This window comes from Pieris brassicae, chromosome 7 (genome assembly GCF_905147105.1).
Source record: "Pieris brassicae chromosome 7, ilPieBrab1.1, whole genome shotgun sequence".
NCBI classification, from domain to species: Eukaryota; Metazoa; Arthropoda; class Insecta; order Lepidoptera; family Pieridae; genus Pieris; species Pieris brassicae.
The window spans coordinates 16779462-17312088 of NC_059671.1; the positions used below are offsets into that span (position 1 = coordinate 16779462).

The following is a 532627-nucleotide window of genomic DNA, read 5'->3' on the forward strand; positions in this document are numbered from 1 at the left end:
AATTGCCATCTATTCTCCACTATTCTGAAATTCATGAGCCGAGCAAAAAATCCTTAATCGTCAGCTACAATTGTTGATTGTATAATTTTTCTCTGATTAATTATCTTGTACTTGTATTATTAGGTTGATATTCCACTGCTTTGAACTTTGTTTCTAGGGAATAAGCTGAAGGCTGGTAAAAGAAAATTGACATATACGATTCGTATCGATAAAATACATTTTTATATCCAGTCCAGCCACAAGTTCAAATGAAATGCATTTTATAAATGAAGTAATGTAATATTATTAAAATTTACACCTACATATTTATTAAAGTCTCAGCTAAAAATAAGAATATATTCTATTAGAAATGGCAACATTTGACTTTTATACAGGCCTTTAATCTGTTTGGCCACGAATCTATGGATTAACCACTGTATCCAAGAGAAATTGCGCCACTGCTGCTCCAAAGATTTTTTAAGAGATTCAATATCACCGTGTCGTTTAGAGCAGGGCATATCCTCTAAAACTGACCATAATTTAAAGTCTAAAAAATTGGGGTTGAGGTCAGGGCTAGATGTGGGCCAGCCTTCAGCTCTTATATAGTCCGGAACGTTGGTTTCAAGCCAGTCTTGGGTAGTCCGAGTCTTGCGACCAGGTGCAGAATCCAACTGGAAAGTCCACCGTATATTTGTAAAAAGTGTATTGCTGAGATATTTCACAATATGATTCAAGAATGTATCTTGATACACTTTAGCTGAAGTTTTCAATCCTTTGTCACAAAAATGTAGTTTTGTGACTCCTTGATAAGACACGCACCAACAAACCATCACTGACACAGGATAGTGACCATGTTGTAACTTTCTGACCACTTGAGCATCTTCTTTAGAACTGTGAGCGTTCCCTTTATCATTTTGCTTATTGTAGTGTTCTTCAATCGTGAATTTATTTTCATCGGTAACGAGGATATTTCTGTGCTTTTCACCTGCGTATCGAAACCGAAGGGGTTTTGATCGAGCCACACACTTTAATTGTAAATGTTGATTAGGGCGTGTCCTGTATATCGCAGATAAGCATCGAGCCTCAGGTGTTATTTTATGCGACAGAGTTCTAGCGGGAATCTTCATTTCTCGCGATAAGATTTTTTGCTTCCAATTAGGGTTTCGACGAATTTTTTGCTTTAACAGCATCAACGGCCTTTGTAGTTCCAACAACACGCGGCCTTCTGGTTTTCTACTAACATAGGCTTTTGAAGTGTCTGGAATATGACCGACGGCCCCATACCCACTTTGTGCAAGGCGTAACGCGTCCTATATTGTAATTTTAAGAAGTAAAAAAGAAGGTATATGTTATGGTTATAATTTTAACTTAAGTATTTTTTTTTTAAATATTATACGTGTTCCGAATTTAAAATAATTAATAAGTTGAAAAAAAAGAAAAGTTTTTATGTAACCGTGTTGCACATTAAGAATTTACATTTACAGTGGGATTGACACATGTCAATCCGGACATCCTGCTCTACCTCTAGGCATACAGGTCTACCTCTAGGTATAATACCATTCATTGATTGTAATATTTTTTTCAGTTGCCCGCATTGTGCTTTATTTAATAAAACATGTACCCCAGGCTTTTTATATAAGGAGAAATGTTTTCAGGAGCCTGTGTCCCAGTTACATTTTATGTTTCTATGTTATTGATTAATAATATTTTGGTTTAGTGGATTCACAAACTTACTAAGCGTGCAAATCTCATCCCTGAGATTTTGCCGCTATGCAACATTACTTTCATACTTTATTAACAGATGAAGACTATTCGTATTCTGTATTACGAGACATATGTCATATTCACAATAGTATAATGCTTTAAAGTTTTAAGAATCTTTTATCACTTGGTTGATTATATGTGATTATTCCAACTTATATCTTTAGCTACTTAAGTTAGGTTACTAAATTAAACGTATTCCTTATATTTACGTAAATAATATAGAGGTAAAAATACACTAAAATGGCAAACATAATTCGACGTATCGTATGTCCCTTATAAAATGTAAAGGTTGTAAAACCAATATAATAGGCATGCTCTGACACATATACATTTTACATTTACGCAGCCAATTAAATGATATTACACAGTCGATTAACCCCTTATAGCAATCTCGGGAAATTTAATTATACGGCTAATCTGCTTTGGTTACAAGGTATTTTATTACAGGCAAATGTATGGTTTCAGTAGTGCTTCAGTGAACGCATATGTGTTGTATACGAGTAAATAATGATAGTGTTGCCAGTTAGTGTCGGGTGAGCTATACTGTGACGAAAAATATTGACTGATTACTATATATTATATTTAAAAATCCTCATAAAAATAATCAGTTTAAAGTAGGTATTTTTTATTCACACATAGAAGTTAAATAAAAAATATTTACTCAAACATAATATTAGTCACTAGAAACTGTGTTTTAGCGAATCGAATAATAAAAAATATATCATCATCATCAGCCTCTTTCTTTGGTCTATGTAGGCCTCGGCCATCTTTGTCCTGTACGTCGTAAATCTACGCAGGCTCCATCAGTTCTTGTCCATGTGCGCAATGGTGTGGCCTTAGATGTTGCAACAGCTGTTACTACGTCGCTAAAAATATATATATTCGTAGTAAAATCTTAAAATATTTAGACGATTTTTTTTTCGGGCCTACTAGCTTACACTTGAAGGCTTTATAAAGCATTCGAGTCTATGATCTAAATTTGTATCTTAGCGATGGCAACACAGTGCATAAGATGATATGAGGGGAGGGGAGTGAGTATCGCCACGCGTGTGGGTAACGGCGCGCGCGTGGCGACCCGTTAGCCCCGCGCACATGTCACGCCGGCACGCGCCCGCGCAACTTTTTATCGTCCTTTTTTCTGACCGCATTTTTGTTATCCTTTGTTCAAAATTCGGCATTAGATTGCGGTACTTGAGTTAAAACGATTACTAAATATACTTACGATGCAAAGTTATGAGAACGTGCAATAAACGAATGATATTTAAAAGCTTGTACAGATAACAATTTATAGTTGTATAAGATTTTATAGCATGCAAGCAAAATATGTCAAACACGACAGGTTCTTATTGTCAATAGATAAGCAAATCAAAAATAAAACTCGGCGGGTAGTGACGGTCAGCTGCAGAACCGGTACCAGACGGCTGACTGTCCTCCGCCATTCCTTAGTCAACGTTTATTAATTGGGCAGATGAGAACCACGGCATGATGAATGCATCGTCCATATATGGGCAACAGTTCGCGAAACCTTTTATAGATTCTCAATTAAAAGTGTCTATTATTCTTATAGGACCTTCGGACATTGTTGAGTTTACAGAAACAAGAATATTTGCTTAAAGTGTATAAAAAACGGACATTATAACGGAAAGGCCGATTAAGTGGAATAAAATATAGCGTGGGGGTGCGGGTGGCAGGTGGCATTGACTAGGGATGCTCCCTGTGTCGATAGGCTTGACATCGATGATGTTACAACACTAAAGCATTTTTATCTTACCTATTTTTAAATTAAGAACTATCTAACTGATTTATTAAATGTGTACCTAAACTAAAAGAGATTCTGTTACTTAAAGTTTATCTGTAGCAAAATTCTATACGTAGCCGAGAGCGTAGAACATTCGTAGACATTCTAAGAGTATTTACCGAGATTTTATTTTACCCCAGTTGTTTGATTTATTCCATACGCTTATTAAGATTTTAGTTAATACGGTTTATTGCATACGACGATTCGTTTAAAAGTACTTTTCATAATTATTTAATTTAAAGATCGCTTTACTCATGGAGTTCGATTATTGCTTTATTAAAAAAATTGTGAACACAGAATGTTAGAACAAAGTTTTAACTAAATTAGTCTGTAAAATAAAACTCAAGTAATAAAATATTAAATTATTAATAGACAGACTAATATCATATTATTTGTACCTGTAACAACATACAACGTATATCTTTGAACATGAAGGTAAATGGAAAATTGGTTGCAAATTACTAAAGTTTAGTAAACAATGGCGATTAACGATAAAAAAAAGAATTTTCCGTTATCGATATAATTGTTAATCCCTACCAATGTCTTGCACCCTTAGTTTCGGTCGGGAAGATTCAGAAGCACCCGCTCCGCGACATGTGCGCGTGCGCGTTAACGGATTTATTCAAACAGCGCGTGTCGCCCATCACACTTACTTTAATAGTCCTTATTTAAATAAGCCTTAAGCCGAAATATTTCAAATTTAAGGTCTGATTTTTATAATTACATTATAATGTTTTAACATAGACAAAACTTACTTTACTGTGAAAATGTTTCATGTAAAATACACTCGTAGATACAATAATGTTGGACATATATAAGTATATATGTAATATACATTAAATTTGATTTTCAATATAACCAAGTGTAATTTTCCCCATTTTTAAGCTTTTCAACAATTCAAGAAAAATATTAGGTTAAGATTCGGAGGTGATGACCTATGATTCCCGTAGATTCATAATACGTCAAAACGTTTTTGACGTATGATAGTCGTACCTAGCGCTTATTTTCGCCTTAAATTTACTCTGATTGTTACCCTTAGTTTGCTTTAGTTATGAAATATAATTATTTGACTTTCATTAGATTAATTATAATTATGTTGCTTAAAACGTCTGTAGCTGTGGTTGCGATGTTGTCGAGTACCAACGTCGGTGGTAATGCTCTTCTTAAAAGTTCTTCTTTTCCGTTCTACGCCCTTGATTTGAGAACTGTCAGTAAATGTAAAATTAGAAGCATTTCAAAATCAAAATTCGTTTATTCAGTTTAGATGCGTCTTAGCGCATGCTTATGAATGTCAAAAACGAATTACAAAATACAAATTAATGTATTTTTTTTGAACGTTCATAAGCGTACATGTAATACGACGCTCTGCATAAAATGAAGCTTTGAGGACATACGAGGCTGGTCTATTTTAGACAGTCTCCGTATCTTCAAGCGCTGGTATGATAGTGCAGCCATATTACCGTCACCAATAACAATTGCAATAAGAAATATATTAAATTGAATAAAGTTGTATATTTGTATTACTTAATATAGTTTATTGTCATTTGTTTTTATTGTATTATTTATTTTCTCTTTAATGTTTATGTCACATGCATGTATTGTGTTTATTGTATGTTATGTGATCCTGTAAGTGTCTTTATGTGTTTCCTTAGTATGATAAGTAAATATACATAAGCACTAAATCGTATGGAATATCTCAGTTAGCAACAGCTCCCTCAATCTTGGGTTTTAAAAACGTAAACAATACCTGAAACGTCATATGGCGGGCGTTGAGTTTGAAACCGTAAAAGCTCGCAGGCGCACTCCGCACAATGCTCAGAATTATCATACACCCGCTCATTATAACATAAAAGATTAAATTCAACATTTTGTTAATTGTTGAGCATATTGAGACACATGTTCAGACCGAGGCCGCAGTACTGCGGTTTGCTTCAATGTTGTGACAACCCAAGCTTTACAATTAATTGATATGTTTAAAATATTGATTTCAATGAACTATTACTTAAAAACAATACTGGTACACAAATATATTTCCATTTAGCCGTAGAATAGTTTGTGTTTGCATCAATTAAAGGTTACGGGAGTTAGTTTATGTTTTCACTTTTTACGGGAATACTAAAATAATTAGTTTGAAAACTGTTAAACTATATATTATATCCGTTCAATAGCATTTAATATATCTAGCTGAGATTATATTTCAACCTATAAATGTATTAAAATAACATTTAAAGGAAAGAAACTATAAATAAATTTGTATCATGTTACCTGTTAGTTGCGGAATTTAAAATACATCATACATGTCCAAAAAGTCCCGAAATAACACCAACTGCTACATAGAGTGTAGTCTTTAAAATTTTGAGGTTGTGCGTAATTGTCCGGATTAAGTACTGAATTGTAAGATATCAGAGGCATGTGTAGTTCTTTGACAATTTAATAGCATATGCATGTGCACCTGCGCCTGCAAAAAGTAGATATACGCTTCAGGCTGTGAACCTCGGAATTCGTCGCAGCAATCGCCTTCATTGCCTATTTTATGCGCTATTTATCGATAGTTGATTGGTAAGGTGGACTTAATGTACACGTTTAGTATGAAATAATCGTGATAGTTTGACATTTATTTCATAGAAATTGAACTAGTTAATAACAGTTGTAATTAAAATTTTAATCAAATATCTGAGCTATAAAATATAATAAACACCTGTAATGATAACACTATATTGTATGGGGATTGTAACCATTTTTTGATGTTCAATCTTGTTTCCCAGATAGAGTGGTCTATGTGTAATATACTCTTGGTCGTACAATGTTAAGATACCACCACGTCTTAGAAATACATATCGACAAAATGCCAAGACATACTTTACCATCTTGGTAGATTTTTCCTACACTATCAAATAGACACAAAAGCTTAAGACAAGAACAACGATATTAACTAATGACAACAAAACCACAACAACATCCAGCTTAAGAATTGATATTAGATTATATCTATATATTAAGTCCACTATGCATTCTTCATCGCTGCTTCCATCGCTGCCCATCAATGTCTCCAGAGTTCTCAATTTTATTTTATTTAATGTCAGAACAAATGTTATAAAAGCTGAGTGCCTGAGCGGTAATATTGCCATTTATTAAGAATTTAACAATTATATTATTGCCATTTATTAAGAAGTTTACATCATGAACCGACCAAATGCGGGTGAAATCAGGGGAAGTAGGTAGTTTTTATGGTGATATTAATACTCTTGCAGTAATTGATTAGAGTTATTAAGAAATACTCAGTTTATAATGCCCTTCAGCGATGTACTTAGTGTTCACGAGGAAGAAATGAATGGCGCGACTGAGTGGCTTCATTTTTGCCCTGAGGCTCTAGCTACCATAATGCGTTTATGAATTTACTATTGCAATTTTATGCATTTAAGTAATCCTATTATTTTTTATAACTACTTAGACAGTCGTTTGTCTGCACTTTACACGTCTGCCGTAATGCATCTTCTCTGTTACACAGTATTCTGGTATACGCAGAGTATTTGCCTCTAATAGCTACTGATTTTCTTATACCTAGCACATTGGAATCAAAGTTAAATAGTCTAGCTCTTTTATTTATAATATGTTTATGATATAGAGACAAGAACGTTGAGTTATTAGGAAAACATATATTTAACGTTGCAAAAATGGGTTACGAGCGCTTCTACCTCTAGTGCTGCACCATCTCAACTTATCCCAAGAGAAGTTCATAATAATAGCACCCAGGTGGCGCCTTACTGGTGCCCGGATTTGAAAGGCCGTTAGACATATTTTAGTATATGTTTAGGTATTTTAGGTTCGCAGTTGTTGTTATTTAACATTGGCTGAATTTCGGAAAACGAGTATGACAATCGAGGTTAGCAGAATCTTCGCGTACATTTAAAATTGGGCCATCCTTGCTTAACCATTCTCATTTTAGTTTTACATCAAGATAAGTATTACTATGATCACTTTGACTACAGTAAATTTAAAATTACAACATTCGAATTTTAAAATATGTAAATTGCAAGTGTTATCATAATGGGGGGAAACGTGTTTCTCATTTCTAATCGAATTTGACCCAATTTCGAGTTTAACTTTGAGGGAAGCGATTTATACAATCAGATTACATATGACCTTAAATATAATAGGCAAGTCCCACTTTATTAGTCGGATACCGTTGAACCGTGGCGCTCGGCAGGTGGCGCGAAGGCCGGCCGGGAGCGTTCGCCGCCACTTAATTGATTCCAATCTGAGACCAGATCCTCGGCAGGTAATTTCACTTTCGCACACACATTTTACTGTAACTAACGGTTTTGATATTGTATAATATAAACAACAGACGAATCCAAATTTATTAGGTGCAAACGTCATTATCAAAAGTCAGTAGGTTAATTCACATAAGAAATACGCTATAATCGTTTATAAACTAACCAGAAAATCTTTTACAGAGTACTTGTTAACAACCCTGCGAAAAGCGTATAAAAAGTCGATTCTTTCGTCGATTAAAAAATAATTATCCTCTTCGCAAGCCACAGATTGTCGTTAAACACATTAATATGGAGGCGTGGGCGCATAATAAAAAGATCGTACTGCGCCGGCCGCCGTCAAAACGCACCGATTAAATTGCTCCATTAAGGCATACAAACTGTAGAAAAATAAACAATAATATAATGTTTTATAAAAGTAATCTTTGGCGTGACTATACGTTAAGTTTTTGAAGTAAAACTAATGTTTATAGACTAGTTAGTATATAGATTTCATTCACCTAAACGTTGAGTAAATAAGGATTTTAATGTAAGTTATGGTTTAATACATTTAATTATTGATATATCTTCTTCTTCCTATCCTTCTATTTCTCATGCCGGATATAGATACTTGCTGTCTCTTAGCTATTTGCCTCATGCCCAGCTCCAGTTATAAGTGTTTTATATACGACAAACGCGTTACATACAATCATTCTATTAATAACAGCACCTGCGTAATTGTATATAGATGTGTATTGAAGGATAGTCTACTTAAATCATGAAAAAAAGCCAATGTTTGAAATAGTATTTTCCATATCTGTTCGTCAGACAGTAAATAGCGGTGTTTCGAATCGCACGCGCCTAATAATTACACGCAAAAGGTCGCAAACGCACATTGCGCTGGCAAACACCCCATTACAAGTCCCTCGGGCGGTTTTTACATGGTTACTTGTATTATATATTCAGATTAAAAGCACAAGTAGCAGAAAATACATTACACGGTATTACGTTGAATTACTATTACGAAAAGAACAAATTGCTTTAAATAAATAACAATTCTATCTTAATAAGTATTTTTTCTAATACAAGATAGTATTATTGATATAATTAACATAAAATAAGATATACAGTGGGATATTTAACCAGCAGAGAGATATAGAGAGAGTTTTAACCAGCACATATTCTCAAAAAATGAATAAAATGTTATGTCGTTTGCTTTACAGTAGTTCAACGAGAGGTTCTCTGGCTTTAAAATCATCAAAAATATCTTTATAAAACGCGTAAACAAAAGAATTAAAACAATAGCCAAAGTTATACAAATAGATAAAAAACAAGTTACAGTGTAATTGGAGGCCGTATCTAGTTCATCAACTGATTGCAATAATAAAGATGTTTTCCAATAAATTGATCATAACCGCAATCATGTTATAGCCTCGATTTATTATTAAAAACCAATCGCAGTAAAACAAGTCAACATGCGACAGCAACAAAGAAAAATTAAACTGTGAATTTCATGTGATACGTTTGCGTTTGTTGCAAGACCAGCTAGTTAACGTTAGCATCTGCCAAGTGCCAACACGCTTAATATCAAGTTTATTATCTACTGGCATTGCCTGTGACTTTGTCTTTATAGAATTAGAAGAAACAATGCATGATCTCAAAAATTTCGGTCCTATATGTATGATATGATTGGTGAAATGGTTGTTTGAAAAGCAAAAACCCTAAACCTATTAAGAAAAAATCAATCATCAATCTGTCTACCTCGTGACGAACCAAACGAACAACACATTGAACTTACTCAATAAAATGTTAATTTAATTTTGCTGCTTATACGAACATACTAAGTTTCAATTTTAGTAGTCAAAGGAATTCAAATAAAAGTCGCTACCTTAGTCAAGCAACCAGTTGTAAGATTAAGGCATAAATGCGACTTTGATTGCAAAACAAAACAACATTTGTATACATTCTAGGCATACAAAATACGAAGATATTACGCTTAACAAATAACCATATAAAAGTTTATAACGATAATAATAATGTTATGCTTTTAAAATCTTTATGTTATTTCGTAAAGAATGCAGTAGCAGATGTATTCTACAATTACATCGCAAGTTAATGTAATTATTATTGTTATTGTCTGTACTTTGTGTCCTAGACAACCTGCAATGTTTCGCAGAATTAAACTGTAATGTTTACTAAGCCTACCTGTATTAATTATCGTAATATTATTTAGTTATTGTCATATTAAATAAATTATTTAGACATTTTATTTAATTGAATGATATCTAAGATATTATACAATGATAATAAATAATTATTGCCTTACTATAACTAGAAGAACGCAAAGCTAGAAACAGTAGAATAATATTAATTGTATAACCGATAAAAAACAAAAACGCTTTATTAATTTTATTCATTGATAAAGAAATAAATTTTTTACGACGCCATCTTCGATATTTAATAATTCCCATTTTTAATTACTTTTATTGTTCATTAATAAATACTTTTTATGCCGCAATGAGTGCTAATTAAGGAGAGATGTCGTTAATAATAAAAAGTGGTTTCAATATTTGTTACTTTCTTCAAGACATATTTTCCTAATCGTTTCTACATTTTATAAGAGTAATTTAAAATAGTGTTATGCGACTAAAAAGCAGATTTTTTATTTGGTTATTAACAGTATTATTAGTTTTTTGTTTCCCCGAGAATTAAACCCGCTTGACCTAAGGCGTTCCTTCTAAGATTCGTTATAGCAGAATCTGATAATTGTTAGTAAAACATCGGAACACAGTTAATAAATAAACATTAAATGTATGTCTCTTTATCTGTAATAACCATAGACTAAGCCTGATCTAATTCTCTATGAAAAGAAGAAACAAGTCCTTACGGTGCAAGCACAGACACGGTGGGCATAATGCTATAAATAACACTTTCGCTGTGTAAGCGCGTTAAATCGCATCCGAGGATGGCTGGAACTCGTCCTGTGTGCACCTGCGACAATTTTTATAGTATAAATTTGCATTAATTCATTTGATCCTGTTTCGCATCGCATAAATGGGTTAGGCGGTAAATGGTGATGGTGGACTCGCCTAGCCGGTCTTAGGTGCGTCTGAAGATGGACTTAATTGACGTTTCATACATGCATACATACTTTTCTTATGATATCAATTTCAATAAAAACCTAAATAATATATACACTGTAATGACATATAAAACATGGACATTAAAATAATACAACATTTTCATTTCAGAGTGTAAATATATATTTATAATTAAATCAAGTAGTTTTGGATTTGTAGTTTAAAATGTTAGTTTGTAATTACAAACTTATGTTATTATTTATTATATATTGACAGATAAATAATAATATAATACAAACCAAATAAATATAGAACATTCAAATCATTTATTTATTTAACGTTAAGCCCACAAGAGCTGCAATGGAATGTTAATTAATTAAATAATATTAAAAATATATTTATCTTTACCTGACTGTCACCTGTTTCTTTCAAAACTTTATTAAAATTATAAAAAAATTAAGTACGGTCACTTTCAGACATATAATGCTTCTTGAATCTTAAAACAAATTTATCGTAAATGCTACTAACGTAATTTCTCGCCAACAGCTTACCTAAGTCGTTTATAACATAATCGTAATAACAAAGAATGCGAAATATCTATAATAAAATGTGGAATAACACATAACAGATCTTATTTTCATTGAGTATCATAATCAAGACATGTGGAGATAAAAAATTATCATCAACATGCAACTTCATACAAAATTATAAACAACAAAGTTTTATCGTTTTTAAACTTCATTTTGAGGAATTTAGATGTTTTATTTACAGTAAAATTATTAATTTATATCGAAATTCCGGTTTTGTGATAAACTCAAACTTATATTGTAATAGTAGTAATCCAGTGGAGCTACAACCTTTTATGGGTCTTAACCTCAGATTTCAGCGTGTTTTAACGATTTTTCTTTATAAGCAAGAACGAGATCAGCCTTAACTTAAAATATACGTCTTTTATTTATAGAAATATTGCGAAAAATTCTTTTAATTCATAAAAATACGTTTATGCCACCATTTTAATATTTTGAAACAACTGCTTGAGAATTCTCAATTATAAAACGGTAAACAAACAGATGCTGTTAATTAAATAATGTTTAATTAGTTTAGAGAACTACTGAGATATTTTATTGTAATTAAAATACATCATTGATACTATTACGAATTAGTATGATGCCAAGTCCAGTCCAGTTATAAAGGCAAATAATTACTTCAATACTTATATTTTTTCGTTATCTTTTCTCTTGTACAAAAATCAAGAAATATTTTATTTAACCGGTCTTAACGTACTAACATTATACCATAGTTCAAGTTCAAGCATAGTTTAAAGCATTTCGTAAAATTTACGTATCACTCAATATGAATAAATGCACATTTTACAACTTCTCAATAAAGTTCTTCTTCCTAAAACTCCTACTTGAAGCAAAATTGTATGTTCTCTGGCGGTAGTTTTGACTTACGTTCCTTAGACAATCTAATTCTTGAAACTCCTTATCAGAAAACTGAATTCTTTCACTCATTTACTGTGCAAAGTATCCTGCTATGGAATTCCTTACTAATTGTTATCAGACGAGCTCAGTCCCTAATTTTTTTTTAATCTTCTTTTTGATCATATTTCTTCTGTCTCGTAATTAGCTACATATATTTATTAATTGTGACTCAATTAACCTTAAGATTAGCTTTGACATTTTTGTTTATACTTATATTTTTTCTTTAGATTCTTTATTTAAGTTTAGTTATAGTTACAGGTTATTATTCTTAAATTAATTATGCACTTCTTGTACTTCACCCGCTGTAGTTGTTTCTGTTTTTTTTGTTACATATTAGGGTTGCCTGGAAGAAATCGCTTTATGGCTATGACCCGTTGTCTAATAACTTATGTAACCTGTTATTGTTTTTTTATATGTATGATTTTGTATATTATGGTAACAAAGTGTAAATAAATAAATAAATTACTATACACATTGTTGAATAGTACTATAAGATATGTAATACTAAACTTTTTTAAAACCAGATTTTTCTTTTTTCGTTACATACACATAAGCTTCTAGTATGATTATTCACTTCATAACAATACCTTTATTCAGTAGGTACCTTTATGGTACTACCATTTGCATAAAAATATATAAAAACATTCCGTACATGGTCGAGTAGATCATTTCACACACTGTTTACTCTGACCGGTGGACACGTGGGACAAGGGAAACCACTTAAAGATTCTATTATTCGTCACACGATGGAAGGATCCGGGCTAACCGACTTGTATTTTTTATTACATACGATTTCCCACATAAATATACCTCAAAGTAACGTACTAATGTTTGGACACAATATTGTGGGAAATTAAAGTGTTTATTTTATTTTATTAAAACAAATTGATACAACAGCCTTTATTCTTTAAGCTTGGTTTTTTAATATTAAACTCCATAAATAAGTTAATAAATTGTGGGACCTTTTCCTATTATTTAGTTTTATTTACTAGAATAAAAATATGTATTTGTACATAAATAGGTATAAATTTGATTACTCTAACAGCGCCTTATAAAATCTGTAAAGTAATTATATATAGAAATATGTTGAAAATCATTTACGCAACAACAAGTACTGTGCATGAGTAATATTAAAACGTGTGCGCAATCACTGCAGTCATATAAAAGACATCAACGCGTTCTCCGACAATGTTTTATTCAAAGAAGCTCCCTAAAGCTTTCTCTAATACCATGTGTTGACCTCCTCTGTTTTTATAACAGCCGTATGATTTTGTAAAAACATGCACATTTTATTTATGAACCTTGAGGTTTGACAAAAATATAGCATAGATTTTAATAATTTTAAGGTTTTTATTTCTTTGTCAAAATTATCTTAAATTAATATTACATTCATTTATAATTTTAAAAATATTAATAAAATTTGTTACCAAGAACTATAAAGAATAATATACTAATAATAATAACTGTATTATTAATAACCGTTTAGTTTTTACTACATTATTCATCTTAAATAGTGAATTAAAGAACTATTTATTGTCCTTTTCTAAGCATTAGCCCTGGTATAATTTAGGCAGATGAAGCCGATACAAAATGTACTTAAAACTAAAAAATTACTATAATTGCAAATACATTTAGATTACTCAGTGCTAGTTTAGTTAAATAAAATCATAGAAAATATTGATTAAAAGTTATAATATGAAATGAAACGCATATCAATTAGCGCCTTAGTTATTAGCATTAAAAGCGGATTATAAAATTAATCGGAACATCTATCATGGTCGTAGATGTCACAGAGTACGATGCTTAGCCTAAGGTTAAAGCAAGATGTATGCGTTATCGATAGGAAATAGACAGTTGGAGCTTAAACACTAATAATAGACTTAGACCAGGCAGGTGTTACTGATTTATTTTAACACAGAAAGAAAAAATAAAAGTAAATACGTATACATCTTCTGGCTTCGCTTCAGTAAGCTGGATGGATTGACGCCATATGGCTGCGCACATGCCTTGCTCGTGCCCTCACCTAAAATTGCAGGTTGCAATTGGTCTCATTGAATTAATGCGTCACATTTTCATAGGGTCACTGTTATATAAAGGGATGCAATCCTATATATTTTCACGCGTTGCATATATTATAGTGTCATATTTGTTGTGAATAGCTTTCGTGACTAAATTAAGATTAAGATATGGACGTACCATTTTTATAACAAAAAGATACCGAATGCATTTCTAACGCCATGTTTATGTGACGAAATATTTAAAGCTATAAATAATCTTAATAATACTAAAGCAGCAGGTTATGACTCAACTACCGTAGTGCTAAAATTCTCCGCGCAACAACTAGCAAATATTCTAAAAACATTACCGACAGGTCCATTCATCTGTGTGGGGTATGGGGCTACCTTTACTTTAAAAAAAATCACATAATTAAAAAACTTACGCTTAAAAAAAGCTGTAGCATAATATTCTCGTACTCTATAACAAAGATCTTCAACCTTATATTTTGAATTCATTCTCATTTTAGTTAAAATGTTATTTCGCGAAAAACTCACTGTCTGTGTATATCTCATTTCTTACTTCTAATCTATATACTTACACTTACTATAAATCAAGTATTTTTTTTGGAAGACTACTTGATATTAACGCACAAATAATTAACTACATATTCTCATCAATCAACCAATAAACGGTACCAATCTGTCGTGTTCAATTAACTCCCCTACTCTCCCGTCTAGTGATGAGAAGCGTACAAAATCCAAACAATTTTTCACATTGTTTTAAATACCAATATGTTAGAGGTCCGTTATCTGATGAAATATGTCCGTTATGATTGGCAAACAAACAGTATGGCGCGCTGCCATATGACGCGGCACGTGCGCTTGCGCATCGCGTTGTTCACTCAGGGATGAAACTATAGACATAAAACGGTAAGTGAACAGCGCTGTTTTGGTTTTATAAAATCTTTTGATATTAAAAATTTCTTCATAATAACAACTGTATAAGTTATTTTAGAGTTCTATAAGTCTATTTAAATGTATCAAATCCAGTATAAGTGTACTTTTCGTATTCGACTTCACCTGATTTTTTTATGAATTTCATGGAAATCCACTGTCAGTTTGTGAAAGGATACTAAAGAGTGAATTAATATATACCTAAATAAATAAAACAGAATAGAATGTTTAATTCATAACACTCTTGTGTACACTTCTCCACCTTAACCTGGTTTATAGCGTAAACCTAAACCCTTATTTACTAAATATTTACACCAAAACATTGTATTAAATTTCTTATTAGAACAGAGATGAAAAATAATTTAAAAAAATATAATCGAGTTCACATCGGCTTAGCTCTGTGGTCAGGGAAGCCACTGCGCGCGCGCCTCCCATACGTCAACAAAATGCTTGTTAATCATTTTTCGGTTGATGGGATACATTGTGACCCTTCATAGATTATTTCAATATTCACGCTTAATCATAATTGTGCAAAATTCTAAAGATCTTTTGGGTTTTATTTAATATGAATGTATATTTTCAGCTTGTCTTATCTTCGATACTTATACGGGATATATCTAATAACAAATATAACTTATACGGGAGGTAGACATTTAAAAAGGGTACATTAACAGGACTCTGTTTAAATTATCCCCTTGGAAAGAATTTAAGTTTTGTAGTTTAAATTTATGGAATACTCTACCCAACCTCATAGGACTTTATGAATATTTCTCAAACATATCATATCCATTAGCTCAATCATAACTTTTGTAATTAATGTGTAAATTATGTTATTTTATTGTATTTGTTTTAACTTGTAATTCATTAACCTTAAGATTTAAGTTTTAGTTTTATCAATAATCGTAATTTTTTATTGTTATTTATAGTTTTATTTTTGTTAATTTAGTTTCTTTTTGCACTTTACCATTAGTATATCGTTTTTCTTTTCTTCTAGGGTTGTCTGGAAAAATCGCTTGTTAGCGATAAGGCCGCTCATCGCTTATTGAATAATGAGTGTTACCTGTTTATCAGTACTTTTAATGTTATAAATTGTTTCAATTATGAGTATATGAATTAACTTCATTAAATCAATTTTTTAGTTACTATATGTGTTACCGTTAGGTTGATAAGTAGGGTTTACGCGGAAGAGGTGCCAAGAAATTAGCACATTCCTACTTGAAAATTTGAAATGCAACGAATACAGGAAAATATCTTTAAAAACAATAAAATCGTTAACTATACCCGTATCTTGCTCGCAACATCGACCCTACCATTGACATTGATCTCTGTATTAACACAGGCAAACGGGAAAAATCGGCGTTTACATAAACGTCTAAAAATATAGGTACTTCAATATGCAATCGAAATATTATTTGTAATAAATCTTGCGACAAATATTTTCCCTAAATCAATAAATAAATCATATGTCATGATTGAATAATGCGCAGGAAATTTTTATAAATAAATAAAACGGAAAACCGGCTTTCCGCGCGCGAAAACACGAGACAAATCTATTACGAATATGTGCATTGATCTTTAAATAATAATCTGTTGACTACCAAGTTAGGACATAGGATAGGAAATAAAACAATCTTAAAACACTGACAGAATTGTTTAACAATGGGCAACTCATCAAAATGTTTAAAGAGCATTTCGTGTCAGTGATCCCCTCGGTTGCGGTGACGAATGAAGCGGGCTGCCCGCATGCGGTGATTTGCATGTGCCAGTCCCTCTGACGACGCGATGACAGCACCGATAAATTTATATTGCTTTTACATACATAAAAGTCTACTAAAAATACTACTTTTATACCCTGAACAGTAGTTTTGATGCGTTTATCGAAACGCTAATATAAAACACTAAAGAACAAATGTAGGTACTTACAACTAATATTATGAGTTTTGTCGTAGCGAAAATGGAAAACATGAAATATCGCGTACGTTATTATTGTTATTAACGAGCACAAGTTCCACCGTGGCTGGTGCCACGTTTCTGGTGCTGCAGAAACAGCTCGAAGGATTAACGATGTGTATGGAGGTGGGGTCTAGTGGTGGTGTAGTGACGGGGGCTATTTTACTATGACTTTCTTAAATCTGGCCAGACGATTACGGCAGATGTCTATTGTCAGCAACTACAAACCATGATGGTAAAGCTAGCTGATTTTATTCATTCCCGAAGTCCGAATGTTTTTTTTTTTACTGAAGGGATCAATTAACCTATGAGATGGCAAAAGTACATAGATAGTAATGGTATATACTTTGATTAATTAAATATATTCTATTTAAAAAGAAAACTACTTTTTGAAATGTAAAAATATGTAAGGAACTTATAATTTTTACATTTGACAGCGCCCCGTATGAGTTACGTGCAAATATTTCATGAAAATAGTGGAGAAATCAAAATAAACAACCACGGATCGAAATCATCGCGAATGGAAACGTCAAACTAACAGAAACACGGTTATCATAGACTAAGTTTCTGTTTTTTTCTTAAGTTTATCTATGAATTGCAACGTTGCCGTCTTATGCCTATGGCATAACGGGAGAATAGGTATACCAAAGTAGTAACGAGTTTATAAGTAGGAAATTATAATCTCCTTATTCTAAACTGAATATTCCTACTATAAGGTTCGAATAAGTATGTTGTTATTTGTACCACTGTAAATCTAATGTCAAAGCTAAAGATCGCATAATACACATTTCACTAAAAAATAATTAAAAAAACTTATTCACATTAAGCACGCGATACGTGAAGACTGATTTGTAATAATTCCTTTCCTTTCCTTTTTTTAAATTTAAATACTATCTAAATCACTCTTAACACAATGTTTTATTAACATTGATCTGCACTGCATTGATCTAAATCTTCGACACAGTAGAAAAACAAATTATCAGAACAAATCGTATGAGTTTAGCGACAATGATATAGCTTACTTCATATTGCAAGAGTTTATGTCGTATAGAATGTGGAAAAAAAGCAAATATTCCTACAGCTGATTCACCTTCGGTTGCTTTCATACATTTTTATTCAATATATATTTAATAACTAATAATAATCCACGGATACAATATAAAAGATTATGATAATTTGCTACAATATCTTCGCACAGTAAAGCATACTAATAACAAGCGCTGATGTCTCTTTCAGCTATTATTATAAGCTATTATAAGAAAAGTAAAATAATTGAAAAGGGAAAAAAAGTTATTTTCCCATACCCCAATGCATTAAACAATCAAAATGTTATTTTCACAGGGCCAATCGCCAAAAAAATAAAGATATCGTGTTCACACAATTAGACACCCCATCAAATAATGCAATCTATATTGAAAATTGCAATTAAGATAAAATTTGTTCATTAAATAGTATCGTTTTCTACACGAAATTTCGCGCGAACGGAAATAATAAATCTTGAGCTCAAGTGCTTTAGCGCGATAGACAATAAAACAAATAAATTGTACGGTTTCTATTATTAGAGTTTATTAATTGCGCGGACGCACCTGGGTCGTGCAGGTGACGGGTTTTGGGGTCAACTGCGGTATTTTTTGATATGGTCGCGATGCGCCGTCGGATTGTGGGAAATGACCCATTGCCATCGCGATATAATTAACGCAATCATATAGTTTGTGATGAATTTGGGGCAAGAGAATTAACAAAATGTTAATTTTAATTTCGTAAACATAAATATTTAAACACTTCCGTGGCAAAATCGGTAGCGCACAGTGTCGTGTTACCGGAGGTCCTGCGTTCGAAGAGGAGAATATGAATCGTTACTATGTTTTTCTGACATAGACCCCTACTTAATTGCTTATTAACTGATCATCAGTTAAAAAAACACAGAAATTTGTAAGGTTTGTTAAGGAATTTCTGTAATTACGTAGTACTTGATTGCGGTCGGCAATGAACATCTCAAATCATAAGGTTTTATATATATATATATGGAATTAACTAATTTTAATGTGTATAAAGAAAATATATTTTTTTTAATGTTTGGTATAGGCGTAATTTTTATACTATAGTGGTTCGAAACTGTATTAAATAATAAAATTTTAAAAATATACTAAATGTTTAAATCTTGCTTAACTATTTGGTCAAGATTTATTCTTTATCAATAAATCAATCAATTAAAAACCAATGTATATTCTAAGATATACTTTTTAATCATTTTCGTGATTCCCTAGTTTAGGGTGTTTTAGGCCTTATTCTTCTTAACAGTTTACATGTTCATAAGATAGAAGTAGGAAATAAAAGACGTTTTATACAACATTTATTTATTTATTCAGGTATAGTGGTATCACGTCATCAAGGGATTTGAAGCACGCCAAAGCATTCATTTAAATGCGAAACGTTTATAATGTTAACAATAACTTACAACACCAGTATGTATATCTTATACAGAAAAACGAAATCCCATCATCATGGATCATAGAACTGTTTCTTTTAAGAGACATAAAAATACTTAAGTAGAATATTCTCATCAGATTGAATTGTTATATGTGGGTGATACATTTAAAACCAAGCAAGTAGGACTCGTCAAATATTACATAATTCATATTGCAGAATCCATACTTGGTTGACAATATTTGTTGTTTTTATTTATCATTTAATATCGAATACATTTTAATAACACTTCTGAATATATTTAGTGTGATAATTATTACTACGACTCCTTTTAAAATAACACAAAACAACTTTTAGTAAGAGATAGTACCGGCGTAATTTATCGGCCTTTGTAAAAACTTGTTAAATTTAAGATGAAACTGTTTATATAACAATACATTTAAAATAGATAAGACATGCATAACAATAATTTATCGTTCGTGGTTCATACCACGTAGGAGTTCACATTTTAAAATGGATCGAGAATTAGGTCGAATACATTAAGCCTTTTCAAAATATTGTTTTACATACGATATTTGGATCCAACCTATAAATTACTTAAACTGAAATACATAGCCTCAAAATGTACTAAAAAAATATTTGCAAAAAACAATTCACATGATTCGAGATCTTTTTCATATCAATGGTTAGTTTTAACTTTTATTGAGATCGGTCGTTCGAGGATTCATACGTTCGATGTTAAATAGCATGTTTAGTGACTTAATTTGTAATGTTAGCAATGAAGTCAAAGAATCGTATTAATTTCAGCAATGGCGGCAATAACGGAAGTTGTATGATATTTCCGTAATCTAAAAACCTGCTCTTGCGCAAGCTTATCCTAAAAGTAACATAATGGTAACTTAGATTAAGAAAGATCAACTCGTATATTATTTTAGTTTTGCAATTAGATTTTGCAAAACATAAACATTTATCGAATAGACAAATATTATCGTTAGCCTATTAAGAATTGTTTGTCATTGACATGTATACAGATTAAGACTCGACACAATGAATGCTAATACTTGAGAAGACCTTTCAGTAAAAATAATCTAAAATACACAACCAAAAAATAACTAGAAAATATCTAAATTCCGACTGGTTGCAACTTATCCAGGCCAAAATTAGATTGAAACTAAAAATAATATAAAAATAGGTGGTTTCCAAAATTAAATTCGAAAAGCTCGGTGTCCATAAATATACAAACACAAGTATAAAAAAGTAAGAAAAATAATAAACGCCTTAAATAATAATAATGCCTAGAATAGTAGTTTTTATGTTGCTGAATTTAATATCCGCTATGAAGATTGTTATTTGCAGACACATAATAAAGTCCAAACATGGCTTGATCGTAGATTTGATAACTTCATCAAAACTTTCAATTAAAACTGACATACCAAGTTTTTGAATAAAATAATTTTATAAACAGCATACATTAGTGAAACGTACAACGTATTTGAATACTTCATTTTGAATTATCATACCGACAAATGAAGCAATATTTATTATTGATGTAAAAAAAATGCGTAAATGTACTGAAATTAAATATTCTATGATATGACCAATATTAGCCTTGTTACACAGTGTGTATTTCATAAAATGTTTGACCATAAGTGATCAAATCTACGAATCGTCAGTTTTAAAATATTATTTTAATCTCATAGCGATAAAAAATGTAGCACTGTAATGGTTTTTATATTTAACGATATGTATTGTATTAGCTATTACGGAATGATGAAATAAAATCTTCCCAAAGTACCAATTAACTATTTTATATCTTATCTGAATTCTACTAATAAAAAGGATTTTTATCTTCCCTATATAAAGCTACGTTTCTATTATGTGTGGCTGTACTTTAAAACGCATCTTAATACATGAATTTAATATAAAACGAGACTGGTGTTAAGTTTCTAACATAATTATTAATTGTCTAATTCACAAGTGCAACGAAAACAAATTATATCAAAGCTAAAATTGAATAAGGCCGAAATGCACTTATAAAACGTAGACTAAAGATACTATGGAGTTTGTTAGCATGTAACAGTATTCACATAGAAAAATACACCGTAATTAATCTACTTTTTATAATATCGTTTTAGAAAGTTTTATTAACTGGAGACACGTTTCAAAGTTTGTCCGTTAAAGACCTAATAGTGAAACATTTTGACATGCATTGTGATTAGTGCGAATATTTGCATATGTACATTTGAGTTACAAACATATTAAAGGAAATAGTTAAAGCACAGTCGAGGTTAACGCTCTCTAACGGTTCTAACCGTTTTCAATGCTAGTAAAGAAATTGTATGAACTTTTTTTACATACAAATATTTGCTGCCTTATTAATCACTCGAATTCAGAAGGGCTACTCTTCCCGAATGGTCCAAATGCGAATAATATTCCAGTACCTAAATAATTGATATATTCATAGAGACGGGTCTACGGAGACTTAAAGTCTACACACAGCCTTAAAATCAGTGGCGACATCGGCATTGAACAAACAATGATTTGTTCCATACATACTATTATGACATAGTGACGCTGCAGTTCAAATCAATAACACAAAAGCAAGAAAAATCTCATTGAGTGTACATGGTCAATACCGACATAGCCACTGATTTTAGAGCCGTGTTTAGACGCTTTTAGCGTCATCTAGTAGATAACGAGCGTAAGTATTTTAATTGAAAATAGCGCCATCTATGGAGAATAGACGAAATCAGTTAATGTTTAAAAAAATAGCAAATTCTAAACTCAACTATAAACAAATAATCGTTTCGTTTCGTTTCTGTGAGTAATGTTCAAAATAAAACTAGTATTAATGAAATATTACATACTTTTTCGCATTATGGAGCTTAAAGCGTCCCAATCCGTTAGTTGAATATACAAACCGAATTAAGCTTGGTCCAACCAACGTCGCCTTATCTAATTAATGAAAAAATATAGCGCGATGCTTATCGCAATTAAACTAAGCAACTAATCCGAACCCTGTTTATATCAGCCCGCCGTGCAATAACTCTATAATGAGCACTATTAATGAAAAATATTATCCTAATTTGCAAATCACAAACGTCACTAAATCTAATTAGCCATTCATAAATTACGTCACATCTGATCAATGACTTACCTTTAGATACCTCTCAAGAATATTAAAAAGGAATTTTTCTTTTTTTTTATCTAGAAGTAGGTACCCTTAATACTAAGATCTCATAAACAAATTGAAAAAAAAATTAAAAACATAAAAACATTGCAAAGATTTTGAAATTTACCCAGGTGTTGAATCTTCAAAATTTCTAAATAGTCATCTATCATAGCATCATATAAGACTATAATCAGTATCGAATCTTTTTAATATGAAAAACGAGAACCTTCATTGGTTATATCTGAACTAATTCTATAAAAACAAATTTGCTATATCTAGTATTAAAAGAAATTTCCCTCTAGTTATTAAATTTACATGGAAGAAGTCATAAGTAAAAAAATGTTCTAAAGGTAATGGAAAATGTATGATTTCAGAAATATCTTTGTTTATACACCGTTTCATGATGCAGTGTCTCTAATTGTAACGATTTAAATAACATTTATAGCGAAATATCAATCAAACTGAATCATCAATGTGACGTAACTTATAGCAGGCATTTTTTTAAATACAATAGTTCGATTGTTACAAAAAACATCAAACGAATATTGAAAATTTAAATATCGAACTCTACCTGTTGCTTTCAAACGAATATGTATGCAGTACGTAAAATAGGAACTGGGTATTTGAGGAGTGTAATTACTTTCACTTTATGTAATAAATTAAATTGTCTACTATTACCGAGAAATGACTTGATATTTTTTTCATAATTATTTAAACCACAAAATACATCATAGATATGGGAGATGTTAGACGAGGAGGCGCACAACGGACCGAATGGGCGTCTAAGTGCGGAAACTGAGTCCTCCATACAATAAATTGAGTGTCGTGTTTCATATGTTCTACAAAATTGAAAACATTCCTTGGTTTAAATATCGAATCAAAATAAGAATAGAAACTATCTGTTATCAAGAAAAACTTTTTGAATTTGATTTTACCATACGATTTTGAAATATTAATAATAACGTGTATGACGACTTCACTCATAACATATAAATGCCAGACGAAATTTCAACGATTACATACTATAATGTAAATCTACTACGTAGATCCCGGGAATATTATATAAATGAAGGAGAATGACCAAAATTGGCATCAATATGGAGTCGCATAAGGAAAGAGCGTCGAACGTTTTGGGGACGCAAAATCGAATGGGGATCAAAAAAAGGATTTTAATTTTAAAGTTTTTGTTTTGGTAATAAATATTTAGGTCCCATGTATAAATCTAAACACACAATTGTCGTTATATGTTTTAAATAAACAAAATATTTGTGATTATTAGTAATTAAACAAGAATTAATAGACAATGAACTATAGATTGAGGTTGTCTATGATTAACATTTGTTAATACAAGTAAATTTATAAATATGATGCTACGTTTTAAAATACGGTCATTCTCCTTTCGACCTATCGTATCCTTAATGCCAATAACATTTGCCAAGATTATTGATAAAAAGTTGCACCATAATAACCTACTAATATTAATCCCATATCATATTTAAATCACTGGGTATCTCTGTGCAAATAGCACATAGCCTAAATACAAGTATAAACATTTTTCAATTGTATACACTAATTCCATGCATTGTAACATTGTACTATGACTACATAAGAATTTGAAATTGTATCAATAGAAATTTATCGGATTTCGAAAAAGTACGGTAAATATAAAAAAAAATCATTATGGACACGAACATTAAAAGAGCTATTTGAAAAGGTATTCTATATTTAAATTGCATTTAAACATCACTGTTAGATTGGTCAGTAGAGCAGAAGTTCTAAAGTGTCAAATGTCAACATATAAATCACGTATGACGTCTGACAGTGCTCACTACTATTACTACAAACTATTGTCATTCTATATGTCAAATTTAGAAACACAATTATAGATCTCTGACAGAGCAACGCACAAGACCTGGCTGTATGGACTAAAGTCCTTTGCCTTTCCCATTAGGGATAAATGAATATCATCACTATATAGTGCCACCTATATGTATATAGTGCTAATTTTACTACATTTTTATTTTGTTGTTTTAATAAACCTCGATCAGGGTAATTTGTAAGAAAATGTTCTTAGCAGTAATACACCATTAACACAAAAATATAAATAACCGATCACTATTATTATTAATTAAAATTATTTTAGTATTATTTACCGCACTTTTACTTTGTGATCTATAAATGATTTCTACCCAGTGTAATAATAACAGCAGGTTCTGATATAATAGCAATAACATGAATACCAAACCGATGTCTATTTGTGCACCAGTGCTGTGAGTCGCCTCACTCCAGACTTGGTAGGGCCTTTGGACTTCTTGCTTTGTTCTTTAACACCTCTGGAAAAAGGAATTTGCAAATGAATATTACGAAATTTATTAGCACACGCTGTATACACTGTATATATAACGCCCTACAATAAACAAGTCAAAGAGGCACATATCTGACAGTACTTAAAATGTATTCCTTTGTATTATATTTATCACCTACTCAACTAATTTTAATACAAACCTATGAGTCAGAGTCAGTATTGGTGCCAGATACGATATCATGAGAAATCGTTAAAATATAATACTGGTCAACATGTTTTAAATAATTAGTATTTATATTAAAATCAATAAAATTAGATAAACATAAAATATTATTGAGCTTTTGCTAGTAACGAGGACAATACCAATGCCTTTCATTAAAATTTTCAATAATACATGTTGATGACAGATGCCTGCTAAATTATATGAATGCTTGATCAAAGTACTTTACAAATGTATTTTAGAGCAAAAAATACAATGATATATGAATTAAGAATTTAATTAGCAAAAACCATTGTAGAAGTCAACTAACCTTGAAATTCAAGTTTTCGAGATCTGGGTGTACAATATTTTAAATTAATTTCGTTCTTATGAGTTACTTCTATTTATGGAGTGGATTTAAACGTTTTTGTAATATAATATTAACTAGTTACATCTTTATATAAGACTAATTCGTTTTAAAATCAGATATCCTTATAAAAAAGGGCGTTAGGGGAGGAAGGGGAGGGCGTTCAAGTATTACGTGACGCAATTTTTGGAGAATCACGACCCGTAACGACGAAACTTTTCGTGACCACCAGTGACTCTGTATGCCTAAAACTTACCATTATGTCACGTAAAGTACTGGAAAGTCGAAAATAATATTATAAATAACGCGTAATTATTCAATCCCCGGCACGCATCGTGACGTATTACATGAGGACCCCCCCCCCCAACTTCGTTACGTCATACTTGAACGCTCCCTTAGTCAATTTATACAGAAAACTGTTTAAACATACCAAGACCAAGTTTTGTCATTGCCAACAATATTAAGACGAAATTAAACGTAACATTTAAAAGTTAATAAAAAAATAATTCAAAATTTATTTAAACCAATCAGTCATAAAAACGCAATAAATACTCACAAGTATCGGGTGAGATCCTCAATATCAACAAGCATAGAGTCTTGTCCCATGTGTAGTTCGTCTCTGGCCATCAATAGTTTGACAAGTGAGTCGTTAAGACACTCAATTTGAGAGTGCAACTCATTTACAATCACCTAAAAAAATTTAAACTATTAGGCTATGATTCAAAGACCGTCAAATGACTATAGACTAGTAGTTGTTTCGCAATATTAAAATCCTTTGAAATTTTCGTTAGTAAGTCTTACTTACTCACATAAGTGTATTAAAAAATTATCGGCTTTCAATGCTTAGCGCTTAGTCTCGACTCTAAATATTACCTTCAATGTAATCATACATAAATATGGAAGTGATCTTTATAGCCTTTTTCAACTATTAAAATAAAATTCAAATTCAAAAAATCACATGTATCAAAATTATACATCTACCCTCAAAAAAAATTTTTTTTATAACAATACAAAAACCCAACAAGTCAAATGCATATGAAAAAGTCGTATTTTTACAAAAACAATGGTCATTGTTTTGAAGATACGCGTGACTCGGTGGAGTTAATCGTAAAACGACACAAGGTCATGCAATAGCGTAATAACGTAAGCAACTTTGAAATAATGATGTATGTATTTGCTTTATATATTACATTACTATATTCACACTAAACATTTCGTAAACCTAAATTGTATGTAAAATAAATAACAAAATAGTCAAATAACTAATTATAGTAATGTGCGTTTAGTTCGTTAAATTTAATATTATTGATTTTTTTCCCTTTTTTAAAATATGACATATACCTGTAATTGAGCTATGTTCATATCAGTAAGTATCTGCCTAGAAACGCGTCGACGATCAGGTGCAAGTGGCACGTTGGCCTTCTCCATACTGCGACGTAACATTTCAGTGACAGGTGAAACTGGTCGACTTCTTCGCTCATGCTGTAATAGGAAAAATATTACAAAATACAACATTTAAATGCTTAACTGCTAATGAGTATAAAGAATAGAGACAATCAAAAGAACAGAATCTATTAATATGAAAAAAAGTTTTCCAAAAACGTTGGCTTCAAAGATTTTAATAGACTAAAAAGTAAATTTTGAATGTTCTTACGATTGACTCATACTTACACACTAACTATAACAAATATCGTAATTTAAGGACTAAAAGACTACGAAAACATAAAAAAAATATATAAATTATGTCTCATGACATTCACTGAATACAATAAATATACATACTGAAATTATACATTCAATGAAAAATATCATAAAAATAAATTCACTCATAGTATTAAATTTGCAGTTCCTGCTTTTATGTAAACATTAAGCTTCTAATAGGTTTTTTAGTAGCCACCCTTGACAAAATAGAGAGTTTGAGTATAGACAAAAAATTACCTCCATTTGTATGCGGGCCAATTCCTTTGCTTGTGCCAAGGCAATTCTAGCTTCAGTCTGCAGTGTTGCTTGTAGGGCATAGAAATCAGATTCCTTTAATTCAATGTGATTCAAAGATTGGGTTGAACGGGTTTTGGATGATTTAGATATTAGAGACGCAGGGTGCAACTTGAAACCTAGAGACACATAGGCAATAAATAAAAGGTGTTGCAAAGTATCAATTAAAATGTAATCCTTATATCATTTATGTATAATTATCACAAATAACCAATGCATGCATGAATGTAAGAACATAAAACTTAAACTTTAAAAAAATAGAACCATCACCAATAAAATATTAGGAATGTGAACATATTAAGGGTAAATATTTTTACAAACATTAAATAATTCTCACCACTCTGAACGGTGTTTACTTTATCTTGTTTTGTTATGTTGACAGAAAGTGGTCTCGTCTGATAGGGGTGGTTATAACTACTCTTGCTGAATACACTTGAACGTGATAAACTTTTACTATTACTACTAAAACTTCTGTCCAAGTCTGAACATTGAGATTCATTATCAGAAGCTGTCTCATTCATGAAACATATTTGTAAATTTTTTCCTGTTGATGTAATGCACAGTTAGCACAGTATCCCCTGGCAATTAATTGGACATCTCTGCATTGACATAAATTAAAAATTGAAGACATTACCATATGAAAATGATTACAGCCAAACTGTCAAGGATATCAAGTTCTTAAAGACAATTAAGCATATCACATTGAATGAGATAATTTTAATTATAACAGCAGAAATGTTCAACCAAGCTTACCTTATTGAATATAATTCAGAATCATAAACAGATAAACAAAGACCCAAAGCAAAAATTAGAGAGATGAACTTACTAGACTATTTTGTTAAATGATAAAAAATCTAAAGAGAACCCAAATTGTCAAACTATAAACATTATTTATAATTTGAATGTTGCTGTTGTTATTAAAATTAGCAATGGTGATTTAATAATTATAAAGCATGTGTTCATACATCTAGAAGCTTCTTAAATCAAAAGTTCTTACCATTTTGTAATCGTGAATGTAAGCTGGGTTTCTTTCCTGGCCGGTCTGTGTGACCCAGACTATAGTATTCTTCTGAATCTATACCCATAGCTAACCTTTTTCTGATTTCCTCTCTATCATTTCGTTTCTAAAACAAAGATTTATACTAAAGAGTTGTAAACGAAAAGTTATTGCAAATCCAAAATGAATACAAGTTACTGTACGTTTTTGTTATAAGGTTCATGGTCAACTATTGTTACAATCTTAGTAAATTTGTCCAATATGTTAGGATTATTATCTGAAATTATTGGCCATTCTATTTCTGTTTGAACATAATCACCCCCGCTTATAACTCTAGGACATAATGCTTTGTTATCATTATAGGTCGCAGTCACTGTTTGTTCTGGTGATTTACCAATTTTTGCCTTAAATATTTGAAATTTACGTCTCAACCCAGTTTTATCTATACCCTCTTTTTCTGTTGTTTGTAGAGGTGATTTACTCAACTTCCTTTTAATATTACTTAGTAAACTCTCAAACATTTTTAAAACTAATCAGTCTTCGTTACTTTTTGGCAAAAAAAATGGCACAATTATTAATTTATAACTATCAGCTATGTAACTAAGAAATATGTTTAAAACAAAACATTTTTCATTATCAAATTTAAATGTTGATTGTTGACAATGAACAAAGCTGTCTAGATTGACAATCCTTTGGTTTGACATTATTATGACATATAGGACAAGGGCAAGCGTGCTCTTTTTGTGTTCCATTTCTTTGGGTTACAGTATTTAGCCATTAAAGTTTCTCTTTGAAAAGTTTTAGGAAAGAAAAGATTAGAACAATATTTAAAAACTTACAAGGCAGCATATATTATCAACAGATTCATGGTTATCGTACGTTATTGTATATAAATCCAATAGAAATCTTGTGTCCTTTTTATAATGCCTTTGTTCAGGATGAAAATACGGTAAAGACGTCATCACAATAATAATACAACCACGGTTTAAAATCTTTTCACTAAAACACTAGATTTGACTGAAGCAAATACCAATGACTGTGCAAGCGTCAATACGCCTGCAGTGTCTGCGACTTATGTAAATGAATAAGTAGGTGGAACCTACTCAGTGTCTGCAACGCTGAATCACTTAGAAAGGCACTTGTGCTTCAAGTTTGATCGGCAATTTTTAACTGTTATTAAAATGATTACGGGTATATTACTATAACGAACGTGATTCGCATGCGATTGTGTACGTGGACTGAACACAATCGTAGTTACCGTTACTTTGATATTCGCTTTAATGTATATTATTATGTGTTACACAACATATTATTAACACCTAACATTTTCTTTTTATTAATTGTAACTTTTGTACAAGTTTATTGTAACTAATAGCGAATCTAACTAAGCAATACGTCGTAGGAACTACTATATTATATGCAAAAACTTAATGTTACTTCTCCGGCACTCTCGTAACTTTATATACTTAATACATTTCATTCACATACCTATCACTATTCGTTTACAAGTTCTCGTCTAAAATGATGTATTTATGATATTAAATAGAATTGGTGTTAATGAACTTAACAATTACTTACACGTCTTTCTGCCTCTTTCGCGGCCTTTATGTAACTTTCTATAGTGTCTATATCTAACTTCGGCAGCGCAGTTTCTATATTATAAACATCGAAAGTATCTGTAAGTGAGAATACGTAAAAAATAATAAAAAATATAATTAATGGAATAAAATTTATTTACCTAAAAGGAAATGTGCAGCTCATACAAAAATCAGTCGACATAAATAAAAGAAAATCATAATTATGAAACATACCCAACTCACTGTCTGCTACATTTATATTATCTCGAGGGACGGACGAATTATGTTGAGCATATTTGGAAGGATCTTTGGGTCCACTAAAATATTAATAACATTAAATTATTATCACTTTTTAATTATTAACCTGTTATATAGCTTCGTTTCTTATTTGTTATTTATGTGTTTGAAATACCTCATCTATTCTTCACGTTATTAATATTCTGGAAAATAATTTCACTCAAAACGCTATTTACACGATGTGAATCAGAACATAAACTAAAGATTAATCAGTTTCTTGAACACGTCAATTCTATTTAAAACTACACGTACATTCTGCCATGCTTAAAAGACGCATAAATGCATGACGAAAGCTCATCTAGAATTCAAAACTCCACAGGTCGCCATATATGTAAACAACTATAAGGTGTATAAAATAAAAAGCAACTTCTACGGGTCATATAGTGTACCGTACGCACCTTTGAGCCTTTTCAGGGTTTTTATTGGGAACACGATGGTAGTTGTGTTTATTTAATTGTCTGTTGCTTTCATAATGGGTTTGATTACGTGTATCTTTTTTTAAACTTGATGTATTGCTCGACTTTATTAATACCCTGTTGGAATTCCCATCAGTTATTATAGGCCTATCTGCCCATAACTTATCACGTTCTCGCATTTCATTTAATTTTGGAATTATTTTTCTCAACTCTGTGCTTAATTGCTTGATTGTAGTCTCTACATTATTGCTTAATTTTTCCGTATCGTACTCATCTTCATTTAAATTTAATTCTTCTTTTCCATCAGACAAAGCCGCATCTTGTATTTGTTCGTGACAGTTATCCAGTAGTAAGAATGTAGGCCTGCTCAAGTTAATTTCCATTCTCACATTAACCTCATTTGTTTGATTCATGTTGACAATATTTACTTCTCCTTTTGTTTCATTACTAGTTACTTTCGTTTCAGTACCAACATCGTTTTTTACTAGTTTTTTTATAACATGATTTACCACCTCGCTTATATTATTGATTGTAGCTTCGATTGGTTTTTCGAAATTGTCTTTTATATCTTTTCGAAGGTCTTCCAAGTCATCCTGAATATTTATATTGTAGTTTAATAATTGTTTAATTTCATCTTCGATTTCTTTATTAAAATCGCCAATTATATCTTTTGTATTAAAATTATTCTCTATATCATTTCCTATTAAAGTAATATCGCAATTTATGGCGTCTACGTTATTGTTATTGGATGAGATGGTTTTAAGAAGATCAGGTATGTCACTTTGCTTGGTCGATTCGAAAGTGCTATTGGATAATTCTATTAACTGACCGTTAGTGAACTCTGATTTATTATTGTTAAGCTCTTTGTAATTTTCATTGGCATCCTTAATTTCAAAATCAGTTATATCTGTATCATTATCGTCATCAGTCATTTCATTTTCAGAGTGATAAAAGTTTTCTATATTTGAACTGTACTCCTGTAATGTTGAAAATATATGGTTAGTAAAATTTAAAATAGATTAAAAGCTTCGTAAAAAACACCTCTGAAATATTAAATAAAACTAATTACACATAACAACAACCTAAATGATAACAATACGCGACAAGACATACCTGAAGTGTATGAGCTAAATGTTGAAAGCCAGGATAATTTGGATTTACAATTCCTCTTGGTACTCGATGAATACTATCCTCCGACATTTCTTCTGTATCTGATATATCATAAAAGGGTTGATCTTCGTTAACCGAAGTAATAGTTTTTGAATCATTGGTATTTACTAAAAACACACAAGAAATATAATTTAAAATTATTTCTATATACGAGAAAACCCAGGATTCAAAAGTCTACAGTTATTTTAAGCTCACCTGTTGTAATAATATCTTTCGAACTGTTTGTAATATTTTCATCAATTGTGTCTTCTGGCTCTAGTAACCTGCTCAATTTATAGAGGTGGTTACAAACTGACGACTCATTTGTTCTTGAATTAATAGACTTAAAATTCGTTCTATTGTCTATATGATCGTTGGTATTATGCCAAAGATGAAAGTTATTTATGTTACTGCTTTGAAATAAACTATCACTTTTTACACTTCCTTCCGGATCTCGAAGTGATATTTTTTTTCCATCTACAATTGGTATGTTGCCATTATCGACGTCATTGTGAATCCGCATGATTAACTGAAATTAAAAAATGTACTTGTAAGTTTTAAGTTGTAAGAGACGGAAACAAGAAATGTATTTTACTTTTCCCTAAAGGAAATTCCTTCTTTAGACGTGAAGCAGAAGTGAATTAATAAAAGGTATTTACTTATCAAATTAGATAATTTTATATGAAAAAAGTAAGCGGATAAGAAATATTTCTGGATTGACACCAATTATAGTACTTAATGCCTGTAGTTCCGCTATGAATCGAACCCAGGACTTTCGAGTTCTTATGAACCCGAAACATAGTGCACGATCGCGGGCAGGGTACATTTCCTAATAAAGATATTTTAGGTTTATCTCCATTTATTATTGTAATATATCTAAGTTAAGCACTATCCTTTGTTTCTGTCACCGAGATGATTATTTATGAGTTAGTGCAGTTCATCACATGGTTTTTTATTCATATGCATACCTTTATGAATATGAATAATTTCAAATTTATATACAAATCTTTGTTTATATCAAGCAGTTATTGCTTTGCATGTCATTATGTAATTCTACTTTCTGTTGTTACAATAAAAAGTCTATTAAATCTTTATCGACGTTTTCATCTTTTTAAATATATGCGTTCTTGTTAATATATTCAAATGTGAGCCATTTTCAACTCTGAGGTGAGGCATTCGAGCTCCCATTGTGCATCAATGGAACTTTCTCACGTGCGGAATTAGCTCTCAATCGTAAGGTGAACAAAAAGCTCGTACAACACTTAAAACAATGTATTTTTTATAGGCAGGTAGGACTTCTGAGCTTTACTCGAAATAAGTAAGAAATATTTTAAAAAGAGATATTTTAGGAGGCAAACGGGCAGGAGGCTCATCTGATGTTCAGTGATACCGCCGCCCGTGGACACTTACATTGCCAGAAGGCTCGCAAGTGCCGGTCTTTAATGAATTGGTACGCCCTTTTCTTGAAAGAACCAAAGTCGAATTAGTTTGGAAATACTTCAGTGGGCTGCAGGTAAAATTTTATCGTGATTCTGTGAATGCCGTGTAATTAAACCACGGACCAAAATAATAATTATAAACTTCAAGTCGGTCAAGGGTAGTACTTATATATGAGGAATATATTAAACAATGAGTTGCTTTTCAGTAATGCCCGGTTCTAAACATTTAATTTGTTACGACTGTTTACTACTTTTTAGTTTGGCATAACCAGTTCAGACCAATACGGCCCGTAAGAAAATAGTTTTGAAATGCGCTTTCTATAAAAAAATCAGTTCGTAACGTTTACTGTTATATAGGTATCAAAATTCACGCGAAGTCAACTCCTTTGATATCGAGGTATATACACAAAAGCAAAGTAAAATATCAGCGCTATTTTTGAAACAATAAAAATGTAATGCTTTGTACTCTCATACTTTTATTTCAGCATATAAAATATGCCTACGTCAAATATGGCCAGATGCCAATTCATTCTTTACGAAGTCTTTTCTTCTTGGGATTTTTATTTACAGTTATATACCTAACTACAGTTTCTTAAACCCCACATGTGGTATCTTAGCACATACAGACTCACAAGCAAACAATATCATATAAATTCATAAGTTGCTCATTACATTCATAAATTTTAAATGCAAACTTATAAATTTAATTATTTCCAGTAAAGAACCACGACTCTTGTTATTTTAAAAGATATCAGGTAACGAGTTATAATTCGATTTTGATATTAGCGATAATTCTATGCACTTACTAGTCCTAATTTTATTCCACGTGACTTATAATAATACAATTACCTTATTATGGCATAGGGTAGGTAAACCTTACCGTGGCGTACCTTTAATGTTTTCGATTAGATCTACCTAGTTCAGCCATAAGTTCTGTTACAAATGAAAATGCATTTATATAATGCATATGCAAGAAGTAATGTAGTATTGTTAAAATTTATACCTACATATTTATTAAACTCAGCATACATTAAATATATATATATATATATATATATATATATATATATATATATATTTGAAATGGCCAGCTTTTGCTTTTATATACTCCTTTAATCTGTTTGGCCACGAATCTATGCAATGTTTCCGAGGGAAATTTCGCCACTGCTTGCTCGAAAGTTTTTAAAGAGACTCAATACCGCCGTGTCGCGGAGGAGGTGATGTCCTCTAAAACTGACCATAATTTGATGTCTAAAAGGTTGGGTTTGAGGTCTGGGCTAGATGAGGGCCAGTCTTCAGCTCTTATAAAGTCCGGACCGTAAAATCATTACTTTCACCTAAAATAATATACGTGTTCCAAATTGAAAATAATTAAAAAATTGAAAAAAGAAAATTGTTTATATAACAGTATTTATGGCCAGACTATTTACAGTCACTTAAATATTGACAACTGTCAACTATTAAAGTACACCTGTAAGCAAAATAATGTTATTTCTATTAAATGTTCTATTTAATCCGGCCAAGCACAGCAAGCACTTTAAAATGAATGCGGCCGCAATGTAATTTCCTTTTAACTAGGATGCTCTAGTTATATCACTCTGTGACTCTACTTAATGCTTAAAAGGAGTGGGTCAATGGCTCTCCGCAATATCACGATAGTAGAGGCCTCTTAAGCTGTCACCAACGTTCATGCGCTCATTTATTAAGTACTGTATCCGCAGTACAGTTAAATTAATTAATATATTCTATAACATAGGTAAAAACCTAACAAAACATCCATTCGTGTTATTCCTAGTTATACATAACGTAAATAAAACATTTTATAAACTTGGAAAAATTTCTATTTTCACTGTCGTTTCACTTGACAATTCTTGGCATATGTAAGGTTGCACCAGCACTTTTAGTAGGAAAAGATAAAAACCAAGAGGATAAGATCCCTTTTTTAGTTATAGTTGCCAAAACACAACCTACATCGGGTACTATATAAACAAGTCTTCTATACTTTTTTCAGAAGTGAAAGCAGAAATTGCTCTTAACACGTAATAAGGCAAATGTGTAATTAACAAAGGAGACACATATATGTACACGTTTTACATTTACATAAATACAGTATTAACTCTATATAACGACACTGAAGGGAACAGTCCCTTCAGTTCACAGGAATTTTATGGAGTTATAAAGAGTTGTCGTTAAATGGAAAGAAGAAAAACGTACAGATAATCCATAACTCAAAAACAATCAACACGTGCATGTAATCCTAATTTGTAAACAAAAGAACTAATTTCTTAGCAAGAGTCGAGTTTATTGCGGGCTAATAAAACGACAAAAGAACGTACACAACGTACAAACGCGGTTTTTACCAATATAAGCAACTTAAAAGTACTTTATTACTCAATTGTTGTCGTAACTGAGACTGGATGTAATGCTATGTAGAGTGTATAATTGTATGGAAGACAAGCTAAACCAACCAAAGCCAATTGACATCGACGCTTTAGGGAGATTGTCGCTACAACGAGGGACGAAACATGGAGGTTACACTATACATTATATAACACGCTTCTATAGTTTTAAGAGGAAAACAAAATCTTCACTAATGGTGGTAGACTACGCATAAATTTGTGATTAATAGATAATCTATCCAAAGATATATTAATAGATTCGGTTTTAATATTAAATTTATATATATATATATATATTGGGACATTTTAAATAAATATCACTGGTAATCTCAGTACGCTGATATTATATGGGACCATACCCATGTAATACTCGGTTTGATTAATAAGTCCATACATTTTATTACGCATTATAATAAAATGAAATATAACATTGCCAAAAACGTTTTTATGCACAATAATATAAGATTCCCTCTACATAGAACGAACTAATCAATAGTTGTTTTTGTTATTTGGAGACTCGTAACTGTGCCGTAACTACGTAAGGCTTCTAATTGTTAGTAATGAAATTCACACCGCCTTCAGCGTATAACATAACTTAATACGTATTATATCGGTATTGAGGATTATAAATTACTTTATACTGAGCTAACATTAGTGTATGTTTTTTAACAAAATTCGTTGGATTTTTCATTGCAACACAAAGGTCAAACCGTGAGAAACGACGAATGTATCAACTGAATCTCTATTATTATGACTGTTGACATTAATAAAAAATAAAAGAAACAAAGCGAGAATCTATTGCGCAATAAGATCATTTAAACTATGGAGATCGGAGAGAGTTATGGTTATTGTGTACTTATTAGCATATATATTTAAAAAAAACAGCCAGATTAAATTAGATTACGTAAACAGATATAAAAATGTTAAATTAAAGTTATTCCGTTTGCAAATCACATATAAACATTTTACTTAATAAAAAACACACGTTATATAAGATTCATTATTTTTTTTAATTTTTAATATAATTTATAAACACAAACCCTCCAGAATAAAATCAAAAAATTATTATATTCGAACGAAGAGCTACGATTGCGTATATAATAATCAACGGCGCAATAAGCTTATCGTTCCGTCTATACGGGGCTTTTATTCGTGGAATTTGCTTTTAGTTAAGTGCGTGGTATGTAAGTATATTAAGACGTAAATAGGCGCTACCAACCGACAAGTGAATGACATGACCCGGCGCGCCCTGGCCCTTCGCCTCTTAAATTTAATAGCCACTATAGTGATGGATAAAACGAAGTACCTTCTACGACCCTGTTAAACAATTTTCCATTGTATAGATTGACTATATTTTTCTCCTTTTCATGTAAACACTCTTGTGTTTCTAAGTTCTCCGAGTTGTGACAAAATGTGTATTCATTAAATAATATATAACCCAGATATTTTCAGACTGCTGTGAAATTGGGTTAATGAAGTTACCGCGATAACAGAAATCTATATAGTATTTTAAAGCTAAGCGAATGTGTTCTACATAAAATATTTCACGTGAACGTACAGTGATATATAAGCATCATATGAATAAACAAAACCAGCAAGTTTTAAACAAAAGATTCTCGAACAATAGGAACAAAAAAGCCTAACGAGACAGCTACGTTTCGTTACGATTATGGATATCAAAGAGGTTAATTTTAACTCAATGACATTTTTGTGTGCTATGAAATATGATAGAGTTAAAAGTCAAAAGACGAGCTTTTTCATCCGACATAATTTGTAACAACTAGGCTATCCTAAGTGTTATTTCATGAAAATATTAAAATGCTAACTAATTCCTACTGGAAGCTTCCCAAATTGCTACACGATTAAAATTACGTGAAAGTAGGTTAGGTATATACCTCTTATGGACTTCAGAAAAGGTCTTATTCTTTATTTTTATTTTAGTATCTTAATTTTAAAACTTCTTTTAATGCATATATAGGTAGGTCTTTAACCAACGAGTATATCAATAAAAAAGGTTAATAATAAATTTTAGATATAAATCTAAAAACTACAAAATAGTCGTCAAATGGATATTTATTTTGTTGTATATTATTTTAGTATAAACTACCGTTATAAATATATATATTTCCAATAGTAAATGTTTAATATATATTAATATACATTAAATATATCTTAAATTTTTCCAATTCACCCAAAAGTACACTCGCAATTGATACTTGAATTGTACACCTAATAAATTTCATGTAATTTAAAGTGTCTGAAAAACTTCCATCCATTTATATGGGTGACGCTTATGGAAACATTTACTTTCATTTGTCTATTCTGGTTCAGCTAAATTATATCGTAAGCCTCTTCGAGCTTTTATAAAAAATACAATAATTATTATGCAATAAACAATTTAGTTATTGTAGACGGAACTTTCGTTTTACAATATGAGCTACGCTATTTTTTTAACTATTATTTAATTTTAAAATTTATTCACAGATGCTAACATGAAATTAAATACAGTTATTCCGGAGAAAGACTTTAACTTGAGATTTAAGGCATCATAAAAACGTTGAAAAAAACAAAACTCTCGATTTACTGAAAACCTGCTTGGATATGACTACTGCACTAACCCGGAAAAAAGACAAATCATCGACAAAATCATAGATTAAAGAAAATTACATTATTTGTTTTTTATTACATCATAGTGTTTGTTATATTAAAGTTTTTTCACTGTTCTTTTGATTATAGTTTAGTACGTAATCATAGCGAGTGAAAGTAAATGACCCGTGAGGCTATAATAGGGCTACGGCGTAGGCGTTTTCTACCCTAAGTTATATTTAATCTACGATATTTGCCTTAATTAACTACGGTATTGCGGTGATAAAACCTAAAATTAATAATTTATTGAAAACGACTGCGTACTATAAACCGGAAACTGTTATTGTTTTGCAATATTATTTCTATGCTATATTGACGATGATGATAATTAAAAAATACATTTCTACTTAATACACAGCATAAAATATAAAAGAGAATATAAAAAGCATAGCCTCTGTAAGCTGTGTGCGTAAACATCACTAAAGTATGATACCGTAACGTACGTAAGTATGATATCTTAATTAACATTTTTGCAATATTTTTCTTTGATGAACTAACGCTATGTCGATATTGTTATAGGCGGCTCTATGCATCCCATGAGGAATCAGTTTCAATCGTACATTCATTTCTAAGTGCCAACATATCATAATATCGGATATGAACTAAGTGGTTATCATAAATATTATATCTCAATTATAGAATTGCACTACAGACGCCGTCATGAAAAACATGATATTTGCAAAAACGACATAGGCTATGAATTTCGATCTCCTCCGCTTTATAAGAACATTGAAATTGTACCTTTTAAGGGCGCCATCCTGATAGCCAAGCGTAGCCACTGAATAATGAATGCACCAGGAAAGGTTACTTTTTATAACGTCCGTGTACACTGAGAATCAATGCTGCATCGACACGTATTTACTTAGTCGTTCCAGGCGGACTATGTTCAATAGGTTTACGTCACTCGGATTAATGAGGTTACTGGTTGGAAATGTATGTTCGTATGCGACGTGCACCCCGCCCGCCTTTCACATCAAAATGATCGCGTGGAACGCCCGCCCGCCTCCGCGGCCGTCGCACCGACATTCGACTGCATGCCTTGGGCGGTTTTTCATTTAGATTCTACGTAGATATGCTACGACTGTATTATTGAATTGAAAAGGTATTATAGAAACCTATTTATTTTATATGTAGCTATATATATTATTAAAACACTCGAATACGCTTAAATTTTTATGAATTACACGGCACAGCTATTACAATTAGTACAAACTTACGATGATAATAATAAATAGTTTAATTGATACATAAATGTGAAAAACGTCTTAAATCCTTGGTTAGTGCCATCTTTAACTCACTTACTAAAGATCAAATATCTTTAGTTAGTTAAGTTTTAGTAAACGCGAGGGGTGGCGCAATCCTGAAAGTTTACCCTACAATAGATGACGCCAATACACAGATAAACTCAGTTTTCCACACAGTATTCAAAGAGTTGATAGTCTGGGCCAATAGAGGGCGCTGTTTATTTACAGATTTATTAGTTATAATGACAATGGCGTTATGTGAACATTTTAGGCTTTATGCCGCTTTTAGAGTAGAAACATTATTAAATAGTAAAGATTATTGTCAAATTAAACATATTCGAATATCTACAAATGTTTAAGATCATAATTTGGTTATATGTTTCATAAATTAATATTGCGTACAATATCGTTTAAAATCATTATGTTATCAATAAAAAAATTAATGAGAGTCATTTACTCGGTTAGGAAAAAGTCAAACCCTCAATATTTTTAGAATCCAAGCCTTGTCTTCAGACAAATACTTGACCGTGTCGACATACTTGTATACATAATGTAATATGGATGATACCTATATGCAATTGGGTCGGGATCTTCTATTAATACCAAACTATTCAAAAGTCGTAGAGAAACAAGAACATAATTAATTATTATTAAATCATTTTTAATCGACAAAGCTACGAATCGTTACTTTAGCATCTACTCATGCGTCCGTACCTTTAACCTATAATAATTAAAAAAAAAGTAAACTTATGATTTTTTACCGACTCTTGGTATTGATATATTATTTGTATGGTATATGTGTGAAAGTATTAATAAATAAATTTTAAAAACATCGTTTAGTACTGCAATGAAATGTTAGGTACATTGTCAATAAATTAAATACTATATTTATTAAAACACCGTACACTTTCGTCAAAATTTGTGTTAATCTATGTAAAGAGGGATTAATGATTTGAGATTTAGTAATGAAGAAGTTGTATAATTGCATATTACCTATACTACATACCTATATTCTTGTTAGGGGCTAAGTAAGTGAAGCATATTCTTAGGGCTGGCATGGCATAATCCAATTTAGTATTATATTACTCCCTTGTTAGTAAAAGAAAGTAGTACTTAATATGAAACTAGAGACGTTTTAGAATTTAAAATGACCTTTTAGAATGCTTAATTTAAATACTGGGACCCTAATTTTATTTAAACTTAGTTGCCAAACGGATGTATTGATATATTAAAATAATTGGACCAATAAAGTATTTTTAGGTACGTCGCATCCTTCACAGATACAAAAAAATCAAGTTCTTCAGATACCTTGGAATGCTTCCCAAATTGTAATGTTCCCCTTAGAAGGCTTTCGATCGATCGTGTAGAACATACATCATAGCATTTAATATTAGTTATTCTTTAGTTAACGTACCAAGTTCTCTTAAAATATTGTCGTAATTCAATATATTACGTTATTGTATATTTTATATATACATATAAAGGTTAATTTATTTCACATTAGACTTTAAAACATAGGTATATGAAACATTAATAAAACAATAATTATTTTAACACCTAAATAAATTTTTTATTCAATATATTTTGTTTATTAAATTTATTAAATAGGTTGTATTTATAGACAAACGACAGATCATTTAGAAAATATTTCTTACAAAAACTCTACTGGGGAATAAAATAAACTCTTAAAATCTTGAAAGGTAAAACAATATTCAAGTTTTTGTATGGTAATGACCCCTATTTGATTAAACTGAAACTGGTTGAGCTGAAACTTCATACCTTACATTATGTTTTACGGTCCCTTTAAGCGAACAGACCCTTCCTTTAAGTATCTTTCCATCACGTAACCTTTGAAGATACAATAAAATTATAATATAGTCGCTAGACACTATCACCCTAACTTGTAATGTATTAATTACTTTTAGACTTACTACATTAGACTACTCCATAAGTCGCTTATGGTATAAACATCATTATATGAATATAATAACTCATTAGAGTATATATTAATAAATTAGTATATATTAATATAATGTGTTTTTTAAGCGAATTATATGAATATTGATTTAATTGAATTTTTACCCCTTTCAAAATAGTAAAAAAAAATCTGATGTTTGAACATAAAAATAAAAAAAATACCTTTGAATCCAGCTTAGCTTCAATTCCAAGAAGAGTGAATATTCATAATTAAAATTTGTAATCAACATTTCTTTATATCAACTTATAAATAATCTTACCATAAACAGGCTACGCGATTATACGATAACACACTCAAAAAATGGGTCTTCACGTCGTCGCTGCTACGTATATACTGACGCACCCCAGTTCGCGTCCCTCGTAGACAGCTACGACATTGCTACGAAAGCTTCAAGGCCTTTGATTTCTACGATTTTCAGGTTAAGGGCTTTTCTTGGCAGTATTACTTGAACAATAAGTTATCGGATTCGTTGGATAAAGAAAAATCTGTTTGAGACGTGTCAGATTTATCATAACGCCGTATTTCACTCGTAGTTCAAATATGTATTTTGTTGCCCTTAATACAAGCTATTGCCTAACAGTGCCTAAGTAGCGTTATTTGCGAACTAAGTACAATTTGGTCTCCAAAACATATAGCAAAATGTATCCATTGCTATTCAAGTGAAAACCTAAACAAGACTTCTTGCTTACAACCAAAACCGAAACTTGCAATAAAGTGAAGTCGATGTTTGTCTAGACAACTAGTCTGATTATATTTAAAAAGGTTTTTTTAGCATATTAAAAAGTAGCTTAGTATTTAAGTTAAATAAGGGTTACACTTTCGTGGTTACTTAACCTCTCGTTATGGCTCGAAGACGATGGACAATTTTAACGATTGTGAACTTTATTCTGTAAATATACAGTTTAGTTTTCAATGATATAATACAATCGTTGCGTTATCGAAACAAAATAGGGTATCGAGACTCATACCAGAAAACTTCTCCTATAAAATATTATTATTTCCTATCCTGATCTTTTTTATTTCCTTTTATACAAAGCAGAATGATTTTCGCACTTCCTGCACTTTTTCACAATTTCTTTTTCATGCAGGGTTCATAGAAGGCAACAAAGATATATGTATTTATTTCTTCAAATTGCAGTGAGTTTCTTGATACTTTAATAATGCAATGCAGTATTATAATACTCTTTTTTTGTACTTTACTGTAATTCTTTTACTATTTATTTTAATTACTTCAATACTACTTATTCTTACTCAGGAGAGGGTCAATCACATATTAGAAAATTGTAATTTCCATAATATTACCCTAATTTTCAGGAAGCTGAAAATTTTTTTTCAGTCAGTTTAAGAACATGTGTAGTCGAGTGGTGCAGTTTTCAGGCGTTTTCAGGCCTAGTTATACCCCTTTGATGAAGGAATATTCTAGACCAAACTTTCTAGGTGCGAGACGAAGGACGAAATGATACGAGAGAGAGAGAGAGAGAGAAGATCAGAACTTTCTCGAAACTAGACTGAGCACTCTAGAACGCCGTACGACAAGGACGGAGCAACGTGCGAAAGAGACAAAGAGTGCGGACGTTCTAGAATTGTGCAATCGCTACTCAGTAGCAAGCCCGCCTAGAGACTTCTCAAATATTGTTTAGAATTATTACCATTATATATAAGCGAGCCGAAACGCGACTAGTCAACCTTTAGTTTTGAATGCAAGAGAGAAACACTGAAGCGATAAAGTACTGTGTGAAGTGTGCATGAGTGATTGTTTTATATATCTATAAGTACATTTCTGCAATTAATTTGTGCTCATAAATTCCTCTTAGATTTACCAAGAAATAAAACCTTGAATAAATTCACGGCATTTTCTATCCGATCCCCTAGCTCGTAACAATACTTATAACGCTGTTTACAGTATTTAAAAATAGCGTAAAATATAATCGTGGGTTTATGGAATATTTAAAAAGTGATGGAATAAGGAAAGTAGCCATTGTGAAAACTAGAACAAATATATTTCATGTCCAATATTTCTGCTTACAATTAAATAGTAAATTAGATAAAGACTATTTAAAATTTTATATAATTTTATTAACACACCTTAATAAACTTTTAAATATTTGGACAAATAATAAAAAATTATACAAAAACACAACGCATGCTTTAAGATAAGTACTCTTAAACGCAAAAACACCAATTTACATAAAAATCAATTTAACAGACAAAAGACTTAATTTTTTTTGTTTTATTAAGGACCCCCTACGTATAAAGACTTAAGTTAAAATGTAGCTGTACATTTTGCTCACTCAGGCTTTTTTAGTTTTATAAGCGTGACGATTTCCTAAATCGTCGGAGTTACGCCCCGAGAGTATTGCCAAACGCAGGCATTTCTTCTACATTACAAAAATGAGCTCTTGATTAAGCCCTAAAAACAATAAAGTCACGACGGGATTTAATTTTTAAAACCCATATCGAAATCGAATCTGATCTTGTAGGCTCCAATTCGCAGTATCAGAATAAATATTACGAGCAAGAAGCTACATATAGGCGCCAAAAGAGATAAATCTCAAATTACATTCCAGAATTTTCTAGGAATTCATACAGAATCACCGATACTTTTTACATAATTTAGAAAATACATTATATGCCTTGGAACCAGCTAATAATCAAACTCGGCTCGATTATCGGGGTGCTGTAAATAATGGAGGATTCTTCTTCTTCTCTACATTAACTCGTGTATTACAATAGAATATGAGCGAAATAAATAAATGTTAATTGCTATGTACCGACTGAATGCAATTTAACAGTCAAGGAGAGTGCTTAATATTGGCTATACTCTCGGGGCGTAACTCCCATGATTAGCAATTAACTAATAATTGCTATGAAATGAATGGATGTAATGTAGAAGAGAGTGGTAATACTCTCGGGGCGTAACTCCCATGATTAGCAATTAACTAATAATTGCTATGAAATGAATGGATGTAATGTAGAAGAGAGTGGTAATACTCTCGGGGCGTAACTCCCATGATTAGCAATTAACTAATAATTGCTATGAAATGAATGGATGTAATGTAGAAGAGAGTGGTAATACTCTCGGGGCGTAACTCCCATGATTAGCAATTAACTAATAATTGCTATGAAATGAATGGATGTAATGTAGAAGAGAGTGGTAATACTCTCGGGGCGTAACTCCCATGATTAGCAATTAACTAATACTTGCTATGAAATTAATGGATGTAATGTAGAAGAGAGTGGTAATACTCTCGGGGCGTAACTCCCATGATTAGCAATTAACTAATAATTGCTATGAAATGAATGGATGTAATGTAGAAGAGAGTGGTAATACTCTCGGGGCGTAACTCCCATGATTAGCAATTAACTAATAATTGCTATGAAATGAATGGATGTAATGTAGAAGAGAGTGCCTTTTAGAGAGTGATTTAGGAAATCGTCACGCTTATAAGTGGGAAATATGTACAGCAGCAGTTATCTTTAGTTTCAATTATAAACTAATGACGCAAGTCGATTGATAGAAGCCATCTGGCGCTAAAGTGTTCATTTGAGATAAATGAATATTATTGATTTCCATAACACCAAAGTCATAATCAATAAATTTCTTCAATATTTCGGACCCGTCGAAGCTTTCCCTTTTCTGTTTTATTGGCTTGTCGTTTTCTATTTTTCTCTCTCTATATGAAGAGTTTAATAGAGTGACGTGTATTTTAACGTTATCGCGACCAAACTCATTTGCCATAAGTCCTGAAAATATATTTTAGGATTTATGGGTTAACAGAAACATCACTCATTATGTTAGTAAACTTATCACCACTAAGATACTGTTGCAAAACACAATACTAGTCAAGCAACCCGAATGTGGCGGATATCTGTAAACTTGGTATTTATGGTCGTCCTTTTATGGTAATTCAAGTCATGGTTTCCTCCCAGAAAAATATCAATAAAACAAACGCAGAAAGCTGTCAGCCACTTGTCCCATGGCTGGCTTCTGGTGTGACGAGTTTTTGTGAAAAGATTATATCACATCTTCTTACATACGTACATACATAATAATAACCAATCATATGTCATATATATAAAGCCATCATAACGGAATTTGTGTTTACATTTACCCTAGAATGCTTTTGTTTTAAACCACGTATATTTTTAAATTTCTACTGAGTCGTGATAAACAAATACCCACCTTTTTTTAAAAAAAACTTAGCTATAGCGTCGATCATATCCTGTAAAACGCCTTTAGGGGCGTCATCTTCTTGAACACAGCCATACAACACGTGCATTTCTTTGGGATCATCATTCATATATGACAATCCCTTTAATCGTAACTTGAGTGGCAAGTGACTTCGGATCATGGGCCTTAAATACAATTTAAATCAGCCAATACATAACAGTACTTTAGTGTTACATACTGTGATTAATTAAAAACATGTTTATCAACCTAAGCATTATGGCGCGAAATGTTCGTAATCTATGGCCAGTACAATTTTACTTATCTGTCGCCACACCAATTTTGCGCGTATTGGCTTCACTGCTACCCTTCAGGCAATTTGCCTTCAGGCAAATCACCACTACAGCCCAAAACGAGGTTCGGCTGGGAATCGTTTTTTTAATATTATTCACCAGATTTAAGAATTTTACAGAAGGAAACTTACATAAAATGTTCTTTAACGTCTGCTAAGTATTTTGATGCAAGCAGCCTTTCTTCATTATCCATCAAACACATTACACCTACAGTGATATGTAACTTACTAGCTCTTATAAATATAGACTCATGCAATCCCCTACTTTGACAATCTTGTAACACCAATTCCTGAGTAAACAAGACAAAAAAATTACTCTAACAGACAAGACCAAATAATTTAGGAGTTAAGGATTACTTATATGATTATATAAGTTCACTATATATATAACTACTAACTGTCCTACAACTAAAGGGGCATCTTTAGTAGCAACAGCTCTATTTAGAAGGATAACTAGTTTGCCTAGCAGTGGTAAAGTGAACCAAAACTATGTCAGTACATTTGTGCTAATAACATTTTCTATTAAATTATTGTAATTAAGTTACCTTAAATTTTTCAAAATTCTTCACTATTTCAGCATTATTCATGGGAAGTGATATAAAGTGTGTATACCTTTGCCTCATTCTAGCTGATATAACAATCATATTGATTTTCCGTCTTGCAGCTTTTACACTCTAAAATGACATATAAATTAAGTAAAAAAAAAATTATGCACATATTTTATAGGTGTTGGAAAACCTGCTAATTAATAAAAAAATATGTTTATGAATAAAAACCCATATTGATGAAATAAAAATTGTGTTACTCACTGAAGCACTTGGACCATAAATAACAACATCTTTGTTCTCTCCCATACGTGGGATTTGGATGTCAGTTTTGGTGTCTCTTTGAATCCGCATTTTTATTGCTCCTTTCTTACCTATTATGTTACCTAAATAATGTCTGTAATTATAATAATATAAATCATTGTTACATTATGAACAAAATTCATGTAAAACTCTAATAAAAATCATACTTGGATACATGAAAAGTTGTACAATATCTGTCTGAATCAATCATTTGAACTTCATAATCAGTGTTATCATCATTTTCTTGCAAATTTTGGTATGGCATATCTAAAAAAACAAATTATATAAAAAAAATGTTAATATAGTACTAGACTTTAAAATCAAACTTTTAAAAAATAAGTACAACAGGGGACTGATGAGATACTTAAAGTAAGGTGTAAAGAAACATCCACGGTCATTTACTCTATAACATCTACTTTCAATCCATATCAAATTTATAAAATTTATAGGTATAAATAATAATAATAAAGTTGTAATGATTGTAAACTTTTACGAAATAATGTCCTAAGTCCGGTAGTTTCGTGTATCAATGATTTTTTTTTACATTACGGTGTAAATCTTACTTACTTATTTTGTATTTTACTAATAATTTACTTTGTACTTTGTACTGTGAAACTTATCTTGGGCGGTAACAGCGCCGCTCACGGAGATATTAGTATTGCCAGTAACTAAAAATAAACCATTATAACTTTATAAGGGGAATAATTTAAAATAATACTAATAAAGTACTTAAAGTACTTAAATAAGTCAATGCAGCCTCAGACGAAATTAAAGTCCCTGGCAGTATTAAGACTGGCAGACATGTTATATACTAGCATGGTACGTCATCGTTCATTTGTCTAATGCTGATCGTTTTGTGTCATGTGACTTACTTATAAAAAATAATATTTTAATTAAGGATATATTGAAAGAACCTAGTCATGTTCGGAGTAGCAGACAGTGAGAAAATCTATTTTGAATTGGAGAATATTAGATTAAATATTCAGAAAAACAAGTTCTGTCTAGAAAATACCCTGTACTAACTACATTAAGGAGGATCATCCGATTGAAGTCCTTAACACGCGGCAGAAATCGGCCAAGAATGGCAAAGGTAGAATAAAAAGTAATACAATTTACTACCAATCAAACCAACAAACAAACACATATTAATATATTCCAAAAAAAAGTTCATTAAAATTCTCATACTTAAATGGTCAAAGTATGATAATTTGAATGTACAAGGAAAGTTTGATTAACTTAAATGTATCTTAATCTCATTTAGAAATATGATTCATATTATTGTTATTACAGAAACATGAGTCAAAAGTGAAGAATATAAAATACTTTTTTACCTAGTTGTATACATCACTATAACTTACACTAAACACTACAGGTGGTCTAGTGTCAAATTTTATTGTTTTTTTTTCTCATAATATACTATAATCACACAGAAAAATTATATTTAAAAACATTAACGACAACCAAATTCGAAAAATGTAAATTATTAATCCATCTAAAACTGATTGGGTAAATAAAAATACAATTAAAGCCATTAACGATCGAAATATTTTATGGAATCAATCCCAACCAAAAAATATGGAAATAATATATCAAGGCGCAGAAACATTAAATTTATTGCATTCAAGTTTAAAAGTAATAAAAGGTATTTACAATTTTTTCTTATTCCACATATATTTCATACCTAGACCAACCATAAATACTGTAACAAAATAAAAATAAACATTTCTATTGCAAATAACATTTATTACTTTTACAGTGTATTAGTTTAATACATAAATATATTTTTTTATACTTTTAATAAAAATTTAAAATATAAAAAGCTTATTGGAAGTTGGCTGCAATACAGTAATTTAAACATTGAGGCCAGATATCAATAGAAGCACGCACTCTTTCCAATTCGCTGCCAATCGTACGGATTGTGTTAGGGACTCCAAATTATCATGGCGTTTAGATCAAGCCGTACTCTCTAAAACTGACCATAAATCGATTAAGATCTGGACTAGACGACCGAAACGTTGGTTTCCAACCAAGACTGCGTAGAATGAGCTTTATGACCTGCCGCCAAGTCTTGCTGGAAGGACCATTTTTGGTTATTGAACATACACTTGTGCCGATGTTTGAAAATTAAGAATAATAATGAAATTTAAATAAAATAAATAACTATTAATAATTAAAATTAACATTGCTTATCAATTCAATCAATTTATGTAATTCTGTATTTTATTTAATTTTTATCAAAAACATAGTATGCGCGAAATGAAATACGCGGGGACAAAGCGAGTGAGAGAGACAACAAACTGAATTAAACGCGGGGATTCCCCGGGCATAGATAGTTCGAGCCTCGTTTGCAATGAACTAGATCAAACAAGATGCTCGCTTACATTACTTTTTTAAAGCACAAAAACGGAAAGTATCGTTGTATCGGTAATTAAAATATCGGCGATTCCTTGGTATTGGATGCATCCCTAATTTAAATAGTACTAATTCTTACTTTCATTCAAATAATATGGAATGTTTACAGTATAAAATATAATTGTGGGGGGTTAATATTTAAAAAGTCATGGAATAAGGAAAGTAGCCATTGTGAAAACAAGAACAAATATATTCCATGTCTAATATTTCTGCTTACAGTTAAATAGTAAACAAGATATATTTTATATATTTTTATTAACACACCTTAATAAACTAAGTACTTTAAAAATAAAAAAAATATACAAAATGTACGTGTTCGCTCATTTATATAAAAAGAAATTTAACAGTTAAAATGGGGAAATTATATAAAGTTTGGATTATAAACTAATGACGCAAGTCGATTGATAGAAACCGCCCGGCGCTAAAGTGTTTATTTGAGATAAATGAATATGATTAACTTCCATAACACCAAAGTCATAATCAATAAATTTCTCCAATATTTCAGACCCGTCGAAGCTTTCCCTTTTCTGTTTTGTTGGCCTGTCGTTTTCAATTGTTTTCTCTCTATATGAAGAGTTTAATAGAGTGACGTGTATTTTAACGTTATCGCGACCAAACTCATTTGCCATAAGTCCTGAAAATATATTTTAGGATTTATGGATTAACAGAAACATCACTCATTATATTAGTAAACTTAGGACCACTAAGATGATGATGTAAAAAAGAATACTAGTCAAGCAACCCGATTATGGCGAATATCTGTAGACTTGTTATCGTCGATATTTTACACAGAAGTAAATTAAAGTAAAGAAGTAACCTAAAAATAACTTTTATCTTCGGACATTAAATTTCACCTGCACGTATGAAATATAAACAAAAATATGACTTGCGCAATTTATTGTCGTCTTTTTATGGTAATCCAAAAGTCATGGTTTCCTCTCAAAAAAATAACAATAAAACAAACGCAGAATCCTGTAAACCCCTTGTTCCATGGCTGGCTTCTGTTGTGACGAGTGTTTGTCAACAGATTATATCACATCTCCTTACATATTCTATATATATATATATATATATAAATATATAAGAAGATGTATATATAATAATAACCAATATGTCAAATATATAAAGCCACCATAACGGCATTTGTTTTTACATTTACCCTAAATTGCTTTGTTTTACCACGTATATGTCTAAATTTCCACTGTGTCATGACAAACAAATTACATACAAATATTATAACTCCTTAAAACCCACCTTTTTTAAAAAAGAACTGAGCTATAGCGTCGATCATATCCTGTAAAACGCCTTTAGGGGCGTTATCTTCTTGAACACAGCCATACAACACATGCATTTCTTTGGGATCATCATTCATATATGACAATCCTTTTAATCGTAACTTAAGTGGCAAGTGACTTTGGATCATGGGCCTAAAATAGAATTTAATTCAGGCAATGCATAACAGTATTTTAGTGTTCCTTAGTGTGATTAATTAAAAACGTGTTTATTAACCTTAACCTAACCTTCCCCTTATGGCGCGAAATTTTTGTAGTCTTTGGCCAGTACAATTTTACATATTATACAGTTTTTTTTTGCTATTGTATATCACGTTCCTGATATTGGAATTACATTGAAGTACGAACACATCGTAAGAATATGATCCGTGTGGTTAAGTTTAGTAATTATTGTATATTAGTTTAACCAAAAACTGAATAAAACTTGAACCTGTCAATTCATTTTCTATTACAGATTTATTGATGTTTACTTTGAGTAATGCCTTTCCCCAATTTCCCAAAAATCCCAAATCGAATTGCACCATAGCCCATGCCACCATCCGTCATCTGGGAGTAAATCTAGTTAGTCTAGGGGTATGTTGCTGAGACCATCTGGCAACACTGGTGAATATGTTGGCTAATGGCTACACTGCTACCCTACAGGCGATTGATCAAGAGGCGACCCAAGCTGAAGTTCGACTCTCACAGGAGACGCCTTTATACTATTCATGACAAAAAGCCAATTTCCGACAGAGCTAGGATTGCCAAAACAGTTTCAAATTCTAGGCACACATAAGAATCGTTTTTTTTTGTTCTATATTATGCACCAGCTACAAGAATTTTACAGAAGGAAACTTACATAAATTGTTCTTTAACTTCTGCTAAGTACTTTGATGCAAGCAGCCTTTCTTCAGTATCCATCAAACACATTACACCTACAGTAATATGCAACTTACTAGCCTTTGTAAATAAAGAATCATCCAATCCAGTACCTTGACAATCTTGTAACACCAATTCCTAAGTAAACAAGACAAAAAAATTACTCTTTAACAGACAAGACCGAATAATTTAGGAGTTAAGGATTACTTATATGATTATATAAGTTCACTACATATATAACTACTAACTGTCCTACAACTAAAGGGGCATCTTTAGTAGCAACAGCTCTATTTAGAAGGATAACTAGTTTGCCTAGCAGTGGTAAAGTGAACCAAAACTATGTCAGTACATTTGTGCTAATAACATTTTCTATTAAATTATTGTAATTAAGTTACCTTAAATTTTTCAAAATTCTTCACTATTTCAGCATTATTCATGGGAAGTGATATAAAGTGTGTATACCTTTGCCTTATTCTAGCTGATATAACAATCATATTGATTTTCCGTCTTGCAGCTTTTACACTCTAAAATGACATATAAATTGAGTAAAAAAAAAAAATTATGCACATATTTTATAGGTGTTGGAAAACCTGCTAATTAATAAAAAAATATGTTTATGAATAAAAACCCATATTGATGAAATAAAAATTGTGTTACTCACTGAAACACTTGGACCATAAATAACAACATCTTTGTTCTCTCCCATACGTGGGATTTGGATGTCAGTTTTGGTGTCTCTTTGAATCCGCATTTTTATTGCTCCTTTCTTACCTATTATGTTACCTAAATAATGTCTGTAATTATAATAATATAAATCATTGTTACATTATGAACTAAATTCATGTAAAACTCTAATAAAAATCATACTTGGATACATGAAAAGTTGTACAATATCTGTCTGAATCAATCATTTGAACTTCATAATCAGTGTCATCATCATTTTCTTGCAAATCTTGGTAGGGCATATCTAAAAAAACAAATTATGTATAAAAAAATATATATAGTACTAGACTTATAAATCAGTTTTTAAAAATAAGTACAAGTGCAGGTGACTGATGAGATATTTAAAGTAAAGTAATATTTATTACCATTTTCATATAGATCATGCTCTTGGTGTAAAGAAACATCCACAATAGGGTCATTTACTCTGTAACATCTACTTTCAATCCATATCAATTCTGGTTTAAGAATATCGTTCATAATATTGACTATTTACGAATGTTAAAAGTAAGACAAGAGTTTTGATAAATTTATTTATACCCAGTGAGCATATAAATTTGCAATGATTGTAGACTTTTACGAAATAATGTCCTAAATCGGGTAATTTCGTTTCTTAATGATTGAAATTTTTACATTACTGATTACTGAAACGGTAAATCTGACCAAATATTTACATATTTTGTATTTTACTTTTAACTCTAATTAATCTGTGAATTGGATTTTTTGTCACTATAGTCTAAAATGAAGAAAAAACTACATATTCTATGAACTATGGAAATATGCTTCATTAGAATGACAATTAGACTCTGTATAGTCGTAGATAAAGATAAAATACAGAAGATAAAAATAAAAGGTTAATTAGGTCATATTTTATTCGTCGTTTTCTGTCTTCACCAATTGATTTTGGCCATCCAAAAGGATATTCAAGGCATAAAGTCAAAACTATTGCCATAATAAAAAAGGGGCTTTTAATATTTTAAAAACATATTTCGATTGTTGATTAATTACTTCAGAAGGGATATATATATATATATATATATATATTATTTTAAATTCTGTAAAGTATTTAAAAAACACACATTTATAATTTTAAGAATTACGACGCAGTTGTGTTTTATGGGGATAACCCCCCTTTATGTTCTTGCTAGCTTTCAAAGATAAACCAGTTATTATTTAAACACTTATATCACACACAATATTAGCTCAATACTAACCTTTAACATAATAATCTAAATTAATACAAATTATGAAATGCATGATTGTTAGCTACCCTTGATTAATGTAATTTACTTAATAAGGTTTTATCGCGGTTAATTAGCAATTTTCTTTAGCTCATGAGCGTAACAATCGTAAATGAATTTTAAAATACATTTACCACTATATATATACACTGTATATTTCGATCAATAGGATAGGCCTCAGAGGAAATTAAATTCCCTGGCAGTATTAAGACTGGCAGACATGTTACTTGCATTCTACGTCATCGTCCATTCGAATAACCCTGAGGGTTTTGCACCTCGTGACTGACCTTTAAAAAAATCTATATTTTTTAGCTTAGTCAATAATTGTCAAAAAATAATTTAACTTCATATTGCTTTTTAAGGTCATTTACTCTCCGCAACACTTTATTTTTCAAAATGTCAAATAGTGTTGTTTAATAAATAATCGAATTCTCAGAAATCTTACTTGCAATGCACTGCGCAATGCAACCAACATATACTAAAGTTATATATTTTAAATTACAGTATCAACGCACTACCTAATCAATTTATATAGGCTATATTAATATTCTCCAGTTTGTATGTCGTGATAATATTACTATCTGATATAATTTGATAATAAGGTTGTCCGCAGTGTTTACATAAAATATTATTGAAATTGACGAAGCGTTCGTTTCTTCATTTACAAGAAGGTGGAACTTGCGTGAACAATATTTATTAACTAAATTGTAGGATCTAACTGTGGAGATGAGTCAAACTATTCATCATTCGTGTAATACATATTATAATGCAAATTATAATTATACATCTATTACCAACAAAGACAATGGTAAGTTTTAAAAGAACTATATATTTTTGATAATGTCTAGAATTTATTAATGATTACTTACAACTAATCATTTAATGACGTTTTAAAAAAGATACTTGAGATTAGTTTGTAATAGTTACCATGATACAACGTTAATCTATTTTTATCTTAATACGCTGTTTGTCTATCAGTATAGATTTGAAGGTATTTAATAATATTTTTACAATAAATTTTATCTCAAGGATATACGAAATTCTCTTCAGGAAAATGTGTTTATTAAATTTATAAAAGATTGAATAACATACTTCCTAAATAGTTCAAATATATTTTTTATATTACTAAAAACATTTGTTATAATCAGAATCAATTAGAGTTTAAATTTTTGCAATGTTACAAAATGCATAAACGAAATCTATTACAAATAAATACCTAAAACTATTAAACCTGTCAAATTATTGACGCAACTTTTTCTTTGTAATTTTAACGTTTATGTATACGTTTTGTAGTAGCCTTTTTGCAAAATTCAATACAATGCGCTGTGCGTGTCCGCTGACATATTTCGTAATTATTATATTTAAAGGACTACTACTTTGCTTTAAAGATAAATTTCCACCTGTAATATACTTACCAAAAATAAAAATAATATATTCCGTTATACACGAACAAATATATTGTCTAGATTAAATAGTAAATAGGAATATTATAAGCCATCTCACAGTTGAACGAATCGTCAAACATTATTTACAAACAACATTAACCCCAAAGTCAGGTAACAGAAATAGTAAAGTCGAAATTTCTAAAATTATTGCTATTTTTTTTAATCTGACGCATAGTTTATAAATAACAAGGTGTTTTAGAAATAAATTTTAGTATTAAGCTGTAGTATACCATTATTATAAGGATCACCCGAAACGTTCGTATATCATCTTTTGACACAACGACACTTTCAATAGAAGCTACATATTAATTACTTTTTACAATAGTATTTAACAGTAGAAAAAGGAATCAAGAAGAGATAAAAAATAATTTTACTAACGAATTTGAAAAGACTTGCGTTGTTTAAAGGCATGATTTCAAATGCAATGTCAGATATATGCACAAAAAATAGAATAATGTCTCATACAAGAGCTTAACTAACTCGGTTTCTAAACGTTTATCATTTGATTAAAATATTATACAAACGAGATGTTTTACTAAAATTACGCGTACTGCTAAGACTAGGAAAAACAAAAAAAGTATTTTTTTTATTCTTTAAATCCTAACAATTTTTCCTAGCCACTGGTCAAGTTGGGTTGCCGTCTGCCGAATATAAAGTCTAAAAAAATCATATAGTCAGGAACCTCTTTAAAATAACCCAATAATTTTCATAATATATGTCTTCTATTACTATCATATTTTGATTATTTTTTGTAATACCTGTACAATGTTCATAGGAGGATATGAACTATAATGGATGGTGATGTAGAAACTAGAAATTGACAAAACAAGGTTCAAATCTTTTGGAGATTTCGGCCAATTTCGCATTTTTTTTTTAAATTCTGTACGGAATTTAATTCTTATATGGCTGACGATGTCTGGCCATGCGTCGGAGTCGTGATCGCTACACGTGATCGAAATTGAATTCGTGTGTGCGGTGTTTGTGCTTTATCTATGAGTTTGCGTTTTGTTCTAGCTATAATTTGCTATAGTGTTATTATCTAAGTGTATGCTCTTATTTCGCTATGCTTACTACTGATAAAGGTTAAACTGTCTTTTGTTATCATTCAATTTTGTGTAGAATAAGGTGTAATGGCCGCATCTCCTTACAACAAACAACTTAAAACTTAAATATATGAAAACCAATAATTTATAAAGATAGAGATAGACTGAAAGATAATCATTACGATTAATTTTAGAAGAACTTAGAAAACTACTCGAAATCCAATTAACATATTAGTGGCCACTTAAAATGGATCATATTGCTTAAAAATGGACCTATTTGTTTCTATCAATCAAACTGTGCATTAAATTTATAGATATCTATTATACTTCTTTCCTACCTCGGGCTTCCATAGAAACCGATTTTTTTTAAAGAAACTTACTGCTTTTTCTCGGTATAAGGCAGTATTTGACTCAGTATTAGTTAAAAACTATGTTCTTCTGTTTAGGTTTTTTTTTTAATTTTCGAAATCCCCGTTAATGTGGCACTCCACCCTGCATCACCCTCATGGGCTGCCTGAAGCAGCAGTGCACTGGTGTGTAATTTGGCTCAGTATTTGGAAGGATTTCTACTTTTCACGGTTTTCATTTGTATAGGGGATATAAATTTCCCCGAATTGATAGGTACCCGAACTCTCTACGCCACCATTCTGCATACGGACCGGCGCACTGTGCCACAATTAGTTTGATAATTGATAATAAAACTATTTTAATTATACCTCGATAGCGTTCGAGCAGCAGATGTGAGAAAAATTGTTGACTTAAAAATATTAAAATTCAAAATTCAAATGCATTGTTACTTTACTAAACCAAATATAAGTACAAAGTAGTTTTAAATGAAAGTATTTAAATATAAAATGTTAAATGTGTAACTTTGGATTTTACTATTTTCAAAAAAGGTGTTTCAAGTAACCTTGTTACTTGTTGAACTGACTAGTATTTGTGCAAAGAGTTCATGTTTCATGTTCCGTCTATAAGGCCTCATTAGTTATTATCATTTCATATAGTGTTTCCAGATCTATTGTAGTAAGCGATCAAGATAACTTTTGAAGAATAACATACAACACTAACTCAACAAAATATAAATATGATTTAGCCCTTTCCTTCTTTTTATTTGTGTCAGTATATTAGATTTGGGAGCTTTTTTTGTCTTCTTGTTCAAAGTAATGAAAGATCGCCAATGGTCGTATAAGTTATACCCGAATCATCAATAAAATAGGATATTAAATTAAAAGACACAAGGCATATTTAGTATTTACCCTTAGTAACTTAAAATTGTTTTTCTTTTATCTCCTAGTATGCACTGTTAAGTGTCAGTTGCAATGACAGTGCAGTGGGTGATGGGCAGTGATGCCAACTTGGGATTTTTCCCCCCAAATTTAGGTGGAATTAAGATGGGTTTTTAGGTGGTACATTTATTAATCAGGAAACTTATTTTTATTTCATAAAAAAGGCTCAATTCTAACCAATTCATATTAAGCCTCGGAACTTCTTAAAAAAATTAAACCAAATATAAACTCCAAGCGTCTCTATAACTGAAGTACCAAAAAGCTATTATACTCAGAGATCGAAATAACAGCTATTTAATACTACTTGAATATTTTAATGCATATTACCGAAACAAGTATACAACAAAAACTTACGGGGTTTTTAATCGATATTGAGGGCTATTTGTAGTTGGTTCTAGGCGAAAAATTATGTATGTGATGTATATCACTGGCTATGGGTAAAAGTTAAAATCCCTGAGAAACATGATTTACACAGTTAGAAATGTAAACAATATTATTTTATCATGATAAATAAATGTTAATATATCTTTGTTGTTAAACGAAACTGGAGGCGTAATCTTGAAGACTCTTTAATTCAAGGTTAAAATTGTCTAAATAGTATGCAAATAGTCGTAAGTGTTGAAAGAATGACTTTATTATAATTTTTACTGCTATAAGTTAGACAAAGGGAATATTGGTATGTAGGTTCCTACTTAATATTGAATTTTGTTCGCTTATTATTATTAAAATTTTAAGTGGAGCATCGTATTTTAATTTGTAATGTTTCCTATCTATGAAGCTATAAAAATCATATTTTAAATGGCGTTATTACCTATTTGGACGATATTATTATTTCTTAAAAATTGGCAGCTAAGAAATAGGGTTCTTAAATTTATTACATATAAAATAAAGAATCTTTTATGTATGTTTTATTGCTCTTTTTAGATGATACAAAAATGCATGGATCAAGAAGAGTTGTGGTTTTTTGCCTTCTCACTACTGTCTTACCATCAATACTAATAATATCTCCATTATACCTAAGACATATAAAATATGCAGATGTAATGTACAAAATATCAGATTCTGATGTAATACAAATACACAAAGGCCAATCATCAATATTTTGTGAAAGACATTCCTTAAAAATGAATAATACATTTAATGCATTCCAAATGGAAGGGCGGCCCCATTTATCAAAAAATAGAAAACATATAACATTAAGGAAATCTATGTCCTTGCCTGATGATACACTTGAATATTGGGGATTTTACCTCTTTGCTGGAGCCACTGTTGAGTTAAAGGCATGCTCTAGATATGAAGGATCTAAAATATTGGTTGTGAAAGGAGATAAGACATTAGACACTTGTGGAATCTTGGAAGGTAATAAGTACAGGAAAGATACCCCTTTGATAAGTAAAAATGAAAATGTTTCAGTTACACTTCAAAGTCCAGATATTGATAATCTTCTAGAACTGAAGGAAGACTTAAACAGTCAAAGAGAAACAGTTACTGATAATTATGAAATTGCTAACACCGAAAAAACATCTGAAGCAGAAAGAATTAAAAGAGACACATTAAGTCCATCTTTACACAATCCTAACACTCTTTTGGACACTGGAGTAAACCATGGGGGAAATGCCAATCCTAAATTAAAACTACAAGATGATGCATCAGTATCTAGTTTTGAGAACAATCTTCATGAATGTTACAATGAAAATATGATCATAAATGAATATTTTCCATATTCAATTCAATGCAATAATACAAGGTATTTAGAAGTTACAACAACTCTAAAAGTTGTCCATGATGTTACCATAGATGGATATTATTATTACATCTTTTACAGTGATAATGACTTTGTTGTAAATGATGTTCATGCCATATTTGATATTTACAAACCTATCTTTCAATATTCTAATATGTCTGACACTAAAGTGTGTATAAATAAAACTGAATGTTATTTTGGTATTGATTTGTTCAGTGATGAATTAGTTATTGTAGATGTTCCAACAAGAGATGGGTTAAGAAATGAGGATACATCAATATTAATATCAGTGTGCCATCCTCGAATGTCTGTATATATAATTTTTCCTGTCTCTGTTTTATTGTTAGTTCTTTTATTTGCATTTTTATGATATTGCATTAAAGTAGTTGTGTACTCGTTTTTGATAAAAGCAAATATTGCTGAGAGCAAGACATTAATTTATTGACTAGGTACCTAAGCATTTATATTTTATAGATATTAGACATTTATGTATATAAAGTTCTCGGATAAGACTGTGATGTTATTTTGCCTGATATATTATTTTATTGTTATGAAGATTAAAGATAATTATTACACTTAGCATTAAATTTATTTTTACATCCATACTTAATTGTATTCTAGCCTCATTTATAATGGTACCATCTCCTGCCAGTTATTTAAGAAAAAGAACTGCTTCTTTAAATAATTTTCTTGTCATCAATATTTTTAGGGTGCTTTCCAAACCTCATCAAATATGTTAAATATGCCTTGAATAAATTAAATGAGAGTTATCACATACATCCTAAAATACTACTTCATGATCAGACCTGGTCACACTTATGCAAGAGTAGATTGTTTTAATTTGGTAGGTATTCTTTTCATTGCTTTAAAATGGCTTTAAGCCCAAGAAAAATGTTATTAATAATCATCCTTTCGAGAACTTACAAGATATTATTTTCAGTCTTAATATTGTATGAAATTCTTACAGCAATTGGTATTGTATATAAAATAGATTATACTGAAAACAATTTATTGAGACTGTTAACATGTATTTGAGAGAGAATTCACAATATATATTTTTGACTAATTTATATAAAATGTATACAGGAACCTTAATTACCAAGTTCATTTGTAAAAGCAATTTATTCGAAAATAAAATTATTCAAAACAAAAACCAAGTAAAGAATACAAAATAAGCAAAACAGGCTTTGGTTATAGTGCCACAATAAAGGCTACTAAATGGGTCAAAAGAACAAGGATGGGTACCAATGAGGTTGCATAGGGCCTGAAAGGAAGTAATGAAATTATTAAGGAAATTTTGATTTATTATTTCCACATAGTTGTATCCAAAGTGTGTTCAGGCGAGATGGTAGATGTTCTGTAAACAAAAATTTTTACTAGCTCAGTATTTGTGATTTTAAAAAAGGTTCCGATCGGGAATGGAGTGCTACAAATCTCTTCAATAACAATACCAAATAGATGTTTAATTATATTTATTTACTGAATTACAAAACAGTTACCATATTATGTACAACTGGAAAATGAGGTTACAATACAATATTTCCTTCTAGTACTTTTGTGATTGAAATAGCCTCTCCAGTACCCGATGAGACCCCTCTGCAAATGACAAAGGGGTCTACGCGGAACGGGGGCCATCCGGCCAAGCCGGTCTTATGCCTATGAAGTATATTAAACTTATAAATATAAGACTATAATAGTATTTATTAATTAATTAAACTAAAACAAATATCGGTCCAAATGAAATGAGTTCCAATAAAAAATAGCACAGCGGTACTTGGAAGGCGCTCCTAATACTCACACTGTAAAAATATTGCAATAGTATGCAGGACACAAAAATTATAAACCGAAATGCGTAGGCACCTCAGATAAGGTTGGCCACATCACTGGGCATTTCAGTAATAGTAGTATGGTAAAACTCCTCAATGTCCTTCAAGGCTCGTCTGTCCGCTTCAGTCACAAAGTTGATGGCGATTCCTTTACGACCAAACCGACCTCCTCTTCCGATTCTGTACAACAAATACAAAATTAATTAAAAATAAGCATTTTACTTAAGATATTTTACATAAGTTACGCAATAGCTATTTTACCTATGAATGTAATTTTCGCGGTTAGTAGGCAAGTCATAGTTTATGACACAGGACACTTGCTGTACATCTATACCACGAGCGAGCAGGTCAGTAGTTATCAGCACACGAGAAGACCCAGTACGGAACTGCCGCATGATCACTTCACGTTCCCGTTGCTCCATGTCCCCGTGCATAGCAGATACAGTAAAATCACGATTGTGCATGGACTCTGTTAGCCAATCGACCTGAAACAGTTGTATTTATTATTATATTTTCTGGCAAAAATCAGTAAATTTATTCAAAATTTAATACTAAAATGATTAGTTGAATGCTTAATTCTTTACACAAAAAATTACACATCATTTCTGTTTCACTGGTAATTTTTTGAATACAAGCAAGAGGCTACTCTTTATAACTTGGAACAATTATTGGGAGCAGGTAATATATTTACAAATACTAATACCTTTTTAACTAATATTGAATAGATATATTTTAAAATCATGTAAACCCTACAACACTTCATAAAATTTGTTTTGTATTTATTCCAGTGATAAAAAAACATACATAAGAAAAATGTAAGAAGGTGTTTTGTTAGATTACATACACTTTATTCAGATTCTAAATATTTCTATTATTATCCTAAGAAACATTCAGACTTACCTTGCGACGAGTGTTACAGAAAATGACAGCCTGAGCAATTGAGAGAGTATCATATAAGTCACAGAGAGTATCTAACTTCCATTCCTCTTGATCAATTGAAATAAAGAATTGTTTAATACCTTCCAGGGTAAGCTGAAAAAATATTAACACATGTAACAATACAATATTTAGAAAGCCTGCCTAAAATGTTCATTTGCTTTAGAAACAAATTATAGAAGTTTTTCAGATAAAAGGTTTTGTTCTCTATTGTTTCAATTCTTTACTATTGAAGGTGTGAGAAAAAATCCCTTGGGTCTTGTTGTTTTCAATGTAAACTAAAGAGACTTGCTCTGCAAAAATAACAATACAGGTTTAAGTTTATATACTAAAATTTCCAAGTGAAATATTTATTGATGACATAGTTACCTAAGTAGCTAATAGTCAAAACCGTTCATGACGACTTCTTAAAGAAAATATACCGACATATATTGACCAAAATCAAAGGTCCCGTCTGAATTCTATTGGGATTAGATACTTAATAACAACTTCATCCGCTGTTATGACTATTGGTTTATACAACCAAATATGAGTAGTCAATGTTGTTATAACAGATACTGTAGATAAGTAAATGTTAAAAGCTCTTCTAAAGATAGCTTAGCTAAAGGGATGAGTTTAAACAAAGTATAATTTTTCATGCCATTATGTAACTTAAGGCAACCTCTACTGAATATAAATGACGTCATAAGCATGATTAGCTTATATTCTCTGAAGGTAATATCAAATTACTGAGAACATTTATATAATTAACCATAAGCAAATGTAAAAGCGTAGCATCAAAATATGTTTTTATGTTTATTTATCAACTGTATTTGTTCAAAATAAGCATTACCTCTTCTTTTTGTACAAGAATGCGCACTGGTTCCCTCATGAAACATCTAGAGACTTCCAATACATCATCTGGCATTGTAGCTGATAGCAGAATAACCTGCACATCAGCTGAGAGCATCTTAAATACATCATGGATCTGATCTTTGAATCTGAAACATACAATCAATTACTAAATTATTTATTCAGTATTATTTTGTTATATGATTTAATAACAATGTATTATCATAAATAATATAATAAATGCAAGAGTTTGTAAGTATGGATGGATGTTTGTTACTCTTTCACATAAAAACTACTGAATGGATTGTAATTGAACTTAACAATAATATAGCTAATACATCAGAATAACATATATGCCTCCACTTATAAAGATATTGTGTGGATTGGCAAAAATATCAAGTAATAAAAAATCTACCATCTGCAAGCTATTCTGGCGTCTACTGCCAAAATTACTAATTACACATATGTAATGTATGATGGAAATGTTTATCTTAAATAGACAATATTATTAGTAGTTTTTTTCTATGCAACGCGAATATAAGCTACTCAAAATACTAATCCTGCGCAGACAGTCTCAGGCAAATAATTTTAGTTTTCAACCTTGACGCAAATCCAGCTATTATATATTAATAATGACTATGTGTTACCCTCTTGACAACATTTCATCAGCTTCATCAAGTACAAAGAGCTTGATAGTGTTGGCTCGCAGAGCGCGGCGGGTGATCATATCATAAACACGGCCAGGTGTTCCCACAACAACATGCACACCACTCTCCAGCTGACGCATATCTTCACGTACATTGGTACCACCAATGCAAGCATGACATTTTGCATTTAAATGATCACCAAGTGCTATCACCACCTACATATAAGTAATACATTGTTATAGTATTGTAATACATAAACATAAGTCATAACTAAATGTAATATCACTTACTTTTTGAATTTGTTGAGCAAGCTCTCTTGTAGGTGCCAAAATGAGAGCTTGACATTCACGAATACTAGTATCAATTTGTTGAAGAATTGAAATAGAGAATGTAGCAGTTTTGCCCGTTCCGGACTGAGCTTGGGCTATGACATCGCGGCCTTGGATGCAGGGCATGATAGCACGCTGTTGAATAGCAGACGGTTTCTCAAAACCATATGCGTATATTCCTCGCAGCAATTCTTCTTTCAAATTCATGTCATCGAAGCTTTCCACGACTTCGTCCCAGTTAGTGTCGAGGGCTCCACCAGGCTCCATTCCGGGAGGACCCTCATAACCTTGATCCTTCGCTGGGCCATTCTTAGCATCGTCTGTCCAATCGTCCGTCCTAAAACATAAGAAAATATTACGAAATATGCACAACGCACATAATACATTGAAGGTTTTTAAGTCGATGAATATGCAAAAATCAATCAGTTGCTATTATTTTCAACTTAACACCATGTAATGCCGTGTTTTCGAATGGAAAATATACACACATTGTGGAACAATTTTGCGCCGTAAAATCAATAAATTTATAAAACACGTGCACGGAGCCGGATTAGTAATAATGTTCTCCTACCAGCGCCATGTTGGCAATCGGCGACCGTGGGGAGTATAATTTTATTCTATTTCCTAAATAGAAACGCAAGTACTATTAAACCTTTTTGCTCATGGCTTAATTTTTCACTTATCACACACATTTTCTGTAAAATACACTGCTTAAAACGTCCATAAAACTTATCTTACCTTCTTTCAGGTGAATAAGACATGTTCCAATCGCGGTAGCTGAACGGAAAAGAACTAACAAGGTCAATTTAGGTTTAGAGAAGCTTTTTGAAAATAATTACTTAAGTTCACTTCTAAGCTTGATATGCAACACCTTAAAAATTTTAATTTAAAAAAACGAATTATTAAGAACAGGAATTTTTATTATAATATTCTCTGATGAAATTATTATATTAACTAATTTATTAAGTATTTCAACGACGGAAATGAAAAGGTTATTTCTAACTGGCAGCCCAGAAGTAAATGCCAAAATTCAAAATCTATTGATCGCGGGATGTGTCTAGACAAGACAAAGGTACTTCGTGACAGGCGTGATCCGCTATAGTTGGTTTACTGTATATGAAAACAGTCACGTGACCAAGCGTAAGCGAATGTCGTTAAATTTGTTCACAGCAAAATTATTTAGAGTGCAGTGCCCGTATGCAGTAAGCGGCGTTAGGGTAGGGCGTGGTTGGGCAGCCGCCCAGGGCGGCGAATATGAAGGGGCACTTTTATATTCGGTTACTCTTAAATGAAGCCCTACATCCTAATGCCACAGTATAATTAACAAAAGTTATTTGTTTGTTTTAGCAAAAAATTCTAGAATTTTTCCTCAAATGTCTGTCAATTTGGGGTATTTCTGTCTATGACAATTTGTTCACATCATCTATATAATTTAATGTAAATTAAATACCTTACTCAGATTAATTGATTTAATCATCCGAAGAATGATAAAGGACGATTTTTCTAATTCACATTTCACAAGATCACTGGTTAATATACTCAGTTCTTAAGGATCTAGTTTATTGTATTTTATTGCAGTTAATGTATAGTACCTTAACGTCAAGTTTAATATCTGATCGATATAGGAACCGAAAACACGCCAAATAACGGAAAGTTCTCGGGCTTGCTGCACCTATGTCAAATCAGTTGAAAGTTTGTCTCAGTAGTCAAAATACTATTCGTTTTGAGTTTACAGGCATTTAAAGTTAAGATAAATATCAAGTCCCGCTGGCAGTCACGTGACCGCATGTGACGTCGATTTACAACGCTCCACTTAGTAGCAAGAAGCTTGCGCAGTATTTTTTTCGTTTTAATTCGCGCATTACGTTAATAGTGTTAATATTCGATTAACGAAATGGACTAAAGATTTGAAAAAGGGCAATCGGATAATCTGTCTAAAATAGATGCACTAATGGTTACACATTATTTATCAAGAAGTAATGGTCTCGTTACCGCCGCAATGCGAGGAATAAAAATGCTAAGATGAGTTAACTTTTTTTGCTATCTAGAAAATAGTTTATCTACTCCAAATTGTGTTATTAGATTTTTTTATTAAAGTTTACGTTATAGACAACATACACGTTTTAATGTTCTATATGTTTAGATACGTATGTAAAATTAGATAATTTTTTTTTAATTAATAAAAATACATTGATTTACATACATTTAATGTTACATACGTATGTTTGGTAATGCCTTTTTATTTATTTTTATTCGTAACTTATTCCAGATTGGCAATCGGCAAAGACACCTGAAGCTATTGGTAGCTATTTGGTTGTCATAAATTTTAAAGAATCTGCTGCTATCAAAGAGGAAACATATTAGAAAAAGATGTCATAAATGAATTGACGAAAGTAAAAAATGAAAAGATAGAGGAATCTGGTCTTTTCTTAAAGGATGTGTGGCCTACGATTGGTGCATTTGCATTTGGATGTCTTTTGGAACGATAAAAAAAATTGTCAGGCCTATTGCTGGCTGTTTGTATATTTGGGCACTACATATGATTTCCAAGTATTTGGATTGGACATTTTTGAAAGTACATATTTATAATTTCGAATGAAACATAAGACAACATCATGTTTAGAGCGTGAGCGGACTGACTGTTGTGCAATGAAGTCACACCGTTACGTTATTAAGTACGAGTCTATATCGCACGTTTACTTCTATAAGTCGGAAAAAATTGACGTATCGAATTAATTCTTTCACTTGTATTTTTAAAGTTATACTTCTTTTGGCGCATTAGGGAAAAATTATGAGAGTAAATTTTTACGATGCGCGCATAAGTACACACACAATATGCTTTTTTTTGACAGAGAATATGGAGAGCTAATATTCCAAAATAGTTAACATTCTTAATTAGTAATGAAATCACTAGCGGAAAAGATATACAACATGTATTAATAGAGCTGATGAGTGAGAAATTGAAGTCTGTAATTATATCATGCACAAATAAATCAAAATATTCTATTATCGCTGACTGTACACGAAACATTCTACTTTTAGGGACAATAAGATTTGTTAGTTTATAATCAGATGATGATAAAATGTCAGTAAAAGAGAATTTCATAGAATGTGAATGAATCGACTGGTTAAAAAAATACTGGAGTTATTATTGCCGTTTTTATAAATAAGTACAGGAATTGAACGAATACAGGACAGTTGTCAAGGATATGACAACAGGGCCATAATGAACTGTATCCAAATGTATGGATAGCATTGCAAATAGTATTGCCAGTTGCTAGCGGGAAGAGGACGAAAACCTATCTGCGATATACAATATCTTTATCGAGATTGACGGAGTAGCCAAGTTTATTGAAAATGAAATTGTTAAAAACACCGACTTTTATTACCTAAGCTAGGTAAATTTTTTCACCATTTATTAAAAAAAGTAAAATTTTATTACTTTTTTTAAGAAATGGTGATTACTTTAATGAATAGTTTCTTCATTGTATCCTTTGTCTATTTTTCGTATGGGTTTAATTTAAGTAAGGGGCGCCATAGAAATCTTTCCCAGGGCGCCAGTGCTAAATCCAGCATTCCCCATATGCAACAAATATTACAAACTTATATAAGAATATTGAAAGAAGATAGGATCATTACAAGGATTTCAAGGATCACCATGCTCGCTTAAATGCCTTTGCTATTGGCGCGTCCATGCGTCGGGTTGTCTCTCTCCCTTAAATATGGCGAGGGGCCCTTTGGCTGGCCATGCGTTATACTTGTGAGAGGGTGCTACTTGGGTGACTTGGCGGACTTGAATTCAATTATACTGTGATGTTAGTTATTTCGACTATGTATTTGCGTGTTGTTTCCACGAGAATGTATGTGCGTGCTCCTATTTCACCATGCCTCCCGCTGATAAAGGACAAATATTTATTTTTAATTCATTTTATTATTAAAAATTAAAATATTGATAACTTATGAAGTCATGTGTACCATGGTGTAATAATTGCAGCTCCTTACAAACATTTCTTTTATAAAGAACTTGGCGATTTAAAAAAATGGTGGAGAGTTAATTGCCAGTTCATCCGTTAAACTCTCTTGTTTATAATTTATTTGTAGAATTTACAATTAAGACTCAGTACCTAGAAACAACATCATGAATAAAAACAAAATTATTGAATATATATATATTTGTATTTCTTTTTTCAGTAAACCGTTATCTCAATTTAGATTCTTGTTCTTTTTATTAGAGAAATAACTACGTTATTTAAGTAAAGGTTACTTAAATTGAAATGGTGGAAAGTATATACTTTGGAAATTTAACACCATGTTTGAATGTTGGTTTTTTACAGGCAATATTGCCATAATATAGCAGCTGTGGATCAATTCCTACAAGTTAAAACTTACAGTAAACGCATCCGTATTATTCTTATGTTGGCACACAGTGTTTCCTGTTATGTCTGCTGTCTATGAACGCTGCCATTTTGAAACGGCAGTGCTTTTTGTTCGTGTGGAGCGTTAGCTCGTTGCAGCGATAAGACTGTGTTATAGCAAAGTTTAGTTTTAATTTTTAAGAACTTAATCAAAATGAGCTGGCAAGATTATGTTGACAAACAGTTAATTGCATCCAGATGTGTTTCAAAGGCTGCAATTGCCGGACACGACGGAAATGTCTGGGCTAAATCTGAAGGCTTTGATGTAAGTTTTATTCCTTTGTGATATGCGAAAATTACAAGTATAGATTTTTGTGATTACAATTGTGAATTGAAGGACTTATTTGGAAATATATAGACTATTGCGACAATTTATAATCGAAATCACAAAGTTGGCAAGATGGCGACATGTGGTAGCAACTTACAACCTGTTCCTATTGGAAATATAATCATAACGCCTTATGGTATTATAATTTGATTCTTGTTAGCAAATTTACCTTTATCTAAGACTTCTCTTAAATACAACATATTCCTGATAAAAAATAGTAAAGATTTATAAACGGTTTCCTTGGCCAACTCGCCGGCCGGTACTTTTTGAAAATTTAATAATTAAGTCCACTAATTTTAAATAGGTCGCCGAGGCCTTTATTTCAAGATTTGGAACAGTTCAGTTCATTAAATTGTTAATAGCTATCTAGGTACTTATACTTATAAACCATTGATCCCATGATATGTTATTTACGCCGAATCTTGCAATATCGGGTAAGAATGAGTCATCGCCAATCGCTACCTTTGTATATTATTTATGTATGGTGTTTTACTCAATTTCAATATTTTGCTATTATACTTATTCTATTAATAAATATTAGTGTCGAGCGTGATTAATGAATAATAGTTTGTAAGTAAGTTTTAACCAAATTTTATATTGTTTTTATTTATCTTATATTATGTAACTAAATGCATATATATTTAAAATACCTAATTACTGCTATATACCGTTTAAATAATACAAACATGTAAAAAGTTTCATGTCTTTAATATACAGATTCATAACTTATGATATATTACATATATGATTCTTATTATGTGTCAAGGAATAAATGAACAAGTAGATTCAACACAATATCCTTTTCTGTCTGTGTGGCTTGTTATACCTAAAACTAACTAGTTAATTTGACACCACCATATGACCATATAGTTTTAAACATTGACCATTTCTACTTTGATACTTTTATTTTCTATTAATAGCACTGGATAAATATTATTACTTTAATTTTTTTTTCTTATCTAACCAAAATCTCTTTCATACATTCTGGTTTGTTATATCAAAAGTGACCTTGCCTCTTTTTTCTTCTAGCTGCATTAAGACGAAATATTATTGTCTTGTATTCTACAATTAATGTATGGTCAGTCAGTAGTTTATAAAAAAAAGTTCTACTATGTTATTCCATTTTGAGGTTTAATAATTAGGGGTGATTGTGTTAGCTGTCTTTACATTCATTTTGTTTTAGAAGTATTAATAGAGGCCTCAATTGACTGTAGACTTAGTCATTGTTTCGGAAAACTAGGTGATACAATTGATATGGTTTGAATGCAAAATGTAATCCATTCCTATAGTGTTGTAGTTATTGGCTTTTTAAATCTTTATGCCCTTACCATACCATTACAAATGATATTGTTAGATAATATCATTACAATATTTCAAGGTTTTGCTAAAGCTGCATCTCACTTCATAGATTTGTGTTTCAGCACATGACCCAGTTAGACCACATAACAAAACTAGTATTTTTCTTGTTGATAGATTTCAAAAGACGAAGTTGCAAAAATCGCAGCCGGTTACCAAGATGAATCACTCCTTACAAGTGGCGGCGTGACGATAGCGGGTACGCGATACATCTACCTCAGTGGCACAGACCGTATCATACGCGCAAAGCTTGGCAAGGTGGGAGTGCACTGCATGAAGACACAGCAAGGTAATTGATGAGTACCCTCAAATTTTCAGATACGAGTTAATCTAGCAATAAAGTATCCTACTTACAAGGAGTGATCCTGTTGTAACAACACCTGAAGTTGAAGATTAATATTTTTTTCTTTTCAGCAATCGTTTTATCTCTCTATGAAGAACCCATTCAACCCCAACAAGCTGCATCTGTAGTTGAGAAGTTAGGAGACTATTTACTTACCTGTGGTTATTAAAGGTAGGTATTTACTAATTATTTTTTCAAGTATGCCATAAAGTCTTTACTCAATTCAATGTTCTCTTCCAGATCGAAGCGCGCCGTGATCTAAGAATACGATAAGATAATATTTTTTCCACAGGGAAATAAGTAACTGCATTTTGTATATTCTATAAAGTGATAAGAATCGTTCATTTGTTTTGATATTCGATAAATTATGGCGTCATCAGTGTCTGATGTGCTTAGTTACTGTGTGCAGATACAATTACTTTGCGGATTCTGGACCCTTTTTTACACGCTCACCGCTTCCACAGAGTAATTGTGACTGTGCGTAGTTTAAATTTATATTTTAAAATTTGCTTTTTATCGACCTATGCTGTAAAGAATGGCGACTTTGCTAGCCGGTCCCAAAGTATGATGTATAGAGATTTTTTATTTCTTTTCAAGCGATCTGTCGTTAACAACTGTTACATGTGACAGATTCGTTTTAATAACTTTAACATCAGCATTTTTTCTATGACAGAGCAAAGTCAAATCAAGTAAAACTTTTGTGTGCAGATGCTTGACAAGAAATCACTATAACCACGTAATGAAATTACTGTAACAATATACAACAATTATTATATATGTAACTACAAATAGGCATTTGTGTAAGGGCTTGTTATGAAATGAGAGACACTGTAACCCAAGTAAAAGTAATACATTTTTAATGAAAAATCTCTAGTCCCACTGGAACCATCGTGTGAAAAATATAACATCCAATGTAATGCGTTGCGCCTAACGCACGCTAAATGTTTGCTATGCTTCTTTTTTTTTCATTATTCCGCATTTATAATATTGTGTAGTGAAACATAAACCATTTGCATTCTGTTTTCTCTTAGCTGCAGTAACTAGAAGCGCTCAATTATTATTATTAACTTTTATCCTCAAACAAGGCTTGCAGTAAACGAAGGGTGCATATTGTTTATATTTGATATTACTACTATAGCTTTGTACATTGTTTCTGATAAGCGATGGGAACTGTGTCTATCTAATAATAAAATGATTTGTATTATATAACAACTTCGTTTTTTTTATTTCCTCTTTCATAACCTTGATATAATGCACAGGGAATTTTTTACCTCTTACAAAAATAAAACTTACTTTTTAATTTTTTTAATCCTTTGCTATAACTTTAAATTTTAATATTTTTTTACATGACCCTCCAGGGCAAATATTGCAATATCATATACCATAAATAAGTGAACTTAAAAAGTAGTTAAAAGCCAAAATTTCATTGTATATATATCTAGTATAATTCAATTCAGAGGAAGTCCGGACGGAGAACCCCTTCCCACAGCCCTAAAACCTTTTGCTTTGTTCACTTTCAAATTATTACCTTTGTGAATAGATTTTGATGTGTTCTCTTATAAGAACGAACCTCTGCATCCCATTTCGAATCATAAAGTGATTATCACCATCTTTACCGTATAAATCTTATGTCATTAGATCAGAGACCGGGAATGGAAATTTTTGGCCGTTTATTACTCATTCTCATGTATATACAGTAAAATTGTTATAACAACAACGAAGGGACTCCTAATATTTGGTCTTAAACAGATAGCCGTATCAGCCGATGACGTTATTAACTACCTAATACAATAGAATTCAATCGGGACCTTTGATTTTGGTCAATATAAACGGTATGTTCTAAACGGTTTGGACATATATACAAGACGCTGCAACCACATCGCAGTCAACATGTTTGTATATTGCATCAATGTAGGGTAGGTGATAAATAAAAATCGTAATTTTTTTTCTAATGAACATAATTTATTTTCTTCTGACAAAATCTACAATAATAATAGAGATTTAAGTACACTCGAATACAAGAATTGGTATAAAATGTTAAAACTTGTAGTCCTCAAAAATGACTTTGGTTCTTAGAAATTCTTCAATACAAGAGTAACTTTACAAGCCTAAATTCTAAGACAAAATAGTACATTTAAACTTATAAAAGTTGTTGTGCCAATAGCTGTTGTGTAAACATGTATAAATATGTATTGTGTTATTCAGCGTAACTCCCAAGTATCGTGGTGAGAACAGAAATAGTACTTAAACTTCTATGTGTATATCTACATTTCTACAGTTCATAATTAATACATGATAAAGAAGCGTCAAGGCAAAAAACTCATAAAAACGTAGGCCAAGCTTATATAATGGGTAGAAAGTAAGTAAGTGTCAATTAATATACGCAAAAGCGTAGCTTGTAATTTTTATAAGATTGTTAAAAGATCATTTATAAATAGTAATACTGTACATTTAAATAAATTCAATGATCAGTAGCTGTGGTAGTGATGGTATTTATTGGTAATATTAAAAGACTGCAACTTGAGACTAAGATGACGACTGTAATCGTAAAATAGTAAGTGGGCTTTTTAATTTTACTATATACGTGACAATATCGTCGCATTTTAAGGAAGTTAGTTTATTAATTGATTTATTCAAACATCCATGTCGGTACCTAAGACTTACAACTACACATCTCAAAGCCACATTCACACGTGTACACTATTTGTTAAAAATATTAACGCTTAATATTATGAACAATATATTACTTATTTCGAATAAATAAATCATTGCAATAGTAGTTGTGCGCGGTTAAATACAACAGTAGGTAACGTGCTTCGGAGAGCAGTTCGAGTTTATGGTAAGCAAAGTGTCCATCGATATGACTCGTTGTTGAGTCATGGATGCTCTAAGGAATAATGGCGAGACTTCTTCCAAAGGTTCCGAAAGAAACCTTTACGTTGCTTCTGACCGGGATGCTCCTCACCTGTGAATAGTAATATACATTTAAATGTAGTTTTCTGATTGCAATTTACTTACTCGTATTTCTTATTAAAGTTCCTTCAGTGTAGCATGTGTTTAGTGCATTTCAGAAGTATTGCATAATATACGTTTTAAACTGATCTGTATTTCAATGAGAGTATTAAAAATAGCTGTAATCAATCACGTGAACCGTCATAGTTGTTTATAGTTGATCTTGGCATTACATTGCCATACAGAATAATGAAGCATGTTATCTTTTTAACGTAAGCCTTATTATTACTTTACCAACAGTTGGACGATAATTATTTTAACAATTTTTAGACAAATATTAGCTTTATATGTCTGCTTGTAGTGGCTAAACGAATATTCATAACAAATGAAAGACGAAGTAAGAATTCTACGTTAGTAGGGCATCTAAATATAAGTCGAGCAGAATATGTTTTCCAGCGTGCGTTCCAAATGCTTCGCGGCCAAAAATAGAGTCATTTTATTTCGACATATGACTCCGGTCAAGAGGAATATTAATTTATTTCATTTTATTTTGAACCAACATCGACACCGTTGGTCTCGCATTGGATACACGACATACTTAGTTCGATTTTAGGATACAAAAAAGATATCAAAATAGTACACGGATTTGTAAATAAAGTAAAATAAAGTAAAGGAAACGACACTTTTGTTGTGTGTGACATGTGTGTTATCTGACGAAAAATAAAGTTTATTTTCCACTAATATGCAGATATCACTGAAAGAAAAACTTGTTCCAAATAGCAAAGGAACCATTTCGTAACCTTAATTTTTTATTACTATGCAAAGGTACTACAGAGTTATTATAGAGGACACAGTTGTAATTCTAAATTTACTTCGATTCATATGAAGGGACACAGATAGCGGACCATATTCTATTTATACCCAGCATGCGCAGTGGAGGCCCCACGCGTCATTCAAGTTCATTGGCTAGACTACCCGCAAAGATTGTCTGGACAGCTATGGTTGACTTTATTGATCCACAGTTCTCATTTATTTCTGTTCAATTTGTAGAGGTTTACAATGCATCATTAACTGTCAATACCATAATAAATGCAATAGCAGCAGATACATAAAAAAAAGCGTTAATATAATGGTGTTTATCAATGCAATAGTACGTTTATGAAGACATGTATAGGTCATATAATTAACTAATTTCATAGAAATAAAAATTGTATCTACAATTTACTACTGATATCTATCAGACTCGGCGGTTGCCTTCCCGGAATTCTAACGAGACGGTATTGATCGGGTTAAGACAAGTTTTATCTCGAGTCTCCACAATCGCTACCTCAGCTTTTTTATGACTCATTATTGTACGCGGTATTTGCGGCGAAATTTTTATTTTTAAATAAAATATTGTCTATTCGCATATCGTAATCTATTCAGCGAATTCTCATTTGAAATCAGTTGAGAATAATCTACAGATGTTTTCGAAGGAATAAAGTAGATCTCTCGTATTAATGATTTCAATGATATTTAATCGGGTCACGAAGATCCCTTTGGGGAAGTGACGAAGGGTGGTTGCGGAGTTACGGGGTGAGACGCGCGGGGGGTGTAGGGTTCGTCGACTCTTCGGTGAAGGGCACCGGGGTCGGTGTTCGGTGCGTTCGCTTTCGACGCGCCGAGCACCAAGTATTGATCCGCAGCCTCCTCTCTCCCGCACTGATCCCTCTCGTACTCTACCGTGCTCCGGCCCAGCGTTAAATAATTCCCCACAATGGAGCTCCATGAACAAACCAGACAGACTGTCGCATTTTTATACAAACACGAAATCATTGTTATGTCAAATATTATGATTACAGCCTGTTTATAGATGAGTAAAACAATTGATAGCATTATGTTATTCATAAACTCAAATGTTATACTCATAAGCTTAAATCCAGTAAACCTGACTCGTAATATATCTAAATCTTTGTACATAGGCAAGCCTTATTTTTTCCATTTTTACGCCTAATACATATGTAAGAACAACGTAGTGGTAAATATATTTTCTGAATTGTGTGCATATCAGGGTCGTTTAGTCTGTAATTTATCTTATATGTTTATAATAATTCTAGCGGTCAATGCACGTATGACATTGGTATTTCGATAAAGCTTAATAATATTATTCTGGTGACATTGAACCCGAGATACTTCTATCATTTTAATTAGTTTATGTTTATTAAATACAATAATTATTTAGAAGTCCTAGCTATATAGTGTCTACCTATGTAGATTATGCCTAAACGATTTTGGACAATATCCATGTAGTATCTGAACAGTTCATGAGACAATTATACATTTTCATATGGATTACATGACGCAACATGCAATTCAAAAGCAAGCTTAGAAAAGAGTGCACTAATTAACCAAAGAGAAAGCCAAATTACACCGACCGAGAATTTTACAAAACCATTTCGATTGTAACACTCGAGACTGATTGAATATTTAGAACGAAATTCATGAACGCTGTAATAAAATAAAATTATGATGAGGATAATTATTTTAAATTTTAATTATTTCTTCTCCTAATTGACGTAGAAACATTGCCTATTTAATTATATAGCTTTAACAAGAGTCTAATTTTATAAAGTTTTATTTCTAAAGAGCAGCTTTCTTTTGTTAAAAGGTATACTTATCGGACTACTTAATACAAGTAAACTTAATGACAAGAATGTTAATTGTAGGTATGGACCGATTTGTTATCGACAGCTGACTCACTTTCGTCTCCTAATGAGGTCGTCAAAGCGGAACCAACCTTCAAGTAAGGAAGCGACCTTACCTATTGCTCTGTGACTACTTAACGTGATAAACGTAGCTATTAAATGTGAATCACCCTTTGTAACGAGTCCTAACACCTTAGTATTGACTATGAAGCCTTTTTTCTGCTCTATGTATGGAAAAAATGTTTTATGTCTTAATTAAGATAATTTCTTCAATACCGTTATTGCAAAATAAATTATTAATTGCAGAACGGGTTCAATGTACTTGTGAATGTAGGTAGAGCTTCAGCAATTGCGCACTCATTATTCCTATCAATATTTTACAGAGTTATTTATTTGACATGGCTGTCATTATAATAAATGCTCAAACTATTTTTGTGCTGAGATATATAAATACACAATTATTTGATTGTTGTGTTCAAATTTCGAATTACTGACACGTCTTATAAATTTTAATATAAAGTTATGGTTGATGATATCATATAGGCGGCAGGCAGGGATTGGACCTCACTGAAAGATGGATGCGCGGTGGAAGAAAAATGAACTTTTGTCTAAAGAGGGTATATATAATGTCTTAAGGAATTAAATGTACTACCTATTTCTTAAATACATCAAAAAATACCTACTTACATCATTTAGAAGAAATAAGTAAATATAAGATTAAAGATCTTTATTAGTATTTTTTAGAAACAATAGGGACATGTGTATCGTTGGATAAACATTATTAACTAGTATTAAAGACAAATAGGTTCGAACAATTCTTGATTTAAATTAAACGTAAAATGCTATAGACATAAAAATATAGGGCGTGGTTTTAGATAATGGTGATCGCTGTTTGATCGCTGAATGATATTCTAATGAATGGCGATCTGGTTGAAAGACTATACCACATGTTTACTATCTCATAAGTATTTCATGAGGTATTTCACTGGAACGGCTCCAAATATCTGAACTGAGTAAATGTTTACTAGCCAGAAATAAACACGAAACCGTGTTGCCGAGGTAAAGTTACAATATATGATTAGATATTATGAAATCTATAAGTTTATTATGACCAAAATTAGTCGATGTTACCTTCTCCGAACACTTTGAACACTCTCATTAAACGCTAGGATATATGAAATAACAATAAGGATTACGTTAACAGATATATTCTTCATTGTAAAATGTTATATGTTGTGTATGTTAAAAATATATAAAAGTTTAGTATGTTTAAACAGGAAACTTACTCTACGGATTGCTTTTGAATACATAGATGAGATCGAGAATAGCTTCTCTATTTGGTTTTGACGTTTTTTTTTAAATTATGTATTAAATGTAAATAAATCCAGTTTTGCTTTATAATTAAAATGTTTCATTTTGGTGTCAATAAAGCTAGACGAAACATAGTTTTAAGAAGATTTAAGGATCCTTATAACATATAGTGGACTTTAATGCTTTATCTAATGTATTTGGTTTAGTGATTATTACATTTTACTGTTATCGCAGAGCAAGTTTATTGACCTCTCGCTAGGTAGACTTTTGTGAGGTATGTCTACGAGTTATTTTGTAGTAAAAACATTAAATAAAATACTTAATTAATTTAAATGCATGACAACGCAAAATATATATTTAGAAAGATTTCACTGAACTGCCTTTTCGAAATTATTTTTAATAAATGATTCTACCTTTAAATTATTCGATATATGGAATGAAAAAGGCGCGTTCGCTATCAAATAGCACGCCTGGCGTTTGTCGCTAACTAAATAGCACGGCCTCTTCCCAATTAGGCAGCTGTCCTTTTGATTCACAAGGGAATGTGATACTCTGACGTCATTTTATAATGCCATTCGTGAGTTACTCCCTATTTTTAAGTCCGTGAGGGACGAAGTTTCGTTATGATATATAACAGTTTTACTTTTTACTAATATGCTGCGAGCAAATTTTTTATTAACCTCAAACACGTTTTTCCATTAAAATAATGGTGAAATTGTATATACCGCGAATTTCCTTCTTTAGGTTTTTTTTTTTAATTTTCGCAATACATTTGAATGAAAAAATTAAATTTGTTATTGAAGAGATTACTATGTTTGAATTTAATAACGAAACGGCAAAACGGAAAACCATGAATTCTCAGTTTAAACAGGATAATTAAAATTAAAAATTCTTTTAAGGGGTTAAAGCATAATTTGCATATGTTTTAGTTTTTATGTTTAAGATATACTGTAACCGCCAACCGCCATTTTCAAATTTTCTTATTACCAATGGCGCTACAATCCTTTAGGGTTGGGCCTCAGAATTTGTATCTGTTTCGAGATAATTTCTAATAGTCAAGTAGGTGATCAACCTTCTGTGGTTGTCACATGCCGTCGACTTTTTAGGTCTGCGACATGGCCGGTTTCTTCACGTCGTTTTCCTTCACAGTACGAGCGAGTGATATATGCGCACATAGACAGAAACTCCATTGGTGCACAGCCGGGGATCGAACCTACGGCCTCCAACGCAAGTTGCACGATGGAACAACTGTCACTGTCACTTTTCAATACATAAATAAAATTTGACTAAGATTTATTATACCCTAGCTTTTCGCACAGTGTTTGTAATTAAGCTATAAAACATCAATTTTTAACAGTGCAGTAACCGGTTAACAATTAAAACTTTCTATATACAACCAGCTTTGTGATGGGTTTTAGGTAATCATCTATGATGATTGATAGATATTTACCATACAGGTTGTATAAATTATATCTTCCGTGTAGTTGATGCATCCATACATTCAACCATGAGATGCACAATGTATGCCTTCTCTTTTTCTTTATTAATAGCAAGTATAATAATCCAAAATCGACGAAGTGTCAGACACAGAAGACTGATGGACTTTTTTAATAAAGAATTACAATGAAACAGATCCAGAAATCGGATCCCAAAAATATTTATAACACAACTGGATGTATATATTCTTTCTCTAAGCATTACCAACATTTCATGTTCACAAGTATAATATATGTCGCAGCCAACTAGCTTAATTAGCCGTTCAATCAACAGCCTAGCCTTTTAACTAAACAGCGCCGCTCCACACTGCTAGTTAAACTAGCGGTCTGAAGTTGATCAATAAGCTAGTCAGATGACTTGGATATATGACGGTTCATTACTTGAATGGCCTGTTGACTGTTCAAACTGTCGATATGGCGTCGGCAAACCACAACTGTGATGGTGTTTTAAAAAGTTTCATGAAAAACATCAAGTATGTGAATTTAGCTGTGACTGACTGGCACTGACTGTGAATGGCAATTTTACTTTTAAAGAAATATTTTTTATGTCAGATATTTCATCTTTTTTCATTATTTCTGCCACATGCTACTCTATCGCAAGAATGACCCAAGCATTGGCAAGCCAGTTTGTTAAACAAACGCTACGTCTAAATATCTTTCAGGCCGCTAGTTAAACAGCGGTGTTTATTTAACTGACTAGGCTATTAAATGAACGGCTTATTAAGCTAGTTGGCTGCGACATATATATTATACAATTTTGGCGATGGTAATAAAGGAATCAATGCGTTTTAATAATTTTATTCCAGTTAATCAGTCCATTAATCAGACATAAAAATACTCAGAAATATGGTTATGTTTATTTATCAATATGGTTGTCTGATAAGTCACGTCCACACGGTTTTGCACCATATCAGCTGACTTTAAATTACCGATTTTGTTTGTTTTTATACGCAAATAGATAAAGCACGTTTTAATATGAAATATCGGCTAATATGACTAAAGTAATTTATTAGATTTGCATACGCCAAAGATTTTATTTAAAAGAATCTCCGACTTCGTTCTTTAATAAGCGAATTTCTCAGTAATTCGCTTCGTTTATCTTTAGTTCTTTGAGAAACTAGACATAAGGCTCCAATTACGTTCTACAATAACAATAATTTGCATAACCATCGTTCCATGTAAGTAATGTAAACCATTCATTGTTTTGTATGACAACCCGTGTCTCGTAAAATTGTACCTATTAAAGGCATGAACGCATCACTTAACGCTGGGAAAACTGATATTGAGCGTTTAGTAACGTTTTTGGATAGTATTTTCACAGTATTGGCCTATTTGCTTCAGGCGTGCGACACTCATCCCTGAGGTCGTAGGTTCGATCCCCGGTTGTGCACCAATAGACTTTCTTTCTGTGCGCGCATTGAAGATTTGCTTAAACGGTGAAGGAAAACGTGAGGAAATCTGGCTTACTAAGGTAAAATTTAAAAAGTCGACCTCGTGTGTCAGGCCCAAGAGGCTAATCACCTACTTGCCAATTAGATTGACAAATTGATACAGAAATCTGAGACCCAGACCTAAAAAGGTTGTAGTGCCACTGTTTTTTTATATTTCTGTTATAATCCTAGTCATAAGAATTAATATAGGAATGAATGGACATGCAATATTTTTTATGAAACCTTTGGTAGACGAAAAATAACTTTACATCCAACAATGAAACTTGTCACCAGTGAAATTATACCAATCAAAGGCATGGACGCATCAGCGCCGGGAAGACCTAGAAATGTATTATATCGAGCCTTAAAGAAAAATAGCAATTTCCGGGGAATTGTATGGTTCGCGTCTGACACCCCTGCATAGAGGGGCGAGGGGTAGACGGGTGTGGCGTGGTGCGTCGTGAATAGCGCACAGGGGGCGCATGCGCGGAGCTTCCCTAACCCTCGAGACGCACCATGTGTGCGACTAGCCCCCCTCATCCCGCATTACAACCCTCGCAAAGGGAATTATGCTCATTCACGTATATTTGATAACAGGTTAATTTATAGTCTATTGATTTTTATGTATTAAGCGCGTGACTCGAGAACTAATAGACTCTGCTAGGCAATCTGGCAGGCATCTGTATAATGCAAATTGTCAAAGAAGGTTTTATAACAGTGTGAAAAATCACAAACCATTAGCTGAGCGTGCTGCTGGAGAGGTTGCTTCCTTGTTTTTTGTGTTTTCCTTTTCTTTCCCATTGTTACCTAAAACAAGAGACAATAGAATGGCATGAGATATTGAATTAAACACGTTTTGTTAATAACAGTTTTTAATCAAATTTTATAGGCAAATATTTAGCGCTGTTAACAGAAACAATTTAAAAAAGAAATACATCCAGATTTTAATTAAATTTTAAAACAGCAATAAAGAAAAAGCTTCAGTTCTAATAGATTACACCGAGACGAATATATTTTAAATGAGACTTAAAAGGCATTGCTCTCTAGGAAATTCAAATAAATAATTCTAAGAAACCAAAATAAAATTTATAACGCTGCATTTTATTTCAGTAAAGTCGACACTTTCTATACTAAGCAACAAGGTACAATTATAATATTATGTAGAAAGCATAGCTGATCTCTCTCAATTAGCGCTTATGATCCGAAAGGTTGGATTTTTAATTCTATAATTCGATCTTATCGTTCATACAACGATTTGTAATGTATCGAAACATATAAATTACAAATTGGAAAAATTGTTTACGATACGGCGCGATAAAGAGATTCGCTTATCGTTGACAATGTCATATGAACCGCTTTACGTCATAATATATATCATTCGAAATTTAACTTTCCATAAGTAATATTTAGGACCCAAATGTACATACTTCAAATTTAGTATCTATATCATGGCCAACACGAAATTATAGCAGGGTTTTCGCTGACAATATCTTTGGTAAAGCTTAACCAAATATTGAGTTAAATGATTAAGTACAGTGCATTTGCACAGACTAGTTTAATGTCAATTGAAACCGGAAATATTGCAGTATAGATGGAGGAGTGAGTAGGGAGGTCGCAGATCGTTCATCGTTCCCTGTAGGATCCTTTTTGTGGCGGCCGCTCGCCCGTCCGACCGGTTGCGAGAACATTCAACCCATTACCCAGACCATTCGCAAAACACACTCTGATTTTTAACAATACGGAATAACAATGTACCATTTTATCAGCCATGTGATGCCTATACAGCGAATACAAAAATACCTACTTAGTCTTCATTAAAACGATAGCCTTCATTCTAATAGCTTATTCCCGAAGCATAGAAATTGCAAGTGACACAGATTGTCTGTCTACCATTATAGAGTAATTCGGCTTTAAAGTAAGCTGTCCATTTGTAAGGAAAATAAATAGTATTATTTATCGTATCACAATTTAATATTTAGTACAAAACGTGCAGCGTCTCCAATCAGTTGTATAATGGCCGAACTCTCGAAGCACAAATAAATAGCTAACACAAAAGTTTAAATGCAACACCACTATAAATGTTTCAATTAATGTTGTCTTTTGTTCAAGACATAATATTGTTTTATTGCAACGGCTTCTGCGATTGTTCGTTGGCCGCCGACCTTGGCAGTGGCGTTGACTCGCAAGGCCTCAAATCTAACCGCTCGCGCCATATACTTAAGTATGACTTCACATGATCCGCCATGTGTACAGTGTACAATACTTTTAACGATGTCAACTGAAAATTAAGGCAAACTTTAGTCGATTTTTTTGTTCTAATGGTTAGATTGTACAGTAAGCCTAGTCGTACATTGTAGGTTCAGCCTGTAGTTATGCATCAATAAAATAACATATGTAAAGGAAGACATCGTAAGGAAATCGACCTAAAAACGATGTGTGTTAGTGGAGATTAATCTCTATCTAATATAGATCGATTATTTTCGATAAGATATTATACCAACCAAAATTATTGGAGACCGCACGATTAGTTACAGATAGTTGTTTAAGCCCTAACAAGTAACAGATGTGGCGAACGTACGTAAAGTATCTAAAAATACGTGATTCAGTCATCGCTCATTATTTATCGTCATTAATTTTGGGGGCGCTCGATAACAGGAAAAAAAACCATAAATGTATTTATTGTATAAACATTGATTTATAATTTACAATATGGAATACATGTAAATCTATCAGGGGATAATAAGCATGATAAAACATATTTTTCCAAACCGTATACTAAAATTCACTCAAAATAGCATAGCATTTTAAATACCTACTCCTATTTTATTAATACTTCGTTACAATTGGATAAAAACTACCTTCAATTTCCCATTTTAAATTTGATATAAATTTGATTTTAAATAGTATTTTTTTGTTAAAGCAACAAGACATAACAAACATAATGCTTTAAAATATTTACTGGGCTTACAATTGACTTGTTGGGTGCAATTTATCCGCAAGGAACTGTTAATTATAATTAGCATTGACGTGTTCATAAGATATTATTATTAAAGCATGCATGACATGTGGGGGAAACTAAATTTGTTACTGATATTTATAATTTACCCGTTATAGGACTTTACCACAAGTATTTATTATATTATATATTTTGCATATAGCAGTAATACTGGCATCGTGCTCAATATTTAATTCACGTGACATATTATTCGAAGATCCTGGGTTCGATTCAGGGCAAAATGTTTCATTGAAACGGGACTTCAATATGTTATATACTTAAGAAATTCCGGACACGTTACTGAATATATTTTTCTAATTAATTGCTATTCAAGATGCCTTTAGCGATAAAATTGCAAACGTATGTTATAGGCAACTATTTGGCCTTCGCAAATGTGCATACTGTTTGTATGCACAGGTGCTTACATTTAACAGGAATAACTTTATAATTAAAATACATTTTACATGTGTCCATACACTTTTCTGCGTCTTAGTCTTAATTCTGTACCTAGTAGTAGTTTACTAAAAGTTGCGTGCCAGAAATAATTATTGTTTCGTCAGGAATCGAGTGTGTGTGCGTCGTTAACTAGGCCATTGGTCAAAGAAAGATTTTCATTTGAATACATCATATGAAAGTAATACGAGTTTTACATTCACGGACAGCATTTGAACACACTAATTGTTTATAGTTACAGAGTTTTTGCGATATTTTTTTGGTGTTTTGCATATACACTAAACATGCAGACGACAGAGAAATAGCCTGTTATATGTTCCACTTAAGAACACATTAACAATGCTTTTATGAGACGAGAAGAATAAGTGACGTTCCAAAAGAATGAGCTTTAAGTCAAGCATGGCGCCGCGATGTGAGTATTCAATTACTATAAGGCCGTACTTGACTCATACAAAGGGACAAGTTTTGTAATATGTAGAAGAAATTGTTAATTTTTATAGACATTTATATTTGAAAAAAAAACGAATTTAAACGTATAAATGTTTTGTGTCTGGATCATGGATCTTAAAAAAATAGCTGATCACTCTAAGGATTACATTAAGTTTATGTTATTATATTTAATATTAGTACTCGACATCCGACGGAAGACTTCCAGATACGTACATTTGTCTCTCATATTAGCTATTTTGCAATCTTTCCCCGCTCTCTTTTATTTCATATTCCAAGGTTTCTGGTGGACGTCTTCTCTTTTTTTTCTCTCTTACAAACAGAAATTTATAACGAGGATATTTTTACGACAGTTACTTAGTCGAATAGAGAGTATTATGAAATATATGATGTTCTAAGATTAATGTTAAATTGGTTTGAGTGCTTATGTTTTGGCAGTTGAAGTTGATAAATCTTGATTTTACATTTTTAACATGACTGTACAGTGCCATATGGTGTTGATGGTTGTCGTCAAAGCGTACATGACCATAAAAGCTTTTTAGTTATAACTATAAATGCATATATATGAACAGCTGTTTCTTTGTAAAACATAATTAATAATATTGTGTAAATTGTACTTTAAATAAACATGAAATTTTAAATATATGGTATAATACTTCATTCCTTCACATTTAAATTAAATTCAGAAATCCAATCAAAGTCGATGGGATATATTTCACAAATAACTATGCATGTTAGGTTATTAAATTAAGTATTTCATTGTTCGTTTAAAATACCTATTTCACAATGGTTCGTTACAAATATTTAGACAAATTAAACAGAATAAAAGAGGGAATATGAGTATTTGAGCATTATATATTGGCTTAAATACGTTAGGAGGTTAGTGTTTGATATAAACCGGCTAGTGGAGCTTTCGCGAACGCAGGTAGTGGATGTATCATCGACCGGATGTAGTCGTAGATTTGGTCGGAGGCGGATGTGTCGCCATTTGCATGCGTAGCGTGCTCTTGATAACAATGCGCAGATAGCACCAGGACAAGAATATTTAATGCGGGACATCGATAAATAGCTAAGAAATTACTACAAATTAGTTATTAAATTGTAATTTGCCAAGTCAATCACAATGGGGCCAACAAATCGATTAAGCCCTTCATATTTGTATCAATTTGTTTGGCTTTCATTATTATTCTAATAGCATGATGCTAGTTTGAATTTGACAGTATTATCAAAGAGGAAAAGATAGAGTATATCCGTTTCACAGCTTCCCTTGATAACGGGAATTAACTATAATAAAATACGACACATAATTATTAGTTACTAAGTGCAAAAGTGCCGGGAAATTATTGGTGCCTTTAATAGGTAACTGAAGACATAAAAGATTACTAACATTATCTCAGAGATAACGTGTTATATCTGGTTGTTATCATAATCTGATAGCAACAAAGGGAAGTAAATGTTAAACTAAATGTTAGTATAAAAATTAGAAAGTATTCATTAACTGATACACATGTTATTTATTGATTTATATAATGTTGAATCCATTAATTCATAATTGTTACATTCTCAAGTATTTTATGAGGTTATTCCATGTTAAATATCCTAGATTTTTTCTCAGTACCCCAACGAGGTCGACGAATGTATGTCTAGGTGAGAAACGATTTATCTCGGAGATAGCTGTTAGGTCATATGTAGGGCGCTGGCCATGTCTCGGCCTCAAGCCGGTTGCCATCTTTGGGAGCGACCGGTTTGGTCATAAGCGCTTTGTACGTAACAGTTTTATGTACTGAAAGCAATGTACTATTAACTTTCTTCGTGGTAAATGATAATAAATATCCTGTTGTCATCTATTGCTCTGATGTGAGTGAATATTTTAAACTCCCTCGCAAAGGTGAGTCACAAACCGACATAGGGCGAGCAGTTGGCGACTGAATCACTACACGCCATACTATTATGCACATACTGATGGCGCAGGTAACAAAATCGCCATTGTATGCTAGATGCTATTGTGCAGCCAAACTTTTGAGGTCCCCCAACCGATTGTTAGTCGCATTGTTATATTGTTCGTTGCGAAGGTGGTGTGGGTTTTGGAGAACAATATCTACTGAGCACACGTGGTTTAAATGAGTTCGGTATCAATCTTTAATCGTGTAATAAATATAATTCGACACTAATCAAAATGTTTTAATGTTGGAGATATTGAATCGTTTATAATAAAGCGGTATATTAAAAGTATATTCACGATTAAATGTTCATAATGATGTATAAATATCTTTATCCTGTTTATGGAGTTCAGGGAAACGATATACACGTAAATATTTTATAGGCGTAATATGACGTGTTGCTGAATTCTATTCATATTTGAAACTGATAGCGCCATCTCTAGGTGTTTAAAGTAACTAATTTAAAAATAAATTTAGAGCTGGTTGATAGTAAACTATCTGTGAACTACGAGTAGTTACTACTAACTATGTTCACAGTGAATTTGAATAAGAGTTGAGTTAAACAAAGTACCTGAAAATCTCTTTAATGCCTTTATCTATATTGAGAGAACTGTAAAATACCAACTAATATTACTTTTAATGAATAAATTGCCGAATACGCTGGCACTTCACCCCGCCGGTGCATCTTAAAAACTCTAAAATAATAAAGTGTTTTTTTATAATAAATAGTTAATACCGGCGCCAGTACTCTGTATTTTTTTGTGGGCGAAATATTGAGACAAATACATATATCAACATTCCATACAAAGGTCGGGATCGGTATCGTTATTGGATGTCTCTGTACAAGTGCAACCCTACCACGGGCCCTGTTTATCATCAGATCAGATACAAATAGCTGTTTCATAACCCAATAAGTATGAGACTTCATAGGATTACATATAATATGTACATAAATCCTCGGATTTTACTTACGTAAAATTAACTTATTTATATTTACAACATATACAGTCAATCCATTAACTGTATGTAACTATATATCAAAGTGCTATATTTTATAAATCTAAATCGAAATATGAATCCTTAATAACTTTTCCCTTTTATGATTAATGATTAAGTGATATTATAATATGCAGAATACAACAAGTAGGATTTATAGGTCTCCTTTGAAGTTCTTGTAAAACTAACCATTCAGTCATGTTAGAAAGAATAAAAATGGAAAATATAACAAGTTCAGTTCGGGATGTTCCATGTTAATTAACGTATAATAACCTCAAAATGAATAAATTATACCGGTTTAGTAGCGCCATCTACAATCGGAATGAAGATGTTTCCAAGTGTTAAGTACATATTACTTGATCACGACAACGAGCACTGAGGCCTTCAAACCGGCCAATGGTGAAACTGGACAAATTTCTTCCTTTAGGTTGGAGGAATTTCATTTTGATATTTCTTCTTCCACAGGTTTTATACGTATACAGTATACACACCACAGGTATAACGTCCATAGTTAAAATAATTAAGAATGTTTTGTCACACTTACTTATAAGGACAAAACATTCAATATTAATTTTAGTTTATCTAGTTTTTATGAAGCTAAATTAACAGTTATTTTAAAAAATTGTTTCATCTCGATACACTGCTTAGCCGAGCACTGGTGCGAAGCCGGAGCCGTCAGTTGTTAATAGAAGTACGAATTAACAAACCAGAAAATGTTTAAAGTTTATTACCTAGCTAATTTAACGTGGGCGATGTTTATTTTACTCAAACTCTGTGGAACGATGACGATTGATATTTTAAAAATAACGTTGACCTTTGATCGCTATAAACGGCTTAACACGTAGCTTATTTACAAAAGGGTCAGACCGAGCTTATCATTTTATTTGATAAGTGTATTATTTTCTTGTACAACTTATTAAAATACTTTTATTATAAAAGACGTTCAATCAAAAGTTTATTCAATATGATCTTTTCTCGACATTTTGTGTTACAGCCTGAATCGTCAGGAGTTGACTCATCCCGTGACACACATGCAATTATGATGATTAAACACGTACAACAAAAAAGTGTGTTTTCCTTTGTAAAAATTTATCATATAGTTTACATAAAGTTCACGTGCTTTTTCCACGAGCGTTTTGAAAGAACATGTCATGAAGCATTGTATGTTACTACGTGACTCTCATCCCTGACGTTGTAGTTTAGACCCCAGCTGCGAACCAATGGACTCTTGTTTTATGTGCACAGAAGGAAAATATTGTGAGGAAACCGGCACCTAAAAAGCCGATCAAAGTAAAGATTAAACAATTTAACCTGCCGGATTTTTAGATTATATTGGTCAATTTGTAAATAATTAACCTATCCTAGTTAACCAACAACTACATTATTTCCGAAGAAACTTTTGTAGGAAAAAAAGATCTTCCATCTTTTATATGCTTAATGCAGTCGTCATTTATCATTCACACGCGTATCATTCTGGCTTCAAACGGGTTGAATTTACAATTTCTTAAATAAGCAATCTGTAGCAAAAATCATAAAGCATGAACCGTATTTTTGTTGATTAATTAGAAAGAAACATTAATCGCCGCGCTTTCAAATCCTCAAGTAGATCTTTGAAATTTTGACCACTCTTCTGAAGTAACGAGTGAATGTGTAAATAATAATTGACGCCAAATACATTTAGAAATATGACCGTTAACTACAAATTAGAAATCTTTATATTGGTAACAAGAGTGTCGCTCCATAGGCGTAATTGGAACTAAACGAAGCAAAGACACACCGTTCAATGTTATTTGTATAAAGTATAAAAGTATGGCAAATCAGTGGGTTCACTGTAATACGATATCTATTATACAAATTATTAAACATTATACGTATTCCTGACATCTTATGCTCTCGTGTTTATATTCATAAATTTTTCGTTTTTGGATTCATACAATACTAAAAGAGAGATACTTAGAAGGATCATATTTACACCTCATTTGAAATGTGACCCCAAATAATACTTCAACTTTCGACCGAAAAAACAATTCTAAATCAGAGTTTTCCACCCGGTAGGAGTGGGAAGCATGTTACACCGGCGCCGGTGACGGTAAAAGCTAATCAGGTAAGTGCAAAATTGAGACATACATGTTTGCTTTTCCAGCACCAGCAGCCGGTAAGTGGAATACGGTCATTATCGTAAAAAAATTAAATGATACATATAAATTTATTGCCTGTTCTAAAACGGCATAGAACGGATAATAATGGACAGTATAATCGCCGGTTTAAGTTAAGTTAACTTAAACAAAATCATGTTTCGTGGGGCAAATATTCGATTATAGTCAAAGCTCCCGTGACCTGAAACCTTTCCATGATATTATGTAATTAGTTAAAACTAACCTTTTCGTATTAATAAGCTTGTAACTCTTCGAAGCGCTTCTCTTGGAGACTTTTGGAAGAATTTCGGGGTTAAATTCGGCGGTAGTGTTAACGGTTTGCGAGCACCAGCGTTGTCCCACACTATTGGGTGATCTGCTGCCATTTTGGATGAAGAGATTCTGTCTAGATGCTCGATGGAGGCAGGCCTAAAAGCGGGATTAGGTTTAGATCTAGTTTAGGTTAGTTGGCACTTTTTAGTGTTATGTTATTGTATATTTTGGTTTTATTTCTAAGAGGGGGGGGAGAGAACAAACTGTTAAATAGTGTATTTTATCTACCTCTCAACATTACTCAGTTCTTATCAAGTTTTGTTCACTAGACATTTGGATAATGACTGAACTAAACAAATATTATATTGAATATCTGCCTACAAACGAACGAAACGAAAATAATGTTACCAGTACAACACACGTTACTAGATATATTGTATTTGTAGTAATATCTCAAATATAATTTTTTTTTTACCTTTTAATTAATTGTTATAATATGAAAATTAACAGTCAATTAACAATTATTAAGTGCATTTTTACGATTTGAAATTTGAAACATACTTGTTTCACTGCTAAACCTACTTGGAGTATACACTTAACTATAGATAAGAAAGTATTACCTATGCCTCTGTCGCGGGTACCAGCCTCGAGGAGGTCCTCCCATCCTGAGAAGATCAGCGCCCGTACATACTCCCGATGTTCCCATCACTGACCCACGCCCATATCCACCCAAAGTAACACTACTTCCTATAACATAAAGAAGCTGCTAAAAAAACTCGACAGTAATTTAAAAAAATTAAAGAATGTGACTATTTAAATATTTTTTACCACCGTACATTATAGTAATTTTTTAAAAATATTATTATTATGGCTAGCTGACTCGGCAAACCTGTTTACGTCTTATAAGCCTTTAAATATTTTTGATAAAAAAAAATTGAGTTTGGATAAATAATCCTTGCGTATAAATATAGATATGTTTTTTCTATTCTCAAGACCAATGAACTGTGCAACGGTCTCAAGCAAGCATGGTGATGTTTGTGTATCCAACATTATTACCATAATTTATCTCGTATTATTTTTTTCTTTTTAACAATTGTATGAAACTCTTTTTGACATCCCACATGTCGTTGTAATTGGTTTACTGTAACCATCGGCACTTTTATTAATTATGAAGAAATAATTTATTTTTGCGCATTATTTGATTGCATTGATACACTTAATTAATGTGCCCATTTAAAAAAAGTTTGAATGATTTGAATAATTTTGTCTAGACATGCCCGTACTTTTTTGTTGATTAACAAGGAACTCTCCGTTCATGACTGCCATCGTCTAGAATAACCATGTGACGCCCTGTGTATAGCCCTGCTATTTAAGCTTCTAGCTACATGTATGTCCACAAACTTCTCAAAACGTATATTCCTACTTTCACTCGTTTTGATAATTTTTGAGATTTCTGGAGGAGTCATGTAACTTGTCTGGCCATAAATACATATAGATAAAATCTTTTCTTTTTATCAATTTTTTTGTTATTTTCTATTTAGAAAACGTAATTTATCTTAAAAACTTAATTTAGATTTTGCGCCATTTCACATATTTTTTCGTGTTTATTATCAAATTACAACAATTGGATTGGGGTGTGAAAGGATAGGATTGCAGTGATGGCCTAGCAGGTGGGTATGGAGCCGTCGGTCATAATCCAGACACTTCAAAAGCTTCGCATCAGTCGTATGTTCGTATATCGTACTATCAGCCGATACAATAGCACTTCGTCTGTCGAGAACCCGAAAATATAGGGGTGGCCGCGTGCTGTTAGAACTGCAAAGGCTAGCAGCCTTTCAAACCAGAATCCGTCGAAACCCCATTAGGAAGAAAAAAATCCTATTAAGAGAAATGAAGATTCCCGCTATGACTCTGCGTATTATATATATATATATATATATATATATATATATATATATATATATATATATATATATCTTTACAATTAAAAAGATAGGACCAATCAAAATGCTTTCTGACGCGATACGCAGGTGGTATGCCCAGAAACATCCTGTTCCGATGAAAAATTTTTCACGATTGAAGAACACTACAATAAGCAAAATGATAAAGTGTACGCTCTCAGTTCTGAAGAAGCTGCTGAAGTAGTCGGAAAGGTACAACGTGGTCATCATCCTCCGTCAGTGAGGGTTGGGAGAGGCGTCTCTTATTAAGGAGTCCCAAAACTAAATTTTTGTGAAAAAGTAGTGAAAACTTCAGCCAATTAAGTGTACCAAGATACAGTCTTGAACCATGTTGTGATAATAGTAATACACTTTTTAAACAGTGGTAGAATTACCATTGGAAACTGTGCGTAAATCCATAGATTCGTGGTCAAGCCAAAGGTACCCATTTCGAATAGATTATTATTAATATTTATTTTTTCTTCTATCTGAATAATATTATATTGAAATTAAACATAACCGGATGCGTGACGTGCGGGACGTAACGCTGTAAAACACGCAAAACGTCGGAAAAAAATAAATTTAAAATTATGTAAAATAATTATAAGTTTATAATAATACAAATTGCTTTTATTCGGTTAAAAAAATTGTTTTCTTTCAATGTGTAAAATCTATATTAACCAAAGACAGTACTAATATTATATAACTTCATTAAAAAAAAATGCATTTTCATTTGTAACAGAACTTGTGGCTGGACTAGGTATAATTTAGTTACGTATATAACTAACCTATGGTTTGCATAGAACTCATAGTGTTATTTCTAGGCGGCCCAGTTGAGTTCCTAGGCGGAGTGCGAGGGACGTCACAACCCCGAGCAAAGACTGGTGTCTCGGGTAGACTAGCGGAAGTCTGCAACTGCCCCCTACCACTGGAAAGGTCTCGGTTCTGGCGCTGTAAAGTACGACGACGAGCGCCACTCGCTCCTGTATCTGTAATTTATTCATTATTTTACGATGATTGCTACATAAGTGACAATTAAATTGAAAAAAGACCAGTATTTTATTAAGCAATTCAAGATAAAAGATTCACGGTAAAGGTTTAAATTTCAAAAACAGTCTTATTATATTTTTTAATTATGAAATGGTACAGTTCCTTTTTACCACAAAGAAAACACAAATTTACAGAAAGAGAAGAAAGAGCATTTTAATTAAAAGAGTGAAATTAGCCTGATTTATGTAATAAGGGTCAAACGAGATGTTAAGTGATCTGAATACTCGCAAGTGCGTTGCCGGCTTTTTAAGAATTGGTGCGTTATTTTCATGAAGGACCCTAAGTCGAATTGATTCGGACGTCGAGGTAATACGAATGGTATTTTGTATTCTGCCTTGACGTCTTATAATGAAACTGTTGCAGCAGCAGGTCCGAACAATTTCTCTTAACACTCTACATGCTAAATGCGGTAAAAGATGCAGGGGGACCCCACCCTCAACGCAAAGCCAAGGGATCAAGCCGCACGGAAAGTGACTGGTCGTTGACGATTCGAATAGCTCTTCGTTGAATAAGGCCAAGCGGAAGGAGCTGGTGCTGGGTAGCTCCCACCGAGAGGAGTTGCAAGCGGCGTGGAGTTAAGTACCGTCTCGTCTATAGCATAACAAGCTTATTAGAGGCTAATTTACGTTCTCTTCGAAATAACCGCGATTTTGAAAGTCATTCGATATTTTAACGCCCAGTATTCCGTTGCTAGATGAGGCTATAAATACGCTAGTCCGAGATTCCACGTAGCGTTTCGACTTCAGTCATAAGTTTGTTCCGGTACTTAACGACAACTGCCCGAGAAATACCTGCCCGTCCAGTGTAAAGAGTATCACCGCCTCGTCCGCATAGCAATGTATGTATGCTAAGTTACAACATATCATTGTTATGAAGAAACAAGGTTGAGAATAGGACACAGCCGTGTGAGACTCCAGCGCTCATGCGTTTGAAGTGGGGACATGCTCCATCAATGACAATATATGGATGCACCGATCGACCAAAGAGCTGGAGATCCAAGTATATAGTTTCTCGAGGAGCCTATAGGCTTTCGAGAGGACGTTTCCAGAAAGGCGGTTTATGCCAAAGCCGATCGAAGGCTTTCGCTATATCCAAACCAACCGCTGGCGCCTCCTCCTTGGACTCAATTGCCTCTGCCCATTTATATCTAAGGTATAGAGCTCTATTAGTAACTGATATAAAAATACGATTAAATTTTCACCTGTGGGTAGGGTTCTCCTATCCGTTGATCCGCTTTTGAAATGTTGTGAACTGTTTCTTCTGTTCTTGTTGTAGCTGGTTTCCATCGACCTGGTTTTTAGGCTATTTGTGTTGTCCCTATGTGGTGGTACGGCTGGCGGTTCTGAAGGCCTGAAAATGAAAATTTTATGTAATTAACTCACAAGTGACACACACACACAGCGAAAATAATCTTTGCAATTTCAATTTAAAACATTACAGTGGCTTTATGGTCTGGGTCTCTGATTTTTGTATCAGTGTCTTAATGTTTTTTTTAAATAGGCAAGTAGGTACCTTTTATGTCTGATACGCGCTGCAGATTTTTAGGTCTAAGGCATGCATTATATGCCCCAAAAAATGGAATCATGGACTCGTTATTAAATATTGTATTAAAAATAAATGTAAAGTTACCTTCTACGAGATTCCAGTGTTGGCGTCGGTAAAGTGTCCGCTTTCTTAGTGTGGCGTCTTTCAGTCGGTTGCATTATCTCCGTATATTCATCATCGACCTCTTGTACAGGAGAGGGCGGTAAAGGCGGAAATTTGGGTGACTCTGGTGTTTGAGGTAAAGGACCTCTGTCGTGGCCCAAATTGGGCGACGGAGGCAGCTGATTGTGCCTATAGGGATGTTCCACGATTTGAACATTTAATGGAAAGTCTCCACCGCTGGAAACTGCGGAATCTGATGACGACGGCTGACGCATCAAACTGACTGGCACGTCTTTGGCACTGGTAGACTTATGCATGCTATTTGACCTTCGTCCCGAAGATCGGTCTCTTCTCTCGATCGACCTCTGGTTTTGAATCTCATTGTGACTCGACGATTTTTGGATATCGTGTCTCTTCTGCCTCTCCCTAGAACTATAACGGAAACTGTTTTCTAATATATCTTTAGACACTTCATCACAGTATTCATCCTTATGGATATTCCAGTCTTTAGGTAAGTATGGGGTAAAGTGGTCCCGCCCTTGACTTAGTATAGCACTTATATTATTTTCAATCTTCCGAAGCGGAGATGTCTCCCCGCTGGAGTTTCGTTCGGCAATTTCCTGGTCTTCCTCTTCCTCCACGGTCGTGATGAGCGCCTGTCTGCTGGCACTGTTGCTCTCGGACTCCGCCCCGAGTGTGGGTAGAGATATGACACGGACCATGTTCGGCGGTACAGTGGAGAGCTCACCGACCGTCTCGTTACACTCATTCTGAGGTGCCTCCTCGACTTTCCCTTCCTTAATCAACGATTGTATATTATCAAAGGTAGACGAATATTTCTTAAAATCGGTGAATCTATTTTGCGGCGACAGTTTGTTCTGAACTTTTGGTTCTCTCTTCTCCGGCGTCTTTCTGCTCTTAGGACTGTGTGCGTAGTAATCCTGATTCATGTACTTATCCTGTCCGTTAAGATCCAAACTGAGCCTAGATTTAGGAGAAGTCACCTCTTTGCTTATTCTAGAGTTGGGTGTACATAAGTCTATGCTATATCTCGAGTTCGGAGTGTTGAGTTCTCGACTCAATCGAGAATTTAAGTCGACACTATATCTAGACTGAGGTAGACTTAGATCGGAGCTAGGTCTGGAGTTGTAGGAGCCGACGGAGCCCGAGCCACTTATCGATATGCTGGATCCGTCTATGGATTTGTCCGTGCTTCTGTTTAGGCTATGGCTTTTTATTAGGTTAGGGGGATCGGTCGCTTTGGGGCTCTTGGCGAAACTCGGTAGCTGCTTTCGGTTTTTGCCCTTTCTGATGACGTAGGTGCCGCAGGAAAGGTCGTGGGTTCGACGTAGCTCCGGTTCAGCGTCAGATGGTGACGCTTGGCTCTCGCATTGGGACTGAGGGGGCGGAGGGGGCCAGTACTCTTCTGCCCAATCGTCCTCCAACTTTTGAGGAATCGAGCTTGTGCTGGAGTGAGATTGGTCGCCTGATCTTCTCCTACGTCTCCCGATAACCTGTAATGTATATTAAAAAATGTCATATATCGTAAGTACTGTTATTCTTAGATTAAGAACTAAATTAGACAACAACGATATTTTATTATAGTCAAGAAATTGTATTAAAGCGACTTAAACGCATCCTCAATTAATATTAATAAAGATTTAAAAAGTGCTGTTGAGTGTTTTTGAAATTATACAGTAGTGCATAAAGCTTTGTTTAATATTTGTATTCAAAATGTTTTAGAGTTTGTGTAAGTAGTAAGTACGAGCACAAATAAATTCACTGTAAATAATTAATAATGCACTGAAAAAAAATTTGAAGCATTATTCCAATTGTAAAAATATATGTAAAGCACAGTTTTGCAACTTATAGAAACTCTTATTCTGCACTTATGCTGATAATATAAGGTTTCAGTTATGAACATAAATTTGTAATTTTGATTTTTAGCTAACTTCGTTATAGAAAGTGGCAGTCAAAGTAATAAAATCAGTGTTGATTAAAATGTTGTGTGCTAGTTTTTGTTTACGTAAGCTCATAATAAATCCTATTCACCTTTGTACTACCCGGTGTAAGTAGAGGATCATCACCATCGAGGGACACTTCCCATGCTATGGAATTGCGTTTCGAAGGCGTGTTGGTGGTCGGCGGCGGCGGAAACGACTCCAAGGAATCGTCCGAGAAATGCTCCTCATCATTTCTCTCAACTCTCTTCTCCATATCCTCTGAGGATCCTCTACACACCTCTCTATGTCGCTCCATAGAACCGGCGAGAGTTCGGGGAGGAATCTTTCCCTTCGGAGACAGGATCTCTTCGTCGGACCTGCTGTCTCGTTTCTTCTCAATTTTTATGGACGGGGAGAGTTTGTACGTGGGCGATTTGTATATATTGGGCCCCGGATAAATGGTGACGGGATGCTCATTGTATGGCTTGTCGTTGAATTCGCTGGAGAAACCCATGAATGGAAAGATCGGTGGGTTCTCGAAGCTGGGAGATTTGACGGGAACTTGACGCGGAGGCAGCCACGGGATGACGCCTTCCTGGGGCGGTCTCGTTCCGTGTTGGAGCGAACTGAACTTAAAAGGCGGTGATTGATTGAAATGAGTGTGGTTTGATTCGGTGTCTTTCTCCCATCCATAAGGCCTTTGGTGCCTTGTTTTTGGCTGAAAAAAATATTAAAGAACTTTATTAACGGATATAAACGTGATTTATTATTTATCAATGATCAGTCTTCTATGCCTAACATATTGATTTTTGGGTTTTGGGAAACATTAAGTTAAGTTAAGGTATATTAAAACACCAATACATATTCTTCCACCAACACCAATTCTTTCATCATATCCAGGGTTAGGGGCTCACAGAATCTCTGGTGATTTCTTCAATTTAATCGAGAATTTTCGGCAGTTTACCAGACAACAACAAATATATACGTACGAATGTAGTTTGTGTAGCGGTGGTGATGCCGTTAACGCTGATAATTGAGTCAAGTTTGTCCTCATCGCGTCGCTCTATCGATATTGTACGTTTCGCTGAATTTGCTGGTGACACTCTGAAAGCACGGAAATTAATAACTTTACGAAAATGCTCTCTTAAAAAAACTGCTGTTTTACAACAATATTTCCAGTTTTAGGCCTGACTTCTACGGATGTCATTCTAAATTAAGTCTGTTCCTTTAAATATTATATATAAGCTTAGTTATTTTTAATACACTTCAGCGTGGTTGAGTAACACGTAAAAATAGTTTTAAACCAAATTTGAGATGTCGTCGAATTCTCGTTAGTGAACATAGGTAGACATGTGGGCTAGACAATTTTTTTTCCATACAATTTTGATTGTAGTACGAAGTCAAGTTAAATATAATAACATACTTCGGTAAGAGGTTTGAAATGATCCTCTCGGCCTCCTCTGGCGGAGGTGGAGAATGCGGTGACGTAGGGTCAGGAGGCGAAGGCTCTTCGCGCTCCTCTGTTGGTCGAAAGCCCAGCGCGAACTTCGCTCTGAAACATTACATCAAAAATCTATTAATTTTAGAAGATAACTTTGGCTGAGATTAATATGAAAATTAGAAAACTCGTCATGTAAACGTTGTTAGTTGATTGCTAACGAACATTATACCTAAACGAAGTTCGATGAAATAGGAGAAATATATAACAAAGTAATTCTATACGGCTACGCCATTGTCAACTTGACAATGACGCATGTCTAAACATTCTAAACTTCATCGGAGACAGTATTAAGTATTATTAGATCAAAATCTAATATATATATATTTTGCCTAAAGTTTGTGCAATAATAGTTTGGAGTACATATTTTTGAATAAAAACTGAAGTACCGGTTTGAAGCTAAAAATAAGAAAATTGCCGAGTAGGATAAAAGCCTATATGTTAAGTTATATTTGTCAAGGGATGGTAAAATATTTATGCACTTTCACAATATGTATCAAAGTTAGGTAATCGTGTTACAGGTTAGTTTTCAGCAAATTAAGTGTTTACAATAACTGTAAGCCAGTAAGATAATCTTATAGGGACATTGAATAGGCAGAACTGCCTCGTGACTTAGGTCTTTGTATCATCTATTTGAAGTATCATCTATATCGTTTTTAGAAGACATATTTGAACGTTTTAGGTCTGCACACAACCGTGTTAAAATTTAACACAAATCGAAGGATGACAATCATCTCGTAGAAAACTTGTGTACAGGGCAACGCCATGTTGCCTAGTAAAGTTTTTTCGCAGTTTCTTTAAATTATTTATTTTCAAAGTCAATATTTAACACAATTTAAAATCACAATTTGTATAGTTAGTTTAGTCACTGATACATAATCTGTACTGGTGTTGGAAATCCTGTCCAACAACATAAACATTCGATTATGAATAATTTAATAAATTAAACATCTCCCTAGTAGGTATCTATAGTAGTCAAATGTTACCTGCGTCCGTTCATGCTCATGTATCCATCGTCCTCGGACGTATGTCCGGCGAGGGGCGAATCGTCGTCCGCGGGCGTGGCGGGCGTGGGCGGCGTGGGCGCAGGAGCCCTCGCCTCCAGCGATCGAGGCGAGTCGTCGTACTCGCTCAGCACCTGGTCCAGCAGTTCAAGAGATCGCTGCACGTCGTCGCACCCTCTGGAATTGAACAACAGCTAATCAGTGGACAATGTTGCGAAATCAATATCTTGACAGTTGACATACAGACGTAATTATATGCGGATATTAAATTACAGACACACTTCTTGTTTTAAATGGATAGGAAATTTTCGAAACTAATCTCAAGGACACTTAAAAATATATTTTTAGGTATGAATCCAGCCATTATACAAAATTAACCATTTCTAAAAAGACGGGTAAACTAATTATTTAGGCGAAACAATGTTAAAAATTAATCGTGAAATAAACGGCTGTTCTAGTTCGAGCATGAAATTCACCGAGATAATGTTAAATTGAATTCATTTCCTTCACAAGCTACAGTGAATTTGACCTCAGAGTGCTTCCGCTAACTGCACCATTAGAGCTAAATTAGAAGATAACTGTAGAGACTCTTGTTAAATCACTTGATACATATTACTCTGATTTTCATCGACGTGATAAGCGATTCAGTTTATCAATAGATACTCTACGTGAAAAACAATTCAGCAGATTTGTTTGAATTGTTTTACAAGGTTTTTACGGTCGGTAGTATTTTATCAGTTTAGTATATTTATTTTAGTTATTTTGAGATGAGTTATGTGTATTAAAACTACATTACCCATTAGCCATTTAAACCGGTAGAAAAGGTTTCGCATTTACAATGAAGAGTATTCAGAGCAGTTGTTCGGTCTAACACCTGCAGCTGAGTTTCATTATCGGACGTCAAGGCAAAATACAAAATACCATCCGTATCACCTCGACGTCCGTCGTTACACAACTGAGCGTTTTCTAAGGCAGTTTTTGCTAGCACCACCACTATGTGGAACCAGCTGCCCACTGAAGTATTTTCGAACCAATTCGACTTAGGGTCCTTTCTAAAAAAGAGCGTAACTATTCTTGAAAGGCCGACAACGCACTTACGAGCCTTCTGGTAATGTGTAATGTCCATGGCGAACGTATCACTTAACATCAGGTGAGCCTCCTGCCCGTTTGCCTACTATTACATAAAAAAATACGCCATAGGCACATTAAAAAATATAATGAACTTATTAGAATACCACACAGCATTTACAATATTTTGAAAAAATAATTAATGGGAAACTAAAATAACTTTAATATTTTGGTCCCTGTGGTTTTTAATGTTGGCAGCATTTACTCTACATTAAATTTTTTACATTTTCGCTCTATTGTCATACTCATTCGTTGAGCAGGCAAAGCACCGGCACTGGGGTCACTTAAATCTTTAATTAGCGCCTGTGCACTTGAACCCTACAAATATTAGGTCCTTAGATATGAAATTGGCGTTTTGTATGGAAGGACCAAAAATTATATTCATAAAAAATATAATATATTTAATTAATTAAAGTATGTTGCTATAGCATATTCATTTTTGCCATCTTATAGATTAATTTATCCCTTTACTAAAAAAACATTGGGACGGGAATCAATAAATACTTTGAAGGCGGTTTCGACTGCCCCATCAGAGAAGAATTTTGTGCTATGCAAGAAGATCCAAATTATAAAAAAATCTGATAGAGCAATGTCCGGGGAGTGCGATGGACATCTTAAGCATTCCAATTGAAGCTCGTCTGATCTTGGAGCAGTAGTGGACTAGAGAGATTGACCGGTTGAGTAAAGTAACTAGCGTTTGTGGATTTGCTTGCCCTTTCAAGCTTTTTCACCTTCCAATTTGGTTCAAGTGGATTTATACAATTTTATCAGTAACACTGCAGCCTGCCGCTAAATCAGATGTAGTTTGCGATGGATCCGCTTCAATCCGTTATCAAGTTTGGTTTCCGACCTTCTACGGGGATTGTTCAGTAGGTCGAAATTTCCAGAACGAAAACGTTAGAACCAAACCAACCGCACTGTGTTTTCTTTTGCGACACCGCCGCCATACACGTCATTAATGCTTCGAGCCGATTCTGCAGCACTGGTGCCACGGTGGAATTCGTACTCGTAAATCGAGCGATATTTCATGTCCATAAAATGCTCCATGTTCCATTTAATATAAAAAATGTCGCTAAGGAAACAATTTAAAACGAGAAAATGAAATTAATCATGTCGAGCAACTAGCTGTAAAAAATTGAATTTGGAATTCCTAACCAAAAAGAGTATATTTGAAGTCAACGACAAAACTTCAACTTTATATGTAAGAAAGAACCTAATATGTTTAATGTTCTGCAGGATTTTTTAGTGAGTTATTGATATAGATTATGCAATGATAAATAAATAATCACGCGCTTGGTCGTTTAAAGTAGTGACTAGCGTATTATATATTTATTATCACAATTCTAATAAACAGAACACTTCGTATGACACACACATGAAACATGAAAAGTCTATATTAATTTATAAATAACATCATCATGTATTTGAAATTTCTCTCATTAAACTACATAAGAAAATATATATTTCCAACCCATCTGTCCATCTCACCGGTTACAAAAAATATGTATTAAAATATATAAGGGGCGTAGTAATATTATAAAAAGTTGTAGTGGCTGGCACAAAGCAGTCTGCTTGAGCGAAGAGGCGTCCGCTCTCACGCCAACTCTCGATAAGCTCTTACGTTTCAACGCTCTGCCGGCAGAGGTCGCTATTTTGTTGCATTTCTTTTGTATAACTTTTAATATAATCTGTGCACTGAAAGAAAACAATTTTTTAACCGGATTAAAGCTATTTGTATTATTATAAACTTATGATTATTTACATAATTTTAAATTAAAAAATTTCCGTCGTTTCGCGTGGTTTATAGCGGCGTGGTCGTGGTTTACAGCAGCGTGGTCGCGGTGTAAAAGCCATGTTAACCAAAGACAATACTAATCTGTGTACATTTATATACAAATAACGAGTGGAGCATGACATACAGACTCGTGCGGTAACGCAACTTCGGCTCTGTACATCGAGATCAAACGACGCATATGGCGAGAGAACGTTGAGTTATTTGCTACCGTGGCTAATAAATGGTCTACCCATTTATATATAAGATAGCCTAACGCTAAACAACATAAACAATAAATTAAAAAACTACTTTTATATGCATTTGTCGCGCTCCTAAACAAGACTGCTGTGGTAACAATAATACAAACCACAGCAGTTTTCTAATAACATATTGTGATGATATTTTATTAATTTGTAAAATAAATAACTGTAAATTTTCGCCAAATATATTTCTAAATAAATAAATATGCTTATAAATTACTATGGGCAATTAAGTTAAAAACATATCGGACATCATCTACCTTCACCAACCGTAGTTGCTGGCACTTAGGAGTAAGAATGTTAATCTAGTCGTTTAATCTGTTTATTCACCTGGAGATCTACGATAAGTTAGTGTAGATCTTCGTCGCGATCGAGTGGTTCATTAGAGCTCCCTAACTAATGATCTCAGCTGTTTTCAAGCACGCTTCTCCCGCAGACAACGGTTATTTTTCTCAGACTAATCCTATCAGGCACGTAGACCTTGTTGCACTTTTACATTTTATTAAAGATTATTGCAATTTGTTAAATTACGACCGAAATCTCGCGACTTTTTGTTAATTTGGACATTTGAGTTCCCTAGCTTAGCTCTTGTAGCAACATTACATCTTTACATACAAAGTTTAGTTGCTTTTTTTATAGTTTTCTTTTTTAAAATATATTTATGTAATTATGCTTTCTGTTTCATATATTTTGTTTATTAATGTAATCTGTTTTGTCTTTGTATATTGTCCAAGTATTTTCTTTTATATGGATATGTGTAGCTGTAAGAATACTTTTAATTTTAAATACATAAATAAAGTCAATGTGAAAGTGCTCATACAGTGTAGTCTAAAAGACTACATATTATTACTAAATACTAAATATCAGTTAACCACTTTGGATATATGTATGTATTGTTTAAAAGTTTCCAGCAAGTATATTAAAATTTACTTCACATACTCGTGTCAAGTTACTAGAATAGAATTTTATGATTATTATACGAATAAAAAAGATTTGTATACGCATTCACAACATAGCAAGGCTAATTTCGTATGCAGTGCTTATCAGAAAAAATGAAAAAACTACAACTTCACAAAGAGAAAATAAACAGTGCCGTGAAATTGTTCTTTGTCTGCTTTGAGTAGGTTATGTCAAATGTTAAAAGCAACCCTTAGGTGACACTACTGCATATGGGGATGAATTTCAAAAGTACGGAATTAAAAGCAAATAGAGGCTATGAAACGAAAGTGTACATGAAATGAAATGTCAAAGACAGATAGTATTTTCACGGAGCATAGGAGTAAGCCGTATCACCGAACTAGGGTTGAGCCCCGTAAGACACAGAACACGTGATGAAATGAACAGTAACACGATTGCAAATACGTGCTTGGTCGTTTGAAATAGTCGTGGCCAGCATATTATTTATTTATTATCACAATTCTAATAATCAGAACGCTTCGTGTGTTAATAGAGAACTGTATTAATTTTACAAATAGTTGTTTATTTATTTTTTCGTAGTTTCATTTTATTTAATAAATGATAATAACACAAATAACCAGCAAATAGATATATTTAATGTGACTAAAGAATGCTTAAAAAATATTTTAAAAACTCTGGTTTCTTTTATTAATAATGGCTTTGTTATTTTTCCTTTATATTAAATATTTATTATAATGATCAATGAAATCTAGAATTTAGTATGAATTTGTACTTTGTTATATTTTTTGTATAAATAGGTAAAACTGTGCTTTATGTTTATGTTTGAATGTGTATTCCGTTTTTGGCTTTCGTGTATAATGTAATTGTTTAATCAGTAGCTGTAGGAATACTTTAATAAAATAAAATAAAAAATATTGTACATCAACTCCACCGAAAACGAAACATTTATTTATATTTTGACTAAAGTCTTCAACAGAATAAAACTTGTTAAATGAAATAAAACATATTAGTCACATTGAATCAGTGCTTCTAGTATCTCTCTTTTCTTTTAAGGGATAGTTCGTGCTAAGTGTCGTTTCCGAATCACACCCTTGGCCTCCCTTTTTATATTAATAGTTTCCTTGTCTACAGTTGTGGTAGAAATTATTTTGCTACCACAAAACAAAACTACGTCGAATGTATATAGGGACGTTCTAATACACTGAAGATTCTTCAAATAAATCTCTACTCTAATATTATAGAAGAAAAGTTTGCATTTTGAATTTAATTTTTTAACAATTCCTGGACTGTTTAAAAAAATTTATTACCTACTTGAAGTCGAACATTCTACGTAAATTTTATTGCAAATTTAAAAATCTATTAGATATATATCCGTTGTAAAGTAAGATCTGTATATATACTAGTTTATGAATGTAAGTGTGTATCTAATAATCTAAAAGGAAGTAATTAAAAAAGTAAAATAAAACTTTTATAATAACAAAAATATATAGTAGACACTACCATGAGATCGGTGAACGCGAGTGACCGCGGAGCATTTCTTTAATTCTCAATAACGCCGAATCGTCTTAATAACCGATACTGTTCGCATTCGCACTGTGGTGAAGGTATGCTAGCGTGTATCGCCTATTACATTGTACCGGCCTGCCACAAAGCAGAGCACTCACAGTGAGTGCCGCGGCGCGCGTCTTCCTTTGTTTTATTTCACCCATACTCCTTCGCTTTCGAAACTTTTAAGAGGGACTTTAAATTGCGTTCCTTGTTTTAATTCGCTGGATTTGCGCTCATTAGTTACTACATGAAGTTTGTTAAAGACTTTTATTGAACCACATCTAATTCAATAAAATTAAACTCAAAGCACGAAAGCGATAAAATAATTAAACAATATGTAAAGGAAGATTCGTATCAGTTTCAAAATTGATTGTGGTCACCATTAGTTGATTATGCGTATATCAATTATTTATAGATAACGATCGCGATTTCCAGGTTAGTGTCGACTCGTCAAAATTTAACATTAACGAAATACGTTTCAAACGCACGAAAGTTAACTTTTTAACAAATTATGAACACAAGGTATGTGTACGCTTTTGGCTATTTCACACGTCCCCTTTAACACAAATTAACTACGGCTTTCCAGGTTTATTTTTACTGCATTTGTACTCGCTGGTAATTTTATTAAAGCAGCTAAAGATTATAATATCTTAATGATGATAGGCCTATGATAGCTGTCGGTAGAGTGCGGTAGGCACTGTTTATGCGGAAATGAGTGCAGCAAGGCGGAAGTGTAAAGCCCCCCTTTGCCCCCCGGGCGGCCCCGGCCGTCGACCCGCGCTGTACGCGCCGGAACAGCCTGAATTGCGTCTTCTTACCCCCCCACAGTTTCCGCTGTTTGTAGTAACACTTTACCTTTTTGACTGTTATTGGCGACTTTAAACGTCGTTTCATCAATAGAGTTGTTCGAATTTAAAGTAACATGTACTATAAATAGTTCTTAACTATGTTATAAAAAAGTTATTTAATAAAAAATTTTTTACCAAAACTCCCGATATTCAGATTGCGAAATCTGATAAACGACCTAGGTTTGCCTCTGGTCTGGTCTCTGGACATCGATAGTTGCCCCTCATGCTTTGAAATCAATTTTCCTTCAGTTTTTATAATTCATGAATTGATAAAAAATTTTTTCCTTCTCCCACTTATAGACAAACATAACATCATAAGTTTGTTATGTTTGTCTATAAGTGATTGAAACATTTAATCTTGTTTTTCTTTTGAACATGTGTGAGTTTGCCGAGCGTTGGCAAGCTTTTGTAAATAATACGTATATATAAATATTTTATACTAAAGTAGGTAGGTATTGGTCTTCATTTCAAGATCCTACTACTCCTACAGCGAGTCTCTCGCTCATCACGCATGCCGTAAAGCATTCGAAGCGTCGAAATGTTATGGAATTAACACATTTGAATTCTTATCCGAAAGAGATAAACTACGTACGTTAATATCGTACTATTACTTGTAAATTTTGGTATTGCCATTGAAAATAGAATAGTTGAAGTCCTAATTGGCGATTTCACAACTGTGATGTTGCATAGACTATGATCCCAGTACGCAAAACATTAGCGATCAATCAGTAAACGATTGGGTCGCTGACGCGAGCGTTATAAAATGTCTCTTGGGTCTTGTCTAAGCATTGTCCTAAAATACACGTATTCTTGATTAGGTACTTATACATTTGTAAACACTGCAATGTCTGATAGAGAGGGTTATAGATACGCTATTTTAAGAAAGTTTCCGTTTTGATACTTTTTTATTTTTAAAACAATTAGATGATCAGTGTTAAGTGAATCAAAAATGTTTCTGTTTGAGACTAGATTTCAAGACATCAAACAAAACCAATTGGGTTTTTCTATACAACAATGTATCGTTGTATGCATTATTAGAATAATTACTTTTCATTTTAGTCATTCTAGTCATTTTTTGATTATCGAGAATTACACAATAAAACATTAATATTTTTGATTAAATTAAATTATTAAGTGAAAAAATAATTGCTATTTATTTGCTGTTACCTTTTGAAACTTCAATTCGACTGAAAATTTTTCAACTTAGCCAATTAGTTCCAAGTTTGAGCGCTGCGGTAAGATTTTCAAATACAGGGTAGCTATTATTAATGTTAAATTAAAGTCATGTTAGTGTGTGCATAGTCAACTTGAGAATTGTGTACCAAAAAGTTCCAGCTGAAGGGCCAATATAAATACAATTTAAATCTAGTTGTAAGGTTTTTCATCAATTTGACTTTGTTATGAAGGTTTGTTTTTTGTTGTATATACGACGTCATGAGTCGCCCATTGGTTTATAAAACGTGATGTGCGCCAATAATATATCTGTGTAGATATTATGAGGCCTTATTTAGCAACAGTGCAAAAATCAATATTTATTTTACAGACAGTAGACTGTCGAAGTCTTATCGTCCCAGAAAACTTGAAGGACATGCCAATAAGCGAGGCGACTAACAACACTTTAGTCAATTGACTGTGAGAAAGCATTTGTAACCTCCCACCTTATGCCATAGGGTTGAAATTTCCTTTCACGTCATTATTATCGGCTGCAGTTTAAAGCAATTTTGAAAGTCAATATTGAACTTCTCTACTCAAAGGACCGATGCGTCCCTTCGAAATAAATCAACGCTGGGATTACTTCACAGCTTTAGAGTTTTATGACTTGCGTGCTAGAACGTAATGGGGATTTATGAGCTTTTATTCGTTTATTATTGTTAGGTGGCAACTTGTCATGAAACGTTTTACAATTGGCACCAAATTTCCTCTTTGTCTAGACCAGTGGTGGGCAAACTTTTTTAATGGCGGGCCACAATTTTTAAGAAATTCTAAAGGAAGGCTACCATTATAGAAAAAAATGCATTGTTGTTAAAGCTTTTAATGATATAATATTATAAAAACAATACAAATAGAATTATTATTATATAATGAAATATTTTGCCCATCACTGGTCTAGATTAAACATTTTAGTTGGCTCCTTTCTTTGTAACTCAAGTAGATCGAAGCGAAAATCCAACACGTTTTTGACCAACGGAAATTAAAAAAAACAAACAAAACACTGAGTCTTGACTTTGCATCTTACCCTTTGTCAAGCGCGCCGCTCGATTCGAGATTTAAAGAAGCCAAAGTAGTCTTCTAATACCTGGAATCGAGTTTCATTTTTCATTCGTAACATTACTATGTCAATCATTCTACAAGTAAGCTATTGTCGGTATTTGTGCACGGTCTCTAAACATAGATGCGCCTTACCGTTTATTATAAAAGAGACATTGTCTTTAAGAAACATTAAAAAAGTATGTTGTTAAGAGGCAGTACCTTAAGGTTATATTTACTTCAATTAAACGAACCTTCAGAGCCTAGTAAACTGGAATATAAATAGTTGCAAAGTGATGCCAGACGACCTCAGATTGGAGGCGTTAATTAAGCAATTAGCTTGCTCTCGTAGCTCGCCGTTCAGTACTGGTAGGCCGGGAAGAATTGTTGGAGTTACTACGAGTTATGAAATTAAAATATCTTAAACTTTTTAAAACATTCAAAATATATTTTCCCGTCTATAATAATTATGACAAAGTTGAGTTTAAGAACCGTTATATTTTTTTTGTATTGCAAATTATTTGTTTAGAATAGTGAGAATAAATAACACTACAACTTGGATATATATTACCGGTGATCCCAGAGCTGGCGCTTCGAATAAGTATCACTATACAGAGAGGAAATGCTGCCAGCGTTAAAGGTACACTGCCACATGGACCAAAAATTTTAAATTTGTTTTTAATTATTTATTATTACTTCGTAGGCTAAGAAAATTGTTAACACAAATTATACGTATGTAGCGTGATTAAATGATTCCTATTCAGATTATAAATGCAACCACAGATAACAATATCATTGACGGAGAAGTTGTTTATTTTTAATATTATGGCAATAGTTTATGCCAGATTCAAGTAAAATGTTGGGAAAAGGGAAAAGTTGTTTATACTTTGTTCTGAATTTAAATTTAGTTTTTAATTTAAATAAATACATTTTGACAAATGACATGTAACAGATTAGTACAAGATACGCTGTTTGAACCGGGAAATGAAAATTTACGTACATATATCAGATCAGTGGCGGGAAACATAAATTTCCCTGAGAAATTGCTCTTCATCGTGAAATGAAAATGTCACCGTGATGTAATAAAAATTTGATATTGCACGCTAAATTCCAATGATTGTCTGAAAATGATTTACCACAGCCTCTCCCCGGCTTATCCCCTGACCGGGATTTAGGTAGAAATAACGCAATTAATTTGTTAGTATATATTCTATACAAAATCATATTAGATGTAATATAATGCCTTGAAATATTATATACAAGTTTGTAATATGCCAAATTGTTTATCGGGTGCGATGTGATGCGGGGCTGGATTTGTTAAAGAATACTGAATTACAACATTATTTACATATTAAATAAAACCTTTAGGATACATAAAACCAAGTATAGTATGTATATAAGTAAAGAGTAATATGAAAATTGAAAAAACAATTGATATCCAAATTGGTGCTGAGTTGTTGCCGAATTGTTTACCGCATTTATTTTGTAGATTTAAAGTTCGAATATAGTGTTTACCAACAGAAACCAGATGGACTCGTTATTAGCATAGTTAAAGACGCCTGTCTTAATTATCATTAGTATCACTATAAATGTAATTTACCTTTATATACGTTGCATGATTTAACAAGTTTTCAGGGTACTAACAATTTAAGCATAACGGAGCTGGTAGGTAAAGAACACTGAATTTCAACATTATTTACATATTAAATAACACTTTCATTGGTTTAGTGAGCGATAAAACCGAGCTATGTATATAAGGTAAGGAAAATCTTATGTAAATTGAAGCTGTAACGAATTTAGTAACGTAATGAAGTTTCGGGAAGCAGACTATCGATCCTAGACCGTGGCTAGACGACGCGTACAAAAACTATATCATTCACTCTGTTTTTATTGGCTGCATTCATTCAGCTCTATGCGATGAATAGATAGCTGGTGACCGCGACTGCCTGGATTCATTGTTAACCTTGTTTTTTTTATTATATTTTACTATGATATTATTTTTCAACTGATATTATACAGAAGTAAATGTTACATGTTTCTAGAACACTATTGAACCGATGTTAATATTTTTATCGGTCTGAAGATAACAGGTAATAAATAATAAATGGTATTTACAAACGTAAAACGTATAAAAGTTAAGCTGACTTTAGATTTGCAGAATTTTATTTGAATTTTTACGAATTTTCAAATGAGTTAGTGTCATCAGTAGTGCCATACCAGAGACAAGTTTAATAATATTTTTTTTTCTAGAGATTCATTACAATACTCGTTATTTTAGGCGTTTAAGCGCGAAAGTTAACATTATACAAATGACATCACCCCAATTTATAAGGGCAACCGGTGCTCTACACGTGAATTTGATGAGAGCCACACAAAGCTTTGAAAAACAATAAGTGCGAACGGGAATTAATAAATTACGGTACCCCCGTTGTCATGGCACCAAGAGAGGGTCCCACATAGGGCTCCCCGTATTAGGCAAATGTCACCTCGACAATAAGCAGCGACGACCCTACGGGCCGGATACTGCAGCATTAGTTAGTGATTTATTTGTCTGGCGAATATTAGTGTTATTCCGCTAAGAATCCCTGTTTGGTCAAATGGACTTTTGACCAATTTTGACAAATTAGAGCAGGCGTCTTCAATAACTAATTTGAATTTAAATAGAAAGCTGTACTGAAATTAATAAGAATCAATAAATATATATTTTTATTTTAGATATGTACTTTGAAACCATGTACATTCGATCCACATTAATAAAGAGTAAAAGAAAACCAAAGACAATCATAAAGACTTAAAATAAATATAATAATTTATTTAAAAAGAATATATTTAAAATGAAATTATTGTTACACAAAGTCATCGTAATTATTCAGTATTCGTCTCTTAGTTCGTGACGTTCTTAAAAATGCTTTATGATTAAAAGTGTGATCGAAAATATCTTGCTTTAAATGTATGGTAGACTCATTGACTATGTGAAACTTTAAAGTTTGAAAATCAATAATCACATCCGTTTAGGCCACCCTAACAAACTGTTTGAACCCTATCACCGCACTCCAAACCTCTTTAAAAAAGCGGTGTGTAAAATCTCATCGCACCCCACGTGGGGTACCTATCTGTAGTTAATTATCTGTGTGGGGATGGCGGAGGGATGCCAATTCCTGATTGTGACTAGTCAAGTAAAGGTTTTAGCGCGCCCAAGCAGAAGTTACATCGCAGTCATTTCGATTCAATTACAAGAACTTCATATTGATTATAAGAATGCCTGTATAGTGTATACAATATATGCATAGTACTGCTAAAATTTAGTAAAATTAATTTAAATTTTAATGATAGTATCTGATAATATCCGAAAGTTGAGAACACCTTTTACTGGAGAGAATTAATTTTGTTGTAAAGTAAAAGTATTGAATTAAAGTTGCTTCAGTGATGACTCTCATCCCTGAGGGTGAGGTTCGCCTCGACTGTGCACCAATGGACTTACTTTCTATGTGCGCATTAAACATTCGCTCCAACGGTCAAGGAAAATATCGTGAGGAAACCGGCCTGCCTTAGATCCAAAAAGTCGACGGCGTGTGTCAGGCACCGAAGGTTGATCACCTACTTGCCTTTTGGATTAAGAAATTATGATGACACAGATACAGAAATCTGAGGCACAGACATAAAAAGGTTGAAGCGCCATTTATTTATTTTTTAGAAATAATTTTTATATCTCAAACAATCCTGCTCTAAGTTTATAACAATATTTAGAGTACCTATTTAGTTTTTCAAAATCATATTTGAAACAAAAACAAACGAGTGTTGTAAACCACCTTTTTTATTAAATTAACACTATCGTCACACATTAATCCACCCAATATAACTATTAACTCTACAACTTGAAATAGTGAGTCAAATCGATACTAGTGATAAATAAATCCCTTTTGTATTATTCCATGTAATAAACAAAAAAAAGGTTTAGAGGTAGCACAGCTATGCGTGGATTGACACAAAATATGCATTTCATTACATCCACATCTACGTACGTATTTAAATATGTTTACTGTAGTTACGTCAAGACGGTACAACGCTTGGTGGCAAGGAATAGCTCTCAGCTTGTAAGAGCTATCCAGGCTTCAAACGGATAAATTAGATTAATCACACTCGCTTTGACGACCAGGTGCTAATGGAAAACAGGTAACGGTCCCTAAAAGTGACGAGCTGAACGAGCCCGTCGTTAAATTACAAGTCCCACTTGTATACAAGTAACATTTGGCGTATGCAGTGAAGTGTTATGCGTTTTGAACCAAGGGCTTGAACGGTCAGGATTTTATGAGACTGTTAAGGACAGACGCTTTTCGGTGTTCGGCAACGTTCTCGAACGTTCTCGAACGTTTCTGATGCGTCAATATAACACGAAAACTTATACGCTGTGGAGTATTTAATAATTACTCGTTTATTGGTTTTCGTAATATTTCTTACAACGGTATTTATTTATTAATTTTATATTCTTTATTGTTTACATTTGTAAGTCCTTACCTAGTTGTTCTAGTTAGTTAACTAGACTATATCTAAGAAGGTACTGATCTTATAATGATTATATTTTGTACGATAGGATTTTTATTCCATAAGCATCTGTAAGTCAATATTGAATAGAAAAACGTCTAAAGCGACAAAGGCTTCCAAACAAACCATAAAAGCATTTGGTACAGAGTTGGATCATAGAAAGGTCGATGACACGGAAACACTTTACACGTAGGCATTGTTTCAAGTCAAAATCTTACACACGACGTACCCTTGCGGAAAAACTGTTCAATACACCAAAATACATTCGGTACAGCATTTTAAAAACGACGGTAATAACTGAATGAATCAAAAGTAGTTATAAACAATACTGGCTGAAACTAGCCGTTGTACTACAAGTAAATCGAGTTAAATGTTTAATGGTACATAATAATAATGTAAATAATAAAGGCGAAATTGAAATATATAATAAATATAGACAATACATGTTATATTTTAGACATTAAGTTAAATAAATATAAAGTCTTTTTATTAATTTTAATCCCCATATTATGAAAATTATACGACAGAATAAATTATTTTCAATCTTAAATGTATAAAAAAAACCAACATTAATGGAAGAAATATAAATAAAAATATTGTAATATTAATGGTAGACACAACACGAGCACCAAACTTTTTAAATTACACACTTTATAATATCCTACTTTATGTCCGCAGTATTTATAATTTACTTCTACCGAAAAAATTACATTTATGATACCTAGCTCTCAGCTCAAATAAATAGCAAATATTATCCGTTAATTGTATATGTTACCGAAAATTTAATTAATTTCATTTAGAAGGCTTTATAATAAAGATTAATACGGTAATTAAATTTCTCAAACTTTCGCGTTAATAATATCAGTATCATCGAGAGTTTTAGATCACGATTAATCTTTAATAATATTATAAAGAGAAAAGAACTGTATGTCAAAAGCTACTATCAATTTTGGAGTATTTTCAGCCTTAAACAAATATTCTTCTGTGCAAAGCCGGGACAGGCCGATGGTGATATAATAAAGGAATATTTATGCTTTCGTAAAATCGTACAGATATAAATCTTTGTTTTTAACAGATTATAATCAAAAAGCTTTACAAAGAAGAATACAAAAAGATTACCGTTGTATACAAAGAATAAAACAGAGGTAAAAAAACTAGAATAAATCGTTGTGGTTTTGTAGTTTCACGCGAAACAATTCATGTAGGCCATGGAAACTGAAATAAGTGAGAACAGGCAAGTACCGGCTCGTTAGCAGAAGAGCTTAAATTATACAACCTTGTGCTCTCATACGAGTAATTTGCTTAAAATGCAGCCAGTGTAAAAATGTATTATGCGATTAGGAAAAGGTTGGGGAAAATGCCTCTTTTGTATTTACGAGTCTATTGTAGAAAATAGGAAACGCATGGTTATCGGATACCAAGAAAGTATAAAAAGATTTAAAAAAATCTAATGTTTTTATTTGGACCACAGATTCGTACAGAACAGAATAAGTTACAACAGACACGACAAAGGAAATAGTTGACATTACTAAATAACACGACACGAAAAAGATTTATTAGTTAAGAGCAGAGCAACTAATAAAATAATTTTAAATTATAAGTATTTCCTTTAAATTTCTATGTACGAAATAATTATCGTAATCAGGAGTTATCTATTTTGGCTGTAATGGATGATTACTGTACACATGAGATTAAATTATTAAAGGAAGAACCATTAATTTTACCAATATCCACGTCAGCCAATATTAGCTAAGTTAAGTTTAGGCAAGCACTCTGTCAATTAAGATGACGTATGTCGTAAGTTCAATACGACGTTAAACCTAGCTCATACATATTTTGGTACAGTTTGCACAGATATATGGCGGTAAATATAACACGCCATCAAAATTATATGATGCATATAGTCCAAAGTATCATTGGATTTAGCAGCGTTGGTCTAGTCTCATTCCTGAGGTAGGTTCGAATCCCAACTATTACTATTTTCTTTCTATGTGCGCATTTAACACTCGCTTGTAAAGGAAAACATCGTGAGGAAAAAGATTGATCGCCTACTTCCCTTTTAATAAGGAAATATATACAGATATCTGAAACCAAAGTCAAGTCTTGTAGCGTCACTAGTTTATTATATAGTGTATACATAAGTATTTCACAGTAACACACAATTGAAATAAAATTATCAGAATTAATGTGTTTATTATTATAACGAGAATGTATTACAGTAGATATACAACTGTTCAAAATTTGATACGTTATTCAAATATGACGGTGAAAATATTGTTCAAATACATACACAGCAAAAGGGATAGCTAAGAAAGCTCGTCTGCGGTAGTCTGGAGCAGGGGGTGTAGGGGGAACCTTCACTTTCGCAAGGGAAACGCGCAGCGCAATTCTACGAACACGTTCTCCTATACCCGCCCCGGCGCGGCATTGCATAGATCCTTCTTATTTCTTACTGAAATATACGTATTTCTTAATCAGATATAGCAAAAAATTTACTATAACTATAATCTGATACAAGTTGATTTAAATTTGATAGATGTATATTGTTTTCATATACACCAATATGAAAAACCTTTTATTTATAAATAACAAATCCAATCAGAAAATTTGAAAATAAAACATTTTGAACCACATGTTTAGTAGTATATTAAAACGACACGAAATGATGTATATATCAGTTCTTAAATAATTTTACATCGTTTTATACGACTCTAATTTTATTTTTTAAAATGCTTTTCTATAAATGTACATGTTTATTAAAATATAAAGAAAATTTAAGGTCGGTGCTGTCAATAGACAACTGCAGTAAATTAACAGTTGAATATTAATTGTAAATAAACGTCAAAAAAATATTTATATTTATTTAGGTTTAATCATTTTATAATAAACAAAAAAATATTACCAAAACAATGATCTCCATTGATAAATTCATTCAGAAAGTAACACCTTTAGCCCCAGCTGACAAACAACGATTTTCAGTAAAATGCAATAAAAACTCTATAAACTGTCACATAAAGTCCTTGTACGGTTCAAAGAGAAATGTTTTATTAATTTATCCATACGTAGGTTTATTCTTTCATTTAAACTGGAACAATGAGCTTCAGTAGTATACTATAAAATCTTTTTGTCTTTTAGTTTTCATGAAACGTTTATTCTAGGCTTTGTGGGTGGTTCATCATGCAGGTGGTAAGCGCGCTGAACCTTATATAGGCTTATTATTTCGTTTTGACATAGGAACAAGTGCTATATTATTGTTGTCTTTAAAAAGGAATGTTTTCATTTAAGTACAATGACAAACAGTTTGAGTTGTCTGATGATGAACACAACAATTTGTTTGCCCATAATAAATCATTTATATGTAAATAAATATCGTTAAAGTTATCTCATTTTAAATGAATATATGAAACACAAAAATACAGAATTGAGGATCCTCGTTTTTGTATTGTGCATTATAAGCAATACTGAATGGTTAAAGTAAGTAAGAAAAGGAATGTAGACCAAAGACCAAAGATTTTGACTATTTTTATACTTCCTTAATTTAGTAATTATTTATTGAACGACTATGGACGATCTTTAAATACAATAATTCAGTAAATTAAAGAATTGTGCGCGGCAAAACCATCAATTTCACAAGCACCATACGTCACTGCCAATGTGCGCCCCCTAGTAGCAACTAAGAAACACACTAGTTAAAATTTTCAAACTTTTTTAAAATTTTATTATCTAATTCAGTGCAAAATTCTACGCCCCGATTAATTACTATTTACACGCCAATTAACAACGATTAATGTAGCAACTTGTGTTGACTAGTTTTTCTTCAATTGAAACAATTACCATAAAATAATATACCTCATCAACCGAACCCCAAGAGTGTGTCAAGCTGGGATTCCATAAATCGGCATATGTATTATATTATTAGATATAGTAGATAGTAATCATAGAGATAGTCCGTCTATTTACATGCATCGTAACACTCCCTTTGATTAAAGAAATAGGCACTAAATCATGACACTCCCTGAAATATTGTTCGGGTGTGTAAAGGGTTCTGAATTTTGATATTATCACGGCTGGAATCAAATCTAAGTCTATTTATGTAAACTTATAACATAGTTTATCGGTTTCATATAATAAACGAGCAATAAAGTATTACAACAATTGACCGAAAATATAACTAAATATCACATGCAGATACATTTCGAGAGTTCGATTGTAGCTGTCATTGACACTATGGTTTGGTCTCTGTCAAAAAACGTAAGCACTCGTCAAAAACGCAGTGTAAAGGCAATGCTTTGAACACTGTACAATGCCTAAAATACTCCGCAATTAGGAATATTTACGGTAAAGGTTCCTGAAAAGGAAATAGGAATTTGTACTTGTCTGTAATGATTTGAGAGGCAGTTTGTTTCGAATACGGCTAAAGATCAATGTATGCAAGGTAAAGCGTGATTTGTCAAAAATTAGGGCTGTCCAAATATTTGTCAACGTAGGAGCTACGTTGTTAATGTACTATTTACGTCGAATGTAAATAGTAACTTTAATAAGCCTAAATAAATTTGACGAACCCCTCATCCCATTCATGGATTTACCTTACCCTTTCTTCGGCATCTAAATAGATGGATGTTTACGACAATAAAAATATGTTTGTGAAGTGTCGTTATTCACTATAAACGTACTCCACTGTCATAAAAGCCGACATATTGTATAACTAAACAACTTTTTATACTCTTCAGCTGAAATAATTATTCCTTCAACATAAATCTGAACCAGGACCCAATGTGATAAACACTTAACCAACCGGATCAGTATACATTTAGTATTTTATGCCAAATAAATAGCGAAGTTTCATTGTGATCATAGGACTAGTAATTTTAAATGTAATTCCTAATCGTATCAAGCAGTGTTGGCCTAGAGGCTTCAGCGTGCGACGTTCATCTCTGAGGTCGTAGGTTCGATCCCCGGCTGTGCACCAATGGATTTTCTTTCTATGTGCGCATTTAACATTAGCTCGAACGTCGAAGGAAAACATGGTGAGGAATCCTTAGACCCAAAAAAGTCGACGGCGTGTGTCAGGCACAGAAGGCTGATCACCTACTTGCCTATTCGATATACAAATGATCATGTAACAGATACAGAAATCTGAGGCCCAGACCTAAAAAAGGTTGTAGCGCCATTGATTTCGTTTTTTACCACATTAAGCTAGTAGATTTAATTAATATTTTACTTATTAACTGATAAAAATCTCTCGTACATCTACAAATTGTTATAAATGCGTGAATAAATGATAAGGTGAAATGCCATCAGAAATCGGAAATTACATCGTTTGCAATCGACTAAATTGAAACCGTTTCAAATCACGTCCCACAAAATCTGGAAGGTATTAATATCCAATATCTTTTGTTTATATAGCTTTTAACGTGTCGCTACGACAGCTGAATCTTTTTTTTTTTTTGAGAAAATATAACCTTATACAACGGGGCTACTTATTCTAGTAATCGTAATAGTAATCTATTCTTGTATTTTCTTTAATACACACTGATTGTGGCTTCAAAACATCACACAGTTTATATGAGCCATCGAAGTGGCTTCATTACATCCAAATTTCTTGCAATACTTGTATAGTAATCCAACAAAATGTTTACGTAGCTTATAGAACATAGTTTTTGGATTCCTTTCTCAGGATAATCATAATAATATAAAGACGCAACAGGCCGAAGAATTCACAGTTGTAATGTCTTAAATAACTTCTTTTTGAATAACAAACAATATTTTTAAAAATCAATGAATTAAAACATTAAAAACTTATAATCTTAATAATTATATTTAAACAAAATCTATATTAGTTTTATTGAAAATTCTATAAGATATTATTTGAATTGGCGATTAAAAAGAGTGGCGTAGAGTGTATTGCCAGTTCTTCTCTTCCGTTCTACGCCCATGATTTGAGAACTGCCAGTAAATTCTTTTTTGACCTTCATAAGTGTACATTTTTGAAGGCATAAACAAATTAATTGCTTTGAAATTCTACCTACATGAAGTCGGGAAAGTTGCAATTTCAATCTAAATACAGTGCATTTCACACAACTTAGGAATGGAATATAATTATGTATAGACGTGAATTTCATTAAAAATAATTAGGTTAGGTTAGGTATGTATACAAATAAAATATAATTAATAAATAATTACCCAGTGGCGGTACAAACCTATAGTCTTGGCAGAATCCATTAATTACATTATTCATTTATATGTTTATAGACGAAGGTGATCAACTTTCTGTGTTTGATACATGTTGTAGATGTTTGGTTGCACAAACCGGTTTCCTTACAATCGTACACCGTAGGAACAAGTGTTAACTGCGCACTTAAAAAGAAAAATCTATTGCCGTGATTCAAACGCACGACCTCAGGGTTAATAATCGCACGCTGTGCGTGTCGCATGTAAATTTGTAATATAAAACCGTATAATTTGTTTCTTTGCTTGAGTGCGCTTTCTCAGTAACCTACTACTACTTTACTAAACAATTTTTGACATCTTTGTCCTTCAGTACTACATTTCAATGGTACTTATTCTACGGTAATTTGTTACATAACTTGCCTACATAACACGACGAATTGAGTTCAGCAGTAGACTGCTACATCATCTTGATGGATAACCTTCTGATATTTCATAAGCCTAACATAAAGTGTATAGAAATGAATGTTGACGACTTCTATTTCCGCGAAGTTAAACTTATATTTTGTTAGATTTTTGCAAAAAATACTATTTGTGTCCCCTTTTTTGTTTAGTAAGTCTTATCTGGAGTTTTAATTTATTCACAATCTCTCGTACCTGGTTATTGTGTCCTGCAGCTGAGTTTCATAACGTCGAGGCAGAATACGAAATTCCATCCAAATCATATCGACGTCCGTTGTTCCATAACATTTTAAGGCAGATTTGCCGCGCACCACCACTAAGTGGAACCAGCTACCCACTAAAGTATTTCTAACTAAGGGTTGTTCAAGAAAGGAGCGTACCAATTCTTAAAAGGCTGACAACGCACTTGCGAGTCCCCTGGCATTGAAAGTGTCTATGGGCGGTTAGACATTTGGGTATTGTTAATTTTAATAGCTGTAAAGCATTGGAAATATTGTGTTATGTAATAAATTCGTGTTTATTTCTGATAGAGAAGATTTTTTTTTCTTCTTTTGTCTTGGATTGAGTAAAGCTACGACGAAACCATGGGACACAACTATAGGCAGGAAATAATATAGTTTTATGAGGGTCCTAAGGGTGATCACGTCGAGCTTTGATCATAAACATAATGAGTCCGCGATCCACACTCGCGGAAACTTTTACGGGACACTAAACCACTTCTAAACCATGAAGAACCCATAAATTCCAAATCCTTTAAGGATCTTAGTTTAGACATATTGAATATCTGCTATTAATAGTATTTATCAAAATTGTTTTAGTAAATAGCGAATGAACGTGCGTAACAAGTTTGCGTTCAGTTCAATTTGTAAGAAATGTTAAGTACTGTATACTATACTGACTACTAAGTATTTTTCATTATTTATTAAAGACTTACTTTTGATTTCATTTATATAAGCCAAGCCCTATTATAAGACCAGTTAACATGTTTCTTTGCAATTTAATGTCGTGTAGTTTTAAACAATAAAGTACCAAACCAATAGGTATTTTCGGTATCCTTTGGATTTCCAAAGGACTTTTCCAAAGGACAGACTTTAAATTAATCATGAGGAATAATATCGTGTTTGTATACTTGTATATTGTATAGTTTAAAAAATCATTGTTGCGGTTTACGATATAGGAAAAAATGCCTTTGTCGGGTTTTTGATATACACATATTTGAATAGATGGACTATTCAATTAAACATAATCTTTATAATATATTTAAAGTAAAGATCAAATTTAAAAAAAAACCTTTTAAATATGTACTCGTGCTTACCATGCCTCCTGCTAATAGAGGACAAATCTTTGTTTTCAATTTATATTATTATTATTCATTAACTATTAATTACTTAAGATTTCATGTGGAACATGGTGGAATGGTTGCAGCTCCTTACAAACATTGTGTAAAACAAAAAAACTTGCCGATTAAAAAGAGTGGCGGAGAGTTTATTGCCAGTTCTTCTCTTCCGTTCTAAGAGAACGCTTTGAGAACTGGCAGTAAATGTAAAAAATAGGAGCGTTTATTATGTATTTCCTTTTTGGCGTTAATAAGTGTACATTGTGTTAAGTATAAAGGATTCTTTTATTACAATGGTTATGTTGTTCAAGGTCAGCGTTTGTTGCGGTACCTATTTCCTCGGAGGTAGTATTTATATCTGGATAGATATTGCTTTTATATTCTATAAAATATTTATTATTGTTTTGCTTGCGTAAAGGATATAAAATCACAGAGTTAGTTGGCGTTAATGTCAAATTAAAAATTTAGGCGATACTTTTAATTCCGTGTAACCTCTGATGATGTTACAATAGATAAACGCATAAAGCGCAGCTTGATAAACTTGCATAAACCAGTTATAAATGACCTAACTGAACGAGGGCCAACTACGTAACAGCCTTTAATATTGAATAGTTATAAACAGGACGTAGGTATAAAGTTAAACCCAATTCCGGCGCGGCTGTATATTACGTGATACAGGTACGACCAAAGTTTGGTTACATAAATAATTAAACTATATAGGCTTAAGTATGGCTTGCCAAATTATGATCAAGCAATGTATGCTCTAATTTTTGGGAATATAACTTCAATAACACAAACAGTGCCTTTTCCTAGAATCGGTTGAAGCGTGATGTCAGTCAGTAGTCATTACTACGTTAGTAAAACCGACACCCTGGAGTTAGCTATAGTCAACATATTAGTTTTTTTGAAGTTATACTTCTTTTGGCGCGTTAGGTAAAAATTATAAAAGTAATTTTTTTCTAGTGTTAGTGTCGATTTTTTATACAAACGTCGAACAAGGCGAAAGATATAATTCTTGTTACGCCAAAGAAGTATAACTTCTAACGCGTGTACATAAGTACACATACGGTTTTTTTTAATATAAAAGGGGGCTAATGAGCCTATGGAGCAGCTATGAAAGGCAGACGTCAGATCCCATGGACACCCATACGAGTATCAGTCCTTTTGCTCTATTTTATAGTTTAGGGGTCTTATTTCCCAGGATCTATTAGGTAGTCGATTCCCATAAGATAACCATCCAACATAATTATATGTCTATTTGTATAGATAGTAACCATACTACTGTACTAAACGTATCAACATCGTTTTTCAGTTATAATTAACTATGTACAATAGAAGCGATTCTTCTGAATCGTATGTATACAACTTCTAATAATATCCTTAGTACAAAGCTATTAAAAACGTTAATTACCACTTCAGCATCACAAGTGCTCAAATAATAATAAATAAATAAAATAATAATAAATCGTTTATTTGTCAAGATAGTGGTGCAATTAGATCGATCACCTACAAATATCCTCACAATCAGCCATATTTAAATAGGCATGCAAATGTCATATCAATATTTAAAATGTCATATAATAAGAACTTTAACATAATGACAAAGTCAAGTTATTTACAATTGGTGTTAAATCTATGGTCTAAATAATTGCTTACGCAATATATATATAAATAAACAAAATTGAACAATAAAATCTGAAAATTGTAATAGCCCAGTGATATAAGTTGAACGACACATTTTGTTTTAGAAGCGATGGTGTTGTTTGGAATACCTTTATTCTATTTCACATAGATGCTAATTTCATAAAGTATGATAGTGTAATCACGTTTCACACTTTATATTTGTGGTGTCTACACTGTCTATGCCTACATAATACTAAATCACATATTTAAATTAACTAGCGGACCCGAAAGACGTTGTCCTGTCTTAAGTATGAATATTGATTTCGAATTGGTATAATTAACTAAAAATGCGTATGATAAAATTATGATATACAACATTCTTTGTTTATTTTTCTGGCGCGTATATAAATAGTTTCGTTGGTATTCCGACATGACCACAGGTGACATATAACTGGCCATTTGAAAAACATGGATTTTCAAGAGTAATGCCACAAATCATTATGTAATTATTTTGTATGTGTTTTATCAATATAATAACTCCGATCGAAGCATTTGTTTTAAACGATATACATTTTTATTGCATTCTCTTCGACAATATTTGCAGCACGCATTCTGTCAATGTCAAATTATGTCAAACGTCATAAGGTTACACGAAAAAAGTTTGAGTTTTAAAAGCGCCATGTACTGAAACAAAAACAATTGCTATCGTAACAAAATTTATGATTACATAATTAACCACCATTTAAGAGTCTAATTTTTCGTGCTATTTTGTTAATGTTTTCTTTATAAGAAACTTCTCCTGACAATAACGAATACGACAAAAAAATAATTAGCGAAATCGGCCCAGTCGACCAAGGGAAATAGGGATTTATTTATATACATATAGATTCCAACAATAATTGGCGATAACAATGTACATGTACCTATTAATGAATGCAAAATTATATTTTCATATGTTTACGTTAACACGGGATCCCTCATGTCCCTTAGCATCTTTCACAAGATCCATTGGGAAATGTCTGAGAAGTTTACTGTTGGATACAATAATCTATTTAGTTTCTGAGGATAAACTGTATGAAGCATTAAGTATCCACTAATAACATTAAGGAAGATGGGTTGTTATTGCTAACAGGGACGAATAAACATATGTAACGGACCAAGACATTAATTTGGATCTTTGACAATTGTAATTTTTATTAGTATTAGTATATTATGTAAATGTAATATGAGATGGAAATGAAGTTCTATCGGTTCTGAAACATAAGATAATTGTTGTTTTAATTAATGTCTATCTAACTAATATCTAACTTACTACTTCCAGAGTTGTATGCTTTTTGTATTTTATTTGAAAATTTTATTCGAATAATTATTAGCCAAATCTAAAGTTTCTATACAATGAATATAATGTTAATATTGTTGGGTTTTGGGTTCGTTTAAAAACAGTGTATACATAGATATTTTGAAACGTAAATACTCTTACTTATATAAACGAAGCGCTAAAAAGGTCTGATGTCAATATCCGCATTCCACAGTTAAAAGTACTACACAACAATTGACTCTGTTCAAATTGTTTTCCGAATTTTAAGCTTATAACGAGATAATATTCTTTCGAGGGTAAAAAAATATTACAATAAGTAATTGCTCTATCAGGATTGCACCTGCTTTTCTCTAATACTTTCGCCCCTTTCAAGTGTCTCAAGGACGGTCCTTGGTGAACTCCAATCCACTTTGTCTACGCATAATTCACTCTTATGCGTTTAAAATTGCCTACGGGTTTGAAGAGGCTTATGATCCCGATCTATGGTTAACATAATGATGAGGATAAAAAAAAATCTTCATAAATTCACAACACATATAAATGTGTATATATATAAATATTTTCAGGTATTTTGAGAATAACTGTCACGGCCTAATTGATAACAGCATTTTTCGTTTCCGATAATGTTTACAAGATAATTTTTGGATATTTAGCGTGAGAATTAATTAAATAAATTTATTTTAAAAAATTAGTATAATTATTTGTTATGTGTCAAAACTATTTACATTTCGGTATACGCTGCGTATTCGTGGCACCTTACAGACAATTTATGTCTAGTTTTAATTTTTGATATTATGCAATATTATCTTATCTTATTAATATTACCTGTCACGATGTTTGTCCGCGATGGACTCCTAAACTACTTAACCGATTTTAAATTAAATTGGCACACCGTGAGCAGTCTGGTCCAACTTAAGAGATAGGATAGCTTAGATCTTTAATTATAGTCGCAATTTTATTTTATTGCAAATTATTTGTCTATAATTAATTGACAGTCACAATTATCTGTTAACTCCAAAAGATTCTAACAGATGTCGATACTTTTCGACTGGATTCAGTAAGTAATCAATAGATGGCACTGCTATGGTAAACCGACAAACGTGCCATATAAGCTACAATTCAATATCATGATTACCACGTGTTATTGAGGCTAAAGTATAAATTAAATTTATTTTGTAGTAAACGGAATACCGTGAAATTCAATTATTTCTACTTTTTGAATTTTTGCTGTTAGCATAGCCAACCACGTGTTACTTAGACCGAAGTGTAAATCAAATTCAAATTATAGTGACGATAATACAGTGAAATTATTCTTTCGTGTCACGGTATTAAGGCTAACTAAAACCACATTAACGAGAAACGAAGTACGTGGGGGCAGCTAGTATGTTATAAATATATGAAAAAAAAAACAATCCGATAAAGTTTAAAGTTATTTCCCTAATATCTAAAGATGTCATACTAGTACGAATTTCATAGGATACTATATCACAACGAATGTCATGTGACTATTAACAACGACATGCCCGTTAAAACGGTAAAACGTTTGGTAGAAGGAAGTCCTTAGTAACTACATATCCGTATATATCCGGCCGTATGTCGCGACGCGTAGCCCGCCATTCGCGAACTAGTAAATTAATTAAATGTAGCTTATTTTTATTTTTGGAAAAAATGTGAGATAAAAAGTCCCTGGACAGGCAGGGGAGTAGAGTGTTATAAATTAATAAAAAACTATATATCCTGTAACGAATTCTACTAAAACATAGAGAGAAATGCATCGAATTCAATAACATACATAAATAGCCTAATAATATAATATAAGTCGTATTATGAGAAATATTAAACAGCGAAACAAGTCTTTTATACATGACCATTACATTGAGCGTGTGCCAATTATGTTAAGTGCTGAATCGTGTCTAATCGTGTAAGTTTTATGAAAAAGTTCATGCCATACTTTTGTGGCATAAAAATAATAATGTAAATCTAATACGCTACTTAATTGAAAATTTATTTGGTTTTGGGAAAGAGATACCTGTAATTGATTATACCAGGGTTTAGTTATAAACGTAAAATAGTTTAATACATAGGTATTATATATTTACACTTCGATACTTTATATAAAAACATACATATAAAAAATGCACGTTACAGTTATTATGCAACCGGAGGCCTTATTTCTAAAAAGAGATATCTTCAAGACAAGCCTAGTATGGAAAAATAACAAAGAAACACTTACAGAGGGTAAAGTACAAGAAGTACATAAATAATTACCAAAAAATAACACTAACTAAAACTACAATAAAGTAAAATCTAAAAATATACAAATTTATTATATATATCTACTCCATAGCACTATTTCACGATTGTCATGGTAAGCAGAAACTGGACACAAGAATATAGTTATATAATATAACCTTTAAATCACTCAGAATATGTATAAAAGACAAGCAACGCTTCGGAAAAACTCTTCCTGTATTTTCCGAATAACATGGAGTAATTACTTTCCGACAATCGTTGAAATAAATGATTAATACTCACTCAGGTCCATTTTTTCCTCTGTGCAGCATGCCCGCACGAGCCATCTCACGCCCACGCCCTGAAAACCATCCATTAATATTGAGATGTCGGACTTTTCCGCCCTTACTAAATACTCTTTAAGATATTCTGCTGGTGAGTAGATGGGCGGCAAAATGTCGTTATATTATGACAGTAACTTTGGCAGGAAAACGTCGCATAAATATAAAGAGAATACTGTCGATTAATACAGTGTGAATATATAAATTCTATTTTTGTATATGTTATTAAAAATACTTCACATAACTTCTTAAAACATAAATTGAACAAACAGCGTTCGATTCGAACTGATTTCTTACATACATATACGCCCATTGTTTTATTTCCGCCAATTCTAAATAATATAATATACTAGAAATATAACGTTTTTATAAATAACGCTTGAAATGAAGTACATAATTCAAAGTCACTTCAGATGAAACAATCCAACTTGAATATCAGGAAATAAACTTCCACAACTTTCTAGAAATACCAAAGAGATAAATAGTAGACGAAAAACAATGGCAGATGAAAGCGATTCAGCTGCTTAATCAGCAATCAATTTTGTTGAAGACTGATAGATTGCTAACGAAGAATTGAGTTAAATAACGTCTCAACAAAAGGTGTAGATTGACTTTAATTTATGTGAGGCACTTAAAAGCGCCATTTGCGCTGATATAGCTAGTGGAAATAGGGTTGATGAAATACTTAGCTTTAAATTTTAAGCGTCTCATTGCTTAAGGCATTTGTGTCTTTTTCACTGATTCTCCAATGAAATCAAAGATCGATCTTAGTACTATCGCACTTAGATTAGTTTGTATATTTTTTAGGACATATTTGTCATAAACAAATTAACGATACGCTTCGACATTTGTAAATAACAGATACTGTTTTAAATACTATACAATTTTGTAATGAGGTAGCACACTTTTAAAGACTCCAACTTTTAAAGGTAAATTATTTTGAATCCCGATGAAAAAAAGGTCGTTATTATATAGCTTATATATATGGCCTAGTTCTAATATGAATAAAGTTTATTTAAATAGTGATCAAGAGCTTATCCTTTTATCAGGCTTTTTCGATTCGGGATTTTCAGTTGGGGCCAAAATTATAGGTATCGGATTAAAACGCATGTTATGCATGCAAAATTATACTGCATACAAATGAGTGATCTAGTGTTTACATATTTAACACATACATGATACACGTTTTCATATATCAGCTTACCCTCATAGAACTCAAACTACTGAAGTATTATAACTATGACTAGCAAGAATTAAACTTTTATTTATTTGAACTATTTGCTTTTTCAATTTGTAGGTTTTTTTTTCAATTTTTGCCCAGAGTCTAGGGTTTAAAGATCTTTTATTAAATTGTTTAGTACTTGTGACAATGACAATGTTATGTGTAAGAAAGTATCGACTTAGGCCACAATATCAATTCGATATTAAGGATCTTACAGTACAGCCAAATGATCAAATGATCAAATCAAGGGAGATATCATATCCGTTATTATGTTATTAAAATTAAGTAGTTTGTACCATATGAATTAATGGAGCCGTTTTGAGTGGATTACAAATATTAATCGCGGGATTTCAGTTTATGCTGTGTGAAATTGTGGCGATAATTTGACGAAGCACGCGATTAAGCTATCAATCTAATTCATACCCTACGAAGTTTTGTTTTGGTTGTTTGATAGTTCACGTTACTACATACAACATTAATTAGAAACATTGATGAAAATATTGATGTGTTTTACAACAGTCTACCAACTTACCGTAACCTTGTTTTGCAGGCTCTTAATGTGGTTTAAGTTTTCATTTTGTTTGTTTGTTTATTACTGTTATTGTTATTGTTATTTTTTTAACTCTTAGTTTTAGTGTATTATTAATTTTTAGTTATTATTATTTGTTTTGTTTTATTTTGTGGTTGTTTGTTTGATTTTCTTTTTTCCTTCGATATATTGCTTATGTTATAATGTAATTGATGTTAATGTGTACGTGTGTTAAATTGGAGAAGTCATATTTTCTTGTATTTTTTAGGCATACACATTGCTTTAGAATGTATATATATATAAATAAATAAATAAAAAGGCTTTGCCTTCTTGAGGATACACGAAAATTGATGAAAATAAATTGTATTAAAATATTCGTCAATCTATAAACCGGGTTTCAACTTATCGTATCGCAATGAATAGCCATTGAATACAGAAGTAAAGACAAATTAACAGTGATGCCTTTGTCGAGCAATCGGAGGGATTTGAAAAAACTGTTATTTTAATCTAGAACTGGGCGTTTGGTTTTGACAGTCGATTTCAGTTGTCAGTGGCTATAGGTAATTACCGACCTGTAGATGTCAAATATTTTTTTTATTCGCGTGTTCACAGTAATGAGTTCCAGGATCCCAATATAGGATATATATATATATATATATATACCTCCTATTTCACCGCGCCTTGCTGATAGAGGTGAAAGGTTCGTTTTTTTTTTGTTTATACATCATACAAGAAAAACAAACCTAGAGTATAGTACCAGCAAGCTACTTGTACCATTTAGTTATCATGTACAAGCTAAAAAAAATACAAGGGTAAACGAAGGCACATAGACAGTTCCAATGACAGCCTTTAGCCAGCCTCTTCTATCTCTTATTTTCTATGTGAATGAAATGAAATGAAAATAAATTACTTTTATTTTTAAACTCATTAAAAAAAGAAAAACTTTACTCTGAGAAGTAATGTTTTGCTGGTTGTTTTAAATTAATTAATACAAGACACAGAATGGAATATTATTTTCATCTTCAGGCTCCGTTTGTAGAATCTATAATAATACCTAGTGAATTATAATAATCACATCTCTGGTATTGGTAAGAAATCTAAATGAATCAAAATGAAAATAGTATGTGCTATAGAATATGCGAGCTCTGTGGTGAGTCTTTATATTTAAATAAAGAATTTTAATTTGGCCACTACAAAGGCAAGGGAGGCTGACAAAAATTATCATCGGAATACACAGTTTGAGAAGAAAAGAGTATTCCTCATTGAATTGGCGTGAATTGAACGTGACCGGATCGTTTAAATTTTTATAAAATTGAAGATATCACAAATAATACCCGCTAATATTAAAACAAAAACTCGTTATTAGTAAAAATATTTGTATGTTTGGAACGGTATAATGTAGTGTTTGTCATGAGCTTACAACATAAATATGTGTTAATTTAGTATCAAAATGTATTATAATGTGTAAGAATTGGGAACCCTTTTAAGTTAATAAATACCTGTGTTGGGGTTCCCAGCTTTTCTATGACAAATTGTATAGTTCATTCCATACCTTTTTTTAATATTAAAAACGTATATTTGTATGTATACATACAAGAATAGGTATATAAAAATCGTTACAATGCTTTGCAATTTCGTATATCATAAAATTTTACTTTAACAAATTATGTATCCTCCTTTACAAGGTCTTCATATCTTATCTATAATAAGTATTTCATAACCATGAGCAGTGTTGGCATAGCGACTTGCATACCTGAGGTCGTAGGTTCGATCCCGGGCTGTGCGCCAATGGACTTTCTTTCTATACTTAAGATTCGCTCCAACGGTGAAGAAAAACATCGTGAGGAAACCGGCTTGCCATAGGCCCAAAAAGTCTACGGCGTGTGTGAGGCACTGGAGGCTGATCACCTACCTGCCTATTATATTGTCATGAAACAGAATTTTTTATTTTTTTTATCTTCTAAAAACATAAACAGTGCAGCGTCTAAAAACTTTAAACGATTATTTTAAATGTGGACATATGCCAGCGCGTTATTAGATTCGCAAATATCCATGTATAACAGTAACAATTTGACAAAGATGACAGGACAATTTGTTGATTTGACTGCCACAAGCTTGCTTGTTCAGGAAATAGGGTCCGGTTGAATGTCATTTAATTTAACCTTCCCAGTCCCTTGAGGCGTGTTGATGCTCTCATGCAACAAACGACTGTAACGTTTCTGTATCAAATTTTAATATATTTAGTAAAATAAAAATAATAAGATAAAATAGTTTTATTCTGGAATAAAATATACAGGTATCCTTTATTCCACGTCATTAGATTAGATATCTATGGATACGTATGGGATATCTAATAATAGAAAAATCCAAAAAGCGTGGTAGTACGCTTTTTGGATTAAAATATTTCGTGTTAAGTAATATATTTAACAAATGCAAACAGGTGCTTATATAATTGTAAGCAGTATTTTAAGCTTTTTCATAACAAAAAATATAACATCTTTGAGCGGTGCTACCCTAGTGGCTTTAATGTACGACTCCCATCCCTAAGGTCGTGGGTTCGATCCTCGCCTGTGCACCAATGTGCTTTCTATGTGCGCATTTAACATTCGGTCGAATGGTGAGGGAAAACATCGTGTGGAAACTGGCTTGCCTTAGACCAAAAAGTTGACGGCGTGTGTCATGCCGGCTTGCTTGACAAATGATCATGAAACAGATACAGAAATCTGGAGCACAGACCTAAAAAGGTTGTAGCACCACTGATTTATTTTATTTTAATTATAACATAATGTATTTAAATTTTATATGAAAAAAAAATCCGAAAATTATCTCCGTTTTATTCTTAGTTGAATATTTCATATTAACATTTTCATTCTTAATTATGTTTCGATACAAACATAGATATTTTCAGTGGTTTACCGAACCGAGGTGAAACCTTAACATTTGTAACTAAAACAGTCGTGCAACATGTTGGTTTTATCTTGAGGCAAGTAGGTTATCAGCCTTCTTTCCCTGACACATGCCGTGTATTTTTCTTTAGCGTACAAGTGAGTGTTTAATGAGGACATAAAAAAGTCCATTATTGTCTGCCTGGGTTCAAATCTATGACCTCAGGAATATGAATCGCACGCACACTGTTCTAGTAATCAAACCGATATATTAAAATCACTTACATATTAAAATATTATAATTAATCTTACCGGGACGCTAGGGCCAACGCTTCCTGATTAATTTGAGTCATTCCAAGCGATGTCTGCAACAAAGAAAAAACATTTTAATTGCAAGGTAGACAGTAAACATAGGACGATATTTGGCAATCGATCGTTGCTTCAAAGAAATGTATTCACTCCCTGCCTATGTTTTATTTATAAGACGTGCCTCTAATAATCGTAAACACTTAGCTTTGGTATTGAATACGTGTGGTGGTGACTTATAATTTGTGATGCTTAACGCAGCATTAACGTAAATAATGTTATGTTATTTTTCTTATTTATCAGATGATTCTAAATATATAAAAAAAAATATTAAAAAAGTTATAAAAAATTGTTTTCAGTAATAAACCGAATTTAACTTAGCTGCCAATTTGAACAATATCGGAACCTATTGAATGACATTATGTATTTATGATCTGTTGCTGCATTATTAGACAAAATAAGATCTTTAAAAGTAAACATATGAGTTTCAGTAATAAAAAAAAACTTTTTAAAGTAACTTGTATAACAAAAATCTAGAAAACTACTAAAATATATTATTAAAAGGAGGCCTTTAGGCAAGGTTCCGAAGATACTGGTAGCGTTCTACTAACTAGGCTAATCTTTGTCCGACGTAGCTGCCAGCTCTTCGGTTTTCTGTGATCGACTAACCTTATTGCTTTTCCTGGTAAAGCCTTTCAGCGCTAGGACCCCACGGACCAAGGTTCTCGACACCATATGGGACAAAATCATATTCGGTGATTTAAAATATAACAGATGTATGAACCAAAAAATATTTTATATATTGATTTTGATAGTTAGTTTAGAGTTGTTTTTTTGTAAATAACTAAGATATTTTTCTAGGTCAGGGGATTATTCATTAATAGAATATTTTCATATTTGCCGCAGTATATGCTAAAGCTGCTTCGGCATCAAGTCCATCTTTCGATATATAATAAAAATACTGTTAAATATTCCTACCAAATGCAACATAGTTTTCATTATGCTTTTGTTTTAACGAACATATAACAATTAATTTCCTATCTTAAAAACAACTCCTCCGTTATGAAAACATGCTTTCAGGTGTGTAAAAGTTTCAAGCTTTCACTTTTCATGACCTTACATCTTCCATTTGACTTTCCCTGTCAATAGATGTAAACACACGTTTACGAGCGAATTGAGCCGCGGTCTTGGAGACCGCACCTGTGGCTACAATAAACCACTTTACGGCCTACAAAAGTGCTACAGGAAATTTTGAGCGTTTCAGATTTTTACCGATCGTAAATATTTATGGAATACTTAAGATTGTTCGAGTACTGAATACCTTGTATAAATAAAAATATGTTAGTGTGTGCGTGTTATTTTGAGTTTATACTATTCACATTCTAATTTTATACGCATAAACCTGTTTTAGTTAACATTTTTTTAACTAGTTTGTTTTATAAAATTAGTATTTATTAACTTAATAGAGAATATTATTTCTAATGTAGCAAAAATATATGTAAAAAATTATTTTCGACAAAAAACCTAAATTCTAGTGGCTTATATCTCAAGTACAATCTAGGATAATTGAAATTATTACGTACATATATAGTAGGTTAATTCAAAAAAGTCGTTACACCACAGCCAACTGTAACTTGCCGATGCTTAATAAACAAATTGTAAGTAAATATGATAAATGACACTTACAGTGAAAGCTTCGATAGCTTTTAAGCAACACGGAAACTGAGCTGTATGGTGCAACTAAGACGAAGAAGTCCAACCGTTAAAATAATACTGTATTATATATTACCTTATTATATTAAATATTTTAATATAATTTATTAACAAAATATTGTGAATAATAAATAGTAACGTTTTTAAGAATATTCATTGTTTAAAGTCGGTTAACAAAAGGCAGTTGAAGTACAGTTGGCAACGGTCCACAGTTCGCAGACAGAGCGTAAGCTAATAAACCTTCCGAATTCGTTGCTCAGACAGTTCCCGAAGGCGTTATTAAACGATGAACCGGAACCGGAAGGAAGTATCTACTTTGCTAATCGTTATTCGCACGCAATAGCTAACATAACGTTTCGTTATATAATAATATAACGAAGCGTTTTGTTATTTTGTCTAACGTGTATTCACAAGTATAAACATGCGGTTTATACTTGCAAAAGTCAATAAAAGATATTATATGTGAGGTCTTAAGTATGAATATCGTTAAATTGCAATATTATATATAAGTATATTATATACAATATTTTCTAATTCTACATAGAGAATTCATTCATTATAAATGAAGCAGGTTAAACTGTGTCCTATATCCAACCAAGTGGCCTAGTTAGCGACATACAATACAAGCTATTAGAGTCGCCCATGTGTTAACCAGTTTAGTTCTGTGCCTGTTAAACGAAGGCAGAAATAAAACAAAATATAGGGTATCGTTTCTATGCGGGCACTTCCGTTCGACATGAACGCTACGTATAGATCCTATTAAAACACATTGATTATTATAGAATGTGATTTTTTTTCAATATTTTACTAAATTAATGTTGGAGTTGTCTTTTTAAGTATCGTATGGTAAATTGGACTTTGACCATTGGCTTTTCGTGCTTTCTCCGATCAGATCCCGATTTTGTTAGCTATTTGGATGAAGTACTCTCAGTGTAGTGATTTCGCAACCTTGGGAACACGCGGTAAAAAAATTCAATATTGAGGTCGGTATCGCAATAGCTCACAGTCACGTCGATCTACCCAGGCGTTACAGCTTATCAAAGACACCTCAACAATAACTAACACGACTAAATATGAAAAAAAATTACAAGGAAACAACATTATGTTTTTATAGCGGTTTAAAATAACCCAATTCGAACATTCGCTTGCCTGCGACAGAAAAAGTGATATGATGATATATATTTTTTGTTATTTTGTGATCGTCATAAATAATAAATGTAAATTGTATCTGGGCTGTGAATAAGTCATAAGGTAAAATTAATTGACTACTGTCATTAGCAAGAAGATAGGAAACTGAGAAATAAATTGAATTGTCTAGGAATTCTAAAAGCAAAATAATATTAAACTTGTATGGCTTTTATTTTCAATGTCCTTTAAGAGTCAGGCGAATTGTTGATAGCAAATAATTTAAGGCAAACGTCTCTTATCTGTTCCCGCCTGCAGGCTTTGCCACACCGCAATCTCATTTACGCCTGCATAACTCTTCACAATGCATTAGCTTATTATTTTCAAATGAAAATTGTTTCTATGAATATTTTCATAAATTTTGTACGTTTGCTCTTTGAGTAGTTTGGAACAGGTTGTTTATTAATTAGCCAGTCTGTTGCACTGATCGATTTTAACATTTATAAAAAGCGAAGAAAACGTTATATAGTCAGTAGGGTCTGGAGTTAGCAAATACTAATTCTACTTCTGGGTAAGAATTTCAAGGTGGTAAATGGAAAAGAGATTATATATACACCAATATAAAATTTGATTTATACCCCTTCGGAGTAGGCTCTTGGGCCGTGGGGTTCAAGTGCACAGGTGCTAATTAAAGATTTAAGTTGATACCTGGTACATAGAATGTGACCCCAGAGCTGGTGCTTTCCTCGATGAACGAATATGTATCGCAATTCAGCAAGGATGTGCTGCCAGCGTTAAACACTACCACAGGGATCAAACTTTTAAAGATTTTTTAGTGTTTTCTTTTTATATATTATTACTATGAAGGTTAAGCAAAATTGAAATAAATTACATAACCATAGTTCAATATGTTTTTATAATAGAATATTATTGAGATACAATTATTATATCTGTGCCGTCGTTATTAACCTAAACAAATGAATGAAATGAATTACCAATTTACATTGCGACAGTTTCGGGTAGGAATAGAGAGCTCATATTAGAAATACTTGGTGGAAATGGTCTAAAAACATTGCATCGAATTGGGGATTACGTATAAAATCCTACCATTCCTATAAAAGCATGTTTCATTAACACAAGATTAATAAATGTAAAAAGTTCATTCCTGTGCATGCAAGTTTATACTTGCATTTATATGCAATCTTCGTGAAAGTAAAAAATTCAAATGTTATTCAACGAAATAGCTGGATCCTTATCTGATGACAAGAGGCGGCGTCGACTGAGAGTATTTATTTTGCATTTAATGAAAAATTTTGCTTTTTCACTGCGCCTTTCATATTTTTCATAAATGTAACTTTTAGGAAATAGGCAAATTCTGTGTTTGTATAATTGTTATACTGTTTAAATGACTAGTTATTATATAATAATGTACTTTTACGCTAGTTAATAACTGGTTAAATTATTGTACAATCAGTCGAAGAAAATATATCTAAACTTTTAGTTGCATAACTTGCACGTTTTACGCACCCATATAATAAGCCTTCAAACCCTTATTAATAATACCTGCAATGTTAATACCTCAATTTTAAATATCTCATGTCAAGATGTTTTAAGAAGACTGTATCTAATAAATTGAACAATAGTCTAAATTGTATTTGCAACTGGCAACATACATTTAAAAAGATTAATGAAAATTGAAAACTCAATTTAAATGCAAAATTCAATTGAATACAGTAAACAGACATTTGATTTACATAAACAGTCGAATCCTTTGTTTCCAGAACTAAACAGCGCTTGATCTTGGACACAAAGGGAGATATTAAAACTTCGCACGAAAGCGCTGAAAAAGCGCTCGTATTTAAAAACGAAGTATATAACAGATTTTCAGAAACAACATATGTTTTATGAAAATTTTATTTACTATAATATTCATAATTTGTAAGGTCATAACTCTGGAACTTTTATTTCTTATTGCTATCGTGTATTTAATTGACATTTAAAGCTACGTATGTGAAGAGTCGTTATCCTTCAATTGTTCGGCATGTATTCGGTTAGCCTCGATTCTCCAAAAAAAAAAACTTAGGTCCTTTTTCGGACGACAGCCACAGAATAAACGTTATGTTTATTTTACGCGACTCTCTAAGATTTATGTATAATGTTTTGATAATTTTTGACAAAACAAGATCTGTGGCCTTCAAAATTATTATTTTTCCTCCCATCACCAAGGACACAAAGCAAGCAATAATATTGTCTTTGGTTAACGCGACTCGAAGTGAAACTTCTTTATCGGCGTTAGAAAAAAAATAACCGTCACATTTTAGGGTTACACGTCACATTTTTCTATTACGTGCCATCTTTTTCTTGTGCCTACCACGGTTAATTCGAAGCCATTAATAACAAAAAAATATAATAACGATAACAATGATAGTAATAAATCTATTACAATTAGTAAAGTTCTGTAATAGTTGTAAGGTGAAGGTAAAATGAAGTAATTGTATTATTTGTATTCATGTCTATGATAATAAAATACTTTTGTTAAACGTTATCTAATTTTATTTTATTTAACCAATTTCTGTAAAGTGGCATATAGTAGATCATTTTTTGAAAAATAAGGTCATAAAGAAGTTTCACTTCTTACGTGTGGACACGCACACATTTTTTATATAACACTCACAACTGACACCGTATTAATAAATAAAGCATTTTAATAATTTAATACATTCGTATCCATTAAAGATAACTTCTATTAGACGCAATGTTTCTATAACTGTTTGTGTAAAATGCTCAACACGCATAAATTTATTTTGTTAGTAAAGCAAACATCTCTGTATAAAGTCAATAGAATAACACCTCTTTGAACAACTCGAGTGAACGAAAGTGAAATTCATACGTGTTACCGTTTTGAGTGTCAGGCATATGTTGCAGTGTGATTACAATTCTTTTCAAACAACATAATCCGTTAGATTAGTCGTAAAGTTGGACATTTATCTGTGAGGCGGCACGTTAAATGAAGCAGTAAAACCTTTTATAGCTCGATCTCAGACGTGCGTAACTAAAACTAGTAGGACGCGGGACTTATGCACGTTTAGTATCTAAAACACTCGTTCGTAATTAAAGCGCTTTAATGTGAACTAGCGACCCGTTCACCATTGTTACTACGTTTGAAATGAAGATTACTCAGGATCACATCTATCTACATATAAGGACTCAAATAGATGCAATAATATTTACGTAGAACCCCCTATGTAATGCAGCTTATTAAATCTTAGAAAGTGTCTTTACACGGAATAAATTTGTGTAAGTAAACATTCAGGAAGTGTCCAACAGACATCGAGAGGAGAAATAGGAAGTTCTAAATTCAAATTTTGAATATCCGCATAGGCTACATATCGAGATTTCAGATTATACTACTATAACAATACTCTATGTTATTCATAGACACTAAATCGGCCTAATTGCACAGACTTAAGTGCAATAATGTTCTATTTTTAAAGCGTTAAAACAATTTGAGACTATAAGATGATGACTTAAATAAAACCACTTTTAAAAAACGTATAATTTTATTAGATAATTAATATACATAGGTAAAGTATAGAGTGCAATAGAAAACCACTTAAAGAGCCCGCATTTGTTCAATCTAGATTCTTCAATAGAATAATTAAAATACGTGCACTCGGTACGATTAATGACAATGCGCTGAGTTGAGATTTATTCAACCTATATGCGAAGAGCACTAACGCTAACTAAACGTGAAATTGTGCTAAAACACGTAAAAAAGTTATCCGAACATTGTATGAGATGCAGACATCAAAAGACGTATATCAAAGAGTGTTGAATATAGGGACGCGGCGCCCTCAATGTATGAAGGGGGCCCGTTCAAATTTACATGAAGCCAATTTTCAAAAAGCAGGAACATCTATGCCTTTGTTATGTTGTATAAATAGGTAAGACAGTGAGATATAGTTGAAATGGAAAGTGCAAAACTATAAATATATATTGCAATCGTGGTTGTTGTTTACGAAATGCAAATTCGCTGGCATCTAGAATCTAAATTTACTAAGGGTTCCTTCATTGAGTCACGAGGGAAAACAGTTTTTAGTCTAAAAGGATATACAGTCAACAATAAACGCAGAGATATTAATTGAAAATCAGCAAAACTTGTCAAGCAACGCTTGTCACGTTGGTGTGATATCCAGAAACGAGCCTTGGCGCTGTATGACCCGCTTGGCTAAAACGTTGGATTTTAATATACGGGAGTCATAGTTCTTGACAAGTCTCTTTTCTGAATCTTATTCGTTAAGTCTATTATTTAGTCAATTTAGAAGAATGATTTGGTTTCATACATGTGCGCTTCAGGTCAGGAATGACCATTGAATGTGTTCTGTGGTGATAAAATGCGACTAATGGCGTATTCAGCCATTAGGCATATAGTAGTACATTTTTTAACTAAAAATCGGTAATAAATAAATTAAGCACCATAACTTGATCCACTAAAAGGGAATGTAAAATATATACCTATAATGTATGTATATTTTACATATATATATATATACCTGCAGCTGAGTTTCATCATCGGACGGCAAGGCAGAATACAAAATACCATCGGTATCACCATGACGTCCGTTGGTCCGCAACTGAGCGTTTCGTAAGGCAATTTCTACCACGCACCACGACTGTGTGGAACCAGCTCCCCACAGAAGTATTTCCGAACGAATTCGGTCCTTCAAGAAAAGAGCTTAAATGCTTAAAAGCCCGGCAGCGCGCTTGCAAGCTTTCTGGCAGTGCGAGTGTCCATGGTGTTACACTTAACATGAGGTGAGCCTCCTGCCCGTATGCCTCCAGTAACATAAAAAAAGAATAATGGCAGCAACGCATATATTTATATTTAATTTTATTATATTTTGTTTCATATATATTGACAAATATTGTAGCAAAAATTTGCAATACCATTATTTGCGTTCGATATAAAGCTGATATAGAGACAGTTATAATCCCGAAAGTTCCGTACGTACTCTGCGGAAATTGGAAGACTCAAAGCTCTTTAGTTACATAATGGAAATTCACGATTCCCGATAATGCATAGAGGAACTTCTTGTTTGATAACTTAATTTCCTATTATAAGTGAATATCTTTAATTAAAACAATGAATTGTTGATACATTTTGGCGCGTGGTTTCAAAATGATTGTTATTTTGGCTTACCTTCGCATAGCTCGTCAATCGACATTTATTTACGACAGTAAATTAAATAGCAATAAAACCGAAAAAGTAAAACTGTATATATGTGAAGTTTTGCATGTATATGCAAAATATTGGGAACTAATTTGACATGATCACTGCTTCAAAGTAGGAGACAAAGGAGGAAAATTAAATATTAAAAACGTTCTTTACAATTATATAATATAAGGTATCGTGTCTGGACCTTGTTTGTAACGTTCATTTTATTTTAAATTCATCTTTACGTACAACAAACAGCCGAATTTAATCATTTATAATTTTAAATAACCTTCATGCGGTTTGCAACCACAGATTAACTAAAGAATTATTTATTCATAAAAATATGTAATTGCTTTTTCAGCGAATGTATTTTATAAATAGTATTAAAGCTATGTATTATTATTAAAAATTTATAATTATTTACATAATTTTAATCTGTTTAAAAATTGTTTTCTTAATTTGTAAAAGCTATGTTAACAAAAGACAATACTAGTTATACTGTTACATAAGTTTTGATAAATAATCGGTTTTTTGGGTCTATTTCTATTATGATATGCAGTCTAACTCCTAGCTTCCTTGGTTAGGTAGGTTATATATCTAAAATTATTATCCTAATTGCATTTAAAAATAACAAACAAATTAAAATTCCTTCCACGCATGCTACCTACTATAAACAAACGTACGTAGACAGGGAGACGCGCTCAGCTAATGCTTTATCCCCATCAGATGTGAACCCGGTTTGCAGAGGCACCATAAGAGTCAATTAACGTATCAACAGCTTTCTATAAAAAATTTAGGACTCGTGAAAAGAAAGTATTTCATTAGGATACTGGTGTTAGTTATATATAATACTCGACTACAAAATGTCTAATAGTTAGACTTAGACTAAACATTTTAACACTTATTACTAAAAGAGACAGATTTAGCGCTGAATCTAAGAGTGGTGCTGAACTTAAAATATGGTGACCATCTGAAAAAAAAACATGATTGGCGAAAGCATCATGTTTTTTTTCAAGCATCAAACATCACACAAACACATGACAGAATTTTTATCAAGGTAGACCTATTTGTTAGTATACTAGCTGAGTTCACAAGAGTTGCCTGCTTATGTTTTTTTATGTAGGATAATCGTTGTTGTCGTTCTATCGCATTAGTAGAAACTGTTATGATAGAATAATGACGTGGCATAAATACATAAATGACGCTCGCTACAAACTCGTAGACTTATAAAAATATGTAGATACAAAATATTTAAGAACACACAAGAAAAACTTAGAAACCCAGCACGATCCTACAATTCTTTTAAAGTTAATTTGGCTTATTGCTAATGAATTCTTACAAGGATTAATGAAAACACCATTCAGCAGAAATAGCCTAATAAATTAGATTGATGGATGTTTTCTCTTTGAATGTTAACTGTTGGGTTTTATAAATATTCAACGCACTTATCACGTACAATAAAATTGTACGGCAGATCTCTATACACGAAAGATCTTAAGAAATAAAGCTTTAAATAGAAAAATGTTTTTATATGGTCCAATGTGAACTTGTAACAATGTGATATATCTAGCTTAAAATGGTCCTAGCTTATACTTTAACCTTTTGATAGTTTTATCAAGTAGTTGTTGTACTATTTAGTTCTAAGGTGTTACTTTTCTATTGTGTCAGATATTCGACATTACATTTACGGTACTCAGTACTATAATTATAATAAATATATTGACGATGACAAATAATTATGTAAATGAATGAATAGTCATTATGATTGCTCATGCAAAATAATTAGATGAAATGTACGTTTTTAGAAATAAATACCAGGTCTATTTTACGAAAAATATACATTTAATTATAACAAAACTTGTACTGTTTTTACGAATTTAATTACTTGACAAACGTCGAAAATAGATTTTTGTCATAAAAAGTTTGAAAGTTCTTCACTTATTTCCGGTTAACAGGTTATACTTTTGATATTTAATTAACTAGTCTATTGTAAACGAGTTTACTTAGACTTTACTTATTTTTATTTTCATAGAATAACGTAACCTATTTATTACCATACAAATTACGTTTACTTACAATAATGAATAATTGTCATCAACATTATAAAAAACGAAAGAGGAAGTTTATTCGTACGTAGTAGTGAAGAGAAGACAAATTAGAGATATAACAATTCCTAAACGTAAGAAATATTACAGTTAAATAGGAGCTTGTTGAATAAATGAAGGGACATTAGAAGCCCACTGGGACGAAAAAAGCAGAACGCGAGCAATTCATTGTGAATAATAAATTTGGTCACGGTGGGAATTTTAAAAGTCCAGGCAATTCTATAGGTACAATTTATTGATCTTAGGTCAGTGAAGACAAAAGAATTAGAGAAATGATTCATGTATTCATTCAAACAAACTAACATTTATTACACATAGAAGTAATAAAATATAAATAATAGTATAGGGATGTGAAAAATAAAAAAGTACGAAATAGAATGAAACCGGCGCTAAGACAAGTCGTAGGATAACTCAAACCTCCACAAACAGTAATTCAATTAAGAGATAATTACTAAAAGATAAATTTAACGCGATTGAAGCTAATGCGGCAATTGCTGCATAAGTTGTTTTATGTAAAGGTGCTCAAACGCAGTACGAGTTATGCAGTTTGTTTCAACGCGGTTACTTCAAAGGGTCTGGGTTTGAGGGAAGACATGTTTAAAATCAGAAGCGCCTTTTCTCTCGTTACCCTAAATATTTTCTTAGGACTTTTTTATAAAGGTACATAAATACATTTTACCTATATAAAGATTACATGTTTATACATCGCATTGGCTTCGGCCCTTTTACAGTAAATTGTAGAGAAATTTTCAAATAACAAAGGCAGATCAAATCTGGGCGGTTCAAAAACGAAAGTTGCTCGTGAGAGCGGTCCGTATAGATCGCACCTTGAAAACAATGCACATATTGTTCAAAGCTAAACTACTTGCAATAACTCACCGTACGGAGCTGTGCGATAAAAGTAAAATTTACATGTAAATTTTATTCAGGTTACATTTTGCGGTACTTTTTATATATTATTTTACATTGATTCATGAGTATACGAAATTTCATCACTGGCAGTTCCATCCATAAAACAGACACAAGCCAGGCTTTCATTTTAACGTCTATTGAAAACGTCATCAAGTGATTGTCCAATCACCGGGATCACACAACTTACTTAAGGCAAAAAACTAATTTCAACATTAAATATAATATTCTTTCTGATTGAGAATCGAATCCCCAATTCCCCGGATATCTCGGCCCCCTTACGACACCACTTTGAGGCCCTTTATAATAACGATCATAGTTTTTACCTACAAAACGTTATAATAACATAAATTATGGTTTACTGTCATTTTTGTCAATTTAGCGTTTTCAGATATGAAGGTTTAATCCGTATGAGGTTATCAAAATAATTCCCCAAGTTTACATTTAAAATCGAATATTTATCATGGTTAAAACAAGATGGCTGCCTTATCGAAGGTAAGTTTTTAATTACAGAAATAATATAAAATCGATCGAGATGTGGTCTTAAAAGAAAATGTACAAACCAATACGTTCATTCTCCAACCAACAAATGTAACGAACGCTTGTTAACACCTTCTTTGTTTAATTATCAAGTCGTCTACTTGGAAAACCCCAATTTGTGCAGTGAATTGGCCTGCACAGTTACTATATCGATTCACACCAGTGTCAACAGAATGCAGTATCCCCACTGACCTATATCCAGGCTTCAGTTTGCCTAACACTTACATAATACATGTAACAATGAATGCCTAGTTTAAATAGCCCTCATAAAAATTTACGGTTATTGAATCAAAGTTGACGATACTGTCAAGCGTTAACAAAGTAATAAATTTCAATTTTGTGACACGATCAATGTTTAGCGACACTTTTAATGTCCGATAAAAGTAAATGAGAAAGTTTTATTACTAGCTGTATACTTCGGCTGGGGAAATTTGAACAAAATTAGCCTTAATTGTTGAAGAATTTTAAACATTGAAACTCCTTTATTACACTCGTTTGAATAGGGGTTATATAAAACCAGTGCTACAACTGGTCTAGGCCTAAGATTTCTGTTTCGCGATAATTTGGCAAGGCATTCTTCTAATTGGTAAGTAGGTGATCAGCCTTCCGTGTCTGATACTCGCTTTCGAATTTTTGGGTCTAGGGCATGCCGGTTCCCTTACGAAGTTTTCCTTCATCGTGCGAGCAACTGACAAATACGCACACAGACAAGGGCAAAATTATATTCTGTGACCTTCATGTAACCGTGATCACATGTGTATAGCAGGTGAATTTCATATAAAATTACATAAACCTTTTACGGCTTACTATAAACATTTTATTCATAATAAAAACCGCAAACTAAAGTGACAGCCAATATTTAGGAATAATCTCTGTCTATAATTTGACAAGGGTTCACCCACTTAGTTTTAACTATAGATATTTATTACAAAGACACTTCCGCTTAAATTAAATACGTCACTCAAACTTCACCCCTCTAATTACTATAAGTCTAAAATTACACAAATTGTTTCAGTGCGATGTAAATAATGCGGTGTATTTTGCAATTCGAAAGGAAAAGGTATATTAAAGATGTAAGGTTTAGCCTAAATCGAATCGTTGGGTGTAAATTAGCATCTCAGAGACACGTGACAAAATACCTTCGCTACGGCTTAATGAACGGAGAACACTGTCATTAAAGCCTTTACGAAGGTGTAACGATTTACATAAAACCCGTCGGGGATGAAATGAATTGTTACCTAAATTTATTAATCGCGGGATTTGCGTATTGATTACTTAGGTAATCAAAGGAAATTCTGTTAGTGAGCAATCGAATTAATGTGTTCGAAATTCAAATACAACCTCTTTGATTGTTGACATTTGAGTCGCTCATTTAATAATTTACAGTTAATTCAATCTTAAAGTTCGGAATGGACAATAATACGGAAGCGGGCAAAGTTTTCTGTGTTATTTCAGAGGAGCTCAAGCCGAGGGTAGCTAAATCTTGCCCTATAAAAAATAACTGCCTCCCACTGAGCGACTCCTCTTTGTTTGAGTTACGTGCGTTCTTTGTAATTGGATATTATAATTTACATTAAATTAAACAAAACATTTTCGAAAAAGTTCTGCGAATACAAAAATACGTGCAGTGTGAAAATGTAAAAATAAAAAGCATTTCACTTTATATTTAAATAGTCTATTATTCTTAACACCTTTCATACAAAACGACCCAGTTTTGTTTATGTATACGGATTACATTACCATTGAGTTACTTACATAATAAATTTTCATATAAGTAGATCCAGACGATAAGGCTGATAATATCAAAATATCCTGAATCTGCGCCAGGATTCTCTTCCTTTTGGCTGTCAGCCAAATGTACGTAGTGGGATAGAGACGGAATAAAAATTTTCATAATAATTTATTACGCCAATCGCAAGACCATCGAAATTGCGTAATCTTATTCTTCCTTGTTATTTACTTTTTATTATGTTAATTATGTTCTATGTAAATACAAGCTGAGAGCAACAGTTCCGTTAATTAACTCGTAGCGTATTGACTTCTTTAATAATAAAACGTATAATAGAAAACATCTGAAGGCTGTAAAGCTATATAAAAAGCAGCTTTCATACCATTCTTATCTATAAAATATTCTTTGTGTAAAAACATGTAATAGAAGTTTTATACATATAGCTTTATATGGATCAATTTCGTAGTATTTGGTGGTGGTATATCCCCTTTTAGAGTTCGAGTATTACAAGTACACTCAATGGTACTAAGCGGCCATCTTAACTTTGTCAGAATTCAGCACGAAGAATGGAAGCTGTCGACTGCACTTCAACAATGAGATCTCCGTCTCCGTCACTTACTGTGGCGGATCTGAGCACTCTTGAAACATAAAAAGATGTTTAATCATTAGTTCGTCGCATGTCTTAAATAACGCATCATAATACTAAACAACCCTTGCAACAACAACTCGGTTAACATAATTAAAATACATTTTCAATTTCCATTCGAGATAAACGTGTTCAGCCAAACAACCATTCATGATGTTTTATGATGTTAAGTATGGATAATTAAATATACTTCACAAATAAAATGATACAATCATTGCAAATGATGCGGATTTGAGCGTGACACACAACAATTTGATTCTTTCACATTGGAGAAAGTTGGACAAATGTTTAGCAAATACGCTTTCAAAAATGCATACAACGAGTGAAACATCGCGAATTCGATCATGAGTCATGTCATTTGTATTAATAATACACGAGATAGAGGTGTTAACAAAATACAAATTAACCTTGTTCAATTTGAAATAACAGACAAAATAAATAGTTGCATGGTACCAAACGATTTATATTACATTCTGCGACATGATTCATGTCTGGAGAATTGTGGAAAATCTTCTACATACAGTTTCCTTAGCTAGTTAATATTTTGTTTACTTTCTAAATTCAATGAATGTGATAAGTACATATCAATTAACTAGCTGTTTGAGGTCATAATAATATTACTATGATAGATTTACAGAAACCCGTAGCCCATATGTGACATGTGTAATGAAGGAAATCCTGTGTTAATGCATTTGCAAGGCAACAATGACGTCATCCCTCCCGGACGCAGCTGTAGCCTGGGAAAGTGGCGCCCTCACTCCCCGCCCGCCCGCAACGCGGACGTCAATCATTATGAACTTGACTTACATTTATTTTATAGCAAATATCTTCCTATTGATAACGAGGGAATAACCAATGAAATGTTGTTACAACATCGTGTTATAGTATTGTTCTTTCATAGTATTCATGTTAACTGTTCAATAGTGGTTTGTATAGCTGAGGTAGTATACATGCATTTGTTTAAATATTATTAACATACATAAACGTCTTACCTAAATAATGTATTGATTAAAACCGAATCAAACATACAAACCCTAATTTATATTTTTATAAATATTGTGATGGTCTGCTTCAATAAATAATTTATTATATTTTATTGTAGTATGACAACACTAGACTCAAACAAGACAGTTAAAAAATTGTAGTAAGGTATTGGTTAAATCTTACAACCAAATATTTTTTTCTATTTGACTAACAAAACTACGTAGACTGAGGGCACGTCATTTATCCGTTTTCCACCAAGATTAAACCAAGTACAGCAACGGAAGGCTAAAAATCGCATTTATAGCATCTCTGGATACTTAAGATTGTCCTTTAGATTATTTCAAGTATTTTTGCATCGTAAACTTAAGTTTAAGTACTGAGAAGTCAATGTTTTTAATAAATTTCTTTCAAAAATAGTATTTATTATAGGATAAGAAACTTGACATTATAAATAGATTTGATCAGTTTTGTAAATAAATGATAGATTTTCTTTGTACCATACTTGCAAAATGAAATGAAATTATTTAAAATAAATTTAATATATAGTGATAGTGCATGTCTGGTTTTATAAGATAGAAGAGTGCGACAGTGTAGCATGTCTAAAAATATCTCCTAAATAGCTTCAGTTGTCAATAAAGCACTTACGGTAAGAGCCTGTCACACTTACTTCCATGCAATTCGATACAAATAGGCTGTTCTTCCTGCATAAGAACGGAAAGTGGTTACAATTGAGTTTATAGTATATAATAGTTGCAAGTCTGCACCCGCCTGTCTAGACGGCGCGTCTCTCGGCAAAATTATGTGACGAGGGCGGCATTACAGATTTCGAGGTTATTCGTAATAAATCGATCGTTTGCAACTCATATTTCATATGTCTGTTCACATTGAAGACATGATGATAGGGAACGTTTGAATGGTTCATTACGTCTTCGGTTTCTTTATATATTTATAAGTAACGAAATACTCTTTGTATGTATAGAATTAAGAAGATTTCTCTCACATAAAAATCTTTTGTAGTAGAAATCAATTAAAGTCTCTGCAACTTTTTAGGATTATATTAAATTCTCATGTTTTAATCTAATTGCATTATTCAATAAAACTACGCAGCGTTCAAGCTGTCAATGATGTATCTTACATAAACTTAACAAAGTTTTCTTTTTCATTACCGTCACTGCCCAAAACTACTAAATATAATTAATATTCTGTTAGTTTTTACCCTACCCCTACCATATAGAGACACAATATATGGAAGACAACTTTTTAGAAAACGTATTGCATGGATGGCTAGTTTTAGAATATTTGATTTATCTCCAACAGAAAATCTTGATAAAAGAACAATGCTTCCTTTACGAAACTCAATTGTGATTTGTATATTTTCTCTACGGTGAGAGTACTCCAAATGGTGTAACTAGCCGACAATGGAATATGTAGTCATGGTAGGGATTGCAATAAATGCAGATAAGTATAGCTTTTATATGAGATACATAGGTACAACATTTTATTCAGTAGAAATGTTATATAAAAAGTGCACTTTACGATTATATAATATATATATATATATATATGTTTATAGAATATGAATATGTATATAGATAAGGCCATCACATAAAATCGAATTAATTAATTTATCAATTTTAAATAACGAGCGTAAATAATAGTTCTCTCTAAAAAGGTACTATGATCAGTACTTACAAAATAGTTTTAAGATACAGTGTAAGCCTAGAGGATTCGAACCACAGACTGCACCAAATTATTTTTCCTATGCGAAATAAACACATGCTAATCGTTTTAGCTCCATTGTGTATTTGGTAATTAACAAATCATTCAACATTTAAAGTTAAACGAAAACCTAGACCATTGACGAAAAAGTGATTGCTGATAGTTATACATAACTAATTCTAACTATATTTTATCAGAAAATTGGTTTTGTAAGAAGTAACGAGCCATTTTAATTGAAAATGATTTATCGAACGGGAATTTTGTATATTTTACTTATTTTAGTTCTTTGTGACCTGGTAAGTACGAGTGGAGAACCTTTTGACGTAGCAAATACAATAAATGTAATAATAAGAATGGTTTTTATGCAGATATCATCCTCGTATCTTAAGAGACACAAAAGAAAAAAAGGTAAAATTAAACAACTTATCTCACAGTCAAACGTTCGTAAACGAATTTATTTTTAATTCCAAGGTACCAGAGAAGGAGAGACTGAGCAAAATGTAAACGAAGAGGAACGTGCTCACCTAAAAAGCAATGATGACCTGGATAATAACGAGAAATCAGAAGGCATTATAGAAAATACTCACGCTGAGCAAAGCAATCAAAACAGCCAAGACCTAGACCAAAACCATAGTGAAGCTAAGCAGATTAATGAGAATAATTCCGGAAAAAGCCAACAACTTGAAGATGTAAGCCAAAATAATGGACAAGATATGAGTAAAGCACAAATTACAGGGAATATAAACGATGAAGATAATAATAGTAAAAATGATGCATCAAATGAAAGTGAAAATGAAAAGATTACTGAAATTCATGAAAACAATACACTTAATCATGATGAGAATGGTTTGTTATGTTAGAAGAATTATGATGTTAATTATAATGATTAAACATCTTTTTGATCGACATCTTTTTATTTCAGTTCAGACAAGGCCGTTTACAGTTGGTAGGTGTTCTTTTGAAACAATAAAATCTCTATATTTTGGGTAATGTTCTATAAAATATGTTTTAAAATATCACTGCCAACAGGTGACACTTTCACACCACAGGAGTTGTTGCCAATAACTCAAAAATTATTATCTAAAGGTAAATATTTAAAAATTTTGAAGTTTAGTTTTAGACATTTTACTGAAACTGTTTTGTTAATTTCAGTTAAAAATCCGGGAGGTGAGTAAGTAATCAACTTGGCTACAAACATTAAAGAGTTAATAAAGAAAATGTAAAACTTTTTCAGAAGGAAAAGGCTTTGTGAGCTCTTCCGAGAATCCTGAACAACTCGCTGATAAGCTGTTTGAAGCATACTGTGGGTTCCTTGTAATAAATTTAATGAATAATATGATAATTTATTTTCAATTTAACATCAAGCCTTTGTAGGGGCATCTAATTATTTGGATAGAAATAAAATCTCAAGCAACTACCTTAATAAAGTAGTTGGTTGTAATTTTATTTTTCTATTACTATTAAACCTAAATATGAATAAATCATTTATTTATGGACATAGGGATATCTGCTTGCGCAAATTCTTATTAAAATAGACTCAAATCGGTAATCACCTATAACAATAGTAAAGTTAATAACGTTCTCTTTTCAGTTATGACGTTCAAACGTATAGTAACACTATCAGGTATTTATATAATGATTATCAAAGATTCATTGATTTTTAGACAATTATTGTTTCGAATAGTCAGTCAAGTCTTAAGACTAACATTAGAATTAATGTTGAGTTAGTCAATGAGGCGAAGAATATCAAATGTAAAAGAAATTTCAAGGGCTGGATATTTATATATGCCTTTCATTAAGCTAAACGTTTGTGCTTTACAGAAAATGACATTGACGGACTCGATGCCCTACAAGCTCTCGCTCTCAGTGGCGAAGGTATTTTTTTTAACCAATCGTAAGACCTAAGTAACCTAAGAAATAATGGGCTCTTAAAAGCCACACCAAACAAAAATAACATACGTAATCTTTGAGTGTTCAAATCGTAATTCGAAATGGTCGGCCTTTTCTATGTCTATCTCCATAACAGGAAACATTTACAACTTTAATATTCTTGGAAAATCAAATGTTTCAAACCTCTATTATCTGTATCCATTCGGTGAGCCGTGAGCCCAATAAACTACAATGAAAGGAAATGTTTTTATGAACAGTTTCATCACAGTTAATAAATATGTAATTTATTTTAGCCGTCGATAATATTAATGATAATCTGACTGAAGATGTTACTGAACCAGGAGAGATTGTATTCTTACGAGGTATTCAATTTTACAAGTTTTATAAACTATGTAATGACGCACGCCACTTTACTCGGGCAATGTATCCAAGGGAAAAGTTATCGTAAATTGTGTTTTTAGTTTAAACTTACAAAAAAAGGTGTTTACTACTTTGGAATTTGAACCCCATTTGTGTCTTGACAACATACGACTTTTTTTTCAACACAGTCGTATAGATGTAAGAATAAAGAGAACCTGACAGGGTGCCTAAAATTCATTTGCTTTTTGAATGACGATAATTTAAAAAGTTAATATATATTTTTTTAGTAATTTTCTGGTGTTAAACCACTACCTACCCGATCTACTATCTATCATCCGATTTAGGGTTGACGTTGATTTATGGAACATTCTCTATACATAATGAACCATGACTTCACATATATTTCAATTATAACAAATTTTGTATAATTTAATAATTAATGTATGATTTATAAAATCATTCCGATATTTCACACTTTACGGCCTCAACGGATGCGTCTTCATATTATTATAGTACATTATGTTTCAATTTAATAAACAATTTAACTCGCATCGAGAACAACTAGCTACAATAAATCTAAGACAAAATCATAGATTTCCTGTATGCTTTGCTATGCTATGCTATGCTAAGGCAAAAGCCTTTTACTCCAAAATGTTCAAATCAGTTTATTTTATCTTAAAAACTAATTTAACTTACCTGTTATATAACTTCAATTATGTAAGAAATCTGTAACAAAATTTATTAAATTAAATTTATTTTATCTTGCCAATCTAGGTCAAATGGTAAAAATGAGCAGTTACCCGAAGAAGACTAAATATAAACGTGAGTATTATTTATTTTATTATTATCAGAGTAATAATTATGTATCGACGAAAAGAAAACAATTTTTTAACCGTGATTAAAGCTATTTATATTATTATAAACTTATAATTATTTTACATAATTTTAAATTTAAATTTTTCCGACGTTTCGCGTTCTTTACAGCGTGCGTGGTCTCGGTGACTTAAGACAAAAGGCGTTAAATGTCAATAGTATCACAGCTGTAGAGAAAGTTGTGTTATCTGTATTTATTTCCCCGGAGTTAGTATCTACTAAAATATGACGGGTTTTTGCAGAAATGACTCACGGTGTCCTCTATTTTCGCGGATTGTTTGTCTTGGGGTTTTAATTTGGATAATTTGCATAAACATCTTAAACACTCGGGCTCACAACAAATTCAATAACTGCAAAGTCATACAAAATAAATTAAAAATCCTGTTAAAAAACACTGTAACAACACATTTACTCCTAATGGCGAAACACGGTCTATTAATGAAATTCTATATCTCATAAATTTCAAATTTCAGTTATTATGAAAAGCCTTAAGGCGAATGAAAATAAGTTACGCACAGGGAAACGTGGAGGTAGTTAATATAAATTAATGGATATATATTACATACTTCCAAGATAAGCAATTTAATTATTTTTAAAGGCATTAAACTTGCTCAGAAACTACGAAAGAAGCGGCGTTTGGTGGTAAATAAAAGAAGAGTTGGGCAAGGTAACAAATTTGATTTAAAGTGAAACTAAATAACATATGAAATTGTACGAAAAATTATAGTATCTGAAACTCAACAAACGGAAAGATATTATGTGGTTAGATTTGGGCTTGGTTCGCGCTTTATAACACTGCCTTTTGATTTTCAACTAAGCAATAATAGACTTGTGAAGGTCACAAGGTTAGACGTATCTATTTACTATATACCTATCCTATGTACTATTGAGAACATATGACTTTTTTATACGCTGACCTTAATTTTTTTTTCACATATTTAAAATTATTTCCCTAAGGTAATCCTAGCCGAAGCCATTGCTGGCGATAGTTAAATAAATAATTGTATTACATATATGTACGATAATATTATTTATCCAAATAACATATATAAATTCTTCAGATGTCAAACAGAAGCCAAAGTGTCATTGGAGATACGAGTGCACATCTCCAACTGAACTTGACACGTGTCGAATTCATACTCAGTGCATAAACGATACAAAACTAACTAAAGCTGAATGTGAGTTCAATTTAATCGTTTAATTTGCTATCATTATAAATTTACTTGAAGGCATTGTAAAGAAATTAATAATTCGATACAAAATAGCATTCTTTGTAGTTTATACCCAATATTTTGTTACCATGTGTTGATCAGATATCCAACCTGACACCCAGAAATGATTTATACGAAAATGGAACTAGGGTTATAACTCATACATTGTGCGCATAAACGAAGGCAGTAGTCCTCAACGTTTCATCTATATAAAAATCAATTTCAATAATTCAATTTTTAACAGTTATCAATGTTTGAGAAATATATTTATTACAGATATCGAAGTGCCACACAAAAGCGACGAACATTCGAAAGCAGTGCAGGATTTTCGTAAGATGTGTGAGTGTAAAAAACAATGTTATATACCATTTGTTATATGCTTTATTTACCTCGTTAAATTTCAGTAGGAATATCACTCATAGACGAAGAAGTAGAAAAAATATGTAAGTATCCATATCAATTATTGATAATTTCCGTGTGTTAAAACTTGTTTTTTTTTACAGTGGAAAATCGTGTTATTCGTCTCACAATACAGCCTTTAAGTAAGTATTTTTATAGACATAATCATCGCATTTGTATATTTTCCTAATAAAATTTGGGCTTTATTGAATTATCGTGTTAATGACACTTATTATAAAGATGATAAACTAAGGTACAACATTATTGATTCATGGTGTGAATTTTGTATGAAACTTGTATTATTTCCTTTTATTCCGCCCAAGAGCAATTTTTAAAATACGAATATTTACAAAGGATGGGCTTATTTTAAACAGACATTTATAAATAATTCTAACATTTACCCTTTTCAGAGGGAGGAAATAGAATTGAAAGGGTGGAAAGCCTCTCCGAATATTTTAATAACATTGCAATGGTTCAAGCAAGTATGTATCTTTAATTTTTATCGTATTTTAGTTGAGACGATCCTATATATTTGTTGTCTCCGTGGGTTTTACTCCCTCCAATATAATGCACGATTGTTATGGATAATAATATAATTGTAATGATTTGTCTAAGTTTATAAATATTACTTTAAATTAAATCAAATTGTTATCTGGGAAATATCCCTCTTAAGAAGCTTACCAATAACTTGCATACTTTCGATCCTCGCGTTAATAATAACTATAAAATAAATAAATATTATGAACGTACAAAATTCCAGAGTCAACAAACGCTTTGTTCGTTACTCCGGCTGAAGAAAGTAGGGACAATGACAATAATGGAAATGAAGAGGTATTTCTTTTCTTACGTTTATTATTACTTTGAATATTTTTTACACAAATAAATCTTATAATTTCAGCCTTCGCCCGTTGGTATTGAAACTGAACCGGAAGGAAGGAAATTTTTAAAAGTGCCGAAAACTACAAAACCTTATTAAATATATAATTGTATATTTGTAGCACATGTTTGACATATTATGTCTTAATTCTTTAGGTTTATTTAGATAAAATAATGAAATAATATACTATTGAGCTAATAAATAAATATTTTACATACATACGTTTTTTTTAAAGATATCATAGTATACAGTACCTCTATATTATAAGACGACGATTTCATTGGTAAATTAAATTGAATGAGTTTCAAATTTTCTTGTCATGGGATCAGTGTAGAAACTAGATTATCGAATTCAATTGCTCACTCACAAACAGGTTAATCGATCAGGCGTTTCGAACATTATTCACACGTATAAATACAAAAACACATCTCAATTAGTCCAGCCATAAGTTCTTTTACAAATGAAAATGCATTTTTTTAAATGAAAATTTTTAATATTATTACAATTTATACCTACATATTTAATAGTCTCAGTAAAAAATAAAAACAATATTGTATTATAAATGGCTACCTTTGGCTTTTAATCTGTTTGGCCGAATCAATGGATTTATGCACTGTTACCATGGGATATTACGCCATAGCTTGCTCCAAAGATTTTTTAAGATACTCAATGTCGCCGAGTCATTTAGAATAGGCCATGTGCTCTAAAACTGATCTTAATTTGAAGTCTAAACTTTAACAAAGTCCGGAACGTTGGTTACAAGCTAGGCTTGTGTAGTTCGTGCCTTGTGACCAGGTGCAGAAACCTGCTGGAAAGTTCATGGTAACTTTTTAATAAGTGTATTGCTGAGAGGTTTCACAACATGATCCAAGAATGCATTATCATTTGCTTACTGTAGTAGTTCTTCAATCGTGAAAATTTGTATCGACGATAAGCACCGAACTTCATGTCTTGTTTTATAATACGCTTGAGTCCTAGCGGAAATCTTCATTCTCGCGATAAGAGCTTTTGCTTCTTAATAGGGTTTCGAAGAATTCTGGCTTAAACAGCATTAACAGCCTTTGTTTTAACAGCATGCCGCCGCCCCGATCTTTTCTAGTCTTCGACAGACGAAGTGTTGTTTAATCTGTTGATAGTACGATATACGAACACACGGCTGATACCAAGATTTTGAAGTGTCTGGAATATGACCGACGGCTTTATGCAAGACGATCACTGCTATCCTACTTACTTTGAGACCCTATTGAATATTGTAATTTGATAATGAACATAAATAAATATTTGAAATGGCGCCAAATTGAATGAAATATACATGTTTCCATTCAAAATAATTAAAAAGTTGGAAAAAGGAAAAGTTTTTATTGAAGTGAAACTTTTTTATGGGCGTTGGAAAAAAAACCGTCACATTTTTGGGTTACGCGTCACATTTTTCCGTTACGTGCAATCTTTTTCTTGTTCCTACCACGATTGATACGAAGAGATTCGAAGCCATTAATAACAAAAATATATAATAACGTTAACAATGGCAATAAAAATTATTGTATTATTTGTATTCACGTCTATGATAATGAAAGCCTTTTGTTAAACTTTATCTAATTTTATTTTATTGCAACAATTTCTGTAAAGTTAGTAGATCACTTTTTGAAAAATAAGGTCATAAAGAAGTTCCACTTCTTACGTGTGTACACTAGTACACGCACACATTTTTAAACAGTATTTATGGCCAGACTAGTTATATGTTCTATAAATATTTGACAGTGGTTGGTTTGTAACTTTACGCGTCAAACGCGATGCGGCAAAGGTCCCCTAAAATCGGCCTTACTTTTTTTTAACTCATTGGGCGAAGTAATTCCAATTAAACTTTAAACGTTAATCTAGATGACATATTGTAATTCATATTCAACCGAAATTCATATAGAGAAACAATTATGTATATGTTATTTTTTTTTAAATCTATAAACATATATATTTTCTAATAAAGGTTACACGTGCCGTTCTCGTTAACAGCTTTGATATCCTATATCGGACAAGGCCAACAGAAATGGTACACAATGAAGTATTCCCGGAAACAAATGACACCATTGAAGCTTTCAAGTTCAGGTTTGCTTTAATAGAGAAAATCACATTTCTAGAAGACAGCATTTGTTCGAACAACAATTGTATTCTAAAAACAACACAGCAAACGTCAAACAAATGGCAAGCTATAAAGCAATTTCGTTTACAAACACTCTCTGTAGCATAGAGAACTTTGATTCCAAGTTCCACATTTACAGCGCCCAATAATAAAGGAAGAAACTTTACTTTGTTAAAGAAAATGGTAAATAATAACGCTAAGTAAAATCCGATAGATCGCTAGTTGGTCTTTTACAGGAGTGATCCGAGTTTAATAAATATTTTGGTAATGTATTTAGTACTTTTTTGCATTAATGTATGTACATTGTACACTCAATAACAAACGAATCAGGGCGTGCATTGCAACTCCAGTATAATTTGATACTGTGACATATCAATTTATATTTGTACCATACTTGTGTACAGAGCGGATTTTGATCATTTATACTGGGTTTCAACAATGCATGTGACAGGTCAGAGTAACTTGCGCCTAGGGACTTATACCATTTCAAACTTTAGCTGCAATGTTTCCATTTAACTAGCTTAAATTATTTGAATGGTTAAATCAAGTTGCATTAGAAAAAAAAACACATAATTATTCGTAACATGTATTATTACGATCCAAGGGTGATGTTGAAAGTTACTCTTGTCCGATGCATCAGAAAAATAATTAAATGACATTGACAGGACAAAAAATCATATTGAATTTTATAGGTAAATATAGAATTTCGAAACACATTGGTGTCATGAAAAGATTACAACCCTCACGTTCTTCTAAAACGAAAAGCTAAATTTCAAGCAAGCATCAATCAAAAGTTGCTCAACTTTGATTTTCTAAGTGATAAATTCGTATCACAGCATGACATCGTAGCAAACGCCGTAATTAGATTGTGAGTAGGATGAGGTCGTTAGTCGTTAAGGAGAAATTAATTTACGTGGCAGCGGATGACTTTAGAATGCTGTTTATTTTATAATCGGTCGGTAGGGAAGGTGAGTACACCCAATTACGCTTCGATCAGAGCATGGCAAGCCGGCGGCGCGGCGCGTGCGGTCGCGCTAAATGGATTATTGGTCGCCAATCGCCGCAGGCGGGAGGGTAACTTGTAGGTACTCCTGCTATATTGTACTGTTGGCAACGCTTCGAAATTCAAAATCGGTACAGCAGTTCTAAAGCGGGGAGTCAATCTTGTCAATCACGTCAATGTTAACTCGACATTAACATTCAAAACATAGATAGTATAGAAATTATATTTCATATAGAATTAATACATTTTTATCTAACTCAAAAGTTTTGCCTTTATATTTAAAATTTTATTAACTCTATACTTATAAGTTGTTATAAAACAGAGTATTGAAGCTACTGCCGTATAATTCAATAGTTTCATCAGTGTACGTAATTGCCAGTACCCCTTTTCGTTACGGACCCTTATTTGGTAAATTTCCTCTTCCTTGCGTTAAAAATTAATTAAAGGATGGATATAAGTTTAAAATGGTTTAATCCATTAGTTTGTTGGAATAGAAAGTATTGGAGGACATATTATTGCGTAAAGATTCTGTTAAGATTTGAATTTTTAAAACATTTAATTATAATATGAAAGGTACCCGAACCCAGGAACTCTGGACTATACGCCACGGGCGTTATGAACTAATCCATATGCAAATATCAGTAGTTTTATTACATTTCTTCTTACCAAAATTGTTTGCTATTAAATTTACAAAAACGAAATGTACACGAAAAAATATAGGATTTATTTACTAAATAAATTATTTTCACAATAATACGAGCAACGCTGATTGTTACTCGCTAAGTAGGCAATAACAACGATCAAACAAACTCAACAAAGAAAGAGCACCCGTTGCAGTCTCGTTTATTTTAACAAAAAAGAGAAAAGGACTATTGACGCGGAAACTCTGATAGCAGCCAGACAAACATTGAAATGTTGTTTTTCCTTGTATTTCATATTGAAGATAGAAAACTAACATTTGCGATATGATAACGGCAAATTGAGTTGCAGCGAGCGCATTTTATGTTAAAATATGTTGTTACTAGGTGATATTTTTTAATTTTTGACAGGATAGGACATTGTTAAAAAATCTCTTTGTATACAAGGCAGATTTTGTTACAGGTTTAATTTAGAAAATATATTATGATATATTTAGGAAGACTATAACGGACAGGAAATCGAAACGCCACTACGCTTAAAATAATTTCTTAAACTGATTACATGTGATTAGGTAGAAATTTATTAATCCTCAATCACAAGTAGTTTAACCGATTGTGATACAGCCCGAGAAACGAGTGCACACGCAACAACAGAAATCTTGTCAGCTTTCTTACACATATGTGTCCCTACATTTAATATTCTGGCATCGAACGACTTTGATGCTTATCTAGTCCATCTACTATACATCTGCATATACTAACTAGGTCCTCAACGCAGTGACTAAACGGATATTACAAACTTGGGAGTTCTGGAGATGCATTTATTATGTAAATATGGATTATTGAATGTTAGCATGAAATGGTCGCGAACACATAACTTTCAAATTAGGCCGTTTCCGCTACATTACAAATAAAATATTAATACCGTTTAACTATAATATAATTATCATCGTCAGAATGTCTTTAAACTCTTGACTTTATATCAATATCGGAAATGGAGCGCGCTCGTGATAGAAGAAAGTTATACGACTCACAAAATATATATTCTTAGCATTTTACTAGTCAAAAACCCATTTACCGCTCAATTGTATAACATTAATTAACATATGCGTCTCGGTCATCATCACAATAATATAGATACACATTCAACACGAGATTGCAAAAATAACCTGCACAGGACTGACGTTGATAACAAACAGACCGGACAAAGTGAACAAATTGTATTATCTTAATTCTGATCCGGGAGCCAAATATACCAGGGAACTCTAATGGATATGTCGTTCGTTTTTTATTAAATAATCTCACGGTTACAATAGAAACAACAAACTTTACCTCGTATGTACTTACTACACTTTTGCTTTGTGATGATGCACACACAATTAGAATGATTAAAATCAAACCAGTATTTTTTCTAATACAGCTCCCAGGTACATTTTTCAATTTATTCTTACTAAGTAATTAATAATACGATGTAAGATAGGGAAGCTTTTTAATTGCCACTCGACCTGATATAAGAGAATCTCAGTTTATTTCTTTTCTCTGAAACAGGGTGGTGCTCCCCTAAATCAAGGATCTACAAGATCCTTAAGGATAAATATATTGACGAACCAGGGATTTGAGTAAGAGTATATAAACTCAGTTTCAATTGTATATTTAAAATGTAAACGAATACATCTTACAACTTAAGAGAAATTTCTACGTTTATGTATGTATGTAAAACACTAGTTTTATTATTTCTATTTTTATATCACTTAAAATATGTTGTTTACGCAAATCTCTCAATCAATTAGTACGGTAAATATTTGTATGCTAAGGTCCTAAGTATTACACGCACGGTATAGTTCGCAATTCGTATTTTAAAATATTTAAAGGTGAGACTAGAGATTTAGAACCAACTATGAGCGTACACACACAGCGACATTGTTATTACACTTCTTTGTACTGCACAAAACAATAAACATAGAAAAAGTAATCAATCAAGGGCTCACTGTAACGGGTCTATAGGTACCGGTAAGTGTTACGCCAAGTTGTGCCAAGAAAGAAATGCCATGAGATAATTGAAAACTATATAAATTAATTAAGAAAACTAAAGCTCATACCTGTTAACTGGAATTCTAATTATTCTTCTGACATCTGAAACAAACAATAATAAGATTAATTTAAATTATAACCAATAAAAGAGAATTAGAAGAAATTTTCTAAAGTTCAAGGAGTCCAACTTCTGTTCTATTAAGCAATTAATAATCCCGAACCAAAATCTAGTTTTGTACGATTAATTACAACGTGATGGATGTCAACAATTCAATTAGTCCCAATAGGCTTTGCCATTGTCACATTGACATATTTAATGACAGCGTATAATGGAATCGTAGTAAAAATATCGTCGAAATAATTGGGCGACTGGTAATGATCGATAAGAAAAAATCCTGCAACATAATAAGCGGATTTTGAGTATTGTACGCATTCCATGGCTGCTTACACTCGACACAATATGCCGTGTCAAGGGTGGTAATTAGCGATCGTTTGCATACCAGACGTATTTCTCAAGAGTTCCGGTAATATCGTGCTATGCTTCACTACAATAGGTACTTCGGACGCCTGGTTTTAAATGTCTAAAAAATATCTCATTTTCAAGTGTAAACTTGGTGTTGTAATGATCCTACTTAGACTTAAATGTTTGTTCGTCAACACAAAGCTGTCTTTAGCATTGTAATATGCATATATATTGTACATAGACACCAGAGAAAATAGCATACAATTGTTTCTGTTTTGAGCATAAAAAACTAAGAAAAATAAATGAAATAATTTTTTATTTCTATCTTACAGTACTTTATAGCACACATAATTATAAGCAGAATAACAAGAAACACAATTTCAATAAATAATAATAATGATAGAACTTATCGCTGAAAAACCTGTTTTGAGGCATTCTAAAGGATGGAAGGTAGTGCGTAATTTATTAGGAATGATAATAGTAATTTTTTTTCACATTTGTTCGGAAATACTTGACTGGGCAGCTGGTTCCACATAGCGGTGGTGCGCGGCAAAACTTGCGTTGAAAAACGCTCGGTCGTGGAACGGCGAACGTCAAGGTGATACGGGTGGAATTTCGTATTCTGCCACGACGTCCGATTAAGAAACTTAGCTGCAGGTATTCATCTGAACATCTACTCTAAACACTCTATGTGGTAAATGCGGTAGAAGATGCAGAGTGACCCCACATCTGTACGCAACGAAAACGGCTTAGAAAGATTAATGACAGAACAGCAATATAACAGAACCACGAAAATTACATCGAATTAGACGTGTATAGAGCTATATTGACCTAATGGCTGAACTATTCGACTCCTAACCCTTAGTTTTGCGTTCGAATCACGGCTGTGCACCAATGGAATTTTCTTTCTATGTGTTCAATTTCCACTTCAAATAATGGCCGAAAATGACGACATGTCAGGCGTAGAAGGCCTAGCCTACGGTAGGGCGTATAGGGCGCTAACGGGATTTATTATTATTAAGAGGAATATTATAAGGACAGAAAGTTATTATGTTTAAGATTTAGATAAATTCAGAACCTAGCGTTGATAATCTTGTTCAGAATATGTTATTATTCAGAATAGGATAACTATATTTATTTCACATTTTCAAAAACTTACCACTGTGTTCTTTTAAAAGTGCACACCATACCACCACGTAGCATTCACAATATTTTTTTAATACGGAGGAAAGCTTTAAAGTTTTAATCCATAAGAGAGATAGATCAGAATTTAAGATTTTATTTATATTAAAGTTGAAATACATTTTTACTATTTTACAAAATACAATGCTTTTCTATAAGAAATTTTATCAATCCCATTTTTTATGAAAAGTAAGGCAACTTTTTGTATGCCACCATAACAATAAAAAATGCAATAATCATTGGCGAAGTCTTGTTTTACCATCTTGTTTTACATTGTTAATCAACACGCTGACGGTCGGTCTTTCGGTCAGATAGATAGTTAAACGTTTTCGGGGTTGGGTTTGGATCTATGCTTTTACGGTTTCCAGCACGACATGCTCGCTTTAGCATGGTAGCATAGGTGCAAACCCACCCTACCACATCCTTCTGATGGGTAGGGAGGCGTGGTCTTGGGGGTAGCGCAGGTCGCTGTGATCCCCAAGGCAAGTTTGGTGGACTAACCTTCCCGAGGTTGCCAACCCTGTTTTTGGTCTAATACCCTATGTATTAGACGTAACTAAAACCACCAAGCGAACTTTTGCAGGGATGTAGAGGTCATGTCCTTGCGAGTTCATCATCCAAAATAAAAGGACGGTGGACAGTAAATGACCTCCCGCGTGTTTGTGCCGTGCGCGGGGACCCGTACGGGGGGATGAAGGAGTCCTGGAGGTTGAGTGGAGTAGTGCGCCGGTACAGTTGTGCGCTGCACACAACACACCTCTTTGGTCTGGATTTCCCCTCACACGGGAGGCCGTGGATTAGCTGACCACGGTCAACCGGCTGTGGTATCCCGTAAGAGGGCTACCAAGCGAGAGTCGGGGTGTGGGTGGGGGGGGCGTCGGCGTGGCACGGGACTCGGGGTGAGTTTGCGTCATCGTCTCGGGATGCGAACAGCTCCGTACTCTCTTGCGGCGTGCGGACGCGCCTGCCCCTCTACACGCTGACTCTATACCGAAGGAGTAGCTCTGACGTCGCTTGCTGAGCAAGGGACGTCCCCGACTTGAGGGCTCCGTGGCGGGTGGAGAGCTCCGACGGTGAATCTATTTCATACCACCACATGGATAGAGAGACAAAACACACAAACCAACAAAAGGCTGCATCCACAGATGCGCCTAAAACTAACATAAACAGGGTTGCGTCGCAGGACGTGTTGAGGTGCAAGTCACCAGTGACACGATACTCTGATGCCCCTATCTCGCAAACGGATGCACCCAATAGGGCAGCGTCCGAGGCACCAAAGGAGAGGGCAGCGGCTGAGGAAGCGCCAAACCGGGATGCACCCTTAACCGTGCCCACTCCAATGGTATCTCATACACCACCACACAAGGATGCGTCCACTGTTGCGGCCAGGCTGACTGCGTCGGTCGAGCAGAAGATAGCAACTCCGAAGGATGATACAGCAATGTCTGCGTCCATAGGGGGGGCATCCGAAGCAAGATCGATGCGGAAGACCGAGGCTGCGACGATGAGCACGTCCAGTGCACAAACCTCGACCATGGACATGTCGGCCCTGAAATCAGCGATTCAGGAATCGACTCCCAGGATGGTCCTAAGCTCCTCAAAAAGGCGACGGCTCAGGAAGGCCAAAAGAGCGACGGAACAGCAACAGCTGATTACCGGCCCTCAGAGGATACCTGAGAACCCTGGAACTGCCCCCGCGGTTACCACAACTGCAGGACGCGGGAAAAGGGCACCGAAGCCGACTGGGTCCTCTGCCGCGCTCAAGCCTATTGGCTCTAGGTCCGGTAAAGGACCTAGAGGGGGGTACCAAACCAAAAACCCAAACCAAACCAAACAACAAACAAAGGGCCAGAAACGCGATCGGCCAGAGGAAACCGTGACACCGACTGGGGAGAGTAAAAGGGTTAAACCTAACAAACTCCGGCTGGAGTCAGGGACCTCGGCCAGTTACGCGGAAGCGGCAGCATCCTACAAAGCCAACGAGCTTTGTGTTGCCGTGATGACTGAGCCCTTTATAGACATGACACAAGAACAGGCAGATAACATCCGCCTACAAATCGAGGGTAAAATCCAAGATGAGCTCATGGCGGATCTTGAAGCTACCCTAGCAACTGAACCCAACGACATCAGATTCCGGGGAAGAGCCCACTTCTCAGATGGTGTCCTCAAAACTTGGTGCGAGGATACCTACACGCTGGGATGGCTTACCGGAGCATGCGATGTCATCAACAATCCGATACCGGACACCAAACTGGTGGTACGGCCTCAGTCAGACATTCCGAAGAAGGTGCCGTGCTTACTGCATGTTCCAGAGTTCACTGGTAGCACGGAAACTTTACGGAAACTGATCACCAGGCAAAACCGCCACCTAAACATCAGATCTTGGACCCTGACTCACGAACGTAGAACACAGGACCCGACAGGCGTATCTTTGTTCCTTCGTGTTCCGGAATATGAGATCTCAAAAATCAAGGCACACGAACGTCGCATCTACTATCTGATGGGGAACATCTATATCCGAATTCTGGAAAAGGATGAACCCTCAGTGGTAGCTGCCGCCACAGTAACTACTGCCAGTACATCGGGGACGGGATCCTCGGGGCCAAAGCCGCCCTCGTCAACGACGGAGATAGCCGCGGTTGCCGAGGTAAACGTCCCCATGGAGACAGCTCAACAACCACTCTCACCGGTGCAACTAACCTCGGATGACGAGTTCTTTCAGGAGACAGGGGGGAGTGAATTCAGCGACAGCTGTTTGCGCTCCTCCCCCTAACCGGACTGACCTTATCCAGACCAACCTCCAGCACAGCCAAACAGCGTCGGCTTCACTACGCAGACTGCTGGAGACCAACCCGAAGACCATTGCCGCGATCCAGGAGCCGTGGATCAGGAATGGCAAGGTATGCGGCCTGGGTAACACCGGTGGTAAACTTTTGCTGGATACCTCAGTAAGTAACCCAAGAACCTGCATTATCATACCTAAACATGTACCAGCATACCTAATTAACGAACTGTGTTCAAGGGACCTTACAACCATTAGGTTACCTAGGGACGCACATCCAGACATCGTCCTGGCGTCCGCCTACCTACCGGGTGACGAGGACGTGCCCACTCCAGAACTCGGCCTTCTGGCTGACTACTGTGAGAGGGAGAAACTGGAGCTTATAATCGCAGCAGACTCCAACGCGCACCACACGCTATGGGGTAATGCAAATACCAACGCTCGAGGTGAGAATATGCTTAACTTCATTCTTAGCAATAATCTTATCTTAGCAAACAGCGGCTCTGAACCAACCTTTATCAACGCACGCTCGCAAACCATAATCGATCTAACAATGGTGACCTCTGGTCTGTCAGATCACATACAGGATTGGCATGTCTCCAGAGAGCTATCATGCTCAGATCACAGGTGGATCCGCTTTACAATCAAAGGGGAGCTACCTAAACCACAACCACGACGCATACCTCGGAGAACTGATTCAGTAAAATTTTACAATATAATCGACTCAGAGGTAAGCAAACTAACAATACCAACCACCATTGATGTACAAGACATAGACAAACATGTAAATAACCTAACGTCCCTACTCCAGACCAGCTTTGAACGGTCGTGTCCCCTTACCATGCCTAGGTGGGGGAGTAGACATAACTGGTGGTGCCCCGAACTGGAGAGACACCGAAAGAAGGTCAGGAAGCTGTTCAATAGAGCAGGAAATACCCGTTTACCTGCCGACTGGGACAAGTACACAATCGCGAGAAGACGATTCAAAAAACTTTTACGCTCTAGGAAGCAAGAGTGCTGGAGACACTTCTGCACCAGCATTGAAAGCAACAACCAGGCAACCAGAGTGAAATCATGCCTCTCTAGTGAGCCTTATCACTCAATTGGTTGTCTTAAAAAACCTGATAAATCATTTACAAAAACCGATGCAGAAACATGTGAACTACTGATGGAAACACACTTTCCAGGCTGCATAATTGCCAACGACCAAGCATGGCAACCCTACTCAGAAAGTGCCACCACCGACTCAGACTGGAATGTAGCTCACAAAATAATCACAAATGAAAAAGTAACATGGGCAATCAACTCCTTCCTACCATTCAAAGCGGCTGGCCTGGATGGCATCTTCCCAGGCCTACTAAGATGGAGTAGAAACCTTTTGGTGGACTATCTTGTCTCAATCTTCCGAGCATGTATAGCCCACCGCTACATACCCTTGAAATGGAGGGAAGTGAAAATAATATTCATCCCAAAACCAGGCAGAGAGGACTATACCCAGGCAAAATCCTTCAGACCCATAAGCCTCACATCTTTCCTGTTAAAAACAATGGAGAGGCTTGGAGATCTGGAAATACGTAGCCAGGTATCGCTATCCAAATTCCTGCACCCAAATCAGCATGCCTACAGCCCAGGCAAGTCAACGGATTCATCACTCCACAACGTTGTGTCTCGCATTGGCGACTCCCTGAAGTCAAAACAGTCAACCCTTGGTGCATTTATTGACATCGAATTGCTTTTGACAAAACAAACTTCACGAGCATTACCAGAGCACTCGTTACATGTGGAGTATCATCAACCCTGATAGGGTGGATAAACAACATGCTAAAACAACGAGCTATACAGTTCACTGTTAATTCCACGACACGGGGCATTGTCAGCAGAGGCTGCCCGCAAGGTGGTGTCTTATCGCCGCTACTGTGGAACCTCGTAGTTAACGAGCTCATCACAGAACTCAACGCTGGCAACCTCTACACAGTGGGTTATGCGGACGACATAGCTATCTTGATATCGGGAAGCTTTGAAAGTACCCTATGCGATCTCATGGGAAGGGCTTTCAAAGTAATTGAGAGATGGTGCATCAAGCACGAGCTATCTGTCAACCCATCAAAAACAGAGCTAATACTCTTTACAAACCGGAGGGTTCTGGGACCACACAGGCTTCCAAAACTCTTCAACACACAACTCAAACTCAAAAATGAAATAAAGTACTTGGGTGTGATTCTGGACAGTAAACTGCTCTGGAACAAACACCTAGAACACAAACTGAGCAAAGCAACGATCGCCTTCTATCAATGCAAAAAGATGCTAGGCGTGAAATGGGGCTTATCGCCTAAAATAACATTATGGCTATACACTGCCATAATCAGGCCAATGCTGGCCTATGGAGCCCTGGTTTGGTGGCCAAGATCTGAACTTCAAATGGCGATCACGAAACTGGGACGCTTCCAAAGGCTTGCCTTGTCCGCTGCTAGCGGTTGTATGAGAACAACTCCGACCGCAGCAATGGAGATAGCCCTGCAAATCTTACCTCTAGACCTACACATACAGCAGGAGGCGGCACTTGCGGCCATCAGGCTTATGGTATTGGACCTATGGGGAAAAAACCACTATAGTTCACACACAGTGGTTCTCAACAGGGCAATAGAGTACCAACCTCTTATAGCTGCGCCATGTGACAGAATCACTAATCAATTAATATTCAACAAGAAATATCTTATACAACTGAGAGAAGAGGAGCAAGATCAGTCGCCCCTGAATGAGCTACGTATATACACTGATGGCTCAAAAACAGGGTGTGGCTCAGGCGCTGGTATTTTCTCCTTTGATCTCAACATCAACATACACCTACCTCTGGGCACACAAAGCACAATCTTCTAATGTGAATGTGTCGCTCTAACCGAAGCAGCCAGAGCCGTACAGCGGATGGGAGTCAACGACTTTCACATTAAGCTCATATCGGACAGTGCATCCGTGCTGATGGCGCTCGGTAACGAAAACACAAACAGCAAACTAATACTGGAGTGTCACGAAGCACTGGAGGCAATAGCTCTAACAAATAGAGTTACCTTACAGTGGATTAAGGGACACAGTGGCTCTCTCGGCAACGATGCAGCCGACGAGCTTGCGAGAAGAGGCTCTGGTATGATACCTGCTGGCCCGCATCCGCTTCTCCCCTTGCCCTTCTCGCTAGTTCGAACCTGGATTCGCCAGAGATCCACTGTACTCCAGAATCAACGATGGTCGCGAAGTGTAGATTGCAAACAGTCCAAAATGGCTCTGCCGGCTGTGAACCCGCAACTTACTAAGCGACTTCTAAACCTGAACAGAACCAATCTCAAAACAATCATAGGGACAATCACGGGCCATTGTCTCCTTAACAAACATCTTTTCGTCCTAGGCGCAACAGACAGCCCCTTGTGCAGAGGCTGTTTCAGCGCAGAGGAATCAGTCACCCACGTAGTCCTGGAATGCGAGGCTGTGGCTAATCAACGTACAAAAATCCTCGGAACAGTGAGGTCGCTCCGCGAAGCCTGTGAAGTGCCCGGGAGACTTCTGTGCTTCTGGAAGGAGTTGGGCTGGCTAAATTAGCCAGGGCTTCTACGCACAACGGACCGACTACGTGTCTAAGTGCGGAAATTGAGTCCACCTACCTAAACCTAAACCTAAACGTTTTCGATGCTGCTTTATTTAATGAAAATGCTAGCGACTTGATTGAATATCGATTTTTAATTAACTGTCTAGAGATTCAATTAACTCTCTGATTTAACTACTTTACTGCGACATACATACTTCACAAAGCCGAATTGCCTGTCTAGATAAAAGTCAGTCACGACAGCTCATGGATACCGACTTTAGTGGGTGATGGCAATCTTTGAAGGAGTAACCTTTCTTTTTAAATATTTGGAGGGTCATAACTCCCAGGTAAGACTTCCACCGGGAGACAATTCCATTATTACCATTCGTGCGGTGATGAAACGAGGTAGCAGGTATAAAAATTCTATAGAACACTCTCCATAGTACGCTTGCTTACAAAAAAAACATGAAAATGTAAGTTAAAAAATCCTACTGGATTTTCGGGACGTCTACTAGCATTACGACGTAACTATTTTTCTAAATAACATTCGAATGAAGAACAATTGAATAAACATCGAACGATAAAAAATATTCCCAGCATCAAATATCATAACTCGCTAGATATTATTTCCGTATTTACTCCAATACTGGCCATTTTCCTTTAGGCTTTATTGTGGCGACATATGAGTGTACCGCTTCGATCATCAATATCTGTCAACGGGCATGGAGTAGCCAAATAAAATTAATATGAATGGCCCGAAACCGCTATGACGTCAGCCACATATGACCCAATTCGCTAATATTGTCCACGTCATCGATATATTAACGTTCGGTAAATTGCTTTATCACCCTAATTTGTTATTGATACTACCGAATATACGATAATAATGTATATGGCTTCCAGAAAAGGTAGCCATGTTAGTGGAATGTTTTAAAAGTAGGTTCATTTTAAAAGTCATGAAATATAAAATAGTCTGATATTTTTAAATAGTATTGCTGATGATATGGAAATAGCGTAATATAAACAACCTTAAAAATGTAAGAAAACATACCAGACAGGTAACTTCCTTCGTCTTATTGAATTTCAGTTTGATTATATCCCATACCGGATCTTAAATGTATGTCAAGGACGAGCAAAAACTTTGAATGACCGGAAAATAACACTACGATGTTTGTATGTTCCGATTAAATGTTTAGATTACAGATGATACAAGCAGTGTATGACTACTGGAAAAATAAATTTTAAAGGAAATTTAAAATGTTTTTAATCAAGTCTGTAAAGGGATACTAATCTAGGAACGCCTAATGAAAGATTTTAATTGCAATTGCACTTAAGATGTCATTGTAAGAAACAGATACTCATACTAAAGTCAATCAAGTTATACACACAAAAATTCCACAAAAAATATTTTATTTTAAATGATTATTGCCAAGTTTATTAATTATTTATGGAAAAAAATATTTAAATACATAAATAATATTCTCAGCTATTTGATGGCCGAGGTTGACTACAAATCATACATTTTAACGAATTATTTTGGGCTATAATGAGGTTTAATATCCAATTTAATTATAGCGCCGATACGCTTTTAACAGTAATTGTACTTCATTAAAAATTGCCGGATAATTACCTGCTAGATTTATGGTTGGCAAAAATAATTTTTAATATACGCCAGCGATAAATCGTTATTTGTTTACAAACAACGATCGAGAAAAACATTTTTTGCTTGATGTGATATATATATTTGTTATTCATATTGTTTTATATTTATGTTGTTCGATTTAAATTGATTACGATTTTTTTTGCCTACGACAAATAGACACACCGAGCGATGAATATATGCCGACTGATCTATGAATTTATTAATTTTTGTATGAAAACTACTGAATGCTGTCTCCAACACTATCTACATATTTATGTGTTCGCAGAGTGACTATGAGACTTCTGAAATAGTTTTTTAAAAGTAAACATATAGGATTCTGAGACTCAATCAGGCCGCTAGACAGGATATAAATTACACAAGACAATATATTAATAATGTCATTATACGATGGCACGAAGCCAACAATATCTTTCGACACGGGGCTGAGAGGACCACATGGCTGTCTTATCTTGATATAATGTATGCTTCTGTTTAATTATAAATTATATTAAATAATGCTTGTGCGGCTCTGCAGTTTATCTCGGCTCTTAAATCAAATCCACTCGATGGGCGTTTTCCTATTTGCAGGCCCCATGTTTCGTGCCATGTATCACTAAGCCAGAATCACCGTAAAATATATTATTATGATGTATTGTTTTATGGTTAAGTTGGTAAACAACTGCCTTACTTTAACGTGCTTAACCAGGAAACTAAACCAGGTTTAAAATTGTTGTGTATATTTTTTATTGTCCCACCACTTGCCGTGCTTTCTCCCGTGACGCGTTAAATTCATTCACCACTTCGTTTAAATTTTATTGCGGCATTGTACTTTTCAATAAATATTAAAAATGCCTAACATCTTTACCAAACTGTCCCGTGAGCTGAGTTAATTTAATGTAATACAGACTTTAAAACATAAAGCGGAAGCCAAACATTTCCCCTGGTTACGTTATCAGGGCTCAATATTGTGTAACGATACATTGACATAATATTGCGAGCACGTGTACCCTGAAGGGTCGGGCAATGACCCGCGTTTTCAAGGGACCGTTAATCAGTTTTGCGCGGAAGAGCTGCGGTCGCACGCAAGCTAAGGTTACTGCTTATAACATATTCCTCCTGCGACTTTCTCTTTGCCTTATAAAATGCCGATTATATAACCCTAACTATCCCTATACCAACATTTGGCACATAAACTTAAAAAGTGTGAAAACGGTACACATTAATGATATTGTTATTTAATCTGATAAGCTCTTAATGTAACATAATGTTTAATTTAATTAACATCAATTTTAGAAGCAAATTCACAATTTGAGTTGTGATTGATTTGATCAATAAGCCTACAAAGAGAAGACATTTTAATGTAATGACTTCTGTTTTAAGTGCGAATTAAGTATTCCGTCTGAGAAATGTCGAAAGGTTTTTTACATGACTGGGCTCAAATGGTTAGTCTATATGTAACTCGAAAGTGTGTTAAATCTTACTGAAGATGCATTATGTGTAATCTTAGAGCAGATTATTAGCATTAAACTATTATTAACAGTAGAACTATCAACATGGTCTACTGAGTTTCTTGATGTAAACCAGGCCCGACTAGTACTAATCGGCTAACTGTAAATCTAATATGAATTGAATACAGATTTACATACAACAACCTGTTTAATATTCAACGTAAATAATTATGTTTATATACATTACTACACATGACCCATTTGTGTTCCTAACAATGTAAACGTGAAAATTTGTGGGAAGATTAAGCTTGTTTTAATGATTGTTAATTGCTTGGAAATATTTTGGAAAGTTTAGAGGCTGGTGTAATTTTGGGTTACGAATACGTACCTTTCTCTAACGTTTTTTTTATACTAGTTATATAAAATACGAATGGTAGAAACAAATTTGGATTTTTAAGCATCACCTAGACAACATTTTCTACTTAGTTATTCCACGGGAACGTCAAAAATATAAAATAAATAAGAACAAATTCTAGTTTTCCAATTCTCGTGTACTTTATCATATAATCTTGTCACGTTGAACCCTTCTGCTTGTAGGGTTGTCAATATTGTATCAGATGAATATCATATTATATATATAAAATATTTAAGATATATATAAGCGGGTTATGTATGGTGTTAATTCAGAACAAATTATTTAAGAAAATGTTATGCAAATTTTCGTATTGGTTAACCAGTTTTTATATTAGTATATATATAAATAACAATAGCTACAATACCCATAGTTTAGGCGTCTCTTTATAATTATTTCCTAATGCAATAAATCTGATTTAATATTGCTGTCATCATTTTACTAATATAAATAAGATAGAAAGATAAAAAGTTCACCTATTTCGTTATGAATATTAACTATTGAAGAAAAGTAGATTTCTACACAAAAACAACAAGAATTTATCCAGTTGTTCAAACAGAATACAATAACGTTATATGAGATTAAATCTCACAAGAATAATTAATAGAAACAATACTTTTGTTTCTTTTATTATTTTTATCGAAATTTCGAGTACGCCAGTAGCATAGCACGTATAACGCGGTGCTTAGGTTTCATCGAATTTCGAATTTAATAACACGATTTTTTTACCAAACAAAACAAATAAAACTCATTAAAATAAAACTTCTGTAGCTAATATAAATGGAGCTAATATTTACTAAATGATGGCGTTTGCTGAAAATAACGAAACGTGTAATATTTATTTAATTCGCGTTGATTAGTAATAAAGTATTACTGACGACCCAAAGCTCGAGTGGGATGGAGGAAGGAAAATCTCTAAGACCCAGGAAAGGAGCGCACATTACGGCGGATACTTTTATTATGTACGGTGATAGACGTGTAAATATGTATGACACGCTCTACGAAAGCACATATTTATAAGAGGTCAACACTACCAAATGTGTGCCTTGTAAATATTTAACATGCAAGGAATGACTTTGTACAAAACAGCTTAGTTATCAATAGGACTAAAGGAGATTAAATTAATAGATTATCGTTTATGAGACTAATAAATGACACGTACAAGCCACATAAGTTCAATCTATGATATAGTATATATAGTAATAACAATAAGACTACATAAAGATAATAAATGCTAATTCTTCTTATAGAGCCATCTCCTTTCGAAGCTTGGCGATCATCATGGCTTTAATTAACCGAATAATACACTCATATTTTATTAATTCCTAGTGACAGATGACATCATATTATCAAATTGTAGACGTCACCATTATCTATATACACAGACTATAGAAATGGAATGATTTAAAAATAATAAATGGTAAACATTATTATAACAATTTATTGATGCAACTTTTATTCGTAATTGTTGCATGTATGCGTGGAAAGAATTTTCTAGCATGATTAGACGCACAAAGCAAATAGGCTTTATATTGCTCTGAGCTCAACCCTCTTCCACTAATGAGCGTTACTCTGCATTGCGGCCTGCTGACTGAATACATGCCTAAAAACGTGTTGCACAAAGGCACTCACGGAGAATAAAAGATATAACATCAATTACACAAAATTTTCCGAGGGTTCGTTTTGTAGCAAATTGGGAATTTACAGTAATGGGATATACGAGTTAATTTATACAATTAATCGACTAAAAAATGTTTTGTTTTACTTATGACATTTAAAAATATAACATACGTGAAAATCAGTAAATATCTAAATTTTTGTCTCAATGTAAATCAAAACACAATATAGTAAGTGTATTACAACTAGCATAAAATAAAAGTTTTCACACATGTATTTTTTGAAGAGTAAGCGAAGAGTCTTCAGATAATGAAGTCAGCAATTCTCGCACTCTACACAACTATATAAAAATACTAGGATATATTTGTACACAAAACGCAAATACTATAAAAAAGGCGGCACTAATGTCGGTCGAACTGAAATCTAATCTAATTCCAAAAATGAATACTTACATTCCAACTAAAAAGATAACACGTCATCCGAAGTTACGGATGATAAAAGTATCATTGAGAACTAACATTTTAAGTTACGTATACGAAACCGCGGACATCAATTTTGTCTTTAAATATAACAAAGTAGAAAATGAACTTTTTGAAATTGGAACTCTCCTGAGTAGGACATTAATGACCCGATCCGTTATTCGAAAGGGCCCTTTAAGAAAACGGGCTCTATTCGTTTTGGAAGTAATGCATTTTCCTTTATCGCCGTGCGGACAGTTTTCGCAGTTTGACGGGGAGCTTTCTTTTACGATTATTGTAGACTCGTATCATAAAATCTGAACTAAAAACTTTGGCTCATAAATTATTTGAGAGAAAAGAAATACATTCCTTTAAGTTAAAATTTTAGTACCTAGCTTAAGTGGTATGAAAAGTTTTGGACAAACTTTGATATGTACGTGTAAGTGAAAAAACTGTAATATGTAATTTATTAAACTAGAAACATTGTAATAACTTTACTAAAGTTAAAATTCTTAAGACTTTTTGGATAATCAACAATACACTTTTAAACATAGTCAAGATATTTGAATCACGAACTGTCTTTGTTCTCAAATCTATGTGAACTTAAAATGTCAAAATCGTGTTTATATTTACCTTGACTCGCAAAAGTAGTCTGAAACGTACCTTAAGCAGTACAGGGTAAAATGTTCTCAAGCGAATTATAAACGTAAACTTAATAGGTAATAAATAGAAGAACTCGACTATTTTTCCAACCTCATAATGTATTCGCGTTTGATATAGATAATAAAACATTTTGAGATATTGCGATGTCTACGAATATTTAATATTTACTTTTCAAGTTGTTAATAATGTTCTATTTCCTTTTTTCTCGAATGGAATCCCCAAGGCAAAATAAATCACCGAAAATAGACCTGGAAACGAAGCACCATTTCAGATTCAGAAGCTGGAGTGTAGTCAAAAGGTCAAGACTGATCAGGCTAACGTGGCTGGCGGAGATATAGGACTTAAACAAACCAATATTCTATTTAAAAATTAACAGTTGTAACTGATAAAGATCAGTCTCTTGTATATATATATACGCTATTCTTTACGGTTAAATTATTAAGACATTACATATCATATCTTTTGTTCTAAACACACGAAACTGTAACGATAAGTGTGGATGATTATAAAACTTGTGGTAATAAATAGTTTACAATTGTTAATAATACAGAATATACGATGCCGGTTAAGTTAGTTTATAATTACAAGGGTGGTGGGAGGCTAAGGGCATGACCTCAGAGTATGCACGTATGACTTGTTTCATGCACTGCTGTTTTAACAGTACTTGCTAGTAGCCAACTTGACCTAACTTTATACAAAAAATTATTAAAAAAAAACTTAAAATATCTATTCTATGAAACTAATTCATAGACAAATTCTGTGGCCATAGATCAGACAATGATAAGTACGTTTTTGCTCAGTATGACTAATTAATATATCGAGTGTTTTATAGATTAATAGTGCCTTCAAGATTTCTTAATAATTTAATTGCATCATATCATATTCTGACCTATGGCCACAGAATTATTCTACTAACTAACTTAACAATTTAAAATTCGATTGAGTTGTTAATTAAAAGCGTTACGGTTACGTAACGTATCTACCCGCATCTAATTTTCTTTAGTACAATAATTTTAATTGGCTTATGTACCTTTGTAGTTAAAAATAGATTATTATATAGCCTTTTTCGATACTACAAAGTCTAATTAAGTCCGCTAGAAGAACATGTTCACCAAACTTTAAATATCAGTATTAAATTGTTGTAATAAAGTCAGACCTTCCTCACCAAGTGATATATTATATGTGTAAAAACAAAACAAACAAACATGAAACTATCCTTTCAATTTCAGTAATTTATCAGTTCAGAAAAACCATTTATTGTATGCCTATTTATTTCTTACTTTTTCGTATTTTGTATGCGAATATTTGTATGCAATAACTTGACTTTTTTCAATACTAACTAATTCTGTCTCAGCATATTCTTGAAATATGAATGAGATGAATACTTTAGTCACAAGCAGAGCAATGGTGGCCTAGTGGCTTCAGCTCTTATCTATGATGTCGTAGGTTCGATCCCCGGCTGTGCACCAATGAACTTTCTTTCTATGTGCGCATTTAACGTAGAAAGAAAACATCGTGAGGAAACCGGCTTGCTTTAGATCCAAAAAAGTCGACGGCGTGCGTCAGGCACGCTAATCACCTACTTGGCTATTAGATTAACAAATGATGAAACAGATACAGAAATCTGAGGCCCAGACCTAAAAAGGTTGAAGCGCCATTGATTTTTATTTTTTAGTCAAACGGATGCCATAAGTAGATGCAGGATAAGATGAAAATACCCTCTTAAGGTCAACCCTTATTATTTGTAGATTCAAAGATTTCTTAACATTTTAGAAATCTAATTAAAGTTTGTGTATTACGGTCAATTATATCTTGACGCAATATGCGACACTTACGCAGTCGTTTGCGCAAAGATTAGAAAAAAACTTTGTTGAATACTGCAGCATTACTCAATATAATACAATCGAGTGTCAGGTTCTCACGTTACAGTTTAATAACCTTTAACTCTATTTGCCTAGAGATAAGCTAATACTTGACACTGCTTATGACACCCTATAGACATTTCCACGGGTAACTATCATACAATATATCCTAATAATCTTAATAATTATTATTATTATATATATTAATAATTATCTTAAATTATCGTGATTTATCTATCTTTTTACTTTTTATTTTTAATATATCATCTTTTTAGTTTAGTTTGTTTTTTTTGTTCTTGTTCCTTTAGTTTTGTCTTAATAACTGTGTATAACATGTATTTTTGCACTTCTTGCCTATCTTATGTAATTTAATACTTTTTTATTTACTCACAGTGGTTGCCTGGAAGAGATCGCTCGAAAGCGATAAGGCCGCCAGGCCCTCCTTTTGATTTAATTATGTTAATTTTTTATATTGTTATGCAACGAAGTGTTAATAAATAAAATAAATCTACTACTTACCTATTGATGTACTAAAAATAATTAGATTTTAGAACGCATTTTTGTTTATAAAAACTTGATCAGAATAATTTATCTCGTTTAATTAAAAATTTAGCATTCATTTGTATTTTTCTGTCAATTTGCGTGCCATCTATTGGGCTTTTTGGAGCGAGTCACCGTCTTGTCTTGAGTCTTGACAGTTGTAGTCATTTCATTTCGTATACATACATAGTAATTGATTTTGATTTGCAAAAAAAAACCTAATACATTATTCATATCTTATAAATAGTTTAATACAATTAATTATTTTGGAAATTAATACAAGACAAATCAGTAAAAATAAAATATGTTATTAAATTCGTTTTTAAGCATTGAAGTCGTCCAAAATATAATCGTCTATATAAATAAAAATACAAAACTCGAAGACTGTTGGACCAATTCGCGTATATTTGTTTATTTATTCCTTGAACTCTGATGAAGGTTTTTATTACGTTGGAAATACACAGAAAAAAACTTAGGAATTATTTCGAAAAAACTAAAAGTTTCCATGTCGAGGCATACCAAAATGTTCTATATGTTGATATGTAGCTACGAAAAAGGTAGGCTTATAAAATAATAATGTTAACGCGACATAAAGTACGCAGGACAGCTTGTAGTACTATATGTTTTTCATAGTAGAATGCTATTTTAGCCATTTATCAATGTTCAATAAGAAACTTTAATGTAAGTTTGAAAGTTAGATTGTGACAATTCCCTTAAGGGTATATAGAACGATCGTGCAAGAGAAAGTGAACTAAGCGAAGTCGTGACCGCTGTATGGTCTAACTGTATAACACCATCAAATTATATTTTCCTTCAACAGGGAATACGGTAATAAATATTATGAAGAATATTACAAAATCAAGTGCTAAGATCAATCATAAATTTCACTTACGTAATTTGATTTTAACATCCATAAGAAAAATAATAAATATTATTATAATAAAAACTTTAATGTTAGTTACATCGCGTGTTCAACTAATAATAATTGTATTTATTTATATTAAATTTCTTTCGTGCTAAAAAAATAGGATTAACGGTAATCTGTACAAAAGTAGAACCCAAAAGAAAGAAATTAAACCAATCAGTTAAAAAAGTTATTATAGATTAATATAAATTGTTTCATTCTTATATTTTAACTGTACTTAATTTTTTATATTTATTTCACTGTATCAGGAGACCGTTATACAATTATTATTATAAAAAACCTACTATAGAAGCTTAAACCAACCTCTAATACGTATATGAAACAAAGAACAGGAAAAATAAAAAAAGGCGCCACAGGAGTACATAAGCCTAAGATTAGTTAAAGTAGATATAATTTAGTAAATAATAAAAAGCGTAAACAATCATCGAACACTTGAAGCCAATATGAGCCCTTTAGTTTTTACCACACTCATAAATAGTAATTTAAAATTCTCGTTTTCGATAATGTCCAATAACATAAGTGTCACTTTGATTTACGAACTCTTCAATAAATCAAGTTAGTTTTTTGTTAATCCAGGGTCGCAATCCCACTACCCCTCAAGTTATCTTAGTTATAAGATCATGTTTTAAACAATGAAATCCGGTTGTCACCCATAATAGGTATTTCATTTAACATATATTTGAACATTTCCATACTAGAACCGCCATCGACCTTAATTCACGACACAAAAACAAAAAATATGCCTTTTCAACGTAAGATCACTATCACCCAAAACAAGACAATTACATCTGAACATAATTTAAAAAAAATGGAAAAATATGGACGAGGCTTTTACCTTACAAGCGGCCATACAATACCAGAACACAAAAACCCCTTACTTAGTTTTTTACAATGTATACTAACACTTAATACTCACATTAAGAAATGTTAACTAGTATTTTTGTTGTTGTATGGATTCATTAAAAAAGCTTAATTCATGCAAGGTCTTTCGATAGACATGTCAATTGTATAAATATAGTATCGTCTTTCAAGTTTCTTACAAAAACATCAAGAATCTGGTTTCACAAAGCAGTTGCCGCAAAAAGAGCATTGCATTTGCAAATCTAGTTATGACTAGCGATCCGCTCTGGTTTCTTACTATCTAGTCCCAATAAGAGGCAACATTAAGGTAAAACCGGTACTTAAGAAGACGTGCAGTTTTGTACGCACCTTAATTAGGATTTTAATTAGTTATTGGCAGCACATTACTTGGCCACATTTAGTAAGACATTCGCGCATTTATCCTTTAATTTAGACGCATTCAGCCTTGTGAGACATTCGTAAATGCAAGAAGGAAAAATCCTAAAAACGGCTTCTGCTAAATATGGCTAGTATAATACTAACTAGCTGAAATTGACATTAGATCACATAAAAAAGTTCTTAAATAATTGAATAAATGTCAAGAAAAATAAATCTTTACGAATTTATTAAGACTGGCTAATTCGTTCACTGTTTCCAAAAATCTCCTACATAGAATTCCGAAGTCTATCGTGGCAATATGAAGATTAATGTTTGCAAAATATCAATGCGGAATCACGTATCACAAACGATTCCTTCGGATTTCTCGAGAAAGCTTCCTGTGACAGTGAGGTTGCAAGCTGTCGAATCCATTTAAAGTTACTAATCTTGTCTGAGTGAAAAGGAAATGCTTCGAACCTATTTGTATTCAGGTGGAGGATAGCGCAAGTGTTGTAATGACGCTTAGATTGCTCGGTTTTCTTTGCTTTTTATAACCATTATGATAATGGGCAAATAATATAATCTATGTAAAATGTTGTATGCATAAGCAAATTCATCCGGTTTACAATTTTTTTGTTTTATGATACTGGAGAGGCATTTTATTATTATAAGAAGTGCAAAAGTATAATAATGAGCACCACAAATAATATTGTTTAAATTAAACAATATAATAAAAAATAATTATCATTTGTAAATAAATGTTTGATTGATTAGTAGTTGGACTGTAATCCGACATTTTATAAGCAAACGACGATGACAGCCCGTATAAGCATTGGAAGAAATATTGAATAAACATATTAAACCTGTTTCAACGGAATAGAAACTTCCGGTAAAAAATAAACAATTGAACGTGCGATCCCTTCACCGCGTCTTGTTAATTACAGTTTTTTTTCTTTTGTGTCACGTAGCACTTCGATCAAAACCTCTGACATAAAATGTATGAGAATCACCGTATTTATTTCACTTTTGCAATTGGCTTAGGAGCGGTTATAACGTTTTTATTGTAATAATGAAAAATCATTAACCTAGTACTTAAAATAACATAACTTTATTGTTATAATATGTGTATCAAGTAACGTTCATTTGTTTTTTATGATATTGTCTATGGCCTATGTTGAGATCGACAGGAGGTAGGTAGATAAGAATTGCATCGTCGTAGCAATTAACATGCGCATAGGCGATCAGAACTTGGAGAAACTGATCGTGGTGGGTACAGCAAAAGATTACATGGTCGTTTACCAACCAGATGGACCGATCAAGTCAAAGACTCATCGTCCTCAAAACTATACACGGTCATAAGAGGGGCGCTGGACCGAAACCGGTGGAAACAGCTCCGCTCCAGACGCTTCCTTATTGACTACGATGCTCAGACGGGAGTTCCCATTAAAGAAAGAGAGTAATCGATGATACTAACTACGATAGTCATAACGCTATATAATCTGAGACATATATTGTTACGAAGTCGTTTTTATTTCAAATTTGTTTTTCCCTAAAGAGTTGAATTTAACTCTTGCAAAAGTTTTAAACTACTTAAAAGCGTATGTGACCGTTGTGCAATATTTTTAAAAATATTTATTATGAAACTTCTATATTACACAATTCAACAGTTATAATATAAATAATAATTGAGCGCGAGCTAAATTAAAACAAAATTAATAAGACTTAATGACCTATGTTCGTTCGTAGTTATTTTAGCGTTACACTGATTTGCATTATAGGTGTATATAAATCTTAAGAAGCGAATTCTACACTATTCCTTCTATTATTGGGACTGCCTTAAGTAGGTTAAACTTGAAAGTTAAGTTACCCGGGCATCGAACTGCCACCCAAGTGGTAGGAACGTGACCTCCGTTCAACTTAGACAGGGTTCTTTATTATTCACGAGGCGATTTCTTTGCATGTTGTATTTTATATTATGTTAACTAATTGCAGTGAGTAAAGAGAAGTAACATCTTGTTACTAAGATCGGATTTCTAAACGGAATAAAATACTTTAGGGCTATAAGTCTTTATTAACTTAAATACATATTAAAGAATAGTTTAGGAAATATTTTTTTTATTTCTTTATTACTAACTATTCATCTTAGGATCTCAGTATTAAAAGTCGTTCTTTTCCATAATCCAACGATTTATCAGAATTTATTTGAAACGTGAATGTTTACGAAACATACCTGCTGTACTTTAGGGTAAAGTACAACTAATTCTTTTTCATGGTCCGTCTTCGGAACGCGTCGTTACAATAAACTTAACAAGTACACAGTAAATTTAAACAATTTTATTCTGCGAGAGAATTTCATTAAGCACACTTCAACTACACAAGAAACAGATTCTTTATGTTAAAATAATGTACGTTTAAAGTGATATTTAGTTATATTTAGATATTTTTAATTAACTATTTAAATTTACATACAAAGCGAGTTATGATTATTAAAGCAAAATCATTTCTCTTAAGACACATAGACAATAGACACGTAAACAGAAATGTAACAACGTTATAAATATATGAATGGAAAAACAAAACTAAACGATGTTTGCCGCAGCGATTTGTTGAAACTAACAACAAAGCTGCGGTTTTTGTGCTGTGAGGGAGCGCGGCGCGAATATACGCAAACAGCACTATTACAAATTACAATAACAATTTACACTTAAATGCAACACATTTATAAATAGCATGTTTATACGCCGTTCTACTTTTTGTTCTTAGTACGCATCCGCCAGGCTGTGGCTGCAGTAAAACTAAATACTGTTTATTTATTAGCAGAAAACAGCAGAACAAAAAAAGTATATGATTTTAATATATTTACACAACTAAGCTTCAAGGCAACATAAAATATTGGCGAACTTTACAAAATCATGGCTGGTGTAAACTCATATAGACTGATATTTAACATTTTGATGGACTCTCTGTAATATTTAACATTCTGATTCGAATATTACATCACTCATGAACAATGAACATTCTATGTAAAACTGCGCTTGATAAGTCTCATTATTCCCCATTTTACTATTATCATTTGCAAAAACTATTGATAAGTATCGAAGCGAAATACTCTCGTCTCAGCAATATTAGAAAATTGGACACAATAGCGATCTATTACACGACTTTTGTGTGCCCGTGATCGCCTAATTATAGCGTAAAATAATGAAAACGACTCGATCACGCTATACTATTACTTAACGAAAGTGATAGAAAGTTACTGTTTATTTCAGTGTTACAAACTGTAATCACATTTTTATATACTTAAGGCAATTTCATAACTATATTTATTTGGTGTTCTTCTCTGCGTATATTTTGGATCCCAATTTAAAATGTATGTGTTTGTCTTACTTATTATAATTTACGAGAGCGTCTTCGGGAAAGACTTAGTCGTTGAAAAAGAGTTTCAAAAACTAAACTAATAATACCCATATATAATTTAACTACTACATTGAATTCTCGAAGTTATACAGGACCAATCAATAGAAATAATAAATATTGTTATTTAACGTTTAAATGTAGTACGTTTTGGATTGGTATCCATCCTTAAAATAAAACAACCTAACGTATTGACAGCTAAGATGGCGGTGTAAGATCAGCTGTTTCATTTTATATGTTATTGGCTAACAAAAAAATATTTATGTTACACAATGTGGGTAGTTACAAAAAATGTCTTAGCTAATTCAGAGGCCCAAGATTCGACTTTATTATCAAGGGGTATATGTCTAAAGACCATATATAAATCTCCTACAGTTGACTACCAAAATAAAATAAGGTTAGACAATGTAAATATTTCGGTGAATGAGGATAACATCATTTCAACAGAACGACATCCGTACGTTTAGGTAAAGGAAATTGAGGAGCGAATCGAAATGTAAAATTTATTGGGAAAATCACACGACAGCCCGTCAGGGGTACGAACGAGCTTCGAAACATTATCAAATTTTTAAAGGACATTTTCACAAATTCTCTCTTTGAATTTACGCAAGACGGGGATTGAACGTAGAATTAAGTACCATTTCTGTGTTTTATATGAGTGTTACGATTTTGTAGTAAACTCTTTTTCGTTACTTACAGTACTACAATAATGTACAACGTAAGTCAGACGAACGTGCCTTTCGTCGGTTTGTGATTGGTCAACAGCATGTCTATTTGACAAAAGCGTTTAATAACCAAATACATTCATCCCCATTATCGGTTACCAATACATTTTAAATATATTATATTTTTTACGGTATACTAGGTTACAGTAATAACTTATAAACAATTCAAATACAATGCATAAACTAAAAATATTCACAAGTAACAATATTTAAGTTACGTTGTGTTTTCAATTTAACATTTAAGTCCTCTATATATTCTTTTTATTAAATACCGCTTTAATAAGCCTTAATTCATTATATTTTTGAAATACACGTCTCACACTTAGCGCTTGTTTTTGAGTCTTACACTAACCGAACGACTGTCAAATTCACCTTTCATAAATATAAGTACGATCAGTATTCAAGATCAGGCGTTAAAGGAGTCGCTCTATTATTTACAATCTATATTATAAAAGTATTGTATTGCAGAACTCAAAACTGGCGAGTTTTGCAATCGATATAGTATTTAACCGCAGACAAGGTTTATTTTCCTAACCAGCGGTTCACTGCGATGATACATATTTGTATTTCACTTCAGCTTTATTTTGAGAGTAATTAAGAACTTTTACCACAGCCATTAAATACTAAACGACTGTGACATAAGGTATTTACGTTTAAACGAAGTAGCGAACTGTGGAATCGAATGGAGGTCTTGTTGGATTGCTTAAAAAGAGAGCGTACTCTTTCCTCGAAGGACTGCAACGCAACCACAATGGGTGTCCATGGGCTGCGATGGCTGCCCTTTATTGTCATTACCCCACCGAACCTATAAAAAACAATACGATCTTTACATTTAAGACGGTTTGTTATAATAATTTACTAGCAGATTTTGACTTCATTTGAAGTGTGCCGTAAATTCCCCATGGCCCAACATAATTCAGAATAGAGAGATATTTATTGGGGTACACACTGATCCTGATCAACACTCTGTGCCTTCCTAGCCGTTAATAACATCGCCGGGAATCGACACCGCGCTTATAAGCACTGTGCTTTATTAACTAGACTGATCTCCAATTTATCACGAAGATATAACGTTTATTTATTTATTGAGATACCCAAAATTACTATATTTTAACGTACAAGTTAAATATTTGTGTTTGAGTAAGTTTGTAAGAAGTAACTCGACTTAAATGAATTTTTCTATACATAACAAGCGAATTTAACGAAAATTAATCCCCAATTATTGAATGTTTTGTTACGGTACATATCTTACACAATATTAGTCAATAACAATTTGCGGCTTATACTACGTTTATGAACAAGAAACCTAAAATACAAATTTTACCTCAATTAACTCAAAGTTGCAGTTAATAAATAATCGATTCTCTATCGATGCGTTGAAATGTTTGCTCAGTCACGATATTTAAGTTACTCTTAACCGTTAGTTCAATGACCTAAAACATACGCGTAATTAGCGGGAATTCAAGTAATATGCAGTTTTTCTTGCGTGGCGATAAACAGCGGAAAGTTGATTTTAAGTATTTCTCACGCTTCTCATGCACTATGATCATTTTACATAGATTATGAATGACAATGCAACAGACATAGACACATTGTCTATGGAACGCTTCAGTTGTCATGATGCTCTTTTTGTGTGCATTATTTGCAATTAGATATAAAGTGAGTTACAAAAGATTCGATAAAATTTACTTAGCATCGAATTGGGCTTCAAGAGCGGACATTCCAATTATTGATACCCGCAATTCTGAACATATTTTTGAAGTTATACTTCTTTTGGCGCGTTAGGACAAAATGATGAGAGTAAATTTATACGATGTGCACGCACAAAAAACCGACACCCTTAAGTTAGCTATAGTCAAAATTTATAGAATAAATTTTTTGAAAAGATTCTTAAATTGTTACGCCAAAGAAGTATAACTTCTAACGCGTTTATTAATTCCATTAGTTAGAATATATTTTTAGCCAAAACAAGGATTAATCTCGCACAGAGAAATTATAATCCATTGTTGTTCTAAAAATAATTGTACATAGCTTGAGTACTAACGATCAGGGCTGAAAATTACGCGTTACTAAGCTACAAATCTAAGTTGCAAATCGGTACATTTCATTTAAGGAAGTAAAAATGATTCACTAATTACCCATTATAACGTTTGTATGGAAATCGGCCCTACGCCTATGTGACAGTATACCATGACTCACGAGAACATCTGGCATAAGCTTACATAATAATCTATAACAAAATCTAAAAACAATATTCATTCGAAGTAATGTTTGATCAACATAGGTCCAAAACGCTACTAACACTTATAATCGAATAAGTTATTTATTTTGATCGTAAGCCCACAGCTCACAAATTATTATTAACAAATAACAATCATACTAAAGATATAGTCAAAGATATATACATAATATTTACAAAAAGTTTAAATATTTACGAAAGTAAAAATTAATAAAAACAATGAAATACATTAACTAAAAACGTAATACCTAATTCGACTCTGTTGTGTGATGGTGTGTAAGTGAGGGTGTGTATGTGCTCAAGATGCTGGTTATTTAGGGATATTGATATTTATTTTATTTATTAACACTTTGTTACATTACAATATTAAAAAAATTGAACATAAATAAATCAAAAGGAGGGCAACTGGCCTTATCGCTTTCGAGCGATCTCTTCCAGGCAACCACTGTGAGTAAAGAAAAAAAAATTAATTACATAAGATAGGCAAGAAGTGCAAAAATACATGTTATACACAGTTATTAAGACAAAACTAGACAGGAACAAAAAAAAAACAAACTAAACTAAAAAGATCATACATTAAAAATAGAAAGTAAAAAAGATATTCTTAAATATTTCGGGCTTCGCGATATAAAACTGAGTTTTTTGCATGAGGTGTTGATATGAGGAACATCGTACGGCAACCTGCTAGCCATTGCTGCGTAGTAGTATTTACGCGAACAGTTTGGTTTCCATATTTATGCATTCATTGTTCATTTAATTACAATAGTTAACTACTTTAACATGTGATGAGCATGATGTAATGGTTGCAGGTACATTTTGTAGAAAAACCTTGGCGATTTAAAATAGTGACGGACAGTTTATCGCCAGTTCTTCTCCGTTCTACGCCATTATTATTATTATTATTATAATTGGTTAGAAAACTGGATCTTTTGACTTACAATCTGACAAGACAAGAATGACAAAAGTGTACATTATGTTTCCAATATGAATAAATGATATCTGGTTTTGTTTAATATCAATGATGTTTAGAAATATTTTCTACTCAACTCAACTGAAAAACGCAATAATAAATTTAGCAATAAAACGTTTTATATGATTTACAACTTATATACAGTACTCAAATTAAAACAAATACAATTCACTACGATACTGGACACATGTGTGACAAAAGATTGAGACTTTCAATAATATACATTAAAGACGAATGTGATATATTGGCCACGCACTAAAAATTTCATGTTTACGTAAACTGAATCTGTAACCCCATTCGGTTTATATTTAGATGTTTGACAGATCGTTAAACTAGATTTAGCTAACGATATATATGAAACAACTTTGTTACGACAGTAGTAAATGTAACCTAACAAAATACATTAAAGTCTGACTGCTTTTTAAATTAAGCAACTTTTAAAATTAAATACTACATTTTAAACGTCACTTGTTGAATTCTGTGAACATATTCAAAGATATATTTAATACATATATGACGATTAGAGAAGGCTTTGACGATTAAGAGAGAATGTTTAGTTTTAGATGAAAGCCTGAGAAAATATGAAACATTATAAGTTCATTCTCAATGCATACTGTTTGTACTGACAGTTTTATTGTATCCCACTTGCATTTGGAATTAATTTCGTCTAATTAACGCTTGTGTCAAGTAAGTGTCACGCACAACATAATTTATGGCTATTTTACATATTATGTAAACAGTTATACTATAGGTTAGTTAGATTTTTTTCTCCGTTTGTTCAGTGTGTTAATCTTTTTTTATGTGTATGGAAATGGGTGGAACACATGACAAGAAAAAGTAGGGGAAAATTGAATAATGTAACAAAGTGGTACCATCATTAGATGGGAAAAGAAAAAAAGACAGGTGAGGCGTTGCAAGGACAACATAAGAAGGGTGGCCGGGGTAGAATTGTATAGCAAACGACAGATTAACATGGAGACTTTTGGAGGAAGCCTTTGTGGAGGGACGGAGGGCCAAGCTAATTAGTGATAATATAAGTAAACCCTAAACTAAGTCCGGCTACTAATCCTTATGTTATTTATATATAATCATTCAACGAAACAAAAACTTTTTATAAAAGTAAAAAGCGTAATATAGACAAAATTCAATTTTAGAAGCGGCGCTTAGTAAAAAATTAAATTGAATTGACAATAAGGCGTAAAATGTGGGCCGACTGAGCCGAGATCACTTCATCGATACTATAACTTGATACTCAACGCTCTGAATGTCGCCGTGACCGGCTTTGAAGATTTATTAAGAAATCTAAACTAAAACAAGACCATAACGACTTCCTGACTACACGGCGTACGGTAAAACTGTTATTTCTTGAACACAAATGAAATCAAGATGCTTGAATTTATGTCAACCTGGAAATAAATCTTAAAACACCTTCTAACAATGTACCCTATCAAATTATAAACTATTAAAATATGTAATATGAAAAGAGATTTAATTATTATTATTCCCATTTTATACGTACACCCTACGTAACATGTCCAAATTCAGTAAGATTTCATTTCATTCACAAATTCAGAGGCTGTGGGCCTTAAAGATTTCCAGTCCAATACCAGAGGGGACTAGAGAGGGTCACTAAGTGGAAATAAGGGTCATAATCCTGCTTTTATCTACATCTCCTTGTAATCTTAGAGAGGGCCCAATAGAAAACAAAATGTAATGAAATATCTAATCGCCACATACGAAACGATTCAGATTAAAATCTTTGAATGCTATTGATATCAATAGGGAACTATTAGGAATGCGAAGTAAAAATGTTGATGGGGTTCTATATTTTGTATTTATAGAGAGCTAATGCATTAACAGTATCTAAATTCAAAATTAACTTGCAAATTTAAGGTTCCCGAAGTTACGGCCTAATTTTTTATAGAACGCGTTGCGTTGTAATTTATTTCATTTTATTTTAACTTTAAAGTGAAGAAAAATGATTATCTTAATGCAATATTAAATTTATCTGGGATATAATATATCGTACAATAATACATACTCATAAAAAGAGGATAATATATTCGCTATGTCTTTTTCGAAGGCAAAAAAGGTACTAGGAGACAATGTATGCAGTCTGCACACTTGGCCCACGTGTCTTACAACGATAACACGATAACTGTAAAAACTTGTGTATATACTTTTACATATTATGTTACTCCACATGTTGAAGGTACGTGGTTACTTAGAGTAATGATAAATAATGGTTTCACGGAGAAATAAGTTTCACACTTTGGTATTCATACTGAAAAAGTTTATATTACAAAGTGTTTTAATATTGTATTTTGTCTTTTGTTTTCTTAACCCGGAGTAGTAGTTTCTGTAAAATATACTAAATCAAATCATTTTATTTACGACTTTTTTTAAATAGGACCGATTTGTTTTGTTAAACTCGATTACATGATGAAACTATTATTGACTAGCTCTCATAAAAACTTTACTCGCAATCGTTATCCTGACTGCATCAGAACCAAATGACCTAGGATATTGAATTTTTTGTGAAGCAAAATCGAATGCTACGAAAGTAATTAAAAGTCAGTTAAAAATACGATTTCAATTACGGTGGATCTAAATCTAACAGTTTTCAGGATACCAAGGGCACACAATCCTATATACATCTATTAAATAATTTTAATAGATTATAATCGATACAGAACATTTGATATAAGCATGTGCCAATTTCCTTTTTTTCCCAGGATCGAACGTAGATATATGTCAGGGCTGCATAGTTTCAACAAAACCTTCATAAACCTTAATAAATAAACTTCAGTTCGTGTTAAAAATACTCACGTAAATCGTTTTTTTTTAATTTTGGGATTAATTCGTTCATTCTGGCCAGAAAATTGGTTTTTCACTAATAAAAAGATTACGTCATTGATGCAAATCGTATGCGTCCGTAGATTTATATGAAGACATTTATCACAACAAAGATCTCCTGTGATCTCATATTCAAATTTTATGAGTTTCATTAAGTACACAATATTATATTAAATATTTTATCTTATTGCTATAAACATTACAAAACACAAATCGCTGTGATTACATTTTCTGAAGTTTTAACACAATTGGAGAAATCACTGCAATCGGCCATAGTCACGCAACTGTCATAACCATAGACTAATATTTCATTTTTCTTTCAAAATCGTTACATCAGTACAAAAAGTTTATTTCTATTATCTATGCTCATTTTACAATTCCATTCTTAGATCATCACGTAATCATAATTGGAAATAATTTATTTTGCGTGTAAGTAAATGCTAAATTTTCATTATCACGTAAGGAAACTATCTACAATGGAGTCATGTAATCGTATTACTGACTGAGGGCGGGTAAGGACATACAACACAGGTATTATGTAACTCCGAATAGTCATAGCCATAGATTTTGTATGTAATTTCATATGTAATATGATCGTGTTAAAAAAATAACATTAAAGTCAGGATCGCTGGAAGTTATTGAGTACCGGCGCTGATACTTAGTAATGAACTTATTTTAAATTATATATAAAACCTACCAATAAATTTAATACCTTAAAATATTTTCTTATATTACGTAAAAATCGCCTATTTTAATTTCTACACTCAAAGTTCTGAATAGTAACAGTATCTTTATTGTTTTAATTCTCGCAATCTCTTTAACAGTTTTTACCTACTTCAGGTAGGTACACATAATGGTATGTGTTAACCACTAAGCCTTATGCTACAGTTAATGACGTGCTTCCATACATTATAAAAAGCAATTGAAAAACACTTAAATTTCTTTTTAAATTGATAAAACAGATAAAGACATGTGCGACCTTGAAGTGTACTCGCTTGGCTGCACTTGACGTTTCCGGTTTGTCTACTTCAAAATAAATGTATTCGTGTTAATTCTGAATATAATTATATAATTGTTAAGTAACTTTTTGGTGTATACGTGTTCAATTTGCTGCATGCAATTATGCATTTACTGTCTGCTGCTAAGACGAATATATTTAACTGAATAATTTTCTAGATGATTGAAACAACAATTACATAATTAACATGACTTATATAGATAGCATTTATGTGTTACTATTATGTATAAACAACTAATACAGTATCTACTATACAAATTTTTTTATTATATTTAAGCCAATACAAACACATTCAAAAGAAGACACTACCACCCATCTTTAAAGTCAGATCAAAGTAGTGTTGGCCTAGTGGCTTCAGCGTGCGACTCTCATGACGTAGGTTCGATCTCCGGCTCGAACTAGTGAACTTTCTATCTGTATATTAAATAATCGCTTGAGGAGCACAGGAGGCTGAAATGTGGAATACAGAAATCTGAAGCCCAGACCTCAAAAGGTTGTAGCGCCAATGATTAATTAATAGCTTATTTTTAAAATTTGTTAGAAATTGTATTAAATAATCACGATTTCATTCATATCTGAGACTTAACGTTACTAATACAACATATATATTTTCTGAAGTAAAACAAATGAACTTGTGTTCCGCAATGAACCGCAATCCGATACCCGCGAGGTCCAAGAGCCAAGCATTAATGAGAGTAATAAGTCTTGCCTCGACCTCGATTACCTGCACTAGGAACAGTACATGAACTAATTATAGCTGAGATCTTTGATTAATTCAATTTATAGATCACTTAACCGAACTAATGCAATACGTTCACTTAAATACGACTTTGTTCACTTAAATTAATAGAGTTTGTCTCTTTTAATCTCGTGTCCAACGAACCAACCACGTGTATAAGGCACATAATCATATATATCCTTAATAGAAACGAGGAATAAAACGGCCCCAGTTTTCCCCACATGCAATTTCATATACCAAATGGGAACTAGCGAAATCTATACAGGACTAATAAAGTACTACAATTGACAAGATGCAATGCATACAAATTTTGTAGTCTTGTTTAGCTGATAATTTTCAGCCTAAAGGCTAGATAAGGTAGGTCAAGTAACGCGTTCTACATCCGAAATACTGTTTGTAATAATTTGTAACTGAAGCTATCATAACATTGCATCAAAAGTATCACTTTTTTATATATGTACAAATGTTTTCTATATAGAAAAACTTTGAAACGTATATAAAATTAATTAATTGATGGCTCGAACGCATTCCCAAAGGGAAATTGTTAATGTTATCGTAATCACGATATATTAGCAAAACATAAATCCCTAGGAGATCTTAAGGACTTTTTATTGTGATGTAATTGAGTTATACCTAATAAAAAAGTTAATTCAATTTTGTTCTGAAATATTGGTTTACGATTATAGAATATCGCTTATATAGAAAACATTTGGAGAGTATTAAAGGAAACAGACCCCCTGAGCCATAAATAATGAGATTTATACGTCAGCAGAATTATTCCATTGCGTATTCAGAGCAAATATTTCAATGTAATATTCCGATGGTAATGTTTGCGAATTCATACCAAAATCATTAGCTATTATACGCGGGTTGCATACACATTCACTATTATTTAATAATATCAAGAATGTAGAAGACATAACTCATAATTCAAACAATAGTACTAACTTATTTTTTACACATGATTGCCTAAGTATAGGTCAGCACTTAATGGTTAACCACAATCTCAAGCTACGTTTTGTAACCTTTATTGAAGTGTCATCTTCTCTTGTCAATGTCAAAACACGTTGCAGAATTCGCCAAGCTGCTGTATAATTCAAAATTTATCGTTTCATGTAATCTTCAAATATGTTATATGATTTTATTTCACACTAATACTGTTTGTTAAAATAAGCACAAGCAAAAATCGAATCTAAAGAATGCTTGTAAGATATACTTTTCTTCTCAACATATGATGTGTCATTAAAATATTAAGGACCTTCAAAATGTAAACTTTATGTTGTATCAAATCATTATTATTTTTAAAGTTCCGTGTTAAAGGATTTATTAGCGATGACATAATAAAGGCCAATATAACCATTAAATGTGTGGGAAGCTAAAAACTATTTTTACTTAAAAGCTAAATTGGATTTATACGGAATATTTTCGCCAATATTGGATTTAATTTATTCCACCCGAATAAGACAATCCTAAAATATATAAGTAATGGTAGTCACTGAGTATTCCTTCATTACACGTCGTTCCCTTCCCACCTCATTTATATTTAAACTACTCAAAACCCAACTTCCTCATAGTGGGTTTTATAATAAAGTTAGCGTGTTTATACTGTTCATTACACGTACGAAGTGGGAAGGTATTGTCGTCCCTCGAGAGTGCTAATGTGCGACGCAGATAAGTAGTGCATTCATACATTACCCAGGAACTTACGCAATATGGCTGTTGGAGTACATTACTACGTGAAAGGTCCCTACTCCCTATCGACTTTGAAATAAAAACCTGCATGAAACGCGAGACGATTTTGCGTACCTATTCGAGCTGCACTTGCAATGCGTCCTTCATGCGTATAACGATCGTTACTATGATTGTAAATTTTTATTTCTATAAAGTGAATTTATCAATGATGTAGCAAGTTAAGTCACGTCAAGTCAATCAAAACAATTTTCTAAACAGACGCTTTACTTTTGCAAGAATATTGTCTATTTTTCTGTATGTTTGGGTCGAGACACGTTAATGAAAAAATAGAATTACATATTAATACATAATTGTTGCTTTCAATACAAACATTTTGTTGAAAAAGGTGGCCATTTAAAAGAGTGACGGACTGTTTATTGCCAGCTCACATTCGTTCTATGCCCTTGATTTGAGATCTGGCAGTAGTTTAATGTAAATTTAGTAGGATTCATAATTTTTACTAAAAAGTGTACATTAAGTTACCTTTACCTGTCCTTTCGTCTTCAGTCACCATGACCACGCACACTGAAAAGTACGCAATATAAAAGCTATTTTAACAAAAGACAATACTAAATACATTATATTTTTTATTAAATTTTGACAAACGCACCCTAAAAAGCATAGCCAAGAAATACTTAATAAGATACAGTACGTCGTAATAAAAATAGTATATCTCCCGCGCTGCGTAGTTGAATGTCGTGTCCTCGTATGATGGCATCATTGTGACTCATGGCTTAATGTATTGATGACATCGAGTTCAGATTTGTTTACAAACACCGTTTTTATTTGAACCAAATTGAAGGCTCAGTTACAACTTTCACTTTACCAATTGTCTTAACAGCGTCTATAATTTATCAGTTATCCGAATCTGTTAGATTTATAGACTTCGCTTACGTTTCATTATGAAGAGAAATTGTGTATCAGATTTATACATTTCGTTTTGCAATTATTATAATCTTTCCTTATTGATTAACAAATACATAAAATTTACGGACAGTAAAAATATTTAAACAAACCATGATTAACAAATTAGAATATACAGTATTTACAATTTTCTTTTGTATCATAGACATTATAAAAATTTGTAAAAATTAATAAAAATAAAATTAAAATAAATGCAAAAAGTTTGGTCCCTGTGGCAGTGCTTCTTTAAATAGTAGTTACATATTTTTATATTATTTATATATAAAAATGATTCTAGATAATAGGCAATATGATTTTGTATTAAGGATTTATTGCTACTCTATGAATCTAGAAGAAAAACCGTAAATTTGTCTCATAAGTACATTTCCAATATGGTGGAAGCAAGAATGGACTTTGACAGTTTTTATACTTTACGTATAGTAAGGAGAATCTTCTTAGAAGAGGTAATCCTCTCCATACGAATTATCGTAAGTTAATAGATTTAGAAGTACTAGAAGCAGGAATTTATCTGAGTACTTTAAGCGCTTGTATTTTCCGGTGAACATGTGTTACATTTAATAATACAGAGAGGATATCTACATATTCGTAGCTAATTCAGTTTAATTTCCCAAGAGACGGCTGAGATTCCGAAGAGCTATTTAGATTCTTGACACATAACCAGGATTTATTTATTTATCAACCATATTATGTAAATTTCACCACAAAGCTTTTTTTAATAGTCATAGTGGGCTTTAAGCATGAAGGTAACTAATACAACAAAATTTCATATGCGTCTAAAACATACATTTTCTGTTTACCACAAGTTTTCAAACCAGTTATATTTATAGTATTTTATAATAATATATTTTTAAATCCTAAAGATTTTAGAAGTACTAAATATGTATCTATGTCGGCGTTTTTACGCATAAATACAAGCGCACATAGAAAAAAGTGCATGCGAGAAATGAAAGTTTAAAGCTGTGTTCGTCCAACGACCTCATCGCGACGCCATTGTACCTCAGACTGGTGCTCATGAAATATGAATGCTTCGCCTGAAAGAACGGCTAGTTCCTACCTTGTTCGCCATAGGTACCCATAACCCCCTAATATTGACAAAAACCCTAAGGGCGATATGTGATTCGTGACATAAAGAAACTCGTCTAAATTTTATTCCTTTCTCACACGCAGCCTATTATGCAAAACCGGCCGACTCGATTCTACAATATAACCATAAAAAACAGCCAATTTACTCGCCGTAAAATGGGGTTCGTGACTTTAAAACCTGCAACTCCTTGGTAACAAATGTAGTGTTATTTTTATAAACGTGCAAAGCTGCAGACGTCAATTACAAAGCAAAAATTATTGGTTCTATGAAAGCTGGTTATTTTAATAAAACAGGTATTGAAAAGCTCATACATTAAGCGGAACCAAATTTTACGATTTATTTTCCTGACAAATAGTAATCGCAAAAATACTTATATAGTAGGTGTGTAAACTTTTATACTCGTACACTAAACACTGCAACAAATAACAAAGTACTGTCGACCAGTTAAGTTATACAGCAATCATAATTTGATAATTAAACATTTCTACAAATAAAAAGTAGTTTAAATTTAAGAACATTTCTTTCCTCAAACTTATAAAACTCAAAGTAATTATTAGTTAAAATAATATAAAAAATTAGTAAGGATGCGAAGAGTTGAGAACATTTAACTACTTACCGACCGTATTGTGTTGTGTCTGCAATCGCCAGAGATGTTGTGATAAAGGACTCGGTAATCAACACAGTGCAAATTCCCAAGGTAAACAAAGATTACGTAAACGTAATCCCACGCACGCACGTCACCCGATCGATTTTCAAACTTTCGAATACGCCCACTTACATCTTACAAAAGGCAAGGCTAAAATCCCTAGAACAGCTTCTTGAGCACCGCATCCAAAGCACAAAGTTGCCCGTGCCCTTGAAGTTGTACAGGTTATATCGATAGAGCACAACACGCGCACTGTCATGTGACAACAATCACAAATTCAAAGCTGGTTTCTTAAACTAACTGCAAATAGTCTATTACAGTTCAAAGGATATGCGGTGTCAGACATGTAAATATAATAAATAATGCGGTGTTAGCGGACTACGAAACGTAATAACAACACTCCTTCCCCACGGTAATACGATGACTGAACGATGAAGGCGCCACGGAGCGTATGGCTAGCGGCTTGTTCGGCGAGGACCCCGCGCCGCGTCACCTCCAATGCCTGCTGTTTGGTGCGCGCGCCACTCCGCACTCGACGCTTTAAAACGAAAACAATCACAAGCAGCATCAAATAAAAATGAAAATAAACATTATGGGATACGCATTTCACTGAAATATAAACATACATATTGCATCCGTTTCCGACTACGGGATGATTGATGACGTTTCAGTTAACTAATCAACTATGATTTTCCTTTTTTCCAGTATCGTTAGTTATTCGTTCTGTTCAAGATACTAAAGCTAAGATGATTGAACAGCCTAGAGATAGAAAAAAAAAGTGTATATACGATAAATATTTTTTATTAATAATAATTCATTGACGCTACAATTATTTATAGGTCTCAGCATCAGCTTTTGCATCAAAATATCTAATGAATATATTTAAAATATTAGGCACGTATGAATCTATGCAAGTCAAATTTTATAAACTTTCAATTATTCTCAGTTTGACTGTGCTGAATGTGTATAGATTACTTAATTGTTGATGAGCTCATTTTAAGACGTCACATTGCATAAAAAGCAAAATGTACGCCAAATAAAAGGATGAACTTATGTACAATGTACATTGAGTGAAGTGTAGAGCTACTCAATAATGTCACGGACAGAAGTGACGGGAATGTAACCATCGTAAACAGAACTTAGGGTGTGTGTGTTAATACATGTGGTGTTTTTTTAGAACCCAAATTAATAATAAACTTAAGTTTTTATTTTATATACATAATAGAATATGATACTTTATTATTTGTTTACAAATTTAACATAAAACAGAAATGACGCCTCGCGCCTCGACAAAGTCCAATTGGTGATCCCAAATATTTGTTTTTATTTATTAATACTTCATTTCATTTATTGTACATATATACATTTTGTATATTTCTAAATTTAACTGTTACTAGACGTCAAAATATATTTCTAAATTAAGTCCATTTTACAATTAAAACTATAAATTAATTCATCTTAAACATACGATAATGCTTAATATCTGATTAGTCACTTTTGTCCCAGCAATAAACTTTAACCTTGACCCCATGAATTTATCAATGTTCCTTAGGGATACAACCCAGATCCTAGTAAATTCATTTATTGAGATCTATACATACACCACTTTAACACGCAGTGGCAAGCGAAAAATTTTCCTGATCAATGTAAAAACTTAAAACTATGTATCTACACTTTAGGAAGTACTTTTAAACTCTATTTTGATATCTGTGATTAACCTTTTCTACCAACGCAAAACAATTGTTGTTTCACTAGGTATCGAACCAGTTTGTCCATATATATTGGAATCACTGGTAATAAATTATGATACTGATACCATAAAACAATCCATGCCAGTCGTGTCTCTACATAAGATGTTCATTACAATAATGTCTTAAATAAAACAGTTAAGGGTGTAGTAATTAAGGTAACGAATAGCCAGGTAGACCTGTAGAAGACAGGTAGCGATGTATACCATCTCAGGGTAGCCTACTAACCTCGGTTCCAAGAAACGACCACTCACCGGCTCAGTCATTAGCTTATAAGAGGCGAATTACCGCGCGTTTCCCACAGTGTGCTTTTAGAAATAGCGATGTTTATAAATACAGTTTAGGAATTATTTGTTACGGTGGAAGTAAGGAATTGACGTTGATATACATTTGACTATAGTGTATGGTTATATCTAGAAAGGAAATAAAGATAAAACAGACCATTTACACATGACACTTACAGAGTATTTGAAAAAAAAATCGAAGGAAGTTTAGGGCAATGACATTATAGTAAAAATTAAAGACAAAAATATATTATAATAAATATAAAATGTATTATTGCAAAAACAATTTATATAATTTACATAGTTCAGTATCCCAAAGCGAGTGTAACTAAAAGTCCCTAAAAATGGAATAATTTATTAAAAATTGTAGAGCAGTTTTAAAATTATAAGAAATTTTAAAAATAAATATTTCTAAATACAACATGAACTGTTCTCTTATTTTTAACCAGCCAGGAACTTTGATGTATATTATATTTAGCCGAAACATATACGTCTCTCCAAAGGCAATTAATATGTTACGCTTAATGAAGTTATGAGTGTGTATTTCCGGTTTATGTAATTTAAGATACAGACTATACTTGAACATATTACATATTAATTTTTACTTATACATTGACATTATCATATATATTTCGTAAGCGTATAAGCTCAGATTATATATAATGTTAATTTAGTGCCGCAAATATTATTTGAAACAAAAAATTTGATCAGCCTTCATTGCAAATCAGAACAAATATTGTTTCGTCTGGAATAATGGAATAATAATATAAGGCCGGCAACGCACTCGCGAGCCCTCTGGCATTGAGAGTGACCGTGGACGGCGGTATCACTTAACATCAGGTGAGCTTCCTGCCCGTTTGCCCCTTCTTCTATAAAAAAAGGCATAGTGAAACAAGCGTTTCATTGAGTCAAAGGACTTTGTGCACTGTATACAGTGTTTTTGTTAACACCACCTGGATATATATAAAGAGAGAAGAAATAATAGATAGTAAAATTTGCTAATGTTTATATGTACTAACAAAACTCCACCTAATCAGATATAAACACAAATTTATAAGGCGCAAAATACATTTTATAAATCCGAATTAACTACATACCAAAGACAATTTTTGTAAAAACACTATAGATTAAATATTAAAATTTTGTTCCGTAACCATACGTTTATCATAGACAAGTAGAAGTTAGTGCTTGTTAAGCGCACAGCCACCCTAAGTCTTAAATTAATATGTCAACATAGGCATCACTTGTTATTGCATATCTAACAGAGTGATTACGTGATTAGAGCACTAAGCTCGTTACAAGCACATCTCTGGTTCTTATTAGCATCCATTTGTGATTTTAAATCGTATGATGTTACCTTCTAACAATTATGTGATAAAAAGATTCAGGCATTAAGGCCAAGGTCCAGAAAAGAGGCTTCCGTACGTCAAAATTCAATTGACATACAAAATATGTCGAGATATTGGAAAAGGGTTTACCGATGTGCATTTTCGTAATTTTAAATCAAATAAATTATCTAAAGTATATAATATAATATAATATAATATAATATAATATAATATAATATAATATAATATAATATAATATAATATAATATAATATAATATAATATAATATAATATAATATAATATAATATAATATAATATAATATAATATAATATAATATAATATAATATAATATAATATAATATAATATAATATAATATATATAAGTGAATTACAATTTTCACCAAACATTTAGAGCGCGCGGAAGTTTATGTTATATCTAGTTTACCGGTGTGGCATTGGTTATCTAGACAAACATTAAATAATCTTCTAATTAAACGTCATTAATTCTATGCAAACAGATCGCCAGCTCTCATCTCATCTGTAGACCATTTCCTGTGCAGACGGGACTGAGACGTCTACACTAACATGTGTATACGGATGTCCCTTTTGATTGCGACGGTTGTATTATTTTACTTTTGTAGAATATATTGGTATACCTGTATTTGTCTCCTATATGAATATGTTTCCCATTTTTTTATACACCACATTTATATTGCTCTGCGACGCCCGATCAGTCTATTATGTTTTAGATATGTAGGACTCGCGCTATGTTCTAAATTTGATTCTTACCCTTATTGAACAACTACCTTGGAAGATATCTAAATATAAAATAGATTATTTTAAAAAAAAGCCTCATAGGGAATAAAATATAAAAATGGGTATCCGTGGTTTGCGATGACTGCCCTTTTTGGGCGTACCGTAGGCACGTTTAGCCCTCTATTAAAAAAAATAGTTTTTGTATGATGCCTTTATTTAGAGAAATCCGTGATTGTTAAGTTCCTAATACGACGAATATTAATAAGATTTACAAGTATTTAGAATATCGAGCCTACTAAACTTTGCAAAATACTGAAAATAAATATTTATAATCTGTAGTATTAAACTGAATCTCAACGCATCATGTCAATCTTTAATTAAAAAAAAATGTTTAGATACGCCATTTACCGACAATAGCTATAGGTCATAATGTCAGGCAATTATTAAAATAAAAGTATTCACTGTTAATCTATTGATTTATACATTATTATAATAATGTCATACTCATAATATGTAACAAAGGTGACACATATTACACACAGATAAAGCACGTTCAGATCGTGTATTCGTAAGATTTCGCAAACATAAACAATTTTAATCTTTACAACGCGTAAAATCAAAAATTACCTAAGATGTTGTATAATTATGATTAAATTATTCTGAAATTGTGTTATGAAAACAGCTACCACAGCTTGATTAGTCACGTTTATTCAATGCGTTATTAGTTGCTGGTTTATTTATTGATTTATATTAAAGGAAAAGTCCTCTGCATGCCTAAGGGGCTAGATTTAAACAAGAAACAATATTGCAGCTTCCACCATGCATCAATGATGAATTATGATTGTTTACGTGGATATCATGTGTAATGAGTACAGATCAGAAATAATAAAAAAAATTGTTCAGAACTTACATAAAACAGTCAGGTCCAAGCGAAGTTCATTCTTTGTAAATAGGTGTAAAATTAAAAGTTGTCATTGAAAAATAATACAATATAGACCTTAAACAAAGCGTCGTATATCAAAACATGCAGGTAAATCGTTGTTTGCATTTATTCAACAAAAATAACTTGTTTCTTAACTGTTGTTCCATTGTACTCCGCTTTCATTCATCTTAAACCTATTCAGAAGTTTAATTCTCCAAGCCCCAATGCTGGAGCGGAATCATAAAATTTCAAACTAGTATTCCGCTACAGCTTTGTCCGTAATGTCTTCTATGGGTATTTGGTTAGAAGAACTCTTAAGTACTTTTGTAATAATAATACCCTAATTCAATTTGGAGATTTTCCGCTACAATTGACATGAACGGCACAAGTGCAGTTAAGTTTTCAGCTCTTATCCGGATATAGCGAGACTATTTTAAAAACAAAATAAACTTTTGTTAATGTTCAAAACAAAGGAATGTTTCCTATTAGTGAAATTTACTAATTACATTGTTCAGAGTGAATTCCAGTTGGTATTAAAAACTCCGCCAAAAATTAATTGTATCCTATTTTATTAGTAGCGGAAAAATTATCGGTGTCTATCTGGACAGTTTCCCCTAAGCAACGTCGTAACTCGTAAATAAGGGCTAAAGGAAGACTATTTAACTTAAGCTCGGGGAGATGTTAAACCATCAATGAAGCCTTCGTAATAAAAGGTACTACAAAAAAACCTTTATCAACAAGCCGCACACGTCAATAAATGGTTTTCTCTTTGTAAGAGAAACCATCACGCTTAGTTCTTAATTTATCCTTTTGTCTCAAAAGGCCGTACGCATACCTTTTTTAGATGTTTTAGTGACAGTTATAGGTTAGTATGTACAAATTTAATAAGTATATAAGTTTATCCTACTTTAAGTTGTGTCGTAAAGTTATTTTTATACAACTGTTTTTTTTTAATAATTGCGTAAGTTTTGGTAGCTTAAATTAATTTAGGTGGGTACTTATAACATAGAATCATATATTCACATAATTCAATATTTGATGGTAAATTATCATAATCCGGACATTGACATCATAGAGTCTATGTATATCCTATACATAATAACGCTAAAGTTCTGTATCTGTAAACACTTTTTACTTAGTTATAAAACAACCTTAAAGAAAATGTCAACAGGTTGGCTTGTTGCTGATATAACAGAAAATATGACCATAATAGTATCATAAAATCTGCGCTGCTAGATATAATTTAACCGTAAGTACCACGTTTAGCTATCGTAAACTCAAGCCCGAAGCGATCTAGGTGAAGTAATAACATAGACAAGCTGAAAAATGCAGCTTTGATAACCTTTTTTATTTGTCTTTGGTTTGAAGATATAAATAAAATTACCTGTAATAACAGTTGATCCTCCCGGATTAGTGGTCGAAACACACAGAGTTTGATTACCGACGAAACAATGACGGTTGAGGATGAGTAAATATAAAATTCTCACTACCTTATATAAAAACTGACGCAAATTGTTATGCAATCATATAAATAATAGTAAAGTTTTTAAACTCGTTGTCACCAATTCAGAGAATAGCTATACAAAGTGAGAAAAACGAATCCAATTCAATGAAATATTTTTAAATTAATTAACGTGTTAAAACTTGAAATGTACGTAAAGAAAAAAAAACATGAAAGAAGACGACCCGGCCTCTTTAAGATTTACGCAATGAATGGATCTCGGCATATGCTCGTTACTTTCAAAACATAATTGGAGACTTCGCCGACACTTCCTATTCCGCTACGTATTTTAATATATTTTTTCTGCTTATCTGTTTTAATTATGCACTCTTTTTAGTTTGTTCAGCCTGGTACTTCCAGGACAAGTTTAGGTTTTGCTCACACTTATCAGGAGTTAACTTACACAATCTCAGGACCAATTTGGGTCTTATTATCCACCATCAACATCAATTTTTAATACGAAAGGATTTTTACAGATTTTTGTTACTGCGGCTTACGTTTACGGGGGACTTTTTCTGTGCTTAAATATATATTTCTTCGTTGGAAACCAGTGTTATTGATCTAATAACTTCAACACTTCTCAAAAGTTGAATGTTTTATTCAGAATGCCACAATCTTTTTGAAAAATAATAAATTGTTAACTTTGAGGCGATTGTTGCGAGCTTTTGAAACGAGTGCATTCGTGAAAGTTAAAAGGTTGTGACTTTTCAATAGTTGACTTTATATATATTAGCGATATGATAAGTGTATTATTATATGTAACGGTAAAAACGTTGTTACTGAGTCCTTATCACAACTTTACAACAATGATGACTTTCGTGGTGTATTTGTATACAACAACAATTAAAGTATCAATCGTGCCAGGAGATGTTCTTGGGGGGTCAAACATAAATTGCCACAAACTGACATATAAACAGCATGCCACGTGTCATGCTCGTTGGAGTACAGATACTGTTGACGAATCACTATCAAAACTAGCAGAACTATGACCAAACGGAAAATCTGCTAGATGTATTAAAATAATTTTCACATATGTCCTCAGGCGTGTGCCTGATATACAGACACACCCTTCTAACACTCACTCACACACGCGTATATACCCTCTCCCACTATCACACATACACACACTCACGTACACACACGCTCACATACACACACCCATACAACTTTATTTCTACTAACTCCTAACTAGTTGACTGCTTTGTTTTACTTTCCTTATTTAAAACGTTAAATTTGTTTGCCTACCCATATATGTATGAACTTTTTGTTACCACTCAATATGACTTTGCTGTGAATGGAAGCCTAGTTATCTATATCACAGGTTCTTACCTAGTTTGGAAGCCAATCTCCCAATACCTTTTCAACTGTAATCTTATGTATTGTTGTAAATGTTATATGGGATAAATAAAAAAAGGTAATCGCGTAATTACTCTTTTGTTTTACATTCTCAGTCACTCACGTTTGTCACTCTTCTTCCAATATCAATTCCCTACTATAAGCTATGAATATTTTACTCTAGACAAAGTTACATTAGAATTAGAACGAAGGTATATTACCTTAGTATATTAGGAGCAAATATAGTGCATTCGACAAATGGAAAGCGTAATTGAGCGGCGCAGTAAGTAGACGTAAGTCTATTAAAGCTTTAGCTAACTTCCAACATTGACCGTAGTTCATGAAATACGTTGAATAGTTCGAAATAATACCTTACAATGTATGAGTAAATCTAAAATACTGTGGACACTACTACTTATACAACGGCCGTATTTTGGTCATTAACTGGGTGTCAAGTTACGTCTAAAAATTATATTGCGTATTATTATTTTGTGTATAAAAGTTTTTGATTATTTCTGTCAGCCCGTTATATAATCAAAGGCAAAGAAAAGGTAACATATCTAGTTTAGCCTTTAATTAGCTTTCTCTAGCTTTTATAAGTTTAATAAGTGGTCTCCCAATTGGCCGCAACAGAAATCCTGAACGTACATTGTAATCGTATTTCTGAATCATAAAACCGTGTGTAATTTTGCGACAAGGCATAACATTTTGTATGTTACGTCCGACAGACGCTTTCTGTCCGTGAAGAAAAATAGGACGGGTGCCGAGAATAAAATAAAATGGGACTATGACCTCAAGGGACGTCTTCACCCTATTCCACAAATCTTGCATCACTTAACACGATCTATGATAACCGCATCATACATGTGCGGCTATCAAGAGGGGATATGTAATAGCTGTAATATAAGGAACTTTGTTTGTGAGCATTTCTTTTACCTTTTTCTTGTATTTGCAGAACCAAAGAGTATAATACATATAAGAACTAAAAAACTCAAATAACGCAATAATATTTTATTTCATTTATACAATTGTAAGACCTCTTCCAGCCAGTAACGCAGGGTATCGTTTTGGTAATGGGTAAATGGGTTTGGTAAATATTCTATAAATGCACACTAATTATACTTTAAAAAAAATTGACAATCTCTAATCGTTGCCCAAAATACCTACCGACGGAGCCTAGCCCCGCGTTTGGTTGGCGAAAGAACGCCGACATTTTCCCGCGTAATTACTCGAGAAAAAACAACCAATCGTGGGACTAGTCAATAGAACTGTTGTCTGTTACTTACAAAATTACATTAAATATCTATCAATTTTATCTATTTTACGTACTTACAATTTAATGTATTAATAATACAACTCATATATTTATTCAATTACCTGATTTATAACAAACTTGTATTTATTGTAAAAATAACCGGATATTGTTGTATAAAGTATCACAGACCAAGCGGTTTCTGTGATTGGCTAGCGTCTTCGCGGGAAATATTGAGGGCAATCGTATTTATAGTAGATATATTAACGTATACGTCCTACAATTTAAGTACACTGTTTTATCTTAAACGCATATGATATTCCTTCTTGTCATATTATACCTCGTTACTAATACCTTGTATTCGTTGTCTTTGGTATTAGTTAGGAGCACAAAGTACATTAAATGTTAGGAGTAAATGGTAAATATATTGTGCGTCTGGTAGATACTAACAGTGGAAGTTGGAACTTGCTTTAAACATTAAAGGACAGTCCCTATGTTTCAAGCAGCAATGCACATCTGGCAGTGTGTGTCCATGGACAACGGTATCACTGAACACCAGGTGAGCCTACTGCCGGTTGGTATTCCATTTATAATTGAAAAAAAACTTAAATAAAAAAGCGAGCGTAAACCTTGGCCTCTAAATTGGAAAAAAAATCAATTTAAAAGTAAGTAAGGAACAAACTTTCGAATCGAATACACTTTCATCTGTTTATTTAACCGTTATGATTAGAAATGTTAAAATGCATTTTTACTTTATTGTAAAACATAACTTTTATAATACTATTTACATGAGTTAAAGTTGAGCAGTGTTGGCCTAGTGGCTACAGAAGTCGTAGGTTCGATCCCCGGCCGGACTTTCTTTCTATGAGCGCATTTAACATTCGCTTGGTTCGCTTGAACGGTGAAGGAAAACATCGTGAAGAAACCGCCTTGCCTTAGACCCAAAAGTCGATATGAGTCAGGCACAGGAGGCTGATCACCTAGTTGCCTATTAGATTAAAAAAAGACCATGAAACAGATACAGAAACCTGAGACCCAGTCCTAAATAGGTTGTAGGGCCTTTGATTTATTTTTTTTATTTTACATAAGTTAAAAGGTTATATTTAAACGAAAATATTTTCTTCTGTTATTATAACATTATGTCTAATATGTTGTTCCAATACAGGTGAACCATAAATCTCTAAGGAATTTCTGAAGCTAGAAGGGCTATTATTCAAACTGGCAGCCCGAGGTGTATGACAAATGAAGAGTGCAGCGGTTGGAAGACGGCGAAGCCAAATAAGATTTACAGATTACCTTTAAAATCACGTTAGGAAATAAGAATTTTTATTAAATCTATATTGGACTACGAAGATATTTTTTGGTTAATTTTTTTCTTCGCACTAGTACCTTGGCGAGCTCATAGATGAATTGGACATTCACGTGGTCTGATGGTAGGTAAAAATTTTCTTAACTTTATATTTCATATTTTGTCCCATTGTTCATATATGATTTCATACATTATTACTTAAATAAGGGCCTAGTTGCTTGTGAATAAAAATAATCCAATATTAATTGACCAAAAGAAGCTTATATACTTGATATATAAGCGATATTCTTGTAGTTGTATTGTTTAAGTATTTTATTTTTTCACTTGTCCCAAATTTCGTCCTATAAGTTGACCCTAAATTTCTCGGAAACTCATGTCCAAATGATCTGATTTATTTTATTTTATTCAGACACTTTAGGTAGGTGAATAATGTTGACTGTTGAAGTCGCTTTTGTTTTTCTATATTATTTAAACGTATGTGAAATAGTTTGACCGATTATACAACTGTTTTGGAACCGTGTGATATGTTGTTTACATAATATATTAAGACATATGCCCTCATCAGTGAGTTTACACAGGTTGAATGCTGGTTAAGAATTCCAAATTCTCAAGTTTTGTATACGTCCATTACATCAAAATTGATAAGGGAAACTTTGTCAGCTGTCAAAGGGATCGTTACGTAAAAGTGTTAAGGAGATTATAGACGCTTTCCCACAAGAAAGTCAGGAAAGTGAGTGACAGCTCACCAATTAACAATTGATTTTATCTGGTAACGTCTATTAACCTTAAATAATATCAAAATCTAAGTCTTTTTCTGGTGGATGAAACTTTTGTTAAGAAAATGTACAAAAATATTAAATTCAGATTGCAGTAATAAATGTTTGGATTTTTTTACTCTATAGGTACTTTTATTACTTATTTGATAGTAATGTACGGGTCTTAACGACCTTAAGGGCATGAAACGAACTTATAATAAGACGTTGGAAGAAAAACTATCGTGATTGCCATAGTAACCATTTTTTCAAAACATTATACGGAATTACAATCGTAACCATGATAATAAACGCTGACTAACCTTTTACAATCATAAAAGTGCAATACATATTTACAAAAACGTAACGCACGTATCAATAATAAACAAACGTGTTTGCCTACATAAGACAAACATTACTGATTCCATCACTCTCCTATCATACAAAGAACAAATATCCAGGTTATTTTTATTCCTACAATTCCAATTAACATTCAGCGACGTTTGAATGGTGTCCCATATTTTTCAATCCTTCAGTACAATACAATCAAAGTTCCGACAAACTTTTAATTACATTGTTGAAAATCAATTGACGCCTGACCTAAATTTGCATCGGAAGAGCTTAGCATAATTACATTGCAATCTTAATAATTTCATTCGATCTCCAGCTTTTGATTACAGGCATTGACAAACTTAGGTGCACAGACTTCTAGTTCCTATCAGTTTCTAGATAACATCAATTCAATTACTTTAAAGGAGTGAAATTCTACAGTATCTTTCAAAGGATTTATGGGTCATGTCCATTCTATTAATATTGATATCTTTTCTCGAGCTGACTTATTTTAAAATACTTTTATATGGAACACGTGTTGGCCTAGTAAAAATAGTGCTAATAATGATTTGAATCAGTTATAAAATAGTCAATAATGAACAATGAGAATGCAAAATTGGAAAGAAATCATATTATATATTCTTGATATAAATAATCCCTAATATGAGCTTTTAACATTAAAAGTCCTTATACATTAGGTATGGATTGGGATGGCAGAAACCCTGAACAAGATAACAATAGAATGTATGGAAATAAATCAAAATCAATATTATACGCTCGACTGGTTTGAGAAGCTACCTACTACATAAATACTTTATATACTTACATATATTTGTACAAAGAGTTAAAGTAAATAATGAGAATGCTTCACACAAAAGATTTCTATCGAACTATGCTTAGATTAGTAACTCTCGTCACTTACACAATATATCGATAACAAGTCACAAAGGTATATAAAATATTGTAATAGAATTTTACATTCTTAAGTATAATATTAAATGTAGTTATATAAATAAATTATGGGAATGACGTAAGCTCACGCTTGGTGACGTGGTCAATTGTATGTCAGCAAAGGTCACTAATCTTTCGTTGAATAGACGAGTGCAACACCAAGGATGTCGCCTATACGTCATCTTCAAGAAGTAATTCACTTGGAGTAGAAAACATAAAAAGAAAATCTTTAATCATAAACTTTTGCGTAAGGGATTTGACACAATCTTAGATAGCCAATAATGCATTCTGAGCTCAATCTATCTTATCCGCTTCATAAAACTTTCTGAGGCAAGATACGAGGGATCAACTTCGAATAAGTTTCCTCAGAAGCCTTTGGTAATCAATTCAATTTTTATCAATGTATCTACTTTCATCTATCTGATTAGAGATTGTTCTCTACACGATTCATATTAGATACTTTTACCTCTTTTAATTATTTAAGACGCTACACGCCTCAAAACTTATTTATTTATTGAACAACCGATACCAAACAAATAACAATATATAAAAAGAAATGCCAGATATGATTCAGAGAAGTGTAAGAATTTTTTTTTATTAAAGTACGAGGAGAGAACGCAAGAAAAACAAATAATTTTTAAAGGACATTTACGACGAATACAAATTTATTATTTTTAATTTAGTTATGTGAATTTATTTCCTTAGAATTGTACAATCGTTATTTATTTAGCTATACAAAGTGAGAGCCATTGTACCTAGATAAGTTTCGAAAGTAAAGTAGAATGCTACTATATTGTCTAACATAAATTATTATTCGTAGCGTCTCTTAATAAATATATATTTTATTCTAAAAATCACGCATACATTAGTAATTTTATAAATACCTGAAAGCCGTAAAATTCATAAGGTTTGTTTGTTAAGGGCGTTATTTTGGGATACGTATTATTAGAAAATATAGTTATCCGTCAGTTATAATTGTGTTCTACCGTACCCACTTACCAAGAAAACGTATGAATAATATATATAATGAGAAGTAAATAAAACCCGGCTAACGTTGGCTCACGTTCTAAGCTAAATTAATGCACAAATTTAAATTTAATTTTCAACCACCTCGTTAAGCGTATTATGAAGTACGAATCACATTTTTTTGCAAACAACAGTTTTAAATAAAAAATATCTAACAGCATAATTAATATACCTAAATATACATTTCTAAAAATCTGTATAAAATTATGTTAATAACGTAACTTTTCAAAATAGGGCAAAACACAATTTTACCGCGTATACTTAATTAATTCTATTTTATTTATTTGTTGAATTCCTAATATTACAAAAAAATATCGCGTAATCACACCGGTTTTGGAGTCGCAAATCTGTTTACCAGAGTAAAGTTTTTCATTATCATAACAAGGGATGAAGTTGGCGTCCACACGCAACATCGACAAGGCTTACCAACACCACCCTGAACCCAAACTGTTGGTGTCTAATAGTAAGAACTACTAGCCCTTGCCGACAAAAAAGACCCGTAGAAACCCTGACACGTCTTCGGATCCGGATGATCCAATCACTGTAGCCAATAACAAACAAAAGCCGCCCGCGCGGATTAGGGTAAAAAAACCACCTTCACCGTGGAGGCGACTCACTCCATTGAGCTTTGGTCATGCATTTCGTCAATGCGGATTCCACTTTTTTTAAATTATGACCGATAAATATAAAGCAAGTTAGTAATTAACATTCTGTGCCTATCAACACGAAACAGATCATACTTCATAGATCATATGTAGGTTGTATTCGGCGTATAACATTTGAACTCTAATTGAAATAAATATTCATTAGGAATTTATCATAAATGAAAAAAGTTTTCGGCAAAGTTAAACACCTGCGAATTGTACCCTTATTCTAAGGTATGGTAATAAATTCTCTTAAGACACCCCACAAAACAAAGTTTTGTTTGTCCTTCTGAATTTTGTTAAGAGGTTTTGGGATAATTACTTTATTAAAAAACTTTTCACTAAAAAAGTTTTAATGGTTGTGGAGACGGCTGACTTGACAACGGAAAAAATAAAACATCTGCTATAAACGCAATTTTACTATTTATTTAATAAAAATGGGTACCTGGTATACACTACGAGTTAGGTACAAGCACAGGGTATAATAACACTCTTTCGATGTTTTAACACATCTAAACAAGACGCCCTATACTTAAATCAGAATACTCACTCTTGAAACTCCGAACTTCTTTTGCCGGTACTCGGAACTAGAATATACGATCCATTAGTAAAAAAACTTTTTTTATATTATGAATGTGAACCCACATAGATCTTTTCTTAGTACCTAAATAATATACTAAGGTTAAGACTAAATTATTATAATTATTACAGGTATAGAAAAACATGTTAAAACGTTATTTATTAATATTAAACTTTCATATAAACTAAACTGCAGTAATGCAAAGGATATTTTACATCACTGAACTGCACTGTTTAATGCTGGGTAAATGTTTCAAGGCATGAAAGGTCCCATAATCACGCGTCGACGGAATAACTACCATAAACTTCATAAAAGGAAATTGCTAAAGACTGCTATTTAAAACCGAAAGAAAATAGGCCATTTTCAAGACATTAAATAATACAAAAGTTCTTTTAAAAGGTATAACCGACTTTTAACTTAAATTGCCTTGCAACTATCTAGGCCATTTTTGGTCTCTTAATTAGTTTTAACTTCACAAATTTAATAAAATATTGAGGCTTAACGAAATCATAAGTCTTGCTTCTAAGGCGCATTATGTCAAGAGGCATTACGGGAATTTCTTTAACTTACTTATTTCTAAATCAGATAATCAGAGTAACTGACTCCTCACATTCTGACGTCAGACCATAATACTCATTTAAAAATGAGCTTTCCAAACCGGCCCAGGCATTCGAGTAACCCCGAAAACTTCCACAGTTTTGATGGAATACATTTATACGTATCACTCATTAAAAACTGATCAGTACTTTTGTTTTTATCATTATTTCCATTTATGACAGAACTTTGGGACCGACTACGTATATAACTATACTTTAAAATATATATATATATATATATATATATATAGGTTAAGTATATAAATAGTTTATAGTACTGGTAATATTGTCTACCCAATATGTAACAAAGCCCGCTTCACATAATAGTCATTTTGGTAGACAATGATAGTAGAGAAAGCGGCTTATCGAATTCAAGCAGGTTGCTTAGAGAAATGCGACGTTCATATATTCCGCTTAAGGGTTGCTACTTGGTACCACAGACATAAAATTATAGAAAATTCACAGAACTTGAGTATAAAATAACTTTAGGAGCGCGATGTATCTTTGTGTACCTGCCAGACTATTCTTCTCAGATATCATTATGGTTTCACTTGACGGGATCCTAAGAGCATTCTATTGCCACACACGCTATAGCTACAAAGCCCTGAAAATAGTAGGACTCTATTTATACTTACTTGTGCGCAACTCTTTGGTTCCATTTAAGCCAAAATGTTAAATGTATAAGAAATTAGACATGTTTTAGACTTATAAATAATTAAATGTCATTCAAATTATATCTATTTAGTGAAATATTACCCTTAACTAACACGTTTAAGTATCAAGTTCTATGTTCAATGTATACGAATATATATATTTTTTCAATCCTTTCATAGAATTCAGTGAATGACTCTATTTTTAAGTCTTCATCAAATTAACTGATTGCTGGACGTGTAACTGTAACAAATAGGTCAGCAGCGGATTCCTTTTTGAAATGAAAGTCTCCATCATGTTGATTGGGAATTTAATTAACTACATGTTAGTTTTTTGTAAAACATTTAAATTTGTTACAAGATTTTTAAGAATTATATTGTCCGGCAGATTTGTCAATTGTCAGTGAATTTTAAATAGCTATACATAATTAACTAATTTATTTTTATGGGCATTACAGATGTTATATCTATACAGAATAAATAAATGGTATGCTTCAATAAAAACACATTTAAGCGTCTAAAACGCGAGAATTGGCAACATTCCAGACCGCTAAAAAATAAATACTGCTCACTTAGCCCGGGGATAGATTTATGGCACGGTCGAGTTTGACTTATAATTAACTTACGAGGAAAAGGAAAAATACCTCATACGTAATTAAAATTCGACCCTTTGAATGATTCAACGCAACGGTTAGTGAGAAATTAGGCCGTTTTATTTTTAATATAAAAAAATATATTTTTCACGTATACCGTTAATTGGGTTTACATCTCGTGAATCTTTTACGAAGTTAAATAAAAATTTCCAATTTTACTCGCATTTCGGTGACAGGTTCGGTTAACCTTCCATGAATGACATGTAAGGGTCAAAAATGGACCGTACGTGCTGTCCCTAAATCCCAACATCTGCAAATTATATTCAAAAGTCCCTTAGTTGTTATGAAATAAATTATTTTTGATTAGGTCGCAGCATTTGTTAAATCAGAGTGATTCACACTTTTTTTATTGAACGAAACTATTCTTAATAACATTTTTGTATGTAATAGGAGGCAAACGGGCAGTAGGCTCATCTGATGTTAAGTGATAACACAGATGAGCCAATCCATGGACACTTATATTGCCAGAAGGCAAGTGCATTGCCGGCCTTCCAAGAATTGGTACGCACTTTTCTTGAAAGACCCTAAGTAAGAAAATACTTGAGTGGGCAGCTGGTTCCACATAGTGGTGGTGCGTGGCAAAAACTGCCTTAGAAAACGCTCAGTTGTGGAACGACGGACGTCGAGGTGGTGAAATACCATCCTATTTTGTAATTTGCCTTGACGTCCGATAATGAATTTCAGCAGAACCGAACAAATTGTTCGGTCTAATACCTGCAGCTTCTGTGATGATGTTCAGTATATGATTTGAGAAATCACCATTTTCACAATCGTTTAATGTAATTAAAAAAAAATCGAGAATAATTAGAGCGGCAGATTTGTTCAAAATCAAATGTTAATTATTCTTATTTCCCAATACCATCCCGATCGTTCTTAGAAGACGTCGATCGATTGAGTAAGAATGGGACCTTGATTGATGAGATGTCAGCGAAGATGGAAAATCCTTAGCGTATGTTATGCATACAATAATGTGTTTATTTTTTATTTATTTATTCAGAAGATTTGCATAATTTTTATTAAGAAAACACTTTTTTTTAAACGGATTGATTATTATTATAAACTTATAATTATAATTATTTACATAAATTTTTCCGACGTTTCGCGTGCTTTACAGCGTGCGTGGTCACGGTGACTGAAGACAAAAGGTGTTGAATGTCAAAAGTATCACAGCTGTAGAGAAAGTTGTGTTATCTGTATTTATTTCCCCGGAGCTTGTATCGATTAAAAACTGACGGGTTTTTACGGAAATTACTCACAGTTTCCTCTAATTTTGCGGATTGCTTGTCTTGGGATTTTATTTTGGATATTATTGGATCCCAGGTGTTTGATAATTTTAGGCCGTCTTCTCTATTGAAATTGGTTTGTTTTTTATTTTAATGGCTTCGCGTACCAATCTTGGGAAGAATATTTTTTCTTTCGCAAGTACTTTCGGTTGGTCAAAGCGTATGTAGTGATTAGGCATGTCTAGTGTGTGTTCACAGACTGCTGATTTTGTGTGTCGTCTATGTCTAATGTCCGCAATGTGTTCTTTGAGTCTGCTGGACATATTGCGTTTAGTTTGGCCTACATAAGACAGGCTACAGTCGCAATCCAGTTTGTATATACCTACATCTTGGGTTTACTCATTTTGGCGCCAATACATTGTACAATATTTTGCGATTTTAAAATGGAGTGTGGTGATAAAGGGAACCGAATCGCTATGATAACATTACATATTAAAACTCTCTATACCCATGGTTTTAGTAAAATATTTGTGTATTGGGCTATTAATAGGTACAACCAGACCTCCTGTGTCTGTGACAGAAAAAGATCTGGCCGTCCACGTAGTGTTCATACGAAAAAGGTGGTCAAGGCAGTAAGGAAAAGAATTCGAAGAATTCCTGTCCGAAAGCAAAAGATTTTATCTCGGGATATGGAGATAACACCTAGAACCATGTCGCGTATTTTAAAAGATGACTTAGGACTTGTAGCGAGACGTAGTAGTCATTTCTTAACTGATAATTTAAAGAAGGATAGGGTGGTAAAACCGAAACAGCTACTGAAGCGGTACGCAAAGTTAGGTCGTCGGAGGAACGTTTTAAAAAACAATATAACCGTATTTATGCTCAAAGCTCTAAGAAGAGTGATGGTTTGGTGGGGTATTATGATGAAGGACCTATAAAGGTAACGAGGCATACTTTTATGAAAAAGGTATCAAAACATCGGCACAAGTGTATTAAGATACCATTCTTAAGAAGAAGGTTTTACACCTTTAAAACACCATTTTCAATAATCAATAATGGTCCTTCCAGCAAGACGCGGCGCCGGGTCATACAGCTCTGTCTACGCAGTCTTGGTTGGACGTTCTTCAGCTCTTATGAAATCCCAAACATTCGTTACGTTACATCTATATAGGTGTAAAATAAAATCCTTTATTTAGCTTTGTTAAAGACATACAATCCTATCTCCTCTATGAAATTTATAATAAACATACAAAAAAACCTAATGCGATCAACCTTTTAAATTCTTGCTTTAAATTTCTGTATCTGTTTCGTGATTATTTGTTATTCCTTGGCCACCAATAAAAGACGCCCCTGTAGCCACTAGTCCAACATCGCTCTATAATAAACAAAGGTCTTGTTAAATAAAGTATAATGTTTATTACGACCTATGAAATGTACAAAAATACAGAAACAATTGATAATTGAAAGTAATTCTTTTAGACATTGTACAAACAGTTACGAATTGAAATAAGTACAAACCGTAGCTCTGACAATTAGTGCACTGCGCACGTCCTCAGACGACCCTTCACCCGACTTCACTAAAAGTTGAGACTAAACGTGACACGACTCTTTCCAATGAGTGGCGCCCCAGAGTTTCACCATCATAGTACATAATATCTACAATAACTATTTAACAATTACATAATGCTAAAATAAACCTGGCATCGAGTAGTTTTAATGATGGGAATTTCAAATAAAAATTATCAAAAGAAAATGAAATAAATCTTAGTCAAAATACAAAATCGTTTGGTTAAACGTGTACACCCTAGATATTGACATTAATCCACGACATTTTGAAACGTAAATTTATTAAAATAATTCAACGCTCCCCTCCTCATAAAAGTCTCCTCGGAACCGTAAATCCGACTTGTGTCAATCAACTCTTTGTAAAGCGTAACAAAAGAATGTTGAAATCACAATATTAATTATCATTTTACCTAAAACAGCTATGTCTTATTTTATTTAGGGTAAGAAGCAATAATTGTTTTATATTCAAAGAAACAAAAGTATTTACGTGGGTTATATTGACCTGGCCAGTTAGAAACATTTCTAATGAAAACTTTTTTGATTGAAGCCCCATCTCGTGCCACTATTTACAATTGGTTTAACGAGTTTAAGCTTCCTTTAGCGACTACTGAAGATAACATCAGTGCTGTGCGACGTATGATAGAGGATACCGGCAAGCCTAGGCATTGGTATGAGTCAAGTTCAAAAAACATTACACGAACATTTAGGCGTCAGGAAGCTTTGTACCAGATCGATTCCCCATACTTTAACCGACGACCAGAAACACCTTCACATGGACTGGTGTCGCCAAACGTTAGATAAGTTCAACGCCGGTGACTCAATTGCTGTATTTGACATCGTCACAGGTGATGAAGCTGGATATACTTCTACGAACCCGAAACCAAAAGACAATCAGCTCAGTGGGTTACGAACGGAGATTACTTTGAAAAACAAAAGTATTGGCAACTTTCCACATTAAGCCGTTTTTCCTTTTCTAAACATTTTCAGCGTTACCTAGGTATGTCATCAAATAACGACAGAAGTCCTTGTTTATAGTCAATATAGACTTGACGAGGAACAAATATTTAAAATATGTTAGGCACCGACCGTAGCGACACCTATAACGTCCATTTGCGAATCTATATCTCATACTAGATCTAAAAGACCTTAACCTAAACATATAAATGATTTAGTTAGACTTTTCGAAATGTTTTATGACACAATATAATATACTTATGTATGCAGTTTGACATTTATGTTTATTTTTTACTTCTTATATTATATATTGAAAAACATTATCAATTATTCGACGTGTATGCTTTTGTTATAAATTTTCAATTCAGTTCATGATACATTCGTAATATTTCATTATTTGGATATTATTGTCATTATTTCATTCAATATTTTCCAGTAATAGTTTTGTATGCCCAATACTTTCGAATGTTACGACCCCCATATTTTTTATTTGATACAGTATCTGCATAAAGGATTCACTCAATCACAAGTAATCCATACATCTATTGTAAGCACTAGCTCTGAACACGGCTTCTTCGAGTGTATAGCAAACTTGTATTTTTACAAATAACTACATACATGTATTAACATTTTCACGGAATAGCAAGATATTTTTGTGATTTTGCTAAGTAAAGGAGTGCAGACGGCGACAACGTTTGTGTTATTTTAGCGGCAAATGAATATTTAAATTACTAAAGTTCTAGCGGAGATCTGGCGCATTTAAGCTTGAGAATTGAGATGTGTCTGAAAATAGCTAATCAACGTTTCTGTTTTCTTTACAGTCTCCATTTATTGTTATAGTTCACATTAAAAAATAGTTTATTAATATTGTTACGAGGTAGGGGATCGGATAGAAAATGCCGTAGATCTCTTCAATTGTTTATTTCTAACAAATGACTGAGGAATTTATTAACACAAATTACTCGCAGCAATGCACTCTAACTACACATACACAAAATAGGCACTAATAACTTTAATTATGCACACTTCACACAGTACTTTATCACTTGCCTTCACTTTATCGCTTCGGTGTTTATCTCTTGATACCGCATTCGAAACCTAACTGATTGGTCGTGCTTCAGCTCGCTTATACATATATCCTTGGGCAGAAACTTGAACGATGTTCGATAACTCTTTTTGCATGATTGTTACTGAGTCGCGATTGTACCATTCTAGAACTTCCATACTCTTTGTCTTTTTCGTACGTTGCTCCGTTCTTGTCGTACGGCGTTCTGGTGTGCCCAGTCTAGCTTCTAGAAGGCTCCGATCTTCCCTCTCTCTCGCGTATCATTCCACCCTTGCTCCACACCTAGATAATTCTGTCTGGAATCTTCATTCATCAAAGGGGTATAACTAGGCCTGAAAACTTCTGACAACGGGTTTTCGGAGAACTGTACCAATCGACTATACATGTTTTCAGCCTCCTAAAAACTAGGTAAAATTATGCAAATTACAATTTTCTAATATAAGTTTGAGCTTCGCCTTAAACGGTCAGAAATCATATTTCAGCCTGCTGAAAAGTTCTCTAAGTAGTAGAAAAATCTAGAAACATTGCAGTCGACCCATCTTCGTAACAATATTATAAAAATTATTGTTAATATTTGTAAAACTCAAAATTAGTTAGAGAATGTATATATTTTTCAGATTTTTACCCATTTTTATTATACTCATCTTACAAAAACCTAATACATATATACGTAGCTACTTAACTAGTGGTCAGATTAGAGACTTAGTATGATTCCCGTATATCCTCAACGTATCGAATTCTTACATACGGGAGTAATAGTTCGCTAAGGTTGAGATTCAGACACGACACTTAGCGCGAACATAACACCCGTTTGTCAGTCAGCAGTAACAATAATTCTATTCTTAAGTTACAATCACGTCTTGAGCACATGCAAATATTGACTACTCTTAAACTTTATGCAGAAAATCTGATTCGACAGCTTTTTAAATTAGATCTAAGTACACTTACTCAGCTGTTAAATATAAACTGTGATTAAAGTAATAAAAAATAAATCCCACAAGTTTGGTTTTTTATACTGAATATTATGTCAGCCTTGATTCAGAGTGGATCGAAGAAGCCATTTCACACCCGATCGAACGCAATCATACTCATATCGTCATATGGAATAACGAATACTGAAAATATATCGGTAATTTATAAAATAAAATCCTTGACTTATAATAGGCATGCTACTATTTTGTAGTTTAACGGGTATTATAAATCAATTTAGGTTTATTTTATCTCTGTGCAGAATTTTTAATAGATACCTATTGATTTTAGATACAAAGCGAAGGTTTTTTCGTCAAATACGTTACACCTTTATATTCTATCTGAATTTTTTTAATAGGTGAGATCTAGAAGACTACTACCGTTAAATAAGAGATTAGATTTTCAGCTTAATAAAATAATACTTTGGTAATTTGCTCTGTCTGTAGTGGAGAATCCGTTCAAATCAATCAATCTTTTACTCTGATTTTTTACTGCTAATGATATGTCTATTTATGTATGTGAAATAGAGTGGCTGAAATTGAATACTTTTCTTCCGAGCAGCCTCTTTTTTAAAATAAACTCTGAGGAATTTATAGCATCATATACAGAATAATATAATTAACGTGACGTATGTTGTGGTTCATAGGCCAATGCGCTTTGCTAACAGCGTATCAGCTGAATAGCTACTCAGCTAAATTAACATACCTTCGTAGTTCGTATTTGTGTTAGATCTATATAGAGGATATATATTGGGGGCGATAACGCCGCAGAATATACAGATATGTCATGGATCGTGATATAAGTTAATAAAGTTCCTTTGTTTAAAGCATCATATAAATAGAACTTCGTCAATGAAAACATAAATTGAATATCGATTTTCTAACCACGACGAGTGTTCTTGTGTTGTAAAATTATGCATTTCACAGTTTCTCGTAAATTTGTTATCTCCTGATATGTTTATAATCTCTATTACTCTCATAGAATATTACTCTACAAATTTTCAGCAGTCGTGTAAATGAGTCGTATTTTTCTTTAAAATTTCACTAATTTAATTATGTGATGAGTTAGATATTTTGATAACATTGTCTGCAAAATAAAATATATAATATTTCTAGAATTAGTGCTAAGTACACCCATCAGTGCTGCAGTCTTAGCGTAGTAGGTATAAAGTATCTTTCTTAGAACAACTATAATTGACTAATAAAACTTAATCTCCAATAAAGATAAATATATATACATTGTCCTACTCTTTCTATAGCATTTATTATAAGTCTCAGTTTCACAATTATGTGTATGTATGTTTATTGTTTAAGACCTAATTGTGGAGCTATATACCTTTTATTATCTGCCTATGTCACCGATATGTATTAGTCAAATACCTAGACCTGATACCTGTCAATTTCAAAGTCGAAACCGCTAGTGTTCATTTCAATTTATATAATTAAAAAGTTATACCTATAAAAAAAAGTACGTTTGACAGACGTCATTTTGCATCTGTGTTTACCGAAAAATATATTCGGTGCAGTTACCGATATTGTAATTACAAACTCTTTTAGAATTTAGTTATTGCTTGGTCTCTCTGTAACGAATATTAAATTATTAGTTTAACTTTAGCTCTTGTGCTGATATTTGCAATATGATTCAAGTAAGTACTCACCCTGCCTACTTTTCTGAACACATTGTTCGGTGTTGACGCTTATCTCGCGATTATACGTGAGTTTTCTTATAAACAATCTTTAATCGTTGTAATAGTGTAAAATAAGTTTAGTCTGTCTTTGAAATACTTTTATTTGTGTAATTTACTTTAAAAATAACCTGTTGTCATTTTCCAATATGGCTCACTGGAGTTAAATGATTATATCACTTATTTTGCAATGTAAGTTGGCACGTACATATTATAATGTATGTCATAAACAACACCTTCCACTTTGGAGTTTATAGGAAATAAAATAGAACACTAGGAGCGATTTCACATAAAAAATATTGCCTCTTATTTCAGCTTGTATATTTTCAATGTTTACTTAGACTCACAAATAAATAAAGTAATACTAAAACTAACAACAAGAAGAAAGTTTGTTTTGTGTAAATATTAATAATTTATTTTTGCTATTAGGATAATGGATCCTATTATTGATAGTGACTGGCTTATGAACAAATCAGAACCTATTTATGACAGTCAATCTGGCAATATTGCACGCAGTTGGGTATGGAGAGAAAGAGGTATAAAACCCCCTAACTCACCGAGCAATAAAACTGTGTTAGAAAATGTTGCTGAAGATATTCTTGTTCAAAAACCACTTAAAATAAGAGTAAGTATTAAAAGTTGGTATTTAGTTTCTTCAATTACATATAAATCTTTATTTGTAACTAATTTATATTTGATTTATCTTAAATGTTTCGCAAGTAAATAGTATGGACAAGGTATTGGCTAAAGAAGTATTTACTTTTATTAAACATTATATAATAGCTGTGTTGTTTGAACAGTTTGATATCATATACCATATTTAACATTTTCCACATTCATCATACTGTTGCATTTTTTGTTACTTTCAATTAAATTATTACCTTTGTAATTGACATCTAGATCTCTATACAAAGTTTTATAAGTATACTAGTTATACATAAATGATTTCAGTGCTGTGATCTACCAGGATATCCACGTTCAACATTCCTCATGGTCTTTAGTCCTGATGGGTAAATGCTTTATAATATTTATATTGCTATGCACTTATCCTAACATTTAGAGTCAAGACATATTGCTTACAAAAAGTGCAATGAAGCTAATAGATTGCTCTAAGTCTTGACTCTGAATCATACCCATAATTCACATTCATAATATAAATATTTCTAAACATTTTATTTTAATATGTGAAATATTGCAATTTTTTATAAATGTCCTTTATTCAGTCAATGTTTGAAAATAAGATTCTGTTTGTAGATTGCTTTTTTTGTTAATATGATTAAAAATGGTGACTATATTTAAATAATTAAGTTACCAAACATTTTATTCAATGTGTATACATTATATTTGACTATGATTATAATTTAGTAACAAATTTTCAGTACCAAAGTTGCATCAACACATGGAAATCACAATGTGTATGTGTCTGAGTTGGCGAGTGGTAAACATGTCAGAATATTAAAGGGTCACCCAAGAACACCATGGTGTATAGCATTTCATCCATCACATCCAGAACTTATTGGGTCTGGTTGTCTTGGAGGCCAAGTCAGAGTCTGGGATATTGCAAGTGTAAGTATTTTACCGTTATATTAAAAGTAATTGAGTAGTAAGTAGCCATATGATATCATATACATAACGCACCTTGATTTCGAAACCGTTATTAAACAAAAGGACGAAATTTTACAGGAGAACGAATTTACGATTTTTGCATTATTATTTACCTTTATAAAAAGTAAGTAACTTATCAGAGATATTTTTGAGATTATTTGTTAAATATTCGGCTTCTTTTTATAATTTATTATTTTATATGATAACATTTTTATACGAACTTTAATTTTTATAGTAACACTTTTAGAATCATTGATTTTTCAATTATCTAAAGTTTGTTTAAAAATAATGTTACTATATTCAATATCGAATTATAACTATTATAAGGACTATTATAATTTATTTTAAAGATATTTTATGCAGGTCAATCAAACAATTAAATAATAAATATTAAATTCAACTAAAAATGTTATTCCCCTAGTATTAATGTCGTATAAAAATAAACTGTGACAAAACTAAAAAACACACTATCAAATATGTATAAGTAAATAATTTCCATTAATGTCAAAATCTGCCGTAGCTAAACAAATACATAGTTACACTTTTTTTATAAACTTTTAAATCAATTCCGTAAATGTTAGGTGACTTGTTTACAATGGTTTCGATAATAACTATGTTTTAAATTTTAGTTTAGCAACATATAAATTTATCTCCGTCTACCAAAATACTGGGAAATTAAATATACAAGTCAAATTCCTTCTGTAGATTTTGGCATTGATAACTATATTTATTACAAATTTCGTTAATTCGATAATATAAAAAGCGGTTTAGGACTATTAACCAAAAACTTTACATACACCTGTTATTTATAGTCTAGGTCTGAAATTAATGTTAAACATACCATTCAATACAGTCAAACCTGAATTATTTTGTAATGATGTGGAAATAATTGATGGAGTTTTTTTTTAATTTAGGGTGGAAGTGAAGTATGGAGTGTACAAAAGGAAACTGTAATAGCATCAATAGCGTTCCATCCTCGGGAGCAGTTATTAGTGATAGCCACTTCTAATGAACTTTACTTTTGGGATTGGAGTCAACCGGCACCCTTTACTAAAGTCTCAACTGATGACATCAATGAGAAAGTGAGGTATGTTTTAAGACATCTAACAAGGAGTGGATATTTTGACTTTTAAAAGTTTCCTTTAGAACAAAATTAAGAATAGAAACATTGTACTACATATTATTTTTAACAATTACCAGATAATCTTCACTGCAATTAAAGACCTATTGGTATTTATTAAAGATTTTAAAGCTAAAAGTCCGGGTTTTAAGTATGGCTAAATTCTGCATATGAACAAAATTAACTTCTTTCAGATATGTGGCATTTGATTCACTCGGATATAAGCTCATAACAGGAATATCGCTGTATAATACTCCACCTTGTGCGCCTACTGTCTCTGAACGCAATGCACACTCAAGTCCGCCAGCAAACTATCGGAGACAAGAATCCGAAGATAGTCCTAACAATAGATTGGATCCAACGGGCCCAACGGGAGATGTCATAGTTAATTCTTACCAAAATTTAGTACAAAGATATGATAGTCTGGTGAGAAATTATCAGAGGTTGTTTTTGGTACGACATAGGCTTACAGCTACGACCCCACCGCCTAGCACGGTATAGTTTTTATTTTCATTTGTAAAATTATCGTAGATTCGGCCATTTCTAATTTAGTATACTCTCATTTTTTTACATTTGACACATTTCAATTGTATTGCTCAAATATGTGTTTATTATATATAAAGTTAGAGTAAAGTGAATTATTATAAAATATAAATTAAAAGTATCAATTTAAAAATTAAATATTTTATTAGTGAAATTTCATAGCTGAAAAATAAAATATAGTCTATATGGCAACACAAAGTAGCCACAGCCACAACATACCATATAAAAAATGTGTCAAAAGAAAAAAAATGTATAGAGTATAAGTAGTAAATGTAGAGGTAGCTTTGTTAACATAATTATTCTACAAATGAGATATAGTTAGGTGGACAACAATTGTTTTAGTTTGGAGGATGAACAATGATAGTTAAATATAGCCCATGTCTGAAGTACTTAAAGTTGGATGCATTTTAAATATTTATGTTTTTGCAGACGGATCGCGGTACAGACCCAATGGAAACAGATTCTGCAACAGATAATAATGGGCCAATTCGTCCAACGCGTAGGACGAATTTCTTTAATGAGGATGGTAAGAAAAATCTATAAAAAATTATACAATTTATTTAATAAGTATATTATTTTTTTGTCATTATTCATTGGGTCTTATGTGTTCTGCAACAGATAATGCACCAACTCGACCAACTCGTAGGACGATCTTTACTGAAGACGGTAAGAAAATCTATAAAAACGAATAAATTTAATTCATATCTTTCTTTTGTCATAATAAATTGCATTTTAGTAAAAATGTGTACTATCTATTTGCATTGTGATTAAATAAGAAAAAAAACAACTTCGTCATATACTTTCATTACGATTTCTGCTATATTTTTTTACTTCTTTGTTAATAGATCCCACGCCAAGCACATCTAGAACTAGTGTAAATACAGACAATGCTGATACAGACCCACTTTCTCACAGTCGACTTTTGAATCTGGACGCATTGACGCTCGAAAGAGACTCTATGAGGTAAATTTTAATGCATTGATAGGCTATTTAACGATTTATGTAAAAATATTTCTCACACACGTCATATATGGATTACGTTGTTACCTCGTACATGTACATAAATAAACCAGTCCTAAAGACCAGGCAAAAAAGGCAAAGGCAAATTAGTTAAATGTTTTAAAATTTCAGGACAAGAAGCTCGAGCACCACTCGTCAAGAGTCCTCTGTATTTGGTTCTCGCCCTTCAGCGTTTCAGCCTCTCAATGAGGGCAACAGAGCATCTCTTTGGCAGGCTTTACCAAGTCCCTTTACACCGCCAAGACGTACTTTGACGACTAGCGTTTTTAACCAAGAGAATACGGGATCTTCTCGAACAAATGTATTTCCCACTTACAGATCGGTAACTCCCCCTCGCCCTCCCACTCCTCCTCCTCCTCCGGCCCCAGTAGATCCCCAAACGAGTTTCAATAACACCATATCTGATTCTGTAGACGCAATTTTTCCTTCAGATAATTCAGTACAAATAGATTATTTAACTCCCTCGTCTCCAGACGTAAACAGCCCCATTCAGGTAGTATACGGTGGTTTCCCACCTGAAACCTCGAGCAATCCTACCACGTCCAGTACAAATACAACCACACAATCTCCCGTCAATACTCCAGTCGATGCACAAACTATCAACGAGAGTCTCGATCTGATACGTGACATTCTTAGAGATTCTGGGACGAGATTGTTAAATTTGATCACTAATATGTCCTTATCAAACTTGTCGAGAGAAAGGCGACGGGAACGCTCTAGAGCGCATTCTGATGGTGACGGATCGAGCGATGGAACTTCCAGATCGCGAAATACCAGAACTCGGCCGAGGTTATTTAGTTCAGGCTTACCCAATTCACTCTTTTTATCATCTAGTTCAGAATCAGACAGTGATAACCCTCCCGAAGTAAACATATTTAGAACCAGAAATGCATCGTTCAGAGAAGATGCCGCCAGAAATAGTAATCGTCCTAATGCAAGTGGATCTACTAGACCGGAACCTCCTACGGACAGATTAGTTTTCGAATTAAACGATGAATTGGTGTTGGAAGAAAACTTCGAGTTGGGTGGTTTTAACGTGTCCCCCAATCCTAGAACATTTCATGTTAGATCACAAAATCCGCAATCCGCAGAGGAAAGTACAACCACGACAACTACTAGAACAAATGAAGAACCTAGGGAGAATCGGACACGGAGTAGTAGCTTCGACCCTAATATGCCCTCTACCAGTAGAGACAACTTTTGGTCCGGAGGAAACACGTTGACCTCCCAAGAAGCATTTCGAAAAGTTCGAGGCGGCGTTAATGCCTTGCAAAAACATGTTCAACAGCTAACAAATTTCTGGGTCCGCGGACAAAGGATAAGTATGCGGGACTTGCGTAATATGTGGGAAAATTTAAGGAGGCGAATTCTAATGCTCCATAGGGAAACGGGAAGACAAGATGTTCCCAGTTATTATTCAAGATCACTTTTAGAAAGATGCATGATGTTGTCTGACATGTCGGAGAATGTTAGTCGCAGCTCAAGCAGAACTAGAGGCCACCAAAGGACAGAAGAGAGAAACGCTGAAGCAAGTAGGGAGCAAGCACCTGCAGAAACGGGTGATAATGAACCAAGTCCAAGTCCTGGAACTTCAAATACAAGCAGACAGAATAGAAACCCACAAACGAGATCCTCTTCAGGGGGTCGATTTTCTCCATTCGCTAGACGCCGCCTACAACCTAATCATAGGTGGAGGCATGAAGACGAAATACGCAGAAGAGCGCGAAATCCCACATCAAACCGCTTATCACCAAGGCTCTCCAGGCCTCGGCGAGAACTCGCCCGGGCTATTGAAATAAGTGCTACGAGGCATGAGATTCGGATGCGCGCAATGCAAGTTTTGTCTGTTATGTTTAATATGATGATGATGTGCTTGGAAGAGCCAGGTTTAAGCCAACTTATCATCAATATGTTACGAACGTTAAAAAAGGCTTTAGCTTTAACCTGTCTAATGCTAATGAGCAATAGAAACGGTGGACGTGGAAGTGGAAGCACGAATCCATCTCCACAACGGTCTGATAATCGCAATTCTAACAACTCTGGAAACACGGATAGTAACACTGACGGCAATGTCAATGACACGAACACATCAGAATCAGTGCAAAATTCAGTATCAAGTGAGGCAGAGGAGGATCGCGCTCGTGAAAGTACATCTAATAATGGAGAAAATGCTATCTCTCTAACAATGGTTTCTAGTCCTAGTACCAGTACCGCGCAGAATGCATCCTTATCATTACCTAGTACATCCGCCGCTCAAAAGTGGAGTAATCGTTTAGCTGTCCAAATAGCAACAGCGAATAGAAACACATCCGTAACTGCCAGATGTAGAAGAGAGTTATATTTAGAAAGTAGAAGGCTTAAAGCTTTACATCGTACTAATCCTACAAAACATCCTCTTATAAGGAAACGTGTGCCACCTTTGGGCTCTCACCGGATTCCTATGTTGCGGGCGTTACCTCGAAAGATTGTCAAAACACCTACCCCAAGAGATCCTTCTCCACCAATCGCACCTGTAATTTTCCCTCTACGTGGACCACCACTTGGTGAAATTTCAAATCAAGAGCCGTCTAGACTCCCACCAGAAGTTATGAACGAATTCGAGCACAGGATTAATTTAATACGCATAGCTCACATGCAAGCCGTTAGATTGAGAAATGCTGCTAGAAATAGATATAGACGCCTGCAAACAATACGCCTGTATACTCCTTCGTCTGTGCGCGAAATGTTTACTCTTCAAGACGGAAATGATCAAAATCAGCAAGGGGCCCGATCTAATAGTTCCGAAAATCGGCCGAATTTACTAAACAGAGAACGTCTTGTCGCCCGAGTTCCTATTAATATACATTCTGAAGATATGAGACAACTCCACGCCGGTGAGGCGCTGCTGCAAGTGAATGACGCGGTCAATGTCGATGGACAAGGGAATCCACAAGCACGATTGCCTAGAATTCACGAATACTTACAACCAATAATTCTGGCACAGGTAAGACTTGTAGTACTTATTAATTACAGAATAAAATTTAGAATTGTTTATTTGGCCCATTTTAATTTTGCTATCAATACTTCATTGCGACTGTTTTGACATCACATCACGTGGCATATTAATTCGTCAATCACTATTTAAATAATTAAGGGTAGCAACGGCTGGGATGAATCAACAGATTTTATTTTTAGATAAAACGCTGAAATTGCTAAATTATTCTAGAATATTTTTTATCGTGAATGGTTATTATGAAAAAGAGTTTTTGCGGCGATTTTGTGCAAGTGATAAAAAAAGATATATGTTTATTATGCAACATAAGATATAAGTATCACTTATTTCCACGTCATTATATTTGTACTCATCGGCAAAGAAGACAGAGGATGTAGGCCGAGAGAAAAAGCCGGCGTAAAAAACTCTCGGCACTCTTTTAAAATAGCAAATCATCAAACAACACTAGATCAAATAAGTGATTGCTAATGTTTTGTAGTTGCAAATAGAAAACTTAGTCATATTAAATTACAGAATGCAGTGGTAGTTGAAGATGACGACGAGAATAATGGGGAAGGGAATGGCTTTGCTGGTTTCGGAGTTCGACGAGTGGGCATGGGAGGGATGGCTGGTCTATTGGACGCTAGTGTTATATCAGACAACTTTCCCTCCCCGTCCCATAGAATACAGGCATGGGACTTCACTAGTGGAGACGCGCCGGACATAGCCGATGGTGCGTATATTAAAATGTTTAAGATGGACCGCCACTTCCTTACCCGTTTTGTTTTTCTGATTTCAGTTTTATAATAGTGACATAATAGCCTAGACTTTAGTTCCTATATATTTAGTAGATTCATGCATTATTTATTTTTATTATGTAGTCTATTTTGTAAAAATAAATATGTATTGCCTAGACATATTCGAAGATTTCTCTGAAGATATTTTGCTTTACAGCGTGATCACGCACGCTGTAAAGCACGCGAAACGTCGAAAAAAAATTAAATTTAAGAAAAACACTTTTTGAACGGATTAAGGCTATGTGTTATTATTAAAAACTTATAATTTCTCTGCTGCTGTGATACTTTTGACATTTACCCCATTTTGTCTTCAGTCACCGCGACCACGCACGCTGAAAAGCACGCGAAACGTCGGAAAATAATTAAATTTAGAAATATGTAAATAATTATAAGTTTTTCATAATAATACATAGCTTTAATCCGTTCAAAAAGTGTTTTTCTTAATGTGTAAAAACTATTTTAACAAAAGACAAATTAAATTTATGTAAATAATTATAAGTTTATAATAATAATACATAGCTTCAATCCGTTTAAAAAGTGTTTTCTTAAAAAAATATATATTAAATAAGTTATTTTAGGTGACAAAAATATAGTGGTTCAGAGATGCAGAATTCATAACGATGCCAGTATTGATATATCTAAAGACGGCAGATTGCTAGTGGCTCTCTTACCAGTACCACGATTACGGAACACGAGCCATTGGCTAGGTAAGATAGGTGTGTGTGATTTTTCTTTTTTATTTTACACTAACACTACACAAAATATACAATAAACATTACGGTATTTAATTCAATTATTTTTCCATATATCGGATGAAATAAGTCGCCTGCTTATATAGAATGACGATAAGAAAACAGAGCTGTTATAGCAATTCTTAAAATATACTCTATATATAATAAACTCTTAAAGTGTAAAGACAATTGGGACACAAATAATACAATTTATGTTTATTCTTCGCGCTTTTATTACTCTATCTTCCTCTTTGAGAGTAATGCTTAGACGGGCATTCCAGGCCGGACCACCGTCTTAGGCATTCCGCCCTAAAGTTATTTCCGTAGTACCTACAAACCTTCATTGAGCTTACACAAAAATGTATCATTAAACTTTACAATTCATTGACGTCAATTAAAAACTTGAGACATGATATCGCGATTTTTCCGACTTAGGGGTATACTCGCTGGAATGGCCCCGTCTGGGTCACTGTCTTCACACAGCGGTGCTTGAGCAAAGCGCAGTATCGGTAGCCCTCTCCCCAACTGGGCGACACTTGGCCGTGGGGCTTGGGTCTCGTCGCTTCACATCGGTACATCACGCGAGAAGCAGTGTGTTTGCGTTGCTGTTCAGGCTTGACCCTCTCGGTAAGAGTTACTCGATTACAATTCATTAATTCTATACGTTCCACAGATTGTTCTACTGTACATGTGTAAAATAATTTTCAGACGGCACAAGCCGCACCGGGCTTTCGCCTATAAAAGAGTTGGAGCAAACATGGGAACACGGTTTTACGAGCCTCAACTGTTTGCGTTGGGCGCCACAACCTGGCCAAGGTTTAGTCTACGCTAACAACACTGGCCAACTTATTATTATGAGTTAGACGGGTCACGTGACGTGCGAAATTTGAGTTTACTATTAAATGTCATTGAGATATTGTTAGTGCCCAATGTTTATGTATTTTGGCGCTTAAATTTTGTGTCGCATATGATACAAAATCTAAATAAAGTTTTATCGAGTTTGTCATTTCCAATAATTTTAACAAAATCAAAATAAAGTAGCATTTTAACGAGGATTGTCGTTCTCAATAACGACTAACATAAAGTAATAAATTACCAAATGTAATATCCACATTACAATTGCGTAATGAAAATTTTAACACCATTACGCAATAACTCAATGTAGTGTAATTCAAGACAACGTTCAAACGAAGACATGTTCATTGCCGATGTTTGTAGGTCAAAAACTTAAGATTAAAATGACAATCTAAATGTTTGCTTATCAAGGAGCTTTATTAGCGATTTCCCATCGTTTATTGACAATTACCTAATAGGTAAAATATGAGATTGGTCTGTTTAATGATCTCGGGCCTGTATTGGCGGCAACCGGTAACATGACACCCGGAACACCTTATTGTTACCATATTTAGTTTTACAGCAGAATTGATTTAATGAATTGTAGTGTAAAACATGTTTTAAATGTATTGCTTTAAAAAGTACATTTTGTATAGTACTCAGCGATAACCTAGATCAAAATTACCAACGGCCAAAGAATGGTAACCATGATAACGAATACCATAAGGCCGGAAGAGTGTTTGAAGAACAGTGGCTTCGTTCAACGGCTGACGCCAGTAGAATGACAAGGAACATAACAACGGTACCAACACTGTCTCTTTCTAATGTGATGTGTTATCGTTTAGTACTGTACACAAAAAAATCTATATTTTTATCAGTCCTGTTATAAATCGTGTTCGAACCGTTTAAAACTACATATTTCCTTATATAATAAGATCCCAATTTTTACATGGAGTCATTCGGTTTCATGTACATTAGAATTTAGGCGTAGGTATTTAATTTCTTTAATAATTTGTAATATAGGTAGGTAAGATGCGTGGGCATAAAACTATTTATATTTTTTTCTATGTAAAATTTATTTTCATTGTACTGACTTTGGTTGTAAATTAATAATTTATTTTGGAATTTTTTAAATAGTACAATTTTAGTTCAATAAATTCGATACGAAAAAGGCAGAATTTAAATTATATGGATCTTATAATTTTCATTGTAAAAATTTGTCGTATTTTAATTTTCATTCGACGATAAAAATGGTCTTTCATATTTAAATATCTCCTGAAAGCCGATAACTGATGGACGTTTTGAAAATTAGATTATCTTGATAAAATGCTTTCGTTAATAATTTCTTGCGAATTAACAATTGAAGAAATGTAAATAATAAATCTCTTATGTAATTGTTTATGCATTAAACTTTTAATGTTTCTTTAGTTCTTCCATTATGTTTGTAACTTTATTTTTGTATAAAGCTTAATATTTTGTTTATTATGTAAAATGGTAATAAATAGAGAATTTCACTCAATTATGTAGTTTTAATTGCAATTCATCACTAATATACATATATAAAAAATATGTGTCTGGTTGCATAGTTTTTCAAAGACTACTTTATCCATAAAGGTAAACACAAAAAAGATTAGGTCGAGTGACATAGCGTAAAAATTCGTCACTGTATAGCCAGCTAGTTGCGTCCATACCGTTGATTTGTCAACGTTTAACGATATCTCAATCAACGTTTGTAATATCATTAATGTAGAATACGATATGACTTTTATGTAGATTGCAATCATGACGAAACCTATATTATTATTTCATTTAAATTAGTTTTGACAGTTGTAACAAATTACCAACACCTTTAGCCGGGAGCTTGGAGTCGCTGCCGTCTTAAGCTTTGGTAGCATTATGCCAAATTACAACACGGTTCCACGCCAGTGAATAATGCCACTGTTTAAGGATTTAAAATAGCCATAGGTTTAGCTACTTATAGAGTTAAAAGCTAACAGTTATTTGCGGACGTCACTAAGAAAAACACGTTTAAACTAATTGCACAAATAAATTGGTATTTTTTACATTATGTAAAACTAGAACATAGAAATAAAACACGATAAACTTTTTCTAATAATTTATTCATCATTATTATGTGACAAAATTTGCCAAATGTACAAAATGTGATTATAGGTAGGTATATTGTGGCTAATTTAGATTTCAAATATCCCTGCTTCATGATGCGAATATCTTCGACTTGAATTATTTTCCCTAGCAGGCAACACTATTCTGAAACATTCTAATAATTGTTTCTCTATTTCTTTAATAAAATAATTTTAACGTGTTAAATGTAGTGCAATCAATTAAAATTTTCCTTTGTCTAAAATAAGTTAAACCCCAATAAATTTACTTACATTAACAGAAAATAAATTTGTTTATATACTTCCTGCATTATTTATTAATATTCTATAAACGCAAAATATTTATTTAACTGTAACTACACAAACGTGATGATGACGTAAATTATAACTATATATTGATTAATACAAAAAAATTGAATTAATGAAACTGTGCTACAAAATATATAAAAGTTAGCGCTCAAAGTCCTATGGATAATACAATGGAAATTCAATGCATACAAATAAGGAACCAATACTCATAATAGCTGAGGAGAAGGAACTTATAAATGGCCGACTTTTGCATTGCATCTCGCTTGCATAGATAGGTCTCCCTCACACATTGGTAACGATAACATAAAAACTGTTGTTTAGAAGTTGACATACTCATTTAATTATTAAAAAAATCGTTGTAAAAATAACTTCAAATATTATCTTTTTGATTATGCAACAGATTAAGCCATTTACAATTTCCTACTTTAGCTCAGTTACACAACTGTTATCGAATAAAATAAAAATTAAAAAATACATGTCATATTTACAAATTACATAACATTTTGGTAAAAGATTCTGTAACAGACTTTTCTCCCTAATTTGTGAATGATACAATAAAAAATCCAATTGTGACTTAGGAACTGTCACTATAACTAATGGTTTTAACTTACAAATTGTATGCGAAACCATAGGATAACACTAAAAATTCCTACAAATAATTTGCTCGCAGCACACAAATGACTCATCACAGACCAAATGTAGAATAATAGGAGTCTTGTGTGACCACACCCTCCGGTGACTTAGAAGCATTTAAATATAATATAGCGTCTATAACTAACTTCTTTGAAGTGATGTGATGCAATGTTAGTGTTCTAATGGCTTCAATTCCTTAATTTGCTTTATAAGGTAAGCCTTCTCATCATTGAACTGCTCATCTTCAGAGCGGTCTGTGTGGAACTTGGTCAGGAAGTCCACCAACTTATCCTGGTTTCTAAGCAGTATATCCAGTATTGGTTTTGGTTTGTTAGGATTGGCTACGAACACCTGTAAGATTATAGCATCATTAGCTTTTTCTAGTTAATACCTAACACACTCAAATTATAACTAAAATAAAAACATGATTAAATTCCAAATTGGGTTAAATCATCATGTACATTTTACTTGTTTAGTTTTATTTATACAATGCATACTGTTTTAGATATAATTTATTAAGGTGTGTTTTAGTTGATGTAAAAACAAGCTGTAGTAATGTTATAACAATTATAATTTGACCGAAAAATAAATACTTATTGAATATAATAATTATTGCTACTTGTAAGAAGAAATGAGAAGCTCTAAACCTGAAATGGTTTTACTGACAACCACTTGCACTTACATATTTATAACTTCCATTTCCTTATCTTGACATGACTATGAGGTGGCAAAAATTAACACAGACACAGCGTATGCTTATACAACACACATATACACTCTCTAATACATGCGCAGACACATACACCCATTCTCACATTCAAACATTTACGCATACTTGATGTGTTGTAACACCGAACCTACTTTTTTCAAAAAAATGTTTTGTAAAATGTACCACTAACTATTTGTTATTTAGTTAGCCACAACACAGGGACTCTCTCTACCTAGTGTGGCGACTAGCGACATATGAATTTTGTCATGAATAAAGTTTTTATTTTTATTGTATATTTTACTACTGTACTGTTTTTATACGAAAGGATCAACTTAATAATGCCAGTTTAAGCAAGATGAAAACTTAACCGTCTATAATCTATATAAATAAAAAATGATTTGGCGTTGCGTAGAGATGTTGGGTCTCTCTGCATCTTCTACCGCATTTACCATGGGGAGTGTTCAGAAGTTGGAGTTGTTCGGTCTAATACCCGCAGCTGAGTTTCATTATCGGACGTCAAGGCAAATTACAAAATACCATCCGTATCACCTTGACGTCCGTCGTTCCACAACTGAGCGTTTTCTAAGGGAGTTTTTGCCGCGCACAACCACTATGTGGAACCAGCTGCCCACTGAAGTATTTCCGAACCAATTCGACTTAGGGTCCTTCAAGAACCTTCGTACTAATTCTTGAAAGGCCGGCAACGCACTTGCGAGCCTTCTGGCAAATGTAAGTGTCCATGGGTATCGCTTAACATCAGGTGAACCTGTTGCCCGTTTGCCTGCTATTACATTAAAAAAATATATATATCTGTGAATAAAAATTAAGAAAATACCTTAAAAACATGGAAAGCCTCAAACTGTATATTACGCGATTTCTCTTTAAGCATATTCATCATCAACTTCAAATTCTCCGGGTTGGTGATGTAGCGCGTCATAATAGAAAAGTTATGTCGATCCAGCAGGAGTTCCCCAAGTAATTTCAAACTCTGCCGTCGAGTTACATAATTCTCCGAGTTCAACAGTCGTTGGTAATGGTTAAACACCTTATCGTAATTTGCTTCTAAAAACTCAGCGCTTAATACTTTATGTCGTGTTAACAGTTCCTAAAATTTGTATTCCCATTAGATCATATGTATTAACATCATAGTAATATACAATCTATAGTTTGGCGTGGCTTGCTTATTCTCTACATCAGTTTCACGAACGTTGTGGCTTAGCTTTAGATATATATATATATATTTTACTATAAATAACCTGACAAAGTGCAATATTTGTACTATTTATTTAAAGTCAACAATAATATGAAAACATCAATTAGGAATTCATATTTAATAAATTCGGAAACGTAACAATTTTAAGTCTGTCTTCCATTAGTCTTTTTTAATTTTATAACTTATTTAGGTGCTAATTAGCAACATGATAAATTAAGTATAAGTAAATATTTTATAAAAATTTAAATAAATTATAAGGAATAAAATCTACAATGTCCCATATTTATCTTGGTGTTACTTCCCATTCAATGATCATGTTACAGCCTAATCCATAAACTTGTCAAAATGTTTATATATTTAAATTTCTCAACTTATTTTATTAGCCTAAAAAAACACATAGTTTAATAAATGAATTTTAACAAATATTTTTAGTATATATTACAAATTTAATCAATTGTGGCAAAAACAGTGATGATACTACTGCTATAGAAGAAAAAAATCCATACACACAACCTAAAACATTAAACTGTAACTCAAGATATTTGTGTAAACTATATGCATATAAAAAAATTATTTGTTTTATATATTAAGAAAATATATGTTAGGGGACATAAGAATCTAAAGAGTTTCTTATTAACTAAACACTTTTTTTACTACTAACCTTAAATGTAGAAAAGGCATCAGAGGCAATATCAAATGTTGAAACTTCTACATATCTGAAGAAATTGTAAAAATCATCAGAATATAACATTATTTTAGCTAAAGCCTCATATCTAGCACACTCTCTAAGCATAGTGCCACAATTTGAAGCAATTTCTTGGTGCTCATACCTGAAAAGCCACATTTTTATAAGTTTATTGTATATTTGTTAAACCATTTTCAATTTATGCAATGGTGGAGCACAATTTACTTACAAAATTATTTCTAAACTAAATCCTAATTAGTCACAATTTGTAAAATTTTAACAAAACCAAAACTTACCCAGACATCAAGGTAAACAGAATTTCAGGTTTTGTACATATGTACTCAACTGTTGGGGACCGAGTACCTATTTGACGCCGCAACACATTGTTAAATACCTGGGCAACATCTTTTTTTCCTTCAAAGTCAATGCGGTTCAAGTTCTACACAAAACAACATTATTTGATAACAAGTAAAATACAAGAAAGAAAATATTTTTACTATAGTACCTACTTGAATGAGGAGAAGAAGGAGGTTTGTATTGTACAATTCTTGCGCCAGCTGTGCTACTATGATATCAGTTTGGGGCTCTGCATCTGAAGTACCATACAGCATGTTTTTTATCAAAACCTATTAAACACAATACCAATATTAATATCAAAACATATTAATTTTTAATAACAAATAAATTTGGAATCATTCATACCAAGTTTTTGCTCACATCTTCTTGGGCTTTTTCTGCTTTCTTATCCCCCCTTTCTAGAGCAGTTACGGCATCTTTTAAGGATCGTACAAGCTCCGCTGGGCTCTTCTGAGATTTACCAAAAAGGGGCATAGTATTTCTATTAAATCGTCACAGGCAGTCTAAGTAATCTCGTCTTCATATGATAGTACCTGTAGGTAATTAGTATGTATGAAAACAAAAACAGTATATAGCAAGGCTACAAACCTATTTACTCTAACTATGTCTACTGGAACGAAAGACAAATAAAACTGTGCTTGACAAATTCATGATGCACCTGCGAACCTTTTGATATGCTAGATGGAGAATGAAAGTTTAAAATTAAGTTTTGTTCGTTTAATTATCACAAATATAAAGAACACACACTCACTTTCAGATTATTACAATAAAATCGCACCTGAGAGACATAAACCACAGCAGAATCGAACAGCTGTGCTGTCAAACTTAAAGTGTCAATAGAAAAGTTGGTAGAACAGCTAACGCAACACTAGTGTTACATATATGTATTATTTTTATGTTAAGGTAACGTTTTGAATAGCGTGGATAGATTGGAAACATTACATAAAGCTAATCAGACAAAATATTTTTTTTATAATTGGTAAAGAAGCAAGACACCAACCCCTACTATATAATATATAACAGCTGCTGGTTATATTTAGTAGAAATAAAAAATGTGCTGGCTTGGCTTTTGTCTGTGCGGCTGTTAATATTATTAATTTAGTTCTGTGACTAGCAAATTTGGTGATTTGTCAATAATGTCATGACAAATTTCTATTAGGTCTGTTTTCAAATTACACTTTACAGGTTATTTTTTAGGTTAAGCTTAATTTAAATAAGAGCAATTTATAACTTGCAATATCTAAACTTGATTTATAATGGCTGAGATTGTAAGTGAAAAGCTATCTAAAAAGTGAGTACTGTGTGAATAATCGTTATAATATGTATTCGTCACGGACTTTAACGACGGTTCTGTTTAGTGCATTGATGAGTAAAAATATAAATTTTGTAAAACCACTATCCCAATTTTATTCTACAGTTAAACCACGGTTAGTTTATTCATTTAGACATAGATCTAAACCTAAGGTGCAGATATTGAAATTAATTATATTTATAGCGAACTTAAAAGGCGCCTTAAGGCCGAACAAAAACTCAAAGAGAAGGCTGAAAAAGCTGCTCAACAGCCTGTTGTTAATGTAGAAAAGAAAGCATCCAAGGCTGAAGAAGAAATCAGTCCAAATGAGTACTACAAATTAAGAACAGCAGCAGTAGCAGCCCTTAAAAATGGAATAAAAGAAGATCACCCCTATCCCCATAAGTTTACTGTTACAATATCGTTGGAAGACTTTATTGAAAAGTACAATAATTTAAACAATGGAGATGTTGTTGAAAATGTTACCTTGTCAGTAGCGGGCAGAATTCATTCTATAAGGGAATCTGGGTCTAAACTTATTTTTTATGATTTACGTGGGGAAGGTGTTAAGATTCAGGTAATTTACAAACAATAATAATTCGTCGGTTACCAATTTATTATTGTTTTGCATATCTTATTGTTTTTTTTTAAATTTTATAGGTAATGGCTAATGCTAAATTATATGAATCTGAGGAGCAATTTATTAAGGACACAGATAAATTAAGAAGAGGTGATATTATTGGATGTGTGGGTCACCCTGGTAAGACTAAGAAAGGGGAATTATCAATTGTTCCAAAAACTGTGCAATTACTCTCTCCTTGTCTTCATATGCTTCCACATTTGCATTTTGGTCTAAAGGATAAAGAGACCAGATTTAGAAAAAGATACTTGGACCTCATTTTAAATGATAAGGTATATTTTATTTAAATTAATGCCTTGAATCTATATATTCATACCTTTAATTATTATACATAAGGGTTTAAAACTATTTTTAAATCCTGATATCTTAATATGGCAACAATTATCTCATTATTATAAAAGCAAATATTATATTATGCTCAACATTCCCTATTCACATTTTTTTAATATTTAGAGATGCAGTTCTTGTTAAGTATATGTACCATGAATTAGTAAAACACACTATAAAATGAAGCACATTAAAAAATGTGAAAGTGTCTTAAAACAGTAAAATAATTATGTAAAGTATCAAAGGTAAATTAGATAAAATGTATATTTTTCAGGTAAGACAAACATTCTATACTAGGACCAAGATTATAGCATATATAAGAAGATTTTTGGATAACCTTGGATTTTTGGAAATTGAAACTCCTATGATGAACATGATCCCTGGAGGGGCAACTGCAAAGCCATTCATTACCCATCACAATGATCTTAACATGGATTTATACATGAGAATAGCTCCAGAACTTTACCACAAAATGTTGGTTGTGGGTGGTCTAGACCGGGTATATGAAATAGGTAGACAATTCAGAAATGAAGGTATTGATCTTACACATAACCCTGAATTTACTACCTGTGAGTTTTATATGGCATATGCAGATTACCATGATTTAATGGCAATAACAGAGAGTATGATTTCTGGTATGGTGAAAAGCATTCATGGTTCTTATAAGGTAAGAAAAATGTTTATATTTGTTATAAAAAACAAATCATCACAAAACTGACACAGAAATCTAAAGTCCAGAGCTAAAAGATTACTAAGACTTCAGAGAAGCTTTACAAGTTTTTATAAATATTGAAACAGTGCAAATGAAACCAATGCTTTTTTTCTTGTCAGTTTAAATTTACAGGTGAAATACCATCCTGATGGTCCAGACGGAGATGAAGTGGAAATTGACTTTACTCCTCCATTTTCAAGAGTACCCATGATTGCCACTCTGGAAAATGAGTTGAAAGTTAAACTTCCTCCTGCTGATAAACTTGACACACCAGAAGCCAATGCTATTCTTAGCAAACTTTGTGAAAAACATGAGGTAAATTTCACACCAATTTATATATATATTCATATTTTATATTATGGAGGTTCAACAATTAAATTTATTTTGTTTCAGATTGAATGTCCTTCCCCAAGAACAACTGCAAGATTATTAGATAAACTGGTTGGAGAATTTCTTGAAGAGAAGTGCATCAATCCCACATTCATATTGGACCATCCTCAAATTATGAGTCCGCTTTCAAAATATCACAGAGATATCCCTGGCTTAACTGAAAGGTAAAAGTAACTTTTTCATATGATTGAAACAACATAAATTTAGATTGTGCATTTATAATAAATTAAATAAATATATAAATTAAATTGTATCCCACATAATATAAGGTTTAATATAATGTAATATTAGATTACATCCAATATAAATGCATGTTTATGCAACATAATGATAATGCCTGTGCCCTATTTGATAAACTAGCCATTGTTGTAAAATATTACTTATAAGAATTTATCATCTTATAATAATATCACACTCTATCTTTAATTAATGACTTTAAAGTTATGTATATAAAATTATTTTCAGATTTGAATTATTTGTAATGAAAAAGGAAGTGTGTAATGCTTATACTGAATTGAATGACCCAGCCACACAAAGGGAACGGTTTGAACAGCAAGCTAAGGATCGGGCGGCTGGAGATGATGAAACTCCACCAACAGATGAGGCCTTCTGCACTGCTCTTGAATATGGCCTTCCTCCTACAGGTGGTTGGGGACTAGGTGTTGATCGTCTTACTATGTTTTTGACGGACTCCAACAACATAAAGGTACTTCCGTCAAATGTTAGAGAAATACAGTGTAAACTCTATATAACTGAAGGGACTGTGCCTTGTATGGCGTTATAGAGAGTTGTTGTTAAACAGAGAGAAGGAAAATCAGCAATAGAAAAAGTTTATTTCAGACTAATGTTAGTAGTTATGTCTATAAAAAAAGAATCTTATTTAAATGTTATTGTGTTTACTCTGTTATTTTTCTCTGACGTCGTTTGCTGAACCAGTAAATTTGTTGTATTTTTTTACCTATTTTATATCTTGCGTTATTGAGTTATCTTGGTGATAAAGGAAGAATTTTTCCAATAATTTAGCTGCTACCGGAGCTTAATTAGCTTATTCTTTAATGCTCGGCGGAGGCTCATCTGTCTCATCTTCTTCATCTCCTTATTGATCTTCAGTGTTTCTCAGTGAATCCAAAATTTATTTGTCTGCAAGTGAAGCCATTGTAAGCAGACACTTGTCTACTTAGATGTAGTATTTCTTGCCACATTGAACTGTTCCATCCACTTGGTTAATGGAAAGTCATCCTCTCTATCAAACTCGGGTTCTGTTTTCACCTCGAAAGAGTTCTGTATAGTTGTGCTAATTGATTTTGATGCTTAAGGGAGGAATTTACACTGTATATTAAAGATTATTAATAATATATAATATGCATAACAAGCAAACTGAAATTGTAATAAATCACATATTGCTTTTAGGAGGTGCTGTTGTTCCCAGCTATGAAACCAGATGACCCTAATAAGCATAATGCAGAGGAAGGTGAACCTAACCCTATTCAAACTGGTGCCTAATTTGTGGCCACTTACGAGTTTATGTTTGTAAATTTGCAATAACCCTTCTCAAATAAATTGTTTTAACTATTCAAATTTTTTATTTACAGTCTTTAGAATAAAGCATTCATTTTAAATGCTGACTGCATTTTATTTACTTCTTGTTTATTAAGATAATGATTAATTGTAGGTAACTTTAATTCAACTGCTTTTAAAAATCAGTAATTGGAAATATTTAACTATAAAATTAACATTTAATGTTTTGTTCCTGTATAACTTAATAAATGCAATTGAGAAAATATGGGTATAGAAACACACTGCTGAAATTGGCTACTGAATAATTCAGTTGATTTAACTACTAAATAAAAATAGTGACAGTAAGCAAATAATGCTATTTATATTTGTGTGTCATAGAAGAGTCACATATCTCACAAATAATAGACTCATCTATTTAAGTCTTCATCTACTTAACTACTATTGGTTGTCTATCTCATCTTGAACTAATGTCATAGTGGAATTATAATGTTCACCTAAGCTATACATATGACGATGATATGTTATTATTAAAGGTGGTCCTTCATATTCATTACCCTGCTCAATAGTTTCTGGGCCTGTTGCTTGGATAACAGTGATTGGGCATTTTAGACAATTAGATAAGGCTCGGATCTCCAATTGACCACCCCATACTTTAGTGCTACAAATATTTTCACAATAATCTTCAAATTCTTCATTAGTGAGCATTTCAAAAGTATTTGGATTTGTAAGAAATGGTAAAAAATCATCCTTATTTTCTTTTATGTGATTACACACATTTTTTCTCAGCTCATCAACAGTGACTCTTATGTTTCTCCTATGAGTTAGTTGGTGTTCAATAGCTTTATAGAGGCAATCACCATCTGAACTAACAGTAAAAATATTAAGGTGTCTTTCTTTTAATCTTGCTAATATAGCTTGCATTTCCAAATTCCTTGGACCATGTTGGTTTTCTTTTTCTTGAAGTTTAATTTGTTCTGCTCTTTCCTGTTCTTCTTTATTTTTTTTATTTTTTCGTTTCTGAGCTTTGGATAACTTCATATTATTATCTTCATGTTGCCTGAGGTTTTCATCATCTAATAAAGACGAATCTTCATTAATATTATCTCTTTTGAGTTCTTCTATTTCTATAGTTTGTCTCGACTCCAAATCAGCTTCTAATTTAGCAATTTCGGTTGTTAATTCTTTCTTTCTTGTCTTGTCGTTTTTAGCAGCTTTTTTTAAACCTTGAATTTTGCTTTGTAGTTCTTTTCTTTCTTTTCGATGTCGACTTTCCATAGATGTTAACAAATTATATTCATCGATATTATCATTACTCATTATAATAAATAATATCTAAATTATATATTTCAGATTTCACGTCTAGACAATGGACCAAGAGTATGCAGTGTTGCCAACAGCTACTTAAGGCCTGTAGCTAGAAATTGCTACATTGAGTAGTTATTTTTTCCTAAAAAGTAGCTAGAAGTACCTAAATTTCCTGATGAAAATAAAGACCGTTCTAACGTGATAACTGGAGATCACACTGCGATCTTCATATAAGACTTTGATATTTATTGCATTTAAAATGTAATATTAACTATATAAAAAACTATAGTTAATAAATTAGCTTTGAACTTTAATAAAATTACATTTTAGATTACTTAACCTTTTGTTGTCATACATTATTCTATTTATACTATAACTACTTAAATAAGACAATATTCTGAATATTGAATATTTTATTCAATTAGGTATGACAGAAAGTTGATATTGAAGGTTCGGAACACTGAGAATATAAAAATAAATCTTGTTCAGTTGCACTTCATGTTGAATGTTTTTCCATAGTACCTATTTTTTCAATTACGAATTTAGGAAGAACGTAGTTATGACAGCATTTGTCGCTTTTCCAGAGCAAATCCTTAATCACTAATGTATTGGATAGAATTAAGAGTTATTAAACTCATTCTACTCCTCTATTTATTTTTAACTTTATTATTATTTTATTTTTAATGCTGTACTTACAAAAAAATCTCAAAACCAATAGTTGCTACATAAAGTATATAAAAAGTATTAAAAATTAATAAAATTAACTGACTGACGGGAAAAAATTGTCAACACACATAATATGGCCTATAATATATAATCTGGCCTATAGGTTTAGATACCAGGCCATAGAACACTCTAAACTTACCACTTACTAGAAGAACACAAACCCAAAGTTACAAATCTATTTGTGAAATTTTAAAAACAGCATAATTTAAAGCTTTCTCATTGTTCATTTCTTTTAAAGTTTATTGTTACTAATTTTAAAACAAATTTATTTGTTACTTATTATAAAGTCTAGTTCACACCGTTCATGTTATCTGTGATAAGTTCCAAGATAAAGTATATCTGTTGTTAAAGTTTTTAAAAATTAGACTTTTTTACTTATGGCTCTGCCTGTGCTTGTTTTACTAAAATACTGTGGTTCGTAATTTGCTTCGTTCCTTGAACAAAAATACATCTTTGATATTTTGTTATTATTTTTTACACAATTTCCTTAAGTATAATCTGCTTGTCTATTATATATCCTATATAAATCGTGTGAGAAATGAATCCTTGTTCCATAGCGACACCTCAGCAGGATACTGAAGGCGATGGAAGGTGGAATAGCATTGTAAGTTTGTAGGTATTAATTTAATATGAATATCATGATGTTTTTTGCAATTATATTAAAAGTTCTTCGTGATACCATACATAACTCACTATAATGATAAAAATCTTTCTAGCACAACAGATTTCTTTCTGATGCGAAAGGAAAAGATGCCGATGTGATCTTCCTAGGCGATTCTATATTGCAAGCTTTAGAGCATACTGAAGTGTGGAATCAATGGTTTGCACCACTACATTGCCTTAACTTTAGTATTCATAGAGACCAAACTCAAAATGTGTTATGGCGTATTAGAAATGGGGAGCTGGATCATGTAGATCCAAAAGTAAGCTTATCATTTTTTATACCTATGCCATATATTGTTTTTTGTTTAAATATAATCTTATCCTATAATATCTTATCCTAGATTAATAAAATAAAATATTTTACAGGTCATTGTATTGCATGTAGGAACAAATAATGTAGAATATACAGCAGAACAGATTTGTGAGGGTATATTAGAAATCATTCATACTATTCAAGAAAAGCATCCTAATGTTTATGTAGTCATACCTGTAAGTATATATTGTATGTATTAATTCTATATAATACAAAGAGTAACTATACAATGTAAATAAAATTTCAGAGTCTTCTTCCTCGTGGCCAACATCCTAATTTATTAAGAGAAAAGAATTCCAAAATAAATCAACTTTTAAAAGAAAAGGTGGTCCATATGAAGAAAGTTGATATGGTATTCATTGATAAAGGTTTTATTCAGAGTGATGGTACCATAAGTCACCATGACATGCATGATTATCTAATACCCACAAATGCAGCATGTCGGAAGGCATTTGAGCCAGTTCATGATCTCTTGCATCAAATATTATCTGAAGGAGAGCCAGAGAAAGATTTGACACCTTCAGAATAAGATCCTTTATGGATCCTTTTCTAGCATTTCTTTGGCAAGCTCATGTGATTATACACTAGTACTTATTTATATTTAGCTTTTTTATTATAGGCTAAGAATTTAATGTAACAAATAAGTTATTTGTAACTCATACATTCCTTATTTATTGTGTATAGGCTGTGCAATTTGGACTGAAATATTTCTGAAAAAACATTGTGAAATATACAAAATTATGAATACTAAAGAACCCATAATTAGGTGATAAGGCAACAATATTTTTGTTAGTAATGAAATACTTAAAATATTACAAATTGCTGAATTTGATAAATACAGGATAATGGTAAATGAGTGATGCAAATACATGTTTTATAATTGCCAATAAATCAAAACAAATCCTACCGCTGTGGCACATGATTTGGCTAGAATCTTTTTAATGTATGGCTTTAAAAATATTGCTGCATAATTAGTTTGTATTAAAACAGGGCCTATATTTTTTATGAATGGCATGCTTAATGTGTAATTATACCATTATGTGCATTAAAAACTACTAAAACTTACAGATCTAAGTTGATGATACCATCATTTTAACAAAAATCACCAATTTGCTTTCAAGAATGACCAAAGATATTTTTTTACCAAAGCTCAAATTTCAATATTTCATGAATGTGCTAATTCATAGAAAATACTTTTAAAAAGATCTCATACTTCAATATGGTTGTTAACATGTACCAATTGATATAAAATTTAGGTGACTTAATGAAATTTATTTATTTTGCATGAATATTTTATGTAGTGGAACTACAATAATTGTAATTTCAATTAAATAATTCTAATAATACTTTTAATCATTCCAATTAATCAGAAAGCTGCCATGTATAGGCTTATTTTATAACTACTTAAGTTGCCAAACTGCTGGAATCTCATGACTGTTAATTTGCATTGCATTGATAAAGCTTAAAAGTAAAAGTGCAATTCTTTTTCCAATGGTTTTATTCACTACAACACCTATATTTGACATTTTTTTAGTTATCACACAATTACATTTTGAAATACTTGCAAATAAAATCCAGTTCATTGAAAATTATTTCTACATAATCTACATTAGAATACTAATTAATAAGGAACATAGTATGGTCTCATCTGTTTGTAACAAGTGTTTCCTACAAAGCACTGTATTGCTAGCTTGATTAATTAATGAATTATACGAATCAACTAAATTCATTATCATCAAAATTTTGTTTAGTTATCTCGTAGTAAGTTATCTTATTTAAAAATGTATTAACATGCTCTTTACACATCTTCATTTTAACATTTTTGTAATTATTTTCCTAATATTTATTAAGAAGCCTCTTAAAATATAAACTAAAGGGTAGAGTAGAGTTCCTTTTTTGTAATGAAGTATCATATATGTCAAATTGGTTTTTCTGCAACTTTGTAAGATAAATTTCGACACCAATTGCTGGTAGAAAAATCTGGTTTGCAAGTTTTGGTATTTCTATAGCTCTAGCCTGAAAAATTAATAACTTTTTAATAACTTTATCTATGCAAATAAAACACATTGATATTTTAATACATACTTTTTCTAAATGGCTATTTGCCCTACTTGCTACTTCAAAAACAACATTACGCATAGCTTCATTATCAATTCCTCTTAATATTGATTCTTGACTTATTTTATATTTCATTAAAATATCCATAGGTAATGTTACCATCTTGTGATGGTTAGACACATGGATGGATCTGAAAATATGCAATATTTATAAACATATATATAAGTTACTTGGCTAGTAATTTATATGAAAAATTACCTTAGGATATTGGCTAATCCTTGAGATTTTCCTAAATGTGATGCAGCATGATCAGCATGTACATTAGTAATTCCAGCTATGCTTAGTAGTAGATAGTAAATTGATGACACTGAATTTTCAGAGTGCTTCTCTATATCTTCAATTGTTCTAAAGTATTTGGTTTTTAATATATTGCTCCTAGATGTAATTAATCGTTCTAAATACCTTTGGGGTAATTTATAACTTTGACAAACCTAAAAAATAATTATTTAAATTGTGGTTGGATTTTAAATAGGATTATTTATATGACTGAAAACTTACTTTAAACAATTGCTGAACAACAGGATTGGCAGGTATTGTTGATTTGTCCATAGATTTATGAAATATTTTGTTGAGGGAATCTTGCCAAAATTGTAATCTCATTGTTGCTATTTGTGGATCAGTTGTTTGATCTTGCACTCTCGCAACTTCTACATTGAATGCTCTTATAACCAATGCTGGTGACCGTATAGCTTTAGTCATAAGAAGAGTTGCCAAATAGTTCTCATAATCATACTGTCTATCTGAAAAAATAACACAGAAGTACCATGGTTGAATGGTTTATTAAGAATGAAATAAAAAATATACAAGTTTTAAATTATAATCTTTTAATATACCTTACAATGTCAGCACAATAATTTAATGGATCGAAAGCTGCATTAGCTTTCGACGATAATTTTTTCATAGATCGAGCACATGCTATAGCAGGTTTGGTTAATAAGTTTATTTTGAACATAGTGTTTATGTATTTCTACCTATTAGGAGTAAATTACAGAATATACCAGTGGAACTTTATTTCCAATGCATCTTAATTTTCAATGATTGTTATTAAGTTCAATTTTTATATAAGCTTGTTAAACTACTTGTCGTTTACTTATCCTTGATTTTGCCACCGGTTTTGCTTTCGGCTTTGAATATTTTTTAATAGTTCTCAGTGTTAATATTCAATAATGTTTTTTTTATTACAAACTGCACAGATTACACTAAGACTAAATATAATATCCTATTATAGAGTATACTGATTAACTATAGTCTATCCTAACCTAACCTATTGAAACTACAGCATTTTAATCGATAAATTAAAACCAATGTAGGAAGCCGCACCCCTCGGGATTCAGGGTTATATGAATCATTAAGAACTACACATTCAACTTTCACAACCACAACTTCACCCGTACATTTAATCCAATGCGTTTTTGACATGCAAGAGTCACACTTAGCGCTAAATATCGACTGTGAATCTGAGGGACAGAATCAAGACTTAACATAATATAGTGTAATTGTATATATTGTGAACTGCCTAGTACGTAATAGGTGTGAATAATGTTCACATTTTAGTCTCTATATTCTGCAGATAGTATTTTGTTCCTTACCATCATCTTTTTGACGGCTCAGAGATTGTGGATTGTGGAAGGTAGACATTTGCAACAGTTCTCAAAATGATTTCTTTGCATCTACTACTCTTAACTACTTACATACTATACTTACGTCTTATGCAGACTTAAGGTTTCAATTAATCAAAAATACGTTTATAACTGATGTATCCATCAAAAATATCTGGGTATCAATTCTATGTGTAAAATAGTTTGTATCTTTATACAATATATAATATACACTTAAAAAAACAAAAACGTATGTATTGTATTAACGTATAATATTTTCTAGAACATGTATTTGTTTGGAAATCGTAAGGTATATTTTCTATTGCATATAACATAATACAAAAACTATTGCTTAAGAAACTTCAATATCTTGCGGTACTGATACTTCGTTACTCTCCATATCTTTACACTTGTCGCCTAAGTCCACATGTTCCGTACAAAATAGTATTATCCTTTGGCAAGCTTCTCGTAAATATGCTTCAGGTACAGTTAAAACGATTCTTATATAGTTAGGATACTCGAAACACTGGAAAATAAAAAAATAAACACATGATATGTGATCGAGATTCTTGATAATTTTAACCTGGAGTTAAAAAAAACTGGTAGACGAAAGGTGCGTCAGCGGGTCAGAATTACCCAGAACCTATATACTTTAGGTCGGACATTGCATGGAAGAAGCCCAATATACCCATAAGGAACTTCATAGCTTAAAGATACTCTAGTTGTAATACCTATCGTTGTAATAAACGTACCTTTCCGGGTAAACAGAAGACTGACTGTTCTTTCACAAGACGCTCCACAAATTGAAATTCATTAGTCATATTGGGAAATAGAACCATTTTTATTTCAATCATCATGTACATGGCTCCTTGAGGCATAATTGGTCGTAAACCAGGAGCTCTGCGTAATTCTTCATATGCAAGTTTTGCCTGGTTCTGAAAATCAAAAGCTTCTGGTGAACTTTTACTTTAATATATATATTCTATTTTTACCGATGCATACGGTAATGCAAATTATACGTTCCTAACGGCTAACGCCTTATTGAAACATTTTTTGTACATATATAATTAATTTTGAAATATACACGCTTTTTAAACCAGCTTCATATGATTATGTTACCTTACCTCAATAAATAGTATGACGTCATCGAAGAAAGTTTGTGGTGTATATTTGAGAATACTTGGTAACGCTCGCTGCACTAACACACTTGGTCCTAGAATTCTTGATGCTAAATTGCTTAGCCCGTTTCTAATTTCTTTTCCAAGAATATTATGGCGATCGTGAATGATAACCCATCCCATACGCCAACCAGGAACTAAGAATCTCTTTGTGAGTCCACTACATGTTAGCACAGGAACATCAACAGATAAGGATGACAATGCATGGAACTTATGACCAGAGAACACGAAATGTTCATAAATTTCATCAGCTATTATTGGCACATGGTTCCTTGCCGCTACATCTAATATTTCCAGCAAATGATCCTTGTTGTATACTGAACCGCATGGGTTCGATGGATTTATTACGATAATAGCAGCTGTGTCGTCATCGATTTGGTTTTCTAAGTCGTCTATATCGACTTTCCATTGCTCATCTGGCTGTAAAATATAAAATGGTGTAATATTTGCGGTGTTTTACGTGTTACGTAAATACGTAAATACGCATTTATAATTCAAAGGATACCAAAGAATAAGACGTAAATAGTAGGTATGCAAATCAAGCTACACAATAAACTGGAAACTTGTTATGCTTCTAGAAACTTGTTGATTAGCGCTTAGTAGATATCAACTGGGAATTAATTATATTTTCGTTGATACCGCATGTCTCGTTAGAATATAAGGAAAGCCTTTGTACCTAGTTATAGTCTCCAAGTACTTTCTAGTCACCAGAATTCAAATAAGTTGATTCAATCTATCTATATTTAAAAGAAATTTCATTTAACTATTTGCGTTTTATTGCCCATAATTCTTAATATGTGGTTTACATAGCTGTCCTCGTTGTTTTATTGATCTTTGAATTCAACTTTCAAGGTTACTTGTTTTAGGTGAGTCGTATAAAATTATTTTAAAGCAATTTACTTAATTAAGAAACATCTAGTAGGTAATCCCTTGCTTTTTACATAATTATTAATTTATTTATTTGAATGTAATAAACAATAAATATTCTGATAATAGCTAACTGCTAATATTAATTCATTTAATATTATTTAAGATTAAGTTAGATGACTTACCAATAGGTTATAGAATTTAATAGATATTCCTAATCCCTCAGATAGAGTTTGATAAATCATGAAACCAGGTCGTGGTATAAGTATGTTTTGTCCAGAATCTGCGATGGCAGAGATAGCAAGCTCAATCGCATGGGAGGCGCCGCTAGAAAGTATGACATCGTCTGGTTTTATAGATCCTTGATGTGCGCTATATTCTGCAACAGCTTGTCGGGCTTCTAGGTGCCCCTTAGCAGGAGCATAGCCACGACTCGAGTGGGATTCCACACTTTCACGAACGGCTTGTAACACTTGTTCAGGAGGATTGAGATTCCCGAATGTTGTAGGATCACCTGGCGCGTCAGAAAATGATAAGCGATAAATATACCAAAATATTTATTATACTTATGAATGGTTTATTTGTGTTTAAAAATTTAATATTTGACTTGAATTATATATTTTAAATGAATTGTAAATTCATGACAATTTAAAATTAAATGGCGAGAATTATCTATGGCACATAAAATGATTTCTCATACTTAGATAGTTAATACGTATGCATTCTATTTTTGCCATATACATCAATCATACCTATAGAAAGCGCGATCAATTCCTTTTGGGGATTTGGCTCAACCCGTAGGTTCTCGACTATACTTCTTATTTTGTTATGGGTATTACGGGCTAGCGTGGAAGCTCGTACGTCCCACTCCTTTCTTCCTGGCGTCCTTCGTGACATGGGCACCAAACTTATTGTTATTAAAAACTGTGGCAACACGCGAATTGAGAATAGAGGCTGCCTCTCGATACACCTCACTTTTGTATTAAAACGTTTGACGATCACAAGTTCCCGAGTCGCAGAACTGGTTTAATTATGTATATGAGATGACGACAGAACAGCTTTAAAATATTCCACCCTTATTATTAATATCTAAATACATATACGGATTGTAAGAGCTCGTTGAAAATTTATTAAGAAAATCTGATCTAAGAGTAGAGACTAGTGAGTAGAGAAGCGTGTTATAATTTTATTAAGTTGTCATCAGTACGTATACTATTAGAAGTAACTTTTACGTAATCATTAATTGTAATTCATTCAAATTCAAAATTTCTTTATTCTATAACAAGTTATATTGATTAGCAGGTATTGGAGTCCCTGAACTAAGTCTAGGGAGACCTGTACATCAAGATCCTCCGCTCATCTTACGGTTAAATCAACTTGTAATTTCCAATCGGTACAAAAATATTAGGTATATAAAGAAGAAATAGAAAACTGAGACTTATTACTAAAACAAAGATACAGGTTTACAAGGTCGAAGCGTTTGTACACACCAGTAGTGAATGGTTGTGATAATGTTTGGGAAGGGATGGATGGAATGGGAGCTGAAGAGTGTTAGTGTAAAAGATAGTAAGTGCAATGTTAAAATTAATTGTAGGAGTAATCCAGTTTCTTTATTAATTGGTATTAATTAGTATTGGTAATTTTGTTTAATAACTTAGAGTAAATAATCTCATTAAGTTTATTTTATAGCCTTGATAGATAGGAAAAGTGGCGGTGCGATAATATAGTTTTACATTGAGGTATAATACATATAAGCAGTGGCGTAACAATAGGGTGGCAGGGCTGGCAAAATGCCAGGGCCCCTGCCCAAGAGGCCGCGAGCTTAAAAATTGTTATTTTTATTTGATTGTAAATCTATGTAGGTTTCCTCACGTTTCATTCACCGAAAAGCTAGCGAATAGATGATGAATGCATTGAGATGTTATGTTCTATGGATGAATGCAATACGCATTGGGCTAGCATGGGGACTATAAACCATTCCCTCTCGCCTAAGAGAGGAGTTATTATTATGGCATTAGTGGGACATATACAATGTGTTATACAGTACGCTGAAAATCTTGAAGTTTATTAAAATTAAACTAAGTATAACGTGACGATTTTACTGATAGGGCCCCATCAAAAGAAATTGCCGCGGGCCCCAGATGGTATAGTCGCGCCACCGCACACTACTTCTGGAAAGGCGTAGGATCCTTGCAATGCATTAGACTGTTGTCAAGATACATCTAAATTAACAATTGGCGGATTTTCATAAGTTTATTGCAAACATTAAGTTATACTAAAGATTTTGTCATGGGGTTGTTTTTTTAAGCTTTTGATGTAAACGGTCTCTGCTATGTATGCACCGTAAAATGCCAGGCGTGATCCAGGGCTGCACAATGCGCTTGCAGCACGTCTCAACTTGATATGGGTGGTATTAACTTTGACTCCATCTCGGTCCCTACATGTAAGTAAAAATTTAAGATTTAAATTCTCTAGTTGATTTGAAGCCTTGTCATAATTGAACACGGACTCAAGATGGGAAGTAAATTTATTACTAGTTCTGAAATTAAAATTTAACACAGTATTCGAGTGATCATTAATAATTCCTATGAAGAACTAGGGCAGTAGCCGGATGGCTTGTTTTTAACATGACCTTCCGAGTTGGAATAGTGTAGGATGGGAAAAGACTGTGAGTCGCTAGCATTGTAAGCCTATATATTAATATCACCAGTGATAATTATATGTTTTGAGAGAGTTTAATATAGTATCTAAGGAGGACAGAAATACATTTCAATAGAGGGCGAGCGATAAGTACTGATAATAGCTGTATTAAACATTTTTACAATTAACATCATGGCATCTTTCAGGACAGGTTCAATGACCTCAAACTGAAGTAAACTATAAATAAAGACGCCATCATTTTGATTTAAATTGTCATTAGTATTGTAAGATTTTAAACTGTTTAGAGAAGGTTAGATTCTATTTGGAAGAAGTCTAAATTCTGTTAGAACTAATAAATGGTAATCTATCAATAATGAACTTAATGTTACTCCAAAGGATTCCATGTATTAAATAAATACTTCGAATATTGATATTCTGATTATGGTAAAACTGTGATTATAATTTCAATGTTTTTTTATAGTCTTCCGGATTATGAAAGAAGGCAGTAATTTTTATGGACATCTTTAAATAATTAGGAGTTTATAGTTTACAGTTCCTTCAAGCAGGGCCGTCTTAAGCGAGGCTGGGCCCTTGGGCACACAAGAATTTGGGGCATCTTTGGAAAGTAAAAAAAGCGAATTATAATATTCTTATTAATATTTAATGATATTTACTAAGCGCTGGATGGTGTTCTTAGTAAATTAGATAGGATGCGTTCGAAATATTATTAATTAGTACAGTAGGAATAGGTGCAGCCATAGACATAATGGCGTAATATATGCTTTGTAAATACCTTTTAATAAGGTTACTGATTAGTGAAAAAAGTGTAATGTGCCCGACAAAAATATTTTGAGAATAAATGTGTGAGATAAATTGTCGGTCCTTCGGGGCTCCCTAAGAATGGGGACCCGGGCACGGGCCCCGTGTGCCCTTGTAGTAAAGACGGTATTGCCTCCGGCTTTCGTAGATTTACGCACGATAAAAATTTAGTTGCTAACGTAATTAGTAGGTCAGTCAAATATAGTTTAGGTAAAAACTGCCATATATATATAGACCCCAATGTGATATTAGTATCTACGGAATTTTTCTACCAAACTACGAACTCGGCAGTTAAACCCATAACCACTGAACTGCGACGGTATATTAGAATAATACGCTGTTAATAATTTGTTTTTGATTCAATTCATAACGCAGAAATACAAAGTGCATTAACATTTGTTTGTAAACAGGTTGTTATGAAGGATGTTTACTAACAAATAGTATTGATACTACGTATTACTTGAAGTACTACATCTATGCATAAAGACTAAAAATTATCATGTACATACTTTAAATAATATATATTTCATATCGAAGTTGGACAAAGTTAATCCATATTTACTAAGCACGTAAAATGACACTTTTTTTATTTATTATTAAGGTTCCTCAATAACATAACAACCTACCTTATAACTAGATATATCAAAATAGACTAGATAGTTAATAAAATTGTGACAACACACTTAAAGATTTTTGTAAATAAATCCTGAATAATTATGATACGAATTTGCTTTTCATTATACACCCGGATGCAAATTTGTACGCTTAGGTCTACTAGAAATAGCTATATCATGCATTCGCTTTTTGCGATATTTAGTATGTACGTCAATCCAAACTTAAATGGAGTATTAAAAATATCCATAGCGCAAAATAACCGACATCATGAGAATACCTCTGTACACACATTCCTGTAGGCACTTCACCCAATACAGCCAAATTAGGTACCGCTTAGTTAAATGGATTGAATAGTTTCGTTTTGTAAAATTTTGATCATTTTTATAGTTACTCATTATGTGTTCCATCTCTGGCTATATTTTCAGTGTGTTTGTTATTATATATAATTTCTGTTAGCTGTAGGGTTACAAAATAAATATATAATCTCCAAGCGAAAAAGAGGGCATGTCGTACCTGTAGCATCCTTGTTCCTAAAGGGATGGACAGATTATGGTGTTTTATTTTATGTTGGAATCCTGCCAGCTATAATTTATGAAAATTACTTCAGGCATTTTAAGATCATCATGCTCTCATGGTGTAGCACTCAAGAGTTTACTTAAATTTTTAAATTCTTTGTTTGATAAGTTTAGTATTTATTTTTGTACATAATTATTTGAAGTACGTTTCAGCGTTACTTGATATTCTCTATTGTTAATTTTCGTTATATACCTCCACTTTTACATATTTTATTGGGCCTTTCCATATCAGGTAAAATATCCGTGGTAAATATCAAAGACAGGGATATAATAGAGCTATATTATTAGGAGTATAATTTGGTAATTTGTTCACTTATGACTTACAGCAGTTGGTTGAGTCTTATGTTTGGACCTTTGTGACCGAGTAGTTTGTGACTTTTATTCTTACATTCCTGGTTCGGGATGACTGGCCTATCTGACACGAATAATATATTTGTAAATAAATATAAAGGAAGAGTAATATTTTTAACATTGTTACAATTGAGGGTTATTTTGATATTAAATAAATAAAGTTAATTTTATAGATATATAAAGATTACATTTTAAAAGTTATTCATTGATTATTATGTAATATTGTGCAATATCGTAGACGGAAGAATATAAAACTTGTTACCTACCAACTTTATTTTTTCGATTATAACTTATCTGGTTTCAAAATATTGTGGGCTCTTTAATATAAAAAGCTATAAGCATTCCAAGCTCAAGTAACCAATAACTCAAAACGTATTTGATTTGTAGGTACTACTTCGTAGATATATTATGTTTTAATAGAAAGTCAGTCTCATACAGGTTACTGTTAAAGTTTTATTTCAAATACGCTAAGTAACTTTTGTCGTGTAATTAAAAGCAAACTCGCTGCTCGCGGTTAAGCCTCATAAGGTAAGACTCCTGGTTGAACCGAGGGAGTCTTCGCGAGCCGTGCGACGAACTCGTCGATGCATTCCATCCGTAGATCTCGCGAAATGGCATTTCTCATGTAGCATGATCCCTACTGCACGACATAAAGTAATTTTTTGTAGGGCGCACAGAAAGGGCATAATAAATTTGATATATTTTATCTATGGAGAGTTCGGATAAGAGGCATGTGTAAAAAAACTATTGTGCATTCTGTGGTTCTTTGAGCATCTGTCAACAATTCATAAAATGACATCTGACATACCTAATATTAAATTTTATTAAAAAAATCTCGACAGAAGTTGAAGTCTTTGGTTAAAAAATTTAGATCAATAATTCACTAATCATCCCGAACTAGAGCTAATAACTTATACGAATTCAGCCGCATTATATACCTGCAAATATGTCTCAATTAAAAAACTCAAAGAAATTTAAATGGGCTTTGGATTTCAATTCTAAGTAAGTTTCGTGTAAGTTTATGATAAAAATTTGAGTTATTATTGATTTAATATTTCACCTTGTAGATCACGCTCGCAAACAACGGAATTACCTTCGCCACCGGGGTACAGTCAATCCACTAGTGCAAATTATGTAGAAACCTCTAAGGACTCTGATTCACAGCTTCTCTTGATAAAAAAATTGTGGGATGTTGCTTTAGGCCCGCTCAAACAAGTACCAATGAACCTCTTTATTATGTACATGGCAGGAAATTCAATTTCGATTTTTCCTATAATGATGGTGGGAATGTTAATTGTACGTCCTATAAAGGCACTGTTTACTACACAAAGTACATTCAAAATGGTAGAAGGAACACAGGCTGTAGGACAAAAGTTTGTTTATATAATTGGTAATATAGTTAATATATTTTTAGCATTGTATAAGTTTCAAAGTATGGGTTTGCTTCCTACACATTCTAGCGACTGGTTAGCATTTGAAGAACCATTAACTCGTATGGAACATATTGGAGGTGGTTTATCTATGTTATAAACATATAAAAGCTACAAGTTCATGTATTATTTATTATAAAATAAAATCATGCTACAACCCACGTATTTACAATTTAATTCAAGCCTACACTGCGTTAGTCTTTTTTGCCATTGAACTCATCAATTTTTGCTTTAATAAAAGCCTGAGCTTTCTCAAATAAAACCTGCGGGGACTCCACCCTTTCTATCTGTAAAAGAATTTAAATTATGTTTGTTAGTAAATAGTTTTTTTGTAAATGACAATTACATAATAATGATAAAAGACAGCAGAAAACACTTCGTATATTTTTTGGATGTTTAGGCATTAAAACATTCACCAAATATTGTCCCTGGTTCAAGAATAATAAAAAAAATTTAAAACAAACCATTTCTTTCTTTCCAGAGCTCTCTCACATTCTTGTGCTGTTCTCTTACAAAATAGAGAAAGAAAATCCTGCATTAAAAACAAAATAGAAAATATTTAGTATTTATGGACAAACTTGGTTTCACAAAAGAGGCCATTGAATGATAAAATCTATTGAACCAGGTACAATATACAGCTATAAATGATCTAACAAACACTCCTAATTATCCATTCTAAATATTGATGTAAAGAAATTGATGAGGTTTGATATGGCCTCCTTTGTAGTCTACTAAATAATGAAATGAAATAATTCTTGATTCTATTCTTTAACTTATTGAATATGTCGTAAGCCTCTTGGCAGGTACACATGGGTAGTGATATGCACTTGATTCTACATTATCTGCCTGCTTATTAATCCTTATGTCCCATTTTAAATTGAATTTATTGTAAATAATAATTTTAAATTTTATTAGCAAATAATAAAACTAAATTACAAACCTGGTAAGTTTGTGCTACATATACACCTGTATAAACCCCACTTCCAAAGATGATCTGAAATCATTATAAGTTATAAAGTCTTAAAAACTAGTATTATATTTACCTGTTAAGTTAATAAACAGTTTTAACTTTAATGACATATTTCTATAACAAATTTTGAACCTCACTTTCCGTGTATAAAAAACCGAAAATATTTAAGAAAATTACAATTTTCTCCACACATTTATTTTGTATACATAATCAACTTACACTTGTTTTAAATAAGGATGTACAAATACCCATTATTTACAGGTGTATATTTCTTTAAATTGGCTTTTATTTATTTAACATTTTGTATAAAAACAGAAAATTTTATGAATTTCACAGTGACTTTAATGACAAAATAAACATTTTTGTGACATTATATATAAAACCTTCAATTAATTTCTTTTTTTAATAGCAATATACCTAAAGAGTACCTTAAACACTCAAGGTATCATAAACCAAGAATAGCCATCTACTGATGAGGTAAGGCATATTTTATACATGAACATGACAATAAATTTTTGTATTGATACTGTATAGCTTAAATTTAATAATTATATTAGAGTATACCTTAAAATAGTTGGGATTGCAATATATTAATTTTTTCATCAGAAAATGAAGATCAGTCCAGTCATACTTGAAAAATGTTTATTTTAATTTTTTTATAAACTTTTTGTATCTCAACAATACTTACACATCAAATTTTTTTTATATATATTATAGATAGATATTTCACTCATTAGCCAAAGTAATTTTAAAGAGTCTCTAGATTAAATAAATATGGCATATACCATTAAATGAAATGACAAACGCACCAAAACATTCCTAAAAATAGATTTCTTTTCGTAACGTGTATTTATTTGGCAGTGATTTTTATATTAGTAACAAAGATCATTGTTCTCAAATTCAGAAGACATTGAGATCTACCATAGTAGATAGTTCTTAAATTTAAATGGATTTCTTTCTTTTTGCTAAAAAACTTACCAGTGCTTTCAGCATTTTCAAAAAAAAATTTACAAGATTAAACAGCAATTGCTTGCTTATACAGGAATCGTAGAACTCGGCACTGCTTGTTGGTATTAAAATATCAAGGTTTGGATCACGACCTCTGTAAATTTTAGTACCTAAATAAACTGTCTTTATTCTTAATATATTAATAGTACTACTTTAATACATTAGGCTTAATAAAGAAAATGCCATTGTTTTGATTTCTGGTAACCTGCTAACGGTGAAACAGTCAGCTGATTTGTCAGTTCATGACAATTGTTTTCATTTACGTTAATTGTCAAGCTCGAGTTTTGTCGATGCGAGACGGCGGTGAGAAACCGAATGTTATGCCCGCCTTCCACAGCGTGTTGAACGAGAAATAGTTGACCGGAACGGAGTTTAAAATGATAATAGTTATTGGCTTCCACTAAGAAAGAGTTTTTAAAATAATTTACTTCGCCGTCCACTAACAACGAGGTCAACTAGTCGAAGCGGAAAGCGAGAAATGAACGACTACTCCGTTAATTTTCTGCCTAGGTCTCGCTCCATCCAGCGAGGTTTTGCGTCCTTTTACGAGCGTGGAGCTGAGCAGTATTGGGAAGCCCTTCGTAGCATCAAGACGTTTTTGTGAATTTCACTATGTCAGATTCTTTTCTATCTCGGAGGACCTTGATTGGAACCCCCTTCAAGTAATTTTGGCTGCCGGAGTTGCGTTTAAGTATAAAAAAAATGAAATATAATTTTGTGTATTGTATTTCGTTAAACGAAACGTACATTTTACACTTTTCTCCTAGTTATTAAAATATTAGAAGCAGCGTGTATTTCAAAACATGTGAAACGAAACGCAAGCCACTACTATGAATGTAGATTTTGACAGAAATTACACTGACAGATTCAATCAGTTACTTTCAAGTTTACGTGAATATGCTTCCGCATTTGTTTTATTTTCATTTTACAATCGAGCTAATTATTTTATAGTACTATTGATTAATATTTATCTACATGTAAACTAGATCTTGGTTAAGTCCGCATTTATGACAACATCGATTCAGTCAACCTCAACTGATTTGTTACTATTCTGTTCTACCCCTAGAGTATTATTTCAAATCCGTAGGCGTGGAGAGAGAGCAGCCCCTACCCGCTGTTAAAAGCACAGGCATGATTAAAATGCCTCTGCTTTGGTATGCAACGGTGGAGCCCGCATTACCCGTAGCGCCGGAGCTGTCCAGAAAACCTATTATTATCTATTGTTAGATTATTTATTAGGTTAGATTTATTTTGGTTTTTTAAATAACTGTTTCCGGCGCGTGAAAGTGGTTGGAGGTGATAACCCGACCCCCCCTTTTCGGGCGACGTATTTCTAAATCGTTACCAAATCCTCGAAAAATGCTTTAACACTCCCATCAGGAGGTTACCTCTCCGTTCTAAATATTACCCGATGGTTCGATTGGTATAATTTTCATGCGCCAATGCAATTAATTTATTGACTTCAACAAGTAGTATACATCAGAATTCACTTCTCTAACCTCGGAATACAATGCACTAAAATAAGCTTTCTTAAAATTCCAATTAAACAAGCGCTCATCCGATTTAGTCGAGGCATCCTTTGCAGAAACCACCCGAGTATTTTAGCTCTGTTTATGATACACAAAAGCCAAAGCTTTTCGTCAGCGCAGGTGCAGCCGGAGCGGTTGTTAAATTGGGGCTGCAAGAGTTGACGTTGGGAGCTTACAGTTGAGCGATATACAGGAGGGAATTAAGCGTCTAAAGCCAAAAAAGGCAGCAGGCCCGTATGGTATATAACCATAAGATATAAATCTTACGAGATTGTGGCGTTGTACTTGCTGAACCACTGCTCCACATATACAGTCTGTAGTGTGTACATATAACCTGTGTCTCAAAGCAGCAACGTTTCCCACATGTTGGAAAAGCAGTCGGGTAATACCAGTTCCTAAAGTGAATGATAAAGCTCATCCTGAGTGATAAAATAAAACAGCATAGGTCGATATTTATATTGTCAAGTCCGGCGAAGGTATTGGAAGCGGCACTTCAAAAGTGCATACTCAGTCAAGTGAGTTAGCGGAAAAATACGCTGGGTGTAGGTACGTAGGCTTACTTTACGAGATTAAGGGTGACAAGGCAATAATTTGGGACCGTTGATATTTCTGTTAACGCTGAATGACATATTAAAGTCGTAAATGCAAAGTGCTTGCTTTTCGCTGATGATCTCAAACTGATATAGTCCATAGAGCGTAGGTACAGATGACTGTATACAGCTTCAACAAGACATCGATCGAGTGGTTGATTGGAACAGGAGAAATAAATTAGAGCTTAACTTGGCGAAATACAAATTAATATCTTTCTCAAGAGCACGATTACAATCTCGATACAATTATACCATTATTGGTCTAACGTTGACTCAGAGGTAAAAGATTTGGGAGTATATTTTAATGCAAATCTTGGCACATGACATAGATAATTTATGCAAAAACCGAGCCGCTTACAGAAACCTGGGGTTCATATTACGAATAGCTTGTGGCTCCACGAATATCAATGCAATTAAAATTTTATACAATGCGTCACTTAGAAGTCACAGAGAGTGCAACGCAATGATGTGAGGCTAAATACAGTCTCATGTTAGAGCGAGTACAAAATAAATTCACCCGTTTCCTCTACAAGAGACTGTATGGAGTGTTTGTTTTCGCTGTTGGCTGTTGGCTGAGCTCGGGCTGTTTTAGCGAGCGTAGCTCGGCCTGAATTGGCGTTTTGTCCCGCGGCTAGCGCCAGGTCGCCTCTTGTGAGACTCGAACCTCGGCTGGGGCCGTCGCGGGGTGGTCAATCGCCTAAAGGGCAGGATGGAAGCTCAATGGAGTGAGCGAAGTACGTAGTAAAGGTCCTCGCCTTCCCCGGTGAAGGCGGAATTTCACCCTAATCTGAATATGGCTATTTTTATTATTATTGGCCGCGGGCGGCTTTTAATTTGTCATACGCTACGTGGCTACGGTGATTTGATCGTCCGGATCCGTTAATATGTGTCGGGGTCTCCTACGAGCCTTTATTGTCGGGAACGGGTAATAATTGATGCTTTTACGCACCAGCGGGTTGGGAATTTGTTTAACCTTGTCGAAGTGGCGTGTGGACGCCAACTTCATCTATTGGGCTATGGTAGGAAGCTCCGGGCCGTGGTGGTGATCGATGTGATCGAGGTGGTGACGGCTGAACCTCACCTCACCTGTAGCCGGTGGATATGGGAGGGGGCACAATGCGCAAAGACTACGCTGGCCTATGCCAGTGTGCCCTCTATCGAATTATGTACCCTGTTTGTTGGGTATGTTTGGTGGGAAAGCTAGCTGTTGTCGGTTGCTGCTTGTTAGTGTATTTATTTAAGATACTTACGGGTCGGGTCCATAATCTGGATATAATGGAGAGACTGCGTCTATAACCCTAAAGACGGAAGTCTAAACTTTTAGATGTAACGCGCGCACATTCCAACTTGGTTAGCGAAGCCCCACTCGAGCGAGCAATACAAATAATAAACATAATGGAGGTAGAACTATTTATTTGTACACTGGCTGAATTCACAAGAATATAGTTAGTTATAAGATTTAAGTATACTTATAAATATTTTAATGGTTTTATGTAGGATAATCGGTGTCGGTGCGTTCTATCACATTAGTAATAACTGTTAAGATAGTGGTGGTAGTAAATGATGTGGAAATAAATAAATAAATAAACAAATTGAAAAAAAACGGTATACGAGAATAAATAAGATTGTCAGTTTACATTAGTTTTTTTATAATTAAAATTCAAACTTTTTTATAATCAAGTTTCTGGACCTCAACTGTAAAATATTTTTTTAATTCATTTTACATATTTAATATACGCCAGATACAAAAACGCTTGGAGAACAATACACATGTAAAAAAATCCTAATAAAAAATTTCATACATTTCATTATTCTAGAAACTTTCATGTCCTTAGATAAAATAATAATATTAAATATAAGTTAACGTTTGTAAGAGTTGGTATGTTATAACTTATTATCGTAGTAATTGGCTCCTGGTTTCTGGATACGCATGTACATTTATTATAACAATAATTTAGAAATTAAGATTTATTCTATATAAAACTAAAGTAATACTTATTATTCGTAATTATTACGCTTGATATTCGATTTTAAGACATACCTACCTACAAACATACCTACATTTAAGAACACTCATAAAAATATTACACATATAACCTTATTAATTAAAAAATTCTAATAAATTTATAATAAAACCTCATTGGAATGTTATTATACATTTAAATTGTACCTTGACTTGTTATAACCAAGTTCACATATAAGTCTCTCTAAACAACCATTAAATAATAAATATTATCACAATATTGTATTGATCCGTAGACCTTTATTCTATTCATTGTTCGGAACTTCTAAATAAGTATTGTATTGAGTCTTCGTGTAATGCGATTAGTAGCATAATAATACCGCCAGTTAAAATTCCTAAAACAGCAACAACCACGTGTAAACTTCTTCCTTTATTGTTTTCATTTATTTCTGGGACTAAATCAGCTAATGCTATATAGAAGAAAGTACCAGCAGTTGCAGCGTAGATCCATTGAGATGCGGACTCGTGGTCCTCCGCAAGCCAGATTCCAATAGCCATGCCAATGAAACTAAGTACTGAGGATAGAAGATTGTAATACATTGCGCGTCTTATGCTCATACCAGATCGAAGTAACACTGCGAAGTCACCGAGTTCATGGGGAAGTTCATGGCAGAAAACCGCAAGTGCCGTTGCGAAGCCAGTCACTGGATCTCCACTAAACGCTGCTCCTATGGCCAGGCCGTCAGTGAGGTTATGCAAACCATCGCCCACTATCACCATAAGTGCAGTTGACGTCATAGGACGTTCCACCGGCGGATGTGGCGAGCCCGGCATTATGGCTCCGAGTTCGATAGACTCTATTTGTTTTGCTGATTCAATTTTCTCTTCTTCGACAGTTTTGCTTACATGGTCATGTGAATGCGAATGTCCACCGTTCATTGCCTGCATGATAGCTTCGACACTATAGAACAGTAAAATGGTCAGAAAAGTGACACTGCATTTTAAAATCACTTCGGTTTCTTCCTGCGGTTCACTTGAAGAGCCGTGGCTTTTCAATGCATGAGGGAGAAGATGAAGTAGAGCGTCACCACATAAAGTGCCAACAGCGATAGCAATCAGGAAATGAAGCACGTGACTGAAAATTGCAGACTTTATCATCGGCACTATACCAACTCCCAATAGTCCAGTAGCGCTTATGACTAAAATGGCAAGGGTTGCGTATATCCATGCTGAAAATTAAATTAGGTATGTTAATCCATATGAGAAGAAAATGTGTGCGTGTACTAGTGAACACTCGTTAAGATGTGCAAACTTCGTAATGGCCTTATTTTTGAAAAAAGGATCTATTATATGCAACTTTACAGAAATTGGTTAAATAAAGTTCAATTAGATAAAGTTTAACAAAAGGTGTTTATTATCATAGATATGAATACAAATAATACAATTATTTCATTTTACCTTATTACTACTAAGATTATTACAGAATTTCATTAATTGTAATAGAATTATTACTATCATTGTTATCGTTATTATATAAAAGAATAAAAAAAATCAATGGCGCTACAACCTTTTAGATCTGGGCCTCAGATTTCTGTATCTGTTTCATGATCGTTTGTGAATTGAACAGGCAAGTAGGTGATCAGCCTCCTGTGCCTGACACATACCGTCGACTTTTTGGGTCTAAGGAAATCTGGCTTCCTCACGATGTTTTCCTTCACCGTTCGAGCTAATGTTAATGCGCTCGAATCAAGACCAAGAAAAAGATGGCGCTTAACCGAAAAATGTGACGGTAAATTTTTGTCCAACGCCGATAAAGAAGTTCAACTTCAAAAACTAACAATTTAGTTATTACGGTCTATTAATATTTTAACAATATTGTATTCACTGAGAATAAAAAATTACAAATCCCTCCAATAGTTAAATTTGTATTAAACTATTCATGTTATATATGTGAAATGAAATGAATGATACAATGTCTGGTTTTAGAAACAAATAATATGGAGAAATAACTTACTCCAAATTCTATCCAATTTCGGCACAGGTGCGTCTGTCTTGTAACAGGAACGTTGGTCTAATTGATACACCAGGGCTGGACACATTTCCAAAAATGTTTTAGGATTAATAGTTATAATCCCTGGCTCTGTCTCCATTCCATATACGGTAAGTATTTCTCTTGGTGATAAACATGATTTCTTGAGTATAGATGTTGCTGCAAGGAAATAAATTAAAACATTTTAATCTCAACCAGATTGATTACGTGATTTTTTCACACATTAACCTAATATAGTTTTGATCGTGTAGTTGATTCACTAGATTAAGAAATTTTCGATTTAAATATCGCTTAAAAAACGACAAAGACGGGGTGTCTTCTGACCGCATCTAGTGTTTACGAGTAGATGCAATGATTGTATGTTTAATATTCGTTACAAAACCAAATATAATGAGGCCTTATCGCTTTAAGCGATCTCTTCCAGGTAACCACTCTAAGGATATTTTAAATAAAATATATAGAAAAAAAATCTTAAAAACACGAGTTACAATAGTTTCAAAATTAGGTATCTAATATGGCAGTCCATATCAGATCCCATACAGTAGAGTTTTGAAGGAAGATAGAGATAGATAATAAATACAAAAGCCTAAGAATAACAAAATAAAAATTTAAAGAAGTTTTCGGGAAGTACTTTGCTATTCATATATGATCACAACGTGAAAATTTTACCGTCTAATATGTTATAAATTATTATTAATATGACAATGAAGTTGTTTTGAAATTGAATCCTTCAAGAACTTTTCGGAATTTATTTATTAACATATAACCTAAAGCCGAATCCATAATAAAATTCCGAAATCTATAAAAATTTGAATGACCTAGTTGTGCCATCTATAAGTCATATTATCTTTGGCCGGATTTGGTTGGTTTTGGAGGCAATCATACGTAATTATATTATTTATTGTACCTTATTGTACTGAAATTCGCGGAAAGTTTGTGTTCTAGCTTAAGTAATTACCTCTAATAAATGGGAAAATAAAGAGTCTGCCTCTTGTCTCATAAAAAAAGAAAAAATATTTTATCCATTTTTCTCCAAATTTTCATCGAAATTGAAAAAAATCTTTCGTTTTCTAGAGAAGCTTGGTAGAGATTAGCTCGTTTGGTGGGCTTTTAATATAGATTATAAAATAATCGCAAAGTATATTACTAGCATTATCTAATCTTTCTCTAGTCAAATATTCTTTTAGTTGTTGTTAAATATTATTTAAGTTTGCGACTTGTTTTTATACAATTATAAGCGCCGAAAAATTAACTGAAAAACTGACGTCGAATGTAGTGTCATGTGGCGCGTAACAGATCTCTTTAATGTTAATATTGTTATAACGTATAAGGTAATGGCTAAAATTTCAAAAGTATGTACGCATTAATAAACTGATATACAATCACTAAGCTGGTCGTGATGTCGTGGACCTAGGGTCATAATAGGATAATCGGGACCTCTTAAATGACGGTTGCGTGTTGCGCAAAACCGACTTGTTCCTGTGTCGTGATATGAATATCGTTATGAATTTATAACTCTTAATGTGATTTGAATATATCTTATTAATTAAAACAGCGTCAACTAGCAATGTATTTACATTGAGTTTGTTTTTATTATAAACGTAACGCAGTTTTTTAATTACTCATAAGTTGGAGTTCTGGGATTGAGGTTGGATAATGTAAGGGGGGGGGGGGGGGGGCGAGCAAGAATCTAATAGTCTAGAGACAGAGGATGGGTCAAGTATGAGAAAGATTATTCCTTTTCTCGATTGTGTAGTGTGTGAGCCATGCTTTTATTTTTAAACATTTTTTTTATTATTACTAAATACACTCTAGTACATAGCAACGTGCCATTGCGTAGAATAACAAGAACGGCGAAGGCATACATACATAATACGTACGTATTTAAAATTATATATTTGTAATAATAATCTTTAACGGATATAAAGTCCATGGTATTATTACGTAAACAAGCTGTTTTCATCCACACCAAATCTTATCTATTTCCCATACGTATAAATCTGATAATATTAAAATATGTTATAATGTACACCACATTTAGAACGTTATTGATACCTGTTTGTCGGTCACTTGTATTTGGGCTTGGGTTACTAAAATCTGTTGAATACCTGTACATAATCTGTACCCATAACAAAATAATAGTTTAAGTCATTTTTTCAAACAAAGAAAAAACGTTTAAGTTACTGGAGATTGGAGACCTTTCATAGAATAAATGGTTTATGAATAATTTACGAATGAATGGTGGCAAGATCTGAACTACGAAGCTACGGTGGAGGTTTCTTTTAATGCCTATACAAGTATTTATCATAATATAACAAATAGATAGAAGTATAATATTACGCGAAAGTCTGCTTTCTACCAAACGGACAAGTTACACCGGATTGGAAAGATTTTCCACTTATTAGTCGATAAGGTTACCTATTTAGATTGTCGGGATCTAGTTTAGTGTTACGTTAATATTGAAAACCTTTTAAGCATTAGAACAATTTTTCCATTCCAAATTTGAACTCCACAGAGTGTTAATCCCGTACGTAGAATTTGACATACGAAAGTTGTGTAACCCTAGCGTTGTAGAGACCCTCAACTGACTACAGAGGTTTACAATTCAGAGACCTACTCGCGTAAAGTTCCGTTTGTCAAGATTTACAACATTTTTGACATACAGGACTCATACTTAGCTAAGCCCAAATTTTGACGACTTACGAAGACAGAAGAAGGGTCACAATTAAAAGAGAAACGATCAAAGAAACACATCAAATCACTTGAATAATTAAAGAATCATAATTATTATTGTCGGTACTTGTATTTAGTACTATATATCAATGCAAGGACTAGTGTAATGTATATAATATAATTATTATTTAGTTGGCTATATAACCATTCCTAACTGAATTGTGAATGTAATTTTCACGGATTTCTTGCAAGGTCGTTGGAACCAATTGTTTGGAAACTAAATATAGTAGGTATATTCCTATAATGGGCTTCCGTCTTTCTCATTGGACATTCAAGGTTCTAAATTGGGTTTTAATTTAGTAATTAAATTTAGTAGGATATAGAATATAACATTGACTGTAAAGATTTTAAACTCAATTGAAGTAAATATAATTATATAATAAATTTGTGTTTTAAACTCTTTTATTTTACATATTTTATATGGTATATATTAGTAACGAATCATTAAAAAAAATTCAAACACCGCTGCACGCAATACTCGTCGAGCGAGTTTGCTTATCTTGCCGAAGCCGCGTACAAATTATTTGAAGAAGTCTATTATGTATGAGGGTGTGCAATTATTTAATCAATTAACGTCTAAAATTCGTAATTAGCTTGTTTCGTCAAGCCAATGAGCCTAGTAGACTAAAATAAGAAAGGCTGTCTTATGGTGACGTGTATCTCGTTCGTACAGTATAAGTTTCTTATGTAAAAAAAACATTTTTTGTAATGAGAAATAAAGTTCTTTACACAAATGTGGTATCACGTCGTAATTTTGACACTTTCTTCGTAGAAAGTTCTAGTATCTAAAAACAATTTATGAAATTCTTTCTGGCACGAAACAATATATTGGTCGAGAATTATGCTTATTCATTTCTCTAAACTGTAATTAACAAAGTACTTACAAGTCGTCGGTGACCGTTTGTGTCTATGCTGTGTATCATGAAGCTGCTTGAAGGTCCCGTTGATTCTATGAATGGCGATATCATGTGGCGAATTGAACACACGGCCTCCTAAGCCTAGGCTGTCTAGTAGATGCTCGAAACCCTGAAATATCCAATACACAATTAAGAAGGCTTATAAATAATTATACCTACAGCGTATCGACTTATGTGTAGATAATACTGTCATTCATCTCATAGAAATAATTTGACACTAGAGAAGTAAAATCGAAACATAAACGTTGTCATAATATTTTTCGGTTTTGCTAGTTAAAAACAATACATTTTGTCCGGTTTAAAGATTTATACGGTTCTCACGTTACAGTGTATCATTGTCAATTCAAAAACATTCATTATTATTTATTTATTTCGTAACCCTACAGCTAACAGAAATGATATATAATTATAAACAATTACACTAAAAATATAGCCAGACATGGAATACATAATATTTAACCACAAAAAGGTTTAAAAATTCAAAGTCACATTAGGTACTCACAATTTCAGTCACATTAGATATCTAATGTGACCCAATTGATGTGAAATTCTTCGAGAAAAATCATTCATCGATATTTAATATACTTTTTAAAAATTTGCCACACTGTACAATTGTTTTTTTGTGTTTAGTAAGCGGCTCTTGAGAACAATGAACGAAACCACAGAGAAACAGGTGGTCCATTCAAAACTGAAGAATTAAGCAAAATATCGTTGAATAAGTTGATAAGATAATAATTGTATAACGCTAATGCAAATCTTTGTTTGTTAAAAGTCTTTATACATTATTTTAGTACCTATTAAAACCCTTTTTCTCCTAGTTCTATTAATTTGAATGGAAAACTATTAATTCGACAAATTCACCCGTCACTGTCCCGAGTCTATTTTGTTTATGGCTTCATTTCATTTTAAATAATGCAACTACAATATTATTTTTATGTTAAGTTTGAAGCAAAGACAAGGAAATAACTACAAAAAAATAGGTACTGTAACTTAAGATCATTGTTACATAAACTGCAGAAAAATGTAGAAAAATGTCATTATGTAAGAAATTCCTCGTATATCTAGAAGTAGATTATTATCAAATCAAACACCATACTAGAATTCATTTACTATATATAAGGCGTAAAATGTGTTTATTGAATTGTTTTACTAACACAAGATGACAATTTGAATTTCGACTATTCGGGAATACAAAAATATAATTTCAGTCAATTGTAACACACCTAATGAATGAGTATCGAAGTTTGATTTGATAAGCCATTTTACCAACTAAATACTATGGGTAAATTCAGTGAGGTAAACAATTATTATCTTTTTTAAATTAGCTAGATTTCAAAAATCTATTGACATGAGTAATGCTGACAATAGTACAACGATTGTCTAAATCCTTAAGAATAAAACAAGATAAGTGTTATGATATCAAATAAAACGTGTTTAATAAAACTACAATCTTATGTCATCACAATTTCGAGGGTGTACATTTTAACAACTGCGCGGGATTCTTATTTGACACGATAATTGATAAGAGATATGGAATCGATCAAGTTGGTTATGTTGTAACTTCAAGTTCATTGAACTTCCGTTTACGAAATAGGGAAAGGTGATTTGGATATAAAAGAAATTTTCCGTTTTATAAACGCGTGTCGTTTCTTTTGAAATTGGAACATGAAACACTTTGCAAGATGAAAGTAGTTACCAATTTTTATTAGGGCTAAGTTTATATTCGTTTACAATTTGCTTATCTCATATCGTTTAGATCATAAGTAAACTAAATTTGCTGCTAAAAGTTAGGTAACTTTAACTCTTGATGTCTTAAAAAAATAAGACGGTACGCGATTAAAAAAACGCATTTATTTTGGTGTAAATCCTTGTTGTGGAACTAAAAAGTTTATTGTACCCATTTTTCAGTTAAATATCACATAAATCAAAAGACAACTTGTAAGTGAAACTAAAAACAAATATGAAATCGCACTCACCTCAAAGTTAATAACACCTTCTGATCCATATTTATCGAAGATTTTCTCAATGAAATACTGTTCTGCTGGTAATGTATTGTTAAGATCTTGCTCAGGGGCTAAAAAGAGTTCGGCTGACACCAAACTCGTTGCCCAGAAGATGAAGCAAATTACGATCATTGTAGACACTTAGACGGACCGTGCGCAAGCGACGATCCACAGCACACTATCTGATTATCTGATACGCGTCTGGCCACGTTGGGTACGCACAACGTAAATTGTTTATTTATTTGTGATAATCGCAATACGAATTGGAATTGCTCACGCGTCTTCGTCTGCGCGAGCGGCGTGTGCGTCTGGGACTTTCACTAAACGAGCGATCTTTCGAAGTCTGTTATTGATAAAGAGGTATTTCAATTTGACGATTTTTATTTACTGTGGTTGCCTTATGTACGGTATAGACGGCGAGTTTCAATATCAAGCAAGAGCAAGGATGAAATCTGGAGTGTTACAAGTGCCTCGTCTAGGTTATTTGCAAGTGAATAACATTAATATATTATCTACTTACGCTGAAGGATTCAAGTGATTTATCTCACCTTCTTGCGGGACATTTTATTCATTTAATTCACAAACATGTAGATTTGAGAGATTAGTTGATAATTGCAGTACTAGAATAGTAATCTGTTTAGCATTTTGATTCGGAGTGGCGGATTAAATAACATTAACAAAAAGTTTTTATGGATATAAATAAATGGATGGGGAAAATAATTAATATTACAATATTGGACTGAAGCAAAAAATAAGTTGCATTTTGCCGCATTTTTTCACTGTATCATAAGAAACATCGCGTCATTGACGGTAAATTAAAAACAATGAGTACACCATATGTAAAATCGTTACAAACAATACTAATTATTTGTAATTAAAATTTGTATGAACATGCGAAAATGAATTTCTTAGTTCAGTTTGCTTTCACGCTTAATCTAATCGTAATAAATTAATGACCATATTTTGCTGCAGCACACCTATTAATATATAGTGGAATTGTACGAAGACGTTAAGTTTTCAATGTGAAATAATATAATAATCTACATATATATAAACCCCTTACATCCTCATTATAATTAGTCAATTACTAAATCCAATATCGTTACCTAATTAAGCTCTCATTAGTAAATTCATAAGGAAATACAAAATAACGATTGCGATAAACGGTAAGCAGGCAGTGTAAGTCTCGTCAGTACGCAGTTTTCTTGAAGGAATCTCAGGTTCGGGGTCGGGACTTGTGGACTCCGTTAAAATCAAATGCAATTTAACATACAAAATATGGAGGGAAATCGGGAGTAATAGCATCATAGAATACATCTTTTAGAGTCTTTTATATATATATATCATATTTATTCGAACAAAATATCGATAAATAAATATACTAAAGGAATATATACGTCGAAGTTAAATAATATTTATTTACACGTGTTTGATATTATGCCGTTATGATATGTTCAGCTTTTTCGTTTCCTGTTTTTTCAGTATGTTAGGATATTTGTAGTTACGATTGGGTACTTGATAACATACATATTTGTTACCGTTCATATATAATTGTGCTAATATTTAATTAAATGTAGAGGTTTCGCTCCAAAATTTAACACCTGATTCAATAATACATTTGAAAGGATCGCTGACGTCTGTCATTGTTCATACTTGGTAAGAGTATTGGAATACTGAAAGATTCGATATTTATTTATGAACACTTCGTTACATTACAATATTAAAAAAACTCGTTACGAAGGGAGGTTTTAGAAGAACGAAGAAGTTAACAATAAAACTAATTTCTAGGTACACACTAGGTTACACCAGGTGTTTCCAGCATAGATTGGGCGCCATGAAATATAAGCATTGATAAGTTAAAACATATGACGTAAATTACAAATGGTTTTATCACGTCAGATTATATTTTATTATTGTATCTCTTCTTAACTTTTTCGTGACATGATATCCACACATGTATGTATAGTTTGTAAACCAAGGCCGTAGATTCATTGTGTTAACGCTGACGCATGCATTTTGATGCCAATTGCGTATATCCTAGTTCCTACTAGCTAGCCACAAATATAAACCTAACTAAAGTGATTGTGCATTTAGGGTCAGATTTCACACCCACTTTGGGGCGTTGCGTAGGTAAGTAAGTATTCACAGACGTTTTACTTAAATTCGAAGAATGTTTCTGTTTCCAGAACCACATATTAAAATATTGCGCACCCCGCAAAATGTAAGTTAGATTTTTTTTATATTATATAACAGGGGGTAATCGGACAGAAGGCTCACTTGACGGACACTCACATTGCCAGAAGGCTCGCAAATGCGTTGCCGGCGTTTAATAATTGGTTCGAAAATACTTCAGTGGGTAGTTGGTTTCACATAGTGGTGGTGCGAGGCAAAAACTTCCTTAAAAAGTGTGCTAGCGGCTAGTGTAATAAGTATCCCCAGTGCTGTCGTCCGCAACGTATGTCGCTGGGTTGCAATATATCATTGATATGCAGAAGAAACTGGGGGATAGGGCACATCCTTGTGGGGGCCCAGCGTTTACGGGTCAAAGCACGCTCGTAGACCTTGATGCTCCTTTCAGCGAGAAAGCTGAAAATCCAGTAGCTTAATTTCTCGGGGAGCACATAGGCTGGGAGCTTCGAAAGACGTGCTCTGCGCGACACGCGATCAAAGGCTTTCGCTATGTCAAAACTTACCGCTAGCGCATCCCTCTTGGAGATTCATTTGCTTCTGCCCACCTATGTAAGGTACAATAGAAGATCACCAGCGGCCCCGAAGAAAGCCGTATCGAACATGGCTAATCAGCTGGCCCTCTAGATGGAGAACAAGTAGGTTATAGTTATTGGGCGATAGTTAGACGTATAAGAGCGACCTTTTTTAGGGATCCGATGTACTAAATGTGCTGAAGCGGTCTTCCAGCACTTCCGGACAATGCCGAGCGTGTACATGTACCGGAGCCAACTCGGAAGCACAAGTACGCAGCACAATCGTGGGAGGCCATCAGGTCTGCTCGACTTATGAATGTCCAAGGAAGATAGAAATAGTTGATATTATACTTACAGTTATTTTCCAGTAAGACAGTACTATACTATACAGTCTCGTATAGAATAATAAAGAAAACGATAATATTGATTTCATTCAGCTGAACATCACTCATAACTGTTGTATCTACGATATGTGATATCACACGTCAAAAACTATCTCATTTGCCAGCAGCAAGCGATTTACGATCTGTTGCGTAGCTGTAGCCGGTACCATTTGCTTCTCTTAAGCTAAGAAGCAAATACTGGACGCTATCGAGTATTAGTAAATTTGGGCAAAATCCAAACTTGAAACGTCTTATAGGTAGTTGTGTTATTCTTACATCTAAAACTTGATATCCTAATGCAACCGAAAGACTTCTTGATAGAGGTCGCGAGTATTTCATATCTATATAAGCAATCGGTTACAGAAATGACGTAAAGGGGTAAATAAAATGTTAACATGTAACTATGTATAAAATATTTGCATCAAACATTTACTATGTTTTATTTAGTTTCCAATCATGTATCAACCGCTTATTTACCGCTCCCAACAAACATTCTCAGCCACTATATGATAGCGTATATAAATATTGTCACATACATTGCGATATTACTTATTGATTATACCTTATTGGTGTGACAAAGTGCCCCACGTCTCAGAAAGCTGATTACTCAAATGTCATTGATTATAAGAGAAAATATAAGATTACAGAGAAAGAACCTTTGGCGCGAATTGGCACTACGACAGAGTATAAACACGCTTCCGAATCCGAAACAGATTCATAGTATATTAAACAAAAGCACAGCGGTGAAAGCTATCTGAACATGAAAGCTACATGAAGGAAGAATGCAAACATCTTAGAATTGAATTTAGCTACTTCTTGACTCCCTGTACCTCTAGTACCTAAATTATAATGTTAGCAATCAGTTTTGTGACACCAAATCGAGTGGAAAGTCCTATCTGGAACCCACGTCGCCGTAAAATCTGACTAGAATCGTTAGATTTTTTATTCTAATCTCTGTTTCGACGTCAATTGTATGTTGTCCAGCAGATTAGATTTTCGCGGAAGTCGAAGATTGCCAAAAAAGTCAACCCATTTTACCGTTAGGTATCGCTATTATAATTATGGAAGTCATTACCCTTTGCAATGAAAAAAAAAACGTTAAATATAGATCCAAGTTGAGATTAATTTATAAGTAATATATATTTGTTCATATATATTCACAATTAAATATAATAAAAACATACTTTAATATGCACAAACGTTTGCCTTATACATGGGTTCTGGTACATATATTTCGTAGATTTGGTTGAAATATTATATGTTAAATAATATTTTATCTTGTTAATATGTTATCTTGTAGGTTTCAGTTAAATTGCAGGAAAAGTATCATTTTGCAGTAGGTGTGCTTGGCGGAAGTACTAGAACGGATATTAATGAATTTTTGTTTAGATAAATCTAAAAATGTTTTAAATCATAAGTCTGAGTGGATGAAGTCGCCAGATTAAGTATTTGTAGTTCCGCGTCCGAGTTGTCTTTTTCATCGTGGAACGTGTCCAATATATAAAAGTTTATGGTTCGATGCTTTTATCAGTAACAATGGAACATTTTACAATAGAGTTCCGGATTATTGTATCATAATTTTATGTTAAAAATGTGTTTCTGATGTACCTGTCCTACTTACTAACTTTACAGCTCTTAAAAAATATTCTTTTTCAAATTATGTTTGAAGGTGTCTTGTATCACTCACAAGACTATTAGTGTACTGCCAGGACTTGAACGTTTAAACCACATGATCAGCACGCTGCGACACTTAGAGCCTTACCATATTAAAGGCAACTAATTTTTTTTAAATAATAATATCGTCGAGACGTCGGGGTACGTCTCGTACTGTGAAGCAAGCATAACTTCGGGTTGTCTGCTAATTAACAAATGCGTTTAAATTCCTAATAGGTTTTTCAATATTTTATACTCGCATAAATAACTGACACTGTTCTAAACTATTTATAAATAACGACTAAAACTACTTCATGAAGAGTTTTCGGCCGTAACTTTATTGATATTTTTATCATAGAAAGGTTTATATCAATTTGTACATTTGTACATTATTTATGGTATTGTAGTTGTAAACTAAAGTATCGGGGAACTTTGAAAGCACCTTGTGTGAGAGTGATTGAGAGATGGTGCATGTGATAAGTACGACGTAGCTGTCCAACCAACCGAAGAGTCCTTGGACCGTAGAGACTGCCAAAACTCTTCAACTTTTCAAGTACTTAGGTGTGATATTAGACAGCAAACTGCTTTGGAACAAACACCTAGAACATAAACTAAACAAATCAACGATTGCAAATATCAATGCAAAAAGTTGCCAGGCGTTAAATAGGGATAATATAGATAACTTTATGGCTTTACACTGACGTTATCAGGACAATGCTAGGTTATGGAACTCTGGTTTGGTGACCGAGAACAGAACTCCTAATGGCAATCACGAAACATGGATGCTTCCTGAGGCATGCTTTGTTGCCGCTAGCGGTTGCATGAAAACAACGCCAACTGCAGCAATGGAGATAGCCCTGCAAGTTGTACACATACAGCAGGAGGGAAAACTAGCTGCCATCAGGTTTTAGGTACTGGATCTATGGGGTAAAAATCACTATAGCACATACACAGCGATTCTCAATAGGGCGATAGAGTACCAAACTTTAATAGCCGCGCCATGTGATAGGACCGTTTATCAAGATATACTCAACAGGAAATACCATGTAAAAATAGAGAAAAGGAACGTGATCAATCGACCCAGAATGAGCTATATGTATATACCGATGGTTCAAAAACAGGGCGTGTCTTCGGCGCTAGCATATTCTCTCTTGATCTCAACATCAACATACACCTATCTCTAGCACACACAGCTCGATTTTTCAATATGAATGTGTCGCTCTAACCGAAGCAGCCAGAGCCGTGCAGCGCTTAGGAATTAATAACTTTTGAGTTAAGTTCGTATCCGACAGTGCGTCTGTGCTGATGGCGTAAGTAAGCAAAAAGACAAATAACTAACTGATATCGGAGTGTCATTGCAATGCAATGCACTGAAATTGCCTCCAGTGCCGCTGTAGGGTCACATTGACAAATAGAGTTACCCTACAGTAAAGGGACACAGTGTATCTCTCGGCAATGATGATGCCGACGAACTTGCGAAAACAGCCTCTGGAATGATGCCTGCTGGCCCGTATCCGCTCCTTCCCTTGCCCTTCTCGCCAGTGCGAACCTGAATTCCGCAAAGATCTGCAAAATAAATTATGATGGAGCATCAACGGTGGTCCCGAAGCGCGGACTGCGGACAGTCCAAAATGGCTGTGCCAGCAGTTAACCCGCAATTGACAAAGCAACTTCTAAACCTAAACAGAACTAATCTGAAAATAATGCTAGGGATAATTACGGGCCATTGTCTCCTTAATGAACACCTTTTTGTTCTAGGCGCGACAGACAGCCCCATATGCAGAGGCTGTTTCAGCGCAGAGCAATCCCACCCACGTAGTCCTGAAATGCCATAGCCATGGTGCAGAAATCCTCGGAACAGTGAGGTTGCTCCGTGAAGCCTTTGGAAGGAGTTAGACTAGCTTAGTTAGCCAGGACTTTACGCACAACGGACCCATTGAGGGTCTAAGTGCGAAAACCGAGTCCATAAATCAATATCCAATATGATTAAATTGATTTGTATTATAAATATTATCGATCAAGATACGATAATAATGTGAATTGCCTAAAAAAAGGAATAGGCGTTAGAAAATTAAATATGTTCGTCATTAGATTTAAATAACACATAAAAATTCTTACGATATACTTCTCTTCAATAATTGAATTAATGAACTTTCAAAAGATTTCGAAGATATTATAAAAATATCTTAAGAAATTGATTATTAATTTAAACAGTTCAGTTTACTAAATTATTCTGACTCATTGTTTTAATATATCTAGTCAAGCATGATGTTCAATAGGTGCATACAGCGATAGTTGCAGTTCCTTATAAATTCCCTGGTTCGGTGTTAACTGCCGAGTTTTTCATGTTAGTTCTTCGCGCCCGCTCTAGGTCCTTTATTTGGGAACTAGTAGAACATGGGAATTGAGACCTTTTGATTTATATATAAGTGTACATAGTTAACAACACGAATAAAACAGTTCGGATTTGATTTCCTATCTGTGCCTGGCATATTAGACTTCTAGAGACGTAGTATATTTATAATTTTAATACGTAAATCACATTTAGTATGTTTTCTACATTTTGTTAATTTAATAAGTTACTGTTTAGTTTTGTTTAATAACTGTGTATTACATGTATTTTGCACTACTTGCCTATCTTATTTAATAAATTTATTTTTTTCTTTACTCACAGTTTACTGCCTGGAAGAGATCGCTCGTAAGCGATAAGGCCGCCAGTTGCCCTCCTTTTGATTTAATTATGTTAATTTTTATTTTTATTTTGTAGTGTAACGAAGTGTAAATAAATAAATAAATAAAATAAATAAGATTTTGCGTTCAGTATGCCGATTGGATCCAAGTTTTTACTGTTATTGCATTACTTATTCAGTACGCAAAAAATTGATAAACGATTGATTAACACAACTAAAGTTTCATACAAAACTTCTATACTAAAACTACATAAACATCAATAAGGAACAATCTTATAAAAAGAAGAAAAAAAAAACTAATATTAAAAAGCATTATATTAATAGATTGATCAAGCTCATAATATAAAAAAGCAATTGTAAAAGCTCGATATTTATTGTCAAACTTAAATCTAAGAATACTTTCAAACAGATCTAACGTAATGATTTTATAAATCATAACTCCTTTGAGTCTTCGGGGAGACATAGGAACATTTTTGAGCAGACAATATTGAATGAATTGCAGGCTGACTGCAACCAACGTGGCGTGTGCCGAACACAAATAAAATAAACCGGTATTCCCGCCGCAATCATGCCAATACCTATACCAACTTCAACTGGGGACTTAAAACAGGAACATATAACAAGTGTTGTACATAAAACAAGGAATGATATTGGGAATAATAGGTTGACTCGAATTGGCCGGGTTACGTTTGGTTGTGTGTGTCGCAGCCAGAGGAGGCCCGCGACTGAGCAGATAATGAAAATTGCCTCCACTGATGTGACGTATAGGACGAGTGACTCCACGCTCCGAGTCAGTAACAGTAATAGCGTCACCAGACACTGGAACAAAATATGAAATATTAGTATGACTTTGTATATATTCACACAAAATTAAAAATTACTTTATTAATTTCTTCCTTTACTGCTTAATGTTAAGACGTTCGTATAATTTAAAATTTAGAAAACTGTTGCGCTTCGTAATTGGAAGTTAAGTAATTGAAGTATCTGTTCAAAATTTTGTCACTTCCAAAGCGATATTCTCATGTAACGTCTAGTTTTGTAATCTAATAGACCAAATAAGATAATAACATGGACGTAATTATAAAATAATCTAGCTCTTGGCAAAACAGCTGTAAGAATTTTTGGCATAGTGGCACACTCGAATCATGATATTCAAGAGGTTACAAGAGGGTTTTATCACTTTAATTATACTTGGTTGATAAAGTGAGAAAATAATTGAATTCATTATGTCCTAGTTACATATTATCACTTTCATATTAGCGTGCGAAAATGTAATTAATGTATCAATTGTCAACCTTGTTAAGTAAGTAATTTCTGGGGAAGGAAATGACATACGAAATACATATCTAGATTTACCAAACCAATTGCATTAATTCTTTGAGTGACTTACGCTATATGTCAACTCGAATAATAATATAATACTCGAATAATATAATATTAGGTCCTTACATATGAAATTGGCGTTTTGTATGGGAGGAATAAAAAGTCGAATATTTTTAAATATAATATATTTAATTAATCAAACTATGAACCATTGTTTTCTATGCACGTTTGCCATCTCATAGGTAGTTCATTGATCCCTTTACTAAAAAAACCAGTCGGACGGGAATCAATCAATAAATCTGTGAAGGCGATTTGGACTGCCCCATCAGAGTTATTTCTTTTTCCCTTGCAAGAAGTTGTCCAAATTTCGAAAAAAATGGTAATCTGTTGGAGCAAGGTCCGGGGAGTACGGAGAATGTCTTAGACATTCCAATTGAAGCTCTTCTAATTTGGTAGCCGTCTGTTGTGTGTGGTCTAGCGTTGTCGTGAAGTAGCAGTGGCGTGAAGCGATTGACCAGCCTAGGTTGTTTGCAATTGCTGACAATAGACATCGGCCGTAATAGTCTGGCCAGATTTGAGAAAACTGCAATGAACAATACCGGCACTAGTCCACCAAACACTTACAAGTAACTTTTTTGGGGTTAATTTTCGCTTGGGGCAGGATTTGGCTGGCTGGCCAGGATCCAACCATTGCGCTGAGCGCTTTCGATTATCGTAAAGAATCCATTTTCCATCACAGGTAATGATTCGGTTTAAAACACTTTCATTATTGTGCCGGTTCAGTAATGTAACGTGAACCCGTTCGTGAGGTACCCACCTTTCAAGCTTTTTAATCTTCCCAATTTGCTACAAGTGAATTAAAACAGTTTTATCACTAACACCGCAGCCTGCAGCTAACTCGGACGTGGTTTCCGATGGATCCGCTTCCACAATAGCCTTAAATACTTCATTATCAACTTGAGTCTCAGGCCGTCCACGGGGCTTGTTCTGCAGGTCGAAATTTCCAGAACGAAAACGTTGGAACAAAAAACGAACTGTGTTTTCTTTTGCAACATGACCGCCATACACATCATTCACCCTTCGAGTCGTTTCCGCAGCACTAGTACGACGGCGGAACTCGTACTTGTAAATAATGCGAAACTTTAAGTTTTCCATTTTGTAAAATGAGTGACGCAAACAGAAAAAAACCAGAAGAAAAAAACAAATGAATGACGTTCAACGAAGCATAAATACATGAGTAAATAGCTGTACAAATTTGAATTTGGAATTAACAAGAGGAGAACATCGTGATTAAAGTGGCCAGTACGAAATACGCCAATTTCATATGTAAGGACCTAATATTTGTTTTTACTCGGATTTGCGAAAACGATGACTTGTAGTAAAAGATTGGTTATAAAAACAATGTTTGTGTCTGATTATTAAAAACCAATATTCAATATTAGTGTTTTATTTATTTACACTTACCATAAAAATTAAGGATGGAACTGGAGTAAGTCGTCGGACGTCAATAAGTGCGATCGCCAGAGGTAAGTGTCCATTCCTTGCTCCAACGAAGAACAGCCTGGATGAGGCGTAAATAGCTCCATTAAGGGATCCAAAAGTGCACAGTGCGACAAATAGAGGCATTATCCAGGAGAACATGCCCAGTATTTGGTCGCCAAATGTGACAGCAACGGCAGCGCCGGACGCAATAATCTGTTCCTTTGTTAAGACAACGAAGAGGGCAAAATTGGTCAATGCATACACAATTGTGACGACTGGCATGGATATACAGATTGCTCGCGGAAGATTCCTGAAATTGAAAAATATATAATTAGTATCAATATTAATTATAAATCATTTTTAAATTAGGTTTACAACTTTTGTTAAAGCAGTGCTGGCCTAGAGGCTTCAGCGTGCGACTCTGATCCCTGGAGTCGTAGGTTCGATTACCAGCTGTGCACCAATGGATTTTCTTTCGATGTGCGAATTTAACATTCGCTCGGTGAACGAAAACATCGTGAGGAAACCGGCATAGCTTAGACCCAAAAAGTCGACGGTGTGTGTCCGGCACGTAAGGCTGATCACCTACTTGCCTATTCGATTAACAAATGATCATGAAACAGATACAGAAATCTGATGCCTAGACCTAAAAAGGTTGTAGCGCCACTGATTTTTTAACAACTTTTGTACGACACATTGATGTAAGATACACAAAAACATATATTAATAAATAAAGACAAAAAGATGTATATGTACAGTATATTTCTATAATTAAAAAAATATCAGTTTTGATACAATATTTTAAGTAATATTATGACTATCAAATTCTATTTATACTTTAATTAAATTAGAAAAATGAAATAAAATTGATTGCCATTTAATATATAAATATTATTTGAGGCTTTAAATATTAATTGAAAATAAAGTTCATGTGTTCACATACCTATAGGGATCTTTCAGTTCCTCCGTCACAAAGTTGAGATAGTTCCAACCGGAGTACGAAAATAACCCATGGTAGAAGGCAGCAGCGATGTCCCCTGGCTTTGTAACAGTTCCCTCCATCATTGATTGAACATTGTTTGTGCTTTCAGCGAACAAATACCAAATACTTGCACCGAACATTACCACGAGGGCCAGCATTTTGGCTGCAGTAAACGAATCTTGCACTCGCGTAACCCATTTTACATTATAACAATTTAAGGCTGTAAGGAAACCTGAAACAAATTATGTTTGAATTAAAATGACGTTATCAAATATGCAGTTATGAGCGGGTTTTTATGTATCTAGTCGCTGAACAAAACGTGAATAATTTTGACATCTCGCTATATGGGTTGATTGATGACTGATGAATTGTACTCCAAACGCCGAGTTATGTAAATAAAATAATGGCTATAAATACATTTTATAGCCATTATATTAGAATCAAAATTTTACAAAACATTAGAAGCTTTACATACATTATTTGTGATTGCTAAACAAACACCAAGTTCAGTAACGAGCACTAAGTGTGACAAAAAATCACGTATGTAAAAGTTTGGAATTTCAATCAGTCTTTTGTTCCAAATTAATTATTTTAAATTAAATTATATGTCCTAATTTTAAGTATAAAAAAGATCACAGTTGTTTTCTAAAAATTATTATAATTAAACAAAAAATACACGAAATTCTCCTCCGGGGATTTTTAATAATTCAATATTGATATTAAAAGAAACACTAATATATTATCAAAATGTTTAAGGAAAACATAAAAATTAGTTTGCCCAATACCACAAAAACCCTAATGTAATAGTTTACATTGCTATATTTTAACCTCCAAATATTTAGATTCTAATAAACTCCTTTATATATAAATGTTTATTTTTTTTAATAAGTCGAGGTAAATTTTGGTTTAACAGTAAAACCGATTTCTAGTATCTTTACAGCTTGTATCGTCACGTGTTGCCTTGGTTATGCACCATTTATAGTTTATTCTAACTCATTTACAGAGACTACAGAAACATGCGGAAACACACAGTATGTGCAAATAAAGAAGTGGATGAGTACTGACAGTACCAATTATTTATCGACGCCATAGATAATATACGCATATTTAACATCAAAGACTAAAATTATATGTGAATTTACTGTTTTATACAGTGGGAAAAAGGGCAGGAGGCTCATCTGATATTAAGTTGTACCGCCGCCCATGGACATACTCAGACCTTGTCACTGCCCTATGCATATAATGTATGACGGTGAAATAATATTTTCCCTTGTCCATACAGGTGTGTATTACATTGTATAGGGACAAATTAAGTGCTACTACCGGAGCGTAATTTGCGCTGGCGATACGGGAGGAAATTCTCATTATCCTGTCAAGCACAATCAGCGTACGAGGATAAAGACGCGGACCTCCGCGGCCCTGCGTGCACGAATAACTCCTTATTGTAACGTAATAGTCACACATTGTACTTCCTTTTTGATATTCAATCTACTTAACTTTCATTGTTGGGCGATAAATATGACTTTGGGTAACTTTAAAAGTTCATTCGAATAAGACTACAAATTCTGTTACCGATTTGGGCCTGCCAACGATGGTGTGTAATGCGTGCGTATGTGTGTCGTTATTTTTAAGCGTTTTCAAAATCTATACACGTATGCGAATCTTCATGACAGATCTGACTTACCTACTGACGCAAAATTTTCAAACTATATTGGGTTTTATTCGTTGTTTTATGCATCGGCCAAAAAAGTTTTGTTAATACCACTTTTAATATCGAAATTAGATAAAAAACCTTTTTTGGAAACTATGAACTACGTATCGTTTAATATGTGTATTTGATTTAAATAAATCATTCCCAAGATAAAACAGAACTCTTGGACTGTATTCAAGCTTGTACATTGAAAGAAAAAAAACTATGCCAAAGATAAATATAACATTGATAAATTACGAAGATTGAGTAAATTTTTTAGTTTTTATCTACCTCAAACGGCAAATAGCTTTGCTAAGATATAGCATTTTACCCTATAAATAATTGAGTTACTAAAGCAAACTAATATTTTGACTCCAGTTTTATAAACTTTTGTCTACATCGTAGTTTTCATAGGAGAAAATATTGCTTCAGCATGTCCAATAAAAATTGCATAGTCGCAAACTTTTCGTTATTTCAGAATATTATCAGCACGGACCCGAATTGTTGGCAAAAGAGGTCCTTTAGTTGTTGCCTCAGTACATTGAACATTGGAGTACATTGAACCTCTTGAAAAAGTTGCAATGAAAATAATTGTCCAAAAAGTTCAAGAGAACCGGAAATATTGCAAGTTGCAATGGTTATGCATATTGGTAGAGATTGAAAATGTATTTATCTCCATGCAAAAACCATGAATTAATCAATCAGCTTAGGCATTTTATTATAAGTTAATTGGAATTGTGTAATATTATTCGTATTTAATTAGTCAATTTATCAATATAACAAAAAATGCATACGTCGAAAATATTTCAAGTCAATGTTTGTGTTTATCCGACACCCAAAATTGGATTAAGTTTTACAAAACTAATCTAATTAAAGAGAATCTTCGTCTTAATACTGTGAAGTTCAAATTGAAAAATTATTGGTTTATTCAACGCCTTTGCCTGCTAGGTTGGGTTCGATCTAAAATTGCCATTTTTGGTATGTCTCTCTCTATCAAGTGATGTGTATATTGGGACAATGAATTAATAAATCTGTATATAATAAATATTTACTGTTAATATAACATAATATAAATATTTGTTTGTTATTTGCGTTGAATAGACTCCAAAACTACTGAAAGAATCCTATATTATCCCTCACGAACATATAGTATATTTAAAAAGTTATCCGTACGGAAACTTTGTTAATGTAACCTTGAGTATGAAAACAATAACAATTAAAAAATATCACGTACGCTGCGGAATTAACAATAGAGAAAAATGATGTGTTTTATAGAAGACCAATATCTACAAAAAAAGTCCATTTACCTACGAAGGCTTCAGAACCAAAAATCAACCAAGAGCACAGCTAGTAACGCGGATACACAAACCTCATAGTTTACCTAACATACAAACATACAAAACGTTCACCGAAGGTACGTTTCGATCAAGTACATAAACATTTATAAAAATTAATAGAAGGTAAAATTTGGATCGGGCTTGTCCGAGAAGATCAATGGTTTAGGCTATTGCTCACAAATTTTACAATAATGCATAGGTATAGAAAATAATAAAGTTAATCCTAAATAAAACAATTGCCATCGAAGGCGGAAAAAGAAATGCGTTCGAAAAGCCCATTGACACAGAGCATGACAAGACATTTGTTAAATAACATATTTTATTTATAGACGTGTAACCTTATTCTCGGTAGGTAACAATTGTAAAATAAGGATTCAAATCACTAAAGCTTCATTCTCTGAAGTCTGTACAGGCGCTGCATGTGGCAAGGAATGTACACGTTGTGTATTCCACGAAACGTGTATTGTAAGTTATTATTTATAAAAAAAAGTAATGGAATTCTGCAGAACAACCTCTTTGGCAGCATTGTACAAACGAGTTACATAATAATGGCGCATTTTAACTGCGTTTCTTACGAATGTAAAGCTATATTTATTTACCAAAAATAAAACAAAATAAAAAGATAGTTAAAAGGTGGAGTTCAAATAATTTATAATTGTAACAATAAAATTATTCTAAATATTATATACAACTTAGTGGTGGTTATAGACAATATTGTCTCATCTTAATAAGTTTATTTTTTTAAGCAACAATCAACTGAAAGCGTTAATAATCATTATTTATAGCTTGTGAGCCTATAAATAATAGATTAACATGTTTTGTGGTATCGGATCAAATGGAGCGTCAAACAAAAGTATGTAGTTATTAATAATAAATATCGTCTCAAATACGTATCTGCAACGTATACAAAGTAATAAATTTGCCACATGTTGCACTATACTCGTATTCCCGTACAAAATGACATCATTAAAAATGTTCGCAAACGTCGCAATAACAATGAACATTGCGCCAAATATTTAATAATTAAAAATATTGAAAGGATACTATGATTACAGGCGATCTTAGCAATGTTTAATAGTACTTTTTTTAATGTAATGCCTTGTTATTAAATAGTCCAATAAATTTACCATAGATTAAAAATAAACATTACACTGAAAAGTTACTGAACATACAAACGCAAGTATCTCGCTGACGACTATGAAAAGACCTTTTTTACCTTAAACATTGATTTATATAAATAACTAGCTGACCCGGCAAACGTCGTTTTGCCATGTGTATTATTTCCAGGAAACATTTTTTTAGTTCAATAAAAATAACCTACCTACTATAATAAAAAATAGGGGTTGATCGTAAAGGGGTGACAATTAATATATTTTTATCCTGTATGTATCATAAAAAAATAGAAACAAAAAAAATTGACTGAAAAATAAAAAAAATTTTTTTGACGTGGACACCCCTTATCAATTAGGGGTTTGAAAGATAGATAGTAGCCGATTCTCAGACTTACTGAATATGCATAAAAAAAATTCGTAAGCATCGGTCGGGCCGTTTCGGAGGAGTATTGGAACGAACATTGTGACACGAGAATTTTATATAGAGATATGAATCAGTGTTTAAGTTTTATATTGTGTAGTAGTTGCGTAAACCAGTGTAATTAGAATAGAAAGTAGCAAAAAATAGCAAAATTAAATTGGCGATTAGGTGCAGCTTCGTGAATCTTAACTCTAACATTGTAAGTCACGTATTGACCGATCAATTATGCCCCTATTAATTTAAATTGCACTCGATTTCTGCTTTTCATATCCACAATTTTTAAATACTTAACTAGAAGCCTTAGCAAACGGAGCACATAAAATTCCAAGATTCCAAGGTTCTAAACCTGGTTGAGACTATGTTGTTTTGCTTGCGCCCATACAAAATTGAGATTTCCTTTTTTAATAAACTTAAATTCGGTATTAGATCTATTTCTAACTACGCTTAAAATAATGTAAATTAATTATATATAAACGTTATCAAGTTTTTATTTATAAAAAAAATAATCAAAGTAAATCATGCGGTTGAATGTGACGCATACTAACATTGATAAAAAAATTGTTGCAACTTTTAAGTAAATACTATATTTATATACTCACATGTCAAAACAGCAGCTACAAGAATCACGGCATCCACGGGTGGTTCACAGGCAGGCCAAAAAGGCTGGAGAATATTTGTAGCGAATATCAAAGCCGTAATGGCATTTCCAGTAGGGACTAAGACGAAAAGAGCTACCCAAAGGTAGAGGAATGCTGGAAGTGGACCGAAGGCCTCGCCGATGTATGCGTAGTCACCGCCCGACTTAGGGATCATAGTACCTGAAATATGAATAGGTAACTAATTAATCTTCATTTAATATATATAAATAAACCTATTATATATGTTATAGTAAACTAATATACCCGCATAATAAAATAAAATACGATTATTTCGATTCGTATGATCAAAATTGTTTAAATAATATTTTATTGAAATGAGTGTGTTGTGTTGCGAAGATTTGCGACATAGCGGTTAGGCGACTGCGACTCTCAATGATAAGGTCCGGCATTCAAAGCCCAACTGTGCGTTGATTTTCAACACTAATCTCGTACGGCGTTGGAACACCGTTTGAAACCCCGCATGGGTCAGCCCGAAAGGATCATCAAGGATGTGTCTGTCCAATTGTGCGTTAGGGGATATCATATAACATACAAACATAGAGGGATTACAGAATATTCTAATAATTATATTGCCTGAAAGTTACGAAGCCGAGGATTGTTTACAATATGTTAACGTTCTTACAACAGTGACCTACATAAAGTAGGCTATTCAATAACCTACTTTAAACCTCGATACTTGGCTCTAGCTACATTGCAAACGCTGCATTGCAGTTCGGCAAAATGTATCTTTCATGTAAATACGATTCATATTTTTATTGTTTGACCCCCGGATCGTCTATTTTTACGTAAGTAGGTAATGTAATATCCATAACATTTTGTTATAATTATTACAGGAACAATTTAACCACACTGACGGAAGTCATAGATAATCGTAGTAAAATTTAAATATTCTTGGTAAAAAATCGATTATCAAGGTAAGTACTAGGCACTACATGACACATTTTTATGGTGAATCAAACGCGAACCGTTGAGACCGTGAAAGTAGGTCAGGTGCGCACTATAAATTAAACACATTAATTAAAACTTTAAATTAAATTTTCAGTATTATACTTGTTAGGGGTAATGTCTTAATTCAATCTTACCCAATTCCGCATAGCAAAGTGCTCCGATCATTGACAGCAGCCCGGAGAGGACCCAAACAATGAGCGCCATACCCTTGGACCCTGCATTCTTCAAGGCATTGCTGGGAGACACGAAGATTCCAGACCCAACAATTATACCAACAATAATTGCCACCCCATTTACAAGACTTAACCCCTTCTTTAACCGTACCCCGCCACTCGGTTCTGCTTCATTATGTTCACCATCTCCTATGTCCATTACCTTCGGCGTCAAAGTTTCAGTTGCCGACACTTTCGCCATCGTATGAATTTAAATCAAAGCACTATAATATTAAAATTATTAACCCAATATAGTTGTAAATACAAACATAATTTTGGCTACCTTAACTGAATAAGTGACGAAGCTCATGTAAACATTGCATCACACTACCTTCTACCTTGAAACACCACGTGCGGTTATTAACACAAAAATAAAAATAATACTACAAAACTATCGTTTCACAGTTAGACGATAAAACAATTCGATTTATGCACACATTTTATTTTCCGCTACTAGGTTAATATATTCAAAAAATTGTAGGTCACTATCTATTAGCCGTATTTAAACAGAACCTAGCACTTGAAATATTATATTTTTATAATTTTTTTAATTATAGATATTATTTTATAATGTATATAATATTTATGAAGCATATGTCGCGATCGAAGCCGGCCCGGCGAGACTACACGTTGTTCGTTAACCGTCCCCACTTTACTATTCAGTATACTTAACATGTAACTCCGAGTCTACTCTACCACGATATAATAATTCTATTACGAAAAAGGCTTTAAATTATTACACAGCCTTTAGAATTTCAATCTTAAATACTGAGCAATAGAGATCATTTCTCACTGCGAAGTATGTGTAATAACTGGCTGCCAAGTTTGAACGGGTTTTCGTCTCTTTCTTTCCCCTCTTACCACGTGTACAGATGGTATATATTTTTACCATAATAGTTATCCTGACACACAGCTTTAATAACACGTGTTTCTAGTGAGTGTTTCTAATACGAAAATTATAATAGGTTAAGGATAGTGTCGCAGGATATAAGCAATTTATTTATAACGCTACACAAGGTCATTGACAGCCGGACTGATTGTATCAGAGATCAATCACCCTTGTCAAGCCCTGAAAACTGTTTGTAATAAAATAACATATTTTCTTCACGGATGGACATTTTCCGATGACTGTAATGTTAAATGTTTAATCGCCTGCTACATCTTTTTTTAAATTCAATAAGAATTGTTTTTTTCGTGATTGATTAAGGTAACATATCATGTATGTGGTATGTGGAGTATAAAAACACTAATAGTTAAGTATTTAGTTGGCTCAATCTTCAATTGCTGAAGCAATTTAAAAAGTTTGGCGATACTCAGAAAAATAAATTGATCAAGAAGCAAAATAAAAATATAAAACAGAATTTAATCCACGTACTTTTACTGTCAACTACATTGTATAAATTTGGATAAAATGGGAGGCGATTAGAAAAGAGGGATAGAAAACAGAAACAAAAAGCGCGCAAAATTTATTTATGGACTTTTTCACGGTTTTCTCAAATCAAATAATGAATAGCTCAGATCATGATTTAAGGGTTTTTGTTTTATTTAATCTTTACGCATGTATGTATTTTTAAATACATACATACCTAAACAATTGTATATACTTTTAAGTACATATATAGAGATCAGTAGATAGTAAAGACATTAAACATTTTATGATTCCTATGAATACATTACGTATGGGATTTTAGATAAAAAATCTTGATGATGATAAAGTTTTATTTCTGTATATAAATAAACATAATTTGTACCATGTACTTAATCATTATCATTTTGGACTGGGTATTTAAAAATTCTCGCTGTTCCATCATCAGATGTGGACAGTACAATGTTTTCCTTTGCATTATAAACAAGGTCCAGTATTTCTGACCAATGTCCTGTCAGCATTGTACTTCTTTCACCAGATCTTCCATCATACACCCTTAGAGAGCCATCAAGACAGCCAGTAAGGAGTTGGTCCTTGATCCAGGTCATTTTAGTTACACCTGCTGACACATCTTCTTCTGATTTGGCACAGGAATGCCTTATCATTTGCCTGGCTGTGTCCCATATTGTGATTGAACCATTTAGAGTACCTAAAATTTCCATGAAAATACAGACTAAGGAATTATTTATATCATATGCCTTTTAAATAATTAATACAAAAATTAAAAAGGCTTTATTTTAAATGAAAACAAGCATCTTCAAGCTCATGCACTAAAACTAAACACCATGATAAGTAATAGCAATTCCCTATTAAACTTCTTCTCAAGAAGGGTGACTTCGATGGCCTCTATAGAATGAACTCCCTGAGAATGTTGTCCTGTCCCCTACACTGAACTCTTTTACAAATAAGTTAGATGGTTTCTTCTTAACCAAAATACACACATCTCATCCGCACCTGCTGCTAAGAGTGTTAACTAAATGTTAATAATTTATTTTATATTTTATAATGCTTCTAGAATTGTTGGAAAAATCATATTGTAAGTATTGCTTATAATGCTATGATAAGTGTTTTGTTCCTTCATTAGTGGTTGACGTCTGACTTAATAAGTAATGTGCAACATGTTTTTATTACAAACGCATACCCTACACATGTTTTTTAGAACATTCATTTAAAAATACTTTATACTGTTCATCCTTCTTGTCACAATAAAAAAATATATATATAAATTGGGCCTACTGATATGTAGCTTTAGTATAGCTTCTTTCATTAATTAATGTTAACTATTATAACTACACTAATCAATAATTTAAAGCAAAGTTAGTAAGTCAGTAACTTAGAGAATAATTAAAAACGTTACCTAAAGCAAAATATTCCAATTGTGCATCAGGGCAAAAAGCAACAGCTTCCAAGTCATTTTCTGCTTCTAATTGCGCTACAACCTTTCCATTCACTGATGTTGTCAGGACCACTTTCCCTGTAAAAGTATATGCAAACATTTAAACTTAACTAAAAATTTAAGCTGCTAAAAGAACATTTTTCTATATGACTTATACAATATTTATTTTAATATTTTATTCTTGTTGGTAATATAAGTGTTGAACTAATCAAAACTTTAGGTTAACTTCTATATTTATTAAAAAATCAATAAAGTTACTTCAGAAGAAAGAGTTATCTGTGTCAAGCCTGCATGTACATGCCTAACAAAACAATTACATATATTAAATATAATAATTGCAGACATTATTTGTTTACTGTATAGGACAAACTTTTCAGTAGTCAGTCTGATAAATCAGACAGGTAAGGGATGAATGATTAAGTATGGCATTCACTTTTCAGAACTTTTAAGAACAGTCATAATTTCTCATTTTAATAATAATTTATTTTGTAACTAATAACATTAATTACAAACCATCAGTAGATATAGAAGCCATAAGGTTATTCTCTGGGTGAATATCAATAGCTGTGACACGAGTATCATGCATTCCATTGGGGACTTGGTGAAGTACAGCATTTGTCTTAAGGTCCCATATTTTTACAGCTCCATCTTCATATCCTGCTGCTAATCTTACACCATCTGGGAATATCTAAAAAAATTACATGAATCAACATAAATGAATATGTAATAACACATATGTTCAATGGATTTTTTTATATATTTTAAGTTTTAATGACAATTTAAAAAAAAAAAACAATGACCAGACAAATTAGGAAGTTGTTACCTTTGCACAGTCTGTCCTTATGTTGTGTCCTTGTAATACTTTAATGTCTCCAGACGGAATTTTAAAAATATATATATCTCCAGCAACCGCCCCACATATAAGAACTCTAGCTCCAAAGTGCCATAGTCCCCAGCTGAGGTCATCAGCTTCATACTCAAATGCAACAGACCATGGTTCTTGATTTTCTAAATTACATTTCCATACTTTTATTAAACCACACATGTCAATTGTAGCTAAATACACTCCGTCAAAACTGAATCCCACAAAGATAACTGAGTCCTTGTGGCTCACGCAGTCCATGATTACCTGGCCAGTTTCAACTGACCACACATAAGCTTTGTCATCTTCTCCACCAGTAACTGCAATTTTACCATTTGGGTGAAGATCACAACAAAACACTGAACCTGTATGTTTATTAAAGGCTAGCTGCGATTGATCTTCAGGCCTTTCCATGCCTGTATCATACTCTTCTTCTTGATCGTCCACCATTTCGTCATCATCGAACTGAATGTCATCCAATTCCCCCAAATAGATTAATTCCTCATCATTGTCCCCATCCATTGCCATTATATCGTCGCCATGAATTGACGACGGTGGGGTATTTTCCTGACGTTGTCTCATTATACTAGTTATTTGTTCCTCTTCGTGAAACCTAACCTAACCCAACGAGATATTATAACCTTCACTAAAATAATCACGAAAAATGTATCTTCTTACTTGAACAATATTTTACTAGTTTTCAGCTCGAGATAATTACACCTTACGCTTTGTTAATTAAATTTTTATCCGTTGAGTGTGAACATTAAAAATATTCATAAATAAAAATTTGACAATCACATGCTTTTGTTTTGATAAAAACTAAAGATGTATGGTTAGGTCGTTAGGACCTATTCTAGTAACATATATATAAGATGACATTTGACATTTCATAAAATTTCACTAACTTTGCTTCGGCGAGTATATACTACATATTTATTTTTTCGAAATTAAAATCGAATTTCTTTTTTTTAATTTCGAGTTCTAATTTATTATAATGTGATAACAGAATGTAATTGTACGATTAACTTAATAATATGTGAACCATAAATGAATAACCACACTGTGATTACAACCAAACATATTTTCTTTTTATTAATTTAAAAATACGAAGAAAAATCATTATATGACTTTAAAATAAAAATGTAGTCATTGGTGTCAACTCAACACATTATTAAATCAAAATTTTAGTACCTACAAGTACGTTTGCATAATGAGTTGAATTTGATTCAGATATGCTTAAAGATCTTATCCATTCATTCACTTTAATGTTTCAACGTTAAGCAGGTCACCTCACTACGAAGCTAAAAATGACAGATGTCAAATTATATTCTAGTCCTCTCTATTAAATTGAGCCTGTTATAGAATATTAAAAAAATAGTTCTTAATAAATATTCCTAGGGAAAATAACAATAAATTCTTCAACTGTTCATCATCACTCATCCACTCAACAGAGAATATATATTTTTTAAATTATAATGATTTGGACAACTACTTATTAACTTGCTCTATATAAAATCTACTCCACAGTTCAACAGAGTCAATTGTCATTTGTATATCCCGTAGGCTTATTATGAACATGTTGTGATTTTTAATAAATTTAAAAATTACACTTAATTCTCCTGGTGTTATTGTTGTACGTGATAAATAACAAATATGGCATCTCTAAATAAAGGTATATTTAAAAAAAATGAACATAGGAATTATTTATTATAAAATCATAGTTTTTTACGTTTGGCTGTTTTTACAGTTTTGTTACAGACACCTGCGACTTTCCTGATTGCTAGGCGATTCCGAGGGAAAATAAACATACAAAAGCCAAAGAAGCCGCACTTCGAAAAACAACTCCTTATTGACATAACCCAACCGACTTATGGTCCACCAAAAAGTTCTCTACCTCAGTATGCCTTTTGTAACAAAGACAAGCCCACATTTACAAAGAAGGAAATTGATAATCCATTTGAAAGAATATTAGCACGCGAATGTCTTGAATGGTTTAATACATCAAAAATGGTAGTATTCCTACATTTGAACTCTATTAATATGGAAGATAAAACTCCAATATTTGCTGCATTAAAAAAGAATGATATGCATTTAAGAACGTATGGAAAGAAAATAGTGAGTATGGCTACTACAGGGACCAGATATGAAGTTGTTAATCAATTATTAACTTCTCATCAAAATGTAATATTTGGCCAGCCAAAGAATGCACAGAAGATGTTTAAAATTTTGAAAAAAGCACCGCAACTAGTTGTAATGGGTAATTACTAAATATGTTTTTCTTAAACCATATCAAGTATTTTGTTACCTGAATAAAATTTAACAGAAGAAAGAATAAAATTCTTGTCTAAAAAGAGTGCAGATGTAAATCTATATTAGTAGATATGAAAGAGATTTTAATGGTAGTTTTAGTAAGAATCTATCTTTGAAGGCTTAGTCACTGTATACAGCTACTAGACACTTTTTATAGTGTAAAGAAATTTGTTCCGTTATACATTATTTGATATGGTGATTTAATAGACTAAAATTCTAAAATACATTGCTTGTGACATCATATAATTTAAATGAATATAAGTAAGTAAGAGACTAACGACATAGTTTTAAAATAACTCTGTATTAAAATAATTGTCAATTACCATGGGCATCTTAAATTATTGCATGTAAAACTGCAGGAAATATTTGGTGCTTGATAAGCATAATTCTGACAGGACTGTAGACTTTTATTTTCTGAGTGTAATACTGACAATGTTTTATGTATAACTGTTTCCACATTTGGTAGTCATAAATGCAGGATTGTTAAAATTAATTCTATTTACAATATTAATTAACAGTAAAATTTACTTTTCAGCTGGCATAATCGAAGATAGGTTGATGTCAAAAAATGAACTAGTGGAATACAGTAACCTTCCTAACTTGGAAATGGCTAGAAGTCAGCTGTGTTCAGTACTACAGAGTGCTGGCTCATGCCTTGTCAGTCAACTAAATCAAAATCAACAAACTTTAGTCTCACATCTTGAAAAGCACATAGAGATACAAAGCGCACCTGAAAAGAATAAGGAAGAAAGTTGAAGTTGTATAATTTGTTTGTAGCATAATATATTATAGCATTATGTGTTGTTCTTTCTATTTCACAGGTCATATGTATTAAATAATTTGTAATACATGTGCACTATTGAACATTTTTTCATATTTATGTTTTTAAACTGACTCAAAAGTGAGGACAAAACATTGAAACACTATTTTAGTGTCTTAAGATTTATATTATGATTAGGGTAAGTTTCTAAAGAATTTGTTCTTAATTATTGTCCAGTCCAGAAATAAAATACCTCTAATATGTAAACTGTGTTATAGGTGTACCCATATGAATGCTGCGTAACCAAAAAAAAAAAATGTAATAAATTGACGTACTAGCCAGGTACATTACCCGGCAATATTGAACACTTATTGTATCATCAGTATTGTACACAGCTAGTATCGGTAGATAGCTTTATCCTCTGTGTAGGAAGGTAGCAATTGACCCGGACTAGGATGACTCGACCGACGAATTAATGAAGGTGAAGCGCCAGACGTAAGTCCGTATAAAAAAGATGGAAATTAATTGGCGTTAAAATACGTTTACAAAAAACATCTTTCAATTTCATTTTTACTGTCTTGTGTTAGATTTTAATTAATATCTAACTGTAGGAAACGAGCTACTCCTAACTAAAGTAAAAGAATCTACTACTACAAATTTTGTAATGTAGTAAGTAAAATCTCAAATTCATTTATAATTTTAATAGTTCGAACTATGACATCCATAGGTAAAATTGAAATAAAAAAATCGATTATAATTTTAATTATAATAAACAATCTTTGGTTTACAGCCAGCCTAAAAGAGATCGAAGAAATATAATTCTTTCAATAACCTAAATTATAAAATTATGCCTGAAAATTATACAAAAGCATCTGTTATTGCAAAATATCATTGATATGCAAAAACGAAAGAATATTAATACTATTGAGCAATTGCTTGTGGGCGTATCGATAGTACGGACCATGAGCTTTAGTCTTGGTCCCATCCGTTTACAAAATCTAATCTAATAAATATATTTTATATACATTTACATTATATATGTCGTTATGCTCCTATACGGCTGGAAGCTAAAGTGGTAAGTGCTACGGCGGCTTCTACTTCATCTCTGTCATGTTCAAAATTGTTTATGGTCATACGCAGTTTTGAATCGGATTTTTTTCGCCTCCCTTCAGGCCACCAGGAATAGTTAGTTTCACTTGGCTTAAATCGAGCAGCGCTCTCCAACCATTTAGTTAATAACACGGGACTGTTTGTCTTTTCAATTGAGCAATTGGAAAAATTCGTGTGATCAATCTCATTACAATTGTTATTGAAACCATGATCAAATGACGCTGTAGATCCTGAGTCGTCCGTTTTTATATCAGGACTTTCCTGTTCGTTGTTTTCACTCGATTCACGGCGCGATATTGACTCTTGTTCACTCCAAATGCTGTCATCGGAACAGATGCTGAACTGCTCAACATTCCCTTGCGCACGATCATTGTAAGTACGAATTAGGTGACCCCAAGTTAATTGGTTTCTTTCAGCATTGACATTCTTCAGTTTTCTACGCCAGTTTGCGAACCAGTTACAAATCTGTAAAAGTAGTAACAAAAATGAGACCTGTTTTTGGGGAAGCACAAATGAAGCGTGGTCGTCTTTTTTGGGATTAAGATTCAGCTAAAACATGCTGTTTTTTAAAATTTAAGGACATCTAGTCAAATATTAAGTCGGAGAAACGTGAGGTAGGTACCTAATTTTAATTGTATTAAACAGTGTTGCGACAAAAATAGTGCCTATTTATGTACAAATAGCAATGTTTGGCATTGTTCCAATTAGGTTGTTTGTGGGTGTAATTTGAGACTATTATCATCGGCACCAAGTGACCCATGGTATCCAATGGGAACTTTTTTTTTTTAATGCACTTACTTGTATATATGTCAGTCCTGTTTCTCGAGATAAAATCTTTTTTTCCTCACGGTTAGGGTAAGGGTTTTCCCTCCGTCTAACAAGCCAATCCTTTAAGTAGCGTTTAATTTCTGGTGTAAAAAGTCTTTTCTGGGGACGCTGGCCAGAAACGAGACATCGCCTAAAAACGTTTTATTTATGAAAAAATTGGTTAACATTGCAAAGTAACTTCCTTACATTCATCGAAATTGAAATCCCTTAAATCGATGACAAAATAAGCTCGTCTTATAAGCCGTATTGAATGACGCACAAAGACATTATTTACTAAAGACTGAAAAAGATGAGTCATGTTAACTAACCGTGTATGTCGTCTGTTCCTCACAGGTCGCGAGGACTTTCGATCTTCTTTGGCTGGCCCGTCCATGCTATCGGGCACACCCTCGTTCCTTTGAATAAGCGTCATGGGCGAAAAGATCACTTGTATTTTAAAGTATTTAGATAAATCTGAGTAATTTCAGCACGTGCGGTGGGCACCGTAGCTGAAGAAGACTTCGTGTCCCGCAACGTTATCGCTGCGGGGGATGCTTGGTGATCTATTAAAAAAATAAGGACATGTTGACACAAATAGAATCAATCTTAAGAACTCCACTTTATTTTAATACACAAAAAGTTAAGCTCTATACGTTGATGTAACCGAAACATGACGTTCACATTCCTTAGTTCACTTTTAGATGTTATTATTTCTTAACTCATCCCGTGACTGCTAAGTGTCCAGTTAAGAGTTAACATTTGAAATAGAAAACTAAGGTATTTGTTAACACTGTACAATTTTGAGATTATTATCACTGAATCAGTATAAAAACAAAAAAACATGATACTGTTACGTGTGTTGTCGAGGTCATTGTTCCACTATTTATGAAGTATTTTACTTGTACATTTCAGTAACCTCATTAAACTCTTTAAATTGATATTAGAATAGATTTTATTAAATTTAAACAATGGTAGAGATAGAGCAATAAAAAACAGGTACGTACCAGGTTGCGGGAAAGCTCGTGGTCTGTGTGAAAATGGCGTCAGAAGTGCGACTGTAGCGCCGCCGCGCGCGCGCACCGCCCTGCTGCAAATTCATGTTATTTCAGGACGTCTCCCGCGATGTCTCTAAACAACAAAACTATGATACTCTCATAAAACAATTGTTTTTCTACGTTACGTAGAAATGTTTTTAATGTTATGTTGTTGATATAAAACAAAGATTTTATGACTTGCGGTCGTATACCTAAGTAATGTAATCTCATAAATATTCAAATAGTAGAATAATTTAGAACATTTTTCTTTGTTTTAGAAAAACTTTTTAGAATATTATTTCAATATAAGGTTACAGTTTAAAAATCAAATATAATGGATTGAATCTTATGCAAATAGATATGTAATTAATTTCGTTGATTTTTTTGTGGCAATAGGTGGCACTTCCTTCCATCCAAATAGCCGGACCTGTGTATTTATAATTGGAAAATGCGCATTGTGTCACAAAGCTTGAAACTAAGCTTTTTATAATGCTCTATTACTCAACAAACACATAAAATATCTAGGGGTTAAAGGTATAGATAGATTTAGATTACGAAAACACTTTTATAAAATATCTATTAATTTACATTTCTAACCGACGTTGATAAAGAAGAATGATATTATTTCGCTGGAAAGTTTACTCAGAGACGTCTGGACCAATTGGAATAATTTCCTTTTGTTTGTGAGGTCCCTTTTTTCTAGGTGGTGATACGGACATTGAACCAGGGTTTGATCACATAATCCTTGCGGAAACGAGAAAATTTTATAAATGTTATAGGCACACCTAAAGCGATATTAACATTTTTGACCTTGAGGTCGATATTAGCTTGTCAAAACTTCCTCATATGGTGAAGGAAAACATCAAACTAGCAGCGAAATTCCATCAGATGTCGAGGCATAATAACAAATTCCACTTAAGGCTGACTTAGGGTCCTTCAAGACTTTAGGTTAAATGCCTTGGCGAACCCCGAGGGCCCATCTTAAGAGCGCGTGGAGCGCGTTTTAAGCGGGTATGGTCTCGCTACTCCTCTGAGTATCAGAAGGCTTTCAGTGTAGTCACAGTTCCCGCGTCACAGTCCGATATTCGTGATACTAGCCTGCTCAAGCGCATTTACACCCTAAAAAAGATTATTTTCAAAAAACACTAATGTCTAAAAATCCAGCCTCACGCTCGCGAGCTTTCCGAAGTGTTTTTGGGTGGTGGTGTCATTTAACTCCAAGCCGTTTTATAAAATATATAACCAATACTTAAAATATTGATAAATCCCTTCCTTCGAGTTTTTAAGTAGGTTTTCAAATTAACAGAATCGTAAATAATTGCATGAACGCATTGTAGATTAGAAAAATAGTTGTAAATATAGTTTGTATGTTGCCTTATATGAGTTTATACAGTAATTTTCTTGTTACCAATATATAGGAAGGCAATTACGCCTCAGACTTACTATAGGAGGATAATAATTTATCTGTGTACCTACATAGGCAGTAGAAAATAACGAATAATTATAGAAAATGACGCAACACTCTATTCCTATTACATCACAACATTGATGATTTTCATGAATAACTAATTTGTTTGTTATTTCCTATGACAAATTAAAACTAAAATTTCGTCAAGTAAATTTAAATCAACTTAAAAACTTCTATAAAAAATAACGATGACATAAACAATTTACACTTTAAGAAAATGGGTTTATTTCAATTGTTTTGTTAAGATCAGCTAATATATAGAGTTTAATAATGGAAAATTATTCACACTAAATTTAAAGGTAAACAAAATAAAATCTTACATTAAATAAGAGGCCGTAGCCGTTTAATATTTTCGTTCAAGTTTTGCATGTAGGCATCTCTTTTGCGCTAGTTAGGTCCCGTATGTTTGTCCTTGTTACAAGCTTGTTCCGTTTCCCGACAGCTGACATTTGATCGGTGTGTTCACTTCACAATTCAGTATTCTCCAGTTAGCGCACATGCGCCGAGAAGACCGCGTTTGTTCGCAGTTCATATTCTTGTCGTATTCCTACATTGACGTCAAGCGTATTTTCGTTTTTGTTGAGTCGATCGTAAAAATGCTAACGAAAAGTAATTTATTTGTGTAAAAGTTTTCACTCATCTACAACGATGTTGCGTTTGTTCCATTAAATATTCTATAAGTTATTGAAATTTACGGCGAATTTGTCACGCGGCCACGTGTGTTGTGTTTACCGGCGTCAGTGATTGATTTTTTTGCGGTATGGGCGAAGAAATCCAAACGGAAGACGGAACAGTGACATTAAAACGTAAAATTACGCTTTTTAATGGCGTAGGAATTATTATTGGAACGATTATAGGGTCTGGAATTTTTATATCTCCCACCGGTGTTTACTCCTATACTGGGTATGTATACTAAAAGTTTCCCGCCATAAAACTAAGTAACGTAACCTTAAATAATAATATAAGGATGTGTTATTTTTATTTAAATGACGCTATTTTGATGAGAGATGTAATAATTAATGTTAAAAAATTGTAATAAATAAAAAAAACTGTTTAGTCAGATGCATTTTAAATGCCTTAGTGTTGATTAAACTTTAACATTTGGGTTAACTAATTTTTGTCGATAAAGGGCAAGTTGGATGGATTGAGTTCTTCCATTAATACATGGCTTATTTGTCGAATAAGGAGTAAATTAATGTATACAATTGATTGAGCACGAACATTTATCGCATCAAACAGCTTACAGTTAACACCCTTTCTACGTGTAATTAAATATTGTGATACGATTTATAAATACTGCAATGTGAATCTTACCGATTTTAATAAATTTTCCTGCATAATAAACATTTATATAACAAATAACTTAACGTAAATATAAAATTTGTGTTATTTACATAACAAATGCTTAGAAATTATTCGTATATATATTTTTGGTTATTGCAAGATTTCATAATTAACTCAACACAACAGACCTATATAAATAGACTTGATGTTGACATAGATAATAATCTTTATCTAAATTACTAAAATCCTTTTATCCTTTATTACTGTAAAAAAAAATGGCTAATTCGACGAATCACGGGTCCACCTTAAAGCAGCTTACAGAAATTAATTAAAACATTATGATTTGTGAAATGAATGAAATTATTATCTTTTACCTTAACCTAACCTAACCGCACCTGATCATCACAAACGCCACTTAGAATTTTTAAAATAACCTAATGTAATTGACTATGACCTGAGACAATATCAATCACACCACGCAATTTATAATATGTCTACATACAAGTCGTAAAAAACGAAAAAAAATTTTTGGAGCCGTGATTCCACAAATTTACCAATAAACTCATTATTGTTGTGTAGCCTTCTTTGTTCTTATAATAATATATTACAAGCTAATACCAACGTATCAAAAGTAACATTTATTTATATGTTATTTTATGGACTAAGAAATTAAAGTAATAAACTATAAGAACGTTATTTGCAAAATTTAAAGGGCAAATTGATTAATTATAATTAGTTTGGTAATGTCTTGTATTTTGATGTCGTACGCGTATTTTGTACGATCTCAACTGGTCAAGGCAATATTGTTTTTGATATCTTGTTGCATAGGAGTGCGTCTGTTTGCGATAAACATATGGCTTCCCGGTACCTACTTAATATTTTACTAATAATTTTCCAAGTTAAGCGCAACATTTCATTTATATAAAATGTCAACGTAGATAATAAGTACGCAATAAATGCACATTTTTCAGAAAACTAAAATAAAAAATAACTTACGGTTTCTTTGTAAAATACACATTTTATGGTTAAACCTCAGAAAGAATCACAATAATTGCTAAAAACCATTCAGAAATCGGTTTGGTAGTTGTTGAGGATATCGCGTTCAAAAACAGACATACGCGGCCAGGGAACTTTATTTTGTAGTATAATGTTTTATAATTATAAAGTGAAGCCGTAATAAGGCACATTTTTTTAATAAAGAGTTTACTTAGACACAATAATAATTCACAAATGGAATTCTAGAATAAATTTAAAGTTTGATCTCTGTACCTTTCATGCTGGGCGAGGCGTAATTTACATGTGATCTAAAAAAAGTAATGGTCCATTTACAGACAGTTTTATATTATATTTTTAATTGAGGATTACATCGTAGTCTATGAAATTATGAATGTTTGTCGCAAATGTAAATTAGTTGATAGTTGAGACCACTTGCTAGCGGTGAACGCACTCCGATTCACTTGGCAACAGGGCCAAGGCTGAAATCGAAACTGATATTAAATTTGACGATGTTAATTAATCTTATAAGATAGTATTACGGCATTTTGAAATGATAAAAGATATAGATTCCTCTCTGAGACTTTCCAAGAATGTCTGTTATTCGCAGGTTCGTGGAACCTTTTTACACAAAATGTATACAAACATGTGATTTATACTGTTCATATTTCTCAAGAGGTCTCCTGTAGATGCCTTTAATTTTGTATTAAATCTAGGATAAAAGTTTGTATGAAAAATTGGTCATTCATCCGAAATGGCCATCTAAGCCTATTAAATCTTTGCAAACAAAAAACATTTTCAATGCCTAAAATATAATCTAAGAAGAGTTAGGATTCTCCACGCATGTCAACGGAATAGATAAGTATTTTCGATAAGATGTTGATGATAAAAGATACTTCGCTTCCTTTATTTTATCAATATCATAACGCACACACCCAACACATTACGCATTACCACACACACACCTCAACAAGGAAATTATTTATTTTTACTGTTTTTGAAAATTTGCCCAAAAGTTTTCTTTTATATTTTTCGCTTTTTAAATCACATATTTATATTTGTAAGATTTCTGATAGCAATAGTTATTTATTATAAAGCATGCTGTGTTTTCCTGTTAAAACGTACACCACGGAATAAGTTAAAATGAATAAATGCCTATTTAATTTTTAAATAGTTAAAAATGTTGTAGAATTAGTAACTATTACACATATGATGTAATCCTTTTTGGCTGGCTATTTCTAATAAACATTTAATTAAATAAATAAAGATTGATATATGTCATTCAACAAAATTTCTTTAACTGCTAAAACTTCTTTACAAATTCGCTGAGTAGTTATCGTCAGCAAAAGGCAAATTAAATATTTGTAATTGGGTTGTACTTGCGTAAACGAAATAAAATGTTTTGTTGACAGTTTTATAATATTCCATACAATTACCAAAGTTCAGTTCAGATTAGTATTGCGATAAATCTTTGATAATCAGTAGCGAAGCTATTTTTATTTTATTTAATATTTTTGTAGTTCTAAAAGTTGAGATATTCTTATATTAACCACCTGCTTTAACAATATATAGGACCAGAGATAACATAATAATTGTATTTAGTAGGGCTAAGTAGAGCAAGTGTAGAGGATGCCCTTGAGACCTAAATGCTGAAAGGTGGTACATGTCTAAATACATAATATAATATCGTCACGAACTTAGATAAAATAGTTTCAATCTTCATTGTCAAACCCTAGTTAATACATATTATCAAATATCTTACCATTGTACGTTAAACCGACAATACTGTTGCTGTTATATTCATCATAATTTTATACCTGTTCTGTGTATCCATGTGATTTTAAGGTCTTATCTCATTAAAAGTTCAATAAAACGCAATGAAAAACAAGTGACTGTTATTGAATATTATTACATTTCGAATTTATAATATTTATGTTATGACTAATCAAGATATCGGTATTAATTACTGGTGTATATATTTTTCCTAGAAATTATTATTAAATGACGGATGTACTATCGTATTACTCTACAAGTTAACTGCATTCTGTTAATATAAAATAGTAATAAAGGTAGGCTAAAAAGTTCGTGGACTAAAATCGTTGAAAAATCTTCAACTAAAATCAAATTTTCGTCGCCATTATAAAATCTCTCACGTAATATAGTTTTTAATCCGCCCAAAAATATTTATTTATCTACTTCTTAACAATTACTCTTATTTTTAATTTTTAAATTATATTTACATTACATTTACATTTTTTTACACTGCTAACTTTTACTATTATTTATTTCTAAAGAGCATTAGATTCTTATTTGCTTTTTTACGACTGAGGCGCAAACTATTTGCTGTGGTCTCTGGCAGAATGACCAGTGCTGTGGAACAACTCTGCTCCTCAGCATAATGCTGAGCCAGGACCAATTACAACCACAGCACACACGCATTACACAAACCTTTTTCTTTAAAAAATTGTTATCTCTCTATTATTATTATTTATTTTTCTTTTTCTTTTTGATTATTGTTATTTTATGTGTTTCTGTGTGTGTGTTTTGTTGGAAATAAATGTTATATTATGTTAAAATAGTAAATATATTATATTGGTAGAATTTTATTATTATACCGGTCAAACAATTGTTCGATACCATATTTATAGTATGTTTTATCTTACGGTCGCACAGCTCCAAAAAAGTACATTGTTTCTTGAAAAACAGCAAATGGAAAAAAATATATGGTGGAGTTGAGTAGTTTATGTATCCATTTTGGAAGATCGATACAAGATTCAAATAAATTCGCTCGATAAAAAAAATACCAAACATAGCCAATTTTAGACACTTTGAATTCATTTTATGATGAAAATGTATATATAACATGATTTTGAAATTTAAACGATATATTTTATCGCAAGCCAAGTGATCCATTTCAGAAAAAAAAATGGAAAAATTACATTAATTTAATGTTTTACATAACCAATTGTTATAACGGGCAGGCGCGCCTCAGCGCTCCAGCTCTCCATTGAGACACTGACATAGCGACGAAGGCGATTTCCTTCATCAGCGTAAACTCTTACTCTCCTAATAGCGTGAGTGATTGCTCTCCCTACTCACCAATGTTATATATATAACAATGTTGAGTTTTGTACCGATCCCAAGATGAAATCGGTAGCTACGGATATTAAAATACCTTTATCATAATTGTATATAACTTGGTATAAAATCTACATAGAACTCGCGCTGTTCATAACGCTCGGGGGCTTATCTTAATTGAGAATCGTTTAGCTAAATAACGTAAGTAAGTAACACTGCCCCTTTTACTTAAATTTTACTTCGTGGAATAAGCATCTTCAGTATCTTCATGAGGTCACTGAGTTTGTGAAACAATAATAACTTTGAAACTTATCTGTTTTATCTCTTACAGGTCGGTAGCGGCATCACTCCTAATATGGCTGATCTGTGGTCTCTTATCAACATTAGGTGCACTATGTTATGCGGAGTTGGGGACTTCCATAGCGAGATCTGGCGGTGACTACGCCTATATTTACACGGCCTTCGGGCCTTTACCGGCCTTTCTTAGAATGTGGATTGCGCTACTTATAATTAGGCCCACGACGCAGGCAATTGTTGCCCTGACCTTTGGGAATTATGTGGTGAAGCCTTTCTACCCTGAATGTGAACCGCCGGAAAACGCGGTGAAGCTTCTTGCGGCGGTGTGTTTGTGTAAGTGTTCTGGTGTATCCGTTTGTAAATATTCGAAATTTAAAAATAATATGTACTTTCAACATAATAATACAAACGTAATATGACAGATGCGTAGGAATGGGAAATTAAAAACAAAAAAATATTTTAGAACATCTAACAGGTTTGCTGAGAAAACATTGTTCTAAAGATAACCTTAAGGTTATCATTTTTATCAATAACGCATTTTGATTAATTTATTAAACGTTAAGACCGTTAGGATAAATTTTAAGAAATATATTAGTAGTTTTTAACGTTAGATTATATCATAATAAATAATATGATAGCTTTTATTTTGTAAACCTATTAAACACAGTTTTATAAGAATTACACTGAGTTAGGAGGAAATAATATTGTTTGTACTTCGTATAAATGTATGTAGAACAGATTACTACGTGAAACATTCCGATGTCCAACCATAAATAACTAAAAACTCCTTTTTGTGTCCTTTCTCGAATTATGCATATATTTAAAAAACGAAGGCTTTTTAGAATCGGAACCTCGAAAATCGCATAAAAATAGACCAGTCCAATTATCCAGTGATGCGGAAATAGCGAAGTTTAGGTATTCTTTGTGTAGTCTAAGATTCAATCCTTTAGAATATAAAACCTAAGTAAACCAATATCGTCCCTATATGTGTCGTCGATTATAGAACACATCCTAGAGAACCGGTCAGGTGGCGCCACGTATCTGAGTGTAATTAAATAGTCATTATGTTTGGTTGTTAAGGATCATTAAAGGATACTCATAAATAATTTAGACATACATGAACTATGAGTCACATGCGTGGGCAAAATATGCAACGCAATTTTCTCGGATAATTATATATATTATAGCATAGCATATATTAGCTGCCCCGCGAACTATGTTTCCCTTTTGGCCGGGACCCCACCAAAGCGGAGATTTGTGCGGTTTGCTGTGTGCTGTGCGAGAAGAGATGTTTTTCAGCTCGGGTGCGAGGCGTTCAGTGTTCAGTACGTATTCTGACACTAAAAGGTTGCGGGTTGCTGGCGGGCGAGATGGGCGAGGGTGACACCGCTCACGGTACGCTGCTCACATCTCTCGTCTCCACTGCGCGTCTTCCGCGCACAGCTCACATCTCCGCTTCCACCGTGCCATACACCCATAGCGATCTCCATTGAAACTGAGCGGAGAGATGTGTCACAATTCTTATTGGTTGGTCGGTTCTGATTGGTGCTCGTCTCGTCTCTGCTTTGGTGGAGTCCCGGCCTTTATATGTTTTTTTTTATTATATATATAGTTTTGACTTTATGCCAGTATATGTTTTTTTACTTAGCCCACCTTTTTAGTACCAACACACCATAGAGACTGTTAACTTTTCCGGAATAAAAACCTAAGTACTAAATAAAACGACATTTCGTTTTTTTGTGAAATTATTTAAAAAATAAAGACACACCTTTTGTCCCACAAAGATTTTATCAGCGACACGTGTAGCTTTGGGAAAATATCAATAAATTCGACATGTGTCTACTTATCAATAGAAAAAGTATCAACAAAACAGGCATAGAGCTGTGACTGCCACATGACCGCACATTGGTTCGACAGGACATCATCTATATTTTACATTTCTCATGGCTGTGCGTATTGTTAAATACTTACTTAGGTCTTTAATTGGTTAGTAAAGACTAGCTTTTCATACCGGTTTACAGTTATAAAGTACGTTGACCTAATAAAATATTCAATTCGAAATCCTTCGTACCTGTTAATATACCTAATTTAAATGTAAAATTGTTTAACTGTAGTTTCTTGAATAATTTAACTGTATCGCAATCTATATATTTTTAGAACGATAGGCAAGTGTTAGGAATTTCTAATATGTACCGATAAGATGTAAATTTTCATTAATGCGTGTAAATTTTAAACATTACAAATTATATGTAGTTTTAAAATTTAATTTGACCTTTTGCAACGTCAACAAATAAGAGGTGTTATATGATGTCCAAGTGATATTTATTAAGTAATTCAAGAATCATCAATGTCCGTACAGACTGGATATCCGGCTTCCGCCGTGCCTCTTATTTTGGTGTTTACACGTCTTGAGGTCCTTACTAACCATGTGTCCCAATGTTCTAAGCTAAATCATTATATGTAACGTTTGTGTCGTCCCCTTCCTATATTGCTAGTACGCCCCTACATTAAATGTTTCAGTTTCGGATCTGTACGAATCTGTGTGATCTGTACACAGAGATATTAGACCTTTAACACAGTAAGCTAAACCCGACACCTAATATTACATAAATGCGTCTTCGCAGGAAACTTCCACTTAACCTAATTTCCGACCGTTCAAAGAAGCCGTCCCCGCACGATATTGAGATACAATAGTTTCCTGTTCGGTATAGAAAGCCCATTAATTTTCTCAAGGAAAGTTAGAACTATCTAGAACAAGCGGCTACGTTATTAAGCTAATAGCCTGGCTTTCATTTATTAAGTAATGTTGCAATTTGTTATAATGCGATATTAATACTGTGGTTGGTACACCTACCTTGCTAAGACGTGTTTAAATATTGACTGTGCCAGTTATGCAAACACATAGTTACTTTTTCGTACAGAATTTTGTCGTATGTATGTAACATAGGATACTAAAATAACATCTATAATACAAATACTAATTAAAACTTGTCTGCTGTATTGATTTTGTGGTTCGTTATGTGAATCGGATGGAACTGACGTTTACATACGTTTAATTACGCTTTTTAACGAGAAACATTTCGCTATTTAAGTTAGGCGGCCTTCAGACACACCTGTACTTCCATTGGGCACCCACAGCTCAATAGAAGCTAGTTAAAGATTTGCGTTCCAATTCCTGAAAGACCGTCAACGCACGCGTGAGCCCTCTGGCATTGAGAGTGTCAGTTAAAATTAGGTGAACCCCTGCCCGTTTGCCCGTTCTCAAAAAAAAAAACACCAGCCAATGTAGACGATTTTTTTTTCAGGTATACTGACAGCAATAAATTGTATTAGTGTCCGTTGGACCATGCGTATCCAGGATGTCTTCACCACATCGAAGCTGTTGGCCCTTATTGTTATCATCATATCTGGATTTTATTATATTGGCATTGGTGAGTTTTTGGCATACAAAATGATTTAAAAAAGAGATAAATTTAACTGTGTTTTAAAGGTGCCTAAAGGGGCATTTTTTCTCGAAAATTTAAAGCTGCAAGAATGGCTGGTAGCATCAGTTAGCATTTACGGCTACGCTATATCTTTAGTTAGCCGGGATATATTGCCAAATATCTTTTGTAAGTCTGATGAATGTTTAGTGTCCCATAGCCGAAGCGATCGCTTTTCAATGGAAAATACTGCAATATTTTTCCAGCCATATTATTGATATCTTGCTAGATTACCCCGTATATATTATAAAAATAATTATAAAACATTACCGATGGAAATAAAAACACTTCTAAAACATTCACTCGATTTTGTGAAACAAATTTAGTAAATGTTTGTGAAAATATCTCTTGTTAACTAGAGTAAGCCGCTTTAAACGGAATCAATACAGGATTTGTTAACCCGTGACCATGCACGCTGTAAACTACGTGAAACAACAATTGTTGTCGTTTTATTCTTTGAAGTAAACACATTTCCAATCATAAAAACTGTGTTAGTGCATTTTTATCTGTACGGTTTCGTATCTTTCTTTCAAGTGGTATTTCACCTGTGATGAAAAGAGAAAGAGTTTGGTTGCAAATACGAGGGCGTAATTTATCCCATAAGTTACTTAGCCTCACCACTATAGCAAGAGCAATTTTTCATCGCTTAGAACATTCTCGTAGACAGCTTCTGAAAAAACTTCAGCCAAATCGGACACGTAGTTTTGTTTTAAACGCGTTTGGAAGCGAGCGTGTCCACAGATTTCAGAAGAATTTAAAAAGAGGCATATCCTTTGGTCATTCGACTCTTGTTTTTGGGAGGGATATCCAAATCAGCGCTTGTATTCAGTGTACGGTGACTCTTCTTCGATGGCGACCGACAAAAATTTATTAAACGAGTTTCAATGTTGCACGTCGGTTTTTGATGAGCTAAGCCCAGGTGCCCCGAAAATGGCTACCACGGAGAATAACAAAAAAAATGCTCTTCCATTAGGCCATTCCATAACGCACGCACGGGCTCACACCAACGCCGTTGTCACGGTCAAATTAGGTTACGAACTGCTGCCCCATCCAGCATATTCTCCGGATTTGGACCCATGCAACTTCTTTATTTTCCCAAATTTAAAATAAGTCACTCACCGGGCAGAAATTTGAGTCTTATGAGGCGGTGTTCGACGCCACGGAGGCCAATTTGCAGACCTCCAGAAGACGTATTTTACAGACGTTGAAACATCGTTAAAGTGTATCGAACTCAAAGGATTATGTTGACCAACCACTTTAAGAAAAAAGTATTTTTTGTAAGCTTAGTACTTATCGGATTTGTTTTTATGAATAAGTTAATCTCTTAAGCCGATTTTCTTTCAGACCTCTTATACATAAAAGTAAAATAAAAAGACCATTAACAACTACTACAAATATAAATAAATAAAAAAAAATATGAGTAATATGAAAAATTTAACAAATATTAAATTAAAAACTTCAATCCAAAACTCACACCGTGCTTTTTAATTCCTTCAGAGCTCTCCATTGGCTTAACTCTCTTTTTCCGGTTGAACCGTGTTTTTTTCGTCCGTTCGTAGTTCGTTTGTTCTGCCTATTTCCATTATACACTGGGTATGCGTATAAAATATTTTTTTTATATAGATCAATACTTATCTAATCACCTTAAGCATACTAAGTCCCAAAGTAATCTTGAAATAAAAACTTTAAATACCTTGCTGCACCTAATAACGGCATCATCTACATTGTCGTTTTACAAAAATTATAACATTTGTACATAATAAGATTGATTTTATATGCGCTGATAAAGCACACTGTCTGACCTAATTTTTATCGCATTTTAATGTTTGTACTAGCTGTCCTTAGCATAGATAAATCTAGGTCTATACATGAATCGACAAATAGGAAGTGATTACATCTCAATCTAGTTCTGAGTTCGCCCATTATTTACCGAGTTTATAAAATTCAAAGGTGTTTTTTTTGAAGAAATGCCAATGATGATTCAATTGACATTATTGGTAACATAGATGTCAAATCAATTTCAGTTGCTGAGACGATAATTTGATTAAAAATGTTATTTGGTTGGGTTTGATTTTCAACCACAAGAATTATTAAACAAGGAATCGTAACGAAGAGACTTCTTCGAATTAAAACAATCGTTTAGTTATAGGAACATATGGCGTTTGAGATGTCAATTTTGCTTGCAAATTTGATCAAAAATGCTTGGGGTATGGCGCTGACACATTTCTGCAGCTGATAATTCTTCTTTGACTAACACAGGCTTCAATTTTGAGTCTAAGATGTTCGTTTTCGTATGAACAAGTGATCCAATGAAAATAATGAATACAAATAATGTTCTCACAAGAATGTAAGAGTATGCTCCTATTTCACCATACCTACTGCTGATAGAGGACAAATCTTTGTTATTTATTTATTTATATATATATATATATATATATTTATTTATTATTATAATTAATTCCTTGAAGACGTCATGTGGGCATCGTGTAGTTGCAAGTCCTATAACCATAAATAAACATTTTCTAAAACTCAAAACCTTGGGGTTTAAAAAGAGTGGCGGAGAGTTTATTGCCAGTTCTTCTCGTCCGTTCTACGCCCTTGATTTGAGAATAAAAATAAATGTAAAATTAGAAGCATTTCATATGTATGTCTTTATTGACGTTCATAAGTGTACATAGTTACCTAAATGAATAAATGATTTTGAATAAAATGGATTACAAGTTAAGTTCGAAGGTCCGACCTCAAGGTTGAGAGCAGCACGCTTTACTACAAGGCTAATTTAGTTCCTAATAACCAACAGATGCCACATGACGTATTTGCATACGAAAATAGTAGTAAATCATTTTTTTATAAATAACTATTATAACTAGAAGTAAGTAGACTGCGAAACTAAAATACATACATCGTAATATTTAAAGTGAGGCTTTGAACTATGACTCCCGTATATCAATACATTTTTGACGTTCGTAAGCCAAAATTAGCTATACGTTTCGGTTCCCCTAGATTTGTAAAACATCTCATACTGAATGACACTTCATACATTTTAGTTTGATCGTATTTCAGGGCACACAGAAAACTTTCAGAATGCCTTCGAAGGGAAATATGGTGCTGGAGATATTGCTTTGGCGTTCTACTCCGGCCTCTTCGCTTTTGGTGGCTGGAATTACTTGAATTTCGTCACTGAAGAGCTGCAGGATCCGTATAAGTAAGTTTTCAGTCCGTTAAAATTTATTTTTATTAAACATTACTCGAAGACATCCGGATCTATGTGGTACATTTTTTAGTTGTACTATGATAACCAGGACATGCATGTACTACATGCATCTACACGTATCAAATCAGTTCAAGTTTATTTCAAAATTTATTTAAAAAATCTCTTGTTTTGCTTTGTTTTGACAAGGTTCCCTACCTTGTCAACTAGTTGAATTATATTAATTAAATGTTAAATTAGTCGAAATAGAATTTCAATTGAAGTAATATTTCGTAAAAATACTGTTATATTTAGACTGAATATAAAAACAAAATTATATATGTAAATCCTAAATGCAATATTGAAGATATTAAAAAAAAAACGCCTAGCGAACTATGTATATAGAACATAAGAACATTCTTCGATTTAAGAAATTGAAAAACAAGAACAATAGAAGTTGTAAAACATGAGAAGTCTCGATGACCACGATTTGAGCTCAGGTTTCTGTGTCTGACACACGTCGTTGGCTTTATGGGTTTAAGGCATGCCGTTTTTCTCACAATGATTTCTTTCACTGTATGAGCGAGTGTTAAAAGTATCATAGACAGAAAGTCCATTGGTTCGAACAACCTCCGAGATGAGAGACACACACTGTCAATAGGCAACGCACTCGCGAGCCCTCTGGCATTGAGAGTGTCCATGGGCGGCGGTATCACTTAACATCAGGTGAGCCTCCTGCCCGTTTGCCCCCTATTTTATAAAAAAAAAAAAAAAAAACCTGGTACACAAGTACCTAATATGGTACAGATAATAATCATTGGTGTACCATAGTAGGTACTTGTGATTTCTGTAAAGAATAAAACCCATATGGGCTTATGTCAACCACAGATTTGCGGTCGCTAACCTTGGTATTTCATAATAAATAGTCTAATTTGTGTCGCAATCACCACAACACAATCGGACGATTTGATAATTTTCCTTCATATAAAATCTTCATAAAACCACATACTTGTAGCCACACATTTTCTGCTTCACTTTGTGGAGAAGGCTCTGATCTGAAGGGATACTGGACCCATCTAATCACTGACTGGCCAGCCCCAGTGGCTTAGGTCGCGAAATTGTATATCCTTAGTGGGCGGAATAACCCAATTCGACTCAGGGTCCTTAATAAAAGAGCGTACCAATTCTTAGAAGGCCGGCAACGCACTCGCGACCCCTGTGGCATTGAGTCTCCATAGGCACTCAGGGCACGGTATCACTTAACATCAGGTCCTGTCCATGTAATAATAATACTAAATCTTTTATAGCCAAGATAGTGGTAAGATCGACCCACTTCAAATATCCGCACAGTCAGCCATATATAAATAGGCATAATAAGAACATCAATATAATGTCAAAGTTAAGTTGTTTACAATTGGTGTCAAATCTATAGTCTATGGTACGCTGTACAGGCACCATTAAAAATTTAATCACCATCCTCCATCCTCTTGACAGCTGTAACGTGTTCTAAAAGAATCCCTTAGCGGGTTTCAGTCTATACTGTCATCATACTGATTTACACTGTACTTTCAATGTATGGATAATGAAATGACGTTGTAAAGCATATTAAATTGTTTAAAATTTTGCCTCCTTTTGATAAAGGACACTTTTCTTTAAATTCGAAGATAAAAACCGAAAATACGTTAGTACTAAAGTGTTATACGTTTAATATTCATTGAGGTTTATCTTGAATTTGCTAAGCATATTAAAATTGATGGATATTTATACATAGAGCCAAGTATCGAGTTTGAATGTCACCCTTACTTCGGAGAAAAAACTTGAATCGTAAGTTGTTGCAATAATAAGCAGGATTACTTAGAAACACGTTCTTCGATATTTTATAAAAATGTTCTTCATTTTTCTCAACTATATCTTAGTACATAATATTCTTGTTATAAAAATATTTCGATGGACAGTCTATCTATACAGTGCGAAAACTAATCCATCCAATAAGCTTATAAGAAAATTTCTATAGAATCAATTTGTGTTATTAAATGAACATAAATGTTGTGAAAATCTATAAAAAAACCAGTGACGCTACCATATTTTAGTTCTGGACCTCGGATTTCTCTTCTGTTTCGTGATCATTTATCATTTTAATAGGCAAGTAGGTGATCTTCTGTGCCTAAGACTCACGATGTTTTCCTTCCCCGTACGAGCGTTTGAAGAATATAAGCACATAGACAGACAGTCATTATTTGCCGGGATCGAACCTGCGACTACTCAGGGATGAAAGACCCATGCTAAAACTACTAGGACAACACTGCTCACGATGTGAAGATCTATACTTTTATTTTTTCTTTACGACTTATATTTCAGAGTCAGTTTGCTGTAACGAATTAATGAGTAGCGTCTGGGTAGTTCAATACGATAGAAAAGTGAAATAAATCTTTTAGCAAATACGAAAAGATACTTGAGAAAAGATTCAAGCGTTGTCTAAGAGTTAATCAAACAAACCATTTAATGGAGTTTTCTTGTGCCTGGTAATGACAGTTATTTGCTCTCCTTTCACTACTAAAGTTAAGTAAGGAGTTGATTTTGAAGATATTCGTGATTACGTACCTACGGGAAGCAGTAAGATTTTGTATTATCTAGTCGAACCAGAGCCAGCGAAAAAAATATTATTATAGATTATAGATAATAGATTATTTAAATCCACCTGGAAAACTATACAGAGATACCTAATTTATGAGTATAAACGAGACATAAATTAATTGAATAAATATGTATTTATAAAACGTCATAAAGCCACTCTAGCATTTATTTATGTGTGAACAAGCGTCTCAGAAATTATTACAATTCAATAGTCACATAATTCATGTTGTAACATCAATGCAACCTACCTGCACTTTTGTAAAAAATATGTTACATATTGTTAGAAACTAATATTTTTATTTTATATAGCTTATTTTCCAATAATTTCATAAGACAATGTACATAACTAAAATACTCTAAATTTTTTTGCTAAGTGAATGTTACTCTTTGAGAAAAGTATTTTTGAACCGAACCGATAGACGTCTTGTACACATGTCTTAAATACATAAATTCCTAGCGCCCTGTACACGTTCCATAGATACAAAAATTCCAAACGTCCTGTACACATGCCTTAAATACAAAAATTCCAAACAGCCTGTACACATGCCTTAAATATAAAAATTCCAAACGTCCTGTACACGTGTCATAAATACAAAAATTCCAAACGTCCTGTACACATATCTTAAATACAAAAAGTAATTGCAAATCTAAACCATTCTCAATCCATTTGAAAACATCAAAATCGCTCCAGCCCTTTAGAACGACTTTAGTTACAAACACATTCACAGTGTCTTGATATATATAATGATTTCCCATTATTTATACACCAGTTATCTATCGCAATAATACAAAAATAACTTGGAACAACCCTCTAAGAAACGCGTAAACAAATTTCATAACATTAATATTCGATGTCGTGTATATTTTAAGATAAATTATTGCTATTTTAAATTAACTGGATAATATTTAGACAGATATGTTTGAAATAGCAACATTATCAATGAAACACAAGAATCAAGATTTATTGTACGAGTTGGTAAATACTAGAATATTGTTCGACTTCAACTTGCGGGTTTGTCTTTGCCGTATCAAATACTCTTAAGCGATTAAATGTATTATTCATAGCGACGCTTTATTCGTAAGTGACCTACTGGAATGATGGCCTGATGGAATATTCCATTGAGAAAATTCTCTAGCGTTCGTATTAAATTACTTCATATGGGACTAAATGAAGACGAATTTTATTAAGCTACATGATATCATATTTCAAACCATAAGTGATACATTTGTTTTGTTTGTATAGAGTTTGATTATTATTCGAAATTGATTTATTTTGAGTACTTCCTTTAAAAACATAAAAAAATGTCATATAATCGCGAATTTATTACATTATTAACATAATGCTATTGCTGTTAAGTGATTTTTATTTATGTTGTAGCCGCGTAAAATGCTTATAAGTCTTATAGAACTATCTGTAAAGATATATATATGTATATATATATGTTATGTTATATGTTGCTTTATTTTGTGCACTATGTATGTATATTTTTGGAATAAATAAAGATAGTTAAATTTCTGATGATAAAAAATAAAATATAAATCCTGCGATGCAAATCAAAATTATTAATAAAGACTTAGTCTTTATTATAACAATATTGTTAATTATCCCGTTTATAATAAACATCTTATTCATCTTAAATTGAATAAGGCGCATTTTGCCCGGCATTTAACTTTAAACAACATTTTCTGTGCGTCTCACGGTCGCTGAAGCTCCACTTGAAGCAAAGCTTGTCATCTGCAAATCATGTGTCGATGAGATTGTTCGTGGTCCAACTCTTAGATATTGTGATTTAAGAGTCCGTATCAATGCCGAAAACTATTAAAGGCCAGTTAAGATAAGTAAAGTTATTTACAATGTAGTCTTTGTCAAAAATAATTATGTGTTAACTGCCATGCCAATTTCTGTCTATGACTATACTTAATTTGCTATAAACTTTGTTAATTTAGCGCTTCAAAAGCTGGATTTTTATTTTATTAATCGAGATGTGGATTGCTCTATTGCGATATAAGATACATTCGTTAATTTCTGACTTTATTATATTTTTTACTAGCGGCACGCTTAAAATAATAATTTTATGTATTATTCGATAAATGATAATTTGCGTGAGACACTGTAGTTGATATAAATTTAATAACGTATGATATGATATGACTAATGCAAAACTCCTTTAAAGACAAATCTGCGAGCCATTGTGTGTGGCAAAATATGCGATTTTGCTATTGTACCACCTTAAACATTTTTGTACCATATTCTTGCAATAAATTATTATTATTATTCATACCAACATATGGAACACTTTGCTATGCTACCTCATAGAGACTGTTCAGTCCAATATCCAAACTTAATTTTCAATTTTTATTTTTTCATATACGCTTCACTGCGTTAGATTTGAAGGAATAAATATAAAAACATTCCCGAATCTATTCGTCTTCGAGCTTTGAGCTTAACGACATATTTTGTGATTAAATTTTGATTTATATATATGATTGACGCAGTGTTACCTTCGGTCGTATAATAATTTATTCGAGAGAATGACTGAAGAGTTCTATTGACTATATAAGTTATGGGCCTATTGCGGATGCACACCCCATTACTGACTTTTTGAATATGCCTTTCAGAAATCTACCTCGCGCAATATGGATCGCGATGCCAATGGTAACTATAATCTATGTGCTGGCGAACCTGGCCTACTTCGCTGTTGTCACCAAAATGGAGATGATGTCTAATCCTGCGGTTGCTGTGGTGAGTTCCAATCTTCGCTTTGTTAAATATATAAGCTTATCAGAAATATCTAGTAGGCCGTGGCCTAATCACGGCGTTTCACAAATGCTGGGCGCAATTAACACTTGTTCGAACGATGAAGGCAAATATAGTGAAGTATAGAACAACCATGCCTTAACCCAAAAAAACCACGGTGCGGCATGTATCTGGCTACAATACCTTTATATAAAAAAATTAAGAAAATATGTACACACCAAGATAAGTCCAGTAATAATAATATGTTCATAGTAACCAATTTATTCTTTTTGCGGGCTTATAAACACTTTAGTATGACGACATAGAACACTGTAGTGTGATCCTAAGTTAACAAAAACACAAACTTTCCCAAAAACTTGTCAATGTCAATTTGACAAAAACGTTCGAAATTTATAATTTCTATTCATTAATCTCCATAACATTTTTAAAACCCGCTATAGGTTTATACATTTGAATATTGTCAATATCAATTTGATAAAAACGTTCGAAATTTATAATTTCTATTCATTAATCTCCATAACATTTTTAAAACCCGCTATAGGTTTATACATTTGAATATTGTCAATATCAATTTGATAAAAACGTTCGAAATTTATAATTTCTATTCATTAATCTCCATAACATTTTTAAAACCCGCTATAGGTTTATAAATTTGAATATTGTCAATATCAATTTGATAAAAACGTTCGAAATTTATAATTTCTATTGATTAATCTCCATAACATTTTGAAAATCCGCTTTAGGTTTATACATTTGAATATTGTATGCGAACGCCATCTGTAGATGTTTAGTTCTTGGTCACATAGATGGCGTTGAGAAGATCACTCGTTGTTGAAGTTTCTTAATAGAGGGCGCTATATTACTGATTGTTGGTTTAATGTGAAGTTAGTTTAGTCACAAGTTTTTTTTATTGTTTACCTGTATTTGTTTAATTACTATTATCGTACTAAAGCAGTGATGCCCTAGTGGCTTCAGCGTAGGGTCGATGCGTTGCTGTGCACCAATGGACTTTCATTCTATGTGCGGAAAAAAATTACATATTTTTACTGGTCTGGTTTTGATTTTAGGTAGATGTGCTTATGATAATATTAGAAGTATGCCGGCTACGTGTAGGATTGAAGTTAAATTTGTGTGTGTGTTATGTGTGGTTATGTAATTTTTTTTAACTTAAATGTATGTTGTGTTATACAGCTGCTTAATGTTCATTAATTTTGTGTCAAAGTACACATTGTAAGTGAAGCTTGGATAAAATAAGACAATTTTAATTAATTAATTTTGTAGAACCTGAACTTGTTAAAACATAATAAATGTAATTTTACTAAGGAATATTGTTATTCGAACAATTTTTGATGAGCATCTAGCAACTTTACGAAATGTATAAACAAAAGCAGATAATTTTGACTTGACGTGATCTGTATATAACCACGATAGGTTTCTTTCGAGATGTGAGATACCAACATCGCGAGGAAACCAGCTTATCTTAGATTCTTACAGTCCACGGCGTGTGTCATACACATGAGGCTGATCACCTACTTGCCTATTATATTCACAAATGATCATGAAACAGATACAGAAATTTGAGGCCCAGACCCAAAAAACTTTTAGCGCTACTTATTTATTTATAACTATCGTATTCTCAATTACGGGGTTTTAGTTCCTCCAATTCCTATCATAATGACAGTATTTTTTGTTAAATAATTAAATTATACTAAATCCCCTAAAACAATACCCTTGAAATCCCATCTCATAACTCCTCCTTTCTTGGCGATTCCTTTAAGGTCCGCAGTTAGGCTATGGAATTCACTTCCCGTCCCTATTCGCTTAGCTTCTTCTCTATCTTCCTTTAAATGTCTTCTGTACAAACATTACCTGTCGACATCGTATCCCTAGTTTTCTTACTAACTACTTACTGACGTGAGACTTATATTAAATTATCGTGATTTATGTGTCTTTAATTTCTATTTTTAATGTATGATTTTTTAGTTTACTTTCTTTTTTTTGTTCCTGTTTAGTTTTGTCCTAATAAATGTGTATAACATGTATTTTTGCACTTCTTGTCTATCTTATGTAATACTTTTTTCTTTCTTTACTCACAGTGGTTGCCTGGAAGAGATCGCTCGAAAGCGATAAGGCCACCAGTTGCCCTCCTCTTGATTTAATTATGTTAAATTTTATTTATATTGTAGTGTAACGAAGTGTAAATAATTAATCACTTTAATTAATAACTATTACAAGTCATATTTGTGTACAATTTCTGTTGTTTCTCATATAAGGTAATTGTATACTCGAGTAGAATTTTTTTTGCCTTTCCAGACCTTTGGCGACCGTCTTTTTGGTAGCTGGAGTTGGGTTATTCCTATATTCGTGGCTTTATCCACCTTTGGAGGAGTCAATGGCGTTCTCTTTACATCAGCGAGATTATTCGCAACGGGAGCACAGGAGGGACATATGCCGGCGTTCTTCTCTCTATTCCATATTGAGAAACAGACTCCCATACCATCACTTATATTCACGGTAAGTACCTTATATAATGTATTGAAAAAGACCACCAGAAAACCAGTACTTTGTAAGTCAACAGCGATTCTAATGATGTACCCATTTATTAGTAGATTTCAATACCTAAGGTTCTTACAAATATTGTAGTAATATCAGAGATGCGCAATTTTAATAGGAATTATTTATTTTAAATCATACAATAATTGCTTCTATTTTTTTTATGATTTCATTAAATTAATGACATTAGCTCACACTTTGTCACGTGACCATTTTCATACAAATCCGTTGGCGTCGTTCTGTTACAAAGAGGATCTATCTCAAGCCACAGACCAAGTCCAGCTTGCCGATATTGAGTGTTGCCATTCATTAGGTTTATTGTCTTGATTGCATATAAATATATCAAAGACAATAGATTCAAAATCGGTTAAAAAATTTATCCGAAAATTATTCTCATAAAACTTATAATATATATGATCATATTTTATAGACATGTAGGTGATCAGCCCTATGCGCCTGAAACAAATCGTAGAACTTTCATATTTCTCACGATTTTTGGCTTCGCAGCCGTGATACGATCGCACGCACGATTAAGAGTAAGAATAACTGTGTAACAGTTAATACAAAAGTGATATTTATTTATTTATAATTATTTCCAGTGTTTCTTTTCCTTGCTGATGCTGACAACCAGCAACGTATTCGACCTCATAAACTACTATTCGCAAACGTTATGGCTATCAGTTGGTGCATCCGTTGTCGGAATGCTCTGGCTTCGTCATACAAAACCCGACCTGCCCCGACCGATCAGGGTGAATCTTGCCATCCCTTTCATATTCCTCTTCGCGATCGCCTGTCTCGTTCTAATCCCAGTCGTAACTAACCCGAAAGATACCGGTATCGGTTTAGGTATACTCTTCTCGGGAATACCGGTTTATTATCTATGCGTGAAATGGAAAAATAAACCTCGGTCCTATCATACGTTATCCGGTTGTGTTTTAAGGTTCCTACAGAAATTGTGTTCTTGCATTTATGTAGACTCGTTGGAGAAAATGTCGACTGATAAATAATTTAATATAGTGCTGTACCCTCTTATTTATAGTCACGTATTTTATGATTTTCTTTTATTATAATTCCCCGACTATGCAGTCGTCGGAGGTGTTTTATGATTCAAAGGCGAGACTTAAACCTAAGTATGACATACGCAAAAAATGTATTGAGTTTGACAGTCATAGTGAAGTCTCGATTCTGAATCTTACCCGCAATCTTATGCTAAAACCGGTATTATTACCGGTACATGTTATTATTAAGCGCCAAACTGAACCGATTTGACGGCCCTCAAAATGAGTTTGTGACTAATTTGACGCTACGATTTAATCTCGAGACTTAGCGTATGACGTCATTCAAACCCAAGACGGCCCTTATATATAAAAATTAAATGAGTAATTGCACCGTTGTAACTGAAGTAGTCTGTCTCTTTCCGTCACGGCGTAAACACAATTTGATAGAAAGGGACAAAACTTATCTTTTACTGAAAAATTATATGAATTTTTAAACGTGAGATATTTATAAGTAAGAGGGTTTTTGCAGACAAAGTGAAACTCGAATCAGTAAAAGTAATTCTTAGCAAATATTCTCAGCACGTGTACCCATATTTTTATATAAAAAATAAATGTATAAAACAGTATCACTGCGATGACGTCATACCTTGATACTAACTAAGGAAGTTATTCCGGCCGCTAAGGATATATAAAACTTCTCGATCTTAGTCAATGGTGCTGTCGAGCCAGTCAGTGATTAGTCTGGTCGAGGATCCTCTCTAGATTGTAGGGACAGTACAACTTCCTTCCTCCACAAAAGCAACATGTCAAGTGTATATAACGAAACTATAATATTTGATGTGAAACTTCTTTAGGCGCCATTAAGGTTAATTTTACGGATGAAACGCAATAATAATATTAGTTTCACGAAGATGTACACATCTTCCTACAGGAAAGAGAGAGAGAGCGATTGAGAGAGAGTGAGAAAGGGAGATCGAGAAATAAAACACGCTATTGGTTAAAGTATTCGTTTAGTTGTTTTATTAGAACTTTAAATGGCAATTCTGTCGCATAACGTCTTGTGCAGTAATCTTTTATTTATTTATATTATCATTAGCACGTATACAGTGTGTAAACACTGTGAATATAGATATACAAATACATGGAGTGATCATATACTGGTACATGATCATCTATTGGGGCTTTTACCTTAGTAATAATTTATTTACAAAGAAGTTTCACTTCTGACATTTGTACTTTGTATGTACGTACTTTTTTTACGTATAATACGAATGATCTTCACGTGCTGTGAAATATCCGATGTCTTAAGCATAGGTCACATAATATTTGGACCTAAAATTACATCGTAGATAATATTTTGTATAAAGTAACAATATACGAAATATAATTGAAAAATTTCTGTAACTAGTAAGACACAAAAATAAGTGACAATTGACATTAAAAAGAAAATATTTTACCGATGTTTTAACGGCCCACATGACCTGTGCTTTCAACATCTTTAATTGTAACTAAAAAGCTGTATCGTAAATGGACCAATATTATATCCATTATGCATTTAACTTTTTTAAATAAACTAAAATAATTTCTAGAGATTTTTTAAATAATCACTAGAATGAAATTAATTCGACGTTTTTAGTCCGAACATGTGGACATTTTAGATGTTTTTTTTTGTATAATAACGATTACTAATTAGTATTTTGTACGGCTTATCCAGACTTATTAATCGTAAGAAATTTTTATACAGAGTATAATGGTTCATTTACATAAAAATTATGCGTTACTTGGGACTATTAAAAACTAAATCAGTATGATTAAACTGTTTTAACTTAATCCTTAATCTTGCTTCGGATAAAACTAATTTCCTCATTAATAAAAGGTGTCCTCATACCTCATCTGTCTCTCGTCATCGCAGCGTAACCCCCATTTGACGGGAAGTAACATAATATTGCTTTAAAATAGCTCAATTAGACTGATTTAGTTTTATGAATGGTTGAAATATTTCGTGAATTGGTGAAAAAAACCCTAATAAACGACATTTTCATGTTTAAGCATTTTAATATGGAAACATCACTTACGCGTAAATAAAGCTTAAATTATTATATAAAGTATAATTTACTTGATGTATTAAGATGTTTTTAATATATGGTTCTTTTACTTAAATGTACATATATTTACAGAAACATTTACACTAATATTTATAGGTGTTAGACGTAAGTGAACATTCCTAATTATACTCAAACATGTGTAATCTATGGGCAAAAAATGGCCGGCTTAAATTATCTACTGTATCTGGGAAGTTCCTAGTTAGGTGTATTTATGTAAAAAAATGAATTTAATTCCATATAAACATAACAAATTCGCACCATATAATTGAGAGGTAAATCGCTGGTTGTTTCTGTCGAATTGTGAAAAAATATAATACAGTGTTACCAGATTCACTGTTATATTTGGTTTACTCAATAATTTGTACCTAATTTAATTTATATTTATTTTAAGACATTCCCTATATGCGGGTTTTATATACACAATTTTATTTTCAAACGTTCTAAGATACTCATAAATGGACTATAATGTATTAGAAAATGCTTACTGGCTATTTATATGCCACGTTACGCAATATAACAGCTAATAAATGTAAAAACAAATTATTATATTTACGAAATCATGTATGGAAATATAAATTATTCAGAACAGAGTATGTAGTTTTATTGAGTTAGAAAACCTCTATTTAATTGATTTTGTTTATTTCACAAATATTAAATCTATTGTTTTTAAATAATATTTCGGTTAGCGTCGATATGATTGATCACAAGTGTGCCACAGAGTATAAAGGTTCAATATCGTGAGCATAATTAAAAGAGTTACCTGGTTTATAAAAAAAGTTTTGTTTATCTTATATATGACTTTGTCATTAATATGTCACATCAAGCTTAGCTATATGATTTTTATTCACAAAACCTGATTTATTACAAAGGATGTCTAGTGGCATAAAAATGTATAAAACAATCCTTAAACATGTACAATTTCTTAAAATCAATTCTTTATCATCAGGATTTAGGCGAAACTTTCGAACAGGCCATCGATTAAATGGCCATCGTTGGGCACCAGATCCGCTTTTTATGAAACAATTTGAAGGTGTTGCCATTTACCCAACTCCAGAAATGGAGAAATACGCTAAAGTCATTTATGACGGTAGAGTAAAACCGATTGAGAGAAAGTTAAAAAATATGTGGCTCAACTTTGGACCACAACACCCGGCGGCCCATGGTGTATTAAGACTTATTCTTGAACTGGACGGCGAGTACGTACTGAGGGCAGATCCACACATTGGGTTTTTACATCGAGCTACAGAAAAACTAATGGAGAATAAGCATTACAGCCAAAGCCTGCCATTCATGGACCGTCTGGATTATGTCTCTACAATGGCCAACGAAGTAGGATATGCGCTTGCCGTTGAAAAGCTTCTCAATATACAGGTCCCGCCTAGAGCTCAGGCTATTCGAGTCCTCATGTCTGAACTTTCCAGAATAGCTAATCATTTATTAAATATATCTGGTACCGTACTTGACGCCGGTGGTATCAGCCCATTTTTTTGGATGTGTGAAGAGCGTGAAAAAATATATGAGTTATTTGAAAGGGTTTGTGGTGCGCGAGTACATAACGCGTACATGAGGGTTGGAGGAGTTTGCCAGGACCTTCCTATTGGATTCTTAGATGATGTTCACGAATTTTGCATGAAACTCGGTGAGCGCTGCGATGAAACTGAAGATGTTGTGACGGGTAATAGATTATACTATGAAAGAACAGCAGGCATTGGCGCTGTATCGGCTCATGAAGCAATTGATATGGGATTTACTGGACCGATGCTGCGCAGTACCGGTGTCAAGTGGGATTTGAGAATTTCTCACCCTTACAATGGTTACGAGATGTATGATTTTGATGTACCTGTTGGTACATTTGGAGACAGTTATGACCGTCACCTTCTACGTTTGATGGAGCTACGCCAGTCTTTAAGAATTATAAATCAAGTGTTAGACACTATTCCAGAAGGAGAAATTCGAACAGACGATTCTAAAGTTACAATGCCTACAAGACAGGAAATGAAAACGTCTATGGAAGCCCTTATACATCATTTTAAACTGTGCACAGAGGGTTTCAACGTACCTCCTGGTACAACTTACTCCGCGACCGAATGCCCTAAAGGTGAATTAGGTATCTATATGGTAGCCGACGGCACTTCAAAACCTTATCGTGTTTTCATTAGACCGTGTTCATATCTTCATCTAGCAGGCCTGGCTATTATGGGTCCAAGAATGCTGCTAGCTGATATATCTATTCTAATAGCAACAATCGATATAGTATTCGGTGATGTCGATCGTTAATGAATTTTAATATATTATAGCTCTTGTTTTTGTTATTCTCTAGAGAATTCGTCTCATAATTAAATAGGATTTTTATGGAATAAAAATGAATACATAAATAATATTATACTTAAATAAATATTTTTGTTGTCATGACTAAAACTCTGAAGTTTTATTTTGATTTTTAAAATAATACTATGCTTCTTTTATCTGGGAGAAAAAAGTATGAGTATTTTTTTAAATAAACGCGATTGAACGCGCGCAGAGTCCAAGAGAGAGTCCATTTTACAGTTGAAATTTTAGAATGTCAATTAATGTTTTAATTTTTTACTTTTATAATCTACGCAAAATGTACATTCATCTTATAATAATAACTATATTTTAGTTAGTAAGTTACTATAAAGCGTCTAATAAATGATAACGGGGGATTTCGTGATTTTTCGATCTAATAATAGGCTCTTTACATCTATATGTTTTATCGTTTTGTAATAGGTCTACCGGAATCTCATGACATTCTTCCGTCTTCCTATTTCCGTCAATTCAAAGTACTAGATCTGTCAACCACTGCTGAGATTTTGTGATTACGTTCTTGAAATTTGTTGCTGTTTAAAAATGTCAAAAAAGACATTACTATCTCAACCGAGAAATATTGTTTTTAATATTTATCGTAAAATAAAAGAAGAAAAATGGAAGAAATCATACTCAAATTATGATTTTAAAGCGGGTGGTAGAGTTGACTTTAGTTGACTGAGTTCTTTTGATACTTTTAGTTTATTCTATATTTTTATTCTTTTTACTTAATTTTGACTTATAAGAGGTTGGCAGTACTACTATACGGTGAATTGTAGCTGATGGTGTGCTTTCCAGGATTAGTAAAAAGAGGAGAGATCATATTTGACAGTTTCGATTTACAGTTGATTGGGAATTAAACTAAAATTCTATACAGTTCGGAAAGAAATTCCTACAGTAATGAAATTGATACAAATTCTTCGACAAGATATTTATGTCAACAGAGGAAGGGAATGTTTGAGGTATCAGGTAGGTATTTTACCTATAAGTTATAATCCCCCTAACTCTCACTCGTTATAGGAGGCCTATGCCCTGCAGTGGGATGTATATAGACTGATGATGATAATAATGACTAAGCTATCGTTTGAGTAACGTGATAAATGTTCTTTACATATTTATACTTGAGGAGATGGGTTCTGAATATGTTAAATACCAAACAAAAAAGAACCAATTTGATGGAGAAAGATGATACAAAACTACAAAGATACAAGTTTTTAAAGCGTATAAAGAAAACCACAAAGCTGAAGAGCTTAATAAATAAATAAATAAAATTTATTTAGATGAGACTTACATTCACGGTGTATGAATAAGTGCTGGCAAAGCAAAGATATTGCAGATACATCTTAAAGTAATTCACTTGGAGCGAGGTGTATTATTGTAAGCACTGGTGAAAAAAATACCAATGAAAAATGTTTGTTGTCTCTAGTGTATCTGCTGATTACCACAACGATATGAATAAAGACAATTTTACAAAATTGACTTTATTCATGACAGAGAAGCTAATTCCAAATCTAAAAAGACCTTCAGTAACTATTATGGATAAGACCAGTAATCATTCCATACGTATAAACAAACCTCCCACACAAACCAATCGTTTCGCTGAAATAAAAGAATGGTTCTGGATGATCTTTGGCGTAAATATCAACTACTTGAAGTAGTGAAACAAAACATGTCTGCGCCCTTATATGAGATAGAAGTATTAAAATCGCACGGTTATGAAGTTTTGAGGCTTCCACCTTATTATTGCACCTTGAATCCCATAGAAATGATGAAAGCAAAAACTTGCTGATAATAATTTAAATAGACCTGCAAGTAACAAAATTATTAACAGAAAGAGCTTTCTCACAAATAGGTGCTGAGGGTTGTCGAAACTCTTGTAAACATGTAAAGAAAATTGAAAACGATTTCATCAAGGATGATATAATAATTGAAATGCTGAAAGAGCGATTTAAAACATAAACCTATTTATCTTTATCATCTGATGAAGAACAAGAAATACTTGTGGAGTTCTTGAAATCGTTGTTTTAAGGTTAAATAAGGTTAAATTTTTAATTAAATTTAATTAATTAAATAATTGAAATGATGTATAATAAATTAGTACCTACATAAAGTAATTTTCGATGGATTTATTTTTCATGACAATTATCCTATCTTAATAAATAAATAAAAATCAAACAGTATCAAGATCATTTAATCCAATTTACCCATCCAATTGCCCACAACAATTTTTTTATTCCTATTTGCCATGAGATTCCGGTAAAACTATAGAAGACGTTGCATTATCTACTTCTTGAAAACATTATTATCTCTGGAGTCTGGTGTAAACTGTAAAGTTGTAAACACTGATCTCAAATCTGTGATTCGTTCAATTATTACTTTATTAAAATATAATATTAGTAAATAAATTAACTTAATTAAGTTAATACCACCGCGCATCCCGTACGATTTGATATAAATATATGTTACGAACATTGTACTCTCTAAACTATGTATAGGACCTGATTCATTCGAAGTAACAAAGCTCATTGTGTGATAAAACATTTCCGTGCGTCGTTCTCAAAAATAATCATGTCGAACTTAAAATTCGAAATTGTATCGTCACGTACTGTAGAAGGTGTGGATAAGGAAAATAAATTTGTAGCCTATATGGTGCAAGCTAGACAGTCAAGAATAATCGACCCGGAGCCTGCCAATGCTGAACGAAGATACACCCACTTTCTAGAACTTTATAATGGTCTTAAGAAAGAGTACCCAGCATCGCTAAATAATATTTCCTTTCCACGTAAGGTTGGTTATTCATAATTATACTTGTCCAAACATACTTGTGTACATTACCTTGAGTTCTATTTCTAAACTTATCTATAATACATTAGAAAGACATTGATTTTAAACTGTAATTTCATTAACTGGACTTTGGTTACAATAAATTGGATTAAATTTGAGAAAAGAGTTTTATGAAAATCAGATTTATTAATTTGTTTTGAACAAAAGACTTAAGTGATAAAATAAACCTTTGTGCTATTACAGATTTTAGTTGGAAATTTCGATCCTAGTTTAATATCATCTAGATGTGCTGGTTTTGAGGTACTTCTAAATTTAATTGCAAATGAGTCTCGGCTGAGGGACTCGATGGCAGCCATAGCTTTCTTTCAAGATGTAGAATTAAATGAAGCAAGGCGTCTTATTGGTGAAGAAAAATATGATCAAGCTTTCTCAGTATTGGAAACTAGTTTTAAGTTATTAAGTAAGGTAAAAGTATTACTAAAATTTTTCATACATTTAAGTTAATAGGCTTCTATTAGATTAATATTTGATTTTTATATACTTTTGATGTGATTTGACCTTTTATAGACAAGACTGGTAAACCCATTTACTGGTTTTTTTAATGAAGTTTCTCATTCCAGGTATACACAGACAGATCTCGAGTAGTACTAAGTGCACTGTGCCGTATAGTGGCATGTGCTGGCTGTAGTGGTGGTGCTTTGGCTGGCCCAGTTGAAAGATGGGCACAGCTTGCCCTGAGAAGATATGAAGCTGTTAGTGACTCTGACCTACTTCTCATGTATATTCCATTGCTTCACACTTGTATATCTATATGGTATGTACTGGCTACTATACTATAGTAATACAGATGTTTGTAAAAGCAAATGAAGGTGAAGATATCAAACTTTGTTTGATTTTTTCAATAGAAACACAATAACAATATATATGGACCTAAGGTTCAAAATTCTAAATCATGTGACTGCTGTTAGTGATGATTTCATTATGGAGTTATCATCTGAATGATTTTGATGACTCATTTTTATGAATAATTTATCAAAGAACATCATTTTACTAAACAAGTTATAAAGTAGGGGAATCTGTATACAACATTCAGAACAGTATTTGTCAAATAAAAATACAGATAATAGGAAGTTGTAGATTTTTAAAAAATGGATTGACATTATTTAAATCTATGTATTAAACTCCATTGTTTGATACAAAAGTATTTATTTTTCCTAATTTTAGATGTCATGTTTGTAGATAGATTTCCGTGCTTTTTTTTTTTCGTGTGCCTGCAAACTCAGAACATAATTTATTTCAGGGAGATATTGGGTCGTGATAAATCCAAGCTGGTTGAGGAGTTAAACAGTCTACGAAAACGAGGAATGAAAGTGGATTCCGTACCAAGTCTAATGGAAGCCATTGACAATTTAAATACATCAGTATAACACTATTGCATAAGTAAGTGATTATACAAATATGTACTTGATCTGTATTTGACTATTCAACTTTTTTTTTATAATCTGTATAAATTCTTTATTTATTAATCTATTTTGCAATTTGTAAGAAAAACTTATTGCTATTTATTATATATTATAAGTGTCATATAATTTTATCATACTATAAAATTGACATCAAATGTTAATTCACATCAAAGTTTGTGAAGTTAGTTATAAGCATAAATATGTATATAAAAATGACTAGTTACAATTTAAGCGTTATATAATAGTAACTTTAAAAATGTAAACCAAAACAATGCTTTAGCTATGTTATCACTAAGTTAGTGCCTACAATTGTGATATTTTTAATTAACTCTCAATTTATTGAGCAGAAATTTGCATTGTCTATGACTACTCACGAATCTATGATAAGAACAGATACAAAACTAAACGTAATTGTGACAAGTTTTTTCCTTTTTTGGAATTAATTAATAAAGAATATAGGGTTTGAAAAAAATATCATTTTAAAAGTTACTGTAAAATATATTTTAAAAAAGCGACTAAATAATGTAATTATTCGCGTTTATAGAAGGTAAAGTTGGTTTTGCAATGGATTTCTTAACTTAAACTCAAAAGTCACATTTAAAAATTAGTATCCATTGATATTGTTCCATAATTGATCTGAATATGAATAGATAACATACAACATATGTTGTCTAATTTTTACCGACATTAACAATTCCATGTGTCGTGTAATACCTATATTTTCCTCTCAATTTATCTATCTCGTGGATTTAATCATGATATATTATTGATATTATTTGTTAGGTGACGGTAGCTATTTTATTTTGTATTAAAATTATTTTTACAATGTTTAGAGTATTTAACTGTTTGCTATGTATTATTATTTCTTACTATGATATATTAAAAAATGCTTGTCGATTGTAAAAATATGGAGACGAAAAATTAACTATGCGTAATATGCTAGACACGCTTTAACGTTTTTAATTTGAATAAATATTGTAATAACGTAGAGTTTCGAAGGTTCAAAACCTCTTAAGTCTTAAGCAAGAGGTCATGAATGGTCTAAATTTTATCCATAAGACGAATTCTCCGTATTAAACAATAAGCAATATTATATGAAATTCACAGCACTGAATCATAGTTAACGTTTTATACATTTGTAGCTCATATACATAACATTATGAAATAAAATATACATATTCGGAACACGTTGTTTTAGTTCAAAGAAATCCCTATTATTATTATATTATTATGAATTATCAAAAACTTGGTACTACAAATCGCATTAGAAATAGTGGAAACTTAACCCTAGTGGTTAAGCATTTTACCTCAGAACTATGCAGACGATACGGCAATCCTAGGTTCGAGTAAAACCCAAAGAAGCCACGTTAAAGCTGCTGCGAAGCCTCAATGCAATAAGCAACTGGTTCGATAGGTGGAGAATTAGGGTGAACACTAGCAAATCAGTACAAGTGACATTCACACTGCAAAGAAAGACATGCCCCCCCTGTGAATCTAGGAGGAAACGAACTGCCACAGAGTGACACAGTCAAATATCTTGGACTGCACTTGGACCGAAGATTGGCAAAAACACGTTGAAACAAAGCGGCTTGAGATCAACATTAAATATAAGAGGCTGTACTGGTTACTGAGTAGAAACTCGAAATTGTCCATCGACAACAAACTCCTTATCTATAATTCTGTTATAAAACCAAATAAACAAGATAATCTCTTGACGTGTTTGAAGTGTCTTAGACTCGCCCAATGGCAGCTACACATCTAGTATAATTATGGTCCCAGTCTCTGATAGTAATAAAGAATCGCTACTGTTGAGGGTATACCTCTACAGCATTAATACCCAAGCAATTATATCTTAAATACTGAATATAAGCAATGATCGCAAAAATAAAACATCTTTACCATACATGGATTTGTTAGACGGCATTATTATTATTAGGTACATTATATTTTAAGATACTTTTATCCATTCCTTCTCTGATCTGTAACCATATTGCCTCGTAGATTTTAATTATTTATTTCTCAGTCCGATTGTTTATAGAAAATGATTTTACATTATTTGAAACTACTATCAGTAAGATATTATAATTATAGAAATATATAAGTATAGAAAAATTTATACGTGCACTGAAGGCTACTATAGATAATTCAATTAATTAAATAAATAGATGCAGTCTGAGGTCAAGACCCAGCGTTGTCGCGCTACTGGGTTATTATTAATTATTATTATTTAGACGTCATTCGACCTTTTATATTAAATTACCCACTAAAACAACCACTAAAATATCTGGGATTAATGTTTGATTTGAGGATTTGTTGGGGACCTCAAATAAACTACTAATTCGAATTTATAAATGTATCCAAACGCCTTACAAAACCCTCTGATCCACATGAAATCAAGATGGTCTATTTTGCATTATGCCAGTCGATATTATCTTACTGTATCTGGGTATAAGATGGAGAGGCATTGTCATCAATGCTGACAATTGAGCGTCGCGTCGCGTCGCGTCGCAACGCGCTATTCCTAAGATATCCTATATTCAACGTTTTTTCTACTTTACTTCAAATTGTAGAAGATAACAAAACTTTTAACGGTTAGACAACTTAATGGCAATATGTAGCTTTTTCCGCAGGTTGAGTGAGTCTTGTCGCACCTGGACATACTAGCTAAGGGATAGGTCAAAGGATCCATAACCGACGAGCATACATGGTGATAGTCCAGTTGATGAAGCGAGAGAGGTACCATAGCAACAGGAAATCCGTGGTATATGCCTACCGCTTCGGAAACATAGAGCGTCAAATAGAAATATAAATAATATAAATTGAAATATTGAAAAAAATAAATGATAACGATTTGGCCCACCTAAATATTGTAAATTTTCATAACATGCATCCATAAAAATACTCATAATGTACTTATAATAGAACTTATAAAAGAACTTAATACCACGATATCACGAACATATTGAATATCGTAAAAATAGATGTTATTTTCTCATTTAGTAAATTGTTAAGGGATTCTCCGGGCAATTTTTCCCTTCATAAAGGTTCGTATAATGGTTATTGTCTGAATTGCTAAGCAATTTGTATACGGCGTTTAAATGAGTAAACATATAAGTTATAACAGAATTTCTTTATTCTGTTCTCACTATTGTTATGATGCGCTAATAATAATATGATGTTGAGATTAATATTCTTATTGTTAAATAGTTTTTATTTCATTTGGTAGTGATATATTTAATGAATCCATGGAACAATTGCTATATCATATATTTCAATATGATGATCAAGTTGAATACGTAAATGAGTAAGTATATCTACTTGGGTCATCTATACCTGGCCATTCACTGATAATCAAAAAACAAACTAAGAGCATTGTCAAATAGTATTGAAAGGAGAGTTCTAGATCTGAAATTGAGAGATAGAGTAAAACTAGAAAAAATAAAGGACATGAGAATATATATAGAAATATTATAACATATAGTAATTGAAATGGACAGGACACATTATCAAACAAGACAAAGATGGACCACAAAAGTGATTAAGATGGACCACAAAAGTGACAGAATGCCAACCGACCTACGGGCTCCGACAAAAGAAAACGAGGACAAACATGATAGGAAGATGATATAAGTAAAGCAGCTGGCCCTATGTGGCTACGGAAAGCTAGACATTGAGAAGCGTCCAAGGACAAGCTGTTGAATTAAAACTGATTAATTTATGTTTATATTGTGTTTAAATTTTTATGTACTAGGATAAGTATTTTACAATAAAGGCTATTATTATTACTATATAATATGCTTTTTAATCATAAATAAATATATTGTATAATATGACTTGAGCATTCTAAGTAACTTGTATTTGATTTTAATGTCACACAACGAACTGCCAATTCAGCGAATAAAAAGCGTAGACAAACAACTTCTCAAAGTTTGCTTAAACGCGGCCGGTAACAACTATAAATCTGCCGTCTAGATTTACGAGGGGCCTCCGCAAATCGGTTTATATTTTCGATAAATAAAATTGGCGCGGGTTTTGCGAGGTAAGCAGAGGCAGTTAGGAGCACGTCGCCAGATGCAACATAAACCCGGCTACCCTAGAGCTTTCTTGCTGACAATTTTTTCCCGCTACGGTCATTACGCAGCTGGGCCCGAGACAAAACGGCGAATCGTTTAAGCTCTACTGAGACCATCCAATTTTATTGTGTAGGTATCTAGTTGAAATTGATATGCCGAACGGTCACTTGCGTCACGTGTGACGGACATTCATGGGTAGGTGGCCCTCAAATATTGTATGATATTCTCGGTTATATGTAAGTAGACTTAGATTAAATGTTTTATTCATTGTCAATGAAAGCACATATATAAATGTTTTTGTAATCCATTCTTGTAACATAATGGAGATGTGCAAAAAATCAATGGGAGTGTGTGAAACTAAAATTTAAGTAGTCTCAATTCAGAAAAAAAATTAATGCTACCTAAATTTTAATGCTTTGAGGTCACGCATTCAAACTCCGGCTGGTCAATAATAGAGTTTCTCTATTTTCTATACGTAATTCTCATACGGAAAAATGAGGAAACCGTAAAATCCAATATATTTTTGACATATGACATTCATAGGTCGCACTAAGTCTCGACTCTGAATCTAATAAGAACTTTAAAGTTGTATGCTCGACACTGAAGGCTGGTCACCGAATTTCCTACAAACACTATTTTTATTTAAAGTTTATATTAAGACGAATTTAGGATTTTTTTTATTATTAAGCGTTGTAAATTTCATAAAGTATTCTTTATGATGAAACAATTTTCTTTAAAGCAAGTATCTATTCTCTGATTTATTATGTTACTGTTTTGATTTCTCTAATAAGTAAGAACATCCTTTTTGTATTGTCAGAAACATTATGTCATGTCTATGCTTAATGTCCTGTCATTTCAAATTTTACAAATTTTCTATGGCTTTTATCAAAAATTTTAAGTGATCTTAAACCTATAGAAAGTGATGAATTCAGACAGAACTGACTATGATACTGTCTCAATTGGCATTGGATTAGGTGTATTTTGTCTTCCGTTAACATTGCTAATCCCAGATTTCTCAGTGTGGAATACTATACCGAAGTTCAGAGTGTCACGGTTCCACATCATAACCCAGTACCTCACCCCAAGGCAACTGAATATTGCATTAATTGTGGTGCAATTTGTGCTGTTCTTATTGTTCCTCGAAATTCGGAAGCGAAAGTACGTAACGTCATGTATATATAGCTAGAATTGCGAGAAAATAAGACATGTTGTCGGCTCAACCAAATCTTGGGTGCCGAATCTATTTTAGCGGAGAGTCTTTTATAGAAGAAAGGATATTTATTTATTTATTTATTCATTTGGGAAACAAACAGATACATCTCTAAAAGCAGAAGTCAGAAAAGAAATATAAACATAAGAATTAAAGCATTGGATATATCCACAAAAAGTTTCACTGATAAAAAAAAGTTAATAATAACACACTACCACCGATTTACGGTGACGAGAGCGCAGGGCACAGCTAGTGGGTTAAAATTTTACAAATTAATAAAATGCAGTTTATTTCTGCAGTCATCAGTCCTTCTAATTCAGTTGGTCAAGCTGCAAAGTCGGTGCGTGTTAGCTCGTGGGTTCAATTCTTGACTAAACAATTTCTGGTTACAAGCCACAGATGGCGATGAAATTTAAATAGACTGAGGAGTCTTTTCTTTAATCTTTATATTTTTATATTAAAAAGTTACAAAATATTGATTGCTTTTAAATTAAATTGAAATGACAACATAGGTTAATAAGTGCGTGAAAAGTCAAGAATATTACTTATAAAAAATACACTGAAATATCAAAATAAGTCCCTCCTAACTATCTATATATCTGTATTTACAGACTTCAAGAAATGGTGGAAGCAGTGTTGACGGTGACAAGAGGAACAGATACTACCATGGATGAAGAGCGTGTCAAGCAAGCGGCTGCAGTAAAAGCCTGCGTAGAGTTGCTTGACGTATCCACCGATCATTACGAAAACCTCGTCCTTCTGAAAGACGAAATTCGGAAGAGAGAAATGTCTAAGCAACATCCACCGTTTATTGAACCTAGTACCTCGAGTGTATAAGACGAAATTATTTTATAATGTTCTTGTAATTAATGTACCTATTTGTAATAAAAAGTATTTAAAGTATTTTTCATTATGTGGACGTTTCACGTGACACATGTCTGTTTTTATATTTTACAGATATAAGGCAAGTTTAATTTAGTTACTGCTATGATTGTATATAAGAATGAATAAATTAGTTACCATAATTTAAAGATCAAGTCAAGTTGTGTATTTAAGATAATTTATCAAATTATACTAAAATACTTAGCCTTTTAGTAGCTTCATACCAACATATGAAATTCATCTTCAGAATAAAAACCTAGGCACTAAATAAATCAAATTTTTTCATTATTTGTATATTTATCCAATTTTAACTCCATACCAACTTTCCTAAGAGTTCAGGTACACATTAATAAACATAACTCGGATTAGTCTAGCCGTATTCGAGTTTTGCTCTAGCATGTTGCTATTTTGCGATTCATTTATATTTATATAGATTGAACAAAGTAATAAAAGCATTTAAAGCCGTGTCAAAACGTATCATATAAAAATAATACGTTAATTGAAACAAGCATTTTATATCAGTTGCAGCCAAAGTAGTCGTGTTCATTAGAGCAAATGTCTCCGAGTTCTCGTGGGACATCGTTGACGCGAAAAAACCAATCTGGAGCCGGCAATTACTGCAAATGGCCTAATTAGATGCCGGTAGCTTGTGGCCACTTGGAAATATCGCCTTATTTACCACTGACTACGATAAATAGGCATTTACGGGTTAATGCGATATTTAAGTGTAAAAAATGACAAAATTTACGAAATTTTAAACAAAACTTATTTTGGAACTCAGTAACACGATAAAATAATAATTGTGCTGGAAATGCACTGAAGGCTGATAACCTTCTTGCCTCAAAAAATGAGATTTTATGAAGTATATAGAGAGAAAATATTTAAAAGACATAAATGAGCTGAAAAAATTTAAATTTATTTCTTCTATAATACAGATACGTCAAAAAGCTACGGGAATTAAAACTACGCACCCGAATTGTCCGCGTAAAATTAAATGTATAACAAAATATAAAATAAATATTTGACATACAGGAGTTATACTCAGCGCCAAGTCTCGCCACTGAACCCTTACTCACTTACCCTGTGATCACAATGAACGTTACTTTTTGTATTCATTCCACGTATGGTTGACGAATTATCATAAGTCTAAATTGTATTATAACAATATATAGACCACAAAATTGTTTCCCACTACTGTGACTTGAGCACGCCTCTTCCATTTAGACGAATCCGCCGGGAGCGGATCAGCAAAAATAAATAAAACTGTTATTGAGATAAGCATCTGCGGTGCGGCTTTCGCTAAGTCCCGCTGTGTCGCGCTGAACAATGTTCTGAGATATGTCGGGATTACGACATGCCGCAGCTCGGTGCTTCTCCTTCAAACCTGCCTCCTTTCTGCCGGCTTTCACAGCTGAAACCGCATATAAAAACCTTTTAATATCACTGAAGGAAATAGATGTTTCTGTTTTTCTTTTAAGGAAGTAAGAATGTCCTTTATTCAATTATTCCTAGCGGTTAAGCGAGCGAACCTCAGTAATAAGGTCCTAAGTTCGAACCATACTGTGCAATACAATTCTATTAAAACAAGGTCCTATAGTGAATTAAATGTAAGAATTTTTAAAACTGTTCATCAAGTTTCCTATAAAGACGACCAATATATTATAAGTAATTATAGAATGAATAAATGATGACATGAATGTTGAACCTGCTAAATAATTTTAAATAACAAATGAAGTAATTACATTTGATGTAATTAAACTGAAGTCGTTGTAAGTCATTTTTAAATAACGCCATAAATTTAGTGTCCATATTTTTTTTATTTTAAACTCTTGTGTATAAATTATCACGCATAGATTACAAATACTTGCATCGTAAGATGGTCCGGAGCGCACCTGCGGCTTGCCCCGGATTAATTTCTCATCATTTCCCTGGAAATAACGTGAACTGAGCAAGAGAAAAATGCCACTGAGAGCTTTATCCCCGAGTTGATTAATAAAATTTAGGCGTTGTTATTGAGGCGAGTTATGTAAAAAATAAAATTTGGTTGATATATCATTACATATGTTTATATATATGCCAGCGTATGGTATACGAACATCCCCGTCAGTAAATGTCATCCAATATTCGTACATATATATCGATTATGAAATATGAACGCTTCTTCCTATTAATTATTTTTAAACATAATTATATTAAACTATTTATCTTTGGATTGTCTGGAAGAAACTGGTTTCAACAGTAAGGCCGCCCATTTACATCCTTTCTCTTTGTTTACTTAATTTTATTTTCTCCTGTTTTGTGATATTGTGACGTAAATAAAGTGTAATTATTATTAGTTTCTTGTATTTAAACACTACATATTTTTATTTATATATAGAGTGTTGTTCAGAATTTTTTTATTATTCTAGACTATTTAATATCTTTTTACATGTTTTTTATTTATTCATTTTCTCCCATATAACATTTACAACAATATATAAGAATCTATTTTCTCTAAGACTAAGTACCACAATAATTTAGTAGACATATTTTTGCTTGGCACATAAGTGATCAGCCTGCATTTGAAATGCACAGAATACTAAAAGGAGGTTACAAACCTTGTTGTCTCAAAAGAAAAACGCTAATTCAAAGTTGTTGATGATAAATTGAATGGCCTTAATTGATTGATAATTCAATTAGCCGTAAAAAACTTCAATTTAATATATGAATATAGAATGTCTTTGATAAACAAGACTAATTATGTGACCCTCTTGGGAAACAATTTTCCTTTCAAATAGGTATATGATTTTAACAGGCGACATTGTAACCACAAAACACTGCATGCGATATTTTAGCCACAAGATGGCCGCAAGCATCTGTCGGTTTGTCGCTCTTCTCTGTAAATAACTGTACTTTAATACAATTATTTGCTATCATTATTGTTTGCGGTAAGAAGTTCACGCGAACACTTTCCTTTCCACAAATTACGCTTCGAGCTATGTAAATTGTTTGGAAATTCTTTAAATGCTTTACAAAGTAACTGTTCTTTTTTCAAAATTTGTGTGCCCCGCGTTATCGAATAAGTTGTTGATTCATTTTGTAATGGTTGATTTTTTATAAACTATTGTTTCAAATATGTATTAGTTCTAAATTCTAAGGTTATCAATATTTTTTATTTATTATAAAACAAAACACTTAGACAACACAGAAAGCCAAAACAGATTACATAGATAAACAATATATACGAAACGGAAAACAAGTAAGTACATTATTGCACAAAAGTATATTTATATTTTTAAAACTAAAGGAAACTAAATTTTTAAAAATTGGAACAACAAATAATACTAAATATTTCAAATTACTGAATATTCTTGGTGAAGTTGATCTTGGTGGACGGTGGCAGATCAAATCGCAGATAAACCAATGAATTTTTATTTACACTTATTAACACTGAACACTAAAGATTTTGCATGATCATAGAAAAAACTGGCATAGTCATACAAAAAAAACTGGCATGTCATATCAAAAATTGCAGACGTGTGTCAAGCGCAGAAGCCAAATTTGCTTTTACTTGCCAGCGTGACACGCTGTGACCAATCAAAAAGCATGAAGATCCATTAACGCCATTACCATATCATTTTATATTGCGAGTCTTACGGAAGAGGTTTCTCCCCTGTTTTATGTTCAAGGTAAAAGATAACGTAAGAAGATTAAATAACAACTTTACTAGAAACATTACTTGGTAGAACTTGATGAATACTTGGCTACTTTAAGGTCGAGGGCTCATAAATCCAAATTGTCTTGATCCACTCAGAATTATTTATGTTACTATTTATTGTATTAACATAAATTGGACATGAGTTATTTTATTACTCCGAATGAGCAGAACAAAGATTACGATTGTCAAATTTGTCATAGATCATAATGGATTTGATTATAATGGATTGGGTCATGGTTTTAATAATCGTGGTAAATCAAAGTGGTTTTTTTGTTTTAACATATTACTATTATCTATTTTGATGTATGTATTTTTTATTGAGGCATATCATCGAGACGTCATTTGTTGATAATATTAAATGAAATTCACATACACGGTATTCCATAATGTGCTTACGAGATTAATGTAAAAAACGCAAAGATAAACAATGGCATAACTAAATGAGTTACTGAAGTCGCAGGAATTCCGAAACATATTTATGGAAACTAATATTGATATAGGAAGGATTCTTATTTTGCATTTTCTTTTACTGTAGAAAATAAAGAATACAAAACTTGTAATGTAGTACGTAATGATGATTTTTTTAAAATATTATAGAGATATTAAAAACTGAAATATGAATAAAGTCCATATGACAACCAATATATAATTTTGACTCCATACACTATACTCTCGTTGTCTTCTTAAAAAACATTCATAAACATTTGGTCGTTAAAATTTAATATCATTATGGTCCAGGGCTCAAATTTCTACATTATAACATATTTTGAATAAAGCCAAATCACGTTAATCATTATTTAATGTCCTTCGAGAGAAGTGCCCCTATTTTATTTAAATTGTTAACGATACGACACTCACGTACAGCTAAGCCTTTTCATCTGTCAAGATTTAACAGCTATGGAATTGGGTTATAATTTACGATTTTATCTCGTGACACCATGGGGGCTGTGGTCAGCGATCCGGTGAAAAAATGTGCAGCCGGAGTACGACATAATGGTCAGTGGTTTCCCTCGCACCCGCCCTGTTATGACTTGCCAAAATAGAGTCATAATAATGAGAGATGGTCCCGTAACTTGTGCGTAATTTAGAGCGAAACGTAACGACCGCCCGCGGCATCACGGCTTTCCGTGTTGCCCTGTCGGGGGTGATTTAGAATCACTTTTGTTGGTCAGTTTGTGACTCAATTATTATTGTCCGCATTTGCAGTCAATACATCGCTTTATTGTTATAAATAGGGGCGTGAGTGGTTTGACCGTGTGTGGTATAATGTATGAGTGTGGCGTATTGAGTGCGCGTGATTGATACAGTTGCCAGCCGGTGTGACAAATAGTTGGAGTGAAGGAGGCGTCGCAGGGCATCTTACCATAAATAAGGATTACGTTCGTGACCACGTAGTCTTGTGGAGTGGACACGACAGCCTTTGTAACGGCGCTACGCCGCACTTGTCTAGTTAGACCGCTCGTAAACGAATATTTTAGGGTAATATTTGCATTGTGCTACCCGATTGTTACTTGTCTTGAACATTCTATAATAAAACATTAATTTTAAGGCCTTGCAACGGAGTTTCAAATGAAAATTTCGTAATTATAACTTGCTAAAAAAAGATTCATGTTTCTCATATTATTCTGATTTAGATTTCATGTAGAGTGATTAGGTACATCTTAAGAAGAACTTAACCAGTTCCTAAGGCTTGACAGAGACGTTTGGAAAGCAACAGTTTATGGGCTCACGGAGAAATCTTGGTGAAATTCAGATCAGTGATTTGTGTGCTCACATAACTCACGATCTTAGAGTAATCATCATTATTTTGTAATTTTATGGGAAGTAGTACGTAACTGATTATTAACAGAAATATTATTTTTTGGCAGAGTACACTTATATTTCTTCTTATATTAGCAATATAATCGCTAATATAAGAAGAAATATTATGCTAAGCATATCCTAACTCTAATCAACTCTTAAAAATGGATATGTTATCAAAGCATGAATATTAATAAATAATGAATAACAGTATATGAAAAGTAGTTTTCCTTGATGAATCAATACAAAAATAATCTTTTAAATTTAATTCTAAGTTTAGCGCGTTGAACCAAACTCTCCTGATTTGATTTTGAACATTTGAAATAAGTTAGAAAACGCATCCGGACGTTTCTAGACTAGAATTATTTTAAAATTAATTAAACTTTGAAGCAGTTAAGACGGCTTACATCTGAATGGAGACGTGAGTTGTCTGGGGTGTTTAGACTTAGTTCCGCAATTAACTTAGTAACTGATAGCACTCGACAGAGTTTCCTTGTGTATTTGTTAAGTAGATTGTAAATTCACGAGTCGGTAGACTTGAATTTCCTCCATTAGAGGCTAAGATTGCCATCGTCACTGAAAGACGAACAACTTTTAAAACCTCTTAATATTTAATGAGTAATTTTTCGAAAATAAATAGTTCTGATGCGAAAGGGCAATACTGTTTTTTTTTATAAAATCATTGTTAAATATAATGGATAAAACGGAATGTTTTATCTATATTCGATTTTGTCTATTTGCAGCTGTTTTAGTTCTGAATCAATAAGTTACTTGTTGACAACAGTTTTACTTATAAACCAAAGTTATTTAAGAATTTTAAAACGTTAATCTGAGGTATAAAAAATAAGGGTTTAGATATATATTTGGTTACGCCACAAATTACATTTCTGATGGGTAATAATTGACCTGAAATCAGAACATAATTCCCTCACAAAGTCTGAAAATGAGGGGCTTGGGCAACGTAACAGATGGCAACATTGGGTAACTTCTAACTTGATGATAATCTCTTAGCTACTTGATTGGAGTTAATAGTTAACGTCTGATTGCCGTGATCCGATGTAATTAGTTTCAACTGCCATATTACTAAAGGATTTAGGTCGATCTGTTACATAAGTATATAGAAGGCAAGTACATATATTGTTTATTTATGAAACTTTTTTGCTCAACTTTAAAATTGTAGTATGACACAAAACTTTTAACAGACAGTTATACTGAATGGCAATATGGAGATTTTTAGAAACAAATACCGACCACATCACCAGCGATTTCCTTTAGAGGCCCTGTAATTTTTACCCACTTAAAAACTGAATTTTCACTAACGATTCAATACTTTATACATAGCTTTTACATATCGAAAGAAAACAATTTTTTACCGGATTGAAGCTATGTATTATTATAAACTTATTATCACGCTGTAAAGCACGCGAAACGTCGGAAAAATTTAAAATTATATAAAATAATTGTAATTATATAGTAATACATAGCTTCAATCCGGTAAAAAATTGTTTTCTTTCAGAAATCTATATGTCAAATGGAAGTGATTATGTAAAATAATTATAAGTTTATAATAAAAGATTGAATACGGACAAAAGTCTTTTCTTTCAGAAATGTATATGTCAAATGGAAGTGACTAGCACACAGTGGGCACACAGGACCGTATTGAGTGGTAGTTCACTTATCTACTTTTAAATGAATGTCCTTTTCTTTCTTTCTTTTTATATACTTACCTCGATACATTCAGGTCGTTAGATTATTGTTAACATTTGTACCTACGAAAACAATAATGCTCCATGACTTAGGGTCCTTTAAGCGTAGCAATTCTTAAAAGCCTTCCACAAGTGAGCCCTCTGGCATTGAGTGTACATGGGCGGTAACACTTAACATCAGGCGAGCCTCTTGCCCCCTTATAATTCAGCTTCAACTTGATAGGAGTCTCAGATTGCATCCTTTTTATTGATAAATTTTCTTTAACAGGAAAGCAGGTGATCTAGGACAAGCCCGTTTTCATCAGAACACAACACTGCTGCATAACTTTCTTATCTACATTCAAATTAGCTTAAAGGTTAAATTTTCACAGCAGCACATCGTTGTAAGCAGTGTTGACTCGTTGACTTCTGTGTTCTTCATCCTTGAGATCAAGGTTCCATTTCCGGCTGTGCACCTATGGACTTTCTATAAGCGCTTCTAAGCATCGCTCGTACGGTGAAAGAAAACATCGTAAAGAAACCGGAATGCCTCAAATCCAAAAAAAATTACGACGTGCCAGATAGAAGGTTCATATACTTGTCTATGAAATAAAAAATTATCACAGCGACTGGATTATTATACAGATAAAACTTTTAACTATCTAGACGTACATAATATATATTTCGAATTATAGCAGTGTAACAATGTAATCCTTATTTTCATTCGGCAGCATTTAATAACTGTCAAGCTACATAGTAAACAAGCGTAAACAAAAGACAATATTATGTATCAGTATTTTAATTAAGTTAAGCTGTCACATTCGACGGGTTAATCCACATATAACAAGATAGCGTTTGAGGGTTCACTTAATTAGGGGTCATAGTGTTATCTCGTGAAATCTCCAATTAAATAGTAAATATATACGGGCGTCCGAGGATTACATATAGTTAGTCTTCTCACGTCGTACTACGGTTTTCAATTAGTTTATAGGATTGAATTGTGTTTTTGTGTAAATATAGCATTGTATATCTACGTGCTACCAATAATTTGTTTGAATATCATAAAAAGTTGCTAGAATTAGAAATGTATTTAAGTCTATAATGTTATAAAGCAAAGGACTGTTCAAGTATTCGTGTTAGAATTTAGAAATGTCTTTATGTTCCGCCTTGAAAAACTGTTATGTAAATTCGCTATACAACGGAATTTCCGCCATCATGATTGATGTGTACTAGATTTTGTGATGTACATATATTAAATGACCCTCGTTTTGTTTCCTCTCATAATTAGCGTAATATATTATAAAATGATACTTTGTACCCGTTACATTTCCCGTGGAGCCGACAGCGACTGAATGTCAATCACTCAGAGCAATAATACCTTTTTAAAAATGATAAAAATTTGATAGCCCATCTCGCTCGGGGGCCGTATGTGTGAGGGGGACAGGATATAAATCAGTCTTGTAACATCTGTGCGTATAATAGACGTAGGCATCTTTTCGGGGTTCAAGCCCTGTGGGATCGCTTTAACATGATTGATCTGTTTATTTTACATTTTAAAGGAACATTTTTACGGTTGCTTGTCAACTTAATAACAAAGTGTTTTATTTCGGGACAAGTTAAGTTCGGTTTTATTGATAGGATGTTTTAACTTTATTTATTGATTAATAAATATCTTTTTCTTTTTAATAATCATTCTTAAACTTTGTATATAATTATCGGCAAGTAAAGAAGTTCTTAAAATACTGTGATTTTTATCAGTGTGGCGCCAATGAAGTGGTAGCAGTGGCCTCTCGAGTTCTCCCGAAAGTAGTGCGTGTCGAAGATAACACAATCATCAATTAGTGGTAACGCAGGTGCCTTTGAGTACCTTGTATCCATATTCTATAAGGACTTAACTCGCAAACTTATTATTACAGTTAAAACTTGACTATTAAGATATAGAAACCTAATTCTTGCTCAATAGAAAAAAAAATCATGGCCTGTGCTAAATACTAATTCGTATTATTTGTCGGTTTTTAATGTTTTTTTTATTGCTCCAGGGACAATTAGGCTTACCTTTGTTTGTTAATGAATAGAATTGTTAGCGAAAATTAACTTTGAACACTTCAAAATAATTTCTAATCGATTCTGTACATATAATAGCGAAATTTTTCGCGCACAGATTATGTAGACGGTTCCGATCAGAAACCGCCACAGGCACTGTCATATTACGATGTAGCTTAATGGACGTCAATACAAAGTGTGCAGCACTCGTTAAGTCATTAAAGATTACAAAAAGTGCTCCCGCGCACCGTAGCAGCGTTATCGGAAGCAATTACACGTCGCTTTATTAATTTTCATAACTACATCAAAGGATGCCGCCGAGCGAGCAGAAGAATAAGCGATAGGCGTGATTCAGAGACATGTTACACTACGACTTGTCCATGATTAGTCCATTGTTAAAGCCTTTGGTTATAATTGAATAAGAAGCTATATTATTTATTTTATGTCTGTGAAACACACAACAACATATTTAATCTACAATGTGTCTTGGGATACGTATGCTCCTGTATTTACCCAACAATTCTAGCGCGCTTTATACAGTTGCGTTGCATGTTTCTGTATTATAATGGCGTCTTAATTCGTGTGTACAAGACACACACCCACATATTGTGTATACATTTTAGTGGAGATGTTATTGCTATGACGGGTTACAACCGGTTGAAGCTGAACTTAATCTTACAGGATTCTATGGGATTATTAGATGATAGTTACTTTAATTTGCTTTTCCAACTATTTTCTATCTATGACTTCTTTAAAAAAAAGGTGTTGAAAAAATGATACTTTAAGGCTGAAATTTACCACAAATTGTTATTTATAGATTTAATTAAAATTATTTAATTATTTAACATTTGTTTTATGGTATACCAAAAGAACACAAACAATTTTAAATCATCCACATGCAATTTTGACAAATTTTTAATTTCAAAGTAGTAGCATGTGAGACGTCCTGTCCCTTAAAGTGTTATAATTTTTTCATGTCCCTATTCAAAGGTTAAGAATTTTAAGCTGTGCTAATGAAGGAATGTCATTAGCGCAAAAATAAATTGAAACATTTAAATCTGATACGTTTGGTGGTTTAATGATACGATCGCTACTCTCATGGCTTGTACCAAACTACTGGTACACATTGCTACTGGCTACTGTTTACCGCGAGGCTCTTGAAGATGCTTTAACGCACTTGTCTTGCGCCGCCGCCTTTGATCTTTGACGACACTAAAACACGTGTAGAAATATACTTTTATTTACTATTTTGTCTTGACAACAAATTTAACTATTATTTACATTACTTCCTAAGCAATTCAACAGAATCTTCTGTAAAAACCAACCAAACTAAGCACCTCTTACCAACTCTTAGCGAATACAACAGAAAAAACGGTACTTATCCAGAGCTTTATATATTCAGTAGTCGGCTAATCAATATAAAAAATTGATAAACGAATACGCATTTTTAATTACGTATATTATACGTGAAAAAGCAGTGATGGCCTCAGCTTCAGTGTGCGACTCTCATCTCTGTCTGGTCGCTTCTCAGCGGTGTACCAATGGACATTCTTTCTATGTGCGCATTTAACATTTAATATTCGCTGAAACGGTGAAGGAAAACATCGTGAGAAAACCGGCTTGCTTTCGATTTTTTGAGTCAAAAAGTCGACGGCGTGTGTCAGGCGCAGGAGGCTGTTCACCTATTTGCCTATTAGATTAACAAATAATCATGAGGCAGATACAGAAATCTGAGGCACAGACCTAAAAAGGTTGTAGTGCCACTGCTTTTTTATTTTATAAATATGGCCATGGTGTGTCTTCTTATTCGTCTTAACATAAAAACATAAATGAATTATAGACATTAGTTGGAATATTACATAGGTTTCATACGAAATAAAAGATTACATGCAGAAAGGACAAATGATTTAAAATAAAATACAATATAATAAAATGAGGCCCAGACTACTAAAACTATCTACTATTAAGTTTACCTAAAGCATCGTCTTATTCATTCCATTTATAGTTACGTATGTATGCGATAAAACATATAAAATATAAGAAGTTCTTATAGACAAGTCTATGTACTTATTGTTGGGCTTTTATCTTGCCAATATTTCCAGTATACATTCCGAAGCTCGGAATAAAAGACATGCACGAACAGTGAACAATGGAACAGACTTATCTCACTTAAACGATTCCCACATAAATAAAGCTCATCGAATATGAAACTGTATTTACATAAGAAAAATGTAACAGGCCTAACCGTCGTGAGGCGTACCGAAATCGCTTCCTACCCCACTCACGTCCGCAGGGAGCTTTAATAACAATAGGAAATATCAGTTCGTTCCTCCGATCGCAAATCTACGTCAATAACATATCCAATAGTAGCGCTCAATTCATTTCGACATAATCTAATGCGGCAGGGCACGTTTCCCGCCTAAATCTACCGCCATATGTCGCCAAGATGGCCGCCCGTCCGAAACGCGAAACTAAAGAAAAAGGAAATCACGAATCGGTAATATCTTTCGAGTCCATAAACTTAAATGTTTATTTGCAGCTATATTTTGTCCCTTTGCCTTATATTGCTTTAGTAAGTCTACGTCAGATCACGTCTTAGGAATTTCAATTGGGTTTATTTGTGTTCTGTGTTCAATCAATATTTTTATGTAAATGGACATAGTCTATCTCTCCTAAACATAACACAATGTTTGGTCCGTTGATTACAATGATTGTTGTATGTAAAGACAACTTCACAGTAATTGTGCTAAATTACTTAATTCATAGGAAATCACTCAATGAGAACCAATGTGAATACCAGTCCCATATAAAATGCATGCACACGGTAAGTATATATTATGTTTAGAACTTTTGTTATTTCCTGATCAGGTTTACTCTAACTATGACACCAACTATGAGGATATTGATATTTTCCACCTCACCAAAGAAGTAGTGATGAAGTATTGGAAGAGGCGGGAAGATTTCGATTTTGTTTAAGCAGTAATTTGAAATATTAAGTATTATTTGTTTTTTCAAATTTAAGTATTCTTTTGTTTAAAAAAATATATATTTTTGTCTATTTATGTACTTACTTCTTTTCTGATATATATTGTTTATCTATGTCATCGGTTTTGGCTTTCTGTATTGTTTTATAATATGTATGTTATTTGTAACATAAATCTAACATATCTTGCCAATGCAGGTCCAAATTATTTATGGCTTCAAAGGTATAACCATAAAAAATATTGTTAAACAGTCTTGCATTTTAAGTTTATATCAATGCATAATAAATAATACTCAATTTTCCATTATTATTTTTTATGTAATTGGAATTTAAAAAAAAATATTGGACAAGGGGCAAGCACGACCTGAAATTGTCAACTTTTTCACAGAAAGCTAGCGAGTTTGTTGATTTTGTCATATAAATAATATTGATAAGTATCAGGGCCGTATTTAGGGGAGGGCACAAAAGAGGGCACCAAACAACTTTTATTTTGATATATTTTCATATGTTTTATATACAATTTTTTTTGACGTTCATAAGTGTACATTGTGTTACCTATTTGAATAAATGATTTTTGACTTGGACTTCTACTAAAATATTCTTGTTGGTTTCACAGTAAATTATTGATTGAAAAACTTGACAGAATTTTTTTTTTTAATTTATTGGAAAATAATTCCTTCAAACTTCTAAATCCGGCCCTAATCTTAATTACAACGTACACCTTTTGTTTACGGGCCTAAGGAAAAAAATTTAGGTAACAATTTATTTTTGTAATATATCTAAGGAGTGCTACGCTTTAGCTATCTGTTGTCGAAGTGCTTTACGGACTCATTTATAAAGGTCATATAAGTCTCAAGTAGTAAAAAATCCAAAGTGCCATGTCAATGACAAAACCGAATTCGGTCGCAAGTCCTTCGACCCCTCTGGAAGTTTAAAACAGGCTTTAGATTGCCCTCATTTACAGATATCATGATTGGGTTAAGCATGGGCGTGACAAAGCTGAGAAACAATTGCTTTCCAATGAACTTTACTGAAGTAAAGTTTCAGTACAAATAAAATGAAATTGCTGTAATTAACTTCGCTCTCCTAATGCATTGATTGGTCAATCATCGGTGGATAATCCAAGGAAGTGCTTCTTTGTCGGAGACTTGGAGCAGCATTGTCCGCGGACGTGCTTTCTCAACATACTCATTTGAGCATAGACTGTAGACATAGAGCTGTCCTGGAGACTTTAGAAATTCTCTTTTGTCCATGGATTTATTAAATTAAGGTTTATTAAATAGTTTTACGATATTTTATTTATAAAAGATCGCTATTAGCGCTGTCTGATCATTCAATTATAAAATGTATTCAGTTAAAGTTTATACTTAATTTGACATTATATATTCCTGGTATTATCTTAAAATATATAAATTACGCGTCACGTTGTTTGTCCGCCATGAACTCTTAAACTACTTAACCGATTTCTATCAAATTTGCACACCTTGTCCAGTTTGATCTCACTTAAAAGATAGGATCGCTTATATATATGTATAATTCTATTGTACGAGTGTATGTTACTGAACTCCTCTTAAACGGCTGGACCGATATGAATGTTTTTTTTGTATGCGTTTGGGTGGATGGTTTAATTTCACAAATCAGCCCGGCAGATATCTCTGCAGTCGGTACTTCATACTTTGTTTAATATCGTGATCGCTATCGCTAATCGAAATATCATTGAGGACAACGTCTGTCGGTAAACTGTAAATAATATCTTCCCTGGCCAAAACGCGCCAGCGATGTTTTTTTTACACTTCTTTTTCCATTCGTCGATTCTTACTAGCAATAGAAACTATTACGAACCGCATCTGTATTGAATAACCTTTGCCACTAATAGCAGGCGATCGAATTGATTCCGTCATTGTATAGGAGTAGTGATTTCAGCAATTGTACAGACTCCCGTACACACAAAACTCGTAATCTCAATAGATCAATGTGGTTCGCTGTTCTATTTTATTTAGATAATTTGTTGAAGAATTGGACTTCTGAATTATGACTTCGAAATTGATTTATCAATGGGTATTGTTTAGTTGTAATTTTAACGTTAATAGGAAATATGTTTACGTTTAGTTATATTATTTTGTCATCTACATTAACATTTGCAATGATAGTAATAAAAAAATGTGTGCGTAATTCTAGTGTACACACGTAAGAAGTGAAACTTCTTTATGACCTTATTCATTACAATTATTTAATTTTACCTTAAGATTATTACAGAATTTCATTAATTGTAATAAAATTATTACCTACTATCGTTGTTGCCCTTATTATAGATTTTCGTTATTAACATCTAACTAAAAAAACTCGTTAAAGAACATCAATAATCTTCTTCTTCGCGCTCTTTATTTCTGATCTCCTGTGAGTGAGTGGAGCGACGCACAACTTCCTCCATTCTCCCCTGTTTTCGGAAAATCTCTACATCTTGGTGATGGTAAGACCTGTAAGGGCCTTAACTTTACTTCACGATACTTACTAAATCTTCTGGATTTCTGGAGATCTACGTGTTACATGTTCAAAAAACATAGGGTCTGTTAGTAACATAGCATCGAAAGAAGTTTTACCTATAACAGTCTTAGTATGGACATGTTTGTGTCCTTAGCTAACTAGGGAATCCGCCTCCATCTCCACATTTCGACAACATCTATTTTCCTCCTGTCAGATGTTTGTATTTTCCAGGATTCAGCGGTATAAAGGAAAGTCGGAAAAAAATATTTTCTCTCTATAGAGAGGTCTCAAGACCAATTGCATCTTTGTTAAGGATGAATATCCTATTTGTCCTTCCATAAACTATATGTGTAATGATTGAAATAAAACATTTGTAATTGTTTCGAATTATAAGATTGTATTTAACAAGGAAAGGGGTAGTTAATGACGAGTTATTAAAAATATTTTATCAGGTAATTGTATGTGTATCGCTTTTACTATAGAACACGTGTTTTCTTTGCCGTAATTATATAAGTCCCGAAACAATTACATCATTATCTGTAATAATTAAAATCGCTTCTATAAACATTTTCTTACGAAACTATTAATTTCTGTTATATTGAACCTTTAGTGATTATTTGATACCGAAGGGTTATATTTGGTTAAGCCCAAGGTTTATGTCTCGCAGCTACTAACATCTAATAAATTTTACTTAGCACTTATACAATTAAATTAATTAAAGATTTCAAGAAAGTCATGGCAGTCTTATTAACTTTATTAAATAGCCTAAATAAGTCGTAGGTTCATTAGGCCTGTACGACTCTGAGTACTAATAATAAATAACAACCAAGCAGATGTTAGTATTTTAATTAAACATCTCATTATAATATATAATTGTGTGTACTCCACACAGTTTTATATTTGTTTAAAACAATCCTCTTAACTACGTACAGAGATTTTATTATTATTATTATTATCTACAGAAATAATATAACTTTGTTTGCTGTGTATACAATTTCTTGCAATCTACATAACACAATCGTTTGCAATAACAGCAATGATATCCCTTAACTTATAAAAAAAATTCACTCTTTAATTTAACGTAATAATACCTTATATACACGAGTTAATAAATATATATATTGTTAATATTATAGTGTTTTCAAGGTAAAAGATTTATTAAGCGCAGTCACGTCCAATATCGATTTTCGTTTAATTCGGCGCGTGCTTGTCCTAACCACGGTTCAAATCTGGACTTCATTATCCCTGATTGAAGGTTTTGACCGGTAGTCTCATTAATGTCTGTAAAGTGGTTTCTAATGAAACGAAAATTATGGTCAATAAACGTTTTTTTATGAGCGTAAATAGGGAAATTGTTCGATTGAATATGATTAGACTTTATACACAAGGAAGAAATATGCTAAATCCCCGTGATCCACTAAAACACTTTGCTTGATTAAGTGATCGAACAAGACCCGCCATTTTGGTTGTGACAGTTTTTGAGTGCGTGATAATTCCAAATATGTTTGGAATTTATCGGCAAAATAAATTGGCAAATTAACAGCGGATTTTTAAAGAAGGTACTCCAAAATTGCATCATATTTGTAGGTCTTAGTAGATAAATGTTCTATAGGTATCTTCTAAGCTCGAAACGCCGTCAAGTCTTCTAAACAATTTAATTATAATTCAAATATACTACATAATATTGCACTGTTGTAACTTAAATCTTTTGTCTCTTTCGGACACATTATATTAACACTGTGATGAAAAGAGATAGTAACTCTTTGAATAAGCATTGATTTAGGTTACTTACGAAGTTCATTATAGTCTTCATTAATATTATTAGGTAAATTTTTGTAATGATTAAAGCACCAGCATATAAAACTACAAATGTGTCTTAATTTGTATTTGCAGTATTATATTTTTTATACAGGTATTAATCGCTAAATAAGTCGTAAATAATATATATCTATATAAAGATTGTAATAAGCAAAATATCAGTACATAACTATGATATTTATAATAACATATAATTAAAATTGTAAAGGTGTAAAGGTGAGTTAAGGTAGTACTATACATTTTTTTTCTAATAATTATACCTATTTAGTTTTACGCAACAAAAATTTTCCTCTCCACGAATTTGCTTGTGTTTTTCCAGCAACATGAAGAAATTTTTTTTTATTTTTTTTAATAGTATAATAAAATCAACGTTTAAGGCGTAAAACTTTTACTCAAGTTAATTTCAAGATGGCTTACAACATCCGAAATTAATTGATCGAATCTCGTTCCAAAGAGGAAACAGCGCAGAAGAGTTTTAATTAGCGAGAAAAAAAGGCACAAAGTTCCGATGTAAAAAACCGGGAGACAAGGGTGGGCGTAGAATAAAAATCTCCCGGTCGTAATGCGGGCAACATTTGTGTGAGGAAGACGCTCAGTAATGGAAGACAAATTTCAATATAATTTGCAATACATAAGCGTGTTACTTTAATAGCCCAGAACCACCCTCTAAATTAAACGGAGCTTAACTTTATTTTTTCTCGTAGGCCGCTACCACGACTAGTTCACCCCTAAGCGGCCACAGCCGTCGGAAAAAAGTATAATCTAAATTAATTGCTGAGACGCAATAGTGCCGAGCCAAATCAAATTAAACACTTGCTATAAAAACCAAATTAGTACTCGCTAAGGGTGGTAGTTACCAGACGTTAGTTCAAATCCCGCCATTTTCATTAACAATAAATATTCTTGTGTAGCCGCACGGAATCCTTATTGTTTTACTTTTTACACCCTTGTGTCTCAGAACGGCCTCCGAGGCTCCGGCTAATTTGTTCTTTTGTTTACTTATAGAACGTAGCTAATAAAAATTTGTGTACCGCGAATTTGTATAGACTTTAAATTTTTTATAACCACCGCCTTGAGGGCGAGTTTTGCATTTAATTGGAGAAAAATTTAGGGTCGGAGAACGCTTCTGTTCGGGTTCTTTTACTAATTGGATAGCCGTTACAACTTTTTTGTTTTAACCGTTCACGCAATCAGAACCGCGACAGAATTATTTTCTTTACCATACTTACAATGTAATAGCACTTTTATTTTTCGTTTAAGCTTTTGTAGACGATTTTTATTACATAGATACTGGAAAAACACAATTTATACAATGTATAGGAGCAATCAAATCAATTATCTAAAATATTTAATTTATTATCTGAAGACGCTCGTCATGTGGCTCCGAAAACGCAGGACGTAAATGTCAGAGACATGGTCACTATTATAACTGAAACATTTGTTTTCTCTGAAAAGATTTATATTTTTGAATCTTTTATGTTTGTAACGAAATAACTCAAAAATTCAAAAACAAAAAAATAACGACTCAAATTTAAGAGTCTTTCCCCCAACTTAGATTTTGTTCCCTTTGAACCCCACGGACCTAGCGTATGGAGTAGTCCGTGGGGTTCAAGTGCAGAGGCGCTAATTAAAGATTTAAGTTGGCGCCTGGTAGATAGTACCGGTGATCTTAGAGCTGGAGCTTTCCTCGCTCAATCATTAAGTATTGCAATACAGCCAGGGCAGCATGCCCGCGTAAAGGTCACATAAACAAACTTTTTAAATTTGTCTTAATGTGTATACAAACATAGTAAGTAGGTTAAAAATTCTAAATACGGCTTATTTTATTATTATATTTAAGTGTTAATAAACGATATAATAATTTATAATAAAAAAACTCAAAACCGATTTAAAACATTATTTTACTATAAGAATACTTTTCTGCATTCTACGAGTACGAGTTCCGCCGTGGCACTAGTGCTGCGGAAACGACTCGAAGAGTGAATGATGTATATGGCAGTCATGTTGCAAAAGAAAACACAGTTCGTTTTTGGTTCCAACGTTTTCGTTCTGGAAATTTCGACCTACAGAACAAGGCCCGTGGACGGCCTGAGACCCAAGTTGATAATGAAGTATTGAAGGCTATTGTGAAAGCGGATCCATCGCAAACCACGTCCGAGTTAGCTGCAGGCTGCGGTATTAGTGATAAAACTGTTTAAATTCACTTGAAGCAATTGGGAAGATTAAAAAGCTTGAAAGGTGGGTACGAACCTCACGAATTGACTGAAGCAATCCGGCAAACGCGCGTCGACTGCTGCGATACATTAATAAAGGTATACCGGCACAATAATAAAGGTATTTTAAACCGAATCATTACCTGTGATGGAAAATGGATTCTTTACGATAATCGGAAGCGCTCAGTGCATTGGTTGGATACTGGCCAGCCAGCCAAATCCTGCCCCAAGCGAAAATTAACCCCAAAAAAGTTACTTGGAAGCGTTTGGTGGACTAGTGCCGATATTGTTCATTGCAGTGTTTTCAAATCTGGCCAGACTATTACGACTGATGTCTATTGTCAGCAATTGCAAACCATGATGGAAAAGCAAGCTAAGCAACCTAGGCTGGTCAATCGCTCCACGCCACTGCTATTTCACGACAACACTAGACCACACACTGCACAACTGGACGACTTCTTGCAAGGGGAAAAATTTAACTCTGATGGGGCAGTCCAAATCGCCTTCACAGATTTTATTGATTCCCGTCCGACTGGTTTTTTTTTTTGTAAAGGGATCAATAAACTACCTATGAGATGGCAATATTTGGCATGGCAATGGTTCATACTTTGATTAATTAAATATATTATATTTAACAATATTCGACGTTTTGTTCCTCCCATACAAAACGCCAATTTCATATGTAATATTAAATAGATGTGTCCTGAAGCGCCTCGTTTCATTACAATACATAGTACCTTATAAGGACATACTGATACCAAATCGGGTACAAGCATAACCTAGAGCTGAGAACACAAATGTCGAATATTATCTAGAAGTTTTCTTTATATACAGGAAGCGAGGCGGGGCTCTAAGTAATACCATCGAAAGGGTGAACGGTGAAAGGTTTTTTTTGTGGTAAACCTTAATTACAGGCGATACACTAAATTAGAGGGCGGTGGCGACTTAAAACAATGAAGGCCTCATTTGAAGTGCCTTAATACCGTCTTCACTTTAATGTGACGATATTAACTGTTTATTATAAACATTAAGAATTATCTTTTTATATAAAAATGTCATTTGTTTTCACCTGCTATAAGATACATTTATATACTTCAGTTGAAATGTTAATTCAAGATTAATATACGTGAAGCGAAGTATTACATGTAGCCAATTCAGTTCTTATTTATATCAATGGCTAAACGATTCTTAAGGGCTGTGGTGGTCTAATGGTTTCAACGTGTAACTCATCCCTGGGGTTGTAGGTTCGATCCCCGTGCACCAATGGTCTTGTTTCTTGCGCATTTACCACCTCGCTCGTACGGTGAAGGAAAACATCACGAGAAAACCAACATGCATTAGACCAAAAAAATCGACGGTGTGTATAGGGCACAGAACGTTGATCACCTACTTGCCTTTTGTAATCACAGAGCAGATTCAGATATCTGAGGCCCAGGCCTCTCAAGTATTTCCGAATTAACAACTTAATATTTTAAACTGAATTCTAAAAAAGGCCGGCAGCGCATTCGCGTCCTCTGGCATTGAGTACGCTCTGGCACCCAAAATCAAAAGCCCGTTTGCATAAAAAAAGACCTAAAAGCTTGTAGCGCCATATATAAACGTACTTTATATTATTTGTAATTAAAATAAACAGTAAAATTAGAATTTTCCAGACAATAATGTATAATAAAATAAAGAAAAATCTTTTCCTGATATAACAATGATAATTTTAATCTTTTAACTGTGGCATAGTAATTATAGTTGCGTGAGGAACCCAGCGCCTTAAGATTTAACGCCTATGTATCAAATCAGGTATAACGAACATTGGCGATTGAAACTAATTAGATTATCAGCCGTAACTAACACCAGATTTATGAGTAGGAAATATCTTTTTAATTACAAAACCACATGACTTGGATAAAGACCAAAAAAGGAATATTCATTGTGAGCAATTATTATTTCGTTAGCCACGAAATATGGTTGTGCATAAAGTTATATTATAAATTAGATTGAAAATTTGGTGGAAAGTTGAACTACTTTAAGCTCTCTAATTAACTGAACTAATGGAAGGTAGTACTGTCAGGAAACTGGTCAGGATCGAGGTGGACAGTAAGGTATAGGTCTTTTCTCATTAATAGGACCTTTATATACGTTTGTTTTATATAATATTTTCACTATCTTATTGCTTGTTGTTTAAAAATTAAAAAGGTATAAAGTCAAAGTCTAAATTATTTATTCATACAGGTAACACAAAGTACACTTATGAACGGCAAAAAATAAATACATTTCAATTCATATCCAAGAACTAGGATCGTTTAATACAAATTTTCATTTGTATTATAATAGACCATAGCTTTACTTTATCGTACGATTTCAATTTATTTATTGACAACAATTGTATCGCATTAGGGATTTTGTTGGAAAAACGTAAACAATTACTTCGGGAAGAAAGACTCGTTTTATGCATCCTTGTGTTTGGTGCACTAATTTTGTCTTTATTATGACAACTATAATTATGGAAGCTCTTCCATCTATCTTTTTAAAAATATCTAAATTTTTTCGCATATAAAAAATATTCTAATAAATACTTGCCAAAGTCAAAATAATTTAATTCTTTAAACTGCCTATTTGCACTACAAATATCGATTTAATGTCAGCTGCATTAGCCCACAAAATAACAGCATATGTCATGATACTATGAAAATAGCTGAAATAATAATAATAAGCTTTGCTGTGTATCGGTAAGATCGCGTATTTTTTTCACTGCGAACGCCAACTTAGCCTATTCGAAAGACCTTTTATGGGGTTTATTTCCTAATTCCCAAGAACAGCGCAATATCAACATAGTCTTTTTACTCATCTCTAATTATTATTTGAGCATTACTACCTTTTACATTTGTAGTTACAAATTTAATACAATTTGTCTTCTTTTCGTTTAGCTTAAGATTAATTGTATTAAATGTTATAGCTTACTCTGAACTGATAGAATTGATTGTAAAATGAATATAAATACACCGCAAAAATCTTTTAGTTTTTAATTTTAGTTTTTTAAATGTTTTCATAATAACCTTTTTGTTGAGCGAGAAACCACCAGCTCTGAATTCAGCGCTACTATATCCAGGCGCTTACTTCAACCTTATAGTTATAGTGTTAAATTCATTTGGGTGATGTATGTAGTGTTGACTCAATTTCCTAGCTTAGACGCCCAAATGGTCCGTTGTAAGTGAATTCCCGGCTATTTAAGCCAGCCTGGCTTCACGCTCCTTCAAGAAACTCCTGAAATTTGCCTAGGCACTACACGGCGTCACAGCTCCGAGGATTTTTGTAGGTTGGAAAACCACAGCCATGCATTCTATGTCTACGTGGGAGACTGATTCCTTTCCGCTGGAACAGCCTCTGCACTTATGTCGCACCAAGGGCAAACAAATGTTTATTAAGCAGTTGCTCGTAATTGGCCCTATCATTCATTTGGGCGATTGTGTGTTTGTTTATGTATTGGTCTGTGAGAAAATTGGCTTATATTCCAAGCACTAATATCCAAAGCCTCAACAATGACTAGGAAGTAATTTATAAACGACTAGTTATATAAAAATAATGAATTCGCGAAACACCTTAACATAAAATATACAACCATTAATGCGCATGCGACGTATTAAGATACTAAAATTTACTAAATTAACATGACATTTCTCCGTCTAACTTACATAATTACAGGGCTGAAAGGCCGCCAACGAAAATTGTAATCATATTATTAAAATGAGTACGATGATTGCAGGAAACGTGTTATTTAACGTCGAGCTGATAGCATCTTATCGCCCCATCCTAATGCCCGACGTGTGGATATTATCGAGCTGCCGAAATCGACCGGATATTCCACGAATATTCGACATATTTATATCGTATATAGTATGTTGTTAAGCGTGAGCAAACTACGCTCTTCAATGCCTCTAACGCGTAAACAGATTTATATAATCTGTTATGTAAAACAGTTTAAGGAGTAGCATGAATGTGTTTGTTTGTGACATGTTTGACATACAGCGAAATGTAATAGGATTTTCTACATTTATATATAAACTGAGTTTTTATTATACACTAGCTGCCTCTGCGGACTTCGTTTCGCCCTAATATTATTTTTTTACCACTATTGGTATAGGTATTTGATAAACTACCCCATAAATACTATTCGCGTTTCCGGTATAAAATCTATGTACCAAATAAAATAAAATTTTCTAATTTTTCCCTATATAAAAACCTTCGTCGGAGTTCAAGGAATAAGTAAAAAAATACTTGAATGGGTTCTGCCATTTTTAAGTTTTGCGCTTAACACTATATTTTGCGATTCATTTTTCAAAGATATCGTTTTTGTATGAAATAATCTTGTGTATACCAATTTTAAATCCTATTATTTTTACTGCATCAGCTACTGGTAGGAACCAATGCTTAACTCGTTTTTTTACGAAAAATTTACCTTTAATCAAACTAATCAAACTACAATGTAGAAAAGTAAATTAAAACATAGAACAATCAATAAAAGCATAAATTACATTGTAATAACATGTTACGTTGTCAATACGTAAAACACCCCGTATAGTCTGTTATTACACAGACAAAGCGGTGTTTGTCTATCATGATAATCTGTGGAGTTCCAATTCCGTGTTGTGTAAACGGCCTAATGGACGCATGTAATGTGACACGCTTGACGATTTTACTCACAAATACGAAACTCTATTACAATCTAATGACAGCAACTGTCTAATTGCGACGTTATTTTGTCGAGCGGGATATTACGGCAGCTATTGGTGATCCTTACCACCGTGAAAGTCGTTAGCGAATATATAAACTTGGTTAGATTCCCATTGTTTCACGGTGGTTGTTACGAAACGTCAAGTAGCCTTAACGATTTCAGTTCATTTTGCGATTCTCTAGAGAGTTTCATCTGTGAATGCTGGAAGTCGAAATCCCATACTTTTTGACTCACGGGTGTCACAACGTCATACGGGAGAAGTCCGTCGTTCCCAAACTGAGCGTTACTTAAGGCAGTTTTTGCCGCACACCATGACTAGGTGGAACCAGCTTCCTGCTGAAGTGGCCAAACCAATTCGACTTAGGTTCCTTCAAGAAACGAGCGTACTAAGTCTAACAAAGCCGGTATCACTTAACGTCAGGAGAGCCTCCTGCTCGTTTGCCCCCATTACAGAAAAAAAACAACAGTCAGTCTCGTTCCTGAATCTCACTCGGAAGTTGAACCTGGCCGTACCAACTGTTTTTTTATATGAGCAATCATTTGCTTATAAGGAAAACGTGACGAAATGTGTGTATCACATTTACATAGATACAAAAATTAATATTTGTCAATCACAGTTATTTTTAGTCACACAGTGAAAAAAATTGTCTCGTACATGTTACACTTTTTAATTATAATTTTTATTGCAAACAAGATAGCAAATTAAACAATACTATTAAAGGACTATGCTTAAGACGAATGTAATGTGTTCGATATATGAGCTGGAGGATTATAAAGTGTATAAATGATATATATTTTTTAATATATTCCCAATTCCAAATTAACGCAAATTAATTAATAAAACTATTGCTTCACTACTAAGCCACACTGAAGACATATTATACAAATTTCAATGTATGAAGTAAACACAATAAATATCGTATTACACAAATGCAGTAGTAAATCGCATTAGAATTGTGCGATTAGCTACCGGTTGTATTATTTCGTAATAGCCCTGCAGTAATTATTGGGCGAGGTGAAACTCCGAAGATGTGTCGAATTGAATTGTCTGGGTAATAACGGCTCGCGGCCGGATGCAACCGCTCACATTATACAAGTATCAATGAGCGCGCGATTAATTTTTAATAGCTTTGCTACCAAATTGCTACTTAAGATTGTTGCTGTTTTTAAATATGGAACCTAAATAAATATTAGAAAACTCTCTCTACGTACTTAAAGATATTGTAGTTTATATAATGTGAGGTGTAGCCCCGAAATATTACCTCTGTTACAGTAATAATCCTTCGTATCCAAGTTGCATACTCCTTAATTATAAGGCAATATAATTCTAAGAATATAGACATATGTAAGATTAAATACTTCCGAACTACTAAAAACAATGAATTTGTTAAGCATTCTGTATTTTTAGGGACAGGATTGATTTAAGGCACGAAGCGATCACCCAACCCGAACCCAGCTTAACCTTATCCCTGAATTACGCGAACACGCCACCCATAGCCTTTTGAGTCGTGACACTTGCCTACCAAAGATATCCTATGTAGAGTAGATCTATTTGTTTTTATGTTATGTATATATTTAAGAAAACACTTTTTAAACGGATTGAAGCTATGTATTATTATTATGATTTTATTTACATAATTATAAGTACTTTCTCTACAGCTGTGATACTTTTGACATTAAACACCTTTTGTCTTCAGTCACCGTGACCACGCACGCTGTAAAGCACACGAAAATTTAAAATTTATGTATATAATTATTAGTTTATAATAATAATACATAGCTTCAATCCGTTTAGAAAGTGTTTTCTTAATGTGTAAAAGCTATGTTAACAAAAGACAATACTATGTATATATTTATTGACCGACTTCCAATGGATTGTACAAGTTACGAAAATAGCGCTACAAGTTGTGTACTGTGCTTTACATTTCAGTATCTGTTTCGTGATTTGTTTCTTCAGATAGTCAAGTCAGCCTTCTGAAACCTGACACACGCCGCCGACTTTTTGTTGGTCTTCGCCGTACGTGCAACAGCAGTGGATCAAACCTACAACGTCAGGGACGAAAGTCGCGCGCCCAAGACACTAGGCCAACACTCCTTACAGACTAATACAAAACATGATACTGTGATCTAAAGTCGAAGTTGTATCCATACCATCTTACCGAAATTTTTTATACAATTGTTGTAGAATATCGTATAATTTAACGCATAATATAAAGGAAATACAGTTTTACATTAAGTTTTACAATTATAAAACTGTTTTTATATTTTATGCTGGAGATAATATTGCTGGCCTAAGTTTCGAACTACGCAATACTGTACAAACGTAAATAATTACTATTTTTTACGTAAATCATAGACACCTAACGACAAAGAAAACTTAGATTCACATCTCGAGTTTTAAAGTTATTACACCTATTAACCGAGCACGTGCAGCCATTAAAGTCATCTGAAGAGGTCCAGGCTGAGGTGGATATTATCGCACCGCTTGTACTGCGCGTAAAATAATAACGAGCGAACTTCCGCTTCCTGAAAACTTCCCGGAAAAACGACACGCCCAGGGCTAACGCTCTTTATTACATCACATCACTTAATTTATTTACACTTCCACAGAAATGAATTATTGTAAAAAAATTTAACAAATGTTGTACACACAGTTTTACGCGGTGTATTGTAGCTTATTTTAAATTTTATTATATTCTTAAATATAGTAAAGAAATAAGAATTTTAATTATTTTACAAATTTTTATCTGTTTAATTATACCCTCGTTCATTACGTATAAGTAGGAAACTGCGTCTGAGCTGTAAATGTTATAATATATATTATCTATGTACCTATATAAACAAAGATTGATGTACTCAGATTCCGCACTAAGTCCGTTGTGCGTACCTATATGAACTATATATTTCAGTGCAGAGTTGGCTATGTGGCTTCAGCGTGCGACTCTTATCCCTGGGGCCGTAGGTAAGATACCTGGCTGTGCACCAAAGGACTCCTTAGACACAGAAGGGTGATCACCTACTTGCCTAAGCTTATACCTTAAAGGTTATTTTATTAGTATATATTGGTACCTACATATTTCAACTAATCCCTACTATTCACGACGCATACAAAGCTATATCATTTCCAGTGTCCAGCCGCATTATTCCAACTAGTAATAGATCATGTCAGGTCGAGTCCACTTTGATACTTAAAAAACAAACTGTAAAATCAATAAACCGCCGTGCGACCACGAATAAATACGATACCGACTATCCAATAAAACATTTGTAATTAAGGCTTTAAATCTGCAATAGGTGTTGCCATAAATCGAAGGAGAAAACAATCAGCGGATGCGCGTCGCTCGCAATTAGCGCTGCGTGGCGCGATAAATTTGCATTAATGCTCTCGAAAAATCCGTTCGGCTATAATTTTCACGTGCCTGGCTTGTGTGGGACACAGTGGTGCGTCGCTCTTAATTTCTAGACTATACTTCGTGTATTGAACCAGTACAGATTAAAAATTTAAAGATTTTTATAAAAACTGGCAATGTTATTAACCCAAAAAAAGAAACGACTGAATATTTAAATATAGAATTCTCGATTTGTTTTAACTGTAAGACAAGGCATAGACTTGTCAGTAGTGATATTTGACTTGTAACAAATCCATTATTTAGAACATATGTATACAACACTGGCAAAAAATAACTATATAGAGTAATAGCGGTGGAAAATATTTGTGTTGCTAGTTAAATTGAAAATATAATATTCAGTGATTGTGAATTTCAGAGCTGTCGATACGAACGCGTGATTTACGTAACGCCCCCCGCCTCACTGCACTTTAACACTTTTGCAGCTCTGCGCGCTTCACCGACCAACAATTGATATTCGATACGACATACACTCGGTGATAATAGTTTTTCAGTTGAAGATCTCAGGCATACGTTACAAATGCGACTCGCAAAAACAAAATCAATTTGTAGAGGGTTCAATAATTGAATATATTTGGATGCAATATTGTGATATATGTAACTTAAGTAAGCGCGCAAAACATAACATTATGAGATTCAAAAACATGACTTAGCACTATGACTCCGGTATGTTAAAGTTTATCACACGTTCATATTTGTATTCAAAGACGCCCGAAGTCGAACAAGGGAGGGCCATGGAAATTGGCGATTGGAAGAAGACTATGCTGCGAATGTGGCCAATAATGCAATGAATAATAGAGATATTAAATAATTATGTAACATTCATCATTAAACATTGTAAAAAGCCATGTTTGTAAAATTTAATGTTTCTTGCATTAAAAATAAATAGTAAACAGTTTTGCTACAACCTTTTTAGGTCTGGGCTTCAGATTTCTGTATCTGTTACATGATCATTTGTCAATCTAATAGGCAAGTGATTAGCCTCCTGTGCCTCACCGTCGACATTTTGGGTCCTTCATCGTTTGAGCAAAGGTTAAATGCGCACATAGAAAGAAAGTCCATTGGTGCACAGTCGGGGGCTCGAACCTACAACCTCAGGGTTGAGAGTCGCACGCTGAAGCCAACACTGTGTCTCTTTTTTTAATATAAAATAGGGGGCAAACGGGCAGGAGGCTCATCTGATGTTAAGTGATACCGCCGCCCATGGACACTCAATGCCAGAGGGCTCGCGAGTGCGTTGCCGGCCTTTTAAGAATTTGTCTCTTGCAATTAAAGATGATCTTATTATGTTTAAATACGTTTTTTTAAATTAATATATTTTAATCTGGTTTCAAGATTTATAAAAATTATTGCTCTGTGGTCACACCAATAACCACCAATAATACAACTCATACTTAGCCTTTTAGCAAGTTTGACAACAACATCGTTTCTGAATACGACTCCGTAAACGTGATTTGGCGAGACTTGACTAAAGACCGACCAAATTCCAGTCTCTGGATCTCAGCACAAGTTATTAACAAATAAGTAAGATATCGAGGAGATTTGGTCAAGTTGTTTGTTTCTAGAACAAACCGATTTATCATTTCATTTCACTGGTGCAATCTATTACGTATTATTTTATTTAGTAACACTTCATAATTAAATTAGACGGCCTTTCGAGCGATCTCTTCCAGGCAACTACCGTGAGAAGAGAAAAAAATGTATTAAATTAGATAAGGTAGGCAAGAAGTGCAAAAGTTGAGCACATTTGTACGCTTGCGCTGCTACCTTATTTTATAATATATCTTGTCTAACATATGTATGAAAATACGTATGTTAACATTATGACCTTTTAAATGGAATCTTTTCGAAAACAATTTAGTTATATTTAACTTAATTGAATAGTGTTTTAATGTATTGATAGTGTGGGCGTAATATTTAAATTGCCCAATATAGCTTGCCTCCTGTTGTGTTGATGGTTTTAAAGAGACATCAGTTTCATTTAGTTAACGTACTTATTTCAAAAATAGGTTATTATTAGAAATGGTTTCATGTTCTGTCTTTTTTGAACACTTTGGAAAAGGCATCGGTCAAATGAGATTAATGCTATTTAACGGGTTATAAGAGCACCTTGTTATACGCAAAAGTACTGATACTATACGATCGTAGTACGAACAGAACTAATTAAAAATTGTATAGACAATTTTTATCTTTCATAAAAAAACAAAGCCGGATTTAGAGGTCTGGAGGGAACAAAGTAGTTGGCAGGTCTTAAATTGTTTTCCAAATAAAATGAAATTTCAATCAATAATTTATCGTGAAACCATGTAGATTATTTAAGTATATAACAAACATAAAGATATATCAAAAGAAAAGTTGTTTACTAGTCGGAAGTTAAAATGTTTTTTTTTCAGTTTAAAAGTCTGTTTTCTGGAGGCCCCGAGGCCGCTTGCCCTCCCGTAAATCGGGCCCTGTTAATAAAGCCAGTCTAACATTATACTTACTCAGAAGTTGTTAAACCCATATCACTTTCACGATATATTTCTATAAAAAGGATGTAATAAAGTATTACTGAGTTGTAATAAAAAACTTTACCCAAACGTTAACATTTATTAACGACTCTATTAACTATGGAGTGCCATAGAATATCTTAAAAACAGTTTGGAGGACAAATTTAAATATTCTCTGTGGTTACCGTATTAACTATGAATCGTTTAGCACCAAAAAACATATAATAAATATCTTAAGGCCGAGTTTTTCACTTATATTTTAGTTTAGGGTTACATTATATGAGAACTTCATTTAGTTTAAAAGTCAAGTACCTTATTAGTAGCAACATATACCTTTTTTCTGTTCCGGAATAAAAACCTTTTTATATTTGGGATTTTTTTCTCTTTAAACCATCCTGGCTTACAGTAATAAATGAAAAAAAACACGAATTGAAGCTATCTTTGAGCTTTGCTCTTAGCAACATATTATTTATATATACTTAGAGCTGGATTAGCCAAGGGAGCGTTCAAGTATTGCGTTACGCAATTTTTGGAGATTCCTGAATCCCCCCCCCCCCCTTAACGTTTCTGTATCCAATATAAAACCTTTCGTGACCAACCCCAGTGACTCTTTATACCTAAAACTTACCATTATGTGGTGTAAAGTACTAGAAAGTGGAAAATAATTTTAACAATAAGAAAGCGTCGGTGTTCAGTATCTTAGTCAAAGATTCAGTCGACATATACCGCTAAGAATGACTCCTGTACGTCAAAGGCATATTTCGCGCTGACTTGTTTTTGAATTTTTCGCTTCACTCGTGAATTGGTCAAAAAACTACAGGATTTCGTACTCACTTGGTAATGATAATGTACTGTATCCTTTTGCTGATACCTAGGTATTTATGAGATTATTAACGTGAAAATAAAAAAGGAAAAATATATCCGAAATTAAATATAGTAATTATAATATTTGGAATGCAATTCATGTCATACAGGAATGCGCATTTCATACTTTACAATCTTCAAATTTTATTTCGGTGATAAGATCTGTCGATTTCATATTTTCGGCGGTAATATTATACAGTGGACAGTGAATGGAGGATGTGGCCATGCTGCGTTGTGGACCTCCTAACGTAACAGTTAATCATTTACACGGACATTTTATAGTGTTCATTCACAGTTTACCACGGATGATATTTAGAAAACTGGTTTACAAGATTTGAAGATAGATTTAAGTACCGACCGAAGTTTTGTCTGGGCCGAGAGATGGCGGTTATGTCAAGGGTTTTATATTAAATCCTATATATAATCCTATATATCAACAGTAAAGTTTTACACTGGTATAAATGTTGTAGATTCGGTATTATATTAAAATCACGATTTTTATTGACTGAGGCATCAAACCATTCAGCTCGACTTCTACATAAGGTATTTGCTGGGAGCTGAAGCCACCATAACGGCCGGGCCAAGCGGTCAAGCGTTACAACCAGGTTTTTTACATCTATTGAAGCGAGTACACAATATTACAGTGAGGCACCTTTTGCTGCGATTCCATTATATTAGAAAGTGTGACGTCAACTTGTGGTACTTACTATTCTATTATCCTCTCATCCCTTAGCACCATTGGTGCACAGCCGGAGATCGAACCTACGACGATCCCCGGCTGTGGACCAATGGATTTTCTTTCTATGTGCGCATTTAACATTAGCTCGAACGGTGAAGGAAAACATCGTGAGGAAACCGTCTTGCCTTAGACCAAAAAGTCGACAGTGTGTGTCGGGCACAGAAGGCTGATCACCTACTTGCCTATTCAATTCACAAACGATCATGAAACAGATATAGAAATCTGAGGCCCAGACCTAAAAGGTTGAAGCGTCATTATTTTTTACTACTATTCTGCTTGTACCTATCAGCGTTTTATCGGAGCACGTTGAAGTATCAACCACTAACTACGGAGGAAGCAATTGGCAAATCTACTTTTGACTTAATGTTTTGAGGGTTCCACAATCCGGAGGCATTCGCTATTGTCTGATTGGAGGTCACGAACTGTGCCCCACCAGCTGATGTCGCTGCTCAGCCGTTTTCTTAGTTCTGGATGATAGATGAATGTAAATTGTTTTTATTAAGTAGAAATAAAATAGAAGTTAGTCTATATATTATTATAATTTATGCTGTAAATGAATAAATAAATACAAATTGTTGTAAAAACCGTTAATAATATAACAAAAACGTTCTTTATTTACCCCCAAACGCTTCTCTTACACTACAACTGATTCAATTCATGTAATTATATAGTCATAAAAAGCACCAGGACATACAATGTAAATTGTAGAACATAGGTGCACAAAAGGAACAAACCGCAGCTGTCATAAGTCAGGGACTGAGTGAGGTGGGACAATAAATTAGAAGTCGCTTCGCCCCCCGTGTGATGTCGGGCAATTGCGTGGGTTGCAGCCTGCTGTAAATCTAGACTTTTCTCGATTCCAGCATATTAGGTTTCATATTGTGTCCAAAACATCATAATTTTTATACAAGCGCACGTAAAGTGTGTGAATAACTCGCGCATCATTCCCTATAAAACATTTTGCCGATCACCTACTTGCTTGTTAGATTGACAAATGTTCATGAGACATACAGAAACCTGAGGCCCACACCTAAAAAGGTTGTAGTGTCACTGTTTTTTTTGTTTTATTAATATGGTCATGGCGTGTCTTCTTATTCGTCTTAAAATAAAAACATAAATAAATTATAAACTTTAGTTGGAATATCACATAGGTTTCATACGAATTAAAAGATAATACGCAGAAAGGACGAATGATATAAAATTGCTTCTGTTCGACACTAAATCTTGCACATTATGGCACAAGTTATGAGTCTCGCATAAAAAGCTTGTTAGTCAACAGACGTACCTACCGTCAGGCCATAACACAGTTCATTATTTATATTAACAGTTTAGCAGTGACTGGCCAGCCTCGGTCCCGACTTATGGTAGCGTGAATACGCGTGGGCATTATTTGTACCCTTGTTAAGCGCTGAGGATATTATAAAAATGATTCCTTTATCCGCTCTGTGACACTCGCTGGAAATTGGTCGGTTTATTTATGACAGCCATAAAAAGGGATTCGAAACCGTACAGGTTGGAATTTCATTCATAAGAAGGTTCACCTTATGAGTATTTATAGATGTTTTCATTAATTTAACTCGGATTTCGTTATCCGTCTGTATCAAATAACGGTGGCCAAGGTGAGTTGTTGAGACTACCGTGCTGTTGTTACGCATTACTATTATATTTTATTTATCCATTTTTTATTCAATACTGACTAATGTCGATAATAGATCAACATATAAGGTCAGGCCATTTGACCTATGCAAATAAAAATACAAAGCGCGACGTAAAATCGCTTGCTATTTACATACTAAATCAAACGTCATTCCTTGAGAGTCACGAGCGTGACTTAAGTTATTGCAGCTATCAGTGGGAATATTTCTAAGATATTTCAGTAGAAGGATCATTAGTCATCGGGGAGTGATCCGTGCGGATGGAGGAACGCGGCAGGCGCCCGCCGCGACCGGGGACCAGCGCGGACGCATCATCAGATAAGCGACAATAAGTCGGTGCGCGATCCAAATAAGCTCCCGAGCGCATTAGTCACCGGTGACCGCCGAACACCGACAGTTTGCCTAATCCACTCAAAACATACAGAGACATTTGTCGGCCCGTCGGGGATCGAGTGATCGATAGCGCGACTTGCCACAAAACGATAGATAAAAGCCGATAAGTCAGAAGAAATATGACGCGAACAAAATCGGGAGATATACGTAATAAGATAAAAGTCAAACAATGATTCGACCGCGGATTCGCCGCGGCATAATTTATGGGACAACGCGTGATGGACGAGCGGCGACTTTTGGTAAACTATTTACATACGGGCGGTCACGCTGCTGGATTGGGTTCTGTGACAGAGGGTGGGGCTTACCGAAAACAAAACGTCATTGTTATTTATTGGGTCACACTAGCATTTACCTAAGGATTTTGGCTAACGCAAACTATCAGAAATTCATAAGTTTTACCATGACTCGGAAACTTTGTACGTCGTATTGCAAAGGTTCTCCGGGTGAATAATTTAACACGTTGTGTGGATTCTTTGGGCAGGTAGATTCGGAAATGTTAAACACAAACACACAATAAAACTTAAGTGTGAACAAATTTCGAATTAATTACTTTAGTAAATATATTATAAATTTAAAAAAAAAGTCCATTGGTCGAGAGTCGCACGCTGAAGCCTTATATTATAAATTAATCTTTCTTTTTTAGAAAATGACGTAAGTAATAATTTTATGCGACTTAAAAAAGCAATAATGTTTGCTTTCGACACAGAAAGAAATCTAAAATCGAGCTTAATTTAAAAGATTAAGAACTTTTAAATTTGGCATTTATTTATAATAATATTGTTAACATAGTAATGATTCGGCAGGATGTAGGCGTCAGATATGTTCTCTCGTGGCTATCTAATTGAATCAAGCCGCGGTCTCGGTTGCGTGCACGACAATTCCCTAAACACTTTGGGTTAAATTGCTTCCTACGAAATCTTGGAATTGACTTAACATTTCCTGAATTAAAGTGTTCTATGACTTTGATATAGATGGAGTAGATTTAAGGATGTTTACAAGATTATTAGTTAGTTCTCATATAGCTTTTTAGATACGTTCTTAAATCTATTTAATTTGATGTGACGTCGAGGCTAATATTGAATTCGCACACATCACCTCGATGTCCGTCGTTCCAAAACTGAGGGTTTTATAAGGCATTTCTTGCCGCAAATTACTGAACTGCATAGAGCTAATTGCGAACCAATACGTCTTAGGGTCCTTCAACAAAAGAGCGTACCAATTCTTGAAAGGTCACGCACTCGCAAACCCTCCGACGTTAAGAGTGTCAATGGGTTGTATTGAAACTTGTTTTTTTTTAAATATGTAAAATCAACTAGCTGGGTTCACACACGGTGAACCGGTGAGAACGGTAAATTTACGACTAAAGGCTTTGAATCAAACGGATACGTACTGATTACAATGATCTGCACCTATAGTTATACTTAAGTGACGTTCACATAGCGATCATGTATGTACGCCTCACACACGAATATACAAATGACTTTTGTCATTATTACATCACGATAGTTCCAACTATCATCGTAGTTCGTTTAGTGTTTGTAACTTTAATTGTTTTGTCTAATATTTGTCTTATATCTTCGTGTATGTCATGTTAAAAATTTTAAATGGTGGTTTTGCCAATGTATATGATATGTGTTCTGAGCGTTGGCATGTTTTTATCAATAAAACATCTATCAAAGCTTTTATAAAGCTATTGGTAAATAAGATATATACAATACAAATACACAGTATTTATATATTTAAAAAAAAACAATGGCGCTACAACCTTTAAGGTCTGGGCCTCAGATTTCTGAATCTGTTTCATGATCGTTTGTGAATCGAATAGGCCAGTAGGTGATCAGCCTTCTGTGCCTGACACACACCTTCGACTTTTTGGGTCTAAGGCAAGCCGGTTTTTCCTTAATGTAATGTAATTGCGGACATAGAAAGAAAATCCATTGGTGCCGGGTATCGAACCTACGACCTCAGGGATGTAGCACACTGAAACCACTTGGCCAACACGGCTCTAATAATTGTATGTATATATTAGGCTATGTTTAATTTGTGTGAAAAAGTAAATTAGGTCGTAGGTGAAAAGGTTAGAGCGACAATCCCCGCGGAGAGGCAACTTCGCTTTTTATCTCCGCTGCGTGCTCGCTCGACCGTATAATTGGATGAGAACGTCGCGATCCCAATATCCTTATCTGTTCGCAAATCCTGCCCCCTCTCACCCCAGACGCAATAAGTTTTTAGTGAGTAATTCAAGATAAACCCTTGATGTTGTTCATTTTCACACTTCCTTTGCCGAGAACGGCTCTTTATTGCGTAATGTGTAACTGTCTCTTGCCGAAGGGTGTCCCGGGGGCGACACTCTTGCCCCCTAATGATAATTACCCTTTTCCAAATTATTGTTTGATGATGTACGTTAGCAGATACTTCGGTTATTAACATTTTGATAAGCATCTGCCTCACGTTTTAGGAAATATTATGTCTAGATTCTATGGTATTCAATATATGAAGAGCGGTTCATATTGCGATATAAATGAATAACTTAAAAAAAATGACCAATATTTTAAGATAATTTTTAATAAATAGCAATAGATAATAATAGTGAAGCCTTCACTTGCTTAATTGATATTAGAATTGACTAATCAACATATAATTTCTTTATCGCGAATTAATTTCTTTATGCGATTCTCAACAAAGAAAACAATACTTAATACGGCTTATAAAACATCCAAATTGAAATGTAATCTGTAAGAGAATTTAATATTTTGTATAAGGTGTTCTGTTCAGTTCAAATATGTTCAGGATTTATAATACGTTCATTACAGCAATTTAATTTTTATCTCCGGATGTGTAGCTTCACTTGTTTCACATTTGAAAATGGAATTAAAATCGCGTGTGTTTTTTCAGGAAGCCTGGAGGCTGCGAATTGTTGTCGTATTAGCCGGTATCAGACGGCCACTGGCAATCTCGTTTCACCCTTTCAAAACACCCCAATCTCCCCTCGCTAAATCCATCTGTTTTGGTTACGCTACGAAAGCAGGTTTTTCTGTTCTTCCTTTTCTTATTGTTTGTTCTATTTTTAAACACCACAGTCGTGTTTATTGTATTAAAATTCAAAATTAGAAGTTTATTAATAAACTTTAAAAAGCACAAATAAATATTTATTGACACTATTGCACAATATAAATATGATTCAAAAAGAAAACACTTTTTAAACGCATTGAAGCTATATATTATTATTATTAATAATACATAGCTTCAATCCGTTTAAAAAGTGTTTTATTAATGTGTAAAAGCTATGTTAACAAAAGACAATACTATGATTCAAAAAATTATAAACAAAACATTACATAGTCAAACATATAAAAAAAATAATGAAGTGCAAAAGTGCGAATCTTATAATATTTCAATTGTTTTTAAATAAACCAAGAGATAACAATAATGATTAGTCAATTACATACATCCTACAAATTATTTTCTGATCAATAACTGACTAGTAGGCTTACTAATAATATAATATATACTAACTAGATAAAGACTTTTTGCTATGTAGACTGTACTGTTGCGAACTGTCATCATATTCAAGCCATATCAGATGGACCCCGGGCAATATAACGCGACCACTATATACCCAAGATATCGTGCAACTTGTTAGAACAGATAAGAATTAAGGTTTGTCCTACGTTCTATATAATGTTATATATATTTGAAGTCATAGGTCATTATCTTGACAAATAATAATACAGGTGATATAATTACGTTGGATGCTGCCGGACCAAGCTCTACTAAAAAACTTATAATTTAATTGCAAACATTGTCTAGATTTTATATAAATTATATAATTTCACATCCCGGAACTGGTGCTTAGGCTTACTTACTTACGAGGGCTAAATAAATTACAATTCTAATCACTCAGAATAATAAAACTTATCATACCATTTCGTATATTTTTATGCTTTTAGATTTCTTTATTGTATGAATGTGTTAGTGTGTTGCAATTAGGAATAACTTTTACATAATTTTACTTTTTGACATCTGACATTTGCGGTTATTGGGACAATTCACATGTGTCAGAATTAAATTTAAAAACCAAGTAACATAGAAAACACTGTTTTATTACAGTCACTGTGTTAATTATCATTGCATAGATGAAAAATAAACAGTTTATATTTCGCATTTTGTAAGTAATATTCTTGGATCACTAACAGGTTAGCGTTTGCTCGTGGCTCACGTCGCCAATTCTCATTTAAGGATTTGACTTTTTTTGTTATTTCGAGTGAAATTGCGAGACCATTAAACTGAGTATAGGGACCGGGCCGATTACCGCCCGCCCTGTAATCAACAACGCCGCGTATGTTACAAACACGTATTAATGTCAAAATTAATTTTTAACTGTTTCTACAATTTGTTATTGATTGGTTTCTTCTCCTTGTTGCAGTGATACGCTACTTTTAAATTAAGTAGAATTTATTAATATACACAAACTAGGAAAATTAATTTTAAAATAATTTAATATTTTTTTAATATAACCGATTTTACTAGTCACTTAATAGAACTACTACTTAATAAAAATATAACAATTATTAAATAAAATGGTTTAGAATATCATAAGTTAAATATTCGTGAAAACACCATTTTTTTTCTCTCTATTGAAGAAAAAACAACCTGGCAAGAGGTTCACTTGATGATGCCAGTGGGCTTCCGAGCACTTTGCCGGAATTAGTACGCTCTTTTCTTCAAGCACCATAAGTCGAAATAGTTCGAATATACTTCAGTTTTCACCGCAAGAAATGAAGTACTAATCTTGTATTTTCGCGCTTTTTCAGAAATATATTCCATCGTTTTTGCAGCATACATTCACGATTTGATTTTTTATGATACATTGTTACTTAAAAAACTTAACTACCGCGATGATCTCAGACGTGCCAGCGGCCTTTTTCAAATGTGCTATCGGCGCACCGTCCTATAATCATATTAAATTACCTTATTACTTGCGATCAGCATTAGAATTTGCATATTTACCACATTTTATCTGAAGTGTGAAAATCAATGTATTATTTTTGAATGAGGAGGATGTATGAATTGATAAAGATACTATATAATATGTTATGAATTAAACCAAAGACTACTTTATGAATGTACAATAAAAAATAATTATACGAAAACTCTTGACTCAGCTTCAGTTCCTGTTTTAATTTACGCTAATTTGTTATGATATTAATATGTTATACTAATATCTTAAATATGTAAATGTAAGTAAGTATACAAATATTTTTAAAAGAATCTCGAATCTGAAGGAGGCTTGCAATAATAAATAAACATTTATCAATATTTTTAAAGTTTATTGTTATATAATATAATGTGCTGTATCTATAATGAAACTGTTATTGTTCAAATTGTATATTTGAGGATTATTATGTATATCTACTTTAATTGTAAAACTCTAAAATAATTTATATTTTTTATACTCTCACATACTTATACCAGTTTTCCTCCTCTTACATTACGATACCTACTTTAATTAACAACATTGATTAAATGATTCTAACTTAAACTATAGCAAAGTTTTAGAATTTATATTACTATTAGTTGTTGATATTTTTAAATATTTTAAACGGATATAAAAACAAGTTTATTGTATTATTGATATAATCCGATGTTCGAGTATTTGATATTATTAGGCTATTAAACTACCACATAATAATTTCGCGATTTTAGCCGTTTAACAAGTTGTATTTCCATATTATGTAGTATTTTTTAAACAATAACACTTTGAGGAATATATATCAAGTAATCAACACTTGATACATTTTAGAAAATAAAATTTTTACTTGGGTGGGAACAATTATTTTACTAGCACTTTATTACGGTCTAAATAATGGTTATAAGTGGTTGAGTTCTCTGTAATCACGAGCCGGCCACCAATCACGCACTTCTCACCCGGGCGCGTTGAAAAAATAATACATCTTCAAGTTTTGTCTATAATTTACAATGCCGCCGGCATACTGTGCGTGTGCGGCAGATCCTAATAACATGGGACTATTTAGACATTGTTTTTCTTTGATACTGTTATTGACATCTGCTCGTCGTTTAGTTATCTACTTCGACAACGTCAGCACTTCATCGTTTTGTTTTGTCTTGATTATTTTGTTGTCAATTAGTCATTTGTTTATTACTACAAATACATTCATTTACTATCGATGTCTCTTGTTAGTCTGGTCCAGTCTTCTGTGGAAAGCTAACAATATACGCGATTGTATATTGACTCCATCACACTAAAAAAAACCCTAAGCTATTTAGCTTGATTCGCATTTAGTATTTTTTTGGTGAAATCGCGATGAATTGTGAACGATCCCTTTGTGCTTCGTGTTATGGGGAATTAGACAAAAATTTCATAGTTAGGTAATATTTTGACATTTGACTGACAGTTTCTTTCAATGAATATTTGGTGGAACGGACAATAATTCCTATTTTGATGACAAAAGAGTATTCCGTGTTTAAGTTTGTTAATGTTGTTTTGGAAACTTTTGTTCTTTGAAACGATGTTTAATACTCATGCTAGTGTAGAGAGAATTTAATTTCTATAATTAATATTTTCTTAATTAAATGCAAATATATTTACACAACGTACAATACATGAAAATGAATGTTACAATAGTGTAACGACCACAGTTTTGGGGTTATGTTCCGTTAGACGTCGTTTCATAAATACATGGGTTTTGGCCTAAGTGTAAAAGAACTACGAACAGTGTAAGCTCCTTATGTATTAGGACCAAGAATTTGAATTACCGCGAATCAGATAAAGACATCTAAATCCAAGAGAAAGTGTCGAAGCACTACTGGTGTGTTTTGAAGAACTACGTGCATCTTGACCAGTAGATGATCAGGCAGTGTCCAACATATGTCAGGTTTCATGTCGTCTTTAATATGCCAGTTTCCACACAATGTATTTTCACGTAAAATCTTATGTATCGCATGTAATAATTAATAAATAAAATAATACATTAAAATATGTGTACATTTATAAACATTTTGTGAGTTATAATTTCGTTGTTTACACCAGGTGCCTCTTTTTAAAATAACCTTTCGATATTCCCCAGCCCAGATGTCAATTTTGTAAAAGATAGCAACTTTTTAAGCGTTTTCTTGGCGATTCATTATATTTTATGATAAGTCTGAGGCTGGCAAGCGTGACATTGATGGACAACCTATAAATCGATTCGACGTTGAATTGCAAGGTGTTTTATAATATATTATTAAAATTGGGGTGTGTTTTAAATCTGGAACATGTTCTGGATGTTATTTCAGTAACATATAAATATAGAATCACTTTCGTAAAGTCGTATTCACGACCAATTTTAGTCATATTTAATTTCAGGGTGAAAGAAAAGCCAATGTCAGAAAAGCTACGATATGTAGTACAATAATAAATAAGGCAAATAACTCTTTCTTTTAAATTGATATATCTTTATTATATACATGTATATACTATATACTTTAATTTGCTGGGACTATATTTCATGCTGTATCACCTGTGGTGTTATAGGCTGCAAAACTGATTCAAAATAATTTCTTACTTGAAGTTACGAAACTATCCGTTCGCAGTGATTCTCCAAGTACATTCTGTGTTCAGGGTGTACGTATATCATTAAACAAACTAATGTCAGATCCACGTTTATTTTCTGCTTTTGATAGGACAAGGATGCGCTATGCACCGGACAGATCAGCAGCATGTCAGTGATGTTTAGGCAGTTGTCCAAGCCCGAAGTCTTAATCGGTGTCAGTCATGGACAATTCACGCGGTAGGTCTTCCAGTTTTAATGATATTATGTGCTGTTCTTATGTCCGGTACAAAATCGTTTAAAGGTTGCCAGTTTGAGCTTATTTGTATCTGTCCCCCACGCCTCAATTGTTTTACTACATCTGATGGATTTTATGTAAGAAATGGAACATTTGTCATGGAGTGTTTAAAGCTTTGTCGCCGCTAACTTTGCCAATTCGTCTGCTCGCTCATTTCATGCTATACCTACGTACTCCTTTATCCAGGTCACTAAAGATATTAGAATATACACTATTTAGTTATCTTTTATATATATAATTTTAATATACAGTCTCAAACAAATTCAATACGTAAAACTGCAACTGTTTTATAAATATTTTTAAAAATTTAAAGGCATTTAAATAGCATTTCCATCAGCTTAATCGTATTATAAACTATTAATATCATGGTTAATCTTTTAATAACTGGTACTGGTGGTCTCTCGGTATCAATTGTTCGGTAGTCTTTGTAATTGTGACAAAACCGCTTGTCGCTCCATGACGGATTATCTACACAGTTTTTATGATACTTTTACGTTTTTTCTGACTTCCTAAAGGTTCAATATTTTGTATATTATTATCTTTTTGATTGTGATTTTTATAGATACGACCTACTGGCGACGTATGCTGCGTATTCCCTGGAGAAACCATAGGATCAATGTCTCAATTCTAAAAGAACTGCATGTCATCAAGAGGCTTTCAAGCCAAGCCTTTGTCTCCATACATTATTGCAATATTTGGGCTATGGCCCAGAAGCCTCAAATTAAAGAAGAAAAATTAAAGAAAAGACCGATGGAACGCTCAACACAATGGACTGATCAGGTATCATAAAATTTGGGCACTACGGTCTCTGGTTTGGGAGATAGAAGCAGCAGTTCAGCAATCTGCCAGAACGGTGGCTTGGGCCAGGGTGACGTTCGGTTGCAAGCGGTCAGAGGAGGATTATAAATATTTTTTTTATACGGAAACAGGGAATAAGATTAGATTTTTGTTGTTTTTAAATAATTTCAAAATGATGGAAGAGATAATAAACTCCGGCTACAAAATAACCGTTTATTATTTGTGGCAAATGAATTTATATCCAACCCAATATTACACATACAAATAAAATAATGACGTAGCGTTTTTCACGGTTAAGTGGTCAATAAAATAAAACTTTGCCCGGTAATTGATAAATAACTGATAGGGCTAAACGAATTCTAACAATATTTGTCTCTTTAGACATTCTGTTTTTAAATTATCGAATTGTTTTTAATACATTTCCTTATGTGTGGTTTCCAATGTTACTGTTTCGTGTCTGCCCAGCAATGAATGCGTAGCGAGGTGGAGATTTCGTTGTTACATTCTTAGTTCTGAAGCGATAGAAGTTGTTAAAAGTCGAGTTGATTGGGCCACTGATGCGCACCCGCAAGTCATCCAGGCATCTCGGCGGCAATCACAAATTACAAAGAGGGACAATGAGCTCTAAAGGCAGAAATAATTCAGTATAACTTCCATATTAAATATTGAAATAGTTTTCTTATTATCTTGTAATAGAGTACATTGTACCATAAACAAAGATGTGAGTTTTGTTATTCAGCCTGCTATAAGCGCCTATGGTCCGCAGAAAGCTAGGAGCATTGTAATCTGACGTCGCATCACGTCCGATCATCGGCTGATCATGATTTACGAATGATAGATTCGAAATTCAAATCTCCGTAGAATGATGTTAGATTGATAGAAAATTGATTGTTCAAACAACAATGACTATCGCAAATAGGATTTAAAAAATATGACGAAATACTGGCCACAATAAAGAAAAAGAAAAATAGTTAATTGTCGAGATTCGAAACAACATAGAATAAAAAAGATCTCGTGGTAGCCGTAACATAGACATAGGTGCCTTTTAACATGGCAACGTACTTCATCAAGATCTCTTGTTTGTTTATTCGAGACTTCACAAATACAGGATATATAAAAGAATCATTAAATTGCGTCACAAATAAGATTTTTTTTTAAATTCAAGAATGAAAGAGCTCTTGCGGTATCTACCTACTGCTGTATATTTTTAAAAAATCTAATAAATAACGCATGTTTCGTTAGTATCAAGATCTTCAAACGTGTTAATGCATTTTTTTTAACAATCGATCACATTGCCGTCGTTTTTCGTGTGAGCCCGTCAAGCCGCTGCCGTCAGCTCGATGTCCGATTAACATCACCTATTTTTTACGGGTTAACGCATACTACAAATGGAAATCTATTTCGTTATGCCACATCACGACATACCTCTGGATAGTTGACTCATACATCGCGTGTTTTTGAGGCAATCAACGTGCACTCAACGGTATCAGCATTCCATTATCGTTCAATATTAATAAACAAACGGTCAGTTTAATTGATTACAATGGAATATGTTAATCGTAGGCTGAGGTAGCGTTTGGCCCTAGAGAATTCATTAGGGCCAATAAAATGCCTTTTATTATCGAGGGCCGAAAAGCGGATGCACGCGATGCAATTACTTGATTGGCGATCTGGTCGAGACTGGCTGAGCCGTGATTGATGGGGAACATAATTAGAAAACACTTCAGTGTGTCTTCATCGGTGTTATCTTAATTGTGGGCAGCACTTACCTCGCTGACTCAATACACGTGTTGCCCGGCAAATGTTCCTGAAATAAATGGCTTAAAGACTTCTTGGTAATGCATCATTTATAGTAATTAATGACTATTATTATACAACGAAAGTACATGATGTATCTATGGTGCTACAATCTTTAGATTTCTGAATCTGTTTCATATTTATCAATCAAGGCAAGCGTGACGGCCTGACACACGCCGTCGACTGTTTGGTTCTATGGTAAGTAACTGAGTTATTCTTCTAACGATTTCAACTTCACCGATCGAGCGAATGATACATGCGCACATAGAAAGAAAGTTTATGCACAGTCGCGGATCGAACCAACGACCTGAGGGACGAGAGTCGCACGCTGAAGCCAACAGAGCTCAACGAACTATAAGGTAACTTTATAAAATCGAGTCTACCATAGAAAGTACATACACAAACAACTAAGTACAGGCACCATCTACAGAAATTACACAACTTAACAGCAACGACTATACAATTAGCTTTGTAAGGAATAACATCGCGTATACGGCTTGAAAAGAAAGCACTTTGCATACTTCTTGCAAATGATCGAAACCATCAGGCAGAGAATGCGATAACAGCAGACACTCGCAAATTTATTGCCGCATTGCTGATATATCCAATATTGATATTTCAGCTCGCCTCGGAGAAGCATTAAACAGAATCCCTTCTAATTGCGAGTTTCAAGAGCTACACCAGATTTACTAACGTGAGTTGTAGAATAGCGGTTGCCACTTATATTCTTAACGTTGTCGCATAGTTGCAAGGGATGCACTGTTCCAGACCGTCCGACGGTCTCAAGCCGCTCCACCGCAGGCCCGCAAGTAATCAAGCTATTAATATAGGGATCAAGTATAATGCGACCAATTAAAACGACGTCTCCCATCTTAAGACGCTCACAGTTTTTGGGATCGTTCCAGTTGGATTAAGATTACTCCCGCGGTGTTATTGATGTATATATATACTCGCCGATACTATCTCGATATTTAAGTGGATAATATGTGTCATACATACTTACGAGTTTTATTGGAAAGTCGTTGTTAAAGATGTCTATGTAAATTTAAGGGACTTTAGATATTAATTGTCATACAGTATCATGTTCATTAAATAAGTACATATAGTCATACAAAAATAAAACACTACAGAACACATAGTTTGTTATATGTATATACCTACAAGATGATTTTTTTTTCAAATACAGGTGCACAAAGTTTAGTGTCATTATTTTACATTATTCAATCACCTACTTACACTCACTTTATCCCTTTATTAGACTCCTTTTAGTAATATTTTTTAAGTTATTATATCTTAAGTTTAGTTATTGTTTTTATATTAATTTATTGTTAGAATGTATGTTATCGGTTAGGTTAAAATGATATAAATTGTAATGTAATTTGGTTAGTGAATGAAGGGTTTTATTATTACACACAAAACAAAATATAAGAATTAGAAAATTTCATATTAATCAATTAAAAGTATTATTAATACAATTTCGCATAATAGACAATCCTATGTCAGAAAATTTCCTTTTTCTTTCAGTTACTATTTGTATTTGATATATAACTTGCCCGTAACAGCGTGACGGTGTTGACAGGAGCTCGCGGCATCTTTGTCGGTTTCTGCCTTTGATGATGGCGGCGGGCGCCAGTAGCTTCGAGTGGCAGTTTACGAGCTCGGATTTTATTGCTGCCTGCTTCAATACTGTGAATGGCTATTAGCTGAAATCATGAGGCAGAATTAAATGGCACCAGCCAAAATTCTAAATTTAGAGTTATGTTTCTCGGAAGTAACTAGGGATAATATTCTCTACTACAACTAGTAATATTATGGCAGAATGAGCGACAGTATGCAGAAGAATAAACCGTTCGTTCTATATAGAAGTAATTGGATATGGATTGGGATATGGGGCATACATTTCATAGACTGCTTCATTGATGAATTGAATTTTAAATGAGTTTGAAATTGACCATATGTGCGTTAATCTTTTAGTCACTTTAAAAGATTATTGAACATATAACATTGCAATAGTACTTTAATTACGAGATTTTTTAATACAACTCAACACAGTCTCGTACCTAACCAATATGTGTGCGTATTTGGATCAATCAGGAACACGCAACCTGTGTTATAATTAAAGTGACCATTTATTCTTTGACTCAAAACGGGTTGGTTTAATTTAGATCAACTAATAGGTAGTCAATTAAAAAAAAAACTCTTTATAGTTATTTATTGAGAAAAAGTTAGTTGGCTCAAAAGTTATCACAAAATTTAGGTACCTACTAAAAATGTTTAGTAGTATTCATATTTATCAGACGAACAAATTTGTTTTAATATAGTTGGTGACGATTTCAAATACCAATGAAACTCTTGGCACGATCTTTTTATATTGTGCTGCTCAAATTGTCTCGCGGTTTCTGAAAACGGGACAATTTTGTGTCCCACAGTTCATTTCGGGGACACCGGGACCGAAAATTTCCCTTCATTTCATTAAACAGTATTTTATATTTGCGTTAATAAAAGCGTTCAGTTTCCGGACAAAAGATCCTTTTAGTTAATTTTAGGAAGTGCTATATATACACAAATACTACGTTAAGTTCATAACCTTCAAATATATGCCTTTTATTTATTTATTAACATATTCTACACAATCTAAAATACATGAAAAATACAGTGAACATATTTTTTTGCAAAAAATAATAAAAATATTACACTTCTTATCTAGTTCTTACTAGTAATTATCAAAAATACTTATTCGCTTGACAACGCGACAAGGAAGAATAAAAAATACCATCCGTATCACCTTGACGTCCGTCGTTCCACAACTGACAGTTTCTGCCGCGCACCACCATGTGAAACCAAATTCCCACTGAAGTATTTCTGAACTAATTCGACTTAGTTCAAAAAAAGAGTGTCCAATTCTTAAAAAGCCGGCAACGGGCTTGCGAGCCTTCTGGCAGTGCGAGTGTCCATGGCCGGCGGTATCACTTAACAGCAGATGAGCCTCCTGCCTTTGCTTCCTGTAACATAAAAAAAAACAACTCTTAAAAAAAAATACTTTTCTTAACTAAACTAACGTAAAGAGTTAAGAGTCTGTTTAAACTTTTCACTCTACATAATTAGCTTGCGTTTAAAACAATTATATCTTGTGTGGGAAAGTTGTCAATATATTTAACTTCGGAATTAATTAGTCTTGATTGCGAATAATAAACTTTTACGGTACTTTTAAACGTTTTTGACTGGATATTTGTTTATTATGATATAGCTATTAACAAAAATATATTTTTAAACCTAAAAGGGATTATGTTAGAAGTTAAAAAACCATTTGATATTACTGACGTATACCTACATAGTATCGATAACGACAATTTATGTGTACCTAGACGTAATTAGTAAAAATGATACAAATAGACAACCCTGTCTTGTATTTACGTTAAGACCAAACATATAAAAAAAAAATTCATTATCGAACGTCGAGGCAGAATACAAAATTCCATCCATGACGTCTGTCGATCCACAACTGAACGTTTTTAGGGCAGTTTTTGCCGCACACCACTAAAGTATTTCCGAACCCATTTGACTTAGGCTTCATGAAAAGAGCGTACCAATTCCAGCCGATAACACACTTGCAAGCCTTCCGGTAATGTGAGTGTACATGGGCCACGGTAAGAATTAACACCAGCTAAGTCTACAAGCGGCGTTTTCCCCGTTACATAAAAAAATATATACAGACTCTTAAGGTTAAAACATGTTAAAATTTCACAATATATTTAACATTTATTGTAAGAGCAATATTGTAAATTATATAATTCCGATCTTTGTGACAAAATTAAAATTAATTGTGGATTTTTGTCTGTAGAAGAAAGTGCTTTAAACATCACATTATGACATTTATTTCTCTTCGGCAAATAGACAATCAATCTACCTGTCATACATCGTGTTCGGCGGGTTTCTCAAGACGTTTTGCGTTTCAGCCAGTACTTATTGCGCGTTTAAAAAGAAAAATCGTTAATAAATATCGACACATACGACCTTTAATACCTACAAATTAGCCCAAAAACCGCACTTCCTTCGTTTTTCCTTCTATGGTCCGTTCATCTTGAATCACGTTCTAACGATTCAAAACGTATGCACAAACGGAAAGTATTATTATTGTACAACAGTAGTTTAATTATAAAATTGTAAGTTTTGTGTAGAAATTATCATGTCTGGTGCCGTTAATAGGTCCAATAGAAGAGACACAGGGTATCCCAGGGGTCTAGTGCATTTACTAAACATCCTTTTCCTTACGTATAATAGAGTGTTTTTTTAATAAATAATATTTTTTATAAAACTTCTTTAAACATTTTGTGCACTCGAGAATCGAATACACTACGTTTATAATACAGTAGAGAACATTAAAGCAAATTATTATCAGGCAAGAGGTTAATATATTTATGCTTCACAACATTTGGCAAGTGAATCAAAGCATTTGATAATGTCTGTATTTCGAACATAAAATCTGTACTCATCGCTTGATATAACAATAGTGCATACAAAAATAAACATATAGATATATCATTCCTATTTAATTACTAACTATTAATTATTGAATAACTTTAAGTTTGGACCTTTAACTTTGAACAAGTAGAACACAAGAACATTTCCGCCTTAATAGAGACTGTAAGTAGTGTCAATGTTAAATATACATTTTAGTTATTAGGGTAATTTATAATTATACAAAACGTTTGGATAGTTTTTAATTTGTCAACACAAAATTTTATTCGTATTAATACTAACAAACCTACAACATTCGTCGTTCCTAATATCATCGCATCTATTTTCTTCTCTATTTATCTATATATATATATATATATATATATATGATTTTAAAACGAAAACGTCAAAGTTAGAACATATAATTTTTAGTTTATTTTTTTAAATAATTCTAGTTTATGTTTGGTTTGGATCGTTTTTTCGATTTTTTATGTATATATATTACCTATGTATCAAGTGTAAATACATATTTATTAATACTATAAATAATGTTTTATATAACGCGTATTAGGTATGTTTTCCTGAGGTAACTGAGTAAAGCCAAATTTTTATCGTCAAAGTCTTGGGTGCCTCTACAAGTGTTGTTATTTATAAAACCTTTTTAAACTCTAGTGTAGCCGTCAAGTTGATATAAATATAGATATACGAAAAACTGCATATGCCCCTCTTATCTTAAAAGGAGCGATGCGCCCGCGCACTTGCCTCAGTAATGGGCCGAATCTTTGAGCTACTTTTGGATAAACTCGTTGATTAATGGTTTAAATTAATACATTTCTCAATTTGATGTTTATGTGTTCTGGTTATCATTGAGAGATGAGTGTTTGCGATGAGAAATAATGCTCGTGAGTTAATACGATGTAACAAATATAGCGCTTTAGTTAACTTTTCCAATATAAATGATTACACATTTCAAAACGTGGTTAACTAAGAATGTACCGGATGTATATTCGTACGTTTTTCGAAAATAAATATTGTGTGGTTATAAGTTATAATACAATCATAATTTTTAAAGAGGTCGCAGTCATCCTGGCGAAGTTTTAAACGGAATAGCTAGTAAATAATAAGGATAATTTATTACGCCCTAAAATATTTATTTATCTATTTCTCATAGTCGTAGAAGATTTAGTAACAATTTTACTTAATTTTTATTTAGTATTTACTTTTACACGCAAATCTTTTAAGACTTCTTTACTTACACTGTGAATTTCGATTCGCGTTGTTTTCGTCTATGGCGCAAAATAACTGTTGTGGTCTCTAGCAGAATAACCAGCGCTGTGGAACACGTCTGCTCCACAGCATAATGCTGAGCCAGGGCCAGTTACAACCACAGCGCACACACATTACACACTTAAAATGTACATTATTCCATTGTTTTCCTTCCATAACTTTTTGTTATTTTTCTTTTTTGATTATTATTTGGTCTGTTTCTGTCTGTGTGTTTCGTTTATAATAAATGTTTTGTCTTTTCTGTTATTGACACATAACAGCCGCTATAACTCAGTGAATATACAATATATATTACGTCCAAATCCACAGAATGCGACATTAAATATGTGCATGTGTGCTCAAGAAAACATCTGTCAAGGAAGCATCTCACTCAGTGATCACCATTGTCACCAATTAACGGCAAAAAATTAGACCACCGAAGTGCAGTGCAAGAAAAAACATTTCAAACCGCAGGGATGCGAACACTAATGACGCGCGTCGTGTCCAAACACTTGCAGCCTCCTTCAAGATCAAGACTTGACCGTCGTTCACTGAGGCTAAGATCAGTGTCGAGACGCGAGAAATCTAACACGTTTTTGACACACGGGAGTCACACTTAGCGCTATTTACAATAAATCTGAGGGTAATAAATGAATAAATCAGTAGAGCTACAACCTTTTTTTAGGTCTGGGCCTCAGATTTCTGTATCTGTTTCATGATCATTTGTTAAACTAATAGGCAAGTGGGTGATGATCCTCCTGTGCCGGACACACGCCGTCGACTTTTTGGGTGTAATGCAAGCTGGTTTCCATACGATATTTTCCATTACCGTTCCAGCGAACGTTAAATTCGCACATAGACAGAAAGTCTATTGGTGTACAGCCGACGATCAAGGATGAAAGTAGCACGCTGAAGCCACACTCGTCTTAGTCAATTAGTCGATGTTATGTGATCTGTTCCATAATCACTTCAAGCCTTGAAATTCTAATAGTAGGGGTAAATTAAAGTATAAAAATTAGAGCAATTAGCATTTTGTAAGTATTAGTGTGTTTCCCAACGTAGTTACGAGAGTACTTAATAGTAGTACTTACATATTTTGAATTACATATAACTCTTGTCTATATTACGTTTAAACACATCCAAACTATTATATGATTCCAAAAACAATTTCCATTGCATAAAAACAAATGACAGTTATTATCAAACAGAAATGGGTGACGCAGATTCTTTACAATCACTACAGAAGATTGATTGCATGATAAATAGATTTGAATAATAAGTTTTAATAGCATTATAAATAGTTCACAGCGAGAGATCTATCTTGTTTATATTGAGTTACCAAATACATGTCAAATGACAATGACAATTGGCACAATAGACTTGCAACGTCAAGAGCAATTTACAAGAAACCACAACATTCATAGACATTTAAAAGTCATCCACAGTACACCTGGCTTCATGATATACAATGGATTTTTAGCTATTTGAAAAAGGCGTTGCATTCGTTAGCTTGTATAATGGAGAAAGTCGTGAATGTTTAAAAATCAGAATTGATTTTTAATTTTATATAACAGAACAAATAGCTATTATAGATACACAAAGTTTAAAAGACAATGTCATCTTTTCTAGATTAACATGAAAATCTTCCCTTACTTTCGTTACTAACAATAACTACACTTTACACAATGTAAAAATTAATTTATATCAAAACAAAACATAGGCCAACCAACTTGTGATATCTCGTTTGTAGCCTTACAAATGCGGTATGGAATGCAAGTCGTGTGGAGTGAATAGCGAGCTATGGATATGTCTTCGTCACAATTTACATAAATGATATATTCGAAATGCCTAATACCTCGCTCTGGTCATTTGTTAAGCAGAAAGCTTGCATTGCTCGCGTGCCTACCATGCGTCGACAGCGCACTGGACCACACTCAAATGGGAAACTTCGTTGACGTATGCCTCAAGATCATTATCTCGTGACCTCTTTTTAAATCATCGAACTGATGACAAAAAGTAAAGATGCGGTCATTGACTATTGGTTTTTATAGGTACGCAAAAAGTAAAGGTCGCCGGTGGCCGATTCAGGGTGGTCTCACACCGCCCGCAGAGGGCGTGCGCTTCACACCTCTACATCATTCGGAGAATTCACAATGATTCGTATTCGAAATTTGAAAATTAATTTTACGTAAAATGTTTTGCCTATTGCTAGCATTTTTCATGCAGGTGAAAAATGTGATTTGATGTTACTTTAAAATGTTTTCCATCTGTACTTGAGGTGACAACTTTGTGTGTGACTATGCAGTTTGCTAGCTCCGGCTTACTTTCTATCTATGTGAGCAATTTATTATTTTTCACAGCGAAGGACCACCAGCGCGTAGGAAGTCCCACAAATGAATGCTTACTTATTTGCCTATGAAGAAATATGATCAAGCAAACATATATAGAAATCTGAATTAATATTATACTAATATGTAGACACTATACACTACTATTTTTGAAGGGCCATATAATCATAATTGTAATAATAATCCCCTATAAATCCCCTAATAAACGTTCCCTAAAAGTCGTTTGATATAGAAACGTACCAAGTGAACATTTTTAAGTAACGAAAACACCTGATGGGTGATAATTGCTATAATAATTATTTGTAGCTTCCGGATAGCTTTTTGTTGTAATCAAAGTAATCATTGTCGAGCGTGTGAGGGTTATCTGTACTTGATTCTAAAGAATCAAGACATTAAAATGCTCTATGATTCGTTGCGTGATTCTTATAATTCGGAGCTTCATTCTCACGGGTGGGTTTATGATACTTTAAGTACCTAATTGAAATTATGTAGAACTTTACAGAGGATGTGAGGTGGAGGTAGACGTTGACATAATGAGCGGTCTATTAGCTATTCAATAGTGTTCGCTTAATGGATTCAGCGTGCGACAGGTTCGAATCCCGGCAGTGCCCAAATGGACTTTATGTCTATGCGGGCATTAAACACTCGGTGAAGGAAAGCATTAAAGAAACCGCGATGCCTTTGACCCAAGAAGTCGACAGCGTGTGAGAACACCTACTTGACACAGAAGGCTGAACACCTACTTGACTATTAGAAACAATGAAGTACAGAAATCTGAGGACCTTAAAGTTGTAGCGCTACTGGTTTTGGATTTTTGTAAATCAATAGCAAAGGAATAAATATGAAAGTCTTGGTCAATTTCATTAAAAGGGAAGTACAAACCTTGTCTGGTCTTCCTTCCTCCTTGTCCTCAATATTTTCATTAGATAATAAAAATATTGATATCGCTAATTACATATTAAAAATATCAGACTAACACGATTAATTTTTTTTGCGTAAGTTATTATCTGGTCAATTTTTAATTGTAACTAGTATCTATAAAATATTTTCGACAATTTACTTTCTATAAATTTTAGTATTACGATAACTACGGCTACAATAGAAACAGAAATCGAATTTGCCAATGTTAACCAATCGTTACAATTACTATTTCATACGTGTCAAAACTTTCACAAATTTGTGCTCATCCATTTCCGGGTATGTATGAAAAAATTCATTAAAGATTTTACGTCTTCGAAAACAATTTGTAATGGTTTACGATGTTAATAAATCACACTCAGTCTCTTGTTTCGGGATATTGGTGGATTGCTGAAATATTTGGGATCGGATCTGTCATCTCGCGGCAACGGTTTTTTCTGTCTAGTTTTTGTTGGTTGCCCCTAATGAGTTGAAGAAACATTAAATGTTACAACTGTTTGGTGTTGATATGAGTTTTTTATAGAACGGGGGCAAATCCTGACTCAATGCCAGACGTCAGCTGCCGGCTTTTAAAAAATTGACCTCGACACGTAGCTGGTTCCATATAGTGTTGCACGTAGGTTTTCATAACAGTAAAAACTTCGAAAAAATAATTTAATTAATAATTTACAAACCTACTTTTTAAGATTGGTAGTCAGTAGGTACTTGTTATTAATAAAAAAGTTATTATTTAGTTTAAAGTTATATTGCTATTAGTTACTGAGTATTTATACCCCACCATGGATCACAGATAAAACAGAGGGAAATATTTCCCAATCAGAGAAATCCCTCCACTATATCATTTCAATACGCAAAAATGCAAACAAATGAAAAATCTCCACAAACAAAACCTTACGTATAAATCTAGCGATCCTATCGCAAAAACCCACTATTTCCGTAGGCCATATTTTTGTCAATTTTTCGTCTGACATCCTATTTCCTATTCAGAAGGAAAAACACGTTGGAAAAATCGTCTCAGTTGAAACGCCGGATAATTGTGTTACCGCGATGTTTTTCGGTGCACTGTTCAAATGAGATTGCGGTGTTCAGGGCCGCAGTGAACTGTAAATATATGATAAACAATAAATAAAAGCAAATAATATTTTAAGCATTATATACACTAGCTGACCAGTAAACTAGTAGGTTTAGAAGTGAACTTGTCCAATACAATGTTGATGACTACATATACCTGGGTAAACTAATTAGCTTACACCACAATAATAACAATCAAGAAGTAGAACGAAGGACACAGCTTTCCTGGAACAAATACTGGGTAATGAAGGACATATTAAAAAGCAGCATGCCGATTAAAGTTAAAACTAAAGTACGAAACTCGTGCCTAATACCGTGCCTCACGTATGCTGGCCAAACATGGAAATTTAACAAAAAAACAAAAGATAAAATAATTATATGTCAGCGAGGTATAGAACGCAGTATAAGGCACACTAAAATTAGAAATATAACTAAGGTAAGGGATGGATTAGAACACGCTCAGTCACAAAATGACACACTCCTCCATTTTAGTGACGGCCGGACATGTGCATCACATGTCTACGTGACAAGAGATGGATGAAAATGGTGACCACATGAGCGGAAGAAAGGGAAAAAGAAAGAGAGGTATACCTGTGGCTAGCTGGGAAGACGACATCATGAAAACAGCTGGTTCCAACTGGATTCAAGTAACCCAAGCTAGAGAGGACTGGCTATCTTTGGAGGAGGCCTTCACCTACCGAGGAGTTCTTACAGAACGAAGAATAATAGTTGAATAGTAAGGTTAACAAAAAACTAACGCAAGTAAATTTAGCATATAAACTTAATTACAAACAAAACTAATAAATGTATGTAAGTTAACTAACTTAATCTAACTTCTTGTTTTATAAGCTGTAAGAATTCAAGAGGCTCTATTATTTTATTTATTACTGTTACAGTACCTATATCGCTATTAAAATTTCTGAAGATTAAAGATTCTTAAACCCACAACCTCATGGGGCTAAAAGGTAACATTGTTCAATTAAAATTATAAGGGCAACATAAACAAAAATACTGCCTGGGTGACCGATTTCACTTTTTTATTTTTATCTTTATTCCGTCCCTGCCCAAGAGACAAACAAGGGATGCAAATTCGTGTTGACACCGCGATCTATCTTGTTCCAGTCTCTGGAGACCGAATACGTCTGATTGAGACCTTATTCTCTTTATTGGCTCGATTGGTTTTGGTTAAAAACATTGTAGAAGGTATTTGTGTAAACAATCTCGCAACGTTATCCTTTGTTAAAAACAGTTTTCTCCGTGTGCTTTAACCGGGAAAATAATATTGTGAACAGTTATATTCATAACTAGCTGCTCCCACGAATGTCCCCAGTCTCCCAGAGATTAAATATAAATTCAAATAAACACTGGTGGCAGGCCAACACTGTCTTGAAATGAGGGATGGTCTACGCCTCGCTGCACTATGCTTTTGGCTGGCTCAAATATTAATATGATTTATTCCTTATACACGATGAATACTAAATGTATTTTATCAACCAGTATAAGTGAATGTGTATTCATTTAAATTTATAACATGTACAATTTGTGTCAGTAAGAATGTAGGTATGAAATTAGTTTTTTTTAATAAAACCGTGTAATAAAGTGATACGTGATGTTCATGAACACTCTCAAGGATTTTCGTGAAACCTGTTTTAATTTGGACGATTAGATACGTTGGCTAGTAGCTAGTGCAATCTCTTAAAACACTAAATGTATATGACTATCGACTTACTTTTTAAAGATTTATAAGACACATAATCTATATTCGAACAAAAATACACAAATGAACGAACAGATAATGAAACCTTTTCGTTCCTTTACAAATCCATATCGCTTTAACAGCGTCTTTTAGTAGTCTGTGGAAAAGAACATGGCCAATTAATATAATTATTATGCTCAATTATTCACATAAAATATAAACTTGTACTAAGCAGTGTTGGTCTAGTGGCTTCGGTTAGAACCCTGGCTATGCACCAATGGACCTATGTGAACGTTTAACACTCGATCGTAAAGAAACCGGCATGCCTTAGACCCACAAGTCAACGGAGTGTGTACGACACAGAAGTCTGATCACCTACCTGCCTCTTCGAAGAAAAACAAATACATAAATCTGAAGCTCAGATCTGAAAGGTTGTAGCGCCACTGGTTTTTTGTTACGTCAACATAGTACTAAAACTACTTAAATCGCTCATCGGTCATCTTTAAACTATATAAAAACGTGGCTAAAGCTGTCTTCATAAAGTGTGAGAATAACAAAAGCGACACAAACGGGGGAATAGATCATCCAGTAGGATCGCGGCTACTGTCCAATAAATATATTGTTTCGCGCAGAGCCAGCGCAGATAAAGCAACCTCGCGCCTCGCACCGCCTCGTTGACTCTGTAATGTCAGAGTGACAGCGGAAAATCGAGTAGTGCGAAAAATAAAATATTTCTTAGTTATGTATGATTTAGTTTCATTTAAGTATATGTTGCTTTGGTTTTTGTATTGTTAATACGTATAATATATAAGTATAATATTTTCGGTAAGATTTCGTACAGGCCTTCCTACTGTTACACTGTTTTTAAACTGGGACAGAGGACCGTCCTTTAATGACTATATAAGTTATTTTATTGTAAGCTAAGCAGTATATATATTTAAATGCCCCTGTGTTTGATTTTCAGGTCCTAAGCGAACGTAGTCTCCAAAATATTGCAAATATTGTATCTATCTTGGCTAATGGAGAATCTGCGAACTATCAACCCGCCAAACTGTCAGCATCCTCACTGGGCATGTTACAATTCAGACATTTGTATTGAAATTAATACGTATAATTCAAAAAAGACTAAAAATTATGTTTGACAATCTATATAGACAATTTTCATAAAGCAGAAATATCAATGACATTCCGAACGTGTGTAAAGTTGTAAACCAGTTCTTTTAAATTATGAAAAATTAAACATTAAAAACATGAAATCATTAAAGTATTAAATCACGGTGTTTAAATAGTACTTTAATTTTGCAGTTTTCTATTAAATAATTGAACGAATTTAATATAATAGATTAGTCTATATCTAATATTCGCGATTAATAATGATAAATCAATTTTATAAAAGTGTGATAATACATTAATTACATTTTGTAACTACAAGATTAGTAATAAAATAAATGTATTAGAAATCGCTACTAGTGTGACCACGCGTCTCCACTAACCCGAAACAGTGTCAGCCAAACGCGGAGAGCTTGGCGTTTGCACATTATGACTACGTGGATGTTGCCATAGTATTAATTTATACCCTTTACTGACCATTAATAACAAAATTGCTTGATAAAGACCTTAAGGAAATGTAATATTTTAATTAAAAAGTAATATTTATTTCCTGTTAAAACAAGAGCCGCGTGCTTGGGCGTTTTCTAGGCTTGCCCAAGGCTCACTATGTGTTGCTACTGGAGTAGTTAAGGTAAAGTTTGAAAAATCAAGCAGGAGGAGATAATAATAATAATGGATCGTCCAATTATAAGGTTAATAAAAACACCACACCATTAAAGGATTCTTAACACTTATTAAATAAAAAATCTGTGGTTGGCTTTAGGTATGGCCTTCAGACTTCTGATCTGTCGTTAATCTAATAGGCAAGTAGCTGATCAACCTTCTGTGCCTGATATACGCCGTCAATATTTAGGTTCTAACACGCCGGTTTCCTCATAATCTTTCCTTCACTGTTGGAGCAAATGTTAAATGTGCACATAGACAGAAAGTCTATTGGTTCACAGGATCTAATCTACCACCTGAGGAATGAGGTTCGCACACTGAAACTACTAAGCCAACACTGCTTTAGCACTTATAACTTTAAAAAAGTTTTTTTTTATTAATAAGAAAGCCTTTCTCTGACAGAGCTAACGTTTATCGTCGCATTCATGTGACTCTGCTTTTTAGTCTTATTTAAGAAAACAAAACAAGAGAAAATCATCAAGAAAGGTACAAAGCGTAGCAAAAAGGCTAAAAGGTTGGGCAACCATACGATTTAGTCCCGACGGAGCCGTCTGTATTGTCACCCCACCCGGGACAACACAAGGAATCGAATGGAAGATTTATATTGTTTGCATTGTCTTTAATCTTGTTTTTCTTTTACCGCAGTGTGAGCCTTTTAAATGTATTTATTTTTGTATATACTCAATACGATAGGGTCATACAATTAAAATTCCTTAGATGTAAAAAAATATACATGTTATGTCTACTACTATTTAGTGATGATTGTGACGTTCATCACTGATACGGCATTATTGTGTCAGTAAATTTGATACTTGATACGAAAAACTTTTATTTAATATACGTGTCTATAGTGAGACATCATGGAACATTACGATCTAGCCTAAGTTAAGACTAATAAGTAATATAAAACTAACCTAAACTAACTAATTTACTATAAAGGATAAAAAAATACTTACTAACTAACTATTACCAACAATAAAGATTTTATTAAGGGGCATCCTTTTTTAACAATTATATTTTTTGTGAATAAATGAAATGACGCGTAGGAAATATTAGCCGCCATTTCGCGTGTATTTCTTGCCATGGTAACGAGGTTGCTTTCATAATAAGTGTAACCATGGTAACACGTTTTATCATAACGATTGATAACGGCCCAAAATCCCAAAATAATTATAATGCCTTTGAAAGTATTTTAATTATATAAAACCTGTAAGCTTAGATGTTTTATACTTTTTACCTATGTCTTTTAACGCAAGTAATTTGTAAAATATAAATATATATTGAAATAAAAATTTTCTACCACGTTTGTTAGTAGCAACATAATATTAGTATTAATGTTAAACCAACTGCTACAGATGCGTTACTTTACATGCAGTACTAAAAATTCTTGTATAATTTCACTGCCAAAGCCATGAAATTTTAGCATCGGCCGATATTGAAACACAAATCATTTGATATTTCAAATATTCTTCTGATTGTAACCTTTGTAAGTTATGGTACAAATTGGTGGGATTGTGGTTGCTTTTGCATTTTGCTTGTTCTGTTACATTTAAATGTTGTACCTACAATATTCAATACAGATTAAACAATAAGGTAAAAACAGTTTAAGTTTTTTAGAAAATAATAGTTGATTAAAATTAAAGAGTTAACAACTTGTAAATTTACAATCAATTTAACTACTTTTTGACGTTCATAAGTGTACGCGTATACCTATATGAATAAAGACATTTTGAGTTTGAGTTTGAACTTCGTATAGGTAATCTGTGCTAGGTTATATTATATTCTATATTTAAATAATGTTTTAACTATGCTCTTAGAAGTAAAAACTTGGATTCCGTCCAGTGTCTAGGAAATGGAAATTGAATGTCACATTGATGATACTGTGGAGAGCAAGAAAAAACACAGCTTATTACTACTTAGCGGGGCCCTATGCACTATAAATCGTCATAGTACAATCAACTCTATACTATTGTAATAAAGTACAAAATTCAATGGCAAAATGTTGTCCCGCCTCAAAGGGGCGTCTCTTCCCCCTTCGAGAGAACGATTCATACTTTTTAATTTTTAATCAGTTTGTTGATTTGTAAAAAAAAGTAAGTGACAACTTAAAATAGTGCCCACTGATATTTTTAAATGTAATTTATTATTATTTTATCGTAAACAATTATGAAAACGATTGTTATGTATTTAAAAAACAAACAGATTAAATGATTCCTTATACTTGATATACAATATATTTTTATACAAACGTATATTATTCAGAAGTTTTGTATCAAATATGACATTTGAAATGAAATTTGTTTAACTATTTCGCTATAGGTTATAGATAATGACTAGGCAATTTTATTCATATTATAAAGCAGCGTATTTCAGTTTTATCTAAAGTCATCTGTCACTTTTAATCACTACACTACACACAATTTTGTATATTTGTTTTTTCAAACACATTACGGCCTGTTTACGAGACAATAAGCCAATCCTATTTATTTAGTATACACTTTATATGACGTATATTTGGGTAAATATTACAATGATGTTAAAAAATGTTTTGGCAATTGACGAAATTACGCCATTTTGTTTTTTCATTGATTTACCCCACCTAGCGACCTAATAGAGGGTATTTTTTGTAATTATTTATCTTATATTATTGTATACATATGTATTTCAGATTTTCATTAGAATAATATTGTTTTGTAGCAATTTAAATACTGACGACGTAATAGGTCTAGAATATTTCACTCATAGAATGAATTAATTAGCTAGGCACGTAAATTCACAATTTAAACGAAACGCATAAACAATTACTGATAAGATTTACGACAAACCGATGTGGTTAGTTTAACCCTATCACACTTAATAAATTATCATAAACATGCCAAACAGACTTTCAGACTTTTAATTTTCCGCAATTTTCCTTCGTCTATAAATAACACTTAGCGTGCTACCCGGGCTCGATTTTTGGTAAACTTTAGTTTAGCATAGGTTGATGTGTCTAACTATCTATTTTACAAATGTTTATTTTTTAACAGTTAATAAAAATTATGTTAAAACGAAATGAAGTGAAATTAAACCGAAGTTTATGATGGTTAGATTATTTACATAACATAAGTCATTAACCACATTTTAACATTATGTTATATTACATATTTATTCGTTGAGTTAAAAATTGTTTAATATAATATAGAAATCAAACCGTTAATAAGACCAAGTCAAGTTATTAGACAAATAAATTATTAGATATTTAAAAAAGGAAATAAACCAACCTAATTAGGTATTAGGAATACGTTAATTAAAGTCATTGTTTATTAGTGATTAGTTAATAATTTGCTTGATATAATTTTTGGTAGGCCGAATTTTATCTTTGGCAACACTGGCGACGAGGTCTTAATAAACGTAGCTAAAACATGGTTTGTAAGTATTTTGGTCCATTTTGGAATTTTGGTCATAAATAATTTTTAAAGGTAAGTTTAATATAAAAATATCACTTTTCTTTAGCGACAATGTATAAACTTTAAAAATATTTCTGGCATTCTTTGAGACGTGAACTGGATACGCAAGTAATACGGCAGTTTATGCCAACCCATTAATGTTTCACATCGTTATAGCCGATTAAAGGCTGCCATAATACAGAGTTATTTATTTATCCGATATAATAGCGAATAGTAATCGCCGGAACTTGCTGATCTCAAAATGCATCAAGTAACAAATACTTTGATAGGATCGACTCACCGTTTAACAAGAGGCTTTTCAGTGCGGCGGTGAGCCATTTAGCGAAAATAGTTATCACGCGGAGAAAAACTCGCGAGCGAGAGGTCTCGAAGTGCCGCCAGTGCGAAAGAGACGGTGGATATAAGAAAGAAATAATAAAAAGCGTGGTCGAAGTGTGGTGGCGTAGGGCGGGATGCAGGCCCCTCCCTGCGACGCGTCGCCGCCTCGGCGCTACTTGACGCCTCAGTCTGAACCACAGCGCGCTATCTCGCACGCGCGCCTGCTGCATTACCGCGCGTAAAAAGTTTGACTATCACCGAAACTTCGCGAACTATGTTATTTTAGTGGACGTCGCATCGTTTCAGTGTATTGGTTATGATCTGTAATGGGATGCACGGTCGGTGACGTGTGGGCCCGTAGCCGGTTTCCTGAGGTGGCCAGCTTGATGCTGCTTCAGAGTGAGGGCCGTGAACGGCCAGCCATGGACGAGGAATGCTCTGCCCGGCCCTGTGCCACTGACTTTTCGATTGCGGCTATTATGGCCAGGGACAGGCAGGAGAGGCGAGAGAGACGAAGACATAGAGACCCTAGAGAAGATACTTTGACGCCATTAGGTAAGTCTTGTTGGATGGGAGAAATAATAGGAGTAAAAAATAAATTCTAAAGAAGACAGAGCAGCGTCTTTCTAATAAAACATCTTTGTCTGTAGTAAAAATTAGATACAAAATGAAGTTTTAAAATGATTATAAGATCTTAACTTTTCTACATTAGCTTCCGTTTCCGATTTCGATTCATTTGGTATCCTTACCATTTATTCCGATCTTATAATCGAGTTAATATTTTGAAAAGTATAATAATATTTTCAAGCTAGTGGCACATTATTGATGTCAAGGGGGGCAGTCCTAATAAATTTGTGATGTAGATACAATCCCTATAAGGACTTACGAAATTATTAGTTTCAGTACCGCGTGAATTGAAGTAAAAAAATATTTTTCACGATAAAATATTTTTGGGGTCGTGAAATAGCAAGACTATAGTTAAATTTAATAGGTTAAATCACGACTAAGATTATTATAATATGAAACTAGTTTACTAAATCTAGTAAGATATCAAAAATATTATTATCTAAAAATTCTTGCCAATCCTAATATTAAAATATATAATAAATAACCAAAACTATACTTCGACGATTTATTGTTATAACTGTTTTCGGCAGATAAAATATTAATTCAAGCACACTCAAAAAAAATATTTCAAAGTGAAAAGTTAACAAAATAACTAGAGAAGTATTATAGATTATATATATAGATTTATTATGCATTTAAAACGTTACCTTGTTAAATTTATAAAGATTTTGTAAACTTTTGATTTACGAAAAACGTGCAGTTTTTGAGAATATTTTCACGGATTCGTTTTTGTTCAATAGATTTTGTTGATACTACACCCCACATTTAGAAGAGACAAGAGAGAACCAACGTATACTCTCTTCCCATACTTTATCATCATCATTAATGGCTGTTCAGCTCCTGATAGACCTGCCTCCGCAAGCATCTTTCGCAATCGGAATCTCGTGCTTTTTGAGTCTATTATTTCGAGGTCCCTGACAATCCCACCAACGCAGCCTTGGTGTACCGGGTTTTCTCTTGTCACCGGGTTGTGACTTCAGTAAGGACAGTTGGGTACTCTCTTCCGCTAATCGTAAGTCCCAACCATTGGAACCTGTTGCATTGTATGAATTAAATCAAATCTTTTTTTACGAATCTATTTAAAAATATAGAGCCTACTTTAAATATGGCATTTACAACTTACTTCCGGAGTCAAAACTGTATAATTAGATGTATAAAGGCTGCAATTATGTATTATATACGATACAAATTTTGATATCAGTTTGAACGTTAATACATTTAAGATCTCTAGTTTTCATGGCGAACTGAACTTAATTATTTCACGTTTTATTTAATTTCATATTAAATATATAAAATTTCCTTAGTAGAATCACTTTAAGTGGTACCTTGACAAATCGACAGCCTACATAAATGATTTGTTTCCTTCCCTTGAAGCCCCAAAACCGCCATTACTCGAAATCTTACAATAATCAGTGAGTCTCTGCAACCCGTTTCAGTATATATTATAAGTTCCTCTTATAAGTCGAAATACTTTATTGGACCTTTGGACCTCTATCTTTTATTTTGCGACCTAAACAAGTCGATAATTTGAATCTTATAAATAAAGGCATGTTTTTATTCTAATTATGAGAATTTCAACTTTTCAATTTTTTTATTTAGTATTCGTTATAATGAATAAACAACCTTTTAAATTTTCAGCCAAAAATAAAACCTATATAAAAAAAAACACTCGTACAACCTTAAAAGATCTAGGCCTCAAATTTTTGTATATGTTTCGTGATTATTTGTTTTTTGTAATAGGCACGTAGGCTCCTGTGTTTTACACACGACGCGACGTTAAGTTTTTGGTCTTGGCCGCTTTGCGAGTGTTATATTAGTACCTATTGATTTTTAATTTATTGATATTTATTAACCTTTATAAAGAAAGTATTTATTTTACACTGGGTGAATAATGATTACTACGAAATACGAATAAATAATTTGTTAATGACGGTTTTAGGACAATTTCCGCTTAGATAAATATTATAATTAAATATAATTATTAAAGTATGAAAACGGAACGTATACCTTTTAAAATGATTACAGAAAAATTCGTGGATGCTACCGCCTCAGCGTCAGGGTCACCATCTCCTCCTCTACCGGAATTCGACAGAGATTCCCCCGTAGATGTCTCATCTACGTCAGAGGCTGGTTCCATGGGTGGAGGTCCTGGGGGCTCCAGGGCTCTCTCCCCTACCCCAAGAAACCCCTTGCTCGCCGAACGATGGTCCAGCGAAGAAATGAAACACATACAATGTCATTTAGAAACGAAGGAACTGTGGGATAAATTCAATGAACTAGGCACAGAGATGATCATTACAAAAACTGGAAGGTGAGTGTTTTTTCAATGTATTTCTTATTCCAACTCAGTCTAAAGTCCAATATTAATATTCATGATATAAAACCGCAATCTGTGTGTCTAGTACAGAAGCCAGTTCCGTATTTATTTATTTATTAAGACTTCGTTCCAAGTATATAGAAATATATTACAAAATAATTTCCTGAAAAAGAGGGCGATTGGCGGCTTTATCGCTTTCGAGCGATGTCTTCCAGGGAACCACTATAGGTATTAAAGGCGTCACTATTTTCAGACTAGACTACTCTTCGTGTTACCAAATACCACATGTTTAATGGTAAATTTGTTTTATACAGAGAAAATAAAAAGAAATTAAGAAGCTAACCAAAATTATGTCAATTGTCATTATGATGAATTTAAATTAATCTAATAATACTTCGTTAACTAGGCGTTAAATAAAAGCTAATTTATACTAGGAATATGTGCGGACCAGAAACGGTATTATGTTATTATTTAACCCTATAGAATTGAAATAAGGAATAAACCTTTATAATAGTAATTTTTAGCAAAAAAAATGTTAATCAATTAATAACGTTAAGGCCTGTAGTCAGCAAGTCATTTTTATATGATTTTATAAAATGCTATATATTAGCGGACACGGCAGACGTTGTCCTGTCTTAACTATGAATATAGATTATCAATATAATAACTCCGATCGAAGCATTTGTTTTAAACGATATTCATTTGTTTACGTCCTCTTTGACGCTATTTGCTGCACGCATTCTGTCAATATTATATCAAACGCTATTACGGTTACATCAAAAAATTTTGAATACTTTAAGCGCTATGCACTGAAAAAAAATGGCTATCGTAACAAAAGTCAGGATAAGTAAATATGGTGGTTAAGTATTCTTAAATTTTCCATATTTAAAATCGGTCCAGCCGTTCACGCGTGACCAATGGAAATATGAATTCATTTTTATATATACAGATTACATAGCAATTCATTTGTATGGTGTATGTGACCATTTTCTATACATTGGCGAGTGGAAAATATTTCCCATGTAATGTAGGTAATCATCAATATTTATGGTCTAGGCATATTAAAATCCCTGGTAGATAAAAATGTATGCAGCTGCCATGTTTAGAACATATTCCAATAGTTAAATTAGTATTTTTTGTATTTAGCTGACGGTGGTAGGTAAGTGGTAATCGGAAGCGTGTTTGTAACGAGACGAAGGCTATACACGATAGCCGTTATGGTAGGTGGTAGGTTTTCAGTGGTGCGAGGCATGGCCGTCGCGCCTCGGGGCAGAACAATGGGCAATTGCCCAACACTGCCCGCGATCGAACAAACGAAATCGGTGTTCAAATCGAGCTAATTAGCTCGAAGATTGTGCAACACATTTAGATGACTCTTTATAATTGGGTGGTCTATTTCACTGATGGTCTATTTATGTAAACTAATTAGTCGTCACTTGGTATACTAACAATCTCAAAGATGAAATTTAAAAGGGGAGGGGGAAAGGCTCGAGTGGTGTGGGTGTCTGAGTAAAGGGAAGAAATAGGACTGAGAAATAGGTCTAGCTTTTTGCTACAATATCATTGGCACAGTGAACATCGCAGTTGGCGACGTTATCGCTACGACGTAAATCACCGCGACAGCTCACCGATCGTGACAAATTCGCTAACGCGGCCTTTGATAACACCTGCCGCCATTTTAGAAATACGCCTTATCACATTTACGACTTTATTCATACCTAATGATCAAGAAGTGTAACATAGTTTACCTTTCCCTCTAGACGTAGGGTCATCTGTCAGCGTAATTAATTTAACTGTGAAAAAATAGGCCATAAACGAAATCCCCGTCACAAAGGGATAATTTGCCACACGCGCGCTCTGCCCCGTCGATTAGCATAAATCTCGCCAACTAACCGTCACAAATGAACGTTGCCTTACTCAAAATCTGCGTGGCTAAACAAACAGCGGTGGGCTGTGGGCCGTGGGACGTGGGCTGCGGCTCGGCGATTCGCACGGCGTTCGCGTCGCGTCCCTGTGACGCGGTGACGAAGCGCGACGAATCGCGGCCGTCGCCCGCTCATATAAATCAGCATTATCTCGCAAGATAGCCACGACCCTGCTAGCTCGTGTCGTTCGAAAAAATTAATGGCTCGGAAAAACGATTCGCTTATGAGGGATCTTTCAATGTAATTGAATTGTTCCACTGAGATCTCATTGTCGCAATGTTTTGCTGAATCAGGTGCTTACGTTATTGCTTACTTAACTTATTTATCCTGAACTATCTGTAGTAAATAACGACAATATACCGAAAAAATATCACTATGTACTAGTTCATATGGAGTACAATTGCACTGAGTTAGTCAAACACACGCCGCACTTCTTGATATTATGCTATACGTATATTATGTTAATATTATTATTTCCGATGCATTATTTTAGTCTATAAAAGTCGCTTGATATTTTTTAGATGTGGGCCTTAGATTTTTGTATCTGTTTGGTGATCATTTGTTTTTTATAACAGGCAGGTGATCAGCCTTCTGTGCCTAACTCACGCTGTTATCTTTCTCTAAGGCATATCAGTTTCCTCGCGATGTTTTTCTTCGCCGTATGAGCTAGTGTCCTGCCGTGGATCGAAACTGCGACCACATCTGATATTTTTGTCTATACTTTTTTGTGTCTTCATAGTATGAAGTTCATACAACTGTATTATAAATTTAATACTATTATTTTCTTGTTTCTTTATACACAGAAACATCTACTAAACAATAGGAACCTCGAAAATTCAAATCAGTTTTCACTATAAATTCTTAATTTGCATATGGGTCACAATAAAAATGCACACTAGCCCGGCTACTGCATTCATCCCCATGAGATTATCATAACAGGCGTAATAGAATGTAAATATGTCCGTCTGTGTAGCTAATGCGGTAAGCTGCGTTTTAAAACCCGTCTCATTGTTGCTTAAAGCGATCATTTTTCATCCGCTCGGCAAATATTTTGTCAGATGCAGTTTATTAGGTAATTTATATACGAATTGGACGATTAACACTGTTGGATAACTAAGCATTAGTACATTGTTCGGTTTAGGACTTGAGAATCTTGACTTTTTAAACTAAAGACTAACCTTATCGTCCCTGTGTCCGTGTTTAGGTAAACTTTCCAATAGACAAAGGAAAGCCACACTGAAAACATAAAAACAAACACGCTAAACTTACTAAAAATATTATTGAATTAATTTTTTTTTATGTTTATTCGCTTTACAGACGTTTAGTGTAAATGTCAATTGTCATTACCGTAAGTCTTTGAATTTTTGAGATACTATGGTCATATGTAATATAATAATTGAGTATTACACTGAAAACCTAAAAAAATAAGATAAAATTACTAAAAACATAAAAGTCATTATTTTCATCTTTATTGCTATATTTAAAGAAACGCAAAAAAAAGAGATTGGACTTTTGACGTTTAGCTTATATGTCAGTTGTCATTATCGATGTTTCTCAATTAAATGTTTGAGAAGCTGTGGTAATATGAAATATAGATAATTGAAAGCTCATAGCTCAAATGATATCAAAGAAATACATAGTGGAGATGTCAGTTTGCCAACACATTATAATCACAAACTTGGCACACGACAACTCTCTTGATTTACTTCTCACCACTACCCTTTATATAAATTCACATTTCGATGATAAACGCGAAATATTACGTCGCGACAATATTACAATTTAATTGTTTTCGTGCTTTGATGTTAATGTTTACGACTTCATGAGTATAGGAAACTTTGATGAGAAAGATTCACTAGAATCCCTAGTATAAATAACATAAAACCGACTATATTATCGAAATATTATGACTGTGCTGTCAAATTATTTAGATCAACTTAATTTTTAACAATTGCAAGACACATTTTTTTACGCATGTTCCTTTTGAATTCTTCAATTTATTGTCTAGATCCTATGCCTGCTGTATAATTGTTACAGTGGTGTGTTCTAAAGGTTGCGAGGGTCGGAAATAAAATAAATTTGTGCAAATAAAATAAATTGTGATAATATTCGTCGCGCTAGGTGCACCGCGCTTACACGTACGTTGCAATTTATCGCACTCGTACGATAATTGTTGATATACGATCGCGATCCGACACTGTAATTGTCAACGCTTAATCTTCTAATTGGCTCGCATTTGCCAATGCCAGCGTGTCGCCTCGATTCGCGAAAGTCCGCGATTCGAAAAAAAAAGTTCCAACCATTTTCGGTTATCGTAAAGCGCGATCCCGCGACGCCCATAAAAGTTGCGAGGAAGAAAAGCAATTCGCGACGCCAATTTCGAGAACAGTAAAAAGTTCGTTTCACAAGTGCAACTTGAAACGGCGTTTAAGAGCGAAGCAGGGCGGCGCCCACCCGGCAGAAAACAATTTGGTATTTTATCGGCGGTGAGGAGGCGCGGGTGACCGTATTGCTGATTTATGTTCGCATTAGTAGACTCCGCGAGGTGAACGCGCAAAATGCACGTGAACATCGCTACGTGTTAGATTACCCTATCGTTATCAGCTCTTGTTTGTCTGCTTTTTCTTAAGGTATGTTATAGTTTGATTGTATGTAGACAAGAATTATTTTTTTAACTTTTGCATTACAATCAAATTGACACGTACTTGTTGACGCAACAAAACATGAATTCAGTAATTGTATTAACGAAATAAATTTTCTTTCAATCAATTGTTCTTCTAATCCAAAACAAAAAAATCCAAATAATAATTCATACAATCTAATTTGCTTAAATGAAGGGAGTTTGTGAAACGCGAACATTGTTTAACTCGTTCCAAGTTTAAATTGAAAACGCCAGAACTCCTTAGTCCGAGTCAAATTTTGAACTTTGCCGCTGAATTGGAAATTTCTTTATAAATATCTTATTACGTTTAAATTTTGTGTCACGCCGCCGACACTAATTTTATTCTTGAGAGACGGCGTCGTGAGGGTGCAAGCCCCGGTGTAAATGTATGCAAACGGGAAACGCGATGTTTGAGCTGAAAACGACAAAAGAATTGGGGGGCACGGCGCCCCCTAGCGACGTTGACGCGCCGACACCGCCCCTCTAAAGAGCTCGCTGTCTCATTGCAAATTCACTTTACTTTGTGTCTTATTAAGAGATTAGCTGTCATTCTACCCGCTTAGAATTTCATTTTGTTAAAATACCATTCTGAGACAATCCTTTTCTTTGTGCACATTTTAAATACGTGAATAAAACAAATACTGTTTATTACAATTGTATTTATAATCCACGCATCGATAATGCATATATCCGTATAAAAGCTTTAGCCTATGTAAAAGCTCTAATCTCAATGAATAGGTCATTGTGAACTATAAAAAGTAAATAATAATTATGTTAAATTTCTCTAAATTTACAGACAGAAATTGAGAATAAAACCAGTCGTAATCTATCTGTTTTTTGTTACTTTTAAGTAACCCATGCTATTAAATATAATCAATATTTTTATTAATAAGCAATTAGGCACTATTTTTACATGGCTATTGTTAATAAAATGCAATCTAGGTTATGTGAACAGAACACATGCATTACACAAAGTGTGATTCATGTAAATGTACCCTTAGCAAGTCGGGCTAATCTGCCCCCCAACTCCCACAATATGGCGAGGGGAGACAGGGCGCTACCGAGAAAACGTGTAAACTAATTATGTACATTTTCGTAGCCAGTTATTTACATAACCCCGCTTTCACCGTGAATATTTCATTTCTTGTGACATAATATGACATCTGCTGGTTTTGTTTTGAAACTTTTAATTTTCGTATCACCCCATATCTAATGATAGGTTATTGTAAACGTTTTGGGAGTCATTTGACAGACACTTTCTACTTTATTTTTAAATACATTTGGGGATTCTTTTTGATAGGGTAAAGTATGGGAAATACTGATACAGTTATTACGCCCAATTTGAGCATTCAAACTGCGTATGATTTTGAAACAATTTAATTGAAAAGACTCTTAAATCGTAGACGGTATTTGTACTAAAGTGTTATTACTTTCACCATCAAAATATTTAGGTATACAAAATCTATGAAGTATCCTTGTTTAATTATGTGTCGCTTTATGCTTGCGGTAAACATTTTATTTGGTTATATATTTATTACCTATATCTACCTTTTACTTTAAATATTAAAAATAACTTTCTAGTACCGTCATACAATTTTTTTAACGAGGCCAGTTATCAAAAAAGTCTATGCCTATCGGAAAATTTAAAAATGGAATATTGCTTTCGCGTTTTGCAAGTGAACTCCGTACGCAAGTTTGGTAAAGGAAATATCAGGGCATTCATCCAAGTTTTAATACACACAGTTCACGCTTATTTATAAATCGTCTTAGCTGGAACTAATTTATGGAAGTAAGTACGCGGAAAATGTTTATTTACTTAGTCCACCCTCCGTTGACATCCGCCGTATATACGCTTATGTAACCACATAATCACTTGTGTCAGGCATTAGGTGCATTTTTATTATATACCGTGTGTTATAAATAAAAGCCAACTGTTGGAAGTTTTGATATGAATATTTTCTTCATTTCACATTTTTGAGGCAGGTTAATCTGTACTTTTTTGGAACTGAAGTTTATAAGTTACAAGCCACGGTAGCAGTTAGTCAGAATAAGGATTTTTGATGCTTTCTGTTCGGTGGGAATCGAGCTCATCCTGGGTTAAACACCACGTACAAAGCCGTGAAATAGGTATTTGAGTGTTGTAATTGGTTTCAATTCAGACTTTTTGAGTCTAAGGTAGGCTGGTTTCCCGACCGTTCGAGCGAATGATTAATGCGCATATAGAAAGAAAGCCCATTGGCGCACAGCCGGGGTTCGAACCTACAATCTCAGGGATGAGAGTCGCACGCTAAAGCCAAGTTAAAGTATCTTATGAAATTTCTTTTAGGTAATTTAAGTACGTTTGAAAATATTTTTAGCCAATGGTGTTAGATCACTTTCAAATTTAACGACGCTAAACTAAGAAAATAAATTTTAATATATATATAGCTACCGTAAACTTCCAATAATTTTCTATTGTAGGCATATTAACTGAAACGTTCTTTGAGTAAATATGTACAAATTAGTGTCATTTCGTTTGATGTTCGTTCAAAGAAAACTGTTTGATGTAGCAGTAGAATTTTATTGGTATACCATTGTCGGTCGGCTGAATTTGATTAAATTTGTAATAGGTATCGGATTTTTACATAGATTTGTATGTCTCCTATAGCACTGTCGTATATTACTTAAGTATTTTAGGATATATATTTTATCTAGGTATACCTTGGATTACATTATAGTATCAAAGAGTTTATACGAAAAATACTTTATGTGAACGAATTTTTCAAATCCATCCAGTATTTTTATGGCCTATTCAATGCAAACACACCTCTCCATTTTATAATAATATTGCAGATTTATATACAGATATATATATTAATGGATTTACTAGTAATACAGGCATTTTTTTAAATTAAAGAGGTTCCCAAATCTTACACATTATAATGTATTGTTTCAAATTAAAAATACATTTTTTTACTATACAGAAATATAAGTTTATATTAGCTTATATGAACGAATTATAAACATCTTATTTATTAATTAAGCATTAGGTTTAATTATTAAACTCCTTACTGCCTTTAAACGGTGTTTTAATGTTTGTTACCTTAGAATTAAGCGTGAAGTTTGGAAAAAAATCAAAATTTATACAACCTCGGAGGTTATTAAAAGACAATATGGAGATTATTTATAAGACAGACAATCAAATATTGCTTAGATAATGATAACGGTTCACCTTTAATTACATTTTCGAAATTCCGTCACTAGCACATATTGCTATTCTTTAGTAATTTCTATAACCTGCTTCACTGCTGCAACATGCCGATTTCAATTTTAAGTTTTTGTAACGCGCGATTCCCAGATCGTGACAGAAGCGCTACATGCATAGAACTATATAGAAATTCCATTCAATAACACAGAGATCAATGTCGCTACTGCTTTTAATTGTTTAAGAGTTTCATTGTTCCGAATAATGTATGCCTGTACACGTTAGGTATATGAAGAGAAATTGTGTATTCAGTACTCTTAATTGCTATCTGAAACCTTTAAATACGAAAAAAACAGTTTATGACAGTAATTATAATATGATAAAAACAAGCAGATCATTAGAGCGTGTTTATTTATAACCTGTACACGTAACTTGTGTTTCTTTGGTCTTCCTGTTCAATGTTTAATCCGAAGTTTATCTTAACGCCACCGTATAGATAGGTTATATATACCTAGTTTCCTATGTTCCGCATTATATGTACATGTTAACGTGTGGAGGCGACGTGCCCTGAGCTAATGTCGACGGCTTGACGCTAGGGTGCGCCACGTTGCCAGTTAAAACGGAACATGTCAACGATAGATAACTTGTGGAAGCATCTCTTGATAAGAAACCGGGTTTTATAATTTGATTCAGTGAGGTCACTACTAAAACATACACTGAACTAAACATAGTTCCATCTGTTTTCATCTTAGCGTAAGTATTATTTGACGGAATGAGACGAATAATGTATGAAATAAGCTCTTAATAAAAATAAAACATTTCCTTCATATGTTACACGTCCACAGGAATTGGTAATTAGTTTTAGACTGAAAAGTTAGTTTAGTAAATTTGTATTATGGTTAAAGTTCTTCATTTAGGCATTTGAAAGTATACAATAATAAAAACATAAAAAATTTGATTAAAACCAACACATTCTTAAATGATGCAATAAATCTTTTGTCACGAGAATAACTGTCGAATACAATTTTTTAAATCTTATCATAATTTTTATTCTCAGCTATTTTAAAGTATTTTATACGCTTGTAAAAATAATACAATGCGTAAGTAACGGTTATGAAAAGTTATAGTTTATTGTCATTAATAGTAGACGATTTTTACTTGCATAACAACATATACAAAATTATCATTAAAATTATAATAAGTGCAGTCTAGATTCGCGTGTGAACACATTTCACACCAACATTCACTCGAAGTGAAAACATTCTAAGTATAGACTATTATCTTTAATAATATGTCCATTTACTAATGACGCAACACTCAGTTTGCAAAAGAAAGTTAATTATTACCTTACACTTGTTGATAATGATTCTTTTATTAAGACTTTGTGTCTGTAATCTATTGTACAAAAAATTCATTAGGATTTAGTGTAAGAAAAACACGTTGAAACTGCTTTAAATTAAAATATTATTTTAATGATTCAAAAGCTATGTCCCAATATATATTAAGACTCTTTTATACTGTGTAATTATGTCTGTGACTGTGACAGTTATTTAGTCTGTGCAAATTAAACAGCTGGACTTAAATTCAACAATATTAGTTAAAATACGAAATACGTAAAAATCTAACATTGGTAAGCCAAACTTTACTTGCCTCGTCAATTGAATTATTTATTCACACGTCAAAAATAATAAACATGACAGTCAACTTAATCGAATAGCTGTCTGCAATATTTGCGGCTTATGGGCGACCTGTGCTATAGAGATCTAAGTGTATCAGAGTGCAAGACTAATATTTTGGTAAATATATATATATATATTATATTTAGTAAACTGGCAAAAGACTTGTAATACTTTAAGCAATATTGTCAACAAAGTTTCCGATTTCCGTGTCGACTTAAGGAACTCCTCACAGGTGTACCATAGCGAACGATTACGTGACTAAATTGCGGGTTTTGCGGGCATTAACGCGGATTCGGGGGAAATTATTTCGACACGTTCTTGGTTACGTTTTTCACCCGTGTAACCTAAAGTTCCTTTATGTACTATAGCAATTAACTGGCTATAATGAAATGGTTCAGAATTTAGACAATACTGAATGTTTTAAATATTCATTGAGAATTAAAATAAGTTCATAAATCGAAATAAAAAAGAAAACTCTCAAACTTTGTAAACTCATTCGTTAATACTCGAACATTCAATTTCGAGTTTTTAATAGATATCCAAATTATTATTATAACTTATAATATATTATATCAACAAAAAGTTCTCTGGTAAATCTAAGTCAGGGTAATAATATAAGCAGAAATACCCGTTATTTTAATTACACACATTCACAAACTGTTAAATGGTACGTAAGTTCAGTACATTTTATCAACGTACTAAAACATTATTAAACTTTGTATACTGTCTGAAGCGGTGCTGGTCTAGTGGCTTCAGCGTGTGACTCATCCCTGAGATCGTAGGTTCGATTCCCAACTGTGCACGAATAGGCTTTCCTTCTATGTGCGCATTTAACATTCGCTGCGGAAACCTGCCTTAGACCCAAAAAGTCGACGGCTTGTGTCAGACACAGGAGGCCGATCAACTACTTGACCTATTAGACCGACAAATGATCAATAAACCAATTCAGAAATCTGAGGTCCTGATCTAAAAAGGGTCGTCAGCGTCTAGCGTCACTGATTTTTTATACTGTCTAATTAATGTTGGATCATAGGTAATTAAAAAAAAACAATGGCGTTACAACTCTTGCCCTTGGTCTAAGATTTCTGTATCCGTCATATCAAAGTCCGACAGGACTTTAAGGCATGGCCTAATATGCAGGCATAGCTTAGCCTTGGCCAACAGTGCTAATATATAAATATTTACATATATAAGAAAATATCAGACTGTTGAAACGTAGACAAAATTCAAGTTTCAGACTAAAACGAGAGCTGAATGTGGCATGCAATGTGACACCATTAGTACAGTGTCGACAATAAAAGCAATTCCACGCGGAATCTCGCGCAGTGCGTCGCAAATTCCAACCGTCTACGCCCTTTGAATTGTAATTCCAGAATACAAAAAGATTCTAAAGTCAGCCTTATATTAAAGCTTTGTACCTTATTACCATGATTATACATTTACACAACATTTAACTAGAACACGACTGATAAATTAGTTTTAGTTACCACCAAAGTGAAGAGAGAGGCATAATTGAATGTTCTTGTTATCGTTAATTCATCAAAGATTCTTCTTCCGAGTTAACATTAAGTAGAAGCTCACGTCCTGGCTTCAGATTTCTCTGTTCCGTTGATAATTTTTCTTTAAAGACAAGGAGTCCTATGTGTTCTGACGGCCGCCCATGATCTCTCGCCTTGTACATAGGACTAGACACACTATTACCTAATTAGGTTAATTAACTAAAAAGGTAAAGCTTATTCGAAACTTATATAAAGGTCTTTGTTCAACCCCGCTTGCATGGCGTAGATTTGATGTGGATAAACACAAATACTAAACTACTGTTGTTATAATTTATCATGAGTTTATATAAATTGACATGAGTGAAGTTTCATATATTTTATCACATTCTTCATACAGTAAGTAACTTAACAGACTTTAATATAGACATATAATTTGAGTCGTAAATAGGTTAATATCCGTTAGTCCGTAATTACAAGCAACCATTATAAATTTACTGTGTAATTAAAGTACGCATGTTTAATATTTGTTTAAAATCACTAATTATTTCACCACAAATTAATACGTATACATCTGCGGCCGTAGTTATGTTACCTTATAATTTTCTAGTTGTGTCAACATGGCGTTTGTTTTATGAGTTATAATTGTAATTGCATTAAAAATATTATACAATTATGGAAATTTTACATAATATCTTACATGCATGGGGTAGTCTGCTTGTAATTGCCCTCTTAGTTATTATAGTTACAAGTTTAATTATAAAGCAGTATTGGCTTCTGCGTGTGACTCTCATCCCTGAGATAGGAGCCTTCGTCTACGCACCAATGGACTTTCTTTCTTAATATTTGCTAGTAGGGCATTAGAGCCAAAAGTTCAACGGCGTATATCACACAAGGCTGATCATCAACTTGCCTATTAGAAGAAACAAATGATGAGCCCGATTTGATCTTTTAGTTGAATTGTGAGTTGTGTTTTGTTTTACTTTATTCTATATGTCCAGGACTATTCGTAATGTGGTGTTGGAAGAGAATTCTCAACCAACTAAAGATCATCCAAGAATAGTTCTATCTATATATATGTTCTGTATTCTAGTTTCACCATAGCTAACAAAAGTTTTTTTATAAAATATTGCTTATTTGCTTTTGCAATGGCAATATGTTGCCAGGTATAGTCTCGACAAGCTGTTAATGGTAGGAGAAGTCGGGGTCGATAGCCCGTTGTTCTGACAAAATTAATACAGGCACACTTTCAGTAATGAAGACTACAAAGAAGAAGAATACCAACAATAAGCTCTTTAAAAGTTTATGAGTTGTTGATCATTCTTAGTACTCCATGTAACATTTACATTAATCATAGGATTGACAAAATGCAAGGATTTGAAGCCAAGACCTCCCAGGAAGAACAATATTTCACTATGCGCCAAGCCTCGCCACGCCCAATCAGCTCATTAAGCGACTAACTCTCATCAATCTTTCACACATCCAAAAAAACCATGAATTTTGAAACGTCAAATATAGAGCTTCAAATTTCACAAATAGTTTAACGGATCGTATTGATGGGAATAAATATGTTTAAAAGCTGGAGAATTACGGAATGTTTTATCCTATGTTTGATTCATTGTTATGAGATTTTTGGAAGTTCCACTCCCAAAGAATTTGGTAAAATTCCATTAACGGTGGAACGGGACCGTCGCTTAAAATTATAAAATCCTATCCTATGCAATATTCACTATTTAATGTACTTTTTATTAGTACCAATAGAAAGATCTATTTTATCTATAGCAAAGCTCGCCACAGATTACACATCGAATAACAGATTCAAATTAAAGTAACAGATGTGTTCAGTTTGTTTATTCCTAGTGTAAATTATTAAAGTCAAAATATCCAAATCTCTGGATATGTTCAAGGTCATCGCTGAAGCATGGATGTGCGAATTAAATTCCAATAAATCAACTCTAATTTTACGTCATGCTTAGAATGATTGGCAGTCCATTTTCCAATAATCTTATTACTCATGGTAATTTGTCATCGCGTACAGCCCGGACCGCCCAGGCCCATCAGAACCAAAGACATTACTCAGACAAATTAGTCAAAATGAATACTAGATGTTATTTTCATACTTGTTATGACACTAGAGCGATGTTGGTCAAGTGGTAAGTGAACGTCAACACAAAGGTTGGGCGTTCAGATCGCGGCTAAGACATCGTGCGGAATGTCTTAGATGTTAACTCCTTTTGCTTATTATGTAATTATCGTGTAATGCTTTTAAAGGAAAGGTGATTACATTCTTATAGGCACAGTGCCTTTATGGCGTAGGAGAGAATTTAGACCATACGTTTTGACAATAAGTATAAATATCTTGAATGTTCTATGACATTTGCATGCCTATTTATATGGCTGATTGTATTTCTTATAATTAATCAATCTGATTATCTGTTTACAAATAAACAATTAGTTATTATTATTAATTGTAATGCAGAAATATAAAATCAATGATACAGAAATCCGAGGGGGTTGTAACCCTTGTTGTTTAAGACATAATGTATATTAAATATGCTTTATCATTTTTTAAATCTTAATACAATCAACCCACCAGCAATTCTGTTCAAAATCTTACAATAAACCTATTTCTATTAAACGATAATAATAAATATTTAACTTTAAATAACACCGGTAGTAATTAAATAGAATTTTAAACATCTTTATTAGTGAAAAGTGTAAAATTACTGCGTCAATCGAGTAGGCGACGAGTCGTAACCACGTCGAGTTAAACAGACAAGGATGCCCCGTATCGAATGCCTCGACGCATCCATCACAAATCCACACACCATATCGGCAAAATTATATCTTTTTCTACGCAATGGCACCTGTTTACGACCACCATCTTACTCTGGTATATTGTTATAATTCGTAGGAAAATATAACTCAATAGAAATAATTGAATTACAAAAACTTTAATAAATGTTTTAAATAAAAGAAATTTGCGTATGGATCAAAGTTGCCATAACGAAAATTACGATAACTATCTATATCTCCCACAAATGATTGTATATACAATACATGCGTATTGATAACATCATTGGCTAAGTCATTATTATCGCATTACGTGAATAGCATATCCCTAATACCATCGAATATACCAACCATAAAAATCTATTGTCGCCCAATGTTCATATGAATGGTAATTTGTCGCATAAAAATTTATAATTTCACCTAAACAATCATTCAATGCATTAGCTGTGCATAGTTCAATTAAATTAGCATATATGTATGGTATTGTATTAACAGGACTGAGCAATAGTTTTTATCATAATTATTATCGCTTCAATGTTACATTGAAGACAGCAACGAATGAGGACGAAAAACAGAATTCATTGTAGTATTTGTCAGATGACGTCGCAAAATCGAAGACGTTCTTTATTCAAATAATTCTATTCCTAGAATTGTAATTCGAAATTTAAATAATTTTACATTATGACTCTATGGTCCTGGAAAAGAAAGCATAGCTTTATTATACATAATAAAAAGGATGTTTAGTTTTTAAAACAAGTGCCTGGCTGCCATACTCATTCTCTGTGTCGTGGGCATATTCCAATAGACATACAGATTATATAACACTTACAATTTTATACAACTACTGTTGCACAAGAAGAACACTTTAAGTTCTAGCATAGGATAGGTTGAGAAGTTGTTGTGTTAGTGAATTGTCACACACGTACAATGTAAGTGTGTACAGTTTTGAATCGTTAGTGAATTTTTTTTAAGAATTGTGTATGGTATGGTGTGCTCGATGTTTGTTTCTAAAAAGTGTGTTTGCTTTCAATTTACATCGTTCTTAGTATTCACTAAAAGTAGATATAAAAAAATGTTTTCCAATGACTCGGCAATGACATTAGCTAGATAGACCACTATATACGTTTAATAACCGTATGCGGTGGGGCACAGGGCGGCAGTGACCATAAAATTAACTGTAAGTAGTACCATTATTGGATATGAAATATTCATTGACCAGTGCGGATTGTTGTCGCTTGAATTATGCAGCAGAAATCACTTAGTACGGACTATAGCACTAATACGTTGTAATAGCGGGCTTATCATTAATGTACAGTCGATATACGACCATTTAATTTGTGTATTCTTTGATAAAATTTATTAAAATTATTTCGATGCAAAGATATAATATACAGTTCGTAAATTTGAAAGTACACAAATGTGATTAGTTAAGGAAGTTTGATTATTCAACGTGTTATTTAAATTCAGGTGATGTATAATAGTTATGAGAAAGAAGAATAAAATGGTCCTGTATTTATTTTGCTTTGATTAATGTGTGTTTTATTAAACGAATTGATATTCAGAAATACAATATACATTAACACATGTTAATGGACAGTTTTGACGCTTGCATTTGTGTGTGCTCACACATTTTTTATGTACTTTATTCTCTGACTATAAATATAAGACGACTAAGAAGACTTTTCTGTCTGAAAAATCTTTGATTATTTTCTGATAATTGAATCGTTTTAATCTTTATTTTAATATTTAAGTCGTATTAAAGGACGTCTGTCAGGTCCACTAGTATAATTTATTAATTCAGTTGGGTTATACGAGTATAGCATATTATATATAATAATAGTAATAGCATTTTTATTCGGAATGGCTTCAGGGTGCAACTCTCATCCCTGAGGTCGTGGGTTCGATCCCCGGCTGTGCACCAATGTATTTTCTTTCTACGTACGCATTTAACATTAGGTCGAACGGTGAAGGAACACATCGTAAGGAAACCGGCTTGACTTGCCAGCACAGAAGGCTGATCACCTACTTACCTATCCGATTAACAAATGATCATGAAACAGATACAGAAGTCTGAGGCCAAGACCTAAAAAGGTTGTAGCGCCATTGATTTATTGATTTATTTATATCTTCGTCGTCCGGTGTGCCTCTTGGCAAAGGCCTCCTCTAACCCTTTCCAATGTTCTCTATCCTATGCGACTCTTCTCCGGGACTGTTAATTTGAGTACGTCATCCCATCTTTTGCGTTGTCGCCCTTTCTTTGTTTTCCGTCTCCAGAGTACCATTCCGTCAATATTTTGCTCCATTATTTATGGGGGCTCCGTAACATATGACCCGTCCATATCCACCTATTATATATATAATTTTGATAAGATTACGCAAGTGGCGCTTAGTTAAATCCGCCACATGTCTCTAATCAGTGAAGCGAGTTAATTAAATCGCGTTGGCAATATGGCGGTATAATTGCTATTAATAAAGCGCGTTCCTGTATAATTAGACGGTCGCTGATTGGTCGGCAGGACCCTAATCACAACGTGATAACCTTGCACAAATGGCGGAACCTATTTCATGAACTGCACTCATATTTACATCCGGTATCTGTTACCACGAGTTATGAGATAATTTGTAAATAGATTGTAAATTACATTGCGTATAATTAAATAAAAAATAAACCATTGGCGCTACAACCTTTTTATGTATGGGCCTGGGATTTGTGTATCTGTTTCATAATTATTTAATTAATATTTAAGCCTCATTTATTCCTTGAAACATTCGTATATCAAAAGATACACACCCAAAATTTTATACAGGAATGATTATGTATAGTATTTTTAAAGACCTTATATAGTACACTCCTCCAACTCGATCTAGCTGTATCTCTGACTAACTCGAGCATTTTTCTACCAATCATCTCCACCAGCTTCTTTGAGCTCGTCAGTCCAACGTGTGTTTTAAACGCGGCTTATAAATCTCTATCATTGTTGTAGAAAAATTCCACAACACCGTAGGTGCAAGCATGTACAACCACATCTATTTAAATAATTATGCCATGGCAGTCAAACTATTTAATCAACTTCATACAAGTTATAAAACACTGCCATGTTTAAAGTCAAAGTGCCTTCATAGAAAGAGTATTTAGACCATAAGTTTTGACAACAATGATAAATAACTTAATCGTTCTTATTATGACATCATGATAATTTATATGACACTTGCATGCCTATTTTTATATGGCTGATTGTGCTATTTTTTATAAATAATATATCTGAAGGTACCACTTTCTATGCAAGAAACCGTACCAATTCTACTCTGGCATTGAGAGTGTCCATGAGCGACGGTATCACTTAACCTCAGATGATCATCCCAGTGTACTATAAAATAACATCTATTTATGTAGTTTAGAACGTGCCGATAATTGCGTCGAGAAATCCCCCATTTAGATATTAAACCAAGTTCTGATTAAACACGTCGAATAATTAGTATCCAAAATTTAGGTGACCCATATTGATACACTTAAGGCAAGAAGCGCAAATCTAATTAAACCCGCGACTCTTATAAATGAATTATGACAAGGATTCATGGTCTAATAGTATGCAATAGTGCGTAGAGGAGATTCATCAAAGCCGTCACGCGGGAACAATGATTGACGAGTTCGCACCTCGCTCCGTGCCGCTAATTAAGACGACATGTGCATGCGCACCCATGCAGCCCGCTTAACGATCAAGTATGCAATATTTGTTTCAAATGACATTATAATTGTTTTAATTTGTAATGAAATACTAATTATCCATTCGTATACTATCTCAAGATCTTGGTTTGCGCTTTGGTGTCATTATTTTTACAGTGAATAATTGGTTGTACGTATTGCCTATAGATTACAAATTATATATTGACAATGACAGTTGACAGTTAATATAAAGAAATACTAGTAATCTCAAGTTATATATCTAATAGTCAATCTATTTAAAAAATGTAATAGCACTATAATCTTTTTAGGTTAGGGCCTCAGATTTATAATACGCAAGTAGGTGATCAACCCCCTGTTCTTGACACACGCATACGACTTTTTGGGTCTAATGCAAGGCAATTTAGTCACGATGTTTTCCATAACCATACGAGCGAATGTTAAATACAGACATATATCATTTCCATTGTTACACAGCCGGGGATGAACCTACGACCTCAGGGATGAGAGTCGCATGCTGAAGCCATCACTGCTCTTACACTTGATTCCACAAAATACAATTTACAAGTTTTAAAACAAATTAAAAATATATTACATACAATTCCTTTAGCTATTTCTTCCGGGCAACTTTAAAACATATAAACATGTTGAGAAGGTATTTTTTTTATATAACATTGTAAAACATAGCCATTATGTTACACTTTTTTTAATGCCTAATTTCCCAAAACAAGTGTTTCGCTGGCAATCGAACACAAAACCTCTATAATTTCAAGCAAAGCGGCTTTCTACATACCCTACATTAATAAAGAATTCAAAGTGGACTCACAGATCAGTGCAAGCGCAACTAAACGCACATAAATCTTATTAATGTTATTCTTATTTTCGTTCTCCCTGAATCTTGTTCGCTACAGGAATGGATTTCTTAAACGTTTATCGAGAGATTCTATATAATTCAATAGATTCTAATATATTTTTGACATACATACTGATGTGGTCAGTTACTTGCTTAGAAATTGTATTTATTCCAGAATGATGCAATTAGAATAATTTTATAATATAAGAACTTATTGATAATTACTATATAATTATGAAACTCAAATTTGCACGCCATTATGAATATGCGAAAATTGTACCACCATTATATTTTTGTACCATTTTCATGCAAGTAAATTATTATTTATATTTAAAAAAAATTAAACGCATTATGTAATTCTTAAGTTAGATTTATAAATATAATATAAAGTCAACACGGGACCACGTGCATATTATATCAGAACATTTTGTATAAACGCGTGTTAATACAGTACATTTTTTCAAATGTTTATATATTATTTTAATAAAAAGCGCCTTAACGAAACACATACAGATACTTACAGAACACAATACATCCACATCAATGAAAAGTGAGCACAACATTTAAATTGAAAAAGGACAATCATAATTTATATTTTATAGATTAATCTTTACACTTCAATTGAAATAATTACAGATGATACTAGCACTAGTCTAGAAAGTCTATTTTATCCATAGATAAAAAACGTTGATTTGAGTATCAAACAAATCTGGGTGGTCATGAAATTTTTATTCTGTTAGTAGAAACAGCGCCTGACAATCATTTGTATCTAAAACGTCTCGTCTTACGATTTGTTTCCGTTCCCGCCTCAATGGCTACCATTTTATGTCGATTAGGAGATAGTGTTTCACTCGCTACTGACACCACTTTCTATTACAACAATGAGTTTATTATCATTTTAGAACTCTCTGGTTCTTGTTAACAAATTATTGAAACATAACATGCTTATTTAATAAAATGGGTAAACGACTCTGCGAATGGCGAAGATGGCTAATAGTTTTATAAAAAAAATCAGTGGCGTTACAAATTGTCTGGTCTGGGCCTCAGATATATGTTCATGATTATTTGTCATTCTCATAGGGAAGTAGGCAATCAGCCTCCTGTGCTTGATACAAGTCGTCGACTTTTTGGGTCTAAGTGAAGCCGGTTTTCTCATGTTGTTTTCCTTCAGCCGGGGATCCAACCTATGACTGCATGGATGAAAGTCGCAAGCCACTAGGCAAACACTGCTCTATCAGTTTTATAGAATCAGGCTGGAAACCTTTTTGGGATGGTATTCTTAGAGAAGGAGATAAATTTGTAAAAAGCGTATTAAAGGTAAAAGCCTCTAAAAAAGTTATTGCTCTTAAAGGAACAAACTCTTACACTAGAAAATAAAGCACGGCAACGCAAACTTTCGGTGGAAGACATGATAAGATACACTAGTTCTTAATATATAGATAATAATTCTTAATACATAGATTATAATACAGGAGTATTATAATCTATGTATTAGCTTTTTACTTATTTAAGCCTTTCAATAACTTAAATACATACTAAATAAAAAAGTAAATGTAATAATTATAGTACAATAAATAACATAATCTTATCCGTTTCTATCCACAACAAAATAATAACGAGTATCATTTATATGTAATCTACACAAAATAAAGAAACTATAAGAAATATAACAGGAAACCGCATAGAATGAGATTTCGACCAACCACAGACAATTTTCCTAAGTAGACAAAAACACAGATAAAAATGTGTACCCATCTATCTTCCTCCAATGGGACGTTAAAGAATGTTAAGAAGGGGAAAGGGGACGCAATGTGTGTAATATAAATACATTTATTACAAATTATGCTTACTAGAAAATAGCTAAGCTTCTTGTTCTTATTTGAGTAAATTTGAAGTGTCAAAAAGATTTTTGAATTTGGAATAATAGCTACGTACATTGTCATTATTGGCCACGTAACTGGGACAGACACACTCCTCCATCTCTTTTGTACAGAGATAGGTCTTCTTTGCTGTGACTAAACCTGAAAATATTGATTAATATCAATAAATTCTTCTGGATTATTTATTTAACATACATATCTAAACACGGTACTTTGCACTAGAAGGTATACCACAGACCCAATACAGGCTGTCATAGCTTGCGATTAAGAAGCCACAATCCCTCCGTGACCCAGGCACCGACCGAATCTCTGCAGCTGAACCTTGAATTCAGTTGACAGTCCTAGATTAAATATAATCCAGCCCGTATCAAAACTGACTCTATTTTTGTATCTTTATAAAAATGAAATGTCCAGCTAGCACACAAAACGTATAACCATAGAGTCAGTTATATCTACAGTAGCTGCTACATCTATAATATATATTATAGTAAATTTTGTACATATGTTTAACTTATTATATGCTTAGAAGCTTTAGGTACAAATTATAATTACTTGCGATAATTGGCGATAACCTAAAAGGCGACGACGATTGAACTCAACAACTCGGCCGAGTAATTGTTGAATAATTGCGTTAACGTGAAAATACACGGTTTAATTAAACAAAAGAATGAGAATTTATGCATGAAGAATTTTGTTAAATAAACAACGTTTATGGCGGGGCATTTTGAAATGTTTTTAAAAATGGAACGGATTTTTATTCTGTATCGCTTTCATTACTTGATGGCGTACTTGTTCTGTGCAATGCGTAGTTTCGAATAGATAAAGATGTGTATTAGGGCAACATACCTATTTTATAATATAATTAAAGTTCCATTTTTGAATATCCACTACTACAATACAACACACCACAGACTACAATACCAAAGACAGAATCTTACTTTAACTTTCAACCCGAGTTGCAATGAATTGCGACAGCTGTTCCATAGCTAAATAATGCTTTGTTTTGTCACAGGCGCATGTTCCCTACGGTTCGTGTCTCGTTCGCGGGATGCCGCGCAGAGGCGCGTTATGGCGTTCTACTAGACGTGGTGCCCGTGGATAGCAAACGCTACCGCTACGCCTACCACCGCTCGTCATGGCTGGTGGCGGGCAAAGCGGATCCTCCCGCGCCCGCGCGTCTATACCCGCACCCTGACTCTCCCTTCTCGGGTGATCAGCTGCGCAAACAGGTCGTCTCTTTTGAGAAGGTCAAGCTCACCAATAACGAAATGGATAAAAACGGACAGGTAATGATAAAGTTTTATTTTTAAGTATTATATTCTTTTTAATTGTAATAACTTATTTATTTTATATATAGCCATTTTTAGTTGAAATTGGTAATCTAACTGTTACCAATTTCTTAGTTGCTATGTTGGTTTAGATAAGTAAACAAAACAAAACAAAAATTCCTAAAGTGAGGCATGTAGACCATAACGTAGCATACTAAATATCAATAAAGACAGTATTTTGTTTCACTCCTAAAATATTACATATTGTTTCAGTTGGTACTGAACTCCATGCACAAATATCAGCCACGTATTCACCTTGTTCTCCGACGGGAGGGTGCGGTGAACGCTCCCATAACAGATCTTGAGCAAGAGGAATTCAAGACATTTATCTTCCCGGAATGCGTATTTACTGCTGTGACAGCGTACCAAAATCAACTTGTAAGTATAATAAAGACTTAGCTCTACGTAGCACATAAAAGCATAGCAACGTTGCGTTTGTTTAAAAATATATATATTTATAGAGGGTAGACACAAAAATTTCCATAAAAGACCAGCAATTCAACTTTTAAATCAATCAACCTCTTGATCCGTTGACGTTGCTTTTACGGACTCCATATCAAACAAATGATTAAGCATTGTAACAATTCTCTTGAAGACCTTTCTTTTTCACTCGTCCACAAGCATCCAGTGACATAAGAGTAATTAACTATTATTAGATTAGATCAATCGTGATTTGATTTCTAAAATAGATCACAGAACGAATGTTTGTAATTGCTTAGTCTGAGTATCGACACGTATTTCTGTCTCACTAATTGCAACTCGGTGAAAGGTATGTCCAGTAGACAAGGCGACGTGGCACATTTTTGTTTATCGTACGGCCACACGCGGGCGTGCCCGTTGACTGACGAACACTAGAAGATTGTCTGCGACGAGTCAGTTGTCACCCAAAATATATGTCATTCCTGCATTTGCCAATGTGTTAAGGTTTCACATCAAGCTTTAGAGTCATATATTACATAGACCTAATATTATTTCTTAAATTGTCAACGACTAGAAGTTTTACGCTTTATGGAATCTCATTAACTCTCCTAATCTTATCAGATTTTCTATACACATTAAAACCGTGAATGTCACAACACATTTGTCTTTCTAAACTATTTATTTATAGTATATTTTATCTCTAAATAAATCACTTTAAAATTCGCTCAACCGGAAGGAAAACATCGTCAGGAAACCGGCTTGCCTTAGACCCAAAAAGTCGGCGTGTGTCAGGCACAGGAGGCTGATCACTTACTTGCGTAATTATCATGAAACAGATACAGAAATCTAAGGCCCAGACCTAAAAAGGTTGTGGCACTACTTATTTATTTTATTTAAATAAATCACTATCAAAAAGCCATCATTTGAGGTTTTAATTCAACAATAATATTATTAAATTCCATATTAAACTATTCGACGGTAAGTTCCTGTCTTTGTTTTCCCCTGGTTAAATGGTGTCTGGTGTTCTAGCTTTCTTTCGCTTAACGCCTCGGTAGCGGGCCGCACATGTCGCTACGAGCAATTAATTCTCTGTCACAAAAGCGTTTGGGCGTCGCGACGCTCATTTTGTTCCTACCGCGCTGTAATTAGGACGTTTTGAGGTTCATAAAGGAAGCGTTACTTTATATCGACAACGCGGAACATAAATCTTCATTCGTACGTTAATTAGTTACTTCGTTTCTGTAATTTTTTTGTTACAACTCGCAATGCATTCAGATTCCTAATTTTAGCGTTAGGTCATTGAAACGCGTTTAGGAGTCTCTTGTGTGTAGTTTGGGACATTGATTCTAACGTTCCGTGTATTGATAATAACGAGAATAATGGTCTGTGCATATTAGAATCTGTATCCGTACTTTAAATCTCTCATGCAGTAGGTACAGATTATAAATGAACTTAATACTTGACAAAATTCAATATATTGAATAGATAGCGCAATTTGCATATGAAATTAATTCTATTACCAATAATAGAAAGCGTTTTCAATTTTATTTTTATCATTCCTTAGTTATTACAAATGTAAATTCAGTCAATTATACATTTTCTTTCGAGAGAGATTACAACGGCTTTAACTCTTATATAAAAAATTTGAAAGAGGTTAAAAAATAATTTCAAACTTTGAAACGTCAATTTCGGCAGCTTTTGCACACTCCAAATGTTAACTGACGTAGCATATTGGAATTCAATAAGGCTACCTCATATCTTTGATCAGGAGCACCGATTTGGCTGACGTCACACTTCTGACAGCTAAAACATTTGTCGAACCGCCGAGATAGTGTCACTGATAACCCAATCCCTTACAACAATAAGAAAACACTTAATGTGTTTGCACCTGCGTCTCTCGATATATCTTGTGCCCGCATAACTTAATGTTTTTTTTATTAAATTTGAATTAAATGGGTTAATTTTTTGAGTATTTTCTCAAATACCTGAGTGGCGGAAGTTATTCAATTTGACTTAGGGAAGAAAAGATCCTTACACTCGTGAACTCTGGCTTTGTAGGTGGCCATGAGCAGCGGTATCTCTTAACATCAGGTGAGTCTTCTGCCCGTTTGCCCTCTGTTCTATAAAAAAAATGGCTTTAAAATTATAGACTGATATAACAAAGAAATATCCATAATTAAAAATATTGATTAAACAATACATTAACATTATAGTAGTTATAGTTCATTGTAAGGACTGCGATGCCTTCTAGAAAAGCATTTTGGCGGGTGAATGACAGAATTTAATAATAATTGTAGATAACTTTTTCATTTAGGGTATTTCAACATAATTCAGTAGGTATACCATAAAAAATACGCAGGTATATGATGTTTATGGTTAAGAATGTAATAAAGAAGCTTTTTCTAAACTGTCTATTAATATATTGAAGAAATGGATGAAAAAAATATACAATGAAAACATCGAAATATATACATAATAATATAATCTTAATCTAATGTAATACAGAGAAGTCCTGTTTGGCGCAACAAATGCATATAAAAATACGTCTTCAACTTTATTTTAATGTTGCTTATCGTCAGGTGACTCAAATAAAAATCATAAACTGAATTAATAAAATCTCTAAATCAAAGATTTTTGAATAACTCTTTGAGAATCCGATTCACTTTTACTTGTCATAAAAACTCTGTCATTTTACAGTATACAAAATGAAACATCATTATTGGTGCTTTATCATTCCTGGACGTTGATATAAGACGAGATAAGGTCTAAAAAATATGAATTGCTTTTTTGTGTGCGCGTGAGACACAGCGTCACCGCGCCGCGGGGAGGTTTCCCGGGAAAACGCAAACCTGCTCCAGCACACCCACTTGCTTTTGTTAACAATCCTTTGTTTGCTCTACTGAGGTGACAATGTTTGTTACAATGCAGTTTTTTCAAGCCGATGACTTGTGAATTTGTTATGATTGATTGTTCCGCTGAGGATCGCGGCAACCTGCCATGATGGATTGAATGTACAAAAATATTTACACACTTCATTGTGTGTACAATGAAAGCAATGGGTATTAAGGGACTTAAAATAAAATGAGAAAATGATATTGCTCTCAAATTATCTTACTTTACCTAAAAATAAGAATAATATTTCATTTCTCGTTTATTATAGTAAATTGTATATGTCATAAATAAAAACAATTATACTAATGATATAGCCAAAGATACATAATATATAAAAATGGTTCAAACATTTACAAAACTCAGAAAGAATACCTAACTAAAGATCGCATCATCTAGAAAAGCTATCAAAGAATTAAAAGATAAACACTAACATTTATTAAACTAATGCGATGAATAGGTACTTAATTGAAATTTATATATCATACCTCAGTATCAATAATCAATATTCAAAACCCAATCCAAAGCTATTCTCGCATTGAACATCTAAACGGGTTTGAGTCTGACACAATCGAACAATATAAAGGAGTTAGGCAAACACAATTTCAATAACAAAGGAAGCCAAATAAACATATTTCACGGGCCAAAATGGCGGTCAGGTGTCATGAGGTGTCCTTCCCTCCCCGCGCCCCACTTCACCCCCGCACATCTCTTCAAATAATCGATTCATTCTTATGAATGTGATACTTTTATATTTGTCAACGCATTACGTCCATAAGATTATAAAAGCTTAAGGTGACAAATGCATCGGACTCAACGCACGTATTTTAACGTTATTGACAGAATTTGCATAATTTAGTACGGCCGCGGTAAAATTGGTAGATAATTATATTTTTGTATATTAAAACGTAAAAAAATCATGTAGTGTCTCTGTGGGTTGATAATTTTTCACTCATTATTACAGGCCGATAACACGGAACCCACATAAGTCAAAAATACAAGAAGTCAACGTACTTGCATAAGGGAATTTAAAATAATTTAACGTGAAATTATTTATTGGTCGGCCATCTCTTTCTGGCGTATAATACTGGTAGGAACTGTGTGAGTGTGATCTCTTTCTTACTTGCCATCGATCACACGAGGTGTGACGTCACGCAGAGCCGTCGTGTGCGGCCGGCTTGAATTTATTGCGTCTGCGCACCCAGCCACCACAGAAGAACTACATTTATTGAACCCTTTAAGCTTTATAATTATTTTCATACCTTTATTAGATTTCTTTACGTCTCTTCCTTTTAATAAATACTAGACCCTTCTCGATACTGTAAATTATGACGGGGTTTTTTTTATTTTTATGCGACCGTAATCTATAATCCCTGCTATTGTTGACTATGGGTAGTTAAAAGTCAAAGTAAGATTGGATAATCTATGATCAATGACAGTACAAAATGCGTGCTGTCAATTTGACACTTGTCATTTTTCGAAAGCTTTCCACAACACATTTTAATGATAATAAATTAAACGGTCTGTTCGTATTGAAATGTGGCAGATAACATACTCGATAATTTTCAGAGTATTGAATAATAACTTCGGCCATGAGTGCAAAGTTGATTTCGTACTAACAGTAGGCGCTTTGAAGGAGTTAATCCAGAAATTACAGGACGGTTCTGAAAACTCGAACAGTCCACGGAGATTTCTAAATGTGGGTTGGTAGAGTGTTAATAAAGATAGCAACAGAGATCGCGGATAATTTATACAACCTTCATAGCATATCATTTATAATATCTATTGGAACTGTACGAGAAAGTTTACAACTTATCGATATGTTGGATGAAGACGATACAATATGAGGTGTCAAATTTAACAGTATTTGTCTAGACAATCTAATTAATATACAATACAATAAAAAGTAAATGAAAGTATCGACTCTAGACGAAAAATACATTTTTATTACTGAAATAAACAAAAGCCACGGGTTAGTCAAGAATGTTCAAATTTTAAGACCATAAATATTGGAGACCTAGAAAACGTAACGAAACGAAAAGTATATTGTTAAATAGTTCAATAATTAGACAACCTTGTTGTTGTACCTGCAAGTTATCAAGCTAAACGGGACAAATTTACTGTTTTCACGTGAAATTGTTATTAAAAATCTTTTCTCAATATTTTTAATTCTTGTTTCGTAATTCGTTCCTAATACTAAAGCTAAATGTGTATTAAATATGCATAGTTCTGCGAGCTATCAATGCCACATAACTCGTAATTCTTGCGCACTTGCAAAATAATAAAGCATTGCTTTTCTCGAAAATCCCGTTTACAACTCCCACAGCTGTTGGCCATTTAGAATTTATTGTTTTCGCCATATACCGCGTTACGTCTTACTGAAAATTTATTTTAATACACACTTATCATTCAAATATTATACACGCTTTAACATCAGCTTTATATGACAATGGTTGTACATTGAAAAAATTCATATAATTAATTTATGAATAAAAATGTATTGCAAAATAATGTTGCTTAATTCGAAGACGGGTTTACCAATAGCAATTCCAGTATTTTTATTTATTTCTTGAGGTCTTTATCGTAAAAAATATTTAAAACAATGAAAGATTTACTTTTGTTTAGTACTTAGGTTATTATTCCGTAAAAGACAAGAGTCTCTATAGGGAAGCATTGCAGTATTCCACATGTTAGTACTAGTAAAAAGTAAAAAATCATAAAGGCGAAACGAACTTCGCTAAAGCTTCTATTAAATAAAAACTGTGAATTATTTCTTTCTTATTCACACTAATGATTTTATAAATCCATTGAACATTTTATTCAGTTCGTTAATTAAACATCATAATCAGTCTTAACTATAACTTACTTTATTCAAATCAATTTTGTTATAACTTTGATTCTTAAATTAGAATTTTTACACCCCTATTAGTGTTGCAGCAATATATTATAGCTAAGGAGTCACAGATTAAAACAAGTAAAATGTGCATCGTTCATCACGGCTGTGTATCAGTCAATGGCGGTGTAGAGCTATGACATTTATTTATTCCTCGGAATACTCCCGTTTATCCTCACCGCATTCCCTTACATGACAGGCGACAAACATTTTTGTAACTTGACATAATTATAACGGCTGTACGCTTAATTAAAACGAGATTCTGTGACGGGTTTAACTGTCTCATTTGATTTTACTGTACCTGTTAAAAATTTATTCATGTTTATGCATTCGTTTACTAGAGCAGCCAAGTAAAAGTACGAAAAGATTTGCCAATAAATTTTTAATTGTCATCTATTTTCGATGATATAAAAAATGAGTTGAGGCGTGACGTACAGACCCAAGTTCGGGTATGTACTTCGACAGCAAATCACGTCTATGACGAGAGGACTTTGAGGTATTTTCTAGGGCGACTAATAAGTAATTAGAAAACCTAACATTATTCAACAATAAATTCTTTTTATTTCATATAAAACAGTTTTTCAACTAGAAAGTTGCAAATGCATTTCTTATAAATGCAATATTTCTGCAAATAAAATATATGATTTCTTAACCTGTAACAGTTACAATATATTAGTAATATATTTTTCTAAACAAAGAGTCTACTAACAAAAATTCACATGAGCGGCGCCAGTTTCCCTCTTTTCATGTTTTTTTTTGTTTCCCGCGCGAGAATAATGTCATTAAGACGCCTTTAATGTTGTCAGTGAACAGGCATGCCGCCCAAGGCGACCGTTTGTTGATACTTAAATTAGGTTGTTTTGACACGCCTCGTCCTTATGTTTGTACTAAATCTAATAAATGTCGGTAACCGATTCATTACTGCGTTTGTTCTTGATACGTTCTTTGTTTCTCTTTAATAATAAGAATTGAATAAACTTCTGTAGTCATTATTACGAAACCGGTACGCACAAAAAATCGACATAAATATACGCTACAAGCAACGCGTACTCATTATGTCACTATGAGGCGCGAAGGTATTGTAGTCAATCGAACGCCAGGTGGGTGTGCAAGTGTAAGTAGCTTATGACCCTCGACATCTCTTGCTTCCCAATTTGACAAACACCGTGTCCCTCGGACAATTGCCTACTCATTGTTGTCACATGACAAGGCATATGACCTCGTTGGAGTCTAGGTGTAACTACAAACCCCAACTCTCTATTTATTTATCAATAAGGAATAAAGTTTAGAAGTGTCATTGAAATGTTTTAACAGATAAGAACATTTATTGAAGTTTGAGAAACAACTAAAATAAAAAGAAATACACGAAAATGTAAACAACAATTTTGAGTAGTCTAGTTAGTTTATTGCTTCATTTGATCGGAAACAATGGATGAAAAAATGTGTGTGCTAGTGAAATTGCGATTCATTCGTTTAGATTAGTGAAACACAAAACGCGTTAAAGATTAGTAAATAGCTGAACCAATCAAGCTAGACAGATCACTCGGCAGATAATTACTGACTCGTCACCAGTGGCTCGCGTGGAACCCGCCGAAAGATTGACACACGCGAGACGAGTTTGCGATGACTTGTTTATTGCGAATACGTTGCGTCAAACTTGCACTATGCCAATTGGATCAGTCCTACCTGGTCGGTGCGTCTGGCATGCCAGCGTTTATATACTGGCATGTTAGTCTAGGAACTTCTAAGAAGTAGTTCAGCTGGTGACGCGTGCGATGAAAGGAAAAATATCTCGTTTAGTTAAGTCTATAAAGGCGACAGAAATCAATGAAGTGTCAATACTAAAGTATTCAAATATTTAAATCCAGCATTGCAATGCCCCACCTTTGAGGATATTTGTCGTAACTCGTAAATATTACTCACAAATTGTGCGGACCACAGCGGGAGCGCAGGCGCAGCGAGGGGGCGATTTCTCATGTCACTTGAGCAACGCCAACATTTTTTAACACCTTGGACTCTATTTAAATCAAACAAATTCTTTATGAGGATGATAGCGTATTTTAATTGGGTTTATATTTACTTGGTTATATATATTTTATTTGGGTGTGGCAGATAAAGAATGAAAGTAGAAAAACCTTACCGTACCGTACCTTACGCAAAACATTGCGTGATAGGAGAAGTAGATAATAGTGAGATACGTGAGAAAGAAAGAAAGGAAAGATAATACTGAGGAGGTTTGGCCACGTACAACGGGAAAAATGGAATATACAAGGCAACCGTGGATGGTAAAGTCGGCTTGGGCAGGCTTTGGTGAATGTCATGAAAGTGGATGAAGCGAGAGAGGTATGTCAGAACCGTGGACAAGTGGAGGCAAGAGGATCCGTCACTGCCTATCCCTTCGGGAAAAAGGGGTGATGGTATAAATAAATTATTTTATTTACTATCTGAAATATCAGTCTATTATTTTTGGGTTTAAATAAGGAAATAACGTTTAACATATTATATATCGACCTCTTTGTTTCAGATCACGAAGCTTAAGATTGACAGTAATCCGTTCGCAAAGGGATTCCGCGACTCATCTCGTCTTACGGAATTCGAAAGGTATTACGAATTACTTTTTGTCATTGAAATTGATTCCTACCCGCGAATCCTGTGTGTAAATAGAACTGAATATCTTAACTTTCACAATCTTCCATTTATCTCCATGCCAAAATTCATCTAAGTCAGTAACATAAGCATAATATTTTTTTGCTCTGAAATTAGAATACTAGGGCGACACTGATTGATGTATCTACGTGTACAATTACGACTTCTACTGAATTTATTCCATGCAAATGATCGCTCATGTTATAATTTACCTAACGGCCCATATTTTCTAGAACTCCGCAATTTGTCTCTCTATCTTACACGCAAATTAACGTTTTATTTTTTATTTTCCTTTGTTGAGATTCTATATCACCGGAGAGCACGAAAGACCGCCTACATTCTCTGACGATGCGCGTTTCGGCGCTTCGAATTATAGGTAGATACTTAAATTTATTACGAAGACTTGACGTGTAAGAATTTTTAATTAAATCTTAATCTTTTCAGGGAGACAATGGAATCCATGCTGGCGGAGCAACATTATTTGCGGTCGCCGCTTCGGCCGTTCGACTTGGATCAGCATAATAACAATTTGACGTTAGAAGAGAAAGCAATTTTGGCAGCGCGGTCGCAACTCTTCCTTCGTGCTGCGTATCCACTGTATGGGGTTCCAGCTGCCGCTCTGTGGGGACAGTGGGCTTGTTTAGCCCCACAACTCCTGGCTCAACAACATTTAGCGTCAGGATCGGGGCTTCAATTGCCGCGACCGGTCTATCCGGGTGGAGTCCCGGCGCCTCTTTCTCAACATCGGTTCTCGCCATATCCTCCTCGAAGGTCATCTCCGGGGTCCTCTCCTGACTCTCTGCGGGACCCAAGCCCACACCCGCATCCATCACATACGCCGCACACGCCGCATCCACCGCATAGTCCTACTTAAGACATGGCTTTTAACGGACAGTTATAATTGTATTTTATTCAGATAATAATTAGTTTAGCAGAAATCGTTGTCGCAAGCACAACAGCTTCTAGGAAAGTAAATGTTTTGTCTATAAAGAATAAAGTTTATAGATTTTATTTTCATTCCAGTAGGCATACATCATGAAAAGATTCGTAAGCCACTTATGTAATATATTGTAATATAATATTTAATTGTTATATAAGACTGTAATTATTGTTGTAATAATGTTCCTAATAATTTTCTGTAGAAATATGTATTTATCACATTCTTAGTTAAGAACACGGAGTTGTGTGGGATTGGTGTTAAAAATTAATGAATCACAAAAGTTTATGTGCAATACAACAATAGCATAGTTAGTTTAGTATTCATGTAAGGTATCTATGTAAAAATCATGAAAAATACCACCTAAAGTACGATACATAGATGTCTCCTTGTAGGGAAATGGTAGATAAAATAGTTATTATAAATAATATATTAATAACATTGGAAATTAAATGTTTGTTAACATACTTGTTATTTGTTTTATTTTTCCTGATTATATTATTTTCCTATTTTCGACGGCACAATATTATTCAAACTAATTAAGAAAAAAATTATATAACTATCGAAATTCAGTAACTTTAACTTCAGCCGTGAAAACATAATGGACGGAGCATCTACCTAATATGTATAAAAGTGTACCACAAAGAACGGTTCGGTGGCTGTCGATAGACAATCTTATACTAGAATAATAAGTCCTGAGTACAAACCTCGTTACAATATCTTCTTACCAGGAAGAAAGGCACACAATATTATTAACCGTAAGGATTTGGAGAAATTCTATTAGTTGATTGATGCTAATACCTTGCATCACGATAGTTCTAAAAAACGCACTAAACATTCACTATAAAATTCTAAATTGTGGACGTAACTATTATCAATTATCATTAACAAAAAGTATATTAAAAAAAATGTGTCTAACGTAACCCGAGTTAATCTCAACAATGACTCAACTAATAAATGTGACGATCGGCCGAGAAAAAATATGTGGGATCACCCTAATCAAAAACTATTAAATTGAAATTATGTATTTCGAACAAAAAGTTTGCATAGATAATACTTGTACAATTATTCTGACCAAGTCACAGCAAGAACCCGTGACTGGCCATAACCGGTTGTAAATACGGAATGTTGTCACTAGATGGCGCTAGTATACCTAAACACAACGACGCTATAAAACAATTTGCGTATTTAATGAAACATAATATACACTTTCGTTAATATAAACAGTATATTTATATCGATTCATTCCTATAAGATAATCCCGATTTTCTTTGAGGTCACCGATAAGATTTGTTAATGATATTAATGTCAAAATGGTGGTACTAATGTCCTATAATCTACACAGGCCTCTAATTTAAAAGCCTAAAGACAAGAGCAAACTTTATTAGGATGGATGTGATCTGTGCATGACGTTTGAATACTGCGTAATTCCTAAATTCTGTCATCCGTGAAATGTTTTCTCAAAAATATAGCATGCTATATACGGTCCAGTGTGCTAATGATGTTAATAAGACTCCGATAATTGAAATAGCGTGACAGATTGAGGATTTATAAGGAGCGTCACGCGTCCAATTATGTAAAACTATAATGTTATCTCGGAAAACAACACCCCAACTATTCAATTAAAATGAAACTGCGTCATTCGAGTCACATAGAAGGGTCGTCCAACGAATTAGCCCGGCGCGTGGCTACATTACTGGGACAAATTCTGTGTCCCGAGGGCCTTGGGGATGCAATGCTAATCTAATCTGGATTGTAGCTAATAAATGTCCCGCGGGTTGCACAAATTTATTGCTTGTAAAACTGTTTCCAATCGTAGAAATTGTTCGGATGACGCCGTACTTTCGACATGGTCTGATTGAATTTGCCATTTCGCTGGTTTTCTCATTTCGATTTGACGCCGCAGTTTTATTTGTGATCTAATATTCAACTTTACTTGATGGCTCAGTGTTTAATTCTGTTAAAAGTTTATGAAAAAAATATGTGTAATTTACGTTAAAATAATTGTCATGACTTAATTTTATGTATTCTCGCAACTGAAGTAATTTATTAATTGTATTAATATTGTATAAAATGTTACCAAAGCACCGTGGTTCTGAGTTTCAAAAATAATTGTTTCTAGTTACTAAAAACGGCTATTGGTTCTCAATGTTAAGCTAACTAGATACTTAAACTTTTATCTCCACCATATTATATTATAGTATTTACAATAAGCTTACGTTCACCAAAAATATATAATATGTAAACCGAAATATTATCACAGATTATTTAAAAAAACACACTTCCGTTTATCATGATTATTAATCACGTGTCCAAATACGTTTTATTATGTAAGACAAGATTAATAACAATACTTTAAAAAGTGTATTAATTATCACTTATATTTATATATTTTCGAATTATATACTCTGTGGTTGAAATACAAAATTATAGAAGTGCAATAATGTTCCAAATTCAAATGTTACGACAAAAATTAGAAGAAGAAGAAAACAATTAACTACTCTGTGGGTTTTCGTTATAGTGTTTAAAATAGAAAACAGGTAAGTGGCTTATGGCAACCTTAAACAAGGCATTATAAGGTTTCTCGTACATGGATCAGATCGCACGTAAAGCCCTCTTATTGGCCACTCGGCTCCTAATCCCCATTTAACTGGGGTGCTGGGATCGAGGAGACGTGCCCTGAATATTATTTGATTTTTTTTTACATTTACGCTATTTCTCCACAATCGTTAGGCATAATTCTACCCAGAAATACTGAACGTGATGTATTTTTATATCAATAACATACTTTGTAAGGAAACTCTTGATACAGTTTAAATTAGACTAAAGAGTTGACAGAACTGAGTTCTCAGCTGTTGCTTTTCTTCATCTTCAACATTTTTATCATCATATCGATTCACCATTTTTTATAGAACAGGAGTTAAGGCTCGCTCATCTGATGTTAAGTGATACCGCCCATGGACACTGTCATATCCAGAGGGCTCGCGCCTGCATAGCCGACTTACGAAATAATCAGATTTGTATATATTCAATAGATTCGGGTGAAAGTTTTTTTGGAGAGGAAAAAGAAATTTCCATAAATTCAAAAAACATTAACTTAACGACACGACCGCTAAGACGGTTTTTATGTTTGTGTAGATACTAAACGTGCGAATAAAGTTTTATCACTCGCAGGTAGGTGTCTGGTACATAGGGAAGTAACTTCTCATTTCGCGAAAACTGCAAATGTACGTAATAAATTCACGTTTATCACCCCAAATGTGTATGACGAGATGGATCGTTTTAGATTCGAGATGGATGTTAGTATTTTTATATGTATTAATATATTTAATGAGCTAGTATTATTATATACGTATATTGTAGTCTAAGTACCAATTTTTTTTTATTTCAAACATTTTAATCTAATAAATAAATTTTAGTTTTAGTTTGTTTTTTTTGTTCCTGTTTAGTTTTATCTTAATAACATGTATTTATGCACTTCTTGCCTATCTTATGTAATTTAATACCTTTTTTTTTAATCACAGTGGTCGCTATGTTAAATATATAGTTGTTATATTGTAGTGTAACGAAATGTAAATAAATATATAAAATAAATAAATGACAAACATTTATTATTATTTTTTATACACAATTAAAAAAATGTGGATAGTCGAAGCAAACCTATATTTTAATTTATAAAACAAATCAACTGAAGATGACCTTAACCTAACCAAGCATCCGAATGGAAAATAAATCTTTTGTTCAACACACAGTCCCGTGCCGTCTCGACTGTGAGCACGCCAATGTCCTATAAGACTATATTCTAATATAAATGTATATTTCTTGAAGGTTTAAGTATCTAGATGTTTATTTCTAAGTTCATTGTAATGTGTCGTTGTCCACTACTTATCTATATGGCCTATTGATAATTGAAGCATTTAGCACATAAAAGCAAAACTTAAAAAAACACGCATTTAGATTATTCTAATTTGGAATTACAGATTTTTTCAAATCTAAATACTTGTAATTCATACAGCTATGCATTCGGTGAACATGAGTTAAAATGTTCAAAACTCCGTATCCATTACAGATAATGTTATTGTATTTATTCAAATAGATCTATAAAATCCAGCATATTGCCCGATAAAGATATTTGCGTTCAATAAGGGACGGACTTTTCTCATTTTTCGTGCGCGATTGGCTTCTCCCACCACCCCTTTGCGGTGCAAAGTTGAGGGCATTAGTGTTATCGGTGTGAAGACGGCGCCCACCTGACTTCCTACCACTTCCACAAATTACATATAATTACGAGAGCGTAAAACTCGTTACGCTTCCATTGCTGTATTTATGCACTACTTATTTGGAAAAGCCGTTGCAAAGAAGCAATGTATGATTAGATCAGCAGAGTATCCGCACACATTCGCCCCCAGAGGTGTAACAGATAGTATCTATAAGCGTTGAGATGTGGGAAAAGGTGGGAAGCGTGAATGTTTTGCAAACCAGCCGTGCAAATAAGCTGCCCCTAATTTTACATTGTTTTAGCATATCTAAATTACTGCGGCAACGTTTTGAGAGTATCAAGTTTTCGTGTTGCTGTTACTATTTACATTTTGTACGACTTTGTTAGATCTGTACTATAAATAAAAATTAGAAAAGTTACAGAGTACCTTAAAGTTGCCTATAATGTATGATTCAAGAAATGATTATTTGCGTGAGACACTGTAGTTGATATAAATTTAATAACATTTGATATATGCACGATACAAATAATATAAGAATTGACCAATTCATATGACAAATAATGTAAAATGTAATATTCCTTTAAAGACAAATTTGCGCGCCATTGTGTGTGACAGAATATGCGAACTTACTATTGTACCACCTTTTTATACCATATTCTTGCAATAAATTATTATTATTATAACAGAGAACGTTTGATTGATTCCCTTATACTGTTTTCATTGATAGATATCGGGCTTAAACTTTAATAGTTTTGTTCTAAAAATAAATTCTTAATTATCTTCGTAGATATATATATATCTTCCAAGTATGACTTTGCTGTGGAATGGAAGCCTGGTTATCCATATCACAGGTTCATACTAATTTAGAAAAACTAGGTTCCCAATACAGAAAGTAACTGTAATCTTATTGTTTGTTTCAAATGTTATATAGGGGAAATAAAGAAATTATTATTATTATTTTAGGAAAAAGTATCTTAAATCTTAGTAGAACAGAAGATTTATATAAACCTTTGTTATTAAATATGCAGATTTGTTGCTCTTACAGAATATTTCGCATGAACAATTGCTTTTGAAGACGCTGTAAAAGTGGTCATTGATACGTTATTTGTCCAAAATATAGACATAAAATAGCAAAGACAAATTGGATTCACACGGTACAATTCTAATCGAATCAGTGTGACCACGAGGTGGTCTCCCGGGCCCAAAGGATCGGGGACTATTGACAGGTTATTGATACAAATAACCCCCGCCCCTCGGCGCACCCACGATAACACCAATAAAACCTGATTGATATTGTGTAAGTGCGCCTAGAAAATGTGGGAATTCGATTGATGTTACAGCCAAATTCGATTGGAGGAAAATTGAAAAGAACGACGCTAACAAACAATTTACGACTCTATTTTTTACTCGGCAAAGGCGTTATTGATTTTGTGATTGTTGAGTTATGCTATTTTTGTTTTGTATTTCGTGATATTGATAGTGGCTGTAGGCGTGAATTGTGTTGTCTAATGGTATACACGTGCCTATTTGCTACATGTTGTTCGATTTTTATATTGTTTTTTCCATCAAATGATTACACGGTAATTGCACTATTATCATAATGTTACTAGAAATGTCAATCAATAGATTGTGAGCGAATTAGAGCTACCATTAAAGTGGTTTTGAAATGTGAATAATAAAGACGGGTTTATAAATGTAAATAAGGAAAAAACAATTTCCACAAATAGTCTTTATAATATTAGAACAGTACGGATTGAAATTGTTGGCTGAAATAATATATCAAAACATCGTAACATTATAACATTGTTTTGTTTCAGTAATAACTTTTTCTTTTCTTTTTAATTTTTAATATTCTAAGAAAAGAATACAAGGAACGAAGTACAAAATCATAGAATCGCAATACTGTTCGAAATGACAAGAAATTTTAACAAAAAATACATTGGTACATCGTTATAAGAAAGTCTGCACATTCGGTTTCAATATGTACACTCTATACAAATATGAATGGTGTTATCGTCATTGACTTGTTGTCAACTTTCAGAAGCATTTTGTGTAGGTGTCACTTTATATTCTTACGAATCGATTGCGGTGTTGATATGTCAAAACTGACAATTGCCCTAAATGAGAAACGGGGGCGGTGATTGACCAGTATTTTTGTACGACTAGAATGATAAATTAGAACGATATTTTAATTATCATTAAATAAATAAGCATCAAACGGAATATATATATCAACTAGGTATACACACCACTTCTGTGGTAAGCCCTACAATAAACAAATTAATATTACATATTGACAACACACAAATATATGTAGGTAATAGTAATAATTATAAATGATACAAAGAGAAATAAAACAAATTTCAAAAGTTTGGTCCCTGTGGCAGTGTACCTCACTCCTCCTTAATGTATACGATACTTATTCGTTGAGTGAAATCACCAGTTCTGGGATCACTGGTACTGTGTACCAGGCTCCTACTTAAATCTTTAATTATCCTGTACAGAGAGGGAACAAAACATTACGTATTGATAGTTTTATTAACTTGTCATTATAATGGACTACATTGATGCATCAATATGATTGACATGGTGATGGAAAACGTCATTAGCAACGACACGTCTAAGGACAGGTCAGCATCCAGAGCCTATGACTTTCGTTTGTCAAAAGCAAAACTTTAAGGCGTATATGAGACACGGAAAGACAGTATGGCTATATTTGCGTTGCTCAGAGCAAACACTAGAAAATAGTACCTAGAATTTAAAAATTTTAATCAAAAACTGCCCGATTGTAATAGAGCCAATCTGTCAAACTAGTTAGGAGAATTCAATTTGCTTTTAATGTCAAAATTATTCCTCGCATTAAATAACAATTGTTATAAGTGAAACTAGCGGATAATTTAGCTGCGTAAGCTCTAAGGGTTGTAAAAATTTATTACATTCCGATCAGTAGTGTTACAGCGCTCTTGAGGGTTAAGGGGTGTGAATGGCCACCCCATTGTGGGAAATGTCTATTTAATATTTATGACTGGAATATCATGTAACGATCATTTTGTCTTATATTGATTATTAAATTTTGTATGATATGAACACGTTCTCTTAGTCACACCAAGATACGATTTATGAAAAATGCTAGAACAATCCATATATATATATTTATCGGACATGAATCTTGTCGATAATATTATTTAGATATTGTGGAATCCGACGACTGAGCTATCTTAGATAAAGCTATAAAAGCATTTATTGAACTTATTATATATATGAAAAAATTGTTTCGGAAAGCACACAAGATCTGTCAATGTCAGGTGGCGTTAATACAGGTGAATGTTTTTATTTCCCCGAGCATCGATCAAGAAGTGTCTGTGGTAGGCAAGAATTTGGTTTGGTTTATGAAATAAGTTTTATGAGTAACAGGAGTAAGAGGGTGTTGGCGTTAAATACTTTATTGAATTTTAGAATTTATTAATAATTATGATACAATACCACCATAATTACAAATATTAATATACGATGGTCCTCTTTCCGTACTGGTTAAGGTGGAACCTAACAAAACACTACTACATAAAAAATAAAGCCTTGAAAGAAAAAACTTTTTAACTGGATTGAAGCTATGTATCATTATTATTATAAACTTATAATTATTTACATAATTTTAAATTTAATTTTTTCCGACGTTTCGCGTGCTTTACAGCGTGCGTGGTCGCAGTGACCCACGGTATATTTAAAATTATTTAAATAATTATAAGTCTATAATAATAATACATAGCTTCAATCCGGTTAAAAAGTGTTTTCTTTCAATGTGTAAAAGCTATGTTAACAAAAGACGAATAAAGCCTTTTCTTTCATTCGTTCCTTTTTCTTACACACATACAATTAAAAATCCTTTTGCCTAACCAGACAAAGGCCTCACCCAATCCTTCGATTCTGCGACAGGAAACAAACTTTGCCTGCAGTTAGTTTTCTTTTATATTATCTCTTGTCTGTCTGCCTATGATCCTTCTTAAAATGTTTGGTTACCAACTATAGTACTCCTCTATTCAGCTCCTCGCAAGGTTAGTACTGTCCATACTAATGTATTTCTAAGCCTATGTGTTTTATTTACATTTAATGAACTTTTATTCTCTTTGACAAACCCCAGTTACGTCCAATTAATGTCTAAGTTCTTAATATTTAAAAAATATTAAGACTATAAATGCTAGTTATAAATAAAGAAATCTAAGTCAAATCATTGAAAAATTACACATTTGACACACAATAATAGTGGAAGAATTTGATCAAAATTACAGATAAAGTATAAACGATGCGTCGCATTCGGCATCTTCTTGAGGGCTTAAGGGTGATGGATTGGTCGAAGGCTTTGGGCACAAAGGTGTTATCAGATGGGAGATAACTTTCGGCAAAGGTGCACTGTCATCGTGTATTACTGAATTTAACCAAAAACTGATTTTAAATAACGTTATGCCTATCGCTTAGGCACATTTCCCTTTATCAGATATAAGTGAATTAATTATTTAAATAACTCAACGTTCGAGTGCTTTTCGTTCGTACATAATTTACTTTTTATCCGGTAAAGATTTATTTAGATAAACAGTTACTATTTTATACAAGTATTGATATCGTATTAAGACACCTCGGTAACTTACATACCTTAATGAAATAATTTTTATATTATTTTGTCTTTATTTTGTGATATGGAGCGGTGTTGGCCTAGCTTCGGCGTGTAACTCTCATCCTTGAGGTCTTAGGTTCGATCGCCGGCTATGCTTTCTGGACTCCAACGGAATTTTTGTCACTCGAACGGCGATGGAAAACATCGTGTGGAAACATCATGCCAAAACAAAATATGTTTATTATGAAATATGAGATACAGGCATAACTTATAATATATTAGGTCCTTACATATGAAATTGGCGTATTTCGTACTGGCCACTTTAATCACGATGTTCTCCTCTTTGGTAAGGAATTCCAAATTCAAATTTGTACAGCTATTTATTCATGTATTTGTGGTTCAATGACCGACAATTCGTTTGTTTATTCTTCTGTTTTTTTCTGTTTGCGTCACTCATTTTACAAAATGGAAAGTATCGCATTATTTACGAATACGAGTTCCGCCGCGGCACTAGTGCTGCGGAAACGACTCGAAGGGTGAATGATGTGTATGGCGGTCATGTTGCAAAAGAAACCACAGTTCGTTTTTGGTTCTAACGTTTTCGTTCTGGAAATTTCGACCTGCAGAACAAGCCCCGTGGACGGCCTGAGACTCAAGTTGATAATGAAGTATTGAAGGCTATTGTGGAAGCGGATCCATCGCAAACCACGTCCGAGTTAGGCTGCGGTGTTAGTGATAAAACTGTTTTAATTCACTTGAAGCAAATTGGGAAGATTAAAAAGCTTGAAAGGTGGGATTCTTTACGATAATCGGAAGCGCTCAGCGCAATGGTTGGATCCTGGCCAGCCAGCCAAATCCTGCCCCAAGCGAAAATAAACCCCAAAAAAGTTACTTGTAAGCGTTTGGTGGACTAGTGCCGGTATTGTTCATTGCAGTTTTCTCAAATCTGGCCAGACTATTACGGCTGATGTCTATTGTCAGCAATTGCAAACCATGATGGAAAAGCTAGCGGCTAAACAACCTAGGCTGGTCAATCGCTCCACGCCACTGCTACTTCACGGCAACGCTAGACCACACACTGCACAACAGACGGCTACCAAATTAGAAGAGCTTCAATTGGAATGTCTAAGACATCCTCCGTACTCCCCGGACCTTGCTCCAACAGATTACCATTTTTTTGAAATTTGGACAACTTCTTGCAAGGGAAAAAAAATAACTCTGATGGGGCAGTCTAAATCGCCTTCACAGATTTTATTGATTTCCGTCCGACTGGTTTTTTTTTAGTAAAGGGATCAATGAACTACCTATGAGATGGCAAAAGTGCATAGAAATCAATGGTTCATACTTTGATTAATTAAATATATTATATTTAAAAATATTCGAATTTTTGTTCCTCCCATACAAAACGCCAATTTCATATGTAAGGACCTAATATATATTGATAAGTGATAACTTATTCCAGACATCCCTACTCGTCGGCAGAGAAGACAGAGGGCTACACCCGAGAGAAAAAAGCCGATGTTAAAACTTTCGGTACTCTTTTAAAATATCAAATCATCATACAAAATTACTATCGGAAACATAGAAGAAATCAGAGAGGAGGGAGATATGGTCCGCTCCTTATTTGTATTAAATTACAAAACTGAACGGAAACCTCGCGGTCCAGCTTCCGGAAGCTTTGAATAAGCTAAAATCCATTGTTTCTGTTAAAACCTGCCAACAACCAATAAATAAACACGTTTAGCAAAACGATACTGTAATATTCTTTAGACAATTCAAAACAATAGGCCGAATTAATCAGTAGATAATGCAAAGATCTTTAATCAGAAACAAGTCGTGTTGTACAGGCGTGCTGATCGCGAGATGTGGCGGCAGGTGGTTCATTTATCTTACATAAATCGCAGGCGAATTTGCCATTTAATGGCCTTATTATAAGATTTATTAGCGCTTAGCAAGATCAAGCCCGGGGTGACAGAGCAATTGGTATCAGCTCATCTCCATGCATCCAGGTTGCTGTATACAGGTATTGGAACTTATTCTAAGTATATAGCAGTGTTGGCCGTTTTAGCGTGCTCATCGCTGAGGTTTGTCTATGTGCTAATTTAACACTCGCTGGTGAACGAAAACATTTCCCCTTGAAACCAAAAAGTCGACAGCGTATATCACAGTAGGTTGGTCTCTTACTCGTCTAGAATCTGAGGCCCAGACCTAAAAGCGTTACTGGTTTTGTTTAATAGAAATTAGTTTAAAATAATGCAAGAGCCGGAGACCCAGTTAGATCGAGGATTTTCACGCTTCTGAACTTATCACTGGGTGCTTGGACCAAACCACTGTTTAAGATTCTTCAAGTCGTGCGTCTGCGGCAAATTGTGTATGATTAATTAGTTGAAGGAAGAAGAGAAGTGTTTTTTGGTGCTACGTAATACATATTTTCAATATTCCTTTATTTAGCACTATTTTGTGCTTCTACATTCTGTCCAGCACGGTTGTTTTTCGTAAGCGGTCTGTCAAAGCATTTGTCTCTCGAACACTTCCAGCTTTTTGGCCATAGTCTCCGTCAGTGTCCAAAATTCTTTATATAACCGGAGTTATACATAGCGCCAACTCTAGTCTCTTAATCATAGTTATCCAATAGGGACTAACGAACGAAATAAACGAGCAAGGAGATTTAAATTACAAAAGGTAACATTTGCTGTACGATCGATTGATGTAACTCGCCCCATTAATTGACGATTAATTAAAGATACGGTTGTTAGCATTCACGGCATAACGAAATATTATCATTTTTATTGGCAATGGCCGGAAGTTCCAATTAAACCTTCACATCATTCATCGCTTTATTGCTAAATACACCCCTACGTTACATGATTCAGTTACAGAAGGCTATTTTAACGATGCGACGAAGAAAAACCAATGATAAATTTATATAATTGCTCATTAGATACTCAATTATATATGTTAACGTAATACAAATTCTTAATCAGTTAAAAGACTGCAAAGTCAATTGGCGATTAAGAAGTTCTTTGAAAATAACATTTTAAAAGATTTACGACTATACGTAAATCTTTTCTATTAGTAAAATCTAGGTTCTAAGTTATAAAAATGCTTAAACAATATAAAATATTTATTTACTTATTTATTAAGATTTCGTTGCATAAATATAATAAAATCGACGTTATTAATTAAAGGCAACTGGAGGCATTATCATAGCGGCTTTCGAGCAATCTCTTCTTGTCAACCACTGTTAAAAGAGAAATAATTAAATTATAAGTTATGCAAGAATTTCAAAAATATATAACATATAATATAGTTATTGAGACAAAACTAATGGAACAAAGCAATTAAAACATATGTAAACCGTTATCAGGGAAATAAAATATATTTAGTTCATGATGTGTTTCTTATATTATATTTACTAAGAATGAACTTAGCGTAAATGCAGTATAAAGTTAAGCAAACACTAAGATTTTAATAATTGATGAGCAGGGTTGGCCTCGTGGCTTCAGTGTGCGACTCTCACCCCTGAGGTCGTAGGTTCGATTCCCGGCTGTGTACCTATGGACTTTCTTTCTCTGTACGCATTTAACATTTGCGCGAACGGTGAAGGAAAACATCGTCAGGAAACCGGCTTGCGTTAGAGCCAAAAAGTCGACGGCGTGCGTCAGGCACAGAAGGCTGATCAACTACTTGCCTATTAGATTAACAATGATCATGAAACAGATACAGAAATCTGAGGCCCAGACCTATAGGTTGTAGCGCCATTGATTTATTTTAGATTTTTTAAAGTATTTAATAAACTGAAAGCAACTATAAACTCAATTCAAAACAGTCGTGGATGGAAACCTATAAACATCACCAAAATTCCTTTGAGAAAAGCACGATGACAAAAGTGCTTAAAAACAAAACATGTAAAATTTTAAATATACTATACTCACTTCGAACTAGTTCAAGTTTTATAATTACTAAGATTTTCTTTATATATTATTTTTACAAATACGATCGTTGTTTGTTAGAACCTTATATGTACTATACAGGACGTTCCAAGACAATGGGACGTTTAGGGTAAGTACCTACCTTAAGTATCGTGTTATAGGATATTTTTCTTAAAGAAAGCTTTATTTTATTTGAAAAGTAACTAAGTGCCTTCTGCTAATGATTTTTACGTTGTATCGTTCTTTTAAAATGCTAAGCTAAGTTTTTGTCCATTCTTTCGATTGGCATAAGGGGTGTTTTTTTTTCTTATGTCAGTTCGATTCTCAGATGATACAAGTAATTTTTAGAAAATTATTGAATGCAATAATTCCTACTTATCAAAATATATCTCTCCCTTGATGTCCGATAGTTTTGGGACGACCTGTATAAGGTATACAGGTAGTATAAAGTAGGTAGACATAAAACATATAAAAACGATTATTGTGTTACTTTAAGTTAACTATATTAGATGATCTAACTAGACATATTGCTGGTTTCACTGATATTGTAGCAATAAGTGCGATGGAAGAGAACCGCCAATAATAATGCTGATAATACATGGAACAATGCTGATGCCCAAAGTTTTGCTTTGAAGCTTTCCCCAGTTAAGGCACAGGTTAGTTTTGTATTACAACTGAGTTCGCTATCAGCACGAGAAGCGCATTTTCTCACCACAACTTTTTTTAACAAAGTAGGCTACCGATTTCTCTAATGCGGTAACATATACACAGAATACATAGAAAAATAATATAGCTATTTTATTGATGTTTATTTAAAAAATCTAATCTAGAATAGATTAATTTAATTTTCTCAAAGCTTTATTGGTTCCACTCCTAAAGGTGTAACATTAGGAAGAAGCGCTTATATGACACGGTAGACAGTTTTACATTTTAATTCATATTTTGCGTTCTAAAGCACTCGTCGCTCTCTTTCTGTCAAATTCGGTTTACGTTGTGATGAAAAGCGACAGATGTGGTAAAACTCTGCTGTAAGGCTAATTTATTTAATTCATATATTGACGTATTGTTTAATATTTTGAAGCCTGATTGTAAAAATTCCTTTATGAGTCGCCCTTAGCTTCGCGCCCGTACACTTACGTGTGGTTAAGCTGTAAAATTTATATGCTATGTTACAAAAAGTAACCGTCATGATACAATCTAAATTCTTTATAACGCCAACATTAACACGATGTATTAGAATTTAAATCTAACTAAATTAACAAGCCTTTGTGCGTTTTGAGTGCCGGGTTTTTAATCATAAATTATTTCCTGTATAACACATGGCCATGCACGTTCGTAAGTGTTTGGCAGACGTCGTTTCTTTAGGTATTTGTATTAAAGGTTACCAACACAAGCACTAACGTACCGAGGCTTTTCCAAAAAACAGGATTGTCGGAGTTGTTTGGTATATTGTGGCAATATGCGTAACGTACAACGTACGAACGTTTAGAATGTCTTTCGCTAAAATTTTACAACTATTTTTCTTGAAAGATCTTGATGGCATACGAGGCCTAATTCGATTCTCGGGAAAACGATATTTGTTTCGATTTCATCAGATCAGACGAAGTTACCTGGTTGCCGCAAATCCCAATTGAGAGTTCCGTTATTACGATTATTACGCAACATGTATTTATAATACATTAGTTAAAAAACTGTACACTAGACTCATAAAACAAACCTAAATCCCATTATAGGTAATATTTCGAAAATTTTCCCCAATATATTTTATTTATTAGTTAAAACAACCTCACTTAAAACACCAAGCAAAAGCCGTTATGAAATCTTAAAAAATGTGTAACCAATTTCTGGACTTGGTTTAACACAAATCTGTTATCAGTCAGCATTCCTCAAATCTTACACAAGGCGTGGTCACGAGATCTTATCTCGCCCATTAGTGCGAACCGCGTTTAATATCTATCATGCTGATTTAACCTGCACCCTATCAAAAAATCTCAATAGCACCACATCAAAGTCAACCTTATGACGATACAAATACAGTATAGTTTTGTGTTTAACAATCGTAATTTGGTTACTGTTTTGGTGGAAAAGCTTACAACGAAAGTCGATTCGCGGTTCCTCTGCTTTAAAAAGAAGGCACGAAAATCATGGAACAGATAAATAAGCATTTTCTACATGCGCTGCCATCGTCGCATTTGATTCCACAATGAAATGGTCATTTCAAAGCATAAGCCTAAAAATCTAGCTTACCAATTCTTAAAAGTTCTCACGAGTTCGCTAGCAGAGAGTGTCAATGGCTGGTTATAACTTAACATCTGATGTGCATCTTGCCGGTTTGTTCAATAAAAAAACATACATTATATAAAAAATAAAGATATGTACCATTTTATTATTCTAAGATCCCCGTCAGGTACTCGAATACTTTTCAGTCTCTTACCTTTTGCCGTAGCCGATGCCGAGCAGTGTTGGCCTAGTGGCTTCAGCGTGCGACTCTCATCTCTGAGGTCGTAGGTTCGATCCCCGGCTCTGCACCAATGGACTTTTTTTTTGTGTGCACATGAAACATTCGCTCGAACGGTGAAGGAAAACATCGTGAGGAAACCGGCTTGCGTTAGACCCAAAAAGTCGGCGGCGTGTGTCAAGCACGACGAAGATTAACAAATGATCATGAAACAGATACAGAAATCTGAGGCCCAGACCTAAAAAGGTTGTAGCGCCATTGTGTTTTTTTTCCTTTTGCCGTTAGCATCCAATTTTTGCCAGCTACCATTTCAATCTCGCCGACACATCGGTCTTTTGGTTTGCCTTTGCTTCCTTTTGCTTTTGGGCCAGTCCATTCGGTTCGGCTTGACCATACCGCATCTGTATAACGGGCTACGTGCCCATCACCATTTGAGTTGTAAGGCATGCTGCATCTTAATTTTCATTTTATATTCACAACCTAATTTGACCGTATGCTCTTCACGGTATGTTCTTAATAAGACATTGTAAAATTTTACATGACATTTGCATGCCTATTTATCGATAGCTGTTTGTACGGATATTTGTAATTGATCGATCTAACCACTGTACAACTATCTTGGCAAATAAACGATTATTATTTTTCTTTTTATTTCAAATTAGTCTTTTTTATAGGTTCTGGCAGTAAATTATCATCATTCTTGTCTACTTATGAAAAATGTGGTCGTCGCTTCATTTGTCGGCTTCGTCTTCTGATCGCTCACTTTTGAGCGTCTTGATGCCCTCAACCCCGCTGTGAAGAATGTAGTCGTGTCCGCATCAATAACGGACAAACACTCTGGAGTAGCTAAACCAGGTAATAACGGCGGATATTGAGCGATGGATATGATACCCAAACCCTCTCCAGTTATACCAGGGCAGCTGAGGTGGCAGGCATCTTACGGAAGTAATAAACCACTTAACAACCTGCCTTCTATAAAGGTAAATAACTAAATTTCTTAGTCGATTAAACGTATCAAAGTTATACGTTATATAACTTAAGATGTTTTCATAATACATTGAACCCTTATAAATTGACCTCAAACATAGGATAATGTTACAAGTATTAAATGTAATTATAATTTTCTAGATACGTTTCGTATGAGAATTTACGATTGCATTTCCTTCTTTCAGATATTGAGCATAGATCGATATCGTCTTCCTCTGCAAAGGACTAGATTTATGAGGACCATCGCACTGCAGTTTCTTACCGTAAACATTTAGACGTGAGACCGCAAAAGAACCGTCTTCTAAAATAGATTCAATATCGATATACAATGTAACAATGATTAGCATTTATATGATGAATGAATACTTGAGGGGAGGTTTTACGATACGATAAGTATATACGTTTGATTCCAGGCGAAACAATAATATCGGAAAAAGGCTTATAACCGTGTTTCGTAACGGAACGTGTTTTGTCAATGCCGCACTGAAGAGTTACAAAATCACTTTACAGGTCTGTCAGATATGAATCTCTTCAGAGATTTGCTTTTAAAATCATTTTTTTCGCAATTTATTTCTTCGAAAAACTCGCTTTAAATAATCATTACAAACGTGCAAAACCGCGTTTTACCCGCAGTGCGTCCTCGGCGTTGTGTAGTCGTGACGGGGGGCGGGGGCCAAGGGGATGTCGGCAAGAACAAAGAACAGGTTCAAACATACCGCGGTCCGCTAATAAGCAATAAACAAGGGGGCGGGTCGCACGCGCACCCGAGGGATCATATTGATCTGATGAAGTACGCTTGCACACGTACCAGACTGTTTTTTATCCATAGTCGAAACAATTGTGCCAATTCTGATGAACTCTAAACGAAATATCTCTAATTTATATTACGTATTTTAAATCATATCTGGTACTACTGGTTATTAAACGTATTGAATGCGGATTTTGAGGAATTTTCTGCATAAGTGTATCAGTCCACTTCAGTTGTCTTTCTGTATATACAAAAATTGGGCCAAGAGATTACTATACGTAAAATGTATCGGTAACTCGTTTAAGAATATTGCTTATTAATGTTTAAAAAAACTTTTTAATGGCCCATTTTTTCAGTATTTTATGATGTACTGTAAGTTTATGGAGTACTTACTGAAATCAAAAACAAACTTTGTCAACTTAGTCTAGCCGGATTGGTATGGAGGAACTGAATTGTAAATTACCATTCAAGAGGACTTCGTTCCTGTACAAAATTAAAATGAATCACGAAGTGTATATTTTCACGAAAATTTGATACTAATATAATATAATATTTTCTCCATAAAAAAGTAATACATAAGTTTTTGTTAGTTAAGCGACATCTATGTTTGTAAACACATATTTCTTCAAGTTTAATAAAAAAAATGTTGTTATTGTTTGTTTGTAAAATCTTCGGCCAATAATTTATATAAAAATCGTTCCAACGTTGAAATCTCATGCGGTCACAGTCGGCCAGTCAACGAGCCGTGGCGCTTTCAATGCAATTAAAAGCCTATAAAACTGTTACACAAGACATTAATAGATACATATGGTGGAATTAAATGCAATAATATTATACAATGTATTCTAAATGCGAAATATTTTAATAAGTGTAACTATTTTTTAACTAAACACGCAAAGAAAGAGGTGATTTTGGATGTATTTTTTAAATATTGCTTTCCAATTTTCTAGCTGTTCCAAGAGTTTTTCAAAGTACTATGAAGCAAAATACATATGTGACTGTGTGGGCCTGGGTATACGGAAGCTATATCCAGGATGCTCCCTTCCCTCGGTGAAATAATATGCGCTGGTTCGGCTGTCGCGTGTCAGTATAATAAAAAAAGGAATCCAATAATCGATAAGACTAAAACTAGCACTTACCATCAACGGTGGCGTATCTCACTCTAAACACTGGATCCTTCAATGATGAATAAAAAAAAGTAAATGCTATACGGTATGTGGTATATATTTAGTGCGCACGCGACAGCGGTTAAAATTTAACTCCTTTGCGACATTACACCGGGACACCACCTACCATCTCCGGTTCGTGTGTCAAAGTCAAATCGACAATTGTCATCCTTCTTTGTTTGACACCGATTTAGCGCGAACAGTGACTAATAACTATACAAAATATGCAATACTAAGACGGTTTAGTTTTTTTTTATTTACAAATTGTAGAAGTAAATTAAAAAGGATATTTAACTTAAGAAAGTGTCCAATAACATTACTAACAGTCGCTAGGGGAAAACACTATGTTTTTGTGTAAAAAAAATCCACTTTTTCAACGTGCACGTTTGTATAGTTCTAAGTGATGTAATAAAATTGTATACGTTATGTTCGATAAGTAGGTAATATTTATACTAAGAAATATGAACTTAAACAATTATTGTATTAATTAATAAAATTTTAATACTAATAATAATAGCAAATAGTAAATGAAACGTATGACCAATATCATTATTTAATTATTTATTATAGTTTACCACATCATACATAGTACTAAATCTACAGTATATGTTACACTATTTGATCTAAAATGTATGACAATTATAATTATTACAAAAAGACCAGACATTTTTCTTAAGCACAATTTTTTTTTAAAAATAACCAGCTTTCTTTAAAACCGATCAGCCCACTGCCGAATATTTCCAGCTACAGATAAGTACTGTTTAATCCGTTAAAATCGCGAAGAATTTGAAAATGATGTGCCTGAAATCCTAAAATGTTACTGATTTAAGGCCTTTATTAAAATAGATACGTCAAAACCTTGGTATTCAAGGATGTATATGCCTAAAGTTGATCCATTAAGCTGTCTAGTGTCGATCACAAGGTAAAGACGGCAGCTCTCCGCACCACCAGTCACGATACCCATAATCACTGTACTTTACACAAACCGCTTGTCTCTCAAACCCTACAATTAACTACAGCTCGATTTGTTCTAGACCAGCCTTGAAACAAATCTTAAAAAGGAATATTCTTATAATTTGAGTTACTAAGAAGAACAATAGCGAATCATCTCAATAGTTCATAGTTCTAGTTTGAAACACCAGTTCTGTTTTAGTTTCAATTATAGTTTAGTTTTTTGTTGATGATGTCTTTATATTCACTGCTAGAACCAAATTAGTTAACTAATTTGAAAAAAAAACCACTGGCATACAACCTTTTTAGCTGGGCCTCAGATTTGTATATCTGTTTCATGATCTATTTATTTATTTAATTATTAATAATCTTACAACAAACATACATATCATAAAATAAAACACCAAGACAATACACAAAGCAAAAACAGATTACATAGATAAACAATATATACGAAACAGAAAAAAAGAAAGTACATTAATGGACAAAAATATATTTAATTTTTCTAAATAAATAAATCTTAAATTTGAAACAACAAATAATACTTAATATTTCAAATTACTGCTTAAACAAAATCAGAGTCTTCCCGCCTTTTCAAATACTTCCTCACATCTTCTTTAGTGAGGTGGAAAATATCAACATCCTCATAGTTAGTGTCATAGTTATAGTAGGCAAGTAGGTGATCGTTCTGTTCCTGACACACGTTGATTTTCTAGGTCTTTTTGGTTTCTTCACGACGTTCTTATTCCGTAGAACGAAACACCTTTGGTGCCCAGCCGGGGATGGAACCTATGACCTCAGGGATGAAAGTTGTACCAGCCACCATGCCAACAAACACTGCTTAGTTAACAAATGATTGAACCTATATCGAAGACGATAAGTTTGCGAAAATGATTGGAGTAACACATAATTGTCATTTATATGGTTACAGTTAGGTGTAAATTACTCCAAACCAATGAAGTAAGTTACATAAAGCGTCTAATAAAAAGATAAACCTGATGCTAAACAGCGAATTGGTTCACATAAACATCGCATTTGCATTAATCCTATTCACACACCCGCAGCGGCCAAATCGCATCAATTTCATCTATGCGAACAAAGCAATACCTGGTCACATTGTGACGTAGTAATTCGTCGTTTCCCGCGCTAGACGCGACGATTAGTCCTCTATTTACTTGTCTATGGAACAGAGTGGCAGCTGACGCCGGACGTGGCCGACAGCCGGACACCGTTACAATTGCAACACTGACTTAGAAAAACGTTAGCCACGCAGCTTGTCCATGCTAATTCGATTCAGCCTATATCTAAGCTACACCTAGATTGCTCCACACGGCACTTTGATTGAAAATGGGCATTTGCCGTGAATTGCTTCGATTTGGACCAATTTCACGTTTCGTCTCATTGGTTTTTCATCATTAGTTTGTGAACTTAGTTTAGATGTTTAGACATAGACAATAGACATAATTTATTACTAACAAAACCCACCCACACCAACACATAAATAATAATAATCAAAGGAAAAAAAAGAATGAGAGATAACAATTTTTTTTAAAGAAAAAGGTACGTTTTAATTGTGTAATGCGTGTGTGCTGTGGTTGTAATTGGCCCTGGCTCAGCATTATGCTGAGGAGCAGAGTTGTTCCAGAGCGCTGGTCTTTCTGCCAGAGACCACAGCAGCAAGTTTGCGCCTGAGTCGCAAAAAAAAAATTAAATTGAATAAAAACGTTTTTAAACAATTTTAAAGCATGACTACATGACTTACGGCACACTTTGCTTTAAATTAATAAGTATCTCCCATAGATTATCGCTATATAAATTTGTTAAATATTTCTATATTTTCTGATATAACAAATAATTATATCAGAAGTTCCCACAGAAACAGATATGATGTAAAAAGATGTAATCTCGAGGCATGACCCACCGAAGATCGCACATGAACTTAGATCCCTCCAGCATGTTTAATCGTTAGATCTGACGGCTAAGAACAATACTCAATAACGTTTAATAAATGAACGTAATTAATGTAACGAGATGATACCTTAGATTTAAGTCATATATCAATAATACCTTGCGAATAACCCCGGGTTACGTAAATTATTTAAACAGTTTTCATCATAGGTGTCAATTTCATAGCTCATAATGTAAGTCGAACATCTTCCAACCCACAATGCTCTATTGACGGTACTTCAGCTCTGACAGAATATTAAATGGCCCAGACCTTTCCTCGAACTAGTGTTTCCGTCGAAAACTAATCAACGCAAACCATTATGGAATCACAGTTGATCTTTACGCTCACTAATATATCTCGGACACACCTCGGGCGAGAGGTACGTTTAAGGGGAATTAGCTCAGACAACGCCACAATAGTCCATAATTATGAAATGTGTTGTGATTTCAGGTGGATGGCAATTTTTCTCTGGAACCGAACAATGCGAATGGTAATGAAAGGAGTCAATCAGTCGGTGTCTGCGAAATACGCTCGCGTTAATTTATGCTCTGCGCAAACGCACCTCACATAAACATGTTAAGCTGTTCCTACGAGACAAAGGGAGATCGCGTCCTTTGATGTCACCTTACTTTATTCCCGAGACGAAATTAAAATTAAATGAAAAAAGCGCGTGTCGGTCACGCGATTCCCGACACGTTTAACATATTCTCTAGCCGCGTATGAATTTATAGCGAAAGACGTATTATTTACTAGCATTATACGCACAATTTGCGGAGCTGTCGCAAGGGCTGGCTATAATTTCCCGATGGCAGGAGATCCATCAATACATGCCTCGGGCTGCGGCCGCTTTCAATTTGTAGGCCGCTACATCGTCGGCAATTACCGGCCGGACGGAAGGTCGATCATCGATATATGAGCTTAATAATGCCTAATGACACGTATGAAGATCTAAAATGGAAGTGTGATGAGTATTTGCTGTTTCCAGCCTCATAACGTCTCACCTAAATAACATTGTAGTAGTAAACGCTCAGCAATTATTTAATATTAAAGATTTGCCATTTTTGTAAGTTTTAAGAAATAAAGGAAATTGAACTGTAGAAAAGTTTGGATTGAAAATTAACTATAAATCAGGATTGAACAAATTTCAAGAGATTCTTCTAATGAAATGCTGGCGTAAGGCGTGCTGGATATATCTGTATATATATTATATGGACGTCATATTCAACGGAGGAGTTATTGACAGTTTGACAAATAGTCTCCCAAGGATATGTTTTCAAGAAGTTGACAAAAATCTATATAATTTGGTTTTCTAATTTAATTGTGTTTAAACTGTTTGAAAAGGTACTTTTCAGTACTACTACTACTACTATTGTTTAGTACAATTTCCATAAGTTTTATACATCAGTTATAAATAGATTGATAAGGTTGAAAGATGTGTTGGTGGCGCCACCTGTCTACCTCCATATAATATTTTTTTTATAGATTCAGTTTCTGGTAAAAAAAATCTTGAAACCTGGTGATTCTCGTTTCAACCAAATCACAAAACTAGATTTTCCTATTAAAATAAAACAACGCTTTAATTTGATTTCATTTATTAACACTTAGGGAAAGACCCTGATATGTGTACTACGACGCGATTTGCTCACAAATTATCTTACAGGAACTGGTTCAAATACAAAGAAACGTGTACAAAAACGCGTCCAAAAAAAATCCATAAACAGTACTTTACGTTTAAAGTATATCTTTTTTTTGGAATTACACACAAAATTATAACAATGTTAATTGAGCCCTTATTTCTACTAATTACTTAAAAACCCATACAACATACAGATAAAAAACTAGTTCGCTGTAAAGGTGAGGCAAATAAACTTTTGAAAATGGAATGCTTTGTAATCTATGGAGGTTCACAGAGTATTTTATTTTCAATTAGGTCTTTAAACAAACTGTCTTAAATTAAACACTAAATATCGATTCCTTAGATTTTAGGTGTAGTATAAAATATTTATTAATAAAAAAGTTATTTCAATTTAAAGCGTTAAACATAACTCAAGTTAATACGGTTATGAAGTATGACATTTCACAGTTGTCATTTGTGACATACGCCTGAAATACGTTTATCTGTGACGATTTTTAAATAATAATTGGAATCCAAAAGTCGTGTACATTTTTGTAAACCATTTATTTTATTGTTTATAATAAATAGGATTATGAGCAAACGCGTTATCTACATTAAAACTTTATATCAAATAGAATTTTCTACATGACCCCTATATACAATGCTTATTCTAAAAAAATAATTTAATCAACTACTATACATAGGAAATATAAATATATTTTACACGCATTAATACTATAAAATTGTATCACTGGCTTACCGGGTTTAACTAAATACTATGTCTTTTTAACTTAAACAGTAAGATTAATAGTATTACGGGATTAAAACTCGTTTACAATATATTATCTTATTTATGAAAAAAAAATCTGTGTAATTGCATTTATAAACAGTAATCTTCTGTCTCTTTTCAATACAGCGTAAATGCAATTTGAGAGCAAGAGACAAAAACACTTACAAAAGAGTGCAATTGACTGGTACAGTTTTTAAGAATAATGTAAAATTAACAATTAACGTGTTTTAATCCAGTGGTAAAAAAGGGTTTTAGTTAATGGAATGCTTTTTAACAAATCTTTGGTTAATGAAGACAATTTACAGAAACAAATTATTAACTAGGTTTTAGATTTTCACCGTGCCGGACCGGGACAAATTAATGAAAACATTGAAACAAAGCGCAGCCCACAGCGCACTGTTTTGTCTCTTTCCATCACCGCGTAAATGGCATTAAACAGAAAGAGACAAATAAGTTAGTTTTATCATTCTTAACGAACGTTTTAGTATGAGATTCATCGTCTATAAACCCTATTTCCGGAACCAGCACAGTGGGGCACACGTCATTTTAGTGAAAGTATACTGTGCAGGTAACTATTGCTTACTGATCTAACTATACAGTTAATTTTGGGGTAGGAACCATTATAAGCCCTATTGCATATGAAATAAGGTCTATCACATTCGCTAATTCTTCCATAATTTCATATGCAAAACGCCAGATTTATATGTCAATTATAAATCATTTTTAATTAACAATAATCCGTCCAGACGTACAATCAGCTTACAAGGGATGTCTTGGAGAAGGGGTGTGATCTGGTCTCTGCGGTGGTGGGTAAGGGCAATATCGAAGGGGTGGCGTCGGCTTCTGCAGCCACAGATCTGGTGGAAGGTTTAACGGCTGCGGCCAGGGCCAAGGTCGTCCAAGGGCCAAGAGTTGTAATGCTGGTGGTGTTCGAGCCCAGGCAGCCCGCTTCTCGGCCTCTTCGTCGCCGGATCCAGCGTAGAGGCGTAGTGGTGACCGGAGCAATTGCTGCTCCATTAACATCAGTTCCATCGGGTCTCTGGAATGAGATGGGTTTGGGTTATTTCGATTTCTAATACACTTTTAATAAGATCTACTTTTAATAACCATAAAACTCATCAAAATGACAGCCTTAAACAGGAAGCTTTTATGTATATAGAGATCCGTAATTTACAAACAGGACATATCATCATATCAAAGTCAAATTCATTCATAATTCTGACTGGGACTTACAATTCAACCACCATTTACCATTACTTTACAGGTAATCGAAGATTTATAAAATTGAATTATTCAAATTCAAGTAAAAATCATTTTAATTTAGTAGAATCCACTAAGAAAGTAATATAAAACCGTATTTAATAACGTAACATATGCAGACCATACAATCATAAGAAAATAATAAAAAATTATAATTAACTTAAAAAGGAGTGGAGGCTACAAATTAATAATGATAATCTTAAAAAAGACAACGGAAAGTAACTAGGGGCAGAATGAGGAGCCCCAAGGTGGAAGAGAGAAGAGTTAGCAGGAAGCGAAAAAAGAAAGAAATACATGGACATATTTGGATAAAACTGGAGAATGCCTTTACCCAATACTGAACGAAGCTAGGATAAGAGGATAACGAGAAACAAAAATGTATAAATATAATATATAACAAATCCGAGCTGTATATTTTACTTTCGTAATTATTCGAAATTAAACAGGCTTTTATTGTTAAGCTCTAAATTCTACCTTGAACCATCTAAGTCCTCCAAACTTTTAGTACGCCAAGTTTTGTATTTCCAAAAAGCGAATAGGAAGAAATACTATTTCAGTATTTAAGAGCTTATTACTAAGATAGATTCCTCGAAGGCAATGTTGTGTGTTCGTTAGTTTTCATCAGCCCATAGCCAATAAAATGCGATTCGCGGAACTACGGCCACCGGCGGGCCACGTGTCTTAGCCAGTGTTTAATTATGTTAATAGCGTTCCTACTGCTTAACGTAAAAGCTTTGAGATGGAAATGTTATAAAAGAACAGTTCCGAGGTAGGATCTGAAGTATTAGTTTCCAACATTTTAACTTAAAGATAATATTACCATTTATATACCTGAGCGACCTTCGTAGATATGTAACTCTTTGATCCTTTGGAGGAGGGGACGGGCTTTGATATGGGATGCTACTTGCGTGGACACGTTAGCCACATCTCACCTCCCTCGGACAAACACAAAAGCTAACGCAGCCGCAGAGCGAGCAAAAAAATTAATGGCGAGTCTTTCTCCTAACTTTGATATTGTTCCGTTTGAGGGGTTCAAGTGCACAGGTCCTGTGCCAGGATAAAGATTTAAGTTGGCGACTGGTACATAGTACCGATGACCTCAGAGCTGGTACTTTCGTCGCTCAACGAATACAGCGCAATACAGCGCTACGAAATGCTGCCAGCTTCAAATTTCTATTTAGTCATTTTTAATAATTATTATTATTAATATGTAGGTTAAGAATATTGTATGTGTGTGTTGGTAATAAATATAATTGTTATGTAGGAACAATACAAATGAACGATATAACCCTATTAAAGGTGAATTAGGTTTCAATTGAAGTTCTTTGCACAAAGCCTTTTACTGTTTAAAACTTGGTGAAAATATGCGTGCGGCACATGCCTAGCGTGAGAAAAGTTTGAGTACATCTTCAGTGTCGATTGTTTCGCCGAAGTATGTTTACGATTGCTACAGTTAACGAGGCGTTTCTCTCTTTATTGCAATGCATGATGCCCTTTATCGGTTCTCGGATGCGAGCCCGCCATCGAATTTCATGCTAACCAGCTATTTTCAACTATGAATTAAGTGAAGGAATTCGCGTGAAAAATCGCGGGAAATATGTAAAACCGTCAATTGTCATTGCAAACATTGCTTCAAATATACCTACATCAAAAGCTTTACGACTTTCTCGTGGGAATTATTATATTCAATTCAATGAAATTTTTATATTCAGTTTAAACTCCTGTTTCCTAAAGGGGTAGAAAGATACCACGGATCTCCACATGCCACAGTCCTGACATTCCTCTCCCGCTTCCACTTTCATGGCTTTCACTATGCATGATCGTCCTGTATGGGTTTTAACTACCTCCTAGATTTGGTCCAGGCGTGTACGGCAAGGCCTAACCAGCTCGATTTTACCATCCACGGTTGCCTTGCCTACTTAAGAGCTTTTAATTTACTCACTCACTAATCTAAGTCAATCACTAGTATTTTATAAATAAAATAAAATATTAAATAAGCCGACAAGACGGCTTCAGGAGGCCTTGTGGGCCTGGGCTTGTTATATATATATTATACTATATTGTGCTGTAAATATTTTTAATAAATAAATAAATATTATATAAGTTTGGAGTATTATCCCCGTATCATCGCCCTGATTATTGAAACCTAGTTCAAAAGATCCAAAAATGATACCATATCGTATTTTGTTACATACAAAATCTGAAAATAATAATTGTTTAATTACGCGTCACTATGCCAACATTAGCCATCCATTTTATTTATTTATTAAGGAACGCCAACAGATTACATGTATACATTTTCTAATTAACAATATTGGGTTTTATTCTAGCATGCAATCTAATAATAGGTGTACACAACATTGACTCTAATAAATGATAGCGGACAGAGTTTACTTAAGTATTTGTATCTTTAAGCATAAATAAATTGAAACGTGGAAAATATTACATGACTTATGGCTGAGATGATTGAATTTTTTTCTTAAAACTAGGAAGTGAGTCATAATACACGTCAAGACCATATCTACAATTATATTGGTTAAAATTCCTAAGTATTCTTAAGTATTTTATGCAGACGTAAAGTATTTTTCGTCATGGCCATTAAATATATGAAAACGAACCATAAAGGAACGATCTATTGTGTTTTTATAGACATTAGTGGATACCTATACCTGTTAATACGCGGCGCCCGAGGCTTGGTGATAGATTAAATTCGACACGCCATCTTGTCATGCCAATTTTGAACGGATTCCCGTCATGCTTATTTATTAACTCAAAACGCTTAATAAAAGTTTCAATACAGATCGACCCTTAAATTAAGGTAATCGCTTTTGTATTCCGACAAAGGTATATATTGTTAACAATACAGTAAACCTGTAAACGTAAAAGGAAACTGTAAACCTCTTTATAACACGATACACTTATAACGCATTTTCATATTACACGAGTAGTCCCCCATACAACGCGGGGATTGCACACGTTATATTTCACTACTATGACATTTATATTGATTTTTGATATTTCGTTAATAACATAGATTTCTTATTATTGAAATACCCTTAACAAGAAAAGTTAAACGTGAACTAGATAACGCGTTATATAGGGTCATACAAGCGCGTTAAGCGAGAATACTCCTACAACGCGTTTCAGGGATTAAATTTTTAATTTAAATTTAGTACATAAACACATGAGTTTGATATATGGGAGGAGTTACACAAAGCTAAAGCTGGTACATAAACGCCATACTTAGAGTCAATTCCAACATCTTTAATAGTAGTATTGGCATATGTCTCGCATAACAATGATAACTTAGAAAAACTAAGGCCCTGTTGACGTCATTGATTTAACTGTTCGTTAATAAAATACCTGTTTTTGTTTAAATTAATAACAGCTTTAGTAATTTACACACCAACAACTCTTGTTGTTAATTACCTAAACAAAAAATTGCAATGACTAGGTAATGTGAAAAATGGATGACAAATGACAACATCAAAATGAAAGAACATCACTAATTATATTTTTAATGAAATTTATACTCTATATTTATCCAGGTTTCGGGTGCTACGAGGCGTTAATGGTGATTATGATTTCACTATCAACCGTAATGACCGACAAAGGCCAACACTCGCCGACAAATTACAGGGCCGCTGCATCGAGTCGAGATGGAGCTATCGATTCGCAATAATTGATAATGTTTTGACATTTACGTACATCGCGAACAAGAAAAGATTTAACATTGATATTTTTAAATTCAAACACGCGTTATTTTTGATTAATACCTATTTAAAATTGATTTAATGTAACAAACTAGCGTAAAACTTGACTTGATTGTCGAATTATACGTTTTGAAATGACGGCGCTACTTTTAGGATTGTTTTAGATTGAGAATTTTACAGCTTTAAAGAAAACACTTTTTTACCGGATTGAAGTTATGTATTATTATAAACTTATAACTCACTCAGTCACCGTGACCACGCACTCTGTAAAGCACGCGAAACGTCGGGAGAAATTTAAAACTATGTAAAATAATTATAAGTTTATAATAATGCATAGCTTCAATTCGGTAAAAAAGTGATTTACTTTAAATGTGTAAAAGCTATGTTAACAAAAGACAATACAATTTTACAGCTGTTCTTAATATATAAAAGGTAAACATTATTTAGAGTTAATATCGGTTTTTGTGCGTTAAGAAATATTTTTAAATTTGTGTACAAATTTAAGAATAAATTTGATAATAAAATGCTTATAGACAATGTAGCATTTGAGTGGTTGTTTTTTATATAAATATTTACTTATAAACTTTATTTAAATATTAAATCTTTCCTCTCTATAATGAAGTATATACAAAGATATAGAGTACCTAAGCCGTAAAGAGAACCAAGCGTGTCGTGAAGTACAATTAATTACAAATAATAAATATTTATTGATTGAACCTTACGGTCACTACTAACCTTAAGGTCAGACATTTAACACACATAATTTATCATTGGTCAAAAAAATTGGGTAGTTAATAATTTTTTAAATATTTAATATGGTTGTTTAATTGAATAACAATTAATCAAGCGTTTGTGTAATTAATTTAGGTATCATTGTATTGAAAGATGATATTTGTAAACATTGATACAAAAAATGTAAGTTGACCAATACGTGTATTTTTGAAGTACTCTATTTGGCGTTTTAGGGGAAAATGATGTGTGTAAATTTTTACGATTTCACCGTCACAATAAACCGACACCTTGAAGTTAGCTATAGTCAACATTTTATTTTGTGATATTTAAATAAACTTTATTTAACTAGATACGTCAAAGAAGTATAACTCCTAACGCGTGTATATAAGTACACACAATTTTAAAAAAATGTATTATGAGGAAACTGGAAACATTGCGTGGGAAAAACTTAAAACTTTATTAAAAATATTAAGGCGAAAGAAGTTGGCGGAGGTAGCTAGTACGATATAAATGACATGTTTTAGCTATACGGTCAATTAACCACAATTATCAAGAAATGTCGATTATAATCCAATTGACATTTAATACAATGTGAAAAACGTAATGGCCGCCTTCATTTGTCATACATCTTACTTATTTTTTGCAAATATTACAGCCCTTACTTAGACGAAGTTATATCCCGTTATACTTTCGTATAACATTTACAAACGTCAAATAGGTACTGACCGCTTTATCTTGTGTCGCTATAAAAATAGGTTACATTTTTTATAGAAGGGGGAAACAGGACGCTCTCAATTCCAGAGAAATTTAAGGAATTGGCACGCTCAGATCATTTCATCAGAAATATTTCAGTAGCTGGTTCCAGAACCCCCCAGCCTCATACTATAACCTTGTTGCTTTAAGACAATACCATTTATTAAATGCGTTAATATTTTCAACATTAAGCCTCAATAAAGGTCGAAACTGTCATATCAAGTCAGTTGAAATGACATAAAGAAAAGTGGCAATTTACTATGAGATACAATCGGTCCATTGAACTGAATTAACTCACGCGCACAGTAGCAGCCATCGATCTACGAATTCCACTTTCTAATAGACATCTTGGAGTATGTGTGAATGAACTGTATCGGTTTCAACAGTTTTTTTGTAACTTAATACTTCGAACCGTTAAGCATAATTAATAATATTGAGCTTCTCAATATAAATATATAATGAATTATGTAATACCCATACACGTATTTCTGTGGCCTTAGAATATGTCAGAATATGATAAGTCATACTGAGCAAAAATGTACTTATCATTGTCTGATCTATGACCACAGATTACGTAATCAGAAATAAAATACGACAAATATTACGTAATATTTGTCGTATTTTTATATGTGGGACATACCCCTTCTGTAACCCTGTTAGAATCTCGGGTTAGTGAGAAACCTCTGTAAGAGAAAATGAGATCCCTTGAGCTGTCGTATCCAGGTTTGACAGTATATTAATAAATATTGAAAAAATTGCATTGATTCATGTTGATACAACTTGTTCCGATAGTAAGCCTTCTATTTTTACTTACTAACTGATTTAAGATGTGATGAATGGTTACAGCTCCTCAGAAACTCCTTAAAAACTACGCGATTTAAGAGTGACGGAGAGTTTGTTTCCGTCTTCCCGTCTGTTCTACGCCCTTGAGAACAGGTTAAATTTAAATTTAGAACTTTTTTTTGACGTCCATATAAATAATAGGTACCTACATATTATATGAAAAAAACTATACTTATATTTAGATTTTTTAAATGTTATTACATAATTTAAGTATATATATCTTACTATAGATTAAACCTTAATTGTTTTCACACTGAATTCCTTCGTTATCATTTTCATTATCTTATGATTTTTTGTCAAAGAACTAATTTAAACTATTAGTGAGTATTTCGTCACTATGTTAGATGTTACATCTCCTCAATATTTTGATATTGGGACATTTATGAAAAAGATTTCTCCTATAAACACTTAGAAAAAATAAGTGTAATATTTAACTATATTGGTAACAATGTATACTTATCAATATTAAAAAATATGGTTTCAGTTTAAATTATCTGCCAGTTCTTGGGAAGCCCGTAGCTTGGAAGAAAATCTCCGTCACTCTTAAATCTCCATGTTTTGGTATACGTCATTACGTCATGCTTCACTTGACATGTTGAAACAAAATGTCATAGTTAACTAAAAACTTTTTAACGCTTTGAATACTTCACCAAAACCTACGCCAGTAATGCCATCAAGTGGAAAAATATTGCACAACAACTAATTTTATAATGTTTTAATATTTATAAACCTAGTAGCCATAGCTGAACGCAGTAGCAGAGAGCCAGTAATTGTGCCGATAACATCTCGAATTAGCCGTCAATCAGTCGAGTGGTGAACTATCAACGCCGACGCTGTATCAATTAATCCAAATCGGTAGCCACGCACTGACGTGCACCGAGATTGGATTATTAAAAGGTTCACTAATCTGATCGCTGTATAACGTGACTCAGACATTTCCCAACGTAATAATTCATTTTGGTTAATAAACTTCTGTTCCGCTTTTAGTTGATGTGTGTTCTATTTTTAAATTTTAAATTTTATGTTTTTTGGTATTGACACAGACGTTCTATTTTCAAATAGTTGTAGAGTACCGCTTATAGTTAAAAACGTTCTTATTTCAAATGTTTTTAAAATTAAATATTTAGTTTTGGCATAGATAAAAATTGTGTGCAAAGTTCTATTTTTAAATAATTGCATCCTTAATATCGCGCTTATGTATCATGTAGTTCTAGTTGTAATATTTTAGAATAAACATAATAGCTAGAATAGTACAGCTGACGAAACGTGTAGTCATTTTTAAGAACTTAATTCATAACAAGGCAAGGCATGGTGTTGGACTTAAGAGCTGATTAATGATTTAGTTAAATCACACACAAACGACGTTTTATATTCGTTCGAATTTTCAAAGATATATCAAGCTAAAATTATCAAGTTGGTGAATATGGCGTGTTTCGTGTTCACAGGAGAACCGGTCGGACGATGGGCAGTTAATAGAAATGCGCTTTAATTTGTCGTTTAGGGTATAATGAGCAACGAGCCCTGTGATTACGCGCGCCGCCGCCGCCGGCCGTGCTCGCTGTTGACGTGCGCTGTTTCCACACAGAGCCCGCTATATTTGTCCTACTAAATGTTCTCGAACGTGAAAACATACGTCAACTGGCGCTAAACACTTGGCATGGCATTTCTGCATATGTTTAGAAGCCAGAAGAAGTGGCCTTCTGTGTACGAGGAACTTTGAAGTTATTAGATTTTTATATGTGTTACAAACCGCCTTTTATCATTACAGAACCTAGAAAGTTTGGTTTTATTTTTCAAAGAGATATTAGATCCACTTATTCTGAGTTTTTTCTGTTCGAAATTAGACTAGTTATTTTAATGTTGGTACTCATTATTTTCAACGTGACTCCGTAAGATTTATAGAAATTTAATTGTAATGACTTGTCTATAAGAATGATTCTTCGAGAAATAGCAAGTCGTTTTATGCACTTTATAATAATTGAAATTGTTCATATCATATAATTATAATAATAGGACTATATAATATATCTTTTTGTGTTCAAAATTAATATATTTTTTTAAACAAACCAAAGAGATTGGAGCTCATATTACAGCTATGAAACACATATTTCAGATGAAATTAACAATATTAAAGGCGATTAAAAAGAGTGGCGGAAAGTTTCTTGCCCGCTCTACGCCCTTGACTTGAACGCGAACTGATAGTAAATGTAAATTTACAATTAATTTAACTTATTTTCTGACATTCATAAGTAGACTTGTTCACCTATATGAATAAAGTTATTTTGAGTTTGGGTTTACATGACAACCGAACTTTTTTTCTTCTCTAAAGACACAAAAGACCTCAAATATGTATAAGGAACATTTTTATTGGCAATTACAATTGTATTTTTTTTTTGTATTATTATTTATGTTTCTGAACTTCCTCAAATATTTCAAGATTAGATAGCCAAATCGTCCAAAGCCAAATAAAGTAGCTTTATAGAATTTTCAAATTCGGTTTTTTGGCATTTATAGTATTGTAGTAGTATACGTTATGAAATTCGAATATGTTTATTAAGATAAAATCGAGTTCCGATGGTAGTAGATAGTATGGGAACGCCGCCATGGCCTGCCTCCGGCAAATTCTCGCCTCGTACCGGACGCAACTTAAGCATAATGAGTTGAAATCAAAATTACTCGAAACAATTTCGAATGAAACTCGCATTTAAAGTGCAAATATCGTTTAATCACTGTCGTATTACACTTGTCTGCAGTTAATTTTTTGCGAGTAATTCGATTCGCTTTAAAGTCACAAATTAAACGGACTTTCCACTGCAGTTTTCGATAATTACTATGACGACTCCGTAACGGTTGTGGGACACATCTCAAACCCGGTTTCAATTCTAGGTGAATCAACCAGAACTGAGAACACTTCGTATTTCCCGAGCGAATATTGAAGTGTCATAAATAAAATTAGGACTATAATTTCATTTGGTTCGATTAAGGCTCTCAAAATCTTCGATCAGCATTCGTACCGCAATCAGCGAAGGCATCTTTTATTCATGTTGGTAACACCGCACAAATTGCAGGGCGGCCAACCTAATGCCTTTCAACTGTTGCTAATAACCTGCCAATTTATCAAAATGCCTCCAGCGCATCGATCCCGAGCAGTTTTGATGTTACCTTGACTGACATTGTGTAAAAGGTGCCAATTAGAGCATATGGGCTTTTAAATTGTGATGATTAATCGGTTTTGGATTGCCAAGGCTTTGATATAGGATATATCAATTTGTTACTCGATTACCAGTGAATTAGCTTTAGGTACGTAGATAGAAAACCTCACCAAAGATAACGCAGATAACTATATTTTAATGTCGCAAAATATTGTACAATATATTGGCGCCAAAATGAGAAAACCCAAGAACATTGATATAAAAATGACGGATTCTAAATTTAAATGTAATATTTTGTTAATTTTCAATTGTTGGTATTTATAGCCAGACTAATTATATACTATTATTCCGAGTAATAAATTATTTTTTATTTGTTTATTAAAACACTTAGACAGAACGGTGCATATATAAAAAAGCACATAAAACCTTCTTAGGACTGGGCCTCAAATTTTTCTGACCTGCTTTATGATCAATATCAATCTAATAGGTGATCAGCCTCCTGTCAGCCACACGCCGTCGACTTTTTGGGTCTAAGAGAATCCGGTTTCATAACGATGTTTTGCTTCAACATTCGACCAAATGTTATCTGCGCACACAGAAAGAAAGTCCATTGGTGCACAGCCGGGAATCGAAGCCAACACTGCACCCGCATATATCTATTGTTAGATATGTTTCAGCAACGAATGCGTAAACTTTCTCAAATGAAACAACAAAACGCTCCGTCCATAATTTCCAACTGATATTAATACATTTAGTACTGGAGTAATCCATTCCAAGCGTTAGTGACATTTAAATAACCCACAGTTTAATAAGCATTGGTAATTAACTTTCGTTTTATGAGAGATTATAATTTATTCACGCCGCAAGCTAAACCGTCTAGTAAATACTTATGTATTAAATTTGAGACAACAGATGGCGCTACTAAATTTTCGGATTTAATTTTTAGTCAATATTAAAATATTGGTATGCAATAATATAATTTGACAATAAGAGTTCTTCCTCCAACTTCGATTTTGTTCCCTTTGGATTAGACTCTTGGGTCCTGGGGTTCAAGTGCACAAGCGATAATTAAAGTTTTAAGTTAGCCTCTGGTAGAACCCGTGACCCCAGAACTGGTCAACTCAACAAATAAGTATCGCTATACAGAGAGAAAATGCTGCCAGCGTTATAGGTACACTGCTACAAAGACCAAACTTTTTAAATTTGTTTTTAATTATTTATTATTACTATGTAGCTTAAGAAATTTGAAAATTGTATTTTGTTTGTTATGTTTACAATTAATATCTCGTAATATATAAAATTCAAAATTATTTATATAAATTTTATCCAGTAAAGTAATATATATGATAAATGTGTAAGTGTTGATAGAAGTTAGTATTATTAAGGGAAATATGGAATTAATTTAGTAACTTGACAATTGCGTAATTAAAAATTGCTATGGGCTGGGAAATTAATTAATAAACCTAACAAAGCTTTCCCTTATTAAAACATAATAATCGAGATTAATAAAATATATTAATATCGATAAGTCCCTACGACTTCAATTAATATTGCTGCCACCTTGTTGTTATTACAACATTTTCTTCTACTTCGCTCTGTGCAATGTCTATGCTAAAAAAGTATTCAATTTCAACTCACCTATCAAAATCCGTCAATCTCGACGAATCTCGGAAGCCTTTAGCAAAAGGATTGGAGTCAATTTTAAGTTTCGTTATCAACTGGTTCTGATACGCCGTCACTGCTGTGAACACAGTTTCAGGGAAGACGAAGGTTCTATGCTGTTCTCTTGAGAGATCTGTGATGGGTCCACCTCCCTCCCTGATCTTCACCAAGTGGATTCGGGGCTGGTATCGATGCATTGAGTTTAACACGATCTGTGGAAGATGTAAATAAGATGTTTAATTAGAGAATTTTTTTTATTTATATTTCTTTTATACTGCGAAATAACGACAAAAAGGCACCTCCATCGTTAATGCTACAATTAAATATACATATATAGATAGGTATATATAAAATGTTTATTAAAAACTAAACATAACTATCAATTATACAGTATTTATAATTTTATTAACCTACATAAAACAAAAACTATAGAGAATGAAAAGAAAAGAAATTAAACTTCACTGTATTGAGTATTTATTCGTTGAGTAAGGAAAGCAAGAGCGCTGGAGTACCAGGCGTCAACTTAAATCTTTAATTAGCGTCTATGCACTTGAACCCTACGGCCCAATAACTAATTACAAAAATCCCAAGCAGGTCTTGTGAACTCAGCTAGTGTACAAACAAAACAGTAAATAATAGAAATCTTATTTATTACTACGATTATTATTGTAATGATACATGTTATCCACTTTAGTTTAGGTAAGTAAACCATAGATGTTAATATTTATTGCTACCCCTAAGTACCCTGCAGTAATGAGAAAAACAATGGGGTATATAAAAGATTCCGGCCTCTAGGCTGCTAAAAAGGTTCTTCATAATTTGCTGGTACAAACCATGCTTTTAATTATTTACTTCAACTATTAGCTCATACTTCGTCTCATTAGAAAAATCTGCATATTTACGAGTAACGTTTACCTCATGAATAAAACACTCTAAGTGCATTCAACTAAATTACTCTTTGTCTCTTTTTGCCAAATTGTGTTGACTCTATGGTAAAAAGAGACAAACGAATACATTAGTTAGTACCATTATTTTTTTTTCAGATGCGATCAACACCTGCCTTTGCCTCGTATATCGTACGAGCAAGATTTAATAGATACACTATTGGGATTCGAACCTACGAACACAGGGCTAAAATTACACAACACTACTCATTAGTAAAGGACTTCTGATATTAAGGCGTACAGTGACCGAAACATTCAAAGGGATAATAAAGCTTTATTAAGTTTATAGCGTACAATATCTTATACAAGACAGATGTACGGAATGGCTCAACCGGCGCACCAATATGCAAATTTAGTCATTAGGTACACCGCAGACACGCATACGATTAGACAATTACCTACAATATAGCTACATTGTATTTTATGGTATCATTACAAAGGCCAACGGACGAGGCATTGCATCTAAGTGTCGATAAATTTAATTACTGACGGCTGTTGCAATAACAAAATGTTTATATCCCGAAATGATTAATTTGAGGAATTTTAAATTTTTCAACTATACAATTGGTTCCGAACTCATATATTAGAGCAATAATGTACGTAAGCAGATTTTACTAATAACCAGTATAAAAATACAGATTTTTAAGGTAGTGTTGAAAAAGCTCATAGCTCAAATGAAATTCCTTGAGCGTAAAAATCCTTGACGCCTATTTATTGATTTTTTACACTTATTAATTATTGTTTTCGCTTCTGTTAAATTAATTTTATTAGAAACAAACTAAAAGCGCTTTCCGCGGCAGTGGTGCTAAGTGTTGCATTTAACTAATTAATTGCATTTAACAAAACAAACAGATATCCAAGGCTCCTGATATAGTAACTGTTAATAACATTGCCTTTACTTTGTAAGAAAATATTTTTAGTTTATTTTTCTCTACACTCAACTAATTGAAATAAAATCAGATACACTATATACATTTTTATATCTGTATTATTCATTACTTCTAATCTGTGGATCCTTTTAAAGTCCTCCGATTCCCGCCATTTCTGTGGCTCCTGCTTTTCCTTTAATCCACCGTCTAACTTGCCTTCCTCTTTAATTGTACTTTTAGCACCAGTTTACTACTTTTTCTTACCATGTGCCCCACCCACTTCCACTTTAGTTTAATTATTTACGTATGTACCTAGGTAACACTGAAAATGTTCAGAAAATTAAAAACGGCTTAATGTAGAAAGTGCCAATACTTTTGTTTTTTGAAGTAATCTCAGTTCCTCTCTACACATCGTCGCATTCGATGGAGCCATTGAGAAAAGCAGTGGGCCCATTCTTCCTTAGGGGTATCTTCAATGGCATTTTTGTACGCTTTCACCGCATCTTCAGGGCTCGTAAAGCGAATAACTCGATTTTTTAGTTTTTGGGTATAAATGAAAATCACAGGGCATCACTGATCTTCAGTAGTCGCTGTTAAAGGACGTCCCTCATGCGGATCATCATTGAGATTGCTACGTCTACGCTTAAACTCGTTACACCAATTGTAAATAGTGGCACTAGATGGATCTTCATTAAGAAATGCTTATCGCAGCCTATCATAGCTTGTTATTGAGTAAGCCCATAACGAAAGTCATAATAAATCATTGACCGAAAATTTTTTCGCGTTAAGTTCATTTTCACGTGTAACAAGAGTTTTAGATTTGCCGCCAATTCACAATAACAAATGACAAATGAATGCAATATACTACATTAGGTTACCAAAGAGTTCTAAAATTAAAATTCAAAGAAGTTTTCATTAGCAATGTTTCTAACTGGCCCGTTCTAAACACTTTCAGTGTTACCCACGTATACATCGGCTGAGTTATTATTTTAATTGTATTCTTTATACAATCAATTATTTCCTCATCGTTCCCTATACATTCTGAAACTGAGCCCAAGTAAGTATTTTTGCCCATGCTTAATTAAGTTTAATCATAATTTGGAAACTTAATTCCCTTGTTAATTAATTCATTAAAATGCGTTATCTAGTACATAACGACAGGCGGCGTTCTCTCATTCACATAGTCGGTAATTAATTTGTTGTAGTCCTGATGTGATGGGCTGATAGTCGCTATGTCGGCAAATTGCTCTGACTTGCCGCTGATGATATAATTAATTTGACTACGTTATTAGGTAAAGTTAAAATTAAGATCTATTGAGCGTAAAGATAATAAATGTTTTTTGTTCTAAAGAGCTGATTAAGTTATTATTCTGCGCCACAATAGGTATTTATTTGTATCTTTTTAGTTTATCAATAAGGAAACTTGACAGATGACTACAACATATGTAATTAAATATATGTGGTATGTGCCTCAGATCCTTGTATCTGTTTCGTAGTCATTTGTCAATCTAATAGGCATGTAGGTGATTAGGCTTCTGTGCCTGACGCACGCTGCCGACTTTTCGGGTCTAATGCAAGCCGGTTTCCTCACGATAGGTATTTTCCTTCACCGTTCGAGCGAATGTTAAATGCGCATATAGAATAAAACTCCATTGGTGGTTTAGTGAGTAGCAAGGGATCGAATCGACGCCCTTAGGGATAATAGTCGCACGCTGAAACCACTAGGCTTAACCTAAAAAGGTTGTAGGCCTCTGATTTTTTAAATCGTAATTTACAAGTTATTATTATACAAGTTACTAGCTGACCCGGCAAACGTCGTTTTTCCATGTATATTATTTCCAGGAAACATTTTTTAGTTTAAAAATAACCTATCTACTATGATAAAAATAGGGTTGATGGTAGAGGGGTGAAAATTAAGGGTTGTATGTATTTTTGTATGCTGTATTATAAAAAAAATATTACACCCCTTATCTCTTAGGGGTTTGAAAGATAGATAGTAGCCGATTCTCAGACTTACTGAATATGCATAAAAAATTCATAAGCATCTGTCGAGCCGTTTCGGAGGAGTATCGGAACGAACATTGTGACACGAGAATTTTATATATATAGAGATATAAAAAGAGACTTATTATCATTATTAAACAAATCCACATTTATTGGTTTCTATTAATAGCCTAGAGTTAACCATAGATATTAAAAACTGTAAAATTCACGCCAGCGATGCGTTGTTACGTGCTAAAATTTTGAGTATAATTGAGATTATTCGACTTCCACATAACCTTCGGTGAAATCAAAGATCCTGGGCGTGGCAGGCGTCATTAGCTCGCCTCTAATTTTCACACCTGCGCCGGAGCCTTAATGAATTACGTCTAAGGGACCAGCCCATGCTCTCCGATAATTACTACCTACAGATCTGATGATAACAATTCATTAGTTATCCGTTTCTATTTTGGGTTTCCATTCACAGATTACGATGTGCTATTAAATCATATAATGTATTTATTAATTTACAATGAATGTTAAAGAACAGGAATTAAAATTTATCATAAATAAATTAATATGTCAACTGTCCATTTGGCATATTACCAGTAGTCACAGAGATTCCTAGCGCAATTTCTTTTTAACTAAAATTCCTTTTTTTGTATAATTTAATAAAAAGCAGGATTAATGACAGCCTTATCGCTTTGCATCTCTTCTAGACAACCACTGTGAGAAATAAATAACTCTAAATTTATGTTGTCAACGGGAAATTTGGGGCCAGTAATTTTTTTACCTTGCTTATATAATAAATATAATTATTTCAGTTTTACATAAGTAAGTATACATTTTTAGAGGACAGGAGGCTTATCTGAAGTTAAGGAATATGTGTATCTTTCTTTATTTAAATTAAAAAAAACCGACTAATTACAATTAGCTTTGCGATATATACCTACTTAGTATATATATGCTATAACATAGAATTTAAGTCCAAATAACCTATAAATGTAGCCGTAAAAAAAACTCAACAAGTTACGTGACTTAAGAGTCATAATAATTACTAAATATAATTGTTCGTATTCAAATAAATGTTACTAAAATTTCTAAGATTATTTTCACATTTGATTAATTCTTGAACATTAATTGTATACATATTTGGATAATTAATTGTTTTATACATCCTACGCGATCTATAAATTACCTTTGTCTAACTAATAAATCAATACAGCTATAAATTAATGTCTAAATGGCAGTAGGTGTATCATTTTTTTCATCACCTGCAACTATTGCAATATTAAAAAGCAAACAAGTCATCTATTGTGTTGATTTATGACTTAAGTCAAGAAATAAAGCAAAGCAGATAATGTAAAGACACAGATTATACACAGAGAATATGAAGTATCTACTTAAAATATAATCTTCATTGAATACGTGGGAATTTGGACAATTGTCTTTAGATCTGTGGTCGTCTCGCGTCGAAGTATTTTTATTTAAATTAAATCAATCAACTTTTAAAGCTATATATATATATATATATATATATAGGTACCTAAGTCATAACATAAAATTATTATGAACCTAAACTAGACCTTTATAACTTTTCTGTATTATTTCTACACAATATTTGAAAAAGCAACTCCTAATTTTACCTCGCTATGGAAATTAAATTATATTGTTGACATTCTTATTTCTAATTATATTTCCCGCCAATAAAAAATAATTTTACAAACAGCCAGCTATTGAAAACAACCAAAATTAAAAATGTTATGTATAATAAATTATCTGTGCTTTTTAAAAATCGAATCCCAGTCTCGCCACAGCTGCGCTGTTGAACGTGCTTAGTATTCCTAACCCCGTCTAGTCTACTGAGGCGTGAGACACGCACCGCATGGAAGCCGCGCCCCCAACTAACGAGCAAAGGATATTAATCTTTAATATCTAAGAGGTAAGATAATATATGGCCTGCAAGTGAGAGCGATGGCAGATTATAGTTGCGGTGGGGAGGCGTTGGGTAGTCCGTTGGGACGAGGGGAATGGTTTACGGAGGGGGACAGATGCTCAGCGAGCGTTGAACGGGACGGACGTTATTACAAGTTAAAGACTCTAAGGTTTGCTTATAATAATATAAGTGTATTATTTAATTTAACGTTTTAATATCGACATTATTTGCAGAGATTAATCTTGTTAATGTATCCGTTGAAATGAGGTTTACTTACAAAGTTTTGTATTAATTTATTGCTCTCGTAACGGACTTTGACCGCAAATCAGTTCACACGTTATTTATGAATAGTCCAGAGATTATATTATATGATTCTTAGGTATTGGAAACAGCTTAAATTGTATTTGTACGAGTTATGTTGTCATTAAATGGTATCTGTGTCGTGACGTGTTGGCTTAAGAGAACAAAACAGTGAGATGTCATCCCGGTGAACCGGTTGATATAAGCCTTGTCGATATTTCGATTAGCGCGCGAGGCCTCGGCTTACGGCGGATTGTCGCCTCCGTGGCTCACCGACAAATTGCCTCATTTGTACACCTACCGCCGCCACATCCCTATACATTTTGCTTTATTTGCGCGAGTCTAATTAAAGAGTTCAATCAAAGCTTTTAAGCGAAAGCTTTAAGTTCTTTAACGAATTTGTTATATGCCTCGACCTTTTTATAAAGATTTCTTAAATAACTTATGCTGTCTATCCAAATATTTATCTACTTCTAAAATGGTGGCGCCAAAACTAGCTACAATCTTTTAGGTCTTAAAATTATATACCTATGCGTTTCGGGATCATTTCCTGTTTCTAATTAGTACGTGAGTGGCCTTTTCAGCCCGATAGACGACGTTAAAGGTCTAAATCATGCCGGTTTCCTCACGATATTTCTCCTTCCGTATGAGCGAACGTTAAATGGGTACCTTCATACACAGGAAGAGTCCTCAGGGATGAGAGATGCGCACTGAAGCCACTAGACCGACACTGCACAAACTGCTTTCTTTAGTCATGGTAATAATATTTACATATATAAGTTGCCTTTGTCTATACTTATAAAGCAGCAGTTTGCAGCTGAGTTTCATCATCGGATGTAGAGGAAGAATACGAAATTCCACCCGTATCACCTCGACGTCCGCCGTTCCACAACTGAGCGTTTTTCACCGGTACTATCTACCAGGCGTAAATTTCAATCTTTAATTAGAATTTGGACTCCACGGCCCAAGACTACTCCAAAGGGAACAAAGACAAAGTTGGAAGAAATATTATGAACCGTTTCTTTGTAAATATAATTGTTCTCCAATTAACAGCTTTATAGATACTATATCCAACTATGACAGATGAGCGCTACTTCTAATATATAAGTATGTTGTTATAATGATAATAAGTCGTTTATTTGCAAAGAAAGTGGTACATTTAGATCGATTCATTATGAAAATCCCTACAATCAAATTCTTGAAGTTAAAACAAATATCAGCAGGATTTATAATGTAAAGGTTTTCATTGTTACCATACAAATATCATGCGACGGAAACAACATAAGCAATTTCAAAGATTTCACTGAGAAATTTTAATTTTCTCATTATTTTGTGACATTAATTAAGCATCACTTCATTCCCACGAATAAGTAAATGATCATTAGTTAAAATTAATTTGTATGTTTGCCGCCGGCGAAATCGATCAAGGTAGGAACCCACCCGACTTGGAGTAACTGTATGTTATAGTAACATTTGTAATTCACTTGGAACTTTTCATATAAGTTCAACTGTATGATTTCCAGGTTATATGAACTGCATCTAGCTTGGCACATTTTGGTTATGTCTCAGGGATATTGTAGAAAGAGTTTCCAAGTCTTTACAAAAATACTAACTCTAACAAAAAATTCTAACTACTCTTTATATTAGCGTGGAAGCTTGTCTGAAGCTGGAGGTACAGAGGTGGACATTGCTTTCCGCATTGCCAAGGCCCGAGCAACCTTGGCACAATTTCGGGGTGTATAGCAGTCACAGATGTTGACACGTTGAGTCAAAGTTAAAATATTCGATTCCAACATCAGATCTGTACTCCTCTATGGGTGTGAAACGTAGAAGGTCATTAACCGCTGCCTTCACCGCATTCTGGGTACAGCTCGAGAAGAACTCTAACTAGAAACTTTGGGAGCGCTGCCGAAAAACCCCGATTAGCTACCAGATCTAGCGACCCTATGGATACTCACATTGCTAGAAGGCTCGCAAGTGCGTTGCCGGCCTATCAAGAATCAGTCAGTTCAGTGGGCAGCTAGTTCCACATAGTGGTGGTGCGTGGCAAAAACTGCCTTATTTTGTATTTTGCCTTGACGTCCGATAATGTAACTCAACTGCGGGTATTAGACCGAACAACTCTTCTGAACACTCCCCATGGTAAATGCGGTAGAAGATCGTATTCCATTTCAAAAACTTAGAAATAGTCAAAGAAAAATTTATATAGATGATTTCGCGGGTAAAAACGATTTAATTCCACTGAAGATTATGCGCACGCCAAGTGAAAGGTTTAAAATAAACATTATCCCTCTTTGTCAAATCTATCTTTAATAATATAACTGTGTTTAACGTTGATAAATACAAGTTAATACGCAACTATTACGAAAATGATTTATTGATCACAAAAACAAATATTGATAATAAAAAAATGGAGATTAATAAATTGTTCTTAAAATATTCATCTCGTTCTCAAAAGATGGGTTTCAAAGCCTTTGGTCGTAACTATGTATAACTAACCTGATTTATCTTGGGTTGTTATTAATTGGTTTGAAGTAAGAAAAAAGTTACTGTGAAATTACGATTTAATTATAATTTGTTTGCAAGAATATGGTACAAAAATGTTATGGGGGTACAATATAAAGTTCGTATATTCTGCCACACATGGCGTGCAAATATGTCTTAAAAGGAATTAGAAACATAGAAAGTACTGTACCTATATATTATGAGTCATATCATTATAGTCAATTATTATATTATTTGTAGTGATAGTGATAGAAAATATTAAAATATATTAATTAAAATGCTTCACGCAAATAATCATTCATAGTCTTTGCCGTCGTATATTAAGTCGATTTTTAATAAGTCTAGTTCTTTGAATGCTTTAGATAAATTATTATAAACCCTGTTTGGCATACAAAAGGTGTTTTTCCTATACAATTTCAGATTATTTTTTGTCATAGCCAATTTCTCCCCATGTCTACTTCGACAGATATCTACTCCCCTTGACTTAAAAATATATATATATCTATAAACGAATAATTTATAATGTTTGAACTTAGCTACATAAAATATAAGACAGTCATAGACCATTGAACAAGTACCAGGTGACGAAGTATCTCTCTCTAAAGCTAACGACTACATTTTGTAGCTATTTAAGATGGTTTAAGGCTCGTTTCACCTTTTCAACTGCTAACAACCATCTTAGAACAAGAGCAGTGTTGGCTTCAGCGTGCGACTCTCATCCCTAATGGTCGTAGGTTCGATCCCCGGTTGTGCACCAAAGAACCTGTCTATGTGCTCATTTAACCTCGAACGGTGAAGGAAAACATCGTCAGAAAACGGTCTTGCGTTAGACCCAAAAAGACAACGGCGTGTGTCAGGCACAGCTGACCTGATACAGAAATCTGAAGCCCAGAACTAACGAGGTTGTAGTGCCACTCGTTTTGTTTATCTTAGAATACAATCAGACATAACTACTCTCGTTTTCCTCCTAAAAGTAAACCTCTGTCCTTCGAGTGTTATTCGGTGTTTGAAGAATTTGTATATTTAATTTAATTTCATAAGAAACGTTGAGGAGCCCTGACTCAAACACTTAAATAATGAATTTATGCAAACAGCGTGTCAGTTATGAGATGTCAACAGACGTGGGCGATGAACAGCCACGCTGAATGTGTTCATTTTAATATTTTTATGGCGGGATTATTTAAATATAATCTGTAATTAATATAATTGCAAATTAGTTTAAAACATACTAAAGTAACCGATAATTTTAAAAGTCGGTTCAATAATCGCATTTCAATCTCCAAGAATCGAATCTAACAAACATTGATAAAGATAAATGGTTAGGTTATAGTGGCACACGACGACTTTAAGATCTTTATAATATACTCCTATTACGTCCTTTTGGAAACAGCTCTTAATAAACCTTAGACCCAGTCCACGGCGTGTGTAAGTCACATAAGGCTTATACTTGCCTCTCAAAACAACAAATGACCACGAAACACACACAAATCTGAAACCCAGATCTAAAACGTTTTAGGGCCACTGTTTTTTTAAGTTCACACTGGTCTGGGTCCCCAATAGTTGGCCGATTAACAGCTAGTTGCCTTAAAGGTGGTCTTACAAATTTATAACATAATTCCATAACTCGCACTTAACGAAGAGATATGAGGTATAAAAACGTTTCTTGGACTTTTCATTTATCCGTTGGGCGATAATACCTTTTTATTATAAACATACTTCAATGCGTTATGGTCGTGTGATATTTATTTAGAAGATTTTGTATTGTAAATACGTGTTCGATTCTATAATAAATAGTTCTTATTCGAATCTCCAAAAGCTTTTTATTCGCAGCATTGCATTAAAACTAATAGTTATATATGTATTGAACTTATTTTAACATAGGGCGAAAGGGAAAATGGGCAATAGCTTCATCTGATATTAAGCGATAACGCCCATACGCTGCCGCAGTAGCAGGAGGCTCACAAATGGTTGCCAGAGTTTGAAGAATTGATAGTTGGTACCATCTTTAAGGACTTTAAATCGAATTGGTTCGGAAATACTTTAGCGAAGTGGCCTTTGATAAATTGGTTTTGTGAAATTAACCTGTTACTACGTTAAAAAGTTTTTGTATATATAGTAGTTCAAGTGTTTAAAGTAACAAGAATTGTATAATACATTCAAAACGTTGACTACACATTAGAAACAATAAAGCCAATGTCTGGGTCAGAAAACCGTTTTGATTCACTGGCTTCCGTAAGCTCATTCGCTTGCATTATTTTCGCAAAAACTTAATAGGATTGGAATGAAAGAAATGTACTTTTATACATTTGTTTCTAAAGCAAAAGATGACGCGTTTTATTTGTTCTGATAAGTCAATTGTCACAAACACGTAATTTAGCTTGACCAATCACAAACAAGCGAAACTTCGCTCTCTATCTTATTAGATAATCTGAAACTATATTTGGTCTCAGATTATTTATAATTTCATGTATCAAATATTTAAGTATATTTCATAAAACCAGAGGATTTACTGTGCTCATAATAATGGAAGTTAATATATATAATATAACCTTTACAAGTGTATGAACCATCGCGTCGGACCACTGAAAGACCATTATCGCTTGATTAATACATGACCTGGTATCACTGAACACGGTATAAATCTTCCATACATTAGCATACAATGAAACTACTATAACCAAATTCCATTGACGACAGGAACAAGTAAATATTGACACTCATCATTTTGTATTAATGATGTTGGTAGTACGGAGGAAGGCCATATTTTGAGTGAGGATCATCTTTATAGCTAATTGTTTGTACAGAAGAATCACCTACACACTCTGCTGGCTCTGCGACCTGTCAATGTGAATCTTCCAGCGTTCCTATTCCTTTGCTAACAGAGTGTGTGAGAAGAACAGTCTCTGCGACCCAAAAAGTGGCCTGGCTTTCAAAATGAAAATCGTCTAGCTCTCCCTGTCCTTTGCTACCAGTGGAGTGAGTGTGAGTGTGTGAGAAGAATCATCTATATACCAAAAACCTTGTATATAACCGCGTTTCATTTCGATTTCCAGCTTTGTTGGTATGGCGTATAATGTATTCAATTCCCTGCCAAGCAATAATTCTTTCTGATTTCACATATAATAATAATAATGAAGCCCGTTTAATATCCAATCCATCATAACAAAAGTATAATATGCCTACAAGATAGATTTTTTTCATTTTATACATTATTTTATTTACCTACAGATCCCATATCTTAGCTACCTTCAGTACCGTCGATCGGAATTAAGAGTAAAGGTCTCCTCCAGCTTTTTCCGCTACCGCTTCTTTGTCTTCTATCCACCTTTTTTTGGGGCGCCCTGTTCACCTTCTTCCCCTTGGTCCTTTCCACTGAATGCATTTCACGGAAGGCAAAAAAAAATATCTACGAAAGAATGTAATACGGGACTTCAAACAAAATAAAGCCTCACTAACAATATGCAATAACTCCGTCTTTGAATACTTAAATTAACTTTGCTCATAAAAATATCGATACAATTCTCGAAGCGGACATGTTTGCCTAGAAACGATTTCTATCGGCAATAATTATCAGGTAAGAGTGATTTGCAGTCGAGTTTTTAGTTGCTAAGTAACGAGAGAAACATTTTCCTGTAGAGCATCGTAAAATGTTGGATTTAGTAAACGCGCGCCGGCTGTGGAGGTGACAACCTACAGCTCGTAAACTTGCCGCTCAAAACAAATATGTATAAGTTAATAATTTTCTTAATGTGTTAAGTCAGTTTTACTGGATTTCTTTTTACTAAATTTTGCCTATATTCTTAGTTTGATGCAGTAATTTTGTAGGTGTATCAGTGCCATCTACCTTTTTTTGGTCTAAGGTATTCTCGTGATGATCCTCACCGTACTACTGTTATATTCGTACTTAAAAAGTTAAATTCTTACGCAGGTGGACATAAAAGCAGGGCCTGATCAATACTAGAGAAACTTCTATTCTGTGGGAATAATAAGTGGAATTGTTAGCGCTGTATTTCTGGGGTCACATCGAGAAAAAGTTTTTTTTTTTAATTTTCCCTTTTTTATTTCAACTGGACGACGAACTTTTCATACTGATTACCGAGAAAAATGGCGCATACAAAATGTGAAAACAATTTGCCGAAATCTCTTGTTTATTGTAAAAACGTTTCACTAAAAATTAACCGTTGTTCCATTGAACTAAGGTGGAATTTTGTAAATTCACAATAATTTAAAACTCTGGAATATTATTTTTGAAATATTTATTCATTATTCATATTCAACTCTTCACCCATATTTCCTAGGCATAAAAATAAGTGTCCAGCGTCATTACTATCCATCTCACCCATTAAGAGCTGTCTTTAATACATAGCAATTTCAGAGGCATAAAGTCGAATGGGTACAAATTGGTGTATTCGAGTTACTCCTAGGCATTAGGTGTTATTAGGCTCCATTTCATTTTTAAATAATATGACTTTACACCTTTAGTTGTGCTTAATAATAAGCTATATAAAACCTTGGTAGTTCATTCATTACTCTTTGTGCCCGAGAGGTACTTTGTTGGCTGGATTTTATCGACTAGAAAGTAATTTCACTTACATTATTAGACAAGTTTTGTTTTTCAGTTAGTGCAGAATGCATTTTAACATATTCTGTTACTGCGTAATCTCTGGCTCAAGTATTATAAATATTAATATTTAAGAGTATTTTTAGACTTTTCCTTAGAGTTAGCGGCAATTGAAATTTTGTTACCTTCAGAAAAATAGACTAGTATGAGCTTATGACAAAAAGGAACGGCTCAAATGTAAGAGTCTTTTCAACATCGATTTTGATCCCTTTGGAGTAGAGACTCTTGGGCCGTGGGTAGTGGGCACTGGCGCTAATTTTAGAGTTGGTATCTGATAGATAGTACTGGTGACCCCAGAGCCGGTCCTTTCCTCGCTCAAAGAATAAGTGTCGCAATACAGTGAGGACATGCTGCCACAGGGACCAAACTTTTTCAATTTCTTTTAATTCTCTTTTATTAATTTTTCAATTATTTTTATTATTACAATAAAATGTGTCTAGTACGTCAGATCCCAGACATTGGAACATTCTTTTAACCAGGTAACTATTAAATTCAATTATCACGTATAGTCCAACGCAATAACAATTAAAAATCTTCATCAAGAATCAGAGAACTTTAAATTGGAACACAAAATATTTAACATTAAACATTGTCTTGTCTCGTTTCGCCAAACACTTTTTATGCTGAGTGAGTGTGATAAAGATACCGAAAGATCTCGAAATCATTGTTCTAATCAAGAATTATTGTTGTTATCAACGATAAAATAATAGACGCAAATATCAAAGTATCTTTGTTTATACAGTAATAATCGAAGGTTTAACAACATTAAGTGCGTTTGCACCTGTTATAACATTCGTTATGATTTACTGCGCCAACCACGGCACACCCGCGCCCATTAATTTTGTTTACAACTCTTAATTATGACAGTAATATCCGAATTTTAATCTAATTTCCTAAAACTTTCTATGAGAAAAAGTTTTGCATAATTCTAAATTATTACCCAAACACAACGTTTCTATTAATAAAATTATTTTGTTCATTAAAATTTTGCGTCTTGTTAGTTACTCGTTTTTGTAGCAATTATATCTTTTGTATACACAGTATCGTTTTAACACATACGACTTCTTCAAGAGTCACGTCATGAGTTAAGTGCTGCGATATTGTGGACTACGATATTGCGGTAAATTGTATGGATCTGGTTAGCGGTGCGCCTTAGCTTCTGATGTTATTCACAAATGTATCCCTGTTATAACATATTTTCATAAATCTCTAATTGTGTGATGTAAAATAATAATATGAAGTAGGTACTAAATTGTAGAGATTTGTATCATATACATATACAGGAGAATATTGGATGTTGTAACAACGACAGCAGAGCGATGTATGACTTCCGTCAGAAACGTATTGGAATTTGACATGTCATAGATCCAGTAAAAGTCTCGTAATTATCTTGCCCAAAGTTTGTGAAGATAACTTACAAGTAGTATCGGTATATCAAATAATTTATTAAGTGATTTCTTTTGCTTTCCATCAATTGCGATATAATGCATAATTCTGACACATTTTTATCCCAGAAATTACTATTCAAATGACTAACTGTTTCTTGTTTGCGTTTTTAATTACTGTTGATATTTTTACGCCGTTAACGTACACGAACATGAAGGTTATAAAAACAAACGCGGACAGGTGATTTCAGTAATATAAATTAATAAAGTTGCATCCTGCGGCGATGCCTTCCTATTAAATACACCACGGGAGCAAACATCGAGGCTCATTACAATCACCTACAACTATTTTATGAATCTCATACAGTCTCAAAAGCTGTCTTAGTGTCTTAGACGATAAAGTTCCTAGTCCATATTCAAGTTACATGGAATTTTCACATTCTTGGAATTCATTTCATAAAACCAGCCGTAGCTATTATGACTACATCAAAAGATCTGTCAATATACAGACTTTAAAGGAATATGTTTTTAATAGGTACCTGTATAAAATTAACTTCATAGAAACTAATACGCATATACTATACTAAACATAATTTTGTTTTGTAAATGATGAAAAGTAAGGTGAATTAGATGCCTCTTATATCTAGAGTATGATGTAAAACCTACCTTCTTTTTCTTTATTCATTAAATAATTCTTTTGGAAATAAAATATTTGTGGGAAAATATTAATCTCCAAATTACTATGAATGAATATGAAATGAAATTGTCTATATATTTAATACTATAGTTATATAATAATTTACTATGTAATGACGCAATAAGTCAGTAATTGATAAATATCAATTACATTAAAGTAAAATTTGACGTTAAATCGTTCGTTATTTTTATTTAATAACAAGATTGCGCGCACTTATATTGTACAATCATAAAAAAAATATTTAGACATTGTCCATCTATAAATCTTAAATTTTTATTGGTAAAATTAATAAAAATAAATATTATCAAAACGTGTTTATAATTGTAATGGTTTATGATATTTTCTATTATTTATCTGACAGTTGTGCCTACTACTGTCAGCGACTTAATATCTTCCTTAACTTTTCTTAAATATTCTAATATTCCGCTCAACTTCCTTAATTTTCTCTTTCATAAAAACCTTCTCCTGACTATAATAAACACGACAAAGATTAAGGATCAAAATCATTCCATCCGTTCACGCGTGAACCAATGGAAATGTAGATATTTATAGATTTATCACTATACAACAGATACTCGTTTAGAGTATTATTTTAAGAAATTCAACAAAAACATTAGACTATTTTAACATAACTAGCTAGAGTGCAATCTACAAATTAAAATATTATGTTAATTTTGTTAAATACGTTTTTAATTACAGACGCAACGGTATACTTGTAATTTTAACAATATTCATTAGACTCAAAGAGCCGTTCATTAATCATTAACATTCTAACAAGTAGTAATTTCCTATTAAATGGTATTTTCAGTTTGAAAAGAATTCACACACCATTTGTATGAAATGTCGATTAATTCAAAAGCACGCCAAGGTGATTATAATTATACTGTAATTGTATGAAATCAAATTGTGCTCGAAAAACTAAAATTTCGTATTCAAATCGGTAACAGTGTTTTATTAACAATTAACGAAGCATCCCTTGATGTGCGTTTGGAAGCACTTATATACATAATCCCTCGTCCTATAGAGCACAGCCATGTTTGCATGTCGACCGACCTGCCTATGGGTAACACACCTAACGCTAAAGTTAATCCAGTTTTAAAAATTACATTGAAATAAAACGTATAAAATTAAAACATAGCTGAAAATCACACTTCACAATTATTATATTTACTTGATACGTCAATACGTTGTTTATTAATTCATCGTATTTAAATTTGGATGAATAAAATCCATAAAACCTCTTTTTTGCTCAGTGAACGCTTTATCAAGACCCCTTGAAGTACAGGCCCTTATTGTATAACTAATCTGTGGCATTCTACAAACGGTAATAAAATTGTTCAGCACCATTCACAGAGTCACAAGGCTCGAATGCTATTTTTATTGGAATACCGAGGCTTGATTAATTCGTCGGTTTCATGGACTTTTTGTTTCACAATTAGGCACGATACACACGCATAGGCTGCGTGGATATTGAACGCGTTTGCAAGTGACCTACGTTATTTCCGGGTGAAAATTTATTGCTCATTACAGTAAAAACTAAAAATTTTACATTAAAATGCTAATAATACAATGCTGAGGCATTTCAATTAAGTAAATTTAATTTGTGCCATAACGTGGATAAGATCTTATGGAAAGCTAATTAGGGATAGTTTTTCGTCAGTTGGTCCATCCATCATGGGGCCACGCCCTACCGGTTCCACTAGGCTGCTCTATGCTCTCTCGTACTGTTTACTAATACTTTTTAGAATTAGTAAGCTAATTACAGCCTTCGGGATGCGTTTTAAATTGAAATAAGTTAAAATTAATATCTGTTTTGTTTGAGTCTAGTGGGTTGTGTCTACGTCCCTATACAGGACACATCAATTAGGAAAATTAGTTTGAGGTTTGAAAGAAAATGTTACATTTCTCCTTTCACTGATTTTTCAACAAGCAGAGGGTAAAGTTTAAAATTGTAATTACAAACTAAGAAATTTGTTATAGAAATTAAATCGCAAAGATGTAAAAAAATTAAATTACGTATAAGTTTAATATTAAGATACTATCAGAAAATAAATATATGCACGAGCGTCGATCTATAACACACTAAAGACTGACCTTTTATACGAGAAACATTCGAATAAATAAACAATTCTGACAAGTAACAAAACGATATTGATATTATAAACAAACGGTTGTCTGATAATCAATTAATACCAATCTATCCATTTAATGTGGATAAAGATTTCGTATAGCAATGTATGCGGTAGGGGTCTGTTAACACTGGTCGGGTGATGCCATTTGATTGCACCTGCGCAGGTATGCTAAGCCGGCTGTCATATGACATGTGCGATCGTTGGCTCTCATTATGCTACCCGAGGTGTGCGCGATGCAAGTAATTTCAGGTAATTCTATTAAATTGCCCAAAGCTATGTACTGTCAGCAAATTATCACGTTTTTTATCCCAGAGCAGGATAGCTGTTCTCTCTTTAGGATAGGTTACCTTGAGCAAGGCTGTAAGACAACGAATTTGCCGATGTCACGAATATTGACGGAAGAAGATTTAACATACAAATAAAGATTGGACAGCCAAGCAAGAAAACCTATAGGAATTATAACTAACAGCCTACCTTCAACTAGATTTCTTTATTACATCCAATTTACTGATGTATGTCTTGCTTAAAACTGCTTAACGAAAATGATTCTTCAGATCAAAGTCTTAATTATTAACAAAAATGAATATTTAATTTGCTGATAGTACGTCCAAGTGACAACATTTATGTAAAACCCACGCGATGCCTACAATTATCACCAGTATGAGGAACCAAATGTTCCTGCAATTATGCCCCTTTACCAAGGAATATTGTTTAAGTACATTCTCTAAGTAAATTGTATCATCATAAAACAACTTGTTAACTTAATCTAAAAGTATACACAAAAGCTCTTGTTGTATATAAACATGTAGGTCGCGCTACAACCTTTTTAGTTTCTCTGTATCTGTTCCATGATCATTTGTCAATCTAAATGGCAAGTGGTGATCAGCCTCCTATGACAAACACCGTAAATTTTTTGGGTATAAGGCAGGTTTCCTTACGATGTTTTCCTTCACCGTTCGAGCAAATGTAAAATACGCAGTAAGAAAGTCCATTGGGCCACAGCCTGGGCTCGAATCTACGACCTCAGTGATGAGAGTCGCACGCTGAAGTCACTAGGCCAACACTAAATAAAGTTAAACTATTCAAACTACTTTTACTACATACACATTACACAAGCTACTTTTTTAAGAGTCTACCACTTGTGTAACCAGAGACAAATTAGAATATTAAATATTTATGTTTGTTATAAAACTAATAATTTATGTAGGTAAATAAACCTATTGGTATGTTAACGATTAGAGTTCACTTACAAAATACACTTAAAATGCAAGTCACGTCCTCAAAATAATTAATCATTCAATTAATTATGAGGACTCCATAAACTTTATAGGATACTTTTTAGACGAATGCAATATAAAATAATTAGCTATAATAAGCGTAAATACCTGTCCGTTTTTGTCCATTTCGTTGTTGGTGAGCTTGACCTTCTCAAAGGAGACGACCTGCTTGCGCAGCTGGTCGCCGGAGAAGGGAGAGTCAGGGTGCGGGTAGAGACGCGCGGGCGCGGGGGGATCCGCTTTGCCCGCCACCAGCCACGACGAGCGGTGGTAGGCGTAGCGGTAGCGTTTGCCATCCACGGGCACCACGTCTAGTAGAACGCCATAACGCGCCTCTGCGCGGCATCCCGCGAACGAGACACGAACCGTAGGGAACATGCGTCTGTGACAAAACAAAGTAATATTTCAATATGGAACAGCTGTTGCAATCAACTCGCGGTTGACAGGTGAACTAAGATAACGCCTGTGGTAAACCTAATACATTCAAATATGTGGTTGCAGTCTGTAGACTAGCAACGCATGATCGACACGAGAACTAGGCTATAAATGCGCAACACTTTGACGAAAGACTTCAATATATGTCCTAGACATTTCATTACCTTGAATTGATTTTTGTATTGTACTTTTCATTGTTTAGCTTTGCGCTTCCTGCGCTCACCTAATTTGTTTATTTTTTAATTTCCTTACAGTGGTTGACTGGAATATACCGCTCGAAAGCGATAAGGCGACCAGTGGCAAATGAGGGCACATTTCTACTTAATTATTTTAATTGTACTGTATCAACTTGCACCGAATTGTCAATAGATAAAAATAACAAAACGATAATGCGTAGTTGTATCTTTGTACACCGCAGTTTTAATGCTAACCGTCAAAAGTAAGCAAAACACATGGTGTTTAAAAAAATTAATGTATCTCGTCAAAAAACTAATAAAGATTCGGCAGCGGACGGTGACTCGTATAATTACAGGGTGAAACGCGAACTGGGAAATCAAACAAATATGATGTATTCGATTTTAATGCACCCCTAAATGGAGCGAAGCGCTTCCTGCCGGCCCACGGCGATAACATCGCTCAACATTTTTTTATTATAAACGCTCTTATAATTCCGAAGGCTAAACACGAAATCATAGATAACCTCAAAATTGTTTGGATCTATAGGTTTTAGAATCACAAAGAGCGAAAGGATGAATTATAAGCATTCATAAAACACGGACGGTGTCAACCATCCAATAGCGTAATAAATGCGAGAAACCTATAAAATTCCAAACCGACGATAAGGTACGGCATTGTTGGTATCGTGGTCATAAATAAATCGTATTAAGGAGCGTTTTGAATGTTGATCCGTATCCGAGATGGCCGTCGACAATAAGTCGCTGTCAGTGTCGTTTATGAGTGTGTCGTTAAGCGGTGTCGCGGGCATGCGCCACCCAGCGAGGCTCTCTAATGAGATACATCCATCACGGGTTGCAATCGATCGCGATTTGAATACCACAAACATGTCCTGATTAAACGGGCGAAATCAGCGAACATTTTTCTCCTCGTAAACAACACAATGAATCACGCGTGTGGAGAATCTTTTAAGACATGCAAAAGTATTTTTTAGTCTTGACGAATACTTTTGTAAAGGCTTATTCAATTGTTTTGTTTTTAAATCAGGCTCTGCCATGGAACTATTATACGGATGTTAATACCAATAAACCTGTTGTCGAGAGGCTACTTTGTAATATCATTAACATAATAATAAAAAACGTTACACGATTTCCACTGATAAGCGTTATAAATAATGGAGAATTGTTAGGGAAGTTAAACTGCCTACTGCAAAAACTATGGTTTTTATTCAAAGTTTTACAAAAGGATGATATAAAAGCTATACCAACGGTTCATAATAATCTGTGCTCGTAATATTCTGCAGTTGGCAAATGGATGACCAAGATAATTGACCTTAACTATAAAGTGAACTCAATAAAAATTATTCGAGTGTAACAGTCGAGAATAAGTAATTACAGTATTTAAAAACGTGCTTACACGAAGAGTCTGATTAATAATTACTGTAACGGACAAGAGCTACTTTGACTACAAAAAACCATAGATATGTTTCATTTTATGAATTTTCGAGAAAAATGGACATTTGTGACTACATCCAAAGAAAAGTTGCGCAGATGTTCAATATTTGTGCTGCAAAAACCGCAAGTGACAAAAAAGTAACGTAAGGGATGTAATTTGTAGTTGAGACAAATTATACATAACCACTTCCGGTAGAAGGCGACAAAATTACTACCTTTTTCTATACGTTTCTTATAAGTCGATGGCACGACAACTTTTAACTTACATTGTGGTCACGTTCTCTATTTAAATATCGTATACATTCGAATTTCAAAAAAATGTGCTGTACACTGTAGCAAATTTTACACTACAAAATCGTAAATGAATTCGTAATTAATCTTGCATCACCTAATAAATTGAAAAAAATATTTACATAGTATAACAAATTAATTCAGTTAAATTGAAACATCGCAGGAAGTCTCCGATGACAATATTATATAGCGAAATCGTGAAAAGCCACTTGTTACATACAACACTATTAATACTTGACAAAGAAATATGGAACGTTGATAAAGCATCGCGTATTATTTTACGCCAGTCGATTATACACACGGCTCATATTAGAAGCATGACTGGTTTCCATGAAATGTCATCCAGCAGACAACTCGCACGCAACTCGATACACCATCCCATTTACACTTAATAATGAAATGACTGTGACCTTTAGATAATGATAATTTCTAGTTATCATTATATTCTGAAGATCTTATGAGAGTGCTAATTTAATTGGGAATTAATGTCGAAACGCGCGTGCGGTGTCAACTGTGTCAATCCTGCATCGCATTACATCGCCTCTCACTAAGCCACGTGACCGTAAATGATACTTCTCTAATCTAGAGGGTGTTGTATATTTAGCCCTACGCAAATCTTTGTTAAGAATGATCTGTGTTAAAAAAAGATTACACTACAATAATTAATGAAGTTTTTTTTATATTCAAAGCCAGTGTCATTTTTAATATAATTCTAGTTATCTGATTATACGCAATATACATAAATAGCCTGGTAAATATCGAATTCTATTTAAGTATAACGTAAAGAGCCTTTATTCCGTAACTTGTTTAATAAGTTGGAAATAGGTTTAAAAATTCAAAGTCGTAGTCACGCAAACTGTCAGTTTCAAAGGCTCAAAATATGCGGACTGACGGCTGATACGTTTCGTCGTCTCCCGGGTAATCGTGCGAAATGCGACTCTCGTTTAATTTATATTTTATAAACCATCTTGACGTTTAAATAAATAAGAGGAACAACCCGCCACTCGCAATTTGTGATTGAATGATTGACAAGCGATTAATTGGCCGAGGAAGACCTGTTTAAGACATTTACGGTACACATGAAAAATAATGGAGACATAAATATTGTGAAAAGTGACGTTTTGTTAACGACCAGCGCAAGTAGCGACGCTGCGGGGCGCCAAAGTCCGACCAACGCCTAATTAAAAATTCCTCTTTGTTTTTCCAAGACTATATATGTTATGTTTGATTATTTAAAGCTGTTGAACATTAACATTCTAGCCACCTTCAACACTTGAGTATTTATGTTGTATTGGGTTTTGGGGTTAATTATTCAATTTTGGGTTTTAATCGAGGATTTAAGTGTTGTTCAGTACATTTCTGTAACCCACAGTTTATGTGTAAAGAGTTGTGACATAGTATTTATTTCTTAATAATTGCACTATAGTAATTATCTAATATGGCCACAACCCAAATTGCTATTGCCATCGTTGACACATGTCAATGACTTTTTATTCTAAATATGCCGATACCACGATGTTCTCCCTCACCGTACGATCCATTAGTGCACAGCAGGGGAGCGAAGCTAAGACCTGAAGGATGGGAGTAACACGCTTAAGCCAGCTCAATCATTGGACTATACACGAAAATAATGATTGAATTCCTAACACTAGTCCCGAAGATGGCGTTCAAAATCTTCAGGTTTATAATATAGTATAAGTACCTATGAGGCTGTTGAAGGCAGGTGATGCGATTTATATGTCTAGAAACCAAATTATTGTACACAAAACGAAGGCGGTTCAATACTTTAGAAATTTAATTAAGATGATTCAATAAATCAATCGCAATTAACAAGAATCTAATCTGCTAATCAAGAGGTTCACCGGGCTTCGATTTTGACATTAGTAGTCATAAACGGTTTCCGATTAAAACATAACACTAATTAATGTTAAACACCCATCATAAAGCAGTTAAAAGTTAACAAGGTGCTCCTTAATACTTTATCGGTGAAATCTTAAGTTCGGCTTCGTTCGACCATAAGACATTTCCGGTTCCTTTACGACGAAAACTTCTATTGTTATTATCATAAATTTGAACTGTTATAAATGCCATTATCTTGTTTCATAAAAACTACATGCTAATATGTACTATAAATGCGCACGTATTTTTTTAATCAGCTACATATATACATGAAGGCGTCTGCACAAGAAGAAAACCGTCATATTTTTATCGTATTGTATCGCGTATTTTATTTTTTTGTTTAAATACAGAACAAAAACGCTTTCTCCAATTATACTTACTAGAAAGTTAATAAAAACTTTAAGAGACTTAGGATTTATTAAAGTTCATTTAAAACTTTATTATCTGTTGTAAATCCGAGTCCTCGGGCCGAGATTACATTGTAATTATCTGTTTTACACGCTCTTAACGGCTTCATTTTGCTAATGACTGTTCCTGTCCTTTTTGTTCAAATTTGCAAAACATTTTCTGAGTAACTTAAACAATATGGAATTTACCGAATTAATCAGTTATACTGTCATTCATTTCAGGAACGACATACAAACTTTGCATATACTATTTTTTATAAATATTGTCTACTAAAGAAAAACTAAAAGTATTCCTTGTATTAAACGCGAAGAACATATTATCAGAACGGCTTTTTTAACTTGTTTTTAAGCGGTAGCGTGTTGTCAACAAAAAACTCGACCTAACACGAAACTCAACACTATTTTTTATCTATAGACACATAATTAGGGTCACAGACTATTAATTACTTGAAAAAGTTGGTAAACCTCTTTGGATACATAAAATTTTAAAAAAGAATTTGTAACCAGCCGTGATGTGGGAATATTATCTGGTTCGTTGTCGGCGCTTCAATTATCACATCAGCATAATGCCAACTATAATAATATCACGCACAATTATAAATGCATTAGCGTCACCATTTATCGCAAAATTGCATATAAAGGAAACTAATTATTTTATTTTTACTTTATAAAACAATTTACACGTCCAAAGATTAAATTAAAAGCAAATTATGTTCTTTGGGTTTCGTATTTGTTAAAGGGTCACAAGAAAAAGAAAAAAAAAATCGTTTTAGAAATGCTTTTGCCGTAGCCTTTTTATGCTTGACTCATCGTTTATTTTTTTACAATAAGGTTTTTCTATATCATACGAAAAAGTCCCCATAAAAATAAATTTCTATTGGTCTAGCTGGTAATTGGTAACGCAACCAAAATTGCTTAATGTTATTCAGTATTTAACAGAAATTCTTATAAACTTTGAACTAGATAATATACGTTGTACCTAATTATAGAATTATAATCTATTTTTTGTAGTTGCAATCAAATAGCCCATGCATATTAAATGCTAGTATAAAACATTTACTAATAAACATATGTAGATTACAATATATCGATTATTTTAAAGTAGTTCAAGCGTAAAATCGTCATAACAGTTGATGGAGCGTATCAGCCTGACAGCGGACAGGCGCAGGTGTCTTCGTCAAAATTAATATTCCGCACAACTACGTGCTACTGACTCAAGCCGCTTGCATTCATAAATGATAGAATAGAAATTTAAATAGCGAATTTTGAATGTTCTTTATTTTTAAATTTATTTGTCCATATTGTCTAGTCTATGGCAGTCTTTGTTTTATACTCTTAAATATCAGTACGTTGTCGGACGCTTGTAAAGAAAGTAATTATTTTCTAGATCAATCTTAAAATATTCACTACAGTTATTTAATATAAATTATTTATATTTTATAGTTATATTATAATTTTCTTTATAGAAATAACCGCCACCCACGCACACCCATAGCAGAAGGCCTCGCGTGTTGGCCGGCCTTTTAACCATTGGTACGCTCTTTACGGCATACAGTTTTTTATGCATATAGAAAAAAAATCAAAACAAAACACGACTAGATTGTATATTGTTTTTATTTTTAAGTTCAATTATTTTTTAGGACCTTCTCGTCCATATGATAATGAAACATTGTTTACATAGTTATTACGGCCTACCGGCAGATCCGTAGCCGAATTCGTCATAATCGAGTCATTACGTCTAAAGAACTACACGTGACATGAACGGTTGTCAACTGTATGATGGATCGTTGTACCTCCGCGGTACGAGGTGAAAAACGTAGGGCTACCTCATGTATAAAATATATGTAATCGCACCCCTAGAGTTTGTATCACAAACTTGAAACCCATGGTACCCATAGAAGACAGTCATAAAATTCTATTTATATATGCAGCGAGAAAATGTTACTAGCAATAGGTACACTGCCACGAACGAAACTTCAAATTTGTTTCAATTTTCTATTCTATTACTATGTAGGTTAAGAATATTGTAAACACTTTATACGATTCCTATGCGTGTTAAACAAAAGGTTATAAGGTTTTGACACGTAGAGCTAATACTCTAGCAACTTTAACACCTAATTCATTAAATACATTACAAATATAAACCAAAGTTTTAGTTGAACAATCTGAAATCAATACTTTTAATGTAAAAAGGGTTTAATGGTGTGAAAACATATTAGCACAGAAAATAAAAACCTGAACTGGTAACCCTAAGTGAGGTGAGCTGTGACCGAAGCTGAGGTCGTTATGACCATTACTGGTGATGGATCACCGCCGCCGGCGTCGAACATCGACAAATTTAATTTAGCCTAATGCTCTGATAAAGTGATTATAAGCATTGATTAGCTTGCAATTATTAAGTTGTTACTAACTTTAGTGATACCTATTAAGTGTAAAGATTATTTATTAATAATAATGGACAGGTTGACTAGGATTGTTTGGTTGTTATATGTTTAAAAACCACAAATACCTGACGAATTGATGTACAATAACTTACGTAATTAGCTAAAAAATATGACAAGGACCTATACAGACAATATTTAGAAGAAGTTTGCCGAGTCCCTTTCATACTGTCCTTTATTGCCACTCTTGACCACACCCTTCCTACCAGTTTTATATCGTCATCCCATCTCTTTTCTACCTTCGTCCTGGTTTTGGGTACTCATAATAATTTTGCTCCACTTCTCAGCACCTCGCTTTGTCCTTGTCTTTTATTTAAGAATTTTAAGGCTCTCTTGTTTATATTTAGTAAACCTCTAGTGATAATTTAAATAACTGAAGAATTAAAAAGTATAGTAGATGATACAGTGAATATTATACGTAGGTAGTAATTAGTCCTTTACTTAAAATGATAGATCAACAACGTTCTGATAAAGTAAAGGCTATATGAATAATTATAATTCTCTTTTTTTAATCATACAAGGTATACTATATGATATCCTAGATCAGGCTAACCTCTGATTGATCAGGCTACAGTGGCTAAGGTCCAGTGGTCCATCTTTAGAAGCCAGAATAACTTCGTTAACGCATTTCATGGTACGTCATCATTTGTTTTTGTAGATGTCGCTGCAAAGGCTTCCGGTTCCTTCGTCTTCCTTGCCATAGAAGCTTTAACCTTTAATTTCCTCGATTTTCCAGTAAGAATACACGCGTGTTAATAAAATACGAAAAGGATATAAAGTTATCTCTAGATTCGACGCTGCCCTATCAAATGTTCCGCACGTCATCTCAACATGCACGTTGCGATGTTTAACACGCAAACATTCCGTCGTATTCAATTTCATACAATTATTCCCACACCGCCGTTGAAAAGTTTATTGTATAATAACATTTATAAAAAGCTCTACAACCTTTTAGGTCTGAGCCTCAGATTTCTGTGAGAATTCGTCATCATTTGTTTTTCTAATAGGCTCCGTCTGTCTGTGCCTGACACCCGTCGACTAAGGTTTCCTCATGTTTTCACCGTACGAGCGAGTGTTAAATGTGCACATAGACAGAAAGTCCATTGGTGAACAGTAGGGGATCGAACCCGCGACCTTAATATTACCTTATAATACCTGTTACTGAACACTTATAATATAAACTTGGTGTCTTGTGACATTGAATCTATTATATATTTCTGGAATATTCTCTAATGTGAGGAAAGAAATCAGATTGCACCAACTTTTAGTAATTAGAGAGCCACCACAAGAGAAGAACTCTGCTTATCCTACTATAACACGGTTTCGAGTCGTTAAGTAAAAGAGCATAGAGCTGACTGTGAACGAACACTGCAAACATTAACAGCAAAAAGTATTAAGCGTAATATTCCCGACAGAGGCAGGAGCCCCTTTGAAACTTGTCCCGAATCAAAAATCAAAACCTGTCTCATTTTCATAATTATTTAAGCAATTGAAATTGCTACGAAAACAAAACAAAATTTACCACACAGGAGTTTAATTATAGACACAAGCACATCTATAGATGTTCCAAATTATTTCGGGACAATGTTATTAAAAACAATTTTATGATAAATATTGTTTTTAACATAGTAATAAACATTGTATTACAGTTGCAGTTTCCATACAACGTCGGTTTAATTCCTTGACATATAAAATTAATACCGTAATTTCATTTTAATGTCATAACGTTTACAGGTCCCAAATTTACTACTTTATATTGTGGCAAAGTGTTATAAACTTTAATTGCTCCGTGTAGCTACCGTTGAAAATCAACTCCAACATCAGAATAACATTGACATTATTTTTTATTTATTTTCACACGATATTTTATTCCATAATATGACAATGGAATTGAGAACTGAACTGTCAATACATAGAAAACAGTTTTATATACATTCCTAGCATTAGTAACTTGAAATAGCAAGGGTCCATGAACGTATTTGAAATAAATTGAAACACAGTGGAACATTGTTCGAAATTCAAATATGATTCTTATAATAATAGTAATACTAAATGTACACAATGTTTTTCTATGCTTTTCTCAGCAACTGACATTATGGTCGTTTTAATGCTGGACGAAAATATAAAACCTTCTTGGAAACTAAATAAAAACAAAAGTTTTATACAAATCAAATATGTATTTAATTATTACATAAGCGTAATTTCATGTCTAAAACTCTTTTCTGTGAAACAATTGCTTCGCGAAATATGGTAATGTCTATGTATGGGTGGCGGGTGGTAAATGCAGTTGGTTGGGGCGATAACAGGCGGTGTACGGGGAGGCTTTGGGGTATGGGGTGCTGGGGTAGACGTCGTCGAGAAGCGTCGGAGGCTGCGATCGATGAAGCGCGGACACGCCTCGCGCACCTCGCGACCGCAGCCCACACCGCAACAATGTCGATTCTCAAGCCTCACCAACTTTATTCTCAAGCCTTCGAGCTTTCAACCGCTTTCGTTATAGAAAAGGCACGTCTAGTGGCTGTCATAAATCTATAGGGAATTTAAAACCTTTCTAAGTTAAAACTATGTACAAGTTTCAGGGTGATTTAATAGTTCAGGACGGTACAAAAAGATTCTTAAAATACAGCATACTATATGGACAATAATATCAAATAAAAAAGCCACAACCCATCAAGTGGCAAACCTCTCACTCTTAATCTGATGAATCTCGTAATAAATCTGAATGTTTGCAAATATAATAAAAATAATCTCCGTGCGGCTTGAATTCATAAGTGCTGATTACAAAGCTAATTCGAAATTGCCCCTTGAAAATGACAGGATTAGTTTCTTAATAACTTTATCAAGCTATCTGAAACTGACAAAACGGTTAGCTAAGAACTCGATAAGTCGACAGGGACAAAACGACCAACACATCACTCAAACGGACATCCAGTTAGATGAGATTGTGTATGGAATAAGCAGCCGAAACCACATAATTGTAAAGTTCACATTACCATGCAAGCAAACGAAACAAGGTATTGGAATTCGAAATTTAAAAGGATTCCGATCTGTCACCGATAACGTGCTAGAATTTAGTGACAGTCGGGCGGGTACTTGTAAAAAGAGAAAATAATAATAGTCTTAATAATGAGGACGGATTTGCGAGACAATAATATTTATCTAATCTAACTATCGAAGTTTTTTTGGTGCCTTCATTATATAATCACAAAGTAATAACCACGAAACTTAAATGTTTAATGGGGCGCCTGTCAAAATTACCGCAGTGTAACGCGACTAATGTACATGAAATACCTTCTTAGGGTTGGTAAAAGCTTGTTTATACAGCCCTATGTAACGTTCCACTCCGCTTGTTAATAAGGGCTGGCTAAAGCTGGGGACGAATTCGTTTAAGAGGGATTTACTTTGAAAATCTGGAGACTGTTTGTCAGGACTTAAGGAACATATTCCTTACTCCGTATTTTTACTACCGGCTTTTTAGAAGACTTTTTTTTGTTCGGCATAAATTTAAATATCATTGGACACAAAAACAAGTGAGAGGAATGTAGGGTACTTTGATTAAGATATTCCGGCATTACATAATTTTAGTCGTTATTATTATGAAGTGTCAAAAACTGCTATAATTATGAGTTAATTATACTTTTAATGACTTGCAATTCGCGATCATAAAACGAGTTTCATAATTGGCAGGGGTTTTGAACCTTTGCACCTTGTGAATAAATCATAATTGACTACTGGGTTTCTTCAGTTATTCAATTATAAATTTAAATCTATTTGTACTTGAGCATTGTTTGAACATGAGTTTTGCCTAATAATACAAAGCGGCGTGTGTCAGGCACAGTAAGCAGATCACCGACTTTTTAATCTATAACAAACGATCATGAAACAGATACAAGAATCTAAGGCCCATACCTAAAAAGGTTGTAGCTGTTGTTTGTTAATACAAAGCACTCCACGTTTTACGTTTATGTTTAAAATTCATTACATAATACCATATATATTTTACACACAAATCTTTCAACTACTGTTTCACTGTCTAGCTTCTGTGGCTGTCTAAATCTTTAACATAGTTTACATTACTATTTGCGGTATGTAAAGCGGTTTAAACGAGAAATAAACACGTGATTACTATGCGTATTTAGCACAATAATAGTATGTTTTTAATGTCAATCGAAAATAGCGGATTTAGACCCTCCTAGTGTCCTGTTCACCTGTTAAAATGTGGGTGGCATGGTCTACATGGTGTTTGGGTTGGCATTCGTCACGGGGCGTCACTCCGGCCATGATTGATGACCTGCCTTCACAAAGTTATGTGAATATGCATTGCTCAACTTTTATCTAGAACAATTACTAAATACAAGGAAGTACATTCATAAATCATCTTTGTTTTTAAAATTATTCATAGGACTATAAAAATCCAAAACATTTTAAATCATAATATAATTTAGCACTGGCTTGTAATTAAATATGTTTTTTCAATTAAATCTGACGACGTGTTGTATAAATATGACCGGTGTTACAATTTTTTACGATCGAATTATAATTACAAGGATGTAAAGTTCGTAACAGTAGCGTATGGAATAAATTTCCGCTGGCATAATTCGCGTTATAACATTATAATTGGTAACATTATAAATTGTTTTTGCCTAAAGTACATATCAGTATGAAGCGTGATTATAAATTTGCTAGGCGACATAACTAGTTCCTGGGGAAGATGGGACGGGCTTTGAAATGGGATGCTATTTATGTGGACATGTCACGCCTCACCTTCCTACAAACACTAACCCTGACGGAAAATAATAAACGCCTTAAATATAAGAGTCATTCCTCCAACTTAGATTTTGTTTCCTTTGGGGTAGAGTCTTGGGCCGTAAGGCGATAATTAAAGATTTTGAGTTGGCGCTAGAGCTTGTGCTTATCTCGCTCAACTAATAAGTATCGCAATACAGGGAAGAAATGCTATCAGCGTTAAAGACGGCCATAGGGACCAAACTTTATAAATTAGTTAGTTATTATTATTACTATTTGTAGTGTTTTACGCAAATATAGTTAATTTTCTCGCAAGTCGTTATGAAGTGAGACTTTTTTTAATGTTAGTCGACAGCACTAGACACTTATAAATTAATAAAGTATTCATAGAAAATGATTTTTGAACCTATTTTGCGAGAAATTAACATATTCTTTGGCAACTATCTGGCCCTATACGTTGTTTGAATACTTAGTATTGGGATTACATCACACGATAGTGTCTATTTGTTTGAGAGATGCAGGTGTAGGTTGAATTCGGTCCGGTTAATGAGCCGAATGAACGCGTAACCTGACGCTCACCTGCCTTTATGAAATAATTTTTATTTACGTAGCCCTCCGGGGATTACGAATATTCCGGTATCAGATCCATCGGACATATTATGTTACAGGTTACCTATGAAGATCCATAATTTACTTGGGATGACGCGTCGATATTTCTAACACCTAATGTAGTAGGGTTTTGAATTTCGAATTATGTCATTACTCTAAAGCTATCGCGCTGATAAATAATATAAGTTGTTGACGTGTTTGAATACGTGAGGTCAAATACATTTTCACCGATTTAATAACAGTGTTTATGTGTTTGGTGATGTGTTGAGGCTTCCAAGCCCATTACTAAATGTCGTAAGTGTAGGTATTTTCACGAAAATTAATGATTTTTTTCCTTTAAAACAGGGAACAGTTTCAACAAAATTTGTCTGTAAACGTTTCTTATAATATGCATCTACCTATATTGTTTAATATTATCAACAAATTTTCTATATATTTTTTTTAAAATCATGTGCTAGGTTTAAAAAAACATTGTGAATGTGCTTTCACACTTACAATGAACACAGCAATCTTTCAAAGCTCCACAATATCGTATTGTGACGTAATTAATGGTTGATAGTGGTGATTTTCTGAGAAACACTCCCGTGGCGTAGCATTGTGTTAAGATATTGTAAAATCTATTTGCCACACGCATCGATACGATATTTAATAGTGTATTTGTTCACTCAGGCTTTCTTAGTTTTAGGAGCGTGGTGATCACTTAAAGTCGTCGGAGTTACGCTCCGAGGGTATAGCCAGAGGCAGGTACTCTCATCAGCATTTTATAAGTGTTCAGAGGACTTGCCCGATTAATGCAGTTGAGTTTCATCATCAGACGTTAAATGAGTTCAATTATATAATAATAAATATTCTGTAATACAAACAATACTTGTGATAAATTTCAGATGAAATTTAGCTTAATAATATTAACATTGTATTTGGGTTAAGATGCAAAAATGATTAGCCATATATCAAAATGCAGTACATTGACGTATGGAAGTCAGTCACTGGACTAAATCGTTTCGTTTAGTTTTTGAGTCTTACCTTTTTATGTTGAGATTAGCGCTTTCTACTGACACATATATTATTTTATAATAATTCTAGCTGACCCGGCAAACGTCGCTTTACCAACTAATAACCTAAAAATTAAGGCTTGTATTTTTATAAGTTGTATCATAAAAAAACAAAACACAAAAAGGTGTCTAAAAAATAAAAATTTGGTTTGGATACCCCTTATCACTTAGGGGGTTTGAAATATATATAGTAGGCGATTCTCACTCACTGAATATGCATTAAAAAATTCATATGAATCGGACATTGTGACACGACAATTTTATACAAATAGAGATGAGATTCATTACAAAATACGTGTATAAAATTCGCGTATTTAGGTTTATATTAGTGAAGATAAAACCTAAGAGATTAACAGCTAGTTGCCTTTCAATGGTCCAGTCGCCAGAGGCAAAGGTATGTGCAATTAATTGCCTTATCGCACGGGTTTATTGATTCAGTAAGGCGATAGGTTTTAATTAACGCCACCGCTCATTTGCCGTTGATTGGCTTCCAGTAAATCTCAACTGGAATAAACACTTTTTCTCATACACTATAATTTCCGTATAAGCTTTAAAAGGCTAAGGGAATGTCAAAAAAGACGACGTTAGAACAGCGGACAGAAATTTGAGGCCAAAGGTTGTAGCACTATTGGTAATGGTACTCAAAAATATTTTAATTATATAAAATTTTGTATACATACATAACTTAACCGCGCTATTAGTTAACTCCGGGGTCATTGGCTAGTGTTAAAAAAGCATTTAAAGGGAGCATATGTCGCAAATAGCTAATTAAAAAATTATAGCTAATTAATACTCAGAGACACACGGCTGTGTTTACTATTTCTATTGCTTTGTCACCCTTCGCCTAATTATAGGTAACGCATCAACACACACAACCCCTTCCCAATTAGATAAAAAATACATTAAAGTTCAATTTTTGTTACAACAAAACTAGTAATCATTATTCTATATTAGTCTGTGGCCAAATGCGTTGAAACGTTAATATCTACATCTAAATATCAGTTATAAACAGCAATCAAATAAAGTTATCAATAATCACTTTTGGTTAATCAGGGGCGGATAGATTTACTGCTCATAATAAAGCTGATATAATAATTCCGGGGTGCGCACTCTCAAGGGTGACGAACACTCAACCGATTAACTCTTAAACGACAAATACTCCCTCTTCAGGGAAAACGTAGCCGCGGCAATCGCTAATTATCTCGTATGTCTCGCTCGCACCACCGACGCATCTGCAAAAACTCTGAAAACCAAAATTTTCCCTCCCCGTAGGTAATATTTCTTCCCTTTCGCTCCCATTAAACAGGCCGTAAACGCTTTCCTTTTTTCACGCCCTCTAATAGAAAGGCAAATTACGAGCTTACGGGCGCGGACGGGTGGCGATGTACGTAACCACTGGCCTCCTCACGCCGCCATACTTCCCCGCAGGGAAGGGAACTTTCCCGTCATATGTTCCTATCTAAGCTACAACGTTAATATTGAAGCGATTCGGATTCTGCTGCGAAATTTCTGTCGGATAAGATATTTTCTAGCTCATGTTTCATTTAGAAAAGACTTCAAAGCGTGTGTACAATGCCATAGAACCCAGCTTTTTGTATTTATTAATGAGTATCTTTATGGTCATAATCCTGAAATGGTAATTGCAATGGCAAAGGTGGACGGAGGAGAGGGTGTCCCATAAAAGGTGAATAGAAGATGTCTTTTGTTAACATAGCTTTTACATATTGAAAGAAAACACCTTTTAACCAGATTGAAGCTATGTATTATTATTACATAGTTTATGTTTACATACATTATACTTTTATCCGGTTAAAAGGTGTTTTCTTTCAAGATATAGAAGAGTTAGCAGAAAGCGAATGGAGATAGAGAGCCATGGACGGACGGACGGAAGCTGGAGGACGCTTTTACCCGTGTTAAACGGTACTGAAGGAAGCTAGGATATTAGGATAACAATAAAAATATGTATATAACTATGCTGTATATTATACATTTGTTATTATTGGAAATTAAACATGCTTGTATTATTATGATATGGTTTCAATCCATATCTGCATCCCATGACGTTATAGCATGAATCGCTTAAATCATAAATCTTTTGATGACACGGTTCATTTGTAAAACATTGGTTGTCTGTATTTCGTCAATGACTGTGACGGGTGTGAACCCCGGATTGTTGATGAGCGCCTCGCGTGTTATAGTGTCATCGAATGACACGTAGCTGTGGTAATCATTTGTAAGGCATGTAATAAGCCAATTATGCTGCAATCGAATTGTTTTTAAAAATGTCTATGGTCCTGATTAAAGTACTAAGTAACAATTGAGCAAGTCTATATATTATTTATGAATTGTCTATTTTTAATGCCTCTTTACGACTTAATGGCACAAATATTTGGCACTTAAAACGTTTAACTTTTCTAAACCGAGAAACGTGCAGACTTCAGCAATTTGATCTCGTTAAAAGCCTCTTAATTATTAAAACCATAGGTAGATAAGTGTCTGACATAACCTTACAAGACCTAAAATATCATATTGGGCTAGTAATCATTTTATAACCATGATAAGAGCAAAGTGGTCTACTCAGATTGCTATTGACCTATAGGTAAGATTATAAAAACCAATTAAAATTAATTATTAATAAATTGTTATTTTTAAACGTTTTAGACATAATTCCAACAAAAAACCCGCCAAAAAGCTTCACTATGCAAGATGGCGTCGCACAAACGTACCATGCCTGTAACGTACAAAAACGTCAAGAATTTAACGTGTTATTATTCTTATGTGTAATATATTATATTTCGATCAAAAATAATCCCCAACCTAATTAAACGAAGACATCGTAATCGACTAATATGTGACCGTTTTGTGACACAAAACAGACTTATATAATATATATTTTTGGTTAATGATTGTTATAGAGTATAACGCTTATTAAAGCCATGTCTAATACAGATTAGTACAGATTACTGCACGAAGCATGGACTTTATACACACTAGAGAGGTCCATGCATTATGCATAATTTTTAAACCCTTAAAAAATAAATCTTGTCAAATGGTCCATTCTTCTGACAGTACCTAGAGCAATCTGTCTCTGTATATAGACTATAACATGTCAACATTTAGTTTACTCTGTATCTTTTGATACAGACTTCCAAACCTCTTCAGGTCACATTAATAACTTAAACTTAAGGCCATGATTCAGTAATGAGGCACATAGATCGCCGGTCGTTACTTCACCCGTCATTTTCGAGTTATCGACTTGACGCCGCGGAAATGGTAAATAATGACTTCATTGGGCGGTGCCGGTAACGAATATAATTTTGTCGCATTAAGCGTCATTTGTAGAAGTTGGCTTGTGCGTGACGGCTGACAGTTGCTTTATTGTCGACATAATACGGTTATGAGTCTTTGTAATGTAGATTTCTATGGTACACGGATAAGGCTACCAAGTTGTTAAAGCTACTGAAACTTTATCTTTATACCTAATACTGACTACTTTTAAATTAGTAACTTATTTTTATATAAAAGAGGGTGAACGGGCAGGATATCGCCGCCCTATAGGCTTGCAAGTTACCAACATACCTACTCCTAGTATAAACTTAAATCACCTTTAATTATTCCTTACACCCTTAAAACTCAGCGATAATCAGACTGATCATTCTGATAAACGAGCTAGGTCTGGATATCCATAGGTACAAGTTTTTATTATCTCTTCTCGTACCTATGTTTAAAAAAAAATTTTCCTGTAACTTGTATCAGTGTGCCAAGCGTTGGCAAGTAATTTTTCAGTTAAAACAACTGCAAGTACATCTGCTGATCATTCAATAACTTAAACAACCCTTACATCCGTGGATTGAGTTTTTGTTACAACGCGCCCACCCGCAATTGACATAAACATAACTTATACGAAGGGTAGTGAAAACGAAAAAACTAGGGACAGTGAATCTATCCTTTACCAATCTGGATGGTGTGAGCGAGATAAAAAGCGGGTTTAGTTAAAATTTATTGGGATCACGGTGCAACTGCTTCCGTAATTCAAAGTTAAAAAACTTAACTTATTGGATTTATGGGTTAGGTTATTTATAAATAGTGAATGAATGAAATCTTGTTACACAATATTGGTGATTCAGAGAGGACCACGACTCTAAGCCTTTGAAACGGAAATTAAACTTATTGATATTATAATTAATTAACTGTCAAATAAAAGAAACGCATACTGAAAACTTATTTTCCTAATTTATTAGACGATTTAGTTATAAAAATACTTCAACTATTACTAAAACTGAACATAGACATATCCAAACGAATTTTTAAGGTCACCTAAAAACGCACAAATACATTGCAATTATTAGTATATGTTCTACGCATACATGATACTGTTTAGTCTTATTAATTTAATTCATAATTAAGAGAAAATTCAAAATTCAAAATTCTTTATTTGTTCAGATATATATACAATACAATTCAGATAGAGGCCTCCCTAGTAAGTCAGAGACCTGTGACAGGGAAGCTTCGCTCTTCTTTAAATCAACCAACACAATTGGTTTAAAAAAAAAAGAAAAATAAACAAATATATGAATATATTATGATGACTGTAATGTGTTTGTGAAAGACGAAACAAATGTGTGCGCGTGTTGCATGAAAAGATGGATAAGGAAAAAATTATATTAGATGATTTAACAATGCTTCTGTTTTGTTGTAGTTATGTGTACCGAGCCAATGGTTTAAAGTGGTTTTACATTTATGGTATGTAAGATTATGAAAGCTAAGGGTTTTATTTAAACTATTGTAGAGATAAGCTGAGCGATTGTTGTATTGCTTACGTGCAAAGATTGTCTTGCAAAAGAGAAATGTATACAATATACAAGTTTATAAAACACGTTGAAGGAACACACAGCGCACATTCTTACCAACAAATTTGATAACACTCAGGCATTCAAACGGATTCCAAATGTCACAAGTTAAAAAGATTGATAGATTGACACGTTTGACATGATCTGTGTTAGATCCTGCTAACAAGAGTTTCGGAACTGGAGGTCGGTAGGGCAACGGTAACGAGAGGGTCGAAGATACAATGCCTCGTTTGGTCACAATACCGCCCCCTAACCCACTTCATTACGCACGTATTGTACGGCCAAGACCTGATGTATATCTAGGTACTAAACAACGCTGGTGGTCTGCTAATATCGCAATTCTACTGAAAAATATTCTTAATAACTACTAAACGTATTCTCATGTCTTTGATAATAATTATTTACATCACAATAATACAAAGCAGGAGAAAAATAAATGACAAAAGATGAAAATTTGCGGTTTTAGATTCTAGTATTAGTAGGTATTTTTAAATTATATAACTGTTCAATGTAAAATACATTAAAAAAGGTTTATTGGTCCAATATTTTTAATATTTTCTTAAATGTAAATATAGCGAGGTCTACACGGCTACAGAGGATTCCCGAATCAAATGGCTGTGACAGTGGAGGATTTGAAAAAGAATTGAATAAGTGACTGGCAAGGAAGGACGGGATAGAAAATTAAGTTTCGGACTATAAATCGGAGTGTGTATTATGTATATCTAGCGTGGTATATAATAAAGTATAAAATGAGGAAAATAGCAATATTGAACTCGATAATCATCTTGTTTATCATATAACCAAAGATTTAATAACATTGATCACATCTCGACCTGTAGATCAATTAATTAGTCAACAATGAATTACGTAATATATTAAACATAGGGAAAATGTTTATTAATCTCAGCATCAGCTAATAGATAACATCTTTAATAACCATGATAGATCTCATTCACGCGTAGGAGTGACCGAATGAACTGCACAAACACTATTGCACACAATGGCTGGCTAATTGTGCGTCGACAGACATTGTTGCCAACGAGAGGCTGTTTCACGACACCTTTTAAGCCGTCTGGAATGTGTGATGACCTTTGGATGACCATACCTCATCAGAAACGCGTGATCGTGAAGATCTATGTGATTTCCGAATTGCTGTTCTTAATCAATCTTTCAGTGGCATAAGTGTGGAAGAAGTAAGAAATCTTTCTACTTGTAAAAAAAATAATTTAAAAAACAATACAAACAGATAATCAAAGAACATATATTTCAATTTTATGATAAATTATTGATTTTTTACAATTGCAGGTCCCGTCCCGTCTTCCTAGTACTGCATGAAGCGTGTACATACACACTACAGTCCCTATATATAGACTATACTAAAATCTTAACAGATTTTACTATGTAACTGTTTATTAGTCTCATTCTGTGTTTCTTTTGGAGTAAATGGCGGTTAAGAATAATGCAGATCGTGTAATAAATCTACGTCTTCGATATTGTCTGTGGCATAAGTGTGGAAGCAGTGAGCCTTTCTAGTTGTAAAACATTAATCCGAAAAGCAATACAAACAGATAATCAAAATGCAGAAGAATATGAGCGTGATTTCATAGCTGGTAATGTAGGGGCAGATACAGACAGTAGCTGACAGTTCGCAGCGTGGTGAATCGCAAAGTGCGTGGGCGCATCCATTGTACTCCGAGAACACTTCATTTCTATTGAATTAAACCTGAGATTAAAGCACACCAGTAGCGATATAAGCTCATTAATCATATTCTCAAAATGGTCATTGAATCACGGATCGAAGCTATTTCCCACATAAATGAGACAACAATGGATGCAAAATGAAGATTAAGTTGGAAATAGGCAGATCAAACTTCATTAATACACGCCCATCTTAGGTTGTCAAATATTATGACTAATTCCGTAAGGTACAGACTTTATCATAAATATGAAAACGTTCACAGATTATAAAAAGATATAGCTATGCTTGTTTTTGACATTAAATCTGTGGAGGAAGGTTTACTGTTCCTCCAACCTCGACCAGAAGGCTAAGGTCCAGTCCAGCTTCAGGGTATGACGTCATCGCGGTGATTTGTAAGCGCAGATTAAAAATATAAAGATTATGCGCAATTTATTAAAGAGACCGTATATTGTATTATCAGATATAAATTGAGTGAATTTGCAGGATTTAGAGACCACATACAGACCTTCGTTAGCAATAGAAAACACTAAATAATTTTAAAACAAATCCTTATTAAGAAAAATGGCAAAATGTTCTATAAATAATTCTATGACTATTTGTTCCAAGGCTATTAAGGGTGACCTTTTTAATGTTATAGCACTTTATATAGGTTCATTACAGAGAAATATCAAAAGAGCCGACCCCAAGCGCCAATTAGGAAGAAATTACTATATACCTGCCACATTATACCAATTGGCGATATAAAACGAAAGGATTTCATGACCTCAATAATCTTTGATCATAATTTTTGATAAATTTTATTAAACCCTATACTTCGACGTGTATTATTTTATGTTTTGTAAGATTGAGAGGGTCGTTATTAAATTTCGTATAAAAATTTAATGGACAGTAAATTTGCACGCAATTTAAATTGATACATGAGACTAGCGATATTAATTCAGATTGATCAAAAACGTTTCCCAATTACTTGGGAAGAGATTCAGAGTCGAGGCTGAACAAAGTCAAAAATCATTTATTCATATAGGTAACACAATGTGCAGTTATATATATATATACAACGTCAAAAAAGAAATATATGCCAGTTCTCAAATCAAGCAAACTATAACTAGAATATGACAAAATTAAGGCAGTTTTTGCCACCACTAAGTGGAACCACTGGAGTATATCGGAACCAATTCTTTAAAGGCAACGCGAGCCATCTGGGAATGTTAGTGTATCACTTAACATCAAGTGAGCCGGTACGTTTGTAATTAAAAAAAATATATATTCAAAAAATCATCATGACCGAACGAACATTGACCCCATGATCTTGTCAGGTTGAAAGGTGCATTAGTGCAAAATAACATGTAGCCACGAAAATTTCAATTAAGTTTAATGCACATGTCCGGCACCCCCCACCCCAAACCCCTCAAATAAGTCGAGTCACGCTTTATCGTCGCACTTTAGCCGAAAGCTTTATAAAACGATTACTTATAAATTATGAGTAATTAAGGGTTACCATTACTTCAGTATATGTAAATTGAAATTTCGCCTTATTATACTTTGTATTTAATAAACAAATTTTAAATCTATCCGTCGGTATTTCACCACTCATTCGAATTCTTCACGAATCGCGAAACAAGCAGTACTTATACCGAGCTGGATATATTATTAGTGGGCTGAAAAAACAAGGTTTAGTGTCTATCTCATGCCTAATCCAATTTGCTTTACAATAAGCAAAAAAAATATTGTATTTTTTTTGTAACATTTTTGTTTACCGTAATTTTTATGTATTTCAGAAAAAATAGCTACTATCATATACTGTAGATATATTATAATATATGATGCGGTGAACTACAATAAATTAAAGGTATTTTAACGTTTTATTGATTGATTTTTTATCTATAAATCCCAATATGAAGATGACGTTTCCTACTTCACAGATTAAAAATAGACGTAAACTGTCATTGTATAAATATTCCCCAGATCAGCTGTTTATAACACCTGTATGGTTTATTAAGAATTGTAATAGCCTTTCCTAATCGCCAGTAATCATGGGCTGCGATGTCAGATCGGCACTAAATAGTAGATATTGTTAAATGTCGTATTTTTTAAACGATCAACACCTTTACAACGCGGTATACGATAGGGTTGTCAGTTATGATTTGAGAATACTTAAATAGGTAATCCGTGTCCTTTAATTTTCAAATCAAATCAAAATATAATTTTGTTATGTGGGTGTGTATGGACACTTTGGAACGTCAGAAAAAAAACAATGGTTCTAAATTTACTGCCAGATACTCAAATCAAGGGCGTAGAACGGACAAGAAAAACTGACAATAAACTCTTATATCGCCATTTTTTTAAATAATTGCTGCAAATAGGATATTTTTACGTCAATATGACATATGTCACATGACCTATTTGTTATAAAATATAGACATAAGTCAATATTAATTTAGCTATAACATTATACAATATTAAAACTTGATTATAAAATTTAGGGTAACAAATTCTGTCAGCCCTAAAGCAAACGTTTACAAGTAAGCGGCTGAGAGGCCAGGTGCTTACCGCTTAATTCGTGTAATTTTTTAAATAATGTTCTTCATTTAATATTCAATCACACGGTCGTGGTTAAGGAAGTGATATCAATAAATAATAACTTCACAACTTCGAGAAATTAATATTATTAATTAAACCTTTGACCTTAATATTAGTTAGGTCTGTGAACTTTGTATTAAATAAAAAATGTATCTAACGTTCGACGTATATTGATTTTCATAGTATGTATGTTGTGTTTTATATATGTTTTCTCGAACTATATCGAGATAAATTCTTAGTTGCTATCGCTCGTATTATCTAGTACATCAATTTATCAAATTTTTCACAAGACATAGGCTGCTTATTGGGTAGAATTTTCTATAGAATCTTCTACAACTTGTACCAATTACAAATATCACTGTCGACACCATCACCAACGAAGACATTATTGAAATGTAAAAAGTAATAAAATGATATATTAAATTCTGATAATAAAATAACTTCATACGAAAGGACGGCGCGTTTCGTTTGTTTATGATTGGTGAAGCAATTCTAATCCAATCACAGACACGCGAAAATAGTTACCAACCACCAATAGCTGTGACGCATTAGTTGTTGTCATTCGTTTTGCAGCATTTCAAGGAATTTTTACCTTCTGTTTACCATGACATCACTTTCATATCCTGTATTATATGTCGGCGTCTTTATTTCTTTATTAATTATACAATCAACATATAATCTTACAAATATATATAGCTAATAAATATGTATCGCAAGTCAACACGTAAGTAATGTCCGGTGACAATTGTCAAGGTAATTATGAAATAATAAGATAAGATAAATTTAATAGTTACGGAACGGGTTATTTTGTTATTTAAAAATTGCGTGAATTTTTCCAATTGGTCCTATACGTTTTTAGAATACTCTGTGGTGTAGTACACAGATAGATATATATTTGTATACATTAAATAAGTCTTTAGAGATAAAAGAATTATTAGGAGATTATTAATATTCTTATGGGACAGGAGGCAAACGACAAAACTTTGACTAAAGTACTAACTGCAACGCCGGGTATTGCGTGTGTGTTGCCGAGCTATGAATGGTACGCTATTTTATTGAAGGCTCCCAAGTCGTATAGGTAATATATCTAGCAGCTGTTTCCACAAAGAAGTGGTGCGGGGCCGAACGAGCCAAAAGCTCTGTGTTATGGAACGCCAAGAGTCCAGATTGAAAGGGTGTAATTTCGTATTCTACCTCAACGTCCGATGATGAAAAACATATTCTTGGTTGCTCTGTAAATGTATCTGTGTCACACTGACCAGTTCGCCATAATCAAGCCATCTACGGACACAATTTAAGTTTTCTAGTAATACACGTAATGTTGATGTCGTAAAATACTAATTTCAGGTATGAAAACAGAATATAAAATTTAAAATCAGAATCGGAAAAGTTATTGAAGTAACTAAGTATCATTCATAACATTTTCAAGTGGTACTACTAAGTATCTAAGATAATACTCCTTTATAGGATAACGTAACAGACCCAAAACACGCTTTTGACAATGTCACAAAACTTGTTAACACTAAATTGGAGCGTAAAAAATGACAATTCTGACACATCTCAAAATTTTTGAGCACTCATTGTCCTCCTGGTCAAATAATCATAAATCACAGGTTAACTTTTCAAAAGGGTTTTGAATGAATTTTGACAATGTTGCAAGTTTATGTTGATTTTATTTATAACAAGTTACTTTAGAATGTTCTTTAAATTGGGTTTGATGTAACTTTTACCTATTAACAACAAAAACCAGTGGCGCTACAACTGTTTGGGGATTTGTTTCTTCTAAAGGCATACACATACGCCTCGACTGGGTCTTAGGTATTACTCATAATGTTTTCCTTCACAGTACGAGAGCGTATTAAATGCGCACATAGAAAGTCGTTTGGTGTACAGCAGGGTACCACAACTAGAACTACGCTCCACGTCAAAGCTGATATTAGCTTTAACTAGTCACTTTATAAAGATGTATTTGCGTGTTGTTCCCACGAGAATGTAAGTGCGTACTGTCATGTGGGACATGGTGTTATGGTTGCAGCTCTTTACAAACGTTGTGTAATACAAAAAAAACTTAGCGATTAAAAAGAGTGGCGGAGAGTTTGTTGCCAGATCTTCTCTTCCGTTCTACGACCATGATTTGAGAACTGGCAGTAAATGTAAAATTAGAAGTATTTAGTGTATTTTTTTATTGACGTTCATAAGTGTACATTGTCTTACCTGTATGAATAAATGGTTTTGACTTTGACTTTAAAAGCTTATTAAAAGTGGATTTAATTAATTAGCTACTGTTTGCGTAACGTATTTATTTAATCTTGATAATTCCTATTAGCAATTCAATTAATAAGATTGTATATTACTTTTTTAACGGCAAGGAATAAATTTGTGACATTATATCCTTCAAGTATCAATATTTATCAGTTATTCTAGGACACACAAAATATCGTTTTTCATTTTTGTATTTACTTAATTTATGAAGTAGTTAACGATTTTTAAGGCGTGGATTTAATTTTCAGCGATAGTTCAATAGCCAATGAAGCATACAGAATACCTAAGAAAAGCATCATCTCTATCTTAACAGACAAGGAGATCGTTTCTGCTGGATTTTGATGGTTATCAATAGCAGAACGAAATACCGGTACCTAAATGAAATGGTTTTGGATGAATATTCTCCATAGTTAACAAATAAACTAAGAATCATAGTTGGTAGGCTAAGAAGACAAATCGACAAATAACTTTTTTTCACACAACAGAGGGTAAGAAACAAATTTGTTAATTCCTATTATGACATGTGTCAAAAAGTAGGAAAGATAACTCTAATAAGAGGGTTTATCTCAAAATTAATAGACCCTAATGTAATGCATTGTAAAGCAATTTAAAAACACGCTCCGCCGCCCTCGCTGATAAAATTTGTCCCTTATATCCCGTTTTGATTGGACGGGTTGATTTATGTGATGTTTAGACATAAATAGAGCAACTGGACAGTTTTAATACTTTAAATTTCTGATGTTTAACATAACATAACATTCAGGTGGTGATAAAGTTTCATATATTGATATAATAAATAGGTATTACGTTATTTCATAGACTTTATGACTTAAACAAAAACTTATTATAGGATTTATACATTTGTAAGCGATGAGCCACTCCTATACCTAATCCGCTGTTTGGCTGGTATTAACTTTCGGCTTAACAAAAATTGCTTGTATTTTTTTGTAGCATTTATGTTACACATTACAATATATGTTACACAAATAGAGTGTGTTTGAAAATAGCTGGTGTGCGTAGCGCATTTTGTACTCACTTGAAAAAGTTTCTTAATGCTAATATACAGTTTACATGATTTTATATAGAAATTACATGACTTGCAACGATATATTTTCAACAAATTATTATTTCCATATCATATCGTATCATCATTCACGTTAAGTACAGATTTCTCATGAATTAAAGTCTGGTTTGATTTTCACGTTTAAAAGTTCGTTTTATGTAGAGATTCTAGAATTCAATTATTAAAATTATTATACGATAAAAGTTAAAAAAACATCAATGATCAAAACTAAGCCGTCGTGTAACATACGATGAGGGGTATAATAGAGACATTTCCCTCGAGATAAACTCCTGCGAGCCCCCGAGATTTAAACTAACTGCACTTGTTATTGAGAATGTTAACTTCCAACTCCAAATGGCCCGTAAAAACAATTTAGCTATAGCAATTTAATTCCTAAATTAAATCTGTAATTATCTTGTAATAAAGCTTAGCAGTGTATATGGCTTTTCGAATGAACTTTAAGAAAAGTACTATGAAGTATTTTAAGAAAAAAAATAACAATACACCTAGCAAAAACTTTATACAAAGAGACAAAGATATCTAAAATCTTTTTGAATATAGAATAAAAACCGTGAGTAAATACTCTTCAAAGAGATTATTGTTGGCGGCAAAAACTCTATGGTTAAAATTCCATTTTTAAAAAGATGTCAAAATGCAACAAGGGATGCGCCCGTAGTCAATTTTCCGGTCACCGCCACTACGCAATTATTTAGATAAACCTCTCCTCTCCAAACAATCTCCCCTCCCGTCTTTTGGGCTTTGTAAATTTATAGCGGGCATTACGACGGTTAGGATAAAAATGTACTTTTAATTTATCTCGTTAAAGGGTTGAAGGACGAGCGGTTCGCGAAGTAATTATTCCCGAATTGGCCACTTTAGCTGATGAATCCATTTCCAACCCTATTGGTTGAGCTTTCATTTTGGGGAGCGAAAGATTGCATTTGTGATGGAATAAGCTAATTATTTTCAAGTTGACGTAATTAAGAACTCATTAAACCGTCGTAATTATACGAATCGACGATTATAATTAAAAGGACATTAGTTTACTTCATTAAAGGCACATATAGCTTCCTTAGACTATGCTACAATTATAAGTGGGTGGTCCTTGTTAATGTAAATATTACGAAATAACAAATAGCGGTGTAGTTTTTTGAACATTATACTTAATGATTCATAAATTAATGTTAATGAACGGAAAAATATATAATTGATCTGTGAACGCGGATTACTTGCAATAACAATAAAGGACGCTATAAAACTACAAAATACTATATTTGATTAATGCATTTAAAAAATGATTATAGTTTTAGGTATAGATTATAAAATATATTGTTATGATTATTTGGTGTAATGTTTGTGTTGCACAGAAACGTCGTTCGTTCGTCGAAACCTACAGTTATGCTGCGTTCGAAATTTAAAACGAAGTACTTTATTCTTACTATACTTTTTTATTCAAAAACTTACCTGCCAGTCTTAGTAATAATCATTTCAGTTCCCAAGTCGTGGAACTTGTCCCACAGATCCTTAGTTTCCAATTGACAGTCCACAGAGAGCAGTTCCTCACAGTTACATGATGTAACGGGTGGCGCCAGTGGTCGCGCTGGTGAGGGGGTGTCTCTTTCGCCTAATTCTGTTACAAGATTAATGTTTTTAAATGATTTGGAACATATGTAAAATATTATCATTAAATATATGTGGAATGCGTTTATAATAATTATGTTATGGGATAGATTCCCGAGACCATGGCTAAAATTAAATTATTAACAAAGCGCGCGACTAACCTAATTAAAGTTATTTTTTACTTATAAACACAAATTAATTCGATTGTTATAATATGGTACCTAACGTAAACAGCAATATTATTTAATTTATACTTGACAAACAAACATACAAACTGATGTTTAAATTCACGTTACAGTTAATGAGTTATTCTTAAGAATGACGCGTCTATATACTTGACAATTAGCACTAGTATAGAAACGTTTACATAAAACAAATATTTTAATCTGTGCTATTTCCCTATTCTATGAATCATGCCTTAAATTAGAATCATTTTGTAATACAATGCAATATAAATATAATGCACAAGTGTTAATCGGCATGGCAACAAATAAAAGACCATAGACTATATTTTAAAATTTACACAACATTTTTATGTAATGAATCTGTTAAAAAACTAATGTCGATATTGCGACAGTTAAACATTTAAATGTAATGTTACTAAGAAAAAACAATCGGTGCGTCTCGAGACGCCCGATAGTTAACACTTCTGATAACTTAAACTAATCTAAGTTGAACTATTTAATTCCGTAATGTTCCAAGGATAATCTGCTTCATTAATCTTTTTTTTTTTAAATCACTTTCAACAACGGTGACAATTTAAGGTTATATGCTCACTTGCAACGGTAAATGACTAACGCACACTAAACACTTAGTAGAGAGACGGGAATGCATAAGGAATAATCACTTCAAAGAACAAAACAAATATTTTGAGGTCATTAATGGTTGAGACATAGCGCTAATTACGACCCTTATATCAAATCGTACGTATTTGACAAAAGGGAATCATAGTTCCCGCCAAATCTTAACTGAATTTTACCGCAAGTTTTATTGCCACAGATTCAATCACCACATTGTGTATTTGTAATGACATAAACATAGTCATCTTCTCAGACTAGAAAACGTGTAATGTCACCGGATTTTCACTACCCCAATGTCGAACATAAAAAAGCCAGTGGCGCTACAACCTTATGGGTTACAGCCTCAAATTCATGACAATTTGATGTTTCTAATAGGCAAGTTAGGTGCCTTCTGTGCCAGACGCTGTCGATTTTTTTGGATCTAAGACATTCCCGGTTTCCCCGCAACGTTTTCCTTCATGAGCGTATGTAAATGCGCACATAGACCGTCCATTGGTGCACAGCCGAGGATCAATCCTACAATCTACTATCCTTTAATAACCCGAAATATTTAAGTGAAGACCACGAACGAGTAACATAGCGATTTTAATAATACACATTGTATGGACCATTTACTTCGCGTAGGGAAAGCAGGTAGTCACTCCAACAGTGGCAATTCATCTAGCAATGCAATTAGTAGGAATAATTAGATGATTTATATACACACCGCATGCTATTGTAATTGAACTGTTATAAACTGTTATTGTCTATGCATTGTAAATGTCACACGCAATACGTTCATTTGTTGTGTCTGCCGTCTCGCGTTATGACAGCTACAATGAAGTATCTGAAGTCTAGGATTTTGTGGAAGTAAAAAGTTTTTTCAAAATTATTGATTTTTTAAATTCTAAACACAAAAGGTATGTTTATCCAATAGTTATCATGCTGTGACGCCAAAGAATATTTAAAAATTGAACACTTTAATGGCACATAGATTTTTTTAGTCGGCCAGTGTGTTTGTTTAGAAACAAAAAGGTTTATTTTAATGTCGTATCTACTACTTTGATACCGAAGATTTAAATATATATAACTAAAGAAAAATTTATATACATATATCCCTACTATCCTACTTCCGGTCTGAGAGATTTATTGAGTAACTGTGAGAATACGGTGTGTGAAAATATGTTTTTACTAGACATTTTGTAATCACAATTTCAATTTACTTTTTGCCTCAAGACTGGCATTGTGTCAAAAGCGTAATTAACATGCAATTAATTTAAGCATTTTTATAATAACGGAACACGCTTTCAAACAGATATGATTGTTGCCAAGATAAAACACATTAAAATAACGAATTTATTAATAATAAAGTAAGTTAATGTAACTTTCAATTGCACATAATTAAGTATATATTTCCTGGTAGCTTTTGTAACTGAATAAAGCTTTAACTGACCTATAGTGAGTAGGTATCTATAAAACAAAAGACAGCTCACGAGCATTTTGCCGGCAAAACCGTATGTCGTTAGGAACAAAATAGGAAGAAAACCGTTATTACTCTATACAAAAGTATTTACGAATAATAAATATAAATCTTAAGGTCACCTGAAGACGGTGCAGGCGAAGGTATAGCGTCGGATGTGTCTCGTTCCCCATCCGAACACTGCTCTACATCCACCTCCACATCCTCATCAGGCACTGGTGACCGACTGGATGCACCAGAACTTATAGACGCTGGTGAACTTTGCCGGGAAACTTGATCTGGAATACAAAAGTCTTTTGAAGTGTTTTTAAATGTATCAAAGAAGTTTATATTTAGTTTAAGTTGAGTTCACAACAGCAAATATAACTATATACCTGAATGGTATACCTAAACTAATAACTAAATCCCTCCAATTCCTCTTTAACAAAACTCATTTGTCTCTTTTCATTGAGGAAAGAAAGATATTGAAAGAGAAAAATAGTACAATTGGGACTGATTTCAGTATGAATAACCCATAGGTTCTATAAGTAAACAGTTATTGCATTAAAATTAAAAGAAGCTGATAACAGGACACTATTTTAGATCATTCATATAAAGTATTTAACATATACATGTATGAAATGTATTGCACCACCAAAACTAGGTTCGCCTTTTAATAAGGTATAACTGACCTGTTTATTGAAATTAATGCAAACAAATGGTTCCCTAGTAGCTAATTTGTGGTATCCGAACCGAGCGTTATTTTAGCACACCACGCACCACTGTGAAACCAGCTACCCACTGAAGTATTTCCGAACCAATGCGACTTAGGAATCAAAAAAAAAAGCATACCAATTCTTACAAAGCAACACACTTGTGTGTAAAACAAAAACGGCCTATCTTCGATACATTTTGTGATAGTTTTATTATAGAAACAATTAAATAAATTTTGCTTGTTGTCCGTGTTCGTCGCATTATATCATGTGTACTGATTTTGCTGACAGTACTAAACACACTTGGATTCGTACGTCAACTTTATGGAAAGTCGTTAATAATTAAGTATTACCTTATTGCATGTAGAGCTCGAAATATATTAACAAAATCCTCTAGCTTGGTAATATGAGTCTACTTAAATATCTAAAGTACTGACTTCAAGTATTACAACACCTTATTGGTAATAGGCGATGGCACTTAATCCACGATTTGCAGTTTTATTAAACTCGCCAATAAAATCGGCATTAAGGAGCATAAAATACAGGTAAAGTTACAACATACAATAACTTAAAAATCCCATTTTAAAGTCATAAAATAGCATTCCACAGTGTGAGTGGTGTCGTATATGTTCGGTTCCGCACAATTAATCCCAAATAACGAAGTGACCCGCAACATGACGCCTGCGTCGGCGCAGGTCCCGCCAATTACCCACTTTTACATTCCTGATATTGATACGGTCTATATGTATTTTTAAGAGTAAAATAAATACGTCTATGTTTTTGTCTTTCAAATGAGGTTTTAATCAAAGCGAATGTTTTTTTTTAATTTCTGGGTAGGCACACCATTTTTATATATTTATAATTTTTGGCGCCTAAATCGAACAAATCGCTCGCCATGCTTCTATATTCCATTTTAGTTAATATGACACTACAACACTGACTTCAAAAATCAGAATTTCCAAGTAAAAAAAAATCCAATTTATTGCCATAAGACTTTATGGTCTTCCAGTTCACTGGGAATAGAGTATTTAAATTATATGTCATCAATTATGTGTCCGTGTAAACGATAAAGATAAAATACAAAGAACTACTTGCCTAAAAACAAATATTTGAGACGGACCAAACGGAGATAAGCTACCGCGTCTAACTCGTATTGGATTTGACATATGCCTTTTTATGTATTTTCTACGAATTTTAGAACCATTCTTTAAACGTTTTTATATCGGACATCACTGGAGTGCTTTCGCCATAATTCATTAGACTGCGCTAATTCCGCTTCTTGTACGTCAAAACCTATAGTATTTTATTGTTTCTGTAACGGGCAGGAAGCTCATCTGATGTTAAGTGATACCGCCAATAGATATTCACATTGCGAGTGGGTTCGCTCGCGTCGCTATTTAGATTTGGTACGCTGTTTTCTTGAAGGACCTTAAGTCAAATTGGTTCGGAAACACTTCAGTGGGTAGCTGGTTCCACAAAGTGGTAGTATGCGGCAATAACTGCCTTAAAGAACTCTCAGTTAATGACCGACGTCGAGGTGACACGGGTGAAATTATTATACATTTGATTCTTATATTATTTTTCACTCTACTATTCACGTTCTTCATCTGATAAATCTACATTTGGAATAAATGTTCATATGAAAAAGCATACTTAATATTAATTATTATTGAATTGTCAATGAATATATAATATAAATGTCTTGTTTGACGTTATCAATATTTTATTAACTTGAACATTACAAACACTATCACTCACACAAATCAATAAATCATATTTAGATATAAAGTAAGGCAGAAGTCTAATAGCTTTGTGTCTGTTAGAATATTTTATATTTAATAAAAACCAGTGGTGCTACAACCATTTTTAGGCCCCCAGATTCTGTTTCGTAATCATGTGTTTTGCTTTAGGAGGCCTTCTGAGCCTGACAAACGCCGTCGACTAGGTCTAAACTACACTGAAGTCTTTATGCCAGCACTGCTCTCAACACCATTAATATGTTATGCTGTTACTAATAATTTTAAACTATCCTATATATTTTTATTATTAAACATTTATTATATCAATATTATATGCAAAAAAACCTTATTTTAAACAAACTACAAAAAACGTAAAGCAAAAAAACATATAAGAGTAAGTCTAATTAACTCTTTTCGTATTATGAATATGCCTGTATCACAGTTAATTATTTCTATTTCCATAAATGATGTAACTATGTAGTTACAATAGCCAATAAACATATTAGTTGTTAACCAATTTATAAGTCATTGTTATTATATTACTAGATTTTACGACCTAAAAGGATTTTACTCCTCTATAATATCTATTAACTTCTAAATGGCCTTAAACGTTCCCATACAAAGTTTATTAGTAAAGATCCAGGTGACCCTTACGGTTTCCGAGGGTTGAAGTTCAAAAACATAAAACAATCGCTTAATTGTAAATACCAGCCCTTTCGTTAAGAAGGATTTGTATGTACCTAATAGTTGAAGCGTCTGGACGGAGTACAATTTTGCTAGACATTAAATTCAAAAAAATTCAATTCAAATGAATAGTTCTAATAATATCTTATTAGCTTACGGTATTTCACTCTCACTGACACGATCTAGGATCGTAGAACACTAAGTAAAAAGGCATCATACATAATATAAATCAAATCAGATTATGTAGACATAAATGTTTTGACATCGGATAAATATTTGCGTTCCCACGTAGGCCTAAATAATATCGTGTAATATTATAACAAAATGCTTTTGAAGCGCTATAAAGGTATGAATTTAACTTTCCAGGATGGGTAAAGAATATTTTTTTACGTTATTTCTTAGGTAACAAAACCTTGGCTTCTTTTAATATTTCGAGTTGCTTGTAGTAGAATCTCTTAACTGTTTAAAATCAAAGAAATATCCCATACAAAATGGGTCCATACGCAAATATTGACAATGAAGCTGTTGGTTGAATCAATTAAAAAACAGTATTTTCTCACCTATGAAAGTAGGCGATCGTGCGACGGCAAGAGAACCGCGCAGGGCCGGCTGCTCAGCGCTGCGAGCCATGATGGCCGCTATAGAGAAATCCGTCGCGCGACTCTTTTCCGCCACCATTTTTGAGGCCCGCCAACCTTCCACGTCCAACACCTCGCCACAATACCTCACCGGGCCGTCCGACACATCCTCAACCATACCGCGGGCACATAACAACGCGCAACTAACACGGTCAATTCTACGCCTGATACAAGATCGAACAGAACGGTGGCCAAGCACGGACTGAACGCGCGGCTATGTGGAAAGACACTTTAAGCGGGAAAAGCGCTGCACTGTGGGTGCTTTCGCGTTTAATATTGATGTAGATAAAGAATGTCACAGCTACATAGTATCAAATTTAATCAATAGTTTTGGATAAATAAAAAAATATAATGTTCAATAACTAATGCTTGTTTTTTTGTCTTGCGTCTTTTTTATTTATCTTTACACCATTTTTTTTATTTATCCTGATTTGATGTTTATAAATAAATGTAAGGTTTCCCTGTAATTACACGTTACAGTAAAATACACAAAGCTGATCCATGTCTATTTTAAAAATATGAAGATAAAAATAGTAGTTTACAGTTACGCACAGGTAACATAGCGTAAAGCGCTTGATTGTCAAGAAATGACGGGCGGGGCGGGCCCGTTACCGCCCCCCCGTCAACCACTCAACTCTCCCCTGACGCCACCACCCCTCAGCCCACTCATAACAATATCGCATTATTATTTAACTCTTATTCCATATCACTTACCGACTGTCACATTTCATTGTTAGCTTTTCATTCGTCATGCGGATAAAGCTCAGCCAATTTGATTTATATCCCTCTTCAGGTGAAAATGGATTAAAGTAACGTTTTGAGACTTGGAGAATTTTCCATAGTTTTTTTTTAGAAACGCGACATTGTCGCAAACTCGCAATCGTCTGCGCCGCCCATTAATGTAAACATTCCACGTGGAGCGAGATAGCGCGGGGCGAATTAATACGTTTCGCATACGATGGAGAGAGACGGCACTATTTATAGATTAGCGCTTCAAATTAACCGTCTTCTGAAAAGTATGATCGTAGATGTAGCCGTAAAATACTTACTAGTTTTTCTTTCTATTATACGTTTAATTACCTAATAAATTTAATATAAAAATTATAACTGTTACGAATTAAATAATTACGCATATTGTTTTAAAAATAAACGCCTTTTAATGCCAATTCTTACCTACTGTTTATAAGAGAAAAATATTTTTGTAGAAAAATTCTAGCAAAACGCGGCTTCGGAAGATTAAGGTCTATGGTCTTTACGAAACCGTAGTCGTCACTCTACAGTCTACGGTACTCAAATAAAACACGAGGAGTCATTTACCGCAATTGACTTTAGGAGCTCTGTGCCAGAGAAATATTTAAAGCTATATTTAAGTGGTCTCTCTGGGCAATTTCAATTTGTGTAACTTTTATGACAATTGTAAATCTTAATGCCTGAAAAATAGAATTATTAAAATAAATTACGAATAGGTAAATGAGTAAATTTATAGGGACGTAACCCGAAAGGTGTTATTTTCAGAATAACTGAGTATTGCGAGCTCCAGAAAGTGCTAGTTTCTGTGATTTATGACATAATAATTCCAATAGTACCTTCGTGACTTAGCTGTTATTGAGGTTATATTCGATTTCAGGGGGTACAAATTTTAAAATTGTATCTCTGGTTTGACGCGATTTTTTTTAATTGTACTCTGACTTAGACTTAGTTTTAATTTCGCAGGCAATGAGTTCCATGGCTGGCGGTATCACTTAACACCAGCCTCCTGACCTTTGCACCCTCTTTTATAAAAAATAGAACTGTTCAAATAGAATACATATCTATGACAAAATTATGTAAGTATAATAAGTCTTTATATATCAATGTACGAACAATTATCTATATATTATAAAGAGGTCATATTTTTATTTTGTTTCTTTGCAACGGATCCAAACTATTGGATGAATTTCAAAATTCTTTCACCATAATATATCCCTGTATAACATAGGCGATTATGTCCAAAATGTTTTAGAAAATATGTCATTCCGTCGAGCCGAGACAGAGCTAAAAAGAACATATTCCGTGGACCTGCCTAAATTTTTTTATATTTACAATCAATATAATTTCAATTGTATAGCCATCTGCTACTTCTTTTTATTAAAATAAACATCATGTCAAACGATTACCGGTTTTATAAAACCAAATCCTATCGAAACCGTCAAAACATGTAAGATGCCGGAACTCATAATTCTTTGAGTGAACAAGCGTCGGAAATGGTGCAATAGGTGACACAATGCAACTATTGTGCGAAATCCGTGTTTGCCAACGATGCTTAGAACTAGATGTAGTGAAAAAACGCAAAGACAATTTCTTTATATTAATAATAAAATTCATGAGAAATAACCGACTTATCAGTTATATACTGCTTTATAGATTCCATTGTTATCAAAAACAATTAATTATTTTTTATTATATTGCCTTATAAACAAAATGTTACTAATTATGTGAACAGGAACAAACATGATTCTAAATTTAATTGTCAACAATACGTCATGACGCGCTGTCAAAACAAAGACACGTAGCTTCTACTGTCTTTTAATTTTCCCGCCTAACAACTCCCTGATAGATAGTATCAATGTCGAAAGTCTAACCTAACCTATTTGTTTTTTATTACTTTCCCATTGTTTGTAAAACTTACATAAGATAAAAAACTAAAATTATTGAAGTATGCTAATATATATACCTAATTAACTTTATAAAAATACACAGACTTAAGTATAGTGTAAATTATGTAATCTGTGAAAATAATCATTAAATAAATAGCGTTTTAATCGGGCATTTTAAATTTGGTGTTCATCCAGTTTCGTAGTATGTGGCAGTAGCTCGGCGCCCGCTTTTTCAAAACGTCAAAACGTCAATGGGCCTTTGAAATCGCAACCAAATATTTGCCGACCACGTGGTTAGGCCACACAGGACGCCACGGTCATTACGCAATAGAAAGCGGTGGGTTTTTGCTCAAAACGCAAAATGTAATCAACGAAACATCGGTTGCATTTTAAGCGTGAAATGAATACGTGTGTTTCTGATAATCGATTATGAACTGATTTTGTTGTGATTGATGCATGTAACCTAATGAAACGGTTTGAATAACTTAATATAAGGGATTAGGTACACCTATCTAAGCTTTTTAAGGGCAGATAAATACATAAAGGCATTTAAATGAGTTAGATATCATTACATAAAATTGATAATTTAAAAGTAATTAAGTTCAGTAATTTAGAACGGGGAAGTACCAATCGACACATAGAAAACCATAAAGATTGTGAGGGCTCTGTTATATCTATGGGAATCTTAATTAAGGTTTACAATGTTGGCCTTACCATCATCTAAATGTAAGAAAAGTATAGTCTACCCTTTTAAGTATATAAAGTATTTATATTGAGATTGAATCTGTAATTTTTCACAGACAACAAAGGCGTACTTTGTTTACAATATGCAATTGGATTGATTTAATTTATATGTAGCTATAAGGAGGCTAACTCTTTGCTGAGGTTCTCGTTTCGAGTCAGTTGTCTTGCTGGTGTAGAGTGGCATCAGTCGCAATGTCCCGCAGTGACGAACGTCACAGTCACTCGCTTTTACTGAGAGCTCGCCTGCTGCAGAGTAGATTACCCTGTCCATTCAGGCCTTGCCTAACTTTTTGCTCAATAAATAATATAAAATAAATGTTTTGGTATGATTGGGAGAGGCAAGCTCTTGACCCCTAAAGGCTTCCTTGGTTGATAGAAACGCATAAATATGTTTTCTCCATATCCCAATAATGTTAAGGAAGATATAATACTCAGGTACAAGTTGAATGAACGCTATAACGTAGCATGAATTTTACATTTCGTATCTAAAAAATCGTAAGTCATAACAGTGAATAATATCGCATACACGAACTGTAGTCATAAAGTGTCGCGGGAAAAAATATAGCGAATATTTGAATAAAGAATAAGTGAAACATTAAAGAGGCGCGAGGTGAGGAGCAAGAAATCGTGCGCATTATACGTAGGGCTGCTAACTTTTGTTACGACATTACCTACGACTTTTCAAAATTATATTAATTTGCATACTTATAATTATGTCAACCGGTCCTATGCTGAACCGGGAAGTATTATTATTGTGCAACAGTAGTTTCAATGCAAAATTGTAAGTTTTTTGCAGAAATAAATATATCAAATGGAGGAGACACGGGGAATACAAGTGTTGGGGCTAGTAACTTCTTTTTAACTAGATATCCTTTTTTTTCAAGTATGTTATTTGGAATCTATTTAATTGCAATTTGAAGTAAGGTCAGTTATATATATAATATATATTTAAAGAACAAAATGATAAAGTGAATAATAACAGATTTGATTATGTTTGATATTAACATTGTTATAAAAAATACTATAAACTCTTTATACTGACATTTCTTCTAATCGGCGAATGAAACAGAACTTGATTCATTAATGAAGGTCTCAACTATTTAGCCCAGTTTGGCAACCCTAATGATACATGACAAATGTAATCGGTGTTGGGTTGCCCGCGGCCACCCGCGTGCAGGATTAGTTTCAGCTTACTTTCCGTTCCCTACCGAAATAGCGCCCTCTGCCCTTGACGCCTGCCTTGCCATCTATACTAAGGGGCTCCTCTATTTTTATCTCCACTTATAAATACTTACATTCAATGAACAAGGCTTTAAGGGAAGTTATATGTTTAAGTTAAATATTGACAATGCTTCCCCGCTCTTCATTCCATCTTCCCAGGTTTCTGGCGTGCGTCCTCTCTTTTGGAAGGATTGGAAAATGATGGCGAAAGACAATAGATTTTTGAGGTGACCTTCACTCGGAGATCGTGTTGTTTTAAACATGGACATAACTTAAAGTAATCTTGAATATGTAGTACTTCAATACAGATTTTTTTTCTCTATTTGTTATCATATTTTCGTTTCTTTTTTGTATTTTTTTAATCATTTAGTTTATAAGAAATTTAATATTTGTACTGTGGTGGATGTGGTTAATCTTTTAGTGTGTTCTGTGCATTTAAATACAATATTAGGCAATATTAAAAAAAATACAACTAAAAACGTTTTTCTTAAACGCTATTTGCTTGCGTTAATAGTAAAATATCGATACTTATTATCGTTTTAAATGCCAAACATAAAACCTATAGTATTGTTCATAACAAGGCCATAATTTATGTGCAATTGGTGCAATCTGAAGCCAATCGCCATCTAGGTAAGAACCACCCACCACGCATGACTCCCTGAACGCCCGCATTTCCTGTCAATTACTTGAAATGTTATAAAAATGACCTGATTTCCTTAAGGGTTTAACGAACGTTTTGTGTATGCTTGTTACCATTTTTTTTTACTGGCTTAATACGCTTGATAACGTTGAGAATGCTGAGAAAACTTGATAAGTATCCAGTATATAAGGTCCCGAGCCATAAGCGTCGGGGAGAACAGTAGGTACCTGATTTAAAAAAAAACTTCGTAGCTGTCAAATTCTTACTGATTATTAATACTATAATTAGATACTATTCAAATGATAACTTCTATATCCTTAACTCCAATAACTATCTATATTCATTTCTCTAATAACTAGTCACACTTCACATCGAATAGAACCAACCTTCATTTCTTCTTCACAGTCACTGCCATTCGGTTGAGGAAAGCTCTGAAGACTTCTCTGATTTGTTCATATTTTAAGACCTACTAAGGAGGTTATATCTGCCTTTCTTGTTTTTAATGTACTCTGTGCATGTATATAATTAATGTAACTGTGGTTTACGTATTTACATTATTTTATAAAAATATTTATGTGAGAATAGACTGCTTTAAGCTGTAAACCTCCCATTTACATCTAATGTTTTTTATTAATACTATTTTTTTTTAACTAGCCTGACAATTATGACAGCCGCGAAGAAATTGTTTAAACTGAGCATAGAGTATAAAGAAATTATTTACAGTCTACCATTGAGATTGGGAAGCGCTACGAAATTTGTAATTTATTCGTGATATTTTTTTAATGCTTAAAATTCAAGTAGGTGGTGAGCCGTTTGTGTCTTATACACCGTATGTTTTATTTCTAAGGCATGTCGGTTTCACGATAAAAACATCATTGAACAGCCGTGATTCGAACGCAAGACAATTGACAATTTAATTTTTTCTACCATGCTCGGTAGATAATAAATAATATATTATTTTATTTATCCTTTAGTATTTAGGTGTTTATATGAAAACGAATGTACCAGGAACACAGAACGACAAAGCAGCTATATTTTCAGTCCGATACTTTCGCAATCCCGGCTAGAAATGAGACGGCTACCGTGCAATACGTTCATTGTATAATGAATAATATCCATTTGTATGTATTTAAGCTTTTATCGAGGTAAGACCATAAATCGGTGCAGACTTAATCCGCGCCCCGCGAGCTATAAACAGAAGTCAACGTGTTGGATGTATAAATCGTGTGCTTAACTATTGTATCTCCACAATAATGAAGTTAGCTTTGAATTACGACGTGGGTGGCCAGAGTCCAAATGGATTTGAGAATTTTTTTGTAGGCGTTGACGCCCGAGGTCACGGTGAAAGGTCTCCTGAAAAAACAATCGGGTGTCATGTTGCCGTGGCTTTAATCGCTCTGGTGGTTGCAATAAATCAAATAACAATCAACTTTTGGTTTATTCAACGCGACTTAAATTGGCTTTAGGATATACAGATATATAATTAGTTTAATCTTCAAATGTGTCAGTCGTGTGCTTGAATGAGATGTCACCTAATCTACAAAGTAATGATCTAAAATCGTTCAAAAATGTTATTAGCAGTTCAATTGCAGTCAGAAATTCTAATATACAATCAGTAACATACAATTGGAAGAATTGGAAGCTCCAGCTGAGTATTGAAGTATTTTCAAACAAATTTAGGGCTCAAAAAAAGAGCGTACCTATTCTAAAAAGGCAACGCACTTGCTAGGCCTCTGGAAATGTGATTATCTATGGGCGGTATGACTTAACCTCTTAGCCGCCTGCCCATTTGCCCAACACCACCACCAACCGGTTACGGAAAAAAAAAATATATATGACTCCGATTGAGAGACGCGACCAGTGACCAGACCAGTACGATTGTCAAAAAACTTGTATTTGACGTACAATAGACGGAATTAGCGCATTCCTCTACTGAATTTTGGCGAAATTCCGGCGGTGTACGATATAAAAACGTTTAACGAAAGTATAGGTTCTAAGAGTCATAGAAGGTACATAAAAAGTCAGTCCTTTTTCTTAGGGTAAGATTCTTACGACTTAAAGCGTCTAATACGAGTTTGGTGCGAGAGCTTCGTTCAGTTTCGCCTGTGAATACTTTTTCTAGTTATAAATAATTAAAACTTAATAAAAAGAAAAGTAAAACAAATTTAAAATGTTTGGCTCCTGTGGCAGTTTGTGGCTGTTTAACGCTGGCAGCATTTCCTCGCTGTATTGCGATTGTTGAGCGAGGAAAACACTGAGTACTATCTAGCACTTAGCAGGAGCCAACTTAACACTTTAATTAGTGCACTGGAACCTCCGTGAGGTTCTAAGTCCTAAGTCTCTACATCAAAGGGAACAAAATCGAAGACGGATATTAAATAATGTAGTATTAACCGTACATTCTTCATATCAGTTGTACATTTATACGGTTATAACACGGATTAAAAAGGACATATGACAAACAAACATTCGTATCGGACATAAAAACTCAATATATTTCACTAAACTTTATATCCGTTAACAAAATATATTTCTTTTCTTTAGCACCTTTTGTTATCTTTTTGTGTCCCCACTTTTATGGGTGCAAGTTGGTTCGTAAATCATTCTAGGTGTACAATCGTCAACAATAGGGCTTGTGGTTGCTATAACATTCACATGATCACAGCTTTAATTTAACCATTTAAAATTCATATATTAATATCAAGAACTGTACTAGTTAAATTAAAAGCCCTTCAATTGGAAATAACATAATATGTTTATAAAAATAATAGAACACTTTATTTACAGGAAAAGAGCTGTGTTGGTTTACACTCTCATTCCTGAGGTTGTAGATTCATTCCCCGGCCTTGCACCAATGGACTTTCTTTGCGCGCGCATCAGGCTCAAAAGGCTGATCTCGTACTAGATTAACAAATGATACAGGTATCTGAGGCCCAGACCTAAAAAGTTTGTAGCGCAATTGATTTATTATTTTATTTACAGAAATATGTAAATTTTCATAAATTAAAAGACAAAGGATGTAGACGAGCGGTATATATTCAAGTATTAGTAGATATTTTTAAGCTAAAAAAATAACAAATGTGTGTTGGAATATTTTTATTTATTAAATAAATTGTTTATTAAATGTAACTTTTGTCTGCGAGGTCTGCACGGCTACGGGCAGGGTATTATTAATAATTCTCTCTGAAATACATTACTTACGCATCTTTCTACAACTTTTCTGTTGCGTCATTAATGTATAGATTTCAGTTATCAACACCATTCACTGTATTTAGACTGCTTCTATGCTTTACGTTGGTTTCGTGGCTACGAAAAGTGTTTCGATGCCGTGTGTTGTTTTTTAATTTAATTAAATAAGCTTTATTGAAGTTACACTTCTTACGCGTTGAACGACAGTAATTTTTTTTTCTTATTAGTGTCGTTTTTTCTACAAACGTAGAATAAGGTATAATAACCACATGCGAAGACATACAGACAAGATTTACACTTCGACACAAAAAACGCCTAAACCTACCATCTTCCCGATTACGAATACATGCATCAAGCCTACTAGTCATGTCAATCAAAATTTATAATAAACTACCGGAGACACTAAGAAATGAAAAAAGATACATATATTTACAAACAAACTAAAAAAACTTCTTATACGTAAATGTTATTATAGCGTTAATGAGTACCTAGAAGATAAAAATATAGCTTAATTTCATGATTATTAACCCCTAAATATTCAAAATTAAATAAATAAAAAAAAATAAAAAAATGTTATTCTATGTAATTGGTTCTAGCCTGGAGTGTGAAGTTTTATGTGCTATTTTTTATTGTGTTTCTATTAGCTATGTTATATAGGTTTTGTAATGCCTTCTTTTGCTGTGCCCTAACAGGGTCCATAATATTGTACCTAGCTTTAAGCCTCATAAACATCTTTTGTAACGTTATGGAATGCAAATAAATACATGAATACATGAAGGTGAAAGATAACACATTTGAAAATATTTATTAAGTGCTAAGGCGTGTACAAACACGTTTTTTTTTTAAACAAAATCGTCTACCAGATTACTACAATGCGGCAATTTCCATTTCTGTCACATACAAATAGAAAAAAACAACCCAAATTAAAATATTAACGAACAGACTTTCTGACAGTATAGAAACTGGATGAAGCAGACTTCTTGTCAGTTCACTCAACGGACAATTTAAAACGTCAAATCATAAACAATTTCCATATATTGTGTCATCTGTGCCTTTTCGAGAGATTAATTATCGCTAATGGTACGAATAGTGACGGCGGTCGATGTCGCCTCCTAACCTAAAAGCCAACCTGAGGCCTACTGTGGCACTGCCGGGTTGTTTTCCTTTCTATTTTAAAGACAATTTACGTGAGCTCTCTGAGTTATAGTGACTTTGAAGGAAGAATAATGAAGGCCCGATCAATGTATCCCTAAACACACAATGTTAAAACATAAAGTAATAAAAAGGTTAATGCACAAAACAATTTTCACATTGGGGCTGAATGTGAACATTTCTGATAACAGTTAATCCGAGACGAGGCTCCGTTGTAAATTTAACTTTATATCATTTTTAACGACCGCCTCGAATGGTGTTTTGATTGCGGCTGGCTGGAGGCGTCGACAACTCGACACGAAGATAAGACGACATTTACCGCGGAACAAAAAACGCAACATATATTTTATGCCCAAAAAACGTCACAATGACACTGACGTACTATCAGCAACGTTAAAATAAATATATAGCAACAGACATTGCGCATATAATTCATATTTCATCCTCCCAAGATAGTATAGGACCTACCCACTGAAGTATTTCCCAACCAATTCGACTTAGCGTCAAGAAAAGAGCGTACCAATTCATAAAAGGCTGTCAACGTACTCGCGAGTCCTCTCGCATTGAGTATCTAGTTTACCCCGTGTTCTATAAAAAAAATCTACACACAAGATTATAGTAGATATACAGAAACTCATTATGAAAATACTAAAATGACTTATGATTAGGTACTGACAGACCGTATTTGTCGGACTACACCATGTGTATTGATTTTGCTGACAGTACAAAACACACTTGGATTCCTACTTCAACTTTATGACCATTGACTTATGGAAAGTCGTTAATAATTAAGTATCTAATACCTTATTGTAGATTTTAACTTAAAATTGACTCGTAAAACGTAAAATCACTTGAGATTTATCTAGATATATCACGATTATGCTTCATTGAAGTTAATAAGCCGTGAAACAACAAGTAAAGAGGATCTATAGATAACAAAAAACGCCATTAATCTCTCATTGTTCGTCGACGCAGTGTTTGCGGACTCGTCCCGATTCAAACAACATACCATTGTGGCTAAACGATCGGGTGTGATCACACAAAGAATCACAAATGGGGCGAGAATTACAATACATCATACTTATGTACACAAATCGTAAATTTAGTCCAACTGCGAAACTAATCACATTGAACATTATTGATTTTGATGTTTAGTTTCTAATAAAAACAACAAAAGATTGTTGTAGTGTCATTAGTAATTTACATAACTATCGCTAGGACTATCTCCGTAAAATAATATTTAAATAAAATAGCGGAGCTTTCCTATTTTAGATTTATATTTTTAAGACATTAAACTAATCTCCACAAATAAACGTATCAATATAAAAAAAACCTGCGCAACATTATTTATTTAAATTTGACACTACTGAAGTTTGAAGTATGTCGGTAACTGGTAATAGCGAATAAGCTGTTGATTAATTAATTTCGGTCTTTCCCTAGGGGTCGATCAGTCACGAAATTTTAAATTTCGAACAATAAAATACGTTGATACAAGCGCACAAGCGGGTCCCAGGAGAATGCAGACCGCTTCTCATACTCTCGATTGACAGGTGACGTGTGACGGCTATTGTCATGTTGACATGTTGACACTGTCAAACTTAACTTCTGTCCGGATTCCGCATGTAAATACGGAAATCCCTCGTAGTGTCGGCAACTCTCACAATGCGACTACAAATTAAATAATAGAATAATAAACTACGTTTGACCCAATACTGACAGCTGCTGTATTATAGATAACTTGTACGATTCTGGAAAAATTTAACTGCTTTAAGTATAGTGTGTCAATAATAATTAAATGCTTAGATTAAGGCTGGTCATACTGCATTCGTTGTATTAATATTAGCATTTATAATATAAATGTTACGGCCAGTAACGTCCAGAATTTTTAAAATACAGAATGCAAAAAAACATGTATTTTCAAATCCACCTTCATAGGTGGACCAACCAAGGAACGTGCCTAGCAATTGTATGGCACGTTCCTTGGTTTTATTGTTTTTATAAAACCAAGGAACGTGCCACTCGATTGTCTTAAAACAAAAGAAAATAGACTATAGAAGATGCTAAAAAAACATTCGTTGACAGTTATTTACCAGACAAAATATGAGAGGTCGAAAGGACCCTGCGGCGCCCCCCGCTACGCCCCAATGCCCCGTATCACGCAGCGTTACTGTCCAGTACATGGTGACAAAGTGACAATTCCAACATTCTTATCTAATGGTGTTTAGAAATATTCAACTGAACACAATTCGCTTTATTTATGGTCGTGTCGTGGAGAATGGTGTTAAACCTGTTTTATTTCCGGGAAGCAAAGCCTTCAAGTTGTTGATTTTTAATATTTGTTTTATTAAAAAAAATTGAAAGAATTCGATTTTTAAAATTTGTAGCAATGCAAGAAATAAAGTATAAACATTTTATTTTTGCAATAAGATTATTTTAAATACCTTTCGGCGCTATTAAGACTTTTTATTTATAGAAAATACGGCAAAAGGGGCAGGAGTTCCTGAGGGCCTACCTGATGTAAATTGCCTATTGGAGGGGTTCAGGAGATGTCTATTTAGCCGCCAGTTAAGTGAACCCATATTATAGTCTTGGGAAGATGGAAAGGGGCAAGGAGTTTGCTGTTTTTACACAAAAACGACGAACCAAATCGTGCAGCACCTGGAGATGTCGACAACGAAGGGGCGCAACTCCAGCGTGCTTCTAGATAAGCGTTGTTTTAAAGGGGATAAAGGAATCTGATTGTGCAGCTCCATGGAGCATTCTTACTGAGATAACTGAACGGAGGGTCAGAGTGTCAGATAAGTTTCATTCTTAATTATATACTTTTCTATATTTATTTCTTTACACTACAATATTTAAAAAAAAATTAACATAATTAAATCAAAAGGAGGGCAACTGGCGGCCTTATCGCTTGCGAGCGATATCTTCCAAGCAACCACTGTGAGTAAAGAAAAAAAAATGTATTAAATTACATAAGACAGACAAGTAGTGCAAAAATGCATGTTATACACATTTATTAAGACAAAACTAAACAGAAACAATAAAAACTAAACTAAAAAGATGATACATTAAAAATAGAAAGATTAATTGATTTAAGATAATATATGTTATTAATCTAACATTTGTTAACACGCTTATCGTTTATACCTACGCAACATATAAAAAATCTTAAAAAAAATAATAAGTTTATTATGGATATTTTTAGATAGTAGAGTTACGAAAGAAAAATAACTCCGATCGTCTCAAATAGCTTCTTGTTGGGGTTCCGCCCCAACTATTAGTCCTATCTCCCCTTTGTCCACTAATCCGGCGGGGAAGTGGCTAAATATCTTGTTCAAATAAACATTGTGATTGTTGTATTGTCAGGGGATGTTGCGAATCGGATTAAGCGGCGTGTGTGTATCTCTAATTAAAAGTAAGATTTATAGTATTATCCGGAACAAAAGTGATTATCCACATCTAATTGCGTCTTCTCATGTGGTGGTAGAATCTACTTAGTTTTATATATCATTAATATCATACAGATGATACGAAATCGTTCAGAATTATATTCAAAAATTAAAATTTAAAATGGCGTGTGGCGCTACAATTTTTAAACTGGGCGCAAACTCTTATGCCAGAAGGCTCGCGATTGCCTTGCCGGCCTTTTAGAATTGGTACGCTCTTTTCTTGTAGGACCCTAAGTCCAATTGGTTCGGAAATACTACTAGTTCATACGTAGTCAAAACTAATTATGTAATTAAAAATTCTAACTTTTAATTATGAATGCGAAACTCAGATAGTACACCATATATTGGATATTATTATTTGTTATCCACTACCGAAAGCGCGTTCGTCTAAATCAATTTACATGAGCAAACACGTCCATTGTCATGTGTGGACACGCCCACGACACAAGCTCACCGTGCGACGTGCTTAATGGTACTATTTTTATAACAATACTGTGACATTTAAATATCCGGTTATTTTGGTATATGTAAAGGGAAATAGTGTTATGTCACTACGAAGGTCGCTTAGCTATGAATATGTATTACATTTGTGTCTCTCGCTGACCACTTAAACGCTGAGATATGTTAATAGTAGAACAATTTTTGTGTTTCCATAGGTATAAGAGATTTTTGTTTTAAATCTATGATGATTGTCTTAGTAAACATCACGTCAAATGGGATTCATTTGTAAGGATTTTTTAAATTAGATCTGACATTGCACAAATAGAAAATTACTTTGTCTGTTATATCCTATATTTTACGTACTTTATCAATAGTGAGTGTTTGTATGCATTGTTCTCTAATAATATAGTTTCTACTTAAGCTTTTATTAATGCAAAATGCGTTCAAGTACTCAGACCTAGCGATAGTACTGTAGCTGCTTTGCTGGATAAACGAATAAATCGCAATACAGCGAGGAAATGCTGCCCAGGGACCAAACTTTTTAAATTTAATTTATATATAAGTTTAAGGTTAAGATAAACACTCCATATGTATATTATGAAATATATATCCCATTTTTAATGCAAGAAATGTCTAAATAATTTTCAATTACAAGCGACGAGCCAATTATCAAATCAACGTAATTAATACCGAACAAAATATAACTCAGTTATAAATATGACATAATAAACAATAACTATTTGAAATTTCTTAAGGAAACGTCAGGAATGACTAAACAATTTTCGAAAAACATTTTTGCATAAAAAATTCCATCAGGGGTGTAACACATGGTACTAAATTAGCATAAATCATAAGCCAAAACTGAATGGAAATATCGAATGACACCGCACATAGTATAGCCTATGCTTATTCATGAACAACGGCTGCGCGACCACATTTGAATAAATACAATTAACTTGTTTGTTTTGCCCTGCTACGCCCTGCCAGCCCTGTCCAATGACTTTCTTTACATGTAGAGAGGGTAAAACAGATATAACTATGATTGCGTAGTAGTTATGTATACGAATCTCAACCCTGGGGTCTTATTATGGGGGGATAAGATTTTGTTTTCATCGGAAAACCCCGAAGAAGAAGTAAGAGAGAAGGAGTCGTAGGAAAATCGCTTCGAAATATTAATCAGGTGAAATTTAATTAGCGGAATGCAAATAAAGGTGGCGTTCTGTAGTTTCGGAGACCAGGCCTCATTGTGTGAGGGATGCTATAAAATAAATAGTTTTATAAATTTACTGAACTGTCTAATAGGACCTTCATATACACACTAAATAAATAAACGCTCATCATCATTATCATCAAGCTGTTTAGCCATTGATCTATACAGCTCCTTGTGGTCCTTGGCCCTCGCAATCTATCTCGTCACTCTTGCGTCCAACTTCAATGTTGAAGAATCTTAGACAACGGTTTGGTCAGAAGTGCGGCATCCAAACTTAGGCATCATGATCACCAACCTTCGAAAGAGCACAAAAGATATCAGAGCAATTTGTGGAGCAAACTGTCTTGATAGGTCGGTTTATTTTAGAAGCACAGAAACATACATATTTTAAGTTGAATGTAGAAGTCACAGTAAGAAGTAGACATGGGGAGAAATTGGCTGTGGCAAAAATCAATCTGGAACTATTTTGGAAAAACACCCTTTGTATGGCAATTGAGGTTTACAATAATTTACCTAAAGAATTAAAAAATCTTCCGACTAGAGTCTTCAAAAATCGACTTGGATATATGAAAATATTATTCAATAAATTATTGTTTCCATGAGACACTGCAGTTGATTGCTGCTATGCTATTGTAAAATGTAAAATTCCTTTAAAGACTAATTTGCGCGCCATTGTGTGTGGTAGAATATGCGTACTTACGATTGTACCATCTTACACATTTTTGTACCATATTCCTGCAATGAATTATTATTAATATTAAAAAGAAAAATAAATAAAGAGATATCGAGAAATTTGATATTCCATAGACCCAAAGATTGATGACGTGTGAGAGACCTAGCTCTCACTTAACTACAAACAAAATTGTCTTTGGTGACCATAGATAGCTTTTACACATTGAAAGGAAACAGTTTTTAACCGGATTAAAGCTATTTGTATTATTATAAACTTATAATTATTTACATAATTTTAAATTTAAAGTTTTCCGCCGTTTCGCGTGCTTTACAGCGTGCGTGATCACGGTGACTGAAGACAAAAGGTGTTGAATGTCAAAATATCACAGCTGTAGAGAAAGTTGTGTTTATCTGTGTTTATTTTCTCGGAGTTGGTATCGACTAAAAGATGACGGGTTTTTTCAGAAATTACTCACGGTGTCCTCTATTATCGCGGATTGTTTGTCTTCTTTCTTCTTTGATTGTTTCTGTAACGTCGGAAAACTCTTTTACTTCATCTTCCCAGATCTGGTGGGCGTCCTAAATATTCTCGATAAATAAAATAATTTTATCACTTATACCAAAAAAAATAGAATTGCGTGTCAATACTAGATCGTCTTATTTCTTTAAATACTGTTTCAAGCTTCAAAACACAAGAAAAATTCCCAATTTGTAAATTCGGCACAGGTGAAACAAAAACAAACCAATTCTACTTTCCTTACAATGTTGAATGTTGTTTGTCTAACGCTAATATTAATAAGACTGACTCCTGTACGTGAAAAATGTATTGGATTATGACATACGTTCACGCTATGTCTCCTTTCCGATTCTAACCCTAAAATTCAATTAAATTGCAATTCAGAAATATCCTAAACTAAACATAGCATTTTATAGCAAACTTTTTGCCCATTTTATTTGGGATGACCACTCTGTCATTACCAATATTTCAACAATTGAATATATGATTTTAAAAGCCAGCAACAGACTTGCGTTCTAACGGATATTTTGGGCGCTTGTCATCTCCACCTTGCGTCCTATAAAAAAGCTGCGGTGAATCTCAAAGCGGTTCGCAGCGTCGCACTATTATCTCAACACCATCTAACTCTACACTATTCCTTTTTTAGCAGACAACTCCGTCTCACTCTCTCCTTGGCCCTTCGAGCGGGAGCTAAGATTATCCCGAGGGCGTTCCCTCAACAATTTATCATTTAGCGTTGCCTACAGACATTATTTGAAACGCATTAAAATCGCGGTTGTGGAAAATTTGTCGGCTTCGAAATTAGTAGTCTGTGCTCAATTTATCACTTACAGGACTTGTGATGTTTCTAATTAGTCATTGATTATTATCAGCCTTGTCTTGTTTATGTGTAGCAGATATTCTATAGACATCAGAAGTTTTGGCCTAGTGGCTTCATCGGGCGACTCGCAGCCTTGAGGTCGTCAGTTCGATCTCCTGCTGTGCACCAATGGACTTTCTTTTTATGTGCGTATTTAACATTCGCTCGAACGGTGAGGGAAAATATCGTGAATAAACCGGCTCGCCTTAGACCCAAAAAGTCGACGGCGTGTGTCAGGCACAGGAGGCTGAACACCTACTTGCCTATTAGATTGACAAATAATCATGAAGCAGATACGGAGAAATCTGAGGCCCTGACTTACAAAGGTTGTAGCGCCACTGATTTTTATATTAGAATGTTCCTTCAAAGGTTGTATTTAGGTGTAATGAAAATATATTGTATGTCGATATCCAATTATTTGCAATGAAATTTTTTGGTTAAGGTTACACAAAAACACCAATTGGGAGAAATGGGACCGGTTGGTGCTGATTTTTTTTATTTTATTTAAATAAATATTACTCTTAGAGCTACTTAAACACTTTAAATCTCTACTAGTCATAATTAGCTACTACTAATATATGTTATATTAATTGTAACTCAATTAACCTTTGGATTAGCTTTTACATTTTTGTTTATACATTATTTATATTTTTTCTTTAAATTTTACTTTATTTAATTTGAGTATTTTTGTTAATTAATTATGCACTTCTTCTACCCTCTATTGGTGTTTATTTTTTATTGTGTCATACTATTGTTGTCTGGAAGAAATTGCTTGTTAGCGATAAGGCCGCCCGATGCCTAATAACTTATGTAATCTGCTTTTTTTGTTTTTTTATAAGTATGATTTTGTATATTATGGTAACGAAGTGTAAATAAATAGTTTTTCTCTTTGAACAGTTACTACTATTGTTCAGTTATATATATATATATATATATATATATATAAATGGTCACGGCATATATATATAATTACCATGATCACGGTCACATGGTCACGGCATCACGCGTGAAAGTCTGGACCGATTTCGCTAATTCTGTTTTTGTTGTGTTATTTATTGTCAGGAGAGAGTTCCTATGAAAGAAAATAATAAAGAAATTTCGCAGAAAATTTGAAAATTTTAGAATACTTTTGTTTTTTTTTCAGTGCATAGTGCCTTTACAATTCAAACTTTTTTCATGTAACCTTATGGCGTTTGACATAACATTGACACAGTGCGAGCTGCAAATATCGTCAAAGATATATATATGTGTATGTGTATATATCTATGGATATAAGAAAAATGGATATCGTTTAAAACAAATGCTTCGATCGGAGTTATTATATTGATAAA

The 532627-nt window shown here is 33.3% G+C and overlaps 27 protein-coding genes and 1 long non-coding RNA gene across 59 annotated transcripts; 13 read left to right on the forward strand and 15 right to left on the reverse strand.

Annotated features, from left to right (window-relative positions):
* Nucleotides 1–19605: 19605 nt before the first annotated feature.
* On the reverse strand, nucleotides 19606–42180 carry LOC123711583 (protein PFC0760c). Of its 3 annotated transcripts, XM_045664183.1 has the most exons (13): nucleotides 42028–42180; nucleotides 41668–41736; nucleotides 32377–32689; nucleotides 32125–32288; nucleotides 30994–31988; nucleotides 30533–30615; nucleotides 30300–30397; nucleotides 28722–28848; nucleotides 28062–28268; nucleotides 27668–27843; nucleotides 27071–27211; nucleotides 26286–26419; nucleotides 19606–25191 (listed from the first exon to the last, which is right to left on the reverse strand). In XM_045664183.1, exons 3-13 carry the CDS (start codon nucleotides 32681–32683, stop codon nucleotides 25110–25112), a joined length of 2514 nt encoding a protein of 837 aa, XP_045520139.1. In that variant the 5' UTR covers nucleotides 32684–32689; nucleotides 41668–41736; nucleotides 42028–42180; the 3' UTR covers nucleotides 19606–25109. The 3 variants fall into 3 exon arrangements, with proteins under 3 accessions (XP_045520139.1, XP_045520138.1, XP_045520140.1); XM_045664182.1 differs by lacking the exons at nucleotides 41668–41736; nucleotides 42028–42180 and adding an exon at nucleotides 39386–39588; XM_045664184.1 differs by lacking the exons at nucleotides 28062–28268; nucleotides 41668–41736; nucleotides 42028–42180 and adding an exon at nucleotides 39386–39588.
* A 1757-nt stretch (nucleotides 42181–43937) lies between these two features.
* On the reverse strand, nucleotides 43938–47905 carry LOC123712107 (activating signal cointegrator 1 complex subunit 1-like). Of its 4 annotated transcripts, none has more exons than XM_045665061.1 (7): nucleotides 47578–47740; nucleotides 47402–47501; nucleotides 47196–47328; nucleotides 46932–47060; nucleotides 46519–46676; nucleotides 46050–46222; nucleotides 43938–45610 (listed from the first exon to the last, which is right to left on the reverse strand). In XM_045665061.1, exons 1-7 carry the CDS (start codon nucleotides 47630–47632, stop codon nucleotides 45354–45356), a joined length of 1005 nt encoding a protein of 334 aa, XP_045521017.1. In that variant the 5' UTR covers nucleotides 47633–47740; the 3' UTR covers nucleotides 43938–45353. The 4 variants fall into 4 exon arrangements, with proteins under 4 accessions (XP_045521017.1, XP_045521018.1, XP_045521019.1 ...); XM_045665062.1 differs by having other exon boundaries at nucleotides 47599–47739; XM_045665063.1 differs by lacking the exon at nucleotides 47578–47740 and adding an exon at nucleotides 47802–47905 and having other exon boundaries at nucleotides 43939–45610.
* Nucleotides 47906–49123: 1218 nt separating this feature from the next.
* Nucleotides 49124–53837, reverse strand: LOC123712452 (activating signal cointegrator 1 complex subunit 1-like). 2 transcript variants are annotated; one of them, XM_045665549.1, is made up of 7 exons: nucleotides 53731–53837; nucleotides 52664–52763; nucleotides 52458–52590; nucleotides 52192–52320; nucleotides 51777–51934; nucleotides 50901–51073; nucleotides 49124–50280 (listed from the first exon to the last, which is right to left on the reverse strand). In XM_045665549.1, exons 1-7 carry the CDS (start codon nucleotides 53771–53773, stop codon nucleotides 50024–50026), a joined length of 993 nt encoding a protein of 330 aa, XP_045521505.1. In that variant the 5' UTR covers nucleotides 53774–53837; the 3' UTR covers nucleotides 49124–50023. The 2 variants fall into 2 exon arrangements, with proteins under 2 accessions (XP_045521505.1, XP_045521504.1); XM_045665548.1 differs by lacking the exon at nucleotides 53731–53837 and adding an exon at nucleotides 52885–53451.
* A 369-nt stretch (nucleotides 53838–54206) lies between these two features.
* LOC123712450 lies at nucleotides 54207–59854 on the forward strand. 4 transcript variants are annotated; one of them, XM_045665541.1, is made up of 2 exons: nucleotides 54207–54565; nucleotides 58456–59854. In XM_045665541.1, the coding sequence occupies exons 1-2, from the start codon at nucleotides 54484–54486 to the stop codon at nucleotides 59643–59645; spliced, it is 1272 nt and encodes a 423-aa protein (XP_045521497.1). In that variant the 5' UTR covers nucleotides 54207–54483; the 3' UTR covers nucleotides 59646–59854. The 4 variants fall into 4 exon arrangements, with proteins under 4 accessions (XP_045521497.1, XP_045521499.1, XP_045521498.1 ...); XM_045665543.1 differs by lacking the exon at nucleotides 54207–54565 and adding an exon at nucleotides 57308–58110; XM_045665542.1 differs by lacking the exon at nucleotides 54207–54565 and adding an exon at nucleotides 57309–58142.
* Nucleotides 59855–60267: 413 nt separating this feature from the next.
* LOC123712451 (eukaryotic initiation factor 4A) lies at nucleotides 60268–64749 on the reverse strand. 3 transcript variants are annotated; one of them, XR_006754089.1, is made up of 8 exons: nucleotides 64583–64748; nucleotides 63806–64181; nucleotides 63516–63730; nucleotides 62870–63017; nucleotides 62002–62133; nucleotides 61363–61586; nucleotides 61074–61281; nucleotides 60268–60632 (listed from the first exon to the last, which is right to left on the reverse strand). XR_006754089.1 is itself a non-coding variant. In XM_045665545.1 (8 exons), exons 1-7 carry the CDS (start codon nucleotides 64603–64605, stop codon nucleotides 61137–61139), a joined length of 1263 nt encoding a protein of 420 aa, XP_045521501.1. In that variant the 5' UTR covers nucleotides 64606–64749; the 3' UTR covers nucleotides 60268–60632; nucleotide 61136. The 3 variants fall into 3 exon arrangements, 2 of the variants coding, with proteins under 2 accessions (XP_045521501.1, XP_045521502.1); XM_045665545.1 differs by having other exon boundaries at nucleotides 61136–61281; nucleotides 64583–64749; XM_045665546.1 differs by lacking the exon at nucleotides 60268–60632 and adding an exon at nucleotides 60731–60931 and having other exon boundaries at nucleotides 61136–61281; nucleotides 64583–64749.
* Nucleotides 64750–68300: 3551 nt separating this feature from the next.
* Nucleotides 68301–71498, forward strand: LOC123712217 (profilin). Its single transcript, XM_045665220.1, has 4 exons — nucleotides 68301–68524; nucleotides 70061–70232; nucleotides 70358–70457; nucleotides 70527–71498. The coding sequence occupies exons 1-3, from the start codon at nucleotides 68414–68416 to the stop codon at nucleotides 70453–70455; spliced, it is 381 nt and encodes a 126-aa protein (XP_045521176.1). The 5' UTR covers nucleotides 68301–68413; the 3' UTR covers nucleotides 70456–70457; nucleotides 70527–71498.
* A 746-nt stretch (nucleotides 71499–72244) lies between these two features.
* Nucleotides 72245–193834, reverse strand: LOC123712094. 9 transcript variants are annotated; one of them, XM_045665039.1, is made up of 16 exons: nucleotides 193375–193834; nucleotides 158337–158370; nucleotides 149799–149828; nucleotides 130174–130226; nucleotides 125188–125245; nucleotides 98463–98657; nucleotides 97402–97530; nucleotides 96968–97082; nucleotides 96088–96696; nucleotides 94018–95549; nucleotides 93590–93738; nucleotides 92127–92327; nucleotides 90019–90145; nucleotides 89370–89554; nucleotides 80895–80966; nucleotides 72245–73251 (listed from the first exon to the last, which is right to left on the reverse strand). In XM_045665039.1, the coding sequence occupies exons 5-16, from the start codon at nucleotides 125229–125231 to the stop codon at nucleotides 73163–73165; spliced, it is 3447 nt and encodes a 1148-aa protein (XP_045520995.1). In that variant the 5' UTR covers nucleotides 125232–125245; nucleotides 130174–130226; nucleotides 149799–149828; nucleotides 158337–158370; nucleotides 193375–193834; the 3' UTR covers nucleotides 72245–73162. The 9 variants fall into 9 exon arrangements, with proteins under 9 accessions (XP_045520995.1, XP_045520993.1, XP_045520996.1 ...); XM_045665037.1 differs by having other exon boundaries at nucleotides 193371–193834; XM_045665040.1 differs by lacking the exon at nucleotides 149799–149828.
* LOC123712095 lies at nucleotides 146955–152671 on the forward strand. Of its 2 annotated transcripts, XM_045665047.1 has the most exons (20): nucleotides 146963–147148; nucleotides 147221–147260; nucleotides 147324–147698; nucleotides 147775–147798; nucleotides 147882–147938; nucleotides 148005–148019; nucleotides 148087–148155; nucleotides 148444–148476; nucleotides 148674–148727; nucleotides 149036–149104; nucleotides 149877–149924; nucleotides 150449–150505; nucleotides 150574–150642; nucleotides 151037–151153; nucleotides 151463–151525; nucleotides 151591–151629; nucleotides 151690–151728; nucleotides 151996–152067; nucleotides 152346–152416; nucleotides 152484–152671. In XM_045665047.1, the coding sequence occupies exons 1-20, from the start codon at nucleotides 147092–147094 to the stop codon at nucleotides 152559–152561; spliced, it is 1446 nt and encodes a 481-aa protein (XP_045521003.1). In that variant the 5' UTR covers nucleotides 146963–147091; the 3' UTR covers nucleotides 152562–152671. The 2 variants fall into 2 exon arrangements, with proteins under 2 accessions (XP_045521004.1, XP_045521003.1); XM_045665048.1 differs by lacking the exon at nucleotides 150449–150505 and having other exon boundaries at nucleotides 146955–147148.
* A 23463-nt stretch (nucleotides 193835–217297) lies between the features above and the next one.
* On the forward strand, nucleotides 217298–228615 carry LOC123711685. Of its 3 annotated transcripts, none has more exons than XM_045664382.1 (14): nucleotides 217298–217442; nucleotides 217911–218106; nucleotides 218433–218491; nucleotides 218861–219047; nucleotides 220001–220173; nucleotides 220401–220701; nucleotides 221179–221275; nucleotides 221368–221415; nucleotides 221595–221712; nucleotides 221881–224752; nucleotides 225275–225473; nucleotides 226116–226253; nucleotides 226704–226895; nucleotides 226977–228615. In XM_045664382.1, exons 2-14 carry the CDS (start codon nucleotides 217915–217917, stop codon nucleotides 227129–227131), a joined length of 4731 nt encoding a protein of 1576 aa, XP_045520338.1. In that variant the 5' UTR covers nucleotides 217298–217442; nucleotides 217911–217914; the 3' UTR covers nucleotides 227132–228615. The 3 variants fall into 3 exon arrangements, with proteins under 3 accessions (XP_045520338.1, XP_045520339.1, XP_045520340.1); XM_045664383.1 differs by having other exon boundaries at nucleotides 226116–226244; XM_045664384.1 differs by having other exon boundaries at nucleotides 220401–220632.
* A 588-nt stretch (nucleotides 228616–229203) lies between these two features.
* On the reverse strand, nucleotides 229204–234023 carry LOC123711562 (protein Mo25). 2 transcript variants are annotated; one of them, XM_045664150.1, is made up of 7 exons: nucleotides 233880–234023; nucleotides 233474–233661; nucleotides 233281–233397; nucleotides 233068–233210; nucleotides 232748–232916; nucleotides 231709–231978; nucleotides 229204–230515 (listed from the first exon to the last, which is right to left on the reverse strand). In XM_045664150.1, exons 2-7 carry the CDS (start codon nucleotides 233600–233602, stop codon nucleotides 230336–230338), a joined length of 1008 nt encoding a protein of 335 aa, XP_045520106.1. In that variant the 5' UTR covers nucleotides 233603–233661; nucleotides 233880–234023; the 3' UTR covers nucleotides 229204–230335. The 2 variants fall into 2 exon arrangements, with proteins under 2 accessions (XP_045520106.1, XP_045520107.1); XM_045664151.1 differs by having other exon boundaries at nucleotides 233795–233892.
* Nucleotides 234024–234272: 249 nt separating this feature from the next.
* LOC123711561 (lysine--tRNA ligase) lies at nucleotides 234273–238060 on the forward strand. Of its 2 annotated transcripts, none has more exons than XM_045664149.1 (8): nucleotides 234273–234419; nucleotides 234624–234996; nucleotides 235080–235331; nucleotides 235661–236053; nucleotides 236231–236413; nucleotides 236492–236652; nucleotides 236954–237194; nucleotides 237899–238060. In XM_045664149.1, exons 1-8 carry the CDS (start codon nucleotides 234385–234387, stop codon nucleotides 237989–237991), a joined length of 1731 nt encoding a protein of 576 aa, XP_045520105.1. In that variant the 5' UTR covers nucleotides 234273–234384; the 3' UTR covers nucleotides 237992–238060. The 2 variants fall into 2 exon arrangements, with proteins under 2 accessions (XP_045520105.1, XP_045520104.1); XM_045664148.1 differs by lacking the exon at nucleotides 234273–234419 and adding an exon at nucleotides 234427–234555.
* Nucleotides 238061–238348: 288 nt separating this feature from the next.
* LOC123711563 (deubiquitinase OTUD6B) lies at nucleotides 238349–239394 on the reverse strand. The gene has a single exon (XM_045664152.1). The coding sequence runs from the start codon at nucleotides 239321–239323 to the stop codon at nucleotides 238445–238447; it is 879 nt and encodes a 292-aa protein (XP_045520108.1). The 5' UTR covers nucleotides 239324–239394; the 3' UTR covers nucleotides 238349–238444.
* A 1018-nt stretch (nucleotides 239395–240412) lies between these two features.
* Nucleotides 240413–242500, forward strand: LOC123711674 (platelet-activating factor acetylhydrolase IB subunit beta homolog). The gene is made up of 4 exons (XM_045664360.1): nucleotides 240413–240641; nucleotides 240754–240960; nucleotides 241067–241189; nucleotides 241261–242500. Exons 1-4 carry the CDS (start codon nucleotides 240576–240578, stop codon nucleotides 241540–241542), a joined length of 678 nt encoding a protein of 225 aa, XP_045520316.1. The 5' UTR covers nucleotides 240413–240575; the 3' UTR covers nucleotides 241543–242500.
* LOC123711673 (NADH dehydrogenase (ubiquinone) complex I, assembly factor 6) lies at nucleotides 242494–244915 on the reverse strand. Of its 3 annotated transcripts, none has more exons than XM_045664356.1 (5): nucleotides 243965–244915; nucleotides 243630–243867; nucleotides 243330–243562; nucleotides 243099–243261; nucleotides 242494–243029 (listed from the first exon to the last, which is right to left on the reverse strand). In XM_045664356.1, exons 1-5 carry the CDS (start codon nucleotides 244081–244083, stop codon nucleotides 242850–242852), a joined length of 933 nt encoding a protein of 310 aa, XP_045520312.1. In that variant the 5' UTR covers nucleotides 244084–244915; the 3' UTR covers nucleotides 242494–242849. The 3 variants fall into 3 exon arrangements, with proteins under 3 accessions (XP_045520312.1, XP_045520315.1, XP_045520313.1); XM_045664359.1 differs by having other exon boundaries at nucleotides 243630–243871; nucleotides 244130–244913; XM_045664357.1 differs by having other exon boundaries at nucleotides 243630–243871; nucleotides 243965–244913.
* Nucleotides 244916–244980: 65 nt separating this feature from the next.
* On the reverse strand, nucleotides 244981–247758 carry LOC123711672 (tyrosine aminotransferase). The gene is made up of 5 exons (XM_045664355.1): nucleotides 247527–247758; nucleotides 246960–247288; nucleotides 245854–246327; nucleotides 245482–245664; nucleotides 244981–245255 (listed from the first exon to the last, which is right to left on the reverse strand). Exons 1-5 carry the CDS (start codon nucleotides 247669–247671, stop codon nucleotides 245082–245084), a joined length of 1305 nt encoding a protein of 434 aa, XP_045520311.1. The 5' UTR covers nucleotides 247672–247758; the 3' UTR covers nucleotides 244981–245081.
* Nucleotides 247759–252574: 4816 nt separating this feature from the next.
* Nucleotides 252575–253318, forward strand: LOC123712433 (ER membrane protein complex subunit 4). Its single transcript, XM_045665512.1, has 2 exons — nucleotides 252575–252776; nucleotides 252842–253318. The coding sequence occupies exons 1-2, from the start codon at nucleotides 252721–252723 to the stop codon at nucleotides 253302–253304; spliced, it is 519 nt and encodes a 172-aa protein (XP_045521468.1). The 5' UTR covers nucleotides 252575–252720; the 3' UTR covers nucleotides 253305–253318.
* On the reverse strand, nucleotides 253317–255408 carry LOC123712434. Of its 3 annotated transcripts, none has more exons than XR_006754086.1 (4): nucleotides 255153–255408; nucleotides 254145–254198; nucleotides 253669–253736; nucleotides 253317–253491 (listed from the first exon to the last, which is right to left on the reverse strand). It is a non-coding gene; the product is annotated as an uncharacterized LOC123712434 (long non-coding RNA). The 3 variants fall into 3 exon arrangements; XR_006754087.1 differs by lacking the exon at nucleotides 255153–255408 and adding an exon at nucleotides 254863–255119; XR_006754085.1 differs by lacking the exon at nucleotides 255153–255408 and adding an exon at nucleotides 254394–254479.
* Nucleotides 255409–258706: 3298 nt separating this feature from the next.
* LOC123712380 (zinc transporter ZIP10) lies at nucleotides 258707–267632 on the reverse strand. Its single transcript, XM_045665428.1, has 4 exons — nucleotides 266941–267632; nucleotides 264932–265073; nucleotides 261279–261473; nucleotides 258707–260493 (listed from the first exon to the last, which is right to left on the reverse strand). Exons 1-4 carry the CDS (start codon nucleotides 267097–267099, stop codon nucleotides 259574–259576), a joined length of 1416 nt encoding a protein of 471 aa, XP_045521384.1. The 5' UTR covers nucleotides 267100–267632; the 3' UTR covers nucleotides 258707–259573.
* Nucleotides 267633–274749: 7117 nt separating this feature from the next.
* Nucleotides 274750–285204, reverse strand: LOC123712343 (large neutral amino acids transporter small subunit 1). The gene is made up of 5 exons (XM_045665369.1): nucleotides 284484–285204; nucleotides 283342–283560; nucleotides 278144–278414; nucleotides 277183–277510; nucleotides 274750–275214 (listed from the first exon to the last, which is right to left on the reverse strand). Exons 1-5 carry the CDS (start codon nucleotides 284761–284763, stop codon nucleotides 274828–274830), a joined length of 1485 nt encoding a protein of 494 aa, XP_045521325.1. The 5' UTR covers nucleotides 284764–285204; the 3' UTR covers nucleotides 274750–274827.
* Nucleotides 285205–286262: 1058 nt separating this feature from the next.
* LOC123712426 (angio-associated migratory cell protein) lies at nucleotides 286263–289097 on the reverse strand. Its single transcript, XM_045665505.1, has 4 exons — nucleotides 288207–289097; nucleotides 287897–288071; nucleotides 287345–287461; nucleotides 286263–286636 (listed from the first exon to the last, which is right to left on the reverse strand). Exons 1-4 carry the CDS (start codon nucleotides 288825–288827, stop codon nucleotides 286320–286322), a joined length of 1230 nt encoding a protein of 409 aa, XP_045521461.1. The 5' UTR covers nucleotides 288828–289097; the 3' UTR covers nucleotides 286263–286319.
* A 671-nt stretch (nucleotides 289098–289768) lies between these two features.
* On the forward strand, nucleotides 289769–291354 carry LOC123711826 (39S ribosomal protein L10, mitochondrial). Its single transcript, XM_045664651.1, has 3 exons — nucleotides 289769–289917; nucleotides 289993–290502; nucleotides 291091–291354. Exons 1-3 carry the CDS (start codon nucleotides 289899–289901, stop codon nucleotides 291309–291311), a joined length of 750 nt encoding a protein of 249 aa, XP_045520607.1. The 5' UTR covers nucleotides 289769–289898; the 3' UTR covers nucleotides 291312–291354.
* Nucleotides 291355–292096: 742 nt separating this feature from the next.
* Nucleotides 292097–294313, reverse strand: LOC123711959 (homeobox protein Mohawk). 2 transcript variants are annotated; one of them, XM_045664836.1, is made up of 4 exons: nucleotides 294237–294313; nucleotides 293562–293795; nucleotides 293224–293383; nucleotides 292097–292890 (listed from the first exon to the last, which is right to left on the reverse strand). In XM_045664836.1, the coding sequence occupies exons 2-4, from the start codon at nucleotides 293663–293665 to the stop codon at nucleotides 292360–292362; spliced, it is 795 nt and encodes a 264-aa protein (XP_045520792.1). In that variant the 5' UTR covers nucleotides 293666–293795; nucleotides 294237–294313; the 3' UTR covers nucleotides 292097–292359. The 2 variants fall into 2 exon arrangements, with proteins under 2 accessions (XP_045520792.1, XP_045520793.1); XM_045664837.1 differs by lacking the exon at nucleotides 294237–294313 and adding an exon at nucleotides 293886–293898.
* A 1884-nt stretch (nucleotides 294314–296197) lies between these two features.
* Nucleotides 296198–319687, forward strand: LOC123711861 (large neutral amino acids transporter small subunit 1). Its single transcript, XM_045664703.1, has 7 exons — nucleotides 296198–296637; nucleotides 301421–301719; nucleotides 304692–304817; nucleotides 307932–308073; nucleotides 313312–313435; nucleotides 315764–315964; nucleotides 316603–319687. The coding sequence occupies exons 1-7, from the start codon at nucleotides 296495–296497 to the stop codon at nucleotides 317008–317010; spliced, it is 1443 nt and encodes a 480-aa protein (XP_045520659.1). The 5' UTR covers nucleotides 296198–296494; the 3' UTR covers nucleotides 317011–319687.
* Nucleotides 319688–319927: 240 nt separating this feature from the next.
* LOC123711938 (NADH-ubiquinone oxidoreductase 49 kDa subunit-like) lies at nucleotides 319928–321544 on the forward strand. Its single transcript, XM_045664813.1, has one exon. The coding sequence runs from the start codon at nucleotides 319977–319979 to the stop codon at nucleotides 321381–321383; it is 1407 nt and encodes a 468-aa protein (XP_045520769.1). The 5' UTR covers nucleotides 319928–319976; the 3' UTR covers nucleotides 321384–321544.
* Nucleotides 321545–323737: 2193 nt separating this feature from the next.
* LOC123712489 (sorting nexin-20) lies at nucleotides 323738–326854 on the forward strand. Its single transcript, XM_045665599.1, has 4 exons — nucleotides 323738–324218; nucleotides 324459–324680; nucleotides 324836–325029; nucleotides 325516–326854. Exons 1-4 carry the CDS (start codon nucleotides 324000–324002, stop codon nucleotides 325640–325642), a joined length of 762 nt encoding a protein of 253 aa, XP_045521555.1. The 5' UTR covers nucleotides 323738–323999; the 3' UTR covers nucleotides 325643–326854.
* Nucleotides 326855–330585: 3731 nt separating this feature from the next.
* LOC123712067 lies at nucleotides 330586–331852 on the forward strand. Its single transcript, XM_045665006.1, has 2 exons — nucleotides 330586–330909; nucleotides 331573–331852. Exons 1-2 carry the CDS (start codon nucleotides 330674–330676, stop codon nucleotides 331796–331798), a joined length of 462 nt encoding a protein of 153 aa, XP_045520962.1. The 5' UTR covers nucleotides 330586–330673; the 3' UTR covers nucleotides 331799–331852.
* Nucleotides 331853–390383: 58531 nt separating this feature from the next.
* On the forward strand, nucleotides 390384–427227 carry LOC123712345 (T-box transcription factor TBX20-like). Of its 3 annotated transcripts, XM_045665370.1 has the most exons (9): nucleotides 391755–391894; nucleotides 392157–392220; nucleotides 392883–393131; nucleotides 395229–395514; nucleotides 416687–416960; nucleotides 417216–417380; nucleotides 425729–425805; nucleotides 426152–426226; nucleotides 426295–427227. In XM_045665370.1, the coding sequence occupies exons 3-9, from the start codon at nucleotides 392903–392905 to the stop codon at nucleotides 426722–426724; spliced, it is 1536 nt and encodes a 511-aa protein (XP_045521326.1). In that variant the 5' UTR covers nucleotides 391755–391894; nucleotides 392157–392220; nucleotides 392883–392902; the 3' UTR covers nucleotides 426725–427227. The 3 variants fall into 3 exon arrangements, with proteins under 3 accessions (XP_045521327.1, XP_045521326.1, XP_045521328.1); XM_045665371.1 differs by lacking the exons at nucleotides 391755–391894; nucleotides 392157–392220 and adding an exon at nucleotides 390384–390402; XM_045665372.1 differs by lacking the exons at nucleotides 391755–391894; nucleotides 392157–392220; nucleotides 426152–426226 and having other exon boundaries at nucleotides 392379–393131.
* Nucleotides 427228–449968: 22741 nt separating this feature from the next.
* Nucleotides 449969–514796, reverse strand: LOC123712497 (T-box transcription factor TBX20-like). Its single transcript, XM_045665612.1, has 6 exons — nucleotides 514489–514796; nucleotides 510936–511091; nucleotides 508399–508564; nucleotides 481081–481354; nucleotides 462303–462538; nucleotides 449969–451250 (listed from the first exon to the last, which is right to left on the reverse strand). Exons 1-6 carry the CDS (start codon nucleotides 514682–514684, stop codon nucleotides 450971–450973), a joined length of 1308 nt encoding a protein of 435 aa, XP_045521568.1. The 5' UTR covers nucleotides 514685–514796; the 3' UTR covers nucleotides 449969–450970.
* Nucleotides 514797–532627: the final 17831 nt, after the last annotated feature.

Excerpts from the sequence above, each read along its gene's own strand:
- LOC123711583 (XM_045664183.1), bottom strand. The coding sequence starts at position 32,683 with ATGCGGATTCACAATGACGTCGATAATGGCAACATACCAATTGTAGAT. Across the intron at positions 30,398-30,532 it reads TGTAGCAGACAGTGAGTTGG|ATACTTTCGATGTTTATAAT; the intron begins GTATGTTTCATA and ends TCTCACTTACAG. Across the intron at positions 26,420-27,070 it reads TGAACATAGCTCAATTACAG|GTGATTGTAAATGAGTTGCA; the intron begins GTATATGTCATA and ends AAATTTTTTTAG.
- LOC123712107 (XM_045665061.1), bottom strand. The coding sequence starts at position 47,632 with ATGACCGTGGATGTTTCTTTACACCTTACTTTAAGTATCTCATCAGTC. Across the intron at positions 47,329-47,401 it reads ACAACTTTTCATGTATCCAA|ACATTATTTAGGTAACATAA; the intron begins GTATGATTTTTA and ends TTATAATTACAG. Across the intron at positions 46,677-46,931 it reads AGAATTTTGAAAAATTTAAG|GAATTGGTGTTACAAGATTG; the intron begins GTAACTTAATTA and ends TTGTTTACTCAG.
- LOC123712452 (XM_045665548.1), bottom strand. The coding sequence starts at position 52,996 with ATGAACGATATTCTTAAACCAGAATTGATATGGATTGAAAGTAGATGT. Across the intron at positions 52,321-52,457 it reads TTTATGGTCCAAGTGTTTCA|AGTGTAAAAGCTGCAAGACG; the intron begins GTGAGTAACACA and ends ATGTCATTTTAG. Across the intron at positions 50,281-50,900 it reads TCAGTTCTTTTTTAAAAAAG|GACTTATGGCAAATGAGTTT; the intron begins GTGGGTTTTAAG and ends ATATATTTTCAG.
- LOC123712450 (XM_045665541.1), top strand. The coding sequence starts at position 54,484 with ATGAGTCAAACTATTCATCATTCGTGTAATACATATTATAATGCAAAT. Across the intron at positions 54,566-58,455 it reads TATTACCAACAAAGACAATG|ATGATACAAAAATGCATGGA; the intron begins GTAAGTTTTAAA and ends TGCTCTTTTTAG.
- LOC123712451 (XM_045665545.1), bottom strand. The coding sequence starts at position 64,605 with ATGTCTTATTCACCTGAAAGAAG. Across the intron at positions 63,018-63,515 it reads GATGAAATGTTGTCAAGAGG|ATTCAAAGATCAGATCCATG; the intron begins GTAACACATAGT and ends TGTATGTTTCAG. Across the intron at positions 61,282-61,362 it reads CGCGAAAATTACATTCATAG|AATCGGAAGAGGAGGTCGGT; the intron begins GTAAAATAGCTA and ends TTTGTTGTACAG.
- LOC123712217 (XM_045665220.1), top strand. The coding sequence starts at position 68,414 with ATGAGCTGGCAAGATTATGTTGACAAACAGTTAATTGCATCCAGATGT. Across the intron at positions 68,525-70,060 it reads CTAAATCTGAAGGCTTTGAT|ATTTCAAAAGACGAAGTTGC; the intron begins GTAAGTTTTATT and ends TCTTGTTGATAG. Across the intron at positions 70,233-70,357 it reads CTGCATGAAGACACAGCAAG|CAATCGTTTTATCTCTCTAT; the intron begins GTAATTGATGAG and ends TTTTCTTTTCAG.
- LOC123712094 (XM_045665040.1), bottom strand. The coding sequence starts at position 125,231 with ATGGCTCGTGCGGGCATGCTGCACAGAGGAAAAAATGGACCTGA. Across the intron at positions 93,739-94,017 it reads ACACTGGAATCTCGTAGAAG|GCCTTCAGAACCGCCAGCCG; the intron begins GTAACTTTACAT and ends TTTCATTTTCAG. Across the intron at positions 92,328-93,589 it reads TAGGAGAACCCTACCCACAG|ATACAGGAGCGAGTGGCGCT; the intron begins GTGAAAATTTAA and ends AATAAATTACAG.
- LOC123712095 (XM_045665047.1), top strand. The coding sequence starts at position 147,092 with ATGATTTATCGAACGGGAATTTTGTATATTTTACTTATTTTAGTTCTT. Across the intron at positions 147,261-147,323 it reads GAGACACAAAAGAAAAAAAG|GTACCAGAGAAGGAGAGACT; the intron begins GTAAAATTAAAC and ends TTTAATTCCAAG. Across the intron at positions 150,506-150,573 it reads ACGCACAGGGAAACGTGGAG|GCATTAAACTTGCTCAGAAA; the intron begins GTAGTTAATATA and ends TTATTTTTAAAG.
- LOC123711685 (XM_045664382.1), top strand. The coding sequence starts at position 217,915 with ATGGATCCTATTATTGATAGTGACTGGCTTATGAACAAATCAGAACCT. Across the intron at positions 218,492-218,860 it reads ATGGTCTTTAGTCCTGATGG|TACCAAAGTTGCATCAACAC; the intron begins GTAAATGCTTTA and ends ACAAATTTTCAG. Across the intron at positions 221,416-221,594 it reads GACGATCTTTACTGAAGACG|ATCCCACGCCAAGCACATCT; the intron begins GTAAGAAAATCT and ends CTTTGTTAATAG.
- LOC123711562 (XM_045664150.1), bottom strand. The coding sequence starts at position 233,602 with ATGCCCCTTTTTGGTAAATCTCAGAAGAGCCCAGCGGAGCTTGTACGA. Across the intron at positions 233,398-233,473 it reads AAGATGTGAGCAAAAACTTG|GTTTTGATAAAAAACATGCT; the intron begins GTATGAATGATT and ends TGTGTTTAATAG. Across the intron at positions 230,516-231,708 it reads AGGCTTTCCATGTTTTTAAG|GTGTTCGTAGCCAATCCTAA; the intron begins GTATTTTCTTAA and ends ATAATCTTACAG.
- LOC123711561 (XM_045664148.1), top strand. The coding sequence starts at position 234,449 with ATGTATTCGTCACGGACTTTAACGACGGTTCTGTTTAGTGCATTGATG. Across the intron at positions 234,997-235,079 it reads GGGAAGGTGTTAAGATTCAG|GTAATGGCTAATGCTAAATT; the intron begins GTAATTTACAAA and ends TAAATTTTATAG. Across the intron at positions 236,653-236,953 it reads ATCCCTGGCTTAACTGAAAG|ATTTGAATTATTTGTAATGA; the intron begins GTAAAAGTAACT and ends AATTATTTTCAG.
- LOC123711563 (XM_045664152.1), bottom strand. The coding sequence starts at position 239,323 with ATGAGTAATGATAATATCGATGAATATAATTTGTTAACATCTATGGAA.
- LOC123711674 (XM_045664360.1), top strand. The coding sequence starts at position 240,576 with ATGAATCCTTGTTCCATAGCGACACCTCAGCAGGATACTGAAGGCGAT. Across the intron at positions 240,642-240,753 it reads ATGGAAGGTGGAATAGCATT|CACAACAGATTTCTTTCTGA; the intron begins GTAAGTTTGTAG and ends AAATCTTTCTAG. Across the intron at positions 241,190-241,260 it reads ATGTTTATGTAGTCATACCT|AGTCTTCTTCCTCGTGGCCA; the intron begins GTAAGTATATAT and ends ATAAAATTTCAG.
- LOC123711673 (XM_045664356.1), bottom strand. The coding sequence starts at position 244,083 with ATGTTCAAAATAAACTTATTAACCAAACCTGCTATAGCATGTGCTCGA. Across the intron at positions 243,868-243,964 it reads TATTGTGCTGACATTGTAAG|ACAGTATGATTATGAGAACT; the intron begins GTATATTAAAAG and ends TTTTTCAGATAG. Across the intron at positions 243,563-243,629 it reads TTGTTCAGCAATTGTTTAAA|GTTTGTCAAAGTTATAAATT; the intron begins GTAAGTTTTCAG and ends ATTATTTTTTAG.
- LOC123711672 (XM_045664355.1), bottom strand. The coding sequence starts at position 247,671 with ATGTCACGAAGGACGCCAGGAAGAAAGGAGTGGGACGTACGAGCTTCC. Across the intron at positions 247,289-247,526 it reads ATTGATCGCGCTTTCTATAG|GTGATCCTACAACATTCGGG; the intron begins GTATGATTGATG and ends CTGACGCGCCAG. Across the intron at positions 246,328-246,959 it reads TTAAATTCTATAACCTATTG|CCAGATGAGCAATGGAAAGT; the intron begins GTAAGTCATCTA and ends TATATTTTACAG.
- LOC123712433 (XM_045665512.1), top strand. The coding sequence starts at position 252,721 with ATGTCTCAATTAAAAAACTCAAAGAAATTTAAATGGGCTTTGGATTTC. Across the intron at positions 252,777-252,841 it reads GCTTTGGATTTCAATTCTAA|ATCACGCTCGCAAACAACGG; the intron begins GTAAGTTTCGTG and ends TTCACCTTGTAG.
- LOC123712380 (XM_045665428.1), bottom strand. The coding sequence starts at position 267,099 with ATGATCGTAATTTGCTTCATCTTCTGGGCAACGAGTTTGGTGTCAGCC. Across the intron at positions 265,074-266,940 it reads AAGGTGTTATTAACTTTGAG|GGTTTCGAGCATCTACTAGA; the intron begins GTGAGTGCGATT and ends TGGATATTTCAG. Across the intron at positions 260,494-261,278 it reads GAAATTGGATAGAATTTGGA|CATGGATATACGCAACCCTT; the intron begins GTAAGTTATTTC and ends TTTAATTTTCAG.
- LOC123712343 (XM_045665369.1), bottom strand. The coding sequence starts at position 284,763 with ATGGCGAAAGTGTCGGCAACTGAAACTTTGACGCCGAAGGTAATGGAC. Across the intron at positions 283,561-284,483 it reads ACTTTGCTATGCGGAATTGG|GTACTATGATCCCTAAGTCG; the intron begins GTAAGATTGAAT and ends TTCATATTTCAG. Across the intron at positions 275,215-277,182 it reads TTCCATCCTTAATTTTTATG|TGTCTGGTGACGCTATTACT; the intron begins GTAAGTGTAAAT and ends ATTTTGTTCCAG.
- LOC123712426 (XM_045665505.1), bottom strand. The coding sequence starts at position 288,827 with ATGAGACAACGTCAGGAAAATACCCCACCGTCGTCAATTCATGGCGAC. Across the intron at positions 288,072-288,206 it reads TAAGGACAGACTGTGCAAAG|ATATTCCCAGATGGTGTAAG; the intron begins GTAACAACTTCC and ends TAATTTTTTTAG. Across the intron at positions 286,637-287,344 it reads ATTGGAATATTTTGCTTTAG|GTACTCTAAATGGTTCAATC; the intron begins GTAACGTTTTTA and ends TGGAAATTTTAG.
- LOC123711826 (XM_045664651.1), top strand. Across the intron at positions 290,503-291,090 it reads ACCGCAACTAGTTGTAATGG|CTGGCATAATCGAAGATAGG; the intron begins GTAATTACTAAA and ends TTTACTTTTCAG.
- LOC123711959 (XM_045664836.1), bottom strand. The coding sequence starts at position 293,665 with ATGACGCTTATTCAAAGGAACGAGGGTGTGCCCGATAGCATGGACGGG. Across the intron at positions 293,384-293,561 it reads AGGAACAGACGACATACACG|GCGATGTCTCGTTTCTGGCC; the intron begins GTTAGTTAACAT and ends AAACGTTTTTAG. Across the intron at positions 292,891-293,223 it reads CAGGACTGACATATATACAA|ATTTGTAACTGGTTCGCAAA; the intron begins GTAAGTGCATTA and ends CTACTTTTACAG.
- LOC123711861 (XM_045664703.1), top strand. The coding sequence starts at position 296,495 with ATGGGCGAAGAAATCCAAACGGAAGACGGAACAGTGACATTAAAACGT. Across the intron at positions 301,720-304,691 it reads TCTTGCGGCGGTGTGTTTGT|GTATACTGACAGCAATAAAT; the intron begins GTAAGTGTTCTG and ends TTTTTTTTTCAG. Across the intron at positions 308,074-313,311 it reads GAGCTGCAGGATCCGTATAA|AAATCTACCTCGCGCAATAT; the intron begins GTAAGTTTTCAG and ends TATGCCTTTCAG.
- LOC123711938 (XM_045664813.1), top strand. The coding sequence starts at position 319,977 with ATGTCTAGTGGCATAAAAATGTATAAAACAATCCTTAAACATGTACAA.
- LOC123712489 (XM_045665599.1), top strand. The coding sequence starts at position 324,000 with ATGTCGAACTTAAAATTCGAAATTGTATCGTCACGTACTGTAGAAGGT. Across the intron at positions 324,681-324,835 it reads GTTTTAAGTTATTAAGTAAG|GTATACACAGACAGATCTCG; the intron begins GTAAAAGTATTA and ends TTCTCATTCCAG. Across the intron at positions 325,030-325,515 it reads CACACTTGTATATCTATATG|GGAGATATTGGGTCGTGATA; the intron begins GTATGTACTGGC and ends AATTTATTTCAG.
- LOC123712067 (XM_045665006.1), top strand. The coding sequence starts at position 330,674 with ATGAATTCAGACAGAACTGACTATGATACTGTCTCAATTGGCATTGGA. Across the intron at positions 330,910-331,572 it reads CTCGAAATTCGGAAGCGAAA|ACTTCAAGAAATGGTGGAAG; the intron begins GTACGTAACGTC and ends CTGTATTTACAG.
- LOC123712345 (XM_045665371.1), top strand. The coding sequence starts at position 392,903 with ATGGGATGCACGGTCGGTGACGTGTGGGCCCGTAGCCGGTTTCCTGAG. Across the intron at positions 416,961-417,215 it reads AAATGGATAAAAACGGACAG|TTGGTACTGAACTCCATGCA; the intron begins GTAATGATAAAG and ends ATATTGTTTCAG. Across the intron at positions 417,381-425,728 it reads CAGCGTACCAAAATCAACTT|ATCACGAAGCTTAAGATTGA; the intron begins GTAAGTATAATA and ends TCTTTGTTTCAG.
- LOC123712497 (XM_045665612.1), bottom strand. The coding sequence starts at position 514,684 with ATGGTTGAGGATGTGTCGGACGGCCCGGTGAGGTATTGTGGCGAGGTG. Across the intron at positions 481,355-508,398 it reads ATTATTACTAAGACTGGCAG|ACGCATGTTCCCTACGGTTC; the intron begins GTAAGTTTTTGA and ends GTTTTGTCACAG. Across the intron at positions 451,251-462,302 it reads AGATTGACGGATTTTGATAG|AGACCCGATGGAACTGATGT; the intron begins GTGAGTTGAAAT and ends ATCTCATTCCAG.